The following is a 492,384-nucleotide window of genomic DNA, read 5'->3' on the forward strand; positions in this document are numbered from 1 at the left end:
CTGTGTTAGACACACTTTTCATGAGAAATAATGGATTTTATATTTCCATAACAAAACCAGGGCTTTAAAAATATGTTAGCAATTTTCTGATTATGACCAGAAACTCAGTGTGCAGTACTTGATATGGTCCTGCTATCTGAGTTGATAGTAGTAAAATTTCCTTAACTATTGTTTAAAAGGTGAATTAGGGCTTCCCTGGTGGTGCAGTGGTTGAGAGTCTGCCTGCCAATGCAGGGGACACGGGTTCGAGCCCTGGTCTGGGAAAATCCCACATGCCGCAGAGCAGCTGGGCCCGTGAGCCACAATTGCTGAGCCTGCATGTCTGGAGCCTGTGCTCCGCACCAAGAGAGGCCGTGATGGTGAGAGGCCCATGCACCGCGATGAAGAGTGGCCCCCGCTCGCCGCAACTAGAGAAAGCCCTCGCACAGAAACAGAGACCCAACACAGCCATAAATTAATTAATTAATTAATTAAAAAAAAAAAAAAGGTGAATTAATCACTGTGGATTCTTAAAGGAATTTCAACTCAATTTCGCGTGCCACGGATTGACACCGTTTTTATTTCCCTTGTCATAGACCAGTCTATGTTGTAAATACTATTTTATATAATAATTACTTTTTTTTTTTACAAAAAATCTAAGATGTTGCAAACTAAGTATCAGAACATAAAGTTGTTTCGTTTGAAGTTTACGTTGTATAATATGACGAGTCTGACAGTAGTTCTCATTCAATGTTTGTTGAACAAATAAAGAATGAAATGGAAATGATTACATAATTAGAAGTAAGAAGGTAGATTATATAATAAGCTAAAATTGAATGGGAATGAAGCAGCAAAAAAGTTGAACTTAAACTACTTGCTGGATAAGCAGAGCTGATTTCTTTGTTAATTATTTTATGCCCAAGATTTGTGTTCTTCTTTCTAGCTATTGGCTTTTCTTTTCTCCCTGCTTTTCTGTTTTATTCATTAAAAAAAATCTTTTTGTAAATAAGATTTCATTTGAAATGCCTAAATAAAAAAAAAAAATCTTTAAGTGAAACAAAAATCATAATCACACCTGTAATGAAAATTTTGGAAATGAAAGGCTTTATTCTTTGAAAGGATCAATCACTAACAAAAGCAGCAAATGTGAGATGATGGGGTTTTGTTATTAAATTACTCATATCTTGGCCCATACGCAGGCTTCTTGGGATGTGTGATCTAACATGCGTACTGTTTACCAATCAGTGGGACAAGATGTGGCTTTGTTCCTGGAAGAAATTTTGGAAACAAATAAAAATCTACAAATTAAGCATAGTTATTAGGCAGCGAATAGTTGAAATGAGTGAAGCTGTTCTTCACTTTAAGCCTGACTAATAAATGTAGATTTAAATTGGTTTATTTTAGAGCACAGTTTTGGACAAGATACAAAACTTGAATTAGATATATGACAAGAAGATACATGAGAATAATCAGCTAATTTTCTCTAGATGTTATGTTCTTTACCCACAGTGGTTTGGAATGTTATTTGAGGGGCATGAAAAATGCAATAAACACCATGAAAGATATTATCTTCCCTGGATTCTGTTTAAAATATTCTCTTTCAAATAGAAAGATTTCAGGGGTGTTATGTAAACTATTTTGGTAAATTATTATATCCCCAGCATGGCCACAACAGGATTGCATTTTGTCTTTTGCTTATTTATACTGTGCCTTCTTTCAAAGAGACTTAAGGTGGTTTACAATGAAAGACAAATATTAAACAAAAAAACAAAAGCAAACAAACCTTCTGGCTAAGACAAACAATAGCATTTGAGCACAAAACTTAGCTCCAGGCTTCCCCATAGCCAAATGAAGTAGGGGAAATGAAGGTTTTTGTAACTCTCATTGTCAAGTGCAAGGAATCATAAAGCAGAATTTATTTAGGAGAAAGTCTTTTCTGGCTCAAGCTTGGAGAGGAATTTGTCATAAGGGTCCTTATATGACGGATATTCAAATGTCTAAGTTAACAGGGACACTGCACGACACATCATTGGTTTTGGCCACCTTTTGATGACAGGCAGAGCTGATATATTTTTTCTGGTGAATAACTTTGAAATTGCTATTGTTGAAAGTAAGTAGTGGACTCCTATAGAGTTATTTTTTTTTTTTTTATTCTGCCCTACGAAGGCAAGCCAAGGACATAATATCAAATCTTGGTTTTCCCAGTTTCTTTCTTTATAAAAAGGACTAATTAAAAGTACCTATCAGAAGGTGGCAGAGAGGACAAATGAGTTAATTTCTATAAAACCTCTTACGGCGCTGCGTTGAATATTCTATAGTTTTCCTCAGGCAAGGGGTGTACATAATAGTTTTTCCGGGGCTTCCCTGGTGGTGCAGTGGTTGAAAATCTGCCTGCTAATGCAGGGGACACGGGCTCGAGCCCTGGTCTGGGAAGATCCCACATGCCGCGGAGCAACTAGGCCCGTGAGCCACAACTACTGAGCCTGCGCGTCTGGAGCCTGTGCTCCGCAACAAGAGAGGCCGCGATAGTGAGAGGCCCGCGCACCGCTATGAAGAGTGGCCCCCGCTTGCCGCAACTAGAGAAAGCCCTTGCACAGAAACGAAGACCCAACACAGCCAAAAATTAATTAATTAATAATAAAGTGATTTTAAAAAAATAGTTTTTCCTCCCCTGTTATAATGTCTTTCATGGTAAACCACCTCAAATCCCTCTTGGAAGAATGCATGGTGTATGTGCCTGACACAAAGTAAGCGATAAATATTAGCTACAAATAGTATCGTTATTACCACTTCTACTACCACTTCTAAATCTATCAAAGCAGGTAGCTGAGCCTGTTGGGGGCTATATGTGGTCGTGAGGTGGTTATAAATCCTGTTATCCTCAGTGGGTAAAGCTTAGGAATTAGAAATTGTTTGATTTGAGAAGCACTGAGTAAGGGGGGTCCTTTCCCCCGATCGACTAACATTTAGTTAACTCCCTGGGTCCTAAGACCTGTCACCTCAAGAATCTTGTTAAAATTCTTATACTTCTGAGAGGTTAAAAGTCTTAAGCTGTTAAGGCTAACTCCCAGAGCCAGAGCCTAGGGTTGGGGAGGGAGTACCAGGAGTGTGGAGAGAGCCACTGAAGGCAGGAGAGGACACCACTAGCAAATCCTCTCTTTCTGGAATAAACCCTGCCTGCCCCCTCTGCTCTGCCCCCTTCTCCATCCCTCCCTTTAGGTCCCAATGAACTGTCTGATTGAAACTTCATTTCAAATCCTTGCCGTCCTCTCACTCAGTCACTTTCCTGTTTCTCTTCCTGCCTCTCCCATCTTCTCTTTTCTGCATATGTGTCCACTCACATCACACGTCTTATCTTTTGGTCCTCCATCCCTTCAGCTTTTATCTCTTCCTTTTGACTTACCAAGCTCTCTCCTCTGTCCTTGCTTTTCTCTTTCTTCCCCTATATTCTTTATGTGTTGTCTAGAGTCACTCAGGGGCAACACAAGACATTCAAATTGATGCTACATTATTCCTTATAGTCCATCATAGACCCAGAATCCTGTGATCATATTCTCAGTTGAGCTAATGGATCCCACAAAAGAGCTATTTACTCCAATCTCGGTGGTGATATTAAGCCCATTATTTAATTTGTTCCTACAGCTACTGCACTCAGTGTGTTGCCAGAGGCATCTTGCACAGATGGAAAAAGAAGCCAAAAGATTAAGGAATTGAGCTGCCATCAAGCCAGAGGTAGTGGAGTGGTTCGAAATCGGACCCAGATTCCTTAAATCCTTGAATGTATTATTCTAACTAGTGCACTTAATCCACAGCCTTCAATGTACTGTACAAGACCAAAAAAACTAAAACCAAAAGAGAGTGAGTTTTTGCTTCCAGTTTCTGACTGTGGAGAATTTTCAATGGTTACACATTTGCCAGCAGAATTAACTCAAGGTCTCTAACGTCGGGTAGCTGAAAAATAACAAGTCAGTTAAATAATTAATTTTAATAACTGCAATGTCCCTGGAGTTTCCTTTGGGCACCTAATCTGGTACACCGCCTGGGTCTCATATTGGAAAACAGAAGTGGCCATCACTGTGGCAGCTCCGGCCAACAGCGACATTGCTGTTGATGATTTCCCTGCTGGAACTTAAGGTATCTGAGGACACCGCTCTCAAAGACGTCTGCAGCTCTGAGATTCTTTTCTGTGACATGCCCAAGAAATCTGGTTTTTCTGGCTGTTTAATCACAGAATCTTACACTCAAAGAGCTGACAGAAACCTTAACGCTACCTAAATTAAAATACCATCCAGTTCAAACTCGAGTGCTCATAGAATCTCATTCTACCCACCTAGATAGGCCTAACCTGGACTACATTGATTAATCTAAGCTCGCTAGATTTTTTTCTTAACTCTAGGAAAGAGAAACAGGTGTACACGTGACCCTCAAGTTGAGAGATGAGTATTGATTGGTTATTAACATGAAGAGTCTCGGCTCTGGGCACTTTCTTTGTGTTATAGGTATTAGTCCCACTTATAGGTGAAGAGACCGAAGCTCAAAGAAGTAAAATAACAAAGATTTGAATTCCAGTCTAATTCGAAAGTCATTATAGTGATTTAGAAGACACTGGCTAAAAGTAGGGTTCAGAACACTTACTTGCTAGATACCAGCAATGAACATTTATTGAGCACTTACAGGGTGCCAGGTACCGTGTACCAACTCACTCCATCCTCTCTGCAACCCTGTGAGTTGCAGGGAGGGTCGTCACCCCCATTTATAAAGGAGGCCACACGGACATTGACAAACCGTGTAATTCAACCCCCCCGCAGTCTGCCTCCAAAACCTACACTCCTAATTACTGGACGCTGTGTTCCACTATCAGTGCCAGTCTGACTGCTAACTCTTTTGCCGCTTCTAGTTTCAGGAGCTTCACTAGGATCTCGCCTACAATTTGTTGCTGCTGTAGGTGAGGTTCTGACACAGTTGAGCTTTGACCAAGTGCTATGCAGAGCCCTTCTCAATCTGAAGGCCTGGTCTGAATGTTCTCCAATCTCTCCTTAGCGCAATTTGCTCCTCTCCTTTGCCTCTGTCGGCATGAATCTAACTCTTTCTCTCATTACATCCCTGTTTCGGATTTTATTACTCAGTGAGATAGATGATGTGCTATTTCTTCTGGGTATTATTTGCATTCTGCCATCTCAGTACAGGACTGTGTCTGCAGGGCCTGGCCCTTCCCACTGTCCCCAAGCTTCTCCCGTCTGCACTGAGACCCCACGATCAGATTTTCACACTACCGTTTACCTCTGTGGGGTTACTGCTTCCCTCCAAATGAAAGTGTCTCTGTATTCAAAACCCCAACAGCCAGGAGCACCCCCAGTTGCTTCCAACGGATTTAAAGAGAGTGTAGGTTTTGCTTCTGCCGTACGACAACATCTTTACACACAGCAGTTTTGTTAGGAGTTTCTTAGAATTACACAAGAATTATATTTATTGAGCCCTGGATTTTCAATACATTTGTCCATCTTTAGGAAGTAAGAAATTTCAGTTAAAGAACAAAGAATATCAATAATTCACAAATACAGTTTTCAGTATAATAGACATCAGTGAAGATTGATCAATGACGACTCCTTTCCTGCAAATGGTAGAAATGCAACCCTTACTAAGTTTGCAACGCAGGGCAAAAATGGGGTTGGGGAGAGAGCATGAAAAATCATAAAATCTTTTAGATGGCCGTGGAGATTTGTGATCAGGGCTGTGGAAGGAAAATCAATCCTAAATGAAGGGATGCGTGACGGGCAGGTTTATGAGGAAACATAAGATGGGATAAAAACATTCCTCTGTCATCAATTTTAGATTTTTAAATTCAATATTCAATACATATTCATTGAGCACTTACTACATACAAGTGCTAAGGATACAACAGTGAGCAAAACAAACAGAGCACTTATCCTCATGAAGTTTGCATTATAAGACCCTTTCAAAACATAGAGTGTAATCAATTTCCTATTAGTTAAGTATAAATAGTTTTCTATTGCTCTCTGTTTTTCATTTTTTGTTCCTATCATATCACTAGATTAAGTTTCATACTTAAATGCTTAAAACCTTAACATTTGATTTCTCAAAGACCCAAGGTTAATTACAGCTCACAAAAGTATTAGAAATTAACATGTACTATCCAGCCTAAAATATATAGGAAATTTGTTGTTCCTTTGATTTTAAACCTTTTTTATTGGCTAAAAGTCAAAATAAAATATGCATACATCTTAGCTGGCTTAAAATCAACGCTTTCTTTACTTTAGGTATTTTCTAATTGCTATTCAAGGGAGAGGGAAACAAAAGAATTGGTTTTTTTTCCCAGCCACTAACACAGCAATAGATCTACACATTAATATTATTTTTATTCTTAGTTCCCTTATCTTCTGTCTCTATACTCTGGCTCACTAGTTTCCAAAGATGTTAATCCAAGTTTTATGAAAAAAGGGACTCCCTAATCAGAGAAGTTTGGGTGACAATGGGTTAAATAAAGTCAAACAGCTTTTTAGATTATAGGCCATTGTAGAGCCATTAGTTCATTATAGATCTCCAATTATAATATAATGTGATGTGATGCAATGTGATAATACAATACAACTTAATATACAGTGTAGAGGACACGGCCCAACATTCATTCTCCCATCTTTCCGTAGCAATATCCTGATTTCCCATTAGAGAGCCGCCCCTACGTCATTCTTAGTCCTTCAGTTCTGGGGGTCCATTTCCCATTGCCTTGCTTTAGAAATGGTCATAAGATGAGGTGCTGGTAGGTATTTAACAACCAATTCTCCACAGAAAAAAAGCCTTGATTTATAGCATTTGCCAATTTCCACGGTGTAAATACTCCCACCGTGGCCAGTTTCAAGCTACCAAGTGAAATGACTGAATGTGGAGTTGGGAAGAGTTGTGCAGAGTTGAGTTGTAGGGGCCTCTAGCACACAATATCAGATACATCCCAGACTCAGAATCAGAACACTTATCCCTCTGGGTGCATGACTCAAGCCAGACCAGCTCCTTAGGTCTGATTCCTTGAATTTTTTTTTGGTGGGGGGAAACTGTTGTGGAAAAGGCAGTGTGTTTAGCTGGGTTTGCTGACTGAAGGAATTGGAACCAATTCTGGGGATCTACTTGCCATTTGGTCCATTTCAAAGGAGGCTGGCTGAGAGTGCAGTAACTCAGAGAAGACAAGGACAGAGCTGAGAGGTGAAGAGAGACCAAGTTCTGGTATCGCTCTTTGAGTCCCTGGATCTGGACCAGCCTGAGCCTCTGGACTTTGCAGTTACGTGAGCCATTAAATCCCCTTCCCCTTCCTTCCTTTCTCTGTCTCTCTCTCTCTGTCTCTCTGTCTATGTCTCTTTCTTTGCTTATTTATTTATTTTTCTTTTATTACATCTGTTTGGATTGGGTTCTGTTCCACTGAAAGAATATGGCCATGCTATTCTTTTTTTCAAAGAGCCTCTCATGGGACTAATATTCCCCAGAGCAACTTGGGAACTGCTGTTCTAGCTTATTCTCCCCCATTCACTTTACAGGGTACTGGACACTCTGAGGAACTTCCACTTCTCTGTCTTTACCTACAAACCTGAATTGGTAACTGTCTTCTAAACTTCTGATGTGACTATTCCAAAGACTGTTCAGACTTCAACATATTCAAAATGAAACTCATTTTTCTTTCTACTGGAAGTACACTTCCCCTATGTCCCTGGTTTTCATTAACTTACACACAAATTATGTTCCTGACCAGAGATATAACAGAGAAAGACACAGTTCTTGCCCTCATGGAGCTCTCATTCTAGAGGGAAAAACACACCATCAAATAGGTAAGTAATACAATGTCAATGTCAACTTGAGATAAGTACTTTGGAAAAAAAATAAAGTGGGTTTGAGGGATAGAAAATGACAGAGGTTGCTATTCTAAATGGGATAACTGGGGAGGCTTCCCAGAGAAGGAGTTTTTGAACAAAGAGGTATAAATTAAATGAGAGATGGAACCTAGGGAGTATCTGGGGACCAATATGTGCATGGCTGAATGTTCCAGAAATGCAAAGAGGCCAGGGTGGCTGGAACGTTGGGAGCATGGGAAGTGTGGAGAGGTTGGAGAGGCATCAGGGGGCCAGGTTAGGTGGTGCCCTGTAGGGAGGATAAGGACTTTTTATTTTCTTCTGTATGTGATCCCTCTGGCATATGTGTGAAGAGTGGATCATCCCTGTGATGGTCAAGAAGAGAAACAGGGAGGTCATTAAGGGGCCTTTTACAGTTGTCCAGTGGAGACACCATGCTAGCTTAGGCCGTGATTCTTCTAGCTACCTTGGTTGGGCATCTTTGACTTGCCTTCTCTTTCACTTGCTACATACCCGCAGAGATGCCCAACTGTGGGTTTTGTTCCTGCAAAGCACCATGCAGCCATTGGAAGCAGGTTGAGTTTCCCAGGATGAAGACTTAAGGCAGGAAGGAGGAGGTTGATTAGGGAGTGCTCTTGGGATAACAGCCTTTCGAAGAGAAAAGGAAGGAGGCAGGATTGGGCAGAGAAAAAAGTTCAACTGCAATGCATGGAGTTCTGAAGCTGGGATGATCCTTCAGAGCTGTCCCCAGCTGGAGTGAGGGGTAGGGGCCTTTATACCCCCGCAGCAATCAGTCACTGGATGCGAGTCATCCCAGGAAGAGGGCGTGACCTTGGATAAAGGGGCTTGACAGCTGAGGGCTCTCTGATGGCAGCATTCCTGGTGACTTGGAGAGTAAGACCTTTGTTCCTGAAGGGGGGTCTGGGCACTATATCACAATATCCACTACACCATCCCTTTTTACATTTGTTACTGAAACTGCCCTGATTTAATTTCTCATTCCTCCTGCTTAGGCTATAGCCCACCATGCTATCTCCAGAATTATACTCCAAGGAAAAGCCAAATTGCTCCTTGTTGCCTATAGAATTACATTTAGTCTCCTTAGCACAGTGTTCAGAACCTTCTAAAAACCACCCATCATCTCCCTACTGCCCGTCTCACAATCTATGCAGACAAGCCTATTTGGCACACCGTATAATCCATGCTGTTGCTTGAACCTGAAATATTCTCCTCCCACTTTATCTATCAAAATTCCATCCTTCAGGGCTCGCTCAAATTCTACCTTCTTCTTTCCCCAGAACTTCTATTCTAGTAACTCATTCCATTCTGCCGGGACGGAGTTGCTTATTTCTTAGCTGGGTAAGCACAGTAATGAAGTCCTCATCATTTCACCCCCCTCTCAGTCCCCAGCAGCATTTAGCAGAGTGGGCTCTCCATAAATGTGGGGTGACTTGGACTCTTTCAGCTTTCATCAAAGGCTAGACAATATCCTGAGATGGCAGTAGAGCAGAGTGGTCAAGCAGGACTAATGGATCTCTACTACCTGGGTTCAAATTTGGCTCCATCACTTACTAGGTCCATAATCCTGGGCAAATTTAACCTTTTATGCCCCAGCTTACCCATCTGTAAAATCCTCACTTTCATATCCTTACACCTACTTCATAGGGTTGTTGTCAGGATTAAACGAATTAGTATAACTAGAGCATTTAGAACAGTGGCTGCTACTTAATAAGCACATGTAAGTGTTGGCTCATAATAGGGTACGTGTCACACCAGTGCCCTTGTTGACCCGTGCTTACCCGTGCTTATCAAGACAGCCACAGAGGAGACCGCTGCCCTCTCTAAGCATGATATATTTAGTGAAAGGGCCTTCACACAGCTCTGCTGCAGGGAAATCTGTTAACAGAGCTCTTGTTTTCCTCTTATGAACATTCCTTTAATGAGTGAGGATACTCTTGCAAAATGTTCTGGAATTCTCTGCTTTCCTGGGGCCCTTTCAATCTGGACTCAGACCTGGTTTTATAATGAATATTATGCACTTTTCCAGTGTTGCAAGCGCAAAGCATAACATTTTGAAGTGAACAGATTCACAGACACTTTTGAACTGAAAAGATCTTTAGAGATCGCCCTGTCCAGGAGACAAGAAAACAAGGAGATTATGTGACTTGTCTAATTGATAATACAAACTTATCAAAGTTATTAAAGGACAAAGTTACTCAATAACATTATCCAGTTTTTGCCCAAAGACACTACTTTCTTCAGTATGTATAACTCAAACAAAAGTAGATCTAACTTGCTAATTCTCCAGAGAACAAAAAAAGAAACAGTGTTTATTTCTCAGACTTATTGTTTAATTGAAAATTTCTCCTTGATTTGGTACAATACCTAATAGTTTCATACTTAGCTTTTCTTGTGAGAACAAATAGTGTCCATTATTATTCAGTTACATATTCATTCATTTACTCAAAAGATATTTGTGGAGTGCCTTTTATGTACCAAGCAGTGAACTGAAAGTTGGAAACTTTTAAAATGAATCAGCCCTAGTGTTCGGAGACTGGCCCACATCTGTGGAATCTGTGTGTCTGCTGGGTCGTTCAAATTCAAGGGACTTCAGAACATGGGTTCAGGCTAGGAATTGACCTTTATCAGCCAAAGGTTAAATATTGTCAGTCGCAAAGTCATACATATACAACCAATATACAATCAACACACAACCATATATACAACCAATTCTTATTAAGTGAGAATGGTTCTCTAAAAACAAGCAAATGCTGCAGACTGGTCTCTTCCTCCCTCTCTCTCTTTCTCCCACTGATTGAGCTCCACAAAATCCAGGACCAAAAAAGATGGCATTCCAAATTTTGTAGCACAGCGTCATGTTACTATAACACAATATCAGTGCAGATGTTATCATGTTTCTCTGATATGTTAATAAGTGTTAGATGAAAAAAATTTCCACGGTCACATCAATTTGGAAAATTCTGGTGCAAGAGCATTAAAGAGGTTTCTTGCAGTGTGCTTCATTTCCTGAACCTTTAACTTGCTGATATGCATCATGGATCTCTACGAGGGGATAAAGTATTTGACCTAAGTCAAATTAATTTGCCTATGGAACCCTCTGTTTGCAGTGCATTGTCCATGAATATTTCTGAACCCAAGGTCAGTTCTGTTAGCCTCTATAATCCACCATCCATCAGGTACTGCTTTTTTAATTAAAAAGAAATCCTTTTATAGTTTAAGCCTATCTTTCATATCATATAATATTTCATGTTATATTTTAATATTATTTTTATAGATAAAAATGACTCAAAATCATCAGTGTAAGAATGTTATCTGTACCTGAAGATCGTTATTAAAGCACTCCTCTGCATATGTGCTACCAGCTGCTAATCCAGCTCTCATGGCAGACATCTCCAATCCATCAAAGAACTCTTTCCATGCAGATCTGAAAGAGGTACGAAATCTTTCTCAATGCCAGGCTTTAGATAACAATTTCCAATCCGTGAAATTTGGCCTGCTAGATTGAAATGATCTTGCCTTCATTGTTAACAATATCCACCCCTTACACTGTGCCTACTATGTGCCAAGCATTTTGTGAGTCCTTTTACTTAGAATCCCTCACTTCATCTCGATTTTGACTGCCATCAAACTGGCCAGCATCTCTCACCCAGACTATTTCAATCACCTCCTAACCAATCATATTGCTTCCCTCTGCACTAAGAGAACACTCTGAAACACTTCCATGGTCTCCAAGGCCGGCAGGATTTGGACCCTCCTCAATCTCTACACCTATCACTCTCCTGAGGTGCAGTCACGGATCCACAGCTGGATTGGCAAGTCTGAACGCTCAGTCTTCTTAGTCCACTATGAGGGGATGAAGCCCTAGGGAATCGAGTCATTCTAATCAACTCGCCAGAGATGAATGTGTACTGCACAATATTAATTTATTAATTTACATTGAGAAGTGGAGCAATCCAACCAACCAGATGTTTGTGCTGGCATGTTTGTGACCTCTTTCTGGAAGCTATAATGAGTAGTCATTGAGAACTTGTGGGCTGGAATCAGACTGCCTGAGTGTGAATCCTGCCTCTGTGCTTACTAACTGGGTGATTTCAGGCAAGTGGGTCAGTGTTCCTTTCAGTATCTACTTCCCCATCAGTAAAATGGGGATAGTAATAAAACATACCTCCCTGGGTTGTTGGGATGAGGATTAAATGAGAATATATATTTGTTACATCCTGCTTAGAATGGAAGTTGGTACACAGTAACACAACAAATATTAGCTTCTGTTACTACAGTGGAGATCTACTCAAACTAAGTTAATATCAGAGCAAAAAGAATTAAACAATATTAAACAGATTTTTTTCAAGTTGTGTTAACTTCATAAATTACTATTTATGTATTCATCCATTTAATAGTTATGGATACTCAAATAATTTCATACACTATGAGATTCACTTGGTAGTCCCACATCCCATAAATGTAAATGAATTCATGGATAAATATGGAAATGCACAAATCAATCTGTATCTTTGCACTTATCCGATTTTGTCCATTTCCCAGCCCTCTCCTTACTTTCAGTTTAAAACCTTTAAAAATCAATTGTTATAAATTTCATCACTTAAAAAGTCTGCCTGCCCCTCCATCTCATCTCTCCCTGCTCCTCCATGTGCCTTCTGTCTGCACACTCACCGTCTCTTTTCCTCACACCTGCCAAGCTTCTTCCCTCCTTAGATTTCCCTTGTGCTGTTTCATCTGCCTGCAATTCTCACCCCAACCCTTGTCCTGGCTCATGTCTGCTTGGCCTCAGAGAAGCCTCCCTGACCGCAAGACTAGGTTAGACCCCTTCATTGAACTTACCATAATCGTAATTAAGTGATCATTGTTCAGTGTATTCAGTAAAATCATTGAGGACAAGGACCCTTCTTTTTTGTTCACCACTGAGTCCCCAGTACCCTGCACATAGGTAGGCATTCAATCAATAGGTGTTGAATGAATGAATTTAATCTTCTCAACAACCTGTATTTCCTGCCATGGAAAAGTCAAAGCTTTGAGCTGTCAAGTGATGCACCCAAGTCACACAGTCATATGTGGTAGAGGAAGGTTCACACTCAAGTCTTTCTGACTCCTACCCAAGCCCCTTACTACCCCACATGGCTGCCACTTGATTTCTGCAAGTTACATGCCTATCTACACACATCGTTCTCTGTAACTTCAACTACACTCTACTTTGCATCCTTGCTGTCGCAATGTTTTCTATCCTGGGCTCTGGGTTTTTTCTTTCATTCTTGAACTAATCCAAATCTTCCCTAACATATTTATAAAACTTGTTTACTGGTCTAGCTATAATATGCTACATTGCATCTTATTAAGACATCTTTTCTCTCCTACAACCCTGCAATTCCACTCCTAGATGTATACCCACCAGAAATGTGTACATGTGTTCATTAAACGCATGTACTGGAATTTTCATAGACCACTACTCGTAATAACCTGAAACTGGAAACTATCCAAATGCCCATCCAAGTAGAATAGACCAACTATTTTATATTCACACAATGGCATATTATATGACAATGAGAATGAATAATCTACAACTTTACGTGACAGTATGGGTGAATCTTACAAACATAATGTTGAGGGAAAAAAGTCAAGTACGTATTATATGATTCTATTTATAAAAAGTTCAAAAACTGGCAAACTAATTTATAGTATTACAAGTCAGGATAGTGGCTACTCTTGGAAGAGTAATGATTGAAGATTGGAGGAAATGGTGAAGGTTTTCATGACACCAATGACATTCTGTTTCTTGATCTGGGTGCTAGTTAGGTATTGGTGTTTTGCTTGTGGAAATGCATCAATATGTGCATTTATAATGTGTACACTGTTCTTTATGTATAATAGACTTCAATAACAGGTTTTATGAAACGACTTCATATCTGTTTGTTTCTGACTACTTCAATTTACAGAGACTATTTTGAAATCTAATGCTAGTGTCTGACGTGCTGGCCACTATTTGCCCAGATGGGAGCTTCCTGTGCATGTAAAGAGCCCACTTTGAATTGTTTAAAGTCTCACTTGGAAAAAAAAAAAAAAAGCCCCCAGTGGTGTCAATCAAAAATGTCTCCAGACATTCCCAAATGTCCCCTGGGAAACAAGTTGACCCCAGTTGAGAACCACCGGCTTAAAATGGCTTAGATGATTTCCTCACCTGCATCCCTCACCGGCTTCCTCTCTCATCTTCCTTTCTGCCCCTCACTTGTACAAATCCAGCCATCTGGCCTCCTTGCTGTCCTCTGAATACACCAGACACGCTCTCACTCACTTCTGCACCACCTGTTTCCTCTGCCTGTAATGGTCCCTTCCAGGTATCTGCGGGCTCACCCCCTCACCTCCTTCAAGGATATGCTCAAAGGTCACCTTTTCAGTGAGGCTTTCCCTGGCCTCTTTATTTAAAATTTGAATCCTCCATACTCCCTGTCTCTCCACCTGGGTTTATCTTTCTCCAGAGCACTTATTGCCTGATAACCTGGCATAAAATTTATTTATTTTGTTTGATGCCTGTCTCCCTTATGAAAATATAAGATCCAAAGGGGCAAGAATTTTGTTTTCTTTACTGCTCTATCCCGTGCCTCGAACAGTGCCTGACACATAGTAGATGCTCAATTAAAACTTGTTGAATAAATGAATGAATAAATAAATAAATGAATACAATCTAGAGCCCAGTTCAGTGTCTGACATTCAAATGACATCCAGAATGCTTTAGGATTTAATCACTGTGCTTCTCCTGTCTTACTGTTCTTCTTGTAACTTCCATCCCCCAAGATTAGGGTCTACCCCTTAACTCCAGATGGCACCATGACTTTGGTTGACTAGCACTCTTGATTGTGACTACTTCCTTCCTTCCCACCACCTCTGGTCATGCTTAGTCCACCTGCCAGGATATTCACCTGCTCATCCCTCACATCCACCTTCCTAGCGCAGGCTACCTGTCTGGATCACCGCCTTCCTGTCCTTAGATTCTCTGGGTGTTGGGACCCTCTGTTGCCTCTCCTTCCCTGCCCTGAACCTGCACACTACCCTCACCCCTCCTCTTCTCCCAGCAACACCCTCACCCACCACCTTCCCAGAGGTAGAGATGGGTCTGATCCCCAGTTCTGACATGACCTACTGATGTCCCCAACTCCACAACTTCCTTCTGTCAAAATCTTGGAAAACTCAAGAGATGACGTCTCTCGTTTCTCTGTTTATTTACCACAAAACCTGAAATTGCGGCAGGCCTTTCTTTCCATGAAAGGCTGCCTGAGTTTTCTTGCTTCCACTTAACTGTAATGCGAGCCAGCACTCAGAGCCGTAGAAACCTGACACCGTTCAGTAAGTGAACAACTGTAAATGCCAAGAGTCAAGATGCCTCAAGTGAAGGAGAACTTGGAGTCAAGGTTGGTCATTTTTGTTGCGTTAACGTGACAATAGACAGTTTCTTTGGCAGACATCACAATAATGTCAGCAAGGACTTCAACTTTACCTGACAGTATGGGTGAATCTTACAAACATAATGTTGAGGGAAAAATGTCAAGTACGTATTATATGATTCTATTTATAAAAAGTTCAAAAACTGGCAAACTAATTTATAATATTACAAGTCAGAATAGTGGCTACTCTTGGAAGAGTAATGATTGAAGATTGGAGGAAATGGTGAAGGTTCTCATGACACCAATGACATTCTGTTTCTTGATCTGGGTGCTAGTTAGGTATTGATGTTAGTAGTTAGTAGTTAGTTGCCTGTGATAAGCAAGAATCAAGTAACCAGACACATAATATTTCTACCTCAGGTTCGCTTGCATGCTGTTGGGCATTTGGGGCAAAAATCCAGATATACCCAAAGTAGAAACCTGTAAAAATTGGCAAAGCAACACTCTTAAAACTAAATTTTTACCTAGAAATAGATCTGTGGACACATTCCCTAAGTGGTCACACAAACAAAACCATTAATTGAACCATAATGCGCTTGCCTGTGATAAAATTGAAGATCATTTATCAAACTGTCCGTGGAATCCATGATTTGAACTGACACTGATGACATAAACAGATATTCGAGGTTATAAGAATCATGAATAGCTCAAGGAATTCAAGGACACTAGTTGAAAAGATGATTATGATTTGGTTTCTGAACATCTGGCCATGAGATCCAGCCAACCCACTCTCCTCCCTCCTCTCTCTTCCCATGCTGACTTCTAACAGTTTTCCTACAAGCTACCAAAGGAAGGAGCTGACAGACATAAGCCCTCTATGCCCTTGAACTTTTCAATGCTTGAGTGCTATGTGGGAGGACAGCCATTTATCACCCTCACAATGGCCAGGAGGCTGCAGGGGCAGGACAAGAGTCTGGTTTCCTGGCTGGTTCTCTGTTTTCTACAATGATCTGAAAATGATAAATACACTTGTTACTGTATCAGCCCTGCAGAGGAGGAAATGTGACGTGAGAAAGGGCAGAAACGGCTCAGTCTCTGTGATCACACAAGTTATGTATGGATTATACGCATTGGAGCGACTTCTCTGCAGTCAGATGTGGAAATCTTGAGTGCTAAGGTTGTCAACATCTAGATAGAGTTTAATAGTCTTCCTAAATAAACCTCATTTTATTAATTGTGCTCCCTTTACGTTTTGAGCATTAACAAATAAAAGTGTTATGTTTTGATTTTTTAAAAAAAGGAAGCGATATTTTTTTTTTAAATCTCATGTTTGGAATTTCCCAAGTCTCTGGTAAAATGCCCAAATATCTAGATCTTGGCAGAGTTCCAAATTGCCTCAGAACTGTCTCCACAGTGCTTCAGTGAATGGTGGCATAATGCAAAACATGTTGATCCTGTGTTGAGTCATTAATTAGTGACATTTATTGAATACTCGTTGTATACAAGGCATCATACTAACACAGTATACAAACAAAAATACGAGAAAGGGAGCCTAATTATACCAGGGGGACAAGCAGAGGAAGCTTTCTTTAGGTAAAAGGAAAAGGGTAATGGAGAAACAACTTTACTTACAAACTTCCTTACCTTAACGTTGTTCCCTGATAATGAATAAGCGAAAATACAAGCTATAAATAGAAAGACACAGCAAAATCCAAAACCTGTTTTTGTCAAGAGACTTGATGTAGTGCATCTTGGTTAATACTCATAAGTGAGTCAGTAAAGGTCATAATAAAGACTGAACTGCTTTTCTCTGTGATATTTTGAGAACTCTGTAGCAAACAGCTCTGATTTTAGCCTTTGGTAATTGACTTAAAGGGACAAGAGGTTGCCAGCATTTTTTCCCCTTAAACTTTATGCATCTATAGAAAATCTGGCCTCCATCAAACTAAATAATTGTGAATTTCAAACAAAATTAATTAGGTATGTAGGCTCAACATATCTAGTGGAAAACATTCATTAACACGCAACCTTGAAGTAGAAAACACGGGTTCCTATGACTGCACTTAGACCTAACTGCAGTCTGTAACATTGGGTTCCTTTCTGATATTTTCCCAAGAAGGAATAGGCACAGTTTGCTTAATTCAAACACTTTGGAATAAAATTGCTTGCCTTATTCATTTTAGAAAAAAACAATCCCCTTTGAGGGAAAGGAAAATCCAGTGTGTGAGTTCCCTTCCCTGTCAGATTGCTGACCCAGTGTAGGAGAAGTATCATCAAGTCTATAGTAGACAAATTGAATTTTCCCTGCCCGGTTTTCATTATCCCCTTCCTGCTGGGAATGAATAGCAGGAACTTTTTTCTTTTGGGGAACATTTGTGATTCAATAGCTGTAACCCATTCCTGTCTCCAGAGATGAACACATGGCCCAGTAGGGCATTTCTGGCCACAATGACTGGGTCAAAGATTGGCCTTGACCCAAGCCAGACCAATAAGACCCAGTTTGGGGATTACTAAATTGGTGGCCACCATCTTGCTCCTCATGGGAGAATCTGCCTGAGAGTGAAGCTAACACAGAGGAAAGCAGAGCTGAAAAAAACAAACAAAAAAAAAACCCCAGGTACTTGAAGCTATCTTTTGAGCATCTAGATCCAACTATAAATGAAACCCTGATTCTGGCTGACTGACATTCTTTACTCTGTCTACCTCCCTATTCCTTACCTGCTGGTCATTCTCTGCCCGACTTCCAGGACTTCTACCTGATCACATCCTGCCAAACTTCTCTGGTGCAAATCACCTGCCTAGACTCCCCCCCTGCCCCTGTCCCCAGACCCTCCAGGTAGTGCCCTGCCTGGTGGGTCTTCCTCCCATGAGGACCTACACACTACCCTCATTTTGCCCTCTTACCTGCAACATCTCCCACTCCCAACACCTTCCCAAAGGCAGGTTTGGTCTCCAGTTCCAACATGTCCACCATGCTCAACCAGCAACTAAACTTCATTCCCTCAAAACCATGAACATTTTAGTTCTGTAACCAATAAATTTGGTTTGCTTCAGGCGGTTTGAATTTGGTTTCTGTCACTTGCAACTTGAAAGTCCTTGATCTTCATAGGTAACAGAACTTGATTTTTTCAAGCAGATTGATTTCTTTGGAAGAGTCAAGGGTTACCTAGAGTCAGACTTTTTGAATATTATAGGCATTCAAGCACAGAGTAGCATTTTGTGCACAAAATATTTTGCAGTAAAATATAATGAAATATAATGCATATAAACTAAAATGTGATGAAACTAATTATACATGCATCTAGTAATTCAAAAGAGGAGTCTCTATGGTGCCTCTTTAAATTGAAATGGCATTTCTTTAAATACATGTTATCATACAACTGGTAATTAAATGAGTGGCTTTAGAGCAACACACTCAACTGTTGCTGACAGACCACCTGCACTGGTAATATCTTGGGAGACTGGTTTAAAATTCAGATTCCCTGGACACATTCCAGGGCCACTGAATCACAATCTCTGGGAATTAGGTCTCAGAATGTTCACTTTGGATGAAATTCCAGGTAATTTTCTAGGCATACAAGAGTTTGAGCACCATTTGCTTTAAGTCTTATTGCATATATATATATATATATAATATTTAATAAACCTTCAAGTGTTACTGTCTGAACCTAAAGAATAATTCAAAGACCATCTCATCATTGATAAGACTGAAACTGAATGGGCGCACCTATAAAAAGCAGTAAGGTTCAGGTAATTTATAAATGCTTAGAGGCCGGATGTAGTCAGCTCAGGCTAACTTCACTGTGGTAACAAATAACCTAAAATATTAATGGCTTACAACTTCAAGGGTTTATTTCTTATGCATTTCCATTTCCAACACAGGACACTCCAGAACTCAGGGCTATTGGAACAATCTTTCTCTAGGACATAGTTGAGTTGGCCTTGTAATGGAGGGTAAAGAGAAGAGGGAGACTGCAGGCTGGCTCTTAAAGTCTCTGCTTGGAAGCGACACACGTTACTTGCAGCCATGTTCCATTGACCAAAGCAGGTCACATCACCATTCCTGTGTTCGGTGGAGTAGGGAAGGATAATCCTATAGAAAAGGATACTAAAGGGAGGAACAGCAAACATTTTGAACAGAAATATAATCTACCACATAGGACATTTGATAAATAATTTCATGTGTTCTTGAAAAAAATAATGGGGGAATCTAAAAATAAATAAATAAATAAATAATGGGGGAATCTATGGTCAGGTAAGTCTGGGGACTGCTGCCTGCCTACTCTAGCCCTCCCTGGAGCTGCACAATGTAAAGCAGCATATTAAAGGCTCTCAGAAGTCCTGCAATGGAAAAAAAGTTAAGATTATTTAACCCCATGTTTCCAAGCTTTGTTTCCATGGATGCCTTTTTGAACACCATCTCAACACACCTCAACAATCTGAAGTTCACTGGACAAAGACGTCATTTGTGTGGTAGACAAAATAACATTTTCTTCTTCCTCTACGACAAAGCATGCATGTGGGATGTTCCTAGCCAAATATTGTGTAATAACTTCTGTGTAGCTTCAAGCTATTCATGCGTTTAAAAAATTCTGGTATTTTACTAAGTCATCAAAAAACCTTAGTATTTTACTAAGTCTATGCAAATATCCTTCATGTTATTCCAACTAGTTACAGGCTGTTGAAATTTAGTAGCGTTACTGGAGAGCACTTAAGGAGTGAATCTAATAAGCCGGTTCTTCCAGGTATGATGAGTGTTCCAGAAAAGATTTTACTTCTAAATCTTTCTCATTACCATGTTTGGAATTAGGCAATTCCTGTAAATTGAAGCAATGCACTTTTTTTCCATTTGTGGGAACCTGTCATTTTAAAAGATCATAAGCAGTTCTGCAGTTATAAATAAGCATAAAAGTACTCAATTCTATGAGTGTCATGATGGGGGAGATCATTTCCTCCTTTTTCTCTACCTCCACCCAATGCATCTTTGCACCTCTGCTGGGATGCTGGTGATGTACAAGGTTTTTGCTGCTGTGTAAGTGGAGGTTCTTGTTTCTCAAAGTCATTGTGTGGCTGGAGCATGCCGCAAGCAGAGGCGGTTGTGGTCATCTCCCAATTTTTCCAGCGTTAACACTTTTATGGTGTTCACTGGTGGTGAACACCTTTATGAAAACCCATCCTCTGTTCTCTGATGCTTTTCTCTCCTTTATCACTGCCTCTCAGTCTTCCCCTGGCTCTTCCTCCTGATCTACTCCTTAAATTATTGGATTCTTCTGATTCTTCCCTTGGCCGTCTCTCAACTCACTCTACACCTGCCAAGATGAATGAGTCCACTCTCTTGGCCTTCTGCCCCACCTGGATCTGTCTCCGCCTTGCTCCTCAGCTTTGGTACCATATTCTAAGTGCTGACAAATCATCTCCACCAGTTGCTGCATAGCGGCCTCACAATGAATGTATCCCAAACAAAACTCTTCATTTTCCTCCCAAACTTGTTCTTATATTCCGTTTCCATTCATTGTTTTACTACATATTTAGTCTCCTGAGTAAAAAATGGGACGTTATCTCTGACCTCTCCATTTCTTCTACCCCAAAGCTCCAACTCATGCCCACATTCTGTGCAATCTCAGAAGTATGAGACTTGAGACTTCCTCTCTGTCTCCATGTACTGCCTTGGTTCAGATGCTGGCCCCCATCTGCCTGGATTCTGAGTGTGTGGTGTCACGGTGAAGAGTATGGATTCTGGCACCCAGACAGCTTGGGATGGAACTCTGACTCTAAGTGCTTCTTGTAGACTGACCAGGCCAAGTTATTTAACCTCTCCGTGCCTCTATTTCCTCTTCTACAGGGAAGGATCATTGCAGTACCTACCAAGTGGGGTTGTTGTGAAGATTGCTTTGGTAAATATATACAAAATGCCTGGCACAGAGTAAATGCACAATAAATGTTAGTTACTAGTATCATAACAACTTTTTAGCTAATTTCACTGGTAATAGTATTTTTCCACTCTCATTAGACTCATCTTCCTAAGAAACAAATCTCATCATGTCACTCCTTAACTTCTACTGGCTTTCCACCATTTAAAGAATAACATTCAACTTTCTTAGCAGGACCTGTAAGACCCTTCAAAAATCTCTTCCTAACTACCATTTTGGGTTTATTTCTGGCCACCTAGGCTTTAAACACTGAGTTTACACTAAACTTCTCAGCATTCCTCAAACACTCCATACCCAGGGATAATTCTGCACCTTTGCATGTTCTACTTCTGTGTTAGTCAGCTTTCCTAAGTTATGATGTTATAACGACCATCCCCAGGTCTCAGTGGTTTTCAACGGCACAGGTTTATTTCTTACTTACATTACGTGTTGCCTGCAGGGTGGCTTCAACTCTACTCCAGGAGTCTTCTTTACTCTGAGATCCACACTAAATGGGCAGTCCTTTTCTGGAAATGGTTTTCTCGTGTGGCAAAGGGAAAAGAGTGACTTTGGAATGTCATGATGGATTTTAAAGGTTTGCTCAGAAGTGGCACAAAACACTTCTACTCAAATTTTATTGGCCAAAGTAAGTCACCTGGCCAAGTGTGACCTTAATTGGGGCAGGGAAGTATAAACCTCTCCTGTCCCTATATATCTTTCCCTATACTAGGGACATGAAACAGATAATTAGAAACAATAATATAGTCTCCCGTCGTTCCCTATATTTGAAATGACATCACATGTCTCTGCACCAGGCAGTTAGTTCACTTCCCAGCATCCTCTCAGGACTCCAGTCCCACTTTTAATAAAGTGCTTGTCAGACTATACTAAGAGTATCTGTTTACATCCCCCTTTCTCTCATGGGCAAAGGCTACAACTTCTTGATTTCTCTATCCCTGGATCTAAGCCTCCTAGGATTCAGAACATGTCAACAGAATGAATGAATGAGGCAGTTTGTTGCTTGGCCATTTATAGACAAGGTTGGTTAAGCTTTTCTGCTAATATGCAGTGGTAAATGGCCAAGTAACTAAGTAACTCCTTCATGCAGGCAGAAACGAGTCTTGACCAGTGAGAAGCCAGTGTGGTTTTTTTTCCTCCATGCCCACCAAATATTATGTAATTTTCTTATTTTGCTCTTAGTCCATTGCTATGTACCAAGACAAAATGCCTTGGAAAGATACTATTTCTGCATATAGTCTTAGAAATTTACATACATGTAATATTCAAATGAAAACAGATTATGCCTATATAGTATTTGTCAAAACTTGTTTCAAATCCAGTTATCTATTGAAAAGACTATACCAGTAAAAAACCATCTTGATGAACCATCAATAAGTATCATCTTTGGTAACCTTCTGGGAAGATACTAAATCAAATTGCTAAGATATTCAGTTTTACCTCCTAAGTATTGCAAACTCATCCCCTCATCCTCATCTCTCTCCTCCAGCACTGTCTTAGTTTGGGTTCTCCTTACCTGCACTTTTACTACAGAGTCCTTCTTGGTTTCCCTCTGCCCAGAATACTCTCCTGCAATCAAGAATGCCTTGATTGATGAAAGATGCCTTTGCATCAGGCATCACCTTCCTTCTGAACTCTCTCCAATGCCCTCTCTTTAGCATCCACCAACGGGGTTAAATCCTGTCCCTGTATATCTTTTTATCATTGTATTTTATCACATTGCATTGTAATTATTTGTTTATGCATCTGTTTCCTCTTAATGGAGTGAGTCTTTTGACAGCAGGTATTGTGGTGTCCAGTCCTTAATCAGAGCAGAGTGCCTTTGCACATACATAAGGTGCTCAATTAATGTTTGTTACATTGAGTTGCTGTTGAACTGAATGCAAAAATTATGGCTTACACATTTTGTGCTAAGTAATACAGTACAATTGAAAACACTTTTTTGATCTGGTGTTTTAATGTGTGATAATATTTTCATGATTCATGAAGAATGCAGTGTTTCTTATGTTTTGATTTAATTAATATGAATTTTAAATTTTATATATAAGCTCTGTGGAAAACTTTTTGGAAATGAACCAGTTCTCATGAGAATTTATTAGTATCCTAAGAAAAAAGTCTTTAAAAAATATTCTTCATAGGACATTATATGGCTAAAGAAAATTTAGAAGATACAATGTCTCTTTATTATCCTTGCCACCAAAAACAAAAATGAAAGTTTTACTGAGACATAAAAACTACAGAAAGAGAATTTAAGCTATGTGTGTCTCAGAAAAACAGTACAACATGCTAATTTGACCAGATCTTCCAAAAGAAAGGAAGCCAAGTGCAAATTACATTTACCTAATTTAGCTCAAGAATGAAACTTTCAGTTTTGGTAACTCTAACACATGTTATGTAAGAGATCATGAGTATAAGAGGGAGAGAAAAAGGGCAAAAGAGGTTGTAATTAAAGTAAATCTTCCCAGAACCCTGGATTGCACCAGGAACGTGGCCAGAATAAGCAAGGCTACTGACTTTTGCCAGGGTCATGTTTAGAGGTTACTTTATCATAGCCCTTGCTTGAAAAACATAATTTGAGCAAAGAAGAGCTCCCAATGTTCAGTGATCTCCATGTGCTTCCCATTAGGGTCGGAAGAAGAAATGCTGTGGTATCCTCCGCAAATGGAATGGAATGGGAATTTTCAGATCTCTTTCCGACTTGGCAAGAGATGCCACGCTGGACATCAGGAAGATCCAGCTATTTCTAGAGTACAGGGACACACAGTCACACAGAGTCACCTAGGAACCATCGTGAATGGTTACTTAGTCACTCTTTTTCTGTGTAGGAAAGCATCTAGCTCAGCTCAGAATGGCTATCTACCTTAATCTAAATAACATCATCATTTTAATTTAAATTTATTTATTTTTATTTTATTTATTTTTGGCTGCGCTGGGTCTTTGTTGCCGCGCACAGGTTTTCTCTAGTTGCGGCGAGCGAGGGCTACTCTTCGTTGCGGTGCACGGGCTTCTCATTGTGGTGGCTCCTCTTTGTTGCAGAGCATGGGCTCTAGGCGTGGGGGCTTCAGTAGTTGTGGCTCGTGGGCTCTAGAGCGAAGGCTCAGTAGTTGTGGTGCCCGGGCTTAGTTGCTCTGCAGCATGTGGGATCTTCCCGGATCAGGGCCATGTCCCCGGCATTGGCAGGATTCTTAACCACTGTGCCCTCGGGGAAGCCCAACATCATGATTTTGAAAGTCTAAAATATTAGACAAGCAAAATATTATTAGTGAGTTCCTTTGCTAGCTGAGCTCAGATTTGGAAGCTCCCTGAAATGGCCTGTCAAATCTTCACTTATTCACCCAGCCCTACTAAGAGAGCATGACAGATCACATAGGAGTGTCAGTGCCCTTCCCCACCTCCCATCGGCAACCAGGGTAGTGTGAAGACCAAGCCAAGTGTAGCATCAATGTCAGTTGCTTATCCAATATCCACTTCCCTCTTTTTCCTCACTAAACACTTGTCCAGATAAATATTCTCTTTCCCAGCCCATAAAACACAAGTAGATATTTGCCTGGGAGTTCTGATAAAGCCTCTGATTTCCTGTTAAAAGGAGACAGAGATAACACTCTCTTCCTGCTTTCAAAGCACATGTGATGTCTGAACTATGGCAAACATCTTGGAACATCTTGAAACATGAGGCTATAAGGATAGCAGAGCAGAAAGATACAATGACCTGTATCCCTCGTGGCATTGTGAGCTGCAAACAATGCCAACAGTCACCTAACTCTGGATTTTTGTAATGTGTGAAAAAGAATCCTCTATTTGTTGAAGTTACTATTGTTTGGGTTTTCTATTACTTGCAGCCAAATATATCCCTAACTTATATACCAAGTCTATTAACAGAAGCTCAATTAGGGATGCTCAGAGAAAAGCCAGTCTCAGGCTACTAGTAGTAGAGAGATAATAGTTTAGAAGAGGTAGCAGATAGATTTTTCTCCCCCTTTCCAAATGTTCCTTCATTTCCCCTGCAACATCCTCAAGAAATTTTGGACCAGTCATAGAAGATGGAATTAAAAGTTCCCATTTTAAAACATCAGTCCTGATACATGACATACCAACATTATGACTTCATTTTTTTGAATCATGAAGTTTCTTCCAATACTAAGAATCATCAGCATCTATCCTACCCATGTTAGACCTCAGCAAAGTTTGTAACTTAAGAGGCCTGGTCAGTTGAAAATAAAAGAAGTCTCACACTTATTTATAATTTTTAATAAAAGAAGATACAACTTTATTACATCAAATTTTATATAATCTGGTCTCCATTATGAAAATCCTATCTTTAAATTCCAGCTGGAAAAGGAGTATTCACCTTTTATTACTCAAGTTTAAGACTCAGGTATAAGACTTTCATGTGGATTCCGTAATTATCTTTTGCAAATTGTATTTTTATATGATATTGACTACAGTCATTTTCCGTGTGCTAACATGTAGGTTTCTATAGGCATAGATCATATTTCTGTTTAAAAAAAAAAAACTCTCCAAACTGGTAACATCTGGTTGATGGACTGGGTTATGGATGTTTGCACCTGGAGCATAGCCAGACCCGAGGCGCATGCAAACATACAATTACACTCGATCCATCACATCAAAGCCATTTTCTGTCCTGGCTCCAATTTTGGTTTGGCACATTGTTTCATCTTGTTCTGCTCTAAAACTCTCCAATTGTACTTAGAAGAATGGGTACAAATGGGCAGCTTGCTTACCTTCCTTTAACTCTCCCATTTGGAGAAGTGCCCACCAAAGAATTTAGAAATGAAACAAATTCATCACTTAAACATTTCTATTAATGATAATAGCCACCAATGGCTGAGATATTTACCAGGTGCCAAGAGTGGTTCTGAACTTGATACAGACATCATCTCCTTTAGCCCTCACAAGTCTGGGAGGAGACCTCAGTCTCCTGATACTCAGTCCTTCACGCATCCAGTCAGCGTGTGTTACGAGCAGCCGCTGGGCTGGACTCTGGGACTGCAGTAGAGAACAAGGTAAACCCAATGCTCCCTGCTCTACGCTGGATCCGCCCTCTACATGTACACGGAGACCTCATGGAGTCTAATGCGGGGGGAAGAGACATCACAGTGCAGCAAGACTGAAGAAAGAGGGAAACACAGAGCACAGGAGGAGCCCTAACCTAGGGTGGGGCGGGAGGCAAAATCTCACTCAGAAAATGATGTTTAAGCCTAGACATTCAGGGTTATTCACTCAATGGGGGAGGAGGTACCGGTGCTGGGGATGACATCATTCCAGGCAGATGAGACAAGATGTTATTGGATCACACAGGGGCAAGACAGGGCCAGACAGCACTTCCGAGGGGACTGAAAAAGAGCACTATTGCTGGAGCTAAGAGAACCAGGGATAGAAGGGTGAGAGGGACCAGATCTCATGGGCCGTGCTTGGGACTTTATCCTAAAGGCAAGGTGAAGCTATCCAGAGTGGTAGCTGTCAACTGTTTTGTGTGACTGGGAATGTGAGGGGGGTGGGGAGGGGGAGGGGGATGGAGAGGGAGAAGAATGATCAGATTTAAATGCAGATTCAGAGAAATTAGCACCTTTGTCCAAAGTTACTACAAAGCTAGAATCTGATCCCAACGTGCTTGATTCCCATCCTTTGCTCTTAACCCATCATTCTCTACCATCTTTTAACTTTACCAGCTTCATGCTAGTCAGGGTACCTTATTTCTATCGAATCCACCAGAAGACCATTCAAAAACACATGCATCTAGTGCTTACTATGTATATAAGGTGTAGGGATTCAAAGGCCCTGCCTTCTGTTCCTTCTCCGTGGTGACAGTGGAATTTGGAATCTGTATTCTGACCCCATCCATTTATCCATGTCCCAAGACTCATTTTTTTTTAATTTTATTTTTTTTAATTAATTAACTAATTAATTAATTATTGGCTGTGTTGGGTCTTCATTGCTGTGCGTGGGCTTTCTGTAGTTGTGGCGAGCAGGGGCTATTCTTTGTTGCAGTGCACGGGCTTCTCATTGCGGTGGCTTTTGTTGTGGAGCACGGGCTCCAGGCACGTGGGCTGCAGTAGTTGTGGCATGTGGGCTCAGTAGTTGTGGCGCACAGGCTTAGTTGCTCCGTGACATGTGGGATCTTCCCAGACCAGGGCTCGAATCCGTGTCCCCTGCATTGGCAGGCGGATTCTTAACCACTGCGCCACCAGGGAGGTCCCTCATTTTATTTTTTAAAAATTTATGTACACTAACATTCGCCAATTTTTTTTATTTTTTAATTTTGGCTGTGCCGTGTCTTTGCATGCCGCAACTAAGAAGTCCTCATGCTGCAACCAAGGCCCATTTTATTTTTGACCGATAGCAACATTATGTCAGAGTGAAAGTTAACTGCAGCTGGGGGCGGTGAAGGACACCATTCTCCTGCTAGCAAAATCCCCACCGTCCGATTTAATTCTGACAAAAACCTTGGGAAGTGGGTAACCTGCTGCAAATGAGTAGAGTGGGGTTCAGAAGGTTAAGTCACTAGCCCAAGGTCACACAGGTAGAAAGTTCCAGAACTGGGAGACCAGCATCTGTCCTCTCAGAACCAAACTCTCAGGGCTACACAGTCAAGCAGGTTCTCTCTGATTAGTTCACTCCTGACAAGGGAGGTAGGGAGACAATGGGAAGAGGAAGGGGCTTAAGGGAAATTATTTTAACACAAAGAATATTGTATAAAGCGTGGTATGAGACTGTCCAATTATTCTCCATGGCTTTAAATATTTTTAACCAACCTTATTGTTATAAAACCCCATAAAAGTCATTACTACATAGAAAGGAAATGGATTTTCAATTCTAACTAAATCCCAAAGCACATTTTTACTTTCCAATTTTTTTTTCTTTAGGTTAAAAGTTGTATCTAGTTAGGGTTGTTAGAGGATATATGATTTTGCTCAGACAAATAAGTAAGGAATAAAATATTTACAAAATTCAGAGGTAATATTTGCTTAGGTCTTTGAGTTCCTTTTTAAAAAGGCCTTAGATCCCTGTGGATTAAGCAAGCACCTCTCAGATGTTGTCTTTTCAATGCTCAGGAAAGGAATGGCTTCTATAGGATAAAAGGTATATTAAGACCTGAACTTGGGAATTTGCCTGAGTGTTTTTCTTTAGAACGAGGTTTGCTTTGGCAAGTTTTATAAAATGCTCTGAGCTTTGCACTTTAGTTTTCAGATCATCTACCCCATCATCTATCTCAACCATTTACTATAGGTTAGCAATGTTTTTATATACTCTACCTATCAGAATTAAATGGATCAGATTATGCATATATTTCTTAATATTAATTGTGCTTTTACATTGAGGAGATCTATGATACTGTTGTCATTTTTTACAATTATGTTCTTTGGAATACTGCCTTCTTTAAGTGTATGCTAACCCCTCTCCCATGTTTTTTTTTACAAGTAACTGTTGATCTTGCTAGACCATGTTTAAACAAGAAATAGTAACGCGTAGTGTTATACTTCAAAGAACTATGAATATTAAAGTGAATGCTCCTTAATTGTAAAAAAATAAAAAGAATAAAATGGATCAAAGTGATTTTGCTTATTAAAAACAATTAGATTTTTAACAACAATCAATTCTCAAATAAATGAAATTGAATCTCAAATTATATGGGAAAAAACCTGTTCCTGAAATGCTATAAAATTCAAATCTAGAGTCATTAAATTCAGAAAATTAGGGGAGAGGCTAAGGATAAGAGTTGATTACCTTATTCGGTTAAAGAAGAGTATATAGAAAATACTGGAATGGAATTATAGCATTATTCAAATTTTACTTACAAATTAGAGAAAAGGTCAGAGGGCAAAAAAGAAAAGAAAGTGTGTGTGTGCCCTTCTCCACCTCTCCTTTGTCCTCAGATAGGAAGTAGCCCCACCATTTAAAAATGGAGTCCCTAGGGAAAGGAAAAAACCCCTCGCTAAATCTCCCAGATCAATTTGGACACTCAGAATGACTGGAATTGGAAGGGTGGCAAAATTTGTTCTTTTCACAATTTAGAAACTCTCTTCTCTTAATTGGAACTAGGTCCTTTGCACGCTTATCTCATTTAATTTTCATAAGCCCAGAGGTAGATCACATATTGATTATTCCCGTCTAACTGATATTATTCTGAGACACAATCAATCAAGTAACTTACCAGAAGTGACTCAGTTAGTAAAGGCAAGATCTAGAATTAGTCTCAAGTCTTTTTTCTTATTTTTCCTTCCTGTCCTGAATATAGAAATATAGGCTTTTATCAGTTACTTTCTGGCAATAAATTATTTCCACAAGAGAATAGATTGCTGAAAAGCATCCTTTAACGGTGATGGGTAGAGACAGATCCTATAGGGGAGGTTGATTTGTAAGCTGGGGACTTTCTGGGACAACTGGCCAAATAGAGATGAGGGGAGGGTACCAGGAGGTGAGAGAGGGATCCTGTAACATACGGAGGTGGGAAAACATTTTGTCACTTTTCCCTGGACCCTAGAGACCCATGTACCATTGTGAACATCATTTTGGTGTTTCCTTTGACATGCTGTGTCCACACTTGTGCCTGGCATAGCATACAAAGGGAAAGCAGCTGTCCTAGTATAGTAGAATACGTAACTGAGGACCTCCATATAACTGCTATTTCAAAGGGCAAATAGTCTTTCAAAAATGATAGCAAATAATAAGAACTGTCATTTATGAAGTGCTTATTACACATCAACTATCATCAATTTTTAATGATTAAAAATCATTAACGTTTAATGAGTTCTCCCTATGTACCAGACACTGTTCTAAGATCTTTGCATATATTATCCCACTCAACTCTCACAGTTATTCAATCAAGTAGATACCATCACTATCCTCCTTTATAGAAGAGGAAACGAAGGCATAGGCCGAAGAGCTACTTGTCCAAGAACACAGGAGCCAAGCCCGGGGATTTGACTCCAGTGACTCTAAATGATTTACATGTTTTATTCAAAAGATCTGTGTTGACTCCCTCCTACATGCCAGACTCTGAGCAAAAGGTGACAAAAACCCTGCCCTCCTGGAACTTACAGTCTAGCAGGGAGAGACAGCAGGCAAGTGATTGTATAAAGAAATGCGTAATTGCAACGGTGCCGGGAACTCTGAAGGGTTTACAGTGCTATGCCCTAGTTTCCTTTAGTCATCACAACAACACTATTCCTATTCTTCACTGCAGAAGCAAGGTTTAGGGAGAGAAAGAAAAAAATATTTAAGCGCTTGGCTGAGGATAATCGACTCAGACCCTTCCAAGTTATGATTCAATTATTTCTTCCGGGGGCATGTCACATTTTAGTTGCCATTAGCAAATCATTTAGCTTGCAAGCCTAAGCGGTAATTTTACGTGCACATTAAGAGTTCCAGAACACGAGTTTTACTTTAGCACAACTTGCCCTGTTTTTATATGCAAAGATTTCCTACTGCTTACATAGCAGAGGCCAGGCATTTAACTGGCCACTCACATGGGCACACAGGCAAGAGACACTCAGCCAGGGAGTCCGTGCTTATACTTTAAATTTTCAACTGTTTTGTGGAGTGTAGACTTTGGATTAAAGACTGTTTATTTCTGTTCAAAGCATTGGAAATAAAAGGTTTGTGCAGATGTTTTAAGGACACCATATAGATCATTCACAAACTTTTGTGGTCAGTTGAGCCACTATAGTTAGGACCAATGACTCACTCTGAACTAGGTTTTGTTGGTTCTTAAAATATTGTTTCAGTCCTGTCCTCAGCAAAGTTAATGTGTTCATCACAAACACTGCTAGCTGGGGAAGCGGTGGTGGGGGTGAGATTGTGTGAAATATTCCACGTGACCAAGTCTGTTTCCAATGTCCCAGTCATTCCCAGGCTACTTTTGACCCAAGGAGCATTCTAAGCTGGGAGACACCTCGAACTGGAGCCTCTGGTCCAAACCCTTCATTCCATGAAGGAGAAAGCTGAGTCCCTGATATGACCAATGTCATGCGCCTGCTGGTGGCACAGATGTGCTCAGAATGCCAGCCTCCTAACAGCTACCATCCACATCTCCTTACTCATGCCGTGCTGAGTCCTGGACTGAGACTCCTAATTCTCTTCATTTCCTTTGATGTTATTGTTTCTTCTCTTCCCACTCTTTCAGCCCTGAAGTGTTGTGTCACAATCATCTAAAATGGCGTGTATTAACCCACTGACAATGGCTTGTAGAAACTGCCAACTAAAGCATGAGTTATGTAATTCTACTCTGTTTTCCAAGGGTATGGAGTTTTAAACAGAAAACACTTAATGGAGGGAGACATAAAAAGGCATAGACAAGGAACATGGGAGAGCCTCATAAATAGATTTTACAAGACACCTTAATGTTCTGTGTAAGAAAAGAATATATTGGATGGTGATAAACGTGACAGATGTGGGAGCTGTGTATTTCAGCCATGAACGGGGTCAGGCAGAATTTAGTTGCTTTTCTAATTTGTCAGGGAAGATTCAAGAGGAAAGGGAGGATTTCAAGTATGAAGGCGGGGGAACGTTTATGAATGCTATCAGGATGGGTGATCTGGCATAGGCAAAAACTTAAATCTGTGCTGTCCAAAATAGTAGCTATTGGCCACATGGGGCTAAGTTGAAATTATTAAAATTAAATAGAATTTAAAAATTCAGTTCCTCCATTGCACTAGCCACATTTCAAGTGCTCAGTAGCCACATGACACTAGTGGCTATTGTATTGGGTGGCACAGATATAGAACATTTTCATCATTGCAGAAAGGTCTTTGGGACAGCATTGACATAAAAGATGTATCGTAGTAGGGGAGGAATGGATGAATGGAGAAAGGGGACCATAAAGTAATGTTTACCAAAAAATAAGGTTGTACTAGTTAAAGAGAAACAAGGGAGATGGGATACACTGAAGTCATCCAGAGAAGGAACCTAAATTAGGTTTGCTCTTAGACTCAAGGCGTTGGCTAAATTTAAAAAAAAAATCGTGTGTCTCTGGGCAGAAAAAACCCTGTGGTTTTATCTGGTAGATATTCCTTTGTACAAAGAAAAGTATACCTTCCACCAAACTATAAAACAGTAAAACGATCAGTGGTTTCCAGGGCCTGGGGAGGGGAAGTAAGGGAGGGAGGTGTGGGGAAGTGAAACACAGGGAGTTTTTAGAGCAGTAAAACTCTTCTGTATGATACAAACGTGGTGAATACAAGGCATTACATATTTGTCAAAACCTGTAGAATGTACAACACAAAGAGGGGACCCTAATGTAAACTATGGACTTTAGTTCATAATAATGGATTAATATTGGTTCATCCATTGTAACAAATGTACCCCAACTAATGAAAGGTGTTGGTAATAGAGGAAACGAGAGGTGGGGTGGGAGGGAGTGCGTGGGAGCATGTGGGAACACTGTAATTTCTGTTCAGTTTTTCTGTAAACCTAAAATGCTCTAAGAAATAAAACCTATGAATTAACTATTTCTCATAAAATAGTTTCAAGCACTCTAAAAGTCTTCATTTTCACATAAACACTGAGATGACAATAAAACGCATTAATCTAGTGTCAGCTGATAACCTAATGTGATTGTGTCAAGATATATATATGTATATAGACTTGTCGTGTAAAAAGAAAACAAAACAAAACAGTGTACCTTCTTCCAGCTGTCCACAGCACAGTGTCACGCACTCCTCTTGGTGAGCAGAACACAAGCTGGATTTCAGTCCACACTTGCCGCCTTCCTGAGGCATCTTTGTGCAGTGCACGAACTGCACAACTGTACACAGTGGCTCTAGTGGACCCCATCCATTGCTATTGTGGGGCTCCAAACAGTGACTGGGGACAAAGAAGGACCCTCTCTCTAGGGTGCCAGTGACTGACTGGAGGAAGAGTCTGTTGAGAATAGATCACAGTAAACTATATGAGAAATAAAGAGCCTAACACTCAGAAGCGCCAGAAAAGTTGAGTGGTAAGATGCCAAAAGGGACACAGAAAACAAAGCCAGGAAGACAGCAGCCAATACTGTACCTTGAAGCCTACATCTGAGATGCAGCAGCAGTAGCAGCAGCTCCCTCTCTGAGCTGGAATTCGGAGCTGATAGCGGTCTTGGCGAACTCAGTTCTGCACGGTGAAGGGCCGGGTATCTGGTGGGAGAGACAGCTTTGGGAGAGAGGGTTAGGATTTGAGGATGATCACCCCAGGAGGCCATATATGCTCCTATGGCATAGGCTGGGGGCTGGAGGGAAAGAGGAGAAGAAAAATGCATCCCAGCAATGCCTGGAATGCATCAGCTGTGCGAAACAAAACTCCTGGGAAAACCAAACTGTGTCTTGGATTGTGGTTCAAGGAACTAGTAAGGGGATACAAAGCTTTTCCTTCTAAGCTATCTGTGCGAGCCCAACCCAGGTTAGGAGTTAGCAACGTGCTTCAGATGTCAGCGTGAAAGGAACTGATGGGGCCAGTCTGACCTTCTAGTATTTGAGTAATCCTGAAAAGAACCACCTGTCACAATAGGTAACCCTAGCAGCCAGCTTCACGGAATGACTGGGAAGGGAAGCTGAGTTGTGATACCGGCTCATTCTCAGCCACGAGGGGGGTCTCTTCGGAACAGGAGTGGAGCGCTGTGGAAAATGTCTACTGCCCCTGTGTGTCTAAGTCAGATCTTCCTCAAGCCTGGCTTTGGATCCTGCATCCTAATCACCCTGGGATACTTATTATCAAGGCAGACTTCCCAGGGCCCAACCCGGACCAAATGTATCTTTAGAGATGGAGTCTGGGAACCTGCATTTTCATCAGCTCCCACAGTGATTTTTAGGTTCTCGGAAGTTTGAAGGTTATGGATAGAGACTGGTTCTCCTCAAACTCTAGCGTGCATTAAAATCACCTGGAGGTGATTGTTAGCACAGATGCTGGCCACACTTCCAGAGCTGCCGATTCAGTATCTGGGGTGGAGCCAGAGAATCTACATTCCTAACAAGTTCCCAGGTGATGCTGTTGGATTTAGGGCCTGCACTTTGAGAACCACAGCAGCACGTAGAGAATCTCTCTTCACCTGGTAATTTCTTAAAAGCTACGGAAGTAGAAAATTCCACTTACCATTCATCCGCATAATTGAACTAGTTCCTACCACCTTGTTATTCAGGTGACTAATACCCATGACCTCTTTCTCACCTTGTTAGATAACTTGGAGCTTTAAATTGACAACATGAAAAGGGATCTCACCTGGCCAGCCCTAATCTTGTCTCTTGTCCTGCTTCCAAAGGTTTATATTATTATCAGCCCTGTCCTTTTCTCCTGTTTGGTGGTGACCTGCAGAAAACCATTCAGCTTTGTGTTACTCTGGGCTTCAACAACTAAGATCAGCCCCTTTCTTTTTTTTTTTTTTTTTTTAATTTATTTATTTATTATATTTATTTTTAGCTGTGTTGGGTCTTCATTTCTGTGCGAGGGTTTTCTCCAGTTGCGGCGAGCGGGGGCCACTCTTCATCGCGGTGCGCAGGCCTGTCTGTGTCGCGGCCTCTCCCGTTGCGGAGCACAGGCTCCAGACGCGCAGGCTCAGTAGTTGTGGCTCACGGGCCTAGTTGCTCCGCGGCATGTGGGATCTTCCCAGACCAGGGCTTAAACCCGTGTCCCCTGCATTGGCAGGCAGATTCTCAACCACTGCGCCACCAGGGAAGCCCCAGCCCCCTTTCTTTACTTGCCATAAAGAGATACCCTGCAAAAAAAGAAAAATGCTTAGAAAAAAAGAGAAACCTGAAAATATTCTGAAATTCAAAAAGTGTTATTTTGGGGAGTCTTCTGGGACAGGATGTCCCCATCATCAGCTAGAGGAAGCCCAGCTGCTGACGAACACTATTTTGCCTTGCACAGATCAAAGAGAGCCATTTATTGAAGGAAGGGATGGAAGTATTTGCTGGGGCCCTTCTGCAGACTCCTCGTAAACAGGATAGGCCCTATCAATGAAAGCTAATGTGCAGCCGGGCCACCATCCCCAGGAACAATGGAGCAGCAAGCGCAGTGGATGGCAAGGAAAGAGCCTCGGTCCTGACAAGATTGTTCTGCCAAGAGAACGGCTGTAAACAGGATTAGCTGTAATGAGATTATCAACTCAGGACCTGGAGGTCTGAGCTGGACAGTTCAGTGTTGCATAAGGAAAAGACACAGAAGTAGCTTGTAGGGTGAGAGGATTACAAAGCAAGGGGCAGGGGCTTTCCCTTCCTGGACCCCTCTGGACCAAGGATGCCATCTCTTGTGGACTGAAAAATTAGTGTGCTTGCAAATATTGCTTTGCAAGAGCAGAAGAACCTGCAGCTAAAGGCTTAAAGAAGTGGTTCTCAATCAGAGGACACAGGCAATGTCTGGAGACATTTTTTGGTTGTCACAACTGGTCGGGGGGTGCTATTAGCATCTAAGGACAGAGGCCAGGGAAGCTGCTCAAAGTCATACAAGGCACAGGACAACCTCCCCCTTCCAACAAAGAATGACCCAGCCCCGAATGCTTGAGAACACCTGTGCTGGAGTGATTAAGAGGGAATCCAGATAGGATTTTGATAAATGACAAGCTGGATCCTGAGCATGGGAGGGGGAAAGAGGTGGGGGCGGGGGTTGGAAAGAGTGGGCAAGCACTTACGGAACCTGAACCTTGAGAGACATTATCACTCCCCAGGAGGTGAAAACTAGTTCTTGGGGAACGAAAACACATAATCATTTATGTATAAAGCACAGTATGTCTATAGTACCTGAACACTTGAACAGCATTTTTGTGATATTAAAATTTCATGGGAGGCAGCAAAGTGATTAGGGAAAAAAAAGTCTCAAAAGGCTCCTTAGGGAGATGATAATGAAAGAAAGGTCAAGAAGCACTGGTCTATATTAGAATCTAGATGGACATGCATTCTACAGCTGCATCCAGGAATCACGTGGTGGGATCCTTCTAAGAGATGAATGGGTGGCAGTGGCTCTGGGACTTAAGACTGGTTCCTTTTTGCCTTAGGGATAAAATATAAATAGCCTTGTGTTTGAAGACACACTTTCCCAGTGGCCACCACCACAGCGAGAGTCAGCACTCTTACTCTCAGCCACAGTGAATCACTCCTGTGCTACTCCCACCTCACTGGGCCCTTTCCTCTCCTTCCCCCAACATCCTTCAGGGGCTAACTGCAGATCCTCTATGAAGGTAAAGGACTGACAGCAGCTCTAACTCCCTCAGCCCCTGGCTGCCTGCCCCTTCTCTGTGTTTCCCTAGAGGAGAACGGTAGTTTATTTTTATTGTAGCATCATTTCCACTTTATTGTAATAACTCACTGTCTCGAGGGCAGGCAACTGCACCCAACACAATGTCTGACCCGTAGTAGACCCTCAATACTTATTTGTTAAAATATGAGAGAATTTGCACTCACTACCCTCTTTGAGATAGCAATGATCATCCCCATCCTACCGAGAGATGCCTGGATTTCCCAGATGAGGAATGGGTGTGCCCTTCCATGCCCCTTTTTGGGTCCTAAACCTCACCCAGACCTTGGTCAAGAGAGAGAGGAAGAGCAGGCTTCCCAGGAGATGTGCTTCCAGTGAAAGAGCATCACTTAGAAATGGGTCACAGATAAAACAAAGAGCAAGGGGGCTTCCCTGGTGGCGCAGTGGTTGAGAATCTGCCTGCTAATGCAGGGGACACGCGTTCAAGCCCTGGTCTGGGAAGATCCCACATGCCGCGGAGCAACTGGGCCCGTGAGCCACAACTACTGAGCCTGCGCGTCTGGAGCCTGTGCCCCGCAAGGGGAGGGGCTGCTATAGTGAAAGACCCGTGCACCGCGATGAAGAGCGGCCCCCGCTTGCCACAACTAGAGAAAGCCCTTGCACAAAATGAAGACCCAACACAGCCAAAAATAAAAAAATAAATAAATAGATAAAATAAAGTAGCTATAAAACAAAGAGCAAGGACAGAAAGTGAGTCAGACATATGAGTTTTAAAATTCAAGGCTTTTCCTTTCTCGTGACTCCAGGGGAGGAGTCAAGATGGCGGAATAGGAGGACACGGAATTTGTCACTCCTCACAAGTACACCAAGAATTCAGCTACAAGTGGAACAGTTCCCACAGAGCACTTGCTGAACATTAGCAGAAGACTTTCGACACCTAAAAGAATGAAAGAAAGAAGGAAAAAAGAAAAGAGGAATCATAAAAGGGACCAGCAACCCTGGCAGGAAACTGAAGGTGAGGGGAGGTCTCCACACTCAGAAAAACTCCCTCACAGTGGGGAAATCAGCTGGGACAGAAAAGGACCTTTGGGGGATCAAGGGAGAACACAGCCGACAGTCTGCAGAAGGTAGGACAAAGTAAGAACTGCACGCATGGTCTACACTGCAGCTCTGTGCATTCCAGGCTGAATCATGAGTCGTCTGTTGTGAAAGGGAGCTGGCTGCTGGAAAGTGGGGTTTGGAGCGCGAACCCAGGGAGGGGACAGCTGTTGGCTGTGAAAAGACAGCCTGAAGGGACAGGAGTAAGGAGCTTCACAACCAGGGAAGTCTGAGGAAAAAGCCTGAGATACCATAAAAGCAAGGTGTCATTGTTGAGTGGTACGCAAAGGGTGGAGCCTTTTCTCCAACTGCTGGCTTCTTCAGCCTCCGCGGGCACTGGGAGGGCTCCCACCTGAGCAGGCCTGCTCCCTCCTTGGGCCGGGGTCTCCTCCACCTGCATGGGTTCCGGGGGCCTGAGCGCTGCCCATCCCAAAGCCTCCTTGGAGATCAGCCCTGGGCGCCCCTGCCTGGGACGAGAGTCCACTGATGCTGGCAGGGGCTGAGTGCTAAAGTGTGGGGTTGGGAGAACGGATCTGGGGAGAGGAACATCGTTGGCTGTGTGGATACAACAGAGGGGACAGGAGTGAGGGGCTCCGTGGCCAGGAATGCCCCTAGATGATGCGTGGTCTGCCTGAAAAGCGAGGCGCCATTGTTGAGAGGTTGGGTGGCGGGGTCGTCACAGCTCCCCACACCAGCTCCTGCCTCTGTGGACACCAGGAGGGGCTCCCAACAGAGCGAGCACGCCCCAATCTGTTCCAACTGCCTGCTGGTCTCCACTGCCACAGGCAACTTGCAGACACTCCAATTGTGGCCGCGGTACCTCTGCCCCAGCCTGCGTGAGTAAGTGTGCCCCAAGCAGCCACTGCTTTTGCTCCCTCTCACCTGGGCGGGGAACAGACACCTGAGGGCGGCACACGTGCAGAGGTGGGGTTGAAACCAAAGCTGAGTCCTAGGGGCGGTGCAACTAAGGAAGAGTAATGAAAATCTTTCCATGTAGCTGCACAAGCTACGGATTAAATCCCCGAGATCAGCTGGGTAAATCCTGCCTCTGTGGCATACCTGAATAGACAACAAGTGTTCCCACCTCTGAGGCCAGTCTAGCCTTTGCAGCAGTGGACTTTGGGGGCAAGTACACGTGGGAGTTGGGCCAGGTCAGAGTCTGAGCTGCCCCTACAGTGCTCACAGCAGGTGCAGAGACCTACCTAGAGGTATTGGAAGGCCTCCTGGGGAGGCAGGGATAGGCTCTGGCTCACTGTGGGAGCAAGGACACTGACAGTGGAGGCCCCAGGAAAATAGTCTTATTACTATTATTCTTTTTTTATTTGCTTCTTTTTGCTCAGTTGTTGGTGTTGTTGTTTTTATTATTTTTTATCTGTTATTTTTAATTTTTATTATTTAAAAAAATTTTAAATATATATATAATTTAAAATTTTCTCTATTTTTATTTTACTTTTTTGTTGCTTTGTGGTTTTTTCCTTGTTTTTGTTCTTTGTTTTTTCTTTTTTTCCATCATTTTTATATGTATATTTTATGTTTTCTTTGCTTTTTTGTTTGTTTGCTTGCTTTCTGTTTTTGTTTTATTTTTCATTCTTTGTTTTTTTTAGTTTAGTCCTTGTTGACTGTTCTCATATTAAAATTCTTTTGTTTGTTTGTCTGTTTCCTTAGTTTTTTTGGTTTGTTTGTTTTTGGTTTTTTCTCTCTTTTTTTTTTCTTTTTTCTATGTGTGTGAGCGTGTGTGTTGTGTTGTTGCTGCTCTTTGTTTGCTGTTGGTTTTGCTATTTGTCTTGGGTTTTGTTTGTCTGTTTTTTTTTCTTTTCATTTTTTTTCCTTTTCTTTCTTTTTTCTTGGGCTTCACTGTGTGGCTTGTGGGCTCTTGGTTACCCAGCCAGGGGTTGGGCCTGGGCCTCCCAGGTGGGAACATAGAGTCCAGGACGCTGGATTGCCAGAGAATTCCCAGGCGCAGGGAATATTAATTGGCGTGCATGCTCCGGGAGGTATCTATATCAACACCAAGACCCAGCCCCACAGAACTGCCTGCAGGCTCCAGTGCTGGACACCTCATGCCAAACAACCAGCAAGACAGGAACACAACCCCACCCATCAGTAGACAGGCTGCCTAAAGTACTAACCTCACAGACACACCCAAAACACACCACCTGACAAAGCCCTGCCCTTCAGAGGGAAAGGACTCAACTCCACCCCCCAGAGCACAGGCACCAGGCCCTCCCACCAGGAAGCCTACACAAGCCCCTGAACCAACCTCACTCACCGGGGGCAGACAACAGAAGCAAGAGGAACTACGACCCTGCAGCCTGTGGAAAGAAGACCATAAACACAGTAGGTTAGACAAAATGAGATGACAGAGAAATATGTTGCGGATGAAGGAGCAAGGTAAAAACCCACAAGACCAAATAAATGAAGAGGAAATAGGCAATCTACCTGAAATAGAATTCAGAGTAATGATAGTAAAGGTGATCCAAGATCTCAGATATAGAATGGAGGCATGGATTGAGAAGATACAAGAAATGTTTAACAAGGACCTAGAAGAACTAAAGAACAATCAGTGATGAGCAACACAATAACTGAAATGAAAAATACACCAGAAGGAATCAACAGCAGAATAACTGAGGCAGAAGAATGAAGAAGTGAGCTGGAAGATAGAATGGTGGAAATAACTGTCGAGGAGCAGAATAAAGAATAAAGAATGAAAAGAATTGAGGATTGTCTCAGAGACCTCTGGGACAACATTTGAATTATAGGGGTCCCAGAAGAAGAAGAGAAAGGGAAAGGGCCTGAGAAAATATTTGAAGTGATTATAGTTGAAAACTTCCCTAACATGGGAAAGGAAATAGTCAATCAAGTCTAGAGGATACACCAGGGACCATGCTGAGGTTCCACTTAACACAGTTTGAAAATCATTGCCTTAAAGTCCTAGAGCTAAGATAAGCATTTTTGGTGAAGTGCCCCCAAATTTGATTGTCAGTGTGCTGGCACCAGTACTAACAGGGTCACCAGCCCAAGTACATAGTCCTTCGGGCAGAGTAGTAACAGTGAAGATGGAAGGCCTCGGTGGGCAGGCAGAAGTGCCCATCTGGAGAGTGGAGGGCAGGTCAGGAGCTAAGGTGTGGCTCCGTGTTGTCATTAGTAGAGAGAGGGCTGTGTCATAGATGGTCCTTGAAACTGTGGGAGTGGGTGCAATCACAGAGGGATGAAAGTTTATAGTGACAACAGGGCTGAGTAGGGAAGATGGCAAACTCAATGTCTTGTATTTTCAGTTAATTTTTTATGTGCAGCTTATTGTCTCAATTAGATCGCAGACTCCTTGGTGTTGTGGGGAGCTTTGGACGCTTAAAAAAATTTTTTTTGGTCATCTTAGTGCCTTGGACCAAGTAGATGCTTAAGAATTAAATAAATGAATGAATTAAAACTGTTTCCTCCATCATTAAACTTCTGGAAAGAACTTTCTTTTTGCCTCCACTTCCCTTACTTTCAACAATTTGGGTTCTCCACCGTCTTGTGACTGACATGTCTCTTTAGCAAGTTGCCTATGACTTCTGTGTTGCCAAATCCATTGACCTTTTCTCAAGTCACAGTTACCAAACTCAGGTTCAGCTGCTCACCACTCAAAAGCCAAAAATTCAAGAGGCAAGTGTCAATAGAAAGGAAAGGTGCTTTAATCAGAAAAGCCAGGAATCTGGGGAGAAGGTGGACACGTGTCCTGAGACCAACTCCAAAGATTCTGCTCAGCCATGACAGTTTATAAAGGGAAAAAAGGGGAAAGAATCCCAGTGAGTCACTGAGGCAGGAGGTTGGATACTGCATCATTATCCATTGCATGCAGACTGGCTGACTCTTTCTTCAGATATTATCTTGCCTGTGTGATCTGCCTGCAGGATTGCTAAGGGGGCTGTTGGAGGTAAGGAGCTAGTCATTTTTTAACTGCTTCATTCTTCATTCTTCTTTTTATCTAGGAGAAGAATCAACAGGTTAAGCAAGGCATGGTGTGCCTTCAGGAGCCCATAATTCAGGAGTTAGGTTAAATTGCGTAGTGATCTCATTCCTATAATTAGGTTCTTTTCAGGTTAGAGGAGAATAGAAACGGGCAAACAAGAAAGGAGCAAAAGAGCCACTTTCATCATTTTCTGCAAACTCTGCAGCATTCAGCACTGCGACCACCCCTCCTTCATTTACTCTCACCTCCCATGGTTTCCATATCACCACGTTCTCTTGGTTCTTTTTCAATCTTCTTAAATATTAGTGTATAGCCTCCCTTGCTGGCCTTGTTCCTCTCTTAGTCCCCTGAAAGCAAAGGCTAACTTAAATTTCTTTTTGTCCCTCTCCTTCTCCAAACTCTACCTTGACAATGGCATTCATGGTCTTAGGGACAGCTTCTATGAAGAAGACTTCTGAATCTAAGACTCAAACTCTGATGCCTCTCCTGATCATTTTGGACCTGGTCCTCTGGACTTGAGTGAAGGAGCAGAGTGCAGACTCCCTTTCACAAAGTGGCCGGCAGCCCTGGGTTAATGCTGAACGATAACACTGGTCCGGTGGAGTAGACAAGGACAGAGGCAGAGTGGGGAGATGCAGCAGGAAGGTTGACCTTAGAGGGAGGGACCAGTCAACTAGGACACGAACTTGAAGGACTGGAGTAAAGATGGGAGGAGGAAGAGGTGAAAGGTACAGGCAGATCTGGTGTCACCTCAAGTTTTCTCTCATGGACCTGGAGTTCTGACCATGGCACAGCTCTTCCATGGGTTAGTGCACCCCTGAGAGGATCAGGAACAACACTTAGGTACGGATTTCCAGATCATATTTCCATGAGGCTCTGCCACACCACTGCACTGGGACCTCCTTCTTCCTTCAGGTTTGCTTGGCATCTGTTCTCCAGAGTTCTGCACTTGGCTCTCCTCTTTTTATTTCCAATTTCACTTTGCTGGGTGATCTCACCCACTCCCATGGCTTGAGACATTATTTTTAGGTTGACAACTCCCAAATATATATCTCCAGCCTAAAATCCAGACCATTAATTCTACCTGTAGATTCCATAAAAACCTAAAAAATCAACATGGCCAAATGGAAGCTGCTGTCTTCTCCTCCAAGCTGACTTGGTTCCTCTACCGGTCCTCTCTCTCCTGATAATGATACAGTCAGCCACCTGCTTATTCAAACCAGAAACTGCAGAGTCATCTTTGACTCATCTACCTTCTTCCATTCCTAAGTCAACTCTGCCTCTTAATCATTTGTTCATTTTTCACACTTTTCCTTCTCCACTGCCAATTTCTTGGTTATCCCCCATCATCTCTCACCTGGATAGTCCAACAGTTTCCTAACCAGTCACTTGTGTCTTTTTACAACCTCCCAATCTGTCCTCCAGGCCACTCTGTAACTTCCTTTTCGAAGAGGGAAGTTGATGAGCTTTCTCCACGGTTCAGTAACTTCTCACTTCATACTGCCAGTTAAAATGTACACACAATGCCTGGCCCACAGTCTCCTTCCTCATTTGCCCTCTTCCTTCTAGGTTTATTTACAGCCATTTTCCAAGCAGTACTTCAGGCTTCATCTACATCTAGTGGCAATCTCCCCAAGAGCCTTTCTCTTTCCTAATTCCATATCTTTGTGCATGTGTGCCAGCAGCCGGCATGCCCTTTTCCTTTATCCTGGTGGGTGCTGACTCATCCTCGAATGCTCAGCTCTTGTATCAGCTTCTCTTTGAAGCCTTCTCTGACGTTTTCTTATTTCTCTACACCCTTCCGCCACCACATTCCTGTACATACCTGGAATCTAGCACTTAGTGGACTGAATTGTAATTTCTCCTTGAGGCTTTTATCTTCCCCACTAAAATCTGAGCTCCTGGAGGGCGGGACCCTGTCTTGCGATTTCTCTCTACTCTGCAGCTAGCACTGGGCTTCTAAAATTGTGTTCTTCAGAATTCTAGTCCTGTGAGTTATTGAAAGGTATTACTCACAGGAGGATGTAGGGTCAAATATGTTTGGGGAAAGCTGCGTATTGACAATACACAAGAGCTCAGGGAAGGCTTTCAGCAGAAACCTGTTTGATCTGGTTTAACTCAGTCCCTTCAAATGCCAGGGCAAGAGGAGACCTTTAAACAGATCCTTATAACATATGTGCAAGGGGCAAATGTGGAGACGTGCCTTGGGTGACACGGGAGAACAGAGAAGGGGCTGAACCAGGCTCAAGGGGCTCAGGAGCACATCTGGAGGAAGCAATCTCCATCTCTCACAACAGGATAGTCACCAATTTAACCCCCAGGAGGGAAACTCTCTGGTATTCTAATACTTCCAGAGACTGACCTTCAGAATTGAATGTGAATATCAGAAGCATTTTATTATGCAAAGCAAGTCAAGTCCTCCAGGATGGCCCCCTCTCTCTTCAATGCTGTGATCAGAATCAACTTGGAACTGGCCTTCCCCAGGCTGAATCCCATCCCCAAACTCAACTCACTTCACACCTTCCAGCTATTACCCTATGGTTGTTTATATTTTCTTGTGTATGACCTAGTGGTCTTTAATCTCAATACTCTAGGCTTCCTGAGGGCAGGCATTGGTGATTTACACTGTTCTCCTGCAGACTCTGAAAGTCCCAAGCACATAGTGGGTACTCAGTGCATGTTTACTGAATGTACTAAACACAAGCATAATTTAATATTTGAGGTAGCAAAAATGCAAATGTGATAATGTAGCCCCTGAGCTTGGATACTTGGGGCCCTGGGGGATGGGACAGACACATTTTGTACTGCTTCTACCCAGAAGAAAGTGAATTCACTAGTTCCAATTTTTTAACTCCCAGACCCATGGATGGGACAAAGGGGCAGAGGAGCATCTCTGACTTGGATATCCAGCACATTCCTCCAAAGAAGGCCAATCGTTTTAAAGACATCGAGCTGTATTTACAGCTTTGCACAGGGGCAGCACCACATATGGGTTTAGGGCAAGGGCTGTGCTCAGTGCATGGACTGCAAGCCTGGCTTCACCACTTGCTGCTCTGTGACTCTGGGGAAATTACTTGACCTCTCTGTGTGTTTTCTCATCTGTAAAATGGGGATGATAATCCTAGTAGCTACCTCCTAGGATTCTTATGAAGACTAAATCTCCTCCTCTCCATTTAACATACAAGGAAAGCAATGCCCAGAGAGGGTAAGTAACATTCCCCAAATCCCACAGCAAGCCAGTGGTAGAACCAGGATTGTTGGAAGACTGGTAAAGTCAGGTGCATGGGGTTATATGCAGTAGTACAGGTAACAAGAGTCACAAACTTGGAATTGACTTAGAGGTGATCATGATGATATCAACATTATCTTTCAACTTGTCAATCAGAATATGGGACCGTGCATCAACCCTACCTCTGTCTCTAGAAAGGATGTTTCTATCAGACATAATCTATGCATTTATAAACATTTTTATAAAAATAGACAAATGAGGTCATAGTTTCATAGTGATACAGGCTTCATCCCCAATGTACAGATGAGGAAAAAGACGTACAGTGAGTGACTCAACAGCTCACCCCTAGAATCTCCTGGATGCCTGCCTGGACTTCTGTCAGATGCACTTGGGTGAATTTCTATTCAGTATTATTACTGAGGTCTTATTGTTAAGAACACGTTCTTTGGGTTTCCTGCTTATCTCTAAGCTGAAGAAAATGAGTGTGTGTTCTTTTTTTTTTTTTTTTCTGTTTGCCTTTTCAACCTTCAGCTTCCATGACCTTAAAAAAAAAAAAAAAAAAAAAAGGAAGCCCAAGCTGAACTGGTCTAAAAGCAGCCTGTTTGCAACGTGATATGGGACCTGGACCGTGAGCAGCTAAACCCTGGTGTAGGGTTCTCTAAACACATTTCAACCATTTTCCCAAGGGGCCATTGGTTTATTTCCATCGAAACACTTGAAGATGATGAATTTACAGTGCATTTCCTACTCCACTGAATGAGCAATGGTAAAATGGTAGTTATGTATACCAGAAGGGAAAATAGCTAATGGAAATTTTTTTTTTTTTACTTTGAAGAATAGACACACTTTAACAGTCCTTGTATTTAGCCAAATGCATTGTTAAGGGTAGAATCGGTTAATGCAACATTCTCATAAGTCCATAGTTTTTATTAAGATTGATATTTGATGGACCAGATAACCTCTAACACTCTGACATCACTTTCTGCTTTAAAATACATGATTCTGTATAAAAATAGTCATTTGCTCCCTAAATCTGGGAAACCTGGTGAATATGTGAACCAACTCTGAAAAGTGTTACTGAGTTGTTTTTGTTTGTTTCAAAGAGTTTACTGTACATATATGTAAATATATGTGTGTATATATAGTATTATCCATTGTTTTGCCAAAAGCCATAACCTCCTTTGTCAGTATAGGCATAATGAGGGATCTTTCTGTATGAGAATGGCATAGAGAAGCACAGATAAAGTGATGGTCCCTTCCAAGTCTAAATGGTAGAATCCTATGATTCAAATTGTGGAGTCAGGACTAATCTCGTAGGCTTTGGCAATTGCTCCCTCTTATCTTCTCTAACCTCTTTCTCCTCTTTTATCTAAGGAGAGTGAGGTAGGTAAATATGACTAAATTTATGAGTGGAAGGAAATGCAGTGTAACTTTAAGCTCCTCCTTTAATACCTATGACTAATGAAACATTCATTATGGTGTTAAATAAATCTTCAGGAGATTTCAAAACAAAGTTGCTCTTCTTTTCATTCCATTAACTTACCATCCGGGGGTCCCCACCTTATCAAAGATCGCTCCTTCTCATTGGCTGTCCTCAGTAGTCCCACCCAAATACAACTTTTTTGTCCTTTAAAAGTGGCATTCGAGTCCCCTCCCAACCCTTCTACAAGCCTCCCGTGTTTCACTCCATTAGCCCCAAGGTTGAACCGACATCTTCCCTCTTCCTGAAGTCTGTTACTGCTACCACCTCCTGGCTGTGTGGCATTGCTCCCTTAATCCAGATCCTTAGTATGACCAGCTGAGGTCTCTCCCACCATCCTCCAGCCCACAGTCACACCACTATGACCACCTTCAGGGATCTTCTTGCTGCCTTGGCCAAAATCCCCATCTCCATCAATGTCTTCACGGACACAGCCATACTTGCCTTCCTTTGCCAATACTTACAAAAGCCATGCCCTCCCAGTCACCACCAGATTCTCCATCAGAGCTTCTGCTGCTGTATCTCTAAAATATGTCAACCAAGAGTGGTTTTGCATGCCCTACCCGCCACCCCACTGGGGGTCATTTGACAACGTCTGGAGACAGTTTTTGGTTGTCACAGCTTGGGGAGGGGAGTGCTACTGGCATTTAGCGGGTAAAGGGGTGCTGCTAAACTTCCTTACGATGCACAGGATGGTTCCTTGCGACAAAGAAGTATCCAGCCCCAAATATCAACAGCGCCGAGGTCGAAAAACCCTGCTCTGCGAAATAGTGGAGGCCTCTATTCTCTTTTGGTACCTTTGGCAGAAAAACAAAACAAAACAAAACAAAATCTATCCTCCTGGCACACACAGTGGAACCCACTGTTCTTTCCCCCACTCCTCAGCTCAAGACTGGAGAAAACAAGCAGGATCTTGTAGAACCAGCCTCTTCATTCCTCACGTGGGTTCTTCTCCCTCCTGGGCAGGAATTGGGAAAGAGGGGCTCCATCTGGGCAGAGGAACCCATTCAGAACAATGGTTTTCAAACCAGACTACATCACACATTCGTGTCAGTTCAAATATTTTAAATATTTAGAATGCGGATACTCAGAACTCAAACTGAATTGGTCAGGGATGGAGGCTGGGTGATATTTTTTTAAAAAACTCCCCAGATAATACCAATGTGCAGCCAGGGCTAATCACCCCCTGGGCTGGCAGCCTGATCACGGCGGGGGAGCAAATCTCCCCAAAGAGCTGTGGGAAAGTATTCTTCTGGGGCCTTTTAGCATTATAGAGCATCCAGCCTTCCAGCAGGAGCGAAATCTTTCAACAGTGTGGTCAGCCTTGGTCATCTGGGCAAATGCAGATTGTCTGAGGGTCTTTACTCAAAGTCCTTCTGTATCTCACACTGGGCCTTACTCTAATTTTTAATATTTATCAAAATCAGGAAAAGACAGTAAATCAAAGGTTAAAAGCTATCTTCATAATTAAGCACTTCCTGCTAGCTATTTATTTGTCTTGGGGAAAAAAATGCCTTTTTCCTCTTGCAGAAAGATAAAATAATCCTAAATTAAAGCTTTAAGATGAATTATGGCTTATGAAAAATAATGGGATAGTATCATGTCACAAACATTGTCTCTATGAAATATAGCCAGTCTAATTCTGTACATTTCCTCCCTGTTTCAAAACAATGGAGTCTTTACAAGGCAAATTCATCTAGCATTAACTTTGGAATCATTACTGTGCTCACTGATGAAATTGATAAAATAAAAATACTTTTCAATGCTTAAAAATCTCATTAAATAATCTGTAACTTAAGTAAATCATATCTAATTTCAGTTTCTTTCTTATTCTTCTGCAGCCACACACTCAGCATTCTAGAGTAGAATAAACATTGGACCCCCAGTTGAGAAGCCTGAAGCCTAGTTCACACCATGGTATCACTTTAGCAAGTCACTTTCTCTAGACTGTTTCTGAGTCAGTAAAGTGATGGTGCCACCAGGTGATAGGTAAAATCCTTTTCAAGTTAAGGAATTAGCAAGAAGGCAACTTTAAATAACAATGAGATGCCTGGTTTTCTGCCTTGGCATATAGTGTGGAAACATGGTATGTATCAATCAACAAATACTTACTGAGTCCTCTTGCTATGAAAAATATGGGGCATTGCTATGGAGAATTCAAAGAAATAGCAATTATATCTCCAAGGTTTTACTTTTTTCTTTATAAATAAGATTGTAACTTGGTTGGAGAGATACAGTTACATCAGATAAAAACATTTAGAAATGCCAATTGGTATTTCATTAAATCAGTGAACATTTATTGGAAACCTATTGCATGAATTAGATCCTAACCTAATGAATATCACAGGTGACAGTGCTGATAGGTTTAGGGAGCGGTGGAAACTTTTCCTTTACATAAACTTCAGTAACACACTCCATTAACACTGCAGTTTGTGGCCTGGTGTTATCTACTGTCTCAAGTATCTTTCAAGTACCTAACTCACTGCTGTGGAAATAACATCTGTTTCTCCTATTTCTGGGTAATTCTAGAAATTCTCTCCCTGTCATCTGCTCCTCCGGCTGAGGTGATCACCTCTCCTGTGAATGTTCCAGTGAATGTTTCTAAGTTGAGAATAATAATCAATAATTTGGCAGCTAATTTAATTAAATATGCATGAATTGTGTACTTAGTAGGATACGTGCATCCCAAGCATTGTGTTGGATGTTGGCAATACAGAGAGTACCTATTATTTATAACTTGCCTATGTAGCTCATAGTCAAGCAAGGAAAAATGCTTGGAAATAATAATTGCGGTACACTGTGATAAACGTACAATAAGGTCTGTTCAGTGTTCAGAGGTAGCTCATTCATTCATTCATTTAACAAATATGTATTTAGTGCCTCTTTCCTCTGGTCAGTATCCCAGGCATGTAGCATATACTGGGGAAAGAAACAGACACGATCCTTAACCTTAAGGAGCTTGCAGCTTAATGGAAGAATAGACAATAAACAAGTGAATGAACAAACAAGAACTGTATGTAATTTCTAAAAATAGTACGTTCTATAAAGGAAACAAACAGGGTGCAGTGATAATGGAAGAGGTGGACCTACACTTTTTTTTTAATTAATTTATTTATTTTTGGCTGTGTTGGGTTTTCGTTGCTGCACGTGGGCTTTCTCTAGTCGCAGGGAGTGGGGGCTCCTCTTCGTTGCGGTGCACGGGCTTCTCATTGCGGTGGCTTCTCTTGTTGCGGAGCACGGGCTCTAGGCACAGGGGCTTCAGTAGTTGTGGCACACGGGCTCAGTAGTTGTGGCTCACGGGCTTCATTGCTCCACGGCATGTGGGATCTTCCCGGACCAGGGCTCAAACCCGTGTCCCCTGCCTTGGCAGGCAGATTCTTAACCACTGCGCCACCAGGGAAGCCCTGGACCTACACTCTTGAAGTGGCCCCTAGAAAGTTTTCTCAGACATCTCAGCTGAGACCCCACAAACAGAAGAGCCCATCATGCCAAGAGCAGAGGTGAGATGCCCCCAGGCCAGGGGGCACAGCATGGGCTAAGCCTCAGAGACAGGAAGGAGTGTGGTGTGTCGGGGGCCTACATCAGGTGCATGGTTAGAGAGGAGGGTGGTGGAGCTGAGGTTGAAGGCAGACCACACAGGGCTCCGTGCACCGTGGAATAGAATGTTATATAAAGTCCAAGGAAAAGCCGTTAGAGGCTATTCAATCAGGGATGGTGAGGATCCATTTAGGTTTTTAGCAAATAACTCTGGGTGCTAAATGGAGATTGTATTCAAGTGGGACATTTGTGGTTCTGGGAAAGCCATAGAGGAGGGTGAGTGACCTGGACTGGGCTGGTGGCAGTGGGAATCCAAGAAAAAAAAACCCTGGAGTTGAGGTTTATTTTGAAGAAAGAAGCAGTAGGACTGTGATGGATGGGGGGGAGAGCAAGGGAAAGAGAAGGTTCCTGTGAAGGTGTCAAGGAGGTCAGTGCACACACATGCCTGAAGCTCGGGGAAGGGCGCAGAGCTGGGGACAAAAATGAACAAGCCTCTGGCAATGGCCTGGTGTCAAAGAACAGGAACAGGTAAAGTCAGTTACAGAATTGGATCGAGAGGGGCCCTGTCCCAAGTGATCCCAACATTCATGTGCTCTGCTCAAGGTCCCTGAACGGTTTCATGTCACCACGTATAGGAAGCAACGCGGTGGGAATGGATTGATCAGCATATAGCATTGACTGTTGTCTGTTTCCATAAGCAGAAGGAGTAGAAAACAGAAAGCTCCTTGATCCATAAGAGAGGAAGTGGGGCAGACTCCTGGGAAGCTAAGGAAGCACATCTTCCAACTCCTGCACTAGTACCAACGGACCCCTTACAAGGCCCTGGATATAATTTTGTATTTGAAATTTGGTACTTTTTTTTGAGAGGACCCCCAAATTATGTAAGCTCAAGCCTCACAGAATCTAGCTCTACCTCTGATGGAGAAAATTAAGGAACAGAGCATGAAGTCAAAGCCCCCAGTGACCTGACAATTTGACTCCTGATGGGGCCTTTTAATGCGATTGAGTGCTGAGTCAGCTAGAAGTTGTGGCAGAGTCTTTAAGAAAAGCTTTATTGTTGAAAGCTACTTCCCGACCTATTCACATGCACCTCAGCCAGAAGCGTGGTGACCACATTGTGCAAAAGAAGGGAAAAGCCTAGGTCAAGGTTGGGAAAATGGAGTTCAGCCCTGGGCAGCAAGGTGGCCACCAGAACACCTTGTGTGCAACTGGCAGAACGTATCCATCCCGCCAGCAAAGAGAACTTCTAATTATGCAAACCCAAAAAGTTTGAAAAAGAGGAGGAAGAACAAAAATGGATAGGCAGACGAGCTACATAATTTGCAGGGCCCAGTGCAAAATGGAAATGTGGATGGGCTTCTTGTTCAAAAAGTATTAAGAATTTCAAGATAATGACAGCAGAGCATAAAGCCAAGTGCAGGTGTGGTTCTAAGCAGGGGCCCTATATGGCTCTACAGGTCACATGCCCATGAAGTCAGACCTGGAGACAGGAGAAAACTTAGGGATATCACATCTATTGGGAATGTACTATATTCCAGACACAGGGCAAGACATTCATAATTCGTTTTATCTTCATAACCACGCTGTAAGAGAAATACTACCAACATTCCACAGGTGAGAAAAAGTCTCAAAATTTAGGTTTTTTGCACAAACACACACAGGTAAGTGTGTGAGTTTAAGGGGAGGGAGAAAAGAGACCAGAAGTCATTGCCCAATGACTTCAGAACCAGGAACATATGGGCTTCTATTACTAAGCTCATTTAACAAAGCCAAGATGTCAAAACGGCTTGATTACTATTCTTGCGAACCACAATTGAGGCAGTGACTAGGAAATTGAAAACACAGTTGTCCTTTACCATTTCCTTGAACCGTTTAGCTTTGTGCTACTGCAGGGAGGTTGTCATTCCAACAAAAGCAGACGTGTTTGGAAGCTTCTAGACTTTCGGCTTTTGTATTTAGCTACTCTGGTTGGCACAGGGTTAAATGACGACTGCTTTATTTGTAATTTATTTATATTAAAAGTGAAATGTCAAGTTCACACAGGGTGAAATAAAGGCCACTTTATAAACATGCAAACAAACACAAGTGTTCGCTGCCAAAAATATCCAAACAAACCAAACCAGAGACAAGAAATATCTCCTCAGCTCAAACGGTACAGTCCTTCCACACGGCCTCTTCAACAGATGAAAGAAAATCCTGAAATTCAGGACCAAACTCAATCAAATGCTAATTTAATGTTGTCCCTTAGTGGACACCAAGTTAAAGGGGAGTTGTTACTTATCCAATTAATGTGAGCACTGTGGACACCCCCATTACAAACTGAGGGAAAAAAAAATCTAATAAGGAATTGGAATTTTTAGTATTTTGCCAACAGTCTTTAGTAGCTTGAACACTTTCCTGTTGTCACTCATGCTTGTCTATTTACACACACATATAAAGCATCATTAAGATTCCTTTTATACAAAGAAAATTGTTTACTTTCATATAAACATACACACACGTGCTTATATGTGAACTTCAAACATAGGTATCCTTAGCCTTTATGATGCTTTAGCAAGGAGGGTAATAGTAGGACATGCATACTCCTGAATCCCAGAGATGACAGATGTGCGGCTTGTAAAGTACATGGGGATCCGACATGATTATCACCAAGGAGACATGACCTGGTATCGGTACAAAGAGCTGGAGTTGAGCCTGGAATTTGCCTGTGCCAACTCTGTGGCCCTTGAAACTGGTGAAACGGGTTTGGCACTTACTTTGTTCTATACCCGTGAAACTCAGGGCTTCCACTGAGAGGAGAGTCTATGGGATCGTGGGTCTGGTACCTTTTCTGAGAAGGGAGGAAATGGAAACTGGCATCTTTTCTTTCACCCATCACCTTATATAAAAGTAACAGGGAGGCCTACAAATTCAATCTCTCCATGTGAGGAAACAGTCCCCCATTGGTATGAAAACAGCAGGCATAACATGTTTGGTGAACTCACAGGTCTGGTCTTAAACAGGGAATTTAGGTTATTCTCACAGCCTGGTCACTAACTGAGATATGTTTTGGCCTACTCCATGAATAAGACACAGCTGAGATCTTGTTCCTAATTCCAGAGGTAGGGGAAACCCTGCATTTCTTAAGCAAATAGCACAACATGAAACAAAGCCCAATACTTATTCCAGGAAAGCTTGAATCAATTTATTAGCATATATGTGGTATAAAATTTGCTGACTTACCTACAGGAAGGAAGTCACTGGAAGAACAATCTTTACTGATCTTGCAAAAAAAGGAGGCCAGAACATCCTCATATCTGTTTCTATGGAATGTCACTACCAATGACGTGCAGGGGCCCAGCGCTCAGAGCAGGTGGTTTCTGCTGTAGCGATAAAGTGCACAGAGGCCAGAGCTAGGCAGCTGGTTCAAATCGCATCTCTGCTAGTTTCTGACTTTGCTAACCTCTCAGCATCAGTTTCCTCATCTGTAAAACAGGGATATTAATATCATCCTCTGAAGGTGCTGCTATTTCCTACTTATAATCTATGCTCCCTTTCTTCCTTTTCAGAAGCATGATTTTCTTCAGTTTTGTGATATTTTGTTAGAACTTTGTTTCCCAGACTTTGATAAAGTTAGGGTGGCCATGTGTCTCAGTTCTGGTAAATGAACACAGGCAGATGTCATTAAGTGGGGTTCTCCCGATGGAGACAGATTCAACTGGCAAATGCTTTTGCTCCTCACATCCTCCCTCTTCCTGCCTGGAACGTGCTATGGCACTCAGAGATGGAGCAGCCACTGAGAAATGAAGTCACACCCTAAGAGCGAAGGAACAAGGAGGCTTAAGAAGCCTTGCTCCTTGAGCAGTTGCACATATCCTGAATTGCCTATTCCTGAGTTCCTTGTTATACTGAGAGAAGAAGAAGGAGGAGGAGGAGAAGGAGGAGAGGGAAAGGGTGGGAGGAGGGGGAGGGGGATAGGGTGGGAGGAGGGGGAGGGGGATAGGGTGGGAGGAGGGGGAGGAGAACAGGGTGGGAGGGGCAGGAGGAGGAGAAGGGAGAGAGGAGAGGCAGGGAAGGAAGGAGAAGAGGAGGACGCCGCTGTCTGTTAAGACAACCTACATGCAGCCAAACGCTACCCTGGCTGATATCAAGGTTGGCGTGAAGAATTTATACGAGTGACATTCTTAGCACAGAGCCTGGAACAAGGACTTTAGGAATAGTGATGTATACTGAGTTACTTATAGGAAGAAACTATTAGCTGAGTAACATGAGGGCCATCCCCAGCCTTAGAGGAATAATTCCCTGCTAAGATAGGTACCTACCTCCACCTGAACCAGGTGACTTGCCTTCTGGCTGCATCGTTCCTCCCATGGCCTTGGGGAAGCCTGTGGAGTGCTGCTTCCCTGGCAGCTGCACAGCCCCTGTCATTTCTCTTGCCCCCTACCTAATTGCCCCTGGGAATGGTACCACGTCCAATGTCATTTCAAGACCGATGGACCCAGTATGATTTTGAATCTCATTAAAATTCTTGTCTGTTTTCTTTTCATTGCACTTCATAGGGAATGCTAATTAAACTCTTAAAAGAACCAGATGTGGTACTTGGCACAAGAATTTGTCTGAAAATCTAATTTAATGACTGTTTCCCCTAATAACTTCCACACCCAAAGAGTCAAGAAAGGCGGTCTTCCCAGGAATGGAGAGAGTCTTCTAACACTAGCAGTACCAAAACTGTGATGGTAGCACCTCAAAGACCCCACACATGTAACATATGTGATGAACATGGGATGACCTCGCCCTTCCTGGTTTCATCACAGTTTCAAGATGACAAAAGAAGCATTTACAACTGGAAGTAAGCTTGTATTGCCAATCAAATATAATGTTAGTTTGGTTCATTACAAAGGGAGCTGTTTGTCAAAGGCACAAACTTTCAGTTATAAGATGAATAAGTTCTGGGAATCTAATGAACAGCATAGTGATTCTGGTTAATAATTATTATATACTCGAAAAGTTGTGAAAAGAGTAGATCTTTAACGTTCTCACCACAAAAAAAGAATTAGCTATTACGCATTAGCTAACACTATGGTGGTAATCATTTTGCAATATACAAGTGTATCAAATTAACTTGTTAAGTGTATCAAATCAACACCTTAAACTTACACAATGTTATATATCAATTATATCTCAATAAAGTGAAAAACAATCACATTAAAAAAAAAAAACAGAAGAAGAAGAAACTGCCAAACTGTTTTCCAAAGTGGTTGTTTTGTTTTGCATTCCTAGGAGCAGTGTATGAGAGTCCCAGTTTTCTTGGTTTGTTTGCATAAATTTGTATTTCCATCTGGTATCATTTTCCATCTGCCTGAAGGACTTCTGTTAACACTTCTTGTGATGAAGTTCTGGTCTGCTGGTGATGTATTCTGTCAATTTTTCTATGTCTGAAAGTCTTTATTGCACCTTTGTTTTAGAAAGACAATTTTGCTATTGACAGCTTCAGGACTTTAAGGTATTGCTCCACTGACATCTTGCTTACACTTTTTCTAACAAGAAATTTGCTGCCATCCTTATCTTTGTTAATGTGTCTTTTTTACTGACTGCTTTTAAGATGTTCTCATCATCTCTGGTTTAGAGTAATTTGATTATGATGTGTCTTACCGTGATTTTCCTAATTGTTTTTGTGCTTGGAGTGAATTGAGTTTCTTGGATCTGTGGGTTTCTAGTTTTCACCAAATCTGGAAACTTTTTGGTCACCTTTTCTACCAATATTTTTTCTATATGAGTTATTTATTGCTGTGTGACAAATAACTCCAAAATTTAGCAGCTGAAAACAATACACACTTATTATCTCACACTTCCTGTGGGTCAGGAATCTAGGCACAGCTTAGCTGGGTGCCTCTAGCTCTGAAGCTCTCATGCAGTTACAATCAAGGAGCTACTGGCAGATGTCAGAAGACCTGATTCCAAGCTCACTCACATGCTTGCTGGCAGTCTACATTCCTTGCCAGGTAGACCTCTCTACAAGACTGCCTCATGATGTGGCATCTGGCTTCTCCAGAGAAAAGACATCCCAGAGGGTGAGAGAGAGAGAGAGAGAGAGAGCTCCCAAGATAGAATCCAGAATCTTTTTGTAATCTAATTTTGGAATTTATAGCCCATCACTTCTGCCGTATTTCCTTTATTAGAAGTGAGGTAATAAGCGAATCCCACACTCAATAGGCGGGGATTAAAGAAGGCCATGAATGCCAGGAGGCAAGGAGCACTGGGGGAGCCATCCTAGAAGATGCCTACTACTCCCACTTCTCCTTCGGGAACTACAATTACACATTTATTAGGCCACTTGAAGTTGTCACAGCTCAGTGATGCTCTGTTTCATTTCTTTGTTTTTTAATTCAGTTTTCTCTCTGTACTTCATTTTGGATCATTTCTCTTGCTCTGTCTTCACATTTGTTAATCTTTTCCACTAAAATGTCCAGTCAGCTATCAATCCAATCCAGTGCATTTTTCATCTCATTCATTGTACTTTTCATCTTTAAAAGTTCAGTATGGGTCCTTACTATATCTTCTACATCTCTACTTAACTTTTCAAACATATGAAATAGAGTCATGGTAATTGTCAATTCTGGGTCAGTTCCAACTGGTTGCTTTTTCTCCTCATTGTTTCCTGCTTCTTGGTACTTTTTTACTAGATGCTACACATTGTGAATTTTACCCTGTTGGATGTTGGATATTTTTGTATTCCTATAAACATTTTTAGCTTGTTTTGGGACAGAGTTAAACTCCAACAGAGTTACTTGGAAAGAGTTTGAGCCTTGTGGATACGCTTTTTAAGATTTGTTAGGTGGGAGTGGAACAGTGTTCAGTGTTCAATGATTAAAGCTAATTACTCCCCACTACTGAGGCAAGACCCATCTGTGTACCCCACCCATTCCGCATGAATCAGGATGGTGTTCAGTCTATAATGTAAGAATAGGCATTATTTCTGGCCTCATATGGGAGCTGAACATTGTCACCTCTTGCCCTTTTGGATGGTTCTTCCTCTGGCTTCCAGTAGTTGATCACATACCTGAACTTATCAGCTAAATACACTCAAAGGAGCATCTTTCTGGAGTTTCCTCTCTGTGGATCTCTCTCTCCTCTCTAGTGTTCTGCCCTGAGAACTCCAGCTGCTTTGTTCTCCTCCGTATCTTAGATGTATCTCCTCAACCCAGGGTGTCCTCTGGGTTTCCCTTCCCTGCACTATGCCCTGTAAATTATCTCAAAGCAGTGAGCTGGGACAATGACAGGTCTCACTTGGTTTTTTTCCTGTCTCACATAGATCACTATCCTTTGTTGCCCGATATTCAATATCTTGAACACCATTGTTTCACATACTTTGAAAGGTTTGGGTTGTTTCGAGAGAGAGAGAGTCATTCTGGTCCTTGTTACTCCATCTTGGTTGGAAGCAGAATTCTGGTCTCCAGGCAAAACATTTTGAGTGGACATCAGCAGCCTTGCTGAAGTAGCATGCTGATGTTTATTCTTTCCTTCCTTTATAGTGGATAGGGATAAAGGAGAAACCCTGGTGTGTATGGAGACAGGTTAGGGGAGAAGGAGAGGAAGGGTTAATTTTTTCTCCACGTTTAGAAGCTGCTTTTTACAACCCTACCCACATATTATTTCGCTAAAACTCATCTCTCATGCTGTCATTGGATTTTTGTCATAGGCTATCCACCCATGGTTTTGAGGCTCACAAATGTTCAAATCTTTTTCTTACAACCTGGCACTAAGTTAAGGCCAGATTCTGGCTACAAGTGTCTTAGAAGATAATCTTTCTTGGTTCATGTCTATGTGGCAAATTAAGAAGCTGATTCATCTCTAGTAGTTACACCAAACCATTTGGTGCTGTTCACCAATGGCCATTAATATGTCAGCAGCAACTCTGTCCAAATCCCATCCTCTGCCTGTGAAAAGAATACTAATTCGTTTGACTATACCAGAATCCAAGTAGCATTCCTTCTTCTCATCTAATTTTTTTAAATGTAATTTTGTTAATGTGAATTTTAATGGTGATTTATGGTCACCACATCCCTTTAGCTTCTCATGTAACTAGGTACCTTCTTTTTGAGGTCAAAGTCCAACAAGAGCTGCCTTCCTCATAATTCTCACTCTTTTCCACTTCCTGTTATAATATTTTTGTAATATTTGTAATCTTCTACTTTTAATCATACTTAACTACACCCCATTCTCAGGCTGACTTAGTGCGCTCTTAATGGCAGACTCCACAAAGCACATGTTTCCTGGAAAGGCTGTTCTGCATTAGCTGGGAAGGACAGGAAATGTTCATGTCAACACTCTGAGAACCATAGTCTCCTACGACCAGAGGAAGCGAGTTCACACCAAGTTATGTAACCCAGAGGGTTTGTCAAATGCTTTAGTCAGGGGAGGGGGACAGTATCAGCTTAAAAGCACCTTGGACATTTCTGAAAGGGGGAAAAGAGCCTTGATAAGCACATCTGATTAATTATTTTTTTCTGCCCTGGAATTTGTTATGAACCTGACATTTTTCTTAGTAATACACTGACTTCCACAATCTACATAGATAAGTACCAAATAATTACCAGAAAAATAATGCTGCAGTGTGGGAAATGGCACCCTCCCAATCTGAAGGAGTCAATGTGCATTCTTAAGCCCTTACTGGAGAATCACTAAAGCACATAGGAGAAACAGATGTGACAGCCTTGAGGTGAGAAGAAGCTTCTTGGAGCTCTAAGAATTTGAGGCAATCAAGATTGCTGTGGGTAAGAGCACAAGTTCTAGGGCATGACTCTCTGGGTTCAAACCTCAGTTCTACTACTTTCTAGCTCTGTGAACTTGGGAAAATTACTCAACATCTCTGTGCCTCAATTTTGCCTTCTGTAAGATGGAGACATAATAGTATCTACTTCATAGAATTGTTGTCCTGTGACAACTGGATTCAAATAAGCTAATAAATGGAAACTTTTAGACCAGTGCCTGACATATAACAGTGTTAGCTGTTATTTTTCCTTTTTTTTTTTTTTTAAAACATCTTTATTGAAGTATAATTGCCTTACAATGGTGTGTTAGCTTCTGCTTTATAACAAAGTGAATCAGTTATACATATACAATATGTTCCCATTTCTCTTCCCTCTTGCATCTCCCTCCCTCCCACCCTCCCCATCCCACCCCTCTAGGTGGACACAAAGCACCGAGCTGATCTCCCTGTGCTATGCGGCTGCTTCCCACTAGCTATCTATTTTACATTTGGTAGTGTATATATGTCCATGACACTCTCTTACTCTGTCCTTTTTTGATTAATTGAAATATGTTTGACATATAACATTGTGTAAGTTTAAAGTGTACAATGTGTTGACCTGATACATTTATATAATGTACAGTCAGATCTTGAGATATTGCTGATTTAGTTCCAGACCACAGCAATAAAGCCAGTATCACGATAAAGCGAGTCACAAGAATTCTGTGGTTTCTCAGTGCATATAAAAGTTATCTTTACACTATACTGTAGTCTATTAAGTGTGCAATAGCATTATGTCTAAAAACAAAACCACATACCTTAATTAAAAAAATACTTTGGTGCTAAAAATTGCTAACAATCATCTGAGCCTTCCAAGAGTTGTAATCTTTTTGCTGGTGGAGGGTCTTCCCTCCATGTTGATGGGTGCTGACTGATCAGGCTGGTGGTGGCTGAAGGCTGAGGTGGCCGTGACAATTTCTTAACATAAGACACGATGAAGTTTGCAGCATTGATTGACACCTACTTTCACAAGCGATTTCCCTGTGGCATGCAATGCTGCTGACAGCATTTTACCCGCAGTAGAACTGCTTTCCAAATTGGAGTCAATCCTTTCAAACCCTGCTGCTGCTGCTGGATATGCTAAATCCTTTGCTGGCATTTCAGCAACCTCCACAGCATCTTCAGCAGGAGTCGGTTCCATCTCAAAAACCCACTTTGTTTGTACGTAAGAAACAATTCCTCATCCATCAAAGTTTTATCATCAGGTCGCAGCAATTCAGCCACATCTTCAGGCTCCACATCTAATTCTAGTTCTCTTGCTATTTCCACCACATCTGTACTTATTTCCTCCACCGAAGTCTTGAATGCCTCAAAGTCATCCATGAGGGTTGGAATCAACTTCTTGCAAACTCCTGTGAATGTGGATATTTTGACCTCTTCCCATGAATCATATATGTTCTTTTTTTTAATTATTATTATTATTTTTTAATCAGTCATCAATTTTATACACATCACTGTATACATGTCAATCCCAATCGCCCAATTCAGCACACCACCATCCCCACTCCACAGCAGTTTTCCCCCCTTGGTGTCCATACGTTTATTCTCTACATCTGTGTCTCAACTTCTGCCCTGCAAACTGGTTCATCTGTACCATTTTTCTAGGTTCCACATACATGCGTTAATATACGATATTTGTTTTTCTCTTTCTGACTTACTTCACTCTGTATGACAGTCTCTAGATCCATCCACGTTTCTACAAATGACTCAATCTCGTTCCTTTTTATGGCTGAGTAATATTCCATTGTATATATGTGCCACCTCTTCTTTATCCATTCGTCTGTCAATGGACACTTAGGTTGCTTCCATGACCTGGCTATTGTAAACAGTGCTGCAATGAACATTGGGGTGCATGTGTCTTTTTGAATTATGGTTTTCTCTGGGTGTATGCCCAGTAGTGGGATTGATGGGTCATATGGTAGTTCTATTTTTAGTTTTTTAAGGAACTTCCATACTGTTCTCCATAGTGGCTGTATCAATTTACATTCCCACCAACAGCGCAAGAGGGTTCCCTTTTCTCCACACCCTCTCCAGCATTAGTTGTTGTAGATTTTCTGATGATGCCCATTCTAACTGGTGTGAGGTGATACCTCATTGTAATTTTGATTTACATTTCTAAAATGATTAGTGATGTTGAGGATCCTTTCATGTGTTTGTTGGCAATCTGTGTATCTTCTTTGGAGAAATGTCTATTTAGGTCTTCTGCCCATTTTTGGATTGGGTTGTTTGTTTTTTTGATATTGAACTGCATGAGCTGCTTGTAAATTTTGGAGATTAATCCTTTGTCAGTTGCTTCATTTGCAAATATTTTCTCCCATTCTAAGGGTTGTCTTTTCATCTTTTTTATGGTTTCCTTTGCTGTGCAAAAGCATTTAAGTTTCATTAGGTCCCATTTGTTTATTTTTGTTTTTATTTCCATTTCTCTAGGAGGTGGGTCAAAAAGGATCTTGCTGTGATTTATGTCATAGAGTGTTCTCTATGTTCTATGATTTCCTCTAAGAATTTTATAGTGTCTGGCCTTACATTTAGGTCTTTAACCCATTTTGAGTTTATTTTTGTGTATGGTGTTGGAGAGTGTTCTAATTTCATTCTTTTACATGTAGCTGTCCAGTTTTCCCAGCACCACTTATTGAAGAGACTGTCTTTTCTCCATTGTATATCCTTGCCTCCTTTGTCATACATTAGTTGACCATAGGCGTGTGGGTTTATCTCTGGGCTTTCTATCCTGTTCCATTCATCTATGTTTCTGTTTTTGTGCCAGTACCATATTGTCTTGATTACTGTAGCTTTGTAGCATAGTCTGAAGTCAGGGAGTCTGATTCCTCCAGCTCTGTTTTTTTCCCTCAAGACTCCTCTGGCTATTTGGGGTCTTTTGTGTCTTCATACAAATTGTGAAATTTTTTGGTCTAGTTCTGTGAAAAATGCCATTGGTAGTTTGATAGAGATTGCATTGAATCTGTAGATTGCTTTGGGTAGTATAGTCATTTTCACAATGTTGATTCTTCCAATCCAAGAACACGGTATATCTCTCCATCTGTTGGTATAATCTTTAATTTCCTTCCTCAGTGTCTTATAGTTTTCTGCATACAGGTCTTTTGTCTCCTTAGGTAGGTTTATTCCTAGGTATTTTATTCTTTTTGTTGCAATGGTAAATGGGAGTGTTTCCTTAATTTCTCTTTCATATTTTTCATCATTAGTATATAAGAATACAAGAGATTTCTGTGCATTAATTTTGTATCCTGCAACTTTACCAAATTCATTGATTACCTCAAGTAGTTTTCTGGTGGCATCTTTAGGATTTTCTATGTATAGTATCATGTCATCTGCAAACAGTGACAGTTTTACTTCTTCTTTTCCAATTTGTATTCCTTTTATTTCTTCATCTTCTCTGATTGCCGTGGCTAGGACTTCCAAAACTACGTTGAATAGTGGTGAGAGTGGATATCCTTGTCTTGTTCCTGATCTTAGGGGAAATGCTTTCAGTTTTTCACCATTGAGAATGACGTTTGCTGTGGGTTTGTCATATATGGCCTTTATTATGTTGAGGTAGGTTCCCCCTATGCCCACTTTCTGGAGAATTTTTATCATAAATTGGTGTTGAATTTTGTTAAAAGCTTTTTCTGCATCTATTGAGATGATCATATGGTTCTTCTTCTTCAATTTGTTAATATGGTGTATCACATTGATTGATTTGCGTATATTGAAGAATCCTTGCATCCCTGGGGTAAGTCCCACTTGATCATGGTGTATGATCCTTTTAATGTGTTGTTGGATTCTGTTTGCTAGTATTTTATTGAGGATTTTTGCATCTATATTCATCAGTGATATTGGTCTGTAATTTTCTTTTTTTGTAGTATCTTTTTCTGGTTTTGGTATCAGGGTGATGGTGGTCTCATAGAATGAGTTTGGGAGTGTTCCTTCCTCTGCAATTTTTTGGAAGAGTTTGAGAAGCTAGCTAGTTAGCTCTTCTCTAAATGTTTGATAGAATTCACCTGTGAAGCCATCTGGTCCTGGGCTTTTGTTTGTTGGAAGATTTTTAATCACAGTTTCAATATCATTACTTGTGATTTGTCTGTTCATATTTTCTATTTCTTCCTGCTTCAGTCTTGGAAGGTTATACCTTTCTAAGCATTTGTATATTTCTTCCAGGTTGTCCATTTTATTGGCATAGAGTTGCTTGTAGTAGTCTGTTAGGATGCTTTGTATTTCTGCGGTGTCTGTTGTAACTTCTCCTTTTTCATTTCTAATTTTATTGATTTGAGTCCTCTCCCTCTTTTTCTTGATGAGTCTGGCTAATGGTGTATCAATTTTGTTTATCTTCTCAAAGAACCAGCTTTTAGTTTTATTGATCCTTGCTACTGTTTTCTTTGTTTCTATTTCATTTATTTCTGATCTTATCTTTATGATTTCTTTCCTTCTGCTAACTTTGGGTTTTGTTTGTTCTTCTTCCTCTAGTTCCTTTAGGTGTAAGGTTAGATTGTTTACTTGAGATTTTTCCTGTGTCTTGAGGTAGGCTTGTATAGCTATAAACTTCCCTCTTAGAACTGCTTTTGCCGCACCCCATAGGTTTTGCATCGTTGTGTTGTCATTGTTATTTGTCTCTAGGTATTTTTTGATTTCCTAAGTGATCTCTTGGTTATTTAGTAACGTATTGTTTAGACTCCATGTGTGTGTGTTTTTTACATATTTTTCCCTGTAATTGATTTCTAATCTCATAGCATTGTGGTCAGAAAAGATCTTGATATGATTTCAATTTTCTTAAATTTACTGAGGCTTGATTTGTGACCCAAGATGTGATCTATCCTTGAGAATGGTCTGTGTGAACTTGAGGAGAAAGTGTAATCTAGTGAGCAGTAATATTTTGATAGGAATCTTTTTTTCTGAGCAATAGGTGTCAACAGTGGGCTTAAGATATTCAGTTAACCATGTTGTCAACAGATGTGCTGTCATCTAGGCTTTGTTGTTCCATTAGTAGAGTACAGGCAGAGTAGATTTAACATAATTCTTAAAACCCTAGGATTTCCAAAATGGTAAATGAACATTGGCTTCACCTTCAAGTCACCAGCTACATTAGCCCCTAACAAGAGAGTCAGCCTGTCCTTTGAAGCTTTGAAGTCAGGCATTGACTGCTCTTCTCTAGCTACGGAGCTCCTAGATGGCATCTTCTTCCAATATAAGGCTGTTTCATCTACATTGAGCATCTGTTGTTTAGTGTAGTCACCTTCATTGATGATCTGAGCTAGATCTTCTGGATAAGTTGCTGCAGCTTCTACATCAGCACTTGCTGCTTCGCCTTGTACTTTTATGTTATGGAGATGGCTTCTTTCCTTCAACCTCATGAACCAACCTCTGCTAGCTTCAAACTTTTGTTCTGCAGCTTCCTCACCTCTCTCAGCCTTTACAGAATTGAAGAGAGTTAGGGCTTTGCTCTGGATTAGGCTTTGGCTTAAGGGAATGTTGGGGCTGGTTTGATCTTCTATCCAGACCACTAAAACTTTCTCCACATCAGCAATAAGGCTGTTTCACTTTGTTATCATTCGTGTGTTCACTGGAGTAGCATTTTTAATTTTCTTCAAGAACTTTTCCTTTGAATTCAGAACTCGGCTCCCTGTTTGACGCAAGAGGACTAGCTTTTGGCTTATCTCAGCTTTAGACACGCTTTCTTCACTAAGCTTGAGCATATTTTGCTTTTGATTTAAAATGAGAGATGTGTGACTTTTCCCTTCACTTGAACACTTAGAGGCCATTGTAGGGTTATTAACTGGCCTAATTTCAATATTGTTGTACCTCAGGGAATAGGGAGTGAGAGAGATGGAGGAATGGCCCATTGGTGGAGCTGTCAGAACACAATTTATTAAGATCACCATCTTATATGGGTGCAGTTTGTGCCCCCTCCCAATTACAACAGTAACATCAAAGATCACTGATCACAGATCACCATAACAAATATAATAATAATAATGAAAAAGTTTGAAATATTGTGAGAATTCCCAAAATGTGACACAGAGACAGGAAGTGAACAGATGTTGTTTGAAAAATGGTGCTGATAGACTTGCTGGATACAGGGTTACCACAAAACTTCAGTTTGTAAAAAAATGTAATATCTTTGAAGCGCAATAAAGTGAAGCACAATAAAATGAGATATTCCTGTAACATTATTGCCATTGCAGGGACAATGGCACCCCTACCTCATTCCATTAGTTTCCTTTCTTGTTTGTGGTGGGAATTGTTAAGATCTAGTCTTTTAGCAAGTTTGATAACTATAATGCAATATTGTTGTCTATATTCACTATGCTTTGCAATAGATCTCCAGGACTTATTTGTCTGCTAGTTGTAAGTTTGTACCCTGAAACATCTCTCCTATTTCCTCACCATCCCCAGTCTCCAGTAACCACTATTGTACCACTATTTTATTTTACCTAAGTTTGACCTTTTTAGATTTCACATATAAATGATACCATACAGTATTTGTCTTTCTGTGTCTGACTTATCTCACTTAACATAATGTCCTCAAAGTCTTGTTTTCTTTTTTTTTAAAAAAAGAGCAAAGATTTTATTTATTTATTTATTTATTTTTCTTTAAGGGTTTAATGCTTTTTTTAAAAAAAATATCTTTATTGGATTATAATTGCTTAAAATGGTGTGTTAGTTTCTGCCTTATAACAAAGTGAATTAGTTATACATATACATATGTCCCCATATCTCTTCTCTCTTGCATCTCCCTCCCTCCCACCCTCCCTATCCCACCCCTCTAGGTGGTCACAAAGCACAGAGCTGATCTCCCTGTGCTATGCGGCTGCTTCCCACTAGCTATCTATTTTACGTTTGGTAGTGTATATATGTCCATGCCATCTCTCACTTTGTCCCAGCTTACCCTTCCCCCTCCCCGTATCCTCAAGTCCATTCTGTAGTAGGTCTGCATCTTTATTCCCGTCTTGCCCCTAGGTTCTACATGACAATTTTTTTTTTTAAGATACCATATATATGTGTTAGCATACGGTATTTGTTTTTCTCTTTCTGACTTACTTCACTCTGTATGACAGTCTCTAGGTCCATCCACCTCACTACAAATAACTCAGTTTCGTTCCTTTTTATGGCTGAGTAATATTCCATTGTATATATGTGCCACATCTTCTTTATCCATTCATCTGCTGATGTATACTTAGGTTGGTTCCATGTCCTGGCTATTGTAAATAGAGCTGCAATGAACATTTTGGTACATGATTCTTTTTGAATTATGGTTTTCTCAGGGTATTTGCCCAGTAGTGGGATTGCTGGGTCGTATGGTAGTTCTATTTTTAGTTTTTTAAGGAACCGCCATACTGTTCTCCATAGTGGCTGTATCAATTTACATTCCCACCAACACTGCAAGAGGGTTCCCTTTTCTCCACATCCTCTCCAGCATTTATTGTTTGTAGATTTTTTGACGATGGCCATTCTGACTGGTGTGAGATGATATCTCATTGTAGTTTTGATTTGCATTTCTCTAATTATGAATGATATTGAGCATTCTTTCATGTGTCTGTTGGCAATCTGTATATCATCTTTGGAAAAATGTCTATTTAGGTGTTCGGCCCATTTTTGGATTGGGTTGTTTGTTTTTTTGACATTGAACTGCATGAGCTGCTTGTAAATTTTGGAGATTAATCCTTTGTCAGTTGCTTCATTTGCAAATATTTTGTCCCATTCTGAGGGTTGTCTGTTCATCTTTTTTATGGTTTCCTTTGCTGTGCAAAAGCTTTTAAGTTTCACTAGGACCCATTTGTTTATTTTTGTTTTTATTTCCATTCCTCTAGGAGGTGGGTTAAAAAGGATCTTGCTGTGATTTATGTCATAGGGTGTTCCGCCTATGTTTTCCTCTAAGAGTTTGATGGTGTCTGGCCTTACATTTAGGTCTTTAATCCATTTTGAGGTTATTTTTGTGTATGGTGTTAGGGAGTGTTCTAATTTCATTCTTTTACATGTAGCTGTCCAGTTTTCGCAGCACCACTATTGAAGAGGCTGTCTTTTCTCCATTGTATATTCTTGCCTCCTTTATCAAAGATGAGGTGACCATATGTGCGTGGGTTTATCTCTGGGCTTTCTATTCTGTTCCATTGATCTATATTTCTGTTTTTGTGCCAGTGCCATACTGTCTTGATTACTGTAGTTTTGTAGTTTAGTCTGAAGTCAGGGAGTCTGATTCCTCCAGCTCCTTTTTTCTTTCTCAAGATTGCTTTGCCTATTCGGGGTCTTTTGTGTCTCCATACAAATTGTGAAATTTTTTGTTCTAGTTCTGTGAAAAATGCCAGTGGTAGTTTGATAGGGATTGCATTGAATCTGCAGATTGCTTTGGGTAGTAGAGTCATTTTCACAATGTTGATTTTCCAATCCAAGAACATGGTATATCTCTCCATCTATCTGTATCATCTTTAAATTGTTTCATCAGTGTCTTATAATTATCTGCATACAGGTCTTTTGTCTCCTTAGGTAGGTTTATTCCTAGATATTATATTCTTTTTGTTGCAATGGTAAATGGGAGTGTTTTCTTAATTTCACTTTCAGATTTATCATCATTAGTGTATAGGAATGCAAGAGATTTCTGTGCATTAATTTTGTATCCTGCTACTTTACCAAAATCATTGATTAGCTCTAGTAGTTTTCTGGTAGCATCTTTAGGATTCTCTATGTATAGTATCATGTCATCTGCAAACAGTGACAGCTTTACTTCTTCTTTTCCAATTTGGATTCCTTTTATTTCTTTTTCTTCTCTGATTGCTGTGGCTAAAACTTCCAAAACTATGTTGAATAACAGTGGTGAGACTGGACAACCTTGTCTTGTTCCTGATTTTAGTGGAAATGGTTTCAGTTTTTCACCATTGGGAACGATGTTGGCTGTGGGTTTGTCATATATGGCCTTCAGTATGTTGAGGAAAGTTCCCTCTATGCTTACTTTCTGGAGGATTTTTATCATAAATGGGTGTTGAATTTTTCAAAAGCTTTTTCTGCATCTATTGAGATGATCATATGGTTTTCTCATTCAATTTGTTAATATGGTGTATCACATTGATTGATTTGCATATATTGAAGAATCCTTGCATTCCTGGGATAAACCGCACTTGATCATGGTGTATGATACTTTTAATGTGCTGTTGGATTCTGTTTGCAAGTATTTTGTTGAGGATTTTTGCATCTATGTTCGTCAGTTATATTGGCCTGTAGTTTTCTTTCTTTGTGAAATCTTTGCCTGGTTTTGGTATCAGGGTGATGGTGGCCTCGTAGGATGAGTTTGGGAGTGTTCCTCCCTCTGCTATATTTTGGAAGAGTTTGAGAAGGATGGGTGTTAGCTCTTCTCTAAATGTTTGATAGAATTCGCCTGTGAAGGCATCTGGTCCTGGGCTTTTGTTTGTTGGAAGATTTTTCATCACAGTTTCAATTTCAGTGCTTGTGATTGGTCTGTTCATGTTTTCTATTTCTTCCTGGTTCAGTCTCGGAAGGTTGTGCATTTCTAAGAATTTGTCCATTTCTTCCAGGTTGTCCATTTTATTGGCATATAGTTGCTTGTAGTAATCTCTCATGATCCTTTATATTTCTGCAGTGTCAGTTGTTACTTCTCCTGTTTCATTTCTAATTCTATTGATTTGAGTCTTCTCCCTTTTTTTCTTGATAAGTCTGGCTAATGGTTTATCAATTTTGTTTATCTTCTCAAAGAACCAGCTTTTAGTTTTATTGATCTTCGCTATTGTTTCCTTAATTTCTTTTTCATTTATTTCTGATCTCAGCTTTATGATTTCTTTCCTTCTGCTAACTTTGGCGTTTTTTTTGTTCTTCTTTCTCTAATTGCTTTCAGTGTAAGGTTAGTTTGTTTATTTGAGATGTTTCTTGTTTTAAGGTAGGATTTTATTGCTATAAACTTCCCTCTTATAACTGCTTTTGCTGCATCCCATAGGTTTTGGGTTGTCGTATTTTCATTGTCATTTGTTTCTAGGTATTTTTTGATTTCCTCTTTGATTTCTTCAGTGATCTCTGGGTTATTAAGTAGTGTGTTTTTTAGCCTCCATGTGTTTGTATTTCTTACAGATTTTTTCCTGTAATTAATGTCTAGTCTCATACTGTTGTGGTTGGAAAAGATACTTGATACGATTTCAATTTTCTTAAATTTACCAAGGCTTGATTTGTGACCCAAGATATGACCTATTCTGGAGAATGTTCCATGAGCACTTGAGAAGAATGTGTATTGTGTTGTTTTTGGATGGAATGTCCTATAAATGTCAATTAAGTCCATCTTGTTTAATGTATCATTTAAAACTTGTGTTTCCTTATTTATTTTCATTTTGGATGATCTGTCCATTGGCGTGGGGTGTTAAAGTCCCCTACTATGATTGTGTTACTGTCGATTTCCCCTTTTATGGCTGTTAGCATTTGCCTTATGTATTGAGGTGCTCCTATGCTGGGTGCATAAATTTTTACAATTGTTATATCTTCCTCTTGGATTGATCCTTTGATCATTATGTAGTGTCCTTCTTTGTCTCTTGTAATACTCTTTGTTTTAAGGTCTATTTTGTCTGATATGAGAATTGCTACTTCAGCTTTCTTTTGATTTCCATTTGCATGGAATATCTTTTTCTATCCTCTCACTTTCAGTCTGTATGTGTCCCTAGGTCTGAAATGGGTCTCTTGTAGACAGCATATATATGGGTCTTGTTTTTGTATCCATTCACCCTGTCTATGTCTTTTGGTTGGAGCATTTAATCCACTTACATTTAAGGTAATTATCGATATGTATATTCCTATTACCACTTTCTTAATTGTTTTGGGTTTATTATTGTAGGTCTTTTCCTTCTCTTTTGTTTCCTGCCTTTATAAGTTCCTTTAGCATCTGTTGTAAAGCTGGTTTGGTGGTGCTGAATTCTCTTAGCTTTTGCATCTCTGTAAATTTTTTAATTTCTTTGTCAACTCTGAATGAGATCCTTGCTGGCTAGAGTAATCTTGGTTGTAGGTTGTTCTCCTTCATCACTTTAAATATGTCCTGCCACTCCTTTTTGGCTTGTAGAGTTTCTGCTGAAAGATCAGCTGTTAACCTTATGGGGATTCTGTTATGTGTTATTTGTTGTTTTTCCTTGCTGCTTTTAATATTTGTTCTTTGTATTTAATTTTTGATAGTTTGATTAATATGTGTCTTGTCGTGTTTTTCTTTGAATTTATCCTGTATGGGACTTTCAGTGCTTCCTGGACTTGATTAACTATTTTCTTTCCCGTATTAGAGAAGTTTTCAACTATAATCTCTTCAAATATTTTCTCAGTCCCTTTCTTTTTCTCTTCCTCTCCTGGGACCCCTATAATTCGAATGTTGGTGTGTTTAATGTTGTCCCAGAGGTCTCTGAGACTGTCCTCCAATCTTTTCATTCTTTTTTCTTTATTCTGCTCTGCAGTAGTTATTTCCACTATTTTATCTTCCAGGTCACTTATCCGTTCTTCTGCCTCAGTTATTCTGCTATTGATCCCTTCCAGAGAATTTTAAATTTCATTTATTTTGTTGTTCATCACTGTTTATTTGCTCTTTGGTTCTTCTAGGTCCTTGTTAAACGTTTCTTGTATTTTTTCCATTCTATTTCCAAGATTTTGGATCATCTTTACTATCATTATTCTGAATTCTTTTTCAGATAGACTGCCTATTTCCTCTTCATTTGTTAGGTCTGGTGGGTTTTTACCTTGGTCCTTCATCTGCTGTGTGTTTCTCTGTCTTCTCATTTTGCTTAATTTACTGTGTTTGGGGTCTCCTTTTCGCAGGCTGCAGGTTCGTAGTTCCCATTGTTTCTGGTGTCTGTCCCTAGTGGCTAAAGTTGGTTCAGTGAGTTGTGTAGGCTTCCTGGTGGAGGGGACTGGTGCCTGTGTTCTGGTGGATGAGGCTGGATCTTGTCTTTCTGGTGGGCAGGTCCACATCTGGTGGTGTGTTTTGGGGTGTCTGTGGCCTTATTATGATTTTAGGCAGCCTTTATGCTAATGGGCAGGGTATGTTCCTGTCTTGCTAGTTGTTTGGCATAGGGTGTCCAGCACTGTAGCTTGGTGGTCATTGAGTGGAGCTGGGTCTTGGCGTTGAGATGGAGATCTCTGGGAGATTTTTGCCGTTTGATATTACGTGGAGCTGGGAGGTCTCTTGTGGACCAGTGTCCTGAACTTGGCTCTCCCACCTCAGAGGCACAGCCCTGACACCTGGCTGGTGCACCAAGAGCCTGTCCTCTCCATGGCTCAGAATAAAAGGGAGAAAAAAAAGAAAGAAAGAAAAAAGATAAAATAAAATAAAATAAAATAAAGTAAAGTAAAGTAAAATAAAATAAAGTTATTAAAATAAAAAATAATTATTAAGAAAAAAATTTTTTTTAAATAATAAAAAAAAACAACAACAAATTTGGACAGACAGAACCCTAGGACAAATGGTAAAAGCAAAGCTATACAGACAAAATCACACACAGAAGCACACACATACACACAAAAGGAGAAAAAGGGAAAAATATATACATATCGCTGCTCCCAATGTCCACCGCCTCAATTTGGGATGATTCGTCGTCTATTCGGGTATTCCACAGATGCAGGTACATCAAGTTGATTGTGGAGATTTAACCCGCTGCTCCTGAGGCTGCTGGGAGAGATTTCCCTTTCTCTTCTTTGCACAGCTCCTGGGGTTCAGTTTTGGATTTGGACCCCCCCTCTGCATGTAGGTCGCCTGAGGGCGTCGGTTCTTCGCTCAGACAGGACGGGGTTAAAAGAGCAGCTGATTCGGGGGCTCTGGCTCACTCAGGCCGGGGGGAGGGAGGGGTATGGATGCGGGGTGAGCCTGCGGCAGCAGAGGCCAGCATGACGTTGCACCAGCCTGATGTGCGCCATGTGTTCTCCTGGGGAAGTTGTCCCTGGATCACAGGACCCTGGCAGTGGCGGGCTGCACAGGCTCCTGGGAGGGGCGGTGTGGATAGTGACCTGTGCTCGCACACAGGCTTCTTGGTGGCGGCAGCAGCAGCCTTAACGTCTCATGCCCGCCTCTGGGGTCCGCGCTGATAACCGCGGCTCGCGCCCATCTCTGGAGCTCGTTTAGGCGGCACTCTGAATCCCCTCTCCTTGCGCACCAGGAAACAAAGAGGCAAGAAAAAGTCTTGCCTCTTCGGCAGGTCCAGACCTTTTCCCGGATACCCTCCCGGCTGGCTGTGGCGCACTAGCCCCTTCAGGCTGTGTTTACGCAGCCAAACCCAGTCCTCTCCCTGGGATCCGACCGAAGCCCGAGCCTCAGCTCCCAGACCTGCCCGCCCCAGCGGGTGAGCAGACAAGCCTCTCGGGCTGGTGAGTGCTGCTTGGCGCCGATCCTCCGTGCGGGAATCTCTCCACTTTGCCCTCCGCAGTCCCGTTGCTGCGCTCTCCTCCGTGGCTCCGAAGCTCCCCCCTCCGCCACCCGCAGTCTCCGCCTGCGAAGGGGCTTCCTAGTGTGTGGAAACCTTTCCTGCTTCACAGCTCCCTCCCACTGGTGCAGGTCCCGTCCCTATTCTTTTGTCTCTGTTTTTTCTTTTTTCTTTTGCCCTACCCAGGTACGTGGGGAGTTTCTTGCCTTTTGGGAGGTCTGAGGTCTTCTGCCAGTGTTCAGTAGGTGTTCTGTAGGAGTTGTTTCACATGTAGATGTATTTCTGATGTATTTGTGGGGAGGAAGGTGATCTCCGCATCTTACTCTTCCGTCTTGAAGCTCCTCTCAAGGTCTTGTTGAAAGATTTAACCAGGGGTTAGGTCTGAGTGGTTCAATATGGTAGCCACTAAGCACATGTACCTATTAAGTGATTCAAGTGAGCCTAAGATGACAGAATAATTGAATTTAAATTTTGGGATTTTTAAAATTGAAGTAAGGTTGATTTACAATATTGTGTTAGTTCCAGCTGTATAGCAAAGTGAGTCAGTTATACATACATGTAAGTTTTCCATTATAGGTTACTACAAGATATTTAGTATAGTTCCGTGTGCTATACAGTAGGTCATAGTTGTTTATCTATTTTATATATAGTGGTGTGTAACTGTTAATCCCAAGCTCCTAATTTATTCCTCCCCCACCTTTCCCCTGTAGTAACCATAAGTTTGTTTTCTATGTTTATGAGTCTGTTTCTGTCTTGTAAATAAGTTCATTTGTGTCATTTTTTTACATTCCTCATGTAAGTGATGTCATATGATATTTGTCTTTGTCTGACAATTCACCAAGTATGATACTCTCTAGGTCCATCCATGTTGCTGCAAGTTGCATTATTTCATTCTTTTCTTATGGCTAAGCAGTATTCCATGGTATATATGTACCACATCTTCTTTATCCATTCATCTATCAATGGGCTTTTAGGTTTCTTCCATGTCTTGGTTATTGTAAATAATGCTGCTATGAACATTGGGTTGCATGTATCTTTTTGAACTAGAGTTTTCATCTTTTCCAGACATATGCTCAGGAGTGGGATTGTTGGATCACATGGTAACTCTATTTTTAGTTTTTTAAGGAACCTCCATATTGTTTTCCATAGTGCCTGCACCAATTTACATTCCCACCAACATTGTAGGAGGGTTCCCTTTTCTCCACACCCTTGCCAGCACTTACTACTTGTAGACTTTTTGATGATGGCCATTCTGACCGTTGTGAGGTGATATCTCATTGTAGTTTTGATTTGCATTTCTCTAATAATTAGCGATGTTGAGCATCTTTTTATCAGCCTGTTTGCCATCTGTAAGTCTTCTTTGGAGAAATGTCTATTTAGGTCTTATACCCATTTTTTGATAGAGTTGTTTGTTTTTGTTTTTTGATATTGAGCTGTATGAACTATTTGTATATTTTGGGAAACTTTGTTTATTTTTTTTTTTGCACTCTAATCCTAGGTTTATTCAACACAATTCTTTTAGTCTACACAACAAAGTACAAACATTATCTAAAATGCTACAAAGTTACAAAACTCAAAGCAGAAAATTTATAGTACTGACTGTACAATAAAAGCCAAAAAAGCAATGTACACCTTGCCAAGGTAACCTGCACGACCACCATGAATACTAGCACAACAGGGGGTTCTGTGATGACCCAGCAGAGCTGGCTGTCAACTTGCTCACCAGTTTCAGAGAGAAAGGGAGACGTGGGTGTGAGTGTGTGCACGCGCCTGCACGCACATGAGTACATGTGAAAAGAACCATTTGGGGCAGATAACAGGGGGTATTTGACCCTAGAGGTCAGAAGAGCACTCAAGCAGGGGAGCAGGGCCAGACTAATGGGAATGGCAGTTGCCTAAAAGCACGCCCTTTCTTAATGTTGTTTATTTTTAATTGATTTTAAACTAATACTTGATTCAGTTATGGAATAATTTTAAGTATGTTTGGAACAATTTGGATATGTGAATTTATTCTTTAAAGTATAAATTTTATTACATCTAAATACGGATCAAGTATTTCTGATAAAAATTTGGTGTCCAGATTTTGTAGATAAAGTATAAGAAACAAAGATGGCAAAATACTGATATTTTAAAAATATTGATTGCATGCTAAAATGGTAATATTTGGGATATTGAGTGAAATAAAATATATTAAAATTGTTTTCCCCTTTCTCTTTTTACTTTTTAAATATGGCTACTAGAACATTTAAAATTATGTATGTGGCTCATATCATATTGAAGAGGGCAGGGCTAGAGTATGAAGGAGCTTATTTGCTCTGCTTAAATGTTTGGGCTTTATCCTGAAAGCAATGGGAAGAAACAGGATCGAATTTACATATTCCATATTTACCTATCAGAAAATTTACCCTGGCAGCAGTTTTAAGGAAATGGATTTGAAGGAAATAAGACCAGAGCTATGGAGATCATTCAGCTGAAGAAATGTAGGCAAGAGAAAATCGTGGTGTGAATAGTGGATGGCAGTGTGGATAGAGGAAGTGGGCATATTGTCGATTGCATATTGTAGATTGCATACTGAGGTAGATTTCCTCAGTAAGACTGACTGAGCAGTGTCCAGGCTGACTCTAGGCTATGAGGACTGGGGACCTGACTAGATTCTCTGGGACGGAGCCTAGAGGATGAAGAATGGAACTTAATTTACGTGTCAGACTAAGTGCCACCCCTGATTCCTTCAGCTCATTTAATCAAATTGCACAGTCTCCCACAGCCAAAATATTGCTTTTAGGAACTACTAGCTTTCCTATACTTTCCCAAATATGCTCCTAAGTTAAGAAGCACAAAATTAAGTCCTGAAACTATCTCTCTCTACCTCTCCTTAAAAACAACAACAAACAATCCAGATATCTTGCAATCTCATCACTACCACTTGGTGAACATAGTTAACAGCCCTCACTTTCTACTCAAAGAACTTCTGGAATGCAAAAGGGAATATTTTTTAAATGAGGATGAAAGAGAAGGTTTGGGGGAGACATTCCTCCCCAAGGGAAGCAATGCAGTTCCATGGAAAGAACGGAGGCTTGGAGTCCAGACACATGTGCCCTTGGATCCTAGTTCTGCTCCTTTCCGGTTCTAACTCCTGGCACATAAAAGCCTCACAGTGAATATCTGTTGAACAGATGAAGTTTATGTAACTCCTCTGAGCCTCAGTTTCCTGATCTGAATAAACGAGGCAATGATTTTCACTATGAAGAGTTCTTTTGCACATGAGATCAGCTTTTATATAGAGTCTGACACTTAAAACTCGTTAAATGATATCAGTTTTGATTACATCTTGGAACAAAATTAAAATAGAGGGCAAACTCAAATGCTGCACATGACCCACTTTCCATTCAGACTACCATTTTGTAGATTTCCAGGGCAAGGTGGACATGGCTGGCATATATCACCTAAATCATAAGGTGATCCTAAGCCCCAAACTCTTGTGCGCATCAACCTTCAGCTTTCTCTCCAGCAAGTCTCCGGGCAGCACGGTGGGATCACTACCATGGCTTTTGTTAATTGTCTTCTTTTCCTTGTCCTTCTCCCCCACCTCCATGCCCCCTGGGGAAGAAATCTTAGAAACTCAAAATGCTAAAAAGAGGACAAGAGGGATCTGAGCCAGAACAAAGGTGTTGGATTACCCACATACTCATTAACTAAAGTTGGCTGTTCCTGAAATGGCAGCTGACGCTATTGTGTATTAACTGAAAGGATCACCGCCCGTGACCTGCCCTCCTTTCCATGCTGAGTGTGCAGCAGCAGTCTCCAAGTTTTGCTTTTTATCACAGCTTAACAAATATTTAGGCGTAAAGTACAAAAAGCAGGCCAATCACTCTTCTCTGTCATCTAAGAACAATACAACTCTTCTTCCCAAACATTTTGCAAGGAACTAACCCACTCTCACCCACTGGGCTGGAAAGGGGGCACCTAAGAGCCATTAAGAAGTATGAGGCAGGCTGCACGGCCAATGAAATGGCCAAGAAATGGAAAGCTTGTCCAGACATTGGCATGATAATGTTCCCAGAGAAACAAGGTCCTGAACCTTTCATCCATCAAACCAGCGTTTGCAAAGTGGCTCTGTTGTATCCTCTTATGTCTGATCCCACTGGAAGATATGATCCTGGTCCTCGAGAACCTTATCATTTATCAAGATCAGCAAAACACACACTTGAAAGAAATAAAAGTCAACTAAGCACTTCATGGGTGATATTGACTCATAAGTGGAAGAAGTGTTTCCAGAAAGGAGAATCGATGCGGGCTGCTAATGCTGAAAATGTGTACATGAAGAGGATAGAGGTTAAGCAAGGCTATGAAAGGTGAGTAAGATTTCAGTAAAGAAGGAGTGGAGGGAGGATGTTGGAAAGTTCTGATGTGTTTGGGGTGGGACTGGGGAGGGAGATTCAGAGGCAAGCAGGTGCTGATAAGTAAAGTACATGCTTACCCACTCAACATCTTCACCCTCACACTATATTTCACTCAGTCCTCTCCTCAGTTTCCCTCCTCTCTCAAGCCACACCTCACACTTTTCTTTTGTTAACCTTAAATTCCCTCTTTTCAATATCTGTATCCACCACCCTTGCTCGTACGTACATGGACTTAAAATCACTTCTAATGTCTTGTGTATGGAATTCTTAGCTTCCAAACAAAAGCAAAGACCCTTGTGAGTTCCCAGCACAAGGCAGAACGCATGCTCAGTGAATACTACCCAGGGGCTGAAATTGAATTTATTTCCCTCCACAGCAAGCCCCTGAGAGGACCAAAGAGTTCCGTGACTGCTGTCCTGGCATTCTGGAGAGATGCGGGGGACCAAATTTTGCTAAAAACTGCAAAAGAATCCTTAGGGGAGACAAAAGCTCTGAAATTGTAGGGTCATTTGATAGCTAGCATTGAAAGCACACATTTTGTCTGTCTCTCTGTTTCTTTTTCTTTCCTGCCTTCTCTTTATTTATTTATTTAAAAAAATTTTTTTCCAGAATTTTCCACAAGTGGGTTCATTCACAAAGAGAAAGCCAAGTTTTGGGTACAACACCTTCACAAAACAGAGGCTTTTGAAAACATTGGTCTGGATCAAGACACAATGCCCTTCCCCCGCCTCACTCCATCCCTAAATTACTCCCTATAATTTGTTCAGCTTGATGCTGCCCTGAGTGTCCAGGCGGTTGGGACCCTCAGCCCCTTTGGGACAAGAAGGGAAAGGCATCCTTCCTCTCCTCTCCTCTCAGAGGCTCTGAGGCAGCTGGCCCTCTGCCTGGCTATGCCAGAAAGTGGCATGACCACCAGGGTGACTGTGGTCAGCACAGGAAGAAAATCTCGGGTATTCACAGCTAAACTATGGTTTGAGAAATGCTGGCGACTGAGGGTTGGCTGGGTAAAGGAGCGAGAATAGCAGCAGAAATGCACTCTTTGACTCTGCTTCTCCCCGAAACAGGCTCTGCAAGAACCAGAGAAAGGATCCCAATGTTCATGGCGGGGCTGGGCAGTGGCGGCTCCACAGCGAGTGCCAGGGCTGGCTCAGCAGGACTCTCCTTTGGGGTCTTCTTGAGGGTACCAGCGATTCTCAAGGTCCTTTCCATGACATGGGAGTAGCATTCTTTGACCCTAAGAAAGATCCCCCTGGAGCCCAGGATTTTCCAGTCCAGTTCAAAATCCCAGATGCCTCTTCCACTGGAGACACTGTTCCCATTATTTCTGAGCTCCAGTCACATCAGCTTGTGCTGGGGAGACCCTAGGACCTGCGTCACCAAGTTGAGTAAGGAATCTACCCATATTAGTTGGATTTTTTCTTTCAATTGCTCCTTTTCACAGTGGAACAGAAGTAGGGCAGTCTTCTCTCATGGTACATGTGTCTGGCCTCTGCATAACTAAACTTCTTCTGTCCTTAACTCACCGCCTTACGTGGGCCCCAAAGATCTGGGAAACAGATAGGAAGTTCGCTCTTTCCCTTTCACCCCCTTTTTGTTTCATCTTGTTCTTTAAAACAAATGAGCCTGGACGTGGACAAACATATTTGTAGCAGAAGCTTGCACACTGGGACAGGGTCATGTGCTCCATGCTCCTTCTTTATTTTTATTCACTTAAGAGAATCAGAAAAAGCACAGGAGGCCCTCAGGACATGCAAATTAAATGTGGCAGCTAAAATTGGCATCTTCAGGAGCAGCTCAAGCAGGCTGGCACCCACCAGGCAAAGCATTTCAAAGAAGTTGGGGCTGCTTGGCCAAACTGAGGAACACCTTGGGGTGGGAGCAGGGGTGGCAGTTGAGAGGAAGCAAGTCCTCTCTCCTCAGAACTGAGCTTTGCACACTGTCCTCCAGCTAAAGAAAACAGGAGGGGGGCTCACTTATCCACAGGCCTGCAACGTGGATGGTCGTTTTTCTCTTCCGTAAAGACTGATGTTTAAGGAAAATCCTCTGGCGGGCCGACTGCAGTCTTGTTTGTACCAGAGCAATAGAGCTCTTGGTTATAAATACGTGAAGCATAATGAAAAGATTACAGCTCCGTGGCCGGGGTGCAAATTGGTCTGGGTTGTTTACTGCCTGAGGAATGCCTTCCCTCCACCCTTCTCTCCCAGTGCAATCCCACACACAGAGGAGAGTCCACGAAGACAAAGAACTTTTCACGTCCCATTTCTCTGCTTCCCAGAGCTTGTTCCACGGTGGACCTGGCCATGTAGACATGAGGATCCACCCCTGGGCAGGATGGGCAAGGTGGAAGGGAGGCAGTGAAGGAAACGGACTCCCTGATCCAGGACTGGCCAGTCTGTTGGGGGCCTCATCGGGTTCTGTACAATGTTTGGCTCACACACAGAGGGTTGGTATTGGACTAGCCATGGATTTGGGTCGGCTTCAATGATCTCTGAGAGATAAGAAGAGGACACTGAACTTTCCCAGTGTCCATGCTGGCGTGGATGTACATCTTTAGGGCCAGGCTAAATCTGTTCTAGAAGAGGATGATTGAATGGGTGATTAAATCCCAGGCTTGGAATCCTGGCTTTGTCATTTACAAGCCCTGGGTTCTTGGACACGTGACTTGGCCTCTTTCCCCACATTGGCTTTCTCTGCCCTGTGAAGTTGAAATGAGCCAAGGAACACAAAGCCTCATGCCTGGGACATGGGACATGCTTAGTCAGTGAAGGCTATCAGCAGAGCACCAGATACAGGAGTGATGGGGAGTTAGGAATGGCCTTTCACTGTCTGTCCACGGCTTCCCAGGAGCCTGAGTTTACTTGAAATCTCTTTCCTGCCTTCGCTCTGCTGAAGCCTCTGGTTTCAGTCTCCCATCAGCCTGGGACTGCTACTACTTGCTGCCGTTCTTATGCCAAATCTTAGAGTTCACCACTCTGTCTTCATGGCCAGCTTAGTATTTTAATCCTTCTCTTCTCCTGCCTTGTCACTTTCCTCAAGAAAATAACATCATGTACTGCAGCCCAGAAATGAGGCAGAAGAGTTTCCTCACTCGATTCAGAGTTAGGTTTTAAATCTTTGCATTTGATCCCAGGGGTTTCCTCGGCTAGATCAATGAGGTAATTTGCACATGGATGCTTAGCTTGTCTGTAAAAGCCAGGTCTGGAATTTAGTCTCCTAAGCATGAAAGAGATAAAGAGAAGATAATTCTATCTGGGCCCTGACGGTAAACAGCGGCGAGCTCAAACTGGATAATATGAGGGCTTGATGCAAGGACTATTGACAAAGATGCGGGCAGGGTGTAGGGGAACCACAAGGGATAATGCAGTACCCCAGAGCAAGTTACAGTGGGGATGGTTAGCACCTCTAAACCAGAAGGGGCCGGGAGAGGGGGCTGTTACCAGAAGTGGATTCACAGAGCGGTGAGGAAGGGGCTGTTTGACAGAAGCTGTGACCCTCAGCTGAGGGATCCAGGCTTGGCAGCCCCACGAGATAGAAGCAGGGGGAATAGTGACCCCAGCCTCGCTCTCCTCCCTCCTCCATATCTCCTGCCCACGCAGAGCTCCCCTCTGGCTGAATCTGCTCAGGAGCTGGAAGGGATGAGACCCACGTGGGAATCCCTACTGGTCAGCCTTCCCTGCTGTGGGCAGAGAGCAGGGTAGAGAAGAGCACATTAGGGAAACAGAAGACAAGAAGCCTTGTGTGTTGGAGCAGGGGTGCAGGGAGTGGGAATCAGTAATACACAGAAGAGCTGTATTGATCTCAGTAAGTATAAAATCTGGATACCCTTGTCAGTGAGCCCTCACCCTCTCAACCTACAACCTACTGATTCCTACTAATTTCTCTCCCTCTGTCTCTCTCTAGCAAAATATCCAATTTCCATGGAACTATTTCTTCTTTTAAAGAGGCTACAAGTTGTTTAGTAATATATTATGAAATGTACAAATAATAAATAATTAAACTAGAGTAATCACAACAAAACAAAACACTGTATGGTAATAATACCAGTAAGACTTGCAGTAAGAAAGAGCTTTACTAGAATGTTTTTCCATATCGCTCACCTCCCTCCGGAAAGCTGAGGCATGTGAAGTACACCTACGCCCACCACCTTTCTCCTCTCAGTGCCCATCCATGAAGGAGGAGACACAATGCTTCCAGCCCCTGAGTGCTTTCAGGACATGCTCAGTTACTTTTTCTTTGTGGCCACCATTAAGTCAATCAGACTCACTGATGCCAGCATTTTTCTCCTTCTTGCCTTCATCAAAACATTTGTCCTGTGTCCCATACCTGAGAGACCAAATTCTTCCAGAAAACTACTAAAATAACTTGTGAACAAGATTTTAGGTCCAATAGTACTTTCTGTAGTATCTTCTTTATTCAAACTTTTTTCCTATCTTTCCACCTCAGAGCTTGTCATTTTTAGTTGTCCTGTCTCTGGGGTTAACAGTGAAAAGCAGAACTTCTCTCCTGTCTCCTTTTTTCACTGTGTTGACTGAAGATTAAAATCCTTATATGGAATCTTTCCTTAGGTTGGGTTCCCCGGAAACAGATTCCGAGGCAGAGAGTTGCAGGCAGAAAGTTTATTGGGGAAGTGTCTTGGGAGATGGATGTACCCATAAGAACCTGGGGAAGGTAGGACTGGGGAAGGCAGAAGCTGAGCCACAGAAGCCTCAGCTGTTCCTAGGGAAGCTCTGGAGCTGGGATGGCCCTTCAGAGATGTCCTAATTGAGGCAAATGTAACAACCTTTGCATCTTCACATCAGCCAGTCATTGGCCACGAGCTGTCCCTGGGAGAGAGGATTACCTTAGGTGAAGTGGTTCTCTGTAGCCAAGGACAATTCTTAGTGAGCCATGTAGCTATGATCTGTCAGCAGCTGATAGTCCTAACACCCGGGGCACGCTGTTCCTGAAGAGAGGACCTTGACAGAGTCCCGCAGCATCCATTCTAGGCCACTGAGATCCACTTGCATCTCATAGTAATTTTGCCCCATCTGGAAACAGCATTTCCAGGGTTCTGGTTAGTCTTGTTTCTTGCAAAAACTTAGAAGCACTAATGGGATGAACAATAGCCCAACAGCTGCAGTTGACCTTTCATTCATAACTGATACTCATGGTCCTTATCCTCTACCACTCACCCTAGGTTTCTCTCACATTCAGCCAACACATCTACTTGTCCTGGTAGATCACGTAGTGGGGGTCCTAGACCCTCTTTGCTGAGTTACCAAGTCCTTCTCAGCTGTGGCTGGTGCCTGTGCATAAACCACTAAATCCAGGCATGGGAGCACCAAAAGACACCCATCCAAGGCCCTACAAGCAAAAAAGGCAAACCCATACCTGGAACGTGTGTCAGTCCTAGTCAAGATAAACTACTCCTCCACCTAGAGTGGAAAAGATTCAAAAGAATTTATTTGATACCAAACTACTGATTGGTCTACTTGAGTGCCATATTGGAGACCCAGCATTACTCTTTGTTACAGGCAGGTCAGATGGACATTCAACAGCAACATTAGCTAAACCAGCCCTTGTAAGTGAGTATGCTGTTGGGCCCATGCATAAGCCTTCATTTCTGCCATCATGGCAGCTCTATTCATGAGTCCATTGTACAAGCATTGGGTTGAAGAGAACAGAGGCTGAATGACATCTACTAATACAGCCACTTGGTTATTTAGTACCTCTTCTGCAGTGTATGCTATCTGGTAGTGCCACCACCACAGGTCCAGCCAAGTGCCTCCTTCCCAGATGTCTTTGTCCTCCATCTTTCAATTGTTCTCTTAAAAACCCTGGCACACTAGCCAGGCCATCTGCCACATGCTCTGCTTCCGAGGACCATTCCAGATACCAACTGTTCTAGGTGGGGTGCCCTGGAAACCAGACTCTGCGATAGAGTGCAGAAGGTTTATTTTGGAGTACACTCAGGAGACACATTTTTAAGAAACTGAGCAAGCAGAACTGGGGAGAGGGGTAAATTGAAGCAAGGAGTGCAAACTTTTTTTATTCTCACATCAGTTAGTCATTGGCCACAGGGTGCCCCAGTGAGGAGGTCATAATCTTAGATGAGACATATCTTCAGCAGAGGGCAATTCTTAGTAAGGTATATAACTATGTGTTGTCAAGAGAAAATATTTCCAGTAGCTTGGAGATGGTTATGTCAGTCCTGAAGAAGAAACTTAGGCAGTGAATCACAGTAGCCACTACAGTGTTAGACCATCAGTTTGTTCTAATTTAGGTTCAAGTTTTCTCTATTTCTGTGTAAGAAATTACCCAAAACTTAGTGGCTTAAAACAATATGAACATTTATTATCACACAGTTTCTGTGGATCAGGGATTTAGGAGCAGCTTAACTATTTGGTCCTGGATCAGGGTCTCTCACAGGTTGTAGAGAAGATGTTGGCTGAGCCTGCAGTCCTCTGAAGGCTTGACTGAGGCTGGAGAATCCACTTTCACAATGACTCACAAATATTGCTTGCACATTGGTGATGGCTGTTGGCAAGAAGCCTCAATTCCTGGCCACATGAACCTTTCCATAATGCTGCTATGAGAGTCCTCATAGCAGAGCGGCTGACTGATCCCTGGGCATGTGATCCAAGAGAGAGCAATGCAGAAGCCGCAATGTCTTTTATGATGCAATCTCAAAAGTTATACACTGTCACATCTATAAATCCTTTTGGTAATCACATTGTACCTATTCATTGTGGAAAGATGCTATACAGGGGGATGAATACCAGAAGGCAAAGACCATTGGGGTCATTTTGGAGACTAGCTACAACAAAGATCTACCTCTATTTCACAAATCTAGAAGTCTTGAACCAAAGGTCCTTCTGTCAAATACTCATGTCATTTTTTTTTTTTTTTTTTTTTTAGGAGGGGAATGATAAGATGTCAGTTTGGATAGGCATGATGGGGAGACAGTTTATAAAGCATTTGGGAGTTAGCCTGAAGGAAATAATGAATCATTGCTGGCAAAGGCATCATCATTTGGGTGGGTGGGAGGAGAGAGGTTTGAACAAGAATAAACTGATGGAAACAAAGTTGGAGGCAGGGAAACCATTTAGAAAATTGTTGAAATAATTCATGAGATAGACTTGAAGGTAGTAGCATTTATGATGGAAAGATTTATATTGGAGATGGAGTTTGAACCATATTACAGAGGAAGAACTAATAGAATTTGATTGATTGGCTGTGGTAGTTGAGGGAGAAGAAACTCCAAATTTTGGTCATGGAAGAGAAGGCACTGAATTCAGTTTTAGATTTATGAATTGTATAACGTCTATGGGCTATCCAAGTGGCAATGTCCAGCAGGTCTGGAGCTTGCTTTGAGAGTCATCAGCATATATCTGTAAGTGAAGTCACAAGAGTGGGTGAAATTACAAAGGAAATGTGCAACGATTGTACACTGCTCTTGCTTTCCTCTAGAGCACAGCTCTCCAGGAACTGAATATGGTGTTCAACATTTACAGTATCATGTCATTTTAATATTAACTCAGTGTCTAAGAGGGGTGGGGGCTAAAGAGCTATGAATAGCCAGGACTTGAAGGCAGTTGGAATCCATCACTTCCCTCCCTGCTACATTGTTTAATAAAGTACATGTAACTATGTTTCCAGAAAGCAATCCATCACCATAATAATATTCTTGTGCTACAGATTATAACAACATTTAAAATATATTATTTATTGCCCTAGAAATAGGTTGAAAAATCATATTACTGTGCTCAAAGAGCTTGTGCCAAAAAAAATCGCATTGCTTCTGATTGGGGTCTTCTCACATTTTCCAGGATTCTGTAGAAAAGCTTATATATCATCATCTTGGAAATCCAAACACTAAATAGTGGTTTTATGATTATTTTACACTTTTATTCAAGACAAAGTATCTAAGTTAATGATTGGTGATTACGCTCATAAACAATTATTAAGGCCTGTTAGCTAGTGCTCCAAAGGTAAAGAGCTAAACTTGGCTTGAGGGACACTACAGAGAAAGAAAAATACATGGTTCCTGCTCTTAAAGACATTGGTATCATGTGAGGGAAATAGCACAAACCCATAATGATCTCATGAGAACTAAACAGATGTAGAAACCAAACTGGAAACTTCCAAGGAAACAAAATCTTAGCAAAGTTCTCTGTGGCCTCCATTGATCATCAAACACTTTTCTAACCTAGAAACAAGCCCAATTTGAAAATTGAAGAGCAAATCCCTCCTGCTAGCTTTATGTCAGGGATGGAGTGGAAGAGGAGAGGAGGGGTCTGTAGTCCTTACTGGCTGTCACCTTAGTGGCCCAGAGGAGTCAACCCCAGCTATAAATGGAATGTTGCCTCCAAGACGCCCTCTCTACCCACCAGATCACACCACATCCCCTTGACTGAGGGATGCCCTTTTGCCCAAGGCTGTAATTCATCTCCATGACTACCAGGAAGGCCAGAACAACACATTCCTCCCAACAGGAGCTACATTTATTTTGTAGGTAGAAAATCAATATCCTTTATTTTGTGGAGATGTGTACAATTGGTTTAAAAGCATTGTACTCAGTTCTGATAGGAAAAGTCTATGTGACCTGAACTTAGCTGACATGCTGGGCTTGGAATCAAGAGGACTGAGCTCTTTCATTTATTTACTCACCCATTCAACAAATTCATTGCTCAGGCAGGTACTGTGTTAGGCAAGGAGAACATAGAGCTTAAAAGAATAAATAAATAAAAGAGTCCCTGTTTTAAGATCCTCAAGTTTAAAGGGAAAATAGACAAATATGATATTAATTCATAAACCCTGGGATAGAAATGTGCGATGAGCTTTGGGAGAAAATTCTTAGAATTTGTTAGGTAAAGATAGGGAAGAAAATGTGCTCTAGCAAAGGAAACAACATTTTCTAAGACACAGAAACCAGAAAGAACATGATTTGTTCAGTTAATTGCTAACTCTAGCTGGACTTTAGGGAATTTGTGGGGAACAGGTAAGAGATAAAGCTGACAAAAGTCTGATCCGGACAGATTTGGCGAGCCCTGTCTAAGAGTTAGGATTTATTCTGAAGGTAATTGAGAGCTTCTGAAAGATGTTAAGTGGAGTGCAATGATTATATTTGCTTAAAAAAAGATCACTCTGGGAACAGTAAAGAAGAAGGATAAGAATGGATCAGAATGGATCCCCAGGGAATTCCCACATTTACGAGGGAAAACAGAGCCAAGAGGAAAACCGAGATGGAGTAGCCAAAGGATTAAGAGGAAATCCAAGTGAGAGTGGTTTTGTGGACTAGAAGGAGAGTGTTTCAAGTAGGGAGAGACAAGAGCATCCAACGCCATACAGAGGACAAAGAAGGCAAGGATTGAAACACGTCCATTAGAGTAGCAACCAGGAAGGCATTAGAGACGTTAGTGAGAGGAATTTTGTGAAGTGGGAGAGGTAGACTGTGGGTAAGGGGAAAACGGGAGCCAGGAAGAAGAGACAGAGAGGACCACCTTTTTAAAAATCCTGGCTCTGAAGGGATGAAAATCCCTCATTAGAGGAAACATGCAACGCAAGGATTTTATTCTATTGTTTTTTTGAAGATCAGGGAGATTTGAGCGTATTCCCATGTGAGTGAAAGATACAGGAAAGAGCGCAGGTAATTACAGGGGCAAATTCCTGAAGATGTGGGAAGGAACAGGATCTAGGGCATGGTCACAGGGCTTTGCCTGAGACCAAAGACACCTCTTCCATGGTCTAATGAGAGTGTGGGGGGAAAGATGGCGGTGCTAAAGTGGAGGGGTCTCCCTCTGACACTTCTGCTGCTGTCTGTGAAGTAGAGAGTAAGGTTCCTGCTGGGAGTGTAGGGGCAGGTGTTGGTGGGCTTGAAGACTTGGGACGGGTAGAACAGTTGGAAATAGGTACTATGGAGAGTGGGAGAGAGAGCCTGTCTAGGTGAACTTGGAAGAAGTCTTGTGTTAAGAGGAGGGCTTCTCTCCTCTGATATGGGAGGAAAGAGAAAGTCTGGTGCTGCGAGATTCTGTGATGTCAGGGAATTCAGGTCACTTCCCAGACTTCCTTCTTCCTTGTGTGAATTCTCTCTGAGGTTTCTCCCATGTTAGCTCTCAATTCTGTTTCTTTTCTTACTCCTTAAGAAAAAAAAAAGTAACTATACATCAACAAACTGGCAGTGTGTCATAACTGAGGGGAGATGGCACTTCCTCCATGTGCCTGAAAAAACAAAGTGATTCAGCTTCTGGTGTATTAATTAGAGTCCAGTTAACTTCCATGAAAATAGAATCTATTGTACCATCTTTATATATTTAAACCTTTAGTGACAGCAACTCCTGGAACACATCCAGAGCAAAGCCCTGGCAAGGCCCTCAATCTACGACAATGCTTGTTTTCTGAACACGTTAGATAGTTGCACTCAATCCAATAAGCATTTAGGAAGCAACATCTGTGTACCTGCAACTGTCTCGTCAAATCTAGATAAAATTCTCCTGTTTTGTTTGGGGCACAAATAACAACTCTATGTCACTGTGTGTCTCATTTGTGGAAAATTTTATAACCACAGTACTGGTATAACTCTTAGAAGTTTATTTTTGACAATTCTTTCTTCCAAAATTCTTCCGTGATTTAAAAACAAAACAAGAACACACACATAAACAAAATTCAAGCCCTCCTCTAGCTAATTACTGCTCACTCTGACACCCCAAGGACTGAAATGGGGGGAAAGGCTTGAAGATGAGATCACTTTATGAGAATGGAGAAGAAAATAATAAACTCAAATCCCTCAATCAATTATTTCTCAGAAACAAAACATGTGTCTCCTTGGCCTTGCTTTTATTTTGGGAAACGCAGAAGCCCTGGGCAGGGATGGCCTTTCCTTTGACTTGGTGTTTGGGCCATTCCCACTGAGAGTTCAGGGAACTGGTTCTCCTCCCCCCACAGCTATTACTCTTTCATTTGGAGAGCCTGACACCCCATCATGGTGGGAAGTTGGGACAATCACTTGGCTTGTGCAGCCTGCACTTTCTCATTTTAATTATACTACAGGGAGAAGCATGCAGCTTGCTGCCTTCAGTCCAAGGGCAGGATTGGAGAATGGGCTCTTCTGCTTTTCTCTTTCTGATGACCTGGGTTCTATTGTTCAAGGACCACATTCTTTCAAAACATTTTACATTAGCAGCCATACTCCATATCATTTATCTAGTCATTTGTTGAATTTACTCTCTGTCTTCCTGTGAAACTGTGCAACCAAGAAGATGGCATTAGGCCTCTTTTCTTTACTCCTATTTCCCCAGTACCTAGAACGGTGCCTGGAACAAGTAGGTGCTCAGTAAGTATTTGCTCAGTAAGTATTTGAGTTAATTGAGAATTAAACTGAAAGAACTCATGTTGATTCTCTTTCCACAATCATATATTCCCAGAGATGGGAAGGAGGTAAGAATGGTGAGGACTCTGACCTTGATTCCTGAGCATCTGTAAACTATGAAGTTCCCAGCTTAAATGGTGGAATAAAGTTTTCTCTCCCTTGAAACTCATGGCTAGAAGTATGAGGACTGTTGTAACTCCTGCCTCTTCCAAATGAGGCTGAAGAGACCTGTGGGTGACTGTCCATGTCACTCTCATGGGATGAATAACTGGTGTTTTGGGTAATGCCAGCAACATTACAGAATCATACATTTTGAGCCACTTTTTAAAAGAGTTTAGCCTATGGAATCCTTATATATTTCTAAAATCAAACTATGCTGTCTCTTATTGGGATAATCATACACATTATTTTTCTAATGGGATACATAGAGATTGAAAGGGGAAGCTATTAATTACACTGGACAAAAGGCATAAATTGGGACTTTCCTAGAAAAACCAGGTTGAATATATGATTACTTAGTAATTGGAATTTATTTATAAGACTTTTAGAAACATGAGGTCTGTGGAGAGAAAAACATATTAAAGTGGAGTGAAGAAGCCTTTAAGAAGTCTTTCTTCTGCTGCTATTGGGCACAGTTTTTCACAAATCATCCCAAGTAGGAAAGACCAATCCTCAATCGCTGTTGGGAACCTCTCCCATCTCAACAAGTTCCTTGATACTCACACTTTCTTTCCACATAAATCGTGCATACTTGATGTGAAGACAGAAATGCTAGCTATGAGCAATTAGGAACAACCTTTTTTTTTCCCCTTGAGCCAAATAATTCCAAGGCCTTTATATCAGTTTCCTTTTGTTATTTTCCAGTCACTTTATCAGATTTCCTGGTCTCCTCTGTGCCTTTTTCAAGGTTCTCTTTGGGTGCCCCTAACATTTGATACCCAGAATCAAGTCCAGTATTGCAGGAAGAATCTGGCTGACTTGATTTACCACTGTGCCATAGCTGCGAAAACGATCTCGCAAAGGGAATGCAGCCCTGGTTCTCAGCCTCTGTTACAGGTCAACATTCATCTCTGAACATTCCTTTAAGAATTGAAAGCCCATCAGTGTTACCTGTTAGGCCTTGACCACACTGTCATCTCCCAGACAGCAACAGCTTGTTCTGGAATAATCTTTTAGTAATGAGCTACCACAAAGACCTCCAGCTTATCTTGTCTAAACATGAGATGTGAATGACTTTGCTAATTTTGCCATTGTAGACTACTCCTTTCACAGGGATTTTGCACAGGAGAAAGTGAGCAGGCACTTGAATGCCACAAACAATGTTGAGAATGTGGGAACTGTCTCATGCTGCTGGGACAGTCAGCGCCCAGGAGGCGCGCTTGGCAAGAGGAACGCGCTGGTTGAATGCATGCATTGTGTCATCCTTGATTCTTGCTTGGCCGACCCAGACACGCAGACTCCAAGACTGACAGGGCCTAAAGGGCCCCTCCAGGTGGGCAAATGCACCCCCCTCACCTTATGAATGATAAGACTGGACGGCAGGTTCTTCCTGTCAAGACAGACCTCAGAGACGATGGAACAATGTGTCTCTAAACAGCATTTGGGGTTTTAGTAAAGTCCGTGCCTCTTTCATCTGATATGATTTCTTCCAAAAAGCAAGAGCTGTTCCTAACTTCCGGACTCTTTCAACACAGTTACTTTAATAAGGAGCAAAAGAAAATGAATTTAACATCTCTTTACACTGAAATCTTCTATGGGGGAGATGAATCAAGCACTCCACATTTCTATTCAAGCTTCAACAAGCTGCAAAACATCGAATCTTACCTCCACCTGGAAAAGTTTGGGGAGAGTTGAACTATCTCCCAAGACTGAGGGGAGTTTGTTATTTAAATGATCCCTGCAGAAATCTTTCTGTAAAAGAAAGAATTCCTCATTCCATCCTCTTTTCTTTCTTTCTTTGATGTTTCGTAAATTATATTTTCGGAGATTGTGGCTGGGCAAAGTGAAGACTGTTTGTACTTTCTAAGTCTGGAGTTTACACTAAAAATAATTGGTATTAGACCAAAGGATGTGGAGGTATTTCTCCCTTCCACATGGGCTCTCCTTCTGAAGAGGGTTATATCCGTCCCTGTGCGCCACCCTTCCCACGCTCAATTCAAAGCCAATGATTGTAGTAACAATCATTTTCATTGTATGCTTTCCCTATCGTTCTTAGCTTCTGTGGGCAGATGTCAGAAAACTGGGCTTTGCTTGGTCAGTCACACAAACTGAAAGTACATTTTTGTCCTGTCATTGACTGATAGCTTATTCCTGACAGCAAGAATGACCCCAGATCTTGTCAGAAATAGAAACACAGAAATTGAAATCATGTGGCCTCCCTCTGCAGAGGTTTTAAATGGGGCCAAGAAGTAACAGGCTTCATCCTTGAGGGGAGTATCAGCTCCAGGAGCCCAATCTCTCACTCAAAAATATCTGGTATTTATCGGGCAATAAACTAGCAATTGCAAGTAAGTCCAGCAAATGCTGATGGCTCTTCATTTTACATTCTTAATATTGACACTATGTTCTGACAGACCTGGTCCAGGAAGTCTCCCCAGCTTGAGTGAATCAGATTCATGGGGATTTCTGTGTTTGCCTATAAGCTAAAGTGCATTTCCTCCCTTCCTTCCTTCCTTTCTTCCCCCTTTCTTCCTTCCTTCCTTCCTTCCCTCCTTCCCCCTTCCTTTCCTTCCTTCCCCCTTCCTTCCTTCCCCCTTCCTTCCTTCCTTTCTTCCCCCCTTCCTTCCTTCCTTCCCTCCTTCCCCCTTCTTTTCCTTCCTTCCCCCTTCCTTCCTTCCTTCCTTCCCCCCTTCCTTCCTTCCTTCCTACCTTCCCTCCTTCCCCCTTCCCCCCTTCCTTCCTCTCTCTCTCTCTTCTTTCCTTCTTTGCACTTTTTCTGGAAGAGAAAATTGTGGTGATGGACAGTGACGAGCAGGGAACTCCAGTCTTTGGAAAACCTTGTTGGTGACGTGGTAATGAGAGACTCTGTCACACTCTACGGAGGCCAGCTGATGACCAAGTTATGGATTGATTCCTTTTATTTTCTCTAGAATAAAAATACTTAGAAGGCAGAGAACAGATCCCTTCTCTATGAGATACAATATTAGTAGATTGTGGGAGGTTGAGAAACAAAGTTAGCTGAAGTTTCATAGCATTTGTCAGTAGCCTCCCAAGCTCCCATATACTAATTTGACCTTCCCAATTTCGATTTGGGAATCCATATCATCCCAGGGAAGCTAGTCTAAACTAATCCATGTATCCATACTCCTTTCTACGGGGACCATTGGGGTGAACGTGCAACTTCAGCTAGTCCAACAGATTCTAAGGACTTCTGTTGGGAATGCTGGGACAAAGATGCTCTCTCCTCTGGATATGAACAAGGATTCACATATTATATAACAGAAGCTGCTGGCAGCCATCCTGTGACAGAAAGTATCACAGGATAAAGCCAATTTCATGGGAGGCAAAGCAGACAGAAAGAAATCAGGTCCATTTTGGCATCCTTGAGCCACTGGATCGAACTGTACTTGAAACCAAACCTACAACTAGATTTTTTGGTTATGTTGAGCCAATAAATCCCATTTATTGTTTAAGTTGAGGTGAGTTGAATTTTCCTGTATACGCAACCCAAATATTTTTAATTTAGAAAATCCACATCTTTGACTAAAGGAAATAATGTGGGGCAGGATGGTACACACACACACACACACACACACACACACACACAGAGAAAGAGACAGAAAGAGAGAGAGAGCACTTGGTCTCTGCATAATGCATTAGAATTCTTTGGGGAATACACACTGTATAAGACACACCCTTAACTTGGTAGTCTAACTGTAAAATAAAATCAATGCCTATGTTCAGTATTAGAAACTAATATGCAAATGGCATGCAGTGGTACAAAATGTAGTGCTCCCAGAGAGGGGGGAACGTCAATGAAAGAGGATGAGAGCCTTCATGGAGGAGGTGAGATTTAGGCAAGAACATGTGGGAGACAGCTGGATGAAGAAGAGAAAAATAAGGTGAGAAACGTGAGCCAAGAGACCCTGAGCTCTAAGGCACCTTTAAAGGATTGTGACCCTCAAAGCCCCAAGCTCCATCAGTTTGCTTTGTATACTATTCAGCATGGTTTCTGGTGATGCAATAATAATAAGCTGAAACTGACCCTTTACTAAGAAAACCAATATAAGCTCTCTCTGGGAGCTCGCCATCACTTTCCCATGTGCAAACGTCTAGGTGAAATTCAGCTGTCTAGGCTCTTCCCTTTCAGTTCCCTGCATAATTTCTGCCTCTGAGTTACAGGAAATTTCTTTCTGAAAAGCCATTTGGAGACAGATTGTAATATAATGCTCTTGAGCATTCCACTGTAACGATCGATAAAGGCAGCACTCCCTGCAGAAGTAATCAAACACAGGATGGAATCTAATATGCAGAGAGCTGATATTTTAACTAGACTCAAGAAACTCACTGACTCTTTGCTTGAAGCTGTGGCCCGGTTCATTTTCCTGCCTTTGTCTTATATTTTTATATACTTCTAAGGTCAAGCTTTTTGAAGTAGCTTATAGTTATTTTATTCTATTTTAGTTGTTCAAGGCTGCAACCAAGGTCAAATCTACATAAAAATAAGCATGCTGGCAACCAGCAAAGAGTCTGTTATTCTAGGAAGAAATAACATGGCAATCGTGACCCTGGGTCCCCCATGCGCCCTCCTCACACTCTCCTTTTGACTCTTTAAGGAAGAGGCTGAATGCTCATGGCTAGTATGTGCCAAGTAAACCAGAAGTGCTTTCTTGGAGAAGATAAGCTTTTCTAGTAAAAAGACATCCTGTCCATACTGAATCACCATGGAGTGGAGGATGGGAGATCGTGGGGGGACATCATTTTCTTTCTATTAACTGGATTAGGAACAAGATGAAAAACAGTGTCTCTCGTTCTTTCTCTTCTCACCATGACTGTGTTCGCCTTCCCTTTCTGGAACTGTTCTCTGTGGATATGTCCTACAATCATCAGATCAACATTCTGAGCTTGTGTTTAAAAACCACCTTTGGAGGATGCTTAATGCATCTTCAATAATAATGAGTCATAAACAACAACACCACCCTCTGCATAAGATTTAAAGAAAATCATTCTCACTACGATGGTTGTTTTTAATCTTTAGAAAATATGAAGGAATTTATATTATATTAATTAAAGAAATAGGATCCTCCAAATATTCCTTAGCTCAAGGCAGCATTCAGAGCTTTGATAAAGGGATTTTGGTGTTATCTTTAAGTGAAAATTGGCATCACTACAATTTATTAAATAGATGTTACTCTTCCCACCTTCCCACCCATGGCGGCCCCCACCCCCTACATATTCATATAATTATAGAATTAGAAGAGGACAGTGACTTCAGAGCCCTGTATGACTGAACTGGGGTCAGAGATGTTCAAGGACGTAATGATAGTGCAAGCATTTATTCTCTTGGGAGTAGGATTATCAAGAAAGTGTCATTTGCCCCAGGCCGTTGAGAGGCCAGTACCTCTTCAAATGTATTAAAGACATTAAAGACCCATTATTACTACTCAGCAATAAAAAGGAATGAACTATTGACACTCAGTGCAACATTGATGAAGATCAGAATAATTATGCTCAATGAAAGTAGTCAGATTCCATTTATACAAATTTCCAGAAATTGTAAACTACTCCATAGCGATAGAAAGCAGATCAGTGATTGTCTGGGGTAGGGAGGAAATGCAAGTAGCGGCACAAGAAAACTTTTCAAGTTGAATCATACAATCATTATATTAATTGCCAACTAAAAAATTGGCACTTGCCATCTACCTCTACGAGAATTAAATCATGAGCTGCTGCAGCCGCTGACCTTCAACACCCCCTGAAAGGAGTTCAGGGTGGAGATCAAGAATGAGGCACTCTGTGCTCTGGGAAAAACTGGCAGAACAGGTCTTCAGATAATTAGATATTTTCAGGAGAAGATTTTATGAGCCCAATTCTTGCATCTCCTCTTATCTAGAAAAGCACTGAAATCATTAATGGTGACGTCTGCTCCTCGTGACTAGCAGCAAGTCTCTGCCAAAATGTGTGCTCGACTGCACGCATCCTCCTTCACCAAAATCACATACAGCACTGACCTTCCCCCTACCTCTTTGGAGCGGTTCCTCAGAGCTCTCTGAAATGCTGTCTCCCGGGCTATAGTCCTCATTTTGCCCCAAATAAAACTTAACTCACGACTCTCACGTTGTGCTTTTTTTTTTTTTCAGTCAACAAATTGTGGTGATGTTTTTACAGGTGTATTCATACCTCAAAATGTATCAAATTCTACACACTTTAAATGGGTGCACTTTATTGTTTGGTACCTCAATAAAGCTGTTTTTGAAATGCAGTGATAGAACAAATAGACAACAGGGGATGGGGGAATGACGAGGAGAGAAAAAAAAAGTGAGGGACTATTTCTCCTAGTGCAGCCCAGACACTTTTACTGGGGTGCAGTTCCTTCCAGTTTCAACCTAGTGTCTCAAAAATGAATTCTTGTCTTGATACTTTATATCTCTAGAAAAGAACCTTACCTAAACCACAGCAAATGGTTTACAAGATAACCACTTGTAACTAATTAATTTAGTTCAACATCTAAAGAAATCCTCTCTTACTGTTTGGATATATCTCATCACCTACACACTGTATATACATTAATAATATCTTTCTTCTGGATACTTAATGCTCCTTTTTTTTAATATATATATAAATTTATTTATTTATTTATTTATGGCTGTGTTGGGTCTTCGTTGCTGTGCGCGGGCTTTTCATTGTCGTGGCTTCTCTTGTTGCGGAGCACAGGGTCTAGGCATGCAGGCTTCAGTAGTTGTGGCACGTGGGCTCAGCAGTTGTGGCTTGCGGGCTCTAGAGCGCAGGCTCAGTAGTTGTGGCGCAGGAGCTTAGTTGCTCCGCAGCATGTGGGATCTTCCTGGTCCAGGGCTCGAACCCGTGTCCCCTGCATTGGCAGGCGGATTCTTAACCACTGCGCCACCAGGGAAGCCCGTGGATACTTAATACTCTTTATTGGTTGCCGTAAGAGTTTTGATGGGAAAAGTTTTACAACGTTCAGTCCTCAAATAATACATGTAATTGTGGGAAAATAAATGGGCACTTGGATGATTGACTCGGTTCCTCCAAAAAAAAAAATCTGTGGCAGGGAAGAAAAAGATAAACACAGATGGAAGATATGTAATAAGCAAATGCAATGAGACACCCTTGATGGGATCACTGTTGAATCAAATCAATTGTAAACAGACTTCTTTGTAACGACTGGGAGCTTTTAGGTATAGTGAGTGGGAAATGATATTAAAGAGCTTCATGAGCGGGAAAATGGCACGGCTGCACATGAAAATATCTACAGCGCTTAGAGCTGCGTACAGAAGTACCAGGGGGAGATATGACTGAGGTCTGGGATTTGCCTTAAAATTCTTTAGCTGAGAAAAGTGGGGAAGGCATGGAGCAACTGTGGCAAAACTCTTAATAATTGTTGAATCTGGGTGATGGCATTGGGGGGTTCAGTAAACTATTCTTTTTACTTTTGTATATATTTGAATTTTTCAAAATGAAACATTTTTCAAGACTTTGTTAAAGGACTTGTTACATTTAGAAAGAGGAGAGGGGCGTGAATTAAAGAGATGACCAAAGGAGAAAGGAAAGAATTGACCTGCGAGTGAGCAGAGGGGTTGAGGGAGTGGGAGTTGGGGTGGGTGGGCTGGTGGGTGGTGGGTGTGGAACTGCCTCAAATCTATTTCTAGAATAGAAATACAGCCTGCCTGAGTGACATTGGAAAAACTGGAGAAACTGCTTGACCTCCCAGGTGTGTGTGAGGAGTAATGGCCTTGTCTGCAGCCCCAGTGGATGCACTGAGTTATTCAAGGGCCTCATATTCTCCCAACTGCCCTTCTGAGCTATGATGGTTCTGCCCTCTCCAAACTGCTCCTGGATCAGATGACAGGACGTTCTGCTCCTGTCCCCAGTGCCGTTGATTTTCCAGGAGCCACTTAATCTCAGAAACACTACCATTTTCTCTGATGCATTTGAAGTTGGAAATCCATCTCTCTGTCTTGGGGCTCTTTATCCCTTGTGGTCCCCCTCCCAATGGCACCACAGACAAGGACCAGGCGACAAGAAAAAGTGAGATGACCCCAAACAAGCTCTCCCTCTACGTTTACAGGGCAAACCATGACTTCTCAAGGCCCACAAATTATAGGGAGAGAAAGGGTGGAAAAATCCAAGAAAAAAAGAAAAAAACACCCAACCATACCACCCGTAAAAACATGCCAGATGGGAGGGGAAGATGCCTATAATTCTACTGGTTTTCAAATGTATTTATTTAGTTCAGTCATTTATGAAACAAAACCCAGAAATTCCAGGCATCTCTCCTAAACAAAAGAACCACTAATGTTTGTTTCTGGTCAGCATGTAAAACTTGGTTAGAACCCAAATGCTAGACATAGGTTCCTAAGGAAGGTCCCTTACAGCCAGGCCTCAGATATGGAGGGCCTGTCATGCACATTCTTATCTAGCTGTCAGAGTTCAGCCCAGAGTTACCAACAACTGGAAAAACATTCAAGAGATGCTCTTCCTACCTATGTCAAGGGGAAACTTCCTCCAGAACAGTCACCAAAAAAGAAGCAAAGGTAATTATTCAAACCACAGCACTGCTAAATTTTCTCACTGCCGCGAGCCCCCCAAAGAAATCTTGATTCAGACTATCTAGATTCTACAATGTTATCAGTCATCAACAGATTTCAACCTTCCTTGAAAGTGCTTCCAATTGTTTCAGTGGCTAAAACAACCTAAATCAACACTGGATATAGCAAAGAAAACAAACCACTTATAAACGTTCTCATACCTGCCAAAACTGGAAAGCTATAAATAGGGCAAACACTGTTCAAAAATATTTCTCAGGGAGAAAACAGGCGGAAAAGAGTGAATAATTTTCAAAGAAGGATTTTTTTTAAAGTTAGTTCATTTTGCAACTTGGAATTTCTGTGGCCATAAGGAAGGGAGGAAAACATAACTCAGCCATGGTAATATGTTTCCTACACCCATAGGATGTTAAAATGCTGTCAGCTTGATGGAAGCAATTACACTGCATATGATATTGATAGAGTGTTTCAGTCAGTGTGTCATTTCTCCTATAGCTGCTGAGAGAAAGCAATTTTTAAAATACCATTATTAGCCCTTTTGTACTTTTAAGAAAATAAGCTGTTTTCTTCCCAGAGAAAGCTTGGTTTGTCAAGGTCATTTAACTACTAAACCAGAATCAAGGTTCAAATAATACTGAATTGACCAACTCTCTCATTAATCATGCAGTCTGTTGTATTTGTTTTTCAAGCATTTAACTCTATTGTTAAGTGGTCACTATTGTAGTTCTAAGGAACAGAAATCTTCGGAGTTTAATAATTTTGAGTTAGAATCTTGCTTCTGCCATTACTAGCTGTGTAAGCCAGGGTAAGTTCTTAAACTCAACCTGCCCTGGTTATTCCAGAAGTGTCCCATGTGGTTTGCTTCTTAGAACCTTGTGATTAGTTGATCTGGCTACTGATTCAATGATTGAAAATAAGTCTATTTAGGGAAAAAGTCTGAGGGGATAAAATTATGTCTTTTGTGTGCAGAATACTACCACACCACAAATTTTCTCTTCTGTAAATTGAAAATTAAATGAAATAGTGTATGAGAAGTGCTCAACATAATGTGTGGCAATACAAGTATTCAATAAATGATGTAGTCATTGTTAATAAATACCTTCTGATTAGAATTACAGATCCATCACTTCCTAGATTAAAAGGACTTCATTTATATGTACATATATGAATATAAAATGACAATAAATGCCATATACATGTAAATGACATCATTTTTCCAAGGGACGATTTGATCCCAAAACGCTGGTGAAGCCAGGAACTTCATCTTCCTCCTCTACAGCCCGGCCTTGGCCACCCTGCTTCAAAATAGATGCTTTGTTCATTCTTTCACTAGTTTCCTCCCTTCTGTTTGGAATCTGAAATATTCTTTTTTTTGGTTTCTGACCCTATGAAGGAGAAGAGCTACCAGACCAACAGTATTCAGAACCTGGGATTAACTGCTGAGGTGGCCCTGCCTTTATATGCAAAACTGCAACCTTGCTGCAGACCCTGAAGGACTTGTCACTCTAGGAAATGTTTCTCAAGGTCAAAAAGAAAATCAACAGGACTGAAGACTGACTATGGACCCCAGCATGTAGAGCTGTTTCATTCCTTTTGAGGGGCATTTTTAGAGACACGCCATTGCTTAATTTATGTAAGAAATACATACTGTGTGTGGTCCCCCAATATGCATATGTGCTACCCACGTGTCGGTTTTAATATTGTTTTTCATCCTTTCTTATCTCAAGGTCTATATGTCCTAGAAAAGCATGGTGGGAAGGCTTTGTTTCTACTAAGTGAGCTGCTCTTCCAGAGGAGATGGGTAAAAAGATGTGTTATCTGGGTCCTCAGAGAAGCAGATGCCAAGATGGGATTAAACATGTTAGGATTTAATAGGGGAAATTTCTGTGATAGACCACATGTAGGCAGCTGATGTGGCTGGGAGGGTCCATGCGAGACCGATTCCAAATAGAGAGGAGGAAAGAAGTGTGGGCGGATGCATCCTAGATGGCCCTGCAGGCTACAGAAGTTTATCCGGGTCGTCAGGGAGTCCAGGAGTGAAAGTCAGCTGGCAGAGGAGTCCTGAGTCACCAAGGAACAGGCCTGCCTTGGAATCACTGCTGTGTACAGTCACGGGCTAGGCCCAGCCTGAAGACAGTGTGACCTTAGTGCAAACAGGAGCTGGATCTCAGATCACAGCAGCTGGAGTCACTTTTGCTGCCTGTAGTTGGAGGTTTCTGAGACACATTCTCAAGGCTGCCCCAGGAGAAATGATCACTAACTGCTGCAGGATCTCTTACAGAGAACTCAGGCAGCTGGAGAAGGGAGAGAGGCTGCCTGCGGAGAATAGGGGCTGACCCCTTCCCCCCCAGGACACACACACACACACACACACACACACACACACACACACTGTGAACACATATACAGTGTGGGAGACCTACATATTCTGAAAGGCACAAATACGCCTCTTTCTGCAAAATAGTTTGCATCAGAGAAAGTCCCCGCAGTTCTGTGGGCTTGGGGTGCTGGCATGGGGACCACTGTCATGTTGACCTGGTTACTTACAGCCAGCTCCGAAGCAGAGGGGACAGTGCGTCTTTCTTCTCGGCGGGAAACATGTCTTAGAGGGGGAGTTAGTTGAAGACATGAGGAGGAGAAAGAAGAAGGAAGAAAAGGAGAGAAGAGCAGAGAGAGAGCGTGAGAGAAAGCCGAGAGCTTCTGATTCCCATTCAGGCCTCCGTTCTGTGCTTTGCGTGAAACAGAGAAAAGGCCAGGAGAGCCCAGTGAGCTCAGTCAAATTCCCCCAGAGGGAGGTGACATTGGCAGCTGGGGGCAGGAAACCTTCTGCAGTGGGTCAAGTCAAGTCAACGAGATGGCTCTGGCGAGGGTGGTGGGGTCTCAGCAGAGCAGGGTCAGTGATGATCTGTCAGCACTGGCACCCACCCTCCACGGGAGGCACCGAGCCAAGTGGAGGACAGGCCTTCCACGGGGTAGAAACTGGATAAACTGAGAAGCCAGGCCGAGCTGGAGGGGAAGAGCCCAGAGCGGGAGCAACCATACCCAGGCAATGCCCTGCTAGTGGATGTTTGAGGAGAACCTTGCAATTCACTCAACAAACAGTTATGTATGACCTGCCCATCTTTATACCCGGTACAGGGGATGCAATTCATTGTGAGAAAAAATAGAGGTTGTCCTTGCCCACATGGGGCTACGTTTTATCTGGGGAGATAGTATTAATAAAATAACCTGCAAATAATTGTCAGATTGTGACTATGGTAAGTGCTCTGAAGGGGGATACACACTGGTGCCATGAAAAGATATAACGGGGAGACTTGGTTTATTCCAGAAAGTCAGAAAAGGTCCCTTGAGGAAGTGACTGTCAGCTGAGATCTGAAGTGTCAGACAGCCTTAAACTTGCACACAGGAGAGGGCAGAGTGCTGCAAGCAGAGAAGGCACGTACGCCCCAGCCCTGCGGTGGGAGCAGAGATGGTGCGTGGGACAGTGGAATAGAGACAGAGGCCGGCGGAGCCTCCAGACAAGATGCTGGAGGTGCAGCAGGGGCAAGATTAAGGTCTAGTGGGCCATTTTAGTGTCTTCATTTTTGTCCCAGGAGCAGGCCGAGGCTATGGAAAGGCTTCAAAGTGGAGAAGGGATATGATGAGATTGGCATTCTGAGGAAAAAATAAATCATTCTAGCTGCAGTGTGGAGCTGAATTGGAGAAGGTGAGAGAGAATGCAGGCAGGACAGTTAGTGCAAGAGAGGCTGGTGGACCTGAGCAGGATGGAAGTGAAGGGGATTCAAGGGATGATTAGGGGACAAAATCGAAATGAGTTGGCAATGACTTAGACATGGGCTGAGAGGGCAGGAGTGCTGCTGAGGTTTCTGGCTCGTACATCTGGCTGGTGGGGATGCCTTCACTGAGAGGGGGAACACAGCAGAAGGACCAGGCTTGGGATGGAGGTGGGAAATGTTCCTTTGAGACATCCAGGAAGAAACATCAAGTAGGCAATTGCATTCATGGCTCTAGTTTCTGACAGTCAGGGTGGGAAGGTAGCTTCTGTTGCATTCTGTTGCACTCTCCTTAGGATGGGTGTATGGGGGAGAAGGGATACACTGGCAAAGAGAGTCAGTGGGCCTGGGCATGTGGGTGTTTGCACCTCCATGCCTCTCTCTCCAGGGCAATTGAGCCGCTGTCTATCCTGGGTGCTTGAGTTAGGCTGCTCAAGAATTTCTGACACTGAATAAACAGGGCTTGAAAGAACCCGGTTAGCAAAGGATCAGAGGAGACCTAGGAGGGGGCTCTTGAGACCTTGACAGAAGGAAGTTCTGGGGCCTCATATTTGTCCTTCATACCCCTAATGTGAGCTACTCATAGTCTAACAGCACTGTTGACCTTTGCTGTGATTAGGTTTCCTGGGAAGCTAGAGAAGCACAGCATGTTCCTATGCGTGGACACACTGTTACCTTTGGCTTGGCCTGAGGCCACCCCAGGTGCAGAACAGTGCAGGTGGCGCTCCTACCACTTGGAGGACAGAAGCGGGGACACAGCCTGGTCCTCCTGCTTCCCTCCCCCAGAGTGTGGGGTACAGATGCTCCACGAGGAGAAACAGGGAACTGGTTTCCCCATGAAGTTGTACAAATGAGTATCAACAGGTCCAACAAGGGTTCCAGGAAGTCGGGTACGGGCACCCATGCATGGCTTGAGAGCCCGGGGGGCAACTGGACCCCCTTCTCCCATAGAACACCCCTGGGTGTTACTCTCAGAAAGGGAATAATGGGTGGCTGAACCCTGGGTCTGTCTGATAGGTCTGTTTTTATACTTCCTCAGATGTTGAAAGTCTTTCCACCTGGGGACGGGGACAGACTTAATCCCCTGAATTTGGGAGAAGGAATTAAGGATGGTGTCTCACTTCCTACTTCTCCTCTTTTAGGGTCTATTTGCGTGAAACATGTATTTTCATCTGTTCGAGAGTTTAGCAGTAAATACCCTGCCCCTGTGGGCAAGACTTGCAGTTTTCTCTCCTCGCCTCTGATGGGGTGGGTAAGTTGTATTCTGCAGCATCCTCCTAGGAAACCCGTCTGGCTTTCCTATTAAACTCTGCTTTCTAATTTCAGCTTTAGCAATACTAAATGTGACTTTAAAAACATCTCCATCTGCCCACTTTTCATGTCTATGTTGAGCAAAAAACAGGACTGTCACTGTTGGGCCTTTTAAAACTCCAACATATACAGAACATTATGGAGAACATCAACCCTAGGGGAGCTTTCTGCAGCTTAAAAGTGAAGCATCCCTCCAGGTGAGAGAATTCACCCCATTGAGAGAATTGCGCTTAACCTGACAACTGCTATATCGAATATGATCTGGTACAAGCATATAATGGATACTTTTTTCCATCAATAAGTGTGAAGTGGTCATATAACTATTATAATGCAGGGAAAACTGAAGCAAACTCTTTTCGCGTCTTTCCTGCACTCACAGACTGGCCAGGCAGAATACTTTTCCATTTGCTCCTCCAGATCCATTTCCACCCTTCTCCACTCTGCCATGCGCCCCAGGAGGCTGGCTGGGAAGAACAGCATCAATGGGCTCCTGTTGGGTTCAGCCAATAAAAGGCACTGGAAGGAGGAGAGAGGTTGACAGAGAGGTCAGGGTATTTTTGACCTCAGTCTCTGCTGTTGTGGTCCTGTTCTTCTCCTGAGGGTCAAACTCCTATCAGACGGCTCCCCTCCCACATTACAGCTCTGACTAAATTCCAGTAACTCCACCTTCTCTTTGGCCCCTTCAAGCTTCAGGGCAGTAATGGCCACTCCCCATCATCAGGCCCCTTGGCGCTTCACTTCTGACTCCATACCCCTGGCCATGCCTCTACAAATAGTCCCCTTTTTAATACTCTTGGATTACCACCTTGAATACACTGTTTTCTGTTGAGACCCGAGCGCTACACTACGTTACCAAGAGTGGATCAAAAGACATCTGAATTTCAGTCCAGATTCTTTGCCGTGTTCACACATTCGCTGCCGTGTACGCAACCAGTTACCATCTAGGGAGATGTCTCCTTGGGACACTCTGCCCCTCGCATGCCTATCTCCCCACACAGACACAGTTCCCAAGCTGTCTCCAGTCAGGCCACAGGCAGGGAGAGCATTTCAGCATTGTGAGTATCTGCATTAGAAACACCTGAAGCTCCATGTGACTTAGAACCTTTGCCACTCTAGAAAGCCTCAAATCTGCCCCACTCCATTAAATTTAGAGATGGAAAAAAATTATTAATGTGCTTATAAATTTCACAATGCCTTATTTGATTAGAAACTCTTTTACTCTTTGCTGTGTCCAAAACTAAATAAATTATTGGGATCACATATGGTATTCATTAGTCTTAGTCTATGGGACACCCAATTTGCTTTCATAGTATCTGGTGAATACCCTAGAGTTAGGCAGGGGCAAAAACTTAAGGACGATTTTCTTTATTGGACATTTTCCTGCTGGTCCCCAAAGTAGAGGAGTTTGGCCTTACTGATTCTGGATAACAGAGAATAATGCACTTAACTAACATTTATCCAGCATATATTGTGAGGTAGATGCTATACTAGGCATTTTACATGTAAAAGCTCCCAATATCCACAACAATGGTGCAAAAAGTTATTATCACTTCATTTTACAAATGAAGAAACTGAAGCCCAGAGAGGGGAAATGATTTTCCTAACGAGAAAGAGCTAGTATCGATCAGGATTTGGACATGGGTTAAAAACTTCTAAAACACTTATTTCATCTGCCATTTTGGTCCCTTGTTTCTGGGCAAACATACAGTTTGAACTTTGTCATTAACCAGCTTTGTGATGTTGGACGATTCTCTTTACCTCTCTGGGCTTCAGTTTCCTTATCTGTGAAATGAAGAGGCAGAGCTAAAGAAACTTAAGCTCCAAAGTTACTGGATACTAATGTGTATGTAAACGTATTACCCCATAATGGGTTGTTTCAGTCAGGATTCAGCAGTCACTCTAGTTATTTAAATAGAAAGAAATTTAATACAGAAACTTAGGTGCTTACAAAGGCAATTGGAAGGAAGAGAGGAGCAGGAACTGGGGTGATCTGCCAGGAATGATGCCCAGAACAATCATGCTGAGATGTGGGACCCCTGGGCTAGAGGCAGGTGATAAAGCAAAACGATTATGGGCTTGACATCAAAGAGCCCTTGGTAACACCTCCAGCTTTCCCACTTATGAGTGTGGCAATGTAGATAGCCTTTCTGAGCCCTATAAAATCAGATAACAAATGTGAAAATATCTAGCACACAGTAGGTAGTCAATTAAGTTGTGCCCTTGTGCCCTCTTCCCTCCTCCTGAGGTAGAAATATGCTTATCTGGAAGTAGAAATATGCTTATCTGGAAATAGAAAGAAACATGTGCAAGCTGGAACAATGGGCAATAATGATAAAGAGGTAAGATGGGGCCAGAGAATAGGTTTTCCTAAAAAAAAAAAAAAAAAAAAAAAAGATAGGTAAACAAGCTTGAATTATATAGGCAATAGGGGCTGATGGCAGTTTTTAGATAGAAAAAATGATATGAGAAATTTGGTGCTTTGGCAAGATAAATATGACAGCCATATTCAAGAAGTAAGTTGTTCTCTCAATGGTTAATAAGAGATGCATTCCTTTGTCAGTCTCTTTAAAAGAATGTTCCTTCCAATTTCATGGAAAATGCCCCTTGGGAAGCCACAGCGTAGACTATAATCCTTGTTTAGTAGGAAATATTTAATTGAAACAATGCCTCTCTTTGTTAAGCATAGAAGAATATTGTATTCTTCCAATAGGTGTGGTACTGTGGGCCTGGGACATAGGCTCCCTGAGTCCTAGACAGAGGGCTGAGAAATAGAGTGGTCATGGTAAGAAGACCTAACTCCAGTAAGATAGTGTCCCTCAAAAGGTACACAACTGGGAAGCCATGGAACGAGAAGTTACATCAACCAGGAAAGCTAAAGTATACCCCATCCCACAACTACGTGGGAATCACACAGATGAGAAAACAGCAGATATCCTCCAATCTGCCCAGGCATGAGTTTTCAACCTCTTAGTAACATGGCATCTGTAAAATCACTTAGGATCTCAAATGATTACAACTTGAGTGACCTTAGACATAGAAAAATGTTTGTAGTTCCTTCCAATGTCAAGAAATTTTAGAACTAAAATCTACCTTGCAGTGTATCTAGTAGTTGCTTAAATACACATCTGGTAGATGCTTAATAAATTTGGAGTGAACAAATTATCTACCAAAAATCTCTCATGATTTTTTTCAGTTCTATTGAGATATAATTGGCATACAACATTGTATTAGTCCAAGGTGTACAACATAATGATTTGATACATGTATGTATTGCTAAATGATCACCACAATAGGTTTAGTTAACATCAATCACCTCAAAAAATTGCATTTTTTTTCTTGTGATGAGAACTTTAAAGGTCTACTTTCTTAGCAACTTTCAAATGTGTGATAGAGTATTGTTAACTCTAGTCATCATGTTGTGCATTACTTCCCCAGGACTTATTTATCTTATAACTGGAAGTTTGTACCTTTTGACCACTTTTACCACCCCACTCCCCACCCCATTCCCTGCCTCTGGCAACCACCAATCTGTTCTCTATTTCTGTGAGTTTGGTTTTTATAGATTTCACATGTAAATGAAGTCATATAGTATTTGTCATTCTCTGCCTGACCTACTTCATTAGCATAATGTCCTCAAGGTCCATCCATGTTATTGTAAATGGCAGGATTTCCTCCCTTTTTATGGCTGAATAATATTTATACTACATTTTCCTTATCCATTCATCCGTTGATGGACACTTAGGTTGTCTCCATGTCTTGGCTCTTATAAGTAATACTGCAACAAACATGGGGATGCATGGCTTCAAGCTAGTGATTTCATTTCCTTGGGATATATACCCAGAAGTGGAATTGCTGGATTCTATGGAAGTTCTATTTTTAATGTTTTGAGGAATCTCCACTGTTTTCCATATTGGCTGCACCAATTGACATTCATACCAACAGTGCACAGGGGTTCGTTTTTCTCCACATCCTCACCAGCACTTGTTAACTCTTGTCTTTTTGGTAAGAGTCATTTAACAGGGGTAAGGTGATATCTCATTGCGTTGATTTGCATTTCCCTGGTGATTAGTGATGTTGAGCACCTTTTCATGTACCTGTTGGCCATTTGTATGTCTTCTTTGGGAAAATGTCTATTTAGTTCCTCTGCCCATTTTTACTCAGATTAGTTTTTCTTTTTTTTGCTATTGAGTTGTGTATGTTCTTTATATATTTTGGATATTAAACCTCTATCAGACATGTGATTTGCAAATTTCCCCATTTCGTAGGTGCTTTTTCATTTTGTTGTTTCTTTTGTTATGCAGAGGCTTTTTAGTTTGGTATACTTCCATTTGTTTATTCTTGCTTTTGTTGCTTTTGCTTTTGGTGTTAAATCCATAAAAACATTGCCAAGACTGATGTCAAGGAGCTTACCACCTATGTTTTCTTCTATGAGCTTTATGATTCAAAGTCTTACATTCAAATCTTAATCCAGTTTGAGTTTAATCCAGATTTTTGTGTACAGTGTAGGATTGGGGTCCAGTTTCATTCTTTGAATACAGCTGTCCAGCTTTCCCAGCACCATTTATTGATGAGACTATCATTTCCTCATTGTATATTCTTGGCTCCTTTGTTGTAAATTAATTGACCATATAGGCATGGGTTTGTTTCTGGGCTCTCTATTATATTCCATTGATTTATGTGTCTGTTTTTATGCCAATACTATACTGTTTTGATTACTATATATTTGTAATATAGTTTGAAATCAGGAAGCATGATGCTTCCAGCTTTGTTCTTCTTTCTCAAGATTGCTTTGGCTATTTAGGGTTTTTTGTGGTTCCTTACAAATTCTAGGATTATTTTTTCTATTTTTGTGAAAAATGCCATTGAAATTTTTGATAGGGATTGCATTGAATCTGTAGATCACTTTAGGTAGTAAAACATTTTAACAATGTTAATTCTCCCAGTCCATGAGCACATAGTATCTTTCTATTTATTTGTATCATCTTCAAGTTCTTTCATCAGTTTCTTATAGTTTTTAGTGTACAGATATTTTACCTCCTTGGTCAAATTTATTCGTAGGAGTTTTATTATTTTTGCTGCAATTGTAAATGAGATTTTAAAAAAAATTTGTCTTTCTGATAGTTTGTATTAGTGTATAGAAATGCAACTGATTTTTGTATATTAATTTTGTATCCTGCAACTTCACTGAATTTGTTCATTAGTTCTCACAGTTTTTTGGTAGTCTTTAGGGTTTTCTATATATAATATCATGTAATCTGTAAATAGAGACAGTTTTACTGCTTCTTTTCCAATTTATTTATTTCCAATAAATTCCCTTTCTTTCTTTTTCTTGCTTAATTGCTCTGGTTAGGACTTCCAGTACTATGTTGAATAAAAGTGGTGAGAGTGAGTATCTTTGTCTTATTCCTTATCTTAGAGGAAATGCTTTCAACTTTTCACCATTGAGTATGATATTAGCTGTGCACTTGTTACATATGGCCTTATTATGTTGAGGTATGTTCCTTCTTTGCCCATTTTGTTGAGCGTTGTTATCATGAATGGATGTTGAATTTTGTCAAATGCTTATTCTGCATCTATTGAGATGATCATATGATTTTTATCCTTCATTTTGTTGATGTTATATATCACATTGATTGACTTGCGTGTGTTGAACCATGCTTGCATCCCTCAAAAAGTCCCATTGGATCATCGTGTATAATCTTTGTAATGAATTGTTGAATTCAGTTTGCTAATATTTTGTTGAGAATTTTTGTATTATATTCATCAGGGATACTGGACTATAATCTTTTTTTTTCTTGTAGTGTCCTTGTCTAGTTTTGGTGTCACAGTAATGCTGGCTCCATAAAATAAGTTTGGGAGTATTCCCTTCTCTTCCATTTTTTTGGAATAGTTTGAGAAGGACCAGTATTAATTCTTCTTTAAATGTTTGGTAGAATTAACCAGTGAAGCCATGTGGTCCTGAACTTTTGTTTGTTGAGAGATTTTTGATTACTGATTCATTCGCCTTACTAGTAATTTGTCTGTTCAGATTTTCTATTTCTTCATGTTTGTAGGTTATGTTTCCAGAAATTTATACCATGTTGTCCAATAGAAGAAGAAAGAGAACAAAAGAATTACAAAACAGCCAGAAAATAATTAACAAAATGGCAATAGTAAGTCCATACCTATCAATAATTACTTTAAGTGTAAAGGTACTAAATTCTCCAATCAAAAGACATAGAAAGATCAAATGGATAAAAAAACAAGACTCAACTATATGCTGTCTACAAAAGAACCACTTCAGCTTTAAGGACACACACCGACTCAAAGTAAAGAAATGGAAAAAGACATTCCACGCAAATGAAACCAAAAGAAAGCTAAAGTAGCTATACTTATATCAGACAAAATAGACTTTAAGACAAAGAGTATAATAAGAGACAAAGAAGGTCATTATATAATGATAAAGGGATCAATCCAACAAGAGGCTATAACATTTATATATATTTTTGCACCCAACATAGGAGCACCTAAATATATAAAGCAAATATTTGACACACCTGAAGGGAGAAATATACAGCAATACAATAATGTAAGAGAATTTAATACCCCACTTTCAACAATGGGTAGATTATCCAGAGAGAAAATCAATAAAGAAACACTGAACTTAAGATACATGTCAGATCAGATAAACTTAACAGACATTTATAGAACATCCCATTCAAAAGCAACAGAATATACATTTTTCTCAAGTACACACAGAACATTCTCCAGGATAAATTATATGTTTAGCCAAAATAGAAGTCTTTAACTTAACTTTACATCTCAAGGAACTAGAAAAAGAAGAACAACTAAGAACAAACAAACTAAGCCCAAAGTTAGTAGAAAGAAGGAAATAACAAAGACCACAGCAGAAATAAATAAATAGACTAAAAATACAATAGAAAAGATCAATGAAACTAAGAGTTGGTTTTTTGAAAAGATAAACAAGATAGATAAGCCTTTAGCTAGACTCACCAAGAAAAAAAGAGAGAAGACTCAAGTAAATAAAATTAGAAATGAAAGAGGAGACTACAGCTCATACCACAGAAATACAAAGGATTATAAGAGACTATTATGACCAATTATATGTCAATAAAAGTCTTCATTTTTAAAATGAAGTAGCCAAAAATTGAAGTGTTAAGTAATTAGACCAAGGTCACCAACTAGATAGGGGTAGAGCCAGGTCTAAAACTCAAGTCTCCTGACTTTCAATTGAACGTTTTATCTTACTCCATATTGCCTTTGGCTCTTGAGTCTGAGGGAATTGGGTGTACATACATCATGGTATTGCATATGAGAAATGTTTAGGATCAAAATCAGATAATTATAGCCATCTTCCTGGGCCTCTGTTAGGTTCTTGTGACCCACAGGTCTCCATGGTGACATCCAGGAGTAGAAGCACCACTTCTACAATGCACTCAAGAGAGTCATACCAAGAACATGGCTTGCAGAGCCAAGCCAAAGGACAAGTTATGGGGTAGGGGCTGGCTCAGTATGCATGGATTTCTCCTGAACACATAATTTTTACTGAAAGTACTAAACATCTCCTCTGGCTTCCTCTGGTGTCAAAACATGAACACTACAGAGGCAAAGTGGGGTCTTGAAATACTACTAACAAATCTGACACATATACAAGGGACCAAGAAAGTAAGAAAGAAAGAAAGAAATGAAGAGATAAAAGAGGAGAGAGAGAAAAAGAGAGAGAGAGGAAGAGAGACAGAGAGAAAGGGAGAGAGACAGAGAGACAGAGAGGGAAAGTGAGAGAGCAGAATAAGAGCTAGGAGAGGGAGACAGTAAATAGATGCATATGCCAATGAAGCCATTTTTTCCTGGGCCACACCCTCCATCAGAAATCTGAAAGCTGGGCTCTTTTTCAGGATCTCTGAAGCTGTTTTGAGTTTCTTTCCATAGTTTCTAGGAGACTGTTTTTTACCAGGCTCCCTGTGGGGAAATGGTTATTCTCTCAGCTCAGTGAGGGCTATTGACAAAGACTAGTTCTTCCTTGGAGGTAAAGAGTGACTTCTGTGAGGCTGAGGGAGAAAGTCTAACATCTCTAAGAGTTAAGACCCCCCCAGCTTAACAAGTTGTCACAGCCGCCACTCCTGCCAGGGGGAGCATCTTGCCAGTTGCCTCAGTAACAGCAGATGCTTCACAGTGCGGCCCTTGGCGACAGTAGCAAGGAGCACTGACTCTGCTCACAAACAACAGAAGCTCCTATGATGAACCATGGAGATAACTGTTGGCATTTACTTATGTCAGTGCCTTTTTTAAGCCTCAGCATCTCTCAACTCATCTAGCAGTTTCTGTGCTTTTCAACAGGAGAAACACTGCATACAACTCTCTCAGCCCCACCTCTAGAGGCCAACTCCCAGCAAGTTCCTGGTACCCTTTGGCCAACAATTTCACATTTTCATATATACCTTAGAAAAAAGTCTCATATATGTTCACAAGGAGACCTGCAAAGTGATTCACTAAAGCATTCTTTGTGATGGAAAAATCTTGGAAACTACTTAAACATTCATCCACAGGATATGAGATAAATACACGTTGCTGCATTCGTACAGTTTACATTAAATACAAAATGGAGCCAAATGTAGCAACCAGGATGAATTTCAGAAATATAATAATGAGGAAGAAAAACTATATACAGAAGGATACTTTTTATATAAAGATTGAAAGTATGTACAATTATGCTTTTTACTATACATGGAGGGAGTGCGAAGGAACATGAAGACAGTTAGAAAAAAATCATGGCAATATTTGGGGAAAGAGCGTTCAAAGTAGAGAAAAGAGCAAGGGCCTAAGGCCTGAGGTGAAAACATATTTGATGAGTTTCAGTAAGAGCAAGCAGGTGGGTGTGGCTGGAGCAGAACATGTCGGGGAAGGAAGAGTATAGGAAATAAGGCCAGAGAGGTAGCCAATTGTCAGAACATGAACGACGGCCTTGCAGTTGCCATTGGAAAGTTTTGGCCCAGAAGCCTGTGGTATGAGGCCTAAAATTAAGGCCCAATATTATGTCCTGCACTGACATGGGTAGGGGGGTAGTAAGAAGGCCTCCAATGGCACACCCAGAAGGGCTGCCCCCCATTCTGCTTCTGCAGGAAAGATCCCCTTGCCAAACACCCGTCTTAACAACTGGACCAGTTAGGGTTCCCGCTTACCCCTGAATTATTCAAACAACCAATCACATCCTCCTGTGGGAACCAGTGGGCACCATTCCCTCTTAATACTACAAAGCCTCCCTGTTAGCACTCCTGGTGGTTCACTCTGTTCCTGAGTGCAACTCCCATGCGGCCATGTGTGGTGCCCAGTGGACTCCTCCCCTAGACTGTGAGTGTATGTGAATGTGCTGTCGTCAGTCTCATCTGTCCAGTGCCCAGGAAATGGCTACAATGGGCTGTGTTTGATCCCAGACACAGAATCTCCCCCTCACCGATGGGGTGAATAGGGAACAATGGTAACAGAGTCACATGATTTGACTTATGCTTTAAATGGATACTGGCTTCTGTTGAGAATGAGCTACAAGGAGGTGAAAACAAAAACATGACTACCAGATACGGGGTGGGGGCCTGATCCAGACATGACCATCAACTCACATAGAGGACAGTGGAAGAGGCGGTGGGGAGATGGGCCTGGATTTGAGGTCAAATGTGGGTGTGAAAGAAAACATCAGTGCTTTTGTTCTGATAACTGGTTGCCATTTTTTCATGCTGGAAAACTGGGAGAAGGGCTGTTGTACAGTGAATCTCCCTGTCTTATACAAGTTGTCACACAAATCAGAAAAAAAGGGAAAGAGTCTAACTCATTTGGTTTTAATACCATATCCAGGGCAAGAAGACAAAATTGTCTATAGATACAGTTTCACTTATGAACATGCACATGAAAATCCTAATTAAAATATCAGCTATTAGAATTCAATGATGAATTTAAACATAAAGCATGAACAAATAGGGCCCATTTAAGAAAAATGGTTTAAGAAATGAAAATATAAAACTATTAAAATAATTCATCACATTAATGGACTGAAGGAGCAAAATTACATAAGTATCTCAACAAAAGCAGAAAAAGCACTGGATAAAATTCAATATCTATGTTTTTTTAATAAACTCTTAGGAAACTAGGAATAGAGGGAAGCTTCTTTAACCTGATAAAGGTTTTCTACCAACCATCTACTGCAATCATCAAGTTTAATTAAAAGTTTAGCTGCAATTTCCTTAAGGTCAAGAACAAGACATGAATGACTTGGTATCATTGCCACTCTTTAACAGAGTACAGGAAGTCCTGGTCACTGCATTAAGACCATGAAGGAAGGAGACCAAATTGTTATTATTTCCAGTTAAAATATCATGATCAAATGCACAGAAGACCTAAGAAATCAGTAAACTGCTAAATTAAAAGAGAGTTCAGCAAGTTTGTTAGGTATAAAAACAATGTGTAAAATTTAATAGTGTTCCTATGAATAGGCAATAACCCAATAGGCAATATAATAGAATGTAAGATACTATTAATGGTAGCAACAAAAACTATAAAGTATGTAGATATCAACCAAAGAAAGAACATCTTTATAGAGAATAAATTTTAAACTATTAAAGCACAAATCAGAAAACCTAAACAAATGAAACATTAAGCAACATATAGATTAACACCTTGCTCTGACATCATAGAATTAAGTTTTCCTTGATTAGTTTCTAAATTCAACACAATTACAATCAAAATCCCAGAGTGAAATTTTTAACATGAAAAACAAATTCCAAAATTTATGTAGAAAAATAAGAATTTTCAAAGAGTTAAGGCAAAATCAAAAAAGAAGACATATCAGATATCGGAACACATTACAAATGAAGGAAACCTTTATTGATAAAGCTAACAGAAGCAGCAGACTGGGAGAAAATAATGACAACAGCTAAAACCCACAAATAATTAAATTTTGAAATACGTGAAGAAACTTTTGTAATTCAGTTAATATTGAAAATGAAGTTCACAACAGAGAGTGTGGGAGGATAAGCCACCCTACCAGATAATATGACAACTTATAAGCCATAAATATAAAAGCCAGCAAAGTTGGACACATAGTAAGAAAAAAAATGGGCAAAAGTATAGAGAGGTAAATCACACAAGGAAAAGCCAAATGGCTAATAATTAGTGAAGAACGTTCTACCTCCCTAGTTATCAGATGAATGTAAATTAAAGCCACTTAATAATAGAGATTAGGAAAAATTAGAAAGCCAGATAATAAAAGTGCTGGTGAGGATACGGGGACACAGTAATCCTCATACACCACTGGAGGAAGTGCAGAGCAATGCAGTCTTTCTAGAAAGCAACCTAGCAATGCTTAGTGAAATTAAGAATGCATACATACAACAAACTAGCAACTCTTAGTGAAATTAAGAACGCATACATACAACAACCGTAAAACCCTACTCCTGAGTTTATATTGCAAAGGAACTCTCCTCTAAGTGGGTACAAAGCTGTATCAAAGGATATTCGTGCCAGGTTGTTGGTGGTAGCAAGGATTTGGGGACGACCTAAATGTCCATTGATAAGGGAAATTGATAAAGGCAATGTGTAATACGATATGATGGAATGCTAGGTGACTATCAGACATAAGGAACAAGATTTACATGTAGCAACATGGATGGACCTCAAAACAAAGCGTTCAGTAAAAAAAAGAATAAAAAGGATGAGATTCAAAACTTGTTGGCATTTATGTAAATCAAAAACACTGACACAAAATGACATTATTTTTCAAGGATATACATGTCTAAAGAAACACAGGGAAAATGAATTGCAAAAACATAGATTAAGTACATTACAGTGAGTGCACATAGGAGGAAGGGGGTGATATGGAGGATGAAGGGGGAAAAGTACAAAAGTAATAACAGGGGCCTTATATGCACTGCTGTTGATAATGGGTCATGAAGAAAAGAGGTTTAATAACTCAATTCTCTGGGTAAAGAAGATGTGGTATATATGTGTGTGTTTGTGTGTGTGTGTGTGTGTGTGTGTGTGTGTGTGTGTGTGTATATATATATATACACACACACAATAGAATACTACTCAGCCATAAAAAAGAATGAAATAGGGCTTCCCTGGTGGCGCAGTGGTTGAGAGTCTGCCTGCCAATGCAGGGGACACGGGTTCGAGCCCTGGTCTGGGAAGATCCCACATGCCGCGGAGCAGCTGGGCCCGTGAACCACAATTATTGAGCCTGCGTGTCTGGAGCCTGTGCTCCACAACAAGAGAGGCCGTGATAGTGAGAGGCCCGCGCACTGCGATGAAGAGTGGCCCCTGCTTGCCGCAACTAGAGAAAGCCCTCGCACAGAAACGAAGACCCAACACAGCCATAAATAAATAAATAAACAAATCCTTAAAAAAAAAAAAAGAAAAGAATGAAATAATGCCATGCGCAGCAACATGGATGGACCTAGAGATTATCATACTCAGTGAAGTAAAGGGAGTTGGGGAGGGATAAATTAGGAGTTTGGAATTAGCAGATACAAACTATTGTATATAAAATAGATAAACAACAAGGTCCTACTTGGGAACTATATTCGATATCCTGTAATAAACCATAATGGAAAAGAAATATAAAAACAAACAAAAATAAATCAATTCTCCTCACCTGAGACTTATGAAAGGCAAAGAAATGAAAAGAAATAAAAGGAGTGTTGGAAAACGCTCTAGCTGATCTTTGTCTCTTGGTGTTCTGAACCATCTGTCTCACTTCCTCAGAAATGAATTAACCCATTAGCTAGGACCCAGTCAAAGAAGAGGTGTCTTCCCTTGGACAGTCTCTTCGCCCTTTAAGCCTCAGTTTCTTTACTTGTAAGAGTACCCATCTGCCAGTTTTGATGGGTGAATTAAAAGAGCTGACCCACGCACATCTCTGCACAGTGCCTAGTTCAGGGTAAGTGCTGAGCACCCAGTGGCCACCACGATTTGGACATACAGACTCAGAACTTGACAAAACCTGATAGGTGAGTGAGTCAATTCTTATTTCATGAACATGGGACTACACAACCAGAGGAATTATGTGACTTTCCCAGGGTCCGGAGATAAGAGGGAGAACAGAAATGAGAAGGCAGCTCAAATCATTCTTCATCCAGTTGTGTCCACTACCACTCACTGCCTCCTCAGGCTTCCTTGAGAAGATCTATACAAACTAATTTTTCTGGGATGAAGAGCAACTTTTATTCATGGCATATTTACTTTTTTTAACATCTTCTTTGACGTATAACTGCTTTACAATGGTGTGTTAGTTTCTGCTGTATAACAAAGTGAATCAGCTATACATATACATATATCCCCATATCCCCTCCCTTTTGTGTCTCCCTCCCACCCTCCCAATCCCACCCCTCTAGGTTGTCCCAAAGCTCCAAGCTGATTTCCCTGTGCTATGCAGCTGCTTCCCACTAGCTATCTGTTTTACATTTGGTAGTGTATATATGTCCATGCCTCTCTCTCACTTCGTCTCAGCTTACCCTTCCCCCTCCCCATGTCCTCAAGTCCATTCTCTACGTCTGCATCTTTATTCCTGTCCTGCCCCTAGGTTCTTCAGAACCATTTTTTTTTTCTTAGATTCCATATATATGTGTTAGCGTACGGTATTTGTTTTTCTCTTTCTGATTTACTTCACTCTGTATGACAGTCTCTAGGTCCATCCACCTCACTACAAATAACTCAATTTCGTTTCTATTTATGGCTGAGTAATATTCCATTGTATATATGTGCCACCTCTTCTTTATCCATTCATCTGTCGATGGACACTTAGGTTGCTTCCATGTCCTGGCTATTGTAAATAGTGCTGAATGAACATTGTGGTACATGTCTCTTTTTGAATTATGGTTTTCTCAGGGTACATGCCCAGTAGTGGGATTGCTGGGTCATATGGTAGTTCTATTTTCAGTTTTTTAAGGACCCTCCATACATGGCATGTTTAAATCCATGTGGCTGTCAATATTTCTGGCCAATGGAGCACTGTGAAAGGAATGAAAAATACAGATAATAGAAAAGGTCATTTATCCACATTGACTCTTTTTAAAAGATATACAGTAATGCAATTTCCAAATCATGCCAATGATTGTCCAAACGTAGAAGGAAAAGTGCCTACAGAGTTAGGGAGAGGAAATTACAAAGCAGGGTTTTAGGTATCAGCGTGTACTAAACCAGGTAAGCAGACTGTGGACGGTACCTGGAGGGCCATCATTTTGAGACCCTGCAAAGTAGATGAGGAAGGGAAATTTAAAACCAGGGCTCTCCACCCATCCTCCAGAAGAATGCTTTAATTTCTTTGTCTCTAATATCAAATGTGGAGGGTAGCAAGCTGCTGCCAACAGCTGGAAGCCTGCCATTCTGATGGAATGCTGCTATCCCTGTGAAGGCATCAATGTCATGAACAATTCTGAACACATGAGAAGAGCCACCAAGGCCATACAAAAATCTGGAGGCCCAGCCAGGATTAGAACACCAGCCTCAGCCATAATGTTAAATACAGTGAGAGTGTGTATGCGGGTGAGAGTCAAAACAGGATGGTTTCCAAGAACCCAATGCTTGAAAGCCCAAAGACAGAATCTTGAGGACGCCCTGGTGTAAGCAGCATTGTTATTCAACTAAGTAGACCTCTGCCCTTCTTGCTTACTTTCCTTCTCTCTCTCTTCCTCAGCTATGTCCTACTACTTTTTCATGCCCCCAAATGTAGAGCTTTTTGGTATTGGCTCTGTAATCCAGTGCATATGTTCCTATCTCTGGGGGCAAACAATTGCACTGTATGTAATTTCCCCCCTACTGCATGCCAAAACAAAGTCAAATGTCTTCTGTTCGCTCTCCGTTACGCTGTCTTTCTATTAAATTTCTTCCTGTGAACTCTGACTTCTGCTGGTAATCTATTTTCACCCTTTCAACAGCAATGAAAACTCAGAGAGATGTTCAATCTTTGTGTGGTAACAGAGAGCAAATCATTAACTCTGAGTACACTCAAATGCGAAGCAAGGTTTTCCCCAAAAATCACTCCTTGGAAAAAAGAGGGAATTGCTTTATATTCTGAGTTTCTTACTATAGGATGTTCTCATCCTTATTTTATTTCTAATAACACCATTCTTTTCAGGGAAGACACATTATCCTGAAACACTCGTCATCAATGCAAGATTCTGATGTTTATAAGTGGAATCGGTGAACATTAATACATATTTATTTTTTCTTTCCCTTGTATGAATGGCCTCATATTTGCAAGAGTGGATGTTGATGCGAACAAGCCTTCTAAATATCACTTTTTAAAATATTACAGTAAGTGGTTACATAGTGGATGTTGAAAATATGTAACTGCAGGATGAAAGAAAACAACTGTCATGGTACTATGCTGTGGCTTGGAATAAAACTGAAATACGATAGTGGAAAAAATATGACTGTAGTAATATTATGTAAAATATGAAATAATATATAAAGTGATATTAATATATCAATTTTATAAGTGTACAAAATGATTAAATATATGTAACTAAATTGATAACTTAAGCATTTATACGTAGGTGATTGGTGCTTTTTAGCTACATCTCTAAACTTTTTGGTGAGGGGGAATGGGAGGATTTATTCGGAGGATGGCAGAGGGTCTCATGCTTGGCATTGCCTTCTACTAGGGCATGTACAGTAGATATACAGACAATGGCTGAATACTAACTATGGTTCCTGGTGAAGAACTACCAACGCTTCACAGCAAGTTCTTTTCTTTCCTCAGTGTTATTGTGAAAGTATGTTTGCCCAGCAGTCCTTATCTTGATTCCAGATCCTTAGTAAATGTTGGCTCTTTTCTACACATGACCATGGTAGTTTGTGAAAAAAGCACTCTGGGTCCTATACAAGGAAATGAGTGTTTGAAGTATTACTTCAAAAGTAGCCACTTTAGGAGACGCTATACATTTATTCAAAGAATGCCAGTCACGGGCCAAAGCTGCTGGGGAAGCTATTTTGAGGACTGCCTTCCAAGAGTCAGTTCATGGGCCACATGACAGAGCCAGCCTCTGTACTTTATAGGCAGCCCTTTTATTCTAGTTTTTAACCCCAAATGGTTACACTCACGCCATTTGCCAGATTGGCCTCTGGATGACTTTCAGCTCTTTCCAGAAATCATTAAATCCACTCCCTTCCACTGGCTCCCATCCCCCCACCCCAGCCCAAAGGATGAGGACTTGGCATAGAGCAGGACGCTCAGAAAAATGCTTTGCAAACTCCGAAGACAGTTCCACAAGAGGAGTTCCAAATGTTTAGAGGAAAAACAACACAATTAGAGTAAGTATATGACCTCCCAATGTGAATGAGCTGAAAAGAGACAACATTCCTTTGAGTTCTAAGTACAGGGAGATTTGTTTTTAAAAATCACTTTATATTCCTACCTCATGTTTGAAATGTGCAAGCCTTGCATTTCATACCAGGTCGTCAGGTATAGCAAATACTTGTATCTGCTTACTGTTTAATCAAAATAGAAAGCCTGGGCTTCCCTCGTGGCGCAGTGGTTGAGAGTCTGCAAGGGACACGGGTTCGTGCCCTGGTCTGGGAAGATCCCACATGCCGCAGAGCAACTGGGCCCGTGAGCCGCAATTACTGAGCCTGCGCGTCTGGAGCCTGTGCTCCGCAATAAGAGAGGCCGCGATAGTGAGAGGCCCGCGCACCGTGATGAAGAGTGGTCCCCTCTTGCCACAACTGGAGAGAGCCCTCGCACAGAAACGAAGACCCAACACAGCCATAAAAAAAAAAAAAAAAAATAGAAAGCCTTCGGCTTTTTTTTTTTTTTAGGGACTAACCTTATAAACCGAAGCACAATTTACAAACCTGCTATGTACTTTAGCAAGAATCAGTGAAGTAAAATGAATATGCAAACTTGGATTCTTTAGCAAAACAGTGAAATCATCATCTCAAGTAACAACGCTAAACATGGAACTATAGGCAAGGATGATGCAGTATAGAAGTAATGAATCATCAACTTCAGTTATTCATTAATAGAGGGTCTGAAAGTTAAAGTTATATGGACTTGTCTCATTTGCAGTCCTGGTTAATAATATTAACATCTTTCCTCCTACATTTTGGTTCCAACATGTTACATTCTCTTCATATATCATATTCTGGTTTTATCTTTACTGGGCAGTTATTTTGTTATAAATTTATTACTATTCATTTTTCGACACAATCTCCCAGCACGTAACCTATTCCCTGTTTGGAAATTACACTTTTTTAGAAGCTTATTTTTATTCTTTCAAGCCACTAGGGTATCTTTTAGTAAGTTCACTGAGGCAGTAATTTCCCAAGTAGGAGTAGCTGACCCTTTAAATATTGTCAAATGGCCAACTTGTGAGTTGATAGGAAGATCCAATAAATGCAGACATAATGCAACCCAAACCAGTTAAGAAATATGACTTTGGGGATTTAAAAAGAGAAAGTGAGTCCAGGGAAATGTGCTAATTCTTTTGGAGAGAACTGTAAAATTAGGGAATGAAGGAAAACAAATTAGACTTTACATGTTTGGATATCAGAAGAGCATTTGATTCAGAAGAGGAATCTTACGGTTAGATTAATTCAAGCTGGGTTGACTATTTGAAGAGTAAGATGCGTAGTTCTAATATGGTACTGGTTAGATTCACAGTTCTCAACGCCTCTAGAGAGAGCATGGGGGGTGCCAAACACAGACCAGGAAGGTGAGTCCTTTCACTGTGCAATAGTTTTAGGAAACTTCTTCCAGGAACTTCACCCAGAGGAAAACCCAACAGAAACAAAAACAATTTACATTTGTCCACACTACAGCATTTCTCTGGATTCTGCCAGGTATTTTTTAGATATTCTCAAATCAATTCCTCATTCCCACCTCTGGCACCTCACTGCAGCAGTAGCAGACATTGAGAGTGTGTTTGCAGTTGTCAAATGCTTTCCGCGTACATGATTGGCTCAGATCCACACAACCATTTTGTGGCTTAGATTTGTTTCTCCACTTGAATGTAAGCTCCAGGAGGGAGGAATTTTGTCTCTCTGATCTACTGTTATATCCTCAGAACCCAGGAGAGTGCCAGGTACGTGGAAGGCATCAGCAACCATTTGTTGACTTTTATGGGTGAGGAAACTCAGGGACTTCCAGAGAGTAATAATGACATATTTGTTAAGCTCCCTGAAGTCTTCAGACAGCTGTTCTATTTATCCTGTTTTTGCAGACTCCCATATTTTACGAGGGCACTACCTTCCTTTTTTGTCATAATTACACACTATACACACATACACTAATACATATATATTTGCTATTGTTTCTTGTTTTTTACTTAACCCTTCTCCTGAGCAATTACATCTAAGAAATCATGAGTTTGGTGTGCTAGTTATATAATAAATTGTTTTCTGATACACATAAAAATAAATACTAAGCTTTAAATTTAAAAAGGAATAAAAACTTTGGGCATGTACCACCAGAAATCATCTCACATAGTACAAGGTGCTGTGCCTACCACATTTGGACCAACACTATTGTACTGGATCCTTACAATAACCCTGTGGGAGAGGTCTCATGAGCAAAGCAGAGTAGGCTCTGTTAGCTCATTTACCAGTGAGTTCACTGAGGGGGATGGACACAGGGTCACACAGCTAATAAGTGGTAGCTATAGAACTATGAACCCCGCAGTATTCCTCATTGCCAATTTACTCTCTTCCACGATTTTACTGCTCCCCCAGCATTCCTGAGGAAATCTACAGCTAGGCTGGTATCTGCTCTTTCTTAGGGTGGATACCCTTGGTATCAAGGGTCTAGCTTAGAGCTGTTTGAAAGCAATCTTGAAAGCGTGAAACAGACAGCTTAGGTAGGCCTTAATTTGTTAATTGTAGTCAAAGGAGGAAGCACATGCTAAAAAATTGTTGGTGAAAACTGTGTCTCATTGGTAATAATGAGCACAGGACAGAAAAGGGTAGAGAGTTGGGCGGTGAAAGGAAAAAAATAGAAATGAGCTTAGAAAAACATACTCCCAGGACGCTTATTTGCATGTACTATAAAACCAAGTAAGGCTCATTTGACGTAATCATGTCAACAGCAGTTCAAGTAGATGAGTCTGCCCACTATGTACCAGGTCTGTTTCCTGCACTATCTCATGTATTCCCCCTGGCAGGTAGGTTTCTCGCTCAGAGTAACTTTCTCAGGATCACAGACCTGAGAGGGAACAGAAACAGACTTTGAACAGGGTCTCTCTAGTATATTCTTTCCTTTCCCTCTCTGCAGTTGTTACCTCAGTGGTGGTGAAGCATTCATATTAACCTTCAGTACATGCTTACATTTTGGTCGGATGATGAGACCAAATAACGCTGTACACCAAAGCTAAAAGCTTACATGACCTATAGGCCTGTTGGGATGGGCAGCTCTGAGATGTGGTCATGGCTTTGTGGTCCATATTCATCTGAGATCTGGCCTAAACCTTTGGATGACTATGAAGCAGCTATAGGAGCTGTTTTATACCAACTTACATTGAGTGGACCAAGGGTCCATACTGATCTGTCCAGTAAAGTCCTGAAGTTGCCTAAGGTGCCCACAAAATCCTTAGGACTGGTTTGAATGAATAGAGTGAGCCAAGGTCAAGTGGCTGAAAATCCAATAAAAAAGTCTTCCAAGGCTGCCATAATCTTGGCCCATATTTTTTAAAGTGACTGGAATGATCTTGCATCTGAGTTCAAGAAAAGATGATAAGGGAAGTGTCAAAATCTGTCCTCCCAGCTATCATTCTGCTGACTGATAGCTTTGTGTGCTATATATACAGCTCTCAGCTCTCCCATGAATTTAGCATCATATTCTGATAGATGGTAGATGTCAGAGAATAGATGGTCTAGGGAGCCAGAGATGTTTTTTTCCAAATACATCCCCTGTCTTTAACCTTTCAGCAGGCTATGATGAAAACACCTTATAAATCTATTTTTTAAACCACTTAATATTTTAAACCAAAGAGAGAAAGTAAAAAACAAAAACAAAACTCTTTAGCAATGCATCTCAGTTCACACACCTTAGGATCAGGAAGTCTTGACCAAAGTCTAAACAAAACACCCTCTGTAATTCCAGCCCATTACTCTGTCCTCAACAGAAGCTAAAGAGAAAGCTCTCACAATGGGGAAAACGCCCACATTTTGAAGGGTCGGAGAAGGAAGCTCCGGTTGACTACCTATGGAGGAGTGGAGGGAAATTAGGAATTCCAGAACTCACACGAGGCTGGTGGCTTTATATGGCAAGGAAGAAACGTCACAGAACAGTTGGATGTACAGAGCTGCAGATAAACGAGTTCCATATGGAGAGAGGAAAGGAATAGAAGGCCTGCCTGTGTTTTTTCAGACAGTATCTCTTTAGAAAAGCTAAGCTTGTAATTAGGGTCATAATTTCTTAAATTCTCTCTTGCAACTGTGCATCACTTCGGGGTGTTCCTTAAAGGTCATTTAGCTATTTTTAAAAACTTCCTTACTCCAGTTTTTTTGTTTTTTTTTTTTTCTTTTTTACTGAATTTTTTTAAAAAAGCCAACTGCTCCCTTGAGAAGTTTAGCGATTCTAACTCAGAGGCTCTGGTCCAAATCACCACTGCTCACCTGATAACACACCAAGTACCTAGAAGGAAATGTGAGCTTTCTAACTTCTGCTATAAAAAATGGGATCAACATCATAATCCTGTGTCAAAGCATTAGTGACTAAAATGTACCCCAAGACCCCCTTGACCACCCAGCTTATGAGAGGACATTCAAGGAAAATAGGTAACAGTCAGCAACAATCAGTAGCTCTTGTTGGCTCTTCCATGAGGGATTCTAAGAACCAGCCTCCCCTAGGCGTTTCCCTTCCTTGAGGACAGCAAGGTGATTTGGGTGGGGTTTAAGTTCCCCTGCTCTCCCCCTCCACCTCCTGGTGACTTCACTTAGTTGCTACAGCTGCTCTTACTTCTACGTGATGGTGGAGTTAGCCTTCTAGCCATTTCTGTATCACCTCATGCTTCCCATTTCTGTGGCTTTCTTTTCCACTCCCTCCCTCATGGAGGGCTCAGGATGGCTTTTTCTTGGCCGTAACTGCTGCTGTTTCACTGAGATGGAGAAAGGAGGAATGGGATGAGAGGAGGGAAGATTGAGGTGTCAAGATTTTACTCTTCAGTGTTACAACTCTCGCTAGGCTCCTCAAAGGCTAGTTTTACTCTCCTGATTTCTCACTGTGTCTAAAATGGACCACAAGGGTGTCCATTCTTTCACAAATCACTATTTCCATGAGGGACTTGGAAAAAGTTCCCTTGGACATTTGGGACTCTCTACATAATGTCAGATTCCTAAGCTTTTAAACTAAACTCCCGGGACTTCCCTGGTGGTCCAGTGGTTAAGACTCTATGCTCCCAACGCGGGGGGGCCCAGGTTCGATTCCTGATCAGGGAACTAGATACCTCATGCCGCAACTAAAAATGATCCCGCATGTCCCAACTAAAAATGATCCCGCATGTCCCAACTAAAGATCCCATGTGCCACAACTAAGACCCAGCACAGCCAAATAAATAAATAAATATTAAAAAATAAATAAATAGATAAACTAAACTCCCCACAATCAGCCAGATGCCTTGGCACCTTGTCTCTCTCCTGCTCAGGAGGAGTTGTCACTCCTGTCCAATATGCTACTACATCCGTTCCCTATAGGCCCCAATATCTTCAACTATCAGTACAAGCATCCAGCCCTTTCTCCTTACGTCTCCTTTACTCCATTAGTGTTTCTCCCAGGGATCTATAAGGTTCTCAAGCAAATGGGACACTCAGAAGCATATTGTGAGTCATGATGTTTTCTAAAATGGGTGTGTAGATTAATTCCTCACTTTCTCCCAGGGCTCTTAAACTCTAATAGCAAAAATTTTGTAACCCAAAGTGGAAGACAATTTATAAAGCATGCCCAGCCTCCTGCTATGACTATCAGCTTCCTTTAGCAGGCAACCTAGCTTCCTTCTGGCCACCAGCCATACCTGGGGACCTCACATTGCAGGAGGTACGATTGAGAGCAACTGGCAAGTCTCTATTCTTGAACTCTTGGTGACAAACCTTTTGCGTCACTTGTGGGGACCTGCCCTCTCATCTTGGAGCCATTCTTCTTTGTTGTAATGTGGGTCTCTCCTCTTGACCTTCCCTTCTGAAATCATATTGCTTTCAGTATTTTTTGAGAATCTAGCTGGTGACTCCAATCTGCTTCCATAGAAACTGCTTCCTGTCCTTAAGAAACTCTCAGATTCCGAATTCATGGAGTCAAGAATAGGCCCCTCTTTTTAGTGGCTGTCTTCTTGATTGAGATCCTGTTGAAATGCAGAGAGCCAAAATCTGCCTTCCCCAAATGGGTCAATTTGACCTACATCCCTGGCTTCTCCTGTGCTGCCACCCAGAAGCCTGGGTGTTGATATACTGGAAAAAAAACAACAACCACAAAACAACCACATTAAAGTGTGTGTGTGTGTGTATCTACACACACACACACACACACACACACACACACACCTCATGCATTTCATTGTGTTGTAGTGGCCAACAGCAGTCTTTAACCTTTAAGAATTGGTGGAATCTCTTTAATTAGTAACATTTAAAACTAGAAGAAACTCAGCATCAAAAGGAAATAATGACAATTTTGAAATATTAACACTTTGAGCTTATTAGAGTCCTCCCATAGCTCTGAAAGGACATCATGGGTATGTTCACTTTTTTTTTGGCCATGCCGTGTGGCTTGCAGGATCTTAGTTCCCCGACCAGGGATTGAACTAGGGCCACTGCAATGAAAGCGCCAAGTCTTAACCACTGGACTGCCAGGGAAATGCCCCGTATGTTCACATTTATTCTTTGATTTATTTTAACCTTTCACTATGGTGCTTTTCACACATAAACAAAATTGAGAAAGTAGTATACTGAATCCTTGTGAACCCAACATCCAGATTCAACAATTATCAACCCAGACTCAGTCCTATTTCATCTATAACATACACACACATTCCTCTTCCACCCTCCCTGGATTACTTTTTTTTCATTCAACTGGATTTATTTCATAGTACCAAAGTGTACTATTCAAATTAATGGCACAAAAATGAGCATCGAGTTAAAATCTTACAAAACCTCATAATCTCTGCAAAACCTCATAATTTTATGAGGTTTTTTTTTTTTAAAGAAAGAAAAAGTATAATTGACTTACAATATTATAGTAGTTTCAGGTGTACAACATAGTGATTTGATATTTTTAGACATTACAAAATGATCACCACAATAAGTCTAGTTACTATTTGTCACCATACAAAGTTGTTACAATATTATTTCTATATTCACTATGCTGTACATTATTTATCTTATAACTGGAATATATCTTCTTGTTGGATTGATCCCTTTATCATTATGTAATGTCCTGCTTTGTCTGTTACAGTTTTTGTTTTAAACTCTATCTTGTCTGATATAAGTTTTGCTACCTCGGATTTCTTTTCATTTTCATTGCAGGGAATACTTTTTTCTAACCCCTCACTTTCAGTCTGTGTGCATCTTTAGTTCTGAAGTGAGTTTCTTGTAGGTAGCATACACATGGGTCTTGTTTTGTCATTCATTCATTCAGCCACTCTATGTCTTTTGATTGGAGCATTTAGTTCATTTACATTTCAAGTAATTATTGGTAGGTATGTACTTATTGCCATTTTGCTAATTGTTTTCTGCTTGTTGTTGAAATTCTTTCTGGTTCCTTTCTTCTTTTGCTCTCTTTCCTTGTGATTTGGTGACTACTTTTAGTGTTATGTTTGGATCCCTTTCTCTTTCTCTGTGTGTGTGTATCTATTATAGAATTATGGTTGTGGTTACCATGAGGTTTGTATATAACAACATATGTATATATGGTTATTTTAAGTTGATGATCTCTTAAGTTCTAATGCATTCTAACAATCCTGCCATTTTACTCCTCTCCTCCCTCCCATGTTTAATGCTTTTGATATCATATTTTATATCTTTTTGTTTTGTGGATATAGACAATTTACTACTTTTGTCTTTTAACCTTCCTACTAGTTTTATAAGTGATTGATCTACTACCTTTACTGTATGTTTGCCTTTATCAGTGAGATTTTTCATTTCATAATTTTCATATTTCTAATTGTAGTCCTTTCTTTTCCACTTAGAGAAGTCCTTTTAACATTTCTTATAAAGCTGCTTTAGTGGTGCTGAACTCTTTTAGCTTTTGCTTATCTGTAGAACTATTTATTCTCTCATCAAATCTGAATGATAGCCTTGACAGGTAGAGTAGTCTTGGGTTTTTTCCTTTCATCACTTTGAGTATATACCATGCCACTCCCTCAGGCCTGAAAACTTTCTTCTGAAAAGTCAGCTGGTAGTCTTATGGGACCTCCCTTGTACATAACTAGTTGCTTATCTCTTGCTGCTTTTAAGATTTTTTCTGGATCTTTAATTTTTGTCATTTTAATTGTAACATGTCTTGGTGTGAACCTCTTTGGGTTTATCTTGATTGGGGCTCCCTGTGCTTCCTAGATTTGAATGTCTGTTTCCTTCCCCATGTTCGGGAGGTTTTCAGCTATTATTTCTTCCGATAAGTTCTTTGCTCCTTTCTCTCTCTCTTCTCCTTCTGGGACTCCTAAGATGTGAATATTATTAAGCTGATGTTGTCCCAGAGGTCTCTTAAACTATCCTGATTTTTTTAAATTGTTTTTTCTTTTTTCTGTTCAGCTTGGGTGATTTTCACTACTTTGTCTTCCAGTTCACTAATTTACTCCTCTGTATCATCTAATCTACTATTGATTCCTTCTAGTGTATTTTTTACTTCAGTAATTGTATTTTCAGCTCTATTTGGTTATTTTTTATATTTTCTAACCATTTGTTAAACTTCTCACTGTATTCATCCATTTTTCTGTGAAATTCATTGAGCATCTTTATGATCATTACCTCAACTTCTTTACTGGGTAGATTGCTTATCTCCACTTTGCTTAGTTCTTCTTCTGGGGTTTTGACCTGTTCCTTTGCTTTGAATGTATTCCTCTGTCTCCTCATTTTATCTAATTCTCTGTGTTTATTTCTATGTATTAGGTAATTTGGTTACATTTCCCAATCTTAGAGAAGTGGCCTTATATAGAAGTCTTCGGGGTCCAGCAGCACCTTCCCTCTGGCCACCAGATCTATATGCTTTAGGGGCACCCCCTATATGGGCTTCATGGGCCCTTCTGTTGTGGCAGGACTGACTACTGTGGGCAAGCTGGTAGGCAGAACTTGCTCCCAGCCCAGTTGGCTGCCAGGCCCTGCCTTGTGCAGTGGCTGCCAGCCCATTGGTGGGTGGGACCAGGTCCTGGGGCTACTAGATTATTTTGAAGCAAATTCCACATTTTATACTATTTCATCCATAAGTATTTCAGTATATATCTCTAAACGATAAGGATTCATTAAAAAATTACACCTAAAACATGTGAAATAATTCCTTAAATGTCATAATAGATCCAATTAGTATTAAAATTTCCCCTAATTGTTTTATAAAATTGTTTTTAATAGCTGCTTTGTTGAAATCAGGATCCAAAAAGTTCCACCCATTGCATTTGGTTGATGTGTCTAAAGTCTCATAAAATACAGCTCCTTCCCTCTTTTCTTTCATCTTTGCAATTTATTTGTTAAAGCCACCAGGTTACTTACCCTGCATAGTTTCCCACTGTCTGGATTTTGCTAATTTTATTTCCAAACTGTTGTGTAAGATGCTCCTCGACCCCCTTATTTCCTGTAAACTAAAAATTAGATCTAGAGTGTCACCTGATTCAGGTTCCATTTGTGTGTGTGTGTGTGTGTGTGTGTGTGTGTGTGTGTGTGTGTATGAATACTTCACAGATGGTGTTGTGTACCATCTTCAGGAGGTACGTTATTATTGTCTCTCTTTTTGTGATGTTAGCAGCCATTATTTATTAAAAACTGCTTAAACCCAAATTTTTTTCTGAGGTGATATTATACATACTTTAAAATATTCATTAGAAACACCTTCAAGTTTTATTGCAGTCTTAGCCCATTTTCATTTCCATTAGCTAAATAACATTCTTTCTTTTAAGCATCAGCTTCCAAAATTTCCATCAGTCATGCTCGTATGTCATTTCTTCTGCAGTGAGATGGTTACTCTTGCCCTGATTCTTCCTCCACCTCCTTCCCACCCCTTACATCCCCCAGGAAGGGAATATGAATATCTTGATGGTACATTTTGTATTTTATAGCAATTCCTTTAGAGTACTGTCTTGTTTTTACAGTATTTTTCCTCTGCCTGTCCCATAGTGACTGTTTTCCTAAACTATTAAACTTGCCTCTAAGATTCTGATTACCAATTCCAATGTGTCGGTTTTTTTCCACATACCACCAAACAATTCTCTGACACCAGTCGGATGACTTGCAATTCAACTCAATTCTGAAACTATCTGCCTGGAGATAGCATCAGATTCTAGAAGTTAAGGGCTCAGTGCCATAAGATCGCCCTACCACTTCAGATGTCAACTACAAGTCTAGTTTTTTACCTGTGCTTTGGACTGACTGGTAATGAATCAGAGGTTCCCAGAACCCCTCATTGGGTTTGATTAATATGCTAGGCCAGCTCACAGAGCTCAGGAAACCAGTTTACTCACTAGATTATCGGTTTATTATAAAAGATATTAAAGGAACTAATCAATAGCTAGATGAAGAGATATGTAGGCAAGGTCCCAAACAAAGGAGCTTCTGTCTTTGTGGTTTGGGGCCTGGCACAGAGATACATGGAAGTATTCTGGTTTGAGAATGTTCCTCAAACCCTGTCCTTTGGGTTTTTATGGAAGCTTCATTAGATAGGCATGATCGATTATATCATTGGCCATTGCTGATTGATTCAACCGCTAGCCTCTCTCCTCTGCCTAGAGGTCCAGGGGGATGGGACTGAAAGTTCCAACCTTCAATCATGTGGTTGGTTCCCCTGGTAACTAGCATCCCTCTGTAGATTCTTTCCAAAAGTCACTTTTATATAAACTCAGGTGTGGTTAACAGGGATTTGTTATGACTATCAAGACAACTTTAATGTTCTTATCACTTAGGAAATTCCAAGGCTTTTAGGAGCTCTATGCCAGAAATGGAGATGAAGACCAAATATATATTTTTTACTATAAATCACAATACCACATCTTCCTTTTCTTTCTCATTTTGACTTCTGCTCATGCACAGTATTCACAATACATGAAAGTTTTGTTTCTCTGCTGCTGATAACCTAAAGTCCCATAAGCTGGAGGTCTTGGCTCAACCTTCTCTTGTTTGTCCTCAGCTTCTTGCCTAATCCAGGCAATGTTGACCACTCTTACTTATTGAAATGCCCTTCCTTTTCTAGGATCACTCTCTCTGGTTTTCCTCCTACCTCTCATATTATTTTTTCTTGGTCTCCTTCAAAGTCACCTCTTCCTCTGTCCATTCCTGAAATATGAGTTTTGCCCAGGATTTTGTCTTTGGCCCTCTTCTCCTTTCACATGATGCTCAGTGAACTGATTCATCCTCTTGGCATCAACAACCAACATAGGAGCATGACTCCCAGTTCTAGATATTCTGCCAAGGCTTCTCTTCTTAGCTGTAGGATTGCACATCTAGCTGTTTACTAGAAATCACTCCCAGATAATTCTGCCTCCGTAGGAATGGAACAGAGCACATTACCTCTCATTTCCAGCTTGCCTTGCCCCCCACCCTCCCCATCCCAACCTCCTTACTTCATTCTCTAGCTCTGTGAATCACACTACTATCAACCACAGTCATCAGCTCAGAAACCTGGGCTCCTCCTAGGCTCCTTTCTCTTCCATCACATCTGATCCATCATCATTCATGCTAACTGCTCCTATTCATGCTTTCTCATACTCGTCCCCTTTGCCATTACCATTACCCCTTATTGCCTAACTTGTTTGCCTGCTTCCTAAATTCTGCCCCTTCCATTCATCCTTCACACTGCTACCAGAATAATCTTTCTAAAATACAAATCTGAGTTATGGTACTTTACACTTAAATTCCAAACTCCTTGATATGGCAGTCTTCATTCAACCCTTGGCCATGGTTTCTGTAGCCCATACGATGTACATTCCAAAGATTATATGCAGTAACACATGTCAGTTTACTAATACATTGCCTGGCTCGATATACAGCAACTAGTTTCCATTTTGGGCCTAAATATTTGCTCTTCTTCTTGTGTCATATGCCATTCCATGCCATTGTGTATTTGTACATGCTCTCCCATCCTCCCCAACCCCTCCTGGCCTGTCTTCCCTTTTTCCACCTGGGTGGTACTTACTTATCTTTTAACCCTCAGTTCAACTCTATTCACTTCAGGAAGGCTTTTTTGAAACCATATGTAATTAAACACCTCTTCTCTGTGTTCCTAAAAATTCCTCCATTACTTCTGTCATGGCCTCTACATAGTTCAGTATTGATTTACTTGCCTCATAGACTGTAAGCAATGTGTAGTAGTTCTTGAGGTTTAATATTTATATCCCCAGTAATAGACTCAGTGCCTGGCCCATTGTGGGTGTTCAGTCACGGCAAAAATGAATGAAGCCCAGAGAAAGACAAATACCATATGATATCACTTATATGTGGAATCTAAGAAAATGATACAAAAGAGCTTATTTACAAAACAGAAACAGCCTCACAGACATAGGAAACAAATTTATGGTTACCAAAGGGGGAAGGCAGGGAAGGGATAACTTAGGAATTTGGTATTAACAGATACACACGACTATATATAAAACAGATAACAAGGACCTACTGTATAGGACAGATAATTCTATTTGATATCTTATAATAGCCTATAATGGGAAAGAATATGTATATATAAATATATATGTATATTTGAATCACTTCACTGTACAACTGAAACTAACACAACATTGTAAATCAACTATACTTCAGTTTAAAAAATGAAGCCCAGTCATTTCTACCTCTATACACTCATAGCGTGTTCAGGCCCTCATCATCTCTACTTGGATAACCATAATTACTTATAAGTTGCTTTTCCTGATTTCAGTCTCCAACCCAGTGAATGCATTTTTCAGCTCTGATTGTACCATTTTCCTCCTTAAAAGTCCACCGCTCTCCAATTCTGACATGGTCCCTCAGTAGAGCAGGGGTCCTATTGAAAGCTGGGATTGCTGTACTGTGCATATAAAAGGTGTGAAGGCAGAAAACTGGTTGAGAAACACTAGCCTATAAAATTAAATCTAGGATTATCAGCATGGTTCCAAAATGTCATGTGATTTGGTTTCTCTTCTAACCTCCAAACAGCCTTGGACCCAGCTATACTAGACCTTCACTCTTTCACCCAAACCAGAATGCCCTGGGCTCTCCTGCATTGGTTTTTGCATAATATGAAGGCTTGAATTTCTTTCTTTCACAAAATCTTCATCCTTCAAGATCCATCTGAAATGCCACCTCCTGTGTGAAACCTTCCTTGACTCTGTGTCCTCCAGCATGTTATGAATCTCATCACTCTTCCACTTAAGGTCCAAATTCCTATGTTAGTGACTGCATTTTATCTTTACTCCACTCTGTATCATGTAATGGAGGGAGGTGTTGATATCACTGTCCCTCAGTAGGGTATAAAATCCTTAATGAAGATGGAAGGTGTTTATTGTACTTATTTTGTAGCATCATACCTGCCTACTCCCTCTTCTAGCCCCGAGCACCTAGCACAGTTCTCAACTGTCAATATTTGCAGATCTGATTTACATTTTTCTTAGTAAAAGTGGCTCTTCTCCTACAGCCCAGTTACTGGAACTCACCATTCCCTCCATTTGTGGATGCTAATTCCTAAAGTCTCTTTCTTTTTTTCTTCTCATAGTGGACCTTTGGCTTTACCTCACCTTGAATCCTTAAATTCTTCATATTTCCTTCTGTCAGAACTTTCCTGGGGAAAAAACATTCTACCCTAATCCCTTTAAGAAATACTATCATTTTAGCATGCTCAAGATTTATTTCATCTCATTCCCCTATATTCATACTTCAGACCCCACATCTGTTTCCTTTAAGAGACCAATCATTCCCTGCATACCCTGCTTTCATATACTAAGCCTTTATGTCTCTCCATTTCTGCTTCCCACCTCCAGTGGAACACCTTCAGAATCGCTTTTTAAAATCTTGACTCTTTAAAAACTCTTATTCTCCATCCATTCTTATGTTGTCTTCCCAACACAAAAATGAGAAATGGAACCCTCTTCCTTGATTAAAAAAACCTTGCTCAGATAAAGCCCAGGCTTCAGCATCCCAACTTCATCCACTAGAACTGAAGTGTCGTTGTTGCCTTTAATCACATTTATTTTATTGCCTCCATAAAGCAATAAAATATTTCAATCCACACACTATGCAAACAGTCGGCTGCAGCCAGCTATAACTTAGGAAGAGAAAAACTTGGCCCAAGCTATTTCATGAGGTAGGTTTGGGTTGCAGAGGACATTCCTCCTGTGCTTTTCTTTTCCTCTCACCTTCTTCCTAAGAGTCCCTCTGTTGTCTCTGCTTTTCCCAATTTGCTTCTGCATCCTGCTTCCTCTCTATTTGGATTCTAATTGGGCCTTCCTTTGCCTTTGATTCTCTTTAAATAGCTTCTGCCTTTGCACACCTCAGTCTGTACTGATGTGAATTATCTTATCATCTCCTTCTTCTCTGCACATTCACTGTACATTTTGTGTGGTCTGTTTACTGCCATATGTTTGCAGAGGGAGTACATCATGGAGATCAATGTCCTGGCTGGGGCATCAGGCTGCATTCGGATGCTCTGCTCAGCCTCTTTCTAGTTGTCTAATCATGGGCAAGTTGTTTAACATCTCTGAGCCCCAATTTCCTCATCAGTAAAGCAGATGTAACAGGAGTACTTAGTTCATGATGAAGATTAACATTAGTACTCATTATCATCACTCTTTGGCTCCAACTGGATTAAGGAACATGGGTCTTTTGCCCAGCTTTGCATAACGATATAGGCTCTATTCATCACCCCCACTACCATTTTTTTTTTGAATTTTGGACTTTATTTATTTTTTTATACAGCAGTTTCTTATTAGTTATCCAATTTATAGATATTAGTGTATACATGTCAATCCCAATCTCCCAATTCATCCCACCACCACCACCACCGCCATTTTCCCCCCTTGGTGTGCATACGTTTGTTCTCTACATCTGTGTCTCTATTTCTGCCCTGCAAACCATTTCATCTGTACCATTTTTCTAGGTTCTACATATATGCGTTAATATACGATATTTGTTTTTCTCTTTCTGACTTACTTCACTCAGTATGACAGTCTCCAGATCCATCCACATCTCTACAAATGACCCAATTTCGTTCCTTTTTATGGCTGAGTAATATTCCATTGTATATATGTACCACATCTTAATTATCCATTCGTCTGTCGATGGGCATTTAGGTTGCTTCCATGATCTGGCTATTGTAAATAGTGCTGCAATGAACATTGGGGTGCACGTGTCTTTTTGAATTATGGTTTTTTCTGGGTATATGCCTAGTGGTAGGATTGCTGGGTCTTATGGTAATTCTATTTTTAGTTTTTTAAAGAACCTCCATGCTGTTCTCCATAGTGGCTGTACTCAATTTACATTCCCACCAACAGTGTAAGAGGGTTGCCTTTTCTCCACACCCTCTCCAGCATTTGTTGTTTGTAGATTTTCTGATGATGCCCATTCTAACTGGTGTGAGGTGATACCTCATTGTAGTTTTGATTTGCATTTCTCTAATAATTAGTGATGTTGAGCAGCTTTTCATGCGCTTCTTGGCCATCTGTATGTCTTCTTTGGAGAAATGTCTATTTAGGTCTTCTGCCCATTTTTTGATTGGGTTGTTTGTCTTTTTTAATATTGAGCTGCATGAACTGTTTATATGTTTTAGAGATTAATCCTTTCTCCATTGATTCATTTGCAAATATTTTCTCCCATTCTGAGGGTTGTCTTTTCGTCTTGTTTATGGTTTCCTTTGCTTTGCAAAAGCTTTTACGTGTCATTAGGTCCCATTTGTTTATTTTGTTTTTATTTCTATTACTCTAGGAGGTGGATCAAAAAAGATCTTGCTGTGATTTATATCAAAGAGTGTTCTTCCCATGTTTTCCTCTAAGAGTTTTATAGTGTCCAGTCTTACATTTAGGTCTCGAATCCATGTTGAGTTTATTTTTGTGTATGGTGTTAGGGAGTGTTCTAATTTCATTCTTTTACATGTAGCTGTCCAGTTTTCCCAGCACCACTTACTGAAGACACTGTCTTTTCTCCATTGTACATCCCTGCCTCCTTTGTCATAGATTAGTTGATCATAGGTGTGTGGGTTTATCTCTGGGCTTTCTTTCCTGTTTCATTGATCTATATTTCTGTTTTTGTGTCAGTACCATATTGTCTTGATTCCTGTAGCTTTGTAGTAGAGTCTGAAGTCAGAGAGTCCGATTCCTCCAGTTCCATTTTTTTCCCTCAAGACTGCTTTGGCTATCCGGGGTCTTTTGTGTCTCCATACAAATTTTAAGATTATTGGGTTTCCCTGGTGGCGCAGTGGTTGAGAGTCTACCTGCCAATGCAGGGGACACGGGTTCAAGCCCTGGTCTGGGAGGGTACCACATGCAGTGGAGCAACTGGGCCCGTGAGCCACAACTACTGAGCCTGGGCATCTGGAGCCTGTGCTCCACAACAAGAGAGGCCGCAACAGTGAGAGGCCCACACACCATGATGAAGAGTGCCCCCCACTTGCTGCAAATAGAGAAAGCCCTCACACAAAAACGAAGACCCAACACAGCCAAAAATAAATAAATAAATAAATAAATAAAATTTAAAAAAACTTGCTCTCACTACACATTAAAAAAAAATTTTTTTTTAAGATTATTTGTTCTAGTTCTGTAAAAATGCCATTGGTAATTTGATAGAGATTGCATTGAATCTGTAGATTGCTTTGGGTACTATAGTCATTTTCACAATATTGATTCTTCCAATCCAAGAACATGGTATATCTCTCCATCTGTTGGTATCATCTTTAATTTCTTTCATCAGTGTCTTATAGTTTTCTGCATACAGGTCTTTTGTCTCCCTAGGTAGGTTTATTCCTAGGTATTTTATTCTTTTTGTTGCAATGGTAAATGGGAGTGTTTCCTTAACTTCTCTTTCAGATTTTTCATCATTAGTGTATAGGAATGCAAGAGATTTCTGTGCATTAATTTTGTATCCTGCTACTTTAACAAATTCATTGATTAGCTCTAGTAGTTTTCTGGTGGCATCTTTAGGATTTTCTACGTATAGTATCATGTCATCTGCAAACAGTGACAGTTTTACTTCTTCTTTTCCAATTCGCATTCCCCTTATTTCTTTTTCTTCTCTGATTGCCATGGCTAGGACTTCCAAAACTATCTTGAATAATAGTGGCGAGAGTGGACATCCTTGTCTTGTTCTTGATCTTAGAGGAAATGCTTTCAGTTTTTCACCATTGAGAATGATGTCTTCTGTGGGTTTGTCATATATGGCCTTCATTATGTTGAGGTAGGTTCCCTCTATGCCCACTTTCTGGAGAGTTTTTATCATAAATTGGTGTTGAATTTTGTTAAAAGCTTTTTCTGCATCTATTGAGATGATCATATGGCTCTTCTTCTTCAATTTGTTAATATGGTGTATCACACTGATTGATTTGCGTATATTGAAGAATCCTTGCATCCCTGGGATAAATCCCAGTTGACCATGGTGTATGATCCTTTTAATGTGTTGTTGGATTCTGTTTGCTAGTATTTTGTTGAGGATTTTTGCAACTATATTCATCAGTGATATTGGTCTGTAATTTTCTTTTTTGTAGTATCTTTGTCTGGTTTTGGTATCAGGGTGATGGTGGCCTCATAGAATGAGTTTGGGAGTGTTCCTTACTCTGCAATTTTTCGGAAGTGTTTGAGAAGCATGGGTGTTAGCTATTCTCTAAATGTTTGATAGAATTCACCTGTGAAGCCATCTGGTCCTGGATTTTTGTTTGTTGGAAGATTTTTGATCACAGTTTCAATTTCATTACTTGTGATTGGTCTGTTCATATTTCTTATTTCTTCCCGGTTCAGTCTTGGAAGGTTATGCCTTTCTAAGAATTTCTGCATTTCTTTCAGGTTGCCCATTTTATTGGCATAGAGTTGCTTGTAGTAGTCTGTTAGGATGCTTTGTATTTCTGTGGTGTCTGTTGTAACTTCTCCTTTTTCATTTCTAATTTTATTGATTTGAGTCCTCTACCCTCTTTTTCGTGATGAGTCTGGATAATGGTTTATCAATTTTGTTTATCTTCTCAAAGAACCAGCTTTTAGTTTTATTGATCTTTGCTATTGTTTTCTTTGTTTCTATTTCATTTATTTCTGCTCTGATCTTTATGATTTCTTTCCTTCTACTAACTTTGGGTTTTGTTTGTTCCTCTTTCTCTAGTTCCTTTAGGTGTAAGGTTAGATTGTTTATTTGAGATGTTTGTTGTTTCTTGAGGTAGGCTTGTATTGCTATAAACTTCCCTCTTAGAACTGCTTTTACTGCATCCCATAGGTTTTGGATCATCGTGTTTTGTTGTAATTTGTCTCTAGGTATTTTTTTAATTTCCCCTCTGATTTCTTCAGTGATCTCTTGGTTATTTAGTAACATATTGTTTAGCCTCCATGTGTTTGTGTTTTTTTCCATTTTTTTCCCTGTAATTGATTTCTAATCTCATAGCGTTGTGGTCAGAAAAGATGCTTGATATGATTTCAATTTTCTTAAATTTACTGAGGTTTGATTTGTGACCCAAGATGTGATCTATCCTGGAGAATGTTCTGTGTGCACTTGAGAAGAAAGTGTAATCTGCTGTTTTGGATGGAATGTCCTATAAATATCAATTAAATCTATCTGGTCTATTGTGTCATTTAAAGCTTGTGTTTCCTTATTAACTATTTGTTTGGATGAGCTGTCCATTGGTGTAAGTGAGGTGTTAACGTCCCCCACTATTATTGTGTTACTGTTGATTTCCTCTTTTAGAGCTGTTAGCAGTTGCCTTATGTATTGAGGTGCTCCTATGTTGGGTGCATATATATTTATAATTGTTATATCTTTTTCTTGGATTGGTCCCTTGATCATTATGTAGTGTTCTTCCTTGTCTCTTGTAACATCCTTTATTTTAAAGCCTATTTTATCTGATATGAGTATTGCTACTCCAGCTTTCTTTTGACTTCCATTTGCATGGAATATCTTTTTCCATCCCCTCACTTGCAGTCTGTATGTGTTCCTAGGTCTGAAGTGGGTCTCTTGTAGACAGCATATATATGGGTCTTGTTGTTGTATCCATTCAGCGAGCCTGTGTCTTTTGGTTGGAGCATTTAATCCATTCACGTTTAAGGTAATTATTGATATGTATGCTCCTATTACCATTTTCTTAATTGTTTTGGGTTTGTTTTTGTAGGTCCTTTTCTTCTCTTGTGTTTCCCACTTAGAGAACTTCCTTTAGTGTTTGTTTTAGAGCTGGTTTGGTGGTGCTGAATTCTCTTAGGTTTTGCTTTTCTGTAAAGCTTTTGATTTCTCAGTCGAATCTGAATGAGATTCTTGCCGGGTAGAGTAATGCTGGCTGTAGGTTCTTGCCTTTCATCACTTTAAATATATCATGCCACTCCCTTCTGGCTTGTAGATTTTCTGTTGAGAAATCAGCTGTTAACCTTATGGGAGTTCCCTTGTATGTTATTTGTTGTTCTTCCCTTGTTGCTTTCAGTAATTTTTCTCTGTCTTTAATTTTGGCCAATTTGATTACTATGCGTCTGGGCGTGTTTCTCCTTGGGTTTATCCTGCCTGGGACTCTCTGAGCTTCCTGGACTTGGGTGGTTATTTCCTCTCCCATGTTAGGGAAGGTTTCAACTATAATCTCTTCAAATATTTTTTCGGGTCCTTTCTCTCTCTCTTCTCCTTCTGGGACCCTTATAATGCAAATGTTGTTGTGTTTAATGTTGTCCCAGAGGTCTCTTATGCTGTCTTTATTTCTTTTCATTCTTTTTTCTTTATTCTGTTATGCAGCAGGAATTCCACCATCCTGTGTTCCAGGTCACTTATCCGTTCTTCTGCCTCAGTTATTCTGCTATTGATTCCTTCTAGTGTATTTTTCATTTCAGTTATTGTATTGTTCATTTCTGTTTGTTTGTTCTTTAATTCTTCTAGGGGTTTGTTCTTTAATTCTTCTAGGTCTTTGTTAAACATTTCTTTCATCTTCTTGATCTTTGTCTCCACTCTTTTTCCGAGGTCCTGGATCATCTTCACTATCATTATTCTGAATTCTTTTTCTGGAAGGTTTCTTATCTCCACTTCATTTAGTTGTTTTTCTGGGGTTTTATCTTGTTCTTTCATCTGGTACATAGCCCTCTGCCTTTTCATCTTGTCTATCTTTCTGTGAATGTGGTTTTTGTTCCACAGGCTGCAGGATTGTAGTTCTTGCTTCTACTGTCTGCCCTCTGGTGGATGAGGCTATCTAAGAGGCTTGCTCGAGTTTCCTGATGGGAGGGACTGGTGGTGGTTAGAGCTGGATGTTGCTCTGGTGGGCAGAGCTCAGTAAAACTTTAATCTGCTTGTCTGCTGATGGGTGGGGCTGGGTTCCCTCCCTGTTGTTTGTTTGGCCTGAGGCGGCCGAACACTGGATCCTACCTGGCTCTTTGGTGGGGCTAATGGTGGACTCTGTCAGGGCTTATGCCAAGGAGTACTTCCCAGAACTTCTGCTGCCAGTGTCCTTGTCCTCACGGTGAGCCACAGCCACCCCCTGCCTCTGCAGGAGACCCACCAACACCAGCAGGTAGGTGTGGTTCAGTCTCCTATGGGGTCACTGCTCCTTCCCCTGGGTTCCAATGTGCACACTCCTTTTGTGTGCCCTCCAAGAGTCCCCACCACCATTTTTAAAACAAGTGTGTGTGTGGGATGTCTCTGGCAAAGAAAAAAATAGTAAGTTGTACATCATCCCTGTCTTGAACGATCTGACCCAAGGACTTGGGGGTCTTTTAGGTTTCTGAACCTACCCATAAGCTTTACAGCCATCTGGGATGCCTTTGGAATTTGTGCCTGGTTTGCTAAGATCCCCTGAGAGTATATGGTAGGCCACCATAGTATCCATGAGCAGCAGGACTAGGGGTGGAAAGATCCAGAAATTTTCTCCCTCTGCGAGGTGTCACCAGTCCTCCAGGAAAAAAACCAGAGCTCTAACTTCCAGGGGAATCCCATCATCCATTAAAGTCTTCAGAGCTGGGTCCAGAACAAGCACCAAGCCGGGACAACAAGCACCCTCAGCCAGTTTCCCCAGGACCAGGACACTAAGTTTTCAATTCAGACAGGAAAAAAAAAAACCATTCAAAAGGTTGGGTGACCCGGGCATATTAACCGTGTGACTCTAGGCAAGTCAACTGCCCTCTCTGGACCTTGGTTTCCTGATCTCCAGAGGAGAGGGCTGGATCTATGAGGAGTCGGGATTAGTTGATTGTTAAGGTCTCTTTCCTCGTGAGCATTCATAATTCTATAAGGCAGCTCTTCCTCAGCCAGGCCAGTAATGTGCCCAGGTACATAGGTATCCATACCCATCCTGGATTATCCAGTACAGCAATGACTTCAAATATTTTCTCTAATTCTCAAAGCAAGTGCACAATTTTTACTTTAGAAAATATTGCGAATTTGAGAATAGCTCCTGCTCATTGACAATAACGCTGGCTTATTTCCTTGCATGTGTTCAGTCTCAGCCCTCTTGATAGAGGCCAGTGCTTGATAGAATGTGTAACCCCACTTATACCTTCATCCCCAGCAGTTGGCCAAGCCCAGCTTGGGAGCAAAGCTTTTTTCAAATTTAACCAGCACTTATCTGGCACTTACAGTATGCCAGGCACTGCTCTAAGACTATGCAAATATCAATTCATTTAATGTTCATACCATATGAATTGAGAAATTTTATTATTTCCATTTACATATGGGAAACGGAGGCAAAGAGAGGTTAAGTAAGTGGTCCTAGTCACACAGCCAGTGAGTAGCCAAGCCAGCTCTTAACCCTACTCTAACCTGCTGCTGTCACCTCCAGGCACTTGGGTGGAGCAGTTAGCATTGCTGGACCCTCTGCTCTGGCTCATGGTCTATGTTTCTTCCTTACTTTACTGTCTCCAATTTCCAAGGGCTCGTCTCAGTGAATCTCTTAGCAGATCTTCAGGCTTCGATCTCTACGTGACTGTGAGGTAGCGGAAGATGCTCTGTTCTCCCAGTCAAAACACATGTGTCACATCCCCACCTCACCTTTTACTGGTTCTGTGACTTCAGACATCCATCACCTGCCTCTATTAGCTTCATTTTAAAATGAGGCTATTAGTACCTGCTCAGCAACAGAGGGGAAATCCACTGAGCCCACACCTGGGAAAGTACCTTGAAAGTTACAACGTGACATATAAATTAAGGGATAATGTCAGCATCTGGCACCTCACAGGTGATAGTCATTTATTGCACATTTGTTGAATTGATCGTAGGCAAGAAGCAACACAAAATTTTGGAGAGCGTACTGATGCAGGAACATGTCTAAGCCCTAGCTAGGTTTGCAATAGAGGAAACCATCAAACCATTATTTCCCTAAGCCCTCGTATCTCTAAAATGATCTGCTCTAAACAGGCACATTTTCCTCAAAGAAGCTCAGAAGCCAGAGACTCTGGAACACACGTGTGTGTCCTGTGGAACCAGGTGATGAGTTGGGCCAAACGACAGGCCTGGGTTCGGGGGGATGGGTGGTAAAGGAAGCGGCCTGGGGAACTTAGGTCTGTGTCTACTGAGGCCAGTCATCTGCTCAGGGTGTCCTGTAAGCTTGATGACAGGGAGCAAAATGGGTGCCAGCCAGAGCCAAGTTTTAGCTAAATCTAAATAAGAGACTTAAAATACCTACCTTCTCGATCCCTGAAAATAGAAACTTGAAATCAACAGCCCCTGATTCCACCCTGAGTCTGAGACGGGTCCAGCTAGTCTCCACTGATGACAATGGCAAACGCTCCAGCCACCACGGGCACTGGTGGGGCGCCTCAGGCTTCAGGTGGCTCTCAGTTCAAGCTCCGCTCAGCTCTACTGACTTGGAGGAATTAGGGAGCCTCTGAATGTCAGCATTGTCCCCTTTTCAATGAAAAAAAAAAGTTTTTCTAAAAAAATAATCAAATAAACAGGACCTGCTGGCTTAGAGGAACCTCTGTGAGCTTCCAGGAAGCAACATTCCCACCACCGGCTCATTTTCACGGGGGAAGCACAGCCTGCGGGCAGAGTGGAGACTTGTTAGACACCATCTGCTCTGTGTCCAGTCGGAGGAGAGGGAGCACGGGGGCAGCCAGGGCTACTGAGAAACTGCTGTGCCCAGGAGGGAAATAAACACTGCCCCACATATATTCTAGGAAAGGAAAGTGTGGGCTTGATGTGAGAAAAGGCAGAATCTGCACCACTGAATCCCCAAATATTTGTACGGGGGGTTGAAAGCAAAAAAAATTTACCAAAAACTCCCCACAAGCCCAAACAAAGCTTCAGTGTGTTCCCATTTACAGCCAGCCTGATAATCACACCCTTCGTGTCTTCTGCAGCTGGGCTGGAACTCAGTGAGTGGAAGGCGCTTCCTATAAACAAAGGCTAGCAGAGGGAGATCGCCTTGCCTTCATCCTGCTCCTGGACCTCCACCTCCGCCCCTCCCTGCAGAGCCAGCAGGTCAAACAACTGCTTAACCTCTTGGGTTAATTAAAATTTTGGCTCCCTCTTGCAAACTAAGAGCCAGAGATAAAGGAGAAATAAACTGGTCACTGGAACTCGTGAAGGAAGCTTGCATGCAGGCAACGGGCTGCTCTGGGTCCTACCCACCCCCGAAACTGGATCTGTGCAAACTGAGGCTGGCTGAGATCCCCTCCAAGGCTGCAAGGCTCTGCTCTTGGGAGAACACAGCATCACTCTGCCCACCTGAGCTCCAAGCAAGGGCTGCAGTTCTTGGAAGATGGTTTTCAGTAAGATGGTAGAAACTCAGAATTCTAATCCACAGCCAAAGCATGGAATCAGTGCATGCCCATTCCAGACCTTTGTTTTTCTCCTAGCCTTCGCTCCCCCAAAGGGAGCCCTCTCACTCCATTCTCCTTCCTGTTTATTTTACGTACCTTCCTCCTAACCCCCAAAGTTTAGCTCAGCTTCCCCAGCCTTCACCCACTTTCTCACCATACCTGCGAGCCCCCCGTGTCCTCTCTCACTTCTGAACTTAGAACTCTGGGTGATGCGGCTCTTGTTTGAGCTGTATAGATATCTCTTGGCTTCTCTGCTGTCTCCTCTGTTATTTCCATCTTCCTGTGCCCATCACGCTTTGCCCTCCTTACCCCCCCCCCCATAGTAAGTGTTTAAAGTCCATGAAAGCAGATATACAGCCTATAAGATATCAAAATCTTTTAAAGGTTGAATACCTCTTCAACCAAATGTTAGCTATCCATAGTTTCTCCCTCTCTCAAGGTCAAGCTTGGGTTCTGTTGCATCCATGTGTTTCCCTGCCACGATCCAACCAGCACCCATCTCTCACTTTCCTGTCTACCTTATTCTTTGCCTCTTTGATGCACCTTGTTTCATAGGTTCTAGCAGGTGTAAGGGGTCTACAGGGTCTTCTCTCCACCTTTCCAGCAACCCATGGACTTCACAAAACCTGGTCACCTAGCTGCTGCTTTATTATTTGCAACTCCATAAAGCATGGGATTTTGTTGTGATAACTGCTTTCTGTTTTCTGTGTGTGTGTATAAATTTTGTTTCCTTTAGAAGACTGTATGGCAGTGGCTGTTTGTCTATAGCATGTATAAGTATCACCTGGACACTTATTAAAACATAGAGTCCAGCCCCCTGCCACAGAGATTTTAAGAGATCATAGGCTTAGAGTCAGGCCTAGGAACCTAGGTTGGATTTTGAGAAAGTTATTCTAAAGCTACTCTCTGTAGATCAGGCCTTAAATTGTTTCCATGTTGTCCATGGTATGGGACAGAACTGAGCCTGGTGAAGATGGCTGCTCCACGGGGTCACCAGATGGTTGATGTAAATGAGGTGGGATTCCCACCTAAGCTGGTTTTCTGAGCCAGCCTGTCTTCCACTGCAGGGTTAAAACTTTTCACCTGCACCCCCGCTACCCCCCAGATAAATGACCTCCACAAAACACATCAGGAAAATCCCTCAAATTCCAAGCTAATTGACAGAGATTCCGGGGATAGTTAGCAAATACTTCTCTCTTCTCTACTGACCATCAGCAAGAACAATAGCTGGCCCTCAGCCCACCCAGCAAATATCATTCCATCAGGGTTCTCTGCAACTTTGTCTCTTACTACAACATCTATGAGAATCGAAATTCTCTAAAATCAAATTCCAAGCCTAAAAGAGAAAATGTTATGATACCTGGAAGCAGATCATTCAGATGTTTTGAGTTAATTTGTCATGACTGAAAGAATTTTCACATTTGCAAAAATATCAGAGTTCACTTTTGGCCTCCAAAGAGCTGAAATATAGCTCTGTTTTCAAACTCTAATTTGGCATGGACACTGTTGTCAAAATCAGGGTGAGTTTTGGAAGACCCAAAAAGTGAAGTGTGAACTCATGTAATCACAGATTTCAGAATCACAGATTGCTGACACTAAAATAACGCTAGATAGTACCTCATCCAGACCCGGCTTTTAGAGTTGAGGAAACTAAGGCTTTGCCCTATATTCCTAAGTACCAAAACAACAATAAAACCCACAGTTCCCAAAGGCTACTTTATTCCAGGTGGGGGGCTTTCAGCAAAGCATAAATGAAGATAACAGGAAGTACTTTTAGTGGGGCAGGATGGTCTGTGGATGCAGGGTATTCATTGAGGCTGTAGCAGTGCAGAAAGAACAACAGACCAGGAGGCAGAAGACATGGGCTCTGTGTCCCGTCTTGGCCAAGTAGAAACCTCAAGACCCTGAACAAGTCATGACTGAGGGTTAGTGTCTTCATCTGTAAAATCAGGGCTGTATTATTGATGAACTGAAGCTAAGTGTGTGAAGTACATTACAAACTCTCCAATTCTATTATCCCAGCAATGCCCACAGCTGTACCCAGATGGTCTGCTTAGAGTTAAGTCTCCGTGTCCCCTTACTTCAACTCCTTTTGCCTAACCACTAAATCCAATTTTTGATCCTGGTTCTTTGTGGCTTTTTTGCCTTCTCTGATCTCGCCCTGCCCAAAAAGGAGCACCCCTGGGCCCAGAGATGCCCATTTCCAGTCTGGAACTAGCAGAGCAGAAGTACAAGCCAATTTCTTCCATTTCTGTCTCCCAGGATTACACAGTTCCCTGACCCACAACAGTTCCTCGGTGTTTATTAACTTGTACCAAAGGAAATAGAATAGAATGGAAAAGAATGGAATTGAATTTCGTAAAAGTGAATTCAAGCCCACCCCTCCCCAAATTCCAGTCTCCCTTACAGAGAACACCTAATTAAGCAGGTCTTATCTGGTGAGATACAGATTTTTTAAGAGGTGAGTTCTACCTATTGCCAGAAAGTGAGGAAGATTTTTTTCTTTTTTTAAAAAAACTGCACTTTTCCCAGGTCTACTATCTACTTTTCCCAGTAGAAAATGATCCTCTTTCTTCCAGGAGGAAGTGTATAGGTTTCCTATGTGGGAGGATGGTGCTGATTTGCCACAAGATTTTATTTGCAAACTCTCATTATGGGCAAAATTATTATTATTTCTCTTTTGTGGCTCTGAAGTTTTTCTAAGAACCATAATGAGGAGACTCCTAGAAAAGGAAGACAGTAACTCAAGCAAACTCATTTTTCTGGTTTGCTTTTATGGTCCAGTCTAGAAACTGTGGCTCTCGCCACATTCCTATCTGTGGGTCCAGCTGACTTTCCCCAAAAGGAGGTCCTCACTTAAACAGCACCTCAATGCAAACATAGCTCAGCAAAACCTCCAACAGGAGGTACCAGACACTGATTATGTCTGAGTCAAAGATGTTACAAAATGTATAAATGCCACAAAGTCTATCAGCTATTGGAGTTAGACTGTGTTTATCACAGCAAGGGGCAAGTAGAAGGGGGTGGTCTCTCTTTGAAGATCTCAAGTCTTGGCCTGTGGGGTGAACTTCTCCACCTTTTGGAATACATGGAATATTCTGGAATGTGGTGGGATGCCCTCCATGCTGGCAGGAACCCCTCCTGGATTTCTTGGGATGAAGTCTTTATCAACACTTCCACCTAGCCTCTCACGTTCTCCACCCGCTAGAGAACGAGGCCCATTAGGAAAGGAAGACTAAGCCATGATCTGAAAACATGTTACCAAACATTTTAATTTTACCCAAGAAATAATCAGAAGCCACTAGAAGAGAGGAGAGTGACACCTGAAGAAGATAGTTTTGGCTCCTCTGCTTAACGACTGAAGCCATTATACGTTTTAATGGGATTGCATATATGTAAAGCACACTAGAGTCTACAGAATTCTTTGCACAGGCATGATCTCATTTGATCATGGCACCCTGAGACATAAGGGGATTGCTGCCCTCACTTAGAGATGAGAAAATCAAAGCTCAGAGGGTCTTCAGACCCAGGGCTCTTCATCCCACTACCCAGGCCCCCAGCCCTTCAGCAATCCCAGTAGGGCAGTCAGCTGATAAATGCTGATTCAGAAGGTCAGCGGATTGGCCATCTCTCAGCAACACTGTGAAGGCAGGAAACGAACCCTCAGTGGCAGGCAGGAGCTTGATATTTTCTCACTGGATTCCCCCAACTCAGACTTCTTGGGTTCAAATCCCATCTGCAACAATTGTCAGAAGTGGGGCGCTCTAGGCAAACTGTATGCTCATTCTGTGCCTCAGTCTCCTCACACGTAAAACCGAGATAATGTTATCCTTCCTTTCAGTGTTACTGTGAGGGTTAAATGAAGCAACCCGCTAAAACACAGAGCTCTGTGCTAAGGACTCATCGCATATTACCTATTACTACCATGATTATTTCCCTTCTTTGTATACATGAAGAAAGAATGCTCATAAAGTTTAAGTGGGAACGTTGCTGAGATTGGAATCTAGTCTGACTCCAAACACCTTATTGTTTCTTACTGCCTTCTGCTACCCTCTGCTTCCTCTCTCTCTGCTCTTCTCCTCCTGGCCTTTTCCTCCTTGGTAAGCAGCCTATTATCCTTCCAAGTGTTTCTGATCCCGGGCTGCCTGCATCAGAATGATCTGAGACCTTCCCCATGTGGACAGAACCAGAATCTGCATTTTCCACAAGAAGCCCAGGTGACTCTTCTGCACCTTGACGGAGGTCAAGAGCCGCTGACTCAGAGGGACCACTGCAGCAGCTGTCACTGCCCAGACCTCCCCACCTCCCCCTTCACCCAGGAAGTGCTCCAAAGCTATGCTGCTGTGGACGCTCCCTCCCCTGCACATCTCCTACCTGCTCTTTCATGATGGGCAATTAGAGATACAAGGCTGATGCAGCTCACCCTGTGATGACTGGTCATTCCAATCCACGTTGAGTAATGGCTTATTGAAGTAATGCCTTATTTTGCCTCAGACTCAGGCAGGCTCATCAGAGTGGGTAGCGGGTAGAGAGCGGGGAGGACAAGCAGGGGTCAAGCTACATACATTCTCTGCACAAGTCACCCACCATGCACAAAGATGTAACAACTACCCACCTAGAAAATCACAACCTGTACCAGGGTCAAGCCTACAAAAATGAGATAACACAGCAGAGCAAGCAAGTGCAAAAGGGGAGAAACTAAATCAGTATTTGTATTGGAGTTTTATCTTATCTCACAAGTGCAGCAGACCCTTTCCAGAGAGGAGGCTGGGTGTCATTTACCATTTGCTCTCATTTGTTCCGGCTTTGCAGAGACTAGTCAACTGCCCCACCCCCGATCCAGATGTCCACAAGAAGCTTTTACCAGATGCTCCTCTGAGGCTGCTAAGCCTGAACCTCAGAATGTAACCCCAAGGCAAACAGCATTTCTGCTTTCTTATCAAGATGACTGGGTTTTTTTTTTTTGCCCAAATTTCTTCTTAAATTGGACTTAATCTCTGGTTATGTAAACAGCTGAAGATATCCTAATTCCTGGGAGGATACCAGAGATCAGTACTTGAGTGGGGAAGGAGATGACGGAGTGGAGAAGAATGAAAGGGAAACAAGTATTAATTATTAAACATTTACAAGATTTACAAAATCACACACCATTGGGCACTTTTTCCCTCCAAGTGCTCTGTCCCCATTAAAGGCGAGGAAAGGCAGGCTTCTCACCATGGAGAATTTACCTAATTATGTTTCCTCTCTTCTAAGGCGGGAAGGGTTTCCATGGCCGGGTTTAAAAACGTGGGTCCTGTGGGCAGCCATCTTTGCTCCGAATGGAAATGCAGTTGCCCTATCTGCCTTGATTTGATGCGATCTCTTATTTTACAAACCGGACTTGGAGCCACTTCACAAAAGGCACTATGCAAATATCTGGGAATAACATGCAAATATCTGGGAATAACATGCAAATATATGTGAATAACATGCAAACCGCCCAGGATTCTGAGCATGTTTTTATAACAGAACAGAAACACTGCCCCCAGCTTAGTTTTGCCTGCTGGTGTTTGGGGCAGGGGAGCAAGCAGTTCAGGGTCTGGGTGTGGAAGGAGAGGTGGGGTGACAGAAATAAAGAAGTTCCTGATGTGCCTCACCCTCCCTAAGAGGGTAGGTGTGGGTTTACCCACCATATTTTCCATATACTTGAATTTCTGGAGCAGGTTTAATGTTACTATTACAACTTATTGTCACCCAATAGTTCGGTTAATGGGTGTTTCGATTTGGGGCTTGGAAATCCTGTCATTGCAATCGTAAGCGCTGTCCTCCCAATCCTCAGATCCCAGGTGGAGACAGTCCAGGTGAGTCATGCCCCAGAGCCCCTCTTAGACCCTGGGGAGTCACCCAATATTAGTGGCCGAATCATCCTCAGGTACCATCTAGTCCAACTGCCTCATTTTACAGATGGGCAAATTGAGGCCCAATGGCCCAGTGTCACTGTGATACACTGAGTTGGTGGCTACACAGAGGTAAGAATTTGGGCCCCATGAGTCTTGGTCCAGGAACTGCCTTGTTGCTCTTTAAGAGTTTACAAAGAATAGACAAGATATGAATATACTTTCTGAAATCATCATTTTAAAAAGGAGAGAGACAAATGGACAAAGGTAAAGAAGGAAGCTACGTCTAATAGTGGGGCGGGGGGCAGAGTGGTCCAAAGTTTGAGCTCTGAGATGAGACACAACACGGACCAGCTGCTTAGTTGATGTGTGGACTTGGAATCTGACCTAACCTTGCTGAGCCTTAGCCCTCATCTTTAAAACAGAGATCATAGTGCCTACGTGCCCGGGTTGTACAAGGATTAAAGGAGATAATGCACAGATCCTGGCACACACGAAATGCTGGCTCTCGTTATAACCTCAGTGCAGCCATCCAAGGATTTGAATAGACTGCCAAGGCATCAGTCCTGGGGGGCCTGTCCTTAAGCCAGATTTCCTCCCTGCCAGCTCCTCTCTTCTGGCCCAGGACCCTAGCTGCCCAAACCCGCCCCTCCACCTCCCTCAACAATTAAGACAATCATGACAGTTTTAGTACTCAGCTCTACGGATCTCTCCAGAGGGTGGCAGGGCACTGACTAGAAATGAAGTTGCAAAAGGACACAGGTTAAAGGGTACTGGTAAGGAAAAGAGAATGAGAGGAAAAAGAGAGCTATTAGGGGGTTCCTTTCATCTGTCATACCAGTGCTGGATGATGTAAGAAAGCCTTTACAAGAATGGGGAACGTGAGGTACAACCACCAGCATGCCAGTCCTCCATGGAAGTTACATGGTAGCCAAATGAATGCCCACTTTTCTCTCACTTTGCCTAAGTTACTAAATACCTTAAGTTAGTGCAAAAGCTTGGCTTTCCCTGCCCCCAGGACCATTAAAACCATGTCCTGTGAAAGCTGGTTTAAATAACATTCTAATCACGGACTGCTCAGTCATTATACAATGATAATTAGTATTTTATAAAGATCCTGATTCAACAAAGAAAGATCAAATAATATTCAGTATAGTTTTCATGAGAAATACATTTACTCATGTTCGGAGTCTCTGAAACCTGGCCTTTCATCTTTCATGCATGTTAACCAGAACACCCTATTTTCTGGCTGTATCAGAAAGGACAATCCACTCTATTTCTTAACTCTAGATCTGCAGTTTTCCTGTTGAGTCCCTATTTATCTTCTTGCGAAACATGTGCCCCAAAGAACAAGAGGATAACATTTTCTCAAGACAATATTTGTTTTGCAGAGTGTATCCCTGATACTGGACACCACCCAGCTGTTGGAGACCCTGGAGGTCGAGAGTCTGAGGTTCCGACATTGCAATTCAAACCCCAAAGCACAATGGATCTTCATCTTGGTTTCAGAAAAGTCATTATCTTCATTTTTTTTTTTTTTTTGGACACTGGAGCTGACCCCCTAGAGATAAGAACAAACAGAATGTGTTCCGTCTTCCCCAAGACTGCTGCACCAGCATATACTTTCCATTTAAAGCTTTTAAGTATTTGACTTATACGTTGACGAACACCCCCAGTGGACTGTTAGGGTTTGGTTTAATCTCCAAGAAAACTGGCATTAAAATAGACCTTTTCCCGGCAATAATCATCTCATTTACGATAAATTATTCTATTCTCAGTACCTTTGAGACACATGAGAGCTTTCATGTAATAAAGAAGCCATTTGTTTCTGAATATTTTAATGCATGTTTCCATATTTTTCTCATTTTTAATGCAAGTGCCATTGACAGTATTGTAAGAGAATGTCTTTTAAAAGCAAATTTATGGCAAACGTTCCAGTGAAATGGATGGCAGCATGCATAATCGCAGAGCTATTCTGCTGAAAGGAGCAGGGCAGAGATGTTCTAATTCTCATCTATGTGCATAAAAGAGTAACCTGGACAGAGAAAGACAATGTTATTAGGCAAATTGATAAGATATGGGAGATCTCCATTCAAGGTGGGCACCATCCTTTGATTTGCTGTATGTACTTAGTCATTGCTATGTCTCAGATGCCACCTCTGAAATACAGGTGGAAAAGGACAGATGTTGGAGAAGTCCATGGTGACTACTTAGGAAGAGTTGAGTCTGAGCTTTTATGTGTTAACTGGAAAAAGAGGCTGTTTTGAAAGGACAGAGAATCCAGGAGCAGATAGTATGGTCTTTGCTAGAAATTTGACTCTTTTGATTTTCTAAACTTCCATTTCAGAGCTGCTCATTTGGGTGCTATCTATCTGAAAAGCCACCATGATGGTGGTTCTTGATTGGGAAGGTGGTAACAGGGTCTGGAAAGGGAGACAGTGTCAGAATCAAATATACCTGTCCCTGCTTCTATGATTTTAATTTATGCTAGACTCTTGGGGCAGAAACATCTTTTGAGAAATCTCCTCAGATATATAATTCTGATATGCTTCCTAAGAACCACTGCCTTACTATAAGTATGAGATTTAACCTCAATCTTATGTACTGACAAGAAAATGCATTCTTGACATGAGCGATATAGCACTTCTGGGATAAGAAGCCAACTCCCATGGACAGCTAATGATGTTCTTTTGGTAAAATGCTCAGTTCTTTTTCTGGACATTAATACTGTCCATCAGTAAGAGTGAGCCATTGTCTAGGGTCAAGCTAATTCAAAGTCACACTCTGGCTAAAAGAGTTAAAGTCTTTGGGGTGAAGAGTTTACAGAGTAGGGATCTAACTTTAGTTTTGGACAGATGAGCTATTTTGGCCTTGGGGATGATGCCTAACTCTACTCTAAACATTGCATCTAGCTCTCAATTCCCTTCCAAGCACCTGGAAAAAAGGAGAAAAAATACAATAAGAGGGAAACGATGAGTCGGTATGAAGATGATTTAATAGAAGCCAAAGCTAGAAGGAAAGAGTAACGCATGCATTGCCTTCCTACTATGTGCCAGGCACTGTGTTATATGTTCCCATTGTTAGAATGGAGACATGTAATAGGAGATGTCTAAGGATGCTGGATCCTGGGGACCAATGTCTCACATCTGCTCTAATATGGTAGCCAGTAGCCATTTGTAGCTACTGAACACTTGAAGTGTGGCCAGTGCAAATTAAGATGTGCTGTAAGTGTAAACTACATAAGAGATCTTAAAGACTTGGTTCAAATAAAAAGAACGTAAAGTATCTCATTAATAATTTTATACTGAATACATGTTGATCTGTTAATGTTTTGGATATTGGGTTAAATTAAATGTATTATTAAAATTAAATCACCTCTTTCTTTTTTACCTTGTTTAAATGCACGAGCACTAGAAAACAAAATGACATATGTGAGGCTTGTGTTTGTGACTCTTGTTATACTTCTGTAGGGTTGCACTGGCTCAGACTGTTAATAAAACTCAGCTCTGTCATCAAGAAGGGGAAAGAGGGCTTCCCTGGTGGCGCAGTGGTTGCGAATCTGCCTGCCAATGCAGGGGACACGGGTTCGAGCCCTGGTCTGGGAAGATCCCACATGCCACGGAGCAACTAGGCCCGTGAGCCACAATTACTGAGCCTGCGCGTCTGGAGCCTGTGCTCCGCAACAAGAGAGGCCGCGATAGTGAGAGGCCCGCGCACCGCGATGAAGAGTGGCCCCTGCTTGCCACAACTAGAGAAAGCCCTCGCACAGAAACGAAGACCCAACACAGCCATAAATTAATTAATTAATTAATTAATAAAAAAAAAAAAAAAAAAAAGAAGGGGAAAGAAAGACCTCCATTTAACGTGATAATCCACTGTTACCCAGGGCCAAATGTTCCAAACTCTTCATATGGACCGAGCCTCTGAGTTGCTGAATTTAAGTGGAGGCACTTTGAATCCGCTAGGGATACATCAGTGGCATAGGCTTTGACCAGGGGCTGCAGGGAGGACCCCAGACTCAGCCCCAAATGGACAGAAGAGCTAAGTCCCTGTGGAACAAAGAAAGTGGTGACAGAAAAGTGTGAGCACTCACAGGCCATGTGAAATGGCTGGGGGTAAGGGGGTGGCACTGAAATGGGGAAAAGGGAAAGAGGACTTGGAGAAATCAGGAATCAAAAGGGAATCTGTTTGCTCTTTCCAACCTCGAGATTTCAGAAACCAAACAGGAATTTTGTGCACAGTAAAAGCTGATATTCACTGCATCTTCCAGAATGCCCGTTACTGTCTTAAATGTTCTACATGTATCAGCTCCTCTAATCCTATGAAAAGCCCTATTAGGCAGGCATTACTATTATCCCATGGGAGATGTAGAAACCAAGCCTGGAAAAGTTTAATAACTTGTTGAGTTTTCTCATTTGCTAAGTGATGAAGTTGGGCTTGAAGCTGAAGTGTCTAAGTCTACCTGTGCGGCTCACGCTCTGCACCACTGCATGCCGCGAAACCCAAGCCCTCCCTTCTCACTGGGCTGTAAGAGCCTTGGGGAGAAGACAAGGGGTGGGAATGGGTCCCAGTCAAATTCCCTTCCATTATTTTCAAGATAGCCTGGGAGCTGGGACCACAAAGAAAGTACATTTACACAGGCAGCTGGGAGTTGAGAATCTGCATTTGGGTGACTGGGCAAGAAACCTGGTACAAGGTAGCTACTGAGGGTGTGGGCTCTGTGAGCCAGCTGTCAGGGTTTGAATCCCAGCTTGACTACTTCCTAACTGTATCCAAAGGCACAGTTTCCCCATCTATAAAACAGGTTAACTCCAGTAGTTGCCTCAGAGAGGTGTAGAATTAAATGAGATGCACGGAAAGTGCTTATTAAGTACACATAGTGAGTCCAGCAGTAGATATTGGCTGTTATGACAGTAGAGGAGATGTAGGATACAGCTCTAAAGGCTGCCACCCACAGGTGAATCAGCACATTGAGAGTCGATGAAATGTAAATAGAAGTACTCCTGAGCAAGCCAGCTTTGCCCTGAGGCAGAGAAGAGATATGCAAAAGAAAAATGCTGTAACCTTGGATCTTCTTCCTCAGGAGATGAGAGGCTGTTGAGATCCTTGAGGACATCTCCTGCATGCTCATCAGTACAAGAAGTTAGGGTTAGTTTGACTTCCCTTTGCCCATAGTAAAGAAAGAGTCCTTTGCCTTGAGTGGTGAAGCATCTCTCTAGGGAAGAGGACCGCCACCCTGGACCCCTAAGACATCACACTGTGGGCCCAGCCTCAATGGACTGGCATAGCAGGCTGGGCCAGAAGTGTACCCAGGAACTGCCTGTATCAGACATCGGCTGGGTGGGCTGGGACAGCACAAAGGGTTGAAGCAGGATTGGAGGATTTCTGCTCATAGTGGTCAAGGAGCGGCATGTCCACAGCAGGCCACAGAGGAGGAGGAACACAAGGAGCTTCTGGAAGCTTCTTGAGTAGAAACTTCTATTTACAACTCATCCAACCCCACTTCCCTGTCTTTGGGCGGGATGCTTGGAAGCTAGAGATATTTAAATGTGGTTTTCCTAGATTTCGTGTGTCTCCTAGGAGGTGTTCCTCTGAAGCTCAGGCCAAGAGGACCACAGGGAAGGAAATTTTATTGTGGCCAATGGAAGCCAAGGGAGCATTTCAGAATGAGGGCATTGGCTGTTGCACTACCTTACAGAGGAGTCAGGTGGAGGTTGATCTTGGATTGGAACTAAGGGGAAAAAGTTTGGGGCAGACCTTGAAGGGTGGGCTCGCCTTCCTTCCCATTTCTCTATCAAAATGTTACGGGCAACCTAGTCTCTGAGCAGAGAAAAGCAGGCCCTTGGATATTACTGGCAAGCATTATAACATCCCATTGAGGGAGACATTCTCTACCACAACAGGGAGTCTCGAATTAGTCAAAGACTTGCAATGGTTTCTTGATAAATGATATGTAGTCAATTTTGGTGACTTCTTTGGGGAATATTACATGTCTTGTTCCTTTCTCTTTGTTTACTTTGGATTGCCAGTGAGGTCAAGTGCACAGTTGTTGATCTCATCCCAACAGCCCAGAATACGTGAGCACATCTGCAGCCCAAGAAACAGCACTCAAGTGACCAGAAGTAAAATGTGGTGCTACATGACCCAAACAATTGAGAGGATACAATCTGGCACAAGCTGTAGCCATTAGAAAGCCATATATATATACATATATATATATGGTAGTAACATTTTTAAAAGAGATATGACAGCACAAAATGTTGAACCAAGTTTAACTCATATGTTGCTGGTAGAAAGGTAAATAAACACCTTAGAAAACTGGGCTGAGCACATAAATACATTATGCTCCAACAATTCCACTCCTATGAACATACCTAACAGAAATATATACACGTGTGCACCAAGACACATTTTCTCATATCCACACTATTCAAAACAGCCAATATAGGGATATCTCTTTTGTACGACATCAAAATCTCCCTAGCCCTACCTTTGCTGTTGCAACTGATTTCATGCAGGCTTTGGCTACTGCAGGTACAATCAGTACAACACCTTACCTAGGGCCTGCACCACGTACACCTGACTTCCTGCAATGCAGCCTCTCTGACTTGGGATTCCCTTGGAAAACTCATGCATGCACGACCTGGGAGAACAGGAGAATTTATGCTGGTGGGACCATTCTTGGTCAATGGGAGACAGGAGCCAATAAGCAATGGATAAATGTTTCTACTTCTGTTCTCCCTGGTAAACAGTCCTGAAACGCATTTCAGATGGCCCCTTAGAAGATGCTGATAGGATTGAACAGCAGCTAACTGTAGGAGTAGTTAACGTAACAAAATATCCATATATTGACCTCCCCTCTTTTCCGATTTCACACTCCCTGGCCTGCATGCCTGTTCCCAGGGAAAACGTTCCCAAACGAAGTGTCCACAGGCAAACCTCTGTCTTGGGGTCTCCTTTTAGGGGAACCCAAGGCTAAGATAGCTCAATTTGGAAACTACCCAGTAGTAGAATGAATAAATAAATTGTGGACTATTCATAGGAAGAATTGTTGAATTCCATTCTCCAAAAAATTAATGGAACACACAAATATCATGTCAAATCAAGAAGCTAGCTAGAAAAGAATATATGCTCTAGATTCCATTTATACGAAGTTCAAAAGCAGGCAAAAGGAAATCATGGTATTAAAGGTGAGGAGAGTGATTACCTTTAGTAAGGAGGAAGGGGGCAGTCATTGGAAGAGGTTATGGGGGGACTTCTGGGTACATTGTCAACATTCTCTTTCTTGAACTGGGTATTGTTATGCGGTGCTCACTTTATGATAAAACCTTGCACATTTGTGCTCTATGTGAACAAACATGGTTTTAAAAGAGCTTAAAATCAAGAAATTGTGATGACCAACTCTTTACTCAACAATGTGCAAGCTTGTTTTAGGAAGATCACTATTTATATCTACAGTCTATTGTAGGAGATGCCAATTCCAGTTCCTCCCCTAGCTGGGAGGGTAACATGGACAAGTGAAAATGGCCCAGTGAGACTGTGATTGTCTGAACAGGGTGGGTTCTCTTCAGTTCCAGCCAGTGTTGTGGTAGTAAACTGGTAATCCAAAAAAACAAAAAAGCACAAGTAATCGAGCAACTGGGGTTTGGAAAATTAGGTTCTGGTCCCAGTTTTAGAGTTGAAATTGCTTTGTTTACCAGGGTCTCAGTTTCCCCATCTGTATTAGTATGCCTTCTGGAGACATTCTTCTCATATCAGAACTTCTAGGTTTATGTAATGAGCATCAAACCATGTGAAGCTATCCTTTGGGACTGGACAAACTTCACAACATGGCAGGGACAACTTAGTGGTGCTGGGCCACTGACAGACATTCCAGGTTTGAAGGTTGCCGCTTTCTCTCCTTCCACTCCTGTCACTTATCAATGGGAAGGTGAGGCTTCCCCAAGCCATCAGCCTAACAATGTCCATTGGCCTGCTGGGGAAGTTCAGTCCTGATGCTCCATAGTCCTTGAACTTCTTGATTTCTGGGGGAGAATAGATCCACTTTCTTGAAAGGAAACAAAGTAGAGTAGGGAGACTTCACCTGGGCTTGTACTGTGGCTCTGCCACATGATAACTACGGATTTCAACCTCACTTTCCTCCCCTGGGTTCCTGTCTCACAAGGATTGTGACAAAAAGCATCAGCCTCTTAAAGTGTCTATATCACAGAGTCTCTGAAACAGGGTGTCAAATAAATGTTAATCACCACGATTATTGTTATGATTTATCAAGGCCTCTCTTTAGAGGTGCTGAACAGCCAATGGCTCAGATCCTCATTAAAATTTAAACTTGTGTCTCCTTGTGTTTCATTTGGTCTCCTTTACTCTGTTATTTTAGAGAGTCAGCCAGAGCTAATATTTCTGCCAGATCCAGACAGGTCTAGACATGGATATTCTAATCTAATCCCAAACTGCAGGCTCAGGAATGCTCACAGAGAGACGCTGCTATGTATTCTGCTGGAGAAAATTCACATGCCAGGAGGCAAAAGATTCAAACTTTGAATATCTGAGAAGGCAATTAGGTAGTTTAATCTGTGCTCTTCATTTATTTTCAGATACTATGTATATGTTCTCTAAAGACAGGATCAGTAACTATATCAGAGCTTGAGATAAAGGGGAAAGAAATAGGTCATACCAATTCTGTTTTAATTTGAAATTTTGTTCATCAAGGGCTTTTTAATTGATTTTGATTTTTAAATTTTGCATTAAAATCTTACGTATCTTGATCACTGAATTTTTTGGCACCCCTTTAAACTTTGCACTTGAGGCAACAGTGCCCCACTTGCCTCACCCTAGTCTTAGCCTTACTCACCGTCCTGCTAGTGCCCTAAGCCAACAGGCACTTAGTGGAAGATTTTCTTTTTTTTTATGTATTGATCACTTCTAGTTGAAGTCAATCAAGAATATGATTCAATATCTTCACATAATGAGTCAGGTTTTCGTGGAGAAATCACTAAACTGGAGTCAGAAAGCCTGGTTCTAGCTTTCATCTCGGTGTACTAAATTGCTTGAGTACAATACTAATACTAGACTTCTCTGAAATTCTGTTTCTTTGACTTTAAAATAAGTACAAGCAATACATACTTTTTTGGTGTAGGCTCGAATACCTAAGTGCTTTAAAATATTATGTTAAAATATTCATTTTGATTACTGAGTTTTTTGGCATCCCCTGTATGTGCAAGGAGTATTAGTAAGAGTTCTTGGTTGCAAACAACAGAAATCACTGCAGCTACCTCAAGTGTAGTCACTGGACTATATTGGTTATTTCACCAAATATCATTGAGGGCTAGATAATTAGGTTTGGAGACTACTCAGCTATGACCAACACTCTAATTATTACCCCAGGAAAGACACTGCTGTTACAGCGCTGCAGGGAATTGCCACTAGGATCATCGCAACCTCTGCCTCTGCATACCAAATGTCTCCCTGTCACCCACAACAGAAGTCTTCCACTCAGCACTCCTGACTCTGCAAGCTCTCCTCCAAATCAAAGTTGTGCATGGGTGCATCTGAGGAGGATCGGCCCATGCCTCTACCTAGCTGCAAAGGAATTTGGGAAAATGAGTTTCTGGCTCCTTCCTGGGGAAAAGGGCTCATAAATCTGGAAAATTTCAAACTAAGGAAGGGTACTGGGTAAGTGCTGGGCATCCAGATGGCATGATTCACGTCCACTGCAATAAAGTGGTTTTTGCAGGCTCGGGCAGCATTCATGGGTATATGTACAAACACGGGGCAAGGGACTAAAAGTTCACATGGAAAATCACCTCCCTCTTCCCTGAAGTTACACTCACATTTGAAGCTACCCTTTTTCCCTGCCTCTCCTGGAAGCAAAAGTGTTTATGAGAACTCGGGCTGAGATACTCACTCCTGGTGTCCCCATCACTCACTTAAACCCCTAGATTCCCCCATTTCCTTTCTGTAATCTGGTAATAAGTGACTGACCTGCCTCAAGGGATGCTCTCTGGACTCATTAAATCTGAAAATGCTTGGGAAATGCATCTGCTAAGGCCTGCAGCCAACTATCATCATGGTCAGCTTACAGACACTCTCTCAGGCAGCAAAATGTTTTCAAGTTCTAAAATCCTGACCCTAGCCCGTCCCTTTATTTCCATCTTACCTAGCCTGGCTAAATTCTCTGTATAGGAAACAAACATTCAAAATGAAAGTTCTGTCTATCTCCCTTTTTATAGATTTCCAGGGGCCCACGGCACCAACACAGGGAGGTGTGCTGTGAAAAGAAACAGTGAATTTCCTGAGAGTGCTTCCTCCTCTGAACTGATCTAACTTAAGCTCTCTGAAGCTCTTCTCTTCCTTCAGCTTCTGAAAATGGGGTGCTGGACTGAGAAGCAAGGATTTTTCATTGGCATAACCATTTATCTTAATTAATATGGACTTCTTGGGTCCTGCTCTAGTTTGAAATCTGTGGCTACCTCAGTGTGTGTGTGTATGTGTGTGTGTGTGTGTGTGTGGTTGTTTTGCTTCTTCTTTTATATTGTGAATTGACTGACAATGGAGACCAAGACTCATCTCTGCCTTCCCCCCAACAATGCCTTAAGAAAAAAAATCTTTAAGAATAAACAAGGGCAACTCTCACCACTATTATTCAACATAGTTTTGGAAGTTTTAGCCACAGCAATCAGAGAAGAAAAAGAAATAAAAGGAATCCGAACCAGAAAAGAAGAAGTAAAGCTGTCACTGTTTGCAGATCATATGATACTATACATAAAGAATCCTAAAGATGCTTTCAGAAAACTACTAGAGCTAATCAATGAACCTGGTAAAGTAGCAGGATACAAAATTAATGCACAGAAATCTCTTGCATTCCTATACACTAATGATGAAAATTCTGAAAGAGAAATTAAGGAAACACTCCCATTTACCATTGCAACAAAAAGAATAAAATACCTAGGAATAAACCTACCTAAGGAGACAAAACACCTGTATGCAGAAAACTATAAAACACTATAAGACACATGAAAGAAATTAAAGATGATACCAACAGATGGAGAGATATACCATGTTCTTGGATTGGAAGAATCAACATTGTGAAAATGACTATACTACCCAAAGCAAATCTACAGATTCAGTGCAATCCCTATCAAACTACCAATGGCATTTTTCACAGAACTAGACCAAAAAATTTCACAATTTGTATGGAGACACAAAAGACCCCGAATAGCCAAAGCAATCTTGAGAAAGAAAAAAGGAGCTGGAGGAATCAGGCTCCCAGACTTCAGACTATACTACAAAGCTTCTGTAATCAAGACAGTATGGTACTGGTACAAAAACAGAAATATAGATCAATGGAACAGGATAGAAAGCCCAGAGATAAACCCACACAAATATGGTCACCTTATTTTTGATAAAGGAGGCAAGAGTGTACAATGGAGAAAAGACAGCCTCTTCAATAAGTGGTGCTGGGAAAACTGGACAGCTACACGTAAAAGAATGAAATTAGAACACTCTCTAACACCATACACAAAAATAAGTGGATTAAAGACCTAAATGTAAGTCCAGACACTATAAAACTCTTAGAAGAAAACATAGGCAGAACACTCTATGACATAAATCACAGCAAGATCCTTTTGGACCCACCTCCTAGAGAAATGGAAATAAAAGCAAAAATAAACAAATGGGACCTAATGAAACTTAAAAGCTTTTGCACAGCAAAGGAAACCACAAACAAGACGAAAAGACAACCCTCAGAATGGGAGAAAATATTTGCAAATGAAGCAACGGACAAAGGATTAATCTCCAAAATATACAAGCAGCTCATACAGCACAATATCAAAGAAACAAAGAACCCAATCCAAATATGGGCAGAAGACGTAAATAGACATTTCTCCAAAGAAGATACACAGATTGTCAACAAACACATGAAAGGATGCTCAACATCACTAATCAGTAGAGAAATGCAAATCAAAACTACAATGAGGTATCACCTCACACCAGTCAGAATGGCCATCATCAAAAAATCTACAAACAATAAATGCTGACGAGGGTGTGGAGAAAAGGGAACCCTCTTGCAGTGTTCGTGGGAATGTAATTGATACAGCCACTATGGAGAACAGTATGGAGGTTCCTTAAAAAACTAAAAACAGAACTACCATACGACCCAGCAATCCCACTACTGGGCATATACCCTGAGAAAACCATAATTCAAAAAGAATCATGTACCATAATGTTCATTGCAGCTCTATTTATAATAGCCAGGACATGGAAGCAACCTAAGTGTCCATCGACAGATGAATGGATAAAGAAGATGTGGCACATATATACAATGGAATATTACTCAGCCATAAAAAGAAACGAAGTTGAGTTATTTGTAGTGAGGTGGATGGACCTAGAGACTGTCATACAGAGTGAAGTAAGTCAGAAAGAGAAAAACAAATACCGTATGCTAACACATATATATGGAACCTAAAAAAAAAAAATGTTTCTGAAGAACCTAGGGGCAGGACAGGAACAAAGATGCAGACGTAGAGAATGGACTTGAGGACACGGGGAGGGGGAAGGGTAAGATGGGACGAAGTGAGAGAGTGGCATGTACATATATACACTACCAAATGTAAAATAGATAGCTAGTGGGAAGCAGCCGCATAGTACAGGGAGATCAGCTTGGTGCTTTGTGTCCACCTAGAGGGGTGGGATAGGGAGGGTGGGAGGGAGATGCAAGAGGGAGGGGATATGGGATAGATGTATATGTATAGCTGATTCACTTTGTTATACAGTAGAAATTAACACACAATTGTAAAGTAATTATACTCCAATAAAGATGTTGAAAAAAAAAAAAGAAGAAACAAGGGCAGTTAATGAAAGCTTTTTCAAAATAACTTCTATTTTTATACAATAATCTTCCTTTGCTCCTTTCTTCTTTTCATCATAAATTAGTTGGTTTTTCCACAGAAACAATGTAATAAGTGGTGATTATATCCTAAGGGTAACATCACAGATGCCAATTTAATCAATAATATTGTTGGGAATTTTTATTGGAAAGGAAAGAAATAAGAAAACCCCTTTTTTTCTATACTGCTACTTAAAAAAAACATAAAAACAATAATTCCAAGTAAGAAATTATTTTGGAAAGAGTCTATAACTTGAAGGAGGCTGGAACTCAAAGAATATCAGGTTGCTTTGGGGAGAAGGAGGCAATGGAAACATCTGTGGGGATGCTTAAAGGACTCTGCAGACATGAAGTTCTGGCAAACCAGAAGATGCCAACATTGGGTCTTAGTTCAACCTAATTTCAGTACAAACACCAGGGTAGTTATATCTCTATAACTCTTCTCAGGTTTATTAGACTTAATACAGCTTGCCTTTTGGCTCACAAATGGGACCAATAAAGAAGAAGAAAGAACAAGTTTCAGGGTAATAGGCAAGAGTTGAAAGAAAGTGGGAAGAAGATTGAAGTGCATGTCTCACCGTGTGTGAGAAAGAAATTCCCTGGCATGGAATTAATGGAAGTAGAAGAGTGTATTACTCTTCTACCGTGTATGTTCTCCTCATAAAGATTGCTCCTCATGTAAGGCCTTATAGAACATGGGAAATAGGAAGAGCATAGGTGTGACATGCTGTGATTTATATTCTTTAAGTGATCCCTCTTGCTGTGGTATTTGTTGGGGAAAGTGAGCAATGGACTGGGCAGTAGCAGGGGAGGTGGTGAGAAGCAGTCGTATTCTGGGTATATTTTGAAGGTAGAATCATCAAGATTAGTGGATGGTGGTGATACCTTCAGCCCAGTGGATTGGTTTACTATAGAAGAATATAAGATAAAGTCAGGAAGAAGCTCCTTGTCTGGGGTATACGGAAAATGCAGATGTTCAGGGGCTTATTGTCCTATGTTGACTCAGTGGCAGAGCTGCAGCAGGGTGGATCGAGGGAGCATCTGGGCTCTGGAGTAGACTCATCTACGGGCACAATGGAAGAGAATGCTCATCGCTCTAGACTTAAATTCAGTAAATACTTATTGCAGGCCGACTGTGTACCAGGCACAACACTGAATCCTAGGAATAGAGACAAGCTAGTGAACAAGGTTCTTGACCTCACAAAGTTTATAATCTATCTACTAGATTGCTTTATGGATATGGGTATAAAACCTCCCGGCATACTTTGTACTTTCTCACTTCTATTCAATTTTTCTCATGCCCTTTCCTCTTGTTAAAATACTTTCCTTTTCTTGAGGTCTATTTTCACCTATCAAAGCCCTCTCTGGTTCATTTCCCAGGCTGCCTTCTTCATGAAGCCTCCTTGATTTTTTATCTTCAGTTTTCAAGGCCCTTTTTGATACTTTTCCTGTAATACTCATTACACTAGAATATGCTTTTCATATACCTGAATCTCCTCTCTTACTAAACTGAAAATTCCTTGAGCCTGAGTCTTGCCACTCATCTTTACATTGGCCAGAAAACTCAGCACATACTTGATACCCAGGAAGTGACAAAAGAAAGAATGAATACATTTTCCCAAGGGAGAGAGCACCCAGAGAGAAGTGCAAAGGGTCAAGGGCGTATGCACTGATAGGGGGAGCAGAAAAGAGAAGTCACAGGAAAAGACAGAGAAGGAGCAGCTGTGGAAAGAGCAGATACAGAAGGAAACAGGGTCAAGGAAGGGAAGAGAGGCAACAAATCAGCAGAGTTGCCACTACGGCGAATCTCTGCAAGGATGGCGTCACTGGATATCAACTAAAGGACGCTGGGTGGTGGAACAGAGGCCAACTTGTAGGCGGCTAACAAAGGGATGCAGTGAATGTGGCCATGCCCAAATCAGCTGTAACTTTCTCTGCATTACTCTTTATCTGTAGGACTGGTTCACTGGTCATTCAAGGTATCTCTATTTCTCAGGGTTCAGTGCAGGATACAGAAACCATTCTAGGTATTTCATATTGAAATTGCTGCAGGAGAAGTCAGGGGGCTGCCAATGGATTTTGGTTTCAAGATCAAATCACTGGTAGCATCCAGAGAACAGGCTACTTACTGCTCCTGCTGTTATTGAGATGACCCCAACTGTGGCCCCAACTGCCTCAGCCCATGAAGCTGGACCCTGGAGGCCAGGTTGCAACACTCAGATCTCTTGGAGTTGACTCGTAGGCATCACCACAGCAGACAGCCACTGCCTCATGTCTGCCTTCCAAATCTCATGCAAGGGCAGCTGTCAGGTGGAGTCCAATTCTCCAGTAGAGCTGTAGCTGCAAGGAAGCCTCGAAAGGGTCATTTTCAGCTTTCCAACCTCTCCAAATAGAAAGAGGGTCAAATGGGGGTTGAGAGCACTCATCCAAACATGTCCCACAGCATCCCAAGTGGTCAGCTAAGACACGAGAGCCACGGCCACGTTACTGTCACTCCGAGTGGAGGCTGGGTGTGCCAGGGGTTGCCAACTCATGTGTTTGCTGGGAAGACTTTCCTGCCACCCGCCTCCAACTTCAAAATTTATGTCTTCGTCCTGTGCAATTCCATAGCTCTTTATTATAATATTGCTACATTCTCCCATGTTTTATTGTTAATTGGGTATATGTGGTTCTTCCTCACCAGATTACACATTTCCCCCAAAATATAAAAGCTTGTGTCTTAATCTGTTCAGACTGCTATAACAAAAATACCATAAACTGGGTGGCTTATAGAAAACAGAAATTAATTTCTCACAGTTCTGGAGGCTAGAGAGCCCAGATCATGGCACTGGCAGATTCGGTGTCTGGTGAGAGTTGGCTCCCCCCTTGATGGCTGTCTCCTGTCTGTGTCCTCGCATACAGGAAGGAATGAGGGAGCTCCCTGGGGTCTCTTTCATATGGGCACTAATTCCAGTCATGAGAGCTCTGCCCTCATGACCTACTCATCTCCCAATAGCCACCCCCCACCAATACCAACACCTTGTGAGTTAAGTTTTAACATATGAATTGGGGAGGGACACAAACACTCAGTCCAGAGCAGCTTGGGATAGAGTTTAGCCACAGAAAGCGCTCTATTATCATAGTTATTATCGTCTTGATTTCTCTCATTCCTAAATCCTAGCAGATCTATAGGTGCTCTATCTTGGCTTTTTAATGAGTGGATTCTTAATGCTCTGTTTTTATAAATAGTAACTGCTCCTCTCCCAAAACCCCCTCCCCTACTTCCCAATCCTCCCCCCCCCGCCCCAAGACTTCCCTCACATCATTCATCCTACTCCTAGGTCCCAGATACATGTTGTGGGAAAATAAAAGAGATAAAGGGATAAAATAAAAGAGATAAATAAAAGAATACAAAAAAGTGAGGACATCTATTTTAATGAAATAAGATGCTTAGTTTTCCCTGGGTAATGAAACGTTATCAGGCCGCCTTGACTCCGCGGGGTCTAAGTCGCTGGGGAGGTGACTTGCTGAGTAAGACTTGCACCCACACAGCTGTTGCCTTACTCTGTCTTTGGGGCAATATTGCTGCAGATGAATGACAGGTTTTTTGAGCTCAACATCACCTCCCTTGTCCCATACAAAACCTTGATGTGGCTGCCAATATTTCTCAAATTAGTTTACAACTGAGTTGCTATAACGTACTTTTCTAAGGTGACTTGCTGTAAGTTCTGTATACTGAACACTGTATGAACACTTTATACTCTGAATAAAGTACAGTTATATTGGACAGAGAGCCTTTTCTCTAACTTCACGTGTGGCTACCTAAGACAGTCTTCCGCACGGTGAGGAGAGCAGAGAAAGGCCTTCAGAGGGCAGGATCTAGCCCTTCTGTTGAGTTTGGTTCCAGGACCTTTGCACAGTTAACTCTTACAGGACAAGCAACAAGGTATTTTGTGCATTTAAAGTGCCTCAAACGGGCTTCCCTGGTGGCGCAGTGGTTAAGAATCTGCCTGCCAGTGCAGGGGTCACGGGTTCGAGCCCAGGTCCGGGAAGATCCCACATGCCACGGAGCAACTACGCCTGTGCGCCACAACTACTGAGCCTGTGCTCTAGAGCCCATGAGCCACAACTACTGAGCCTGTGTGCTACAACTACTGAAGCCCACCTGCCTAGAGCCCGTGCTCCGCAACAAGAGAAGCCACCACAATGAGGAGCCCACGCACAACAACTAAGAGTAACCCCAGCTCGCCGCAACTAGAGAAAGCCCACGTGCAGCAACAAAGACCCAACACAGCGAAAAATAAAAAATTAAAAAAAAAAAAGTGCCTCAAAGATATTTCCTTAGTGTTAGAGGATAAAGCAATAATACACTGACAGCTGAATTTGGAGGCAAAGTCCAGACAAAGTCCAGTTGATTATGATCTCTCTGACCGAGATGTCCGATTTGCCAGTATATAGATTTAGTTCCAGCTGGAGCTGGGCATCTGCTGCATTTGAGGGCTCTTGACAGACAGCTCATTCCTTTGAATGAGAATCAGCAAGTCTAGATCAAAGGTGAATCCTTGGGGAGGGCCCGCTTACAAAGTGGTTTCGTCCTGCGGAAAGAGACTGTCTCCAGCTGGTGGGAAAGGAAGCCCACAGCCATGCCACCGGCAGGCAGGGGTGAGGCCCAGCGGGTCCACGGGACTCCCCGCCTCGCCCTTTCCCCTTGGCAGTGCCGCTCTTTCTCTCAGTACAATGCAGAAGCCTGAGAGGGAGTCGGCTGGCCTCTTCACATCTGCTTGTCTCCGCTGGGTTCTGAAGCTCCTCCAGGTCCTCTTCGTGGCAGACATTCATCCCCTAGGCTGAAAAGGAGCATGGTTCCATGGGAGCTGTGCGGGATCAGGGCCAGGGGCGCCAAGGAGTATACAAGACGGAGAGGGTCCCTTCCTTTGAGAACTGAACTCCATGGCAACCCACCAGGATGTCCCTGCTCCGAGCCCACTTCCCTACCACTGCCTTGAATTATTCATCAGCTTTTGCAGAGGAACAAAAGGCAGAGTCATTTCATCTCTCCAGAACTGACTGTCCTCAAAGAAACTTAAAATTCACCACGAGCATCCTGAACTCTCCCATGCACTTTGGGAAGGGCCAGCAAAGTGCCCCATCATCCCCCCGCCGCCTGCCCCTCCCCTCCTGACTGGCTGAGTCCTGCTGAGCGGCTGTCTCTGGCTACTTGGTCCTTCATGCTGCACTTTGTTCCTCTGCTCACTGATCATTAGGACGGGAACGTATCCCAGGCATCCCACTGGATGACCTTGACATCTTGATAGGCACCAGGGGTTGGGACAGATGCCCTGGCTCGACCCTAGGGCCACACTCAGTCTCCTTAGGCTTCCCTTCAGAGAAGCTCCCGCTCCTTATCCTGGACAGCCCTGATTCACATAAAAACACAAATGGGAGAAACAAAAGAGCCTTTGTCCCCTCCCAGGGACCTCACCCCCTTTACTTTCAACCCAAGTCCATGATTCCTAGTTCATCAAGGAAATACAATCCACCAGGCAGAACCTGCTTACCTTCCTCTGCCTCTGAACTTACTCAAAGAGGCACCCACTGTCTTCACACCACTGTGTCTTCCCTTCCTGACTCCAAGGAATCTTACCTCTTAAACACTATTGTCTCTAGCTATGCTCTTTGCTTAAAACCCTGGCCCTTCTGCTAATACCCCACTCGCTTATGTTCAGGGTGGCAGTGTGGCCTGTGGATTAGAGAGCCGGAGGCTTGGGCTGAGCACCCGTGCTTCCCACTACCAGCTGAGTGACCTGGGGCAGTTGCAGGCTGCCCCCAGCAATGGGGTAGTTCAGCAATTGTCAGGGTTTCTGGCAATAGTACCCTCTGGAGATCAGAGGTAGGGCAGTCCCCAACAACCTCACTAACAGGCGCATGTCACCATGGCAGCCAATCTGAGATCAAATTCTGAAACAAATGCAAACATTTATTGGCAAGCAGGCACAAAACTGTCACCCCAGTTCTGTTTTTGCAAGTTTGACTTGGCCCTGCTCCATCCTCAAACACTCCAAAAAGCACCTTGCGGAAAAGAGTCACTTCAGGGTGTGGAGAAAAGAGAATCCTCCTACACTGCTGTGGGAATGTAAATCGGTGTAGCCGCTATGGAGAACTGTATGGAGGTTCCTCAAAAAACTAAAAATAGAATTGCCATGTGATCCAGCAATCCCACTCCTGGGCATATATCCAGACAAAAGTATAATTCGAAAAGATACATGAACCTCAATGTTCATTGCAGCACTCTTTACAATAGCCAAGACATGGAAGCAACCTAAGTGTCCACTGACAGATGAATGGATAAAGAAGATGTGGTACAGGGACTTCCCTGGTGGTCCAGCGGTTAAGACTGCACTTCCAATGGAGGGGACCCGGGTTCGATTCCTGGTCAGGGAACTATATCTTGCATGCCACAACTGAAGATCCCACATGTCGCAATGAAGATCCCGCATACCACAGCTAAAGACCCAGCGTAGCCAAATAAATAAATAAATATTTGTTTAAATGGGCAAAAGATTTGAACATTAGAAAAAAAAAAAGATGTGGTACATATACACAATGGAATATTACTCAGCCACAAAAAAAGTGAGATAATGCCATTTGCAGCAACATGGATGGACCTAGAGATTATCATACTACGTGAAGTAAGTCAGACAGAGGAAGACAAATACCATATGATATCATTTATCTGTGGAATCTAAAATATGATACAAATAAACTTATTTATGCAGCAGAAACAGACTCACAGACATAGAAAACAAACTTATGGTTTTCAAAGGGGAAAGGGAGTGGAGGGATAAATTAGGAGTTTGGGACTAACAGATACACACTACTATATATAAAATAGATAAACAATAAGGACCTATTGTATAGCACAGGGAACTATGCTCAATATCTTATAATAAGCCAAAATGGAAAAGAATATGAAAAAGAATTATACACACACACACACACACACACACATATCTGAATCACTTTGCTATACACCAGAAACTAACAAAACATTGTAATTCAACTATACTTCAATTTAAAAAAGAGTCACTTCAAGTTAGACGGAACAATACTCGGACAGCACGACAAAGATTGGGGCGGAGTTTTGGGGACACGACTACCCCTGAGGCATGAATTCCTGATTAGCAGACGCCAACTGCTAACTACCTACCCTGAGGCTAAGGTTAAATTACACATACAGACATTATACTGAATTTTATCCTGAAATATCTTAAAGTAAATGGTCACACATTCAGTATAATGGTAAATGACTTCTCCCTGTGCCTCCATTTCCTCATTCTGGAAAATGGCAGCAATTGTGATAAAAACCTCACAGGGATATTGGGAGGATCAAATGAGTTAGTTAATACACAGAAAACACTTAAGATAGAGCCTGGAACACAGTAAGAACTCAAAAAAAATTTGTTTGTTATTATTGCACTTCTTGAAACTCACTTATTCCCATCAACCTACAGTACCCTTCCTTACACCTTACCTTTCCATCCATTTATACCCTTTGCTGCTAAACTTCTTCAAAAACTAACCTTTACTCTATGTTTCCACTCAATCAGATTTACATCTACATCAGTTTTCCACTTGACTCTACCTTTTCATCACATTTCTTATTTAATTCCTCAAACGTTTGTTAATCTCATAACGATCGCATCCTGTGCTAAGTGCAGGGAGGGATCTCAAGAGGTATATTTGACAAAATCTAACCCCTTAAGAGGCTCATGATAGAGCTGGAGAAAAGAAGGCACAACTCTAAACGCCTTGAAGTCCAGGGCCTCCTCCTAAAATGTGATTTTAAAGTAGTAGGAGGACTGTTCCTGTGTCACATGTGGAAATGATTCACTGTCCCCAGTAGAATACACATCAGCTTCTTCATATTCTTAAGAATTGTGAGGTTCTAAAAATAGAAGAGATCAAACATTGCAGGATTCTCTCAATTTCAGGGTGTTTTATGTTTGACACAAAATACTTTTTACATATACTTTTTAATACTTTAATACTTTAAAATACTTTTTTAAGACACCCCCCAAAACAAAATCCATTCAAATGACATGTTTGAGTGGAAGTTAAAATTTTCCTTGAGTAGCAGCAGAATTAGTTATTGTCTAACTTAAATGTAAAAGCCATGCCTGGGGACACCACTTTGAGTGTTCCTGACATCAGGGCAACACATAAGGGTCTAGTCAGTATCTAGGCCAAAATCACTGATTACTGTGCAACCTCCAGCAAACTGAGAAAGCAACCCTAAAAATTCCATAGGAAGGGAACTCCCAGAATACGGCAGGATGATCTAAATTATTCCCTAATTTGTTTTATTTCAGAAAGAGTTAAGATTGGTATAAGAATATTAAAAAGTATCAAACAACAGTATTAACAGTTTATGTTAGGAATCTGTACATATTTGGTATTTTAGATATGTGAACATTTAGGATAATTTGGCCTATTTGAGTTATAAATAGGTCAGTGTTGAAATTTCAATTTAAAATCTTAACTGCGTAACTAATTTAGACTTTTGATTTTCAGTAGAAATCTCATTGTCTTATATAGTATTGAAACAGCCAAGAAAACTTAAGCCTCATCACACATATAAGATTGTGACTTGTTACTTCTTTCAGAGGTTATTTGGGTACTCAGGATGTTTTGTTAAATTAGGCAGTTGAGTAACTTAAAAGGGAAATCAAATGTATTAAATTTATACATGCATTTTAACATGTTTAAAGTAGTTCAACTGAATTTGTAAGTGATACAACATTTAATCTAAGGCCTTCAAAAGTGATTTTTCAAATTTGCCAGATTTACAAATCCTAATCTATTTATAAGCAGAATTTGAGAAATGACTTGAGTTTTAAATGTGTAGCTTGATAAATTAAACCTTAAAGAAATAACAAACACAAAAATGTAACCCCCTGAATGATTTTTTTTTTCACAGAAACTTCCCTCCAGTAATTAAAGCAATTAAACAATTACTTTATACTCACCTAGCCTTTGCCTTCTAAATCCTTATAATACTACTTGGGCATATGCCTCAGCTCTCAAACAAGCTCGTTTGTGGCATAGGCTAGATCACCTGTTTCTGCTGTATCCCCCAGGGGACGAAGCACAGGGTAGATTCCCAGCAAATTCTTTCCTCACCTGGCTCTGTGACTTTAGCAAGTCACTTCACCTTTCTGAGCCTCTGGCATCTGGAAAGGAGGAGCTGGACCATCCTGCTAGAAGGTGGTCTCCATGAGAGAAGAGCCTGTGTGTTTCTTGTCACTGCTGTACCCCCAGAGCCCATACCTGTGTGAGACACATGGCAGGTACTCAACAGACACCGCTGAATGAACGGGCAAATACACTAGATACTTCTAAGGCTCTAACTGCCATGCCCCACAAGGTCTGAAAGGGCCTTGAGAGCAGTACATTAACAGAAAGAAGATAAACGTAGTCACAATAGACTAGGATCACAAGGTTAGGATCCAAGATATGAAACAAAATAGACCTTGACTGTTTCCATCTGGTCACCGTTCAGTCCAAAGTGAGTCTGCTGCAGACCCATCCGCCTTGCTCTGCTGCTTCATCGTACCTGCTCCGTCCCGGACCGACCTGCTCCCGGCTCCATCCAGGGAAACCTAACATCCTTCCGAAAGGACCACAGACAAACTTTACTTTTCCAGTCTTGTTACTGTGAGTGGCCTCCTGTAGCGTTGTCCTGTTGCATCTTCTTACACTGGAAGACCCCCTCTTCCCCAGGGGCGGTGGGGGGAGGCAGGAGGCAAAAGGCGCACATAAGGCCCTGCCCCATGTACTCGGAGGGAAGTAAGTGATTATATGAGAATCACTGCTTTGGCGAGTAGTTAAGCAGCAAAGTGACCTGGGCACCGTGGTGTGTACAGAATTTTCTGCCCGACTCTGCCTCAAGCTCTGTGTGATCTTAAGCAAATGATCTCCTCTCTTTGGGACCTTGTTCTCCAAATCTACAAAACAAGTGCTGAAATACAAGCTCTAAGACAGCAATTCTTTTGGCCTCAGGACTTCTTAGCACTCTTAGAAATTACTGGAAATGCCAAAGCTTCTGTTATACCTATTGGATTATATCTACAGATATTTATTGTAATAGAAATTAAAACTGAGGAGCCTTTAAAACATAAGAACACAGAAGCACACATTCTATTTGCCGTCAGAGCAAAGATGTCACCGGATGTCATGGAGCCTCTGGAAAATTCCAGGATACACTTGAAAGAAACCAGAATGTGTCACTCCAAAATATGCCTCTTTGACATATCTTGAGCTGAAAGCAATTAAGAAGCAGTAAACATAGGAAAAACTCCCCCCTATCTGCCTAAAGGCAGGAAATAATTTCTTCTTTTACTGGATATAGACTCTTATAAGCCCAGTGATGGCACTAGAGGAATCTGCAAATAAACCTTATTAAACTAACCCTTATCTTTCTGGTCACTTTTTTTTACCATTCTTATGTCTAGCCCAAACTTCTTTGCCTTGTCAATTTGTCACCAATTTATTGTTTCTTTGTCTGAAAGGTATAAAAGCTTCCTGCTCTGGGCACTTCTTCAGGTCCTTAGTCCCTTGTGAAGGCTCCCATGTACATGTAAAAATTCAACAGACTGGGTATGTTTTTCTCCTGTTAATCTGTTTTTGTCAGTTTACTTTTTACACCAAGCCAGGAACCCTAAGAAGGCTGAGGAAAACATTTTCCTTCACTACACACTAATGAGAGAATGAATATTCAAACAGAATCTTAATATCATTATGGGAATAGTTTTGACCTCATGGACCTCACTTCCCACCCTGAGGACCACTGATCTAAAGGCCATGGTGTAGTGAGACCCTCCCCTCATAAAGGTGACTTTTGGTTTCATTGAGGAAAGGGCAGACTGGGAAAGTTACTATTTTAAGTGCAAACTGGAGATGCCACTTCACACCCTCCTGCTTTCTCTGTGGCCTTCAGAGCTGTCAGGACCCCATGGCTGTGACTGCCTGAGAACCCCCTTTGTTTCCACGTGTCTTGTTTGTTGTTGCCAGCAGGGCATCCCAGCTGGCCTCAGATCATCCCTCCCACCTGCCCTGTTCCTGCCAGGCCAGGCCCGGGGTCAACACTCCTGGACATAGCCTGTCCTTGTGACAACTGGGTGCCACAGAGAAAGGAACTTCTGGAGCCACTGGGAAACTGACTTCTAAAGGGACTGGCTTTTCCTTAGCTCAGAGAACCCAGTGTACCTTCTGCCAAAACAGCCTTTGCTGGCAAACATCCTACGCAAGTGGCGAGACTCCAGGGAGGTGTAAGAGAAGATGATGAAATGCACCAAGCAGGCAGCACCAGCACAGGGTAGATGAGGTCAGGAGAAGGGTGAGCCATCAGCACTGACAGGGGTGCCAAGGGATCCATCTATGCCTGGGAGCCTGAGCTTGGAGACGCCTAAGTCCTGTGCTCAGAGTCACCTAGGAGTCTAGGCCCTGAAGGCTAATAGGATAACCCATGTTCTCCTACCCATTCCATCATGCATTTTTAACACCACATCTTTTCAGTTAAATGGCAGCTTCAACAAATATCTCTTGCATTCCTATACACTAATGATGAAAAATCTGAAAGAGAAATTAAGGAAACACTCCCATTTACCATTGCAACAAAAAGAATAAAATACCTAGGAATAAACCTACCTAAGGAGACAAAAGACCTGTATGTAGAAAACTATAAGACACTGATGAAAGAAATCAAAGACAATACAAACAAATGGAGAGATATGCCATGTTCTTGGATTGGAAGAATCAACATTGTGAAAATGACTATACTACCCAAAGCAATCTACAGATTCAATGCAATCCCTATCAAACTACCAATGGCATTTTTCAGAGAACTAGAACAAAAAATTTCACAATTTGTATGAAGACACAAAAGACCCCGAACAGCCAAAGCAGTCTTGAGGGAAAAAAATGGAGCTGGAGGAATTGGACTCCCTGACTTCAGACTATACTACAAAGCTACAGTAATCAAGACAATATGGTACTGGCACAAAAACAGAAATATAGATGAATGGAACAGGATAGAAAGCCCAGAGATAAACCCACATGCCTATGGTCAACTAATCTATGACAAAGGAGGCAAGGATATACAATGGAGAAAAGACAGCCTCTTCAATAAGTGGTGCTGGGAAAATTGGATACGGAAGCAACCTACGTGTCCATCGACAGATGAATGGATAAAGAAGATGTAGCACATATATACAGTGGAATATTACTCAGCCATAAAAAGAAACAAAATTGAATTATTTGTAGTGAAGTGGATGGACATAGAGTCTGTCATACAGAGTGAAGTAAGTCAGAAAGAGAAAAACAAATACCATATGCTAACACATATATATGGAATCTAAAAAAAAAAAAAAAAGGTGCTGAAGAACCTAGGGGCAGGACAGGAACAAAGACGCAGACATAGAGAATGGACTTGAGGACATGGGGAGGGGGAAGGGGAAGCTGGGACGAAGTGAGAGAGAGGCAAGCACATATATACACTACCAAATATAAAATAGATAGCTAGTGGGAAGCAGCCACATAGCACAGGGAGGTCAGCTAGGTGCTTTGTGACCACCTAGAGGGGTGAGATAGGGAGGGTGGGAGGGAGACGCAGAGGGAAGAGATATGGGGATATATGTATATGTATAGCTGATTCACTTTGTTATAAAGCAGAAACCAACATGCAAACACAAAAAAACATGGCAGCTTCACCAAGATGTTAGCAACCCAGGGAGTCTAATCGGCTCCCCCACTCCCATATTCCACTCCCATTCTCTTGTAGGATTGTGAGCACTACAGGGTGACTGTAGGGCACACTTACAGTCACGATCCACAAGCGGAGTCCATCGTCACGCCTGTTCACATCTGAGCAAGCACTCTGGAGAATGAAGTGTTCCAGCTCAGGTCCGTCTGCTTCATATCTTCTCAGAAAGCCAGACAAGACATCCTGACAGCAAAGCAGTGACAGCTGAGAAATGACATGGGGCACAACCCCACATCCCGGCAAAATGGTAGCATGGGTTGGCACCTCCCCTGCCACACCCTTCCCTTTCTGCATTCATCTCCCACATCTTAGGGCAGAGATCTACAAAATACTTTGTTCTGGGAACTCCTAATATTCTTGGAAAAATTATATATCCTCACACATTTTTAAGTTAACATATAAAATTTTTATTGCAAGTTTAAATAATTGAGAAAACATAACTTCTGGCACACTGACTTTTAGAACTGCTAAATCACTCAAATGTATGAAATACGTACCTTCACCTATTTGAAAAATACATGAAAAAGCTCTTTTTTAACAGCCAGAAAATTTCCATCATTTATTGTTCCTCCTTGTACTCATATTTCCATCTATGTTACCCATAGAATTTTGTTTTAGTAAAATATACTTATAAGCTTAGAAATATGCTATTGATCACCATATCATAATTCTTGGCAACAAATATGCACATAAGTTAAAGTTTTACATATTAAATTTTTCTGTATTGAATATTTATTATGATTATTATTACTTCAAAATTGAAAAAGTTGGCTGCAGTCCTGAAGATGGTGGAGTAGAAGGACGTGCTCTCACTCCCTCTTGCGAGAGCACCGGAATCACAACTAACTGCTGAACAGTCATTGACAGGAAGACACTAGAACTCACCAAAAAAGATACCCAACATCCAAAGACAAAGGAGAAGCCACAAGGAGGCGGTAGGAAAGGCACAAGCACAACAAAATCAATTCCCATAACTGCTGGGTGGGTGACTAACAAACTGGAGAACACTTATGCCACAGAAGTCCACCCACTGGAGTGTAGGTTCTGAGCCCCATGTCAGGCTTCCCAACTTGCGGGTCCAGCAACAGGAGGAGGAATTCCTAGAGAATCAGACTTTGAAGGCTAGTGGGATTTGTTCACAGGACTTCAATAGAACTGGGGGAAACAGAGATTCCACTCTTGGAGAGCACACACAAAGTACTGTGTGCATCAGGACCCAGGGGAAGGAGCAGTGACCCCACAGGAGACTGAACCAGACATACCTGCTAATTTTAGAGGGACTCCTGCAGAGGTGGGGGTGGCTGTGGCTCACCATGGGGATGGACACACTGGCAGCAGAAGTTCTGGGAGCTGCTCCTTGGCATGACCTGTCCCAGAGTCTGCCATTAGCCCCACCAAAGAGCCGGGTAGGCTCCAGCGTTGGGCTGCCTCAGGCCAAACAACCAACAGGGTGGGAACCCAGCCCCACCCATCAGCAGACAAGTGGATTAAAGTTTTACTGAGTTCTGCCCACCAGAGCAACACCCAGCTCTACCCACCACCAGTCCCTCAAGTCAGGAAACTCGCACAAGCCTCTTAGATAGCCTCATCCACCAGAGGGCAGACAGCAGAAGCAAGAAGAACTACAATCCTGGGGCCTGTGGAACAAAAACCACATTCACAGAAAGATGAACAAGATGAAGAGGCAGAGGGCTATGTACCAGATGAAGGAACAAGATAAAACCCCAGAAAAACAACTAAATGAAGTGGAGATAGGCAACCTTCCAGAAAAAGAATTCAGAATAATAATAGTGAAGATGATCCAGGACCTCGGAAAAAGAATGGAGGCAAAGATCGAGAAGATGCAAGAAATGTTTAACAAAGACCTAGAAGAATTAAAAAATAAACAGAGATGAACAATACAATAACTGAAATGAAAAATACACTAGAAGGAATCAGTAGCAGAATAACTGAGGCAGAAGAATGGATAAGGGACCTAGAAGGCAGCATGGTGGAATTCACTGCCACGGAACAAAATAAAGAAAAAAGAATGAAAAGAAATGAAGACAGCATAAGGGACCTCTGGGACAACATTAAACATAACAACCTTTGCATTATAGGGGTCTCAGAAGGAGAAGAGAGAGAGAAAGGACCACAGAAAATATTTGAAGAGATTATAGTCAAAAACTTCCCTAACATGGGAAAGGAAATAGCCACCAAAGGCCAGGAAGCCCAGAGAGTCCTAGGCAGGATAAAACTAAGGAGAAAAATGCAGAGACACATAGTAATCAAACTGACAAAAATTAAAGACAAAGAAAAACTATTGAAAGCAACAAGGGAAAAACGACAAATAACATATAAGGGAACTCCCATAAGGTTAACAGCTGATTTCTCAGCAGAAACTCTACAAGCCAGAAGGGAATGGCATGATATATTTAAAGTGATGAAAGGGAAGAACCTACAACCAAGATTACTGTACCTGGCAAGGACCACATTCAGATTCGACGGAGAAATCAAAAGCTTTACAGACAAGAAAAAGCTAAGAGAAAGCAGCACCACCAAACCAGCTCTACAACAAATGCTACAGGAATTTTTCTAAGTGGGAAACACAAGAGAAGAAAAGGACCTACAAAAACAAACCCATAACAATTAAGAAAATGGTAACAGGAAAATACATATCAATAATTACCTTAAACGTGAATGGATTAAATGCTCCAACCAAAGGACACAGGCTCGCTGAATGGATACAAAAACAGAACCCATATATATGCTGTCTACAATAGACCCACTTCAGACCTAGGGACACATATAGACTGAAAGTGAGGGAATGGAAAAAGATATTCCATGCAAATGGAAATCAAAAGAAAGCTGGAGTAGCAATACTCATGTCAGATAAAATAGACTTTAAAATAAAGAATGTTACAAGAGACAAGGAAGGACACTACATAATGATCAAGGGATCAATTCAAGAAGAAGATATAACAATTATACGTACATATGCACCCAAAATAGGAGCACCTCAATACATAAGACAACCGCTAACAGCTCTAAAAGAGGAAATCAACAGTAACACAATAATAGTGGGGGACGTTAACACCTCACTTACACCAATGGACAGATCATCCAAACAGAAAATTAATAAGGAAACACAAGCTTTAAATGACACAATAGACCAGATAGATTTAATTGATATTTATAGGACATTCCATCCAAAAACAGCAGATTACACTTTCTTCTCAAGTGCGCACGGAACATTCTCCAGGACAGATCACATCTTGGGTCACAAATCAAACCTCAGTAAATTTAAGAAAATTGAAATCATATCAAGCATCTCTTCTGACCAAAACGCTAGAAGATTAGAAATCAATTACAGGGAAATAAACATGAAAAACACAAACACATGGAGGCTAAACAATATGTTACTAAATAACCAAGAGATCACTGACGAAATCAAAGAGGAAATAAAAAAAATACCTAGAGACAAATGACAATGACAACACAATGATCCAAAACCTATGGGATGCAGCAAAAGCAGTTCTAAGAGGGAAGTTTATAGCTATACAAGCCTACCTCAAGAAACAAGAAAAATCTCAAATAAACAATCTAACCTTACACCTAAAGGAACTAGAGAAAGAAGAATAAACAAACCTCAAAGTTAGTAGAAGGAAAGAAATCATAAAGATCAGAGCAGAAATAAATGAAATAGAAACAAGACAACAATAGCAAACATCAATAAAACTAAAAGCTGGTTCTTTGAGAACATAAAGAAAATTGATAAACCATTAGCCAGACTCATCAAGAAAAAGAGGGAGAGGACTCAAATCAATAAAATTAGAAATGAAAAAGGAGAAGTTACAATGGACACCGCAGAAATACAAAGCATCCTAAGAGACTACTACAAGCAACTCTATGCCAATAAATTGGACAACCTGGAAGAAATGGACAAATTCTTAGAAGGTATAACCTTCCAAGACTGAACCAGGAAGAAATAGAAAATATGAACAGACCAATCACAAGTAATGAAATTGAAACTGTGATTAAAAATCTTGCAACAAACAAAAGTCCAGGACCAGATGGCTTCACAGGTGAATTCTATAAAACATTTAGAGAATAGTTAACACCCATGCTTCTCAAACACTTCTGAAAAATTGCAGAGGAAGGAACACTCCCAAACTCATTCTATGAGGCCACCATCACCCTGATACCAAAACCAGACAAAGATGCTACAAAAAAAGAAAATTACAAACCAATATCACTGATGAACATAGATGCAAAAATCCTCAACAGAATACTAGCAAACAGAATCCAACAACACATTATAAGGATCATACACCATGATCAAGTGGGATTTATCCCAGGGATGCAAGGATTCTTCAATATACACAATTCAATCAATGTGATACACCATATTAACAAACTGAAGAATAAAAACCATATGATCATCTCAATAGATGCAGAAAAATCTCTGGACAAAATTCAACACCCATTCATGATAAAAGCTCTCCAGAAAGTGGGCATAGAGGGAACCTACCTCAACATAATAAAGGGCATATATGACAAACCCACAGCAAACATCATTCTCAATCGTGCAAAACTGAAAGCATTTCCTCTAAGATCAGGAACAAGACAAGGATGTCGACTCTCACCATTATTATTCAACATAGTTTTGGAAGTCCTAGCCACGGCAATCAGAGAAGAAAAAGAAATAAGGGGAATGCAAATTGGAAAAGAAGAAGTAAAACTGTCACTGTTTGCAGATGACATGATAGTATACATAGAGGATCCTAAAGATGCCACCAGAAAACTACTAGAGCTAATCAATGAATTTGGTAAAGTTGCAGGATACAGTATTAATGCACAGAAATCTCTTGCATTCCTATACACTAATGATGAAAAATCTGAAAGAGAAATTAAGGAAACACTCCCATTTACCATTGCAAAAGAAAGAATAAAATTCCTAGGAATAAACCTACCTAAGGAGACAAAAGACCTGCATGCAGAAAACTATAAGACACTGATGAAGGAAATTAAAGATGATACCAACAGTTGGAGAAATATACCATGTTCTTGGATTGGAAGAATCAACATTGTGAAAATGACTATACTACCCAAAGCAATCTACAGATTCAATGCAATCCCTATCAAACTACCAATGGCATTTTTCACAGAACTCAAACAAATAATCTTAAAATTTGTATGGAGACACAAAAGACACCGAATAGCCAAAGCAGTCTTGAGGGAAAAAAACAGAGCTGGAGGAATCAGACTCCCTGACTTCAGACTATACTACAAAGCTACAGTAATCAAGACAATATGGTACTGGCACAAAAACAGAAATATAGATGAATGGAACAGGATAGAAAGCCAAGAGAAAAACCCACACACCTATGTTCAACTAATCTATGACAAAGGTGGCAAGGATATACAATGGAGAAAAGACAGTCTCTTCAATAAGTGGTGCTGGGAAAACTGGACAGCCACATGTAAAAGAATGAAATTAGAACACTCCCTAACACCATACACAAAAATAAACTCAAAATGGATTAGAGACCTAAAAGTAAGACTGGACACTATAAAACTCTTAGAGGAAAACATAGGAAAAACACTCTTTGACATAAATCACAGCAAGATCTTTTTTGATCCGCCTCCTAGAGTAATGGAAATGAAAACAACAATAAACAAATGGGACCTAATGACATTTAAAAGCATTTGCAAAGCAAAGGAAACTACAGACAAGACAAAAAGACAACCCTTAGAACGGGAGAAAATATTTGCAAAGGAATCAACAGGCAAAGGAGTAATTTCCAAAATATATAAACAGGTTATGCAGCTCAATATTAAAAAAAATACAACCCAATCAAAAAATGGTCAGAAGACCTAAATAGACATTTCTCCAAAGAAGACATACAGATGGCCAAGAAGCACATGAAAAGCTGCTCAACATCACTAATTATTAGAGAAATGCAAATCAAAACTACAATGAGTTATCACCTCACACCAATTAGAATGGGCATCATCAGAATATCTACAAACAACAAATGCTGGACAGGGTGTGGAGAAAAGGGAACCCTCTTGCACTCTTGGTGGGAATGTAAATTGATACAGCCACTATGGAGAACAGTATGGAGGTTCCTTAAAAAACTAAAAATAGAATTACTATATGACCCAGCAATCCCACTACTGGGCATATGCCCAGAGAAAACCATAATTCAAAAAGACACGTGCACCCCAATGTTCATTGCAGCACTGTTTACAATAGCCAGGTCATGGAAGCAACCTAAATGCCCATCGACAGAGGAATGAATAAAGAAGATGTGGTACATATTTAAAATGGAATATTACTCAGCCATAAAAAGGAATGAAATTGGGTCATTTGTAGAGATGTGGATGGATCTGGAGACTGTCATACAGAGTGAAGTAAGTCAGAAAGAGAAAAATAAATATCATATATTAACGCATATATGTGGAACCTAGAAAAATGGTACAGATGAACTGGTTTGCAGGGCAGAAATTGAGACACAGATGTAGAGAACAGACATATGGACACCAAGGGGGGAAAGTGGTGGGGGTGGTGGTGGTGGGATGAATTGGGAGATTGGGATTGACATGTATACACTAATATGTATAAAATGGATAACTAATAAGAACCTGCTGTATAAAAAAATAAATAAAATTCTAAAATTCAAAAAAAACATTGAAAAAGTTAAAATTTCCTGTCACCATAAGACTCTACATGTTAATCAATATTCTAGGTTGATTCATCATTACAATTTATATTGGTATATAATTGAGTGAAATGAATAATTATAATATAAAATTTAAAAATAATCATTAAACATACAAAAGGAAACTAGCCTTTTTTAAAGATCAATTTATGTATCACAGATGAATTTTGCTCATTGCTAGAAGAAGACAATATTTTGTGGAAATTACCAGCAAAAAGAAGAGAAGCTTTTGGGTCACTAAAGGTGTAGAAAAGTTGAAGCAAACAGAAAAATTGTACCCAAATTAAAAAATAAATACAGATTTATAATACTCAATAATCTTCCGGCAAAAGCTAAAGGAACTTGCTCCCCCATGAGTTTGAGTAAATATTTAAGAAGATAACCCACATAACTTACTTGAATTTGAAACTATAATCTTAATCTTTCACCTCCTCCTACCTGAAATCAATGCAAAATATGTACTTGAGACCCAGACCCTTTATTTGGCACCAAGTTGACCCTTTATTTGGTGCCCTGGAGGATTTTTCCCTGCGAGGCAGTGCACCATAGTAAGATGCTACCTGCATGACAGGTACAACTTCCTTTTGAAAAGTCCCACAGGGCCATGGTCAAAGGTGAGGTGGGGAGTGAGAACGAGCAGGATACCTAGGATCTGCCCTCAGGGGGATCATTTTGGCAAATAACATACAGGGAAACAGGGAGCTGAAAATTCTCTTGAAATTACCCATGTCTGTGTACTCTTTGATGGGATTTTGTGTGCCCCTAATGGTGGGTTGTTCTGGGTGCCCTCTGTCCATCGTCTGTTCCTTGACTGCACCCACCCCAATGTCTATTTCCTTCAAGTCAAAGATCTCAAGCCCCCTATTTCAACAGGCCAGCCACAGCCATCTTCCTCTGAGTTCCAATTGCTCATTTCTTCTTCTTTTTCTTCGTCTCTCCCCATCCTCAATCTTCCAGGCTCAGTTCTCATTCCCAAGGACCTCAGATCTTGCTTTCTGATTGTTGCACAGTAAGATGTGCAGGCTGATGAGTTGAGATGGTCCAGATACACCATTTGCAACCCAAAGGGAGGCCATTGCTAAAGGCCTTGCACTGGTTGGTGAAGTAGGTGAGGACACTCCTATCTTCTTACCTCTTGCGTTCTTTCTGAGTTCTTTCCCATCTCCTGGGGCCTCTTCAGTCTCTCAGAGTTTCTAGGCACTATAAGCTGCAAATGCCAGAGGTGCCAACCAGAAATTTCTCCTGAATATCACCTGTTTGTTGGGCAGGGTTACCCCTGGGTCCCTAGCTCAAAAGGCTCTCCAGAGCCTAGCTTCTGGAGGAGTTGGCGTTGGACGGGGGATGCCACTCAGTAAAATCAGGTTTCCTTGGCATCCTCTCACTTTCTCTCCCAAACTCCTCCCATCACATCTCCACGCTGCTTCCTCCCTCCCCTGCCCCAGCTCCCTCCTGGGCAGGTATTTCTAGGCTGAGGGGCCTCCCTTGCTGGGAAGCAGAGAAGAGGAATGCCCAAGCACCTGGATCCCCTGGGTGTCCTTTACTCAGAAATCCAGGGGTTCCTCCTTCTTCAATCCTCAGCCTGACAGCTCAAGAAGTATCAAGAAGTTTCTGGAAGTGGTGCCATTAGATCTGAATGAGTGATCTGTTGAAGAATTTTCTAGCTATAAAAGGATTAATTCATTTCTAATTTCATCAAGTGGTAGTTTATAGACTGCTTAGCAAGGCCATTAGCCATACTGAACCATATGTTTAACAACTTCTGTGGGGCAACAAGACATTTTTATGTATTGAGTGAGATGTCAGTATCAGTATCATTATCCTCATTTTACACATGAGAAATCAGTTGGCCAAATTCACACAGTAAATATCTGATAAAGAAGAAATGTGAACTTGGGGATTCCTTTTACCTGCTTCTAAGACCACACTTGTCCATGGCGCCCCACTGGCTCTCAGCTTCCTAGCCTGACATTCGGGGCCCTCAACAATCTGGCTCTCTCCTGCCTTTCACATCTTCTTTTCCTATAGCCAGGGTATACCTGGGGTAAGAGGCAAAATACATAATATTCAACATAGCAGGCACCATCTAACAATAGACAGTTGGAAAGGCCCACATTTCAGCCCTGCACATGCCCATGCAAATTCCACCCGCTACCCTGAGGATGCTTGCCATCCTACTTGGATTCATACTGTCCTCTTGACCTTGACATTCATCCCAACCCCACTCCCCATGCACTTTAAGTCAAGGGCTGCTTTGAGCCACTCTTAGGTTTCCTGTTTGTGCTTGATCAATCCAGAGCAAGGTTCTCTTTCTGCTAATTGGGTTTCTTCCACTCTCCAACAGTTAAAGAGACAGTTAAAAGGTAACTTATTAACCATTATGTGTGTGTTTCTCACCTACAAGGCTAAAGCTTCTTGAGAGCCACATCCCGGTCTGATTCATCTTGAATTCCCCAGAGTATCTGACCCCATACCATCTCCCCTGGTCAGTAGCAGGCACTTGATACATATTACATATTTGTGAATAAATGGGCAAATATTCCTTTTTTATGAAACAGAGTGTTACATCTTGATTATCAGGCAGCATCCTCCAATTTGCCATACACTTAATGTATCCCTGATATACAGTTTCAAGCCACATGTAACAATTTTCAGGAGTAAGTTCTTTGATATCTCTGAGTTATCTCTAAAGCAGAGCTGTGGAATTCAAAACAAAACAGCAGAACAAAAACATCATATTACTAAGTCCCAAATGTTCTTATCCTGTCGCCATATTTTTTGTTTACCGACTAGAACTGATGGTGTAAATTAATACTTGATGTCTTCTTGAGCAAATTACATTCACTGGATTTTTCAACCTTGGATTCCCCAAAACAGGATATTTGCAAGTAGGCAGGGATTCCTAAATTGAGATAAGATAACATGGAAGGGTGATGTCCACTGAAAAATGTAAGGTACTATGCCTGCTTCCCATAAATTTGTAATTTCTTTGGGTCAACTACACATGGAGAAATGATAACAAGACCTATCTTGGTGCCTAGGTTCAAATAAGTAGTAAGCGCTTGGGCTGGGACGGAAAGGCTGTGGAAGGAGTTCAGATCTGAGCTGGGTCTTGAAAAATGTTGAGAATCTGCGGGAGGAGATGAAAGGTCTCTACGAGAGGGCTAAGGGTTAAGCGTCAGAAAGAGTTCAGGATCAGAGAGAACCTGATTCCCCTGGGTGAGATTTTCTACACACTCATCTCTCTGTGCCAGCCTGAGTCTTGGCGCCTTTGCTCCCTTATTCCCCGTTGAACAGCACCATCGCTTCCTCCCACTGCGGCTACTTTCTCAGCCCTCATGGGAGATGGAGATGGGCTGTGTGTGGCAGGGACTGCTAGTCAACGCACTGTCTGTCCTCCCTTTTCTTCTGGAAATAAAACTTAGTGCTGACCAAGGGGATATAAACAGAAGTGGTGTGCACCTTCTGGAAAATGTCCCTAAAGGGAAGTGGCTTATCCCACCCTCACCCACATCCCCTCATCTCCTTCCTGCCAACTGGAACGCAGATCCTGTTGCTAAGGGTTACAGAGCAATAACATTGACCAAGCCGGGGTCCCTGACAACATGGAGTGTGTCTGGCAGCACTGGACTGTTCCCAGACTTCTTTTATGTGAGAAAGAAAAAAAACGCTGTTAAATTTTTTGTCCTTCGGATTTTCTTGTTTCTATCATTTGAAGCTGAACGTAACGTTAATTTTACACTCTACAACTGGCGCAGACTTCACACAAGAAAAATGACTCTGGGTAATTTAACAGAAGGAAGAATTATTGTTCTACTTAGAAGTTACAGAAATGGAAATTAAAACCAGGAAGAGGCCATTTTGTCTGCTAAATTCTAAAAAAGAAAAATGATAAAATTCAATGATGATAAGTCTTCAGGGAAATAGGTAGGCTGATGACAGTGTTATAAATTGCTACAATCCTTCTAGAAAACACTGGACACTTAGCTCACTTGCCTCAAGTATGTTTCTATACTATTAACCAGTGATCCAATTCTTAAAAGATTGGAGAATGTATCAGTCAATGAACTCAAAAGTAAAAATTTATAGAGATGATGATAGCAGAGTTATCTTAATAGCAGAAAACCAAAACTGCCTAAATAAGGTACTACAGGGGACTGGTAAATAATGACATATTAATTTGATGGACAACCATTTAAAACAACATATGACAAATACCATAAAATAACTTGCAAACATACATGTAAAATAATGTTAAATTAAAAAAAAAATTACTTCAGGAAACTGAATATACCTTGGGACAGCACCTGTCAAATTACGGCTGTTTGCCCAGTCTTGTGCCTTCAATCAAGTTCAACCCATGCACACAACATCCAGTGAGAACGGAGTATCCCAGATCTGGTTCGGTGCAAATTCCCGGTCTCTCTCTGTGTTGTTACCCTTCCTGTTCTTGCAGAAACGATTCCTTCCCATTCTTTTTTTGAAACTTACTTGTTCATGAATTTGGGGTTTAGGGTTTTACAAGGTGGTTTCCAGTGGAATATCTCAGGTGGAACATCTTCTAAGAACCTTAGGATATTGTTCCATAGCAGCCAAACATGCTCAAAGTAGAGACAGTCCAGTCTCAGAAAGAATTATCGACGCGGCTTGGAACATGTAGTGGACATAAGTTACAATAATAGAACACCTATGACATTTTAAAGAGAGTTGTACTAACACAAAAAAACAAAAACCAAAACCATAGTAACATTCTGGAAAAGGCAAAACTATGGAGACAGTAAAAAGATCAGTGGTTGCCAGGGTTTGTTGGGGATGAACAGGCAGAGCACAGAGGATTTTTAGAGCACTGAAAATACTCTGTATAATGCCATAATGAAGGATATGTATCATTATACATTTGCCCAAACCCATGAATGAACCCTATGTAACTATGGACTCTGGGTGATGAAGATGTGTCAATGTAGGTTCAGTGATTGTAACAAATGTACCATCTGGGGGGGAAATGTAGATAATGGGGGGCTATGCATGTGTGAGGGCAGGGATATATGGGAAATCTCTGCACTTCCCCCTCAATTTTGCCGTGAACTGAAAACCTCTTTAATAAAGTCTTAATTAAAAACAAACAAACAACAAAACCATAGCCAGCTTGGAGTAAAAGGGTCTGAGATTTCACAAATTGCAAAATGGCCTTTGAGCCCCCAACTTTTTTTTTTTGAGTAAGGGGTAGGGTCAGAAAGCTACTCAGGGGCCAACACAGGCTGCTTCTTTTGGAAAAGGAAGGTTGTTTCAGAAGGTAAAGCCAAGAGATGGACAGAGGCGCCAAGAGCAATGGAGAACAATGGATTGGGAAACTACTCCCGGGGAGCAGATCTGGGTCCTGCTATCGGAATAGGGAAACTTGGCAACATGTGCCTGGCAGGATTCCAGAATTCTTAGGAGTCAGTGTGTCTATGTGTTTTCCTTTAATTCCCTTTTTGAATGGAAATATTTACTGCAATTGTCCTGTCTCTGGCTTGCACTGTTTGTTGAGTGTGTGCACAGCATAGAACTTGTCTCTTTCATTTACAGGTTTCTGGATCCAAAAAAGTCACAGCCAAGGAACTGCCTCATCCTCATTTGAACTTGATAGAAATCACAAGACTCTAGACTCTGAGCCTAACACTATAGTTAAATGAGATTTGGGGGGGGTGGGGGCGGTTCAGAGGAAGACAGTAGAATTTGCACACGAAAGGGGCATAAATAATTGGAATTAGGGGGAAGGCTATAGTCTACTTTTGTAGTAATGGGCACCAGTGATTTATGCCTTTAAATAGCCCCTTCCCACATTGGCTTTAGGTTTGGCCAGTGACTTGCTTTGGTCAATGGGACATCAGCAAATGTAGCGCAAGCAGCAATTTGAAGAAAGATTTGCTTGTTGGGGCTTGCCCTCTCTTGTTGATCCTACAGAGCCCTTCCACCACCATTTGAAGAAGCCCAGGCTGACCTACTGGAGGATGAGAGAGCACGTGGAGAGAGGCCCCGAGCTGTCCCAGCCGTCCCAACTGAGGTCTCAAAGATGTGAGTGAGCTCCACTCCAGCCCAGCTGGTCCAGACTAGAAGAAACATCTACTTATCCCATAGAATCATATTTGTTGTGTTAAAGCCGTAAAGTTTTAAGGTGGCTTTTTAATCAACTAATACAGGAAGGCTCAAGCTGGGGTAAATCCAGCATGTGGAAGATGGGGGAGGTGAATCTGAAGAGGAGAAATCTCTGGGAAGAATGGGCCTATTGTGTGGGCAGTTTCCCAAGACAAGCTAAAGCAGGTTCACTGAGGGAGATCATACTACAGTGAATGAGGAGCCAAGAAGAAAATGCCAAAAGTTAAGTCCAATGGGAAAGTTGAAGATGGAAAAGAACATGAGCAATAAATGTGGACGTTTGCGGGATTAAGAAGAGGCAAAGTGGTGGGAGGAATGAGTGGGTCAGGACAAGTGATTCAGAAATAAAGCCTTGAACAAGAGTGAGCTGCAGGTCTTCTTTTTATGAAGTAGCTAACCGGTAATTAGCATAGTGTGCAATAGAAATACTGAATCAGAATCTATGAGGGTGTGATCCTGGAATCTGCATGCTTAACAAACTCCCCAGGAATTTTTAATGTATAATTTCTTCTCAGTGATCCACCTCGTATCAAGGGGTATTGGAAGGGGTAAACTTTGTCAAGTTCCTGTTATAACCCCCTGTTCCAGGACAATGGGTGCTCCATTCCCCCAAACATAACCAAGGATGATCGGTGATTCTCCAATGTAGGTGCACATTAGAATCATCTGGGAAACCTAAATATATATATATATATATATATATATATATATATATATATATATATATATATATATATATATATATATATATATGAATGAATGCCTAGGCCCTACTGCACAGGAATTCAATCTGAATCTCTGGGAGTAGCATCCAGGTGATTAGATTATGGGGTAGAGGAAGACTCTGGAAGAGATGATGTAATCCCTAAACCAACAGCCCCTAGAGTTTCTGAGAAAGGAGTAATAAATTCAGAATCTCTCTGAATCTCCTCATTTTCATATATTTTGTGACTGATCTAAACTGCTATTAAACTCAAAAAGCAGTGTTAGGAATTTGGTGACTAATGGCTATTTCTGAGTCAAACATGAAATAGCACTTATTTTCATGATGTAATAAAAGTCCAGTGAACATTTACTCAGACGCAGTGAATCAGTGAATATGATTATTTGAACAGTCTAAAATCAAGTTATATATGAAAACATATTTTGCTTAATTTGGTGCACAAGATTTCAAGATTTTGGTAGAAATGTTTAAACTACTAAAAAAAAATTTGGTATTATAAATGAGTAAAATTAGCCTGATGTTTAAGATAATAAAGAGTAGTTGGGAGCTGTGACAAATCAAATTTGTGGGGATGGGAAAACCTTTGTGCCAGCCAAACATAAAAACGATTGAAGGTCAATTTAGCTTACAGGCTGTCAGTCTATGAACCTCTGAGTCATAAAAGAAACCATTATAATATAGAAGGAAACATAACTATGGAATTACAATAATTAAGGGGTCAGGAAAAGTTTTAAAGAAGGGGTGACCATGGAAACATTTTAAAGGCTGAGGATTTTTTTTTCATTTTTTAAAAGTTAACTTAAAAAATGTTAAACTTTTCATCTTGAAATGATTTCACTTGCAAGCATGTTATAAACATACTACAAAGACTTCCTGTGTTCTCTTCACCCAGGTTCTCCAAAAGTTAACATCTACCATAACCTCTGCACAAAGATTAAATTCAGGAAATTTTCTTTAATACGATACTGTTGTCTTTTACAAATACCACCGATTGTCCCACTAATGTCCTTTTTCTGGTTCAAGACCTAATCCAGGATCACACTTTGTATTTGGTTGTTATGTCTCCTTAGTTTCATTTAATCTGGAATCGTTTTTGTTGTCTTTCATTATCTTGACATTTTTGAAGCGTGTTGGTCAGTTATTTTGTAGAATGGCCCTCGATTTGGGTTTGCCTGATGTTTGTTCATAATTTAAGTTCAGGTTATACATTTTTGGAATAAATACTGCAGAGTGGTGCTATATCCATCTGAATGCATCATAACCAAAGACAAATGATGATGACTCGGACCATTATACTGATGAAAACTTTGATCACTAAATTAAGGTGGTGCCTGCCATCTTTCTGTATAATAATGTTACTATTTTCCCCTTTGTAGTTAATAAGAAACTTTGGGGGAGTTTCTTTGAGATTATGTAAATATCCTGTTTCTCATTATACTTTTGTCCACTGGTTTTAGCATTTATTGATAAATCTTGCTTGAAACAATTATTACTGTGGTGTTTAACAAATGTTTGACATTATTCCTTCTACATTTATTAGTTGGAATTTTACTTTTTCTTCTCTCCCACCTATCTGTTTGTTTGTTTATATCAGTATAGCTTGTGGATTCTTATTTTATTCTATGATTTATAATCCATTACTAGTATTATTTATTTTGTTGTTCAAATTGTCTCAGATTTGATAGTTGGGAGCTCCTTCAAGTAGGCTCCTGTGCCCTTTTGACATATTCCCATCATTTCTTTTATAATACTTCCTTATTTTTGGCATCATGAGACATTTCTTGACTATCTTATACATCCTCTGCCTAGAATCAGCCATTTCTCCACGGAACTTTTATTGGAGAATAGTGTTCAGAAACCAAGATCTGAGCAATTAGTGTGTTTATTATTACTGGCATTGCTTCTAGGCTCTCTCTGCAGATTGAGCTAGGAAATAAATGTGTGAACACAGAGGCATATATTTATGTCTATTTCTATATGCATCTACAGATTAAAAGCCATGAGTCTATGTTGATAACCTTCAATGCTAATCCAACACTACATTCACTCTAGTCTTTCCCCTTTCCTTATTTATAACTTCCTTTCCTGACCATGAGAAACCTGGTTCTCATTTTCCATAACATAGTAACTTATTTGCTCAATCCTAGGATACACATTAAGTGGTTTTAGACAGTCCACCCCTTTGACTATGCAACACCTACATACACCCATCCTCCCACACATGCATTTTTTAAAGCCTTCATTCATACCTACATACAGTACACTCATTCTGTCCCCCAAAAGAGACAACCAAAGTATCATCCAAATACTACATCTAGTTCCAAGTCCAAGACTTCTGGGTGATATAAAAACTTTTTCTTTCAGTCTGGGTGTAGCTCTTCATGCTTTGTTAAAACAAATGTATCAGTCACCAACACATTCAATATATAATAGTAGAGAAAGAATATAGGTAACTTCAATTAAAGAAATCTCAATTATAAAAGACGAGAATTGGCAAAACACACACCCGCATGAACACAGGCACACACTGGCAAATAATACATAAAAGACATAATTCCCCTGGGATGGGTATGTGACCTGGGGATGAGAACATGACTTAAACAGTCTAATCAGGGGGAGTCTAAGGACTCTGGCTTGGAAATGCTGGTACTAAGGATTTTCTTCCTTTTTCTTAGCATCATGGTCTGCTAATGCTTTGTCAGTGGAGGAGTAGTTAATCAATCAATCTGGCAGCCTCTGGTTTTCTTCTTTTGGAGGCTTTTCTTTGTTCACTGACATATTTAGAGAAGTTTCCCTTTCCAGGGGCTGCATAATTTTAGCATCCCCTTTTCTGTGTGTGTGACTTCAAAGAGTCTGAGATTGCCATAGGGTTTGAGCAGTCATAGACTGTGGTTGTCCAGGATTGAGATGTCTTTGGTAATACAGCTCCTTTATAGGTTTAGTTATCATCAAGGTATTTGACTAGTCACTTCTGCAGTCTAGAAACCATGGACAGAATGCTTGCCTCTGGTTGTATTTGAGTTTAGGGAGTTCTGTTGTCTAACAGCAGGCCTCTGTTGTATTACCATCCCCTTAGAGCTCAATGTAATGGCTGCAACTTTTATCTTGGCTTCTGCTTCCGGACAGTTTCTGACAATAACCTGGAGTGGAATGATTTGTTCCCTGTCCTTGATTCCATCACAGCTGCACTTGTTTGTTTTGTCAGGTGGGGACTGTTTCATAGGAAGTATTTAAGAGTGACCTAAGTGGACAGGCTTGTCTTTTGCCCCAGCTTTACCTCTTGTCTTTACCTGTATGAACCTTAACTTAGAGTCGAGTATTTGGTCTTTGTAACACTGCTAGATTCCAGTAATTTTTCTTGCAGTCATACCCAGAGAGGGCCTTCTAAGCAAAACCATACTTTCTTTCTTCTGCTCTCAGACAGGTCACTTCATCTTAAGATTGTTGCTTTAACTATTTACAATAGCCAGGACATGGAAATAACCTAAGTGTCCATTGACAGATGAATGGGTAAAGAAGATGTGGCACATATATACAATGGAATATTACTCAGCCATAAAAGGAACAAAACTGAGTTATTTGTAGTGAGGTGGATGGACCTAGAGACTGTCATACAGAGTGAAGTAAGTCAGAAAGAGAAAAAGAAATACCGTATGCTAACACATATATATGGAATCTAAAAAAAAAAGAAAGAAAAAAAAAATGGTCAGAAGAACCTAGGGGCAAGATGGGAATAAAGATGCAGACCTACTAGAGAATGGACTTGAGGATATGGGGAGGGGGAAGGGTAAGCTAGGACAAAGTGAGAGAGTGGCATGGACATATATACACTAGCAAACGTAAAATAGATAGCTAGCGGGAAGCAGCCACATAGCACAGGGAGATCAGCTTGGTGCTTTGTGACCACCTAGAGCGGTGGGATAGGGAGGGTGGGAGGGAGGGAGATGCAAGAGGGAAGAGATATGGGGACATATGTATATGTATAACTGATTCACTTTGTTATAAAGCAGAAACTAACACACCATTGTAAAGCAATTATACTCCAATAAAGATGTTAAAAAAAAAAAAAAAGAAACGAAATTGAATTATTTGTGGTGAGGTGGATGGACCTGAGTCTGTCATACAAAGTGAAGTAAGTCAGAAAGAAAAAAACAAATATCGTATGCTAACACATATATATATGGAATCTAAAAAAAAAAATAGTTCTGATGAACCTAGGGGCAGGACAGGAATAAAGATGCAGACGTAGAGAATGGACTTGAGGACACAGGGAGGGGAAAGTGTAAGATGGGATGAAGTGAGAGAGTGGCATGGACATATATACACTACCAAATGTAAAATAGATAGCTAGTGGGAAGCAGCCACATAGCACAGGGAGATCAGCTTGGTGCTCTGTGACCACCTAGAGGGGTGGGATAGGGAGGGTGGGAGGGAGACACAAGAGGGAGGGGATATGGGGATATATGTATACATATAGCTGATTCACTTTGTTATACAGCAGAAACTAACACAACATTGTAAAGCAATTATACTCCAGTAAATATGTTAAAAAAAAAAAAGATTGTTGCTTTATTGTAGGACCTTACTGTAATCCCAGATCCTAGATTTTTCCTACCATTTTCCCTGATGTGCCTTGTAGGCACAGGCCTGAGTCCCAGCAGGCCACTGCTCTTCACATCATCACCTCTGCTCAGACAAGTCCAAATTTTAGGTTTGTGTTTACTGCACCCTACTCCTGGAACCAAATTCTGTATCCTTTTTGAACTCTCTGGTGCAAGAAACAGAAAAGTTGGCTCAAATTAGCTTAAGCAATACAGTAAAAGAATTTATTCACTTTTATCACCTGAAGTTCAGAGATAAGGCAAGCCTCAGAGTCAGCTTACCTCCCAGTGGGATCCACTCACTGCACCCTTCTTTTCTTGTCGGCTCCATTCTTAAGCTCCTTCCATTTTAGTGGCAAAATGGCTCCAACAGTCCTTGTCTTTATATCTTTATCCTCTGATTCTGAGAGGAAAAGCACAAAAAACAATGCTCAGGATTGCATGCCAGAATCCCAAGATTTACCCGACTGGACTGTTTAGCTTAGGTAGCTCCCCTAAACCAACGGGGAGTTGAATATGTTTGGCTAAGTCAATCAGTACCCATCCCATGGGTGGTATGCGGCAACAGTAAACATCAAATTGAAAACAGCATACCATTAGAAAGGGGAAAGTGGACTCTGGGTAGACAACCAATAATAATCCATTACCAGCCCTCTGAAAATAAACTTGCTACCAAGCCGTTTTTTTAAATAATTAATTAATTAATTAATTTATGGCTGTGTTGGGTCTTCGTTTCTGTGCGCGAGGGCTTTCTCTGGTTGCGGTAAGTGGGGACCACTCTTCATCGCGGTGCGCGGGGCTCTCACTATCGCGGCCTCTCTTGTTGCGGAGCACAGGCTCCAGACGCGCAGGCTCAGTAGTTGTGGCTCACGGGCCCAGTTGCTCCGCGGCATGTGGGATCTTCCCAGACCAGGGCTCGAACCCGTGTCCCCTGCATTGGGAGGCAGATTCTCAACCACTGCGCCACCAGGGAAGCCCCCTACGAAGCCTTTTAAAAATAACTTCATATTATCTTGTTTTTTAAAGATAGCATTAATCTGTGTTTGAAAATGTCTTATTTATTATATGTCTCTCTTTGAAGAATCTCAGGCTCCATGAGAACAGTGACTTTATCTATCTTGTTCATTTCACTTATAATTCAATGGCTGGCATTCAGCAAATATTTGCTTAAATGAATGAATGAATGCATTGTGTTTATCTTGCATCTCTGAGACCTTAACAGCATAATGTCCCAAACCTCTAGGGCATGAATACTTTATTTGAGATGCTTGGGCTTAAAGCTTCACAGCTGGTAAGTGAATGGCCAAAGCCCGAACTCAGGCTGCCTGACCCCACATATCGTGCATTTCTGACCATTCCAAGCTGCTCTCGTGTGATGAAATAGGCCCTCAGTTTTAGCACAGCTGCGTTCAGAATACATGTAGGAAATATATAAAATATGTTGACAGCTAATGTCCAAATAATAATTTGGAAGAATGAGAGGAGTCTAAAACTGGCATGAATTGATACTTGTTTTTCTGATCTGGAACTATCAGCATGCTCTGAGTTAAAATCATATCCTGCCTAATGGTACGTGAAAGAATGGGGTCGATCTGTTGTTAATCCCCTTTCATTTTCCTATGGTAATAATATAAGGCACATTATAATTTTGTTTATTGCATGTTGCTTCTGTTGAAGATAGCAGAGAGGTCTGACCAACAGAGAAAAGTACTAATACTAATTGATTGTTTACTATGAGCTAGGTACTTCATTCATTCATCATTTACTCATTCATTTACATCTTTTCATTCTTATTCATTCATTGAATATTTATTGAATACCTCCCAAGTGGCAGGCGTCATGCTAGGGGCTAGGGATACAACATTTAGCACAGTCTAGGGAAACACTGTAGTGCATCAATTCAGATAATGAACTCTGGAGTCAGCAAGATCAGAGTTCAACCCATGGCTCTGCTGTGGTCTGTGAGACCCCGAGCATACAGTTAACTTATCTGTGTCTTATATGCTTCACTGCATGACATTGTTCTTTGACTCACATGGAGTTGTTTTGTGAGGCTTGAGTGAGATAAAATAAATGTTGTATTTGCTGTGTCTGTCACATAGTAGTTGCTCAATTCAATGTTATTTTAAATTACCAGATGGTCCCTATCCTCAAGTTGCTTACAATGAGTGGAGAAAACAGACATAAGTCTTTACACTTAGTTTTCCCCAACATGCTCTGCCATTAGTGTTATTTTTCCTGTTTTATAAGCAAGACAATGAGAATAGTTTGTTCGAGCCCTCAGTTAATGAGTAAGTGAGGCAGAATCCAAAATTCAAAGATGTCTGAGTCTGAAGCCATGTTCTCTCCAACTGTCTGGATGAGATACGGAGAGACAGTTGTTCTAGTCCTGATTTCAGTCCAGTGGTTCTCAACCCTGAAGAGCTTTTATAAAGCACCAAATGCCAGGACCCTGTTGCAATTCAATTAAATCAGAATATTAGCATCAAGGCTGACTAGGCATTGAGTATTTTCAAAATCTCCTCAGGAGATTTTAATGGGCAGCCAGAGTTGAGGCACATTCAACTCTCTCAAGACTCTTCCAGCCTTGACAGTCTGATCCTTCTATATATGGCAGCAATTGTCAGGATGAGATCAGCCTGGTAGAAGCAGGGACATTCCGGGACTTTCCTCCACTGGGGCTCCATGGTCACCACTGTGTACTTTAAGGGAAAGGCCAGTGTTGGTAGAGCTCCCTTTGCCTAAGGCCACCGCCATGGGGTTATAAGACACAGGAGAGTATCCATATGCTGGGTGAGCGCTGCTGAAGGACACTGGTGAGAGCTCAGTCTCCCTCTTCAGTGTGTTGGTATGACAGATCAACAGCAGCCTTCACACATGGAGAAAGGAGCAGCCTGGGAAATGTCCCAAATAAATGCAGCTGTTCTTTGTTTCTGGAGAGGATGCCAATAACCTTTTGTTCCTTGGAGTTCTCAAGAATGAAATTCTGTGCATAGCTATAAAAACAAACAAAGCCCTAGGGATAATTATCATACTAACCAATATGTCATATAGACACTTATTTAAGTTAATTAACCACAACAGGTATTTTGATCTATATTCTCCCAGACTTTATATTGAGATATTCAATGAAGGGAAGAAGAAGAGTTTATCAGCCACCAGATGCCCTCTGGGACATTTTAGTCAAAGTCAAAGCTTCTGCATCTCCCTAAATTGGGGTCATTTCAGGAACTCATCCCAGAGTCTGGTCCACGTAAATCCAACCTGCCCACTCTCTGATTTGCTCCTCATAGCAGTTCTGTGGGATACATGGTCAGGTATCACTGTGCTCATTTCACAGGGTTGGAAACTGATACTTAAAAGGTTAAGTGACTCACTCAATGACTAGAAAACGCATATCCTCCATTCAAGCATACATCTCTGGATTCTAAATTCTCAGGTTATTCAACTGAGTCAGGAGGAAATTACACTACTCAGGCACATCATAGACCGAGAAACCAACAAACCGAATGAAAGCAGAGACATACTAGTAAAAACACTGGCATTGGATTCTGATTATTTGTTACTGACATGTTACGGCTTTAACTACTTTACTCCCGCTCTGGGAACCAAGAAGAGCATGCATGTATCAGGTTAGAAGGGGGGACCCAGACTCTGGCTGGGTCAGATCTTCCTCCTTTCTTGTTACCTCACCCCAGTCTCAAGTAGCAAGTGATGCAGAGCCTTCATGTATCCAGTCTCTGGCACAGGAAAATTACCCCCAAAATGTTCAGTTAGAGGTTGAATAGGAAAATTACCACCCATGCGAGACAGTTGAGAAAGAGCCATCATAGCTAAGGATGGGTGTGAGAACTCTCTAGACCAGCACTGCCCAATAAAAATATAACATAAGCCACATATGTAATTTAAATTTTCTAGCAGCTATGTTAAAAAGAGTAAAAAGAAAAAGGTGAAATTTATTTTAGTAATATATTTAATTTTAGTCATATATTATAAATTAATTTTAGTAATATATCCAAAATATTTCAACATGTAATTTATAAAAAAATTAGTAATGAGATATCTCACACTTCTTTTTTCGTCTTCTTCTTCTTTTGTACTAAATCTTCAAATTCTGATGTGCACGTTACACTGACAGCACATTTCAATTCACACTGGCTGCATTTCACATGCTCAGTAGCCAGACATGGCCAGTGGCTACTGTACAAAACAGTGCAAGTCTCGATCATCTCCACACAATTATTAGGCTGTTCTATTGATACTTACTATACAGAATCAGTTTTCTGAAGCTTTCTTATTATTTGGGGTTTAATTTGCAGCAAGTTAGATTTAACATGAAGGATAGGGTTTTGGTTGGTGAAGCAGTAGAGTTTTATTGAGTACTGTAACGCCAGACACTGTGTTTGGCTCTGAGAGCACAGAAGTGAGCAAAACCAGAGCCCTGGAACCCTCTGAGTGAAGCCATTTAAGAAAAGGATAACTATCCATCCATCTGAAATTCTGGGGGTACAGTTCTAATTTGAAGCTCAAGGGGATTCAGGGAGAGATATTGAATAATGGAGATGATCTAAAATTAAAAATCAGCAAGTACTGGAACTCCTATTGTGAGCTCTGCAATTCCCATGGGTTGTAGGTGATATGAAAAATATATAAGATAGGATTTTAAGCATCTAGAAGACTTACATATAAGAGAGCTGTCTTAGTTTTGTTTTCCCCAATGCTCCCCACTAAGCTACGGATTTGTGTTTAAGTCATTTATTTGGGAGGTGATCTTAGGAACCATGAAAGAGGAGGGGGGAAGTGAGGAAGAAGAGAGGCAAACCAATACACGATGCATTAATGGATGAGTTACTGCTGTGGATGACTGGGGCTCCATCCCACTGGGGATCCTCTGAGAGCTTGTGTGGAACCTGCCTCAGAAACCACTCACTGAGGCACAAGGGAGCTGGGGTATTGGTCCTCCAACACCAGCACTCATTGATGAGGGGTCCCTCCTGGGGTGTTAACTCCTGGCACTTCTGACCTGCCGTACACTTGGGCTGAGCTCACTCGTGCTGCCAAAGAACACCCTCAGGAAGAGAAGAAAGAGACAGGAAGCTATGGGTGTCCGTGGGAACTAGCACAGGAAATTCTGGAGTGCCAAGAAGATATGACTCGGGGGAGATTGGGATTGACATATACACACTAATATGTATAAAATAGATAACTAATAAGAACCTGCTGTATAAAAAAATAAATAAAATAAAATTCAATAATTCAAAAAAAAAAAAAAGAAGATATGACTTGGGCTCTGACACAGTCTGCAACAATGATTAGCATTCTGAAGTGCTTACCATGGTACCAGACCCTGTTCTAAGCACTTTACATGTTGTAATCCACTAAATCCTTAAAACTCTATGAGATAGGTACCTACTACCACCTCCATTTATAAAAGGAGAAAATTGAAGAATAGAGAGGTTATGTAGTTTGCTCAAGGTCACACAGTTAGGAAGAGACACAATCAGGCTCTGAGTTTGGTGTCTTAATCACTGTGCACTTATTTACCAAATACTAGGATTCTATTAAAAATGGAATCTTCCTTTCAGAGAAAGCCTTCCCAGTTGTGCTTTAAAAATGCTTGATATTATACTTGAACAGAAAACTTGCCTTTCGAGGTTTCAGTTTTACAGTCTGGACTATCTACACAGCTCTTACTAGGAAAGTCTCTTCAGAGTAAGTGGAAGAGAGAAGCTCTTCAAATCCAGAACTAGACTAGATCAGCTGATCAAAGACAGAGGTTGGCCAAGGTGGGTGCTGAAGAAAGGAAAGCAATATTTTTATAAGTCAAGTACCTAGACTGCCTGTCTCCAAAGTGTTCACAAATCCATGGTATGCAAAGATGCCTCTTTGTGGGATCCTTGCTCAGATAACTGAAATATTAAGGGGCTGAACCCTCATGGAACAAATTCGTTTTTCTCCCACCCACTGATGGCTAACCTTCTCTGTCGGTTGGATCTGTTTTCCTCGCACCTTGGTGGGAACTCAAGTTGACCCCTTGTCTTTTCCAGTCAGTCACGTTTCAAGGATGCCTCATTCTCAGGTAAGCAGTCCAGTTTGTCTAACCCAAAACTTCAATCTCTCATGCATTTCGAAGCTCCTCTCCTGCCCAACTGCATGCCTGCCCCGGGCTCAAATACTTGAATTAAGGAAGGGAGGAGGGTATTGATCGGTTCCTTATTCACCCTGTAACACCCTCTCCCCAGCTTACGCTGCTGCTCTAACGCCTCCAGAGCCAGGGTAAGGGGAGCAGGGAGAAGGACAGGGGCAGAGCCTTACTGACCAGCACTGTAGCACCACGGTTGTGTGCCCTCTACATGGCAAATCCTGGCTTTTTCTTTCATCCTTCCTTTTTGCTTGTTCTTTGGAGACCTCCTTGCTGGGCACATCTCCCTGAGGAGATTAATGTCTCCTGGCTGACCACTCATGACCCCCTCAGCTCCCACATGACAGTTGAGCCTTCAGTCTCTTTCTGCTGGGCTGTGTAGTCCCTGTGGACAGACCCTATGGGTGGGGTGCTTTCAAGGCAAACAGAGCCTGGCTTCCACCTAAGGTGGCCCCCCCGACCCACAGATGACAGGATGATGCCTACCTTTGCCCACCCTAGAAGGCAGTGTTATCTACTGTCCCACCAGCCCTCTCTCTTCTCCCAACCACTGGGGACAGTTCCATCAGTCTTTCCCCTTTGGAATTTTGTAGGCCCTGTGACCTGTCAACTCTGGAGAATACTTGTCAAACTCTTCTCAAAATTCTTTTTAGGGACTTCCCTGGTGGTGCAGTGCTCCCAATACAGGGGGCCTGGGTTCGATCCCTGGTCAAGGAACTAAATCCCACATGCCGGCTGCAACTAAGAGTTCACATGCCACAAGTAAGGAGCCTGCGTGCCACACCTAAGGAGCTGGTGAGCCACACCTAAGGAGCTTGGGAGCCGCAACTAGGGAGCCCGCCTGCTGCAACTAAGACCTGGTGCAACCAAATAAATAAATAGGTATTTTTTAAAATTTCTTTTTAAATCCATGGCAGCCTTTGGTTTCTATAGTAATGCAAGCAACTAGTTCAGGGGTAAATGGGCAAGATTTATTCTCTCCTCTTGGCCCGAACCCCAGTATCCTCTATCCTTCCTCACTCCCATCACACATTTGATTTGAGTAGGGGAAGGGGAGGAAATATTCTGGGCTCAGAGAAATCCTCTCTTATTAACCTTCTTTCAGCATTGTTGTTGCCTTTTATATGGGCAGGGGAAGGTAGTGATGCACTACGGGTTGCAAAGCTGGTTCCAACCTCATAGCAAGTCCTGCTGATGGTCTAGCACCCACTGCCCTCAGCTTTGGAGCTTGAGCAATAGGGCCCATCTTATTTCATATCCTGCTAGAGAAGTAAGAGAGCTGACCACCTCTGTAAGCAGCTTAAAGGCACTTTAGTCACACTGGGAGTAAACAAATTACCTCAAGATGTCTTCCAACATCCGGTTTTAATATTCATAATCTTAAGCTTTGCTTGCTGTTTTTCTAACCACAGGATGACTCCTAACATCGCTTGAAAAGTGGGGGAAAAACTTTTCTTTCTTTTAGGCATATGGAAAAATAAAGCAGGTATAATAGAGAAAAAGCAATTCAAGGATCCTTAGTTCTACCAATATACCAATCGTGACGATAAAGAGGACTTAGCAAAAGTGTGATCGGAATATGAGCTTTTGAATGCAGTCCCCACCCCCTCCACTAGTGCCGAGCGACAGAAGAACTTGAATTAACATGAATTCCTAGAATAAATAAATTCTGTTTCCACGCCTGGGGAGGGAGAGGAAGAGAAGTATCATGGGAATATATTATGAAATGCTTAGTGAAACTTCAAATTCGAAGAAATACAAAGAAATATAAATCTCTCTCTCTCTCACATTACAGAGAGACTGACAGATAGATAGATAGATAATCTCTCCTACTTGAACAGGTTGATCTACGAGCTGTTCTTTCCATGTCATCTTTTTTCCTTCTTACAGAGACTCTGTGTGAGTCATCACAGCCATAAAACTATATGACTGAACACTGATAATTACATGACTTTTAACTGGAAGAGAACAATGGCTTTAGTTCCCTTATGGAGCCGTAGATTTTCTGTCAATGTGTAGCCAAGAATCGTGCTTCGCTGGTCAGAGGGTCTGATTGTCTGTCTTCGTGGAAGATTCAGGCTCAGTAACCAAGACTCCAAGGGGCAGCAGCTGCAGATTTCCCAGAATCCCTGTCCAAACCAAGGGGAGCAGCCCATTCCCAGAGCTGGCAGTGCCCCAGCCCCCCGTACCCCTGCCGGCTCTCCGTCTCCTGGGGCCAGATCCCTTGGCCTGAGGCTGGATGGTGGCAGGAGGCCAATGCATATAGGGACAAACTTTCCCCCCTTCCGCTCTCACATGACATCAGTCGGCACAAGAAGTGCCAAAGTACAGGAGATTGGCTTAATAACTGTGATTTAGTCTCTTCCCTCAAAATAAAAATAATGTGCCTTCAAATTACAACATGTTCCCTGAACAATACTGAACAGAATATTTATGGAACAGCAGTTCTAGCTGTGGCATCCAGCTCAGTACCTTCCTTCCAAGCGTCTCACATGCGTTTGCTTGTTGGGACTGACACCCCTAGGGGGTAGATGGCACTAATATTATGATCCGTCTTTTAAGACTGCTCCACTGGATGTGACTTTCCTCCAGTCACACAGCTGATTACCTTCAGGGTCACAACTGAAAGCCAGTTTCCTCACCCTCAGAATTCTACTGCCTTAATTGAGGAGAGGAATGCTACACAGAATTTTTGAAAGGATTTTTTCTTTTTTTTTCTGATACCAGAAGTAATCTGTATTCATCAAAAAAAAAAAAAAAAATTGGAAAAACACTAGGAAGCACCAGGAAGCAAAGAAAAATCACCCATATTCCCAGTCAGACATGATGACTGCTATTAACATTTGGTTGTGCAATCTCATATGTCCATTTTCTTTTAAAAATGGTTTCATACTGTGCCTACTGGTTTTTTAGGAAGTTTCTTTCATTTTCTTCCCAGTCATAAAGGTAATACATGCTGATTATAAAAAAACCAGAAATCACAGACAGTTATAAAGACCATCAAACCCACGCCATAATCCCACCCACCAAGAGGTAACCATTAAAAAGCAATTTCCTTGAATGTGACATTTAGAAAGCCCATAAACTTGCAACATGCCTCTAAGGCGAGAGTAAGGTGTTTTAGGGAAAATGAAGAAACGAATACTTTGCCATTATCCTTATTTAGAATCGAGGCTGATTTGTCTAGAATGAATGTCTCTCCATTTCAGCCTCCCTATTTATATATAGAGAGGCAAGAGTTTCCAATTAACTTCATAAGAATACTTTCAGGATCAATCTTAAAACATTGGTTGAGAATTCTGACTGTTCTGAAAGAAACCTACACTCTCCAGGCCATGAGCCACGTTCATTCAGTTAGAGTTTCTCCCTGCCAGGCCAGGCCACACAGAATTGGGGTCACATGTAAATAGTAGAAGGTGGCTTGGCTGGAGATCACACTCCAGCTTTATCTGGGCCCGAGAAGAGAAGGAGCTGACAAAGCAGAGGAGGGTGTGCAAGATCGCTGTTCCTCTGTACAGTCAAAACCATCCAAGGCACATTTGTGTGCAGGTGCTAAAGGCTTTGGGAGGGAGACAGCTCTCTTTTTCAGGGCATTTATATTGACTTTTCTTTGAAACCTTTTTATTTTGTTGCTATATCTCAAAATTGCCTTGAAAATAGTAGTCAGCATGGGGAATGGTCCACCATCTGACTTAGTAACTCTCTTAGGGATACGGCTGTACCTACAAAAATTGAGTGTTCTCCATGGCTTAATCAGCCCGATGGCAGCACTAAGATTGGAAGAAGAAAGTGTTCTGATGCTACAGAACAGAAAGTCTCAATGGTAACTTATAAGACAGGTGGAATTTTGATTATGGCTGCACAGAGGCCCCTAGAAGTAAGCACTCAGGTATGTGTTACCTTGCTAAAGTACAACAGAACCAATCAAACGGATGAAAACCTTAATCACACTCCTGACGTGTACCACTGTTGTCTCATGTTATCCTCACTCCGTGTGCTCCCCAAGGCCTGCTCCTCCTCCTGCATGTCCTATGCGTATATGGCAGGTGGCACCACTATCTACCCAGTTGCCCCCAATCCAGATTCCTTAGCATCATGCTTGACTTCTCCCTCTGTCTCATTCCCCTAATCTAATTAGCGAGTCTTGCTGATTCTGCTTTCTAAATATGTCTCAATCCTCTACTCTTTTTCCATTCCCACTTTGTCCAAGCTGCAGTCATCTGTTAACTGGTCCACTGCTATTGACCCCTCATTGGGGTCCCATTTCCATTCTTGCTGTCCGCTAGGCAGAGTAATCCTTTGGAAACACAAATCTGACAGTGTTATTCTCCCGCTGAGAACTCTCCCATAGTTCTTTTAATCAAAGAGTAATTTCCATGCAGTAAAAATCACTCTTTTGAGTATATGATTATGCAGATTTTCACAAACACACAGTGGTGTAACCGTCACGGCATTCAAAATATAGAACAGTTCTTTTTGGTAATTAAGAATAAGGCTGTTATAAAAACTCACGTAGCGTCTTTTGTGTGAAAGTAAGTTTTCATTTCACTTGGGTAAATACCTAGGAGTGGTATCTCTGGATTGTATGGTAAATGTATTTTCAACTTCATAAGTAACTGAAAAACTGTTTTCCAAAGTGGCTGTACCATTTTGCATCCCTATGTTGGTAGGATAAAGTCCAGACTCCACATTAGGTCTTCAGAGCCCTCCACACCTGCCTCCTACCTGTCTCTCCATTCTCAGCTCTCTCCATTCCCCCACCCTTTCCACACTTTATCACCCAATCACACTCAACTTCTTTCACTGTTGTGACAAACTCTTACTAATCTCTGGGGCTTCCCACATGCTGAGTCTTCTGCCGAAGATACTAGTGTATCTACCTCCCTTCTTTACCTGAACAACATTTCTTTTTTTGTAGTTCAGATCATTTTATTTATTTATTTTTAAATTGGGGTATAGTTGCTTTACAATGTTGTGTTAGTTTCTGCTGTACAACGAAGTGAATCAGCTATATGTATACATATATCCCCTCCCTCTTGGACCTCCCTCCCACCCCTATCTCCCCCATCTAGGTCACCACAGAGCACTGAGCCGAGCTCTCTGCACTATACAGCAGGTCCCACTAGCTATCTGTTTTACACATGGTAGTGTATACATGTCAATTCCAATATCCCAATTCATCCCATCCCCCCTTCCCCCCTTGGTGTCCAAACGTTTGTTCTCTACATCTGCATCTGAACAACTTTTTAATCTGACAGATTCACTGGCTTAAACATTGTCTCTGACAGGAAGCTTTCCTTGAATCTCAATTAGGATCCCGCATGTAGTTCCCTCATTCACTCACTCAACAAAGGTTTGATGAATAACAACCAGAGCCTAAGCTCTGTTCCAGGCACAGGGGAGATAGCAGTGGATGAAAGAGATAAAAGTCCAGACTCCCAAGAAGCTGACAGACAATGAACAGTAACAACAACAAAACAAACATATACTAGAACGTCAGGTGGTAGCCAGTGCTATAAAAAACTAGAGCAGAACATGTGGGGTTGCTATTTTAGATAGGACAATTGGAGGACATCACTGAGTAGAGAGCATCTCTCTGAGAACAGGTATGAATGAAATAAGGGAGCAGCTCTGCAAGTATCTGGGGAAAGATAATTCCATGCAGAGTGAACAGCAAGGACCAAGATGTTAAGACGGAAAAGAGGTTGGCATGAAAAGGCTGGTGTGTTCAGGAAGCAGCTTGAAGACTGGCGGTGGGAACCTAGGAAGCTGGGGAAGAGGCAAGGAAGATGAGGTTGGACCTTGGGGTGCTTCCATAGCGCCCTCCACCCCATCACAGCGTTTGTCACACTACATTGTTACTGCTTCCGAAGTTGTCTGCCCTTCCCTTTCAACTGTGTGCTCTTTGAGGCCAGGAACTGTGTTTGTTCTGCTTATTACCAGTTGTAAGTACTTACACCGTGTCTGCTGCCTGGTAGGTTCTTTTTTTCTTTTTCAAATTTTATTGAAGTATAGTTTATTTACAATGTTGTGTTAATTTCTTCTATACAGCAAAGTGATTCAGTTATACATATATATATATATGTATATATCCTTTTCCATTATGGTTTATCACAGTATATTGAATATTGTTCCCTGTGCTATACAGCAGGACTTTGTTGTTTATCCATCCTATATATAATAGTTTGCATCTGCTAATCCCAAACACCCAGTCCTTCCCTCCCCCACCCCCTCTCCCCCTTGGCAACCACAAGTCTGTTCTCTATATCTGTGAGTCTGTTTTTGTTTCATAGATATGTTGATTTGTATCGTATTTTAGATTCCACATATAAGTGGTAGGTTCTTAATAAATATTCAGATGAATGAATGAGTGGATGGACTACCTCAACAGCACAAAGTCTCTTGATTGAATGACAAATCCTTGAGAAGATGGTACGAGCCCATATTACCAGCGGAAAGAAGGAAGCTCAGATTGCTGAAATGACTTTCTAGAGGGAGAGGTGAGTATGTGGCTGGAATTCAGCTTCCTCGTGATCGCAGCTCCATCTCACAATACCTGCACAGTCTTTCCTGAACCAGGAAGTAACAGACTCTCATATCCAAACATCCTTCTGGGGGGCTTCCCTGGTGGCACAGTGGTTAAGAATCCTCCTACGAATGCAGGGGACACCGGTTCGAGCCCTGGTCCGGGAAGATCCCACATGCCTCAGAGCAACTAAGCCCGTGTGCCACAACTACTGAGCCCACGCACCACAACTCCTGAAGCCCGCTCGCCTAGAGCTCGTGCTCTGCAACAAGGGAAGCCACCGCGATGAGAAGCCCGCGCACCGCAACAGAGTGGCCCCCACTCGCCGCAACTAGAGAAAGCCCGCGCGCAGCAACAACGACCCAACGCAGCCAAAAATATAAACAAATAAATAAATTTAAAAAACAAACGTCCTTCTGCCCATCCTCATTCACTATGTCTGCTGACCTTAAATTTGAAAGAATATCTCTGGACCATCCTTTAGGGCATCAGTTGTTGTTGTTGTTTTTAAAGCAGCCCAGGAGCCCACAAATGCTTTTTTTTTTTTTTTATTTGACCCACAGAATGATTTCAAAAAACTGGGAAACATCATCAAAAAAGAGAAGTTTCTGGCTTATTTTGAAAAATCTGAAGATGTGGCAGTGCTAGCTCTGTAATTTCCATGGAAACACCCAGCAGACTGGGGAGCGACTGTCCCTTTATGCAGGATGTGTTCTCTCCAATGTGCCACAGCTCTCAATGCTCTTTGGTGCCAAGTACCTGGTCCATGTCACTAGGTGAGGTTACTTGTTTGGAGGGTGATAAAGGGTGGTTTAATGCCCCATAGCACATGCAGTCAAGGCCCATGGTTGAGGGGGTTTGAGGACCAGGGCCAGCCCCCTGTGTATTCCATTTCTCTTTCCAGCACATGTAGGTGGTTGCATTTAGAATGAAATGACTAGGTAGAGTAGCCCAAAAAATCAGGAAGTGAGGAAACAAAGGTGATGCCCCAAAGATCTGCATGCAGCAGAAGAGATTATGAGAAGGGCATAGGGAAGGCAGCGGTGAAGGCAGCAGGGGCGATTGCATCCCTCCACCCAGCTCAGGGCGCCGGCCTCGGGTCTTACCTGTACGTAAGTCCACCTGGTTTGCAGTGCCAGCTGACAGAGCCCCTGCTTCCGCCTTGATTATATAACTCAGTACTCCGGTCGTTGCACACTGTCTACATTACTGTTCTATCGAAGACATCAATGCATATCAGGCAGTACCAACTCAAGTCATAGTCTGGCTTAGGAGAACTCCGGAAGAGAGCTAGAAGGAATTTTCCATGCCAAGTTATGTAATCCAAGGTCTACCACAAATCCTGGCACACAGTCGCTGAATAAATACTTGCTGAAGATGAATGAACCTCGTGCGAGTGACTTTTCCTCCCACTTCATCTATAAAGTGAGGGGTTCTCATCTAGCTATTCTTTAAGACCTCGTAGAGCTCAGACATCCTGTAGTTCTATGGATTTCTAAGTAGTTACAAGCAAAGTAGAGGTCGGCAATAAATACTGGGGTCTCATCCATTTCCTGAGCAGAATAAAACATCTTAATGATGGCAGAAAAAGAATCAAGAAGGCTCTGATTTTCCACTGCTGAGCTGAGATCATGCCATTAGTCACAGCTGTGTTTCTCAGCATTGGTGTTAAACCAGGTCCATCCAGAGTTTAGATCTTGCATGTGTGTGGAGTTTATTGGCCAAAAATGAATGCATCAGAAATTTGCCTCTGGGACTCAAGACACGTGGCTGTAATGGGTGTGATGTACAGGTGAGGTCAGCCTGCACAGGCCAGCCAGGTGGTGGGGCCGCCCGGCCGCTATAATTTAAAGAGCCCCCCTGGGCCCCTTGCCCGATGATTTTCTTCTGTTAGCCTGCTTCAGTGCCTAAGATCCCCACTATTAGTCACACCTTTGAGTTAAGGCCTTGAAAGATGGTCTCCAGATACTCCAATATGCAAAGAGGGATTTTAAATCAAAACATTTGCATTTATTACCATGTTGGAACAGTAATTTTCTCCAGCAATAATGATGATATTTGCAATCTATTACTGAGCACTAACCCTGTACCAAGCACTTTACACACTGCTGAGTGCTTTTTCATTTCACCCACACAATCCCCTCTGCAACGAGTACTATATTTAGCCGTATTTATAGGCTTGCCAAGAGCCAGAGGTCATACGACCCTAAATGGAGTCAAACGCAGATTCTAGATCTTCTCTTTCTCTCTCTCTCTCAGGATATAACTTACACACGGTGCAGTGCACAATCTTAAATGCACAGCTGGGTAAATGTTTACATATGCATACCCTCATATAACCGTCACTCAGACCAAGATAGAGAACATTTCCAGCACCCCAGGATGTTCCTTCGTGTCCCCTCCCGGTTGGTCCCTCAGCACCCCTCCTCTGCAAAGGATTCAGAACCCTAACATCTACCTGTTTGGCTATGTGAAGGGAGGTGGTAGCCCAGGCAAACTCGTGGGGGGGGAGAAATAGTCCAAGAAAAAGAATATTAGGAGGGAGCAGGGTAGTGAGGCAACAGGAGGGAGCTGTCTCTGGGGAGAGGCGAGGGCTTGTCCTCAGGTGCCAGTGTTCCCTGCAGCACACCCAGCTACTGCCCAGTTGGCTGGGACCACCAGCCAGCAGCATCTCCAAAGCATGAGGACCTAAGTGTGCAGAGACCGTCACGGGAGCGCAGGGCCTGCATATCAAGCAGTGCTGGTCTCTCCCACTGCCAGGAATCCCAGTCTCTGACAAGAAACAGAATGCTGACAAATGAAAAGGAGATGTGTTTGCTGGCACAGAGTCCACGGAGTGGGAAGACAGGCCAACGCAGTGCTCCCACAGGAAGTTTCGAACCCACTTTCTAATTCTTAGTTTAGCTATCATCAACTCTTCCCAGATCCAATGTTGCTGTTTTCACTTTGCCGTGTTTAAATCGAGCTTCTCCTATTGTCCTTCTGTCTGCCCTACAGTTCGGGATGCTAGTTTCGAATTGTACAACCTCCTCGGGCTTCTGCACGGTGTTGATTGCATTCTCTTTAAGAGAGCTCTTCTGCCAGCTGTCAAGTGTTGACCGTCAGCTTGTATTTGATTATTCTTACCAGTTCTTCTTTAACTATGCATCACCCTATCTCCAGATCTGGAGTCCTAAGTAGTTGGCAGGCACTAGGAGACACACTTCAGGGAAACCCTGTGACTTAACCTAGAGGGCAACTGCAGATAAAGATTAAGAGCTATGTACGTAGGTTTTTGCTGATAAGAGGAGTGAGATTTCGCAAAGGGAGAGAAGGCTGAAGAAAGAGGGAAGACAAGATGGCGGAAAGGAGAATGAAGAGTGGAAGGAGAGAGGGAGAAGGGGAAGGGAAAAGAAGAAAGAAAAAGAGGAGCATGAGAAGGAGAAGGCTGGAGGAGATAGTGCGGAGGTACGGAGGGAGGGAAACACTGAGAACAAGTGGAGGAGGGAGTGGGCAGATGGAGTTCAGACTTTCAGAGGACAAGACAGGAGTCTGTGACAAGAAAAATGGACTTCGGAAGGCTTGATGATTTTTGTTAATTGTTTACGATAACCAAGCAGCTAAACACCGCCAGGCATTTACATCAATGGATGCCTATAGAAAACTAGACGTCAAACATTGCAAATATTAAATATTCTGCCCTGTGATGTCCCCGAATGCACTCATACTTAGCAGATAATGGGTTAATTATGTAGATAGATCAGGAAATATGTTTGGCCCTTGTCAGTCACGTCCCATTTCACACAGCTGAGAAATTATAAAAGGTGGGAGAAATAGGTGCAAACAGAAACAGTGGGGCTGCCCACCCTCCTCTTTACAAATTCAACTGGAGAGATTTCTTTAGCTACAACCAACCATGCTACAACTGGACATGTGGCATTTTCAGAACATTCCATCTAAGGAGTCAGGGAAGCATGTAATGCATCTTGAAAATATTTCTATCTAAACCATTTAAAAATTTTGTGTCATGTTTATAGGGGGTAAACCCTCAGGTAAAAATGAGCTCCCCAGATGGTGCATCCCTGCCCATTCTCCTCCAGGAGTTCTAGAGGACCCACATTTTCTTGCATGTGTTTGTCATCAAAGATAGAGATGGCCTCAGAGACCTGCTGAATGATGGGTCTGTTTGGTTAAGTTTTGGGGGCAAGACAAAACAATTCACTTTTCAGCATTTATTTATTGTTCAGTAACATTCCTTGCTAGTCAGAAGATTCCTACAGTTCAAAAAGTTAAAACTCTACCAATAAAGAAACTCATTTTTAAGCACATAAAAATAATGGTTCAGATGTATAATGATACTCTATTTGCATTTTTCCTAAATTTATAAACATAGTGCTGATAGCCATCATATAGAAATTAAAATTCTGAATCTAGTAATCTAAGTTCAAATCTTAGAAAGCCTGTTTAAAGAAGGCATCTTAGTGAACTAGAAAAACTAGAAATTAGATGAGTTTAGTTTTAGTACTTCCTCATCCACTAAATGAGTATCGCTCTTTGGATAAGTCATATATTTATTTATTCATTATTAATTTATTCATTAATTCCAGAAATGTTTTTTGTTGAACTTAGTATGTGCCAGAGTCTACTAATCTCTGAAGATATGGAGAGGAAAGGCTCATTCCTGCCACCGTGTACTTCCTCACAAAATGTAACTTCAAAAAGTACTTATGTAATATCTGTCTCCTCACATTAGATTATTAACTTTACAAAAGAAATGACTGTGCTATGGTTTACCTTTCTCCATCACTAGCCCAACACTGGGCACGTGGCATTTACCCAGCAAATATTCATCCAATGAATACATTTATCATAAGTTAACATTTAAATAGCACTTACAGGGACTTCCCTGGTGGTGCAGTGGTTAAGAATCCGCCTGCCAATGCAGGGGACATGGGTTCGATCCCTGGTCTGGGAAGATCCCACATCCCCCGGAGCAACTAAGCCCGCGTGCCGCAACTGCTGAAGCCCGCGCTAGAGCCCATGCTCCGCAACAAGAGAAGCCATCGGGATGAGAAGCCCACACACCGCAACGAAGAGTAGCCCCCACTCGCCACAACTAGAGAAAGCCTGCCCGCAGCACCGAAGACCCAACGCAGCCAAAAAAAAAAAAAAAAAAAAAATAGCACTTATATCCATTATCTCATTTAATCTCGACAACAACCCTGTGAGGTGGGTCCTATTCTCCCTACTTTACAGTTGGGGAAACTGAGAAAAAGGGAAGTAAATCTGGGCTCTCTGGTGCCAGAATCCGTGTTCATATCCACTCTACTGCCTATGAATGTATCAATGAATTAATGAATGAGTGAATGAATGAATGGATTTAAGTAGTTTACAGGCTCTGGGCTTTAGGATCATTAATTGCAATATGAGGATATTGGACAGTTTTCCTAAACTTTTCCACCAAAGTCTAGTACAAGTTCTTTTAGCAAATCACTTTACCAGATTATCATCAGGTGCTCTCCATTTGTTATTGAAAATGTACTATCTGATGCCCAGGAATGGCTGAGACTAGTGGCCAGTATACTCTCTGCTATGCTCTTGCATTTCTGTTCCCTCCACTTGAGTTGTATCATTCCCAAACCTGTTTGTGCCTTTTGTACTTACTCTAATTACATAATTTAATTAAATATTATTTAAGTGCATATAAAATGATTGCAAAAAGAAGTAAAGCTGTTATTTCTATGAAAACTATACTGGTGGTAGACACGCAAGTGTGGATTCCTGTCTGTTTGAAATCTTTTAAAATAAATGGTGAATGCTGAAAAGGTAAGTTAAAAGATTTAGAAATACTTTTTAAATGCAAGTACTTGCATTTGATAGTTGCTTCCAAATAATGTGTGAAAGAGACAACGGTAAAAGAATTGTACAGCATCTTGAAGGACTATTCACTCAGATGCCTTTGCCTGTGGCTTTAGATTCTCACATAGAGAAAGCTCTCAGGGATATTAGACAATAAGCAATCTCAATCAAGAAACCCATTTTCATAGATAACCACTGATATCAAAAGACAAGGAAATGAATATGCATTTATATATTTTAAGATAAAATGAAGCACTTGGAAACCATGCCCCAAAGGGTTAATAGAAGCTGGCACCTTAATAGAAGTCCTTGAGTGTATCTTACAGAACAGCAGATAAGGGAACAGCGGATAAGGGAACAGCTTATTAAAAACCCCTCTGTTTGTAACCTGCCTTTGCTAATCAAGCCTACTTTATTTTTATTTTTTTTTCTTCAATTGCATACCCTCCAAGCTTCACATAGCCTAGGTAATATAGCACCAGACTTCTTAACCACCCCTATAGATTATGTCTTCATCATATGGGTCCCTATAGTAATGGAGGCGGAGGGTGGGCAGGGGCTTAAGTTGTTTTTCAGGAAACTGGAGTTGGCTCCTGCCCAGTTAAAGCGGGCCAAGATTGTTTGGGACCACTGACCCTGAAACTGGGACTGTGCAGGTGTCCAATGAGTGACATTTTGACATCAGAGGGCCAGAAACTTCACCCTCAGATCATGCTAAGCACCTCCATTTTTGAACATGCAACCCATGAAGAAGCGTGTAACCCAGATACTCCTGCGCAGAACACTGATTACCTCACCTTTTCCCCACTTCCAATCCCGTTTCTTCATGCCTAAGACCACCCAGCTTCTTTTAACCTATAAACATCTCAAACCCCTCACCTCTGGGGAGGCGGATCTGAGGCTTGTTCTCCTGCCTCCTCATTTGGCTGCCTTGTAAATAAACTCTTTCTTGGCTACAAACTTGGGCCTCTTGGGGCTTTGCTTGCCTGGTTCAGTAACAACTTTAGGCAAGTATGTATCATTTTCCTTTATTTAATCAACACTGAGTAGGTGCACATGCATTGCAAGAAACTGATCTTCAAAGTCTTGTTTCATCCTACAGTTTCTATGAAATTTGCGTACTTCACTCAGTATGACAATCTCTAGGTCCATCCATGTTGCTTCAAATGGCATTATTTCGTTCTTTTTTATGGCTGAGTAATATTCCACTGTATATATGTACCACATCTTCTTTGTCCATTCCTCTGGACATTTAGGTTGCTTCCATGTCCTGGCTATTGTAAATAGTGCTGCAATGAACATTGGGGTGCATGTATCTCTTCGAATTATGGTTTTCTCTGGATATTTGCCCAGGAGTAGGATTTCTGGGTCATATGGTAGCTCTATTTTCAGTTTTTTAAGGAACCTCCATACTGTTCTCCATAGTAGCTGTACCAATTTATATTCCCACCAACAGTGTAGAAGGTTCCCTTTTCTCCACACCGTCTCCAGCATTTATTGTTTGCAGATTTCTTGATGATGGCCATTCTGCCAGCTGTGAAGTGATACCGCATTGTAGTTTTGATTTGCATTTCTCTAATAATTAGTGATGCTGAAGACAAATATCATATGATATCGCTTATATGTGGAATCTAAAAAGATGGTACAAATGAACTTATTTACAAAACAGAAATAGAGTCACAGATGTAGAAAACAAACTTATGGTTACCAGGGAGAAGAGGGGAAGGTGTAAGTTGGGAGATTGGGATTGACATATGCACACTACTATATACAAAATAGATAACTAATAAGGACCTACTACTGTAGAGCACAGGGAACTCTACTCAACATTCTGTAATGGCCTATCTAGGAAAAGAATCTAAAAAAGAGTAGATATATGTATATGTATAATTGATTCACTTTCCTGTACACCTGAAACTAACACAACATTGTAAATCAACTATACTCCAATAAAAATTAAAAATAAATTTAAAAAAGGAAATTTGTACCCCATTCTGTGGTAGATATTAATACTGCTCAAAAAATATTTTTAATTCTTCTGGGCACATAGTAGGATTGCACTTCCCTGTCCCTCTTTGAAGATAGGTGGGTCTCTATGACATGCTTCAGCCAATGAAGTGTGTGCGGACATGACAGGTGCCACTTCCAGATGGATGTATTAGGATCTAATCCATGATTTACTGTAGTTGTCTTTTCTTCCACTAAGACAACAGGCAAAGTTCTACAGAGAGACTGCTCCTTCAATCCAGATCCTATAATGAAGACAATGTGAAACACAGGCCCTAGCTGACCCTCATGGATGTGTCCCATGAATAAGAAATAAGCTTTTTTGTTTTAAGTCACCAAGACTGGAAGTTTTTTGTTATCAGATCATAATCGAATCTATCTTGACTAACACATATTCCATGATGCATCTTACTCATTTAAATACATAAATATATCCCCCTCCAAATTTGCAGATACCCTTAGCACCCCAGAGAGACACACCACATCGATCTAGTGACTTTGTGTACTGCCTTCACTTTCGTCCCATGTGAGAAGCATACAATCAGAAGCTTTGGGACCCCTTCAAATGCTGATGTTATGTCATGCTGTGTATGAGAAGAGAACAGGCACCCACGAAGACTGTGTCTATGTCACTTAACTAAACCAAATAAAATTAAATTAATTTGATTGGAGAGCTGTTATATCTGATTGTGGAGCAATTGATTAGATTTCCATAGAGTGAATCTGATTTCATTGTTACTGTTTAGTTGTCTTAATGAGGGAATTGGATTGCACAGTGATCCAACTGATCATTTTGGCAATTGGCCTGCCAACTGTTGGCCATTTAGCCAGAGCACCACTGTTTGACCCTAGGACAGGATGTGTAATTAATTCACTTGAATGTTGAATTCAAGCATTTTTTCCTACAAGCTGCTATGTGTCAAGTACTGTCATATAATGGAAAATATTTATCAGTTGTAAATATTTAAAATGTACAGTCCTCCCTGAATACACGCCATACCAAGAGATCTAAACATTGTACAATGCTATAAACTTTGACTGGATCAAGCTTCAATTTTAAACTCTGTGCAGGCCTCTACTTCCCTGTAGGGCTTCATTCCAACATTGCTTAGGATCAAAAATAGATTGTTCCTGCCCCTTAAAAACAATTGATTCTGATTCCATTGATTCAAAGTGAAACTACTTTTGCAATCGTGGAAGAACAGACTCTGGGCTCCAGGAGACCAGTGACTTGTATATTCTATACATTATTGTGCACACTCAAACAATGCCTGAGTTTGTTGTAGGTACTTAACAATATTGGAAGAGTAAATGAATGAGTAATTAACTAAAGATTGAAGAGCCCCAATATTCCTTTGTTTCAGTTATTTTCCAGAAGTGAAAGAAGTGCTCTTCTGAACATGTGAAGCAATACAACTTCACAGTTAAGTTCTTTGGCTTTGCAGTTTGTTGAGTCTGAATTTGATTTCTGATTTTGCCATTGTTGCAAATTGCACTTTCAGAAGATGGTCACAATGATATCTCCCATTCCACACATTCTTTTGCAATATGAACTTGACATGCCCCCATAATGAGGTAGCCAGTTTCTCCACTTTATTGAATCTGGGTGAACCTTATGACTGGTTTGAGCAATATCATTTAGCAGAAATTATGATGCACCAGTTACAGATATAACCCTTAACTGGCCTGACAGTTTCTGTTTCCTCCTCTTGGAAGCCAACCACCAGGTAAAAAGCACAATCCTTTGAAACATCAAGGTTCTGGCTGGATTCCTGAAAGGATGATGAAAACATAAAGGAATACATTTTGAGAGAAAATTGGATGGATTCATTACTGGGCATGTTGAACATGCCTTGCCTTTGGGACACATAATTTTAGTGGGGAGTTGGCTTTTCAGGTTTGAAACTCAAAAGAAAGATATAAATTGGAGATATAAATTTGGAAGTCAACAGCAAATAGATGGTGACTGAAAACATGGACACAAATGAGAGTATCTTTAAAAAAAGCATATAGGATGAGAAAAGAAAGTGGGTTTGGGGCATAAATATGAGGAATATCATCATTTAAGAAAAGGGTAGGGGGCTTCCCTGGTGGCGCAGTGGTTAAGAATCCTCCTGCCAACGCAGGGGACAAGGGTTCGAGCCCTGGTCCGGGAAGATCCCACATGCCGCAGAGCAACTAAGCCCGTGCGCCACAACTACTGAGCCTGCACTCTAGAGCCTGCGAGCCACAACTACTGAGCCTGCACTCTAGAGCCCGCGAGCCACAACTACTGAGCCCACATGCCACAACTACTGAAGCCCGTGTGCCTAGAGCCCATGCTCCACAACAAGAGAAGCCACCTCAATGAGAAGCCCACGCACCGCCATGAAGAGTAGCCCCCGCTCGCCACAACTAGAGAAAGCCCGAGCACAGCAATGAAGACCCAACGTAGCCAAAAATAAATAAATAAAATAAATAAATTAAAAAAAAAAAAAAGGGTAGGGAATGAACAACTGCAAAAGAGATAGAGAACAGAGGTCCAGAAAGGTAGGTGGAAACCCAGGAGAGTTCTGTACCATAGACACAAGGGAAGGGGGTTTCCAGAAAGAAGGTATATTCATCTGAGTCAAATGCTGCTGAGATGTCAAGAGAGTTGAGGACAGATCTATCTGGAAAGGCTGAAAAGCTAAAGTCTCCATCTGCCAGTCCCCCTTGCAGCTAGGGTTTCACCAGTTAGATGCACTTGCTTGAGATTTAGAAAGTGGAACAGAGCAATCTTTCTGGAGCTTTTGGCTGTTTCCCTGCCCTTTGATGGTACATTTATGAAAGCTGTCACTCAGTTCTACTTCTAGAGGACACACCAGCCAATAATGTCCTGATTATCAAGGTCATCAAAAGCCAAGTCAAAAATGGTGAAAATGCTTTTTAAAAGACAGTATGGATATAATGCAACAACCAATGCTGCCCAATTGAAGGTCCACAGAGTGACTCTTCATCAGGCTTTGCGATCTGGATGTGCCACACGAAGAGGCTCTGGAGTATCATCAGTATTCAATTCAAATAACAAGACTCAGTTAAGCTGTGAAATGCATCAGTTTGCATTAACTTACTCTTTCAGCGAGGAGAGCTGAATATGGAGAAGCAAGGTGGGGGAGAAGGAAGGGTGGGCACGCAGAAACCCAGCTCCAGTGATGCAGCAGGGCTTTGGGCTGTAAAGATGCTATGGCAGCAGATAAGATTAGTGAGAGAACAGCAGACAGACTCAGGTTGGCTTCTGTTGTGCCTCACAGAACTCCCACAGATGGCTGAGAAGGTACCAAGTTCAGAAGATGGTGGTTGGTGAGTGGAGCTAAAGGGTGATGCTCACTTGTAAGGTGTGTAAGTGCCTTTGACAAATACCAGACTTTTCAGCTGCTGTAACTGGTGACAATTTCCAAAAGAAATCTAGAATTTACAAAGTCTTCCCATTTAATATCTCTCTTCCACAACTGTCTACTGAGGGAGAGAGGAAAAGGAATTAATAATCTCATTTCTCCTTGGGCTAAATTGTGGCAAGGCTAGGTTGAAGAATTTCCCAAGGTCCTAAGGAGAAGCAATCTTAAGACTCACATGAGTTGCTAAATAATTTGGAGGAGACCTCCCCAATACATATATAGTTGTTAATGTTTTTTAAAGGACTCTCTCATTTCATGCTTGTCACAACCCTGGAAGGAAAACAAGGCATTTCCATTTAACAGATGAGGAAACTGAGATCCTACGGAGTTGGACTTAACCAGTTCATCTCACTAAAAACAGCAGAGCAAAAGTAGAACCTTGCTTTTCTCTCTCCTGGTCTTCGGGTGAATTTTGTCGATTGAGATGAAGCACATTGCAGCTTGATCTTCAAAAGTTGGAGCTTGCACAGTTACTGAGCCTGCACAGTTCATGGAAAATAACCAAGAAACACATTCTGGGATAGCCTGGGACTTCAAGGTCAAGAGAAATATTCAGTGATGTTCTAACCAAGCTGTGTAAGGAACAGCTAATTTGACTTGCTGAGAACATGATAATATGCAAATATAGTACTGTAGTTAATGGTTCAGCATTGATGATTAGCAAATAATATTTCTTTGTAACCCAAGTTTTCCCAGTCTGGTGTGGGGCTGGCCTGGAGGCTCAAGAGGGTCACGGGTGTCCCTGAGAAAATGGCCATTGCTCTCATGTGTTTCCTCTCTGTGGGTGCCCTCTCACCTCCTTGAAACTGAAATATAATGAAGAATGTGCAATCATTTTTCACTAATTTTCCCTTTGCCTTTACCAGAGATCAGAGTTTTGGCATCTTTATTGTATCATTAATTTTAGTTATGTTCTGAACATGGAATAAGGAGGTCTTCAAGGCTACGGGTGACTGACGGTGTTCAGACAAGTCCAATTAAGCTTCTTATGTTTGGAGAGTCTTGGAAAGATAAATAAATCACTGAAACTCTCATTATGAAAACTGCCATTTGGCCATGGCGATGCTTCTCCTGGGAAAGCAATGAAGATTTATGTCGGGAGGAAGGGGACAGCCAGTAAAGCAGCCCCTGCCAGGAGTAGATCCCCACTGTGGACTGAACTGACCTAAGCATCCAGCTGAGCTCTGAGCATGCCTCTGTCCTCCGTCTCCTCACACCCCCTTTGCAGTTTTTTTTTTCCTTGGTAAATTTGTGACCTGAAGATACTTCCTTCACTCATGTTGCCGGTACAGGCTTGTGGTGAGGAAACAGTGTCCAAAAGCAATCAATCGATAATGATTTGGCTAACACACCTGAATCCTGCTGTTTGATTCCCAGGGCCTCCCACTACCCTGTGTCTGCCCTTAAAGCTCCTGTCTTCTCCCAGGAGTCCTTTCTATCTCCTTTCTAGCCTCAAGACAAGTGAAAATGACAGGGAGTTTCTAGTTCTTTAGGAATTCCCACCTGGAGCAGTTCCCATCCTTCCACGTCCCTTGTCCTTGTTCCCTCCCTACATCCCAAGGGCATCTGTGAACGATGCTTATGAAGATCTCTGAGGTCACTGGGAAGATCAAGGAAATTTGCATACACACTAATTACTAAATGGAATTGAGGAATTACTGTTAACTTTGTTTGTTAATGCCATGGTGGTTATATAATTTTCTTAAATGCCTGTAAGTTGGACATATATTCTGAAGCACTTACAGATGAAATGGCATAATGTCTGAATTTGCTTTTAAAATAAAGGGGTAAGGGGTAGGTGAGTCAGGATCTTGTCAGGAGACAGAATCCACGCCACGTATTGTAACAGAGAATTTACCACAAAGAATTATTAACCAGGTCACCGGAAGGCAAAAAGAGAGCCTAAGGTATCATGAAAGTAGCAATTGCAGAAAGTAGTTACTGCCCTAAGGTTGGGGAATAAATGGAAGGGGTTGCACCCAGCAAAACCTAGAGGCTTGGAGAAGGGTCCCTGCTCAGCGGGAACACAGACGTCTGAGAGGATCCCTAGTGTCTGAGCTCAAGGAGGGGCGCTGAAGGTACCCCCGGACTACAGACAGTTCTCTGGCCACCTGGGGCTGGTGCTTTTGAGGGGGGCAATGAGGCTGGTTGTGTGAATGTCAGAGGAACTGCAGCTAGATACCACTGTTCGTCTGGAAAGGGACGGCTGCCTCCGGAAAGGGTGGTGGTGTTGGCAGGAAGCCAGCAGGAAGGGGCAAGTCCCTTCCTCCTCCAGCCATTGGTGGAGTCCAACAGGGAGCCGGCTGGTAAAACAAAAGTGGGGTTTGAACAGCCCCCAGGTTCTCAACGAGCACACAGAAGTATGGGCCTGAAGCTGAGGTAATAGCTTAACAACTGGCGTGAAGGGGATATACCAGAGAAGACTGGCACTAGCTATCTGTTTTACATTCGGTAGTGTATGTATGTCCATGTCACTCTCTCACTTCGTCCCAGCTTACCCTCCCCCTGTGTCCTCAAGTCAGGGAGGTCAGCTCAGTGCTTGGTGTCCACCTAGAGGGGTGGGATAGGGAGGGTGGGAGGGAGAAATAAGAGGGAGGAGATGTGGGGATATATATATATGTATAGCTGATTCACTTTGTTATACAGCAGAAACTAACACACCATTGTAAACCAGTTATACTCCAATAAAGATGTTTTAAAAAAAGAAAAAAAAAAAGACTGGCAAACAGAGGCTAATTGTTGAAACTCAGTGGTGCACCCATGAGGGCTGACATACTATTCTCTCCACTTCTGTATATATTCAAATTTTTTCTATAATATTAAGATAAAAAAGGAGCTGACAGTTTCACTTTAAAAGGACTTCTTCTAAACAGACTCACAGACATAGAGGACAGACTGTGGTTGCCAAGGGGGAGGGGTGTGGGGAAGGGATGGATTGGGAGTTTGGGATTAGCAGATGCAAACTATTATGTATATGTATAACTGAATCACTTTGCTGTACACCAGAAACTAACACAACATTGTAAATCAACTATACTTCAATAAAATAAATTTTTTTTAAAAACTTCTTTTAAACTGTTGGTCTATATTATTAACATTATATCAAAAATATCAAAATAATTTTAATGGAAATCAAAAAAAATTAAAAGATCTATCTACAATTACGCCATTCAAAAGAACCCCACAAATTTTCTATTTTTTCTTTTTTTTAACAGCATTTTCAAGATTTGCTTTATTAAGAAACCCAAACCCCAGGGGTAACTGGCCCCCTTAGTACACTGAGAGTTAGGTTTTAACCATTCCCACCCTTTCTCTATCTGTAGTCACTTTTCTGCTTTAAGACAGAGTGAGTTCTCAGCCTCCATCTCCATTTAAGGATATGACCTAAAGACAGATAGATGATAGACAGATAAATAGATAGATAGATATCTCTTTAACTTTTCTCCATATATCTTTTCTTTTCTTCCATTCCTCTCATCATTCCTGCTCTCTTTTTGAACTCCCTTCAGTTAGTCCATGGACATAGCATAATCCACAGGGTTCAGTGGAATCACAAACAAACGCTGTTACTGGACATGACCAGTTAGCCCAAACGGCGCTCTCCGTGTCTCCCAGGCCTAGGTGGGGCATTTTATTCTTTCCAGGCTACAGGCTGCCTCTCAGGCCCAATGCGGAAATGGTCATAAAGTGGTTAGATGGCAACTGAAGAATATGAAGGATTCTATGCAAACTCCTACCTGTTGAATTTGAACAGCTTGATATTTCAGAAAGATTGCCCTTGCTGGAATGCAGAGAATGGATTAAAGGGGAGCAAGACTGGGGCCAAGAAGAGTCAAGATTCTGCAATGATGATCCAGGCAAAGTGGATGGTAACCTGAATAAGATAATGGCGACAAATGGAAAGAATTGAGGGGCCTGAGAATATTGAGATGGAATCCGTAGGACTTGAACATGAATTGCAAATGGAGCAGTGAGGTAGAAAGAAAAGTCAAAAATGACATCCACACTCCCTGTTTGTGCAGTCAAGTGAGTGGTGACGTTCTCATTCACTGAGAGAGGAAATAGAGGGCAAAAAGTGGAGAGGAGATGCTGACTTTATTTGGGGGGACACTTTAATGTAAAGATTCTGAGAGACATCCAAGTAGAGGTGTACAATAAGCAACTGGGTGTATGGTCCTAGAGCTCAGGTTTTGAAGGATCTGGGATGCAGAGAGAGATGGAGAGTTATTTTTTGGTATTTGTGATTGTATTTTGTTTCTTTGGCCACGCAGCACAGCTTATTGGATCTTAGTTTCCCGACCAGCGATTGAACCTGGGCCCCAGCAGTGAAAGTGCCAAGTCCTAAACACTGGACCGCCAGGGAACTCTCAGACTGTATTTGTTTTTAATTCAACGAATATGCATAAATATATGAGTTGTAACAAATTAAACAGCACATGTGAATTAAAGTATCTATTGAATACTCTCTCCATATGCCAGATACCTCCCTAAAGATATGTTATTGTCATTTTCACCTATATTCTTCCAGAATGTTTTCTCTGCCTTTATATACATATATGAGCTTACAGAACTGTGTTTCGTTTGTTTGTTTACCTGAAAGGTATTAGGCTGCCTTATGTCAGTTTCCCCAAGAAATAGACTCTGAGATGGAGGCTTACATGCAAGAGATGTAATGGGGGGAATGAATTGCTGGAACAAGGCCTGTAAGGGAGTGAGGGAGTTGGACAGAGGAACAAGTGAATTATGATGCATATCCAGACGATGTCTCAGCCAGTCTCATGGGGCACTCCAGATACGCCTTCAGAGTTGACCTTTAAGGTAAAGGGACTGGGCCATCGTACCTTCATCTTAACCAGTCATTGAATGGCAGCTGCCCCTGAGAAGGGGATGTACTTTAGAAAACATGGCTCTCTTCAGCTGAGGGCAATTTCTAAAGCGAAACTCCACTGTGACCCTTCAGCAGCCAATGTGCCTGGCAGCTGGAAGAATAAGGGCATTGACCCTGAAGGGAGGACCTGAGAGGCACACCACATAGCCCCCACTATACAGGCTCTAGTACAATTCTGAAACTTGCTTTTAAACCTAAGAGTATTTCCTGGTGCTCTCTCCTCTTTAGTAGTCAGGTTCATCTTATTCTTTTTAATGGCTACATAGTGTTCCAGCAGATGATGGACCACAGTCTCTTTAATCTTTCTCTGTTGATGGACATTCAAGTTGTTTTCAACTCTTTACTGTAAGAAACAATCCTGCAGGTCAAATGGATTTCCAGCTTCTGATAGTGATGGAATAAGTCCCTCTCAGAGGATGCCCTTTCCCCTCTAGAAACAATGATAAAACCTGGATATAATACAAAAGCAACTACCTGAAGCAATTGGAGAGGGAACAGAAGCAGAAAGACTCTTGTGGGGAGTGAATGCTTGGACTGCTGTGGTGTAAGTGCCCCAGTTCTGCGGCTTTTAGTTCGAGACTGATGTGGTCCATTTGGCATTTGGCAGCCTAGTGGTGAGGGCACTGATTGAAAAACGCACAGTCTTTCTGGTTAGCAGAATCAGAAAAGTGAAGCTGGGAAACTGTTACTGAAGTGAGTGGAAGAATCCTGGAAGGGAAGAGAAAGGAGACAGAGAAAGGATCCCTAAATTCTGTCTAGCCACACCTCAGGCTGACCTCTGAACTGTGAATGCATGGAACAGAATAAAGCAGCTCAGTTACAGCGAATGATTTGAATCAAGACTAGAGCTGCTGCCCAAAGAAACAGAATTTGCAGTTCGAGCCTAGCCAAGAAAATTGCCTGCTAAAGCCAAGGCAATAACACACGCTAGAGAAAAAGAACAAAACCCAGAAACTTCATGGCTTTACATTCATAATATATGTGATAGATTCACAAATAACTTGACATATAAAGAATCAAGAAAATGAAGCACATTCTCAAGAGAAAAGAGAATGAACTACATCTGACCCTGAGATGAAGCAGATGTTGAAAGTAACAGATAAGAATGTTAAAGCAGCTATTTTAACTATTCTTGATAAAGTAAAGCAAAATATGCTCTCGATGAATGAAAACATCGGAAAACTCAGCAGAGGTACTTAAACAATAAAAAAGTGAAAATTCTAGAACTAAAAATATATCTGAAATTCTAAAATTATTGAATCAACTTAATAACCAAATGGAGATGTTAAAAAAAAAAAGAGTAAGTGAACTTGGGAATAACTCAATGAAATTATCTAAATAGATGAACAGAGAGAAAAAAATTTTTAAAAATGAACACGGGCTCTCTCAGATAATATCAAATGATTCAACATACAGGCAGTTTCAGAGGAAGAAGAGAGAAAGAATAGGGCAGAAAAAAAATATTTGAATAAATAATGGCCAAGTTTCCCAAATCTGTTGAAAAATAAAAACTTAGATTCAAGATGCTTTGTCAACACCAATTAGAATAGACACAAAGATACTAACATTGAAATACATCATAGTTAAACTATTGAGCCAAAGATAAGGGACAAACCTGGAAAGCAGCAAAAGAAAAATGACACATTATATACAGGGGATCAGAGTGCAATTAAGAAATGAATTCTCATCAAAAACCATGGAGGCCAGAAGAGAATGGAATATCATTAAAGTGCTGAAAGAAAAAAAAACAAAAAAAACTACCAACCCAGAATATCTTATCCAGTAAAAATATCCTTCAAAGATAATGGCAAAATAAAAACTATTTCAGATAAAAGAGAACTAAGAATTTGTTGTTAGCAGATCTACATTATGAGAATGCTAAGGGAAGTTCCTTAGCTGAAGGAAAAGATTCTAGATGGATATCTGTATTCTCAGAAAAGGATAAAGAGCATCAGAAATGGTTTTTTAAAAAGCTGGAGAAATGCAAAAGATTAATTTTTCTTTTTTCTCTTAATTTAAAAAATAAATCTGTTTAAGGCAAAAAGTATGACATTGCCTTGTGGGATTTATAATATAGGTATATGTAATACACATAACTATAACAAAAAGGACAGAGCAGGGGTGGATATGGCTCTATAAATTTGCAACTTTTCAATATTTTACATAAAATGTTACCACGTTATCATGTTAACTGTGAAAAGTTAAGAATATATGTTGTATTTACTAGTCAATCACTAAGAAAAAAATGCAAAGAAGCACATCTAAAAAGCCAATAAGAAAATTTAAATAAATTAAATTCAAATAATTTTTAAAGGCAATAAATGAAAAGCATAGGCTAAAAAAATAGAGGAGACAGGTAAACAACAAAAAATAAAATGGTTGGCCTACCCAAACATATCAATAATCACATTAAATATTAATGGATTAAACAATTTATTCAACAGAAAGAGATTGTCAGAAGGAATTTAAAAACTACTGCCTAAGAGACATACTTTAAATCTGAAGACATAGAGAGTCTCAAAGTAAATGGATGGAAAAAAATATATGTACTATGCAAATAGAAAGCATAAGAAGGCTGCAGTGGCTAGCTATATGAATATCAGATAAAATAGATTCCAAGATGTTGTGGGTTGAATTGTGTTTCCCAAAAAGATATATTGAAGTCCTAACCCCTGGTACCTGTGAAGGTGATCTTACTTGGAAACAGGGTCTTTGCTGATATAGTCAAGTTGAGATGAGGTCATAGTGCATTAGGGCAGACCCTAATGCAATGACCAGTGTCCTTATAAGAAGAGGAAAATTTGGACACAGAGACATGGAGAAACACAGGGTGAAGAAGGCTATGTGATGACAGAGGCAGAGATTGGATTGACAGATCTACAAGCCCAGGAACACCAAGGACTGCAGGCAACCATAAGAAGCTGGAAGAGGCAGGAAAGAATTCTTGCCTAGAGCCTTCAGGGAGGATGGCCCTGCTGATACCTTGATTTCAAACTTCTAGCATCCAGAACTGAGAGATTATAATTTCTGTTGTTTTAAACCACCCAATTTGTGTTACTTCTTATGGTAACCCCAGGAAACTAATACACAAGTCAAAAAGTATTATCAAAGATAAAGAGGGATATTTCATTATAATAACAGGGTCAATTCATGAGGAAGGCATAAACAATCATAAATGTGTGTGCAACTAAAAAAAGAATCTCAAAATATTCTTTTGAGATAAAAACAGATAGAATTAAAAGGAGAAATTGAAAATTCCACAATCAGAGATTTTATCAATCTTCTCTCAGCAATTACTGGAATAACTAGACAAAAAAATCAGCAAAGACATAGAAGATCTGAGAAAAACAATACCAACCACATAAATACATAAAGGAAAGAAGGGTTGCTAGCCTTGGAACATTCTTTTCTACTTTCTGCAATTTTCTTAGTGTCCTCAATTATAGACTTGGTCTTTCTTATGATATGCAACGTATTTATCCTATTTCCCCTTCAAATTTGTGGTTGCAAATGTTTTTAATTTACTTTTTTAAAAAATATCTTTCATCTTACATCATTTATGCAGCATTTCTTTTTTTTGTTTCTTCTTGGTCAATCATTTTAAAAGTTCTCTTTTCTTATCAACGTTTATCTTCCACACATTTCTCCTTTTTGTTGTTTTAAATTTGTACTTCCTCTTTTAGATTTCTGGTTTTCTTAAAATAATAGTTGCAAATACTTTCAAATGCTCTAAATATACTGTCTCTTAATCCTTTACCACAACCCTATGAAGTAAGCTCTGTGGTCATTACCATTTTATAGATGAGGACATTGAGGCACAGGGAAGTTACGTAACTATCCCAGGTCACACAGCCAGTAAATGATGAAGCCAGATTCTAACCAGGCAGTTGAGTTCCAGCATCTATGATCTTAACTATTGGGCTATGAAGTTTGCCTCCCTAGATTGCCAAATTAAATATTTTAGTTCCTATTTTATAATAACTTTTATTTCCTCTTTATCAACTTCCTCATTTTCAAAGGCTTTGCTCATTTTATGACATATTATTCTTCATCAAATTACTTCTTCTTGTTAACTCTTTTGTCATCATAAAAAAAAATTTATTTCTAAGTCTCCTGTGGTAGATTGAAAAATGGCCCCCCAAAAGATATCCATGCCCTAATCCTTAGAACTTGTGAATATTATTTTATAGGGTAAAGTCTTTGTAGATGTGATTAAGGATCTTCAGGTGGGAAGGTTATCCAGAATGATCTGGGTGGGCCCTAAATGCAATCATATGTATCATTAAGAGAGAAGCAGAGGCAGATTTGACACACACAGGTAGGAGGAAGCAATGTGAAGACAGAGCAGACAGAGATTTGGAGATGCTGGCCTTGAAGATGGGAGTGATGTAGCCATAAGTCAAAGAATATTGGCAATCACCAGAATCTGGGAAAAACAAAGAATAGATTCTCCCCAAAACTTCTGAAGGAAGCACAGCCCTGCTGATACTTTGATTTCCACCTAGCGATACTGATTTCAGACTTCTAGGCTCCAGAACTGTGAGAGAATAAATTTCTGTTGTTTTAAACCACCCAGTTTGTTACAACAGCCACAGGAAACTAATACATTCTTTCTCTCAGTCACACTGTTAAGATCTCACACTGTTAAGATCTTTTCCTTGCTGCCTCTTTCCTACTGTGTGCTAGGCTCTAGGGATAAACATGTAAAATAGATAGTGTCTTTATTCTGAAAAAGCTTGGGTCAATGTTGGGCAGTGCTCTGCAGGGTAATTTCAAACAAAATACAATAAAGACTGTATTTTGAGACTGAGAAAGGCTATGAGATCACAGAGGAGGGGTATGAACTTGAGAGGACCAAGGCTGGCTTCTTCAAGGAGGTGACATCTAAGCTGTCTTGCACAGGAAGTAAGGGTGAACCAGGCACATAGTGGTGTTCCAGACAAAGGTAACAGAATGAGCAAAGGCATCTCTCAGGTCCTTTGCATCTTAAGACACCCTTTTTCCCCCTTCTATTAACTCATTAGGCCCGTAAAATGTCTTTTGTTCTGTACCACGTGCTTGGTAATGCTCTATACATATTTACTAATAATTCAAAGGATAAAGCATAATTTTAACATAACCAGTGTCCTTGTTTTCTCTTCATATAACATTCCTCAGTTGAGGGTTGGAGATGGGAATCCTAGTTCCCATTTCCATTTCTCATGGGCCCATTTTCATAAAGTAGTTTCCCCCCAGTTCAGGAGTTTCTTGATAGGACACACGGGACATAGTAAACATGAACATGTTTCCAGAAGTATAAAGTGTGGGTGTGGCTCAATTCCTAAAGATGACCTTCAGAAACTGGCTTTTAATTTTCAGTATTTCCAAAGACCCAGGAAAGCCACAGGGTGATTTTTCTGCCTCTATTTAAAAGATTTTAACCATCCCTAACACTGGCATGACCTCGCCATCCTGCTAGATCATTAACTCATTGTGGGCAGGAATTGATTCCCCCATCCTGCTGGTATCTACCCCTGGGTCTCTGGCCAGAAACTGCACATACAAGGTGAAGTAAAAGTGTGTATCAACAGCTGTGTTTTCTTTTTTCTTGCCTTTGTTGAGAGAGAGAGAGAGAGAGACTCGTGTTTGAGTCCATGCTCTGCACAGCTCTTAGCTCATGAGGGTCCGTTATCAATGTCCACTAAGATATTTAAGGTGTTTGCTCACTATTATCATTAACATCATTATAATAATGTGACTTTTATATTTAAAAAAGCAAGAACAAAAAAAAATCAGACACTGTGTCTTTATGTGCTTTGAACTTGTCAAATGGTTTTGAAGATCAAAGGAAGCAGTTTGATAATAATGAGACCAAGAATTAGAACATATTTTCAAACTTTCAGAATTGAAGGCAGTAGGGGCGGGATACGGAAGTTCAGGAAATGGATGATGGTGTAGAGAAAATGGTGTCATTTCAGAGTACAGCTGAATATATAGAGCTAACCCCCCCTTCCTCCTCATTTTAACAAACATTTGCTTAGCTGAGTTCTACAGCTTCCAGCTCTGCTTCAGAAGGTCTTTGTTGATCTTTGCAAGGACAATTAAGTGTCAGGAATGTGTAATATAGTGAAGCACTGCCAAAACAAACAGCTCTCTTAAAACGTTATGTCGAAGTGGCCATTGTTGCTGGTGTTTCTGCAAGAGTCAGAAACCACTTGCTAATAGCTTAATTCCATTTCTCTGCAGACAAGCTGACCTGATTGCAGGAGAGGGACCCTGCGGTCTGCTGGTTAGAGAAAAGTCCTGGAAGCCTGAACGGGTCCACAGTTTAAAGCATAGCTGAGCAACTGACTCACTCTGGAACCCAGGGCTACATCACTTAACCTCATGGGGCTTGTCCATCCAGCTGGAAAATGTGGCAAGATGTGAGGCTGGACTGAAAATCATTTGTGGCCCAGCTGATTTGCTGGACCACAGGGTACAGTTTGAGACTGCCAGGTTGACTGAGTAATAGTCCTGTGAACCGTGATTGGTAAAGGTACACCTCTCAAGAAGCAAGGAGAGTTCAGGCTGGTGAGAATATCCTTTAAAGGAGAGGGAAGCCTCTCTGCAGAATCAGTAGGTGAGGATTTCTAGTCTCTGTTCCCATCTGGGCTCAGTCAATCATCAGATTTCCCTGAAATGGACCTTAAATAGATCTTAGCAGTATCTAAATCCCCAGCTCGCTGGCACATAGTGACTGTGCTTAGCAGGGCAAGTACTCTGCAGATCCCCTCATGTACCTTGTTCCAAGGATCTGCAGAGTCTGCGGAGACTTAGGGTCAGATCAGCCATGCTGAGACAGGATGGACTTGAGGCAACTGAGTTATGTATGAGTTTACATAAAACACATGCACTTGAATGGAAAGAAAATTGATTGAAAATTGATGAGTTAAGCTAAAAGGGAAAACAATTCGAGGAAGGGACTGTTTATCTCATAGGAAGTTGCCTTTTGGTATTGCCTTTGGGTTTCTGAAAGGCATGAAAGGGATCCCAGGGATGATGGCTTCAGATCCAGGAACTGACAAAATTTTGGTAGTGCAAGACTGGCTTTTGAAGGTGAGACTTCTGATAAAACCTACAAAAGTCTAGATTGGTAATAGGTAGTTTACTATAAGCCACAAGGGAGTGTCCAAACTGCCTGGGAACCCGATAAATTTTGCTTGAATTGACTCTTTTATTCCAAAGGCTAAAAATAGTTGGTTTGTGTTTAAAACACTTTTTAGCTTGGCTAGTCCTAAGCAGGTCAAAGGAGAACTGTTTGGGGTAAATAAACTTTTAGAAGTGGAGGAGAAGTAACAAGACAAATATGGCTGTTTTCTGTACTAACTGTTCACAAATCCACATACAGCAGCTGATAGAGTTGAACATATTTATCCCTTCATCCTATCATGGATGAAAACAGTCATCTCTATGAGTGGCTGAAAAGACACTCAGAACCCACGTGAAGTCTGTCCTCTGCCTCATGATTCTGGACATGACTTTCAGGGCCTGGCTCAGTGTTTGAAGCCTTTGATGTCCTGTATAGGAGAAGTACTAGGTTCTACCATTAATTCCCAAAGAATCAAGAGGAAAACATCGCTATCATCCTGGGGTGAATGAGACTAATGAGAATGATAAGAATCAAGAAGGAGAATAAGAAGATGAATTCAGAGGAAGCCAAAAGCATAAATGCTTACTAGTATTTTGAGCCTAACTTACCTGAGTAGAGAGATTGGGATGACAGAGGACTTCCCAAGAAATAAGAAATGAGGAAGACTTCTGAACACTCCTGACAGAAACAAAAGTACACTTGAACAAACAGAAGACATCTCTTGTTTTGGAGAGAACAATTCAGCCCATAAAAATGTTATTTTCCCCCAAGTTAATTTATAAATTTAATGCATTCCCAACACCAATACCAAAAAAGCTTTTTCACAATGGAGCTACACAAGTTGATAGTAAGACTAGAAAAACACAAAATAAGAAAAGTTACAAGAGAGGATTAAGGATATAAAAACATTATAATTAAAACAGTATAGTACTGGTGTGTGAATAGACAGACCAGAATATGACTGAAAAAAACTAGACCCAAGTACCTGTGGAAAATAGTGTATGGAAAAGTATTTCAAATCACTGAAACAAAGATGAGTGTTTTAATTAAGGTGCTGAGACAAACTGGATAACCATCCGGAAAAAGATACAATTAGACTTATATCTCACACCATAGATAAGAATAAACTCCAAATGAATCAGAGAGAAAAATGTAAAAAATGAAACCATATAGATGCAATAAGTACACACAGGTGAATTCCTCTATAACTTTGGTGTAAGGAAAGACTTTTGATTATCACTTGAAATCCTGAGGCAATAAAAGAAAATATTTAACTACAAAAAAAAGTTACATGGCAAAAAAACACCATAAATGAAGTTGACAAAAACAAACTGAAAGACATTTGCAACACATAGATAATTCTAATGTATTAAGAATTCTTAATATATAAAGAATTCATTTAAAAGTCACAGAAAGAGACCTGATAGGCTTGATTTTTTAAAAACTAGCAAAAGACATGAACAGACTACACACACACACACACACACACAAAACACACACATATGAACACTGCTTAACATAAGAAAAGTAATAAAGGTTAAACTACTCTGAGGTACCATTTCTCACCCATGTGATTGGCAAACATGTTAAAGTTTGACCATACATTTTGTTGGTGAGGCTTTGGGGAAACAGGAACCCTTAGACCTTGCTGGTGGGAATGAAAATTGGTACAACCTCTGAGGAGGAGAATTTGACAATATTTAACGAAACTATATATGTGTTTATCTTTTGACTTAGCAGTCCCATGTCTAAGAACTTACTTTGAAGATACACCTCTAAAAATATAAAAATATATATGCAAAAGGTTTCTCAATACAGCATTGTTTGTGATTGTAAACATTGGAAATATAAAAAAGTCATTAAATAAACTATGTTGTATCCACATAATGGAGCACTATGAAGCCATAAAAGTTATTGAGGATGGTATTTATGAACCACATTTGTCAAGTGAAAAAATGCAAAGCACAAAAGACTTGAACTTGTAATCCAATTTAACATTGCCAATAATGGAACAAATTGAAGTCACGTACCTATTGATGAGATACACTAAAGAAGGACCTAATGTGAGATCTATATTGTGCCACCTTTTCTGTAAAAAAAGTGGAGAATATAAGATAATATGTATCTCCTTAATTTCACAAAAACAAAACAAAGGATACATCAGAAACACAAGAGTAGGTGAGAATGGGTTAGAAGAAACAAGAGGTAAAGGAGTGACACTTCTCTGAATATTTTTGAATATTTTTGACTTTTGGAATTATGGTTATATACTCAAAATAATTATATAATGATAAACTTTTAAAGAATGGGGAAAACAAAACCTAAAATGGAATACAAACAAAAACAAGTAAACTTAACTGTATTTCAAATCAATAACAATCTTACTAAAGGAGGGTAAAAACCAACCCAAGTAATTTTTGAACAGTTTTTTTCTGTATACCCTCAGACTGAAGATTATAAGAACTGTAAACAAATATGAATTCTAGTTAGTTGAATTGTTTGTCACAGTTGTATAGGTCAGTAAGTATGAAACTGCTTTTAGTATATTACAGGAGTAAAATGTAAGTATATTGAGGATAATGGGGCCAGGTTTCTCATTGTCAGAGAAGGTTGTGTTAGGTTAGAATTGGAAGTATCAGTATGACCTCATGGTTTATTTTATATCTATATCATTATAGATATATATTTTACTTCCATATGTTTATAGGTGGCTGTGTGTATCCATTATCTATTACTTATGTCCACTGAAAAGGCCTAGAAGCAATGATACCCCAGTAGCAATGAACACACCTATTGCCCAGATCCTAGTTTCTAAATACCATACCATTCTCCACTAAAGCAGGGTCACTTGAAGAAACAGCTGATTTCACGGCTAGGACAAGAAAAGTTCAAGGTGAGTCTGGAATATCTTCTTGTATAATAAATTAAGGAAATTCTCAAAGAATAAGGGCATAGAAGGAAGTTTAAAGAGGCTCACTCTGCCAAATCTGGGATAATTTGAGCATGAAAATACATGATATTTACAGATCACCTATTGAATAAAACAGAAATCCGTAAGTTCATACTGATATGAATAAATGGAGTAAATGAAGTAGGAGGAAAAACTATTCCCTATTATAGATTGCCATGAAGTAAATATAAAAGGAATACAAGAGTTTTAAAAATCATTTCACAAACGTCCTTATAAAAAGCAATTCAGCAAGAATCATCAATAGATGATAAAACCGGTAGGTGAAAGTTTGAGAAGTTTGATTGATAATGGTACATTTACAGAATCTCAAAATATCTTCTCACAAAATACTTATTAATGGCAAAGGGAAATGGTGAGTTGAATGAGAAGAACCTGCCAAACACCTCCTGAACCTTGTAATCCAACTTAACATTGCCAGTAATGGGACAAATTGACATTATGCACCTACCGATGTGATGTGCTAAGGACACAAGGTGACCTCTGCTGTGTTCCTGCCGAAAATACATAATCTCACTCTCATCATGAGCAAACATTATGGACACCTGAGTCAGATTTTCCTCTTTGGTGTGTTTATATTTTTCCATGAATATTTCTAGCATTGCATTTATCACATGCACTATAAATATGCATTGATGATACTTCTCCCGGACTGTGATTCTTAGGGTCAGGGACAGATATTCTTTCTCTTTGTATACCTCTAAGTATACTGCCTTCCCATGCATAACTCAATCATCACATATATTGTTTTTCAAATACTTCTTTGTATGGCTTTCTCCCTTGTTTTAGTTAGAAAACCCAACTAATAATGGCTTAAACGAGAAAGGCACTTGATTACCCTACAGAAAATTAAGTCTGGACATGCACAGTTCCACAGTTTGATCAGCAGTTCAATGATGTTATGACACAGTGTGACTGCATCACGCGCATCTCTGATTCAACTGGCCTTTCCTTCAATTTCAAGATGGCTGCCGCTGCTCCCCACATCACAGTCTTATACAACAGGACCCCAAGAAGTAAGGAAGTAGGTGATTGGCTCATGCCTTTTATCGGGGAGATAATTCTTCCCTAAATCCTCAGTAGAATTCCCCTTAAGTCTCATTCACATGTTCACTCCTAGACAAATTACAAATCATCTCCTCTGGCCAGGTATATTAGTGTCTGAACAAAATTGGCGGCCTGTTAAGAAGAAAGAACAGGGGTTATCTACTGAGTGGGCAGCATTAGTGCCTGCCATACTCCCCTACTAGACTATACGTTTGCTGATGGCAGAAACATTCTTCCTCATTTTTTTGTACCTCCAGGGTATAGCATAACATCTGATAATAGATGCTCAATAAATATTTGTTGAATAAATGAAAATGACCAAACCTGGTATAACATAAAAAAATAACAAGCATGGGAAATAACAAAGTTACATGACTGTACATCTTGGACCCTGGTCCTTAATTCTCCGTTCCCTTCACGGAAGATAACTTGAAGAGAGGAAGGAAGTCATAAAGGTTTTGGTGTTTTAGGATTGTGAGTCTGGCATGAGTAGGATGAGAAGTGGGAAGTTTACAGGCAGAGAGGCTGGTGTATCTGTTGAGATGCTTTGTATTTTAAAATTTGGACAGCTGAAATTGCACATCACGAGAAATACCTGGGAACGATTGCTGGAGATTCTGTTATCACATCCAGATGCTGCACATCCAGAAAAGACAAAGAAACCAACACTTCTAATTTTTCGGACCAAGGAAACCTTCCAGAAGGTCCATAATAGACATCCCCTCACACTTCGAACAGAATCAGGCCACATGCCCATTCTGAGCCAGTCACTAGAAAGGGGAATGGGATTAGTGGGTTTAAGTTAACCGTTCAGGGTGGGGTGGAAGCTGAGGAGAAAACCTGCATGGCCACCGGGCCAGCTTAGGAGCTGTTACCACATAGTAGGTTAAAATGTTTCAAAAGCCTGAACCGATTTTATTTATTGTGGTAAAAATAATTATGAAAGTAGGATGTAAGAGGTATTTTGAAGAGAGAACAGTCATTAACTGAATATGGGGGAAGGGAAAAGCAAGTGAAAGGAAGGAACCAAAGAGGTTTTGAGGTTAAATTTCTCCTCAAAATTGATCTACAGCAACAACAGAGAGACAAGGAGCCACTTACTATTTCCAGAAACTTGGAAACTATTCCCAGACTTAAAGTTGAGTTGTGGTTAACAATGAACAAACAAACAAAACCCAAAGTAACTAACTAATGCAGGACTCAGAGGATTTTACTATGTGGCAAGACAGAGTTAAGGTCACGTAAGAACAACATACACAGACAATTCCTCATGTGGCTTATGACCACTTCATCTCCCAGGATGTTGAAAAAGTGATAAGGCGAACCATTATTCTGCCCCAGATTTTGATCTCTTGGGAAAAATGAGCTAAGAAGAAAAGAGCAACTAGGCAGAAAGGAGCAGCTTAAACTTCAGGGAAAGCAGGGAGGAACAGCCTGAGCTCAGCGAGACATGGACTTCAACGTTACTGGGGTGGATTCTTAGCATTCAGAGAAAAGATGGAAGGTAAGAGACCCCCGTGAAGACAGTCTGACTATAATTCCACCCGACACAGATGGCCTAGGACTGGGAGGGGTGGCCACAAGAAGTTATGTGGCTACCTATGGTGCTCTCTAATGACCAAGATTTTAAAAGAATATCCATGAAAAGATGGAAGGAGTCATCATCACATGGTGGATAAAACCTTGGCTGTGGAATCTGATTGAATTGAAGGGCGGGTGGGGGGAGATCCTGGCACTGACCCTTGGTAGCTGTGTGGCCTTAGACAAGTTGCATGACTGCCCTGTGCCTTCATTTTCTCGCCTTTAAAACCGTGTATAAGTCCTCCTCCAAAAAGGGACCCCTCCTTCACTGTTGGTGGGAATGTAAATTGGTACAGCTACTATGGAGAACAGTATGGAGGTTCCTTAAAAAACTAAAAATAGAACTACCATATGATCCAGCAATCCCACTCTTGGGCATATATCAGGAGGAAACTCTAATTTGAAAAGATAACATGCACCCCAATATTCGTAGCAGCACTATTTACAATAGCCAAGACACAGAAGCAACTTAAGTGTCCATTGACAGAGGAATGGATAAAGAAGATGTGATATATATATATATATATATATATATATATATATATATATATATATATATGATGGAATATTACTCAGCCATAAAAAAGAATGAAATAATGCCATTTGCAGCAACATGGATGGACCTAGAGGTTATCATACTCAGTGAAGTAAAACAGACAAAGACAAATATCATATGTTATCACTTACATGTGGAATCTAAAAAATGATACAAATGAACTTATTTACAAAACAGAAACAGACTCACAGACTTAGAAAACAAATTTATGGTTACCAAAGGAGAAAGGGGAGGCAGGGGAGGGATAAATTAGGAGGTTGGGATTAACATATACACACTACTATATATAAAATAGATAATCAACAAGGACCTACTGTATAGCACAGGGAACTCTACTCAGTACTCTGTTATAACCTAAATGGGAAAAGAATCTGAAAAAGAAAAGATATATGTTTATGCATAACTAAATCACATTGCTCTACACCTGAAACTAACATAACATTTTAAATCAACTATACTCCAATATAAAATTTTAAAAATAAAAAAAAGAAGTCCTCCCCCAGTGGGTTGTTGTAGGACAAAGAAGATAATAAATGTAGAACATATACATTACCATGGTGCTGGGCACAGAGTGAGTGCTCCATGTATATATACATTTGTTGCTGTCGTAAAAACAACAAAAAAGTGGTTGTTTCCACCTTCTAAATATTTTTTAATAAAAAGAGAGAAATTAAGAAAAAAAACAGAAACATGTTCCATAATTCCATTTTCTAGATGAGTCTCTCTGGCATGCCCAGAGAATTCAATCAATAGAGAAAAACACCAAACAAAAACTGCCCCCAACGAGCTTGCCCCAGCGCTTCTCCCCAAGTGGAACCACGGCTAACAGTTTCTTATGAGTACTTCCAGAAAAACATTCTAAAAACGTTTTATATTTAATTAAATGCTAAATAACATGTACACAAAAATTTAGAAGTCGATCAAATAGGGCGTGTGGTGCAGTAAAAATTGATGACAGGACCAGAAGAGCACACATTTAATTCTCCTCCTCCTCTTCCTTTCCCCTCCGTCCCTCCCTCCCTCCTTCTTTTCTTTCCTCCCTTCCCCCCACCTCTTCCTGTCTCTTTTGTTATTCTTCCCATGTCAAGTAGGAAGACTGAAGCTCACTGGCCTGAGAGAAGTGAAGATCCAGCCAAGAGAGGAGCCCATGTAAGTAGCCGGTGGATCTAAATGAGATCACCAGGTGGTGAAATTTCTCTCAGGGAACTGGGAGGACCTCGGCATGAAATGATGGAAGTGCTGCTCATTGTGTTTAAGGAACTTTGGCAACGGAAGGGGAACTGGACCCCAAATTTCAAAAGGTACATCAAAATGGATACCCAAATAATAGACTAGACACCTTCTAGAATGGGTTATTAAAGGAGATGTGAGTGACCGGAAAAGGAGATTTAGAGAGCCAAGTTGGACTGGACCTACCTCATTCTCTTTTCTGACAGGTTTACTAGACCAAGAATTAATAAGCAATATTGTAGACATAGTGGATCTGGATGTCATGAGGCAGTTGACAATGTTTCTTATGAAATCCTTGTGGAGAAGTAGAGAATGTAGCCTAGGGGCAAAGAGATTCATATGACTTCCTAATTAGCTGGACAACCAGAGGCAAAGGACGCTGGGGAATGGTCCACATCAACCTGGAGGGGGACCTGGAGGAGGACCTGAAGGGTGGTGTCCGTAGAAACATCATCCATATCATCCTATCCCACAAGGACATGGTTGGTAGGAGACTTTAGCCTTATCTGATATCCTGTTTTTAAGGGAGAACATGCTTTAATGTTACATGTGTAAATGAAAATTCACTTTTAAAAATGTTAATATAATAAATCAATAATATAATAAATACAATATAATAAAAATTTAATAATAAAATATTTAATATAATTTTATAACATTTAATTATTAAACTACTGTATATTAATAATAAAAGTTTAATAATATATCCTTTTGATGTTTCCCCATCTTTTTCAAGAGAAATTCTAATCATCTATGTCACTTGTGCTGGATTGACTGCAAAAACGGCTGCAATTACTCGCCCCTTCCTATGTATACATCATTTGCAACAAGACCTTGCAGCATCTCCCATTAAGAGATGTCCCTGTGGGCTTCCCTGGTGGCGCAGTGGTGGAGAGTCTGCCTGCCAATGCAGGGGACGTGGGTTCGGGCCCTGGTCCGGGAGGATCCCACATGCTGCAGAGCAACTAGGCTTGTGCGCCACAACTACTGAGCCTGTGCTCTGGAGCCCACGTGCCACAACTACTGAAGCCCGCGCGCCTGGAGCCTGTGCTCCGCAACAGGAGAAGCCACCGCAATGAGGGGCCCGCACGCCGCAATGGGGGGGTGGCCCCCGCTCGCCGCAGCTAGAGAAAGCCCATGCGCAGCAATGAAGACCCAACGCAGCCAAAAATAAATAAATAAAAATAAATAAATCTGTTAAAAAAAAAAAAGAGAGATGTCCCTGTCCCTTGAATGAAGGGCTCTTGTGACTTGTTATGGCTAAGAACATGGGGCAGAAGGGATGGTATGCCAGTTCCAAACCTAGGTTTTAGGCGGCCGTGTGTGTTTCCACTTTCTTTCTGCCACCACTGTGTGACCAAGCCCAGGCTAGCCTGCTGTATGATGAGAAGCACATCACCTTGACACCCAGCTGACAGCCAGCAAACTGCCAGCATGGGAGTGAGGCCATCCAAGACCAGTCAGCCCCCAACCTGCCACCTGACTGCTGACTCATGAGCAAGCTCAGTCGAGATCAGACAGTCTTGGGCCACTTCAACAGAACTTCCCAGCTGATCTGTTGACTCGTGAGCAGTACTAAAAGCTTATTGTCTTAAGTCATTGGATTTCGAGGTGGTTTGTCACGGAGCAACAGCCAGCTGTTACAGCCCATACGTACTGGTTCTACTTTACCTGTCTTGCTACTCTGACGCTCATAATTCTTTGCTTCTGAACAAACCATTATGTTAAATTCTCCACAGCTTTGCAAATGTAAAACCTCTGCCTGGTCTACCACCTCCTCCCTCAGGCATCCTTCTTCATCCTGCTGACTTCTCCTCCTCCTTAGACACTCATCTCAGGCCGCACCTCTGCCAGGCGGCATTCCCAGAGCTCCCTCTCTCCCCACCTCTTCCCACCTCCTGTTGAGTGCCTCTCCTTCTGCATGCTGCTGACAGTCAGTCCTTGTCTATACGTTTGTCACAGAGCTCATCCGAGGTTAAAAGCATCTGTTTACTCAGCCTACCTACTACTCTTGCTGCACTGTGAATTCTGTGAAGATAGAAATCGTATCCTTTGTCTGTTATCCCAACAAATAGTGCAATTCTTGCCAAGTAGTTGGTGTTCTCTAAATGTTTATTACATGATATGCATTAAATGTAAAAAGACAGAGAAAGGGGGGGGGGGAAGGGAGAGAAAGAGGAAGAGAGTGTATTTAGCCTTGAAAAGAGAAGACGTAAAGGGGCTGACAAATTTAATAAAGATACCATTAGCTTGGGAACAGCTACAGGTTACCAATTAGATCTTCATTGGTCCAGACTAACCAGTTGATAAACTTCAGCTCCTTTAGCCATCAACCCCTAGGAGGTAACACGTGTTCCTTGAAGCAGAAGATGTTACCACTGACGCAAACTGTTTTATCTGTAAAGGGTGGCTGAAAAGACACACGAAGTCTATCTTTTAGGTGGGGACCAAGGTCATGCAGTCCTATGTCTGGGAGGACTGCCTTCCATTCACAATTGAGTCATTGATTCTACCATTTTCAGGAATCAGAGGAAAAACAATCCTAGATACAATGTAACAACTGCACAGGCAGCATGTATTCCTCACTCCAAGGAAAAGACTTCAAAGTGACATGATCACTTTCTTCAAATAACTTCTTTACGGGTTGTTATATGGAAAGGAAATTTGCTCTCTCTGGTTCCAAAAGGCAAAGCTGGGACCAGTGGAGGTTGAAGTCAGACAGATACATGGGTGGACCTCTTAATCATTAGATCTGTCAAAAAATGGAGTGAACAACTCTTGAAAAATAGTGCCATTTTTGGCCTTGGAGATGTCCAAAGAGAGACTGGCCAACAACATATCAGCAAAGGTGCAAGAAAGTTTCACATTTATGGGAGCAGATTGAGTCCCCTTTGGTTGGCTATTCATCAAAAGATGGTACTGTTTGGGAATCATCATGTACCCACTTCCCACATTGGCTACCTGCACCAATGACAACCACCTGCCCAATTGTTGTAAACACATGTGAAGGTGTCTGCCTTACTCCAGAGAGACTCTCTTTCGTGCAAAAGCATCTCTGCCTCAATCACACTTGCTAGGAAACCCTAACCCATGGCTGGAGTTGACTAATCAGGAATAAACACTGGACACCAGCCTGAATTTCAAAGATGAAAATGTGGGTACTGAGGGGTGACTGCCTTCTGACATACCCACAGAGGAACGAAGGAAGCTGCTCTGCAGAGAAATAGAGTAATAAGTGCTGATTGAGCAACTACTATATGCCAGGCACTGTTCTAGGCACAGGTGAGCCTGCAGAAAACAAACCCAATTCCTGCTTTCATGAAACTCACATTAAGTAGGGACCAGGAAACAAAGACGAGAGGGAGAGAGACAGCAAAAGAGCATGGCCTGTGTTTCCTGACAGGCCCCTGAGATGTTTCTGTGGGTTCCATGAGAAACCCCAATGGTTCTCCAATAAACGTCGTGCTTTGCTTACGCCAACTGGAGATGGTTGCTGTGAGCTGCAGCCCCAAGACTCCACATGAAACACATGTGACTCCACACCCATTCTTGTCACCGTCACTCTGGGTCAGGGGGGCCAGGGAACTTTTAAAGCTCAATAGGTCAGAAGCTAGTGGAAGAGAAGAGAACTTTTTCTTGCCATCCTTCCATATATCAGTCCTCAAATTTAGGGTCTGTGCATTTCTAGTTCCCATAATAAGGAAGACAGAGAGAAGCTGCTTCCCCAGATACTCAGGATGGCAGAGCAAAGGTTATATGATAGGCAGAGTTCTATGATCTCTACTGCATCCAGGTATTATTGTTATTTAATATTTCTTACATAACTGCGCGATAAGCAAGGAAGTGCATTCTCCACCCAGGCTTACAATAATAAATAAAATCATTCCAAAACAAGAAAAAAAAGAAGCTCTTTCCCCCCAAGAGCTTACAGGGGAGAGGCAAGTCAAACAATACAGGACAGAGATATGGCCTGAGATGAGTCCAGCAAGTTTTAAACAGACTGTATCACCGAGTGGTCAGGTTTCCAGGGGCTTTCTGCGAGCATGAGGGGAGAGCTATTTGGATGGCCATCGGGCTGGCGCGCTCAGCAGAGGGGTGCAGGTCCTAGGACAGAATGTGTCCCATCCTCCAAGGAGTCTGTGTTCCTCAGGCTTTTAGTTTTGGAATTTTCAACTTATTAAGAAAGAAAGTAGAAGAGAGATTTAAAAAAAAATACAAAAAACTGAAAAACCTTGCCATTTTGCCAAATCTGCTTTTATTTTAATGACTCCTACAGTGAGATGCAGATCTTCTTTCAGTTTTCTACTTGCTGATTAATTTCCTGTTTACTCTGAAGGTAACTGAAAACCTTTTGGACGAAGCAGAAATAGCCTTAATGCCAGTGATTCTTGGTAATGGGATGGAGTCTCTCAGGGCCAGCCTTTAGGGGCTTCCTAGAAGCTCTGGGTAGGTGGGTGGTTTGGCACATGTTAGTTTAAAATGTGTTCACTCATAAACACGTTCAACATACAGTCATTCTTCTCCTTCTGCTGGTCTCCTGGGGTGGGGGGTGCGTGGTGCAGAGAGGGAGGTCCAAGCCATGCTCAACTCTGGAGGTCCGTGCTAGTCTGAGTTGTGAAATCAGCTCTGTCTGCCCTCATCCTCCTACCCAGACCCCTTTCTTTGACTTTCACCATCAGCCTTGACACTTTCCGCTCTCTTGCAATATTCAGGTCTCTAAGTTTTATGCATGCCACCCAGTTATAACCTGCTGTAAAGAAAGTACTTTTATATTAGTCATGTACACTTGAGTATGAATTTAAGCCAAGTTACTTCTCCTACATATTAACCCTTGCATTGGAAGGGCAGGGAGGTTTAAGAGAAAAAGCAGTGGGCTGGTTGTTCAAAGACTCCACTCTAGTCTTGGTACTGTGCTGAGCGGCTGTGTTTCCTGAGCCAGACACTTCACTTCGTAATTTTGATTTTTTAAAACAATTTGATAACATCAGAGGTTCAAGTAGATAATTTCTAAATCTTCCTGTGAATTTTAAAGCTGTTGATTTTTATTCCCAGTATTAGAAGGGGATGTTTGAGGAGAGCTGGCTCAGGCCTCTGAGCCAATCACACTGTGTTCAGCCGCCTTCAAGTGGGTGCCAGGGGATCTGAGGCACCTCCCAGCAAGTGAGATGCACTGTCTACAGATTTTCTTTCTGGGAAAGTTCCTGCCAGGATTTTATGCAAGGAAAGTCACAACTGTTCTTCTGAATATTTATTCACACCTGAAATTCCTAATGTTAACTTCCTAACACTCACCTAATCCAGCATGACCACCATCACACAAGCTTTAAGCTTCAACCAAATCCCTCTCTGTAGAATTGCCAGTCCCCTCGTGTCCCCACGGGTGCGCTTCCCACTGTCTCCAGACAGGACAGTGGTTCCCAACCTGGGCTGCACGTTAAATCCCCTGAGGAGCTTTTAAAAGTCCTGGGCCCAGGTCACCTCCTAGACCACTCTGTCAGCCTTTCTCCCTGTAGTGGACCAGAAAGCAGTATTTTGAAAACACTTGTAATTCCAATTTTCCTCAGAATTGAGGACCCCTTTTAAGACATATGCAGGACCCGAGGAACATCTGAGATGGATCTGTATCTTCTAACCCCTGCCCGGGTGAAGGCGTTACTCTACCTCACCTTTCTTCTTTTTCTCAAAATGTATGTAGATTAAGGAGTCTTGGGACTGCCCTGGTGGCCCAGTGGTTAAGTCTCCGTGTCTCCCATTGCAGGGGGCTGGGGTTCAATCCCTGGTCAGGGAACTAGATCCCTCATGCTGCAACTAAGACCTGGCACAGCCAAATAAATAAATATTAAAACACACACACACACACACATTAAAAAAAGGAGTCTCCATTTTATTATTCTGTACTTCACTGGGGAAATCATACTGTGTACTTTCTTTTATCTCAACCTCTTGTTTTACCTTGAATAACCTACATGTCAGCCTCCTGGGTATCCCAGTCCCGCAGACAGTAGGATCTTTCTGTCCCTTCATACGTTAACTTAAATTCCTTTGAACCTACTGTTCACCCAAAATATCTGAGCATTCCTAGGGGGACCTAAGTTTCTGTTGATCCCTCTTCTCGCTTCCCCTAAACGTTTCCTCTCTACTCTCTGCCTTATCTCCTGTCACCATCACCGTCTGCCTCATTGTTTTTTTCCATATCAACACCATCCCCATTCCCTCATCCCCTCAGAGCGCTACTAACAAAAGGATCTGTGTGTCATTTTATGGACAGTTGAGTGCTAATGAAAGGCATTACCACACAGGACAGCAGGCATTGCCCTCCTCAAAACCAGCAGCCATGGAAAATTCCAGTCCCATTGAACTGTTCTTTACTTTTTGAGCCGCATCCACTCAAGAGACTTTTTCATCTTTTCTCTCACTGTTAGGCTCTATTCCCTCAAAGTCCTGATAATCTTTTATGCAGGGAAATTTACCTTTCAACATCTTAGGCCAAACTTTATCCTTTTAGCCAGGTCACCTTTTTGAGCAGAGCCACCCTCCTAGGTCATGACGTCCACGTGTCTTCCCTCCTTGTTCTGCTGCCCTCATTCTGGCCTGAGCTCAATTTCTTGATTTAATAATCAATCCATGGCCGGGTAGCGCCAGACCACCCATTACATGACATTCTACCAGGTGCCGGTGGGAGCGGCAGAACATCAGAGTTGGGAAGTTGGACCACGGATGGTCCAGCTCCTCCACTTCAGGAGGGAACAAGATCAAGAGCAGCCTGGTATCAGCCGGGGAGGGTGGAGTAGTTCATGGTGGGCACGCCGGCCTCCTGGGTTCACATCCTCCGATGCACAGTGCTGTGGCCCTGAGCAAGTTACTAACTTCTCTGTGTTATTATTAACTCTGAGGCTAATGCTAGAGCCTATCTCATCAGGCTGATAGGACAGATGAACAAATACGTGCAAAGTACTTGGAATAGTGTCTGGACATAGTACACATTCAATCTTATTATGACCTAGGGTCCCACAGCCAGGCAGGGAAAACCAGGTCAAGAATCCAAGCCTTTCAGCTTCCACTCCCCTGTGCCTCTTACTCTTCCAGGCAATAAAGCATAAGATGTAGGTGAGTCCATAAGACCTTGCCATTGAGCTGAGTAAACAAAACCAGTACACCTGAAACAAGCAGGGGCAGCCATTAGGGAAGGACTGAAGAGATAAAACAAAGATTCTCAAGCCTGGCCACACATTAGCAGCATCTGGGGGATTTTTCAAAATCCTGATGCCCAGGCCATACCCCAGACCATTAAATCAGAATCTCTAGGGGTGGGACCCAAGCAACAATATGTTTCAAATCTCCTAGTTAATTTCAAAATGCAGCCAAGGAAGAAAATCACTGGCTGGAGCAATCATGACACCTTGATGGACCATCTCATCTCAAGGAGGTGATGCAATTTGCTTCTGATGACTACAAGGACTTTCAGGAAAGCCTGAACTTGACCAAATCTTATGACTCCTCTTCCAGTCATTAAGTTCTTAAGCTATCTTTGATTAGGCCTTTATCATGTGCCAGGCTGGACACTCATCATGCATTACCTCATTGACCCAATACAGTGATTCTGAGACCAGTCCTATAATTAGCCCCACTCTACAGATGTAGAAACTAAGGGTTGGAGAGATGACGTCATTTGGCCAAGGTAACACAGATGGATCTGGGACTCAGACACAGGTCTTCCAACCCAGGGCCCACAGAACCAGACCATGATTCCATCTCACTGCTCTGCCCCCTGGAGCATCCTTTTTCAGAAATGCTACTCTCACCTGACACCCACAATCTGAGGGCAGAACTCTCCCCAACCTCTCACCACCATCACCTCCACCTTCTCCAGCACCATGACCCCAACCTCCATAATGGTCATTTTTGTAAAATACAACTTTTTTGGCCTTTGCTTCAATCCCTCCACCCTAAAAGAGATCAACTGTCCCCTTTCTCTGTCACAAATATTTATACAGCCTTTTTTTTTTTTTGCTAATTCCCACTGTTAGTTTCCTTTCTGGTTCCAGCTACTTTTGTACCTAAACTGTTGAATTTCCAGCCTTCTTTGTAGCCATCTGGCCTCCTCCCACTCAAAAATATTTAGCAGAGTATAAGGAAAACCTTTGTCCTCATCTGCTGTGTCTTCCAGAGTATAATCAATCATCTTAATCATCTTGCTCTGAAAAGCCTTCATCAAAGGAATTTGCATTTTCTTTTCCTTTCTAAGACCACCAAACTCCTTATTTCATACATATATATGTGTATATATATAATCTATTGCTGTTTAACAATATTTCCACAAATTTATAAATTTACAAATTTAAGGTTTGTGCCAACCCTGCATTGATCAAGTCTGTCAACACCATTTTGCCAACAGCATTTTCTTACTTCATGTCTCTGTGTCACATTTTGGGAATTCTTGCTATATTTCAAACTTTTCCATTATTATTGTATTTGTTATGGTGATCTGTGATCATTCATCTTTGATGTTACTCTTGTAATTATTTCGGGGGGGGGCACAAACCATGCCCATATAAGATAGTGAACTTGATGAATGTTGTGTGTGTTCTGACTGCTCCACTGACAGGCCGTTCCCCCATCTCTCTCACTCCCTATTCCCTGAGACACAACAATATTGAAATCAGGTTGGGCTTCCCTGGTGGCGCAGTGGTTGGGGGTCTGCCTGCTAGTGTGGGGGACACGGGTTCGGGCCCTGGTCTGGGAGGATCCCACATGCCGCGGAGCAACTGGCCCGTGAGCCACAGTTGCTGAGCCTGCGCGTCTGGAGCTTGTGCTCCGCAACAAGAGAGGCCGCGATGGTGAGAGGCCCGCGCACCGCGATGAAGAGTGGCCCCTGCTTGCCACAACTGGAGAAAGCCCTCACACAGAAACGAAGACCCAACACAGCCAAAAATAAATAAATAAATAATAATTAAAAAAAAAACACTTACTGATGGGTTTATTAAACCATGAGAAAACAGTGCAAAAAAAAAAAAATATTGAAATCAGGCCAATTAATAACCCTACAATGGTCTCCAAGTGTTCAAGTGAAAGGAAGAGTCACACATCTTTCACTTTAAATCAAAAGCAAAAAATGATCAAGCTTAGTGAGAAAGGCATGTCTAAAGTCAAGATCAGCCCAAAGCTAGACCTCTTGTATCAGTTAGCCAAGTTCTGAATGCAAAGGAAAAGTTCTTGAGGGAAATTAAAAGTGCTACTCCAGTAAAACACACAAATGATAAGAAAGTGAAACAGCCTTATTACTGATGTGGAGAAAGTTTTAGTGGTCTGGATAGAAGATCAAACCAGGCACAACATTCCCTTAGGTCAACGCCTAATTCAGAGCTCGGTCCTAACTCTCTTCAATTCTGTGAAGGCTGAGAGAGGTGAAGAAGCTGCAGAACAAAAGTCTGAAGCTAGCAGAGATTGGTTCACGAGGTTGAAGGAAAGAAGCCATCTCCATAACATAGAAGTGCAGGGTGAAGCAGCAAGCGCTGATGTAGAAGCTGCAGCAACTTATCCAGAAGATCTAGCTCAGATCATCAATGAAGGTGGCTACACTAAACAACAGATGCTCAGTGTAGATGAAACAGTCTTATATTGGAAGAAGATGCCATCTAGGACTTTCATAGCTAGAGAAGAGAAGTCAATGCCTGACTTCAAAGCTTCAAAGGACAGGCTGACTCTCTTGTTAGGGGCTAATGTAGCTGGTGACTTGAAGTTGAAGCCAATGCTCATTTACCATTTTGGAAATCCTAGGGTCTTAAGAATGATGTTAAATCTACTCTGCCTGTGCTCTGTTAATGGAACAACAAAGCCTAGATGACAGCACATCTGTTGGCAACATGGTTTACTGAATATTTTAAGCCCACTGTTGAGACCTATTGCTCAGAAAAAAAAGATTCCTTTCAAAATATTACTGCTCATTGACAATGCACCTGGTCACCCAAGAGCCCTGATGGAGATGTACAGTGAGATTAATGTTGTTTCATGCCTGCTAACACAACATCCATTCTGCAGTCCAAGGATCAAGGGGTAATTTTTAATTTCAAGTCTTATTATTTAAGAGCTATAATTCGTTAAGCTATGGGTGCCATAGATAGTAATTCCTCTGATTGATCTGGGCAAAGTAAATTGAAAACCTTCTGGAAAGGATTCACCATTCTAGATGCCATTAAGAACATTCATGATTCATGGGAAGAGGTCAAAATATCCACATTCACAGGAGCTTGAAAGAAGTTGATTCCAACCCTCATGGATGACTTTGAGGCGTTCAAGACATCGGTGGAGGAAATAAGTACAGATATGGTGAAAATAGCAAGAGAACTAGAATTAGACGTGGAGCCTGAAGATGTGGCTGAATTGCTGCCACATTTAATCTGACGATAAAACTTGAACAGATGAGGAGTTGCTTCTCATGGATGAGCAAAGAAAGTGGTTCCCTGCTCATCTAGTCCTGGTGAAGATACTATGAAGATTGTTGAAATGACAACAGGATTTGGAATATTACGTAAGCTTAGTTGGTAAAACAGTGGCAGAGTTTGAGAGGATTGACCGTAATTTGGAAAGAAGCTCTACTGTGGGCAAATGTTATCAAACAGCACTGCATGCAACAGAGAAATCACTTGTGAGGGGAAGACTCGATCGATGTGCAAACTTCATTGTTGTCTTGTTTTAAGACGTTGTCACGGCCACCCCAGCCTTCAGCAACCACCCGCCTGATCAGTCAGCAGCCATCGACACTGAGGCAAGACCCTCCACCAGCCGAAAGATTACAACTTGCTGAAGGTTCAGATGATGGTTAGCATTTTTTAGCAATAAATTATTTTTAAATTGTATGTACATTGTGTTTTTAAACATAACCCTATCGCACACTTCATAGACTACAGTATAGTGTAAACATAACTTTTATATGCACTGGGAAACCAAAAAAAATTCTTGTGACTCGCTTTATTGCAATATTCACTTTCTTGCTGTGGTCTGGAACTGAACCCACAATATCTCTGAGGTATGACTGTAATACAATTTGGCAATGCAACCCAGGGCAAAGAGGGACCAAATCCCCCCCCTTAAAATAAGAGACCCTCAGCACTGATATGCATGAAGTAGAGTCAAATGTGTATGGATAGGAAGAATACGACTTTTTTGTGCCAATCAAATATTTATATTTGAAAGGAAATGAATTCTTGTTATGATGAGGTGGGTTTCATTTTGAACATTCAAAGAGAGAGTAAGCCATAAACCAGAGTGGAAGCCCTCTCCCTCTTTCCCGTCGGCCAAAGCTCACCTCTATATATACACTGCTCTCCTCAGCCAGTCATCTGAGACCAAAACTCACCCTTTTTGCTGCTCTAGCAGCAGAAGTTAGTCCAAAGAGAAAGGCCATTAAAGAGACCACAAAACACAAGAAAGTACCAAACGAGTAGGACTTAGTTATTTTTCTAGGGAGTGGTGGGTTTAACCTTGGCAAAAGGTATAGAAAAAGGAATATGAAAGTCTAAATCAGCATTAGTTTCAGCTGTACAAAACAGAAAAGTCCCAAATAAGAATGATTTAAAAAAGAAAGAAGATTCTCTCTCTCTCCCTTTCTGTCATGATTAAGAAGCCTGAAGGTAGCCAGAGCAAGGTTGCTAAGTAATCCATGGAGGCAGGGAAGCAGGCTCCTTCTCAGTGCTGCTCTGCCATGTGCACTCTCCATTACCAAAGTAATATCACTGTCAAAGTGGCTGCTGGTGCCCCAGTCATTGCATCTGTCTTCCAGTCAGTAGGAAGGAAAAAAGAGAGAAGAAAAGCACCTGCTCCTCCACTTAAGGGCACACTGTGGAAGCTGCACACACACACATATCTGCTGACATCCACTGGCTAAAAGAGAATCATACAGCTACAGCTAGCTGCAAAAGAGGCTGGGAAATGTAGTCTTTATTCTGGGAGCTTAGTGTCCAGATAAAATCAGGCACTTAAAAGGGGGGTAAATGTCTACTGGTGGGCAACAAGCAGCCTCTTGTACAGGCACAGTGACTGCCTGTCCCTTCAAGAGAAGGCTCGCTGTCCCAGCTCTCGGGGGTGCCATCAGCAGACCGCCTTCAGCTCAGCCCCATGGGTCTGCTCAGCCTCGGGGCACACCTGACCCAAGGGTCTGCCCACGTTCAGTGACCGACTGAGGTGGGCACATGGAGGCTGGCCTTTGGGCCCAGTGTGGGACAACTCTGACAGGCCACTTTCGCTCCAGAGCCACCCCCCCATGGCTGAGGTTGCTACTGGGGAACTTTGAAGTTCAATTTCTCCTTCATCCCAGGCCTGCACCAGCTCCTTCACAGCTGTTGACCACAAGGGCACTGCCTAAGAAGCCTCCTGAGCCCTAAACTCTGTTTCCCAGGGAAGCCAGCCTGCCATGACAGGGGGAAGAGGACTTTAAGAGAAAAGACTACAGGAAGTAAAGAGAAAGAGTCTGGAATTATGGAAGCACACGAGGGACACTGTTAGTCAGGGCTCTCCAGAGAAACAGAACCTACAGGGGGTGTGTGTGTAAATAGAAAGGTTGATTGTAAGGAATTGGCTTACACAATTTCAGAGGCTGGTGAGAATGGAATCTACAATGTGGGCAGGCAAGCTCGAAACCCAGGGGAGACAATGGTGCAGATGAAGTCCAGAGGCAATCTGCTGGAAAATCCCCTCTTGCTCAGGGAGGCTGGTCCTTTTGTTCTATTTAAGCCTTCAACTTATTGGATAAGGCCCACCCACATTGCAGAGAGCAATCTGCTTACTCAAGCCTACAGATTTAAACGCTAATCTCACCCAAAAATACCCTCCAAGTCCACACATAAAATTAACCATCAGAGACGCCTTTTCAAGGCCCAGAAAGCCCCCTCTGGAACCTCCATGGATCTCCCTTCAGCCCCCAATACACACACGCACACATGCACACATGCACTCACACGCATGCATGTACGCAGGCCTAGGTGGTGAACTTTTGTACCTAAGGTGGGACAAGAGAGTAAGTTGCCTGATTTCAGCATCCCCTCCCATGCCCTGTAAAGTTATAAGACTTTACAGAATCCTTGGGTAGAGAATCATTCCAGGCATTGACTATTAACTTTGGGAAAGGTAAGAGAGGTTGGGATCCAAAAATACAAAAAGAAGAGTGTCTCCCTCCATCCAGGACAGAGACGGCAGCAGCTGCTTAGTGGATCACTAGGCCCTGGAGCATGGATATGCAAACAATAGTCCAGCCAGAGAAGGTCATTCTTCCTTACTTTCCATGCCCGGGTGAAACAGAAAAGAAGAAGCCATCCCTGGGGTTTCAGCAGGAAAGGGCTGAGATGCTTGCTGCCCAACACAGCCTGCCATCTCAAGGCCGGTCTAACTCCATTCATTCTTCAACTATCTTTACCCTTATTTGTCCTCGTCAACTCTTTTTTTGTTTCCGTATCGATCTAAGTGTGTATTACAATTGTTTTTGTCTTTTCTGTTAGATTACTGGCAGCCCAACTGGGAAAGTTTAATATGTACCTAAGAAGGTCAAGGATGGTTTTACTTCTCACGTGCACTCAAAAAAGTCAAGAACAAGATCCTATCATTAGAAATACAGATTATACCAGAAAGGATATTGGTAACATGTTACCAATACAAAAAATGTATATACATATATATTCTATCAATGATAGTGGGAGATTTAGAAAATAGAAATCGCTGGTCCTCCACATCCTTGTTAGAAGATATCCAAGACACAGCAAAAGAAACTTGGAAGACTTGAAAGATAGTTTAGAGCTGGGTGGCTTGTACTGATTAAAAAGTCCTCCTGGGAAACTGAGACCCAGAGAAATAACATGATTTGTCCACAAACAGCGAGTTAGTTGTGGAGCTGGGTTTTGAACACAAGTCTTGACCTCCATGATACATCATGAACATGTTTTCTTGGCTTCTTATTTCCGTTCAGTAAACCTGCAAGTTTCACAGGCAAGTGGGACTTTCCATTGTTTGCTGATGGATTGGCAGACGGTACTTAAATTCTCACTGAAACCCGGCTTTTCTTCTCGTTACATCCACGGTGGTGCCTTGCCAGGCACAGAGCAAGAAAGGATTCTGCTCATGCTTCCTGATTCCTTGGGGTCAGCTAAAATTGCCCCAACCCTTAGAGATCTGCAATACCTGACATTTTATCGGATCATATAATAGTCAACCCCTCCCCACCCCAAGCCCCCATCAAAAGTGCAGTCAGGCGCCTCAAAATGACTTTTTAAAACAAGAAGCTGAGCATACCTCCTTGAGACAAATACAGCTATGCTTCTGGTGCTGCAAATCAACAAAGGCCCTCACAGCCCCTCCCTCCAGGAAAATTAATAATCCATGAGGGTTTTCAGGAATTGCTAGAAGTATGACACCCACCCTTTCTAGATTTCCTGGAAGAACCCTGATTTCTTTCTGACAAATGAGTTCATTAGGCATGTAATGAAATTTGCTTTGATTTTTAGACCTCTGTAAATGTTTCATGGCCATCGAACCATTCATCAGAAAAAAACAACCCTGTGTTGGACCTTGCGTCCTGACAGTTTGCGTGGAAGAGCGGGTGGCTATAACCCAGTGGGAAGAACAAACTAGAAGAAGAGAACAGCATCTCCACCTAGGCCTGGTCCCCGGCTCCTCCCACCCAGCTACCCCAGCCCCCAGGTCACGGACTGCAGGCAGCAAACAGCTGCACTCCAATCCCGTGCACAATCATGAGCAGCACCTGGCTTTTCTCCCACAAAGCAAATTTCATTTTGCCTTTTGCAGAAGATGCATCTCACTCATTTTCCCCTCTGAGGGTCACGTGATGGCCAGCTACAGGCTGCAAATTCAACTGAGTCTTGAGTGGGGAACTGCCAGTTGTGCCCATTCAATCACATTTAACACTCAGAAGCTCTATAAAACCCCAAACCCACAAAAGCAACTTGACAGCAGGGCCCACACCAGATCAGCAGTGGAGGGCGTCTCACCCACTGCTGTTCCCTCGGCCTTTTTCCCTGAACCCCACCCAGCCCCTCTAGCTGCATCTTTTTTTTTTCCAACTAAAAATAAATAATATAGATATTTATTTTTTTGGTTCCTAAATACCATTCTTTTTTATTATTGAAGTATAGTTGATTTATGATATTGTATTAGCATCAGGTGTATAGCATAGTGACCCAGCTTTTTTTTTGCAGATTCTTTGCCATTATCGGTTTTTACAAGATATTGGGTATATTCCCTGTGCTATACAGTCAATCCTTGTTGCTTATCTGTTTTGTGTTTAGTAGTTTCATTCTTTCCACCTTTCTGTCCTCCCCTCTCTCTCTGCACCCCTGCATCTCCAGTCTGGTCAGACCTGCGTGTAAATGTGCAGGCACGATTTCTCTCCTCCTTGAGGCTGTTGTCAGTTTCTGGCTGCAGGAATGAGAATCTCGCCAACAGCCTGAGCCAGAGCGTCCTGTGCTCCCCACCCTTTCTCCCTGTCACCTTCCCATTCATCTCCTGTGAGCTCTGACCCATTTTTGGGAACGATAATTAACCATGATGCTTTTTTATGAGAATTCTAGGAAAGTGGATATCCGTATGACTCACACGTCTGCAGTTGAAAGCAGTATTTACTATATTTAATTGAGGCAGACGAGTTTTTCACTAGATGCTCGCCGTATGGATTCACAACCATCTGTAACCATTCTTGGAAAGAAAAAATAAATCAGCACCGCTAGCTCTTAATGAGGCTTTGCCATATCACTAAAACTCTGAGTGAAAACATATGGGACGGTTATCTTTAAATGATCTCATAAATGTCTTTACTTAGGAATACAACAGATTTCCTTTATAATGCTCGGTTTAAAAATAAAGCTAACACCACCCTTAGAAACTATGTTCTGCCACTCTCCGTTTGATAAGAGAATGCTTTTACAACATATATTGTTATAAACTTTAAGAGAGTTTACAATTTATACAGTCATGAGCTTGTTAAGTAAACTGTGTAAATTTATGTGGGCCAGGGTCTAAATTAATTCAAGCCTAAATAAATCAAACTCTAGCTAGACCATGATTTCATTAAAAATTGACAATATGACGCATGGCACTGAAGTTTACTGCCAAAAGAAGCATCATTGCTGTGACAGAGACAAATGTAGGAAGGCTGATAGATTCTTCAAGGTTAAAATAGACAGAGGTATCAAGATGGACACGGCATTATAAGAGTTCCTATAATTGCTCAAATCAATGTCTTCAGGACAGTTTCAGAACAAGTAATCTCACAATGTACTCATGAAAATCCATAGATATACATCTTTATTTTCAGCTTTTCTCCCTCTAATCTGGGGTTTGGGGGTTTTTAGGTTTCTCCTTACCTTCTTGTGAAGGTATATCCATATAGATACAGATATCTACATATCTATATAGAGAGCGATCTTGTGAATATTTATATAATATATATATTTTTCAAATTTAATTTTTGTTCCTGTTTTCACTTTCTATATACTACTTTTATAGAGTATTTTCTCCTTTTTATCTATTTTCTGAAATATATCCCCTGTGACTGGCATCCTACTTGTGTCTGAGATGTTTGTGCAAGTTTGACTGTTTATGAGGTTTCCTTCCTGGAACATATGCAGATCACCTTTCACCTGGCTAAGGCCCCTCTTTAGCCTGTCGTCCCCATCAAGGTCCGGCGACCACTGTCAGGTACCCCTAGGCATGAAGCAGACTTCAGGGGAGGGCGAGTGCAGCAGGAAGGTGTCTGAGCCAAAACCAGGACTCAGGAGCAGACAGGTATGTGTGTGTTTGTGGAGATACTGGGACAGTATTTGAAGCCCAGTCTCTCCTAGAAACTTGAGGGCACACGGCCTCGGCCATCACAGATCTGTATCTGACTCCAAACAGGGCAGGTGGAAAGGAGGCTATGGTCCCACAAAGATGCCAAGTAGGTGACCTTTGTTTCCACCTTTAGCTCTCCTCTTGCCTCAGCTCAGCCCACCCGTCCTGCCCCGCCCCACCCATGACCGGTTCCTCCCTGGCATTCTCTCTGAGTAGCGCCATTCTGCAATGGATTCCTCCACCAACTTTTCCAGTTAAAACCTTTCCGTCACATTTGTGTTTTAAGGAGAGTCTTTAATGCCTACGGACATAGCAGTCAGTAATTTAGGAGTTTCAGGCCTCTGGCATGGTGGGAAAGGGGATTCTCCTTTAAGACTAAAGGTCCTTTGGTGTCCTCCACACCATCCAAGGCTTCCTGGACCTGTGCTCCCCACCTCCCTACAACGGGGCCCTCTGTTCCTCTGAGAGCTGCAGGGCTGCAGGAGGCTGGGAAACACTAGGGATCTCAGGGGAGGACAAGGGTCAGGACTTGCTCACACCCTGACCTTGCTCAGGAGATGGGGAGGGAACTGGTGCAAACCTTTGAAGTACTGTCCCTTCCTTTTATTCTTCGAGCTGAGCTTGGTCCTTCCTCCCCAAATTCTTGAACCACTTTTGGGAGATTCAGATGGAAAAAACACAATATTTAGGACAAAGTTTAAGATCCTCCAGAATTCTCCTCAAGGATAGCCAAAGCCCAGGGCCTAGAAGCCCCCTCCCTGCCAGCTGTGATCAACCAGGAAGGTGAAGGGGGGAAAAAAGGAAACAGTTCATAAAATGACAGAGGCCAGAGCCTTGGCAAATAGATCTCACCTCCTGTCCGTGGATCTGATGATCCTGATTAACTTGAGGAGATCGGCAGCCTTCTCTCCCTTCCTACCCTCCCACAGAAGGTGGCCGCCCAAGAGCGGAGCGAGGCCCGTGAATTAGCCTACAGCGCCACCTAGCAAAACCAGAGGGTACTCAAGAAACACTGAGCTCGAAGGTTTCAGGGTTGGTTTTTCTTTTCCACACCCAGAAAAGGGGGTTTCCATTTCATTCACAGAGTTCTGGGAAATGGAATTTGTATAAAACCTTTCTTGCACATGACGGAAAACATGTATTAGCACCCAATGAGAGAATGTGGCCTAAAAGCAACTGTAATAAAAACTTAACGAGGATAAGAGTTTAGCACTCTAAACTTGCATTTTTCCCTAATAACAGTTGTGACCATGCAGTTTTTGCTTCAAGAAGAACTTGACTCTGCCTTAAGTTATTGATTCTGCCTTACGTTATAGATTTGATTCAATGACAAAGAGCTACTGTTTCTTCTATTTTCTTTTCTTTTTTTTTTTCTTTTCTCCTCCAGGTCAGATGTAACTCTGGGTGAGGCCTAGAAGTCCTGAAGGGAACAGAAACTCATCAAAGACAGATTCTAGGGCTTCCCTGGTGGCGCAGTGGTTAAGAATCCGCCTGCCAGTGCAGGGGACACGGGTTCGAGCCCTGGTCTGGGAAGATCCCATATGCCGCGGAGCAACTAAGCCCGTGCGCCACAAGTACTGAGCCTGCACTCGAGAGCCCACAAGCCGCAACTACTGAAGCCCGTGCGCCTAGAGCCTGTGCTCTGCAACAAGAGAAGCCACCGCAACGAGAAGCCCCCGCACCGCAACGAAGAGTAGCCCCCGCTCGCCGCAACTAGAGAAAGCCCATACGCGGCAACAAAGACCCAACTCAGCCAAAAATAAATAAATAAATAAATAAATAAATAAAACAAAAAGACAGATTCTGTGGGGAATCTTAGGCACAGTTCAGTCAAGGGACATTCTGACAAATTTATGATATCATGGGTTCTGTCAGATGAGACTTCCCTGGCTCCCTGAAACCCAGCCGCAGGAGGAAACACTGGCCTTACATGCTGAAACCAGCTTATCAAGAGAGCCAGGTCCGCCCTAACCATAAACGACATGGTCCTGCACAGGGAGCTGGAGCCACCCTTCCCATCTGAGATGGATAAATCTCTGAGGCCAACAGACTCACGGCTGCCTCTAAAGCTTCTGGGAGGGGCTTCCCTGGTGGCGCAGTGGTTGAGAATCTGCCTGCTGATGCAGGGGACACGGGTTCGAGCCCTGGTCTGGGAAGATCCCACATGCCACGGAGCAACTAGGCCCGTGAGCCGCAACTACTGAGCCTGCGCGTCTGGAGCCTGTGCTCCGGAACAAGAGAGGCCGCGATAGTGAGAGGCCCGCGCACCGCGATGAAGAGTGGCCCCCGCTTGCCGCAACTAGAGAAAGCCCTAGCACAGAAATGAAGACCCAACATAGCAATCAATCAATAAAATAAATAAATCTTAGAAAAAAGAAAAGGGGGGGATGATTAAAGCTTCCGGGAAACAAAAGCTGTTTCAATGAACACACGGGGAAGAGACACTCTTTGCCTTTTAAAGGGTCAGGAGACCTTGAAGTTTGTAAACATAGACTCTGGAGCCAAATGCCTGGGTTCCACATGTGCATCTCTGTTACTTAAGCCCTGCCTCAGTTTTCTGTACAATGAGTGTAATTCTAGTATTTATTTCATAAGGTTTTGGTGAAGATTAAATGAGATAAACCATATAAATGCCTCAGATAAGGCCTGACACATGGCAGGCACGAAATAAATATTAACTAACATTTAATTATCCTAGAATTTAAAGGAACAACCCGAGTTTTCTTGCACTGAAGCAGTCTTTGTTAATTAGCATAGCAAATTGTGCCTGTGTAGCAAGTCTCAGTGGCAATTCCTTTGGCTATCCTCACGTTGGCAGCAGAAACAGGAGGTATACATACAGCTTTTAAGAATTATTTTTCGGAGAAAGCATGCAAAAAAATTTGAAGACCACTGATCTATCTCAAGGGATTCTCAGTTAATGCTGTTAGCTGATTGATAATCAGGAGGTTTTTTTGCTTTTTTGTTTGTTTGTTTGTTTGTTTCACTTGCCATTACTATCATTCTCCAAATCACAGCGCCATCTCGGGTTGATTCAATGAACTTTCCTGGACAGTCCTATGGCCATATAAGGCTTTCTTTCATGTTTCATTTATTAGTTTGTAAGTTTCTTAGGTGCAAATATCCTGCCTGGCCACTCTATGCCCCCAAACAACTAGAAAATGTTATGTAATTTTGGATTAAACACCTGGACAATTTGGAACATGGTGCTTTTTCTGAATCATGGTAAAATGATTAAGAGTCAGATATTATTAGTCAACTGAATTCACACTATAGTCAAATGAAAACAACTTTTAACTTATGGAGCATCTCTTAAGGGTCAGCCTCTATGTTTTGTCATCGACTCTGGGCCATTATTGTCTTCCATCAACGCCTCACAAGAATCAAATTACAACACAACATTATGAACAGCCCATTTCTTAGGAAGTGGCAAACTGATGCCTTTTCCCACAAGGTGAGTGCCTGAAGAATTTACCAGAAAGCCTTGACATGGTGAGTAATGCCAGTGAAACAGCACTTTATCTTTAGGAGACACAGGATACACCTCAACATACAAGCCTTTTAAAGCTGAAGCCAAAGTGCAATGCTTCCCTGAGCTTCACTGACCAAAATAAATGAGGCCGTGCTCAGGCCCTGGTGGTAGGAAAAATGGCTTGACAAGTTTCATATGTGTGGTGTCTCTAGGCTTCACCTGGCTTTTTTAATTTAGCCCTAATTAAACTGCAAAAAAAAAAGATGAGAAATATTCATTTGACCTAAGAGCAGAGTATCACACTCTTCCTAATTTTTAATGCTCATCCTGCAGCCATATTGCAGAATCACAGAGTCTCATCTGAATTGGATCTATAGTTCTAATAAAAAATTCTTACAAATTTTTTATAGATGAGAAGACATGGATAGATATAAAAAGGCTTTTTTGACTGCTATATCATATAGCATTTGCTTCCAGGTCTAGTTGCAATGTTTTGTATTAGGCATACCCAGAAATACAATCTTCATTGATTTAAAGTGATGTACTCATGTAACAGTAATTGCAGTCCATGAGATCTTCTAATTTAGGGAACAGGTCTTTTTAATTGAAAACTCTGTTTGTGGCAATTCGAGCACATGATCTTCTTCTATATTGTTATCGGATAGTGTTATACTGCAGGTGGTAAAAAACCACTGGCTTCTCATACCTCCACACTGAGCCAATGCCCAGCCTCTGATATGCCCCAATGATCTAATAAAGTATAGTGCTGTACAAATGGTCTATTTGGCTGAAAAATGTGGTCAAGTACATATACACATACACTTGAAGATATATGACTTTGTGAATTCAACATAATTCCATTCAAAATTCCCCTGGCCTTTGGAGAAACTTGGCAAGCTGATTCCAAAATGTACATGAAGCATCAAAGGACAAGACAAGACAAGACACTCAAAAAGAAGAACCACATTAGAGAACTTGTCTTCCAGATATTAAAATTATTCCAGGGCTAAGATAATAAGACAGGGTGGTATCGGTGGGAAAACACATAGATGGATCAGTGCAGCAGAATATAGAACTCAGAATCATATAGACACATGAATAGAGATCTGACTGACTTTTTCTAGAGCTGACATTACAGATACCCAGGGGAAACATAAATTTTTTTCAATATATGGGTATGGGGAAAACAAATTACCCATATATTTGAAAAATAAAATTGGGGGCTTCCCTGGTGGTGCAGTGGTTGAGAATCTGCCTGCCGATGCAGGGGACACGGGTTCGAGCCCTGGTCTGGGAGGATCCCACATGCCGCGGAGCAACTAGGCCCATGAGCCACAACTCTGAGCCTGCGCGTCTGGAGCCTGTGCTCCGCAGCAAGAGAGGCCGCGACAGTGAGAGGCCCACGCACCGCGATGAAGAGTGGCCCCTGCTCGCCACAACTAGAGAAAGCCCTCGCACAGAAACGAAGACCCAACACAGCCAAAAATAAAATTAATTAATTAATTAATTATAAATAAATAAATAAATAAATAAAATTGAATCCTTCACATCACACATAAAAGCCAAGTATTGGTATAGTAAAAACTTAAATGTAAAAGTAGAATTAGAAAACGTATTAAGGATTGATATTAAGAAATAATTTTATGATTTTCTGGTTTATAAAAAACTTCTTTGAAAAAATATATACTATAAAAATATATGCTAAATGAAAAGATTCTTAAAATGAGATTAACTATATTAAAATTAAGAATTTATGTTCCTTACAAGACACCATAATGAAAGTAAAAAGTTAAGTCAGAAACTAGAAGAAGGTTTTTGCCACACAAAGGATTAATCTCTGGAATATATAAAGAACTACCATAAATCAATAAGAAAAAGACAAACAACCCAACTGACAAATGGGCAAAAGTGTTAAACATGTATTTCACAGAAGAGAAAGAAACAGACAAAAGTAAGTGGAGGGACTTTCCTGGTGGTCCAGTGGTTGAGAATCTGCCTTCCAATGCAGGGGACGCAGGTTCGATCCCTGGTCGGGGAACTGAGATCCCACATGCCATGGGCCAACTAAGACCACATGCCGCAACTACAGAGCCCATGCGCTCTGGAGCCCACGCACCACAACTAGAGAGAAGCCCATGCACTGCGCCACAATGAAGAGCCCGCATGCCGCAACTAAGACCCACCACAGGAGATAGCTTCAAGACGGCGGAGGAGTAAGACATGGAGATCATCTTCCTCCCCACAAATACATCAAAAATACATCTACATGTGGAACAACTCCTACAGAACACCTATTGAATGCTGGCAGAAGACCTCAGACTTCCTAAAAGGCAAGAAAATCCCCACATACTTGGGTAGGTCAAAAGAAAAGAGAAAAAAGAATAGGGACAGGACCTGCACCTAAAGGAGGGAGCTGTGAAGGAGGAAAAGTTTCCACACACTAGGAAGACCCTTCACTGGCAGAGACAGGGGTGTGGTGGGGGGGAAGCTTTGGAGCCATGGAGGAGAGCGCAGCAACAGGGGTGCAGAGGGCAAAGCGGAGAGATTCCCGCACAGAGGATTGGTGCCAACCAGCACTCACCAGCCCGAGAGGCTTGTCAGCTCACCCGCCGGGGCGGGTCAGGGCTGGGAGCTGAGGCTCAGGCTTCGGAAGTCAGATCCCAGGGAGAGGACTGGGGTTGGCTGCGTAAACACAGCCTGAAGGGGGCTAGTGTGCCACAGCTAGCAGGGAGGGAGTCCGGGAAAAGGTCTGGAACTGCCTAAGAGGCAAGAGACCATTGTTTCGGGGTGCGCGGGGAGAGGGGATTCAGAGCACCGCCTAAATGAGCTCCAGAGACGGGAGCGAGCCGTGGCTATCAGCGCGGACCCCAGAGACAGGCATGAAACACTAATGCTGCTGCTGCAGCCACCAAGAAGCCTGTGTGCAAGCACAGGTCACTATCCACACCTCCCCTCCCAGGAGCCTGTGCAGCCCGCCACTGCCAGGGTCCCGTGATCCGGGGACAACTTCCCCGGGAGAACACACGTCGTGCCTCAGGCTGTTGAAACGTCACGCCGGCCTCTGCCGCCGCAGGCTCGCCCCTCATTCAGTACCCCTCCCTCCCCCCCGGCCTGAGTGAGCCAGATCCCCCTAATCAGCTGCTACTTTAACCCCGTCCTGTCTGGGCAGGGAACAGACACACGCAGGTGACCTACATGCAGAGGCGGAGCCAAATCCAAAGCTGAACCCCAGGAGCTGTGTGAACAAAGAAGAGAAAGGGAAATCTCTCCCAGCAGACTCAGGAGCAGCAGATTAAATCTCCACAATCTGCATCTGTGGAATACCTGAATAGACAACGAATCTTCCCAAAATTGAGGTGGTGGACTTTGGGAGCGACTGTAGACTTGGGGTTTGCTTTCTGCATCTAATTTGTTTATGGTTTTATGTTTATATTAGTTTAGTATTTAGAGCTTATTATCATTGGTAGATTTGTTTAAAGACTCGGTTGCTCGCTTCCTTTTTTTTAATATATATATATATTTTTTTCCTTTTTCTCCTTTTGTGAGTGTGTATGTGTATGCTTCTTTGTGTGATTTTGTCTGTATAGCCTTGCTTTTATCATTTGTCCTACGGTTCTCTCTGTCAGTTATTTTTTTATTTTTTTATTTTTTTAGTATAGTTTTTAGCACTTGTTATCATTGGTGGATTTGTTTTTTGGTTTGCTCTCTTCTTTCTTTCTTTCTTTTTAGTTTTTAATTTTTAATAATATATTTTTTATTTTAATAACTTTATTTGCTTCTCTTTTTCTTTCTTTCTTTCTTTTTTTTTTCTCCCTTTTCTTCTGAGCCATGTGGCTGACAGGTTCTTGGTGCTCCGGCCAGATGTCAGGCCCAAGCCTCTGATGTGGGACAGCTCAGTACAGGACATTGGTCCACCAGAGACCTCCCAGCAACCACGTAATATCAAATGGTGAAAACTCTCTCAGAGATCTCCATCTAAACGTGAAGACCCAGTTCCACTCAATGACCAGCAAGCTACAGTGCTGGACACCCTATGCCAAACAAGCAGCAAGACAGGAACACAACCCCACCCATCAGCAGAGAGGCTGCCTAAAATCATAATAAGGTCACAGACACCCCAAAACACACGACCGGATGCAGTCCTGCCCGCCAGAAAGACAAGACCCAGCTTCATCCACCAGAACAAAGGCACCAGTCCCCTCCACCACGAAGCCTACACAACCCACTGAACCAACCATACCCACTGGGGGCAGACACCAAAAACAACAGGAACTATGAAGGTGCAGCCTGCCAAAAGGAGACCCCAAACACAGTAAGTTAAGCAAAATGAGAAGACAGAGAAATACACAGCAGATAAAGAAGCAAGGTAAAAACCCATCAGACCAAACAAATGAAGAGGAAATAGGCAGTCTACCTGAAAAAGAATTCAGAGTAATGATATTAAAGATGATCCAAAATCTTGGAAATAGAATGGAGAAAATACAACAAACGTTCAACAAGGACTTAGAAGAACGAAAGAGCAAACAAACAATGAAGAACAACACAATAAATGAAATTAAAAATTCTCTACAAGGAATCAGTAGCAAAATAACTGAGGCAGAAGAATGCATAAGTGACCTAGAAGATAAAATAGTGGAAATAACTACCGCAGAGCAGAATAAAGAAAAAAGAATGAAAAGAATGGAGGAAAGTCTCAGAGACCTCTGGGACAACATTAAACACCTCGACATTCAAATTATAGGGGTCCCAGAAGAAGAAGAGAAAAAAAAGGGACTGAGAAAATATTTGAAGAGATTATAGTTGAAAACCTCCCTAATATGGGAAAGGAAAGAGTCAATCAAGTCCAGGAAGTGAAGAGAGTCCCATACAGGAAAAATCCAAGGAGAAACACACCAAGACACATATTAACCAAACTATCTGAAATTAAATACAAAGAAAAAATATTAAAAGCAGCAAGGGAAAAGCAACAAAAAACATACAGGGGAATCCCCATAAGGTTAACAGCTGATCTTTCAGCAGAAACTCTGCAAGCCAGAAGGAAGTGGCAGGACATATTTAAAGTGATGAAAGAGAAAAACTGACAACCAAGATTACTCTACCCAGCAAGGATCTCATTCAGATTTGATGGAGAAATTAAAACGTTTACAGAGAAGCAAAAGCTAAGAGAATTCAGCACCACCAAACCAGCTTTACAACAAATGCTAAAGGAACTTCTCTAGGCAGGAAACACAAGAGAAGGAAAATACCTACAATAACAAACCCAAAACAATTAAGAAAATGGTAATAGGAACATACATATCAATAATTACCTCAAATGTAAATGGATTAAATGCTCCAACCAAAAGACATAGACTGGCTGAATGAATACAAAAACAAGACCCGTATATACGCTGCCTACAAGAGGCCCATTTCAGACCTAGGGACACATACAGACTGAAAGTGAGGGGATGGAAAAAGATATTCCATGCAAATGGAAATCAAAAGAAAGCTGGAGTAGCAATTCTCATATCAGACAAAATAGACTTTAAAATAAAGACTATTACAAGAGACAAAGAAGGACACTACATAATGATCAAGGGATCAATCCAAGAGGAAGATATAACAATTGTAAATATTTATGCACCCAGCATAGGAGCACCTCAATACATAAGGCAAATGCTAACAGCCATAAAAGGGGAAATCGACAGTAACACAATCATAGTAGGGGACTTTAACACCCCAATTTCACCAATGGACAGATCATCAAAAATGGAAATAAATAAGGAAACACAAGCTTTAAATGATACATTAAACAAGATGGACTTAATTGACATTTATAGGACATTCCATCCAAAAACAACACAATACACATTCTTCTCAAGTGCTCATGGAACATTCTCCAGGATAGGTCATATCTTGGGTCACAAATCAAGCCTTGGTAAATTTAAGAAAATTGAAATCTGATCAAGTATCTTTTCTGACCACAACACTATAAGACTAGATATCAGTTACAGGAAAATATCTGTGAAAAATACAAACACATGGAGGCTAAACAATATACTAATAAATAACCAAGAGATTACTGAAGAAATAAAGAGGAAATCACAAAATACCTAGAAACAAATGACAGTGAAAACACGATGAACCAAAACCTATGGGATGCAGCAAAAGCAGTTCTAAGCATTCCTACCTCAAGAAATAAGAAACATCTCAAATAAACAACCCAACCTTACACCTAAAGCAATTAGAGAAAGAAGAACAAAAAATCCCCAAAGTTAGCAGAAGGAAATAAATCATAAAGATCAGATCAGAAATAAATGAAAAAGAAATGAAGGAACAATAACTAAGATCAATAAAACTAAAAGCTGGTTCTTTGAGAAGATAAACAAAATTGATAAACCACTAGCCAGACTCATCAAGAAAAAAAGGGAGAAGACAAATCAATAGAATTAGAAATGAAAAAGGAGAAGTAACAACTGACACTGCAGAAATACAAAGGATCATGAGAGATTACTACAAGCAACTATATGCCAATAAAATGGACAACCTGGAAGAAATGGACAAATTCTTAGAAAGCACAACATCCCGAGACTGAACCAGGAAGAAATAGGAAATATAAACACACCAATCACAAGCACTGAAATTGAGACTGTGATTAAAAATCTTCCAACAAACAAAAGCCCAGAACCAGATGGCTTCACAGGCAAATTCGATCAAACATTTACAGAAGAGCTAACACCCATTCTTCTCAAACACTTCCACAATATAGCAGAGGGAGGAACACGCCCAAATTCATTCTACGAGGCCACCATCACCCTGATACAAAACCAGACAGAGATGTCACAAAAGAGGAAAACTACAGGCCAATATCACTGATGAACATAGATGCAAAAATCCTCAACAAAATAATAGCAAACAGAATCAAACAGCACATTAAAAGGATCATACACCATGATCAAGTGTGGTTTACTCCAGGAATGCAGGGATTCTTCAATATATGCAAATCAATCAACATGATACACCATATTAACAAATTGATGGAGAAAAACCATATGATCATCTCAATAGATGCAGAAAAAGCTTTTGACAAAATTCAACACCCATTTATGATAAAACCTCTCCAGAAAGTAGGCATAGAGGGAACTTACCACAACATAATAAAGGCCATATATGACAAACCCACAGCCAACATCGTTCTCAATGGTGAAAAACTGAAACCATTTCCACTAAGATCAGGAACAAGACAAGGTTGCCCACTCTCACCACTATTATTCAACATAGTTTTGGAAGTTTTAGCCATGCAATCAGAGAAGAAAAAGAAATAAAAGGAAACCAAATCGGAAAAGAAGAAGTAAAACTGTCACTGTTTGCAGATGGCATGATACTATACATAGAGAATCCCAAAGATGTTAACAGAAAACTACTAGAGCCAATCAATGAATTTGGTAAAGTAGCAGGATACAAAATTAATGCACAGAAATCTCTTGCATTCCTATACACAAATGATGAAAAATCTGAAAGAGAAATTAAGGAAACACTCCCATTTACCATTGCAACAAAAAGAATAAAATACCTAGTAATAAACCTACCTAAGGAGACAAAAGACCTGTATGCAGAAAACTGTAAGACACTGACTAAAGAAATTAAAGATAATACAAACTGATGGAGAGATATATCATGTTCTTGGATTGGAAGAATCAATATTGTGAAAATGACTATACTACCCAAAGCAATCTACAGATTCAATGCAATCCCTATCAAATTACCAATGGCATTTTTCACAGAACTAGAACAAAAAATTTCACAATTTTTATGGAAACACAAAAGACCCTGAATAGCCAAAGCAATCTTGAGAAAGAAAAACGCAGCTGGAGGAATCAGGCCCCCAGACTTCAGACTATACTACAAAGCTGCAGTAATCAAGACAATATGGTACTGGCACAAAAACAGAAATATAGATCAATGGAACAGGACAGAAAGCCCAGAGATAAACCCACGCACCTATGGTCAACTAATCATGACAAAGGAGGCAAGGATATACAATGGAGAAAAGACAGTCTCTTCAATAAGTGGTGCTGGGAAAACTGGACAGCTACATGTAAAAGAATGAAATTAGAACACTCCCTAATACCATACACAAAAATAAACTCAAAATGGAATAGAGACCTAAATGTAAGACCGGACACGATAAAAGTCTTAGAGGAAAACATAGGAAGAACACTCTTTGACATAAATCACAGCAAGATCTTTTTTGATCCACCTCCTAGAGTAATGGAAATAAAAACAAAAATAAACAAATGGGACCTACTGAAACTTAAAAGCTTTTGCAAAGCAAAGGAAACTACAAACAAGACGAAAAGACAACCCCCAGAATGGGAGAAAATATTTGCGAATGAAGCAACTGACAAAGGATTAATCTCCAAAATATACACGCAGCTCATGCAGCTCAATATTAAAAAAACAAACAACCCAATCCAAAAATGGGCAGAAAACCTAAACAGACATTTCTCCAAAGAAGGTATACAGATTGCCAACAAACACATGAAAGTATGCTCAACATCACTAATTATTAGAGAAATGCAAATCAAAACTACAATGAGGTATCACCTCACACCAGTCAGAATGGCCATCATCAAAAAATCTACAAACAATAAATGCTGGAGAGGGTGTGGAGAAAAGGGAACACTCTTGCACTGTTGGTGGGAATGTAAATTGATACAGCCACTATGGAGAACAGTATGGAGGTTCCTTAAAAAACTAGAAATAGAACTACCATATGACCCAGCAATCCCACTACTGGGCATATACCCTGAGAAAATCATAATTCAAAAAGAGTCATGTACCACAATGTTCATTGCAGCTCTATTTATAATAGCCAGGACATGGAAGCAACCTAAGTGCCCATCGACAGATGAATGGATAAAGAAGATGTGGCACATATATACAATGGAATATTACTCAGCCATAAAAAGAAACGAAATTGAGTTATTTGTAGTGAGGTGGATGGACCTAGAGTCTGTCATACTGAGTGAAGTAAGTCAGAAAGAGAAAAACAAATACCATATGCTAACACATATATATGGAATCTAAAAAAAAAAAATGGTTCTGAAGAACCTAGGGGCAGGACAGGAATAAAGATGCAGACATAGAGAATGGACTTGAGGACACGGGGAAGGGGAAGGGGAAGCTGGGACGAAGTGAGAGAGTGGCATGTACATATATACACTACCAAATGTAAAACAGATAGCTAGTGGGAAGCAGCCACATAGCACAGGGAGACCAGCTCCGTGCTTTGTGACCACCTAGAGGGGTGGGATAGGGAGGGTGGGATGGAGACACAAGAAGGAGGAGATATGGGGATATATGTTTATGTATAGCTGATTGACTTTGTTATACAGCAGAAACTAATACACCATTGTAAAGCAATTATACTCCAATAAAGATGTTAAAAAAAAAAGATCCAAAACAGCCATAAATAAATAAATAAATAAATATCAAGAAAAGAAAAAAGGAAACCAACTGACCATAGGTGTATGAGTTTATTTCTGGACTCTCTCTGTCCCATGTAACTGTGGTTGAGTGAGAGAAGAATGGTGGGAGATGAGGTCAGAGGAATCAAACCTGGATTGTTCAGGGTCTTGCAGGCTGTAGAAAGGATTTTTTTTTAAAATGGAAAATGGGCAATTGTAGTAGAAATTAGAAAAAATACATAAATTAAAGCCTGATCAGATAACATTTTATAGTTACCATACATACAAGAAGTAAGAATCCTGGCAATACCCAACATTACTGAAAATACACAGCAATAGTTACACCACTTGGGAAGATAATTTGGCATCATCTAGTAAATTAGGAAAGTAGCAGAAATCTCTGACTCAGTAACTGCACCCCAAGGTAGAGTCCCTAAAGAAACTTTTGCACAGTGTACTAGGAGACATACAGAAGAATGTTCATAGCAGAACTGTGTGTTTGTAATTGGAAAAGAAATTGAAACCAGACCAAATGTTAATAAAAAACAGAATGGATAAATAAATCATGGTGTTTTCCCAATGAATACACCAATGAACAAATCAAAAAGCTACACTCACCACTGATGGAATTCAGAAAGGAAACATGGAGTAAAAAAGCAATTAGTAGTAGAATACAAGCAGAATGATTACATAATATTCAAGAACACTCAAAACTACACAACATATTCCTTGGGGATTTAAATGTATGAGGTAAAACTACAAAGAAAAGCAAAGGGATAATGAATATAAAGATCCAGGTAGTAGTTAGCTCTGATGGGGAGGAGGAGTGGGAGGAAGAGAAGGAGTCCAGAAAGAGTGCTTTGAAGGCTTCCAGAAACAATGGTAATGCTTTCTTTCTTTCTTAAAGTAGGTGGTTGATAATGGATCTCTCTTGAGTTATTACTATTTAAACGCCCCAATTTTTAAAAGCTTTTTCTTTTTATACTCACATAGAAAGGTCAAAAAGAGCACAGAGTTCCTATGTATCCTTCATCCAGCTTCCCCCAATGACATCATCTTACATAAGCATAGTTCAATTAGCAAAACCAGAAAATTGACCTTGGTGCAATACTATGATGTAAACTGCAGACCTTATCCAGATCTCACTAGTTTTTACGTGTACTCTTTGTGTGTGTGTGTGCATGCACGAGTGTGTGAGTGTCTGCATGTGTACACTTTATGAAGCTTTATCCCATGTATAGATTCTTGTAATCACAACCACAATCAAGATACAAAACTGTTCCATCACCACAAAGAAACTTGATAGTCACAACCTCCCTCCAACACCAACCCCTGCCAACCTCTTGTCTGTCTTCATTACTATAATTTTGCTACCCTACACATTTTTTAAAATATTCTTTTGTATCTATTTAAAATCTTTTAGAAACTTAGATGGGGAAAATGCTTAGTACCTATAAAGGTGATCCCCATCATTTATCCCTGGCCTACGTGGTAAAACTTCCCTGGGCTTGCTGAACTGTTCACCCCAACTCATTTCCCTCACTCCTGCCAAAGGGATCAAGGGGAAAGATACGTACACTTTTTTCTCCTCATGAGAGAGAATCATGAGGATTCAGATTCTCTTAGAATCAGATCACCTTGTCTTCCCCAACCTGCCCCTCCCACTTGACCTCAGGCTACTGCCACAGGTGGCAACTTTTGACAGTCTCTGTTTCAGAGGATGAAGTTAGCCCAGCATGGGGAAAGTTACCAAACAAATCAAACACAGAGGGAGGAGTTACAAATACACTGAGAGTAATTTGATCTTGACTGGCAGCCTTAGGTGTTACTAAATCATGCTTCACAGTTTTCATCCCTTTCCCCCAGGCTGACTGGTTCTTTTGGAAGCAAAGTCCCTGGCTGATCTCAGACTCCTGTTGTCCAGCTGCTACAGGTACAGCCAGTTTAGTTTGAAACAAAATGCTCTAATCCACCTGAACCCCAGTCTTATCTCCTGCCTCTCCTGGAGGCTACCCGACCTGTCCTTTAACGCACCTACTTTCCCTCCATCCATCCTACTGGGGATAGGACTCTACTCTAATCCTTTTTATGTAAAAACGAACAAAACTGTTTTCCATCTGGACTCCCGTAATACCCCTGATGTTTACTGCATCTTTCAAATCTGGTTCTAAACAGCCTCCGACCCCTCCCTTCTTTCTTCCCCTTGTTTTCTTCTTTCTAGTTAGGTATGTTTTGTTTTGTTTCTATTTTACAGCACTCAACAAGGCATGTATAGGCAAACCTTGGTTTTGGCCACCATCAATCAGTACTTGGAATTGTCCTCCTAAAGGTTATCATATTTCCTTTTAAGAACAATGCTGTAATTGGAAGTTGCATTCCTGAAGAAAGCCCAGCCACAGTTAAATAGGTTTATTAAAGTGTATTCCTTAGGATATTATCATGTGATTTGAATGCTGTGGACAAATAACTCTGGGAAAGACAGGACTTAACCAAGTTAATCCCCAGCCCCTGCCACTAAAAGAATGCTCAGATCTTTTTGGGGGGAGAAGGAGGAGTTTTCTAAGGGCAGGCTACTTGAGTGTAGAACAACTACCAAATTATAGGAGAATAATGTATCATTTTTTTTAAAGCAAAGTTAAAAGAGCTGAAGGCACTATTCTCTGGCCCCTATAAAACGAGCATAAACATGCTGTATGTGATGATTAGTCCTGCTTGCTTGCAGATCCACCCTCCACCTTGCCATCTCCCTGTGGGAGCTGACCTGTAAGAGCAGGTTGCTTTGCTCTACACTCAGCCCTCTTCCACAAGTGGCTGATCCAAGAGCCATCGCAATAAATGAGCTCCAGAGAACTCAACCTGTAACAAGAGCTCTATTGATCTTCTTACCAGAAGGAACAGCCTCCTTCCTTCCCTCTCATTTCCAGAGGCGATTAGTTTCAACTCCTTTGATATATTCTTTGTATATCTCTGGAAAAAAATGCTTATGCTACTTTTTGATAATTTGTTTTAGACATTATTCATCAACTTTCCTCTGTAGAGACGGAAGATGTTGTTCTTTTTTATACACACACAAACACATACATAAACACACACAAACACACAGAGTACATTTTCCATTCACCCATGGTCCAGTAAAGTTAAAGTCAATACTCCGTAAATGTATTATTATGACTATACGTAAATGATAAAGTTCAGCAATGTAATATACTATGATTGCTTTTTTCTACTCATGTTTTTCTGTCCCTAAAGTTAATATATGTCTTTCTTTTCCATTTGCTTATTTTTCTATGTATTTATTACTAATTTATTTCCAAACACTCCCCCTGTAAACCTCCTCTGGATATATTCAAACAAATTAAGTACTCCATCAATTTCATCTTCTTGAAGATGACTCTTCTAAAGCCTTCTGGTCTGCAATTATCTGGGTAGATTGACTTCTAAGACTACCTCCTGTTTTCTTGGAATATCCCTTTCTTATCACCCTGGGAATTTCCTTTATACCTCTTTGGGATTGGGTTTCTTGTTTTCCTCTTTCTTGGTTTACTTCCTTGTTTTGGTACAGCATACTCTTCAGTAGTTTCCTTAGAAACAGTTTGTGGGAGGTAAATTTTCTGAGATCTTGCTTATCTGAAAAATAGGTTATTTACCTTTTCATTTGGTTGATTTGGGAAGGCGGCTGATCTAACGCCTCCTCCTTCTTTAAGCAGAAAACTCTGGTAAAATCTTATCTCCCTTTTACTGTTTCTATATCTGCTTAGATATCCATGTAAAAAGAATCCTGAATAGAGATTCAATTCACAGGTTAAACATGTCCTCAGGATTAGAAATTTATTCACACTCCATAGCCAGTATCAATTAAGTTTAGATGTGAGAAACTATTTTTTAAAGTCAAGTTTGCTGTTACTTAATGGTTTAAGTTTAGATGTCTAGTTTCAAATATTTCCATTCCTCAAAAAAAAAAGAACCTCTATACTTCATTATTATAGATATTAATGAAGAATTTTAAATTCTCCCTGAAATACAGAGATCTTGGTAGTCCTATAAAAAGCATGAAAGGCTAAAGAAATGCCAAAATAAAAGTTTTCATATTAGAATAAATACACGGAAAAGTAGTATATTTTATATGGCTCCCTCTATATATCGTGTGTGTGTGTGTGTGTATAGATGAGGAAACTGAGGGCTGGAAATGTTGGGACATGCTTAGTGATAAAGCTGGTTTTAAATCCAGCAGAGTTTCCACTGCAGAGACATGAAAATTGAAGAGATCTTTGGAGTAAAGTATACTAAGTCCCCTACATATGAACCAGTTCCGTTCTGAGAGCACATTTATAAGTCCAATTTGTTCATAAGTGCAACAAAGTTAGCCTAGGTACCCAAACTAACACAATCGGCTATATGGTACTGTACCGTAATAGGTTTAAAATATTTTTCACACAAATAATACATAAAAAACAAACACAAAAAATAAAGAACACATTTTTAAAATCAATTTTTAGCTTTATTAAAAGTGATACATTCACATAATTTTAAAAATAAAATAATACTACAAAACTTATAACAACAGCAAAACCCACAAGCTCCATGCTTCCTTCTCTACCCCCATTTACTCCCCCCAGAGTCATCCTTTACTCTGAACTGTTTCTTTTGGTATTTACATTACAATATTTACATTCCTGTAGGGCTTTAACTTTGTTGGGTTAATTTTCCCCTCAATGATTTCTTCAAATTTTCTTTTGTTTAATTGTTTCATTTCTTCCATATTATTTAACAACTATAAAATCCCACTCCATACTGTTTTCCACATAATCAAATGTATCAGGAATCTATTAGATGTACTTATGTTGTTTTTGTTTGTTTTTGAATTTTATTTTATTTTTTATACAGCAGTTTCTTATTAGTTATCCATATTATACATACTAGTATGTATTAGTATACATGTCAATCCTAATCTCCCAATTCATCACACCACTACCACCCCCCCTGCCGTTTTCCCCCCTTGATGTCCATACGTTTGTTCTCTACATCTGTGTCTCAATTTCTGCCCTGCAAACTGGTTCATCTGTACTATTTTTCTAGGTTCCACATATATGCATTAATATACATATTTGCTTTTCTCTTTCTGACTTACTTCACTCTGTATGACAGTCTCTAGGTCCACCCACGTCTCTACAAATGACCCAATTTCATTCCTTTTTATGGCTGAGTAATATTCCATTGTATATATGTACCACACCTTCTTTATCCATTCGTCTGTCGATAGGCATTCAGGTTGCTTCCATGACCTGGCTATTGTAAATAGTGCTGCAATGAACATTGGGGTGCACGTGTCTTTTTGAATTATGGTTTTCCCTGGGTATATGCCCAGTAGTGGGATTGCTGGATCATATGGTAGTTCTATTTCTAGTTTTTTAAGGAACCTCCATACTGTTCTCCATAGTGGCTGTATCAATTTACATTCCCACCAACAGTGCAAGAGGGTTCCCTTTTCTCCACACCCTCTCCAGCATTTGTTGTTTGTAGATTTTCTGATGATGCCCATTCTAACTGGGGTGAGGTGATACCTCATTGTAGTTTTGATTTGCATTTCTCTAATAATTAGTGATGTTGAGCATCTTTTCATGTGCTTCTTAGCCATCTGTATGTCTTCTTTGGAAAGATGTCTATTTAGGTCTTCTGCCCATTTTTGGATTGGGTTGTTTGTTTTTTTAATATTGAGCTGCATGAGCTGCGTGTATATTTTGGAGATTAATCCTTTGTCCGTTGATTCATTTGCAAATATTTTCTCCCATTCTGGGGGTTGTCTTTTCGTCTTGTTTGTAGTTTCCTTTGCTTTGCAAAAGGTTTTAAGTTTCAGTAGGTCCCATTTGTTTATTTTTGTTTTTATTTCCATTACTCTAGGGAGGTGGATCAAAAAAGATCTTGCTGTGATTTATGTCAAAGAGTGTTCTTCCTATGTTTTCCTCTAAGAGTTTTATAGTGTCTGGTCTTACATTTAGGTCTCTATTCCATTTTGAGTTTATTTTTGTGTATGGTATTAGGGAGTGTTCTAATTTCATTCTTTTACATGTAGCTGTCCAGTTTTCCCAGCACCACTTATTGAAGAGACTGTCTTTTCTCCATTGCATATCCTTGCCTCCTTTGTCATAGATTAGTTGACCATAGGTGAGTGGGTTTATCTCTGGGCAGTCTATCCTGTTCCACTGATCTATATCTCTGTTTTTGTGCCAGTACCATATTGTCTTGATTACTGTAGCTTTGTAGTATAGTCTGAAGTCAGGGAGTCTGATTCCTCCAGCTCCTTTTTTTCCCCTCAAGACTGCTTTGGTTATTTGGGGTCTTTGTGTCTCCATACAAATTTTAAGATTTTTTTGTTCTAGTTCTGTAAAAAATGCCATTGGTAATTTGATAGGGATTGCATTGAATCTGTAGATTGCTTTGGGTACTATAGTCATTTTCACAATATTGATTCTTCCAATCCAAGAACATGATATATCTCTCCATCTGTTTGTATCATCTTTAATTTCTTTCATCAGTGTCTTATAGTTTTCTGCATACAGGTCTTTTGTCTCCCTCGGTAGGTTTATTCCTAGGTATTTTATTCTTTTTGTTGCAGTGGTAAATGGGAGTGTTTCCTTAATTTCTCTTTCAGATTTTTCATCATTAGTGTATAGGAATGCAAGAGATTTCTGTGCATTAGTTTTGTATCCTGCAACTTTACCAAATTCCTTGACTAGCTCTAGTAGTTTTCTGGTGGCATCTTTAGGATTCTCTATGTATACTATCATGTCATCTGCAAACAGTGACAGTTTTTCTTCTTTTCCAAATTGTATTCCTTTTATTTCTTTTTCTTCTCTGATTGTCATGGCTAGGACTTCCAAAACTATCTTGAATAATAGTGGCGAGAGTGGACATCCTTGTCTTGTTCCTGATCTTAGAGGAAATGCTTTTGGTTTTTCACCATTGAGAATGATATTTGCTGTGGGTTTGTCGTATATGGCCTTTATTATGTTGAGTTAGGTTCCCTCTATGCCCACTTTCTGGAGAGTTTTCATCATAAATGGGTGTTGAATTTTGTCAAAAGCTTTTTCTGCATCTATTGAGATGATCATATGGTTTTTCTTCTTCAATTTGTTAATATGGTGTATCACATTAATTGAGTTGTGTATACTGAAGATTCCTTGCATCCCTGGGATAAATCCCTCTTGATCATTTTTAACCGTACAGTACAGTACCTTGAAAAGTACAGTAGTACAGTACAACAGCTGGCAAACAGGGGCTGGAATCGAGTGAACAGGCAAGAAGAGTTATTGACTGGAGGAGGGAGAGGCGGTGGGAAATGGTAGAGCTGAAGGATTGTCAGCAATAGGAGACGGAGGGCAAGCTGCAATTTCACTCACACCTGATGTTGATGGCACAGATTCTGGTTCCTTGCTGGACTCAATTCTATCTACCCTCTTGAAAAAAATGACCCAGTGATGTCTGGGTAATACTGTACCAGCTACATCACTACTGCTTTTATGCTTGCTTCTGGACATCCTGGCTTGAAATAAAGATACTGTACTACTGTACTCCCTCTATACAGTACACTACAGTAAACAAAAGCGTTACCACTTGTAAAGGATGCAGGCACGTGACAATATACGCCAGACACATGAACTAACTTACATGATTGGACACGTGAACGCACACTCGCATCTTTGAAAGTTCGCAACTTGAAGGTTCGTATGTAGGGGACTTACTGTAATTTATCTGGAGGCGGGATGGTGTGAAGTATGCGAGGAGTGCACAGAGCACACAGATGCCAAGCATGAATGTCCTCATGGAGCTCTCTGGCTGGCCTGCTGTCTGAGAGCCACTTCTGAAGAGGCTGCTGCCTGGTCTGTGAGCAGCTGAGATGGCAGGTGTGGACTCTCGTCATCTTCTAGGAAAACCAGAGAGCCCATCTCTTCGGGAAAGCACTTGAATGATGCCAAAGGTACCAGATAGGTTCAGATGTGAGCCTTGCATGAACTGCATCTGCTACAGTCACCAGCACTCCCTCTGGCCACCAATATTCATTTCTCTCTGCCTGTCTCTGCCTCTGCTCTATGCTTCAGGCATGGGACAGTGAGGCTGGTCCTGCCCCAGAAAGTCACCTTGCCTTCTTGAGTGACTCCTTTGAGCTTGCCCTCTCCTGCTCTCTCTTGCCCCATTAGGACTGTAAAGTGTGCAGTGGTCTCCAGCGGTCTCTGAGAAAGCCCTAGGAGGGTGATTCTAAACCTTGTTTTTGCTTCAAGATACCCAAGGGACAGAATACACTCCTGGAGTGGGGTGTTCTGTGGAGCAGAATCCTAGAGAGAAATTAAAGGTGTAGTCAAAAGCCTCCAGGACACTGTGATTGTGATTCTTCTCCCTTCTCCCCACCTCTCAGTCCCCTCACTCCGCTCCATAGCATAGGGAAAGTGGATGCAAGCAGGGAAGTGGGAAAATGGTAAGACTCTGGCTGGGAAGCGTTCACCAAATGACTGTCCAGGGTTCACCAAAGGTTCATCCAGGCCAGGGTTCACCAAAGGACTCTCCACAGACCACCCATTGTTCACAATACAGTTTCAGGGAAAATGGGGATTAATGTCCTTAATTTTTAATATTATTGAAATACTCACAAGCTTACAGAAAAACTGCAGTAACAAAAGGAAGAACATTTATTTCCTGAACCATTTAAGAGTCAGTGGCCAACCTGAAGATCCATTACCATCAAATTCTTTGGTATGTTTTCTACAAAGGGCATTTTTCCATGTAAACAAATACAACCACCAAAATCAGAATATTGACACTGATATGTTATTACCACTGAATCCTCAGACCCTATTTGAATTTCACCAATAGTCCCAACAATGCCCTTTACAGCAGAAGGATCTAGTCCAGAATCATGTGTTGCATTTGTCATGTCTTTTTAGTCTCCATTATATTTGCAATAGTTTCTGAATCTTTGTTTGATTTTTATGACCTTTACACTCTTGAAGATTACTGGCCAGTTATTTTTCAGAATAGCCTTTAGTTTTGGTTTTCCTGATGTATTCTCATTTTTAAGTTCATACTTTGCATCTTTGTCAGGACTATCACAGAAGTAATGCTTCTCATGGAATCCTACCTATGAGATGGACACACAATTTCCATTTGCCCCCTTTCTGATATCTGCCAGGTTCCTCCACCATATAGTTACACTTTTCTCACTTGTAATTCATAAGTATTTTCTAGAAAGGTATTTTGAAAATATGTAAATACATCATTCCTTATCAAACTTTTAATCTATTCATTTATTTATTTACACTCATTTAAAAAATTTTATTCTGTGGTTTATAATTGATGCTATCATTATTTATTTTGTTTTTCACATTATCCCTGATTTGGCTAGTGGAAGCCTACTCAAGTCTGTCATTCTTTAAGTGTTTTCTAACTTTTTGATACAACAAGGTGTCCCAGGTTTACCTTTTACTCTCCCTCCAACCACCATGAGATTAGTTATTTCTTCAAAGAGTCCTGGTTCTATTTAGTGAAGATGGTATTTAGAAGCCAAGATCTAAGTACTAGGGGTGCTCATTGCTATTGGGATATCAATGCTCCTGGGCCCTCTGAGTGGTTAGAGCTAGGGAATATATATCTATCAATGTATCGAACACCTATTTATATAGAGAGAAAACCATGAGTTCACACTGATACACTCATGTCCAACCCAACACCATAGAGTTCATTCTAGTTTGCTCCCTTTCCAGATTTTTAATTGCTTCTCCAACAGTGAGAAACATGGTTTCTATCATCCTTGATTTCCTTATTTGATCAAAGTATTTAACTAATCTCCCATTTCCACCACACATGGGCATCTCCCTCACCCTGATCAGACTCTGACTCTCCATGCAAGATCAAGGCCATCCCTTAGAACAGAATCTCAACTCACTCTGCTTGGGCTCTGACTCTCCATGCCAAGCCAACCTTAGTAAGAACACTTTCCTCACCCTGCTGGAGCTCTCACACCCCACATCACACCACCCTCCCTGGGGATGCCTTCCTTACCTTATTCTGGCTATGACTCTCCCACTTCAGCCTTCATATGAACACCCTCTTAACCCTACTTAGACCCTGACATCCCACTCTGAACCACCAGGTCTCTCCTGGACCCCCCAACCATGGACTCTATCTTGCTCTGTCACATCTATTCACTTTAGGACTGAATTATTTAGGAAGGAAAGAGGAAGAGAATGAAAAGATGGATTAAAAAAATTTAATGGTTATGTGTTTGTCAATGTGTATGAAAGTATGATTAGTACATCAAACCAGTGGTTTTATAGAGATTATTGCTTAGGACAAGGCTAAAGTAAATTTTTTTAAATCATTTAAAAAATATTAATATTAACTCAGCAGCTCCTATCTGTTCCAGAGGATAAAAACAGGGCATTGTTATCATTCTTAGTATTTTACATCAGGGTGTTTTGTCCCCGGAAGTAATCTGTTGGGATGAAGGTACTTCCAAGACAGGCAACCTATTAAGCCACTATCACCCATTAACCTCACAACACAAGTAGCATATCGAGTATTCCACTTTAAGTTTTGGAAAGCAGGTTGGAGGTCTCTGAGGGAATAGGAACGCTGTAGACTGAATGTTTGTGTCCCTCCCAAAATTCATATGTTGAGACCTAATTCCCAAGATGATGGTATTTGGAGATAAGGCCTTTAGGAGATGATTAAGTCATGAGTGTGGAGCCCTCATGAATGACATTAGTGCCCTTGTAAAAGAGGCCCCAGAGAGCTCCCTTGTCCCTATTGCCATGTGTGGTTATAGTGAGGAGACAGCTGTCTATAAGCCAGGAACTGATCCTCACGAGACACTGAATCTGCCAGCACCTTGATCTTGGACTTCCCATCCTCCATAACTGTGAGAAATAAACGTCTGCTGTTTATACGCCACCTAGTCTATGTTATTCTGTTATAGCAGCCCAAACAGACTAAGACAAGGAATTAAGTACAGCAAAAGGCATGGTGTTAGAGTGGACCAGCAAGGCAGAGAGAGATTCAGAAAGCAGTGCTAAGACATATTTCTTCATTATAAAGGCACATGTCAATCTCTTCATAATTTCTGAAAGGCTATTGCAATAAACGTCAAATAATTTTAAAGAAACACAAGGAAGAGGTATCATGGCAATGAAAATTTGCAATGATGATTTTTTAAACTAGTTGGCAAGCCTCTGATGCTTAGGGCTCAAATGGGAGTGCTATTGGTCACCCTGAACCTCTCCAACTAAACACTCACACACACCACCACCACCACCTTATCTTCAATAAGCCACTTGGGAAATGTTGATGATAATAGTATTAAATGGCGAATTCCCTGGTGGTCCAGTGGTTAGGACTCAGCGTTTTCACTGCCATGGCCTGGGTTCAATCCCTGGTCAGGGAACTAAGATCCTGCAAGCCCCGTGGTGCAGCCAAAAAAAAAAAGAAAGAAAATTTAAAAAAAAAAAAAAAAAACCAGTATTAAATGGCTTGGAGTTTAAAAATTTGAAACTTGTTGGAGAGGCAACAATAGAATGCTACAGCGACAGCCCTTGAAGTTTGATGGCTGGCTAGTGAAACCAGTGTGAAAATGTATCCTGACGTATAAGGAGAAAGGAAAGTTGATTTGCAGGAAAATGTAGAGCTCAAAGGACATTTCAACTAAGATATTGGGGAACACACGATTTTCTCAAGATGGATAATTCCCTAGAAAAGTATTCAAGAACAGTAATAGGAAGAATTTAACAAACTGGCAACTGAGCAGGAAACCTCTTGTTTTGAATTTATTTAAAATAAATAGAATCAAACGGTTCCAATTACAGTAGCTGAAACAATATGTTCAGTGCTAAGTTTTATAGATTAATGCTTCTGTGGTTTATGCTCTGATACCCATAGAAAATGATTGTTGTAGTTATTTGAAACAGTTGTAAATAGTGTCTCACCAAAAAACAACTTTTCTCCTTAATAGCAATTTATACATTATGTTTATTTATTTTTTAATTTCTTTTTCTTTTTTTTGTTTTTGTTTTTCTTTTTTTTATTATTATTTCCTTCTTTTTTACAAACCCTTGTGTCGAGGGCTGACTTTCAATGGATCACAGCAAGGGAGCTGCTCTGCTACGCATTATGCTCACTTAATCTATAATATTGATCCTGACAATGATATTGGATTTTTTTAAGGAACCCTTATCTTTTAGAGACAATACTAAAATATTTGCATTCGAAATGATAGAATTGTTTCAGATTTGCTTCAAAGTCATCCAGTAGAATGGAGAAGAGTGACTAGACATAGAAATGGTGTAAGATTGGACAGGAGTTGATACTTGTCTCAGCTGGGTGATGACTACATGGGTTTTGGATACCATTTTTCTTTAATTTTGTGTACATTTGAAATTTTCCATAATACAAAGCTTTAAAAAATAAGATGAGATCCCTTAGGTAAGAAGCTGGGGACTTCTGGCGGTTTTGATGGACATAGTCTCTAGAGAATAGAATTAAATTCATCCCTCTGATGGGTGGCACATGAAGTCCCTTGAAAAGGTAAAGAAACCAAACTTGGCCACAGACTAACGGGCCTTCATCCTAGGTATCTTAACCCTTGGTTCACAGAAAGCCCTGGGACCAGGCTCCTCCATGACTTCCAATTTTCATAGGCATGGGTTGCTCTCACCTCTGAGTCAGGGGTTTTCCTGATTCAGCTTAAGTGGTAAGACTGATTTGGGAGAAGTCAATTGTATAAGAAGGAGAACATCTATTTTTTTAATAGATTGTCCAAAAAGAGCTCATTCCAGAGGTTTCATGTTTTCATCTAAAGCAATTATACACATTAGCAGAAACCCTGACAAAATGTTGGTGGGAGACTTCTGAACTTCCTTATTTATCTCTCTCTTCAGAAAAAAAAAATATTCAAAATCAGATGCATTTCCAGATGAAACATTCATCAGAATATTAATACTTTAACATTTAATTTGGGTGATTAATTTGAAAACTTAGTAATATAATAAAAGTTATTTCAGGCTGCTTGTTGACTTTATATCTTTTTAAATGGCAAAAGAGGTTTAATTTCTTTCCAACAATATATCAGTATTCATACAAGACCTTTCTTTCTTTTCTAGTGGGGTTTGTTTTTGTTTGTTGCAGTTCTCATAGAGTTGAAGGTTCAAGAGGGGGAACTGTGAGAGAGAAAAGAAAAAATTAGATCACCAAAGGCTGTTTTTTTTTTTTTTGGCTGCACCTCACGGCATATGGGATTTTAGTTCCCCGACCAGGGATCAAACCCCTGTTCCCTTCAGTGGAAGCATGGAGTTTTTAATGACTGGACCACCAGGAAATTCCCAATCACTAAAGGCTCTGATTGTTAAATTTCCATCCCCATTTAAAGGAATCTTTAGTCGCCCACACACATGGGTCCTAGCCCCTCTCTAGAACATTCTTTCTCTGCAGAAGTCAACTCAATCTTTTTAGCTTTTCCTGCTTTATTTTCTGAACTGGCAGTTATTAAACAGTAGGTAGGACATGGTCATCTTTGCAGGCAGCCTTGGAAGCAGCACCAGCACAGAAAAGATGTCTCACATCTGGAGCCCAAGAGCAATATTCTAAGCTCAGTATTTACATTGGAAGTTGAGATAGATTTGATTAATTTTTAGAAAGTATGAATCCCGTTTCTTCTCCCCCGGAGGACAAATATACCGCCCTACCACACAGACTTTGGGCTTGACCAGGTGAATCTCTTTGGCCAAAAACTGTGAGCAGACATGATGAGAGCAGAAGTTTTAAATGTGCTTGTGTGATTTGGCTTCTCTTAGGCTTCTGTGATCTGCCATGGGAAGAACATACCCTGGGTAACTGTCCATCACAGAGAATGTGAAGACACACAGAGCAAAACTGAACCCAGCTGAAGCCTGAAGCCAAGCCCAGGTGACCAGCAGCCTGAAGCAGAGCTGTGGGCAAAAAAATATAGAAGTTCTTATTGCAAGTCACTGAACTTTGTGATGGTTTGATATGCAGCATTATTGCCTCAGGTGGTGACTAACACAGAAATTCATCTACATACACAAGGAAATTGAAACCTGAGAGCGGATGCATTTTCTACGAAGACTGTGTAAAGCAGTGACTCTTAACCTACTTTAGAGTTATGGACTTCCTTAAGATTTCAATAAATACCTTGATCTGATTCTTCTCCAAGCTTCCTTGATTCCCTATGTCTCTCCCCAGGCTTCCATGTGAATCCACCTGATTGGCAAAATCTAGAACATGTCTGAACCACTAGCTGCACGGGACTTGGGGACATGTCATATTAGCCCTATTTAGCTTTCTAGCCATTGAAACCTAGAAGGAGGTTACAGTGAGACTTGAGGGGGCCAACCTACTCTTTCTAACACATCACCCTGAGGAGGAGTTGTTTAGGGAGGAGGGGAGTGAGAAAGTGAAGCCAGGGAGAATTAGGAGAACCTGGTATCCTAGAAATCATGACAAGAGGCAGCATGAAGAAGTGAAGGGTCAATCACTTAGATTAAATGATGCAGAGGAACACCATGTAAAGTTGTAAAGAATCTATTGAATTGGGCAATAGTGATATCCCTAGAGGCCAAAAGAGGGACTGCTTCACTGGGATGGTGAAAAGGTGAGAAGGTAGAGATAAGGAGTCCCACAGTATAACTCTTTCCAGAACCTTGGTTGAGAAAGAAAAAGGAAGGATGTGGTTACCATCCGTGTGTTCATTATTCTCCACTGAGGACTGGTAAAGTCAGAGACTAAAAAAGTCTCAACCTCTCTCTTCTTTGTCATTTTCTTCATTGTCTTCTCCTCATTCTCTGAACGAAGGGGTCTTTTCTTGGGTCTCCCAAGTCTTCTTGTGAGTCAACAGCAATGACTCTCAGATCCCCTGTGCATTTTCTTGTCAGATTATCAGAGCCCACAACTGTGGGAAAGTTCCCTGAAACAGCTGCCATTGCTGTGTCTGTGCTCCACACTCTCCTGGCCCTGCACAGCCTATATCTCATTACTACCTCCTGGCAAGGTCTGTCCCTCACTCTTGCTCACCTCCTTTGCCCTGCAGTTCATATTAATTCTCACACTGTGCCCACAGATCTCAGGCCTCACAGTTTTTTTAAGTCAACCCATTCTTGGCCTCATGGTGTTGGTAAATATTGCTAATAATCTCTCAATATCCGTCTTCTCTTCTTCCTTTTACTAAAAGAACCTCCAAGTTTTCCCTGAGCCTAAACAGACTAATTAGCCGGCTTCTCAAGCAGCTAGATATGACCATATCTATGATCACATGTGATTACATGTGAACCAAAGGGAGTCTCACTCCTCCTTCCTTCTAGGCGGAGAAAGGTGATGGCTGGACCACTCTTGGAAGCCATGCATTTAGCATGTCAGAGCTGCCCTACCTACCCAGACCACTCACCTCTAGACTGTCAAATAAGGAGAAGATAAAGTTAGGTTTTAGGTAGACCACAGTTTGGTTTTAGACTGTGCATTAAATGATACAACAGGCACAAGCCCTATCACTCTCCTTAGTCACAGTGACTGCATGGCCGGGCTGCCAGCGTCTAGGGCTGGCTTCACAGTGACCACTGCGTCTTTCTGGTCTGATGGTTTGTTCTCTTCCTCTTATCAGTCTCCTCTGACTAAAATAACATCCAAAGATGTTTCTCATGTATTATGATATTTGGAGAATTGGGGGCAAGAATGAATAGCAACTGGTAGGATTCCCCTGGAAGCTTCTTTCCTTGGGAACAATATACATATTCTCCATGATCCTCTGGCATTGGCATCGGCTAGCTTGCAACAAATCCAAGCTCTACCACTTAACAGTAATGCTAATTAACCTTCTTGTGTCTCAGTTATAAAACAGAGATAACAATTGTACCTGTCTATAAAAAGTTGCTGTGATGATAGTTTTAAGCAATGACAGTTCAATGACCTTACTTTTGCAAATTTTGTGGCAAAATATGACCATATGAACCAGTGCTTGAACCCCTCCCTGGATCTTGGGAAAGATTAGCTTCACAGGAAACCCATCTCTGCCTACCTTATAGGGTCATTAGAGGATGACACAACGTAGACCCAGGGCCACTAGCACATAAGGCACATTTGTGCTTCTTACACAAAGGTAAGAAGCTCCAGACACATGACTCAGGGCTTGGCCAGCAGAGCAGGGTTAGGTTTCAGCCCTCACTCTTCCCTTGGCTGGGTGCCTTCAGCATCACACAAATGCCAAGGCTGATGGTACACCTGTGAGGTGGGTGTGTTCCCCAAGGTGCCCGGACAACGGGGCGGGGGTGACTGGGAACTAAATTGAAGTCCTTTTCTCTTGCCAAATTGTTATGTCTCAGCACGCAGGTACATATGCCTGAGAAGAGAGCATTTTTGCCTTCACACAAAGGCTCTCTCTCTCTGCCAAGCTCTGCGCCCACTTCTTGGGAATGTGCAGAGGTACCATCAAGCTGTGGGTGGCCCAGCACATTACACCAGCACCTGTGGCAGCCCTGATACCTGGCACCAAATAAGCACTCTGTAAATATCAGTGCCGCTCTCTGGGGCCTCTCATTCTTTCCAGCCTGTGTGATCTTTTCCTTACTTGCTCACTCTTGCATAACTCAAGGTCAAGTTAATTTGCATATTTTCAAGGAAGCAATCGGAAACCTAAGTTGCTCCAGGGAATTGCTTTACCAGTGCGTCCCTGGGCCTTATGGGGGGGGGGGGTCCACACAAGACAGCACCTTTGGGATTTTGCCAGGTTCCTCAGCTGTCTGCATCAACACACCGCTGGGAAGGAATTTGGAGTTGCAGCACCTAGCGAACACCCAGAACTCACTTTAGGCAAAGCCAAGCCAAAGGGCTGTTCCTGGCCAGTACCGGAACCTGGAGGTAGTGGGGTGGCGGGAGGCCAAGTATCAATGCCCCCCGCAACATCAGATTTGTCTTTTGGTGCCTTGGTGCGAAAGCTTGAAGCATTTCTTAAAGAGCCTGTTATCTAAAAAACAGCCACTAGAGGGCACTTTAGGGTCTCTTTCTCGGCAGTCTGTCCTGCTGTGAACTGACAGGTTTGCTGAGCTGCTTTGGACCTTACCAGGCCTGCCAAGGGATTGAGGACAGTTTTACCTCACAGCTTAGGATATGAAGGTGGACAGCAGGACAGCAGAGGCCTTGGGCATCCACCTACATTATTTCTGCCAAGTGAGTTACCCTTAGACATTCAATTTCTCCATCAAAGGAAACATACATTTAAAATTTTGAGGGCTTCCCTGGTGGCGCGGTGGATGAGAATCCGCCTGCCAATCCAGGGGACACGGGTTCGATCCCTGGTCCAGGAAGATCCCACATGCCGCAGAGCAACTAAGCCTGTGCGCCCCAAGTACTGAGCCTGTGCTCTAGGGCCCGCGAGCTGCAACTACTGAAGCCCTCGTGCCTAGAGCCTGTGCTCCGCAACAAGAGAAGCCACCGCAATGAGAAGCCCGCGCGCTGCAACTAGAGAAAGCCCGCGCACAGCAACGAAGACCCAATACAGCCAAAAAATAAACAAAATAAAAATTTTTTTAAAAAATTTTAAAATTTTGATAATACAAAGGCTAATTTATACTCCCAGCAACAGTATTTGAGAATTAACTGTTGATCCACACCCTCATTAACATTGGACATGATCATTCTTGTAAATTTTTCTAACATGATGGATTTAAAATACATATGGAGCACATTTTCTTGTTTTTAATGAGTATCTCTATTTTGTCTGTTCCTATCCTGTCAATATTCTTTGCCCTACATGGGTATTAAAAATGATATGTATTTTTTAATCCACAAAGTCTCCCTGTACAAAGGAAATATGGTTTCCATCTAGCTCTGTCCTACTGGAATATGCTGCCCCCTTAGCCCAGTCCTCATTCTCTTCCAAACACACTTTGTCCTTCTTACAAGGACAGTGTTTGCTGTGTGCAACTGCTCTCCTCTCCTAGTTTCGTGACTAAGCCTGTGGATATGTTAGTACTGTCTGCTGTAGATGAAAACCTCCTGGAAGGCCACACCTGGTTTGCTTACTTGCTCTGTTAAGCAAAATGCATGCTACCCAATAAGTGTTGCAATTGACAAAGATAGGTTTCAGACTTGGCTTCTTCCCAAAGGAATAAATCGAATACGTGATTCTGACCACAATTAATGTGTAAAACAGGGAATTTGGCTAGCATCTATGCCAAAGGAAAAATAAGCACTGAAGCAGGGAGCTGCCCTCTGCTGATTTAAACAAACAAACTTACTAGCCTAACTTCATAGTCTATAGCAACTTATAAAGTAATTTTAAGTGTCAACTCTAGTTTCAGATGATCTAAGAATTTCTTTTTCACTTAAAAAATAGTTTTTCAGATTATACATGTTTCTTTTCAAAAAAAATGTGATCACTGAAGAAAATTAACAATTTCTGGAAGCCACGTGTTCCAGATGCAAGGCTATAACATGGAAGAAGCCTCCCTCCTAGACTCACCACTTAGAAGAGAAAAGATAATCCAATTGGCATCGGACCATGACCTGAATGAAAAACAAACCTCAGTGTGTTGCTGCACAGAGCCCAGGGATGCGTTAAGTAAATAAGTGAATGGAAGACCCGCAAGTTGCTTCCAACTTTCCATTATTGTAAGGAAACAGCAACAATTTGGTTATTGTCAATTATGTTGCTAAAATAAGTAAGAAGTATAGTATTGGGGTTTTTTTTCCTGTTTTAAATAAGCAGATAGTGATTATTTTCTTCTTTATATTTTCCCATAATTTTATAGTTTTCTACAGAGAACTGTTTTTTTAAAACAAATAAGAATATTTGGAAAGAGGTAAGCAGCATTATCTGGAGGATGACTCCTGAAGTTGAGGCTGTTTGGCCATGGACTTCCTGGAACAGGGCTCCCTCTTTCCCATGGGAGGGTCTGTGCCCCAACCCAGCCCCCTGGGGGTTAGGGGCTCTAGTTCGCCCAGTTCTATGAAGCCAATGTCTAAAACAGCTGCCAGGAGCCCACATTCTCAGACAAGTGCTACACAACCTGCATTGTAACTCAGACTACATGGAACCTAGGTCTGTCTGTTCACACTGGACGAAGCCCACTGGTTGACATGCTGGACTCTCGCATACAACACTTCAGATCAATGTCTCATTTTTTGTTGTTATTCATCACGTTTTTTAAATTTTTAATCTTTTAGTAAGTAATATATTTATGTGGATAAAAATTCAAAAGATACCAAAGGGTAGAATTAAAACTCTCCCCTCTAGGGACTTCCCTGGTGGTGCAGTGGTTAAGAATCCACCTGCCAACGCAGGGGACAGGGGTTCGAGCCCTGGTCCAGGAAGATCCCACATGCCGCGGAGCAACTAAGCCCGTGTGCCACAACTACTGAGCCCGTGCGCCTAGAACCCATGCTCTGCAACAAGAGAAGCCACTGCAATGAGAAGTCTGCGCACTGCAACGAAGAGTAGCCCCTGCTCGCTGCAACTAGAGAAAACCCACATGCAGCAATGAAGACCCAGCACAGCCAAAAATAAAATAAAAAACAAAACAAAACAAAAAACTCTCCCCTCCGTCCCTCAGTTGTCTTCCCCAGAGGCAATTAATTTTGTTTCTTTCATATCCGTAAAGAGGTTATAATTGATTATAACTTGAGCATAGCAACCAAAGTAAGTAACAAATGAGGTTCCTTGTATTCTTTGATTTTTAAAGGTATTACTTTAAAAGATAAAAACACATGATAAAAACACTAATCTGTAAGACAAAGCTAAAATGAAAAGTACAAGCCTCCCTTACACATTACCCCCCATTTTTAGCCCTTCTCCCCAAGAACATCCACAGTCACCAATTTCTTGTAATCCTCCTCAAAACAGGCTCATGCATATATGCCATAAACATCAACAAATTAAATAGATACATGGACGTACCAAATACACATTTCTGACCCTTACTTTTTTCATTTAATTATATATCTTGGATGTATTTCCATAGCAGCACATAAAGCACATAATCTTCCTTCTTTCTTTTGAAAGGATGAATCATAGAGTTTTCAGTCTTCTATTGGATGATTTTAGTTTGTTACTAGCTTTTGCTATTACAAACAATATTTTTCCTACCATCTCTCCATTTCCCCCACAATGTTTTTCTAATCAGAGTCTGTATGTGTTTGTGTGTGTTATAATTTTGCAACTGTGAATGCTTGTAAGCCTAAATTTCCGGGTAAGTGAATATTCTTTTTTATTATTTTTTCTTTCTAAAAAGAAGGGGAATTTTCAAAAGAAATTGTCTATTGTCATTCTTTTCCAAAACATTTATACCTTCATCTTTAGGCATCATTTTCCAATAATTTCTAGGAAAACAAGTTTTTATGATTATTTTTGCTACAGAATCTATTAACATTAATTTAATAACATTTCTCTCCTTCTTGAGTTTTTCATCTTATTTTAGTTTAGCTCGATTATTTTGTGTTGAATTTGAATGAACATTTCTCCCTCACCTGTTTCCCACAAAATGCCCTTGGAATGTGGAAATTACCTGAGCATTATTCCACAGGGATAATGCTAATCATCATCTGATAATATTTGATAATGGACAAAATAGTTGCTGTTGTGTTAGAATTAAATGAAAGAGGCTACATTTAATAAGCTGACAAGATCGAATATAGAAGTGTATAGAAGTGAGTGCCTTTAGGAAGTTTTCATTTCAGTCTAGGTAAAATTAATTTAAACACAAATGGAATCACTAGATAAAGATATAGCTTACCGTAACTCCCGCAAATAAATTTCGTTTTTGGCATTTGAACAAAGTTCACAGGAAGTTCAAGGACAAGTTTGACCCATACTTTTTTTATTCCTAAAATTCTTTCCTTATTAGTATAATGTTATTAATACTCATAAATTTTTATCCTAAAGTGATGTTTAAGATAATAGATTAACCTTACATGATTCCAGTAGGCTTTCATCAATTTCCAGATTGAAGTCTAAGGCAAATATATTTCAATCTTTTGAAAAGACTGGATTGTTTCAGAAGAATATTTTATTGGAGAGAAAACTAACCTAGCAAACGGGGAAAAAAAAAAAAAGAGTTCCTACCATTTTCTCCCAATAACCTCATCACTTAGCATTTCAAAATGTAACCGTAGGGAGTGCCCTTCCAGTCAGAGCTGAGTGGCTCCTATTAAACTGTCCCTCCTACATATGACAATATAAAACACTAGGAAAAAAATAAGAAGCACTTAAAAGCAGTGGAGAATTGACAAAAACAGAAAGATTCTGGAAGGGAGTTAACACTTTGAAGCAGGGAAAGAGTAGGGAGGGAGTTTCCCACATTTTATGGCCCTTAGCCTGAGACCACACAGGTCTGTGCAGCATGGGGGTAACCAAAGCTCTGTTAGAAACTCTACAACATTTCTGGCTTGAAGAACCAGAGGTCAGAGCTTGAGGCAACCACATCCTTTGGAAAATGAGGTGGGAAATGGCAGAAAAGAGATAGCTAGAGAGGAAGAAGCTTATATTCTGTGTTTAAACTTACATCACGGATAATCTCTGAATCATGATTGTGCAAGGCCGACTCAAAGGAGCCCAGCTAAAGCCAAAAAAACAACTGAACTCGGATTTGAGCTTCTACTACTGTGATCAATATCATGTTTGGAGTTTGAGTCTCACCACATTTACTGCCCATTTAAAAAGAAAATCAATACCTTGGAGGAATGTAACAGAATCCAGTTTTCATAACATAATATTTACAACATCTAGGTTGCAGTCCAAAATTACTTGACAATCCAAAAATGAATAAATAAACAAACCAGGAAAATGTGATCCATTCTCATAAGTGAAACAATCAATAAAGACTGGCTCTAAGGTGTCTAAATGTTGGAATGAACGAGCAATGCTCTAAAAGCAGCAATTAGAACTATGCTCAGTGAGGTAAAGGAAAATATGCCCATCATGATCTAAAGGATAGTAAATATCAGTAAAGAAGTAGAAAATATATATAGAAAAGAAAAATTTAAGAACTGAAATTTACACTATCTATCTATTTAGAAGATGAATTTGATAGCAAAATTAAGATGATAGGATAGGAGTCAGTAAGCTTAAATACAGTTTGATAGAAGTTATCCAGTCTGAAAAAAACAAAGAAAAAATTGAAAACAATTAATAAAATCATGTGGGTATTTGGGACTATATGAAGGGGACTAACATATGAGTAATTGGATTCTCAGGGAGAGATGAAAAAGATAATGGAGCAGAAAAAAAAAATTTGAAGAAATACTACCTGAAAATTTCTCAAATTTGTTAAAAAACATAAATTTGCAAATTCAAGAAGCTCAACAAATGTCAAACCTGATGAATAATAATTTTAAAATCTCTAGGCACATCATTGTCAAATTATTGACAACCAAAGAGAAAGAAAAATGTTGACAGCAACCAGAGAAAAATGACATATTATATATACAGTGAAACAATGATTTGAATAATTGATCATTTCTCATCAGACACAATGGAGGCCAGTAAACCACGGAACAACATTTTAAAAGTGTTGAAAGGAAAAAGCTGTCAACTGAGAATTCTATACTCAACAAAAATATCCCTCAAGGATGAAATGAAGTAAAGACATTAAAAAACAAAACAAGACAAAAACAAACAAAAATATAAATATAGACAACTAAGAGAACGTATCTCCAGTATACCTGCACTAAAAAAATGCTAAAGGAAGTTCTTCAGGCTTAGGGAAATGAGATAAGATGAAAACTTAGATCTCTGGGAGGACTGAAGAACATTGGGGTAAAGGTAAATATGTGGGTAAATATAAAAGACTATTTTTCCTCTTAATTTCTTTAAAATACATATCACATGCCAGTTTTATCTTGTCATAAATGCAATACATTTTACTACCGTAATGTAAAGGACAGGAGGTGTGGTTAAATGGTAGGTGAAATGGTACAATATTATCTCAACCAAACAGTAAAAATTAAGGATGTATATTGTAATCCATTCAAATCCTGTCAAGAGGAATAACAAAAACCCAAAAGGTAAATTTAAAATAAAATTCTTTTAAAAGTCATTTAATGTAAAAGAAGGCAGAAAAGGAGAAACAGAAGAACAAAAAGCAGAGGGAACAAAACAGAAAACATATGGTAAAGTGGTAGGTTAAACCCAACCATATCAATAATTACCTTAAATGTAAGTGTGCTAAACACTCCCTATCAAATTAAAAAGCAGAGAATGTATTTTTTAAAAAAGTCCCAACTACATGCTATCTATAAGAGATGCTGTTTAAACATAAACACGACTATAGACTTATTTTAGGTCAAGCTTAGCAAATCATTTTCAAAAGTTCTCAAAGTTCCCACCTAACTCTCCCCCAAAGTACTTCCTTCCTAACTGGATTAATGTTCTATCCTGTAGCATTAATTACTGCACTCATTTTTATTAATCCCCATAACCATAGGTCAAGAGAATAAAAGCAGCTATCCAAGCAAACACATATGCAACATTATCCCTAAAGTCCATGGAGCAAAAAAAGATAAAGATCCAAAGAAGTTCTCCCCACTACCTGGTTTCTGATGATTCTGGAATAAGGTGTGAACATAATTGCAATATTCAGGAGAGGGTGGAATATGTAGAATCAATCAATTCATCACCCAATCTTCCAGTAATATTTAGTTCAAGCAAGAAACTCCTTTAGAACTATTAAGGATGATGTTATCCCTCATTCAAATTCACTTAACAGACATTGAAGGAAGGCAATTCATACTCAAGTACTTATAGGGAATCCTCTGAAATTATAAAATATGAAAGCTCCACGTGGCCCCCTAACACTCAACATCTTGCTTTGTCATTGCCGGCTCCCTTTTTTTATTTGCTTTTGGGTTTACATATATATATATATACATATATTTGGAAATAATAGCTGTCTCTTAACTAACCAAGCTTTATAATATACTTTAGATTAGAAACTTTTCAAAAGGCCTGTTTAGTTTTTCACAATACAAGAATACATTTACAAAATAACATTTTAATTTCCATTAAGTTTTCTTAGAAATAATGCCAGTATCACCAATACAATCATAACCACAGCAGCATGCTTTAAGACCTAAAAGTGAATCTTTACTATGTCAAATGTGGTAACATGCCCCCACAAATAGAGAATTCTTATCCATGAGGGTAATTGTAAATCATCATCTAGTACTTACTTGATGAAGCCACTTTCTTCAGAAAACTCCCAATTCCCTCAAATTCTATCAGTTTGGTTACCAAATACTGCCAAACATGTAATTACAGATATTTGTAGCAGTTGAACAAATAGAATAATAATTATATTTCACAATTTACATAGCTGATTTTATATACCTATATCTATATCCATAGCCATATCTATATAATGTTACTAACATTTATAGAACTATATTTCCCCTGAGAAATTGGATAGGGTAGGGTTACATTCCATTCATGCCTCCCCTGTCATAGTTACATATATGAGACTTTCTGGTGGAAGATGGCAGATGAGGGAGGATGGATGAAGGGTCATTCCCAGGTTTTTTGACTTGGTACCTGAATTAAAGTTTTGGCCATTCACTTAATACAAGAGAATCAAAGGGGGAAACATGAAGCGTTTGAACCCGGACATATTGATTTTGATGTACAAATAAGTTGGTCTAGAGGTCACATGAAATAATTGCAATGGAGAGGAAGATTGAAGGGTCATCAGATCACAAGTGATCATGGAAATCAGGACCATGGACGTGATCATTCGGGAGACTGTGTGGATTCAGAGGAGAGTGCCGTGGATGGAGCCCTGGGACACGCCAACATGTAGGGGACACATGGAGAACAAGAAGGGGACAGGGAAATGATAAAGGAAATTTTCACATATTGAGGTATGAGGAAGTCACTCTGGCTTATGCATGAGTTAACTTGAATTTTATGCTAACTAAAACAGCCTGTTTGTGGCGTATCAAACATACATTGTACGTCTGCTTTAATTATGAAAGAAAAGGGAGCACTGACCAGAAGTAAAGAATGTCCATGTTAAAAATAAAGATTAAATGCCTTCCTTCCTGGGATGCCAATGCTGGTACTCCTTCAATGACAAGACTCCCTCCCCAGATGCCAAGGCCATACTAACTCCCTGTGTACGTGTTGATCTGGGCTTTTTGAAACCTTGAAGGAATGTAACCCTGACTTGTTTAATGTTCTTTGTTATGACAACATATGAAACTGTGTTTAAAACCATGCTTCTCTGTACCTTTCTTCTGGCCTCTGCTGGTGGCCAGCAATCCTTCGCATTCCTTGGCTTGATGCAGAATAACTCCAATCTCTGCCTCAGTAGTCACATGGCGTTCCTCCTGGGTACCTGTGTCCAAATTTCCCTCTTCCTATAAGGATAGCAGTCACTGGATTAATCCATTCTGACCTCATCTTAACTTGATCAAATCTGCAAAAACAGTATTTCCAAATAGGGTCATATTCTGAAGTTCTGGGTGGACATGAATTTTTAGAGGACACTATTCAACCTAGTACACCATCCTAAGGGTATGATCACAGATTTACAAGTGCTATAGTAATTAGTCTCTAGAAAGAGGAATATACTCAAGAAATTAGAATGGTGCACAAAATAAATGAATTTTACATGGGCACCTGTTTGAGGATGTCATTGAGAGGACGTGACCTCCGGTTGACCCTCCAACCCCAGGCAATTAGAGCCTCTTTTTCCCCTCCCCTGCCCTTGGAATGTATGTTCTGCCCACTGTTCCTGTACCAGGAGCCATTTTCAAGGATGTAGCCTTGAGAGAGCAATGTGTTGTTGAGATCATGTGGTCTGTACACTGCACTGAACCCCATTAAGGCTTCTATGTAAACTTTTAAGATTCTGGCAGGCAGGAGAGGAGATGTATTTATCTTGCTGCTGCCTGAGACAAGCCTCCTATGTAAATTCCCTGCCTATTAACACTGCCACCTACCAATCTGAATGGGTCTACCTCTCCTTGACCTTTGTGTAAGGGGGCAAGTTTAGAATTTCACTAGGGGAATTCCCTGAGGTCATGAACCAACAGCACCGATTTTTTGTAACTCAGTTTCTTTCAATTGTTATAGGAGCCCAAAGTAAGTGAAGACTCACTTTGCGGAAATTCATCACACTCAATATTTTTTATTTGGCATCTCATCTGCTCTAAGAAACACCCTTCTGAACTGTTTCTGTAAAGAAGAAATTAACATTTTTTTTCACTCAGTGAAACAGAGAATCAGAAAGCCTTCCTAACCCTTTGGGACCTGGTCTGACAGAGCTTCCGTAGCCACGCAGATGGCTAAACTAATGGACTCTTTAAAAAAACTCTTGGACTCCATTAGTTTAGCCATCTGTGTGGCTACAGAACCTCCGTCAGACCAGGTGCCAAAATGTAAAATAGATAGCTAGTGGGAAGCAGCCACATAGCACAGGGAGATCAGCTCCGTGCTTTGTGACCACCTAGAGGAGGGGGATGGGGAGGGTGGGAGGGAGACAGACATAAGAGGGAGGGGATATGGGGATATATGTATATGTATAGCTGATTCACTTTGTTATAAAGCAGAAACTAACACACCACTGTAAAGCAGTTACACTTCAATAAAGATGTTTAAAAAAAAAAAATCTTGGAGTAATGAGAGGTGTGGCAAAGGACCATTCATTTATTTAGACAAAAGTACCTTTAACTTCATTATCATCAAACATTTACTACATGGAGCATAGTAATGGTGTCTTCGTGGCACCATTAGATATTATGTGTATTTAGGCCTAAAAAGAATCCTTTCCCTGGGATGGCATTCCGAGAGCAAAAAATGACATAAAGGAGCAAAAAGGACAAACATAAAAGTAACATTTGGGCTGATTCTGACATTATTTTGAGCCATGCAGTCAATTCAATAAGTGATTCTAAGATATGATTCATGGGCGACCCTTCTTGATTACTCTTGTTTCCCCCAGTCCCTGCCATCTGTGGTACTTTGCAGTACCTGAATCCCACCAGGCTTAGCTGACCAGAACTAGGCCCCATGGACAAGCCTCCGGAGCTGCGGGACATCCCTGCCCGACACCTGAGCCCCCGAGTCTCCTCTCTGGGTCCAAGGCTACCACCATAGCAATCGTATTTAGCTGGTTCCCATACCAGCTCCAAAGTCGATAAGCCTTTACAGAGTCCATCATATAACTACGAGGAGAGGGCAAATATGCATGTCAAAGGCCCTGTGTTTGAAATATGTATTTCAAAGTCTGGATGGCATTATTAAGAGGAAAAGTAAGCCACGCTGCAGCACACACAGCTCTTTGTGAAACTAAGGTTTCAGGACAGCTGTTGCAGGCGAGACTGTGATAGGGCATTTCTAGAGAGGAACGCGAAGCAGGATCCTAGAACTCTACTTTTTATTTGTATTGCTCTGAACGCCAAACGGAAACACAGTAAGAAGTTTGCCTGGGGCGCTTGTCTTTTACCCAAAGACTTTCTGCCCCGGAGCCCAGGGGGTCTGCCTCTAGGTTGGGATAACAAGTGGCCCCGCGGGATCCCACCGGCTTCGCTCCGCGCCCGCTGGGTGGCCGGCCGGCGGGGTCCGCAGCGCGGCACGGGGGCGTGATGCCCGGCTCGCCGAGTTTTCGGTTTCCACTTTTCCTTTCCAGGCCTCTCCCACTTCCTTTCCCCCCGGCCGCCGCGTCCGGGGGCCCGCACCTCTGCAGGGTCCCGTCCGCTCCCCCCGGGGACCCAAAGGAGGCGAATTCCTGTGGGTCCCAGGAGTGCCAAGAGTGCGCAGCGAGACGGGAAATTGCAAAAGTCCTCGGCCCTCTGCCCTCCCCCGCGGCTTTCCCGTAACTCCCGCCCCTGGGCGCGCGCCCCGCAGCTGATTCATAGCCCGGGCGCGGGGCCGGCCCTGCAAGTCCACACCCGCGCTCGCCCCCGCCTCGCACCGGGGCGGCAGCCACGCCGACGACTCAGCCCGGCTCGCGGAGCCTTCCGCCCGCGGGGTGAGTACCCACCCGACCGCCCGTCCCGCTCCCCGCCGCGCGCCCCGCCTCCCTCCGTGGCTCTTCCGACGGACGGACCCGGGTGGCGTCGGGAAGAATCCGACCCCTTTGCCGGCCCTTCCCGGCTGGACGCGGCCCGGAGCTCAGCCGTCTTCTCCCCTGCTCGGCGCCGCCGAGGCCCCGCGTTTGCTTTGGTTCGGGGTTCGCTCTGCTCCGAGACGGTGCTTTGAGGGGTCCTCAGCCGTGGCGCGCCGGCCTGGTGCGTAACACTGGAATACTAATTCTTCCCAGAGCGCACGCTGCTGGGGACACCACGACGGTTCCTACCCTGCTTTTACGTTCGCCATCCCACCGCCTCTTTCGCAGGTAGTTGGTAGTTAAAATTCCCATTTGACCCACGTTTGTCTCTCTCCCAGCACTCCAGAGTGAACTGCTGTCTCCAGCCTCCCCTCACGCTCCCTTAACTCTCACCTGACAGTCATTCCTCTCGCAGTCCGCGATCTGCCTCCACCCGCTCTCTATTTACACCTGGAAGCGGGAGGCGCTCACGCGCAGGTGGAGCGGGAAATCCCGGGGAGGTGTCTGCGGTAGACGCCAAGCGAATGGAAGGAGCGCCGAGGTGTCTGGCTGGGCGGTGGGAGCCTTGCATTTGTAACTAACCCACCCCTCACCCTTTTATAGACAAACCTTTCCTAGGCAAAAAGCACGGAGGGGTTCAATAACTTGTCCAAGACCGTAGAGCTGGCCGCGGTGGCACTGACGTCGCGAAGCGCGGGGCTTTGCCTCTGACACCGAGAGCCCTTTCTTGACAGTGCTTGGCCCGCTCACGCATCCATCCGTCCTGCCTGCCTGTCCTGTGGTGGGAAGCACAGTGCGCCGAGCCACGGAGAAGGGACGCCTGGTAACTGACAAGCCTGAAGACTGAACAAGCTTATTCTCCAACTCAAGAGGGGTCGATGTAGGCAGAGGATAGGACAGAACTGAATGTAGTGTATTTCATTTGAGCTAGAAGGAAAGAAGCTCTGGGTCTTATTCTCAAGTCTAGACTGACTTTGGGACTTGGGTCAGGTTAACTTTATGGCCTCAGCCTCTGTCTCCTCCTCTGCAAAATGATAATGGTTCACACTTGCTATGGGACCAGGCACTATTCTAAGTACTGTACATATGCTAGACGATTTAAGCTTCACCAGTGAGGTAGGTAGCAGTTTTCTCATTCTGATTTTATCAGTGAGAAAACTGAGACCCAGAGAAGTTAAGTAACTTGTCTGTGGTCACACAGCTAGCAGGTGACAGAGTCAGGATTTGGCTTTGGAATCTGCTTATAACCACTGTGTTGTGCCTCAAACTCCAGGACCCTTTTTGGAGTGTCTCCCACCCCACCCCACTCGTGGTGCTTCATCATTGTCCTGCTTTGTCTCTCTCCTGGGCTGCTTTAAAATGCACTCAGAGACCCTTGAAGCTGAAGGGCCCCAGAGGGTCATAGTGGCCAGGGGTTCCCAAACTTAGCTGTGTCTTAGAATCATTCTTGAAGCTTTTCAAAGCGCTGGACTCCAGCTTCATCTGCCTACTCAGAATCTTCAGGGCATGCTAAGTTTGGCATCTCCCCGAGAGCGTTCAGTATTGTTAGAATGCCTCCAGTGGCAGGGAGCTCACTAGCTAACGTGATTGTTGGGCAGAGCTAATTCTCAGCTGTAACTTGCCTCCTTGTGTTACCTGTTCTGCCTCCTCTTGTCTCAGCACATGTGTCTAAAGCTTCTGTATCAAAGGCCACCTTGAGAGGAAAGGGCTGGTCTTAGGTGTCCAACGGGGACTGGAGCCACACGGGGGAGAATGCTTACACACTGGGTCTTTTCCTTCTACCCCTTTCTTTAACCTGAAAGAGCAGGAACATCTACAGGGGTGCACAGAGGTGTTCCAGAGTCTCTGTTGTTTCTTGTAACCCTTTTGTCCTGAAAAAGGAACCAAATCAGGAAAACTATCAGGGTGTTGAAAGAGGAATCGGTGGTACTGTGATTTGACAGGAGGAAGGCGTGTGTTTTCCTTCTGGGAGGATTTTTGGCTTGGGTGGAAGGAAAACTGAGTGAGTGTCATCTTGCTCACTTACAGGAACAGTGAGCCCTGGCTCTCTTTTCCCTGGTGGAGGAAGTCCTCCTTGATTGAAAAAACTATATGAAAGGCAGAAATATAAGACAAATAAGATTTTGTGAGAAATACGCCTCCCTCCAAGCAACCTTCCTTGCTCTGTAAAGCACAAGTTTCTTCTCCAGCAGCTGTGTCCTTGCTTTTACAAGGTTGTCTATTTTACTTTTGTGTTTTAAAAATAATGCAAATAATAAGTGAATATATATACGAACTATATGAAATGAAATGCAGAACCTTGGTCACTCCTACTCCCACTCAGAAGAGGGTAAGTTCAGGTTGGTACCCACTATTCCAAGTTTTTTCTTTTCTGTACAATTGCATAATATGTATATATACACTATGTTTTTTTAAAGATATTTTTCTTTTTTTAAAATTGTACAATTATCTATCTATTTATTTATTTATTTATTTATTTTTGGCTTTGTTGGGTCTTCGTTTCTGCACACGGGCTTTCTCTAGTTGTGGTGAGTGGGAGCTACTCTTTGTTGTGGTGCGTGGGCTTCTCATTGCGGTCGCTTCTCTTGTTGCAGAGCACAGGCTCTAGGTGCGTGGGCTTCAGTAGTTGTGGTGGGTGGGCTCAGTAGTTGTGGCTCCCGGGCTCTAGAGCTCAGGCTCAGTGGTTGTGGTGCACAGGCTTAGCTAGTCCGTGGCATGTGGGATCTTCCCGGACCAGGGCTCGAACCCGTGTCCCCTGCATTGGCAGGCAGATTCTCAACCACTGTGCCACCAGGGAAGCCCTACACTATGTTTTAATATATGTAAATGAGATCTTACTATCATTGTGCAGCTTACTTTTTCACCCCCAAGTCTTAGAGATCTAACATCTCTGTATGTACCTCTTTTGCTAATGGCTACATGTTATTCTAAAGTAATAATGCTTATTCTTATTTCTTGTTATTTTAATTAGAGACATTTATTCATCCTTTCCCTTATTGATGGACATTTGAGTTGTTTAAAATTATTCAGCATTAGCAACAGTGCTTCAGGGAAGATTGGGTATTCATCTTTGTGCTTAAGCCTGAGTATAATATCCTAGGAGAGAGATTTGTGGGTGAAAGGGTTTATCCATTTTTCAACTTGATAGATATATAACCCTTCAAAGTGCACCACTGACCCACCCCAGGTACTAATTTAAACTCAGCCCATGAAAATCTATTTCCCTCATCCTTTCTAAAACCAGGTGTTATCTCTTTTTTTTTAATTTAAATTTTCAAATCCGGTAAATGAGTGAAACCCAATAAGGCATTTTAATTTGCATTTTGCTGATTATTGCTGCAATTTAATATTTCTAAACACAATATTTATGGGTCATGTGTCTCCTGTCAATTACCTCTGCATATCCTTCGCTCACTTTTCTACTCAGTTGCTTTCTCTTATTTCTATTTACTGCAGAAGCTCTACAGGTACTCAGTTTCTTAATCTTTTGTCTGTTGTAGATGATGCAAATATTTCTTCTAGTGTAATGCTCATTTTCCAAATTTTTTTTATTATGGTAAAATACATAATATAAAATTTACCATTTTAATCATTTTAAGTATACAGGTCTGTGTCGTTAAGTACATTCATACTGTTGTGCAACCATCACCACCATTCATCTCCAGAACTCTTCATCTTGCAAAACTGAAACTCTGTACCCATTAGACAATAATTCCCCATTCCCCCTCTCCCCAACCCCTGACAACCATCATTCTACTTTCTGTCTCTATGCATTCAAATACTCCAGGTACCTCATATAAATGGAGGAATCATATAGTCTTTGCCTTTTTGTAACTGGCTTATTTCACTTAGCAAAATGTCCTCAAGGCTCATCCATGCTGTAGCATGTGTCAGAATTTCCTTCCTTTTTAAGGCTGAATAATATTCCATTGTTTATGTATACCACATTCTGCTTATCCATTCATAATGCTTTTATTTATTTTATTTTTTTAATAAATTTATTTATTTATTTGTTATTTTTGGCTGCGTTGGGTCTTCGTTGCGGTGTGCGGGTTTCTCACTGCAGTGACTTCTCTTGTTGCGGAGCATGGGCTCTAGGCGTGCAGGCTTCAGTAGTTGTGGCGCACGGGCTCAGTAGTTGTGGCACGTTGGCTCAGTAGTTGTGGCTCACAGGCTGTAGAGCGCAGGCTCAGTAGTTGTGGCACACGGGCTTAGTTGCTCTGCGGCATGTGGGATCCTCCCAGACCAGTGATCGAACCCGTGTCCCCTGCGTTGGCAGGTGGATTCTCAACCACTGTGCCACCAGGGAAGCCCAATGCTTTTATTTTTAACTATCTTTTGCTGCACAGAAGTTTTAAATGTTTGTGTAATCAACTCTGCAATCTTATGCTTTCTGTGCTTTGTCAAGCTTAGAAAGGTCTTTTTCACCTAAAAATTATTTTTAAGTTTTTTTTCTAATACTTTTATCATTTTGGTTTTACATTTAGCTCTTCAAAATATCAGATTTTTGTATAAGGTGAAAGGTAAAATGTAACTTAACTTTTTTCTTAAGTTTTAAGCAGTTGATCTAATACCGTTTATTTAATCATACAACTTTTTTCTAACTCATTTGAAATTCTGTTTTTACAGTAAAATAAATTACTGTTTATATAAGGCCCTGTTTCAGGATTCTACCCTATTTCACTGATCTATTTTTGTCTCTTCTTCTGCCAGTATCACCTGTGTTAAATGCTACAGCTTGATGGTATATTTTTATATCTAGGAGTATATATTTGTAGTTTTTTCCCTCAGAACGTTTTTTGAAAGTGATTCTCATACATTTTCATTTTGTATAAACTTTACAGATAACTTGTCAAGTTTAATAAAATCCTATTGGAATTTTTCTTAAGATTTTCTTGGCCTTCTAATTATCAGTAATTTTTTTATGCCTTAATGTCGATTGTCGTATGCCCTTCACACATGCAGGAAGCAGTGTGATGTGACTAGGGAGTGACTCACATGGCTCAAGCTCTGAATTGACTGTGTCAACCTGGACAGGTTACTTTTAGCCTTTCTTAGCCTTAATTTCCCTATCTTTGTATGGGGATAATAATTGAATCTCTTTTCAGGGGGCTGTTATAAGGATTCTATTAATAAATGCATGTGAATCACTTAGCAGAGCACCTAGCAGAGGGTTAGCACCCAGTACGTGCTAGCTGGGATCATTTTCACATTTCCCTTCCTATCCTGCTGTGGGCGCTGCAGTGTGCCTTGTCAGAGCAAGAATTGGTAAATCTTCTCCTTCATATATCCATGGTGTCCTAGGAGACAAAAATATGTAATAAATATTGAATATAGTAGTGCTTCTCAAACTTCAGTGTGTATTTGCATCACCTGGGGATCTTGTTTAAATGTAGATTTTTATCCCACACTTTGCATATGTAGTCTCTCACTGATATTTAAAATTATGCTACTAGTGACAGTATTTCCTTTGGGGATAAATATGATTGACATGACTTGTAAATTGCTTTCTTTTAATATTATATGCTAAAGAACTAAATTATATTTATGCTGTTTCCTTTCTTCCTTCCTCCCTGCCTTCCTTTCTTCTTTTTCTTTTTTTTTCCTTATGAAAAGAGAGTTAGTGAAAGTGCTAAATATAACAACAAATTCTATTCTTAGATCTGAAATCACTGAGACAATTAACTATGTGGATTATTTAAAACTGTTGATTTATGATGAAGACAGCCACATAAAATATATCCAGTCTGAGTATGAAATGTAAGTCAGCTGATAGGAAAGCCAGAATTACAAGTGTCTTAGCAAAGAGAAAAACATAAGACATAAGGAACACTTGGAAAAACGTAAGATTAAATGTAAGATTAAAAAGAACTCTTGGAAAACATGGACTGAGGTTCTGCTGTATGAGAACAGTGTGTGACAGATCTTGAGAAGAGGTAAATCAACAGGAGCTACACTCTCATGTGAGTAAATTTCTCACACATCACATTATCTCTTAGTCAATTCTCTCTACTCCCAGTCTTCCTAACAGGGGACTTTGAGCAAGTTAATCTCAACCTAGTGTGCCCATCTGTCTAAAGAGGATGGCAGTATGTTTTTCTATCTGGGACATTGGTTACTTTCTGTGTTTGAAAATGCATTAGTAAAGTGCCTGCATTTTCTCAGGACCTGAGAGATCACATTTTTTTTGTAGGGAAATACCTGACACCCTCATAGACTGATTCAATATCTAAAAAATATCAACCTTTTTTCAGGTCTGCTTGACAGCTGTGGGCTGGATTTGAATCACAAAACACTTTTGACTAGTTTACCCCTGTTGGGATATATGTTTGGAAATAATGGAATTGCCAGTACTTGCACAAGACTGAACCCAATATTTGTAAAACACACATACACACACACATGCACACACATGTTTTAAAGAATGCTTTGTGTTGCAGAATTACATAACTTGAGAGAGAGCTATAATTTCTCTCATCCTACTCGCTTCCCTTCCCCCACACAAGCTCTAAATTTATAACTCTTTGTAGTTGGGTGTCTTTTGGGGCCAGTTTGGATCCTTCAAGTAGAAGACAGCAAGGCAGAAATAGATGTGCAGGAGATCTTTTGGGAAAGCATTGTGAAGGATAAAGGGAAAAGGGAGCAGGAATAGGCAGAGAGCACCTCCAAACCCACTGCAGGTCTGAGCCCTGTGAAAGGGGATAGGGAAGAAGGAAGATTGGAAAGGAAGAGCTTCCAGCTACAGTGCGGCTCTGAGAAAGTTCCAGCCAGGGATGGGGAGGCTTTGATCAAAGGTTGTCTATTAGAGGAACCCCGTGTTGGGTGGAGAAGACTTGGTTTGATATTTGATGGGAGCAGCCAGGGGGGACTGTGGGCTTGGGTGTGAATGTGCAGTGGATCCAAAGGTGTGGCAATGCAGGCTGTCAGGAGCTATGCAGTACGTTCCTTCGAAGGGAGCTCTGAGTGGCATAGCTGTACGGTTGCCACACTTCTCTTCTAGAGGTGGTTTTCTGCACACTTCTGAAACTTGCTTTTTCATTCAATATTTTCTGGACATTCTTCCATGTCAACACATGATTCTAGTTCATCCTTTTTAACAGCTTGATAATATTCTTTTGTAGAAATGCACCATAATTAAATTTTCTACTTTCTTTGGATGGATATTTAGATTGTTTTCATTTTTTCCTCAATAAAAACAATGTTACAATGAACAGAAGACAAAATTCCAGAAATAGTATTTCTGCATCAAAGATAATGCATACTAAAATTTTAATAGATATTGCCAAATTGACCTTGTTAAAGTTGTGCTTTTTGACTATCAGTAAGTAGCAATGCCTACTTTTTCAAACTCTTACCGATGCTAGGTATTAAGACCTTTTTAAGCTTTGCCAATTGGACACCACACAGACACACACAGAGATATACACGACTACTGCTTTAATTTGCGTGTATTTAATTATTAGTGATAGTGTCCAGTTTTTCTTTTTTCTCTTTCTGGTTATTGATATTTCTTTCTTTTCTGTGAATTACATAATCATGTCATTTGCCAGTTTTTCTATGGAATTTCTTGTCTTTTTCTTATTGATTTCTAAGAGCTCTTTATATATTAGGGATAGTAACCTTGTGACATAAGTATTGAAACTATTGTTCCCAGTTTGGTTTTGGACCTATTATATCACTAAAAATTTTCAATATTCATTTGATTGGTATAGCAGTCTTTACCTTTTTTTGCTTCTGGTTTCATATCATGCTTGGACAGATTATACAAATATTCACCTATGTTTTATTCTAGTAATTTTTTTCTTCCATTTTTACTGAGATATAATTGACATACAACACTCTATAAGTTTAGGGTTACACATAATGGTTTAACTTACATCCATCATGAAGTGATGATTACAGTAAGTTTAGTGAACATCCATCATCTCATATAAATACATAATTAAAGAAATAGAGAAAATATCTTCCTTGTGATGAAAACTCTTAGGATTTACTCTCTTAATAACTCTCATATGTAACGTACATCACCATTAATTATCTTTATCATGCTGCATATTACATCCCTCATATTTATTTGTCTCATAACTGGAAATTTGTACCTTTTGCCTGCCTTCCTCCAATTCCCCCTCCCCCTACTCCCTGCCTCTGGTAGCTACAAATCTGATCTCTTTTTCTAATAGTTTGTTTTTGAAGTGTAATCGACGTACAACACTATGTTAGTTCCTAATACACAACATGGTGATTCAGTATTGCTATACATTTCCAGTGTTCGCCATAAGTCTAGTCATCTGTCACCATACAAAGATATTACATAATTGTTGACTGTATTCCCCACACTGTACATTTCATACCTGTGACTCATTTATTTTGTAATTGAAAGTTTATATACCTTAATCTCCCTCCCCTATTTCTCTCCTCCCCCCAAACCCTCCCCTCTAGCAACCACCTATTTGTTCTGTCTATCTACAACCTTGTTTCTGTTGAGTTATATTTGTTCATTTATTATAGTTTTTAGATTCCACATTATAAGTGAAATTACATGGTATTTGTCTTCCTCTCTCTGACTTATTTTACTTATCATAATAACCTTTAGGTCCATTCATGTTGCAAATGCCAAGATTGAATTATTTTTTATGGCTAAGTAATGTTCCATTGTGTACATATGCCACATCTTCTTTATCCATTTATCTTTTGATGGGCACTTGGGTTGCTTCCGTATCTTGACTATTGTAAATAATGCTGCAATGAACATAGGGGTGCATACATCCTTTAAAATTAGTGTTTTCATTTGTTTCAGATAAATACCCAGAAGTGGAATTACTGGATCATGTGGTATTTCTATTTTTAATTTTTTGAGGAACCTCCAAACTGTTTTCCATAGTGGCTGCACCAATTTACATTCCCATCAACAATGCAAGAGGGTTCCCTTTTCTTCACATCCTTGTCAGCATTTGCTATTTGTTGTATTTTGATGGTAGCCATTCTGACAGGTGTGAGGTGATAACTCATTGTGGTTTTGATTTGCATTTCCCTGATGATTAGTGATGTTGAGCATCTTTTCATGTGCCTATTGGCCATCCGTATGTCTTCTTTGGAAAAATGTCTATTCAGGCCCTCTGACCATTTTTTAATTGGCTTGTTTGTTTTTTTGATGTTGAGTTTTATGAGTTCTCTGTTTATTCTAGTAAAGCTAATGGTCTTGCATTTACATCTTTGTTCATCTGGATTTTATTTTGTTGGAAGGAAATGAAGCAGTAGCAATAATGATCAAATTAACATTAATTGGATTTACTGTGTGTTTGTTCTCATAATCTTATTTGATCCTCATGGCAATCCTATGAGGTAGGTTACTTATTCTCATTTTACAGAAAAGAAAATCAAAGCCTAGATGGTTTAAGTAACTTGTCTATAGTCATATAGTTATTAAGTGCCAGAGAGGGGGATTAGACCCTAAGTAGTCTTATGTCAGAGCACCTGTACATAACTGTTACAGCTTCCTTTTCCCATACATGTCTGGGTTAGTACATCGTTCCAGTACCATTTGGGTGAATAATGTATCTTTTCTCAAATGAAGTATCACCTTTAGCATTTACTAAATGCCTACATATTCTCTGGGTCCAAAATATTCCTTGGATCCAGGTTTTCCAGTTGTTTCTTTGACTTCACATACAACTTAGAGACTCAACTTTACTCCTATCTGAAATCACAGATTCCAAGAATCATTAACTAAACATTGCTTAAAAAAAGAAGATGAGCTGTGAGTCAATTCAGTCTCATAAATCAGGATTGACCTTACAAAACTAGTAGAAACACTTAACTGGGTAGGTTAAGAGGGCGGGGAAGAAGTGCTTGAACCCTGCGTGTGCCTCCGAGTGATGGATACTTAAGGAGGAAGGGGTGGTGGAATTGGGGTGAAACCTTGTGGGTAATCAATCCTATGCTGTAACGGTGGAGGCCCTTTCAAAGCGGCTCCAAAAAACAAATGGCAGCGCTCTTAAAAAAAAAAAAAAAAGAACAGAACCTGGAAAATGTGGGCATCCTCCATGAAGTGGCATGCAACTCTTTGTACTGCCGCATAGAACTCTTTCACAAGGTACACACACGGAGCACGTGTCCTACTTGAACAGCTTCTTCTTTAAAATAGTATTTGCATATGACATCATTGGGGCACCCAGCCAATTGTGAAGAGTTTGGCAACACACCCATGTTCTTGGGAAGCAAGTGACCGATTAAGCTGCTCCCCATGGGGATTATTTGCGGTGGGGAAACTTCTCAGGAATAAATATTTCAGTAATGACAGAACAAGAAGCGCTGGTGAAGAGGGGCAAAGAGGGGCAGATTTTTCATAAGCTGTGTTTTCATTACACATGTAGTTTTTATTACACATGTAGTAGATATTTGAATATCCCTCAAGTGTAGTATTACACATGAGGGATATTCAAAGGCATCTTCTTTTTGCAGAGAGACAAGATTTGAATGACAAGTTCTACAAAAGGAGTGGGTAATTTTTCTTCTTTCCTCCCTTTTTCCTCCAGAGAAGGAATGTCAATGAAAGACTATGTATTCGGCAACATTTGGCAACAGAAAATGTAGAAGGGTCTGAAAAAGAATCTATTTTAATTAAAATAAAATTGAAAGCAAGGAAGAGAGAATGCAAGAAAATTGGTACAAGTTTTTGTTCATTTACTGGATGTTGACTGGGTAGCAGCTGTGTTCTGGTACTGTGATAGACACGGGGAACAAGATCTAGACCTGTCCTCGAGCAGCTCATAGTCTGGGTAGGAATAATGGAGATCTGAAAAATAAAAATAAAGAACAGATTTTGTCTGGATTTGTTAATCCCATAATCCTAATAACATATACAAACTACTATATATAAAATAGATAAGCAACAAGGAATTACTGTGTAGCATAGGGAACTATATTCAGTATCTTGTAATAACCTATAATGGAAAATAATCCCTCTCTATACACACACACACACATAAACTTACTCTATGCCTGAAACTAACACAGTATTGTAAATCAACTGTACTTCTTCTTTTCTTTTTTTCTTTTTGGCCGCACTGTGCACCTTATGGGAATCTTAGTTTGCCGACCAGGGATTGAACCTGGGCCCCGGCAGTGAGAGTGCTGGGTCCTAACCACTGGACCGCCTGGGAATTCCCTCAACTATACCTCAATTTTAAAACACTGGGGAAATTTTTTTTAAAAAGAGAGAGAACAGATTTGGGAAAGGACAAAGTCATGCGGATGAGGCAGGAAAGTATTCTTCCTTTCTGAATTCTGCCACTTTGTACTTCCCAGACTTCCTTTTCTTACTGGAAAGTGGACGTGGCAATGCTCCTTGCTCATGGTTGTGGAGAGAGAAAGCCTGTTGAATGAGTGGGAGAGCTGGGTAGCCTCTCTCGGGTCAGAAGCAGAGCTTCAGAGGAAAAACCAAACCCTGCTTGGTGCACCCTGAGCATCTGTAGGGGAACGTGCCAAGCAGCCGCCTGATGCTGAAGGACTCACCAACCCTCATCCTTGAGGTGATGTGGGAAAGCCTGGCCTAATCTTGGATTTTCATTCTGATCTGCATAAGGGGGCGTAGTGTAGGGTGTAGAGCACCCCAGAGCTGTGTGCTCGGACCTCTTTCTCTTTCCTGTCTGTACGCCCTCTTGAAGATCTTCCAGTCCTATGGCTTTAAGTACTATTTGTATGCACCAAGCATGCCTGGATTTATACCCCCAGCCACGACCCCTCCCATGGCCCCTCCACATGATGTATCCAGCTAGCTACTTGACATCTCCACTTGGATATCAAATGAGCATTTCAAATTGAGATGTCGCAAGTTGGGTCCTTGATACAGCCCACTAAATCATTCTTCTGCTTCTCCATTAATGGTGATTCCATTTTCCCAGGGACTCAGGCCAAAATTCTTGGAGCCATCCATGATGTCTCACTTTGTAACCACCCCACACACCCTGCCAGCTCTATCTTTAAAATCTCTCCCGTTTCATCACCGTTCCCATGGCCACTGCCGTCCCCCCTGCTGGGTCTAAGCCAGCATCAGTCTCCCCTGGACTATGGCCGTGACCTCCACCTGCACTCCCTCCTGCCACTCTTGCCCCCTTCAGTGTCTTCATTGCGGGGTCCTTCCTGTACAATATAAGGTAGACCGTGTTACTCCTTTGTTTAAAACTACCCAGTGGCTCCCATCTCACTCAGAGTAGAAGCCAAAGTCCCTAAAGCGCTTCCCCTGTCTGCCCTGCCTTCCCGCGTGCCCTGTGATTGGTCCTGTCACTCACCTCCTCGCCCGCGCCAACGCCCGGCTCCGTGTTGTTCCTTGACTATATGCCCAGCGCTCTGCCACCTCAGGATCTCTGCACAGGTCACTCCCTCACCTCCAGGCTTTTCACTCTGTTACTGGGGGTCTCACAGGGAAATAGCTGATGCACCCAGAGTCCGATAACTCGAGGAGGATGGACGTAGGAGGCGTGGAGGGGAACCACGTGGGCTGTGCCGCAGTCACCTGGGGCTTGGAAGAAGCTGGCCCAGAGCCCTTGGTGTCTGTGTTTTCCCAGCAGCATCAGGCTCTGTGCCTACAGGAAATCTGTTCATAGGGCATTTCCCAAAGTGGGCTCCACAGGGGTCTCTGGGAGGTTCTCCCATCTGCTGACTCTTGTTCTGCAGGTTTTGATGAACTGTTTTGATTTTAGGTTTTCAGACAAGGCTGGGACTCGTAGTCCTTCTGCAAAAGGTCCTGAGGTGGTCTGGAGCCTGCAGTCTCGGGATCTTGGCTGCCCAGTCACAGCACTGGAAATGACCGCTTTGCCCTGTGCAGGCGGTGGCCACTGGGTCACGGCTACCACCCATCCAGCATGTGTAAAACCATGCCCCTCAGAACTGATGAAAGCAAAACCAGGAAATCTAAGTGGCTGCTCGAATTAAGGTCCTCAGCTTCACAACCCGCCATGTGTGAGATGGTGGGAAAGGGCAGGGCTTCAGACAGGACTGTCCTGGTGATTCTCAAAGACTGTCCTGAGATACTCAGACCTTAGAAATGCATCCCTTGTACATACTCTTATCTTTCAATTTTGTTATATGACAACTTGTATTCTTTAGTTTCTCGTTACCCTTAATTGGTAGGTGGCCTCCAACTTCTAGTTTTAAGCTTCTTGGCCCCATGACTTGTTTAATTTTTGTGATATGTCAAATATTTGATTGACTAAAACTCCGCCTTTTTACAAACATCTTAAATAGCCCTTTCATGCAGAGGACACGAGGCAGTGTGCATCTCACCCCCGGAATCACCTGCTTTTTTTTTTTTTTTTAATTGGGGTATAGTTGTTTTACAATGTTGTGTTAGTTTCTACTATACAGCGAAGTGAATCAGCCATATGTACACATATATCCCCTCTTTTTGGATTTCCTGGAATCACCTGCTTTTGAATTGCGGGGATGAGCTCTCCTCATGGTAGTGGCTCCTGTGTTCCTTGGGTGACGTAAATGCCAGGAGGACGGGACCCTGTGCCGTAGACCAGGATTGGATGGATATTGAAATGAACAGTGAGTGTCAGACACTTCACTATGGCATTTTCCTTTGCCTCCCCTTTGGTTCTCAGCAGAAGATCTTTTCTCTTGAGTCAGTTTTCCCCTGGCTTTGATATGCAGTTGTAATAGGAACCTATCTGAAATTGCCAGTAGAGACTTTAGCGCGGTATGGATGACCTGTTGCCAAACACTGAAGTAGCAGAAAGCAGTGCTTAAAGGATCAGGAAGTAAAGCTGTCATTTGCAGACTTGTGCTCCCACGTAAGCAGGTTTGACCACCCCAAAGTAATTGAATGGTTTGGTTTACCCTCTTCCTGTCTTCACTGTCGTCCGCATTTCTTGTAAAATGCCATTTAAAGGAAATAAATGGAGGGTGTGGGCAGTGAAAATGAATGATCTGGTTCATGGAATTTCGAGCTTTTGATGAAGCCCAAGGGGACTAGATGGAGGCAGAAGATGACTTTGAATTTTTCTGTGCTTCTCTCCATGATACGTCAGAGTTTGAAGTAGAAAAGTGAAATTCAGTACTTCCCCTGACTAAAGGTTTATTATGAAATGAAGAACATCTTAGCCTTCCTGAGGCCATCCAGGCTTATTCCTTGTGCCCTCGGATTGTCCAGTGGTCTGAGGACCTGATGAGTCAGTGAAACTCTTTGACCTGTAGTTCACAACCCTATTCTAAGACAAGGAAAACCGGAAATTATCTCGAACAATGAAACTCTGCCTGTCTCCGTCAGTGGCAAGTGTTCATTTCTCTCAGCTGACATTTTAAGGAGGGAGACGAGTGGAGATGACTCCCCCATGAGGAATTAATTCAGATGTAGCTCTTCTGAGACTGTGGCCGTGTTTGTAATATTTAACTTTTGTTTCTCTGCTTTATCTTTCTTCACCAACCTTTGCTTTGTTTGAAGAGATTGGTGAATCGCTCTCTATGGCCACACAGACTCAGTGGCACATCTTGGAACAGCTGCTCTGGGCTGGGTCGTGGCCGGCTGCTGGCTGACCGAGGCTGGCCCCTGCTGGAGCGACTCAGGGGCTCAGCTCTGCCTCGTGTTGCTTCTCCTCCTCCTGGGTCCAATAGAATAGCCCAGAAATGCTCTTTCCATGCCAAAGGTGGCAACACAAAAGAGCAAGCAGAAATACATAAAGTCTCTTGAGGCCTAGGCTCCAGGCTGGCATACCATCACTTCTGCCTCATTTACGGGCCAGAGCAAGTCAGATGGAGCAGGGAAATTACCTCATTGTGGGGCGAGGGGGGACTCCAAATTCACAGTGACAGGGGGTGTGGACATAAGGAGGAGAGAAGAACGGGAGCCTTAATGCCATCACCTTCCGCAGTTGGTTCAAAGAAACTTGCTCACAGCTAAAATTAAATAAAATTTCCCTTCTTTGCAATTTATCTTTTTCAGAAAACCAGAACCTATGGCTCTCTTTGCAGTTTTTCAGACAACATTCCTCTTGGCATTGCTGCCCTTGAGAACTTACGAAAGTGAAGGTAAGAAGAGGAAAGAACAGTAAAGAAACAAAAATCACCCAGGGGAAAAAAAACAAGGTGACAGGTACTTTGGAGAAAAATCAACAGGTCATTTTTCTTTGAAAATTACTTGGAATTGGTAAGTAGCAGTGATGACCTTAGTCTTGAGCTTCCTGATCTTGACGGCTCGTTTTAGTAAGCTATACTTTAACCTTGATTTCCTAGTCAATGGTAACTTGTCAGTGAATCTAATCCCAGAGAATGTCACGATCAATATATGGTCCATGGCCATTGCCAGAGGAGTTCCTTCTAAACTTGCTGGGTAGAGATGGGTTACGTGACCAGTGTTGGCTGCAAGGTTAGAGCAAGTTGGGTTGTCCCACAACTGCTTTGGTTCGTTGAGAGTCTGTTACCTGCAAGATAATATGCTAAGTGCTGAAATGCTGTTTATGGGTAAAGAAATAGTATTTGTCTCTTAGCTACTCCCACAGTGAAGGTATTTGGCCATAAATCAACTTTGTAAATAAAGTCAATAAGAATTCAACACCATTAAAATGTTTACAGATATTTTATCACTTTGAGCCAGTTTGAAGACAGACTCAAACTTGAGAGAGTTTCTATGGGTTTATAAAGTTTGTGTTGCTTTTACCTGTATTTTATAAAGCTTTACCTTTTCCTCTTTCTGCATTTATTCTTTGCTGTATACTCCCTTTGTAACAGAGGGTTCAGGCATATGCTCTTAGTAATTACCCACACAATTCCTGTCCATGGATTCACGAAAATGATGTTTGAAAGAAATATCCATAGAAGTTTTCCATTTCCCTTGAAACTCTGTGATAAGCTATTTGGAAATAAAAGGAAGATTTTGTTCTGGTAAGAGCTCAGTTCTCCGTCTGATATTCTTTAGGTCTGGGTTTAGTTTTTTTTTAGGTTCAGGGCACATGAGAAGGTGCTACTTTTATAGGTTCTTAAAAATCATAGTTTGATTGTTGGTTTCTTCCATAATCTGGAACTGAAAGGTGGAAATTAGGAGGACTCCTCTTTTGTAGTATTGATACCCCTCACGCCATCAATCTTACTTGCTAAAATCTAGGCACGACACACTGGGGCTGAGTGGGTGGTCTGTACCATAAGAATGTCTAGGCTCAGTTAGAGCTCCTGATTCCCAGACAGACCCGGGGCCCCAACTCCACGCTCTCCAGAGAATCCAGGTGTTTAACCCAGGTGTTTAACCCTAAACTTTTGGCCCAGCTCACTTCCCTAGTGAAATCTCAATATCTGATCTGACAGCTGTTTACTGTGAACCTTCTACTTACAAGGGACTCTGCTCTCGGGGCAAGCTCTGCTGCTCACCCTGTCAGCTTCCTTTATTTAGATCAGACTCGCATTTACCTGTTTTTCTCTCCACCAATCTTTGTTTCTGCTTCCAGCTTTCTCAGCTAAGCATGCCCGCTTTGCGAAGTGATCCTGCTTTGTCCTCACCTTAACTGCTTGGATTTCTTGTCTCAGTTTCTGCTGTATCTGACCCAGTACCTACTAAATGCCCACTCAAACCAGTGGGCTTCTCACTCAATCACCCAGCCAGGCTCAGGCCTGAGACTCCCTTTCATATAACCTAGCTTCTCCTGTCCAATGAGACAGAGCCAAGGCTCACTTCCTGTCGGCCCTGGGCTCACTCTCCATCAGCCAGAGATCACGACTAGCATTTGGATGTATTTTCTTCCAGTCTCTTGTGTGTATGTATGCACAGACAGAGGAAGAGATATAAATGTGTAGGGTTTTTTTATAGAGGTAAAATTATACTATATGTACACTGGAAGTATTTATACTATACATACTTTAATAAGTGTATATAGTATAAAGTTTATATATAAAGTATACTTATTGAAGTATAACTAATGTAAAGTATATATACTTATTACAGTATATATAGTATAAAGTATATATATTATATGTAATATAATATATCTACTAGGAAGTTATACTATATATACTTATTAAAGTATATATAGGTAAGTTATTAAACAAGTGAAGTATATATACTTTAATAAGTTTACTTTCGTATATACTTATCAAAATAATTAATACAATCATAATGTATGTATGATTAATACAATATTTGATGTTAAAAGTTTTCTAGAAATAACATTATATTTAATGGCTGCATTGTATCCCATCTTACGAATGGGCCACGGTTTATTTCCTTAAGTAGTGTTGTTGGGACCAGACAGAGAAACAGGTTGGGGAAAATAGGAGGACAGTCTGTGACTAGATCTAGGTCTGTCTGATTCCAAGCCTGCCCTTTTTGGCCACACTCCGGTACAGCGTTATAAGTTAAAGAGTTGGGCCAAGAGCCCTGGGTTCTGGTTGGGTTGTGTGGCCTTGGGAAAGTCACTCCCCTTTTCTTAGTGTCAATTTCCTCATCTGAAAAACATTGGGACTAGACTGAATAATCCCCAAGGTCCCTTTATCTCTCTGACTTTCCCTTGGCATTTCCTGCTATTTCCCAAGGATGTCCTAGATTGCTTTCCACCCAGTTATTTCTGACTGCTGTCTTTCGAGTACCTGAGTCACTCAACACTCACCAAGAGCATATGTCAATATAAAGAATTCCCCTTTTGTCTAAATCATCATATGGCAGCCTTCTAGAGCTTCCAGAAGTAAAGTTGATACTTGTAGGTGACTCACTCATTCAGCAACCAGCCACGGAGTGTCTATGCCATGAGAGGTACGTTACGGTCTTGGTTCCAGCGAGCTGAGTAAGACTTAGTCCCACCCGTGTTCGGCTCACAGTCTGCGGAGAGACAAACACAGAACAGGCTATGACAGCACGCTGAGATCAGGGCTCAAATGCAGGGTGGGAAAAGCAGCCCTGGGGAGAAGAGAGTGCCAGGAAGGATGAATTATTAGTGAGGGGCTGCTGGTCAGGCAGGCACTTGATATCATGGCAATTCTGGATCTCTGTCATTTGAGATCCACATCTGCTGCGGGTAAGATGTCATGCCAAGCTCTGGGGACAAGAGTCCGTTCAAAGGTGCATAAGCCTCCGCCTCTGTCCTCCAGGAAATTTGAATCTAGAGTGAGACTGACAGCAACGAACGACCATACAGGCAAGATGAAATGAGGGCTAGGAAAGGTGGGGTGACTTTGCATGCACCCTGCTTCCCTGGTGCTGATGGCTTCACGGTTATTAAAAAAATTTCCCCCCGTTCCATAAGGGATCTGCCCTTTCATCTCTCCCCATCTCCCTCTAGTTCACTGTACTAGGCTTGGAAGACACAGGTTTAGGGAGAGAAGGAATAACAGCTGTTGCCTCTAACTAGAGAATTGAAACATTTTATTCACAAAGGAGATAAAACCTCTAACCAAATAACAATAGAAGATGACCACCATGTTTGGGCTTTGAGTATTCAGGAATTCCAACTTACTTCATTTACCTCTGAGTGAATAGGGCCTGATAAATGATTCACTCTGCCCAAACTCGTTAAGAATCAGAATGCCAATTTATTAACTTTCAGTGGGGAGTAAAACTGGAAAGATAACTGGGGCTCAGCCTTTTGGTGCAAATTTAGAAGACTAAACTATGCATTCTGCAGTGTCATCGTAGTGAAGTGAACCAGATATCTTAATATTTCTTTTAAAATCTAGCATATTAAGCTCAATATCAAAAAAACAAACAACCCAATCCAAAAAGGGGCAGAAGATCTAAATAAACATTTCTCCAAAGAAGATATACAGATTGCCATCAAACACACGAAAGGATGCTCAACATCACTAATCATTAGAGAAATGCAAATCAAAACTACAATGAGGTATCACCTCACACCAGTCAGAATGGCCATCATCAAAAAGTCTACAAACAAGAAATGCTGGAGAGGGTGTGGAGAAAAGGGAACCCTCTTGCACTGTTGGTGGGAATGTAAATTGATACAGCCACTATGGAGAACAGTATGGAGGTTCCTTAAAAAACTAAAAATAGAACTACCATACAACCCAGCAATCCCACTACTGGGCATATACACTGAGAAAACCATAATTCAAAAAGAGTCATGTACCACAGTGTTCATTGCAGCTCTATTTACAGTAGCCAGGACACGAAAGCAACCTAAGTGTCCATCGACAGATGAATGGATAAAGAAGATGTGGCACATATATACAATGGAATATTACTCAGCCATAAAAAGAAACAAAATTGAGTTGTTATTTGTAGTGAGGTGGATGGACCTAGAGTCTGTCATACAGAGTGAAGTAAGTCAGAAAGAGAAAAACAAATACCATATGCTAACACATATATATGGAATCTAAAAAAAAAAGGTTCTGAAGAACCTAGGGGCAGGACAGGAATAAAGACACAAAGGTAGAGAATGGACTTGAGGACACGGGGAGGGGGAAGGGGAAGCTGGGACGAAGTGAGAGAGTGGCATGGACATATACACACTACCAAATGTAAAACAGATAGCTAGTGGGAAGCAGCGCATAGCACAGGGAGATCAGCTCGGTGCTTTGTGACCACCTAGAGGGGTGGGATAGGGAGGGTGGGAGGGAGGGAGATGCAAGAGGGAAGAGATATGGAGATATATGTATATGTATAGCTGATTCACTTTGTTATACAGCAGAAACTAACACACCATTGTAAACCAGTTATACTCCAATAAAGATGTTAAAAAAAAATCTAGCATATTGTATGGTTCTGAAAGTAATACGTGTTTTCTAAAGAACATTCGCAAAGTACAGAAAATCATAAAAAAGAAAGTTAAAATCACTCAACCTCACCATCCAGAAATGACTGTTTACATTTTAGTTTTACTTCTCTTTACAGCTTTTTAAAAATAATGTAAGTACTTTAAAAAATATAAAATGGAGTGCATAGTTCAATATGATTTTTTTAAGTGCATGGAAAAATGTCAAGAAAAACATGCATGATTTGAACTTGGCAATGGAGTGAGAGTGGAGTTGGTAGGATGCTGGGGATTCAATTTCTGTATTATTTGAACATTTTTATCATGATCATGTATATTTTAAAAATAATTTTTATTGAGGTGAAATTCACATAAAATTAATCAGTTTACAGTTAAAGTGGACAAATCAGTGACATTTAGTACATTTAAAATGTTTTGCAATTACCACCTCTATATAGTTCCAAAACATTTTTATTATCCCCAAAGGAACCCCTGTAATCATTAAGCAATTATCCCCTATTCCTCCCTCCCTCAGCCCCTGGCAACCATCAGTCTGCTTTTTCTCTCTATGGATTTATCTATTCTGGATATTTCATATGAATTGAATCATACTATGTATATGAGACCTTTTGTATCTGGCTTCTTTCACTTAGTGTAATGTTTTCAAGGTTTGCCTAATTTGTAGCATGTATCATTCATTATCCCATCGAATGGACATACCACACTTTGTTTATCCAGTCATCTGCTGATGGCCATTTGGGTTGTTGCCACCTTTTGGCTATTGTGAATAGTGCTGCTACAAACATTTGTGTATGAGTATTTGAGTCTCTGCTTTCAATTCTTTGGGATATATACCTAGGAATGGAATTGTTGGGTCATTTGGTGATTTTAACTTTTTGAGGAACTTCCAAAATGTTTTCTACAGCGCTAAAGCCATTTTACATCCCCACCAGCAATGTACAAAGGTTCAAATTTCTCCACATCCTCACCAATGCTTATTTCCATTTTTAAAATTATAGCCATCCTGTGAGTGTAAGATAGTATCTCATTATGGTTTTGATTTGCATTTCCTTAATGACTAATGATGTTGAGCATCTTTTCATGTGCTTTTTCATCATTTGTACATCTTCTTTGGAGAAATGCCCATTCAAGTCATTTGCCCATTTTTTAAATTGAGTTGTTTGTCTTTTAGTTGTTGAGTTGTAAGAGTTCTTTATATATTCTGGATGCTAGATAAGTGATTTGCAAATATTTTCTCCCATTCTTAGTTTTTTTTCACTTTCTTGACAATGTCCTTTGATGCACAAAAGTTTTTAATTTTGATGGAGTTCAATTTATCTATTTTTTCTTTTTTGGCTCATGCTTTCATGTCATATCTAAGGGCCCACTGCCAAATCCAGGGTCATGGGAGTCCATACTGAGATTTTAATTGGTACCCTAGCCATCTCCAGCACCGCATTTACAAAATATTACAAAGGATGGGTATCTTTTTGGGAAGATAGTCATTGATGGCTAATAACTCGGATTTTATGGACACTCTTGTTAACCTAACTTCCACAGAATGAATTTTCTGAGATTTTCTAAAATAAATTCTGAGGCTCATGCCTTACTTGGATCGTGAACCTGTCTACCATGTGGACCATTCACATGAAAAACTTCATGCTTATCTCTACCAGGAATGCTTCTCAGCTTATCTGGCTGGGTCCAGAGCCCCGTCCTTATCATCTGTATCCTGAGTTTGGCAGGACACGGTGGGAGCCATGCAGCATACTTCTCAGACATTCCATTCCATGTGACCTTTGGTTGGGCGAGATGCTCCTGCCCTAACAGTTGGGGGGCAGTGCAATAAAGGGGAGCAAGGTTTTGGAATTAGAGAGATCTGTACTTAAATCCCATATAGCTTTGTGTAAATCATTTAAGCTTACAGAACTTTAGTTTCCCCATCTATAAAAAATTACTGTCTGAGTTTTACAGTGGGCATTACACGAGACAACGTATGTAAAGCACCTAGCACTGTGCCTGGTAAATAGTACGTGTTCAATCTTGTTGTCGCTCTTATTTTTACCTCTCTGTGAGAAAAACAGCACATGTAGTATGGCAGTTTTGGAACATTTTCTTCCAGTATTAGAGATTCTTTCCATTTTTATTCTCAAAAGAACATACTCTCTTGCCTTTTAAACTAAGTGCCAGAGGGTCTCAGATCACTAGGGGAAACCCCCAAAGAACCAGAAAAATGAATGCTGAAAAGATGATATCTGCTCCACCATGGACCATCAATTACCAGTTGATTTTATCAATACAGTCTTAATCTTTTCAGTACCTTTGCACCGTTCCCAGTTTACTTTAGACTCCCTCAGAAGGAAGTGAAACCAGCTGATTCGGCAGTACACAATTCCTGTTGAATCTGTGCGGCATTTCCTCTGCTCATGTAAAAAGTGGTGCTTTGTTCTTCTCCAAGAATTAACAGTGACCTCGCTCACTCCGTCAGGCCCCATCCTCTCTCTGGGCTGTCTCCTAGCTCACTGACCTCAGCAAATCTGTTTCGTGTTTGAATCTCTACTCTTTGACAGACTCTATCACACCACTAAATATTCTAAACTTGCAATGACTCATTACTTCTTATGAGTCTGTTGTGTCTCTCCCGCTAGGTTCCTTCCTTGAGCTAGAAACCTTGTCACGATTATTTTATTTCACAGTAAGTGCCTAGTCTCATCCGAAGAGTCCAGTGAATTCTTGCCAGAGGTGTTTTAAGTTCGGTGCATTGAGATTTAAGCAATAATGTCTAGAGATGGAACTTGCTGTCACTTTATAGCTACTTAATAAACTATGAAATATTGACTTTCGAAAACAAAACTTTCATTTTAGATGTCCAGAACTATGAAATTTATAGCAAAAAGTCCTCTTTCTTTATTCAGCCTTATTACAAATTTCTGAACCATTTAGATTGTTCAATAGAGTATCCTTTTGTCTTGTGAAACTGTTTATCAATTTACTAATTTGCTGTGTATCATTGAGCAAGTCATTTCATTCATCTAGGGCTTAATTTCTTTATCTGCTGAGCGATTTCTGAATTCCCTCCAGGTTTTCAAAGTGTCTAATTCTATAAATTTATTTATTTATTTATTTATTTTTGGTTGTGTTGGGTCTTCGTTTCTGTGCGAGGGCTTTCTCTAGCTGCAGCAAGCGGGGGCCACTCTTCATCGCGGTGCGCGGGCCTCTCACTATCGCGGCCTCTCTTGTTGCGGAGCACAGGCTCCAGACGCGCAGGCTCAGTAGTCGTGGCTCACGGGCCCAGTTGCTCCGCGGCATGTGGGATCTTCCCAGACCAGGGCTCGAACCCATGTCCCCTGGATTGGCAGGCAGATTCTCAACCACTGCGCCACCAGGGAAGCCCCCAGTGTGTCTAATTCTAGAATGTATATGTGAGCAATAATTTCCAAAGCTAAACAATGATGATATTGAACAGTTTAATTATCTGTGACTATTCAATCATACTCCTATTAAATGTTATTTCATATCTTGTTTTGGCCTTTCAGTCTTGTCTGAACCTTTACCGTTAACTCCTGAATCGCTGAAAGTTTCTGTCAATTCTACGCGTCAGTGTTTGCATTTACAATGGACTGTCCACAGCCTCGCTTATCATCAGGAATTGAAAATGGTTTTTCAGATACAGATCAGTAGATTTAAAACATCCAATGTCATCTGGGTGGTAAGTATTTTTCTTTTTGGCTCAGTATTTAAAAAATCCTTTTCTGACACTGTGTTTTATCTTTTATAACATCCCCCCAAATCCCAATATGGAAATATTTGGGCAACTCAGAACAGTTGTCCTAAATAATCGCATTTCTGTGTTTTTAGTTAAGAGGGTCCAGGACAAAGTAACATGACAGTTTTGGTTTGGTAGGTTGGATGGGCTATGCTACGAATCAGATCATTTTCTCAGTTCTGCTCTGTTCCCTGTGGAAGCTGTTGGGGTCTGTCCTTGTGAATACTGGATTCCCAAAAGCCATGAAGGTCAACCACCTTATTCCTCTTCCTTCTTCCTTCCCTGCCCACCAGAGATCTTCCTAAATCAGATGTAAGAGTTCGGCAACACTTTTCATGCCAGTGTGGCTCGCAGGCAGTTTCTTTACTAATGCTATGCTGAGATGCAAGGAATAAACAATTCTAGCATTTTCTGTCCTAATCAGCGAAGAGGTTCTCCATGGGCCATGTTGGAGAGTTACTTACAGTGTCCTTTGCTGCCTTATATGTGGCTTTTTCTACAACAAATTAAATTAAGAAGGTCCTGAATTTCACACACTTTTTGCCTTTGAATTATTTGGGATCGATTTTTCACTTGTCTGGTTTAAATCATGGTTGTGTCTGTTTTGCCTGATGCTTCCCCATCTAGTCTATTGGGGCACTTTGGTAGTTTCTTTTTTTTTTTTTCCTAACATCTTTATTGGAGTATAATTGCTTTACAAACTTTGGTAGTTTCTTTCAATTACCATTTATGGTGCAGGGAACCTTAATAATCTATGCCCACATCATGATCAGTTATTATCATGGGCTGTTGAAGGACAGTGAGATAGTCTCCCGCTGAAGGCAACAGAGAATCTGCGTGGAGGGAAGGGCAACACAGGGCTGTGTCATTACTGGGGGCCTCCATTTGCTAGTGGACGGCCACTCTTCTCTCAGGCGCCGGAGGCCTGAGTACAGGGAGCCAGCTGGTTAGTTCCTTTAGCGAAGCATAAAGGCTACTAGCTTTAAAGGCTCCAGTAACTTTCCTTATCCATCACTGCATTTGAGATCTGAGTGAGTGGCCTAAGTTAAATATCATTCTGACTGTCGATTTAGGATTGATACCAGGTCTACAATTCCACCCCTCAAAGGGCAGCTTCCCACCATGAGAGCTGTTCGGTGTTGGTTTTTTTTTTTTTTTTTTGAGGCCAAAATTAGTTTATTTAGGGTTTGTTAGTTCTGCAGGCCAGGAGACACAGATCCAAGAAGCACTTGCGTTGTGTTCCCTGGTGTTCTGACTTTAAACAACAGCAACGCTTATGTACAGCTGTTCCCTCCCCATCGCCAGCCCATCTTCCCACCATCCCCCTCATGCTAATAATTTTTGTATTTTCATATTTTTTGTATTGTTGTTGGATACACTGGTTGTTGATTTGGACCCAGTACAACATCGAGCAGAGGTCATACTGAGGCTAAGAATTATCTAAGGAAAAGAAATTTGAGAGAAGTGCTGGAGGAATTCGTGGAAAACTAGCACTTAACACCAGTAGCGAAAGTAACATTAACCATAGACCAAGTTGATCCCATTTGTTTTTCTAAAAGACAGTTCTTTCTGTTATCATAGTAGAGAAAATAACAATAGCAAGATGTGAACAGACAGTTGTTCGTATCTGTTTACACCTTTGATTCAGGTAGTTCTCTTTTCAAGGTAAAGCAGCTGGTGAAACCTACTTGTGTAACCTACCAAGGCTGGAGATGTTTGAGGGTAGAGTTTTGCCTTGTCGGTTATACGGTCCCCATAACACCCAGGCCAGCCTGATCCCAACAGAGGAGAAAACTAAGGCACAGAGACGTTTGTGGTGCTGCTTTTTTTTTTTTTTTCTTCTTTTTTCTGTCATTTATTCATTTGACAAAAGGTAATCATACCTGCCTATGCCAGATGTCAGGAACAGGAAAAGAAAAAAACACCTTTGACCTTGAATTGTTTACAGCACAGTTGAGAAAGTCCAGGACACACAGAGCAACACTAAGAAGACAGTTTAAGAAAAACTGAGACGGCCTCACCTTGACCATGTCCACACAGAGCTCTCCCTTTTCCTGCTGGGGTTGGGTGGTGTAGGTCCTGCCACACCCAGAGGAGGGAACTGCCCCTCTCAAGGCAGCTCTGTTTCTGGCTGGAGCCCTGGGCCCCCCACAGGGGTGACAGCCACGTGCAGTCTTCCCAGGTCATCAGTCTCCACGTGTCCCAGAACAGACGGTGCCAAGAGAAGCCCTTGTCTGAACCTCTCAGGCCTGAAGTCAAGGACAGACATAAGGTCCCCCTCCAGTTAAGGGTCAGACAGAGCAGCTGAGAGAGGTCGCTTCTGTCTGGACCGTAATCTCCCTTTCATAGGGCAGGTCCCTGTAATGCACCCTCACTCATGCCTCAGACTGTTGTGTTCCCAAGCAAGGCAAAGGAAAAGCATCTTGACGGAGGCTGTCACAGCTGGACCAGGAACTCTGAGCTGCCTCCTGGCCGGCGCTGGCCACTCAAGCTGCACTACGTGCTCTCACCCCGGCTAGGGTTCTGCCCCCAGCCTTTCCAGCCACTTGCTTTATGGTTCCCTCAATGGCAGGAGAAGGCAGAGTAGAGTAACAGCTCAAGCTTGGAAGGAGGCCTGGAGCGTGAGTCAGTGAAGGATGAGCTCACTTCTCAGGAATGAATCCGTGACCTCAGTTGGACTTCTGTGTAAACGCCAGTTTTTTGTTACATGCTAATGTCTGCCAGGGCCAAATTAAACTTGCCACTTCGATGAATGAAAACAGCCCAAACACAGTCATCACATTTTTAAAAGTTGCTGAATTGATGCATTCAACGAAAGTTTTATCTCCTCCACAACAAGCCTATAAAGACCACAAAGCACAACTTGTGGTTAGACAGAATCCACACAAAGAGTGTCTGGGAAAAACAGAGCTCACTGCATATTAATGAACTGCTGAAATCCTGTAGCACATAGTTTTAGACTGCGGGCTCAGGTCCAGGCATTGTTCCAGGCATGGGGCTGTGAGCGCTGAGCAAAGATACGGAGATGATCACACAATTCAGAGTATCCTAGGCGTGAGGGGCGCAGGTCGCTGACCCGAGGCTGTGGGGTGAGATTAGGCCTGACCTTCTCCAGCAGCTTGGAGGAAGGGCAGTTGGAGCCAGAGTAGAAAAGAAGATTAGAAGCTAATTTAGCATGGAGGGTGAAGAGGAATGTCCCAGGAAGATCCAGCTGGGGTGAGCAGGGGCCCTGAGCGAAAGGGGCTGGGAGCTTTCAGGCCTGAAAGCGCGGGGCATGTGGGGTGGGCAGGACAGGGCTGGACCACACACACACCGAGGGTCGTGCCCAGCTGCTGTTGTATATCCAGGGAGCAGTGAGAAGCGGAGTGGTGAGCTCTGATTGGAAAGCTCACTCCGGCTACACAGTGGAGAGAAGTCGGGAGAACTGGAGGAGGTGAAGTGTGACCAGTTGGAAGCAAGCAGTGGGGTCGGTCCAGAGGAGAGGGGCCTGGAGTGGGTGGTGACTGCAGTGACAGGAGAAGTGACTGAATTCCCAAGAGATGGGGGAGGCAAAATCCAGCCGGTGGCTTGTTGACATTATAGCGAGGTCACCAGGACTGACACAGGTCCTTTTATTTATTTATTTACTTTGCTATTGGTTTTTAAATAATAATGAAGAAAAGGTACCTGTGATCGCTCATATTAAATAGTAAACGTTGCGTGGATCAGGACCACAGAACTTGGAGTTAAAAAAGTATGTTTTGTAATCCGGGGATAAAGGAATACAATAAACCGAAATAATATAAATGTTTTACAAATGGGAGTTCTGCTTAGCGTGAGAAAGGACGTCCATGACTAGATGCCTTTCAGGTGGACGAAGTGGTTCTCCTTCCAGGACGGTGTTTGGTTCGGCCACGGCCACTGCTTAAGGTTGGCGGCCCGGGGAGGGGAAGGCACAGGTGAAGGAAGGCCTCCGAGTCTGGTTGCGTGTGACGTGTGCGCTGCCCCCCTCCTCTTCACTGCAGGACTTGCCATTGGCCCTTAGAAAATGGATGCAGACTCAGTTTTCCCCAGGAGGGGCAAGGTTTTTGTTGTCCCTGTCTCCCAGCTGTGGGTGCAGAAAGCAGGCGTCCTGGAGGGGCCCACTGAAAGCATGGGTGCCTGGAGCTGTGGCCCACGAAGAAGAATGAAGCCCAATCCCCGCTTTCTGGGTGCCATACTTGAGTCAGAGGCATAACCACAGATGAAATGCCACCAACTACCCCCAGTATGCAGGGCAGCTTGGGCAGAGGTGGGGATGGGAGGAAACCAGAGGAAAGAGCAAGAAAGACTTCATGAAGAAGATGGGGTATAACAGGGGCTTGAAGGTTGGCACTAATTCCCAATTCAGAGGGAGAGTTGGGGACGCGAAACCAGGGACGCAGCGTGAGCAAGTACTGAGGAGTAAAGCATACAGCCCTTCCCGAAGTGTGGGGCGGACCACTGTGTCTGCAGACAGGAGTCCTGCAAGGGAGAGGCCGTGGGAGTCATACTGTGAATGGTCTTGGACGACAGGGTCTGGTGAAGAAGGAGCCGTTGAAGTTTATTGCGTTCAAGAATGAAAATACCACTGTCTTAGAAAGATTAAGACTAAAAGCTGTGCGAGAAAAACAAATTACAGTACGGCTTGGACAAGCCTCCCAAGAGCACAGTGTAGGGCGTTCCCATGTGGTTGACATCTCTGGGGACTAAAGGTTCTGAAGGTTGGAGCTCAAGGGAGGGGGGATGGTCCATGTGGCCACCGTATCTGAAAAGACAAGAGACAAAAACCAAAGCAATCATTGGGAGCCATCTCTTGACTTCTGGGAGACAGTGGAATTCCTGGGAACCATGAAGGACTGCCAGCTCTACTGAGATTTGGCCAACTTGATCTGATGAATATTAGAAAATTCTCATCAATCTTGCTTATTTTTAAAAGGGTGCCTCAATTAATTCTCTAGTGTGCAAGAATCTTCTTAGCATGCTCTTGTGACCAGCACTGTGTGCACACCTTCTTTCTCTGACCTTTTCCCCCAAGACTCCAGTAGCTTCTGTTTTCTCTCTCACTTGGTCCACGTGAGCCCCCTGGAATTGGAGGCCCAGAGGGATTGGGAGCCAAGTCTTTGAAAGGCAGGAGGCCAAGGGTGGTTCCTTGCTGGGCCGTCAGAGCTCGGGAGCTGGCTGGCTGGGAACAGACTGCACTTGTCCATATCCTGGAGTTACAGTGGACTCTTAGGTGTGTGCTTTGGGATAAGTCCAGCCAAGCCATTTCCCAGGACCGCACAGCTATATGTTTCCAAGTTTTTCTCTTTATTTCTAGGAGAACTACAGAACCACTGTGAAGCGGAACCGAGTCCTGCATTGGAGCTGGGAATCCAAGCTCCCTCTGGAATGCGCGGCACACTTTATAAGAATGAGGAGTATGGTGGATGACGCCAGGATTCCCAAGCCAGGGTTCTGGAGCAACTGGAGTTCATGGGAGGAAGCAGATGGTAAGAAGTGAGGGGTTAAAAGAGTGAAGGGGTTTACTATCTAATATTTCTCGGGGACCAGTAGTCAAATAGTGGAAGTCCCTGTTGAGAAACTCTGGGTAGACACCAGCATTATTTTTCTTTGGCTCCTATTGGGTCTAAAAAGCATGGGTGTGAAACTTGCCACCAGGAGACAGAGGTCTAAGGATTTTCCCTCTGAATGTATTCATTGAGGTAATTATGCAAATTCAGACAATTTAGTATTCATTTTCCATACGTGTGAAGTGTGTGTATTATAGAATGCTAAGTGAACAAAGCAGGACATAAACTGTACATATGTTTTTATTAGAACAACACAAAATGTGTATTCATCTAGATCAGAATTTGGGAAGCTTTTTCTGTAAAGGGCAAGGTAGGAAATACTTTAGGTTTTACAACCCTACATTCTCTATCGTGACTATTCAACTCTGCCATTGTAGCATGGGAGAGTCATAGGCAGAGTGTAAATGAATGAGTGGTTGTGTGCCAATAAAACTTTATTTACAAAAACAGATGGTGTCTGGAATTGGCCCATGGGCCATAGCTTGTCAGCCCCTAATGTAGAGACAAGGGAGGGAAATATGGAAAACTGGAAGCAATTCTTCATTTGAGATCATAGATAATTATGAGAGAGATCATGGATAATGAGATCATGGATAATTATGTTTAATTATGTTTAATTATTAAAATATCTCTTAATTTTGATTATCTTGTTATTAAAATTTAGCATTTTGCACAATTTCTTATGCTTCAGCTAAGCTATAGGTTAGTTGTAAAGCACTGGCATTTGGTGCTCTCAACTATATACGTTGACAGATTATCTGAAATTCCTGTCAAGAGAACCATTCCTTAGCTAAGTGTTTATGCAAATTTATTAATTCAAACTGATAGCATGTTAACTCATGAGAGGCCCAGTGATTAATTTAATAGTAATAATAGAATCAAATCTGCATTCTAGTCACTGCTTTCAGCACTATATGTATTAATTTCATCCTCACATCAGCCCTATGAAATACATATAATTCTTATCCCTACTTCACAGATGAGGAGACTGAGGCACAGATAGCTTTAAAAAAATCCCATGCAAGGTCATCAGGCCACGAAGTGGTAGAGCCAGAATTCTAACCTGGACAATCTGGCTCCAGAGGCCATTCTCTTAACCATCACATCCTATTGCTGAGAGACACACTTAACAGAAAAAATAGAGATTAAAAAGGTAGCAATAGAGAAAGAAAGAACAACATTATCAACAACTTTGGTACAGTGGACTAGGTTTATCAAAACTATAACCTCCAAACTAACTCAAGAATTGATAGAAAAGCTGATTATTCCTTTAAAAATTTTTTTTTATTGAAGTATAGTTGATTTACAATATCCTGTGAGTTTCAGGTGTACAGCACAGCGATTCAGTTATACATATTTTTTTTTCAGATTTTTTTCCCTTATAGGTTATTACATAATATTGAGTATAGTTCCCTGTGCTATACAGTAGGTCCTTGTTGGTTATCTATTTTATACATAGTAGTGTTTATATGTTAATTCCAAACTCCTAATTTATCCATTCCCACCACCCTCCTTTCCCCTTTGGTAACCATAAGTTTTTTTTTTTTCTGTATCTGTGAGTCTCTTTCGGTTTTGGAAATAAGTTCATTTGTGTCTTTTTTTGTTTGTTTGTTTAGATTCCACATATATGTGATATCATATGTTATTTGTCTTTCTCTGTCTGGCTTACTTCACTCAGTATGATAATCTCTAGGTCCATCCATGTTGCTACAAATGGCATTATTTCATTCTTTTTTATGGCTGAGTACTATTCCATTGTATATATGTATCACATTTTCTTTATCCATTTATCTGTCAATGCACTTTTAGGTTGCTTCCATGTCCTGGCTATTGTAAATAGTGCTGCAATGAACATTGGAGTGCATGTATCTCAAATTATGGTTTTCTCTGGATATATGCCCAGGAGTGGGATTGTAGGATCATACGGTAGCTCTATTTTTAGTTTTTTAAGGAACTTCCATACTGTTCTCCATAGTGGCTACACCAATTTACATTCCCACCAACAATGTAGGAATGTTCCTATTTCTCCACACCCTCTCCAGCATTTATTGTTTGTAGACTTTTTGATGATGGCCATTCTGACCAGTGTGAGGTGATACCTCATTGTCATTTTGATTTGCATTTCTAAAATGATTAGTGATATTGAGCATCTTTTCATGTGCCTTTTGGGCCATCTGTATGTCTTCTTTGGAGAAATGTCTATTTAGGTCTTCTGTCCATTTTTTGATTGGGTTGTTTGTTTTTTTGATATTGAGCTGCATGAACTGTTTGTATATTTTAGAAATTAATCCCTTGTTGGTTGCTTCGTTTGCAAATATTTTCTCCCATTATGAGGGCTGTTTTTTCATTTTGTTTATGGTTTCCTTTGTTGTGCAAAAGCTTTTAACTTTAATTAGGTACCACTTGTTTATTTTTGTTTTTATTTTCATTACTCTAGGAGTGAAACCAAAAAAGATAGTGCTGTGATTTATGTCAAAGCGTGTCTTGCCTATGTTTCCCCTAGGAGTTTTATAGTATCTGGTCTCACATTTAGGTTTTTAATCCATTTTGAGTTTATTTTTGTGTATGGTGTTAGAGAATGTTCTAATTTCATTTTCTTACCTGTAGGTCTCCAGTTTTCCCAGCACCATTTATTGAAGAGACTGTCTTTTCTCTGTTGTATATTCTTGCCTCCTTTGTCATAGATTAAGTGACCATAGGTGTGGGTTTATCTCTGGGCTTTCTATCCCTTTCCATTGATCTATATTTCTGTTTTTTGTGCCAGTACCATACTGTTTTGATGACTGTAGCTTTGTAGTACAGTCTGAAGTCAGGGAGCCGGATTCCTCCAGCTCCATTTTTCTTTCTCAAGATTGCTTTGGCTATTTGGGGTCTTTCGTGTTTCCATACAAATTTTTTGTTCTAGTTCTATGAAAAATGTCATTAGTAATTTGATAGGGATTGTAGATTACCTTGGGTAGTATAGTCACTTTGACAATATTGATTCTTCCAATCCAAGACAGGGTATATCTTTCCATCTTTTCATGTTCTTCTTTGATTTCTTCCAAGGCTGATTATTCCTAATCCCCAAAGCACTGATTCTCAACCATGCTGCACATAGAATCACCTGGGGACCTTAAAACAAAATCCCACACCCAGGCCACTCCACTTGGGTGACCTTAGTGATGGCAATTTTAGAGCCCTGGTGGGCCAGCAGCCAGACTGCAGGGGCCTAGGTGAGCAGGGGGTGATTGACAGCTGAGCGAAGGGCACAGGCAGGTCCTGGGGGAGGCTGGGCTGTGGAGGAGCGGGTGGAGAGGAGGCTGGAGGGAGGCATGGAGGACGGTGAGTTTGCCTAAAATGGCAGAGACTTGAGGATTCTTATGTGCTGATGGGCCACACAGAAGGAAGGTGGAAGTGAAAGGAGCTCTTTGGGTGACTGGCATCTGAGAAGGTGGAAGAGGAGTGATCTACAGGACAATTTAGAGATTATGAGGGACACGTGGCTTGGGAGCTGGGCAGACCTGGTGGGTGTGAATGTGGCTTTGCCACTTGCTGGGTGAGTGAACTTGGGCTCAGTCCTGCCCATCCCATTGCTGTAAGGTGGTAAGGATGACAAGAGAGAATATACATAAGCACTTAACACAGGGCCTCCCACATGGCTGGGATTAGTACAAAGCAGCTACTGCTGTCCTAATAACCTATAAGCAGGAATAACATGATCATCCACAGAGCGACAGTCATGGTGCAGTCTCCATACTAAGAACAAGAGCAGTCATATTATCGTAACAGTAGGAGTGATGGTACAGAGGATTGTTTTGCACACACCAAAGTTTATAGATTTGCTGTAGAAATTTTAGGTTCCTGTTTTCTCCAGGAGGCAGAAAAAGCTAAAGTTATCTGTTGAGAGTGAGGCAGGAGGGGGCTGGTTTGACTTTTGAGTCCAAGTCTAACTGAGCTGTCTTCTTTTATCTTGCAGCACAGAATTCACTTGGACATGATCCATTGTTTGTTTTCCCTAAAGATAAGCTGGTGGAAGAAGGCTCCAACGTCACCATTTGTTACGTTTCTAGGATCCATCAAGATAACATATCCTGTTATTTGGAAGGTGTACAGATATATGGAGAACAGCTTGATCGAAGTGTGTCTGCATTCGAGTTGAAGAACGTGTCTTTTATTAGGAAAAAAGGGACAAATGTCTTCTGTAAGGTGGACCAGGGAGGTGCTTTGGGAGGCATCGTTCTCTTTGTCTCAAGTGAGTGTACACATCTCTGTGCCCCCCTCCCATTTCCTGTGGAATAGATCAAATTTCCTTTCCCAGAAGACAAGGAAACGTTTCCACTCGCGGCCTCAATTTTCTTTTGTTTCCCAAGTCTTCTAGGAGAGACTCTGGCAAAGACAGTCTGAAGCAATACTTGTCGGATTTCCTGTTGTTTTCTTGAGTTTACTGACAGTTTTATTCCTAGGAACCAAGAGCATTTGGGAGAAAGTTCAGGTCATGACCTGGACCACTGGGAAGATGTCCTGCTTTGCGTTAGCCATGCTGGAATGGCTGCAGGCTGGGAGAGGGAGGAGAGGGGCTGCAGGCTGGATGGCCCTAGAGAGACAGCCGAGGTGGTGGCCAGAAGACCCAGGTTTGACTCTTCTTCCCATGGCTGGGAGTGCCTTCTTGGCCAAGTTTCCCAGCCTCTGCAGCTCAGGGCCCTCCTTTGTGAATGGGCCCAGTAATGGCTGTTGTGAGGGTTACTGCATATGGCCAGGGCCCCGCCCCGGTGCGGTGGCCGCACGCAGTAGGACTTCCGCAGATAAGGCCACTGCTGTTCTTAACTGGGTGCGGAGGTGTCAGGTGCCTCCATGGGTGATGGCGAGGGCAGAGAAGGCAGCGTTTCACGTTCCCTGTAGGTCTCAGTGTGCTCACCCAGTGGCCTCCCTTCCCCCGCACGGTGGGGCGGTATCTGCAACTCCTCCCTCCCTGCTTCGCCTGCCAAAGGCTCTTTCTGGTCTTCCGGACGCTTGATCACCTGTGCCTCTTGGCGTGGCCTCCAAGAGCTGCGGTGCCTCGGGGACTTGGCGGTGCTGCCCTCTCAGCCTCCAGCTGCTGAGTTTAGCAGGGTCCCCAGATCTGGCTTCCTGACATCCCAAGCACAGCCCAGGTTCCCTGTAAGCCAGGGCGTCCACAGTGAAACACCAAGCAACGCTGACTCCATTCATCCATTGTTCTGTTCACTCTGTCTGCACGTAGCAATACTGTTGAATGCTGCTAGCAGGCACCGGGGCTACAACTCTCATCAGGTAGACAGAGTGCAGACCACATGCAGTACACGCCTGCCACCCTCGGTGATACCCCAGCAAAGCACCAGGGAAGGAAGGAGCAGGGGCCAAGATGAGGTACCCGCGGTGTGCCTTTCTGGAGCTGCTGATGCGTTGGCCCCCACTGAAGTAATCTTTTCATTGTTCAGAGCAACTCTGTGGCCTCAGACCCCAAAGAAAGCTTTCCATTTCACTTGTCTTTCAATAAAGAGCTTCAGGGAGGTCTTTCATCTGTTTTTTCCTTGTACGGACAGAAGTGCTTGAAGAGCCCAAGGACTTTTCTTGTGAAACCCAGGACCTCAAGACTTTGACCTGTACTTGGGATCCCGGGAGCGACACTGGCTTGTCTAAACAGCCTTCCCAAAGCTACACTTTATTTGAATCGTAAGTGAGCTTTGGTCATATTAGTGACGGATTCTTCCTTGTTTAAGGTACTTGTGACAGTGTTACAGAAAATTTGAACAAATATTTTCAAACCACCCTGCCAGGGTCAGGAAGAAATCTTTAAGTGGTCTCAGGTATACAATACTTTCTACCTGAGTTTTGTTAAAGGACAGCGTAGCATAAAAATGATAAGAAAGGCCATTAATGGTGAATCTTGATATGAAAATAGTTCCATGTGGTGATCTAGGTCTACCTAATTTCTACCTTTTCAAGAGTATCCAAAGTAAACTAAGGAAAGTTTTCACCACCCGAGAGGAGAAGTCAGCAATTCATCATTACACATTTAACCGCATAGGTCAAATTTTTTGAAACAATATTTTTGTCATTGGTATTTGTTGGTGACGGATCAATGCTGTTGTGTGGAACATAGTTTGAAAGCCACTGAGTGTGTCTCAGGGATACTCAGTGGATTCAGGGAGACACATCTGCGCTGACAAAAATGTAAACCCTGAAATTGTTGTGTGGTGTTTTTTTTTTTCTTTAAGATTTTCCGGGAAAAAGACACTTTGTAAACACAGAAACTGGTGTAATTGGCAAGTAGCTCAAGACTCACAAGAAACGTATAACTTCACACTCGTGGCTGAAAACTACTTAAGAAAAAGAAGTGTCAGTATTCTTTTTAACCTGACCCAACGAGGTGAGACTTGAGTGTAACCCACTGTGGTCACGAGCATATCTTTATTTGACACACTGTGTGATTGAGTAAATGTGTCATAGATTTTCACCTAATTCACATCCTAAGTGAAGGTTTTAGTTTATAACTTGTTTGCACCACACTTCTCTTCATGGGTGCGTGCATGACCTATGGTGCCCATTATTTGTTTGTGTTGATAATGTAATAAACACCAACGAGCTTACCTCAAGTTCAAAATAGAAATCTGACAATAACTTACTTCATCTCCCATCCCACAGCCCCCCACCCTGCTCCTTCCACTAAGATAACAGATTTAAATCATGTGTGTGCATGTGTATGTATTCTCATTTTCTTATGAAATCTCCAAAATACTGTTTTTATTTTGTTTTAATGTATATGAGACATCAAGCTATATGTAGTAATGCTAGTAATTGCTTTTATACAGTATTAAATTACTAATATTTACCCATATTATTGAGTGTTGTAGTCCATTTTCACTGCTATAGAGTATTTCATTGCGTAAATATACAGTGTTTTATTCATGCATCTCTTTTGGTGGATTTTCAGATTGTCTCAAGGTTTATGCTCTTGCATACAGTGTTAATAAGAGCATTTTGATATACATATCCAGTACACACCTAGAGTTGTAGTTGTTTTTCTTGAGTATATACCTGTATACCTAAGAATGGAATTGGTGAGGACTCAGAAAATGTGAATGTTCTTCAACTTACAAGATAATGCCAAATTCGCTTCCAAAGTGGTTGTACCAGTATATTCTCTCCAAGTTGGTATTGTCACCCTTGCATTTTTGTCAGTTGAATGGATGTTAAGTGGTATTTTGCAATGGTTTTGATCTGTACAACCCTGAAGTTGAATAGCTCTTTCTGTGTTTTGACCACACCCCTGCCTCTTTTATGAAATGCAGCATCTTTAAACACGTTCATTTTTTCTGGAATTCTCGTACTTCTCTTTTGCCTTCTTAATTCTACACCTCATTTAGATTTCAACTTAATCATCACTTCAGTCACCTAATTACAGGGTGCCACCAGTGTAGCAGGCACTGGGCATCCAGCAGTGAACAGAGTTGAGTAACTGCCCTTAATGTGTGTACATGCTAGTGTGTGTTCGGAGAGAGGGGCATGGAGACACACAGTAAACGTGTAAACAAGTTAATAACATAATTTCAAGCATCGCTAAGTCCTGGAAAGAAGATAAAATTCATTTAAGGGGTAGAGAATGCCTGGGGTGCTGCTTCAGTTGGGATGAGGGCACTGAAGGATGAGGAGGCAGAAAACATCTAGAGCATTTGGAGCAAAAGAACAGGATTTGAAAAGACCTTGAGGTGGGAACATGCTCTGGGTGTTTCAGGCAGGGAAGAATGTCCTTGTGTCTTTCCCGTGAGAGAAAGGAGATTGGAGTGGTAGGCAGCGGCCAGGTCACACAGCAACTGTGGAAGTGCGTAAGGTGGCAGGTTTTTTTATTTCAGATATTCTATTTTTCGGTTCTAAAATTTCCATTTAATTCTTTTTTTAAAAAAAATTAGTTTCTATTGGGCTTCCCTGGTGGCGCAGTGGTTGAGAGTCTGCCTGCCAATGCGGGGGACACGGGTTCGAGCCCTGGTCTGGGAAGATCCCACATGCCACGGAGCAACTGGGCCCGTGAGCCGCGATTACTGAGCCTGCGCGTCTGGAGCCTGTGCTCCGCAACAAGAGAGGCCGCGATGGTGAGAGGCCCGCGCACCGCGATGAAGAGTGGTCCCCCCTTGCCACAACTAGAGAAAGCCCTCGCACAGAAACGAAGACTCAACACAGTCATAAATAAAAAAAAAAAAAAAAAAAAAAAATTAGTTTCTATTTCTCTGCTGAGAAGTGTTTTCCTTCTATTCATTTCAGATGCAGTTACTTTTTTTAAAAAAATAAATTTATTTATTTATGTATTTTTGGCTGTGTTCAGTCTTAGTTGCTGCGGGCAGGCTTTTCTCTAGTTGCAGCGAGTGGGGGCTCCTCTTCATTGCGGTGCGCGGGCTTCTCATGGTGGTGGCTTCTCTTGTTGTGGAGCACGGGCTGTAGGCGCGCGGGCTTCAGTAGTTGTGGCACGTGGGCTCCAGTAGTTGTGGCTTGTGGGCTCTAGAGCGCAGGCTCAGTAGTTGTGGGGCACGGGCTTAGTTAGCTGCTCCACGGCATGTGGGATCTTCCTGGACCAGAGCTCGAACCCGTGTCCCCTGCATTGGCAGGCGGATTCTTAACCACTGCGCCACCAGGGAAGTCCCTGGATGCATTTACTTTTACCTCATGGATCTGTTTTAAACTCTTTATCTAATTGTAGCATTCCAAGGGAGTCATCTTGAGGCATGGGTCATCTCAAAGTTGACATCTGCTGATTGTCTTTTTCCTCGAAAATTGGTGACGTTTTCTCTCTTTTGGTTTTGTTTTGTATGTCTAATAATTTTGGATTGTATCCTTGACATTGTTAATGTTAGTTTGGTTAGACTCGACTCTGGGTTCTGTTATATTCTCTTTGATGGGCCACTTCTCCAAGTTTTGACTCCCCTCTACATTCTTGCCTGCTTTTGTTTAATTTTAAGAATCCGCAGTTTCTTTTTATATTTGTTCAGAGTTTCTAATATAACCAGTGAGAAAAAAGGCTATACTTGGCTTACTCCATCTTGGCTGCAAGTCTGGTTTTGTTTGCCATTTTCTCAGAAATAAACAAAAATGCTTATTGAACAAATCAATGTAAAAATGAACTGCCTATTTACCAGTCTTTTTGGATCTGTGCTTGAATTTTTTTCATTTTTTCTTTTTTTTCTTTGCAGTTCATCCAATGACTCCCTATAAGTTATTCCCTAAAAATGTTGGTGCCACAAATGCCACCATGACCTGGAAGGTATACTCCATTGGAAACAATTCCACACTTTTGTGTCAGCTTGAACTCCTTGCTGAAGGAAAAGTGATACAAGTAAGTGTTTAACTTTCTATTTTCAAAAATTTCTTTGTGTCTAAACAGAGAGACTGGTGAGTGAAATCTCTTTAAACTCTTATTTCTATGTGTGTTCAAATGATATGGGTCATCTGTTTAAAAGGTCCAGGAAATTCATCATAAACTTTTAGAGTTTAGAGATTTTTTTTTCTCAAAGAACTAGTCTTGCTACGAATCAGGTCTTACTCTGTGTGTGATTTGGCTTTGCAGTGACGTATGCTCACCAATACTTCTGTCTTCTTCTCCCCCTGACCTTTTTTTTTTTTTTTTTTTTTTAATTAAGCAACACAATGTTTCCATCAAGGTGAATGGTGAGTACCTCTTAAGTGAACTGGAGCCTGACACGGAATATGTGGCCCGAGTACGCTGTGCTTATACCAACCACTTCTGGAAATGGAGTGAATTGATTAGTCAGAAATTCAACACAGCTGAAGCTGGTACGTTCGGCTCCCAGACGTCCCAAGGATCTAAACTGACTGACAGGAGATGGGTGGGCTTCCCTGAGAACTTTTGTTTGTACCAAAAACTCAGGGGAAGGTATAACAACAGAGGCTTGGTACCATCTTTAAAAAAAAACAACAACAAAAAACTAAATTAAATGCCTAATGAAATGTGAGTGGGAAGATATCTACCTCAGACATTTGCCATCTGAGTTATTTCTACTGAACATTTTCTCTCTGATCTTCAATTTGCCAGAATGGTTTCTAAGCTAAAGGTATTGCTGGATTCCCGTTGGATCTGGGGCTATGTAAATGAGTATAAACTTTTAATTCAGGACTGGGGACAAACAGTAGCGTTTGTGCTGAGGAAAGCACCGATCTCATACTAAACAGCCTCGGGCTGTGTTTGGAAATGCAATGGTATTTGGAAACTTAGTCATCATTGTTCAGTCGTTCGTTCCCGTGACAACAAACTGGGAGCCGCCTTATCATGCTCTCAGGGGTCGTTTCCTCAATAATGACTGAACAGAGACTTTTTCCCCCAAATAACTATGTCTTAGACCTCAGATAAACCTCAGGAGATGAGATGGCCCAGCCTTGCTTTCACCTCCTTCCAATCCCAGATGAGAAAGTCTTACTGTTGCCCAGTTTACACATGAAACAACTTGGGCCCCTGAACTGGGGAGACGTGCCTGGTTTGCAGAGTGAATGAAGGGCAGAGACGTGACAGCAGTAACCAGGGCAGTTGCCGTTGATCTAGTGTTTAGTATGTGCCAGACACAGCTCCAAGGGCTTGCAATGTTTTCCCCTCAAATCCTCCCACCATGCAGTAGGTCCTGTTATTATCCGCACTTGACAGATGAGGCCGTGGAGGCACAGAGAGGATGAGGAGTTTAACTGGCCCCGCTAGCAAGGGACTGAGCTGTGACCGCAGCTCAGGCCCAGGCTGGCTGACTCCAGAGCTCCACCCTGACCTGACCCAGACTGGCGTCTGCATGGCCTGTCTCTCGGGGGTGTCATTACAGCCTGGAGATCCTGTTGATTCAAGTCCTGGCTATTTTGCTGCCTAAGGAAGGATCATATATATTTATTTTACTCCATCTTATTATTTATGTTTGTAAGCTGGTGAGTTCTTTCTGTTTCAGCCTGGGGGGAACATTTTAAAGCAGTGACTCTGATTGGCGGGCTGGCGAGGGCAGTGCATGAAAACCCACACCCAGGGCTGGTCACCAGAGGTGCTCAGCAGGCCTCCTCCCCTTGTCAGCCCCCCACCCCCACCCCCGCTCCCCTCCAAGACTCCAGTCATTTTTCATAGGGGTGTAGTCCCCTCCAGAGCCCTGTTCCTGATGGTAATTTGGTTTATTCCTCAGTTGTGTTTCATTAAAGAATTTTTACTTTATTAATACTGCATTGCTTTGGGATTTTTTTTGCAAATTCATTCCAACATTATACCTAAAATTTAGTGCAAAGAAAAATAACAGAAAGATGGAATTTTTAGTAAATAGTTTCTTTTAGATTATAGTATCATAAACCTGAAAAATACTTAACTTTGCTTTTGATGATGACAAGAAAATGAGATGAATCTGCTGATGGTGAATCCATAGATGTTTTTTTTCACCTTGGATAACGCTTTGCTTAATGCTGGCAAAGTCAATGTTTATGTGTATTATAATCCTACTTAAGCAGAATCATGGTGAGCAGAGCTAAATGACACCGTGGGAGAAATTATATTGACATAAAGATGGAGCACCGTCAACTGTGCTGCAGTTCTCTTTTCTTGCAAGTAGTCGTGTACAAACCAGCTGAAGATTCTGCATTGAGCTTGGGGTCTCTCATTGAGTATTTCAGTACTTTTTTGATATAATATTGGCTTCTCTGACGGCTTGTTGAGAAAATTGAAATCTGCATCTAATAGATTTTAAAAATATATGGTCACCTTTATGTTGAGTAGAAAGTGTCAGCAACCAAGGGGGAAAAAAAAGGACTTTCTTAAATTTCAATGATTGGAGACTGTAAACTATATTTTTATGAAACAGAGAACTAAATTTGTATGTGTTATGTTGCAAAACAATGCTTCTTGCACAGAGATATGTTGAAGCAAATCATAAATCACTGGTCCTACAGTTTACTGGCAAGAAAGACAAGGAAGCAAGCTCTTCTAGAACGGAGTGGGGAGAGGCATGCCAGGGGGAGGCGTGCAGCCAGTGCACTGAGGGTCCACACGCAGGCAGCTGGCCCAGGCCAGGAACTTGGCGGGTGGGCGTGCATGGGGAGGAGGGTGACAAGGAAGGGGTCCCAGGCTCTGACTCCAGCGACAGGCCAGCCTGTGTGCACTTAGGAACTCGGGGAAGAGTGCAGCCTTCCCCTGGGGCTCTCCGCTTGAGTGTGTCCATTGCAACCTTCGCAAGTAGGGCAAGGAAACAGCAACAGTCTGCTGCTCCTAGAAATTCCAAATATGGGAAATTTACCTAACTAACCTCCTAGAATTGGACTGGCAAAGGATTCCAAAATTCCTTGGTGGCTTCCAGAAGCTCTGAGGCTTGAGTTCACAAAGGCCCCATGTGATGTCCCATTCAGATGTAGCAGCCCTTTTGTAAAGCACCTACTGTGTGCCCCTAGTGAGGCGAGACCAGTATGGCCGCGGCCAAGTGGGTAGAAGTCACAGAGAGTGAAAAAGCGAGAAGCAGGCTCAGGCAGGACAGGCCGTGGTCACTTGTGTTGACGAAACTAGAGAAAGGTTGAATGTATTGTTGTACGTGCATATTGTGACCCTAGAGCTTTTCTTTGGTTAATTTCAGCTCCCTCAGAGGCTCCCGATGTCTGGAGAAACATGAAGATGGTGTCGGGACATCCTACTGTGAGTTTATTCTGGAAGGTGAGATGCAGACGTTCAAAGAGACAGATTTTTGCTTGGCAGTTATCTTTCACTGAAACTAGACATTGGTGCAGTCTTCTGATTGGGAGGGCTCTTAACATGAATCCAGTAGAATTTGTTACCCAGTGGAGAAATCCCCGCTCCATCCACATCCATGTCCCCAACGCTGGACCAGTAACTCCTTTCTCAGCAGCCTCTTGCACCCGTGGCCAGTTCTGATTGTTAGAACTGCATCTCCTAACTTCTCCTGCCCCTAACATCTGCAGGGCCCAGTTCATGAGTATAAGTGGAGAAATATATACCGTAATTAAAAGTTATGAATATTTAAATATTCAGAGTACTTATATTTAAAAGTTATAAGTCAAGCTAAAAAACTGCAATATAAAATTAATCTTGTCCTTCTATCTTAACTGACATGCCTTCATGACAACACGGAAGCCCTGGTTTGCGTTAAGAACTCTCGGATCCCTCAGTGTTTGATGCTAAAGCATGGCCATGCTGAGGGAGCTGGTCCCCCGCCACAGGCCACCCCACTCTTTTTCCCATCTCCACTCTGGTTCTCCCCACCAGGGAGGACCCCCATGCACACACATGTGCACGTGCCAGTCTGTACATCCAGGTTTTGTCCACATCCCAAGCCAACAGTTGCCCCAGCCCAATCTCAGGTCTGGGGGTGCACACACCAGGGGCACTGTCTGTCCTCGGGAAGGTAGGCCGGAGGTTCAGGCCCCTCCCATCTGGGTCTACTCCTGTCTTTCCCACTCCTACTCACTGAGTGTGTTTTAATCCAGGCTAAAGAGTCCCCCTTTCCTGACTTGGTCACTCCTCTCTGGACACAATATGCTCTTGAGCTCTCCCCCAAATGATCCTATTCTCTGCTCAATTTTAGTTAGAATGGAATGTCTGATTTCAAGCTTGGTTTAGAAGGTTATTTTCTCTCTTAAGCTGTTTTAATTTGCCCGGTGTGTGTGTGTGTGTGTGTGTGTGTGTGTGTGTGTGTGTGTGTGCAATCAAGGGACAGAAAAGATGAAAAAGAAATTAAGCAAACTCTTTTCAGAGGAAAGCCCATTTTGAAATGATTGTCAATATTTTTTTCAGCCACTATCGAAAGTGCATGCCAATGGGAAGATCCTATTCTATAATGTAATTGTAGAAAATCTAGACAAGCCATCCAGGTTAGAGGTCCTCTCCATCCCTGCTCCCGCCAGAAGCACAGAACTAACCCTCAATCAGTGTTCTTACCAAATCCATGTCACAGCTCACAACAATGTGGGCCCTTCTCCTGCTTCCGTAATTGTCATTTCTGGAGGCCCTGGAAACGGTGAGTGTTTTTGGTTTTGTTTTTCTTCTCTAGAAAAATGTTGACAGTGTTATTAGGCAGAGACGGATAAATTAGAAAGACAGTAATCTGGGGAGACAAAAGATCTAGCTGCCAAACACTGTCCGTCATTTTCTTTGGGTTCAGGCATGTCAGCGGGTTTCTGGCGCAGTCCTCCTTTGTGTGGGAAGAAGATTTCAGCCATAGCTCAGGGATTCTTCCGCCAACTTGGGAAATTGTCTCAAATTTATTCAAATAAATGCAACACCAACAAACAGTCCCAACTGAGTGTTAGAGCTGGTATGAAAGCGCTTTGTGGCTTATGAAATATGAGGTGCGTTTATTATATGGCAGAATATTTTGTCCGTCTTGGCCACCTATGAAGAGCCCATGAACATTTCTGGACATCATGAGGAGAGCTAGCGTCATCTTTCGAGAAGGGCTTTGCCAAAGCTGTGGAATAAAATGGTGATAACTGGCTAAACCCTTAGCCTGTGAGAGACCAAACAAGGTGGAAATGACCTTACATGTACAATTAATCATGGTGTACATTTCCTTCTTGGGAGAGCTGTGAAAAGAGGTGGGCTGCACTAACCCCGCCCCCAGCAGTACACACTCTGAGACACTGCACACTTGGACATGACCCAACAGACATCCTAAGGTCATTCATGAGCCTTGCAGTAATGTCACCCTTCAGTTACTGCTATAAAAAATTTCAGACCCTGCTTGTACGGTTATGTCACATTGCTTTATACCTATCATTCAAATTAGGCTTACATTTAGGTTAAGTGGGCTAGATTAGAGGGTGTTATTATTTTGTTTTATTTATTTTGTTTAAAAACTATCCAGTGTGTCAAGAAAAAGAAATTGGGATTGTGCCACAGGAGAAAAACTAAGGAGTTACTTAACATAATCTTTGCTTGTCAAGAACTGTATTAGAGAATGAAGTGAATAGTTGTATTCTGTCTTTATTAGGGCCAGAACGGGAAAGGTGGGCATTTCATTCACCCTGGGGGAGTTGATAGATTAAAAAAAAACACTGCCTCCAGTGAGGCTCAGCTCAAACAACTCTGCTGAACAGTATTATCTGTTTGGGGTCATCCCTATCTGTGGGTTCCTACCATACCTTCCTTCCCCGTGCCCTGCCTTTAGAACCCATTCCTTCCCCTTGTGAGGCCCTATCCAGCTTCCCTGATGTGGTCCACATTCTTAAGTCTCTAGAGTGGATAAAGGCACTGATGTGCTATGAGACAGACCAAGGAGGTTCAGCCAATTCACACTAGAGTGTGAATGACTGAAGGGAAAAAAAATAGATTCCCTTTCTCTTTCCCTCTACCTCCACTCCTCAAAACATATTTGCAATTTGAAAGAAGCAGCTTAGTAAGAGTCATGCTTCTAAGTTTGGGGTGAAATTTTAGTCAGTGTGAATAAGTGAAGTAGAAAATGTCGGTTTTAATATGAAAGAGATTTGTCTCTCTGATGAAGGAAGACAGAGAAGCCATGTGGGTAAGATAGGCACAGGCCTTCTTGGGGAACCTCTCGCCTCATACCTGGGGCTGCACATTCCTTTCGGTGTTCCCAGCTGGGTGATAATTTGGTGCCCTAGAAAATGTCATAGCACCCTGCTTTCGCATCAGTGTTCAGCTGTAATTAGAATTGCCAGATAAAATAAAAGATGCCCAGTTAAATATGAATTGCAGAGAAGCAACAAGTACATTTTGAGTGTTAAGTCTGTCCCATGTAACATTTGCGCCACGCTGGCTGCCTCTCTGAACAGCTGCTTGCAGGTCCACCCCTTGATCAGAGTCTGCTTTCGCTTGAGTGACCACCAGGGACCACTGCCCTCTGAACAGTGGCAGGCTGTGGAGTCAGCCTCAGAAATAGGAGAAATTCTCATCCCTCAATATCTAGGCTGACCCGCTTGAAATCAGTAGAACTGTAGTCCACTGAGACCATATCACCTTTTTTTCCGATTGTCAGACCTTAGGAAAACTACCCTGGTGCATAAAATACATTGAGGTGGTATCCTAGGTCATAAGTAGTGTGCACATCCGTTCATAATCTGGCTTAGTACATACCTGAATTGTTCTTTCCTTTTTTCTCCACACTCACCTCAGTTTCTGCCCCTAACATCTAGGAGACAGTAGTTAGTTCAGGGGCAGCCAGCATTATGTGGGACAATTAAGCCAAATTATTCATTCATTCAACAGATGATTTTTGAAAGCAGATCAAGTACCAGACACAGTTCTAGGTCAAGGGTCAACAACTTTTTCGGTAAAGGGGCAGAGAGTAAATATTTTAGGCATTGTAGGCCAGACAGTCTCCAATCTATATTCTGTATTGTTTGTTTTTAAAAACTCTTTAAAAATCTTAAAACCAGTCTTAGCTTAAGGGTCATATAAAAACAAGCTTCCGAGGCTGGATTTGTCCTGCTGGCGGTGGGTTGCTGGTCCCTGTTTTAGGGGCTGACGTCCCTTTGGGTCTCAGAAGATGAGGACAAGGGGCATCTGAAGGGCAGGTGTGAATAATTGTTGGGAGTGAGAGGCAGGAAAACATCCCTCCTGCCCTAACCCAAGCCCCGTAGCAATTGCAGAGGTAGGGCTCTTACCTGCTAGATACACTGCATGTTCAAGTTTATTTTCTTCTTTAGATATTTTTGCAAAATGTACGATTAATTAAATCTGAAGCATTGCCCTCTTTGTATGTACAGAAGAGGTTGAAAGCGGAAGAGTTAATGGCACAGAGGACGGATTTTCTGTGTCTTGGAAACCCCAATCCGGAGATGCCACAGGCTACGTTGTGGAGTGGTGTGATGGTCCCCAGGACCTGCCCTGTGTTCTCCAGTGGAAAAACCTAGGCCCCAATACCACAAGCACAGTCATTAGCTCGGGTAAGAAGAACCTTCTGTATTACCATGCGGCTCCATTCACCTGGCAGCAACTTCAACAGGGATTTCTGGATCATCTCAGATACTTTGTGCTCAACTGATAACTACAAATCCAGCGTGGGTCTTGGAGTTCAAATTTTGCAGTGATGTGGTCTAAGTTTTGACCTTTATATCTACTTTTACAGAGACTATCTGGACCGAAGGCTGGAATAGGTGTTCATGAGGTTCATGAATTTGTTCAGCAGTGAGTCAGCCGTCTCAAATGAATGGCAGAAGGACATTATAACAGTTGTCCTGAGAGCTTTTACAAAAGCAAAGAAGTGTGTGGATTTGGGAGACATAGGAGTAGAGTTGATGGGAGTCGATTAGCAACTCCTTCAGTTTCAATGGAACATATAGAACTTGGTCTCTTTCCTCCCACACTGGATTTGTCATTTCGAGATTACTAGTGTAGCAGTTAAAGGAGCCTAGGTCTGTGGCCTGATTGGGGGGGGGTTGGTGGCGCCATCTGCTGGGCTCAAGATAAAGCTGTGGGAATTGTCCGGGTCCAGAGGGTGATTGATGAGACTCCAGGAGGCCATTCAGTGGCTGGTGGGGAGTGAGGAGGCGAGTCTTCCCTTGGCTTGAGCAGTGTCAGTGGCATGGTTCAGAGGTGTGGGGTGAGGGGAAAGTGAGGTACTGGAAGCAAATCTTCCAGATGCTTGCCCTTCGTGGGCAGAGAGAAGGCCAGTCGCTGGCAGGGGATTTGGAGTCAAAGGAGAGTTTTACATGGTTTTCTGTGTCTGGTTGAATTCTGCGCCCAGTTGCATGCACGTGGATAAGGGCATATTTGCGAGCTCTTGATCAAGAGGATGATGTAGAGAACAGTCGCCTAGACTTCGTCGGAAATGCTGGAGGATTCAGGGGAAGGAAGGAAGATGGTGGAGATGAAGGGCAGAAACCCCGGGGAGGAAATTCTTAAGGGGACACAAATTCATTTTTCATTCTTCTTCTTTTCAGAAGTAAAGAGAATGGCATCCTGTGTTACTGAAAATCTGTTGACTTTTCTTCTCTAGGTGCTTTTAGACCAGGGGTTCGATACAACTTCAGAATTTATGAAATTTCTGCAAAAAGGATGGCTCATTTATTAGAGACAAAAGCAGGATACTTGGAGGAACTGGGTAAGTTTAAAGCATTTAATGTGTCCATTGTTAAGAACAATCCAGAAACTCTTCACTTTGGGTTTAGGAAGATTACAGCACCTTTCCTAATTTTCAGTGTCCTGTTTATTCTGGCAATGGGGTTTTTTTTTAAAGTTATTTTTTTAATCACACAAATATAAAACATTTTCATTAAAGACAATTCATAAGATATTATGCAAAAGAAGACAAAATCATTGCTAATTTTACCACCCAAGGGCAAATATCGAGTTAATATTTTATGTGTATCCTTTCTCAGTACAGATATACACTTTTAAATAAAAATGGGATCTTTTTTATTACTACTCTATGCAGTTTTGTAAAGTGCTTTTTGACTCATGTCACTAAGTAATATTTAACTGTATCATTTTTTAGTACTGCAAAGTGCCTCGTGGTTTGCATATGTCAAATCACCTGTCGTTGGACTTTTAGGATGATTACAAAAATATTTCTCAATTAAAAACTATAAAATTCACCTTCAGTTATCTTGCAGTCTCAAATACTCAATCTCTCTCTCCTTTCTTGGCCAAATCTCTTATGCCCTGTCTGACTCACCATCATTTTAGCTGAATCTTTGTCCATTGCTCTGATAATGGTTTTTCAACAAAGTCCCGGAAGTAGAATACTCGAGCCAAAAGGTTTGAACTTCTTAAATACAATTTTACAATTTTTAAGACTTTTGGTAGATATTGTGAAATCGCTGCCCCCCCAGAAATTGTACCATGATCCCACCAGCAGTGTGGGGGAGTTTTGATCCTCCCATGTGGTTGCTAATTCACCTTCTCGGCGTCCAGGGTCTCACAACCCACTGGAAGCCGGGCAGCTGTGTCCTTGATTGCCTCTCACCAATCAGACCAGCTCTTGGGGCTCTCCGTTGGGTGGGAGCTGCCCCAGACGGGCAGGAGGGGTGTGTTGTGTGTTTTGGCAGACATAGGCCAGGTGTGCACCAGCGTATGTGCTGAAACAGGCTCTCAGGGAAGCCTCAGAATAAACGCTTTCTGATTCTCCCTGTGACACTTGGACAATTGTGCATTGCTGCCACCTGGGAACTAGAGTTCTTCAAAGTTGCCCATACCTCTTCAAACATAACCCTTCCTCCTCCTCCCTTCCTCCCTACTTCAGTTCATCCTCCCAAACACTGTTGAGAATTCAGACTCAGAATGAAGTCTAGGAAAGCCTTTCTTTTTTGCTGTGTGACCTTGCCAAGTTACTGAATCTCTCTGGGCATCCATTTCTACATCTGAGAGAGGTAAGGCTTGAACAAGATGATTGCTCAACTCCTTCCCAGCTCTCACGAACTAAGTCAGGGCGTACATCCTCTAGAGAAAAAGATGGCACTCCTTCACTTGGCACACACGCCTACAGAGTGGGCCGTGGTTCTGCTTTCAGTTTACACCAGTGCGCTGAGACTCTTTCCAAATTGTAAATCTTACATTATCCCAACTTCCTTTCCTAGCTCCTTCAGACAACCCTCAAGTGGTCATGAGTAACTTGACCTCCCACTCCTTCACTCTGAGTTGGAAGGATTATTCCACTGAATCCCAACCTGGCTTTATACAAGGATACCATGTCTACCTGAAACCCAAGGCGGGGGAGCACTGCCCCCCGGCATTTGAAAAGACAGTTCTTCCAGGTGACATTTTTTTTTTTTTTTTTTGTCTGTTTACCGTTTCAAGGTCTCATTATTTGAAATCATTGGAAAGGCTGCCGGCTGTCTCTGACTGTGGCCAGGCTGAATTCTGTGCTCACGTGCTTTTATGACGGAATGGTGTTCTTAAACAAATTAGTAGGGTGGACAAGACGATGGGGGCCAGGATTTTAACTTACTTAAAAACAGTGTGGCCCAGTATTTTTAGAAGCACCTGAAATACCCTCAGCTCCTTAAGAAAACCTACCACTTAGGAAACGTTCTTGCTAATAACCTCATTTTCTTTTTTTCTTTGACTTCATTAAAGTTTATTAAAATGTATATCTAAGTAGCTCTGGCAGGCTCTTACTCTTTCTCTGGCAGGTCTGAGTGCTTCCCCTGGATCAGGAACATCCCTTGTTTAGTGGGGTGCTTGCTTTGCTTGCCATCTCCCGAATATTTTACCAGTGTCCCCAGTGTGATGAAATTATGATTTCATTTTTGGTTGGTTTAGAAATGTTGGCAGTGCCAAGTCAACAAGAGTATTAGTGCCCCACTGTCTCACAAGATCTTTATCACGCTCTTAATAGTTTTTTCTTCTTGAAAAAAAAATTTTTTTTTTTAAACCCCACAGAGGATTCAGTATGTTGCAAACACACAATTGACAACCCGGAACAAAAGACATTTGTTGTGGAAAACCTACAGCCGGAATCCATCTATGAGTTTTTCGTCACTCCTTACACAAGTGTTGGCGAGGGTCCCCTGGATGCCTTCACAAAGATCACAACCCCGGATGAATACTGTGAGTTTTTCCAAATCAAAACTCTTAGCAGTTCCTGGGAAACTGACAAATGACACACACATGGCCATGGGCTTTGTCTAGATCCGGAATTTTTAAACCTTTCTTCTCTTGTCTTTCTTTCTCTAGATGAAACTCACCAAAAAAAAAAAAAAAAAAAAAAGGAAATGTTACACAGAATCCCACTACATAAAATAGATAAGAGGGAAGCTAATCCAACTGATCTATGACCTGGAACCTTCCTCTTGCCTCTCTCTGGCCCCTGAGGCACTTCTCTGGAACTCAGTACCAGAATAGTTTGAAAATCACTGATGGCGTATTTTAGTGTTGACTTGGGAAGAGCCTTATGAGTTCTGTCTGGAGAGGGATGGGGATGTTTTTCTCAGCAGAACTGCTCTCTACAGCCAGCCTTCTGGCTGGTTTCTCTCAGTGGCAAATTACCGGCTTCCTGACCTTGCCTCTCTGGGGGTACTAGAAGGTGCGGTGGGGCGAGCAGTGTTGGTTCACGAACCCGGTGTTTGCAGATTTGATGGAGAAAGGGTGAGATAAAGAGAGCCATCCTTTCAAAATGCATTTGGCTTGAAAGATGGAGAAAGAAGAGGAAGGGAGAAGAATGGCAGGTTACTGGTAAATAAGATTCTGCCGGTAAATCCTGCCCTCCAACAAAGAGGAAGGTGGTGGGAGAAAACAGATACTGACGGAGGAAGCGGGGAAAGTAGGTAGCAGATAGGGCATCATAGGAGGTCCACGCTGGAAAGGACCTCTCAAGATACTCCTCCATGAAAAACACATAGGCTAAAACATCTGCCTGAGTTGCCAAGTGGCGGAAGGTGGGGCTCTGGGGATGGGGTGGGCTCGTCAGGTAGAACCACTGGCCCTGGCTGCCTGACTGGTGATGAGGATGCCCGTGACCACAGTGGCAGGTTGGGGCTGAAACATGGCCCCAGGTCTCTAAGCCAAAGGCCAGAACTCTCATAGTCAGCTTAAGATTTCAGTCAACAACTCACATTACTTGAGCATGCTTGCCATTTTAGAGTTAATTTTAAATTTATTTTCAGGCTATTTTTCTTCCAGCTTCAGTATTTACTTGGCTGGTAGAGGTGTGTGTATGAGTATGTGTAAGACACACACACACACACACACACACACACATATAATATATATGATTATCTTTATCTCAAGTATATTTTCTAGATTTCATTTATTTCCCTTACTCATGAGAAACCTCCTTAGCCTTGGCTGTGACTCGATTATATTGATTATTATGAAAAAGTAAACTAAATTGCTGCATAATTGCAGCAGTGAGAATGACAGTCCACAGTTACAAAAATAGTATGGACGACTCACAAATGCAATGGTGAGTGACAGAAGCTGGGCCCCGCTCTTGCTGCACAATTCCACGCGTAGAGTATAGACAGAGGCAAATGCTGTTTATGTGGCTGAAAGGCAGGATAGGGGTTACCCTGGGAGGGGAAGATGCCTGGATGGGGACACTGGGGGACTCTCGGGGGAGCTGGTAACGTTCTTTTTCTTGATCTGGGTACTGGTTACGTGGGTATGTTCAGTTTGTGAAAACTCATTGAGCTGTACACGTAGGAGCACTTTTCTGTATGCACATATTATACTTCAACAGAAAGTTTAGCAAAGCCTGTCTGAAGTTTGGACACTACTATGGGTAGCTCCCCAGGCTTCTTCTCAGATACATTACAAATTCGTAATTTAACCAAATTTTAAAACCAATTGTAGTCATAACAAGTACTGCTCTTGAGAGCAAGGTATTCTTTTTTTTAAAAAAAAAGCATTCGTGTACTGATTTATTTACTTTTATTTATTTATTTTTGACTGTGTTAGGTCTTCGTTGCTGCATGCAGGCTTTCTCTAGTTGTGGCGAGTGGGGGCTACTCTTCACTGCAGTGCGCGGGCTTCTCATTGCAGTAACTTCTCTCGTTGCGGAACACGGGCTCTAGGTGCACAGGCTTCAGTAGTTGTGGCACGTGGGCTCAGTAGTTGTGGCACATGGGCTCTAGAGTGCAGGCTCAGTAGCTGTGGCGCATGGGCTTAGCTGCTCCGTGGCATGTGGGATCTTCCCAGACTCGAATCCGTGTCCCCTGCATTGGCAGGTGGATTCTTAACCACTGTGCCACCAGGGAAGTCTGAGAGCAAGGTGTTCTTTAGTGGTGTCAGGAGGAGTTTCTTTCGCCTTACCTGGTGTCAGGGATAATTTTAGGCCAGTTGTCGAGGTGCTTTCTCTGCCACCCTCTTACCTTCCCATGTCCTTTTCTCCAGAGCCCTGTGCTTCCTCAGAGCCCTGGGTTGGGCCTGCCCTCCCTGACAAAACTCCAGCGTTATCCACCAGCACCACAAGTCAGGCCCCATTCCTGCAGGACGGCTGGCGAGGGGGATGAGGAGGGCAGGGAGGTAAAGGGATTGAACAGAAATATATGTACATGTGAATGACTGTCAGCCTCCAAAGCCCTTCGTGCGATTTGCTTTTATAAAAGAGGATGTTTACCAACCCAGCTGAACTATTCTTCGGTGGATTTGCAAGCAGTGAGACCAGGAAGATGGGCATTTATGAAAATGAAGTACAGGTTGACATATCTGAGAAATAAAAATAGAATAATTATCCCAGGTGATGACTTAGGTAATTTTCTCAGAGCCTAACTAGAAGGGGTGCATTCGTCAATTTTTGACGTGTAATAAAATACCTCAAAATCTCAATGGCATACAAAACCAAATCTCTCTTTTGATGCTTCTGGCTTGGCTGATGTAGGCTGGGCCAGGTGGGACTCCAAGCTTCAGGTAGGTTTGTTCCTTGTAGCTTCACCCTGAGGCTTAGGCTGAAGGGACAGTGGCTCTGAGGGACCAACTCTTCTCAGAGTGGGTCACAGGAACACAAGAGAGCAAGCCAACTACAAGCACACTGAACGCAGCTACCAACCAGCATGACCACTACTCACCTCCCATTGGCCAAACCAAGTCACGTGGCTGAACCCCCAAGTCAAGGGTATGGAGTATAATTCTCATACAGGGAGGGAGTAATGATCCAGTCTGTCAGGAGAGGTAATGAGTTTGAGTCACAAGTGTTGAGGGCAAATGGTTCCCTGTGTTGGCTGGTTGGTCTCACTGCCCTGCCCCCCAGCAGTCAGACAGAACTCATATTGAATCTTGCACAAATAGAGTTTTGAGGAATAAAAGACATATAAAACTTATTTTTATTCCTTTGAGGGAAAAGCAGTCATTAAAAATATCCCTTTCTTTTTCCTCTCCAGCCCATATACTGATACGCATCATCCTGCCCATGATTTTCTGCGTTTTGATCGTCATGATAATTTGCTACTTAAAACGTCAGTGGTAAGTGTGCGGGGAAGGTTTTATCCAAGAAGGAGTCAAAGAAAAATCTAGAAAGGAGATAGAAGTCACACCTGATAATATGAGGAAAAGTGCTGAAAAGGAAAGAACAAAGGAGGATTTGGTGGAAATATGATAAGTTTTAAACAATCTTGTTTATCAATAGATAAGCAATAAATCAATACATAAGGAAACCAGACTTCCCTGATGGCGCAGTGGTTAAGAATCCACCTGCCAATGCAGGGGACGCGGGTTCGAGCCCTGGTCCGGGAAGATCCCACATGCCGTGGAGCAACTAAGCCCACATGCCACAACTACTGAGCCTGCGCTCTAGAGCCCGTGAGCCACAACTACTGAGCCTGCGTGCCACAACTACTGAAGCCTGCACGCCCTAGAGCCCACGTGCCGCAACTACTGAAGCCCTTGCACTCTAGGGCCCGCGTACCACAACTACTGAGCCTGCGTGCCACAACTACTGAAGCCCGCGCACCTAGAGCCCGTGCTCTGCAACAAGAGTTGACACTACAATGAGAAGCCCACGCACCTCAACTAGAGATAGCCCGCACACAGCAACGAAGACCCAACGCAGCCAAAAAAAATAATAATAAGGAAACCAACTATTTTAAAATGTTGCAAAATTTGTTCAATAGCAATAGCTAATATTTATATTTCACTTACCATGTACTTGGAAGTGTTCTAAGTGCTTTACATGTAACAATTCATTTAATGCTTCCAATACCACCATCACCGCTGTAATGATCTCCATTGAACCAGTAAGGAAATTAAAGCATAGAAGGGTTAAAAAGCTTGCTTAAGGTTACAGTGTTAATGAGTGATTGATAGAGCACGGATTAGAGCCCAGGAATCTGACTCCAGGGTTCTCACTCTTAACCATTCCACTATATTGCAAAATTCAGTCTAATTTTCACTGTTTTTCTAGGCTGAAGGAGACGTGTTATCCTGACATTCCAGACCCTTACAAGAGCAGTGTCCTGTCATTAATAAAATCCAAGGTAAATGCTGGGAAACTGTATGGATACTCATATACTTGTTAAAGACCAACCCAGGGCTGGGGCTATAATAATCATATACTCCTAGACCTTCTCAGGAAGATGTCACAAAGCAAAAGCCTCTTCTGCTCCCATAGCCATGAAAGGGTTGAACGCAGCTTTGATTTCTTCTGTCAGGGGATATCTTTTGGTTTTCAACATCACCTCCAGTTAACTTGTGACCAGGATAAAACAAAAAACACCTGAAGCTCTAAGTGCGTTTCACATACTTTATATACTGTGATACACACACACACATTATCTTTGCACATTTTCTGTTTCTGTTCCAGGAGAATCCTCATCTAACAATAATGAATGTCAATGACTGTGTTCCAGATGCTATTGAAGTTATAAACAAGCCAGAAGGGAGTAAGATACAGTTCTTAGGCACTAGGAAGTCACTCACAGAAACTGAATTTACTAAGCCTGCCTACATTTACCTCCTTCCGACAGAGAAGAACTACTCTGGCCCTGGACCTTGCATCTGTTTTGAGAACTTCACCTATAATCAGGCAGCTTCTGACTTTGCTTCTTGTGGACATTTCCCAGTAACCCCTCAAGCCCCACCACATCAGCTGGGACCATTGACTTCACCTGAAAATTTACTAAAGGCACTGGAACAAAACTATATGAATTCCCTGGGAGAAATCCCAGCCGGAGAAGCTAATTTGAATTATGTGTCCCAGTTGGCTTCACCCACCTCTGGAGACAAGGACAGCCTGCCAACAAACCCACCAGAGCCAGCACTCTGTTCAGAGTATAAAATGCAAATGGCCATACCCCTGGGTCTTGCCTCCGCTCCCCCAAGCGAGAATAGCAGCCTCTCCTCCACTACCCTTTTAGGTCAAGGTGAACACTACTGCTAAGCAGTGTACCCATTTCATATCCTTATGCTACACAGACCCTAGGAGAAGCATAGCCGGCACCATTCCATCACCAGATACCTCGGGCTTAATCCCAGTGAGCTATCATCACCATTGTCAGGTCTGATTTATATAATCTTGCTAGGTTTTGAAGGTCAGAAGCTATGAAACTTAACATTCATCCTTGGAGCAGGCTCACTGTAGAAATGGCAGGATCGTGGGAACAGGCTTACCTTGCTGCTGCGTGTTCCACGTTCACCTTTATAACAGCAGACTTGGCACTTGACATAGGGATAGACCCCATCCACTCAGTACTGGACAGGTCCTTGAAGTTCAGTTTTTAGTGAGAAAGTATTTCCATTAAGTTTTACCCCACATTTAATATCTTGAAGAGTAAAGGAACTAGATTTCAGGCTTTAATAAAGGCTACAGAAGATTCGTTACTGGAGCATAAGTTGTCAATGTTAATTTATTCTGGGTGTGTTTAATGAAGAAGTCACAGATATTTGAGACCAAAACAGATTTTAGACTTGCCTTGAAGTGATGATAATTTGTAGTTCATTGATGATGTAGTAAAATGAACTCTTCCTATTAGACCTTATCTAATAGGTAAGACATGCGAATGAATCGATGAGATCCCCGCAATTGTCCGTTTAGTTTACCACGGTTAAAGAGTGGGACTGGCATGGAACCCCTGCCTCAGTGTCAAGATTATAGCACTCCTACTTAGTAGGCATGTCTTCTACCACAATTTTTGATGACTACCTCAGAACAGATAAAAGGAAAATGTCATTAATTCCATTCACATTTATGGTTCCTCTGTTTTTCAAGAACTCTGATATATAAATGACCTATTTTCAGTAAGCATCTTTTGGACTCTGCAGTAGGTTGTCTGGGTCAAGATAATGCCTTCAGTGTCTCCTTATATTTCTATTATGCTAATATAAAAAAGTGAAACCTCATTGTTGAACATCATTTAGATATAACTGCAAAAGGCTAAATGGAGTGGGAACTCCTGTAGTGGCTCAGCAGCAGCTTTGTCTCTTTGAACCAATATATGCAAAGCATATACCTGGTACATAGCAGGTGTTCAATCAGGCTAGAGTTCCTTTCTCTTCTCTCTGCCCGACAACCCTTAATGTTTACTTAGCACACTTCTAAACAAGCACAATTAGGGGCTCCTTTTTCTTTGTTGGGGTGGAGATGACGCTGCCTGTGCTTCTGGTACCGAATGCCCTGTGCTGTGCCATTCCACACTGTGAAGAATGAGAGAGAAGGAGCCACAGCTGAAAGGAAGATGGCTGTCAACTGACCTAAATACACACAAACCTGGACGTCTGTTCAGGCTTTTCAACTTTTTCCTTCCATATAACTAAGCCTTTGGCTGAATAATGGGCTATGTACACCTAACATAGTACAAACGAGTATCTTGATTAAGAGTTTTGAGAAGACTCTGGGGCCAGTATTGTTATCACTTAGCCTCTTTGAGTTTGTCATGATGCAATTATAAAAGTACATAGAAACATCAATGACAGTGATGATTGATTTGTAAATAGTATCTTTCATAAAGATTTTCTTTAAAAAAAATAATCCACAAAACCTTGAAGTCATTTTTGTTGCAATAAACTTTAATTAAAATATTTCACCATTGCATTATTTTGTTTTCTCTACCTCAATGAAATGAAAATCTTAACAATTATTATAGCCGATAAATAAGCTTACTAGAAATGTAAATTCCTGGGTACCAGTGCAAATCTCATAACCAGAATCTCTGTGGTCCAAGGCCTGGAATCCATATATTTCATAAGTTACCAGGCATTCAGATGCACACTCGACTTTGAGAATCATTGGTCTAAGTCAAATGAAGGTGTCTTTCTGAAATATAACAACATACCAATAGGAAATGCTGGGCTATATAACTTTGTCCTTACAGTATCACTATGACTATAGTTTTGGCTGTAAACATTCCTCTCCCATCTTCATAAATAACCAAATAACTTAGTATTTGAAATCTATATGCCATTTAACAGCATCATTTTAAGAAGTGTTATTCAGAAACTTTGAAATTTGTATTCATGTGTCAGAATTATTACGATTAAAAAAAAACCCAACTCATGGAGAATTTCAAATATATACAAACGGAGAAGAGTTTAACAAACCCTTATGTCCTATCATCAATCCAAACAGCCACTAAACCATGTTTGTTTTAGTCCATCTATACTCTTATTCAGTCTCCCTCCTGATATGATTTTGAAGCAAATCATGATTTCATCTGTAAATATTTGTTTCTCTAAATAGGCTTTACTTTTTCTAATATAGCCATAATACCTTTTAAAAAATCATACCTATCAAAAAATCAAACAACCCAATCAACAAATGGGTAGAAGATCTAAATAGACATTTCTTCAAAGAAGACATACAGATGGCCAAAAAGCACATGAAAAGATGCTCAACATTGCTAATTATCAGAGAAATGCAAATCAAAACTACAATGAGGTATCACCTCACACAGGTCAGAATGGCCATCATCAAAAAGTCTACAAACAATAAATGCTGGAGAGGGTGTGGAGAAAAGGGAACCCTCCTACACTATTGGTGGGAGTGTATATTGGTACAACCACTATGGAGAACAGAATGGAGCTTCCTTAAAAAACTATAAATAGAACTACCATATGACCCAGCAATCCCAATCTACTGGGCATATAGCCTGAGAAAACCATAATTCAAAAAGATACATGCACCCCCAATGTTCACTGCAGCACTATTTACAATAGCCAAGACATGGAAGCAACCTAAATGTCCATCAACAAAGGAATGGATAAAGAAGATGTAGTACATATATACAATGGACTGTTAGCCATAAAAAAGAACGAAATAATGCCATTTGTAGCAACATGGATGGATCTAGAGGTTATCATACTAAGTGAAGTAAGTCAGAGAAAGACAAACATGATATCACTTATATGTGGAATCTAAAAAAAGCTGATTTAAATGAATTTATTTACAAAACAGAAACAGGCTCACAGACTTCAAAAACTTATGGTAACCAAAGGGGAAAGGTGGTGGGGTGGGAGAGATAAATTAGAAGGCTGGGATTAACATATACGCACTACTATATTATAAAATAATCAACAAGGACCTACTGTATAGCACAGAGAACTCTATACTCAATATTCTGTAATAACCTACATGGGAAAAGAATCTGAAAAAGAATGGATATATGTATACGTATAACTGAATCACTTTGCTGTACACGTGCAACTAACACAACATTGTAAATCAACTATACTCTAATATAAAATAAAAAATTAAAAGAATTAAAATTTTAAAAAATCACATCTAAAACCTAGTTAGTAATATTCCTTAGCAATATCTGGATATTTTGATGGTGGGAAGAACTGGCAACTGACCTAAAAATAATGCCTCGGCCTGGTGACTAGTCCTCAGCTGCAGGTAGATAGGCTGGGAGCAGGGACCTAGTCACACAGCAGAGCTATGGACCTGCTGAAAGTGCCTGCTGACAGTCCAAGACCTGACTCATACTAATTCTAGTGAAACTGATTCTCCACTAGAATATGATTTATTAAGAAAATCAGGTTGAATTAGACAACATGAACTATTTCTTCTAAGAGCTCTGCGGAAAGATTAGCTGACTTTCATCTCAAAAAAATTACAAAACATACTAAACATTTTGCATAAAGTAGGACTTTGAAAATCTTTGAAGAGGTACTTCCCTGGTGGTCCAGTGGTTAAGACTCTGCAATTCTACTGCAGGGGGCACGGGTTCAATCTCTGGTCGGGGAACTAGGATCCAGAATGCCACAAGGTGCGGCCAAAAAAAAAAAAAATTAAAACCTTCGAAGAGATACAACAGAAGATTAAAAGCCTTCAAAAGTAGCAGTTAAAATAATACAATGACTAAATATATTCAATTTAAAGGACTAAGCAAATGTAGTTGTCTTTGTCCTCTAAGCATTAAAGAAAATAAGTTTTAGTACATTTTTGGTTTTTTTGAAATCAATATAAAATTAGTTGCTACGGTTTGAATGCTGCCCCCCCCCCACCAAATTCCTATGTTGAAATCCTAACACCCAAAGATGATGGTATTAGTAGATGGGGCCTTTGGGAGGTGATTAGGTCAGGAGGCTAGAGCTCTCATGAATGGGATTAATGTTCTTAATAAGAGACACTACAGTTTCCTAGTCCCTTCTGCCATGTGAGGACACAAGACCCAAGAAGTCTGGGACCTGAAAGAGGGCCCTCACCCAAACATGTTGCACACTCTGATTTCAGACTTTCAGCCAACAAAAGTGTGAGAAATAAATTTGTTGTTTATAAACTGCCCAGTCTGTGGTATTTTGTTACAGCAGCCCGAATGGATTAGGACAGCACTTTATTTTTTTTTAAATTTTTTTAAACTTTTTGTTTTGTATTGGAGGATAGCCAATTAACAATGTTGTGATAGTTTCAGGTGCACAGCAAAGCGACTCAGCCATACCTATACATGTATCCATTCTCCCCCAAACTTCCCTCCCATCCAGGCTGCCAGGTGACACTGAACAGAGTCCCCTGTGCTATACAGTATGTCCCTGTTGGTTATTTTAAATATAGCAGTGTGCACATGTCGATCCCAAACTTCCTAACTATCCCTCCTTCCACACCCTTCCCCCCTGGTAACCATAAGTTAGTTCTCTAAGTCTGTGAGTCTGTTTCTGTTTTGTAAATAAGTTCATTTGTATCATTTCTTTTTAGATTCCGCACATAACAGATATCATAGGATATTCTTCTTTCTCTAGGACAGTACTTTATATACCAAAGAGTTTTAAAAAATGAAACAAACTGAAGTTCAGCTATATCGTCACAGTTTTCAAAGGTGAGCTGTGTGATGATGATTAAGTGTGCTTTTTAGTTTAGTTGGGGGCCAACTATGTTTTTGTTGAAAAACAATAGTAGAAGGCAATATGAAAATGATACACGTGCTTAAAAACCAAACTATCCAAAACAAATCTATTTCTGAATACATTTTACCACATTTAATCAACTGTAACAGACCCTAGCTTTGACATTGAATTTTATTCTACAGGCTTGATAATTCCCCCTGTGGTATTTTCTTTTGCCACTAGGTGGCTGTAGGTTAGCTTACCTGATCCAGGCCAGTTTCTGTGTGAGAAATCAAACAGCTTATACAGAAAAGTTACCATCATACCATCATTGCTCATTTTGTATATTAATCACTAAAAAAATCAGAATTGTTCTATAGATCGATCCACTTTTTCAAACCCTTTACAATAAACTGTGGTTAAAAAATAAAAACTGTAAAGATATTTGATTAGATTATGAAGTGTTTAGAAAGTATAAATTGCTATTTTAAAACATTTGGAACAAGCCGCTATGTGTTACTGAACCGGATTCTTATCTATGGTACCTAAAAGTCACTTTTACCAGCCTCAGTGGTACATAAATCAACACTGATGGTTTTAAAATTTCAAATAGAATGACACAAGTTTAAGAATTTTTAAGTACATTTTATTAAGAATGTATCCCTTTGATAAGATTATGCTTCAGGAGGCTTTTAATGCCCTTGACATAAAACTGTACACATTATACAAAAACAAGAAAACCACAAAAAAAAAAATCAAGGTGAGCAAAACCATTAGAGGACAAACCTTATTTAAATTATACACAACTCAATGAAATATTCTTACGGAAAATATATAAATACTTTTTCTTTCTATGTTACAGTTATACAATATAAATCAGATTTCAATGTCTGTTCAGTGACCTACAAACACCAGAACCTCCAAATATGTAGCAGCGTATTACTAAATAAAAAAGAAAATTTTGTGGTTAGGGAGCATTAAGTCTGAGATTTTTTTCACAATCCCTTACCACTTTTCAAAACTAATTTACACCATTTGTTTTACAATGCAGCTTTAGGGTTTCTGACAGGCCAATAATGGAACATTTTTCAACTATTATCTATGAAAGTTTTAACCCCCCCCCTCCTTTGCCCCAAGACTTTGCATTTTGTGCTAAATCAACCTATTTAGTGGCAAAATTACAAGATATACTTTTTTGGCATAAATTATATTTTTCAAATTAAATATTTTATAAAGAAGGTCAAACAAAATGTGCAATTTATGCATGCTGTGGCATAGCTATCCACCTATATTACAAAAATACTCTAAAGGGGAGAAAATCCACATTCTGTGTGAGTCATAAAACACTACTATGAATGAAAACTGCCCTGGGAACCTAAAACTAAAAGAAAAAACAAATGCTCCTAGAAAGAGTCTCACATATTTCAATATTGTCTGATAAGCATTGCTATTAATTTTACCAGTATGCTTTTATAATCAAACTCTCACTGTAGTGATACTCTTGAAATGAAGCTGGTAATAATGTATTCCCTGAATGGGGAGACAAGGGAGACCTTTCCCAACTTACATTTTGGAAAATGTGAAATGTTGTTTTATTCCAACAGCTCTTCTCATAAAACTCTCTCAATTAATTCTGTTTCTTTTTTCCCATGTTCAGTGGATTGTGAATTTGAGACCAAACTGGAAGCATAGGACAAAAGGGGAAAAACCTTACTTCCAAAGGACCTTTCCCAAGGTAGTTTACAAAGCTCCTCTCACACAAAATTAGCACCTCACTCTTACCATGCAAAAGTAACTGCAGTTATAATTTGGATGACAATTTGATTGCTTTTTATTGCTTAATGATCTGTGCTTTAATGTGGGAATAAAAGGCATCCTCTGAATGGAATGAAAAAAAAATTTGTATCAATAGCAGGAGACAAATCTAAATAAGCATTCCCACCTCACTGCTGAACACTCTGCCACTGTAATATGCCCAGAAAAACTCAGCTTTAATTACCTCAAGCTCTGGATAAAAGAGCTCAAAACTATTAAAGCCACCCCATTTCAAAAGGACTTATACACCTGATGTTAGAGTAACTACCATAATAAAGTATATACCTTCAAAGAACCTCTTTCAAAGTCAATGTCCTACAGAATGCCCTTATGCTACCAATCTTCATTAGAAAATTTTTTATTAGGGAGAAAAGACTTTTTCCCCCCTCAAATCTATCTAAGCATAAATAGGAAGTAAAAGTATAAGAAATTTTAGACCATATTTAATTACAAATACTAATTTCTAATTTCCTTATTTATCAGTATTTACTTATTAGTGTGTGAAGCTGAGATCTGTTCTTGAAAAAAATTTCAGTTAGAAATGACAATTCACTTTACAATTAGAAATTCACAGTTTACAACCAGCACAACTGCCCAAATTCCTCCAAATTATTCAATAATTAATTACCAGTAGTACAAATTTATATGGACTAAGATTAATTCTAAAATCTTGAAAAACTACAGTATTGACATTATTTTGGTATTTTATAGTCTGGTAATATCTATTACATATAGGTGCTTTTCTCAATTATTTCTATTACCACTGACAACATTCCTAACCTTTTCTGCTATAACTTAATATCTTAAACACTTAGGTAAATCACTTGGCACCGCATGTGAGCATTTTTCATCATAGAAGTCTACTTTTATACAAATAAGTACTTAAAGGAAACATATTAGACCTGTCAGTGAAACATGGATAAACCAAATAGCACTATACATTTAAGTATAGACATCTTTTTTTCTTAGATTACTGAGAACCACAAAGCTCTGTCTCCCCAAACTAAGTGCTATAGGCAAATATTATGATATATACACACGTCTTTCAAAGCAATAATCCAAAAAACTGTTCGGGCTAATAGTAACAAAGACTTCATTTCAGGATGGATGAGTGAGGTGGGGTCCAGGGATGGGGATGTGTGTGTGTGTGTGTGTGTGTGTGTGTGTGTGTGTGTGTGTGTGTGTGTGTGTGTGTGTGTGTAACAAAAAAGAATTTACTGTTAACTTTTGAGGGATTAAACCACAGATTTTATATTAACTGAGGTAGTGTTTAAAATGAATGTCTAAAATATGTTAATCCCATTATTAATAAGATTACTACATCACCTCCTTTGGAGTTTTTAATCACTATTTGGTCTAGTATCTCCGACATTTGGTTCTCTGGAAGGTAGTTTAATCATCCAAGACCAAAGACCAAGGTGACAGGCAACGTTCTTAGAAGTACTGTTGACATTTAAATAAACACTTGGGTTCAGTGATAAATTAAAGTTAAAAAAAAAAAAAGCATTTCTTTTATCTTCAATTGGATTTTATGAAAGAAAATCTGAAGAACCACTTTTTAACATAAGCAGAAGCTTACAGCCCTTATCTGCTTTGTTATAATGTAAGTTGCTACACAGTGCACATAAGAACAATTCACTGAAGTGCAGTCAAAGAGGTGTTATGAAGTGAGATGAAATGCTTCATCCCAATTGGAACTTTCAGTGCCAGTAAATTAAAAAAAAAAAAAAAAAATCTCTGTGAGTTACGTTTTCTAGTTCACAGGGTTCTTTACAGAGATCTCAAAGAACAACCCCATTATAAAAAGGATCTGTAATATGGGAAGATATTAATCCATGTACTATGACTGTGTCAGAGCTGATGCATAACTGTAAAAATGGTCTAAACAAATGAATTTAAAAAGGGTCCTAATCAGTCCAGCTGGATTTTTTTTTCTATTTATATATAGACCTCAAAAAAGATAATCCTTTCATTTACAAGCATTCTAATGAGGATGGCCATGCTTTTTTATATACAAATTTGCATATATGTTTAATTCCTGTAAAGATTTCCAAATATTTTTAGACATACACAAATTAAACACACAAATAAACAAAACCTTGCCCTCATCAACTTAACTTTGCAAATGTGATAAAGGCAATTACTGTACTCATAAACTCACCTATCACTGCATTTAGTTTGTGCAAAACAAGAACACTGATATAAAAATTAAATTACTGCTGCTTTAAAATTTGGTACTTAAGGCTTTTCACTACAATTTTTAATCGTAATAGTAAGTTTCATTAATGATTTTTTAAAAGGAACTATGGCTTTTCTTTTCCCATGGAATGTATAAATTGTAGGCAAACTTATCTTTTCCTCAAGAGATGCAAGATTTTATTTAATGCTTTCTTTTGCTTTAGGTCTCAATTAATAGTGCTTGTTCAAGTTACGGTTTAAAATGGTGATATGGGAAGCTGATGAAAATGGAAGTCCACTGAAAATATATGCATCCTATAATGGAAAATACTTTGAATTATAAAATAATTTTCTGATTTTAATCAGGAACTGTAGTGAAAAACCTTAATTAGGTCAAATAGTCTATGATAACACATTGCAACAAAACTGAAGAGATGGAAAACAAATAAGAAACTTTATGTAAGTCTAGTAACATAAAAATAATTTATAAGTCCTGGTTGTTGAGGCTCTTCTTTCGCTGTGAGGTTACAAACCTCTGAAGTAGTGTTATAAACATGAAGAAAAAAGTGGAAGGGCCAAAGATCCCCCTCTAATACCAGCAGTTACAGTACACCCCATTGTGCTAATAGGATGCAGCCTCAGAGACACTGATTCCTAGTTTCCACAAATTAGTTAACAAACAAGGCATCTTTATATTTACCCTAAAAAAAGAATTCAGAAATAAGGGTGTGAAGGGTGCTTCTGCATATCTTATTATTGTTCCACTGTTATTATGCTCTTAAAATGAAAAAATAGAAAACCTATGTAGGTATTCAGTGCTTGGCTCTTGCATACAATGGTAACTAAAACTCTTAAAACTGTGGTAATGAACAGTGAACCCCCAAAAGGGCTCAACGGGGGAGAGAGGAAGTTGTTTCGGTTAGGGAAGTCCGCAGTTCCAACTGCTCATGTACCAATAATTGCTGGAACAGTGTATAGAAGATACTCCTATCTTTGCTGCCCAGTCAATCGGCATTTTCTGAGGCTTTTAGAAGTCCACAAATATGAATATATATAGTATACATCTATATACATCATAAATATGAGGTCAGGATTCAACAGATGTATCAACTATAGGTTGCTTTGGTGGTGTTGCCAAGACAGCCTCTGCTTCTTCATGCATCTAGAAAAGAAGTGGTAAATTATTAATGACTTTCTAGTGTATCAACAGATATAATCTCTCTTAACTTAATTCAAAAAGAATTATTTTTGAAAGATAAAGTTCAAAAGTACAAATCCTACTTACTTGTAAAAACTGTACATCCTGAAATAATTCTTGTATGAACCTCCGACATGGAAGTCTAAATGTGCAGTGTGACAGCAAATGGGAAACCTCAGAGTAAAGGCATATGTCATCAAATGTTTGAGGATACTTCTCCTTAATTCTAAAATGAAAGAAAAGACTAGGATGTGATAAAAATTATAATGATGACTTTGCTATATTCTTTCAAAATATCACTTTTTAAATATCTTTTTCCTCCAGATATTGATTAAGTGGCATATCTGGGTGATGGCATAAGAATATAAAATAGTAAATATTCCTACCTCACACTTACATTAGCTATTTTAAGTTTGGGATTATCTCTTAAAATGATAAAAACACAAATACTTCTTGGAAAGTTAGAAATATTCTTTTTCACTGGCATGAGAAATTACAAAATTTATTTATCAGCCTAGGATAACTCAAGTATTTTCAAAACTAAGTTTTAAAACAGAAATAAGTTTTTAAAGTTAGACTGAAATTATTAATATCCTTGACTGGGCTCTCTCTATATATCTTTCAACCTTTAACAGTGGCTTTTAGCTGGCACAGCATCTCAGAGTCAGTGGTGGTGTGGGGTAATACACAGATTAAGGACACACTATACTTAGAGCCAGAAGGCCAGGAGGTCTGCAGTGGGACCCTGGCATCTGTGTTACTATATTTTGTAAAGCCCCACAGGAGACCCTGAAGTGCATTTTTTTTTTTTTGAGGGCCACTGCTTTAAATAGTGCAAATCAAAGATGTTGAAGATTGCCTGAATTTTCTTTTATCATGTTGCTGTGATTTAGAAAAGCAATAAAAATTCTGCAACTTTTATTAAAAGAAAGGAGTAAAAATAGGGAAAAATTAAACCAAGAAAATATCATTTATTTTTATGTATGTCAGCTTTTCTTAAGCTTTATTAAGCTTTTTAGGGGTATCTCAGGATACCCCTACTTTCTTAAAAATTACTGAGAACCCCCCAAATCTTATTTTTTCTGGGTGATAGCCATCAATAATTACCATATAAGAAAGTAAAATTGAGAAAATTTCAAAATATTTATTAATTCATTTAAAAAATAAAATTATTACATGTTAACATAAATACATATACTTTAAAAAAACTATATTTTCCAAAACTAAAAAAGTGAGAAGATTGGTATTGTTTTACATTTTTACAGATCTCTTTAAAGTCTGGCTGAATAGAAGATAGCTGGATTCACATACCTGCTTCTGCATTCAATTTGTAACCTTGTGTTAGTTTGGTTGACGTATGTAAAGAAAATCTAGTCTCACTCAGATATGCCATGCAGTTGAGAACCACTGATGTAAGCTAATTAGTCTAACTTTTGAAGTATTTCAAATATCTTTTTCACCATAAAAAGTAGAACAAAGAATACTCATGCTCATAGCTTACTTACGTTAAAAGCCCAGTTTCATGACATTTAGTTGAAACTGAACTACTCAAATTAATGACTAATCTCAGAACTTCTTTGCGAAGGAGTATACGGCACATTGGTGTATCATCTGGAATTGTTTTAACACCTGAAGGGAAGATTAAAATATTTTATCTATATCACAATAGAAAATTATTATAACTCATGGAATTTGTTTTTTCAACTCTACCAAAGATATAAAACTGAGATAAATTGCACATGACCTGCCAATCATTTTGGGAGCAAAGGTCTTTCTAATGAAAGCAGAGAGCTAAGAGGGTATGCATCAGCAGCTGATACAGGTGCAGCAGTTACCTAAACATACCTCAGTAAAACTGACTTGTCATAGTTATGAGACAACTTTAACAGTATGTATCTACAATAACAACAGACTAAGTATAGTTATATTAACAGGGCTTGGATTTAAATCTGAAAACTTACCTAGTAGCAATTCTGTGCTTTTGGTGCTGCTGGCTGACCCTTCTTGAGACACTCCATCACTGCATCCAGAAATGCCCGAAAATTTAGAGGGAACTACTTCTAAGGGATTATGGATAGTCTGCTCACACCAATCAGAATATGGAATGTCTTGAAGGTCTGAAGAAAAAATTAAATCAATTGACAGATCATAATGGCTTAATTCCTATGCTTGCACTGTATACTATAGAAGAGATGATTCCTTGTAATTTCTTTCCAGTCTTCAATAATTATTTTCCCTGATGAAGATTTTCAAAGTAAATTCAGACCACTCAGATAGTAAAATTTGTTAAATTCTAAAGACATTTATACATAAAATTTTATACTCCTAAATTATAAAAAAAATACATAAATATGTGTTTATTTAAAGAATTCAAATAAAGATGTATTCAGAATAGAAAATGAAGGTACCTTATCTACCCCCCCATACCTCCCACCCCCAAACTAAATACCCCTCTCTTAAATATATAAAAATTCAGATATTTGCTATTTTAAATTTCTCTTTCTTGCTCTTTTGGTGTGTAAGTGGGATTATACTGTATCTATTATTCTATCACTTGCTGTTCCCACCATTTAATAATTACCAATATTAGAATCACAGTTCCCTGGGCTTATCAGTTCCTTCCTTAGAGTTAAATTTACTATACTACCCATGCATTGCTAAGGTATACTCCACTCCTAGATGGGATTTTAAGGTCAACCAAACATCTTAGTGCTGTTAAAATGACATCAATATTTTTTATTTAAAAATTTCCTGAGCACTTCAAGTGATTAGAGCAAAGGGAAATCAGAAAGTCTTTGGTTATCCTTTTAGGAAGTAACATTGGGCAACCGAGAAAATCATGCAACCTCAGTAGCTACAAAAGAGATTTAGAGAGAAGAGACACACTCAGCCAGAAGGTGAGACCTCTTGATAGCTAGTTCAGTCCTCTTTCCACTACAACACATTGTCAGACTATTAAAAAGAGCTTTTAAAAAAGCTTTTTAAAAAGTCCAGGAAACTAGAACAATGTAAACACACACTACCTCTCCCTATGCTGTTTTCAACAGAATAGATATCACCACCTCATCTCATCTTTAAGCACTTCCTAAGATTAATATTTACATAGTACTAAGCAGAATATGCTCTGGTTCCTCAGAAAATCAATTTAGCATAGCTTTAATAATATTAAGGAAATCATGCATCTGTCAGGCACTTAAAAGTAATGTACGGTACTTAAATTATACATTGATTTAAAATATAAAACTACTGCCAAAAGATCTGAGAACTAAAGATGTACTTAAAAGCCAGCAATGCTGAATAACCAGGTAAGAGATGACTATGTTATTTTAGACTCAGTTGAGGAGCCTCCCAGGGAGTGAAATGACAAAATATCCCAGTGCAAGGAACAATAAGAAAATTATACTTCTTTTAATCAACATGTTTCTGAAAAGTTATAAACTAATTCATTTCAGGCTCACCTTCAACCAGTGATGACTCCTAACATTTCTAACCTGTTACAACCACATCTTATTTCTAAAGATATCATTCATTCTCATTAAAAAAAAAAAAAAAAATCATGCCTCTAACTAAGCCAGGCCAAAAGAATTAGTTTCTCCCATTGGAAGATGTGAAAGAGCATCCTAAGTATAGTGATAACAGAAGGCTTTTACTACATGGGGTATTTTTTTGTGTGAAACCCACTATAAACCATATGAATAAAATTTTTAAATGAAGTAATTACATGTGCTAAATGGAAACTCCAGAGAACAAGTGGGTAGAATATAGGCACTATTTATAAATTGGCAGGATAAGGAGAACCAAAAATTCTTGAAACTGGGAAAGGAACAGCTAGTTGGCCTCCTTCTTCTTATGCATGGAAGGTAATGTCTAGGACTCTGCTGAAGGCAAAACCGTGCATACTATATTGATGATACTGACTTTTAGGGACCTTTATTTTCTATCTTCTCTTAAGAAGTATTCAATGCAATGATACTTACACTTTTACTCAACACATTTTATTTCAAGATTATTTTTAATTTGGATGAAGCATTATGTCCATAAACTGAACCATTTTATCTATGTGATTGATGTTTAGCTTCTTCACTGTAGTTGTTTGCTTTTACTGCTTCCTCTCTTTTTAATTAACAATATTCTAGCTCAGCTTTATCTTTTAAATAAAAATGGAGACATGAAGCATAGGACAGACCAGACTCTAAGAAACTGAATACCTTCTTTATTCCCTGTATCTGGGCATAAGGCTGACTCCAGCCACTGTATGTGGGAAAGAACAAAAAGCTCTAAGCAAAAAATTACATAAGTCCATATGGGTTAATTCAGAAAAAATCATAAGCTAAATTTTTCCTATCAGAAAGTAGTCAGGTCGCCAAATAGCTTATCTGAAATGCTGAAACAATTCTTTATGAAAAACATTAAGAATTTCTGTAAGGAGCTCTGTCTCTGGCAGATATACCCACCTGATCACCAATTCCCCTTGGCAGCAGGGATGTAAAATGAAATGAACAAGGAGATTTTCCTTAGGAGCACAGTAAGATCATTGTAACTGAACTATCAGAATTTATGAGAGAATATTATTTCTAACATAAACAACTTAGTGTGAGTTACCATTAACGGAGAGCCTACTGAATGTTAATCTTACATGTTAGTAAGTACCAAAACGACACCATAAGGCAGGTATCATTATTCCTATTTAGAGATTTACGAAAAAATTAAAAGTAAAGCTCAGTGAAACTAAGTAGATTGCCCAAGATCAGATAACTAATAAGATGGAAAGGTTTGGCTTTGAGCCTAAGTCTCCTTGATACCAAAACTCACACTCTGCTATGTTTACACCAGGGGTCTTCAGTGTTTCTTGAAGCCCTGGCATTTCCTAGCCTGCTCTACCCCCAATTTTATACTTGGGCAAGGCCGGTAGATGGGGTGCCACCCCACTGTTCCCCTTACACCTTCATCTGCATACCACTGAGCTTTTGTATAGATTTTGATTGAAACATGGGTTTTGCAGCTAAAATAATTCTGAAAACCACCAGTGTCTCTTTAGGGCCTCCCCGACCCCATGTAGTTTCTACCCACTCCTCGCAAATTTGTCAGTTTAATAACCTAGACATTCAAATTGATCTCTTGCCATTATCTTTTATAGTTGGCTGATTTTTTTTCCAGTGCTCTCTCTTTCACAGATGGACTGGTCTAAAACACTTAAAAGGTTTCCCACTCAGTTGGTTAGCTACACTAGGGCAAATGTGGTGGTATACATAAAAGTGGACCCAAAAGAAACATATAATACTAAATGTTGACAGGCCAACATGTTGCCTTGCACACTAAACAATACAATGCACAAGCATCTGTGAAGGTGGTAGACACAGAATGTTAGGAAATATCCTAATAGCCTTTCCACTGAGCTTTAACATTTTTTGAACAACTACCACTACCAACACTACCACCAGACTGAAAGTTTCAAAGAATGAGAAGTCTTGTGTTCAAGTCCTGACATCCCTTTAAAATGATCATTACATAGTAGAGGGCCAACTTCAGACTATAACTACAAAGCTACAGTAATCAAAACAATATGGTACTGGCACAAAAACAGATATATAACATATAGATAAAGGGAACAGAATAGAGAGCCCAGAAATAAACCCATGCACTTCTGGTCAATTAATCTACGAGAAAGGAGGCAAGAATATACAATGGGGAAAAGAAAGTCTCTTCAATAATTGGTGCTGGAAAAACTGGACAGCTACATGTAAAAGAATGAAATTAGAACATTCCCTGGCACCATATACAAAAATAAACACAAAATGGATTAAAGACCTAAACTCCTAGAAGAAAACAGAGGCAGAACACTCTTTGACATAAATTGCAGTTGTATTTTTTTGGATCTGTCTCCTAGAGTAACTGAAATAAAAACAAAAATAAACCTAATTAAACTTAAAAGCTTCTGCACAGCAAAAAACAAAACAAACAAAAACCCAAAAATCAAAACAAAAAAAACACCCCATAAACAAAATGACAACTTATGGACTGGGAGAAAATATTTGCAAACAATGCTACTGACAGGGGATTAATTTCCAAAATATACAAACAGCTCATACAGCTCAGTATCAAAAAAAAAAAAAAACCCAAACAACCCAATCAAAAAATGGGCAGAAGACCTAAATAAACATTTCTCCAAAGAAGACATATAGATGGCCATGGAAAGGCCAACAGACACATGAAAAGATGCTCAATATCACTAATTATTAGAGAAATGCAAATCAAAACTACAAGGTATCACCTCACGCCAGTCAGAATGGCCATCATTAAAAAGTCTACAAACAGTAAATGCTGGAGACGGTGTGAAGAAATAGGAATGCTCCTACATTGTTGGTGAGAATGTAAATTGGTGCAGCCACTACGGAGAACGGTACGGAGGTTCCTTAAAAAACTAAAAACAGAGTCACCATGTGATCCTTCAATTCTATTCCTGGGCATATACCCAGAGAAAACTCTAATTGGAAAAGATACATGCACCCCAATGTTCATTGCAGCACTATTTACAACAGCCAAGACATGGAAGCAACCTAAATGTCCATCAACAGATGAATGGATAAAGAAGATGGAATATTACTCAGCCATGAAAAAGAATGAAATAATGCCATTTGCAGCAACATGGATGGACCTAGAGATTATCATATCATTATCATAGAAAGAGAAAGACAAATATATGGTATCACTTATATGTGGAATCTAAAAATGATACAAATGAACTTATTTACAAAACAGAAATAGACTCACAAACATAGAAAACAAACAATGGTTACCAAAGGGGATGGGGGGGGATAAATTAGGAGTTTGGGATTAATATATACACACTATTATATATAAAATAGGTAAACAACAAGGGCCTACTGTATAGCACAGGGAACTATATTATCTTGGAATAACCTACGATGGAAAGGAATCTGGAAGAGAATATATACACACACACACACACAACTGAATCACTTTGCTGTGCACTTGAAAGTAACACAAATATTGTAAATTATCTATACTTCAATTTAAAAAAATAGTAGAGGAACTATTTTTTAATTATCTGCCATGGATAATAAAGACGTCTCCTTTCTGATACACAAAATACTTAATATGGCTGATACCAGTGCTTCTCAAACATTAATGTGCACCTGAATAACCTGGGCACCTTGTTAAAATGCTGACTCTGATTGTGTGTGTGGGGGGGCAGAGTCTGCATTTCTCGTAAGTGCTCAGGTGATGCTGATGCTGCTGGTCCGCTGACCACACTTTGGGTAGGAAGGGCTCTGCAGGACCTGGTCCCAACCGTTTTTCTAGGCTGATCCTGTATTTCCTCTCCCTTTGCTTTCTGCGCTCCATTCCCACAGGTGTCTTTTTAGTCCTTTCTACTTCCCATGCTTGCTCCCATCAGAGAAGACCTTTGCTCATGCTGCTTCCTCTCTCTCAAAATTCTCTATACTCCAGTCTTCACTTAGTTAGGTTCTATTCATTCTTTCAACCACAGCTCAATAGCAATTCTTCAGAAGTCTCTTCTTTGATCTGCCTACTTGGTTATATTCCTTTGTTAATACCATGTACCTATCCTTGATGGTGCTTGTTACAAATGTAGTATTATATTAATATTTGTGTACTGATTGATCGAGTGGTCAGTCAATCCATTTCCTTCTCCATTGGACTAGAGCTCAAAGAGTGTTAAGAATAATATCTTTCTATTTTTCTCTCTCTCAATTGTTTTCCGAGCATCTAGTTTAATGCCTGATCCACAGTAGTGGCGTAATAAATATTAAGTTGAATGCATAAATCCGTAGAGGTTCAGTGACTTTTTAACAATTAGCCTGCCTCCCTTCATACCTCCAAGTATCAATAGTAAACTGTAATCACTTCCCAATTAAGAGTTATTCTCCTCCCCGCTTCGTATCCCTAGAACAACAGGTGGAGGGGTTCTGATCCTGAGCCAAGGTGAGAGCCTTGCTGACTGCAGCAAGTCTTCCACAAGTCCCACACTTGATGTGACTCCACTTGATTACTAGCTCAGTAATCACAAATGGATTAGAACTAGCTGGGACTGTCTTGTGACTGGGTAATTAGGGGGCTGGCTTCCCTATTTCTTGTTTGATAAATAAAGAGAAAACACTTACATAGCAAAACTCCACAGTAAGTGCTTCATAAGTATTTGTTGAATGAGTAAATGAAGAAACAGAACTTAGAAGAACTAAAACATTATAAACAATGTATAGACAAATGATTTAAAATAGCATCTTCTCTACTGTGTACATCAGGACAATAATGCCCAAACCTTTCGCTCACAGAAAATGAAAATAATTATAGCACTCTGGGTCCCTGGACAGGACTGTTCACAGTGGTAAGTGCCTAGTCCAAGGGTTTGTCAAACCCAGGCCCGACTGGGGCATGGAACCATGGAGGGGATTAATCTCTCAGCACATCCATATCCTGTTTGTGGATGTGGTACAACAGTGTGCTGCAACCCATCAGTTGGGAAGTTCTGGATCGGAATGCCATGGAGAAATGTGGATGAATGACCCAGAGAACTTTGGTTATCACTAGGTTTTTTTGAGGGTGGCTAAGTGATATTCACCAAGAAAAGCTATCTATAGTAATAGTTTAAACACACATTTATAAAAAAGCTGAATCTGAATCTGATTCATTCACTCCCTCACCAAAAACATATTGAGTGCCTAGTATATAAAGCAGTACACAGCTGGGTATTAGAAAATAAAAATGAAAAGGCATGACAGACCATACCCTGAAGGAACTTACTGAGTAGAAGGGGAAAAAATAACCAAGCAATAATTATCATAAGAGATCTATGTACAAAGAGCAATGAAAGTAAAGAGGAAGAAGTGTCAACATCCGACTAAGAGGGTCAGAGAAAGCTTTGAAGATAAAACAGTCCCGACTCTTGAGGACGAGGTGGGCTTGCCAAATGGACTGCACGTGAGCTTGCATGTGTGTGAGGAGGAGAAGGCGCAAGAGGGGACAGTAGGGAAAACACACTCTTCATGCCTAGAGCCGTGAAAAAGAGCACAGTCTGCTCAAAAAACATCTAGTCAGTCAGTAGCGGTGTATCAATTATAAGATAGGAGAATGGTAAAAAAAAAAACAGTAGACAGATCACACAAAGAGTCTTGTGTGCTGGACCTGAATAGGCAGTAAAAAACTGTCAACAGCCTAATCCAAGGCAGCAGTATGAAAGATGAATTGGAAGGGGAAAAAACTGGAGACAAACTTACTAACATTCCCACAGGGAGATGCTGAGTGACTGTACTAAGGCTGAGGTAATGAGAATGGAGTAAGAGGGATGATCAATAGGGCTGGGAGATGACCTGTGACTGGAGCAGATTCAAAGGCAGGTGGATTCATCTTCAAGGACATAATCACTCACCTGAATGACTACATATTGCACTCAGTTGGTTACTGGGCTGGAAACCCAGAATTTCAATACAGACACAATAAAGGCAGTTATCATCTGTATGTTCCTGTAGTCCAGTGTCTTCTGTGCTTTCTAAAAACAGAGAAGCATCTGAATGGATTGAATTCATTATTTCTGTAAGACTCATCTGCTGTCGTAGCAAGTGAAAAGAGTTTTTTACAAGACCTCCAGTTCCAGATGGAAGACCTGTGCGTAAGTAAATATAAAACATAATCTGATGAAGATGGTATCAATGACACCTCTTTCAAGGTGCCTTAAACTATGTGAAATTTTAAAGAAGGGAAATTAGGGAAGAAAACCAGAACTCCTTTTATGATTCAAAATCTAACCTTAACTGGGGAGAAAAATAGGATAATTTGCTTTAAATTACGAAAATAATTAACATCAGCAGTTATACTTATATTACTTTAATATGGGGTTTTAAATACAAAATAAAAAATTAAGATTATACAATTAGGTATCATTTCAATTCTTAATATTTGTGTAATCAATTCTTAATATTTGCATAAAGAAAAGTAATAATTCCAAGTCTAAAGAGGTCCTTGTTAAGAAAAAAATCATCAAGATTTTAAAGCTTTAAATTTGTGGCTGATACGCATATATTAATTAAAATACCACAGCTCATAGCAAAGAGAGATCATATAATGTATAAGTACATTTTTCTCTCTCTCCTTTCCCCAAACAGCTGTTGCTTAGACCTATGAGTGTAAGTGTTAAAATTTTTTCACGTATTATTTGTTTAAAACAGAAGCAACTGATCTGGTTTTTGTCTTCTTGAGAGGCTTGGTACTTAGTTGGAAAAAACACTTTAAGTCTCTCACAAAAAAATACTGTGGTTTAATTTTAAATTGACTCAAACAATTATTTTGCTATAATTTTTTAAGTTGACCCAAAAGTAAGTATACCTGAATTTTTAGTGTCATCCTACTGAAAAGAATTTTCTTTTTAATATACAGAGGAGAACAAAAACCATGCATTACCTCCTGCATCATGGGCAAACACTCTTGCACCTCGATCATCATGTGGAGGTGTGTTTTTTGCCTGAAAATAGGGAATATCCTTTACCTAAAATAGATATAAGTCATGGTAAGTCCTGTTATAAAAATTCACTTTATGTATCTTAGCAAAATTAAATGAAATGTAATTTAAACAGAATTACTATAGCACACGAACCTATAATGAAAAGATACTGCTGAAGAAGGTTAAATCACCAAAACTTGCCAAAATAGCATAAAACCCTTAAGGTCCTTATCTATTCTTGGTGACTTAAATGGATATTAAAATAATTATTTTAGAATTTATCTAAAATGTTTTTAGACTTCTAAACAAATATGTATTCTTTAGTACTATCTACCTCCTAGAGATCTGTGAGTATTTCGTGGGATTAGCACAACATGTGGCTGCCATGTTTGGGATAAATAGGATCAAGGATTAAATAAAACAAGGGATACGTTGTACATTTCAAATTTACACAATGTTATATGTCAGTTATATCTCAATTAAAAAAACAATAAGGAACAAGTCAAGTGTGACTAAAAAGCAAGACTAGGCATTAAAATTTCTATAGAGAATATACTGATAAAGAAATCAAACAAGATGATGATTTAATGTGAGGAGAAGGATAACGTGCTGGGGACTTAGAGATGCTAAATAAAAGAGTATAGAATAGTTGAGAAAGGTGAAATAATTCTCATGGTAAAATTTCTTTAAATAACACTGTCTAAAAATACCACCTTCCCCCAAATTAGTATTTGCTCTAAATTATAATTTCTAGTAAGCAGTTATAGAATATGAAAAAAATCGTAAACCAACTCATAAGAAAACAATAGAATTTATGATACCTGGAATATATCATTGATGTCTACTGGAAGAGCAAGACCAATATAGTCATCTGAGCTACCATATGTTGCACTGGACACCATGGACCTCACTGAGGAGGATCGCTGCAGGGTATTTTGGTTAATAGGACTTAATAAATCTTCTTTATCTAGCGAAGCATAACTTAAAGCTTTCATGAACCTATAATACCATTAAAAAAACTATATTAGTTTCTTGATTTGTTATAGCAATCATATAAAGAATTATAGTTTATTTTCATACCTTCATAAAAGAAAGGAAGCTAGTCAAGTACTAAACAGTGCCATCTTATTTATTGAGAACATATGAATACTTGAGAATATTTCTCTTTTATAAATTGATATATAAAAGGACATCAGTAATGTTGACTGTTGACCAAAAACAATTGTTACGGTCTCCCAGGTAAAAGTGAAAAGGTGAGCAATTAAGATAACTTTCAACGTCTAGCAGTAAAAAATAAGTAAAGATAAAAAACTGACCTCAGAAAACAGAGGTATTATCCAAGGACTAACTTCACAATCATTTGAGACTGCTAGATTTGCTATCATACAAGTAAGGGCACGTCTACTACTTCTATTTACTATTATTTTTATTAAAATAAGGATAATCACTTATTCTTTGTGTGGTAATTACTTTATCAACATAAGATTTTGTAACACAGAAGACAGACACAAAACAGTAAAAATGGGACTCCCCTGGTGATGCAGTGGTTAAGCATCCACCTGCCAATGCACGGGACACGGGTTTGATCCCTGGTCGGGGAATGCCACAGAGCAACTAAGCCCGTGTGCCACAACTACTGAGCCTGAGCTCTAGAGCCTGCGTGCCACAACTACTGAAGCCCGTGCACCCTAGAGCCCGTGCTCTGCAACAAAAGAAGCCACCGCAATGAGAAGCCTGTGCACTGCAACAAAGGGTAGCCCCCGCTCGCCACAACTAGAGAAAAGCCCGTGCGCAGCAACAAAGACCCAACACAGCCAAAAAATAAAATAAATAAAGCACGTACACATCTTAAAAAAAACAGTAAAAATGGTATCATATATAAATATTACAAGAGACAGCTTTATACGAAGCACTGGTATTTCCTCAATGCATTCCTTACCAGTGATTCCATAACATGGAATAATGACATTTCCGTAAGATACACCTTTCTTATACAGATTTTTATTCATGCAACAGACATGCTAAAATATTTATCATACGCCTGCTTTGTATATACAAGGCAGTACACAAGGTTCCACACTGTATGTATACTGCTATTTGAAAACTCAAGTCATTTAAAATGTAATAACGTACCCTGATATTAAAACGAAGAATTATTTTGAAAAGAACACAAAATAATGTTTTATAAATAGTAGCTATTAAAATTATCATAGCAAAAACCACTAATTTCTACGAATTTCCACCTAAAAACCACTCATAATTGAAATTTACAAATTTTATAAAATAGGTCAGTAGTTTTTAAATTGTACTCTGTTATACCTCTGTGATTCCATAGAACTCTTCAAAGACTACTGGAGTGAAGGGGAAGGAATTATTGGAATACTCACCTCCACAATACCTATTTCAACCAGAATAGCTCTGTTTTTACATATTCTACGTATTGGGTTTCCATAGCAATGTTTTTGTGAAGAAAGGTTTCTCTACTTAAAATGCGACATTTTAAAAAAGCTTAAAACCACTGATCTAGTCCAATCTCCACTAGATTAGGCAATTGAGGCCTACATATTTCAAAATTTATGAACTTTACGATACAGATTTACCACGGTAAACAATTGAGAGGTTTGCCTGGGTTTGTTCTGGATTGATGAGGCTTGCAAAACTTTTGAATTCCAAGCAGATGAGACATTACAGCATAATTTATGGAACTTTTTCCAAGTTCATTCATTCAGTGTCAGGATTAGAACTCAAGATTAAGGATTCCTACTTCAGTGTTTTTTCTGCTGTGCCCCAAGGAAATATCTCAGTAAGATATGGTTTTTAAGACTGCTGGATTCATGCTAACCATTATACCATAGGTATCAGTATGACTACTCTTCTGATTTTATAAGTAAAAAAAAAAAATCTTCTCAGCCTAGATTCCAAACTATTATTTTACAGTAAACGTGTAGTTATCGTCCATCATTTTCATTTTCTCTGAACTAACCAAAGGAAACAAGTGGGAATAGGAAGACTAATGTCTACACAATTTTTTCCTCCATGGAACCCAGTACACAGTTAAGTACTAAACACAGTTTGAAGAATAAGTGACAGATTTGACGAACATGAGATTTTTGTTAAGCCTTCATGCCTTTGTACAACTGTTTCTGTTTCTCTTGACTGCTTTTTCTTTTTATTTTTTCCCCTCCCAAGAAATTAAAAACATCTATTAATCCTTTATAGTGCTGATAACTTGGCATTTTATTCCAGGAGTAAAATTTCCAAATATCCTTCTCTTGATCTAACAGAGAATATAGGAAATAAGATCCTAAGAACCCAGACTGATTAGGAAATTGTGATTTGGAATAGTTGTTGTTTCTGGTTTATTCTAATAAATATTTAAGCAATGAAACTTTTTATCTGTGCTTTAATCAGTTAGATAGAAATGCCTGCTTCAGTGAGACAGAATAACCCTAACTGGGTGGTTCAGAGCTAACAGCACTTTGGTTATTGTACTGAGCTCTAAGATGGTGGAACCCTTACTGCTTATTTTGGTGTGCTACGTTACTGCCCCTGGCTGAATGCTACTAGCTGCTGTAGTCTCTGAGTTTCCAAATACTTTGTTGTAGTATAAAAGTTTCCTCCTTTGCCACCAATTTTATCAGCTCTCCTTTCCTGTCACAGTGTCCCTACCAGTAGAAGCTTATAACTGCTGCATCTATAGGCCTGAAAATCTGATAAACAAACTTGTTAGACTAAACATCAACAAACTATGAATGTGGGTCAGAGGTACTTCCTTTGAATAAAATTTGTGAACTTCACTGCATAGGTTTATACTAGTGAGCTGTTGGGAGGGATGAGGCTGTCAGGTAGATAAGACATTACTGCATAATTTATAAAATTCTACCAAACGGAATATAATTTATTATTTGCTACAAGGGATCTCTTCTACTAAACGTGTTAACATTCCTGAAACAAAATTGCTTAATAACTTAAGAATTTGGTTATATAAGAGCCAAATGGATTACATGAAAGAAATAACTATCAATAATAATAGTGGTGATAATGATGATGATAACAGCTAACTTTTATTGAGTGCTTAATATGTGCTAGGCACTAGTCTCAGTGCTTGACAAATACTAATCCATTTAATAAATGAAAATGAACAATCTAAAACTAAAGAAAGTTTTTAGAAGTATTTGGTCCAACAAAAAAAGAAGGTATAGAAATTTTTGCAACAATAAAATTTAACACTGCATATCTTTTATAGGTAAAATCTACTACTTTGACCAGCTTGATCTAATCTTTAGATATGGCATAGAAATCTCCCAAATGCTCCTGTGAGCACAGGCAAACTGCTACTGCTGAATTCTGAGGGCCAAGTAATTCATTTAATGTTCATTTGGTTCCTACTTAATAATCACAGCTACTTAAACTGAAAAGAATTATACTGAAATTTTCAGTTATCTTAAAAAAAAAAAAAAAAAGTCAACTTTTGGAGCCTTAAATTGACCTACCTGAAAAGGTTGTTTGTTATTGTAGGTCTTAAGCTCCTGATTCCCCCGACATGCTTCTTTTTAAAATCGATCCTTGCAGAAGCGAGAAATAAATAAAAAAAAGCTTGTGACTTATGTGTCATTGTAAAACATATATGTTTATTTTCAGGGCCTAAAGGAGTTTCTTTTCCCCCCTCGCAGCTGCAAGAATCCATTTCAAATCATATCGGGTAACTAGGAGCTTATAGCCTACTATAGTAAACAATTATAATAGGTCAGTTCTGAGGTTTACGTAGATGTAAAACCTGGCTAATGCTTTACATTTAAGTCTGTTAAAATGCAAACATTATTGTTGATTTTAAAATGTATATTTGCTCACCTGCTTGGTGTTAACCTGGACTCAAAGCTGTTGGCTTTCATGGTGATGGTATCAGTAAACAGCACATCTTTTGCTGGAGACGCCAAAGCTTCAGAATGAGATAAGGATGGATGCATTCTTTGTTGCTGTAATCTTTTCAGTGTAGCGTAGCCAAAGGCATCTCTAGAACTTGTGTAGCTAAAGTTACAGTCTGCTAGACTTTTAATTGTAGCAATAGAGGGTGCTTTAAGGGACTGTGCTCTTCTAGGAAGTGTATGAGAAGAACCTGGAGGCACCAGGGACACTGAGTTTGATTTAGAGAGAGAGAGATGGTTAGACTGTGGCGTCAAATAGTGGCTTGTCTTAACAGTTTTAGTACTTACCACAGTACTCATACTTCCACAGTCTGTGTCCACAGTCGTAGCATCTACACCTACTGTCTCTCGTGAAGGACTTGAGCTCATTGAACTTATGCCACTTGTTGTAGTGTCTGTATTAAAACTTTGGCTACGTATCTTCATATGTGAGCTCGCTGAACTTTCTACAACTAATCTCTCTCGGCTTGTGTTTTCTCTGTGATTCTCTGTACCAAGACTCTTGGTGAATTTTAAGTCATTCTCTCCAATACTTGGAGTACTACCAGTGTCTTCAATGTGCTTATTCCCAACAAATGAAGTTTCTAATTGTAATGTTTTCTGTACTGTGGATATGGGTGTGAAATCATCACTATGATTGAAGTCAACACTGGGCTCTGTAAGCGTTCTGATCCGCCTGTTGCTTGTCTTATTTTCAGATGACAGTTTCCCTCCTTTTGGATCACTGCTACTACGATGTTTTTTATTAGGCAAAGTAAGCGAATTTAAGATACGATTCTTCACAAGTTTACTAGAAGCAAAGAAAGGGAATGAATTTTTATCCTTCATAGGTCCAGATCGATCATAAAATGCTGGCTCTGCATCTTCATTGATATCAAGGAAAAATGTACTAGTAGAGCTGCTGCCAAACCGGTCATCCTCCATTATGAACATACCTATGATCAAAGGATTAATAAAAGCAGATAAAAAAGGACAAATAATCATAGTAACTATTAGTGACATAATTCAGGAAATTTTTGTTTAACAGTCACCTGGGGAAAAATTTTTCAAAAATAAAAAGAGACTGCTGAGCCACATAAAAAGAGCTTCCTTGAGACTCAGAATTTGTCCTTGAATAAAATATAAAATTTGTCATTATGATGATCTTGTTATTTCCAAAGAAAAACTATAGAACTCATTATGTCACAGCTTGCATAAAGTTTCTTTTGATTATCCCAGTGAGTTTCCAAAACCTCCAAATATTCAAGATAAAATTAAAGGCAAAACGGAGACTTGACCCTGGATGTTTACTCAGTTGGTACAGATTCCTGGTGGTTTATTCCTCGAATCACAATAGGCAAGAAAAATCAATCTTATAAGAAATGAATGTCCAATCTTAAGCAAACTACACTTACAAAGAACCGAGTCACAACATTTTAAATTCATGTTTAAACCAATTATATTTATTTCTCACTTTGCCTTAGGTACTAAGAAACTCATCTAAATTCAGGGCCTACCTCTAATAAAAGACTCAATCCAGGTGCCTAATGACATCTTTGGGATTTTATTCTATTTTTATTTTAAATTTTCTGTTGAATAGTTATAAATTACTTCAAATATATTCTGAAAGAAGGCAAAATAAAATCTTAAACTTGCACACTGCACTGTATTTCCATATTTTGCCAATTCTAAGATGCACATTTTTCACACTTAAAATCTCTAAAATCAGCATGCATCTTGCAATAGGCAGCATTTTTTTTTTTTCTTAAACAGTGGTGCATATTATAATGTATGGTATCTTAGATCTGGTGAAATATGGCTTGATAAATATTGCACTATCTTCTTTAAAAAAAAACAGTGTCTTAAATTTTCTGCACCTAGTAGCATTTAGCACAGGGCTTAAAACCGCAAACCATTTTTCATTTAATTGATTTTTGATACTCCATCTTTTAACAGTTTCGCTAATTTTAAAATTTAGCTCTTCTTTCAAAGATGAGTATATGAATATAATATCTCTTAAATATATTCTAGTTCAACAACCCTATATCTGAAAAATGAACAAAAGAATTAGGTAAATGAAGAAAGTAGATGAATAAACATTTACTTATTAGAAATTGCAAAAAAGGGGAATGGTTCTTCTGGGACATGGCTTATTATTTAACTCTGTAAGTAGGATTTTCCAAGGCCTATTTAGAAAGCAAAGGGAGAGAACAATGTAGGTTGGTAGCATTCTCCAAGACGCTATTACTGCCAAATTATCTCAGAGAAAAGTAAATTAAGAATGTAAAATTCATTTAAATTTCGATATCACAAGTGTTAGTTTCGGCTAACTTTATATGACCCTGTCACAATACTCACTTGATGGCGCAGATTCACTTTCACTATTATGTCTAGAGCTGGTTGACTCTGAGTTCAAACTCAGGGTGCTTGGAACAGATGAGAGTTCATTACAGAGTTGTTCTACATCATCTGGAACCACTGGCCACAGATGTTTGCGACTGTGCCTTACAGCATCCCAGTTGTGACATTTTAGAATATCACAGCCTTGTTTGGTTTTGGCTATGAGCCCAAGCACATATACACAGGTCCTGTAAGTAAAAGATGTAGTAATGACAGTTTATAATTCCAAACTGAGATTTCTTAAAGCAACCATAAAATATTAGTTTGCTATATGTACATTTGCGTTTTCTTTAATAGCCATTAAAAATAACATGAAAACCTTCATAATAAAAATATTAATTACAAGGAAAAAATCTAAAAGAACATTGTGATTAGGGAAAAAATATATATACATTAGCTTTTCTGAAATAAATTTGGAATATTTGCGCTAATGGACTACTGGATTATTTGGACACACTATACTCTCACTGTTTATCTGCAAGGTAAATGTCAATATTACAATGATAAGAATAAAATATCAATAATATTAAACAAGGAGTTCCTTAAGATGTTTAACTTGATGCACTGAAAAACTGCAATCATAAAATACTCTTCTCTCACACCCATCTGTGAACAAAAATATATACTTTAGAAAGATTTCTGAGTTAAATGACACACCCTCTGATGGAAAGAACTTCACACTGTTTTGCAAGTTTTAGTATATCTGGAATCACATTTTCTTCCTGTAGCAAATTGAGACCCCAATTTGATGAGCCAATATTTCCCTAAAAGAAAAGAAATCACATATCAAATATATTTACAAGACTAACTCCTTCAAGAGATTTGGAAAGCTACCCAAAAAAACAAAAAATTTAACCACGTCTATAAGAGAGAAAGAACTGTGAAAAAAACCTCACATAAGGAACTTTAGGAATTAAAGTTCCATTTGTCTCAGCAAGAAAATTAATAGTTTAATCATTTATTTTCCAACATAAAATAATATTTAAATGGGCAGGAACAATCTTTGTTTTAGAATACTAATCTAAGAACACGTTCCAAATAAAATTATTTTTATTTATTTAATATTAACAGGAAAATGAGTAAAATCTAAAAATTAAGAAGATCTTACAGAAGTGTTTATTACAAACCAAGGCCCATAGAGATGCTTTCAGTTTTTTAATTTCTTCCCATTTATCCAAATCTGGTGTACGGACACTGTGACAGAGTTCTGTAATAATATTCTGGAGAGAGGAAAAAAATACCTATGATTATCAGTATGTCTTTAACATATTTTCTTATTGTATCTTAAAACCGATTTAAGGTTTGTATTTAGTAATTTCTGCATATTTAAAATCCTAAAATAATTTTACGTCGAATTTCTTAAGAAGCAGCATTAGGACATGGGCTCTGAATTCATATACTAGAGTTACAACTTATTAGCTAAGTGGCCTAGAGCAAGTTACTTAATCTCCCCATGTCTTGATTTCCTAAACTCTGTTTCATAAAGTTTAATGATTTAATGAATTATTACGTAAGTGTAACAAAGTACTTGGGACTTAGTATTAGAAAAATGTTAGCCATTAACAATCATTATTTCTTTTAGATAGAAAATAACAAATTAACACCTAGACTTTATCATACTATGTAGGTAATGACACTGAGAAAATCATTTAAACTTTCAGTGAATTTTTTAAAAATTAATATAAAGATACACACCTCAATAGTCTTCACAGACAGTATAAAAATACATGAAACTGCGAAGTATAGTTATGTAAAACTTTTGCTCCTGAAATGAACACTGATATGAAAAGGAACTAAATTGCTAGGTTACTATTGTTCAGAAACACACACAAATACTTCTATAACCATTCCTAAAATAAGAAAAGGGTTACATTTATTGAAAACACCTAGTAGCAAGACATATTCCCAGCCAAAATCTGGCGTGCATACTATACTCAAAGAACAACTGCTTGTCTAAGCCTTACATTACATGAAATATATGAAAATAGTGAGGCACTAACAAACAGCAACTGATACTTTCAGTTTGTCGCTCACCAAAGGTAACTGAATATGTTTCAGGTTCAGTTTAACTTCCCAACAAGAGGAATGAAGAAACTCAATTTTTCAGTATGTTTTTACTAAGGAGATGAACTTCCCAAATGAACTAGAAAGGAAAGAACTCAGACCTTCACTGGATTACTTACTCTACATAACAAATTAGCTATGCAAATGGTCGTATGCAAGTCAGGGAAATGCATGCAAGCCAGTAATATCTCTAAGAACTGCAAACAAAGAATGCTAAGTCAATTACAAGATGGATGGCTTTAAAAGCAAATATGCCACTGACTTTCTGAAGGCTTTTGAGACGTTTCTGAAAAGATAATACTTTAGCAATATTAAGTTTTTTCTACTACTGTAGCTATTTAAAATAAGCAAATTATGTTTTTACCTGTACTTCCAACAAATGACAGCCTGTTTTGTGGTGTACCAGTTGTCCGTAAAGGTGTACAGGTAGGTAGACATGAGGACGCTGTAATCTAGTATAATAAAAATGATTGATATATCTATTGGTTCATTTTAAATAAGCTAATTTAAAAAATGACTTACAATAAAGTACTAGATAAACAGAATTAGACATAATCACTTAGCATAAATAAAAATACGGAGGTGGAAAGGCATGAGAATTCTTCTAGAAAAATAATAGTTTAGTTGATCTCTGAGTAATGCTAAGAGAACTAAGACAAGAAAGACACACTAGGGTAAGGACATGGAGGGATCTGAACGCTATTATTAGTCAGGGTATTCAAGTTATGAATGTCACTGAATTTTTGAACATTCAATACTGTGCTTTAAAAAGATTTTTCCTATGTCAGTGTAAGAAACAAAATAACCAACTACTCAGAAAACTTTAAAAAGTAATGATTTATAATAATTTGGTTTTAAATTTTATGTTTGAGGACTAGCAATAAATTATTCCATTAACTGGACTATACCTTTGGTTACTCCGACGAACATAGTTGTCACCATCAATTGGCTTTCGGTAAGTAGTAAGTGCTTCATTAAGTTGTTCTTCAATCAAGTCAACATATTTTGAATTATATTCCTAGAAGATAATATTGTTTTAATTATATATATCATAACAACATTCACTAAATTTCTAATATGTTAGGTACCTAACAAATCTTTGGAAGCATAAATATGAGAAAAATGAACATCTGTTCAGGAAATTTAAGAAATTTTTGAAAAGAATAGATAGAACAAGGTATTATGAATGCAAATGTTCTATCACATCCATACCTGTAAGCTTTCTGCTTATACTCTTTTCCTCATTTTCAATTAATATTTTAGGGTCCATATAAGTAAGCCTAAAAATTTTTTTTTGTCATAATTGAATTCCTGTCCCCATTAAAAAAATAAACAGCTTTTTATTTATTTGTTTGTTTATTTATTTATTTATTTTTGGCTGTGTTGGGTCTTCGTTGCTGCGCACAGGCTTTCTCTAGTTGTGGCGAGTGGGGGCTACTCTTCGCTGCGGTGCGCGGGCTTCTCATTGCGGTGGCTTCTCTTGTTGCAGAGCAGGGGCTCTAGGTGCGAGGGCTTCCATAGTTGTGGCATGCGGCCTTGGTAGTTGTGGCATGCAGCCTCAGCAGTTGTGTCTCACGGGCTCTAAAGCACAGGCTCAGCAGTTGTGGCGCACGGGCTTAGTTGCTCCACGGCATGTGGGATATTCCCGGACCAGGGCTCGAACCCGTGTCCCCTGCACTGGCAGGCAGATTCTTAACCACTGTGCCACCAGGGAAGTCCCAAAACTAGCTTCTTAATATTAAACCCTGAAGATATTCACTAGAAATTTTAAAAGGAAATTAACTGAGTTCTACCATTTTAGCACCTTTTGGTAAGAAACAATCTCTCTCCCTTTAAATCAGGTCAAATGTAAAAAATATTTCCAACTAAAACTTGGAAAATTTCTAGTTAAATTCTTTAAACCGAGACAGTCAATCACACCATCTTTATTGCAAAAGATCTCCACTTTAAATTGTTTAGAAGGAATTGGTAGAAACTCTGAAAAGCAATTTGGCAGTATTTATCAAAACTTTACATTCACATACTTTTTGACTCAACAATTATACTTTAGAAATTTGTTCAAAAGATATACTTGCACAAGTATGCAAAGATATACGTGCAAGAATATCCAGCAAACACTGTTTACAAAACTAAAAAGTTGGAAACAGTCTAAATGCCCATAATACAGGAGTGATTATAAAAATTAGGGTACATTGCTATAATTTACTATGCAGCCATTAAAGAGAATTAGATAGCTCTAAATGCACAGCTCTGAAAAGATCTCTTAGATATACTGCTAAACAAAAAAATTAAATACAATTTTATTTATAGCTGTGAATGGATTCATTTGTATTTTTATATGAAGAATATATACTTATAGATGCACAAAACATCTTTGAATGCACACAAAATATTAACAGACATTATCTTCAGAAAAGATAGAAAAAGGGGGCAGGGAGACATTTTTCATTTTAAACCATTTTAGACTACTTGAATTTGGTGGGTTACCTTAACTCCCTACTTAGAGACTCTAAAAACTTACTTTTCCTACTTTTCTTTTAGGTTCTTTACTTTGCAAAAGTAATATAAGATTTTAATTATGTTATCAGCATACCAAATTTCTACTACTGCTACTACAACCACTATATTACTCTATATACTATACTACCATAATCTCCTCTATACATGAACATCTCAGTACAAAAATTCTAATTAAGGAAAGTATTTTGAGCTTTATGCAGGAATAGTTACATTCACGTGGTATTGCCTGGTTAGTCTTTTGACCAGTGGCATCCATGTGGAAAACACTAGCAAAGTTGAGGGGTATGGTTTATAGCTATGAAATGCACTGAGTTTCTGATGTGGATCATCTTGAGGATTCTGCCCAAAAGGACCTACTGGAGGAGCAAGAAGACCCCAAATGAGGGTGAACCTCTAGCTACTAGGAGGTATTGTAAGTAGGCAGCCAGAGGAGCCATTGATCCAGTCAAGGGAACTGCAAATGAGAGATCCCCAGAGTGAGGTCTTTGAGGAATTCACAAACATAACCCTAGAGTAAAAGAATCAACATCTGAAATCTGCCCCACTCAAAGCTAACAACCCCAGATAACAGCTGCATCAGTTGAGTAAGACTGTCCATGACCCTGTACCCCTTCCTCCTCCTCCTCCTCCTGCTCTAAAGCTGGAGAGGCTCCAAATTTGCAGCTGGTAAATGGGGAGGAGACAAATAATAAAGAGTGATGAAATGAACCATATCCTCCCTCCACTGCAGGTTTCTAAGTCTATACCAAGCCTGCGCTAGGGATGAAAGTTTTAAATTGAATGAGTGAATTTTCAATATTATTCAGGCCTGGATGCTTTATTACCTAGAAAAAGAGACAGTCTCAACTTTATCTTGGCATGCTGCAAGCTACTGGGAGGAGATCAAATATAGTGGAAAGAGCATGGGCTTTGGAATCAAAAAGTGCCCCTGCTCTGTTATTTTCAAGCTCTGTGACCTAGGATAAATTACTCATCTTAGCTTCCACATTTTCATTCACAACATAGAAATAATAGAAAAGCATTTCACAGGGTTGCTGTGAGGATTAAGCGAGGTAATACTTGAAAGGCACTAAGTTTAATGGTAGGCAATCACTAAGTTAGTTCCCTTCCCTTTCTCCCTTTCTCTGATTAATTTGAGAAAGTAGACTATACTGTCTTTATTTTTACATCTCACATTTACTGCCTAACTAACTGCAATTCAGCATCTGTTTATAACTTGTTACTGAAATTGCTCTCGCAAAATTCACCAATGACCTGTCACCTTCAACAGGCTTTTTTTCTAGTGTTCACCTTACCTGACCTCTCTCAAGAATGTATACCACTGGCCTCTCCTTCCTGAAGCATCCTTTAGTGAAGCCATGCTGATAATTTTTTCCTCAGTATCCCTGTCATTTTATTCCCCTCATTAAAGCAGAGTGTTCAGGCTTCCCTGTTGGCACAGTGGTTAAGAATCCGCCTGACACGAGTTCGAGTCCCGGTCTGGGACGATCCCACATGCTGCAGAGCAACTAAGCCCGTGCGCCACAACTACTGAGCCCGTGTGCCACAACTACTGAAGCCCGCACGCCTAGAGCCCATGCTCTGCAACAAGAGAAGCCGCCACAATGAGAAGCCCGCACACCGCAACAAAGAGTAGCCCCCGCTCTCTGCAACTAGCGAAAGGCTGCGCACAACAATGAAGACCCAACGCAGCCAAAAATTAAAAATAAATAAATAAATAAAGTTATATATTAAAAAAAGCATAAAGATAAAAAAAAAAAAGCAGAGTGTTCTCTAGGGAGCAATTTCCAGTTTTATTTCTTTGTTCTTTACATTTTCCTTGGTGATCTCACTCAATTCAAATTTCAACTACTACTATTCACTGACAACTCCCAAACTTCTATCTTCAGCTCACATCTGAGCTCCAGATCCACATTTCCAAATATTTTCTGGATACTATCACTTGCCATACAACAGGCAATACCAGTTCAACTTATTCAAAATTCATTATCCTCATTCCTGCAAACCATCTTTTGTAATCACAATCTTTTAATGGTAAGCCATTATGTATTCAGTCATTCAAATCAGAAACCTTAAGTGTCAAGTGGGACCCCTCATACATTACATCCAATCAGTTCACAAATCCTGTCCATCTTATTTCAAAAATGTCCAGAAAATGTGTCCCTGACTATTGAACCTAACCACCACTGAAGTCCATGCTTTTATCAATTTTGCTTCTAAACTGGTCTCAGTATTCCTAGATTCCTTTACCTTTGATGATCAAACTTCTGCTACTACACCGTGATCTTTTTCTAAAGTATAGTTCTGATTATGAATATTCTTTACACTTGTAAAGATTCCTCCACTTCCTACAAAATTGAAATCACTTAGTATGACACAATGTGGCTTATAAAAGCCTAGTTCTAATTCTAATTCAATCTAGTTCTAATTCACCATTCCATCCTCATCTTGCCACACCCCACTTATCCTAGCCCCACCCGCACTGGAATATGGCTTCCCTCACAAGTCTGTGAAGTTTCAATAACCTATACAGATTTATTATTCTGCCCCCTCATCCTTGAACATCCTTCTTCCAATTTATTTGACTATTTACACCTCAAGACCGCTTCAAATATCACATCCTCTCCTCAGCCTAACATTTTTTTTGCTAATCCCTAAGGCAGAATCATTAACCCTTCTTCTGTTTCCTTATACACGACACATAATTTTGTTATATCAGTTAATACTTTGTACCTACTATCTGAAAGTGCTGTACCAGATTTGCTAAGCAATTTCCTAATATAATTTGTATAATAAGGTGACCAATCTTATTATGGTAACTAGTTTAAACATCTTCTATTTAGAAAATAAAACTATCGTATCTCTCTTTTTTTTTTTTTTTGGCTGCACTGGGCTTCATTGCTGCATGTGGGCTTTCTCTAGTTGCGGCCAGTGGGGGCTACTCTATGTTGCAGTGTGCGGGGCTTCTCATTACGGTGGCTTCTCTTGTTGCAAAGGATGGGCTCTATGCATGCAGGCTTCAGTAGTTGCAGCATGCAGGCCCCAGAGCGCACGGGCTTCAGTAGTTGTGGCTTGCGGGCTCAGTAGTTGTGGCGCACGGGCTTAGTTGCCCCACAGCATGTGGGTTCTTCACGGACCAGGAATCGAACCCATGTCCCCTGCATGGGCAGGCGGATTCTTAACCACTGGACCACCAGGGAAGTTCAAAACTATCACATCTTTATTTTAGTTTTCTAATTCACCAATTACTGAAAGACTTCAGGCCTGCAGTTGTACACTTTATAGTATTTTTTTCCCTTTTTTCTTCCAGTTTTATTGAGATATAACTGACAGACAGTACTGTATAAGTCTAAGGAGTACAGCACAATGATATGACTTACACACATCATGAAAGGATCATCAAAATAAGTTTAGTGAACATCCATCATCTCATACAGATACAAAATTAAAGAAATAAAAAAAAAAATTTTCCCTTGTGATAAGAACTCCTAGGATTTACTCTCTCGACAACTTTCATATATAACATACAGCTGTGTTACTTATATTTATCATGTTGTACGTTATCCCTAGTACTTATTTATAACTGGAAGTTTGTATCATTTGACTGCCTTCATCCAATTCCCTCTCCCCCCACACCCCACCTCTGGTAACTATAACAATAGCTATAGTATTTTTTAAAAATGAGAATATCTTATGAAACATGGTTCAATATAGATAATATAAATAACGATCTGAAATAATGGAAAATCTGAAAATCATTTACATTAGGATTGATTATTCCATGAGTTTCTAAGATGCTTTGACAATTTACAATGCTTCAAACGAAAGCATTGCACTGAAGTCACAGTGATGACCATCTAAAGAAAAGCTAGTAAGTTAATACCTTCAAACTACTCCCTTCTTCTTAGATTTCCCTATTATATACAACAGCAAGAAGTTTGCTCTCAGATTTATGAAAAGTACACCTTAAAATGAAGTTTAATTAGATTATTATATCTGCTTGGTAGAACTGTTTTATAATCTTCATTTAGGAAAACTGTTTTAGTTTCAGCTTAAAAGGGGTGTGAAAGGAACCCAAGAATAAAAGAAATGATGGTAAGTAGGGTTGACAAACGATACCAATAGATTATATCAATTAAATTGAAAGCAAAATTTCAACAGAATTTACACAAAATCAATAGTTCACTATAAAATAACTATAGTTTAAAAAATGGATAAATATGAATACAAATAATTATACAGAATTTTAAGACTTGACTTCACATGAATGTTTAAATATTTAACTTTTTTAGTTTCAAAATACTGACGATATTTTTTAAATCCTCTAAATTCACAATCTATTTCCCAAGATAAAAAGATACAAATTGAAACTTATTCAATAGCAAGTTACCTTGTGCCACTTTTCCAATTGTTTTGCTACATAACCCCTTTCATTCAAATAGGAAAACCCTTTTGGAATGGAGAGAAATCTGTAAATTAAAACAGGCAATAGTTTAACATTGAGTCTCACAAAAAACGTTTAAGGAGCTAAAATATCTCAAACAAAATATGTTTAAGGAGGTAAAAGACTTTAAGAACAGCTCCTTCCTAAAACTAAAAGGTCAATTATTATTCATTGTAATTTCAAATACAAATAAATTTTCATAATCTTTGCAAAAACATGTGAATCCAACCACAGTAAAGAAAACGTCATGAAAAGAATGAGGACACATGGAAATGTAAAAGAAACATTAAGAAAAACAATGAAAAGACAGAGTTTCAGTATTAAAGGATGTCCAATATTCTAAAATAGGCCTCTTTCAGAAGTTAACAAGCTAAAGTCTTTAGAGTGCTTCCTTTACAGATTTGAATCCAGCTTTAATACACACTGCCAGAGAGAACACAACAGAAAACATAACTATAAGAAAATTTTTCTTAAAATTTACCTCAGGAGGAGAAGCAAACCCTTGTCCCCAAGGTGAGATAAAGCTGGCTTCATCTGAATAAGAGCATGAAGATTGGCCTAAAAGAAATAATTATTAGGCAAATTAATAACTGCATGAAGACAGTAAATTCTCTATTTCTAAAACCACTATATTATATACATTATAATTTCACATAATTTTCTATCAAATTTGAATATTTTAATAAAAATTCATGTCTAAGGGTTTTATTATAAAATAATGAAACTTTACCTTGTCTTCACACGCTTCATCGAGAATATCAAGAGCTTCAGAAGAAATCGTTTTGTTTTTATCATGCAGCTGGGTCACTAGTAATTCAATTCCCCAATTATTGAAGAATTCAACATTAGCTCTCAATAATACTCTTAAATGTTTTGTTGCATACAGCCTGCAGGCCTATAAAGATAAATAAGAACATTAAAAAAAAAAAAAAAAGAAAAAAAACACCACCCAAACTTCACTATGGACAGTCTATTCGACTTTGTTTTGGGACAGTTCTGCTACTTGAAAAGGGCAGAAAGACTGGAATTGATGGTCTAGCCCTTGATATGAATATTTTTTTAGTCCAAGTAAAGTAAAATACTTCTGTTTCGATCTAGCTGCTTCTTTCCCTTTATATAAAAATATGTGTACTGTATTGAGTTCTTTGGAGGGACTAAAATTTTAAAGTAAACTAAAATTCCATCCCGTAGTCTTAGAATTTATAATTAGTTTTATGAGGCCAAAATTTATAAAATACTGAATTAACTGGTTATGAAATATACAGTTTTATTGCCTATATTATACTCACATCAGTGGCTGCCGTTAAGATTTTGGAAAGTATGACCCTAGCCAATCCATCTCTGCTATAGTCCAAGCTCGAAACAGTCAGTTTCAGCAAGTGATCTTGGTTTTTCAAGGAGCAAAGGTTAAGTAAACTAAAATAAGGATGAAAATAATGAAGGTTACTAGAAATTACTGTATTGATTCATTAATTCAACAAATATTTTTAAATTCCTAATAAATAAGCATTTCTAAAAGAAAGCACTTAATAAATATCACATTTTAAAAAAAGCATCAGAGCATCAAGACAACTCTAAATATTTTTTTGCATTTTAATAAAAACTTACCAAACACAGGTACACAGACTAAAAAGCATGCCCTTTCTGATCACATTAAAAATAGTTTAGGTATATACTGAAACAGAATTTAGGAATGCTCACCATTGAAATACACTGCATTTTTCCAGCATTTTGACTCCATGAGGGTGGCAAGAAAGTGTTCCAATAAATAAAAAGTAGTGTTGACTAAGAGTAGTCAATAAACCATTATTTTGAAGACTTCTTTCAGGTTTCATGCCAGACGAGGCATTGAGCCACTGAACAATATCCTTTACTAGGTCTTCTAAGTATCCTTGCCCATCCTAAAAGCAAATACATTATGATATTGCTAGAAAAGGACTTAGTGCCTACAATTAGAAAAATCACCTCTAATCAAGTCCAAAAAATTTAATGATAATGATGAAGTTACTAATAACAGATATCAATCACTGAGTATCTGTTCTTTTTAATCCCACTCAACACCGTGCTGCATTAGATGGTGTTATTTTCCATCTTACAAGGAGAAAACCAGGTCTTCTAGAGGCAAATTAATTGTCCAAAGTCACATAAATAGCTAGTGACTAAGTCAGGATAAAAATCTAGGTTTGGTCTCATTCTCAATGTTTCTAAATATAGCTTATGCCTATTCAGAAATAAAAGGAAGGGGGCAAATTCAGTGAAAAACATTTACTCTGGAAAATATACAAAGTGCTTATTACCTCTTCAGACTCAAGAAGAAATTCTGTAAACTGGCAACCCACAACCGTGAGCTGCTTGGACTTGGCAAAATCCAGATCCAGATTGGCATATAATTTACTGCTGGGCTTGTAAAAATAAAGTAGTCTTCGTACAAACCTACAATCAAAATAAAAAATCAGCAACAAAGTAATAAACCAAATAATTCTTTTAGAATCTTAACCACAACTTATGATATAATAAGGTTTTGAATATGTTTTGGGTTTAAACCATTGAGCTAAATGGCAAGAAATTTAATAAACACATTTGGTACATTCCACACACAAACCAACCATAAAAAACAACAAAAAATCCCCTTCATTATAAAAAGTATCTTTGTGAAATAAGAATTTTATGGTGAGATGCCTGACAGAAATAGTGGAGAAGAAAGATGCTAGCAGGAAAATTGCAGATATAACATAGCTAGAAGATACAGTTGGAGAGTATGAGGAAGCCACCTGGATATAAATTTTCATTCTTTTTTTTTTTTCTTTTGAAATGCACACATTTTATTTTACTATCAGGCCTTTTTTTCTTTTCAACTCTCTTTTAATCCAGAATATATAAATTTTTTTCTGTACTGTACTTTATCAAGAACTTTGTCCCATGGCTCTATAAAATAATCTTATACTAGATAATTGTAAGCAAATGTTACCACACTATGATTTTATCAGTTTTTCACCATTAGGCAAAAAGTCAACCATAAAAGCTCCAGGTAAAATTTAAGCAACTGAATTTATAAAGCAATGGATGATATTTCAATGTTATAATTTTCAACATTATGTTCTAAGCTTCCATGGAATTAAGTTCAATTTAATTTCGAGCACTACAATCCAATCTAATAAAGGTGCCAGATCCAGGAGTTGGAGAAACAAAGTTGAATGAGACTTCACCTCTGTTCTCAAGGAGTCTGAAAAGTTAGTGCTATGCTTCTTTACCCCAATGTAATTCTTATGTTCTATATATTTCTCAAAACTTAATACAGATATTAAGTTAAATATCACTGAGTAGATGAATATAATCATTTATAATGTCAATGATATGAACTTCTCAAAAACATGAAGTAAAGCCCCTCTTATCCAATGGGATCAACACTGGTGGTTGGTTAGTCTAAACTTAGAAGGAGTAAAAATGCATGGGGTACTAGAAAACAGCACAATACCCTGAAGTACTGTATATGCTATAAACATTAGCATGTTTTATGGAAGGTGTGGTTGGTTACGAGGAGTGTAAAAAGGAAGAAGAATGAATAACCCTTCAAAGTCAGATGCAAAAGAAAGTAGAATTGGAATATTTAAAATGGCCATCATTTTGAGAGGGAGACACTATGTCCTTATTATGTCATTCTCATACATTAGGGCTAAGATAAGTACATGGCTGATATTCCTCGATTTGAGAAACTTTCATCTCAAGTATTTCATTTGTTCCAAAACTAAAACCAGAATGTAAATAACCAGAAAAAGAATTAGCTGATGCTTTTTGGTTGTAAAATACCAACTATATATAAATATATATATATGTATCTACTGAATACCAACTATTAAAATGTACGTATGTATCTTTAAAACATCAATTATTACTTTTAGTAGGTATCAGGCATAATATAATTCAAATCTAAGTGCTTTAAATGCAAAACAGTTCTTACATACCTGTGCAACTGTTCATCTTTATAGTTTCTTAGATTTACATTTGGCCACTAGAAAAACATAATACATTATATTATGTATTTATCAATTCCTAAACATATAATTATGATGAAGTACAATGAATAAGAAAATGAAAACAATCAAGCCATTACCAAGAAGTATCCTATCATACCTTAAGAATGGTCCCTATAAGATTCCAATTCCATTCAAGATTCTCTTTATGTTGAAGGACTTGGCTATCTCTAAGGTTCATTAAAAGAGCTTCCTCTGTATCCTAAAATCACCAGAAAGTAATATGAAATATTAAGACAAATTGGCCTCACATCAAAAAACTAACTTCAAATTTTAAAAACAAAATGGAAGGTTTTTCATTTAAGGAAGATTATCAAGGTTTTCTAACTTTAAAAAGTTATAAAAACACAGCTCCACTGCCTAGTCATTATAAAACTTAGAAGCCTTCTGAAAATCCATATGCATGAATAAAACTGCAAATTCAAGCATGTATGCCTACTAAAATACAGTGGTTAAGAATTAGGAAATTAAACTGAAAACTGCATCTTCACGTCAGTACCTTAAGAACAAATATATCTTTCTGAACTCGCAGATATTGATCCCGTTTCTGGTGTGTTGCAATTGCTTTCTGAATAATGTGATCTAAATGAAGGCTATAAGGCTTAGGTCCTCGTTTCTTCATTTCATGGAAGCGTTTTAAACAGTTCAAGGCTGCACTGGCTCGCCTAATGAGAAAAAAATTAGTACAATTAATACAAGGCTAGTGTAATTTTAGGGAGATCACTTTGGTAAATTATTCTATTAAAACTTACATAAATCCATGCTAGAGACTGTTACTAAAAAGTAAATTACTTAACCAAATTTAGAACCACAAAGAAAAAAAACAAGAACACTGCTGATTTGTATGAAGAAACACTAATTATTTAGATTCAACAAAACATACTTATCTTTTCTTCTATGGTGGTGAGTACTTTTTGTATGTTAGTTTTAAGAACTCCTTCCTCAGGGTCAGAACCTAGTGACCTTACTTTCTTATTAAAGTTTTAAAACTCTGCTTTTCACATTTAAGTCCTTAATCCATATGAAATTGATTTTTGTTTATGATATGAGGTTGGATAACCAATGATTCCAGTATCAACTGAACAGTCTCTATTTTCCCCACTAATCTGCAATTGTAAATGGAATCCTTTTAAAAATTATTTTATTTTTTAAACTAATTAATTATTTATTTTGGCTGTGTTGGGTCTTCGTTGCTGTGCACGGGCGTTCTCTAGTTGAGGCTAGTGGGGGCTACTGCTTATTACGGTGCACGGGCCTCTTACTGCTGTGGCTTCCCTTGTTGCGGAGCACGGGCTCTAAGCGCACGGGCTTCAGTAGTTGCAGCACGCGGGCTGAGTAGTTGTGGCTTCTGGGCTCTAGAGCGCAGGCTCAGTAGTCGTAGCGCACGGGCTTAGTTGCTCCGTGGCATGTGGGATCTTCCCGGACCAGGGATCGAACCCGTGTCTCCTGCATTGGCAGGTGGATTCTTAACCACTGTGCCACCAGGGAAGTCCCTAGAAATTATTTTAAATTCCCTTTTTGTGGTGCATAAAATACAGTTTTCTAGAATTTGGTAGTGATCAAGTCTCAACTTCAGAAGTTCTGGTAAATACAAATCAGATTTAAAATTTAAAAACCTTAGGATGTGCCCAGATTGGCAAGTATTTATCAGTAAAGAGCTTACCGAGCTAAAAAAATCTTTCTTAGATTATTAGTGGAATTTTGAAGGTAAATTTGAATTCCTGATGAACACTAAATACGATGGCCATAATCTGACCCAGAGAGTTCAGGTCTACCAGGCTTTGGGCAGGTACGTTTTTCCATCAAGAAACTACTAAAATAAAAGTTGAATGCCACCACTACCAATGTTAGCCTAAGAGTCAGAGCTGATGGTCCCTAATGCCCTCAGTTTATAATACAACTTCAGTCTGTTAAGTAATAGTATTTTCACTGACAGATTTAAAACTAATAAACAAAGTATTATTTATTTATAGTGAGGCCCTTATGTGTACTTTTGAATTAATAAAGCTAACTAAACTTTTGAGAAATGTATTATAACTTAACAAAAATTCCTAGTTCTGAATAGCTAATGAACTACATTTCAAAACACTACAAAAAAAAATAATGAAGCCTAAATATATAAATTCCAACTTTCTTTTTCCAACATTTTTAACCACACATACAAAAGAATACACTGTTAGTCTTTGTGCTTTAATTTGAAATAATTCAGACATTGAAAAAGAGACTGAACTGTTGCTCAAAACATAAAACAGTCCAAAACACTCTCAATCCCAATATTTTTACTGATCTGGTAGAAAGTTTATGTCCTTGTCCAGAAACATGCTAGAAAAGGTTGATTTTACTAAACTAAAATACTCTGTAGCCTAAAATACAAATTATTTTTAAAAACTGTTCATTTTCCTCTTATCCAAAGGCTTCCCTAAATAATTCCCAGGCATAACCTATATATACTACTTTCTTATAAAGAAGATAAGGTCATCTAAGTGGGTATTAAATATACAGGCACAAGCTTTGCTAGAGCTCTGATACTTACAGTCTCTTTTCCTTAGGGATATCAAAGGATGCAGCCATATTCATTAGGGTTGGCAGGCAGTGCAAATGATGGCTATGTGAATGAGGAAGAATTGTGTTTGCCTAAAATGAACCATAATATTTTTGAAAAATAGAGTATTGTATGTTACAGATTATCCACAGATATAATGCTAAAAGGTTTTACTCATGAATTATTCATTTTCTAATATATACTTATAGCTAATTTTTATCTCATCTACTTTCAACAAGGATGAGATGTAACAAATATAAAGATACAGGCTCATATTACATTAATAAAACTCTAAATTTCATACATCCTTTATTATAACATTAAATTATAACTTTAAGTGGTACCCAATTAAACTCAATTCTTAAATAATCTAAAAGGACTATATGTCAAAACTTGGATCCAGTGTTATAATGTTATGTTAAAAGTAGCATTTAAAATGCTGGATGCAATATCATAACTTATGAGTTGACTTCTTAGGTTTAAAAACCACCTTCTCAAAACGGGTTTGTCTCATATTCCAACAGTCTCTAAATAAGAAACTTGTCTTCTGCTTTCCAAACAAAGTCCTACCACCCAATCTGCTTTCTAACAATAAAGACAAATTAATTAAATGTGGAAGCCAGAAGATGTAAGAATAACAAGCAATGAACTAACACTGCTATACTCAAAATGACTAGCTTTTATATTTCAAGGGAATCACAGAATTCTGGTGCACGGGGGAAGGGAATGGATGAAATTTATTAAAGAGATTCCTTCATATAAAGGCAAATAATTCTAGATATTGATATCCTTACAGAAATGATATCTTAATTAAAATAAAAATAATCACACCTGAGATTCTGCAATATTACTTAATTATCTCATAGATGGACTGAAGGAAAACAGAGCAAGTGGCTAAAATAATTCACTAATAAAGACAGTTATCATTAAACTGTTTAATTCTCTTTTGCTCACTCACAAAGCCCAACTGCTATGTAGAAAAAAAACCCTGGTGATGGAGGGGACCAAAAACAACTACAAAAACAAAAAATATTCTGCCAATAATAAGCCATAACATAATTTTAAAAGATTTGCCATAAGTTTACTTAATGAGTTTAAAGTGGTTCTTTTTATTTAGTGTTTATTAACTAATCAGTGACAGAAATATAAATTTCTAATTTGCAAATAATCAGAGTACCCTCACTGCTTGATCTGCTGGGAATAGAGAATGATCAGATTACTTTGCTAGCTCCTTGTTTCCAGAAGTTACTGATGTCATAAAATCATGGCCAAAAAGAAAAAAAAAAAAAAAAAGATTCCCACCCTCCAAACCTAAACCTACAAGTTTACAGAGAAGTATGTGCTCAAATGAGGCAGTTATATTTAGATTTTTTTCCACAAAGTTTTCTAAAATTCAGGCACTGACTATTATGTATCAATTCTATTTAGCTGACTGAAGTAATACCTATAGTTTTGTAATTTCATGCTTTTCAGGTAGGAAGTCATTCTAAGAGAAAGACTTTTACGACTTAAAATGTCAGCATCAAAAGTGAGTATAAAAAAGCAATATTCAGTTCTCTGTATTTTTTATATTTGTTCCATTTAAAAAACTAGCCTATATATATAAGATACAAGGTATCAAGGGTTCTTTGTAATGCAAAGATAAACATTCAAATAAATGCAAACTTATTTTTTTGAGATAATGCAAAGTAACATTGTTAAAATAGCCTGTTTCATAAATTAAAACATTAATAGTATGAAACATAATCAGAAGTTGTTAAACTTACCATATGTAAAAGCTCTCCTAAAAGGATGGTAGCTCTAACTGAGATATGGTCATCACTGTTTGTTATCACCTCAACCAAACCCTTTGAAAATAAGAAGAAAATATCATAGTTGCAAAACAGTATATATGAAATACAATTATGTATCATATGTTTGTTGCTCTGAAAGAATTCTGTTAGAGAAAATAAAATAAATAAAATAGAATAAAGTGAGGTTTATAACTCTTACCTCTAAAAGCCCATTACGAATAAATGCTGAGAGTATCAGTGCCAAATAATTATCCATGAGGTCTGGCCTGGAAATAAGTACAGCACAGAAAAATTTAAATATTGTTCCATACACTACAAAATTTAACATAAAAATAGTAATTGTAATAAATCTGAACCATTTCTATATCTAAAGTCTACCTGGATCTGGCACGATGAGGAAGAATAGTTTTTGCCTCAGCTGCTACAAAGCCATCCGAAAGCCTCCAACTGTCTTGGAATCTACCTGGATCTAAAATAGTTAAATTTAGATAGTTAGAAGAAATACAGAAAAAAACGATTTATGTAAATGAACACAGATCTAACTTCCTTCACTGAGGGACTCAAAGTCATTTGGGCTAAAATAAAATAACAAGAATCAAATAATCCAACATGAGAATCACATAAGGTTTCTTATTAAGTCCTCTCTTCCTTTCTTAGTCCATCCTTCTATTAATTTCACTGCTCATTTCAGGAGCTAGGGTGATGGAGAAAAAATTAAAATTTCTTTTTAGAAATTTATCTGAGATTTTATTTTTATATTAATTTCAGGCCACAAATATGCAGTAAGAAAAGAAAATGATATTCAATATTTAGTTCAGTATTTTTCCTTTGAGGAACTCTGCCTCCATTAGATAATCCATTTAAAAAATTATAATATATGAGTAGTGAATGCACTTCAATACTTACCTACACTGAGCAGTGCTTCTATGAACTCTTCAGTCACAACAGGTAGAGGAAGACGAAATATATCATAAAGCACTTCAAGGAGACCTCGCTGCAAGTACAAATAAATACATTTTCTTTGTTTTATGGAATAAATCTTTGTCTACAATTTTTTAAATGTCCTATTCACAGATTAAAAAATTGATAAAAACAGAACTACTGTATTTTAGAAACCTACCATTATCAGGGCTATATTAGAGAAGAGATAACTACTGAATGCTTACTACATATACATGATGTAATCTTGTCAATAAATCTTTTATTATCCCCACTGTACACATGAAGAAATATATTTAAAGGTTAAAAATAATTTGCCCAAGGTCATGGAGCTATAAATAATAAAACCAGCAGTCAAACCTCAGTCGGCCAGACTCAAAGGACCATGTTCTTTCACCATTTACTGAGTAAGAAGTCAACTGAATTGGAACCTTTCCATCTATAATTACATCCTTCCATGGTCTAAATGCTTTTATTTTTAGTTCACATTTTAAGCAAGGCACCTCTAGCTAATATTTACTACTAATAATAAGAAACAAGGGGGCAAATTTTGTCCCTCTGAACAAAATTAAAACAAAAACATTGAAGAGGAAAAGGAAGAAGCACATGAAGAGTTAATTTTTTTCCTCTAATTTCAATTTGTTTTAGCTGTTTAATACAATTCCTATACACTAATAACTTAGGACTATGTCTAATAAATAAGTATATAAATACCCCAATTTTAATCAGAACCACTACTCATAACATATAAAAACACAAGTTAGAAGGCATAAGTTGCATAAATACTATATTTACTTTTTAAGTATATTTTTCTGTATTGCTTGAACCTTTTACAATGAGAATGCCCCTGTGTACTGTTTGCACTTTTTATTGAATAAAGCATAATTAATTTCACATTTTTAATCTAATTTTAATACAGCCATAGTTCCTAACAACAGCAGTGTTTCAAATGATTCATATTATATTCTTAGGGTTCAACTAAGTAGTAAATATTTATTCATGTATTTTTAAAATGCTCTGTGATACAGATTAACAATTCATGAGGAAAATGCATTACCTGAAATAAATTTTTTCCAATTAATTTCCTCCACTAAAACTCCACGAATGAAACAATCAGAATAACTTTTACCTACCCTTATTTCCATATTTGGAATGCAAAGTACTCCAATTAGGGACTGAATCCCAGAGTTTCCAGGCTTACATAAATTAATAATACCTAAAAAAGATAAAAAGAAAAAAAAATAACTGATCTGAATTTCAAAAAAATTTTCTATAGTAATGTATCCATAATACAAAACGTGACATTTTTCCAAGCTGAATTACACTATTACTTTATCATAATTGATAGTGTATTTCAAACATTCTCTGAACTTCCCAATTAGAGATTATCAATAATTTTATCCTTTACATTACTTCTTCTATTTGTTTCATACCCAAAAAGGTTTCATGAATCTGACTGCCTATTATTCCCATTTGCTGATGAGTGATTCTCAGGGATATTGGAGAGAATAAGACAATGTCTTGCTTATTTAACACTTTCTCAACCTAAATTGATAAACTTTGCTTGGCATTTGCCTTTTAAAAGTTTAAGTCTAAAACTTAACGAATGCACAGAAGAGTATAACCAACAAACTTCAAATAAACTGCATGGATCAAAATATTAAGTGAGAGAATGTACTCAAACAATTTTAAACATATTAACACCATGTCACAAAAGAAGATATGTATCAGTAAGTAGCCAATAAACACATACAAAAGTGTTCAATATCATTAGTCACTGGGGAAATACAAATTACAGTCATAATAAGATACTGTCACGCACCCAATAGAGTGGCTGAAATTAAAAACTGATAACACCAGATGCTGGCAAGGATGTAGAGCAACTGGAACTCACATACCTACATGATAGGAGTATAAAATAGTGCTTCAGTATTTTGAGAAAAAGTCTTGCAGTTTCTCATAAAACTAAACATATATCCGGACTTCCCTGGTGGTGCAGTGGTTAAGAATCCGCCTGCCAATGCAGGGGACAGGGGTTCGAGCTCTGGTATGGGAAGATCCCACATGCCGTGGATCAACTAAGCCCGTGCGCCGCAACTACTGAGCCTGTGTTCTAAAGCCCACGAGCCACAACTACTGAGCCCGTGTGCCACAACTACTGAAGCCCACGCACCCTAGAGCCTACGTCACAACTACTGAGCCCACGCACCACAACTACTGAAGCCTGAACACTGCAACTACTAAGTCCGCGTGCTGCAACTAATGAAGACCATGCACCTAGGGCCCGTGCCCTGCAACAAGAGAAGCCACTGCAATGAGAAGCCTGCGCACTGCAAAGAAGAGTAGCCCCTGCTCGCCACAACTAGAGAAAGCCCACGTGCAGCAACGAAGACCCAACACAGCCAAAAAAAAACACCATATATCCACCCTGTGACTCAGCAGTTCTATTTGGTATTTACCCAAAAGGAAAGAAAGCTTATATCTGAAAAAAAATTTTACAATGCTGCTCACAGTAGCTCTATTTAGAATGGTCAAAACTGGAAACAGGTCAGGTATTCACTAACAGGAGGAAGGCTAAAAACACAGTGATATATTTACCCCGTGGAATACTACTCAGCAATAAAAAGGAACATATTACTGATATATACAACATGAATCAGGAGCATTTGCTGAGTGAAATCAGAATCATTAAGTTGACTGAAAAAAGCCTACACACAAAAGTATACATATACTATGATTCCACTTAAATGAAGTTTCAGAACAGGCAAAAATGATTTGTGATAAAAAATAAACAGAGTAGTGGTTGCTTCTTACAGGAGTGGGGTCATGGATTAACTAGGAAGGGACATGAGAGAACTTTCTGTGATGACAGTAATGTTCTATATCCTAAAAAGAGTTTGGATACACAGGTATAAGCATTTGTCAAAACTCATCAAATGGCAGACTCAAGATTTGTGCATTTCACTGTAAGGGGTAAATTTTACCTCAATCCCCCCCCCAAAAAAACCCTCAGAAACAAACAAAAATAACCAAATAAGAACCCTAAACAAATACTGAGCTTTAGGTAATAATGTGCATGCTGAAGTGTTTAGGAATCAGGAGCACTTAATTTTGCAACTTCTTTAAAATGCATTAGAATAACATGAGGACTGATGAATTCTCAGAGGACTAGCAGATGGGTAGATATGTAATAAAGCAAATAGAGCAAAATCTAAGTGGTAGGAGTATATGGTGTTCACTGTATAGTTTTTCTGTATAGTTGAAATTTTTGATAAAATGTTAGGGAAAACATTTTTAAAAAGTAAAGGAAAACATTTTTAAAAAGTCATATAGGATTCTGAAGTTCCCTGTTACTTCTAGCTAAGCACATATATTTATATTTATGAATAATATGTATCTTCTCTTTGCACTTTGGTTCAAAATTCAAATTAAAACATAATAGACAGACTTACTTAAAATACCAAAATAGTGTTTCTCAAACTTTGATGTCTGACAGTAATTTGAGAGATTATAGATTAAGATACAATGATCTGCAATCATAGTCTGCACTAATAGGGAAAACAGGCTATTGCAACTCAAGAAGAAACTGTGTTCTAAAAGTTCATTTTTCAGTCAGTTTTTTGGATTTTGAAATATATGATAGAAATAACATTACAAACATACAAAAGCTCATTTAACCCATACACAGTATCACAGAATCTAATACTATGTAGGAAATTATTTCTGTGAGAAAATGTTTTCAGAATTCTAACTTGAATAATATTCCAGTTCTTACTTCAATAGAAGGGAAGAACACTCCAACCTTTTAAGTTTCTAATGATGGATCAGTGCATTAAAGGACTCTAGGACAAACTGAAGCACAGTAGAAGAACGTTTAAGAGAAACAAGAGACTGGCAGAGGTTAGAGGTACAGTGACTGGAGAGCAGAGTCTACGGTAGAGAGAATGAGAAGACAGTAGCTAGGCTGTACTGGTGGTTAGAGTTGGATAGAATTCATTCTTGGGGGGACGAAAGAAACCACTCTAATGGCAAGGAAGCTGAAGAATGGTGAAGGACGGTAGCTGTAGCTACAGAAAATAAAGTTTTAAGTGATTTCTGAGGCAAGGGCACTGACAGTTAACCTTGGCAGGAGGACTGTGTTGGTTTTCTATGTTGAAAGAGTGTGTGGAGGCTAGTAAAGTATAAAAAACGATGTGTGATGGTTGAGCCCTCATAGAATCCTAGGTTGTCCATGAGGATAAGGGGAAATAGGCAGTCATGAGGTATAGCAAGGTTGGGATTTTTACCAAAATGTGAGAGGCCAGAGGAAGTCCTTGTACATATATTGGCTAGGGGCCAAGTCTATGGCTGGGATAGTCATTTTTATGGAAAAGATGTTAGCTGGTTACTTAAGTATACAGAAATGTTCAAGTAAATTTTCCTGTTCTATTTATTGCTATACTCCTCTGTATGCTATCCCTTAAATTATTCTGCAAAGTCAAGAAGGAAGAGGTTGGCTCCCCTGGTGGCGAAGTGGTTAAGAATCCACCTGCCAATGCAGGGGACATGGGTTCGAGCCCTGGTCTGGGAAGATCCCACACACCGCGTAGCAACTAAGCCCATGTGCCACAACTACTGAGCCTGTGCTCTACAGCCCGCAAGCCACAACTACTGAGCTCACGTGCCACAACTACTGAGGCCTGTGTGCCTAGAGCCCGTGCTCTACAACAAGAGAAGCCACCGCAATGAGAAGCCCGTGCACTGCAACAAGGAGTAGCCCCTGCTCACCACAACTAGAGAAAACCTGCATGCGGCAACGAAGAAAACGCAGCCAAAAATTAAATAAATAAATAAATTTAAAAAAAAAAAGAAGGAAGAGGTAATCATTAAAACAAAATAACACATTTAGTGGTGGTATTATTTTAAGAAAAATGTTTGCTTTTTATTCCATGGAAAGGTAAAATACATATAATCCCTATTCTCAAGAAATATTGGACTACTAGGCAATAGAAATAAAAGCAAAAATACGGTTTTCTCTGGGTATATGCCCAGGGGTGGGACTGCTGGGTCATATGGTAGTTCTATTTTTAGTTTTTTAAGGAACCTCCATACCATTCTCCACAGTGGCTGTACCAATTTACATTCCCATCAACAGTGCAAGAGGGTTCCCTTTTCTCCACTCCCTCTCCAGCATTTATTATTTGTAGACTTTTTAATGAGGGCTATTCTGATCGGTGTGAGGTGATACCTCATTGTAGTTTTGATTTGCATTTCTCCAATAATTAGTGACGTTGAGCATCTTTTCATGTGCTTTTTGGCCATCTGTATGTCTTCTTTGGGGAAATGTCTATTTAGATCTTCCACCCATTTTTTGATTGGGTTATCTGGTTTTCTGATACTGAACTGCATGAGCTGTTTATATATTTTGGAGATTAATCCCTTGTCGGTTGCTTCATTTGCAAATATTTTCCCCCTTTCTGAGGGCTGTCTTTTCATTTTGTTTATGGTTTCCTTTGCTGTGCAAACACTTTTAATTAGATTGCATTTATTTTTGTTTTTATTTTCATTACTCTAGGAGGTGGATCAAAAAAGATCTTGCTGTGATTTATGTCAAAGAGTGTTCTGCCTATGTTTTCCTCTAAGAGTTTTATAGTGTCCAGCATTACATTTAAGTCTTTAATCCATTTGGAGTTTATTTTTGTGTATGGTGTTAGGGAGTGTTCTAATTTCATTCTTTTACATGTAGCTGTCCAGCATGGGAAACCAGCACCACTTATTGAAGAGACTGTCTTTTCTCCATTGTATATTCTTGCCTCCTTTGTCATAGATTAATTGACCACAGGTGAGTGGGTTTATTTCTGGGCTTTCTGTCCTGTTCCACTGACCTATATTTCTGTTTTTATGCCAGTCCCATACTGTTTTGATGACTGTAGCTTTGTAGTATAGTCTGAAGTCAGGGAGCCTGATTCCTCCAGCTCCGTTTTTCTTTCTCAAGATTGCTTTGGCTATTCGGGTCTTTTATGTTTTCATGCAGATTTTGTGTTCTAGTTACGTGAAAAATGCCATTGGTAATTTGATAGGGATTGCACTGAATCTGTAGATTGCTTTGGGGAGTATAGGCATTTTCACAATACTGATTCTTCCAATCCAAGAACATGGTATATCTTCCCATCTGTTTGTGTCGTCTTTGATTTCTTTCATCAATATCTTACAGTTTTCTGAGTACAGGTCTTTTGCCTCTTTAGGTAGGTTTATTCTTAGGTATTTTATTCTTTATGTTGCGATGGTAAATGGGATTGTTTCCTTAATTTCTCTTTCTGATCTTTCATTGTTAGTGTAAAGGAATGCACCCCAATGTTCATTGCAGCACTATTTCCAATAGCCAGAACATGGAAGCAACCTAAACGTCCAACAACAGAGGAATGGATAAAGAAAACATGGTACACATATACAGTGGAACATTACCGGCAATAAAAAAAGAACAAAGTAATGCCATTTGCAGCAACAGGGATGAATCCAGAGATTATCATACTGAGTGAAGTAAGTCAGACACAGAAAGACAAATACATGATATCGCTTATATGTGGCATCTAGAAAAAAAAGGGGGGGTACAAATGAACTTACTTAAAAACAGAAGTAGAGTCATGGATGTAGAAAACAAACTTACGGTTACAAGGGGATAAGAGTGGGGGAGGGATAAACTGGGAGACTGGGACTGACATATACATACAACTATATATAAAATAGATAACTAATAATAACCTGCTGTATAGCACAGGGAATTCTACTCAATACTCTGTAATGGCCTACATGGGAAAAGAATCTAAAAAAAAAAAAAAAAGTGGATATATGTACAACTGATTCACTTCGCTGTACACCTGAAACTAACGCAATACTGTAAATCAACTATACTCCAATAAAAATTTTTAAAAAAGAAAAAAAAGAAAAGCAAAAATAAACAAATGGGACCTAATGAAACTTATAAGCTTTTGCACAGCAAAGGAAACCATAAACAAAATGAAAAGACAACCTATGGAGTGGAAGAAAATATTTGCAAATGAGGCAACCGACAAGGGATTAATTTCCAAAATATGCAAACAGTTCACACAACTCCATAACAAAAAAAACAAGCAACCCAATCAAAAAATGGACAGAAGACCTAAATAGACATTTCTCCCAAGAAGACATACAGATGGCCAATAGGCACATGAAAAGATGCTCAACATCACTAATTATTAGAGAGATGCAAACCAAAACTACAATGAGGTATCACCCCACACCAGTCAGAATGGCCATCATTAAAAAGTCTACAAATAATAAATGCTGGAGAGGTTGTGGAGAAATAGGAACCCTCCTACACTGTTGGTGGGAATGTAAATTGGTGTAGCCATTATGGAAAACAGTATGGAGGTTTCTTTAAAAAGTAAAAATAGAGTTACCACATGATCCTGCAATCCCATTCCTGGGCATATAACCAGAGAAAACTGTAATTTGAAAAGATACATGCAGACTGTCCTACAGAGTGAAGTAAGTCAGAAAGAGAAAAACAAATATTGTATATTAACGCATATATGTGGAATCTAGAAAAATGGTACAGATGAACTGGTTTGCAACGCAGAAATAGAGACAAAGATGTAGAGAACCAACATATGGACACCAAGGGGAGGAAAGCGGGGTGGGGGGGGATGAATTGGGAGAGGGACTGACATATATACACTAATATGTATAAAATAGATAACTAATAAGAACCTGCTATATAAAAAAATAAAATAAAATTCAAAAAAAAGCAAACATGAAAATAAATAAATAAATTTAAATAAATAAATAAATAAAAGATACATGCACCCCAATGTTCACTGCAGCACTATTTACAATAGCCAAGACATGGAAGCAATCTAAATGTCCATCGACAGATGAATGGATAAAGATGTGAGATACACACACACACACACACACACACACACACACACACAAAATGAAATATTACTTGGCCATAAAAAAGAATGAAATAATGCCATATGCAGCAACATGGATGGACCTAGAGATTATCATCATACTAAGTGAAGTTAAGTCAGACAGAGAAAGACAAATACCATACGATATCACTTATATGTGGAATCTAAAATATGATACAAATGGACTTATTTGTGAAACAGAAACAGAATCACAGACAGGGAAAACAAACTTATGGTTATCAAAGGGGAAAGGGAGTGGGGGAGCGATAAATTAGGAGTTTGGGATTTACAGATACACACTACTATATATAAAATAAACAACAAGGTCCTACTGTATAGTACAGTGAACTATATTCAACATCTTGTAATAAACCATAACGAAAAAGAATGTAATTTGGGACTACTAATGGCCTATCTTGCTTATTTGGTATTTATGACATTCTACATTATATTTTTAGGAACAAACTTTAGTTACATATTCAACTAACACTCTTAAAAATTTTTTTTGGTATAGATCTTGTTTAATTTTATTTTAATGCCCAGGTTATCATTAGCACATTGATTTACAAATGGTCAATTTTAAGACTTGTGTACAAACCCCTCTTCGTTCTAACAATAACATATAAAGATTAGGTTAACATCTAAAGCAGATGCTACAATAATAATTTAACATTTGAAAAAATAGCCAAGCTTTTCTTATTGGATGTTATAAAGCAGCACAGAGGAACTTACCTGCCCATGACCGGAATGTTGCTATGATTCCCATTTTACTTGCTAGAAACCTTGCTTCTCTGTCTTCTCTGTTCGGTGAGGTGGGGGGGAGGGGGTGGGGGTGGGGGGGGTCAAAGAAATTAAATGTTAAAATAAAAAGTGAGTTTTTCCTACCACTATATCAGAATAAGAGCTATCATTACTTAACATTTAAATATTTACATAGGAAATTCAACAATATATTAAAAGAAAATAAAGATCAGATCTACCTCAAAGCAAATTACCCAATTATGTACTGATCACGCCTCCCCCCATTTAAAATTCACAACATCTTTTAAAACAAATTATAAATTCTGCTTTCCCACTGAGTTCTACTTTTCCTGCTCTTTCTGAAAACTATTCTTAGGTAGGTAGCTCATTAACACCTTTAATTGAGCATTAGAGACAACACCAGCCTGCTTAATAAGCATCTCTGTCAAAAGACTGCCCCTTAGCAAAGAAAATTACCACATAAACTTCTTACTTTTACCACATGTATTCTCTTTACTTCAAAAATCTTGTCCCAAATTTATTTGAGCATTTCTACCAAGCAAGCTCAACAACTCAGATATTCACCGAGATATTATTAAATAACTAGATATTATTATTGATCCATTTCTAAGCTCATTCAGGTTGTTGGCAGAATTCACTTCCTTGGTGTTATACAACTGAAGTTTCTGTTTTCTTTCTGTCAGCTGGGGCCTACTACCAGCTACTTTCTTCTTTTATAACTGGTATCCAATCATCTCACTTGTTCCTTTCTATGTAATAGTTTATGACAATTAATTAACCAATAGTATTACTTACATTGTTAAACATTTTCCATATATGGTCTATGGCCAGTTTTAATACTTAATAGCAACCTTGTACTCTTTATTTATGCCACCTCAACCATCTCTACCCTGTCAACAGTCCATTTTTTTTCTGTGCCATCTTTTTTACTTCCCTAATGTTAAAGTTCTTAACAGTTGTGAGAATACAGAAATCCAGAGAACTGGGAAAGAAAAAAACAGAAGGGATAAAGAACAATGACAGAAAATCAAATTAAAGAATGGTAAGCAAGCAGATAGTTTACAAAAGAGAAATGCAACAGTTAAAAACATCCCCCACACGTACAAACCAACCACACTAAGCTCTGTTGTACTAATCAACATGACACTGTAACAGAAAGTAAAATGGGGAGGGGGGTTGGTGGAAGAAATGAGAATCAGACAACTGTGTGATTAAGCTTTTGGTGCTCCTTCTCTTAAAAATGTTTGTGACATACTTATACTGATTGCCTGGGAATCCAATCTCTAACCTATTTGATAAATTAGTAGTATTGTAAAAAAAAAACCCCACCCATTTCCTTATTCCCTAGCTATAATGTACCCATGCTCCAGAAACTGCCCATACTCCAGAAACTTAAGGAAAGCAAAGTATTGAACCAAACAGAAAAGAAAGGATTTTGGTGGAATGTACTCCCCCCTCCCCAACTCTAAAAAATATCCAGGTTCATCTCTTGCTTATCCTGGTAGGCAGAATTCTAAAAATGCCCCTATCCTCTCAAGATTCTAGGTCTTAATCCCTGGATCCCTGTGAATATATCATTGCCATGACTGTGATTATGTTTATGTTACATAGCCCAGCAGACCTTAACATAGGGAGATCATCTGGTAGGCTTGATCGAACTGGAGAGCTTTCTCTAGCTGGAGGCAGAAGAAAAAGTCAGAGAGATTCAAAGCACAAAGATTCAAGGAATTCCTGCTGTGTTTGAAGATGGAGAGTACCATGTGCCAGGAAAAGAGGGTGGCCATTAGAAGCTGAGAGTAGGCCCCAGTTGATAGTCAGCAAGAAAACAGGAACTTCAGTTGTACAAGAGCAAGGAAGTGAATTCTGCCAAAAATCTGAGTGAGCCTAGAAACAAATGGCTTCTTCACCAGAACCTCCAGATAAGAACCATGCCAGACCTCTGACCTACTGAATTGTGAACTAATAAACTGATGTTATTTTAAGCTGCTATATTTGTAGTGGTTTGTCATGCAGCAATAGAAAATGCATACATTCTTCATCAATAAAGAGCATGCCCAAGTGTCATAGGAGAAGCCAAGAAAGGGGCTTAAGAATCCCAATTCATAACTTAGTTAGCAAGAATAAGGTCTGAGAAGTCTTAAACAGAGAATGACTACTCTAATTTCTTAGCTCAGGTCATGATATGTTAGCATGCAATGAGTCCACAGTGATGGAGGTGATTAAAGATATGAAACCACTATTTTTAATTCAGGAGAAAAATGAAAAACAACAAAAATATGCCCATTTCACAATGTTCCCAAACTTAGTGAGGAATTTTAAAAACATACTATCTCTCAAAATAAGTGTTTCTACAATCCAACAATCCTACTATGCTACACCTGATAGCGTATTTATTGGAACTGTGTCATTGGCAAAATCTTCACAGACAGTACATTATTTGATCCATAAATCAATTTATATATAGTTATCCCAGGATACCTAGTGAACATGTGCATTTCTCTCCAAAAAGACTGAAAATTATCCTGCCTCATTTCTAGAAAATAATCTTTACTCTATCTCCTTTTACTTTCCTATGAACCTTACTCTCAAAATTCTACACAGTATATCTTTCTGCTTACTCAATTTAGGCCACTCTTCATTCTACTCACTATTAAATAATTCTTTAGTCTCTCAATGTAATTGCACTAAAAACATGTACAATAGAAAAATGATTAAAGATCTAGGTTTCTACTCCCACCTATCTTACATTTTTTATAATAAGAAACTAATTCCAAGTCTTTAAATTTCCCGAAGCTTACTTTTAATTTTTTAAACCACAGCTAATTATGAGAGAACTGTAACTCCATGAAATAGGAAATTTACTTAAACTCATTTTTCTCTGGCTCTACGTACAATCAGGCAAATCTAAAAGTTTTAACAGTAACACGCATGGTACTTACTTAAGCTGTCCTTCAGCTGTATCTGGACTATGTCTGTAGTGAAAATCAGTATAGGGTGCTAAAATTCGCTAATAAAAAGAAAAGGCAAAAAAAGAAGAAGAAAAAGAGTCCTTGTTATAAAATGTATTCTTCCTGTTAACAAGCTAAAATTAATTCCACTTCTCTGTATCTCTGACTGGGTACACTGCTTGAGAGACTTATTTCTTCAAACTCATCATCAAGGAATATATTTGAGTGATTTTTTTAAATGTACAAACTGAATTTTTGAACTTCTAAACTGACATTTAACATGCATATTAAGCAGTGCACAAACCATGAATGTGAGGTTTGATAGATTTTCTCAAACTAAGCACATTCCCTATAATCCTCAAAGCCTCCTTATTCTCCCCTTTGTTCTCACCCCAGGACTACTATCCTGATTTCTAACACTATGACTTGTTTTGCCTATTTTTGAACATTATTTAAATGTTTTTACTTTATAAATTACGTTCCCCTTTTTGTTACTAGTATAAAGAAATCCAAGTTATTTTTGTGTATTGTCCTTGTATTTAGCAACCCTGTTAGGCTCACTCATTTTAGAACTTAAACCACTGTTATCTCATTTACCAACCCCCCCACCCCCGCCTTGCGCTGACTGCATTACTGTGGCCTGAATTTTAATTTTAAAATAATTTAAAATACCTAAGACATTACAAATATTGTTTTTGACAATGAGTAGTCTTTTATATTTTGTCATGTGTACCTTTTTTGCCACCCTTCATTCCTTCCTGTATTTCCTTGTTTGTCTCGAATCATTTTCCTTTTAAGGATTCACTTTAACCTTCCTTTGAGTTTGTCTCATTTTTTAAAAAACAATAAATATTTATTATCTCACAACGTTTCTGTGAGTCAGGAATCTAGAAGAGTTCAGTTGTGCAGTTATGGCTCAGGGTGCCTCATAAAATTGTAGTCAAAATATTGGTCAGGGCTGCAGTCATCTCAAGGCTTGACTGAAGCTGTAGAATCTGCTTCAAGATGGTTTACTCACAACGTGCTAATTGTTGGCAAAAGGCCTCAGTTCTTTCCCACGTGTGCCTCACCAAAGCAGGATAGGCTGCTTTACTGTCTTCATGACATAAAGGCAAGGACTCCAAGAAAGAATAGTGTTTCTTTAAATTTCCTTGGGTCTTTTTTCTTTAGTCTAAAAAATCTTTTTTACCTTTGTTTTTGAAAGACATTTTCTCTGGGGTAGGTTGACATTATTTTCTTTCTGCACTCTAAAGATGCCATTCTACTGTCTTCTGGTTCCATTATTTCTGTTGGGAAATCAGCTGTCAGACTTGTTCCTTTGAAAGTAGAGTCTTTTTTCTCAAGCTGATTTTAAGATTTTTATTTATCTTGGTTTTCGACAACCTTACCATGATGTGCGTACATGTTGTTTTCTTTGTATTATCTTGAGCTTTTGAGCTTTATGAAGTTTCATCAGTTTTAGAAACAAAAGTTTTGACCACTCCTTCTTTGGATATTTGCTTCTGCTCATTTTCTCTCTCTTCTCCAAAGACAACAATTATGTTTTATCCTTTTTGTTCTGTTCATTTCCTTTCTCTTCCCCACCCCTCAATGTTTTACTTGATATTTTTATTGACTTTTCTTTCAACTTACTAATGATATCTTCTCATCCAAAATGGATTTTTAATTTCATTGAGTTCAGAATTTCAGGTTTTATATTTTTCTGTACTAGTTCCATTTGATTCATTTTGCACATTCCAATTATATGGTGAAATTCTCCATTATTTCATCTATTTTCTTCTTCTTTTTCTCCATTTTCCTTAACAAGTTAATCATGGTTGTTTTAAAGTCTTTTCCCTCTAGCTGTAATATCTGGATCACCTGTGGACATGCTTCTATGGAATTTCTTTTGAGTTTTCAGTTACATATTCATGTCTTTTTGTATGACACTCAATCAAATTTCTGACTGAATGTCAGACACTGTAAATTTTATTGAAGGTTCCAAGTTATGTTATCTCCCTCAGAGAAGGTTTATCCTTTCCTCTGTTAGTCAGGTAGATTAAAGGGACTGATGAGCTTATCCTAGTCACCAACTGAGTTAAATTGAGACTATGCTGCAATTTTGTTAAGATTTGAGTGTACCTTTGGTTTTCTTGTGTTTCTAAAGTATGGACCTCCAAAACTTTCAAGAGACTTTAGCTAGTTTTTTTTTTTTTTTCCTTAGCCGTGAGAAATTGGGGATTTTTTTCTACATACTTCATAAGTTTTGAACTTAGATCTTTAGGTACTCATCCAGAATTACTTCAGAATTTGGGACATGTCAAGAACAGGAAATCAGCTATGAAATACCCAGTTTGTCACTTGAATACTACATAACTGCCAAAAGCTGTTCTGATTTTTCAGGTCCCAGGAAAAGCGTACCTGGATTTTCAGCTTCTAATTATGTCCTGATCAGTAAGTGACCCCAGGGAAAAAAAGCAACTGCATATAATCAGTGTAAATTCACTACTTCTTAGAGGCCTTTCAACTTCTGCCCATGACCCCCCTTTGTGGGAGGCCTCTGTGTCCTATGCACTGGAGACCATAGCCTATTCCACTGTGTTTTCCTCAGTGGAAACATTTTAACTTCTGCTCTCCACAGATTCTTATTTCAGCAAACTTCTAGAAGGGTAAATCAGACTTGATCTGGGGACTTTTCACATCTCTAGGCTTGTCAACTCCACATACACATATGCCTGCCAAATAGTCTGGTCTTCTACCTAAGCCTAGGTCATATTCTTAACCTCTAGCCTGTGGCCTAAATCTACAGTGCCCCCAAGGGCATCTCTAGATTTTTCACTCCCTCTGGTCCTTATTGCTTTCACAGCTCTATACTGCTTTAAATATATGATTTCCATAATTATTCAACTTTTCTAGTTTTCCATAGCAGATGCTATGAACTACACTATCCTACTCTGAAGTATAAGTTTAAAAAATGTTGTTTTTAAAATTTATTATAAAAAATTAAAATTACAATTTTACAATCCTTACTGACTGCCTATTCTAATAACATTATCATATTAAATGTACCTTTTTTTTTCCTGTGTGAGGTCAAAATATATTACAGATTATAGAAATAGAAGCCAGGGTAAATTTTAAAAGGGATTTTTTTTTTTTTTTTTTTAACAGAAGAAAGATTTGGGCCTAACAAGACAGTAGCAATGAAAATAGTTCCTTTGTATGTGGAAAAGAAAAACCAAAGTTATCAAGTTAGAGTGAAAATTTATAAAACATAATTAATAAAAATGAGGATAATATTCTCATAACAGCAGACTCTAGGATGAAGATAATGATAAAGTAGAAGATGATGATAATGATTAATATCCAAGGCAATCAGTATTTATTGAATACTTATTATGTGCCAGGTACTAAATAAAACATTTATGTAGATTAGAATGAATATATGTAAAGCACCTGGAAATATTGCCTAACTCATTATAAGCTTTACAAGAGTGTTAGTTGCTGCTATTACCACTACTACTATTATTATTATAGTATTTATTCTTCACAATAATTAAGGTAAAAATCATGACTTTTATTTTACCTAGGAAAAAATGGGTCCAAGACAGGCTAATAACTTGCCCAAAATCATAAACCTAGTAGGTTACAGAACAAAAAACCAAAACCAGATCTGTATAGCCCAAAGTCTATGCTCTCAATCACTATGCTACTTTAGGGGGATCTTGTTAAGGAAAAAAAGAACGTCTGTGGCTTTAAAGAACTTATGCAAATATAGTCGTGTACTTAAATACCTACCATATTCTTTGAGGTTTTTTCATTTACACAAAGGCTTTACTAATCTGCTGTACAACTATATAGGAATAAAAAACAGGCCTATACACAATATCTTCCTTTACTGCTATCATCTCTCCAATCTTAAAACATCATTTTCTCCACTTGATAAAGAAAAAACTTAAATCGAAATACACTGTAAAATATCAAAAATGCCAGCTTATTCCCACTGGACTCCCATGAATAATGTATTTAAAATCACTTATTAAGGAGAATATTGTACTTAAATTTGTTAGTTAATGATACAGGCTAATGTCAATTTTATAATCTCAAAATATTTCTAGTAGCCCTAATAAAACCAGAACTATAACATTTAAGACAAGTTTCATAAAACGATTTAAACAGGCAAAGTAAGGAACAATAAATCTTTTATAATTTGCATAATTTCATACCCAAATAAAGCCTTGGTTTAAACTTACTCTGAATGATATCTGCAATGGACAACTATGTAATACATTCACACAAATAACCTATAAGAATACATTTTGTGGTAACTCCCTGGTGGTCCAGAGGTTAGGACTCCGTGCTCTTACTGCCGAGGGCGCAGGTTTAATCCCTGGTCAGGGGAACTAAGATCCCACAAGCCACGGGGCATGGCCAAAAATGAAGGGGAAAAAAAAAAGAATACAGTTTGTGATAATTCTGTTCCAACCTCTACTATATACTTTATTATAGAAAAAGGTATATGGTAGCCTTATTATTTTAGACCAACTGTAAAAAAAAAAAAAAAAAAACCTGAATTAGTAAAAAAAAAAAAAGAAATTGTAGAGCATTTTAAAAAAGATATGTCTTCTATTTCTTTCAATTATATATGGTCATTAGTTGCCAACAAGTGTCTCCAAGTTCAGAGAGTTTTAGCATGGTTTAATAAATAGTATATAATTAGCAGGAGCTATTCACACACAATTAACATACTATAGTCCTTAAAAAGAAATGGTCTTCTTAAATAAATACATAAATGTCTATGAAACCTTACTTGTGCTCTAATTTGCTCAGTCAAGTTTTCATAGATAATAAAAGAAAATAAACTTCACTTTACATGTTGATGAAATATTCTTGAGAATTTTTTCAATTCAGTCCAAATTGAATGAGCTATAAAATACTGCTGGGATAAGCCAATCTTATTAGTTAATTTAGGTTTAATAATTAATGCTGTGCTGCATATTAACTTTAAAATTTCAAAGTAAGAGTATGTATTTAAAGTCATATTTTAAAACTAGAAAAGAATATTAAAGTTCCTACCTCTAATTCTACATCAGCTCGTACATACTGTCGGGTCTTTGGATGATTAAGGAGGTGTAAAATTGTAGTAATGAGAGCCTCATTTATTCGACTTAATTGGCAATCGATCACATTTTTCAAGATGGTGTTTAGTCCACCTCGAAGGGCCACCACCTCTGGATTCTGAAGTGCTAAAATAAAAAAGAAAAACTTAATATATTATATAGGGGATAATTAATAAAATGTAATCAGAAAACTTGGATTTTAATACTTAATTTCCTTTCTGACTTGAAAAACTTTCTACTCAATGACATTTAAAAGGACACGTGGATAAATTACCTAATAAGAGTCACTGAATATACTTCCCAAAACTGATTTTTTTCCTTAATGTCTCTGAATTTTTTCATATCTTTTGTTCATGTTTTACTGAATGGTTCTTCTTTCCTATCAATTGCAAGGAGTTCTTTATATAGTGGGAGTATTAGCCTTTTATCTGTTTCAAATCTTTTATCTGATTTGTAATTTAACTTTAGATTTTAAACTCAGAAACTCCTCCCTTACTTCAAAGATCAGGCATTTTCTTTGAATGCACGCACACTCACATGTGTGTTTTAAATGAGTTCATGATTAACATTTCAGTTTTCAATCTCTCAGGAAATAGACTTTGGCTTAATATTGATAAACTCATTTTTTCCCAAATGTTTATTCAACTATCCCAGCATGCTTTCCAAACTGATTTTTATACTTTTGATATACTGAAGTCTTCTATATATCAGGGTCTGCAACCCTTGATTCTTTTTCATTTTTTTCTCTCTTAATAACCCAGCTTAAGTTTTTTCAAATATGAGAAAAAAATCTTTCCCTTCTCCTCCATTTAATCTTTTTCAAAAATGTTTCATAGTTGAATTTTTCCTGTTTATTCTAGTTGAACTTTAGATTTAGGTTTCTTCTCCATTTTTTCTAAATTGAGGTATAATTACTTACAGTAAAATACACAGATTTTAATGGTACAGTTCAGTAAGTTCTGAACAATATCTATACCCCTGTAACCAATACCTCAATCAAGGTATAGCACTTTCATCATCGTAGAAAGTTCCTCCACACCACTTTTCAATCAGTCCCCCTCCACAACAAAGGCAACAAATATTCTCATTTCTACCTATAGATTAGCTCTGCCTTCTTGAAAATCAATTAAACAAATTGAAAAGTATCCCCTAAACACACACACACATGTCTTCCACATTTCTTATTAAGTTTATTTGTTTTATATAGTTTTCTTGTCTACTTTGGAAATAGTACCATTTTTTTCCATTATATTTACTGATTATTGCTGAAACAAAATATATCTATTACATCTATATTTTCAGGTTTCCACTGTACCGAATTACTGAAGTTGTTCTTCAGTTGATTCAGAGTTTTCTAGACATATCATCTACAATGTATAATGTCTTCTTTCCAATATGTAAAACTCATTTATTATTTTGTCTTGCTAACCTGGTTAAAACATTAAGAGTTTTTAAAAGGATGTAGTATTTGTAGAGATCCACTATTAAGAATATGATTTGTGGACTTCCCTGGTGGCACAGTGGTTAAGAATCCGCCTGCCAATGCAGGGGACATGGGTTCGAGCCCTGGTCTGGGACGGTCCCACATGCCACCAAGCAACTAAGCCCGTGCGCCACAACTACTGAGCCTGTGCTCTAGAGCCCGTGAGTCACAACTACTGGGCTCACATGCCACAACTACCAAAGCCCATGTGCCTAGAGCCCATGCTCCACAACAAGAGAAGCCACTGCAATGAGAAGCCCGCGCACCGCAAGGAAGAGTAGCCCACACTCGTCGCACCTAGAGAAAACCCACGCACAGCAATGAAGACCCAATGCAGCCATAAATAAATAAATAAATAAACAAATTTATTTAAGAAAGAGTATGAGTGGTGATTTGAGATAAATCTTCTACAATGTTAACATAGTAGCATTCTAATTATTTCATTTTATGTATGCGTGTATTTGTGTGTATGTGCATATCTGTGTTTATATATATAAAATGCTAGTTTCATTTAAATTAAAATTGGTAAATTTCCACATTTTTAATGCTCTCAATTAGATTATACTATATGAGAATTATTTGTTCCTTGAAATAATTTTTTTAAGACAAAACTAACTGAGTCTTTTTGGAGGCAATTAATTCATCAAGTACTTCTATGGTTTTTGATCCATCATGTGTTCTACTCTTTTGAGTCAACTGGAAATTAAAATTTTCTCTGAAAACCCATTCATTTCAATAAGATTTTCAAATATATAAAAAAATTATCTCAATTTTTAAAACTCCTATTAATTCTCTTTCTCATTCTATTAATCTTTTGTTTCTCTTTTGCATTTTTTAAACAATAGTGTATGTTTGCCTGTGTCATTTTTTTCTTCTTCCATTAACAGAGATTAGATTAATCTATCTTGCTCTCTAAGACTCAGAACCATTATTGCTTTCCTCCTGCTTATGTTAAAATTTATTTTTTTTCTTCTTTTTCTATTTCTTGGGTTCACTCACTTATTTTCATTACTTTTTGCTTAATTATAAAAGCATCTTATAGTGAGAAGTTAACTCGAGTATACAACTTTCCAGGCATCCCATACATTGACATGTAGTCAAATTTTTATTATTTTTCAGAATTTCCTTAATCAAATTTCTGACTTTTTCTCTAAATCAACAGGTATTGTGGACAGTATTTTTAGACTCTCAATGATAAGGCTTGGCTCTTTTGTTTCTTTAAACTTTTGTTATTAATTTATTTATTATATCAAGAGTGAATGTAACCTATACCATTTCTGCTTTTGGTGGGGAAAAATATTATCTTCTCTTGTCATTAAAAATTATATTTGTTTGGTTATAAGTGAGGTTGAACTTTTAAAATACTTTGACCAGCCATGCATTTCTTTGAGAATTATTTATTTTTTTCCTACTGATCTGTATATTAAGTAAGTTCTTTACCTGTCATGGTAAAGAACTTATTTATTACATTTATTTTTTTCTTTGTTCTGGTACTGCATGTTTTCTTAGCTCCTTATAATAACATCTACAGCTGCTGAAATCTGTTTGATTTCTTTTGATAATTCAAAACTCCTTTTCCTTACGTGCTCAGATAGTCATCCATTCCCCTCCCCCATATTTTCCCCATTTAACTCTTAAATCCTTTTTCATTTAGAATTTTTTTTAATGTAGAGTGAACTGTTGTTTTGCACTCACATCAAGATACAGTGTGGTTAATTATTGTCTGAGAGCCAGACTTTAAGAGATTTTATTCTAATTACTAGAATCTGGACAATTCCTATATATTAAATTTCATGATGAGTAAAACTTTAAAATTTATAGAATTTTAATGTCACTTTGAAATTATTTATTTAAACAAGTCCACTACTTCCCTATCAGGAATGTCCTACTTTTTCATATCTTTTTACAATACCTAAAGAATTAATGTATTAAAGGCATTAAAAAGTGTTATATATTCTTTCTAAAATACTACATTTTCATTACTCAAAGAAAATTCTGACCTAGTTCACAGATAATGGCAATGCATGCTCGAACCATTCTATCTCTTTCTTGGAGTCCATCATTTCCAACTGCTATTAATGAGTTGGCCACAGAGCTAGGAAACAAGGAAGCATTCACAGTAATCATCTGTAACAGGGAGAAATCAGAAAAAGAAGTTACTTCATAATGCATTTTTAAAACCTATTTTATTCAGACTGAGGTGTTTAAGACTGTAGAATATTTATAAGATCCAGGCACTAATTTTAATCTTCTGCTTCAAATGAACATGTCAAAGGACTAATATAACTAATAATTGATGCAATAAATGTTAATAATCATTACCATGGAAAAAAGAGTTGGCTTTTTTTCCCTAATAGTCCAGACTATAAATTAGTTGACTACCAAGATACAATGTTTCTGACATTCTAAGCTCCTCTAGGATAGGAACTCTATTTTAAACAACTTTTCAGTAAATAGACAAAGTAAATCAGTGGTGACAACAGCTGCAAACATACTACTGTACTACTACATTCCTGACTCCTTCCCCATATATTATCACCACTACATCCTATCAATTTACCTCATTAACTCAACTCTTTCCACCATCAAACTCTGATTTGGGTCCTCATTCTTACTTTGATTGCTGCAACCGATGCCTCATCATCTCCCTATCTCTAACTCTCACTTGTTGCTATACTGAAAGGCAAACTTACTAATCCATAATCTATTTTTTTTGAAGTCCCCATTTTCTTTTCGGTTGTTATGGGGACTACCCTCAGCTCTTAGAGGTTGCCCTCAGGTCCCTGTCATGGGCAGCTCACTCATGGTTATTTGCTACTTCAAGGCAGGCAGCAGTCTCTCCATAATCTATTTTTAATATTTCAAAAACTGTGATGGAAACAGTATGTCTCTGGTGATAAAAACCTTTGTCGAATCTCATTTTAAATGAAAAGTTTAACTGGCAATAACATATTTGGAATACTGAAAACAGATAAAATGTATCTTCAGTTTGGAAAACAGAAAGAAAAATTATGTAATTACTCTTTAATAAATAAAAGACTATTTGGTAGATGAAGTATTTCAAAATAACAGGTCCTTGGAGTGGGAGTAGAAGAAAATGTTTTATTCTGTTTGGGTAGTGATAAATACTGGGGATAATTAATCTGTCCTGGGTGTTACTATATTTATAATCCTTTTGAAAAATAAGACTTATACTATGACACAATTAGAGGACACAATATAACTAAATTAATATCCAGTTAAATCCTATGGAGGTTCAAAGGAGAGATCTATATTGGCTAGAGTACTTGTAAATGGTTTATGTCATTTAAGCAGCATTATGTGATATGACAAGTTTCAAATGAAATTATAGAATACTGTTCCACAACCATAAAATAGATGTCTAATAACCTTAGAATCTACAAAAACTTTCACATTTGTTTCTAAACAGTATTTTTCATTAATCAAACATGTTGGAGAAGAAAGGAGGAAAGGGAAAAGAGGTATAAGAAACTGATCTTCCTCAGTGAGAAAATTCTAACTTCTTATGATATTAATTTGTATTTTAATACTTATTGATCTATTATTATACTTACAAGGGGCTTGTAAGAAAAATTCCCAAGACAATAAGACGTATGTAATGTATTTTAAAAAGAGCTGGCTAGAAGCCAGACCAAGTGGCTTCCAGGGCCAAATCTGCCATTAATAAACTGTTACCTTGGCAAACCAATCCTCTCTGTGCCTTAGTTTCCTCATTTGTAAATGAGGATGTATGGGATCCGATGATTTCTAGAATTTCAAGTATAAAATTCTATTCTATGAATCTCAAGTGTAGAGCTATGAAATGGATATTGGTAATTTAAAGTTTTTATAAATGAAATCACTCTTCTTATTTTTCAGGAAAAATATACACAAAGAAACTCTTAAGTTCTGTGTAAATCAGAGAATACTTTTCTCGTAAATCAGTGAGTTATCAATGAGGGAAAAGTCATAGAATTTAGTCTCTGTTGAAATAAAAGTTTAATCATCTTTTTTGCATGATAGAACAGACATATATAAAACAAATCAAAGATCATAAGTAGGTAATAAATTTGTAGAACTGCTATAAAAGAATTAGAGAAACACTGAGTTCTCTAAGGGAAATATTTAAAATTTCAGCTGAGACTGCAAGATGAATATAATATACAAAGGGGTGGAAATGAAAAGAATAGGATAGAAGCAGTGATCACAGCAGTGGTGGAGGGCAGCTTGTCTACACATATAATGGCATAATGAGACGGGTCATAATTGGCTGCCCCAAAAGTGGGCTCTGAATGCCAAGATAAGCAGGTTGTGCTTAATACCAAAAGGATTCCTGGGCCAGTGTAGGTTTGGAAATTTGGAGAACTGGGTTTTTCACGCTGGCTTTGACAATATCTTGCTGTGTATCAAGGGCAAGTGATTCCTTTAAATGAATCCCTTTCAACTATAAAAAAAAAAATCTGTGATATATTAATCTCATATTGCATGAATAAAGAAATGATATATGAAGAAAATAATGGCTTAATTAGGCAGGCAGTAAGAAAAATTTAAGTTGGATAAAGAGTAGCAAGATCTGACTAGTGTGAAAATAATACAGATAATGAGAGAGACAAGAATCAGGAAGGATTGCCTGGATTAGAGCAAGAAAGAGACATGAAAAAATCAGAGACATTGAAAAAAAACCAAGCAAACAAACAAAATCTCCTAAATGAATGAAATAGGTGAAAGAAAAAGTAACATGAGTATTCCTTAATTATTCATAAAGCAAGTTATCCTAAAGCAACAAATGTTTTTGCTTTTCCTTTAAAAAAGATTAATACTTTCACAGAAAATTTTAAAACTGTTCTGAATGCATACAAAGAACCCACAGTGACCTAGCAATTATATTATTAATATTAATTTCTACTAGCTCAGTTGCCAAGATGTTGCTGGAAAAAAAGAACTATGTGCTTCAATTGTTAAAAGTATTAGTGAAATTATAGTTCCTCTGGCCAATAGAGGTCCCTGTTCATTCAGCAACCTTGCTTTCCCTTTTACTCTAACTGCTTTTAGCTAAACCAGGGAGGAATCCTGTGACATAACTCTTCCTTTGAGCCTGTATTTTACCACCAGGTACAAGCAGTCTTCCTGCCCTTGAATCCACAAACGATATCTGCCTTCTTCAAAAGATAACAAAATAAAATTGCATTTTTGTTATGGCATTTCTAAATTGTTTCAAGGGTCTGTTTATTTTTACTGGGCCATTTTATAAATTAAATTGTAACTTGTACAAAACACTGTACAAAAGAGAAATAAAATATTTAGTGAATAATTCAAAGAAGCTGAATTTAATTTAATCCATTTAGGGTTCTTTTTTCATCTGAACGTAGTTTCTAAGGCAGCAACTCTCGAAGTGTGGTCCAGAAAACTGAGGGTCCCGAGGATATTTTCAGAGATTCTGCAAAGTGAAAACTATCTTCATAGTAATTCTAAGACATTATTTGTCTTTTTTACTCTCACAAGTACATATGGAAGTTTTCCAGAGGCTCCACTGCATGTGAAATCACAAGAGACTGAATACAAAAGCAAATATGACAATCCAGGTATCTTCTATCAGGACAAACACTACAGAAATTTGTATAAATCTAAAATAATGCCACTCTACTCATTAACTTTCTTTTTGGAAAATATAGTTATTTTTATAAAAATATGTTATTTATATTTACTTGTAATGAGTTTATTTTTTAATATGTTAATATATTTTTAAATTTCTCACTTTTAATTCCTAGTATGATAAATACTGACATATATATAACTCAAATAACCAAAGAGTTATTCTAGGTTCTTCAGAAACAAATTTTGTTTTCTTATCTTGAATTCTCAAAATCACGCAGTAGAAGAGACTGTATGTATAAGTAAAAAACATAAACCTAATTTTTGTATTTAAATATGAAGAGTCAAATCACGGTGCCAACATAACAATTTACCCTATAACAAACATTTTTTAAATCTATCTCCAATACCACTCTTAACTAGAACTGCAAACTTCTTTTAAGACAACTCATCCATTTACTTCTTCCTTACTATGCTCACCTGCGGGTACTATTACTAACCATAAGCTGAACAACTGGAAGAAAAAGGAAAAAGAGGAGATCTAGTTAATGCACAAACTCAACAGTCTGCAATTCTGGAGCATGCACTGTATTCAAAGGTGGGAAAAAAGGAGAAGAGCTAAAAAAGTTATCTGCTAAATAATCTTAGATGTTTTTACATTAAAACAAACATACACTGCATGAGTCTTATGACTTTTTAAGATGAAACATGATACTTTACAATGAAACATGGTAAAATTCTTACACAAACTGTACCCTAACCAAATTAACTCTCAGTTTACTCTATTCCTCTGCCATTAGGGCATCACATCACATTAAATAACAATAAAAAAAAACTCCTGGAAGGCCTCTCATTAGAAGCATTATTGATTATCCTCAACACCCTCTCTTGGAGAGTTTAGATTTTGACCTTTTATTCTGTACAATGGCCTGAATTGTTTATTGCAAGTGCCTACTGATGTATCCAAATTCATCTTCAAAACAGTCAGCTTGTAATTATTTTTGACATTCATTTAATAGAATTAACTCCAAGCATATAATTAAGAAAAAAAAAGGGTTGGAGGCAAGTAATCCTCTTTCTCCAATAACATATCAAAGCAGTAATTTCATTTATATGCCTACTGCAGGAAGAAATATTCTTTACAATAAACATTTTATAAAAAATACTGACCTACCTATACCCAATCACATAGAATAATTACACAACATATCTATGCTTATCTTGAAGTTTTAATAGACCTATATATAACTCATATATAATTTTAACAAAATAAAAATGTTTAATGAGAATTCAGTCTTTCAATTTTAATAGAAAGATTTCACAGTCTAAATCTAAAAATGTAAAATGCGTAACATGAAAATCATAAATCTGCCTTTACTCTCAGACATAGAGCCTACCTTTCTGACTAATCGAAGTGCTTGTGTCCTCTCTACCTCGTTGCTCTGCTGTATGTCAATGCACCTAAATAATACATAAAATATTTAATTATTGATAAAAATCTTATTAAACAATTTTTTTGTATAATACCATGATCAGACCCATGTTCATGTCAATATAGTATTTGTAAATGTTAATACAAGTTATTTTTCAGTACCAGCAAATATTTATTTAATTTAATAGCTCTAGTGATACTTATTATAATAAAACATTTCAAAACTATTTCATTTAAAACTCCAGGAAAGAAGAATATAGTAATTTATAGAATTATATACATCTATACAGAAATAATAAACATATTTATAAAGCAAAATATCAGAAATCTACTGAAAAAACATTCACCTATCTTTGATAAAGTTCACCAATATTTTATAAAAATTGTGAAGGAAAAATATTTCAAAGCCTATGTTTTCGTTTAATTGCGATTTTAACCAGAGCCTAAATGTTACATGTTATAACTAAGTTAAAAGTCTTATATTAGCCACAATAATTCTATTTTACCAAAATATAATTTGAAATGTGACTGTACTTCAAAAATTAATGCTCATATATCACTTAACTGACATTTCTCTGTAAAATTTATTAAATTATTCAATTTCTAAAGAGTCTTTGGTTTATGTGGAAGAATAATTCATTTTTACTTATGTTTAGACAGTTCACAATTCTAATCAATACTTTATATATCAATACATAGATAATTTGCTATTCAAAAGCATTTCTGCTATCTGAATATAATTAATCTAAAACAACTTTAAAAAGAAGCAAATAGACATATAATTCCATTTCTGGCCACAACAGATCAGACCAATCCTCCTGCCAAAAATAACTATAAAGGCTAAATATAGTACTTTGTAAAGCAACTGTTAAAAGGGCAATGGATAATAATCCCTGGAAAGTGAAGCACAAGTCCGTATCCACTCAGGCTTTGTCCCTGGGGACACTTGCCAATCCCCAGTTTTAGGGGAATAGAGTCCTAAAAGAAAGCAAAAATCTTCCTGTACTGGAGAGACAGACAACTTTAGGGCAACCAAAGTGGCTGGGACTTGAGGGAAAAAAATCTCAAAGAAAAGAAAATAGGAGCATAAGCAAGAATCTGCGTGCAATCCCCTTTCCAACGCACTTGCCAATTTCTATGTTGTACAAATGCAGAGTTAAAGTCCAAGAAACCAAGCAAAAAGCTACTGCTGAGAAGCCAAGGAACTGAGCAGAAATTTTAGCAGGTACATAATATTCTAAGAAAGATGTTAAGGCTCAAGGCTGGTCAGGATGAAGAGGTTCTGCTAAATATCTACATTTTCACTTGAGACTCCATATAGCCACTTCCTAGAGCAAAGGCAAAGGGAAAAAACAAATTTTAACACAATCAGTGTGATAAGCCAACATTCCAGAATAAAGCTTAACTCTTTTAAGAGAAAAATAACATGATCCAGAGCCAAACACTTTTAACATACAATGTTCACATCCAATCACATATAATATGAGGTATGCTTTAAAACAAACAAAGGGTCAAGTAACCAAAAACCAAGAAAAGAAAATGATAATAGAAACAAAACACAGGTGATTCACACACTGGAGTTGTCATAAGAGGGCTATAAATAACTATGATTATTATGCTCAAGAAAATAAAGCAGAGACCTAGAATGTTTAAGTAAGAGTAAAATATAAATTACAGAAATAACTGAAATTAAAAATTCAAAAGACTGATTTACTAGCAGGATGGAGGACCATTAAAAAAACAGGTAAGTAGAAAGTAACAACATTGACGCACAAAGATTAACAACAACAAAGATTGAAAATACAGTAAGGGCATTAGAGACATGTGGCACAGTGAACAGATTCAACACTGTATAGCTGGAGTACCAGGAGATAGGAGAGAAAGTAACAGGAAAAAAAACCTTTAAAGTAGCCAAAGGAGAAAAAGAAGCAACAAGAAGAGAGACTACTTACTGTTCAACAAAAAGAAACAAAATCCAGAAGACAATAACTTATTTAAAGCATTGAAAAATAGTAACTGGTCAAAAAAATAGCCTTCAAATGGGAAGGGAAATAGAGGATTTATAGACAAATAAAATATGAGAGAATTAAACTCCAGTATACCTACATTATGAGAAAATAGTAAAGGAAATTCAAGAAAGTGACCCAAGATAAAAGGGTGGAAATGCAAGAAGGAAGAATATTGGAATGGGTAAATAACATAGGTAAATATCAATAGTTCCAATTTAATACAATAAAAGGACTATCCTGTGGGGTTACAAATACATGTAGAAATAAGGCAGAGGGGAGGTGATGGTCAAGCTGGAAGAGGTTTCCTGCATTGTTCTGGGTGTAATAAAAGTGGTAAACCTTAACATATCAAGGATAAATGTAATCTCTACGGCAACTGCTAATCGAAGAAAAGGCTTTAAAACCAAGACATTAATAGAAGAGGAAAAACATTCTTGATTATTCCCAAAGAAACAAAAAAGGAGCAATGCAAGACCAAAGAACAGACATGACAAATAGAATACCAACAGCAAGACAGCAAAGTCAAATATATGAGAAAACTAATGGCAAGATGACAAATTCATAAATATAATTACATTAGATAAAGCACATAGACTCTGCATATAAAAAACCACTAGACATAGTCTAATCCAATTAGAAGACAAAGATGGTCAAACTAGATTTTAAAAAAATCTATATGATGTTAACGGGAGAGAAACTTAAATGTAAGAACAAAAAAAAAGAAAGTGAAAGGACAGAAGAGGATATATTGTGCAAACCCTAAATAAAAGAAAGTTAGTATAGCTATATTAACATTAGATAACATGAACACTCATAAAACAAATATATTAACATTAGATAACATGAACACTCATAAAACAAGTATTACTAGGAATAAAGAGAGACATTTCATATCTATGAAAGGATTAGCCCAATGAGAAGGTTTAACAATTCTAAATATGAATGCAATAACAAAGCTTCAAAATATATAAAGCAAGAACTGACAGGGCGACTTCCCTGGTGGCGCAGTAGTTAAGAATCCACCTGCCAATGCAGGGGACACAGGTTCGAGCTCTAGTCTGGGAAGATCCCACATGCCACAGAGCAACTAAACCCATGTGTCACAACTACTGAAGCCCTTGTGCCCTAGAGCCCACGCACTGCAACTACTGAGCCTATGTGCTGCAACTACTGAAGCCCACATGCCTAGAGCTCATGCTCCGCAACAAGAGAAGCTACCGCAATGAGAAGCCCACGCACCACAGTGAAGAGTAGCCCCCCACTCGCCGCAACTAGAGAAAGCCCACGCGGAGCAACAAAGATCCAACGCAGCCAAAAAAAAAAAAAAAAAAAAAAAAAATTGAGGCCATAATATTAAAACTTCCTGAAAAAGAAAACCCCAGGGCCAGACAGATTCGCTGGTGAACTCTACTAATCATGTAAGGTAAAAAGCAGTATCTTACATAAGTTCTTACATAAATTCTTCCAGAGAATATAAAAAGAGGGCAACATTTCCTTAGTTGTTTTATAAACATACTCTTGATACCAAAACCAAAAAAAATATTAGAACAATGGAAAAATATAGGCCAATACCTCTCATAAACATAACTGCAAAAATTTTTCCACAGAATATTAGCAAACCCAATACAGTTATATGTAAAATAAAAAGACATCATTAAAAAGTGGTGTTTACTTCAGGAATGCAAACAAGGAATATAAAGAAATCCACTAAGAGTCTACAGCAAGTATCATAAATAATGGCAAAATACTGAACACTTTCAACTTGAGTTCAGGAGCAAAACATAGTTATCCAATTACCATTTCTAGTCAGTGCAATATTCTAACCAGTGCGATATGGTGAGGAAAAGAAAAATATAAGGATTGGGAAGGAAGAAATAAAAGGGTCATCATTTGCAATTAATGCTAATGTACATAGAAACTCTAAAATAACCTTAAAAACAATTAGAATTAAAAAGTGAATTTAGTCAGATCACCGAGATAAGAATATACAAAAACAAAACATAAAACCCTACAATTATTTTTCTATATATTAGCAGCAAAAACTATGAAAAAGAAAAATTTTAATTACATTAATACTATATCATGTAATAAATGCCTTAGGATAAACCTACAAATATGTGCAAGACCTCTCTGCATAGAAAACTACAAAATGTTGAGAGAAATTAAAGTTCCAAATAAATAAAGGTTTGGAAGATTCGATATTACTACAATATCAATTCACCCCAAATTAACACAGAGCTTCAATGCAATTACTATTGATATCCCAGAAAGTTTTATGGAAATGGACAAGTTGATTTTCTAAAATTCACATGGAAATACAGAACCCAAAATAGAAGAAAAGCTGGAGGACTTATACTAAAACATATCAACACTTATTGTCAAGCTGCAGTCATTTAAAACAGGGAGAAAATGGAGCAAGAATAGACAAATAGACCAAACAAAGAGAACAGGGAAAGCAAAAACAGATCCATACTTATCAGTTACCTGACTTACAACAAAAATGAAACTAATTTAGACATGAAAGGAGAATCTTTTCACTAAATGCCTCTAATATTTACTGGATATTGATAAAAATGAATTGTGACCTGACACCTATTTCAACATGTACGGAATAAAACCTTTAGAAGAAAAAATAGGATATTATCGTCCAAAGAGACCAAAAACATTAACTATAAAATAAAAGACTGCTATATTGGATTTTATTAATTAAGAAGAGTAAGAAGACAAGGTAGACTGAGAAGATATTCTCAATACATATACTCGAAAGGAATCATATCCAGAAGACATCAAGAACTCCTATGCAAAAAGATAGACAATCCAATTTACAAATGAGCAAAAGACAAAGAGGATATCCAAATAGTCAGCAAGCAAATGAAAGGGGAACAGAAATTAAAACCACAATGAAACTCACAATGAAAACCACAGCAGAAAAGGGTATAATTAAAAACTGTAAAGAGCAAATGCTGATGAGGATGTGGAGGGATTGGAACTCTCAAACATTTCTGGTAGGAGTGTAAATCAGTACAATCACTTTGGAAAACTGTTTGGCAGTAACTACTAAAGTTAAATATACATAAAACTTATCACCCAGCAATTCCACTCCTACATATATACCTAAGAGAAATGAGTGCACGCGTCCACCAACAAACTTGTGCAAGAATGTTCAGGGCAGCTTTATTCAAAATAGCCAAACACTGAAAACAACCAAGAAAAAAATCAACAGAATGGATTAAATAAATAGTGCTCTATTCATAACATAAAATACTACACAGAAATTTTTTTTTTAAAGCAACATGGATAAATCTCACAGATAACACTGAGGAAAGAAAAGAGTAATGTATACTTCCAATATATGATACTCAAGAATAGGAAAAACTAGTCTAGGATGAAAAAAGTCAGAGTAATGTTTACTACTGACTGGGGACACAAGGGAACTTGATTGGGATGCTGAAAATGTTCCATATCTTATTCAGGATAATAGGGTACTTGGTTGTATCTACGTGTAAAAATTATCAGGCTTTACACTAAAAATCTGTATACTTTATGGTACGTATGCTAAAACTTAATACACAATTTTAAAAAACATATAAAAACATAGGGAGCGCTAAGAAAATTACCTAGCTATTAAATAGTCCACTTTCAATTTTAGCACCTTCTGCAGAATACTGGAGTCTTGGATGAGATACCGAAGAGCTCGTAGCCCTGCTGCCCGCACTTCTTTTGCTTCATTCAATAAAGCTAACCGCAAGCTATATGAAAACAAACAAAACGTCTTGCTGCATGAGTTTCAAATACACATAAAATTATGGTGCCAAATCCTTCTTCAGTTGAAATAAGCAAAGCTACTAGTCATTTTACATATATAAAAATCATTCACTGTAAGCCATGGAACTTCACTAATGTTATTTTTTAATTTTTGCCTCCTTGGTATATTCCTACCAATCAAGACCATGTTAAGAGTTTTGTTCTACCTTCTGTAGTTTATTTTATATAAACAGTGGGAAATTAAATATGCCTTTTTCAAGCTGTATCACATATGCCTCTACAGTCTATCCCCATCTATCTACTTACTTGTCTCACTTCTCCCAAAGAATCATTGGTTTAAACCAATAAATAAAAATACTTTATAATGACAGCAGGAAGAAACTACTTATACCAATTTTAATTCCTCAGCATGCCAAAACGATGGCTATGAAACTGTAACATTACGCCTCTCGTGGGCTTCAGCAAATCAAGTTTGCCATAAGCACACTGTGTCTTAGGTGAGATCTAGAGATAACTGTACAGGTTCTTCTTGCTCTTGGGAATAATATGAGAACTTTTATTCTGTGATTTAACTTAGAAGTTTAGACTGTAGAAGTCCAGGTACTTTTCAATATTAGCTTTGGATCTTTATATTTGATAATTACAAAATATCAGTAAGAACAACAGGATAACAGTTAAAACTGCTGGAGATCCTGAATTTTTCTAACATTCAAACAACTGTTTCTATAAAATCAAAACAAGGTGTTATACTCTATTTTTAGTTTAAAATTACTAAAACTGAAATTACTAAAATCCAGAAGGGATGAGGAAGGCAACTTAACTATACTTACCAAATTATGATATCCTCATAGTTAAAACCCAGTTTTTCTTCATTGTGGCCAATATCACAAAGCAGCTGTCAGAAAAACAAAACAAGTATGCATAAACATAAGCATGTATTTTTGCTTATTTACATACATTACTTTTTGAGACTGGAAAAAAAGGTATTTTTCTCTAATAAAATTTTGAAAAATGTATGATTCTACTGTCTAAATATGATTTATTTCTATTATCTTATCATTTATTTGACCTGACAGTTCTAGGTTTCTTGCCTTTGTCTGAATTAACCAGCTGTTTTTTATTATTCTTTTTTCCCCCTCCATACTCTTACTGTTTTAAAAACTATTCTTGGGACTTCCCTGGTGGTCCAGTGGTAAAGAATCCACCTTGCAATGCAGGGGACATGGGTTCGATCCCTGGTCAGGGGACTAGGATCCCACACGCCACGGGGCAACTAAGCCTGTGTGCCACAACTACTGAGCTCACGCACCTCAACTAGAGCCCACATGCTGCAAACTACAGAGCCCACGCGCCACAACCACAGAAGAGAAAACCCACACGCCACAGCTAGAGAGAAGCCTGCGTGCTGCAACAAAAGATCCTGCAGGCCTCAATGAAGATCCCACATGCTGCAACTAAGACCCGACGCAGCCAAAAATAAATAAAATAAATAAATAATAAATTAATCTATTAAAAAAAACTATTCTTTTAGTGGTTACCATAGAGATTACAACATGCATTTTTGACTTACTACAGTCTAACAGAAATTACTACTTTACCATGTTCTCAATAATATGAGACTCTAATACTTCAACTCCATTTACTCCTCTCACCTTTCACTTTTCTTTTTTTCTATCTTTTAAGCCCCAAAAGACATTATTTTTGTTTTTAGTTAACATTTAGTCAATATCAATTTATATTTACTCTCAAATTCACCACTTCCATTATTCTTCACTCCAGTGGTACCTTTATGGGATGTTCTCTCTTCTGCCTAAAGAATCCTCAGTTCATTGTTGTTGATCTGTTTTATTGGTATCTTCATTTGTTTTATAGCCAAGGTTGCTGGCAATGGATTTTTTTGGTTTTTGTTTGTCCAGAAATGATTTTTTTCCACTTATGTTTTTGGAGGACATTTTGCTGGATTTATATAAATTTTTAGGTTTGCTCTTTTCTTAAAACAATTTCAAGATGGCTTCCATTGTTTGTTGAGAAGTCTGATATGAGTCTTACTGTTGGCTCCTATGAAGGTCTTATCCTTTTTTTCAGACTCCTTTCAAGATTTTTTTATCTTTGATTTCAGCACTCTTGCTGTTGAAGGGTGGTTTTATTTGCATCCCTCCTTAGGGAAAACAGAAATTTCCGAACCTCTAGGTTGATATATTTTATCAGTTTTAGAAAATTCTGTATCTCTTCAAAAGCAGTTTTGCCCAATTCTCTCTCCTCTTTTTCTGGTAATTCAAATGTTCGATCTTTTTGTGTATACCACAAATCTCTAAGTCCTCTTTTCTGTTTTCTCCTTTCTCTTTTTTTTCTGTCCTCCAGCTGGGTATTTCCTATTTATTTATCTTCTGATAAGTCTAATCTTCTATTATACCTATCTAGTGAGTTTTTAATTTTACATACCGTGTTTCCATTTAACTTTGTACACGTCCAATATCATAATGAAAAAATCTTCATTTTTCACCTATTTTCTCCATAGTTTCCTCTATTTTCTTGATATATTAACTACATTTTAAATATTTAAAGTGCTTATCATCTAAATGGATATGAATGATGTAGATAATCTCTGAGTCTGTTTTTATTATCTGTTTTTCCTTTTGTTCTGGTCATGTAGTCCTGTCTTTTGGTGGATCCTATAATCTTTGTACATAAAAACTTGCAGAGATTCCTGACTACGTTATCTTTCTCCACAAAGGGTTCATCCTTCTCTTTGTCAGGCCAATGGACAATGGTGAGTCCATATTAGGCTGCTGCCCTGGTAATACTCAGTCTACCTCTGGTTTTTCCCCCAGGTTTCAACTGAAAGCTTGTTGTTCAGGGGACCAATCTCAAGAGGATGACATGTCTCACTTTTGTTTTATAAACACACTAGAAAGTCCACCCTGATTTTCAAAGATTTTCTGCTTAGGATTTTATATTTCCCATCCCAGGATTCAACAAATAAATGTACTGAGGGGAGAATCTCCTTTTACTTGATTTCTCCCATTTGATGGTCTCCATCAAAAGCTCTGTGCTGTTTTTCCCATGTTTCAGCAACAGTACTCCTGGGACTACAGTCTAAATTTTTAGCTTCCTGTCCACATTCCACATTAGCCAGTATCCCCCAGGTAAATGTTGCTAGAGAAGTTAGATCATCTCCACAAGATTCTCTCTTCTCTGAAGTCTTGGTTCCTACCCCACTTACAGCCAGAGTAGTTGCCTGATGCCTTCAAACAGGCTTTCCTTTTTTTTTTTTTTTTTTTTTAATTAAGAATACTGATCTAATACTAGCTATTTGCACCCCACCTGGATGACAACATATTATGTTGATCTAGTCTGAGTTTTGAAAACTGAGTTTTATCTAAAAGTTACATAAAGCTTCTCAAGTTATTTATTGGGCCTAACTGAAAAGGATTAAAGAGAAAGTTGATCATTTCATTAACATGAAGGATCAGAAGGGTCTTCAAGTGCTATTATTACTCTCCCTCAGTAAGAAGTTATGAAGTTATAAACTAACCAGTGACCAGCACATCTGCCTCTGTGAAAAGCACAATATTGTAGCAAAAAAACTAACGATATAAACTCACTGTTCTATTGGTAGGATCCTTGTAAAACTTCCTGTCCAATTTCTTCTTCAGAGGCAAAAAAAAAAAAAAAGATGTTGCAAATAGAACAGGGTAGGGGATAGGAACACAGGAACCCTCAGATACTGTAACATTTTCATAGCAGGGGAAAAGACTATAAAAATGATCACTTTATGTGGCAGGAAACTGCTGTGTAAATAGGTAAATAGGCAAAACAAGCTAAAAAGCTTTCCTTCACAGGCCGTTATCCAAAATGATTATACTGGTATTCCTATAAATTCCTTAAAATTCTGAAATATGATAAACAAAGAAGGTTTAGAGTGTCAAAGAGTATGAAAAAAATTTTATTTATTGTTTTTATTGTGTTTTGTTATACAATGTTGTAAGTACTTAAATACTGAGAAGGATGAGACTTTTTATACATACGTATATCAATAGAACTAACACACCACTGTAAAGCAATTATACTCCAATAAAGATGTTTAAAAAAAAATAATAATAATGTAAGATTTCCTAAGCTTTGGGACAAGACAGGAAAATTTCTATACCTCTAGAAAACCAATGGCATACCTAAAATTTTAAAAGTTAAATAATATATTAGTCAAAAATATTTGGAAAAACATGATAGGCAAAAGGTTTAGGCCCTATATTAGTTTGCTAGGGCTGCTGTAACAAATACAGCAAATTTCGTGGCTTGTAACACAGAAATTTATTTTCTCATGATTTTGGATGCTAGAAGTCCAATATCAAAGTGTCTTGACACAGTTTCTTTATTCTGAGGGCCTCGCTCCTTGGCCTGTAGATGGCTATCATCTCTCTGTGTGTCTTCACATGATCTTTCCTCTATGTGTGTCTGTGTCTTTAGCTTTTCTTATCAGTACATCAGTCATATTGGATTAGGGACCACCCATATAATTCCATTTTACCTTAATTACCTCTTTAATGGGCCTATCTCCAAATAGAGACACATTCTGAGGTACTGGGATAGAGCTTCAACAAACAAATTTGGGGGTTGGGGCGGAGGATGAAGCACAATTCAGCTCATAACACTCCACCCTCACAGCAAAGTAATATGGGCAGGACCTTATAATGTGAAGGTCTAAACAAACTGCAGAAAGATTTATCAGAAGAGGCAAAGAAAATGCACAAAGAATTTACTGAAGAAATAATACTGATAAATAAACATGACATATTTCCTATTTCCTAAAATCTGAATCAAATACATTGGAAAATGCTATTTAAATAAAGCTTAACAAACTCGCAAGAAACTATTTTTTAACATGATTATACCAGATAAGAAAATACACTGTTGATGGAATTATAAACTAAACACATATTGTAAAGTAAATTGGAAAAATGCACCAAAATCAGGACCTGCTTTTGGTGATTTATATTAATAATTTAAAATGTAAAGTAGGTTCAAGCACAAGATCCTTATGACATAATTTACAATAATAAGGAACTAGAAACAAAATGCTCATAAAGGAGGAACCTTATGCAGATGTTAATATTATATAATACTGAAACACAAGGAATAACCTGCATAATGTATTGGTTAGGGAAAATATTCTAAAAGATATACATTTTTTAAAAATATATACATTTTTAAAGAAGTCTATACATCAACATTTTAACATCAAAAAATGAAAGTACACTAATAAGGACCTGCTGCCTAAAAAAAATAAATAAAATAAAATTCTAAATAAATAAATAAATAAATAATGAAAAAAAAAGAAGTACAATCATAGGTGATTTATTTTCCTTTCTGTGCTTTTCTGTATTTTATAAATGTTTACAATGAATATCTATTACGTACCTAATCTGGGAAGGGTTATACATACAGTACAGTATTCATAAATAGTAACAGAATTAGCATTTATTGACTATTAATCTTGTCAACCCTAGAAAGTAAGTAATATTTTGGTAAATAAAGACTACTGAGGCTAGAGATGGTAATATGACTTCCAAACACCACAAAGCTATTAAGTGGTAAAGCCAGAAATCAAACCAAACCAGTCTAAGTCCAGAGCCCAGTGAAATGTGACTATACTTTAGTATTAAAATTATCTACATGGGAAAAGAAAAAACAAAAACAAACAAACAAAAAAATGTACATGGGGGAAAGGGGTGGATTTAAAAATAGAATAACTGAACATTACCATCTTATTTCATTTCTCCAGCCTCAAAAATGGTATGAATCAAGAGTCTGGAGAACCACACTCTGGCTATAAACACATAAAATGAGTAAGTGAATTTATTATTTTTTTCCCAGAACAGCTAACTAAAAACACACATACAAATATTGCCCATTTCAAAGGATTAAAACACACACAAAAAGAACCTTATCACTACACTACTAAAAATAATTTAGTATTCATTTGAGATTCCCCAGATATTTCAGATTACTAGCACTGTCACTATATGGTACCATATATTAATGAAAAGGAAAAATAAAAGGACTCCTTATCATGGTGTTATCACTTAGACCTTGGATATATTCTAATTCATTAACTTAAAAAAAAAATTCTAAGCTTCATTTTTCTATTATTAACATATAAGATACTGTGCTTTTAAAATGGGAGAAATGTTGCTTTCTTAAAACAACTCCATTTCTAAAAAGGCAGTGTTTCCATTCTTCTGCTACAGTTTGTTAATAAAATGAAATGCTTTGAAATGTAGAAGTATAAAAAAATCTTACCCTGTCAAGGGTTAGTTTCTCCCCTAAGTATGTACTTGGTTCTCTTTTCCTGCATTTTCTTTTTCACACTTACTAGATATCCTTGCAGAAAACTATAGATTCAGAGAAACATAATTTCAAAATTACTCCCCTTCTCAAACCAAAAAATGTATGACTGTTCACTATTTAACATTTGCTAGAATTAGCAGTTTTGTTGACAGGTAAAAATTTTTTCAAAGTTATTATTATGATTTCCAAAAAGCACACACAATTAGGAAATTATTTAGAAAGGAGTTTCATTTTCTACTACCTAATATAAATGTATTTGAACTGCAAGAAATGTTTCTGAGAAAAATGTCCACTCAGTTGGAAACTGGAAAATCACCAGTAACAACTAAAAAACACTTTGCAATGGAACACAGCATATTAGTCATAATCATCTGCCTATTTTCCAGGGACAGTAAGAGATATTAGGGCTATGCTTTCAATGGTGGCTAAATTGTGCTGTCATATTGTTTACAGAATTATAGAAGAGGGTCTTATTAATCAGTCTTAAATGAAAACATCCCTTTTGAATTAGAATTATCCCACGCAGAGACTAAATTTTCTATATGTAAATAATTCACATATATCAGGAATAAGAAATCAGAGAAGACATTGATAAGATTCTAAATTTTCGATTATCAAAGACGCATTCGCTTTCACTTTTAATCACCAGGAGTTCATCTATTGTTAAGTTTCAAAACATTAGGAATAAATTATTTTAATAAAAATTTTTTGTAGTGACTGACTCACTACCTTACTAATCATCTGATTTAAATAAACCCTACAAATCAAACCCTTTAACTCTTTTTTTTTTTAACATCTTTATTGGAGTATAATTGCTTTACAATGGTGTGTTAGTTTCTGCTTTATAACAAAGTGAATCAGCTATACATATACATACATCCCCATATCTACTGCCTCTTGCATCTCCCTCCCACCCTCCCTTTCCCACCCCTCTAGGTGGTCACAGAGCACTGAGCTGATCTCCCTGTGCTATGTGGCTGCTTCCCACTAGCTATCTATTTTACATTTGGTAGTGTATATATGTCCACGCCACTCTCTCACTTTGTCCCAGCTTACACTTCCCCCTCCCCGTGTCCTCAAGTCCATTCTCTAGTAGGTCTCCGTCTTTATTCCCATCTTGCCCCTAGGTTCTTCATGACCATTTTTGTTCGTTTGTTTTTTAGATTCCATATATATGTGTTAACATACAGTATTTGTTTTTCTCTTTCTGACTTACTTCACTCTATGACAGACTCTAGGTCCATCCACCTCACTACAAATAACTCAATTTTGTTTCTTTTTATGGCTGAGTAATATTCCATTGTATATATGTGCCACATCTTCTTTATCCATTCATCTGTTGATGGACACTTAGTTTGCTTCCATGTCCTGACTATTGTAAATAGAGCTGCAATGAACATTGTGGTACATGATTCTTTTTGAATTATGTTTTTCTCAGGGTATACGCCCAGTAGTGAGATTGCTGGGTCGTATGGTAGTTCTATTTTTAGTTTTTTAAGGAACCTCCATACTGTTGTCCATAGTGGCTGTATCAATTTACATTCCCACCAACGGTGCAGGAGGGTTCCCTTTTCTCCACACCCTCTCCAGCATTTATTGTTTGTAGATTTTTTGATGATGGCCATTCTGACCGGTGTGAGATGATATCTCATTGTAGTTTTGATTTGCATTTCTCTAATGATTAATGATGTTGAGCATCCTTTCATGTGTTTGTTGGCAATCTGTATATCTTCTTTGGAGAAATGTCTATTTAGGTCTTCTGCCCATTTTTGGATTGGGTTGTTTGTTTTTTTGATATTGAGCTGAAACCCTTTAACTCTTAACTCTGGGAAAGAGATAGGCAGAAACAGCAAGAAGAACGCTGAATTGGTAAATTTAAACAATGAGAATCTCATCCTACCTCAACTACTGACTGAATTACTAATTAACCTTCAATCATTAGGTAGCAATTTCTTCAATTCTATCTTATAAAAATGCCTGCCTTACCACATAGGTTTGTTAATATTAAGAATAAATTACTGTTGATGCTTAGAAATCATTAAAGACCTTTCAAAATGTTAAGAATTAGCATCCTAACAGTGACTTAAAATGCTAAATTATTAGACATCACATATTTCACTGGTGTTCAGTCACTCCTCACCCCATGTGTTTTTATGACTATCAGTCACAATACCTAGCTTAATGTCACTAAATAGGACCAGAGTTCATGCAGAAGTTGTAAGAGAGGGCTACCCTCTCCTTTTATGACTGAAAGCTATAAAGATGATGTATCTTACTTAGTCATATGGAAAGTGTTTGAGAATGAAGCTAACCTAAAAGAAAAGAGCTGAGAAATGGAAAGACAGAATGCAATTAACATTTTTTCAACCCCTAGGTCATTCTGCCTGAAATTAAGACCTGACATGTGGTCTTCCTCATCATGAGAGTAAATAACTTCCTTTTATTGATACTTCAGCTCAGTTGAATTAGGTTTGTTAAATTTGTTACTTATAAACCAACTTAAGCATTCAATATCATCAGAAGTCTGCAATTATTTTATGAGCATAACTATTAAATTTAATTTTTTTAATATAAACAAAACAAATACTGTTACATAATATCTTATCTTTAAATGGGGTATGGGGCTTCCCTGGAAGTCCAGTGGTTAAGACTCCACACTTCCACTGCAGGGGGCACTGGTTCGATACCTGGTTGGGGAACTAAGATCCTGCATGCCGCATAGCATGGCCAAAAAATAATATGAATGAATGAATGAATGAGGAAAAGGTTTTGATAACATGTCACTGGTATATTTTGCCTATTAAAATCCATGTGCAGCATCAATCTATTGGTTATCATTAATCCATAGAACTTTCTTACAAATACTAAAATAATCAAAGGGGGCTATCAACAATATTATATTCTGACAAAGTTAAAATAGAAGTCTAAACCATCTCTAGGCAATAAAAATGTCTGAGCTGCTTATTAAAATTATTAACTTTAAAAAATATATAATGATCAGTTAAAACTGGGCAGTTAAATGCTATTCCCATTTTACTTATATGGCTCTGAAGGTTAACTAAACAGTTCTCCTCAATGAGCAACAGAAAGAATAATCCAAACTTCAAAAAATCTTATCACAAATTAGAATTCCACAGCATAGTCTTTTCAGAAGGCAATTTATAAGTAGGTTTTAAAATACAAAGTACAAATGCTCTTGGCTAAATAATTACAGTTTTACAATTCTATTCTACACAAGACAGTACACAAGAGTGTTACTAATGCATTAATTTAAAATGCAAAAAGGAGGAAAAACTTGTATTTTCTAATGATGGAATGATTAAACAAATTACAGTATATGTATTACGCATATGTCTGTATACTTGGATGCACATACATATACAAACATATGGATGGATATGCACACACACATACATCTACCAACACACATATGCAGCTACTAAAAAGTAGATCTACGTTTATAGAACAGGAAAGGACTCTATGATATATCAGAAAGTGTAAAAAACACAAACTACAAATCCATAAATCTCAAGATCTCATTGAAAAAAACCTTTATGTATACATATAATAAATGGTAAATAAACTGAGCGTTATATTAGACACTTTGTTTTGTTTAGCTTATTTAATTCTCACAACTCACTGAAATACACACACACACATATTTATAATTATATCAGAGAAGAATAAATACTTTCTAGTGGTTACCTGTGAGGAACGGTATTTTTGTCAGGGTAAGGAGGTGGATGGGAAGGAGATGTGAGAGAGGAATTTCACTTTTTACCATATATTGTTTAGTACCATTTAAATTTTTATATTTAACTTATATAATTTTTAAGTTTTTAAAAACAGAACAAAATAAAGATTCCTCTGGAGCTTTTAATATATGAGATTAAATATAGGAAAAGAGAACTTTAAAATGTAAAAGAGCTAAAATATTTTCATCTTTAAAAACAAGTCTTTAGATTATGAGCATGTTGTCAGTTTTAAAAATAGAATACTAAGATTATATTCATCAGCAGCCTGTTATACACATTACTTTATCTAGTGAAATGATGTCAGAAGGCAAGCATGGGTGTGTGACATTCACATGGTTCTAGGATCACAACACTAGCACCCTCTCTTCATACCTTAAAAGGAGGTTTAATTCTGTAGATAAAGGCCACCCTCTACAACATTTTAGCCCCACTGATCTACTAAATTAACTTAATCCTGGTTTGTTTTGTTACTTAATAACAAAACAAATGCTAGTACAACAAAAACTCTTATTTAAACTGCAAAATCATCCCAATGTAATACAATACCTTTAATTAAACACTTGATATGTGCCAGGATTTGGGGAAGAGAGGGATATAAGAGTAAAAAAATAGATACTACATATTTCTTATATTTAATAAACTCAGTTTAATAAGATAGTCACACACAATAAATAATAATGATAATAAGAGAGCAGATAAAATTTAGTAGACACATATATAACCTATTATAGGAACACAGTGAAGGGTGACCAACCAACTCCTGTCTAACTGGTCTCCTGGAATCATAATCCTGTTTCTTATTTTCTTATTCTATAGAGCTATTCTTAGAGATTTCTAAGAATTTATAAATTTTACTCTGTAAGTTAATGAACTTACAGATTTTAAAAGAATACCGGCTCTGTAAATATTTATTAACGTAGCTCGCTAACAAAATGGAATTCAAAGACGCATTATATTATGATTAAATTCAATAAGCATTTATTTTGTGCCAGGTATTTGGAGAAATTTTATAATAAAACCTACAGACCTTTATTTATCACCTAGGGGATGACTCTGTCCCCTAGGAAACATTCGGCAATGCTTTGAGACATTTTTGCTTGTGACAACTGGTGGAGGTGTGCTACTGGTATCCAGTGGGTAGAGGCCAGGGATGCAGCTAAACACACTACAATGAACAAGGCAGCTTCCCAAAACAAATAATTATCTGGCCCAATATGTCAATGTTGCTCATGCTGAAAAACCCTGTTACAGTAACAGCTTACCAACCTGCAACTCAAGCTATTAAGCAGACTCACCTTTTTAGAGTCAACAAAAATTCCTGAAAAGTGGCAAAAAATGCAAAAGGAAACAAAAAACAAACCCTAGGTTGTAAGGCATTACCTGTTATGGAGTATATATTATGTACCAGGCACTGTACTGACACCTCGCTTCTAATTGCAGCAAAATTATCTCTGAGTAAAGAAATCTGCCCGAGACTGCCTTGTTAGGGTCAGAGCTGGGCTGTAAGACCCCGTTTACTTGATCTGAAGTTCATGCTTTCCTCACTGTATCACCAGGCAGCCAAGTGAGTTTTTATCAAGTCTCATGTTCATAGATTTTACTAACTGAACAGCCCCTCACACCCTGACCCAAGGTTTAGTCCCTCATATTGTAGAAAAATTTCAGTAAGTATGTTTATCTGATTTTTAAATCCATAAATAATTTAAAACAGCATATAAGAGGGCTGCTACAAGCCCTTTTCAGAGAGAAATATGAAAACTGTAAACAAAGGATATGGCAAAACAAAAAACAAACAAGAATATGAAAAGCTCAAAAGCCTAGGGCCTTCATTACAGAGACGCATCATTCTATACTCTACAGTGGTATGATGGCGGAAGGGAAGGAGAGAAGAAACAGGGAAGGAAGGAGGAATGGGGGAAGCAGATAGGGAAGGGTGAAGAGGGAGGAGATGAAGCAGGGAAGGAGGTAAAAGGGGAGGAGGAGAGTAGAGGGAAGGAGAAACGGGAGAAGAGACTGGGAGAACACAAATCAAGGAGAGACCAAGTGGAGGGAACAACTTAGTGAAATACTATGGGAAAAATTCAAAAAAACAAAGAAATGGAGGAGGGAAAAAGGGAGAGAGGGCAACTGACCTTAACCCTAGAGAAACTGGGATCTAGACAGAAATAAATGGAGAATAGACAAGGGAAAAAGAGAGGTGTCCAACAGATTCCTAGAAACAGATGTTTAAAGCACTCCTATTCCAAAAAGTTCTGTATGTGCACTGTCCATTACGGTTAGTAGTCACTAGCCACACACAGGTGGCTGTGAGCGTGGAAATACGGCTAGCCTGAATTGAGATGTGCTATAAGCATAACATACACACTTGATTTCAAAGATTTAGCATGAAAAAATATTAAATATCTCATTAATATTTTATACTAATTACATAATGATAATAATGTGGATATACTGGACTAAAGAAAATATATATTAAAAATAATTTCACATTTCCTTTTACTTTTTTTAGTGTGGCTACTAGAAATTTAAAATTACACACGTGGCTCACATATATTTCTACTGCATAGTGCTGCTGTAGATTTTTTAGATTGCTTTAGTACCCATTCTGGTGCCAAAGTGGAATAACAGAAATCATTGCAATTCTTACATTCATTCCCAACTTACAGAATCCCAGTTGTCAAGAGATGTGGAACTACGTATCTAGATATCAACCTGACTGTGACAGGAACCATGAGTTCAAACAGGACAAAAACCTCTACTAATTGTTTTTAACAGTTAAATCTAGGCAAGTGGTAAGACGTATTATTATTAGGGTTGGGTGAAGAATGATGACATAAAACTGAGAAATTTAATAGAGGGAGTGAAACCAGGAGATGCCATTTGCAACCGTGGAACAACTCTAGGTCTTAAAATCTTGGTATTATCTGACTAGCACACTGAAGAAATGTATTTGAAGACTTTCATTACATTGATAAAAATGAAAATATACACAGGGATATTTTTGAAAACCCCTTCACAAGCACTCATTCAGTGTTTTTGAAAGTTGTTTTTAAAAAAATCACTTTGTCATCCCTCGTACAAAATAATTTTCTCAACTGTTATATAAAAATAAAATGCCAGAATATTTCAAAGTTTCACTAAGAAAAAAATAAATGCATATGTCTGTTTCCCTAACTATGAAAAGAAAAAAACTAATCTATTTTGTAAATATTTATCACACAACACCATATTGAAAAAAACAACTTGGTTACATAGTGACTATATTCTCGTCCCCTTCTATTTCTATGAAATAAAATCAAATCCAAGCCACAGTCTAACTACCAGGTAGCAAAGAATTAAACATTTTGGAAGGATTAAAACAGTGCCGCTCAAACTTTAATGTACACCCAAATTCACCTGAGATATTCATTAAAATGTAGATTCTCGTTCGGTAGGTCTGGGGTGGGGTCAAAAACTGTACATATCAAACAAGCTCCAAGGTGACACCAATGCTGCTGGTCTATGGATCACACTTTGAGTAGTAAGGGGTTAGAACAAACAGTTATTCCTACATTTAAAATGTACAACAGGGAACTATACTCAGTATTTTGTAATAGCCTATAAGGGAAAAGAATCTGAAAAAGAATACATATATATGTGTACGCATATATATGTAATCTGAACCACTGTGCTGCACACCTGAAACTAACATGACAATATAAATCAACTCTACTTCAACAAAAATTTAAAAATAAAACAATAAAATAAAATGTATAACAATTTATATTTAGTAAACTAAAAAGGGAAAAAAAATTTCCCAAAGAAGGCATTTTGCTCTCTATTTATGGCATCACCTCAAATAACAGGCATTTTAGTGTTTCCAAGAGTTGGCTGTCCAGCATTACCAGGCTCAAAAGCACACCAATCCATCTATCAAACTTGGGAATTCTTGGCTGCTAACAGAGATCAAGTCAATATTTATTTGGGACAAGGGCCCCGACATTTATCTTGAGCTCTAATTGAGATCCAGATAATGGGAAAAGAGTATTAGGGAAAGAGAGGAAGTTGTAATACTTCTCTGGAAATGATTACACCTATGAAAAGCAACACACACGTACTTATGTACAAACATATTTATCCTATAGTATCACATAAAAATGAATATAAAAAGGCAAAAGAAATACATCATTGTGTGAGTAACAGTGGAGACTGAATTATGGACTTCTCAGTGTTTTTTTTTCTTTATTCGCTTCTGAACCTACCAAATTTTTTACAAGCGTATAATGCTTCCCATTTTTCAAATATACTTTTAAATTTAAAAACATATGACAAAAATCCATGAGAAGTAGCAGAGGAAAGCACTAATACTGAAGGAATACTCAAGAATTTCTTGTTAATGTTGGTTAAGAAGCATCTAATGAGTACAATAAGGAAAAAAGAATTTAAGATGGTAATATAAAGAATGAACTTACTTACCTTAGTAAAGTTATTCAGATGGCCTAGCTTTCTCATATTTGATACTCCTTGCAATTTGGCCACATTTTGGAGAATCTCCCTTAAGTTATCAGACGGTTCTAGAACAGACAAAAGAAATTTAACATAATTTTAAAAGAGTATTTTCTTAACCAAACACACAAACCGTGTAGTATTAAAACTTCACAACTTTGGCTCTTGGTTTCTTTAAAGTCTTACACTCTCTCTCAAATCTATCTACTTAGGAGACTTCAAAGTCCATGTGGATGACTCACTGAATGACCTTCACATCTCTACTCCACTTATACCTACGGTGCAACTCTGTATCATCACCTGGAATTATTCAACCACTCATTCTTAAATTTTAACCCCAACCCCAAGCACAACTTTCACTTCTGGCCACAATGTACTGACACAATAGTAACAGGCACCAAAAATACTGTCCTATTTGAATCAACCAAAAAACGTAACAAAACATATAAAATGATAGTTCAAGACACTGGACATCAAGAAGTAAAGAAAAATAATCCCTGAGAAATGAGAAATAAGCAACCATGCTCTACAACTGCCCCAGCTTACTGTCTTTAGAGAGTTTCCAGGCCTTGGTGCTGAGAGGAGAAACCCAAACTGTCTGAGTTTAAGAGACAGAGCTCAGAGTCCAAGGAGACCAAAAAGTGTTAGAGAAGAGAGCACTGCACAGAGAGAGAACACTGGATAGCTGCAAAGGGATCCCTTATGTAGTCAATATAGCAATGATTGGTGCATGTTTGTGAGGAAATTACCACTCGAAAGAATTAAAGGGATGAGTACCTTGTGTTCACACAGCACAGGGAGCAGTGCTTGTTCCTAATGGCCATATTGAAAACCTTAACAGTGCATGGGGCATTGGTTAGAGTATTCAGAAAAGTCTTGGCTTAGTGGTGGGGAACAATCACATACAGACTAAACATTTCTTTGATCCCACCTAACAAATCTCCAAAGCAAGACTTGAAAGAATTACACTGTTTCCAAGTGACTAAAATGTGTCTCAGACCAAAGCTCAAGAAGAATCATAAGAACAGAAAAAATAGGGAACACCTAATGAAGCAAAATTTACAATGATTAGCATCCAAATATCATCAGACATACAAAGAAGCAAAGTCATACTATGACTCATAGTAAGCAGAAAAATTAATCAACTGAAAATGACCCAAAGCTGAACTGTTAAAATCAGCAGAAAAGGACATTAAAACAGTTTTTATTTATAACTGTAGTCTATATGTTCAAAAACTTAGGGAGAGGCATGAAAAGTGTAAAAAGCACTCAAATTGAATTTCTGGAGATGAAAACTACAATGTCTCAGATGTAAATATACTGGATGGGAATAAAAGCATAATGGCTTTTATAGAAAGTAAGAATTGTGAATTTGAAGACAAAGCAATAAAAACTATCCAAAATGTAACACAAAGGGAACAAAAAATAAATGAAAAGACTATCAGTGAACTATGGAGCTTCAAGCAGCCTAACACAATTACAATAAGTGTAACTGGAGTCCTCAGAGGAAAAAATTAGGTGATAGAAGAATTAATTGAGGAAATAATAGATGAGAACTTTCCAAATTTGATCAAAATAAGCCAATAAATCCAAGAAGCTCAATCAACCCCAAGCACAAGAAACAGGACCAAAATTAGACCAAGGCACATCATAATCAAATTGCTCAAAACCACTGGTAGAGAAAAGTCTTAAAAGCGACCAGATAAAAGAAGACAAGTTACATACAGAGGAATAAGAAGAATGACAAATTTCTCGTGGAAAACAGGCAAATGAGAAGACAGTGGAGCAACATCTTTAAAATACTGAAAGAGGGACTTCCCTGGTGGTCTAGTGGTTAAGAATCCGCCTTCCAATGCAGGGGACATGGGTTCGATCTCTGGTCGGGGAACTAAGATGCCGCAGGGCAACTAAGCCTGCATGCTCTAGAGCCCACGCACCACAACTAGAGAGCCCTGTGCGCCGCAACTAGATAGAAGACCATGCGCTGCAATGAAGAGCCTGCACACCACAACTAGAGAGCCCACGGACTCTAGAGCCCGCACGCCGCAACTACAGGGAAGCCTGCATGCGATGAAGATCCCACATGCCGCAACTAAGACTCAATGCAGCAGGTATAAATAAATAAATTTTTTTAAAAAAGGTTCATCTATATAACAGGGCACTATGCAGTGATTAATGACCTTGTGTGAGATTATTTCAAAAAAAAAAAAATACTGAAAGAAAAAAAAAAAGCTTTTAAAATGTAAACACCATTCTTAGCTCACTTGTTTTACAAAAACAGGCCAAAGCCAAAAATTGCCCTGCGGTTGGTAGTCTGCCAGCCCCTGGAATACAGTGTCAATATTCCTCAAGCTATTTTTCTATTAATATATTCAGCATCCTATTTGCTTTAAACAAAAGCACAATCTAAAGAAGAAAAAAAAACTATAACATTACTGATATTTTAGTTTAAGAGCCATTATGCCTTCCTTTGAGATATTTAGATGTTAACACAGAACTAAGGGGCTATTTGTTTTGAATCAGTCTTTTCCTCAGCAAAGGAAACTGGTCACATTGTTCTATAAATTTAGCTTGCATCTGCCTACCTTCCGCCATTCTGTTATACTCAGTGTAAGCCGTGACAACCACAAATTGGTTAGTGTCAAACCACTACGCATATTACATAACCCAGTTATTCCAATCACTTTGAAATTACTACATACTCAGATCATTCAGTTGATTTCAGAGCATTTCCTACAAATTTTGGATTTTTTTTTTTTAAACTCCAATGAAATTCGATCTACTTTTAAATGGTTTAGGGTATGTCTTTAAAATTAGTGACTCTTTTAGGTTGTCTTAAATATGGAATGAAAACAGCTCACCATTGGGTGGGATCAGAGCTCATTAAAAAACTGCAAGGGACCATGAATAGATCACTGCTAGTACTCAGTGTTATCTTTTTGTTATAAATGGTATCTGTTTGGAGACATTGAGGAAGAAAAATTATGAGTAAGCCAATGATTTTTAAATGATTTAACTATACTTGAGAACTTAATACAATTTTTATAACAACCCTTACAGTAATTCAGAACCTACAGTAGTTTGCAAAACCAGAGTTAAGGATCTTTAAAGCCAGTGTGAAATCCACCTAATGGAAATATATAACCTAACCATTTTACATCAATTTATAATTGTCAGGCATCAAACAGTTTCGCTAACGTGAGGACATAGTTACTACTATGCAATGTGATAGGACTAATAGTTAAGATGATTAGTCTGAAGATACATTCTTCACAAAGGCTGGCATATTTCTAATTATTGCCTATTTTCTAAGTACAAACTGATTGCAGACATTTTTGAAAAGCCACAATTTTGTGACAAAAATAAAATCTCAAGTCTGAGTTCATTCGTTCAAGAAACATTAATTGAACACCTATATGGTCAGGTACTGTTTTAGGTACTGGGAAAATACATCAATGAGCAAGACAGATCGTTCCTTACTGGACCTTACATACAAATGGAAGAAAACTGATAAACAACAACAACAAAAACCCCTATGCACACAATATGAAAATTGACAGGTGGTGAGAAGCCAATATTGGGTCAAATGTTTGCCTGATGAATAATGACATAAAATGAACCTAACATACAATGCAGGTGTTGTTGTCAATCCAAATCAAAATGAATCAGCCTTTCTTCTTTGCCCTCCTTACCCCTTTCTCTTTTATATAATTAATTACCAGGAACCCCCAACTAGAATTGTAATATGGAAGAATTTCAAAGTTTCTTCATAATATATTTCCTGAAAGACAGAACATGTTTCCTCCCAGAAACTATGTTACTTCCCAGACTAATTCAAAAATAGTATTCAGGGCCATTTTAGACATGAAATACTATGTAATGCTCATGTGCTACAATGTTCCTATGAGGAACTCTAACTTGAAATATTAGGGTAAAGTTCCCCTGGTAATGAAATAAGAAGTCCCTGGTTTCTTCTTTACATGCTAGATTAGGAGTATACAAACTTTTTAATTAAAAAAGGCCCAGACAATAAGTATTTTAGGCCATAAACTCTCTTCTTCTGTTGTAACCTCAACTCTGTTGTAACCAAGAAAGCAATAGTAGAAAATACATAAGTAAACGAATGTGGCTATGTTTCAGTAAAACAGACCTGGCCTCATGAGCTGTAGATTGCCAACTCCTATGCTAGACAGTCAGAAATTAAACTATATGAGCAAGCTGAGATCAATGTGCTTTTTATTGGCGGGGGTGGGGGGGAGAACGGGGGAGAGACTTTAAGGAGAGGTTTACCTCTATTTCTTCCTATTCTCACTTAATGTTTCCAGTTCAGCCTCTCCAAAACTGTGCTATGTGAGAAGTATTGATATAAAAAAACAAATGAGATAATCCACTAGGATTTCTCTGAAGCCCAGTGGTTTAGCCCAGAGCTGCATTAAGGGAAAAAGAGGGAGGCGGGGGGTGGGGGGGGGGAATGTGGCTAGGAAAAAGAGAAAAAAAAATTGTGGCTAGCTGGCGATGATGGCCAACCATTCAAATGCAAGGAAGCAAAACACAAAAGAACTGCTAAAATTACAGTTGCTCTTTTCCTCTTATTGTGTAACTTGTAAGTCCTGTGAGTGTTCCCAATGACTCTTTCTGGAGGTAATGGAATAACTATAGTCAATATTCAGCAATTTAATATTATATAAGCATATACATGTATACATATATACATACAGAAAACCACCAAGAGAAAACTACAGTAAAGAAACCTTTTATATCTCTATACATCTACAGACATATACACACATACATAAATATATTCTTTCCCCCTTTAGCTTAATTCTCCATGTATGTGCACATATGCACACGCACACACATATATGTATATATATGTGAGTAAACATGCATTTATTTTAAAATGTTTTCAATATATACTGCTTTGTAACATGCTGCAATAAATCATATTAATAGCTTTACCTGTCAAAAAATATACAACATAAAATTGATTTTTAAATAAAGTTAGTTTCAAGTACACATAGTAAATTAATGACCAAAAACTACTGGCATACATCTATTTGGGAATAACAGAAAGAACAACTCTGAAATAAAAAAGAACTGGATTCAAATCTAGCTTAATCACCTACAAACCATGTAGCCTTAGACAAAGTCACTAAACCTGACAGGCATCCATTTTCTCATACCTATAGTGAATATACTAATTACCTAACCTTGAAGGCATTGTTACAAGGTGTGAGGTGCAACTTACTTAGCACAGTGCCTAGCCCAGAACAGATATTCAATAAATAGTAGCAACTATAATTAAAATTAGTTATTATTTGCTTAGCAAAAACAATTTTTATGGATCAATCAATCATGTGAAAGTTATGTGGCTAGCCCAGGCAAATGGTTAATTCACATATTAGTGCGTCTAAATTAATGAATTTTGGTTATAAGTTTTAGCGCATTACTTTTATTTAATTTTTTTTTATAAATTTATTTTATTTATTTATTTTTGGCTGCGTTGGGTCTTTGTTGCTGTGCGTGGGCTTTCTCTAGTTGCAGCGCACGGGGGCTACTCTTCGTTGTGGTGCACAGGCTTCTCACTGCAGTGGCTTCTCCCGTTGCGGAGCACTGGCTCTAGGCGTGCAGGCTTCAGTAGTTGTGGCTTGTGGGCTCTAGAGCGCAGGCTCAGTAGTTGTGGCGCACGGGCTTAGTTCCTCCGCGGCATGTGGGATCTTCCCAGACCAGGTATGGAACCCGTGTCCCTTGCAATGGCAGGCGGATTCTTAACCACTGCGCCACCAGGGAAATCCCGTGCATTACTTTTTTTTTTTTTTTAACTTTGTATGTATGTATATATGTATGTATTTATTTATTCATTCATTTATTTATTTATGGCTGTGTTGGGTCTTCGTTTCTGTGCGAGGGCTTTCTCTCTTTGCGGCAAGCGGGGGCCACTCTTCATCGCGGTGCGCAGGCCTCTCTGTCGCGGCCTCTCTTGTTGCGCAGCACAGGCTCCAGACGCGCAGGCTCAGTAATTGCGGCTCACGGGCCCAGTTGCTCCGTGGCATGTGGGATCTTCCCAGACCAGGGCTCGAACCCGTGTCCCTTGCATTGGCAGGCGGATTCTTGACCACTGCGCCACCAGGGAAGTCCTGTGCATTACTTTTATGATCCAAGATTTGCTCATTTTTGAAGTAAAACTTCTATTGTCTTATATGCCTTCTTGAAAATGTCAGAGGAATTAGGAGTGGGAGCAGAGTTGAGCAATATTTTCTGTGATTTATTTGTGAATATACATGAACAAATGCTAATAAGCAACAAGCTAGAAAAGCTGGGTGCATAAGAATTTAACAAAATTAAACACGACTACATAAATTGGATATGTATTTAATTATATATTTAATATTATCTATGATTACTGTGAGCAGACACAAAGGATTAAAAGTATATGGCATAACTATAGTTGGTATTACCTCTGTAAAAGCCAGCAGCAAATCTGTCTCCTCTACCAGCAAGGACACTGGGAGTACACCTTCTCACCATTACCCACAGGTCCAAAAGTTGAGGAAGCACCGCTTCAAACTATCTCTCTAACATTTCCTGAAATTCTAACAATTATTAATATCAAAGAGTTATATAATTTAGTAGGGAAAGGATCTATCCCAATGATAGCATCCTGGGAAAAGGGCCTTTGTTTTACCTCTAATGCAGAGGAACTCAAAACTTCCTAAGAGAGCCTATTCCATCTTTGATAGAGTAGTCAAATATTGTCTCTTATACTCATGCCAAACTCTGTCCCTTTGTAATTTTCATCGATTTGTTCTGGTGTAACAATCTGGAATGCAGAACAAGTATTATCTACCCTCACATACTGAAAATAATAATTTTTCCTCTCAAGCAACTGTAGCAGATAACCTTTTTAATCATTGGTATATTTTAAATATAAATACTGTAGTAGAGATAGGCAAGGAAAACCTATCAATTACTACTGCAAGTAAATCAGTTTAGTTATAACTTTCTTAAACGTTAGGTTTATTATACTAAAAACTGAACACTTCCGTAGGGCTACTTTAGATGAATGATGGACATGAAGCACCTCTTGAGAGTGAATGATGCGTACAGAGGCAAGACTACACAGACAGCAAGATGGCACTAGGTTTCTTCAGCCTGGCATGCCCTTTGTTTCCCTACCCAATTTGGAGGAAATCCTCATTCTTCAGGAGTCTTACTCAGACGTGTAAAGGTTTTCCTTAACCTACAAGCTCCCTTCTTTATGTTCTCATGATACGTTCTTCATACCACTATTGCAGCAGTTATGACAGAACACTATCTCAACTGCCTAGGTTCTAACTTACACCTATTGTGCCAGTGTAATTATTAATACCACCTCCTTTCACTTCCCAAAGTATCCCAGGTTGTATTATAAATGACATGACCACCATAAGTGCAGACAGTTAAAATTCAATGACTGTTTGTAAAATTTTCTTACAACTAGATCTTTTCTCTATCTCCTTTTCCCAGAGGCTGGAAGAGAATAGTTTTGTTTGGGTTCCTGTTCCAGTGTCCTACTCTTATCGATACAATTTTGTAAGAAGAGGTTAAGGCAGCTTCCGTTGATCTGCAACATTTTAAGATTGTCTTCCCAGTAACCAAGGGGTTCAGATCTCTTTTCCTCCACTTCAATTTTGGATTTAAAATTACCTCATTTTATACATTTCTCTATTTTTACAAAAATGTGTCTTTTTTTCTATAATCCCAAAGAATTGCTCATTTTGATTTCAAGGGAAAAGGATAAAAACACTAATGGGGGGTGGCAGAAATGTCCTTCTTGAGGCTTCTCATTTGTACCTTTGACTGGAAAAATTAAACAAGTGACATCTACCAGTTCACTGATGTGATAGTTTAAAAATTCTATGAACAAAAACCATGTCTTTAATTGCTTTATTACAAGCATGTCATTACATAACTGTAAGATACAGACCAGGACTGACCTAGGCACAAAACATTAAAAATAAAGTCAGCTGGAAATAGTAAATAATTCACTTGAACAGAACTTCTATTAAAAGTTGTATGGATATATAATATCAATAATTAGAATACTGTCTATAATCTTTATTTCAAATCATTATTTTGAATAAATCACAAAATAAATTGATATAAATGGCTTAAAATACTTTTAAGTTTCAAATGACAGAATATTCCTCCCAATTTTCCTTAAATATTTTCTGTAAAGAATAAAATAACAATGACATTATATAGTGGGGACAGTATAGTGGGAACATAGGTTTCCCCTCTAGATTGTATTTAGTCATTTTATTACTTATATAACTAAAAGTACAAATGTCTCCTATAAAGTTTAGTTTTGATCTATCCTGGGAATAGCTTTATATTTAGATTCCTAAGTTTTATTCAACTGTACATTTCAGGGCTCACCAGAAGCCATATACTGTGCCAACTGCTTAGGTGAGGAATATTAATAAATACAAGATACGGTCTCAGCCCTGGAGATCAAAATTAAATGGGAATAGAGGTACATATAACACTTCATAGTAACACTGGGGGAATAAGATAAAAGGAGGGTGTTTGCTAGAGACTTCACTTAGACTGTATGACAAGTGAAGACAGGAAAACTGTCTTGTTCACACATGCATCCCTAGCCTGGAAACAATGCCAGGCACATGGTGGGTGCTCAATAAACACTGGGTGAAAGACTGGGCAAGAGAGTGAGACAGTTATTTGGGGATGGATTGACATGGGAACTGATTCTTGACCATAAGCAATAAATCTTCTAGGCATATAAGATAGGAAAAAGCAGAATGTACACAACAAGTAAACATGAAAAAATATGGTATTTTCTCAAGGAATGGCAAGAAATTCAATATTCCCAGAAAACAAGATGATAGGAAATATAGGAAAGTGGAGCTGCATTCCAATGGCCTTATAAGATATACTAAGAAATTTAGACATCTTTGGGCAATGGATAATTATTAAGGAAGACATTTATGCAAGTGGATGGCATGATCAGCTCTGTGTTTTAGAAAGACTGTAGGGGAGAAGAAAGGCAAGTTCAAATAGAGGTTACAAAAACCTTCCATGTAAGAAACTTCATCAATAATGGATTAGAGCTGGAAGGAAAGGTAGAAGGAGTAATCAAGGATGAATCCAGGTTTCTAGATTAGATACACTGATGTATGACACTATTTACTAATAAGTAATCCTAGAGCAAGTATAGATTTAGGGGAATTTTTTTTACCATTTGTAGTGAGCATATGCACCAAAAATAACAAAAAACACCTTATATGTTATACCTTAAAATGATGAGACAAAATAATTGACTATTTGGCCTGCACTGGAAACAGACTTACAGACCAGTGGTTTTCAAACCTGTGTTTCTAAGAAATACATGAATTATAAGAAATACTGATTCCAGAATCAATATGCCTGGAAAGTGACCCACATTTGTACCATTTGTAGGAGGCACCCCAGTCATTCTTATGCACACTGAAATTTGAAACATGCTATAAAGACTACCATAATGTCATATAACTAGATTCTGATATCCCTTTGGATTTATCTGATCTGAACTTTTAAAGAACAAATAAGATCTACTCTATGAAATATGCTTCTGTATCATTTTCAAATAAGAATATATTACAATGTGAAATAATATCCAGTGACACAAAAATAATAACTATTAGTACATTATATGCTACAATATACTGTGCTAATATTTTTACATGAAAAATCTGTTTTAATCTCCATACGAACCATAGAAGGTAGGTGCTGTTATTATCATCCTCATGCTACAAAATGAGTCTTAGAGACATTAATTCACTTGCCTGAAGTCACACAAATACCAGACATGGTAATAAGATTTGAACCTAAGCAATCTGACTCTAGAGTCTACCTCACTCTCTAAAATGCAATCGCCCTACAGTCTACCTCATTATACTGTTCTGCCTTTCAAAGGAGAATGTACCTTCAGTGTACATACCAGATACCAGTTTGCAATTATACATTTACTTGTATGATTGGTTGACGTTTATCTCCCCATAAGTCAGCTTTGGTTCACCATTATGGTGTCATCCTAATACCTAGAATGATGTTTGACACACAGTAACCACCCCCAAAAATATTTATTGAATGCCCCAGGTCACACTGTGAATATTAAAACACAAGAATTTACAATGGAAATACTGTCTTATGATTACAATAACAATAACTGTAGTAGAGATGTATATAAAAGAGGAGCAAATAAGAAAGATCACACTGCTTTAATGTATCTATTTTTCAAATTCTGAGGACCAAAACAAATTTACTCCCCCAAAACCTAACCATAAGTAACGTCTTTCTATTGCCTTGAATAGGAATCTCACCTTCTAAGGTAAGAACATACCTATTTAATATAATTAGCAATGTAACTGCCAAGACCCATTCAAATTTGTCAAATATAAAAATTTTAAATGACAATGTCTAGAAAAGGTAGAAATTTGAGCCTGCCATCTACCTTCAGAAAATCACCTTCCTGATCCTTGTCTACACACCCCCTCCCTCCAAGCATTATATCGATATTTACATTCATACCAGCACTAGAAATCATGTCCCCAGGCTGTACTAGTTAGATAAAGAACCGAAGCCTAACTATTTACCTAATAATCTTCTAATCATTCCATCATTATCTATTTTTACATGGTAAGTAATTTGTGAATTTTTAAAGATTTTTCTGGTAAAGATGGCTTAGATGTTTGTGGTGGAAAATGAAGAAGAGCTGCTTGTTACGAAAAAAAATATGAAGTGCTTTCTTAGAGTTCATCTCTTTCCCTTTTTCACAATAAAATTAGAGATCAGTAGAATGCTTGGGCTTGTAACACTTGTTATGAGACAACTGTAGTACAGAACCGTAACCAAATTCACAAAGCACTTTTACTTTGTACACACGTACAAAGTATACACAAGTATATACAAAGAATACACAAAGGCCATTCACCAGGCTACAGAAAAGATTCAAAGAATCTTTGTCATGGCATTTATTTTAATGCTATTTTTCTGCAGAAAAACAGTATGAAAAGTACTGTCTGCAATTAGAACATTTTCTAATGTTAGTAAAAATAACTAAAAGCAATTACTATATAAAGATTACAATCACTGGATGTTCTGCTAAAACTTCTATGTCTTAATCTATTAAATCATTAGGTTTCCACAGTCCCCTAATTAGAAATCTTTTATTGTAAGAGAAAAATTCTGTTTCTCTCTGAAACAATTCACTATGTAAATGAACCCTGTAAAAGAACTGAACAGCTGTGCCTAAAAGCTGAGGCAATTAATTGTTATATACACCCAGCCTATTAGATTTATTTACAAAGTTAGTTGTACATTTTGCTTGTACAGCTACTTTCATGTTTTTTATGAAACATGACTATAGTTCAGATCATTTGTCTGACAGGTGGCTTCTATGAACGTAATTAAGGACTTCCCTCTTAGAAACTAATAAAGGAGCAAAGGGCACAAATACACTATGGCTGCAAGACACAATTTGAGTGTGGGTTAGAAATCTGAAAAATGCTATTACAATGTTATTTTCTAACCTTTCCATTTGTATTCTTGGTTCTACATCTTACTGCCTAATTCCAGTACTTCCATCATTTAATTATTCACTATTTCTCATTGACCTAAGTCTCTCACTAGCTTTTACCCGTCTTTAAAAAAAAATTGCTTCTGCCCACTGTTTCCCATTTTTTGAAGTGACATTACACCTTTCTTCTACCAAATCTCTCTGAGGCTCAAGTTAATTAATTCTTACCTCATCTTCTAAATTCTACCCATCAGGTATCTAGGCCACCATTCCACTAAAGTTGTTCTCTACGAGTTTACTATTTGCCCAATACAAAGGCTTTTTCTCAGCTTTTCAAACTCCTTGACTTTTCCATTATAGAACTACTGGCCAATGCTAACCAAATCCACCTTCTCTCCCTTGGTTGCTATAATTACACTGTCTTGGCCCTCTTCATACCTATTTTTCACTGCTCCTTGTGTACTTCTCTTAAAGGTCTGCATTCCCTCCTCCTATTTTATACTCTTTAATATTACCTAAAGTTGTATCATTTGCCCTCAGGTTTCTCTTTTCACTGTCTCCATAACTCTAACAAATTCAATACAATGCCTCAAAATTTCAATTCTACATTTTATCTTCAACTAAAGAAACAAATCTCTGTTTTTATGTTTGGTGGTCTGTCTACTTCGAATTCAGTATGTCCTGTAATCAAATTAATTCATCCTTTAAGAAAAAAAAAAAAAAACCTTTCCAAAACTTCCTTCTTTAGGCAATAGTAATATTGTCTGAACTAGAAAATTACATTCAGGTAGTCAACAAATATCACTGAGACATCTTAGCATATGTATCTTCAGCACCTCTTCTATAATCACAATAGTATCTTATTTTTATAAGACTACTAAGTTATGAATCAGTGCCTTGCTGATATTGCCATATTTAGCATTGTTTATGTTTTTATGGTTATATACATCAAAGAAGACACACCTCATCTAAAATTATCAAGACAAAAACATACTGACTAATCTGGAGTCCCATGCATATGGGAAACACATGATAAATTAAGCTTTTTCATGAACCGTGGGCAATGGTGATCTTAATTGTGCAAAAATGCCATAACACACAATTGATCTGTGTAATTCAAGTGCAAACAAGTCCTCTAATTACAAATTTACTACTTGTTATTCTTCTGTACATTCCACTTGGGCATGCATAAATAATTGCATTAACACCAATAATCAAAATCTAAAAGTAAATTTACAAATGCTGTTTGAATTTTAACCTTTAAAAGCTCTGAACTATTATAAATATAACAATATAATGCGTTTCTTTGGTTATATCTTGCATGAACAGGAGGTCTGAATATGATCCACCCTAACTGCTAATATTTTTATATTTATTTATGCATTCTGGTAGTGCTTTTAAACATAATTCTTTCCATACTTCTACTATACAACCTTCAGATGATCCTTCATCGGACATGCTGGGGTTAGATAGGTTTAGGAATTCAAAATTTTTTAATTTTAAAGGTAATATACCACAGATTTAACAATCCCAACAAGGTTAGGGGCAGTATTACATATTCACATACGGTAGTATTTTTTAGATGAAACATGTGAGGAGACACACTGAGATAATACAAATTCTGGTCAGGTTTTGCTGCCAAATGAGTTTAGGTCAGGTTAGGTTTTGTCAGGTCACATTACTTCCGAAAAACAGCTTTCATTTTCAGAGTTTTTGGTTTTTCAAAATTGTGGATAAGAGATTGTGGGTCCGTACAATTAATATTACCAACAGTCCAGATCCTTCATTCTTTTCTACAACAAAGTCATTGAAACTGTCACTTTTTCCATTCTCCCAATGACACAAAATATGCCAATATTGAAGTATAAATTTAGATCTCCTTATTCAAGTTGGGTAAAGTTTAATACGAAATAAACCATATCACTCCAGGAAAAAAAACTTGTTTGTCAGCACAGAGAATTTAACCCCCAACAAAAAACGTTTCTACCAATTCAGAATAAAGACTTATTGTTTATGATAAAAATACTATTGGAAAGAAGGACTTCTGGCCTTCAGGGCAACTACCTGGTTACTAAAGTACGTCTGTGAACTACCGACATGGGTACTACCTGGCTGCATGTTAGAAATGCAGACTCTTGGGCCCTCCCATACCTACCCAATCTGACTCTTCATTAAATCAACATCCCCAGGTGCTTCATTTGTACATTTACGCAGAAAACGTTAACCTAACAGGCCTAACTGCTTTTCCTTAAAAAGGTCTGCTTACCAAGTCAGTCACTGGCTTACATCCGGAAAAATACTTGCAGAGGGTTCCTACCACCCTAACTGGTAAGAGTGGCTCACTGGGCCTAAACCATTTATGCAAACAATATGGTTTATGTCAAACATCTGCTTTCATTCTGTGAGTCTGGAATTTTGTTACCTGCCAGGCAGAGGCTGCCTACTTCTCAAGTCCTCAATAAAAAACCTGGGGGCTGAGTCTCTAACAAACCTCCCTGGTGGACAATATTTCATGTGTTATCACAATTCATTGCTGGGAGAATGAAGCATGTCCTATGTGACCCCACTGGGAGAAGACACTAGACTCTTGTGCCTGGATTCCCCCAGATTTCACCCAATGTACCTTTCCTCTTTGCTAATTTTGCTTTGCATCCTTTTGCCATAATGAGTGTTCCTAGCAAATTACTGAGGTCGTGGGGACCTCCAAAACAAGACTAGAGCTTGAGAAACACTGCTCTAGAGCTTAAGTGCATGCCTTGAGGAGTGTGGGCTTACCCACACTAGTGCAAGACAAGGAATTCATCAGCCATAAAGAACATAAAGAACACTCATGCAAAAGGGGCAGAGAACAAAGAAAGTATCTCTGGGTAAAGCTGAAAACAAAAACAAAACAAATAAAAAGAGACTTCCCTGAGATTCTAAGCCAACCGCAGGTGTCTTTGGAACCTAGATATATTCTTTTGCATGATCCAAAAAAAAATCTCAAAGTGAGAATTTTAATTTAAAGTAGCCCTTGGTATACCATATTCCTGGGCAGCTAGCAGAAGCAAATTCAACCATCAACCGCCACCTCAACCCACCCACCCACCCACCCAACTAGGTAGCCACCCTTAGTCTGAGTAACCTAAAAAATTTAAGTGCACAAGCAAAAATCATAAACACAGAAGGAAACGTGAAAACAAGCCACTATCAACAGAAACAATAAACAAAAAAATCTAAAAAGACTATAAATATTAGAATTACCATATACATAATACAAACAATGAAATAATTATGTTTTATATATCTAAAGCAGGGAGTTTGGCAAACTTGTTCCATTAAGGGTCAGACTAAATATTTCAGGCTTTGAAAGCTATAAGGTCTCTTTCGCAACTAAACTCAGTAGTCGTAGCACCAAAGCAGCTGTAGGCAATACTTAAATGAGCAAGGTTATATCTCAATAAAACTATTTACAAATGCAGCATCTGTAAGCCTTACTTGCAAAATCTGCAGGCCATAACTTGCAAGCTTCTGGCTTAAAGGAAAGAAAGGACTGAAAATATGATTCAAAATTTACAAACATACAAGCAGAACTTCTTGAAATAAAAATAGCATGATTGAAATTTAAAAAACTCAATGGGGGGATAAACATAATAAACACAGCTGTGGAGAGAACTAATGAACTGAAAGATACATCTGAAGATATTATAACATGATCCCCAAGAAAAAAGGAGACAAAATAGATGAAAGAATTTAAAAAACAAGAAAGATAATGAGAAAGTCTAACATGCATTTAATAAGAATTCCTAAACAAGAAAAAATGCAGGAGATGCACTACTCAAAAAGTCAGATTGAGAATTCTTCAAAATTGTTCAAAAACATGAAAAATACTTAGAATCAGGATGCCCAATGAATTTCAAAGTAGGACAAATAACCATCTAAACACATTTTATTCAAGATATTTCAGACCAAAGCAAAAGAAATACTACAGACTGAAAAGACAGATTATGCAGAAAGAGAAGCAATGTGATAGACATATTAAAAAAATTAAATCAAAAGTGTGTGAACCTTGTATATGAATCCTGACTCAAAATGATATCTGTAAGACAATCAGGAAAATTTGAACACTAAATACTAGATGATATAAAGAAATTATTGTTAATTTACTTAGTTATGCTAATAGTATTACAGTTATATATTTAAAAGTCCTTATCCCTTAGAAATACACACTGATGTATTTACAAATTAAATAATACTTGCCTAGGATTTGCTTTAAAATTATCCACAAAGGGAGGAGGAAGATATACACATGAAGTAAGACTGCCCCATATGTTTACAATAGTTGAAGTGGGATAAGGCATACATGAGGGTTCCTTATATTTTTTTCTCTGTGTATGTGTATGTTTGAAATTTTTCATAATAAAATATTTTTAATGAAAGTCTGATAATCCCAAGTGTTGACAAAAGTATGGATCAAGAGCAACTCTTACATATTGCTACTATGATATACATATATTTTTTCATATAAGCAGTAATTCTACACCAAGTTATATAACCTAGAGTAACTTACGTATGAGTACCAGGATTCATGTACAAGACCATATATAAAATCATTGTTTATAAGAGCAAAAAACTACAAACAGCCAAATGTCCATGATTAAAAGAATGGATAAATCACTATTATTTATTTAATAACATTTGCCTTCTGGGTTTTCACCCTAGCACTTGCCAGACACTATGCTGGGGTCTTTGAACAAATTTTCTCATGTAATACTTATACTTCAACTATACTATTTCTTGCCTACCTCTTCTAGCCTCACATCCTCCACTCTTCTTCTCCTCAAGCACTTTCTTTCTCTGGTTCTTTCCTATCTCTGGGCCTTTGGATCAATATTTTATGTTCCTTCTACTTGTTGAAGACTTTCCCCCTACATCTTCACTCGGTGCCTCCCCATTGGTCCTGGATCAACTAAATATCACTGCCTCAGAGAAGTTTTCTCTGACCAACCCCCTAACCACCTATCAACTCTCTTTCACATACTCCAATTTTACATTATTCAGAGCATTTATTCATACTTAAAATTCTGTGTTCACCTGTTTACCATCTGTGTTCTCCTTACTAGAACATAAACTCCTCAGGGGAAAGAGTCAATGTTTTTCACCACTGAATCACCAGCAAAAGAACAGTACCCAGCACACAGTTAAGGTAAATAAATATCTGTCAACTACGACTGAGGGAGGCAGGAGTGAACAAATTATAACAATATTACAAGAAAGGTAACATACAATATACTATAGAAGCACAAAGAAGGAAGATATTCCACCCAGCTGAGGAAATTAAGATTAACTTTGTAGAAAATGTGTTTCTAGCTAGAGTGAAGAGAGTAGATTGGGAAAGGATAGAACTAGAACAGGGATAGTAGTTATGAAGCCAATGCAATCACCCAAGAAAGCAAATGAGGCCTCAAGAATGGCATGGCAACAGAAATGAAAAAAAGATTTTACCAGTATTTCAGAGATAAAATCATTATTATCTGGTCACAGATTTGATGTGTAGAATAAGGACAAAGAATGAGGCTAGAATGTCTCCTGGGTGTCCTCCTGGGTGACATGGCCCCATTAAAGTAATTCTCTTAAAACCCAAATGGAAAATATAGAAAGATTTTTAGAATAGTAAGATAATTAGTTAAGTATGAAACACAGAAAGCTTGATATACATGACTACATTGTTAAGATGCTGAGTAAGCCATGAAAAAATGGGCCTGGAGCCCTCAAGCTAAACACAAATTTGATGGTAATTTATTCAGCCAATAAAGACTTATCAAGCACATATAATGTGCTGGAGCTGTTCTAGGCTCTGGGGATACAATGGTGAACAACCCAAAGTGCTTGTCCTCACAAAACTTACATTCCAGGGAGACAGACAAATAACACTGTAATTGGCAGCAGTGACAAGGGCTACAGAAGAAAACAATATAAAAGAATAGAAAGTAATGGAGATGAGGGCTACTTTAGATAAGATGATCAGAGAAGGCCTCACTGACAAAGTGATATTTGAACAGAGTTAAATAAAGTGAGGGAGCAAGCCTCCCAAGATTAGGGGAAGAATAATCTAGACAGAATGTAACAGAAGTACGAAGGCCCTGAAAAGAGAATAAGAGTAGGAATGAATAAAAAGGAGGCTGTTTTGCCAAATATAGTGAACAAAAGGAAAAGAGTTAGGAAATGACAACGGTTGTGAGGAAGCCAGGGGCTAGATTATAATGGCAGTCATCACATATAGTGGTTGCATATTTTTTAGAAAAATTATCTTCTCACACATATTCCAGTACAGTGCTAAAATACAGCAGATGCTCGATGAATTCTTTTCAAATTAATGAGTGAATAAATCACTGAGTTAATGAATTCCCACTACATTTGAATCCAATTTATATTTAACCGTTTCCTGAACTCCAATTCATCCCAAAGGACAAACCAAATACCAATTTAAAAGTCAACATTTTAAGCTTTAATAATCTTCGGAAGCAGAATTTTTTAAATGTTTTGAACAGTGACATCACCACTAGAACAAGTACATGCCCTTCCAAGAGGACTGCTTAGAAGGAAAACAACATCTACTTCGAAGTATATAATTTCTAGATTGCCTGCTAAAACAACACAACATTTGATAAATCCTTCACACAATTTGAAATGTTCTGATAATCAAAATATCATTTTAGAACAAGTTCTGATCATATCAGACAGCAAAAAATTTACCACACTAGTTCAGCTCTAGGCTAAGAAAAATCATTTAAAATAATTTGGAAAAAAAATCATGTACCAGTAGGTACAAGAGCAATAACTAATATAATCCTGACAAAGATGGTTAAAAATATAGATTTACTGCATTTTACCACTCCTAATAGAATCAAACAAGCAATCACTCAAAATTCACCACTAAAAACAAGTATCCTTTCTTTTTTTTTTTTTTTTTTTTTTTTTGGCTGCATTGGGTCTTCACTGCTACGCATGGGCTTTCTCTAGTTGTGGAGAATGGGGGCTACTCTTCGTTGCAGTGTGCGGGCTTCTCAATGCGGTGGCTTCTCTTATTGCAGAGCAGGGGCTCCAGGCGCGCAGGCTTCAGTATTTGCAGCACACGAGCTCAGTAGTTGTAGCTCACGGGCTCTAGAGCGCAGGCTCAGTAGTTGTGGTGCACAGGCTTAGTTGCTCCGCGGCATGTGGGATCTTCCCGCACCAGGGCTCGAACCTGTGTCCCCTGTATTGGCAGGCGGATTCTTCAGCACTGCACCACTAGGGAAATCCCAAAACAAGTATTCTTTTGGGAGCTAATAATCCACACTCAGTTTAAATCTGTTCAGTGAACTGAACAGTCTAGACTCAGAATCAGCAAGGATATTCCAAGGTTATTAAATGTTCCCACCTTCAGGGAATTCCAGTCATTGTTTTCCATAATTCCAAAGAGCAGATGCATAAAAATATTTTAAATGGAGTGAATGCTAATATCTTTAAAATTACCAACATTTAGAAAATGCACTTCATCAAAACTTCTTCACCTTCAGTATAGTTGAATATTTTTGTTTCACTTTCACATTTACTCTTGCTTTTGCATATTGAAATATGTAAAATGCTCTTTATTTTACTCATCTATGCTAAGCACTTGTTGCCAAGTTCCTGTCAAGTATTTAATCAATTTCCTATGCAATACTCAGTTCTAATTTCTTGGGGATATGCATACCAAGAGATGGGCAGTGGAATCTTTTTCTAACAAAGCATCACCAACTCGGAGACAAAAACCTAAAATTCATGAAGAATTAATTAAAAAAAAAAAAAAACAATTAAAATTTATTTTAAATCAAGGAATATAAAACACTATCAAGTACGGGAAAAGAAAAATGTGAGGAGTCACCAGAAGACTAGAAATAGAATAAGAGAAATACAAATCGATGAGAGAAATTGAAAAAAAACAAGGGAAAGACGGAGAAACAATCACACGAAGATACTTTAAAACTATTAATGATGTCTTCCACATGAGATTATTGCAGTGAAGACCAAGAACTGTTTACCATCCTCCCTTTTTCTCCATAGAAATACTAAGCCAATTTCCGTAACCATTCCACCAATTTAATTAGGTCAACACAAAGCTTTTATTGGATTGGAATTCTAGTTTTTCCAACTTTCTAACTGGTAGCTTTGAACTCTTTATAGTGATTTGATTATCTATAATTTTTCTTTAAATAGTCATTATGAAAAAAAATAAAGAAAAAAAATTCACCTATCTAGATGTGTTCATGGCTAAAACATTAAAAGGTCAGGCTGAAGAGGAAAAAACAGAGATATTCAGAAAATGATTTTAAATGTTTTTTTAAAGTTGGAATTAGTGTAATTATTCCAAACTCTAACCACTCATATAAATCCACTGCCCATCCAAATGAAAAAAATCCATACACATCATGACATACCTAACACACATAAGCAGACTTGGATTAAAATAACTTTAACTTTACATACAACACAGTGATACAACATAATATTGGACATTGAAGTCAAATACAAAAGGGTATATTTAGTGTAGGAGAAGATTATATAAAGTTCAAAAACAGGCAAAACTAAGCTATGGTATTAGAAGTCAGAATAGTGGTGTCCTTGGTGGCGGAAGTAGTGCCTGGATGGAGACAGAATGGGAACTTCTAGGGTACTGCAATATTCTGATTCTTGATCTGGGTTGTGATTATCCATGTGTTCAATTTGTCAAGTTTCATAGAACTGTACATTTATGACAATTTTCGGATCTATGCTTTCTTTCAATTAAAAAATATAAATAACATTTACTGCTTTCTCACTATGTTAAATATTTTAACAACAAAAAAAGGAGGTTCTAACATCTCCACGAGGCCCTCTATCCTACAATACCCTTATCCTACAAATCCAATATGAATACTAAAATTCTGTATCTTTCTTATTCTGCTCTCAGTAAAATATTTCATGTCTTTACTCATGCCATATTCCTCTTGATTTAACCACATTCACTCACTCAACGTTGAAACAATTTTTCCCAGTTCACACTTAATCTCCCCCTCCTCTCATCTCCTTTGCTTTAATTGACCACATAAAGAACACCTAATATCTATTTATATCTAACATGCCAAAACTGTAATAAACATTTTACAAACATTTCACTCCTCAAACAACTGTCTCCAACAGAGATGAGAAAACATGATCAGAAAAGGCAGCTTGGGGCTTCCCTGGTGGCGCAGTGGTTAAGAACCCGCCTGCCAATGCAGGGGACACGGGTTTTAGCCCTGGTCCCGGAAGACCCCACATGCCACGGAGCAACTAAGCCCGTGTGCCACAACTACTGAGCCTGCGCTCTAGAGCCCGCGAGGCACAGCTACTGAGCCCGCGTGCCACAACTACTGAAGCCTGCGTGCCTAGAGCCCGTTCTCCACAACAAGAGAAGCCACTGCAATGAGAAGCCCACGCACCGCAACGAAGAGTAGCCCCCACTCACCGCAACTAAAGAAAGCCCACGTGCAGCAACAAAGATCCAACACAGCCAAAAATAAAATAAATAAATAAATTAGAAAAGGCAGCTTGTCCAGAGTCAAAAAATTCTAAGAGGCAAGGTCAAGATTCAAATCCAGATCTATCTGGTTCCAAAGCTCAGGCCCTTAGTTACAGTGTTAGACTGTGTATCATGCAGTTAGCATGTTATTAAATGTTATTTTGTCCATATTAGTACCCTACTATCTATCTTTATACATATAATCCTACTATCCATATTGTAGACATATATAACAACTTTATCAAGTCATACCTCACGTACCTTGAACTATGCTATGAAGCAATCACCTATCTGGAAAACAATCAGGATGCAAAAGCAAGCACTCCAAAAGATACCAATAAAAATTCAAAGTATGTATCATCACCAAGTTTATTCACTACAGTTAGTATATGTTACTGACAGTAGAGCCCCTTAATTCCTCATAATCACAACCTATTTATCCCTATTTTCCATATAATGTTAATAAGTCCAGTTATATAGTTTGTATTTTACAGCACAGTAAAAGTAAAAAAATAATTTTTAAAGTAGCTTCCATATATGCTTAAAAATAGAAATAATATTTATACACACATATCCTGCCCCAAATCTACTCATATTCAAGTACCCCCGGTGAATATTTAGTGGTAATATAGTTACTTACTTTAAAAATAGTTACACTTTTTCCTGTGGTACTTTTATAATAGAGACACAATTACTGATGTAAGTAAAAAGTTTTTCCTAGGACTCAAAAATTAAATCTAAACTTTTTTAACAAAACAAAGTAACTATTACAAGAAACAATAACATAGCAAAAGCCAACTGCCATAGTTTATCCAAATCTCTTAATCTTTTTATTTCCTTTTGAAAACTAACCAGCATTTTGAAAAATTTCTTCCGTTATGCTAGGTAAAACAGTATACACTTATATATTCAAAACAACGCTGAAACATGAACACACAACACTGAATTCTCCCGTGACAAAGGAGAAAAGGGCTATTTTAAGGTTTATTAAAAATAAAAAGTGATTTAAACTTTTTTAAGACTACGCTAATCTAAAATTTAACTCATCAAAAAGTTATAAAATCTTACATTAAGAATTATTCTTACATGACATACGAAATCTTATACAACATAAGAATTAATCCGACCTGCTTTATACCAAGTATGACATTCGAAAATACCATTAGAAATTACAACCTATAAAGTAAAACCACAAGTCACTCTAAATAAACAAGGTAGGAAATAGCTATCTATATTCAAATATCCGATTACCATGACTTTATACTAATGTTATGTGACAGATATGATTAAAATCTTACCTACAACACATGTGTTAAATAAAACATTCCACAATATTCCATGTGCCACCCCAGATACTGCTGTATAGCTAAAGGTTCGAGTTCGCAGCTCACCTACCTCCAACCTGGAGTCTTCTCACTCTTTCTGCAACTCTATTCCCATCAGTTTTTCTTTTTCTCTTTTTTCTTGGGGGAAAGGGTTGTGGTGATGGTGGTGTGGTGAAGGTTAGGGAGTATATTATACAGAATTATGAGTGGAAAAAAAACCAGGGCAATTAAAAGTTTTACAGGGATGAACATTAAGCATGGAAATAACTAGCGATACTATTTTAAGATGTGATTTCTCAAAGTATGAAACTATTGATAAAAATATATATGTACACACATCTAAAAACAGTTAAAATACACTTTCATTTGGCAAGTTGTTTCTTCTTAGCAACCAGAAGTAAATTACTTGGCAATCTTCTTTGTTTACAGCTTGTATCTCTTCACTATTTATTCATTATAAGAAACATGTGAAATTACACTGGGTTCTGAACAAGATTACTAAAATCCCTGCAAGTGGCAATTCACCTCTTGTTTTGCTCCTTTAATAGAGTGTTAATTTCCCCAAACACTGTTTATCCTTTACCCAAACAACTAGAGGGTAGGGGTGTCTGGATTCGGCAATGAAACAGTCCATGTTTTTCAGGATAAGCTTAATTTCAAATATTCTCTCTCAAATATAAACTGTCAGGCCACATGTTTAAATTTTGAAATCAGAAAATACGGTCATTTTAGCATGGGAAATAACAAAAACACTACTCATCCCACTTATAGTCTCTATTTCCAAATTGCACACATCTAGAAATAAGTTTGATACAAATTTATAGAGCCCTTTGAACATGCAGTATTAATGAAGGGGAGAGGAGACACACATACTACAAAACAATGGAAGAAAAAAATCATTTATGCTTGGGTTTGGAATGCAGCCAAGCGTCTATATACTCATAATCAGAAGCACACAATTACTTCACAATATGCCTAAAATCTCTCAGTCCAGTCCAGCACTACCTTCAAAGGTTTGAAAAGCCCTAGTCCGAAATACAATCAGCCTTCAATAGTTAAGAGATTTATATACAGAACTCATCATCAACTTTTTCTCAACATTATCTTCAAATACTGAATAATATGCCAGGAATATGTTAGTTCCCAAAACTAAGCATGATTTTTAAAACACTGATCCAGGGCTCTAACTATTCAAATACTACACTTTTATGCAAAGGTTGTACAGGTGTCAACACTTCTATGAGGACTCTCCTCTAGGTCATTCCTTACCTATCTCCCATTTTTTTCTGAATTACTCTGGCTTTTGATTCCTTTATAAAGATAATTGGCAGGTGCTTCAAATACTATGCCCTGATACAGGTATATCCCAAATATAATATAAAACTCCTTAAAGCCAAGAATTATGCCTTCCTGATTCACATTAACACTTACTAACCTGATAATATACTAAATATATGCTGTCTTGACATTAACAAACCACTACAAATAAAAATTCTTCAACATTTTGGGATTAAAAAAATGGCAGAGTAATTGAAGGGGCCAGATTCTTTAAAATCCAGGTAATTAAGGTTAAAAAGCTCTTCTATATTGCTTACTAAACTCAACTGACTCCTTGAACAGGCATGTTTGAAGCCCTGGCACATCCTCAATTTTATTATATTATATATAAATTTCATCATTACTAGGCACATTGCTCAGTTTATGCAATCTATCTGGCTAGAGGACTTCGTAACAGGAATTTTAAGAAGGTACTTAGGTTTAGGTTCTCTTTCAACCCCATGACTCTGAACACATGAATGTTATATTTAGCTAGTTTTACACAATTATTTTCAATTTAGTTTGGCATCTATATAATCTTGTAAGTACATTCATCATAGTGATATAATTTTAAAGTAGCTATTCAGCTTTAACCTGGCCACACTAACAAAAAAGCACAGATAATACAAAACAATGGATGATCCAAAAAGCATTAACAGTCAACTCTCAACAATTCATATTTGGATTACCTAATAAATATTTTAGCCTGTTTACATCCACTATTCTAAGAGTATTTGCTTAGGAAATAAAAATTGATGCTAATAATTCAAATGAAAGATACATCAATCTACTGTAGGGGAGGAAAGAATATAAAATCTTCCCAAACCATATATAAATAATGCTGTTGAAATTATATTTAGCAATCTTCCACCATTATTCACCTTTTTCTTAAGTGTAGGTAACTGAGAGTGGACTGTATTTAACTGTAATAGAAGTACAGATACACAGGCACGCAAACCAGTCACTCACCCCACTGTGCTTTTCACAGCCCTATTTCAGTAGCCTGAGACCTGAGAGGGGGAGGAGGCAGCAAGTCACTGCAGATGATCACTTAAAAGGAAATTCAGAGTTGACTATAATTTACATTTAAAGTGCTATGAAACACCATACTGCTACATGTATTCATTGCTGTTTATGGGAATCCTTCTCACAGTAATTTAACAAGGGATTTAACAAGGCTTTCTCTTTAACCTTTCGATATCCCAGAAACATCGTGATATCTGAGAATCACAAAGACTGATGGTGAAAGTGCTACGCATGGAAAGTAGTACGCATTTCAGAGGTCAGGAAACTGAAGCCCAGAGAAAGTAGCATGCCAAGATCATCCTCAGATTAAGGAAGAGAAGAACTGAGTTCTCCAGAACCCAACTTCAATGCTACAGTCTCTCAATCTCTTCAACCCAAAATTCTCCACTTGGCTTCAAAGATCACAATCTTACTAATTTTTAACTTCCTTCTCTTTTTTTTTTGCCCCTTTCTTCTTATTGATTCTTATGCTGTGACATACACTCTAATCGGCGTATCCTCTAACATTCAGATCTTCAGCTCCTCCTCCATTTACATTCTTCCCTCTCTCAAGGCCCTAAAGCAGAAAACAATCAGATCACAAGAACAACTACAAAAACATCCATTTCAGCATTCGCTACCTCTTACACATCTCTGACAGAATCAATCATCTGAAACTCAAAGTGAAAAGCTGAACTCATTATCATCTCTTCCAAAATGATTTCTCCATTTCTTGGCACCATCGCTTTCATTGTCCCTCAAGTTTGCAAACTTAAAATACTCTTTTACTTCTACTCTCCTTAATACTGTGCTCTTTCTCTCATCTCTCTCTCCACTCCTCCTTACAATAAATGTTTCAGTTATTATTATATGATATATGCTGGGGAAGAAACTTAAATTCTAGTGAGAGAAGTAGTGAACAAGGAACTTAAATAGGCAATGGTAAGTGATATTTAGAAAGTAATAAACAAAAATGTGGAAAAGTAGAGGAGGAAGCAATGAATTCCCACTGGGATGATAAGGAAGGATTTTCCCAGAAGTGGCATATGACCTAGACCTTAAAGAATTAGGATTTCTCTAAAGAGTGCTGAAAATGGAATTCTTGGCAGAGAAAACAACCTATGCAAAGAAAAGTAAATAGACACTGCATGCCATGTGCAAGGAAGAACAAACAGTCGTCTTTGACTAAAGCAGGGATTCTCAATCACGGGCATAACACAATCTCCAAGGGGAAAGAACAGGAATGGGGAGGTAGGTACTTTAGGCTAGCAAATTCTCCCCAACCCCCTTTGAAAATCACTGTGTGAAAAGAAGGGAGGGAGTGCGTTACACAGTGAACTATGTGGAGAGGCAGACTGATTTAGAATAGTATGGTTAAGACAGTACAGAAGAAAATAATTCTAGAATAAATCATAAAAGGCCTTCAATGCCAAGCTAGGAAATTTGGACTTTATTTTGTGAGCAAAAATGAAACGTGTAAAGTGTGTGTATACAGTTTTTTGTTTGTTTTTGTTGTTGTTGGTTTTGTTTTGTTTTATGTAAGGGAATGAGATCAGTTCCAGATTTCAGGGAAATAATCCTGGCAATCATACAGCAGAGGAAGTGAAAAAAAGAGAAAAAAATATTTTACTGTCATCCAAATGAGATAATGAGGATGTGAACTAGACCAATGACAATGAGAATAGAAGGAGAGAGAGATGTCAGAGGCAAATTGGGGGAACATGGCAAATGAACCAAGAAGATGAGCAATAGGTCTCTAGCTTGAATAACAGAGGACGGTGGTGGTACCTAGAAAGTGAAAAGTGGGTATGCGTTGGAGTGCAAAATTTTATAAACCACAACTCTGAGATGATTACCAGACATACATGCTAATATGTTTTGCAAGCTTAGAAGAGAAAGTATGAATAAAAATGCAATTACTGTAACCATCTCAATTCATGGATTCTTGAATCCATGAGTGAAAAGGGTGCTCAGGGAGCTAGCATCAATAAGAGAGCAGACAAGAAAATCAAGGACAGAACCTTAGGGCACACCTGCTTAAGGAGCTGGAAGTCCAGCCAGTAAACAGAGAAGGAGAGCTAGGAAAAGAACAAGGAGTTATAAGAATAGCAATAGTGTAGTAGCTACAAGTGCATGATCTGCAGTTAGTCACTCACTAGCCCTGTGACCCTGGCTGAATAACTTACCTTTCTGAGTTTCAGTCTGTTAGAATTTGAAAGCCTATACCTTCAACTGTAAAATACAGACAATAAGAGTACCTCAAAGAGTTGTCGAAGATTAAGAAAAATAATATGTTTTAGTGCCTGGAACAAAACTACTAATACAGTAGTAGTACTAATAATAGAATAGGGAACTTAAAAATGCCAATGAATTTTGCATGAGGTTACTAGCATCCCTTAAGAAACTATTTTAAGTACGGGGGAGAGCTGTGTTTACAAGACTAAAAGAGTTAAGGAAGAAAACTGTGGAGTGAAGATAAACTGCTCTGTGTGTAGAGCCTAGGAAAAAATAACTGTTTTGAAATCTTTGTCCTTATCATTCCACGTGTCTCACCATCATTCCATGCTTAGCAAAGTACCTGCTCCATATGAATACAACAACAAATGCTGAATATGAGAAAACTGAGCCAAAAGAAGGAAGAAATGAAGAAGCAAGAAATCTTAGTTCCACAAAGAATCTTAGGGGAAACAGAATTAGGAGCATAAAATTCCTTTCCAGTTTAGCCTTCAAAATGAACAGAAATGCTTTATCCTCTGACTCAGGAAAACAGAAGTAAGTATAGGTGAAATATAAAGGGGAGAAGACAAGGGGATTCACATTAGACAGCTTCTGTCATCCTAATAAAGAAATAACAGTTCTCTGCCCAGAGTACGAGGATTCCAAAGTCAGTTTAGAATGTGGAGAAAACAAATTAGTTGCTTCCTCCATTCCAATATATATTCAACTTCATTTCTGTCTCCAATACCCTGGTCTAGTGTCCCACGATCTCTTAGATTCTATCAGGGGCCTCCAGAGCAGCTCCTCTTCCTACGGACTTTACCTTTCCCAAGGTGTGGTATATTCTCTTGAGAGCCCACATTTCCTTCCACTATGTCCACAATTCTTATGAGACATCAAGCCCTCTGTGAAGCTGCCTGATTCTCTACCCACCAGAGTTAATCATTCTCTCCTCTAGGCTACTTCTGTTCCTTGTACAGTTTGATAACTCAGTTTACTGTTCCATATCGCAATCACTTCTTTATGTCTGTTCCAGTAAACTCCTAAAAAGGGAGTAACATCTTCCTCATCTTTACTCCTCCAGCACTTAATTCAGCATTTATTATATAAAAAGCAGTCAATGTTTGTTTTGTCTAACTGAAGTAAGGGATTAAACAACATGAGTAATCTCCTAACTAGAAAGAATCACAAAACAAAAAGTTAAGTGTTCAAATCTGCATCATTCAGATAACCTTCCTACTTTCCTAAGTATTAAACAGCAGCTAAGACAGTCAATCTTTTTATTCCTACTAATGGAAAAGTAAAAGGATTGGATAGTCAAAAAATACAAAACTCAATACTTAAAAATAAATTATAGTCTAACAGTTATATTTGAATATACATGTTTCCATGTCCTGGAAATTCACCTTGAACACAGTAATTAAATTATACTAGGAAGGGCTTACACAGGAAGAATACTGTGTCTCTCTTCAAGTTATTCAGTACCAGGAAGAGATGTACTAGTGGACTGATAAAAAAAACAGACTATCCTTGCAGTGGAAGTGGTTAAGGGAAGCATTTTGGTTTCAAAATAAATTTTGGCATGCAAAACATAGAGAGTATTTAATGATACCAACAGCAAGTATCAGGGACTTTCATGATTAAGTACAGTAGTTGTCTGAACAAAACTTAAAGCAACAATCACCAATATATCGACTATAGGATCTCCTACAATGAAGTTCCTGAACTAGATCAAAATTAATCCAAAAACAATTTTTAATTAAAGCACTTTCGTATAAACCATAGCACTAACATCAATAAGAAAACCAAAGAACCTTAAGCCTCTCCTGGGCTTCAAGAAGCTTGCAAGGCTGGCCACGTCTTATTACTAAGAAATTTTCTGGAGTCAGGGAGAAAAATTCTAAGGTTCTATTAAAGAAAATATCACATTTTTTCTTAAGTACATATAATAGATTGTTCCTTGCTTAGGCCTAATTCTGGTAATGTTACAGATTTTTTTTTTTTAGAGTTGTTACATTCAAGAACTTATACAGGGCTGTATGTCAATTACGTCTCAGTAAAACTGGAAGAAAAAAATGATCACAGTTGGGGTGGGGGCACGAGGAAACTAAATGATGGGGGACATATAAGAGCTCCTTATATTTATTATATTCATACATTCACATATACTTTATATATTTTGAAGCTTTTCTTAATAAATTAAAAAAAATAAAAAGAACTCTAGTTCAGAAAGACTATACCCAATTAACTGTATGTCTCAAAAAAAGAAAGCTTCAATACCATAATTCCTTATTAACAAGTTTATAATATTCAAAACAATCATCTGAAATATTTTAAATGTGATATAAATAATTCTGATTTCATAGTTTAGGAAAGCAACTAACATTTAGTTAACATTACTCACAAAGTACTAGATCCCATGCTGAGTACTATATGGCCTAGCTCATTTACTTATCACATTCTTAACCACCTTCAAGAATAACCTGAAATGAATCTCTCTCTCTTTTTTTGAGCTGAAGAAACCAAGAGTTAATCAAGGTCAAATAACCTGCCCCAAATCACCTATTATGTATCACAGCTGAGATTACAACTCAGAACTATTTGACTTTATACTACACATTGATGGCTCCTTCAGGAATTACAATGACCATGGCCTCTATTTTATAATGAACTTTGTTATACAGCTACACAGTGAATTTCTCAAAGGTTACATAAAAATAATGAGAATGAGAGCAAACACTGCCTTAGCATTAAAAAAAATTTTTTGGTTACCCACACTTTATCTAAAACATGCCGTAATCCAATCCACAAACAGCTGCCCTTCAGCTGCAACCCAGACTGCCCCACAGTTCTCAAATGATTACTAAAGTTTAATTCCTCATGAACTTTCTTCATGTTAGATCCACAAGCCTTCTTCTAACAATGAATGTTTGTCAGAATAGCAATTTCTCAAACAATAGAGTCACTATACAATGAATCTAACTCAGATTACTTTTTCAAAACTTCCTTAAGACTCTGGAACACAGCTCTCAAATGCCCTCTCACTCCTACTTGTATATTGCTTTTGCAATCAGATTCAATTGGCTGTGTACATTTCATTCCAAACTGAAATACATCTTGTCAGGGCAAGCAGAAATAGCATTTTCTGCGCTATCTGTATCATCCTAAAAACACCTAAGGACATAGGTGTTTACTAAATTCTCAGGAAATATAGCATTTTAAATAGTAAATATACAGTTATCTGTGTACTTGAGTAAAACCGGAGTAAACCAAAGGTATCAAATTTGTACATAAGCTCTTTTACTACCCATAATTTTGACACCAACCAGAGAAACCACTATATATAGGAGCCCAGCAAAGTCAATTTAAAGCACAACTACAACTTATTTCTAGCACCACATTCAAACAGGTCTTTAATACACAAATTAGACCCAAGATCTATCTAACAAATGGTCTTTTCACCTCCATCTAAAACATATGCGCATGTATAAATTAAATCACTAAAACTACATCTGTTACAAAACTCAAATGCTAAATTGAGCCCTGTGGGAATTTTGCTTATTTTGTTAGCAAATTTACTAGAAAATCTTTTTCCACATATATTTCATATAGACTTTTCATATGTGTGTTATACACAGTGAAGTTTCCAAACAGTTACACGAAAGTCAAGTTTTACATCTCCCTACATTAATATTCAAACCCTATCTGCTGAAAAAATGTTCTAATTTAGTGCATTAGTGATCTAATTAGTTGTCATTTCTATTACTTAAGCCCTATTTTATTTTAGAAACTCTTCTGCCTGTAAAAGGACCTAGTTCACCCGAAACAAAGTCCTAGAACTTTCAGAATAAAATGTTGTTACAAAAATGTACTCTTGTAGCTAAATAAAAACTAGCCTTTTAGTTTACAAAACAGTAATCTTACATTATGATACACAAAATAAAACAAATTAGAGAATGCGCTATGCTTTAAATACAGAGATGATCCTCAACAATGAGCCCGCATCTAACAAATACTGTAGATAATAGTCATTATGTCAAGTAGAACGTAGGTTAAAAAAATTTTTTTTAATTTTATATAGAATGTTTAAAACGACGTTTTTTTAAACTTCCTAAAGTGCTTTTCAGATCTCAAAAGGAAACTGATTCTACACAGCTGAACCAAGTTACACGCTAAGTTACAGCCCGTGCGAAACACGACTTCTTCGGAATCAATAGACCAAATCTTGTTTACCGTGGAAGAGAAAAGAGAAACCTTGTATATAACTACTAAACCCTCAACGAGATATTGTCGAATAAACTCCAGTATGGTGACTGATAGAAGATATACTGGCCAGTAGCTGGCTGGGGTCCTTAAAAATATAACAGGGGTTTACCCAGTTCCGAAGGTGTAAACAAACCCATCGCCACTGCAGAAGGTAAACAATGAACCTGCAACGAGGGTGAGGGGCCGGTTTTTGCCAACTACAGTCTCAGAGGCCCGGGAAAGGGAAACAAGAGGGAAATACAGCGTAAACCAGACACTTCGCAGAAATCACGGGCTCCAGGTTTCACTACCGAGTTATCAATGCTGCGGGTCCCCCAGGGCAGTGGGCAAAGAGGAAAAACAGTCACGCAGTGAGCAAGGACCGAGCAGGTCCGGCTTCGGCGCTGGGGGACGGGGAGGGCAGGATGTGGTCGCTCTTCCCTCAGACGTCCTCCGGCAACCTAAGTAACAGCCTCTAGCTCCCTCCGGCCGCCCCTGGGATTCAGCTGCTCAAGCTCCGGCACAGGAGGACAACGCTCCCCCGCGGGTCTAGAGAACCCAGAGGGTCGGCGACTCCGCCGAGTCCCGCTCGCTGCTCCCCGCAGCACCCAGAGGCCCGGAGAAGGGCTCGGAGCGAGGAAAGCGGGCACCGGGAAGGGGGATGGGTCCGGGGAGACTGCCCCCGGCTCGGCTCCCGCGGGCCGGCAGGCGGGGCTCGGGCTCTGCCTCCCGCACCCCCGCGGGTCCCGTGCGGGGCCGGCCCCTGCTCACGGCCCCGAGCCCCCGGCTCCTCCCCACTAGGATGCCCTCGCCGGCGCCCGCGGCGCCCCGCGTTACCTCGGGTCAGATCCAGCGGGACGTTCTCCTCGCCGCTGTCATTCCGCCCTGCGCGAAACAGACACATAGCCCCAATTAGGATTCGCTCCCAGGCCAGCGGAGGCAGCCCTGGCTCCGGCCAGCGCCCCGGCTCGTTCCCCCCGCCCATGACCAGGGGGAGGCAAGTGCCAGGGGTGGCGGTTGCCCGGCGGCGAGGGGTGAGGGCCGCAGCGGACTTACCTCGTATTCGGAGGTTCTTCAGCGAGCGGCCGCGGCCGACCGCCGCCATATTGACGGGTTTCAGTCACAACACCGGAAACCTCGCCCAATCGCGCGAGAACCCCTTCCCCTCCCCTCGCGCCGCGCCCGCCCCCCGCGGCGGCTGGCGGCGGGCGGCGGGTGGTGCCGGCTTAGCCCGGGGCGCGGAGGGAGCGCGATGCCAAGTCGGGATCTTGATAGAGCCTGCGGAGCGCGCGCGCGCGCGCGCCCGCCCGTCCCGGAGGCGGAGGGCGCGGCGACGCGCTCGGCCCTCCGGGAGCACGTCCGCCAGGAGGGGGCATTTCCCACGAGGGGAATCCCATTGATGCGAGTTTGCAGCGTGGAGGATGCTTCCCCTCCAGCCGCCGCGGAAACCGTAGTCAAAATCGACACGAAGTGGGAGGAGGCCTTCATGCGCCAGGCTGGCCACCTGCTGAAACCATCCTGCATGATTGTTTTCAAGCCCTGAGATAGACAGCCCTCCTTCCTTATTCGTCAATTAAAACGATTTTATTAAAACAACAACAAAAAAAACAATACAAAACACTGCGCAGTTGTAACGTAACTAAATCCTGCCTAGAGTCGCTTTGTTCCAACCAAGTTAACACGTAACAAAGTTTGTTTTCCAACCTCACTCTGACCACCGGGCTAAGCAGCCTTGCACTTGATCTTCAAAGCCACACTCAGCCAGGCTGGCTTCTCTAAGTGGAAGTAGTCGGGTGGAAGTTTTGCTTTTGACCGCTTGGCGTAGGACCCGAGAACTGGATGAAAAGTCGGGAGTGCCGGGTGGTGGTCCCTGGCGGTGGGTGGGATTGCTCCCGCGCACGCGCGGGCGCCTGGAGGCCCGAGGAGAGGGTTTCCTCTCCGCCTGGAAAGAGGAGAAGCTGCTAAAGGCTCTGTCTGGGTTTTCCCCGCTGTGTAGCTCCTGAAACAATGGGCAATGTGGATGTTGTGGATTAATATTTTTTACAGATGAACCTAACAAGTATTAAGTGTAGAGACTTTAATCAATATACATACACCTGGCCCCTGACCCAGCAACTTTCTCTTAAACTAGATTAATTTTGAAGAGAGGGGTGAGCGTTTTGTCGCTTCCTGTTCCTCAACACTTGTCTTTCTATATTCCATGAGACTGGAAGTTAATTAACAGTGGAGATCTTACCTTAACCTGTCTTATCCCAGCTACCAGTTAATGCAGTGCCCAGCATAAATAAGTGTTCAATAAATAATGAGGTAGCTGAGTAAATGCCCTGGATTCCTTCTTTGTTTCAATGCTCTTTTTGCTGTTTTTTTTTTTTTTAAAAAAAAGCTATTTGGAGATATCAATTGCAGTCGTTAAAAACAGGGAACAATTGGAAACACTTAAATAACCAAAGTAGGGATTATGCAAATTATTGCAGCCATTAAAAATGACGATGCAGGTCTAGTTTACAGGAAATACTGTTCATGATATTAAATCAAGCAAGAAATTACAAAGTTCCCTTTTTTATAAACACTTAAAATACATAACAAATTAAAAGTATACTTTATAAAATATCTTACATGTCTATGTATGGAGAGAAAAATCTGAGATGTACATCAAAATGTTAACTTTTTTTTCCTCCTTAAATTGTGGAATTACACATACGGTTTTTGTTCTTGTTTGTCTGTACTTTTTAAATGTCCTATAATTAATACATATCAATTGTAAAATAAGTAAAAACTTTAACGAGAAAAATAAAAGCAGCATAGGGTAGCATCATCAAGAAAATAAAAGAGGAACACTGCTTCCTTAGGATACTATTCTCTGTATATTCCAGGTCCTTTTCTTAGGAGAGCTGCAATCAGTATCTGCTGCTGACACTGCTCTTAGATTCAAGGAGGCAACACAATTAGAGTGCTTTTTAAAAATGTCCTCTGACATTACCAAGCAGTTACAGCCTAAGGCAAAAATCACAAAACTTGAGGTCTGGATAGGACATTAAATTTTTGTATTTCATCTCTTCATGTATCACATTTCACCATTTAGAAAAGTAGAAAATCTGTCAATGAAAATTCTACCAGATTCTTAGAATGGTTTCAATTTTCAACAACCCCTTTTACCCTATTCCTGAAATTCCTATCCTGAATTAACCCTTTCCCAGTACAATTTAACTTCATTTTCTTTTTCAGTCTTCATGAAAACTGAGTACAACTGATCCACTTTTAAATTACTTAGGGTACATGAGAGCCTGAATCTAATAGTCTTTCATCTTTGTAACTATATGCTCCTATTTAAAGATCATTATTCAATTACTCCATCTCTTTCAGGAGAAAAAAAATCATCTTTCTCCAAGACTTACATCTTACAGTGAAACTAGTTTTTTCCTCTGTTACTATCCCAGTCATTTGACCGGCTGAGATCTCCATGTTTGTTCTTAAGGTGAATAGCATTTCTGGTAAAAAGAACACGTTCTTAGTGTTTGCAAAAGACATTCAACTAGGAAGCAGGAGTTTCGGTAAATTTTAGTAAGGAACACATTTTACAATGTTATGTTTGCTTTTTAAACCATAACACTACATTATCAATCTTAGTCAGCTTGTTGTTAAAATCTCTAAGTTATTTTCTAAACTTGCCAATAGCTAGCCATTCCTCTTTTTGAAACTTGTTTTTCTTCCCTGTTTATTTTAGCCCACCCCTCTGTCTTACTCATTTCGTTTACTTCTTACTACTTCTCCAATTTTCCAGGTCATTTTGGTTCTAATCTGGTCATTGAGAAAGTGACTTCCTCTTCTTAGTTTTCATTTCCCAATTAGGTTTCATTTACTGTGTGAATGACTGTTTTTTCTCATAGTATTAGTCATTGATAAAAAGTGTTATATGAGATTAGGTCCAGGACCACACCTCTAAAAGATAACTGCTTGTTTTGGAAGATACAATGACTTCATTGATAGTCACTCTGGGTTCTATTCCCTATCCAATTACATACAGTTAATAATTCTAGTTTATACACCAAGTTATATGTTTCAGATACAGTGATAACACTGAAGAGAAACAAAGCCTTGCCAAAATCTTAGTTCCCTTTATCTATCTGCCTTACTACATAGGCCATACGAAGATAAAGCAAGTCAAAAACCACAACATTTGGTCAGTCTATTTTTTGGTAATTTCTCTTCTTAGTTAAACCACACATTTAACATCTAGATAAAGGCCATTAAAATGACAGGCAACAGACTAAATTAAACAGATATTATAATCCTACACAGGGTTAATTATGAAGATTCAGCCTTGGTCACAGCACAAAGTTGCCTCTTAGTATTGTTCCTTTAAATTTTATCTCTGTCCCAAAATCTCATGTAAATTTAATTTTTAAAAATTCTGTAAGATATAAAGGCCCTCAATGAAAACAGCTTTAAATGAAGTATAAGCATATGTTTGTGAAAGAAGATGCATAAATTCATAAAATCTGGAAGGGTATGCACTAAAATTTCAACAGTGATTATCTCTGGTTGGTAGAATTTTGAGTGATTTTATCTTTCTTTTTTCTCATTTTAATTGTTCTAAAACAAATTTTTACTTGTGAAAAAATTTTTTAAGGAAAACTGTCTTAGAGAAATTTTGTTGGCTATCCTAAACCACAATTATAAACATTTGATTATAATAATTTGTTAAGCAGTGGACCTATCAAAATTTGTTTATGTATAAACAAACAAATCATTTAAAAAGTGCATTTGTGCCCATACTCCAATACATGTGTATTAACTTTCTTATTTACTAAAATATAAAATATAAAGATGAAATTAAAATGGTTCAAAGTAATTTTTATGTTGCTTTACTAGTGGCAGAAATAAAAGCAAAGGAGCTGAATATACTTCATTATTTTAAAAATCTGTTGTTAAAATCTTTGTGGTACAGCAATTCAAAAGTCTAATTCTAAGAAGAGTTTATTTGTATATTGAGTTTTAGTGGCTGAAATCACAAAATACAAAGTTAAAAGTGGAAGAATTACTCTGTTGGCTGCAGTTTCTAAATCATAACACTCATTTTTCAAATTCATCCAAACTCCACCCATTCAAAAAAATTTTTTAATGTAATTTGGCTACTAAATGTCCATCTTCCCTAATGTCAATTCATTTTCATAGCAAACTGGAAGGCATAACATTTAGAAATGTTTAGCAAATGATCTCAAAATGGTTTTGAAACTCTTAATCTGAAAGATTCTAAGCATGTTAGAAACTCTGTTTCCATGATTTTTAAGTGTAGATATAAAACTTTATGTAGATGACACATTTATATTTTTGTTTTCAAAATAACCCCACAAAATTATGGAAGTGTTTCCAAATGCCTATTATCTAAATGCTCTCTTCCTAGCACAAATTTCTCTGAAAATTAATAACTTTCTTAGCTATTGTTATCATGTTTACCTTGAAGGGAAAGTTTAGATTTAATATTTTTTAAAAATTTCTGTTAAGATACAGTGCTACTGGAAGTCATCCGTCATCATGAAAAACAGTTTGGCACTATATAAATACCAAACATCTGCATGGTACAAAAGATTTTCATAGTCACTCCTCATTTCAAAGTGTGTGAAAACTAAACTGCATTTTTCTATTCTTCTGTGAATCCCTTTTAAATTATCATTTATAACAACTGCTTTGTTGATTTTTTCATAAAACATTGTTTTTATTAAGGAAGTTGTTTACTGATAAGAATATATATATTCTTTGATACATCTTTACTTTGGTCGTGCAGAAAAAGAGTAGTTATTGGTGTATTTTACCACTGAACAGAATTTAGCAAACACCATAAACTGAGACGTGTAGAAACATCTATGCTTCCATCCAACTGCACTGAAAAGCTTCCATAATGCCTATTTGTTCAAGTACCTTTTTCTTCAAATCTTCAGTTTGTTTGCTTTTTCTTTTCCTTTTTCTGTTTTGGTTGATCAATGGGACTGCATTTTAGTTTTGTCAACAAATTGTTTTCTTTGTGTGTTTTTTAAGCTATTTTTTTTTTTACCATAGCAGGAAATGCCACTATATTCCCCACTGGTACGGACCTCTTTGTTGATAAAAAGAAGAGTCTTTTTGCAAAGCAATGAATTCAATACTGCATGGCTTCTAACATTACAGGAAACAATTATTTTCATAATATCTTCAATGATCTGCATAATATTTTTAAATATTTTGCTAATCAGATAGCTTTATACTATCATTAGCTAACATCCTAAGGAACAGTATACACTTAGAGTTAAATAATATTAAAGGATAATGTGCATAAATTCATATTTCACATAATCTTAATAATTTCAATTTTTTTAAATGTTGGCTGACATTGTGACATCTGATTACATTATCATTGCTTTTTCCTTGTAATGATGTTGATAAAGTGCTAATATCAGGAGTAAGAATATCTGATCTTCCATATTTTAAAATCTTGTGCTTGTGCTTTCATTCTTTGTGTTACATACACATAGTTCCTTTGCAAGATTCTTTATAAACCATGTATCCACTTTGTTAAAGATAGTTTAAAATATACTCCTTAAATCCAGTTATCTGGATGTGATATATGGACATATGCCCAAGTGAAAAGACTTCCTAGGCGAGTGTTGTGAGCTCCCCTGAGTTGCAGAAACCCCAGTTTTCCCTCAGGATACCTTACATGACTCATGCCAATATAACCTACTAATCAAATGACAGCTTGATTGTTAATCTGTATAATAAACATCAATAGCTTAATTTATTCTTTCTTTTCTTTTTTTGTTTTTTTGGCTAAAAAAAATCTCCAAAACTTCTCCACCAAAACCAAAAACCTAACACTGTACTAAAATTAGAACAACACTGAACAAATGGAAAACTGGAAAAGCCCAGCTATCTAGAGGGCAAATGCCAATAGTATACCTGGGCTTTGAAGGTTAAGCCACTACCAGAAGGTAGAAAAGCAGAACATGACACTTCTGCGTTAAACCCAGTATCCTAGAAGTGGACCGAAGTGGACCCAGGTTGGTAGTGCCCCCTGGCTTCCAGAAGTAGCAATTACAAATCCTTTCTGGAGAAAAATACCCACTACATAACTCCTAGGCTCTTCACATTTAAGATCAAACAAATAAAAGTTCATGGTCAAAGATCATTAAACTCATAGGAAAAAGTCACCATGAGTAAGAATCAATAGAAATAAAAATCAGCAGAATTATAGCCCATGGACTTCAGATATCATGATCAGAAGCAGAATATAAAAAGATATCTTGATAGATAGATAGATAAATAGATAGGAAATTATTTTTTAATGAACAATTTCTGATCCATCCATGATGGAGAATAGGTATTGGATTTACTTTCCCACAATAAACAACTATTAATCTAGACAAAATATATGAACGACCGTTTTTAGGCATTGGACAATAGATAGTGTGGACCATGACCTTGAGATATAAGAAACAAATAGGGTGAACTCAACATTCTCTCTGGCTTTTTGCCTGAGGACACCTTTCAAAGTAAAACACAAAGCTGTGGAAACCAAATAGAGAACAGTAGTCTCACTGAATAGAGGAAAGAAAGATTAAAGTGAAGATTAAAGATTAAAGAACCAAGTGAAAATTCTAGAAATGAAAAATACAATATTAAAATTGTAAAACTCCATTAGATGATGACATATTGGACACTAAAAAAGAAAGGAATTTGAAGACAGATCAATAGAATGACTAGAGAAGAAAAAGAAAGAAAGAAAGAAAGAAAGAAAGAAAGGGAGAAAGGAAGGAAGGAAGGAAAGAAGGAAGGAAGAGCAAGCCTCTGTGATCCATATTAAAAAAAAAAAAAAAAAAAAAAAAAGCTGCCTGAAACAGTAATTGGAGTCCCAAGAGAAGTAGAGAGAGATTGGGACAGAGAAAAATGTACAAAGAAATAATGGCTGAAGTGTTCCAAATTTGATGAAAACCATCAAAACACAGATCGAAGAAGCGGAAAGAATCACAAGCAAGATAAACACAAAGAAAACCATTCCCAGGTATATCATAGTCAAATTTCCAAAAATCAAAGATAAAGAGAAAAATCTTTAGCTGTGCCACATAGCTTGCAGGACCTTAGTTCCCTGACCACGGATTGAACCCACACCCTTGGCAGTGAAAGAGCAGAGTCCTAACCACTGGACCACCAGGGAATTCCCAAGAGAAAAATCTTAAAAGTAGAGAAGAGAACAAAATGCAAATTAACTACAAGCAACAACAATAAGAATTACTGATGACTTTTAGTGAGAAAGAAAGTAAGCCAGTCAGAAAGAATGTAAGATATCAATTAAATGACATCTTTAAAGTGAAAAAGGAAAGAAATAACCACAATCTAGAATTCTATATCTAGTAAAATCAGTTTTCAAAAATCCAAGCAAAATAAAGACATTTTCAGATTTTCAAAACTTTGGAAGAATTTTTCATGAACGGGTGTGTTCTACAATAAATGCTAAAGGAAGTTCTTCACACTTAAGAGAAATAATACCAGATGGAAATTCAGATCTACATGAAGGGACAAAGAATGCATACAAAAATGGTTAATATATAGGTAAATTTAAAAGATGCATTTAAAAGATAATTTCTCATTTAAAGCAAGGGCAACAACAATGTATTGTGGGTTTAAATTATAGAAGTAAAATGTATGACAAAACTGGACTGTTATAACGTTCTTATAGTATATATGAAATGGTGCAATATTTGTTCAAAGTATACAGTGATTAGTTAAGAATGTATATTATATAAATAGCTACATAAGAGATTTCTTCCCTTCCATATCAATTACTATATTAAAAGTAAGTAAATTATACACTTCCTGACTTCAAAACTTACTACAAACAGACAGTAATTAGGACAGTGTAGTGCTGACGTAAGGATAGACAAAAACAGACGCAAAAGCCAAAAGAACTGCAAGGAAAAAGAAATAAATACACAGGTACAGTCAAAGACTTCAACTCTCCTTCCTCAGTAATCAAGAGAACAAATAAATAGAAAATCAGAGAAGGTATAGAAGACCTGAACAATGCTATCAACCACTTTACCTGATGTATATTTATAGAACAATGCACTCGACAACAGCAGAATACACATTCCGTTCAATGCAAACAGAATAATACAAGATAGACCACAGTCTGGGCCATAAAACAAATTTTGACAAATCTGAAAAATTGAAATCATATGAAACATGTTCTTGGACCATATTACAGTTAAACTAGAAATCAATAGCACAAAAAGGTTTAGAAAAATTCTAAATATTTAGAAATTAAGCAAAAAACAGCATACTTCTAAATAACTTATAGAATAGTCAAAAGGTAAATTAAAATGTATTTTGAATTAAATAAAAATGAAAACATACCAAAATTTTTGCATGGAGCTAAAGCAGGGAAATTAATAGTATTAAATACTTAAATTAAAAGAAGAAAGGTTTCAAATCAGTTGTTTAAGCTACTACCTTAAAAAACTAGAAAAAGAACAGCAAATTAAACTCAAAGCAAGCAGAAGGCAATAAAAAAGTTAAGTGCAGAAATTAATGAGAACAGGAAAACAGAGAAAAACAATGAAATCAAAAGCTGTTTCTTTGAAATGAACAGGTGATAAACTTCTAGCCAGACTGGTCAAGAAAAAAGAGAGAAGCTGCAAATCACAAATATCAAAAGTGAAAGGTAAGACATTACTGTAGAACTTACAGATATTAAAAGAATACAAAGGGAATATCAACAACTTGATGCCAATAAATTTGACAACTTAGATGAAATGGACTGATTCCTTGAAAGATACAAAATACCAAAGCTTATTCAAGAAGCTAATTTGTAGATATTAACAAAATGACTCTAAAGTTTATAAGGAAAGGCAAAAAACATAGAATAGCCAAAACAATAGTGAAGAATAAAGTTGGAGGGCCCATACTATCTAATTTCAAGATTTACTATAAAGCTACAGTGAAGGCAGCATAATTTTTTTTTTTTTTTTTTTTTGCAGTGCTACGTAGTTTGTGGGATCTTAGTTCCCCATCCAAGGACTGAACCTGGGCCCCTGGCAGTGAGAGCACCAAGACCTAACCACTGGACCACCAGGGAATTCCCAAGATGGTAATTTTATAGAGAAGGATAGATATATAAATTAAATGAACAGAAATAAAGAGCTCAGATATAGCTATATCTATATCTTCAATTAATTTTTTACAAAGTTGCAAAGATAATTCAATGTAGAAAGGATAGACTTTTCAACAAATGGTGTTGAATAAATTGGATATCCACATACAAAATAATAACTTTGATCTATATTTCACACTCTATATAAAAGTTAATTCAAAATGGATCATAGACCTAAGTATAAAATCTGAAACTACAAAACTTCTAGAAGAAAACAGGAGAAAATCTTTGTAACCTTTGGTGAGGCAAAGATTTCTCAGATATGATACCAGAAGCATGGTCATTATGAGAAAAAACTGATAGATTGGATTTCATGAAAAAGAAGAGCTTCTGCTCTTAGAAAAACAATTTTAAGAGAATAAAAAGACAAATTATAGACTTTGAGAAAATATTTTCTTTCTTAAATTAATGTACAATTAACAAATAAAAGGATTCCTACCATTGAGTTAATTAACACATTTCTCACTAAGTGTGAGGTGATTTCATTGTGGTTTTGATTTGCATTTCCCTAATGATTAGTGTTGCTCAGCATCCTTTCATGTACTTTTTGGCCACTTGTATGTCTTCTTGGGAAAAATGTCTATTCAGGTCTTTTGCCCATTTATTAATTGGGTTATTTATTTCTTTGCTATTGAATTGTATGAATTCCTTGTATATTTTGGATATTAGCTGCTTATTGGATATGTGGTTTGCAAATATTTTCTCCCATTCCGTATGTTGCCTTTTCATCTTATTGATGGTTTCCTTTGCTGGGCAGAAGCTTTTTAGTCTGATGTAGTCCTAACTGATTTTTTAATTTTATTTTATTTTGTCGCCTTTGCTTTTAGTCATCCAATCCAAAAAATCATTGCCAAGATCAATGTTAAGGAACTTACCCCATATGTTTTCTTCTAGAAGTTTTATGATTTCAGGTCTTATGTTCAAGTCTTTAGTCCCTTTTGAGTTGATTTTTGTGTATGGTGTAAATTGGGTCCAGTTTCATTCTTTTACAAGTAGATATCCAGTTTCCCCAATACCACTTATTGAAGAGACTATCCTTTCCTCATATATGCATAGGTTTATTTCTGGGCTCTCAATTCTGTTCCATTGATCTATGCATTTGTTTTTATGCCAATACTATACTCTTTTGATAGCTACAGCTTTGTAATATAGTTTGAAATAAGTAAGTGTAATGTCTCCAGCTTTGTTCTTCTTTCTCAAAGTTACTTTTACTATTTGGGGTCTTTTGTGGCTCGTTATTAAATTTGGGATTTTTTTTCAATTTCTGTGAAAAATGCCATTGGAATGTTGCTAGGGATTGCACTGAATCTGCAGATCACTTTGGGTAGTATGGACACTTTAACAATATTAATCCTTCCGTTCCATGAACATGGAATATCTTTCCATTTATTTGTGTATTCTTCAATTTATTTCATCAGTGCTTTATAGATTTAGTGTACAGATCTTCCACCTTCTTGGTTAAACTTATTCCTAAGTATTTTATCATTTTTGATGCTATTGATTTTTTTTTGTTAATTTCTCGTTCCAATACATAGTTCATTGTCAGTGTTATAGAAATGCTGTGATTTTTGTATATTGATTTTGTATCCTATCACTTCACTGAATTAAAATTTTAATTTAAGAATTAAATTGAAAAATCCAGACTTAAAATACTATATATTGTGTGATTTTATTTATATGACATTCTGAAAAAGGCAAAACTATAGTGACAGAAAAGAGATCAGTAGTTGCCAGGATCTGGAGTTTGGAAGAGGAGTTCACTACAACATGGCACAGAGAAATTTTTAGGAGTGATGGAATGGTTCTATTTTTTATTCATAGTGGTGATTATGTGACTGCATGTGTTTGTTAAACTTACAGGACTATATATAGTATAAGTTCTAACATACTTTAATAGGATTCCCAGAAAGAAAGAATTGAGAGAATAAAGAAGATTCAATATTTGAAGAGATAATCGTTTACATCTTCCAGGATTTCTAAGGGATACAAAATAACAAATATGGGAGGGATAAAGTATGGCAATCAGTATAAATAAAATGAAATCCACACCTAGACACTACATAGTGAAAGTACAGAACATCGAAGACAAAGAGATCTTAAAGGCAGTTGCAGAAGGAAGCCAGATAACCTACAGGAATCCTCAGCAGAAGTAATAGATGTCAGAGGACAGAGGAAAATTATCTTTAAAATGGTAAACAGATATGACTGTCAACCAAAATGTCTGTACCTTTAAAAAAAAGAAACTATCTTTAAAGAATATGGAAAATCAAAGACAATTCTAGATAAACAATGGGAGCATTCACCACCAAAAGACTTGACCATAGGACCTTTCATTATATGCATTTCAAGAAGAATAAAATGGTTTTGGAAGGATTGTCTAAGATATACGAAAGAATGATGAGGAAAGAAATTAGTAAATCATGTAAACAAATTTAAACAAAAACAGTCTGCATTTCAGAATATTTTAATGTTAGGGATTAAAAAGGAAAGAAATAAATAGCTGGACAATAATAGCTTGTTATGTAGGAGTGGTGATCTGAATTAATCTGTCCAAAAACTCATATTCTTCTGAGGGAGAGGTTAAGTAATTAATCAACTTTAGAGTTTGTGAAGTATGCAGAAAAAAATGCAATGATAACCACTAAAAGAAGAGCAACAGACTACAGAGCTTACACATGAGTGGTATGGGGTTATGGGGAATGAACTAAGAAAAATAGCAAAGGAAGAAATAAATCAGTCTCCAAAAAAGGCAAGAAGGATTACAAAGGAGCATAAGACAAATAACAAGGAAGCCTGACAGAAAGTACAATGCAAGATTAAAAAACACATCTAATTACATGTACATGAATGTAATGCTTTATTTGTAATTAATTGTAAATTGACCAGTTAAAAGTCAGAGATTATTAAACTAATTTTAAAAATTCAACTCTATGCTGTTTGCTGGAGATCCACTAACATTTTTTAAAAGTTTAAAATTAAAAGTTTAAAATTGTTCAGAAAACGAAAAAAAGCTGGTGGTTGTATTAATATGAGAGAAAATAGACTAGGTCAAAAAGCATAATTAGTGATCAAAAATGTCCCAACAGAGTGAAAAGAGGCTCAGCTATAAGGAAGATTTAAAATTATAAATGCATATGTACTTAATAAAATAGTCACAATACAAAACAAAAAAAATAATGGAAATAAATGAAGAAATCAACTTGCTGGTCATCACAGGGAGAGTCCAAGACACTTCTGTAATTATTGTTAGTTTAGGCGGATTTCTTTCCTGATGAATGCTGTTAAAACTTGATTTTCCTGCGAGGATACTTATCAGAAAAAGCAAGCACAGAAGAGGAAGTAAGTAGGATTCCTTAGAAAAGAGCTTCAAAAAGGTGGTTTGCTTAAGTTTTCATTCACTTTCAGGGCAGACATACTACTTGTCAATCAGGAGAGGAGCCCTGGGACATGGCTCAGCCAATTTTAAAATCAAAGGTCACGGTCTGCGAGATTCCATTTTTTCAAAAGAAGGAAAAATCATTATATGTTTGGTGCCCATGATTTTCAGATCCTATTTTAGAATTTTCTTGAAGATCACTCTATAACAGATACTCATAAGAATTTTTTGTATAAGAAAGCAATTTGTTAAGTAGAATAACTTCCAGGGACTGAAGCATCTATTTCTATTCTCCTATAGTACCTTCTTTTCATATATACCCTGGAAACTGAGGTTACTTTGTCAACATGAAATCAGAGAAATATTAATAGTTGGGTTTTTAAAGAATATTTTGCTACTTTAGGTTTTCACAAATTGTGACTAATATTCTGCATTAACTTTTCTGACCTTTGTATATTTCTAATTTGTGTTTTTTACTTCTATTAATTTTTTCCTATAGTATTCCTACAAATGATAATTAATTCTTTTAATTTACTGCCATAATGGAGATTTTAAAAATTATCATAGCTTCTCTTTTACTAATGTATTGATGCTATTGAATTCTTTAAATTTTTTGTAAGAAGTGCTCAGAGTTTTGAAATTATCCAGTCAAATAGCAAGCAAAGCTCAGCATGAATATAGTGGAAATAAACACAGTTGTGAAGTCCTGGAAATGAGTCTCACAACAGATATAAATGGGACCTTGGCATATGATGGAGAGTTGGTCTTGCATATTAATGGGGAGGGTTGAGCTAGTCAATAAGTGGGCTGGAGGAAGAGCTTATCTGAGTGGGGGTAGATCCACATCCCCAAGTGGGTTCAGAGAATTAAAAGTGAAAAGCAAAACTTTAAAACTTTAGAAGAAAATATAGATTATCTTCATGAACTGGTAAAGCTAAGAGTTTCTAAAATAAGGCACAGAAAACCACTTGGCGATATCTATTCATGTGGAAGATGCCCCATCCTACCATTTAACAGTTCCACTCCTGGGCATAATGCCCTAGAGAACCCTCATATGTGTGCCCACAGAAACTGTGACATGAATGTCTACAGCAGCATTATTTATGACGGCAAAAACTGGGAACAATCTAACATGGACTTCAGTATAAAAATAGAAATATCTGTGGTTTATTCATTCGAAGTATGATATACCTTTTCCAACCTAATGAGGGGTGACAAAAGTAGGTTGTAGATAGGTAAATACAGTATGATACTAGTTATACCAAATTTTAACAAATAAAAAATAGTACTTGATAAATTTTGAGAGATACATACATATGTAATGAAAGTATAAAGAAATGCATGGGAATGGCGAACACCAAAATCAGGCACTGGTTTTCTCTGAGAAGGAGGGAAGGAAGGAATAGAATGTAATTAGGATGAAGCACACAGGAAGCTTTATATGTTTATAATATTTTATTTAATGATAAAATTTATTTTTAAAAGGTGGCTGAGGGAGAGATGGAAAACTGTTATATCTTCATTGTAAACAAATTTTAAATATTCAATGAAATTTATCTTTAGATACTAAAAAAGGTTAGAGGCAATTTATGATGAACAAGAAACTACCATTAACTTATAGTCATAGCTTAATTGTAAAAAAAGACTTGCCCTACTGGTTTATTGTTTACCCACTTTATACCCTAGATGAAGTTTAAATGGTTTTAGCCTATTTGCGAAAATCAAATCCACTTTCTAAGCATAAACATTTATTATCTTTCAATAACAAAGATATTAAAAATAATTATTTGTAAGTTCTAAAGGCAAATTTGAAGTGAAATTCCTCCTTTGGGGCATAATAACAAATCTTAATCTCCCACAAATAATTGAAACACGTATAGATACCTACAACTGACTACTTTGAAGGGAACAAATACTACGCTGAATGTGTAAATTTTGGTATGTTTGTTAAAGAGTCATTCACTATATGTTATCATTTTTTTCTGAAGTTATCATAGACTTTACATCTCATATTCTCCAAGTTTACCTAATATTAATTACATTTATATTTCAGTCTTGTAAGTCTTTCTCTTGAAACTGGGCTCTGTTACCTTATTCAACACTAACATTTCTGTTTGTCATCTGTAACATAATAAAAAAGAACCAACAATTTTCCTAGTTTCTGACTCCTTCGTGTCCTAGTGATAATTTTCACGTTTTTCTTTCTTTCTTTTTCCTTTTTTATTATTCAGGAAGCATAGGGAGAAGTGTGTATCAGATACACACAGAAAGCAGGTTATCACAGTAATAAGGTCTTGAGTGCGAAGTGTAAGCCCCATTGACCATGTAACTTGGGCAAAGCATGTATCATCTTAAGCCTCGTTTCTTTACAATTAAATGAGCTGGATTTGATAGGGTTGATGTTAGGTTTAAATGGGACAAGGTGCATGGCACTCGGTACAGCGTCTAGCACGTAGTAAGCTTTCATTCCGTGAATGCTAATGGATGGTGACGATGATGATGACAATGCAGCATATATACAAAACTGACTAAAATACTGAGATTGGGTGATTTTGCCATTCAAATAAATGAGTAATAGACATGGAATAATAACAAATAGGCTTAAAATGAACATTCACCTTTAACTGCCTCTCAGCTTACTGACCCAGTGTAGATTTGGTGACAGGTGATATTGCAGCTGAAATGATTCAGGATGCTGACAGGACCCTGACAAACTGGGGTGTGAGGAGGCCCTACTTTAGTGTTTGGCTCATAAAATATACACTTTCATACCCCTTCCTATTTGATGAGAGAACTACTATTTCTGCAGAAAATTGACTTCTGATCTATTCCTGGTAGTTTTACTGGCAGGTGCATCCATCCCTCAGCTGCTATAAGAAGTGGTTGCTATAGAAAAGAAGGAAATAACGCCATTTGCAGCTACATGCATGAACCTAGAGATTATCATACGAAGCAAAGTAAATCAGAAAGAGAAAGACAAATACCGTTAAGATATCACTTATATGTGGAATCTAAAATATGACACAAATGAACTTATCTATGAAACAGAAACAGACTCACAGATATAGAGAACAGACTTGTGCTTACCAAGGGGGAGAGGGGGTGAGGGAGGGATGGATTGGGAGTTTGGGACTAGCAGATGTAAACTATCATATAGAGAATAGATAAACAACAAGGTCCTATTGTATAGCACAGGGAATTATACTCAATATTCTACAATAAACCATAGTGGAAAAAAAATATATATATATAAAACTGAATCACTTTGCTGTACACAAGATACTAACACAACATTATAAGTAAACTATACTTCAGTAAAAATTTTTTTTAAAAATGGCTGCTAAAACTCACAGCTGTACCTCCCTCCAAGGTACTGCCTGCATCTCAAAGGAGCAGTGTTGCCCAGAGATGTATTGGAGAATGAGACTGGAGGAGGAGGAAGCCTCTGGTAGCCAATGACTGTTGACGGGGGGATACAAGCCCAGATACCTGGCTTCAGTGTGGCATGACTCAGTGGAGCCATTCCTGCTCCAGACCTTCCTTCTGGAATCCGGCTGAGCCTGGGCTGGGATCCATGTCTTTGCCTACCTTCTCTTCCTGCACTGTCCTGCTTCCTTACTCCTTCCAGGTTTCTCCTGGGAGGTTCCCCTCAGCAAATCCTTCACACAAGAGTTCCAATCTCAAGTTCTGTTTCTAGGGGACCCAACCTAAGAAACCTTCCTAAGTCTACTTCTATAGCCATATTAGGAATAGGAGAGATTTTTGTGTTGTTTCTCTTCTAGACAAATGCACAGAAAACCTTTACGTGTCCTTGAATACTCTGTGGTTTTGGTTTTCTAGTCCTATACGTTTATTTAGGTCTTGGAGGTTAGTAACCAGCATAGCTTAGCACACCTCTTTTACATCTATACTTATTAAAGATGAGAAAGCCAAAGAAAACTTCGGTCCCCTGAGGTGTGTGGCTGGCAACAGCATTTCAGTGCTTTTCTTAACACAGTTTCTACTGTTTAGGGTGAAGCTCTGACAAGCATGTCATATTAGTTAAAGTACAATAACCTAAATTTCATCCTAACTTAAAAAAGGCTTACTTTCAATAGTGCTGCTAGAGATAATGATGGTGAGTTAAGCTTCAGTAGCTGATGACATGTGTTTGTTAAATCATGAATTTGAAAGGGAAGAGAGAGTTTACATGCCTGGATAAAACCCTTCATCAACTTAAAGTTTTGGAACAGTATTACCATATTTCAAAGATCTATTTCTAAGAACTGAGATGAGAGGGTTGACATCGGTAGGCATAGAAAGTATTTCTTTACTCTCCTTTGCTTATAAAAACTTGGTCACAAACAAAGAAAATAGCTTATATTAGCCATTGAATATCATTCTCAGTTGGGCAAGTCCCAAACCACAATTTGACTCTAGATTTCTATTTGGTTCCAGGCCGTGGCATTTGTAGTATATCAGATGCTAAGGAATTTGTGTGCAGCAGCATTAGTTTTTTGATGATTGTATTCCTATTAGACCTCTCAGTGGCATTTGGTGCTCTTAACAGAAATGGAATCTGGCTGTTATAGACACTAAATAAATTTTGTCCACCACTCACTCACACAAAAAGGCTCCTCATTATTGGCAAGTTGGATAGCTATAGAGTGGCCTGTGCTCCACCTATTTCCCATCATAAATGGCTGACGTTACAGATGGACCCCATGGGTCGAATCTGGCCCATAATAATTTGGAATAATAATTAGGATAATTTGATTGGTCTGAATAGTGCTTTCAAGAAAACTTGAATCAGCAGTAAAAAAAAAAAAAAGTAGGAATTATATATATAAACCTTGATATCGCTTCTTTTGAAAAATTGGAGACTCTACCGACACCAGGCCCATAATCCATCGGATTTGAGTCATATATCAGTAGGGCCCAAGTGGGAAACAAATGGCAAACTCAAACTGGGGAATTTGAGGAAGGCTTAATAAAGGGATTGATTACACATGTGTGGACAGTGTGTTGGGAAACCACGGTGTAAAGAGTAGTACCCTGGAACCGGTAACCTCAGGGAGCGATTGCAACCTCAGAGGAAGCAGAGGGAGAAGCAATGGAACCAGAGAGGCAGCACAATGGAGAAGGCTGTCTGACAGAGCTGTGACTTTGGGTGAAGGACTCAGCCAGCTCATGACAATGCCTCAGGGAGGAAGCCAGAGGAATAAATATCCAAACCTCACTCTCTGTCTGTGTCTGGTAGTGCTCCTCAATGGCCGAATGAAACTGGAAGCTATAAGTCAAGGGAGCCTCTTGAGTCAGCCCATAAAGGGTAGTCCTGAGGGGCACAGAGCAGGGTGGAAAGGATTGGAGGGGGGATCTGGAGGGCCAAGCAGGAGATATCCAGTATAATTAGCCACTCACTCCTGTAGACAGAGCTTATATTCTACTGTTTGCCACAGTCCCTACCATTCTCTATTTTCCCCACATCAGAGATGAGGATCAGTTGCCAGTGATCATCAGGTTGGCACTATGGTGTTTCTTATAGGACAGAACCATTGCTCTATGTCTCTATCAAAAGTGAGCAAGGAAAGATAGAAGACCAAATTCTTCAAGAAAACTGAGAATATATATATATATATATATATATATATATATATATTTCTTGTAGAAGAGAAATATTACTATGTGTTTAATATATAAACAAAATATATCTTTGTCTTTCATATAAATATATATAAATAAATATATAGATATGTGTATATATATATATACACATATACACACATACATACCTTGCCTGCTTTACTGACAAGGTTAGGTCCCCTTTTCTTGGTAGCATTCTGATTTTTGTATTGGGAAGTTATCTTGAGTATAGTCTTGCTTGAGAGGATAATTCTAGGTGACTTTTGTTCACTTGGGAGCTGAAGCATTAGGACCCTCCCTGCCCCCACCATGTGGGCAGGCACATGGCTTAACCACAGTCAATGGAGTTCTCTCTCTAGGGACTTGGATTCATGAGTGAGTTATGCAAAGGCAATAGTTAATTTCTGTTGCTTGCAGCCAAGAACTCTGAATCTTTATCTAAACTTCAGTAGGAAGACCATTAATAAGTTGGTGTTTAAACAGGTTTTTTGACATTTGGAAAACTCTTCTACTTCAATAGGCTGTGGAGACGGAGAGGAATTGCTGCATGCAGATGAACCCCCAGAGACGAGAGGTGCCTGTTGCACATCCATTATTTTGCCAAATTTGCAGTTAAAGCTGAAGATTGTGACTATGCCCCAGCCTACTCTAGGAGAACATATACACAGCCTAATGTTTTCCTCAATGAAACAGGGTGAAAACTGTCACTGAATTAGAAAACAGATGTTTCTACTATGAAAACCAGGATGACTGTCTCCCTAAGAGTTGCAGGAAATGTCAAATAAAAAAAGATGTCCACACTGTAACCTGAAACTCAGATGCAGGAACTGGACCTGGCTCAGACATTGGGTTTATTTATTATTTTTTTATTTTTGTTTATTTTGTTTAATATTGTTTCTATATTACTCTCAAATATCAGCTGGTAAATAACTGGGAGTCAGAGCAAGTTTGCCATCATTAAAATAATGCTCATCTCAACAGAATTCCATTCAGTTGACATGTTCAAAACGTATAATAGCAAACAAGCAAGCAAGGTGATAATGATAAAATTAACATGGGTCAGGGACTTCCCTGGTGGTCCAGTGGTAAAGAATCCGCCTTCCATTGCAGGGGACACGGGTTCAATCCCTGGTTGGGGAACTGAGATCCCACATGCCTCGGGGCAACTAAGCCCGCATGCCACAACTATTGAGCTCACGCACCTCAACTAGAGAGCATGTGTGACACAAACTACAGAGCCCACACACTCTGGAGTCTGCGCACCACAACTAGAGAGAGAAAACCCGCACGCCACAACTAGAGAGAAGCCCGAGCAGACTGCGTGCCGTGTTGAAGAGATCCCGCATGCCTCAACAAAGACCCCATGTGCCGCAACTAAGACCTGACGCAGCCAAAAAAAAAAAAGGAAAATAAATCATAAATAAAATAAATAAATATTAAAAAAAGATAAAACAGTGTATCTAGATACCTTTAAAAAAAAGTTAATGTGGCTCAGACACTGTACTAAATGCTTAAGTACATAGTTTCAATTAATTTTCACAGCGCTGTAAAGTACGTACTTTCATATTTTATAAATGAAGATCCTGAGTCTTAGCAAAGTTTAGATTCTTATTCAAGGTTATGTAACTTAGCTGATAATCTCAAGCAGGAGGCAGAAGAAATGACATACGTAGTCACTAAAATAAACCCTTAAGTATGTGGCATAATTGTGACAAGCATCAGCATGTATTTCAAAATTAGTCATAATAATAATGTGATAATATTTGAGTCCTTATGATGTGTCCAGAACAATGCTTAGCATTTTACAGATGTCATGACACACAATTTGCCAGGGAAAATAATTGTAATTTGCAGTCTATTTTTGTCCAATCCTCCATCTTTTTAAGAAACTTAGATCTTTGATCGTCCATTACCTGTATCATCTTTTTACCTTTTTCTCCCAACTGGATCCTTCCCATCAGGTTTTGAATAAGCTCAAGTCTTTTCTTTCTTAGAAACAAACAAACTATTCCCCAGAACAAAATACTAAAGCCCTGTCTTCACTTCATTTTCCCATCTGCCTATTACTTACATCATTTTCCTCACTTTTACAGTAAAATTTCTGGAAAGAGGTGTCCATTATGTCTGTCTCAATTTTCTAACCTTCCATTCACCTCTCAGTCCATTTGTGGACATGGGATGCTAACCTCCTTCAGGGAAGTACTTGCTGCCCAGCTGAGGGGAATGTGGTCTGCAGACTCCCTCAAACTGTCTGCTTCTTCAGGGTCTGCCTCAGACTCAGTGTCATCTTGCACAAGGTTATGCCCTTCCCAGGGTGGCCCATGTATGGTGATGAGTGAGGTAGAGGTAAAAAGACTGACCATTTTGGCCTGAAGGGTGATACAGCTGATGGGTAGAGTTTATTCTGAAGGCCCCCATCTGGTTGGCTGAGGATGTTGGGCTTGGATCCCAGTTTAACTGCTTTCTCTGCTCAGCCATGTTTCTTCCTCTTCCTTTCACAGATGTTGATCCCTAATAGATACTCCAAACTCTATCCCAGAATCTGCTTCCTAACACAGGGCACCATTGCAGTCAGCTTGGTCTTGATTGCTTCAGTCTTTCTAAGGTCACCTATTATCCACATGTTGATAAATCGAATTGGCATTTCTCAGCCATCAATTTACTCAACCTCTTATGGCATTTGAAACAGCAATTAAGGAAAAATTACAGTGGCAGCCTACTGGATTAACACATTCTTTGCAGACATCATTTATACTTTCATTATCAAATATATAATAAAAGGCTTCAAATACCATGTAAAGTATAGGAGTATAAAACAAGTAAGAGAGAGTATTTTGGGGAGCTCTGTTTAATGATGAGTCATTGGACACTGAGAATGAATGAGCAGAAGCAGAGAAACTTCTGGTTTTGAGCTTGGGCAAATGGATGATACATTTGTCACTGAGATAGAATCTACAAGAGGATCATCAACTGAAAGGGGGAAGAGAATGAGCTCAGTTTTGAGTCATGTGAGTTAGAGGTACTTGTGGGATATCCACATAGAGCGGACTTGAGAGTAATTGTAGCAGAGACCAGACTGCAGCAAGTTGAAGATTGAATATAACTTGAGAATGTGGCAGAGGGTGAATAGAGGCCAGGGGTTCCCAAACCTGGCTAAGCATTAAACTCATATTTAGAGTTAATTAAAAATTGATTG

At 39.5% G+C, this 492,384-nt stretch overlaps 2 protein-coding genes and 2 long non-coding RNA genes across 23 annotated transcripts; 2 read left to right on the forward strand and 2 right to left on the reverse strand.

Annotated features, from left to right (window-relative positions):
* Window positions 1–22,002: 22,002 nt before the first annotated feature.
* On the reverse strand, window positions 22,003–290,615 carry LOC309624417. Of its 8 annotated transcripts, none has more exons than XR_014241888.1 (6): window positions 204,878–214,987; window positions 191,386–191,506; window positions 172,997–173,122; window positions 33,187–41,748; window positions 32,813–33,051; window positions 22,003–24,403 (listed from the first exon to the last, which is right to left on the reverse strand). It is a non-coding gene; the product is annotated as an uncharacterized lncRNA (long non-coding RNA). The 8 variants fall into 8 exon arrangements; XR_014241892.1 differs by lacking the exon at window positions 22,003–24,403 and having other exon boundaries at window positions 26,697–33,051; window positions 33,187–41,416; window positions 41,647–41,748; XR_014241893.1 differs by lacking the exon at window positions 22,003–24,403 and having other exon boundaries at window positions 26,697–33,051; window positions 33,187–33,302; window positions 34,381–41,748.
* LOC309624424 lies at window positions 218,125–240,293 on the forward strand. Its single transcript, XR_014241907.1, has 2 exons — window positions 218,125–232,550; window positions 234,272–240,293. It is a non-coding gene; the product is annotated as an uncharacterized lncRNA (long non-coding RNA).
* A 1,450-nt stretch (window positions 290,616–292,065) lies between the features above and the next one.
* On the forward strand, window positions 292,066–354,884 carry OSMR (oncostatin M receptor; the record flags this gene model as incomplete). Of its 7 annotated transcripts, none has more annotated exons than XM_082382225.1 (18): window positions 292,066–292,171; window positions 307,194–307,279; window positions 315,474–315,646; window positions 321,021–321,192; window positions 325,232–325,507; window positions 326,817–326,946; window positions 327,492–327,643; window positions 330,456–330,598; window positions 330,903–331,056; window positions 333,858–333,934; window positions 335,033–335,255; window positions 337,963–338,142; window positions 339,195–339,299; window positions 340,774–340,950; window positions 341,579–341,746; window positions 345,016–345,097; window positions 346,035–346,107; window positions 346,434–354,884. In XM_082382225.1, the coding sequence occupies exons 2-18, from the start codon at window positions 307,207–307,209 to the stop codon at window positions 347,007–347,009; spliced, it is 2,934 nt and encodes a 977-aa protein (XP_082238351.1). In that variant the 5' UTR covers window positions 292,066–292,171; window positions 307,194–307,206. The 7 variants fall into 7 exon arrangements, with proteins under 7 accessions (XP_082238351.1, XP_082238353.1, XP_082238356.1 ...); XM_082382227.1 differs by having other exon boundaries at window positions 330,903–330,930; XM_082382230.1 differs by having other exon boundaries at window positions 346,480–346,647.
* Window positions 352,511–471,246, reverse strand: RICTOR (RPTOR independent companion of MTOR complex 2). 7 transcript variants are annotated; one of them, XM_082382153.1, is made up of 40 exons: window positions 471,064–471,078; window positions 470,845–470,892; window positions 461,294–461,361; window positions 438,771–438,868; window positions 425,043–425,107; window positions 424,065–424,196; window positions 418,404–418,467; window positions 413,415–413,541; window positions 409,888–410,057; window positions 404,827–404,894; window positions 401,858–401,925; window positions 394,325–394,407; window positions 393,159–393,246; window positions 392,631–392,721; window positions 392,452–392,518; window positions 392,226–392,306; window positions 390,451–390,551; window positions 388,417–388,582; window positions 388,018–388,119; window positions 387,849–387,895; window positions 386,184–386,319; window positions 385,588–385,787; window positions 385,176–385,302; window positions 384,617–384,781; window positions 384,368–384,444; window positions 383,833–383,911; window positions 377,831–377,940; window positions 377,287–377,374; window positions 375,986–376,078; window positions 375,516–375,622; window positions 374,817–375,046; window positions 372,406–373,414; window positions 372,048–372,119; window positions 368,376–368,553; window positions 367,515–367,599; window positions 366,487–366,720; window positions 359,039–359,194; window positions 358,583–358,706; window positions 357,165–357,303; window positions 352,511–357,041 (listed from the first exon to the last, which is right to left on the reverse strand). In XM_082382153.1, exons 4-40 carry the CDS (start codon window positions 438,804–438,806, stop codon window positions 356,967–356,969), a joined length of 5,040 nt encoding a protein of 1,679 aa, XP_082238279.1. In that variant the 5' UTR covers window positions 438,807–438,868; window positions 461,294–461,361; window positions 470,845–470,892; window positions 471,064–471,078; the 3' UTR covers window positions 352,511–356,966. The 7 variants fall into 7 exon arrangements, with proteins under 7 accessions (XP_082238279.1, XP_082238277.1, XP_082238275.1 ...); XM_082382151.1 differs by lacking the exon at window positions 461,294–461,361 and having other exon boundaries at window positions 366,487–366,606; window positions 471,064–471,245; XM_082382149.1 differs by lacking the exon at window positions 461,294–461,361 and having other exon boundaries at window positions 471,064–471,245.
* Window positions 471,247–492,384: the final 21,138 nt, after the last annotated feature.

This window comes from Balaenoptera borealis, assembly GCF_965194805.1.
Source record: "Balaenoptera borealis genome assembly, chromosome: 2".
NCBI lineage: Eukaryota > Metazoa > Chordata > Mammalia > Artiodactyla > Balaenopteridae > Balaenoptera > Balaenoptera borealis.

Bases quoted from the DNA above. Each gene is read 5' to 3' on its own strand.
- RICTOR (XM_082382149.1), bottom strand. From the start codon at position 471,112: ATGGCGGCGGTCGGCCGCGGCCGCTCGCTGAAGAACCTCCGAATACGA. The intron at 392,722-393,158 runs GTAAGTATTGAA...TAACTATTTTAG, and splicing joins AGAAGCACTGCTCAGTGTAG to ATCCAGGTAGATTCCAAGAC. The intron at 376,079-377,286 runs GTAAAAACATAA...TCCTCTCTCCAG, and splicing joins GTCATTTGTTGGAAGTACAG to AATATTATTACAGAACTCTG.